The 475,717-nt window shown below is 43.6% G+C and overlaps 6 protein-coding genes, 1 long non-coding RNA gene and 1 pseudogene across 20 annotated transcripts; 4 read left to right on the top strand and 4 right to left on the bottom strand.

Moving 5' to 3' along the window:
* Window positions 1–8,739: 8,739 nt before the first annotated feature.
* LOC308248575 (gamma-crystallin F-like) lies at window positions 8,740–11,542 on the top strand (the record flags this gene model as incomplete). Its single annotated transcript, XM_080668696.1, has 2 exons — window positions 8,740–8,862; window positions 11,270–11,542. 2 exons carry the CDS (start codon window positions 8,740–8,742, stop codon window positions 11,540–11,542), a joined length of 396 nt encoding a protein of 131 aa, XP_080524822.1.
* A 46,634-nt stretch (window positions 11,543–58,176) lies between these two features.
* On the top strand, window positions 58,177–301,860 carry PLEKHM3 (pleckstrin homology domain containing M3). 5 transcript variants are annotated; one of them, XM_080667585.1, is made up of 8 exons: window positions 58,177–58,458; window positions 78,408–79,262; window positions 96,070–97,002; window positions 123,248–123,393; window positions 131,828–132,021; window positions 148,219–148,282; window positions 196,286–196,443; window positions 221,245–222,444. In XM_080667585.1, the coding sequence occupies exons 2-8, from the start codon at window positions 78,656–78,658 to the stop codon at window positions 221,420–221,422; spliced, it is 2,280 nt and encodes a 759-aa protein (XP_080523711.1). In that variant the 5' UTR covers window positions 58,177–58,458; window positions 78,408–78,655; the 3' UTR covers window positions 221,423–222,444. The 5 variants fall into 5 exon arrangements, with proteins under 5 accessions (XP_080523711.1, XP_080523709.1, XP_080523712.1 ...); XM_080667583.1 differs by lacking the exon at window positions 221,245–222,444 and adding an exon at window positions 213,782–214,415; XM_080667586.1 differs by lacking the exon at window positions 221,245–222,444 and adding an exon at window positions 301,769–301,860 and having other exon boundaries at window positions 58,285–58,458; window positions 78,355–79,262.
* Window positions 115,078–132,439, bottom strand: LOC308247861. Its single transcript, XR_013960574.1, has 4 exons — window positions 131,578–132,439; window positions 123,015–123,097; window positions 117,659–117,714; window positions 115,078–115,871 (listed from the first exon to the last, which is right to left on the bottom strand). It is a non-coding gene; the product is annotated as an uncharacterized lncRNA (long non-coding RNA).
* On the bottom strand, window positions 180,459–181,698 carry LOC308249511 (large ribosomal subunit protein uL4-like; annotated as a pseudogene). Its single transcript has one exon. The product of its transcript is annotated as a large ribosomal subunit protein uL4-like (transcript).
* FZD5 (frizzled class receptor 5) lies at window positions 282,549–285,918 on the top strand. Its single transcript, XM_080667587.1, has 2 exons — window positions 282,549–283,206; window positions 283,460–285,918. Exon 2 carries the CDS (start codon window positions 283,711–283,713, stop codon window positions 285,469–285,471), a length of 1,761 nt encoding a protein of 586 aa, XP_080523713.1. The 5' UTR covers window positions 282,549–283,206; window positions 283,460–283,710; the 3' UTR covers window positions 285,472–285,918.
* On the bottom strand, window positions 295,999–333,022 carry CCNYL1 (cyclin Y like 1). 2 transcript variants are annotated; one of them, XM_080667588.1, is made up of 10 exons: window positions 332,552–333,022; window positions 318,427–318,501; window positions 316,828–316,862; window positions 311,568–311,668; window positions 308,426–308,461; window positions 305,288–305,339; window positions 304,102–304,221; window positions 301,494–301,660; window positions 297,830–297,992; window positions 295,999–296,636 (listed from the first exon to the last, which is right to left on the bottom strand). In XM_080667588.1, exons 1-10 carry the CDS (start codon window positions 332,775–332,777, stop codon window positions 296,526–296,528), a joined length of 1,086 nt encoding a protein of 361 aa, XP_080523714.1. In that variant the 5' UTR covers window positions 332,778–333,022; the 3' UTR covers window positions 295,999–296,525. The 2 variants fall into 2 exon arrangements, with proteins under 2 accessions (XP_080523714.1, XP_080523715.1); XM_080667589.1 differs by lacking the exons at window positions 305,288–305,339; window positions 311,568–311,668 and having other exon boundaries at window positions 332,552–332,839.
* A 50,822-nt stretch (window positions 333,023–383,844) lies between these two features.
* On the top strand, window positions 383,845–431,462 carry METTL21A (methyltransferase 21A, HSPA lysine). Of its 6 annotated transcripts, none has more exons than XM_080667597.1 (4): window positions 383,845–383,928; window positions 384,838–385,016; window positions 392,264–392,375; window positions 431,372–431,462. In XM_080667597.1, the coding sequence occupies exons 2-4, from the start codon at window positions 384,870–384,872 to the stop codon at window positions 431,386–431,388; spliced, it is 276 nt and encodes a 91-aa protein (XP_080523723.1). In that variant the 5' UTR covers window positions 383,845–383,928; window positions 384,838–384,869; the 3' UTR covers window positions 431,389–431,462. The 6 variants fall into 6 exon arrangements, with proteins under 6 accessions (XP_080523723.1, XP_080523719.1, XP_080523720.1 ...); XM_080667593.1 differs by lacking the exon at window positions 431,372–431,462 and adding an exon at window positions 397,907–399,787; XM_080667594.1 differs by lacking the exon at window positions 431,372–431,462 and adding an exon at window positions 397,561–399,787.
* CREB1 (cAMP responsive element binding protein 1) lies at window positions 405,636–461,674 on the bottom strand. 3 transcript variants are annotated; one of them, XM_080667590.1, is made up of 9 exons: window positions 461,443–461,674; window positions 440,946–441,067; window positions 432,856–433,002; window positions 432,053–432,094; window positions 424,002–424,102; window positions 420,888–421,030; window positions 416,155–416,337; window positions 414,141–414,291; window positions 405,636–407,277 (listed from the first exon to the last, which is right to left on the bottom strand). In XM_080667590.1, the coding sequence occupies exons 2-9, from the start codon at window positions 441,057–441,059 to the stop codon at window positions 407,133–407,135; spliced, it is 1,026 nt and encodes a 341-aa protein (XP_080523716.1). In that variant the 5' UTR covers window positions 441,060–441,067; window positions 461,443–461,674; the 3' UTR covers window positions 405,636–407,132. The 3 variants fall into 3 exon arrangements, with proteins under 3 accessions (XP_080523716.1, XP_080523717.1, XP_080523718.1); XM_080667591.1 differs by lacking the exon at window positions 432,053–432,094 and having other exon boundaries at window positions 461,443–461,654; XM_080667592.1 differs by lacking the exon at window positions 440,946–441,067 and having other exon boundaries at window positions 461,443–461,529.
* Between the last annotated feature and the right edge of the window lie 14,043 nt (window positions 461,675–475,717).

The following is a 475,717-nucleotide window of genomic DNA, read 5'->3' as shown; positions in this document are numbered from 1 at the left end:
CCCAACCCGGCCAGTGTTGCTCAGTGATTGAGCGTGGACCCATGAACTAGGAGGTCATGGTTTGATTCCCAGTCAGGGCACATGACCAGATTGTGGGCTTGATCCCCAGTGTGGGGCATGCAGGAGGCAGCCAATCAGTGAGTCTCTCTCATCATTGATGTTTCTATTTCTCTCTCCCTCTCCCTTCCTCTCTGAAATCAATAAAACCAAACAAACTAACTAACTAACTAAATAAATAAATAAATAAATGACTCTGCCCAATTAATAGGCACCAGAAATCATAAATTCTTTGAGTTAGAGTCTTCACCATTTATTGAGCACCTGCCATAGGCCTGCCAGATGTGGCACTGGGGATGAAAAAACAACCAAAACAAAGAAATGAAAGGCATTTTCCCTACCACCACAGAGCTCTATAAAAAATACTGAATATGAACACTAAATAATCCTACATAATAAAAAAGTAATATGCAAATTGACCCTCACCCCCTCGTACAAAATGGCCACCCCCATGTGGTCACAAGATAGCCACCACAAGATGGCCTGCAGGGGATGGCAGTTGGGGGTGACCAGGCTGGCAGGGGGGGGGGTAGTTGTGGGCGATCAGGCTTGCAGGGGAGGGCAGTTAGGGGCAACCAGGCCTGCAGGGTAGGGCAGTTAGGGGTGACCGGGCTGGCAGGGGAGTGGTTAGGGGGCAAGCAGGCAGGCAGGCAGGCGAGCAGTTGGGTGCCAGCAGTCCTGGATTGTGAGAGGGATATCCGACCGCCGGTTTAGGCCCAATCCCACAGGCATCCCACAGGGATCGGGCCTAAACCAGTGGTCGGACATCCCCCGAGGGGTCCAAGATTAGAAAGGGTGCAGGCTGGGCTGAGGGACACCCCCCCCCACCCCAAGTGCATGAATTCCGTGCACTGGGCCTCTAGTAAGTATATAATCATGTGATAGAATCAAGTCCTGCCCAAGTCCTACTTAATACATAGGCAATCACTTTTGTTTATCAAGTACTTTTACTTAGTACTTTTAAGTCATCCTGTAATAACCTACTGGGGAAATGAATAGAGCAGTATTTATTTACATATTTCACATAATATATGTTTTTATTCCCTAACATTTTGGGGGAACAAGTGTTTTCTTGGTCGGACATACACATTTATCCATACACACCTAACTTTTGGGTGACACTTTTTTTCCTGCTTTGGAAAAACATCTCCAATGAAAATAGTTTCCTGTGAATAGAAATAAAAGCTGTCCTTGCCACAAGAGACAAAGGGTCACACAGGAGCAGCCACTCTGCCTTTGTCCTTTCGGCTGGGGAACTGGAGGCCAGAAAAAAGCTGGTCACCAATTCTCTACCACTTCCTCCTCTCACTGTCTTCCTTTCTTTTTGCCCTTCCTTCCACCACCACCCTCCATCTCCTGCCTTTCTGCCTCTTTATTTTTCTGTCTAGCCCACTGGTCTTAGGGTACTAGCAAAATGAATTCTATGTCCCTCCCATGCTTTGGGAGACATTTTAACAATGTCCCAGAACTACAAAAGCTTCTGTGCTAAAAGGGCTTGTGATTCACGTATAAATCTTCTAAGGAGGAGAAATTCTGTAACAATACAAACATTTTGTAAATGACTTATTTTCTCTCCTTCTCTCATGCAAAATTACAATGAGCTTGCAACCCAGCATGAAATGGCTGTTTTCTTCTTTAGAATTCCAAAAGAGGAATCTGAGAAACCAGCCTCCAACCACATTTTTTAAGGTCAGTTTGTGCCTTTACTTCAGTAAAGCATTCTGAGAATAATAACGATGGATGATAGTTAATGACAGCGGTGGCAGACAAGGATGAAGAAGCTTGAGTCATACTACTTCAGTTAAAATGGAAATGTCACGTGACAAAGAAGAGTACAACAGTTGTAAAACTATTTAATGAAGAACACTATAGATTTTCCAGTTTTGAGATACAACTGACATACAGCACTGTAAAAGTTTTAAATGTACAGCATAATGACTTGGCTTATGTATAAGAAATATTACCTTGAAAGTGAAAAAATTAGCTCGACCCAAGTAGCTTATACTCTAGACAAATTAAACCTATTATTTACAATACCTGTGAAAAAACTGAGATTAAGTTAAATTAAATAACATGGCCAGGGCCCCACAGTTAGAAGAGGCAAGGATGAGTCTGTAGCTCAGGTTTGTTTAAGGTTCTCAACTGCTATGTTGGCTCTAAGTGGGGAGTTCAATGGAGGAATAATTTCTGAAATAACCCTAGGATAGGATTTTGAAGCATTATAACAAACAGACCCCCCATAAAAATGTTTGCTATATTTTTCATATTCTTTATATCAAGTGGTTCTCAGTATTTTAGATTTCCCAGACCAATGGGGACCAACATAGGATCACCAATTTTAATGATCCAAGGTCATTTAAAATTAAAAACAAGAGAGAAACCAAGATGGCGGCATAGGTAAGCACCTAAACTGCTGCCTCGCACAACAATTTCAAAACTACAACTAAAAGACAGAACGGACACCATCCAGAACCACAGGAAAGCTGGCTGAGTGAAAATTCTACAACTAGAAGGAAAGAGAAAAGCTCACAGAGAATTGGAGGTACGGCAAAGGGTCTTGGTGCGCGCAGAGGGAACGGCGGCTGAGAGCCTGGCTGACTTTCTCTGGCGGAAGGGGGAAGGAAGCCCCCGACCGCACTGAACCCCAGTTCTGACTGCACTGAACCCCAGTCCCGGGAGAAACCCCGTGGACCCAGGCTCATACAGGGGAGTCTGGACTGTCAGGTAGAGAGAAAGACACCCGGAGACTCGGAGAGCCGGGGGAGACCCGGGGAAGCCCCGGCGGGCAGGAGTCTTGAAGCCGTGTGCCAGTGTGCACAAAGGCTGCGGAGGTTGCCACAAGCTTTCCCTAGCAAAAGGGAGTCGGAAGCACCTGACTGCACTGAACCCCAGTTCCAGGCGAGCCCCTGGGGACCCACGCTCTTACTGGGGGGAATCTGGACTCTCGGCTAGAGACTCGGGAGCCGGGGAAGGCAGAGGTCTGAAGTCGCGCACGTGCCAGTGCACACAAAGGCTGCGGAGGTTGCCACAGGCTTTCCCTAGTGGAAGGGAGTCAGAAGCTCCTGACTACACTGAGCCCCAGTTCTGAATGCACTGAACCCCAGTTCCAGGCGAGCCCCTGGGGACCCACGCACTTGTGGGGGGAATCTGGACTCTCGGCTGGAGACTCAGGAGCCGGGGAAGGCAGAGGTCTGAAGTCGCGCGCGTGCCAGTGCACACAAAGGCTGCGGAGGTTGCCACAGGCTTTCCCTAGTGGAAGGGAGTCAGAAGCTCCTGACTACACTGAGCCCCAGTTCTGAATGCACTGAACCCCAGTTCCAGGCGAGCCCCTGGGGATCCACGCACTTGTGGGGGGAATCTGGACTCTCGGCTGGAGACTCGGGAGCCGGGGAAGGCAGAGGTCTGCAGGCGCGCACGCGCACAAGGGCAAGGCTGACGGGAAGCCAAAACTGTGTGCTCCTCCCTGAGACTCCACCCCATCCAAACTGAGCACAGAGGCTATTGCAATTTGGCAAGTCTAATTCTATAAGGCTGTCTCCAACACCGAACTTCTCCCAGCATAGACACAGCTGATCCTTACAGCCAACTGGCCTGGAGGTCAATTCCTCCCAGTGATACCAACAAAAATCAAGACTTAACTACAACAAGGCTGTACACACAGTCCACAAAGGGGTGCACCAAGAGTGTCCACCTCAGGTTAACTGGGAAGGCCGACCCACTGGGCCATATAGGATACCTAGCACACAAAGCCACCTTACCAACTCAGGGAAGCAGTGAAAATGTGGCGTCAAAGAATCAGATCACAAACGAAAGAAATGGAGAAAAACAAACGACTGGATATAGAATTCAAAACCACGGTTATAAGGCTTTTCAAGAATATCCTAGAAAAGGCTGATAAATATAACGAGACCCTCGAAGATATGAAAAAGGACCAACTAGAAATTAAACATACACTGACTGAAATAAAAAATATTATACAGAGACCCAAAAACAGACTAGAAGAACACAAAAATCAAGTCAAAGAACTGAAATACAAAGAAGCAAAAAACACTCAACCGAAAAAGCAAAAAGCAAAAAAAAAAAAAATCCAAAAAGTTGAAGATAGTGTAAGAAGACTCTGGGACAACTTCAAGCGTACCAACATCAGAATTATGGGGGTGCCAGAAGAAGAGAGAGAGCAAGATACTGAAAACCTATTTGAAGAAATAATGACAGAAAACTTCCCCCACCTGGTGAAAGAAATAGACTTATAAGTCCAGGAAGCACACAGAACCCCAAACAAAAGGAATCCAAAGAGGACCACACCAAGACACATCATAATTAAAATGCCAAGAGCAAAAGACAAAGAGAGAATATTAAAAGCAGCAAGAGAAAAACAGTTAGTTACCCACAAGGGAGCACCCATACGACTGTCAGCTGATTTCTCAACAGAAACTATGCAGGCCAGACGGGAGTGGCAAGAAATATTCAGTGATGAATAGCAAGAACCTACAACCAAGATTACTCTACCCAGCAAAGCTATCATTCAGAATTGAAGGGCAGATAAAGAGCTTCACAGATAAGAAAAAGCTAAAGGAGTTCATCACCACCAAACCAGTATTATATGAAATGCTGAAAGGTATTCTTAAAGAAGAGGAAGAAGAAAAAAGTAAAGATAAAAATTATGAACAACAAATACATATTTGTCAACAAGTGAACCTAAAAATCAAGTGAATTAAAAACCTGAGGAACAGAATAATCTGGTGAATATAATAGAATCAGGGGCATAGAAAGGGAGTGGACTGATAATTCTCAGGGGGAAAGGGGTATGGGGAGTTCATGAAGAGACTGGACAAAAATCATACACCTATGGATGAGGACAGTGGCGGGGAGGTAAGGGCAGAAGGTGGGGTGGGAACTGGGTGGAGGGGAGCTATGGGGGAAAAAAGGAGAAACAATTGTAATGATCTGAATAAAGATTTATTAAAATAAAAAAATAAAATAAAATAAAATAACAAAATAAAATTAAATTAAATTAAATTAAAAACAAAACAACACAAATGTAAAACTAAACACCATCTATTATTTGTACATCCTTTTATAAAAAGAAAAAAAAACACATTTACAAAAGGAGATTTTTAACCCCCAAAACACACAAGTTGCTAATAAAGTATGGTTCAGACCAAGAAAGAATGCTTGAGAATTTTGATGAAGAGTTTTTTGTTTTTGTTTGGTAAAAACTAATAGAAACTGAGTAGCGTTTAAAAACTCTTGTTTGCGGTTGCCTCTCAATACCTTCAGGGCCAGGGAGATGCTGTAAATAAGTGAAACAGCCTCCTATAAGACAACAAGGAGTGATGGGGAGTGAAGGCCAAGTGTGGACTAACCTAAAACATTGCAAAAACAGCCTGGCTGGCATGGCTCCGCGGTTGAGCATCGACCTATGACCCAGGAGGTCACATGCCCGGGTTGTGGGCTGGATCCTCAGTGTGGGTCATGCAGGAGGCAACCGATCAGTGGTTCTCTCTCATCATTGATATTTCTATCTCTCCCTCCCTCTCCCTTCCTCTCTGAAATAAATAAAAATATGTTTAAAAAAACATTACCAAAACAAAACATCTAAACACTGTGCCAACCAAGTAAAACATATTTTCAGGTCCACAGCCCTGGGAGTTACCATGTCTCATTTCCACGCTGGTGTGAAAACTGGGAAGAGCCACAAACAATGAACATCGCAGTAATCTCCCACAAATCCTCTAAGTCTAACCCCATGAAATTCCCTGGTTTCATGTAAGTCCACAGAACCCAGCCATGAAGCCTGAAGCTTGGAAAGAAAGGAGAAGAAACCCAACAATGACTAATATTAAATTTTGTCTCCATCCCAGTGGAATAAATAAGACTTAGATTCTTAAACTGTTTTGAGTTATAGAAAATTAGAAAGTGCTATTTCTCAGATATGGCATTTTGTAGACTATTTACTTCAGCTACGTGAACCATTGCCCTGCATGCTGCAAACTCCTAACCTGAATTAGTTCCTTTTCCCTTCACTTTTGTATGAAACCACCTGAATGTTTAGGGAGTGACAAAGGGTTTACTTCCTGGACTGGAGCTCGGACAACAGGGATCCTGTTCCTTATCTCCTGTTCTCCCTCCAAAGACAGTCCCCATCAGTCATTCCCGGCAACTTGCACGGAGCACTGCTTCTGTGCTGCAGGTGTAAGGATGCTCAGGTCTTGACATATGTTCACTCAGCACACGAAGTACAACCTGGAGCTGAGGTCTAACTCACATTTGTCACTCACAGAATTTTCTGGAGAGTGTTGGAGAGTGGGAATTTTTGAGCACTACTGAGGCCATGGACTAGGCCCCAGATAGAGTTGTCAGTGCTGACACCAGGCCAGGCCTTGAGATACGGTCTCATGGCCCCTTCCCAGCATGTAGGCCTTCTTTCATAGAACACTGTCAGTTTTCTGAAGAACAGGATGACCCTGTGAATAACATGGTCGTCAATGGCATGATCCTGACGTTGCTTAGGAAAAACTGTTTTGTCTTGAGTTACTTGCTCTGCAAAAACAGGATGTGGTTAATGTGCTTAAAAGTGGTCCTGCACAAAGGGTCGGGGCTGCTCTCTGGATTCCCTGCGTGGAGAAAGGCAGAGCAGTCGCCGGCTAATAAAGGCTCCCTAAATTTTAATTTGGTCTGGATTCCAGTGGTCGTTCACTCGCGTTCGCTCCACAACAGAGAGCACTGAAATCAAGCCACATCTTGGCCCAAGCCATTCACTTTTCAGTTCTATGAGAAGGGTAGGGTTTTCCCCGTTTCTCCCCCGCAGGCTGAAATAAAACCTTCTCCCTTCCTAGTTTATGAAAAAACAAGCTCAAAGTCCCTTGTTTCGGTCCCCCAAATGTATCTTAAATTTCAGTTGTAACTGGTCAGTGGAGGTGGTGGTCCCCACAGACTCTCCCCCACACTCCTCTATAAGCTCTCTGGGACTCTTCGCATTTGGTTCTCTCTCATATTTTACTGTTTTCATCTGTCAACACTCTCCCCACAGAAACAGTTCTCAGCAAAATGAGGATTTAAAAAAATTTTTTTTAATTATTCTAGTTTTAAAATTTTTAATTAAAATGATGATTTTTATTCTTTAGATTCTGGCTGCTCATTTTTCAATATGGAAACATAAGTGACTTCAGAAACACATGCCTTTATGTAGGGAGTAACAAGTACGGAACTCATCATATTGTACACAGTTGGTGTTTAATGAATAAATCTCGACTTACCAAGATTGATGACCCAGGTCAGGACAAAGCATTTCCAAGAGACAACATAGGATTGTGGGTAGTTCTTTGAGCATGAAAGAGGCTAAAGGCATCAGGCATCTTCCACACTGGTGCTCTTTCCCGTCCATTGAACCATTCACTTCCTGGCGGAGAAATACGTCCTCAAGTCTTCCCGGGGGCCCAGCTCTAGGTCTTCATTCCACCACCCACCCATTCCAGCTGGGGCTCTGGGTGGTCATGTCACTCATTTCCTGTGAGTCCAAAGCCTCCTGCCCTCTTGTCCCCCAGAGAACAAAGGTGTTTCTAGATTCTTCCAGAAAGCGTTTCTCGGGAAATTGGTTTTATTTTAGAAGGCTCTAGTAGGCCATCTATTTTTTGTTTTGTTTTAAACATATTACCTTTTCTTTATTTCTTTAAACTTAGAAATGTCCCTTTTAGTTCGTCTTTCTGAGGTTAAGCATTTTAAAGCTTAATCCCTTTTGACGCACAATTAGTCCAGATAAAACATTTAATCCTCAGCTACTTCCCTGTGTGGCTGCAACAAAATTAAAACCAGACCAAACACTGAAGCTCTGGGCTTGCTGTGTTGGTGTGTTTCTGTTTGTTTGCTTACCAAACTGCAAGTGTGAAATCCTGTGGACTCTCCTGGTCAGCACCCCAATTTCCTACCCTCTTCAGAGAGGAAGTTGCTTAAAGGACTAATTTGAAATTCAACATTCAGTTAAAGTCATTTTCTTCCTGGCAACAATTGGTATTTGATGTTGCGCATAAGCAGTATGAGCATTCTTGCAGATTTCACATTTACCATAAGCAGGCCCTGTCTTTTTTTTTTTTTTTTTTGCTCTCCCACGTACAATTTTTTGTTTTTCCCCAACCTATACAAATAACAGTGTAGACTATATACGAAAAGGCTGAAGCTCTACTTCTATTATTAAATAGACAATGCCCCGAAGAGGTTTTTTTTTTTTCCAAATACGCTCCACAGCATCAACCAATAATAGCAACCCGAATACTCCAGAGAGAATGGGACCAACACCCACAATAAGGCCCTTGGACTAGGACAGCAAAGAGAAAAAAGGGAACACGAAATTCCCCTCCTCACCCGGGGCCCCTTTTGTGCTGTTCCTGCCAACGCAGCAGCCGGCTGCTATATAGACCCGCCGCTGCCCCTGCCGCCCAGCCACCGACCCGCCCGTCCATCAACCAGCCATGGGGAAGGTGAGGCGGGCGCGCAGGCCGGCAGGGGCCCCTGCAGAGCCCGGCGGGGCCCAGGCCACTGAGCCTCTCCTTCCCTTCCTTGCAGATCACCTTCTACGAGGACCGCGGCTTCCAGGGCCGCCGCTACGAGTGCAGCAGCGACCACCCCAACCTGCAGCCCTACCTCAGCCGCTGCAACTCCATCCGCGTGGACAGCGGCTGCTGGATGCTCTATGAGCGCCCCGACTACCAGGGCGCCCAGTACTTCCTGCGGCGCGGCGACTACCCCGACCCCCAGCAGTGGCTGGGCCTCAGCGACGCGGTCCGCTCCTGCCGCCTCATCCCCCAGGTGAGTCGGTCCCCCGGGTCCCTCTGCGCCCTCCAGTAACCGCGCCCCACTCACTCACCCTGCAGGGCCGTAGTCTGCTTTTTCTGGCTCTAATGTTCTCCTTCCCTTTATTAATATCTTTAAGGTTTCTTCCATTGAAAAGGTATGTGATGCAATGCTTTTTTTAAAAAAAATTTTTTATTATTGATTTCAGAGAAAGGAAGGGAGAGGGGGAGTGGGATAGGAACATCAATGATGAGAGAGAATCCTTGATGGGCTGCCTCCTGCACGCCCCCCACTGGGGATCGAGCCCCCAAGCCGGCATGTGCCTTGACCAGTAATCAAACGGAGACCTCCTGGTTCATAGGTCAGTGCTCAACCACTGAACCACGCTGGCTGGGCTGTGATGGATGGCTTTTAATTGAAAATTTTATTTTACTTTGTTAAAATTAAACTGACCTCCATTGGGCAAAAGTACTGCACCATATTGTTCAGAGTGTCAAGGCCACAGGTGGTGACCGAGCCACTCCTTACCATCAGGTGGCCTGAGGATAGTGACTGGCACTGTTTCTCTTTTTTCCTCATCTGTGAAATGGGGCCAATGGGAGTAACTAATTCCTACAGTTCTCATGAGGATGAAAGGAACTTATCTTACACATGCGAAGCCACTCCTCCCCCCAAATACAAACTATTGTTACCAATGTCAAGGGCCCCTCAAGTCCTGCCTTTTGAGTGGGGAAACAGGTAAAAATGGTACCAACAACGTGATTCCAACAGCTCCTGCAAAGCCCTCTCTGACCCAAACAATGCCCCAGCGGCCTGAACTCCACCCTTAGGGATCCTCTGATTTGACTATGACAGAGTCTGGGGGAAATGTACCACTTTTGTGAAGTTTGAAACCCCCTCCGAGGGTTTAATGCCTTGATAGGACCCAGGCTGCCATTAGGAGCCTGGAAATCGGGGCTTCCCCTTTGCAGCCCTGCCTCTTCTGATCCCAGGCTGCAAGCTCTGGCCTTAGTTTCTCGTAAAAAAGGAAAAGGCTGATAATGCTGCTCCACAGGTGCCGGGCTGGCCTGGAGATCAAATTAGGAAACGTACCTGTGAGTCCCTTACGGACCATGGAAGATGCATTATCGCAGTCTTTTATTCGGCAGAATGAATTGCTTATGAGAGCCTTCCATGGCAAAGAGGATTTCATGGTGGAAGAAGGAAGACACTGAATGGGTACCTGCTGGGTAGGAACAAGCCGATAAAAGAACAAGGGCTCAAGGAAAGACACAAGATAGGCTCAGCACTAACCGCTTACGTTTCCATTTCTCCAAAGGTTTTATAATCTCTTGATCTGTAAAGGCCTCTTTCATGATCTTGAGCTTCCATTTGTATTAATTACCTAAAACTGTTTTGCAGGAACATATATTAGAGCTGAGAATAGAAACCTAATCTTTATGATGGTGCCCACTTGTCAAAATTTGAGAGTAACAGGACTTAAAGTAGAAAGGAAGATATTAAGGAATTGCCTATGCATAATTGCCACCAGTCTGTGCCTGACTTTGGGGAAAGCAATTTGACTTTTTCTGTCCCTAGCCTCTTGTAATACTGTCAAGAGTCAAAATAATGCCTGGCTGGTGTGGCTCAATGGTTGAGCATAAACCTATGAACTCAGAAATCACGGTTTGATTCCCAGTCTGGACACATGCCCTGGTTGCGGGCTTGATCCCCAGCAGGGGGTGTGCAGGAGGCAGCCCATCAATGATTCTCTCTCATCATTGATGTGTCTAGTCCTCTCCCCCTCCCCCTTTCTCTCTCTGAAACCAATAAAAACATATTTAAAAAAATAAATATAATGAACTCTTTTTAAAAAGAGTCAAAACAATGCCATCTGGCAGTGATATATTTGTCTTTTCATTTTTATTATTTTATATCATCCAGTATGCAGAGCCCCAGAAGACCATACGTCTATGAAGGGGAGAGCAAACCAAATATATAAAATTGTTATTTAAAAATGGCACTAAAGCTCTGGCCAAATGATTTAGTTGGTTGGAGTGTCATTCCGTACATTGATGTTTTTCTCTCTCTCCCCACTTCCTCCCTCTAAATATATCCTGAGGTGAAATTTTAAAAAAGGATGATACTAAATAGAGCCAGCATGTATGGTCGATATAGGTTGTGACCCAAAAAACTCTAGGGAGCACCATTCATATCATGGTCTCCATGAATAACGACTTTTTGACTTTTAGAGGGTACAACTCTCCAGCTGTACACAGCAGCCCTGGTATTGGAAGTCTCTCTCTTTAGCATATTCATCTTTGACACAGAAAAGATAGAGAAATGTCCACCCCCCCCCCCCCCCCCCCAGAGCTGTGTGGGATTGGTTGCTACCAGCTGGGTTTTCTGACTTTTCCTCGTCGGCTGATTGCTGAATCCACAGAGCAGCTCCCACAGGATCAGACTGTACGAGAGGGAAGACTGCAGAGGCCAGATGGTGGAGACCACGGAGGACTGCTCCTCTCTCCAGGACCGCCTCCACTTCCAGGAGGTGCACTCCTTCAGCGTGCTGGAGGGCTGCTGGGTCCTCTACGAGATGCCCAGCTACCGGGGGCGGCAGTACCTGCTGCGGCCGGGGGACTACAGGCGCTCCCACGACTGGGGGGCCGCCAGCGCCCGAGTGGGCTCCCTGAGGAGGGCCACGGATTTCTATTGAAAGGTCTTTCCTCTACCCTTTCCTCCATCTGGAAGCTAATAAACTATTTCCTGTGTGTTTCATGCAGCCATGCAGTCCTGTTTTCCTTTCAGGCTCCTTGGAAGGGCTCCGCAAAAATCAAGCTGGAATAATGTGCACTTTCTTACATGTATTAGAGGAAAGGGTGGTGTGGGGAGCGGATAAAAGCACAGCCTTTGGGGCCAGAATGCCTGGGTCAAGTCCACTTCCCACCTATAGGTGACCCGGCAAGCTACTTAGCATTTCTGTGCCTCCACTTCCTGATTTGGAAAATTTGGGGTAACAGCCCTGTTCGGTGCAGTTCAGTTGGTTGGAGCATCATCCCTTACACCAAAAGGTGGCAGGTTCAATTCCCGGTCAGGGCACGTATGTAACTTGCAGGTTCAATTCCCGGTCACAGTGCATGCGGGAAGCAGCCGATCTATGTTTCTCACATGGATGCTTCTCTCTCTCTCTCTCTCTCTCTCTCTCTCTCTCTCTCTCTCTCTCTTCCCTCCTTTCTCTCTTAAAATCAGAGAAAATCAATGAAAGCATATTCCTTGGGTGAGGATTAAACATAAAATAAAAGATGAAGAAGGCTTTAGAACCCAGTTATGCTTAAATTCACTCTCAGCTGAATTTATTACTAACAAGACAGCTCTCCATTCACAAATGCTCACCTTTTCTCTTTGTACCCTGCTTCTCACATCTTTCTTTATTGCTGATTTATGGTTCCTGTAATTTTCTTCCTCTTTTTTTTTTTTTTTAGTGAAAAGTTGGAAGACTTTTGTGCCAGAGAGAGAATTCCACAAATGCACACTCTTTAAAGTAGCTCCCTTTTCTTCTTAGATAACACCTTGACTTAATCCAGATAATCGCCCCACCCAGAAGGAAGGCAAGGAGGGTTTAAAAGCCTTTTCCAAAGTCATGACTGGTAAGAGATTACTTTGCACCTTTAAATATAGTCGGCTATGCAGTGTACTCAGAGCAGACTCACGATGTAGCCAAAGCGCTCTTGAGCAAGTGTAAATATTATGTTGAGGGCTCTGTGACACGTCATAAGCATTTCATAAAAGAAGCTGAAGAGAGGCCTGACAGTTGGTGGGTGTTCACCGGCAGGGGTGGCCCTTTGGAGCGGCTGGGCCTTCAGCAGAGCCTCTTGCCTTCTTCCTCCATCTCAGCACCTGACACATCCACTTCTAATGTGGGAACCTCTGAGTTCATGAGTAAGATGGATCCCACTCTTGTTCAAATGTTTCCTCTAGTTCACCTTCTAGCTCAACTCCTGTTCACTTGTGATTCCAACTCTTCTTTATACACTTCACGTTTTTCTTATCGTTGTATGTACAGGATATGAATTGTTTTATAGACGTCTTCATTAATATCCTTTAGAAAACAAAAGGATACCTCTTCCAAATCTCATTGGCTAACTTCCTGTGTTCCTCTACCCCTCTCTCATCTCACTGGTCTTAAAATATCCCAAATCAGCCCTGACCGGTTTGGCTCAGTGGATAGAGCGTCGGCCTGCAGACTGAAGGGTCCCAGGTTTGATTCCAGTCAAAGGCATGTATCTTGGTTGCGGGCACATCCCCAGTAGGGGGTGTGCAAGAGGCAGCTGATCGATGTTTCTCTCTCATCGATGTTTCTAACTCTCTATCCTTCTCCCTTCCTCTCTGTAAAAAATCAATAAAATATATTAAAAAATAAAATAAACAGAAGATGGCAGCTAATCTACTAAACCTTGCCTGTTATTTAAAAAAAAAGAAAAATCCCAAATCAATCTAAGCGTATTCGGAGATGACAAGCAGTATGCAGGTAATAACAGTGCCTCCTCCACTGCCCATCCTTGCATTTAAAAGCCACAACCAATCGATGTGTCTCTTTCACATCGGTGTTTCTCTCTGTCTCTCCCTCTCCCTCCCACTCTCTCTAAAAATCAATGGAAAAAAATATCCTCCGATGAGGATAATAAAAAAATAAAAGCCACAACCTTGGTTCTTTAGAATAACACCCACGCGGTGTGTCTTGAGGATCCCTGGAACAGTATCCTCCAAGTGATGTTTGTCTCTGCCTGAACACTCCTGCTCCCAGCTTACTCTGGTCTGAAAGGTGAGAGCTGGGAGCTGTTGATGTAGCTCAGCAATATAGTTCATGTCCTTCTGTCCTCTGGGCTCTGCTAAGCATTCCAGAACACCTCGACCATGTGTCCCACCTGGGAGGGGAGCGCTGGAAGGCAGCCCAGGTCCCAGAGGCCCTCGACACTCCAGCTTTGAAATGCACCCTCTCCCTCTCCCTCTGCCTTTGTGGCCACCTGCCTCCCCCTCTCAGGGTCCTGGCTTAGAAAATAAGATAAATCCTGTCTTAATCTCAACATCTTTTCATTCCATGAAATCAAACTAAACTGTCTTACCATCAGAGTTTCCATGAACCAGCACAGAGTTGCTTGAGGTGTAGCCCTGGCTGCTGTGGCTCAGTTGGTTGTATGTCACCCATGCACCGAGAGGTCACCAGTTCGATTCCCAGTCAGAGCACATGCTCAGGGTGCAGGAGGCAGCTGATTTATGTTTCTCTCTCTCTCTCTCTCTCTCTCGCTCTCTCTCTCTCTCCTTCAAATCAATAAAAACATTTTTTTTAAAAGAATTGCTTGAGGTATAGAAAAACCTCCACACATCTGATGTCCAGAAAAATAGATGTGTTCAGAGGATTGTATGTAGTGACAAGGAAAACAGTCGTGTGCTTCTTCTTTAATCCAAGCATCATTCTCCAATAAAAGAAACCAGGGCTCCTAAGGAGAAGTGATTCATTCCAGGGCAGGAGCAGAGGAAAAGACAAGATGAGTCTGGAGCACCTCGTGGTACCAGAAAGTAAGAAAATGCTCAAAGGGAGGGGGTGAGGAGGGGAGAGACACAGGAAGCAAGCTGGTGCGCGCCTAATGACAAAAGCTGGGCCCGTTAAACTGCTGTCTCTCAGCTTGCCCCGGGCTAATGAGGGTTCAGTGTAACTGCCACCCTCCGGGGAGCTTTTTAAAACCGAGACACGGTGGGAAGAGACCGCTTTCCTACCCCCTCCTCATTGGAGCCATCAATTTTAACATCTCTATTGGCTCCGGGGCAAACAAAAAAATTCCCCATGTGGTATAACACACACTATTATAATTGCAGAGATAAAACCTAATTGGCACTGTTGAGTGCCAATCGCTGCTGAGGTGATTCTCCACTGAGGTTTATGGCACAGGAAAACACTGAGATTCTTTAAGCATCTGGAATCTATTTGCAGACACGGAGAGCCGCCTTGCTGGCACGTGGCCTGGACGGCGCAGCAGTGAGCAGGGGCTGAGCAGCTGCTGAAAGCACAGCAGCCCGGGAGGCTGGCCTGCTGTTTCCACAATGTTTCTTGCTGCCACGCAGCCAATAATAATAATCGTCCACAGTTACAGTGTTTCCAGCGCCTCGGGCACGGCGCCAATCATTCACATCCCTTTGCTTGTTCAATCCTTTCCCAACAACTACAGGAGGTAGGTCCTGGCGCGTCTGCATTCAACAAGGATGTGAGTTCAGAACAGGTATTGAGTGATCCAGGGCCATGGACGGGCAGGAGCTGAGCCCGGATTCGGAGCTAGGGTTCTCTGACTGCAGAATCCTCACATTTCACAGCCCCTCCGTGCGGGGTCAGGACACGCTTTAGCATAGGAAGATGGGGTGGGGGACAGGAACTGGTATATCCCCCGGATGGGGCATGTCTAGCGGTGATTTGCCAGAAGGAAAGGGGCAGAGCGAGAGGCAGAGAAAGTGCCCCACCTAGAGGACTGGAAACAGAAGGGAGGGATCTTTGAAACGAGAAACAGCTGCTTGGGAGGGTTCAGGCCTGTAACACTCAAGAAATCAGGCTGGATTTGTCATTTCTGTCGTTTTAGAGATCATCAGCAAGAGGATAAAAGGTGTGGCTAGCTGGGGTCCTGCGTCCAAAAAACATTCTTGTAGCACATTTGCAGGCCTGGAGGCAGCAGGGAGGCCCCTCCCCCCTCCCCCAGGCACATCGCTCATGTTCCAGGGCACGCCATGCCACCATCAGGGTCTTCTCCAAAGATCACCTGCACTGTTACACAGGGAAGAGCACGAAGAAGTGTCCCGGGAAGCTGCCCTCGGCCAGGAAGCGTTAAGGATGCTTTCCAAGGAACAGGAACCGGTCTCTGTGCTCCTGATGAGAGAGGACAGTGCAGCTGGACCACGACCAACTGTCTTGTTAATCAGGAGGGAGCTGGGCCACCCTGCCCCCTTCGGAGGAGGGGCTCACTCGAGTCTGTGAGAGCAGGCCAGGGACCCCTCCTCTGACATGGGGATTTAGACATGGGGGTGGGCTCCCTGTTGAAAATTTTAAAAAATTTTATATTTCAGTAACAGTTTACATTCAGTATTATTCTGTATTAATTTCAGGTATACAGCACAGTGGTTAGATAATCATATACTTTACAAAGTGTTTTCCCCGATATTTCCAGTACCCACCTGGGACATACATAGTTATGACAATATATATTTTTATTTAATTCTCACCTGAGAATATTTTTTCCATTGATTTTTAGAGAGAGTGGAAGAGAGAGGGACAGACAAAGAGAAATATTGATGTGAGAGAAACTCATCGATTGGTTGCCTCCTGCATGTGCCCTGACCAGGCCCCGGCCGGGGAGAAGCCTGCAACCGAGGTACGTGACCTTGACCGGACTCGAACCCGGGACCCTTCCATCTGCAGGCCGATGCTCTATCCACTGAGCCAAACTGGCTAGGGCTACAATATTATTGACTATATTCCCTATGTGTTACTGTACATTCTTGGGACTATTTTGTAACTCTCAATCCCTTCACCTTTTCACCCAGTTTCCCAACCTCCCTCCCCTCTGGCAACCATCAATCCAGTCTCTGTATCTCTGTTAAATTTTTTTAAAAAGAAAAAAATTGTGTCAGCCAAGAATGAGAAACCCCTGTGGGTATCATATGATTATTGTTAATTATCTTCCGTTGAAAATGTTATGGACTTTTTGGGGTTTTTTGTAAAAGGGCAAGTTTCGTTCCTTGCAGGCGTAGGAGGCCTGAGATCTTAGAAGACAAAGCAAAGAGAAAACGTCAGCTGGAAGCAGAAGCTGAGAAGAGCCAGGAAAACGTGAGCACACCGTGGGAGGCGCGGGGTTCTGGCGGGAAGGGGCGGCGTGGAGCTGGCCGTCGGTACCTGGGACCGGAGCAGAGAAGGGCTCCTCCTCCGACGAGCATGGACTGTGTGAACCGCCGAGGTCCAGGGAGAAGCACACAGGCTAGTGGGTCTGAGTCCTCACAGCGTTCAAGACCAGACAAGACATGGCAGCACAACTTCCCAGCAGCACCTAGTGATGTGTCAACCAAAGGGATAACAGGAGCTGGAGAACGAGGGACAAGGAGAACCTGGCCAGGTGCCAGGAACACACCTGCTGCACTGCTGCTCCAGTCTGGGCTGCTGGCCCAGCAGGGAACTCAGGCAAGAAGGGGACGCCAGTCAAATGTCACCCCTGCTAGAGGGAGAGGAGGCTTGTGGGCAGAGCTTGGTGTCCAGTGGAAATCTGGGATTTTGTTCACCTCCGTGGCTTTTTTTTATTGTTGTTAATCCTCACCGAGTATATTTTTCCATTGATTTTTAGAGGGAGTAGAAGGGAGAGAGACAGAGAGAAAAACATTGATGTAAACGAGACACATCAATGGGTTGCCTTCACATACGCCCTGATCAGTTTGCAACCGAGGTACATGCCCTTGACTGGAATTGAACCTGGGCCCCTTCAGTCCACAGGCCGATGCTCTTTTAACTGAGCCAACCTGGCTAGGGATCACTGATTTTTGGAGAGAGTGGGAGGGAGTGGGGAGAGAGAAACACCGATGCGAGAAAGAAACATTGATTGATTGCCTCCTGCACATGCCCCCGACTGGGGCTGGGGATCAAACCTTAACTGGGAATCAAACCCAAGACCCTTCAGTGTGCGGGCTAATACTCCAACCACTGAACCACAGTGGTCAGAGCTCACCTCCATTGCTTCTGGGATCACTGGCTGTAACCTATGTTGGTTCCTAAGTGACCAACCTTTTTAATATCTTGGTGAGCCCACTTTCTCCTTGACTTGATAATTAGAAGAGCAGAGCCTGCAGGCAATGGGTATTGCTGGCAGCTGGGACACTTGAGCAAGCAGGGATTGGGCCCAGACACAGGTGAAGACCTGCTATGCCAGCCACCCATTCACTCAAACAATAGTTCAACACGGGTTCATTGAGCACCTATGATATTCCAGGTCCCAGTGCTGCTGAGTTAAGCAGAGGAATTTCAGAGACGGTGAGATAGTACTGCCATTAAAGCGATGGGGAAGGAGCTGACGTTGATCGAGCCCTTACCTGCCAATCACCATAGCAGGTTCTGTGAATGCTCAGAGGAATAAGGGCCTTTCCCCTTTAGGAGCTCAGAGTCCAGCAGGAGAGCCAGACCCACAATTCCCTTGAGGTAAAATGCACTTAACTGGGAGGCGCTGGGGACATGAAGGACTTTGAGGCGCAGAAGAAACACGGGAACTCTTCCTGGGTAAGTAAGGAGAACCCCAGAGCGGGGTTTCTATTTCCCCCCGGGGCACTGACCTTGGAGAAGGATTTTAAATTATGAGTGAGAATTTAACAATTGAGGAAGAGCAGAAGGATGCTGATAACACCAGAACAGCCTGAGGCAGGGTGAACACAGAGGTATGGCTGGGCCTGGTGCCTTGGCAGGCAGAGAGGGAGCCAGCACGGCTGGAGAAGCCGGTATCAGCAGTGGGGGAGGTGCAGAGCCAGAGAAGACACCGGGAAGGTGGGTGGAGCAGGGCAGGGGTACTTGCAGATCACGGGGGACCAGGAAAGGCATTCAGCAGGCTGGTGCCATTGGACCTATTTCCTTAAAGACAAAGGACAGACAAGTGGGCGGAGGGACGCATGTAGGGAACCCAGGGAACCCCAAGAGCATCTGCAGGGAACTGGGCCAACTAACTACAGGTGGCCCTGCCCCATCAGGGGCAGCTGGCCGAACCCCCAGCATCCTGGGGAAAGGAGGGCCCAGGGTGTCAGGATCTTCCAACTTTTCATGAAAATCTAGAATTGTACCTTCTGACGTTAACTATCCTCCCACCACCCTAATCCTATCTAATAAAAGAGTAATATGCAAATTAACCATCACTCTGCTACACCCACAAGCCATACCCACAAGCCATGACCACCAGCCAATCAGGAGCGAATATGCAAATAAACCCAACCAAGATGGCTACAGCCACAGAGAGCAGGAGGGAGGCTTGGGTTTCCCTGGCAATGGAGGAAGCCAAGCTTTCCGCCTGCCCTTGCCGGCCTAGGCCTCCACTCAAGGCTACAAAGTTTCAATGATAGAAGATACATAAATCCAAACAGAAATGGCTGCCTCCAAGGAGCAAGCAGAAGGCTTGGCTCCGCTCCAGGCTACAAAGTTTCAATTGTAGAAGATAAATATACCCCAGATACCAGGGCCTCCGCTTGGGTCGCCAGGGGGCGTGGCCGGCCTGCAAACCACCACAGGCCCCTCGCCCAGGCCGCCCCACACCCCAAGGGAACCCCCACCCTGATCCGGGACACTCTTCAGGGCAAACCAGCTGGCCCCCACCTATGCACCAGGCTTCTATCCTATCTAATAAAAGAGTAATATGCAGATTGATCATCACTCCAACACACAAGATGGCTGCCCCATGTGGTCAAAGATCCTGCCCCCATATGGACACAGATGGCCACCACAAGATGGCCAGCAAGGGAGGGCAGTTGGGAGGGACCAGGCCTGCAAGGGAGGGCAGTTGCGGGCGATCAAGCCTGCAGGGGAGGGCAGTTAGGGGTGACCAAGCCAGCAGAGGAGGGAAGTTGGGGGCGACCAGGCATGCAGGGAAAGGCAGTTGGGAGAGACCCAGGCCTGCAGGGGAGAGCAGTTGGGGGGGACCAGGCCTGCAGGGGAGGGCAGTTAGGGGTGACCAGGCCTGCAGGGGAGGGCAGTTGGGAGGGACCAGGCCTGCAGGGGAGGGCAGTTAGGGGCAAACAGGCTGGCAGGGGAGCAGTTAAGCATCAATCAGGCTGGCAGGGGAGTGGTTAGGGGGTGATCAGGCTGGCAGGCAGAAGCGGTTAGGGGCAATCAGGAAGGCAGGCAGGCGAGCAGTTGGGAGCCAGCAGTCCTGGGTTGTGATGTCCACTGGGATTGGGCCTAAATGGGCAGTCGGACATCCCTTGAGGGGTCCCAGATTGGAGAGGGTGCAGGCTGGGCTGAGGGACACCTCCCCCCCCCCCCCCCCCCGTGCACAAATTTCGTGCACCGGGCCTCTAGTTTTTAATAATGGCTTAAAGTTTTAAAAATCAGCCCGGCCAGCGTGGTTCAATGGTTGAGCGTTGACCTATGAACCAGGAGGTCACGGTTTGATTCCCAGTCAAGGGCATGTGCCCAGGTTGTGGGCTCGATCCCCAGTAGGGGGCGTGTAGGAGGCAGCTGATCAATGATTCTCTTCTCATCATTGATGTTTCTCTCTCTCTCTCTCTCTCTCTCTCTCTCTCTCTCTCTCTTCTTTCCTCTCTGAAATCAATAAAAATCTATTTTAAAAAATATATATTTTTAAAAACTTAAAAAAAATCATCACATAGGGCAAACAAAACATCCTGAGTCAAATTTCTGTACAATTAGGAACAAAGGAAGGATCGAAACTCCAGAGAGTATCATTTGGCAATTAAGCCCTGAAATTAGACAGACCTGTGTTTGAATTCTGGCTTTTCCAGCTAAGCAATCAGGAGGCCCGGGGTAAGGTCTGTAGCCTCTCTGAGCCTCATTAAGCAAGGCGATTGGCAGGGTTGTTGTGAGGGCTAAATAGTGCATGTTAAGCATTTAGCACAGGACCTGGCATATAATCAGGTTTTAATCTGTGTAAGCTTCTGTTGTTGATATAGCCATTGCATTATTATTACTGCGCATTGTGTATTGTGTTACCGGGTAGTCAATGCATTATTCTCCTTTTAATAAGTTAAGAGTTGAGGTTGTTTTTTATAAGATTTAAAGCACCACAAATAACACTACAACCTTTAAAAAAAAAAACCACCTCATCTTTCCCTAGTTTTGGTACCCATAGTAGTAAAAAAAAAAAAAAAAGCAAGAAAGTAATGTAGCTGGCGTTATCTTCCAGAAAACATAAACCTGAAATCATCAAATCTTTCTCTCAAGAGTATGTGCCAATTACATTGTTTAATGTGCCTCATTCTTTTTCTCACTTCTTTCGAAGTCTTGCAAATAAGTTTTTAACTCAGAAGAAATTTTCCAGCTTACTTTCTCAACAATAATGGAGTTTGGTAGACATTTTATTTTTTTATTTATTTTTTTTTAATAAATCTTTATTCAGATTATTACAATTGTTTCTCCTTTCCCCCCCCATAGCTCCCCTCCACCCATTTCCCACCCCACCTTCTGCCCTTACCTCCCCCCCACTGTCCTCATCCATAGGTGTATGATTTTTGTCCAGTCTCTTCATGAACCCCCCATACCCCTTTCCCCCTGAGAATTATCAGTCTACTCCCTTTCTATGCCCCTGATTCTATTATATTCACCAGATTATTCTGTTCCTCAGGTTTTTAATTCACTTGATTTTTAGGTTCACTTGTTGATAGATATGTATTTGTTGTTCATAATTTTTATCTTTACTTTTTTCTTCTTCCTCTTCTTTAAGAATACCTTTCAGCATTTCATATAATACTGGTTTGGTGGTGATGAACTCCTTTAGCTTTTTCTTATCTGTGAAGCTCTTTATCTGCCCTTCAATTCTGAATGATAGCTTTGCTGGGTAGAGTAATCTTGGTTGTAGGTTCTTGCTATTCATCATTTGAATATTTCTTGCCACTCCCTTCTGGCCTGCACAGTTTCTGTTGAGAAATCAGCTGACAGTCGTATGGGTGCTCCCTTGTAGGTAACTAACTGTTTTTCTCTTGCTGCTTTTAATATTCTCTCTTTGTCTTTTGCTCTTGGCATTTTAATTATGATGTGTCTTGGTGTGGTCCTCTTTGGATTCCTTTTGTTTGGGGTTCTGTGTGCTTCCTGGACTTGTAAGTCTATTTCTTTCACCAGGTGGGGGAAGTTTTCTGTCATTATTTCTTCAAATAGGTTTTCAGTATCTTGCTCTCTCTCTTTTCTGGCACCCCCATAATTCTGATGTTGGTACACTTGAAGTTGTCCCAGAGTCTTCTTACACTATCTTCAACTTTTTAAATTTTTTTTTTTCTTTTTGCTTTTTTGGTTGAGTATTTTTTGCTTCTTTGTATTTCAATTCTTTGACTTGATTCTTGTGTTCCTCTAGTCTGTTTTGGGGTCTCTGTATAATATTTTTTATTTCAGTCAGTGTATGTTTAATTTCTAGTTGGTCCTTTTTCATATCTTCGAGGGTCTCATTATATTTATCGGCCTTTTCTAGGATATTCTTGAAAAGCCTTATAACCGTGGTTTTGAATTCTATATCCAGTTGTTTGTTTTCCTCCATTTCTTTCGTTTGTGATCTGTTTCTTTGACGCCGCATTTTCACTGCTTCCCTGAGTTGGTAGGGTGGATTTGTGTGCTAGGTTTCCTATATGGCCCAGTGGGTCGGCCTCCCCAGTTTACCTGAGGTGGATACTCTTGGTGCACCCCTTTGTGGACTGTGTGTACAGCCTTGTTGTAGTTAAGTCTTGATTGTTGTTGGTATCACTGGGAGGAATTGACCTCCAGTCCAGTTGGCTGTAAGGATCAGCTGTGTCTATGCTGGGAGAAGTTCGGTGCTGGAGACAGCCTTATAGGATTAGACTTGCCAAATTGCAATAGCCTCTGTGCTCAGCTTGGATGGGGTGGAGTCTCAGGGCAGAGCAGACAGTTTTGGCTTTCCGTCAGCCTTGCCCTTGCGTGCACATGCGTGCCTTCAGACCTCTGCCTTCCCCGGCTCCCGAGTCTCCGCCCGAGAGTCCAGACTCCCCCCACAAGAGCATGGGTCCCCAGGGGCTCGCCTGGAACTGGGGTTCAGTGCATTCAGAACTGGGGCTCAGTGCAGTCAGGAGCTTCTGACTACCTTCCACTAGGGAAAGCCTGTGGCAACCTCCGCAGCCTTTGTGCGCACTGGCATGTGCGCGCCCCCAGACCTCTGCCTTCCCGGCTTCTGAGTCTCCACCCGAGAGTCTAGATTCCCCCCCATAAGAGCGTGGGTCCCCAGGGGCTCGCCTGGAACTGGGGTCAGTGCAGTCAGAATTGGGGTTCAGTGCGGTCGGGGGCTTCCTTCCCCCTTCCGCCAGAGAAAGTCAGCCAGGCTCTCAGCCGCCCTTCCTCTCTGCGCGCACAGAGACCCTTTGCCGTACCTCCAATTCTCTGTGAGCTTTTCTCTTTTCTTCTAGTTGTAGAATTTTCACTCAGCCAGCTTTCCTGTGGTTCTGGATGGTGTCCGTTCTGTCTTTTAGTTGTAGTTTTGAAATTGTTGTGCGAGGCAGCAGTTTAGGTGCTTACCTATGCCGCCATCTTGGTTTCTCTGGTAGACATTTTAAATACCCTAACCTAAATTAAAATTAAAGGCAAAGTTGACAGCTTAAAGGACCCTGAGTGAACAACTGTCTCATGGGCAAGAGCTAGGTGTTCAATGCTTTACACCGGGGGTGGGGAACCTTTTTTCTGCGAAGGGCCATTTGGGTAGTTATAATATTCTCGGGCCATACAAAATTATCAACTTAAAAATCAGCCTGCTATATTTGGTCAAACATTTAATTAACTCACCCCTAATGCCGTGGCAGGGCCAGACCAAATGCTTTTGTGGGACTTATATGGCCCAAGGGCCAGACGTTCCCCACCCCTGCTTTACACTAATCCTGCAAATATTTTGGGTCCAACTTCGCTCAGAGGGCATTCGGTAGATTAGCAGTAGCTGTTAGGTTTGACCTATACTGGAGTTTCATTTCTGCCTTCTAGCACAATAGGAAAGGTAAGATCAACCCGCATGGAGTCAGAATGTACATAACCCTGAACTGAGACCACTGTCATATTGGGCATGACTCTTCCAATAGCAAGTGACTGAAAACTAACTCACACGAGGTTAAACAAAAAGAGAATTTATTGGCCCACATAATTGAAGGGCTTCAGGCATGCCTGGAGGCAGGGGTTCAAGCAGTCACTCTCTGGACCCTCCGTCCTCCTCAGCTCTGCTCGCCCCTGTGCTGGCTTTCCTCTCCACAGGCTCTTTCCACGTAGTGGACCTCAACAGCTCCAGGCTCTCAGCATTCTAGAATCCCAACGGAGAGCTCTAATAAAGTCTTGGCATTGAGTCTCATTGGCCTCGTTTGAGTGAATTTCCCTTTTCCGGAGCCAGTCACTGTGACCAGTAGAATCGAATCCTAACAAATGGCTGAGATGGAAGTTTGGCCTAAAAGCTGCAATTGGAGCACAGAGTCATGAGACCTAAGCCGCATGGAACGAGAATGAGGATGAGGTGTTTACTTGAGGGAAAAGGGGATTTAGGAAAACGGAATAGATTCCAAGCAGGAAAAAATTCCCAGCTGCCTGCCCCCAGGTGATGCCCCCATGTGCACTGCATGTAGCAAACACCACTGCCATTCAGCAGGCGCTACCAGTTCCATCACTACCAGGGACTCAGAAGCCAGGAGTGTGGCCTATTGGTAGCACCTTTGATTTCTCAGGAATCAAAGCAGAATGTGGTTTCTTCTCCCTTGGAGTTAGAATGCTTTTTAAAAAACCATGTTACTGGAAGGATTTAGGGTTTGGTCAGAACTTCAGTAACAGTGAGTAGACCCTGGGATGGAATTACCGCGCTAAGTTGTAGGATTGTTCTGCCATGAACTGTCTGCAACACGGGCCCAATGAACTTGCTGATCTCTTCAAGGCAAGTCTGGGGGTGACCTACAAAATGATCCCAGCTCTTTGTATGGCCAAGTCTCCCCACAACTATATAACTAGTGTGGTCCTTTAATCTATTATCTCATGTTGAAAACCAGACCTTGAACTTCTGACAATTTCTGAAACCAGGGCCCACTTATAAAGCCCCCCCTTATAACTTCTTACGGCAGGATTGTGCATCAAGAAGAGGTTTGATTTTGAGGTCACCGGCTTTGAATTTAAGTCTCCAATGTGCTTCTCTTTTATGTCTAATTTGTGCTTTTTATTTGACAGCGATAGAATTGACATATAACATGATGTTAGTTCCAGGTGTACAACACGATGATTCGATATTTGCATATATCGGAAAATGACCACACATCCATCCCCACACAGAGTTACAATTTTTTTTTTTTTTGTGATGAGAACTTTTAAGATCTACTCTCTTAGCACCTTTCAAATATACCCGCCAGTATTGTTAACTACAGGCACCAGGCTGTGCATGACATCCCCATAAAATGTGCTCCTTGTCGCAACTCTCTGAGCCTCGGGTTCCTTTTCTCTCAGACTCCAATAGGAATTCCTGCCCTGTCGACCTCACTGGCTTTTTATGAGAAGCAAATCTGATAATGTTCAGGAAGCCAGTATTTAAACTAGAACACGTTCTACGTAATTGTAGGGTGGACACGTGGGGTTATTCTATGGTAAAGCTGCTGTTAGAGAGCCTCTCAACTTCCAACACATTCCTCGACTCTCCCAAGTGGGCAGCTGTTCATATTCGAATATTTTAGTAAATGTGGCTAGACATCCATTTAAAGCTTAGCTTGCTTGCCTTCCTTTTAGGGAAACAAAACCATATTTTTTCCTTTAATAAGTTACACATGAATTAGTGTATTTTCATTTTTTTCTTTGTAATTAATCTATTTTTTTACCTTTAGAGTATGGAAGTGTTTCTGGAGACAATATATATATTTTTTCATCTGTATGTTATTTCTGGCTGACATTTTCCTATCTTGGATCCCTTTCCACTTCTTTCCCTCATACCCGACACGCTCAACTTCACAGTCCCCACCTCAATCCCCCACCCCCTTCAGGCAGGAAATGACACGTGGCACACACACACACACAAGAAACACACACACAAGAAACACACGGTCAAAAGACAGAAAGAAAATTAGGAAAAAGACAAGATTTAGGGGACCCAGAGAAGGCTGTGGACAATTGGGTAGAATTTCAAGCATTCGGACAAGGAGAGAAATTGCCAAACCGTGTGGAATAAAATGAATTGAGGGGAGGAGAGGGGTTGTGAGTCCTCGCCTAAGAAGCCTAGAACTCTTCTCCGACAGCTTGTTTCTTTAGCCGCCCACGGATATGAAAGATTGTGCTCAGTGTAGGAGACACTGCTGTGTTACTACTGGAGATAACTTAAGCAGCCTCTTATGGTTTTAAGTAAATGTCGATTTTGGCCTTTGCGTTCATTTTTCAAAAAGTAATGTATACAACAACATGAACGAAACTCATAAATGTACTATTTGCAGAAGAAGCCAGATGTAAAAGAGGACACGCTGGCCCTGGCCGAGGTACTCAGCTGGCTGAAGCATCGCCCATGCACCAAAAGAGTGCAGGGTCAATTCCCGGTCAGGGTGCCTACGGAAGGCAACTGGTTGATGTTTCTCTCTTACAGCGCTGTTTCTCTCTCTTCCTTCCTCTCTCTCTGAAATAAATCTTTAAAACTATCCTTGGGTAAGGGTAAAAGAAGAGTGCATGCTATATGATTCCACTTTTATGAAATATAAAAATGGGCCAAGTCCAGGGGTCCTCAAACTTTTTAAACAGGGGGCCAGTTCACTGTCCCTCAGACCGTTGGAGGGCCGGACTATAGTTTAAAAAAAAAAAACTATGAACAAATTCCTATGTGCACTGCGGGCCCAGGACGTGTCGGCTGCTAAGCAGGACAGGCAGCGGCACCCGGCGGGCCGGATAAATGTCCTCGGCGGGCCGCATGTGGCCTGTGGGCCGTAGTTTGAGGACGCCTGAATGCTGTTAAAACCTTGGGGTGGGGTAGGGAACAGGTGGGTTCTGGTAACGCACTATTTCTTGATCTTGGAACAGGTTATGTGGTATGATTGTTTGTGAAAAATCATGTAATTGTACCCTCACAATGTGTACGTTTTCCTGTAATGTTATACTTTAATTTAAAAAATGTAAGTAGCATCAGTTACTTTAAGAAAATGTTGAGTGCAGTTGCCTTGACCTTATATTTTCTCCTGCTTGCTGCGGTCAGCTAGAGTAAAGAGGTATGAACAGTTGACATCCAAGTCCTTCATTGCTCAGTTATTCATTTATTTAACACGTTTATTGAAAAATGATGTCAGAATACAATCAAGTTAGAGGAGTTGGAAATGGATGTCAATCAAACAATCACCCAAATCAATATATGAGCTGGTGAGGAGGCAGAGGAATTCCCCGGAAAGGCCTCTCTGAGACCTGAAGGGTGAGTACCTGTTGGCAGATGAGGGTATTAGAAAAGAACGGTTGTCTGGTGGCGTTTACATGTTATACTTAACTAGTCCACTAGAGGGCGACCACAGACAGGCGTTTGTGGCAAGTCCAAAACCGGTCAAGAAACTGAGGCTGCAAGTTCCCATAGCTTTTGCTTCGTTGAACTCTGGTTGACAGTGTTAGAGGAGCACAAAATACCCAGGAAAAACTGAAAGTCAAGTGTAAATTTACATGTAAATGTTGCTTCATAGTCTTTCCCAATAGCGTAATGCAGATTCCTACCAAAGGCCTAATGACCTTAAAAAGAGAAAAGATAAAAAGTTGAGAAGGAGCCCTGACTGGTTTGGCTCAGTGGATAGAGCGTCGGCCTACAGACTGAAGGGTCCCGGGTTCGATTCCGGTCAAGGGCATGTACCTTGGTTGCAGGCACATCCCCAGTGGGAGGTGTGCAGGAGGCAGCTGATCGATGTTTCTCTCTCATCGATGTTTCTATCTCTCTATCCCTCTCCCTTCCTCTCTGTAAAAAATCAATAAAATATATTTTAAAAATGAATCTTTAAAAAAAATAATAAAAAATAAAAAGTTGAGAAGGAATGGTTGAAACAATCTTTCTTGGCTTTTACACATCCTGAAAGGGCTGATCACAAGTTACAGATAAGCTATTCTATTTATGATTTTTAATGCCCCCCCCCATGCCCAAGTCCCTCATCCATGCTGCACCCATCACACTCTCCAGAAAGTATTCCACTGTGGATCTGCCACATAATAGTACCTGTTTCTCACTGAGCCAGCTAATGAGCAATTATAATTTTACATGTTGCTTGCAGCCAAAAGGCGGGAGAATCAATAATTTGTCACATCCTATTAAATGATCACGGTGGAAATCAGGATTAAAACCAAGACATTTCAGCCTGGTCAGCGTGGCTCCCATGGTTGAGTGTCAACCTATGAACCAGGAGGTCAGGATTCGATTACCAGTCAGGGCACATGCCCGGGTTGCAGGCTTGATCCCCGGTGGGGGAGTGTACAGGAGGCAGTGATTCTCTCTCATCACTGATGTTTCTCTCTCTTTCTCCCTCTCCCTTGGTCTCTGAAATCAATAAAAATATATTTTTTTGAAAAATTGGGGGCGGGGGGAGACCTCAGAGGTCACGTTGGACTGCAAAACACTCTGAAACACACCAGAAAAATGGTTGGAAGGTTCTTAAAGCTCCTAAGTCTGATAAAAATGATTTTGTGCCCACTGAAGCTAGCACACGATGGAAAGAGGAATATTATGAAATTGTGTGAGAGAAATCACATTGCCTAAAACTGGTGATAAGCATTAAACAACCATGATGCAGATCTTCTAAGTGAAATCAGAATTCTGCTTCAAGCAGGATGCTTTTAAAAGAATTAGAATCAAATGGCTTTTGCAGGAAAAAGATCTAATATCCTTCATTAAATATTTAAGCAACATTAGTAGTTTATATGAAGTGGACAGCTTTTTTGCTTTGGCAAACAAGAGCGAAATAGCTGAATTAGCAACATCATTAATGGAAAGACTTTTTTTATTATTATTATCTAAAGTTTTACGTATGTCTCCTTTTCCCCCCTGCAACACCCCACCCCACTTCGCTCCCCCGGCCTGGAAAGACTTTTGTAAAGAAAAACACGCTTTATCAGAAGAAACACCAGAGGGCTATTCTTTGTAAATCCCAAAACTTTTCTAAAGTCTGAATTAGCAAAAATAATGTGGACTTCAAGGGCAAAATCAAAATCAGAGAAAGACAGTATTTTAATCCTTAAAAAGAGGTAAGGAGTTTATAAGAAGCAACATGCACCTAATGACCAACCTGAAGATACTTCTGTCAAGGTAAGAAATGCCCAAACCTGTGGAGAACTTTTGAGTGTTTTGAACCAAACTGAAGTGGGGACTGGATTACAGGACAGAGAACAAGATAATGTGCTCTCTTGAGGATGCTTATTTCAAAGGTGTGTTAACCTAGATCAGGGGTAGGGAACCTCTTCTTGCCAAGGGCCATTTATTTGTAACATCACGCGCGGATCGTACAAAATCATCAACGTAAAAATTATGTTGCTATGAAAAACAGCTCCAAGATTTATTAAAGTTCAAGTCCTGCCTATGGTTGCCTTGGCGAGGGCCTGATCAAAAGATATGGCTCACAGTGGACGTTCCCCACCGCTGACCTAGATGCACGAAAAGTATAGGCAGGGCTTGCTTACAGTAAAGATAACCTTTTACTAAAGAAGTAATGTGCCTGGGGCTACCCACCGGACATGCCCAATAGGAATTTGGTCACTGGACTTCTCAGATTTATTACAGAGCCCCTTTTTCATCCATACTTCTAGACACACTCTCAACAATTCAACAGTTCAACCACTGTCAACACAAAATGAAAGAACACTCAGTATCTGGAATATTTATCATAAAACAGAGATCGTAACAATCAGATAAGTCAATCCATGTTGTGTTTTTAAATTTCGTTTTAAGAATTGTAACTTTCAAAATATAAATGTATTATTTTTTAATTTTTTAAATCACTTTATTTGATGTTTGTTTTGTTACTACTTCTTTTAATATTTTCTATTATCAAATGTCTATATCAGGTAGAGATCATTTTTTTTTTCAAAATATATTTTATTGATTTTTTACAGAGAGGAAGGGAGAGAGATAGATAGTTAGAAACATCGATGAGAGAGAAACATCTATCAGCTGCCTCCTGCACACCTCCTACTGGGGATGTGCCCGCAACCAAGGTGCATGCCCTTGACCGGAATCGAACCTGGGACCTTTCAGTCTGCAGGCTGACTCTCTATCCACTGAGCCAAAACGGTTTCGGCGATCATTTTTACATGTAATTGAAATGTAATATAATCCTATATCAATAGATATGTACATAATAATAATAATGAACCATGCATTTATTTTTTTCACAGTAAATTTCAGAAACTTTTATTATAAACCTATAACAGGAAGATGGTTCACCGTTTTATTATGCCAGTCACTGTTTAAAAACATGTGAAGAAGGTATTCTAGAACATCCAGAATAACTTATGATTTCGACAATTCCCAAGACTCCCTAGGAATCCCAATTCTTTGTTCCAGAATCCTGAAGATTAGTGTCCATCAGGAATTTGCAAACACTCGTCTAGTGCCTGGCACCAAGCAGACACTCAGCATGTATTGAGAATGAATGGACGCTGTTTTGTTTAGTTGCCTAAGTCCTGGAACATGGACGTGAATGTGCCCAATCTGTGCATTACAGACCCACGAGTCACAGGTTCTTGGAAGTCCTCGTGGGCCTTCCTGAAATTCCTCTGACAAAGCCTCTCACAGCCACATCCTGGATTTGATCTTAGCTCTGAAGCCAGTTCTCGTCTGGAAGTCTTTTAATGGGAGAGACTGGACAAGCAAGTTTTATTTTAGAACCCAGTAAATCCAATTCTGCTAAAACCTTGAACAATTTCTTTGTTAGATCACCTCTCCGGTTTCATATTTTATCCTTGGCAACTGGAACCAGCCCGTTGGCACCCCCTCTCCTATGCTTGGGCATCTCCCCAGACAACCCCAGAGTCATGAGTAGCCTTCCCATCTTCCACGTTATTTACAGGTGACAGCGTTGCCACACTTTCTGCCTCTGCATAAAAAGGGTCCTGTTTTTCAGACTCTGGTAACATTTCTCTCCATGTCCTTCATACCCCCACCAACAGTCTCCTCACAGCCTCTTCTGCTTCTCCCTGACACCCCATCCCAAAGCCATGGCCGATGTCACACGGTTTAGGTGTCTGTAGGACAGCACCCCACTTCCAAGTGCCAAATTCTGTTCAAGTTATCTGTTGTGCACAATAAACTTAGTGGCTTCAAACAACAACTTGTTATTACTATATCTGGACAGGGCACAGCAAGAGACAGCCCATTTCTGCTACAGAATGCCTGGGGCCCTGCCAGCAATGAGATGAAGGAGTGTCCTGGAGCTGAGAGCCATGGGGGCTGGCTGGGCATCCCTTTCTCTCTCTTGGTCCCTCTCTCTCCATGGGGTTTCCTCATGTGGCTGCTTAGGCGTCCTTATTTGATGACAGCCTCTGGGTAGTTTGCCTTCTTACATGGCAGCTCAGGGCTCCAGTCAATGTCCATATGCTTTTGGTTCTATTTCTGGGTTTTTAATTCTATTAGTCTGTTTGTTTAGCCATGGTTCCATACCACACTGTACAGTATGTTTTAATATCTGATAGGGCTAATGCCCTTCTCAATTTTAAAAATTGTTTTCCTGACTATTGTTACATGTCTTTCCCATATAAACTTTAGAATTAAGCTGTCTGGCTGTAGAGAAAAGCTTGTTGTTCTTTTTATTAGGATTGTGATAATTAATAAATTGACTTGAGGACAACTGGCATCTCTGTGATGTTTAGTCATTCTATCCAACAGCTTTATAGAATACTAGAGGCCTGGTGCACGAATTCGTGCACCGGTGGGGTCCAGCTGGCCTGCCCAAATCGGGGCTGATTGGGCTGGGCCGCAGGTGGTTGGCTGGCTGGATGCCCCACCCCTCATGGGGGGGGGCAGTGGGGGGAGGCAGCTGCGGGGAGGGGCCACGGGAGGTTGGCAGACTGCCCCCACCTCCTAGTTGAACTCTTGGTCAAACTCCCAGTTGAGGGGACAATTTGCACATTAGCCTCTTATTATATAGGATTATAATATCTGGCAAGGCTAGTTCCCACTCAAAGTTTTTAACTTTTTCCCCCTGACTGTCCTTGACTATTTTTTCGTATAAACTCAGTATCAACTTATTTGGCTGCATAAAAAACTTTATTGGTATTTTTATTGGGGTTGTGATAACTAATACGTTGAATTAGGGCAAACTTATAGGTCTCCCAAGTTTGATCACTTCAAATAGATAATTTTGGTTTGAATACACACACACACACACACACACACACACACACACACACACACACACCAGAATCTAAAAATTCATGCCAGATGTGAAAAGAACCAGTTTAATTCAATTCATAAAATATTTATATACTACATATTACTTATAAGTTGCTGTCATCATCCTATATAATAAAGAGGTAATATGCAAATTGACTATCACTGCAACACACAAGATGGCCACCCCATGTGGTCAAAGATGGTTGTCCCATGTGGACACAAGATGGTTGCCACAAGATGGCCAGCAGGGGAGGGCAGTTGGGAGCAACCAGGCCTGCAGGGGAGGACAGTTGGGGGGGGACCCAGGCCTGCAGGGGAGGGCAGTTAGGGGTGACCAGGCCTGCAGGGGAGGGCAGTTGGGAGCAACCAGGCCTGCAGGGGAGGACAGTTGTGGGGGGACCCAGGCCTGCAGGGGAGAGCAGTTAGAAGTGACCAGGCCTGCAGGGGAGGGCAGTTAGGGGTGACCAGACCTGCAGGGGAGAGCAGTTAGAAGTGACCAGGCCTGCAGGGGAGGGCAGTTAGGGGTGACCAGGCCTGTAGGGGAGGGCAGTTGGGAGCAATCAGGCCTGCAGGGGAGGACAGTTGGGAGGGACCCAGGCCTGCAGGGGAGAGCAGTTAGGAGGGACAAGGCCTGCAGGGGAGGGCAGTTGGGAGGGACCAGGCCTGCAGGGGAGGGCAGTTAGGAGGGACAAGGCCTGCAGGGGAGGGTAGTTGGGGGGGACCAGGCCTGCAGGGGAGGGCAGTTGGGGGAGACCAGGCTGGCAAGGGAGGGCAGTTAAGGGTGACTGGGCCACCAGGGGAGGGCAGTTGGGGGCAGCCAGGCCTGCGGAAGAGGACAGTTAGGGGCAACCAGGCTGGCAGGGGAGGGCAGTTAGAGGTGACCAGCCGGCAGGGGAGGGCAGTTGTGGGCAATCAGGCCAGCAGGGGAGGGAATATAGGGGTGACCAGGCCAGCAGGGAAGGGCAGTTGGGGGCGATCGGGTCGGCAGGGGAGGGCAGTTAGGGGTGACCAGGCTGGCAGGGGAGGGCAGTTAGGGGTGACTGGGCCAGCAGGGGAAGGCATTTGGGGACGACCAGGCCTGCAGAGGAGGGCAGTTGGGGGAGACCAGACCAGCAGGGGAGGGCAGTTAGGGGCAATCGGGCTGGCAGGGGAGCAGTTAAGTGTCGATCAGACTGGCAGGGGAGTGGTTAGGGGGTGATCAGGCTGGCAGGCAGAAGCAGTTAGGGGCAATCAGGCAGGCAGGCAGGCGAGTGGTTGGGAGCCAGCAGTCCTGGATTATGAGAGGGATCCTAGATTGGAGAGGGTGCAGGCTGGGCTGAGGGACACACACCCCCAATGCATGAATTTCGTGCACCAGGCTAATTATATTATATAATAAAAGGCTAATATGCAAATTGACTGAACGGCGGAATGACCGGTTGCTATGATGCACACTGACCACCAGGGGGCAGATGCTCAATGCAGAAGCTGCCCCCTGGTGGTCAGTGTGCTCCCACAGGGGGAGAACTGCTCAGCCAGAAGCCGGGCTCATGGCTGGTGAGTGCAGGGGCGATGGTGGGAGCCTCTCTCACTTCTACAGCAGCGCTAAGGATGTCTGACTGATGGCTTAGGCCCGCTCCCTGCCAGTCAGACATCCTCCGAGGGCTCCTGGGCTGTGAGAGGGCGCAGGCCAGGCTGAGGGGACCCCACCCCCCACCGAGTGCATGATTTTCATGCACCAGGCCTCTAGTAAAATATAGGAGATGAGCCCCGACTGGGTGGTTCAGTTGGTTGGATCGTTGTCCTGTGCATCAAAAAGGTTTGTTTCGATCCCTTGTTGGATACGGGGGAGGCAACCGATGGATGTTTCTCTCTCTCAATCCCTTCCTCTCTTAAACAATAAAATCAATGGGGGCATATCCTTGGGTAAGGATTAAAACAAAACAAAACAAAAACTATAGGAGATGAGCAAGCCATGGTCTCTACCCTCAGGAAGATAACAACCTGAAGAGGGCCATAGGCACTTACATAAATGACTGCAGTGTGCCTTGCCTAGCATATATCTAGCATCTCACTGAGCCACAAAAATCTGCAGCCCAAATATCCGCATGAAGTGCTTACATATATCTATGGTGATCCATGGTAGAAATGTAATTTGTTTACTATTGTATAGGTTGCATGCTGATTTATTATTCTCCAGGTATCCTGACTACCCCTTAAATGGTCTCTTTCAAAGGAGAAGAAAGGATTAAGATGAGGCCATGCATGCATTCTACAAATACTTATTGACTGCCTGCTGTATGTGAGGAACTGCTCTTGGAGCTGAGATCACAGTAGATACAAGGAAGACCACCTGTGTCCTTGTGATGATCGCATTCTAGGACAGAAAACAAGCATTTAAGATATTTAAGATATAACATCGCTCTGACCGGTTTGGCTCAGGGGACAGAGCGTCGGCCTACAGACGGAAAGGTCCCAGGTTCGATTCTGGTCAAGGGGTTGTACCTTGGTTGCGGGCACATCCCCAGTGGGAGGTGTGCAGGAGGCAGCTGATTGATGTTTCTCTCTCATCGATGTTTCTGACTCTCTATCCCTCTCCCTTCCTCTCTGTGAAAAATCAATAAAATATATTTTAAAAAAAAGATATAACATCATTTCAAGTAGTGATAAGAGCTAGGAGGAAGAGTAAGGAGAGGAGATACAGAGTGAGATAGCCTCTCTCCCCTGGGGAGAAAACCTTTGGGCAGAGATTTGAATGGTATGAAAGGGTAAACCAAGGAACTGGTCCTTGGAGAATAGCCTTCCAAGCACAAGGGGGCGTCTGCAGAGCTAGAGAGGAGGCCAAAGAGCTGGAGGAGAAAGCAAGGAAGAGAGTAGGAGGAAAGGCTGGAGGTAGACAAGATCAAGTGGAAACTCCAGGCAAAAGGAGTTTGGCTTTTGTTCTGTGAGAAGAGATGCTTTTGGCAGGGGCATGGTATGCATGATCTATTTATGTGTTAAATCTGGCTGCCAGGGGGAGAATGAATGGCAGTGAAGGTCAAAAGTGAGAGGTTGGGTGGGAGTCATTGTGTTGTTCGTGTGAGAGGTGAAGGGGGCTTGGATCCCTGGGGACTGCTGTGGAGAGGGAAAGAAGTGGAAAAGAGGAGGAATGTGGGGATTTTTTGGAAGTCGAGCTAACAGAACTTGCTGAGGGACTAAATTTGGGAGCGAAGGGAAGACAGGAGCCAAGGACAGCACTGTGGTTTTTGGCTTGAGCAACTGGGCGAATACCAGTACTGTATATTGAAGAGGGGTGACTGCTGGAGAGAGAACAGATTTGGGGCAAAAATCTAGAGATTTTTTTAAAAAAATATATTTTTATTGATTTGAGAGGAAGGAAGAGGGAGAGAGAGATAGAAATATCAATGATGAGAGAGAATAATTGATTGGCTGCCTCCTGCATGCCCCCCACTGGGGATCGAGCTCACAACCCAGGCATGTGCCCTTGACCGGAATTGAATCTGGGACCCTTCAGTCCGCAGGCTGATGCTCTATCCACCGAGCCAAACCAGCCAGGGCTAGAGATTTATTTTGGACACATTATTTTAAGGTACTTGGTTACTCCCCATTAATTTTTAATATCTGGGAATAAATTCTATGTTCCTTTTCTATTTTTCTCTAGTCTCCAATTAGACTTGTTTCAAAGGAATGTTGAAGCCATATGTAAGAGAAGATATGGTCAGTGGTCATCTGGTCACTTCTCGAGGTCACGTACATTATTCTTCTATAATATTGATTAAATCAATATTATGGTTGATAATAAAAGCTAGATAGGTCCAGTTTATTACAATTGTAATCGAACAGGACAGAATTAGTGGAGGTTAAACTCAGTTGCTTACAATGCTGTACCTGGTCAGAAGCAGTGATGAATTGATAGTTTTCAACTGGTTCAGGCCACTGGTGCATTGGTTACCTGGGGGCAGAAGGGGTAACCAAGTCCTGGTGTCATCTCTGAATTGGAGTCTCCTAGTCACAGAGCGTTTTCTCAGCCTCTGCCACACATAGGCCACATCACCGTGCGGGATTCTGGGCCACTGCGGCTGTTATTCTCGGACACCCTGTGATTCCCAGAGGGTTTCCCGTGATTTCCTAGATGCTACTGATCACGTGGGTTTTGTTTGTTGCACTCTAATGAATCGACAAGCCCAAGCACATCCTTTGATGAGAACATAAATGGGTTCGGGCATGTGAAGTACTTCAAGGTGTTCGGGTATGGAAAGGATGAGGAAGTACCAATTAGTATTTTTCCCGTAAAAGTAGCTCTTAAACAAAACAAGAAGCAAAATGTCGGTCAGAAATAGCTGCAAAGGTTTCTCCCAAAACCTTGGGTTCTGCAGTCAGTGCCCTCCTGCTGAGCACCGCTGGTTCCTATGAGTGATGGGGAAGCATGGTCATTTCAGGCCCAGCACGATTAATGAGCAGGGAGAGCAGAGCAGAATGCCTGCAGCCATTGTGGACCATATATCATTGTGCATTTGGTGGGAAAAGAAGAGTGGGATGGGTGACAGAAGGAGACTAGACTTTGGATGTTACAACATACAGATGAGGTATTAAGAACTGTACGCTTGAAACCTATACACTGTTGTTAACAAATGCAACCCCAGTAATTAAAAAACAACAACAATGGGTTTGGACCATGTATGAATGATTTACATCTTAAGCACCAAATGCGCACATTTTGCCCAGCTGGTGCGGCTCAGTGGTTGAGCATTGCTTCACGCACCAAGAGGTCACCAGTTCAATTCCTGGTCAGGGCACATGCCTGGTTTGCAGGCTTGATCCCCCATACCCCCTAGTGGGGGACATGCAGGAAGCAGCCAATCGAAGTTTCTTTATAATCGATGTTTCAATCTCTCTCCCTCTCCCTTCCTCTCTCTCTCTCTCAAATCAATAAAAACATATTGTAAAAATAAAAACAACAACAAAATAAATGTGCACATTTTTTCTAAAAATAGAAACCATTTTTTCCTATAAGAAAAATAACATAGATTTAATATAGAAAATTTAAAATACAGTAAATTATAAAAAAGAGAACTTATGTTAACTATAACCACTACTCAGAGATTACCATTGTTAATATTTTATTTACATACTACAAATATGTATATGTGTGTATATATATAAATCATTTTTAAGAATATTGATTTTGTGCATATACTCGTTAGGAGAACATGACTGAAAACTGAAATATCAATTTCTCAAAGACTTCAGGTTACAGTGAAAAGTTGCATAGCATAGATATAATAAGTTATTTGCATTTTATAGTAATCTGTGCATTAACTCTTTTACCACTAATAACAGCTATTATTAACATCCCTAATAACAATATTATTAACAATTCATAACAATTAGTATTGAAATAGTGGTAACAGAAGAAAGAATAGCTTGCTGGGAGATATACGTCCCAGCCCAAAGTTATGATCAGACAAAAGACAATGAACTGTGTTAAGCCTCAGTGTCTTCAAATGTACAATAAAAATCTTGGGGCTAGATGAAGTCTGAGGCCTTTTCAGTTATAAAATCCTGTCCAAGTCTTGCTTTGGAATATGGGCACTTACTGAGATGCATTTCCTCAGAGGCCAAATTTTACTTTCAAATATTTTATCTGAAATACACCTGTTTTCAAGCAAAGAAAAATGGATCGCATTTTTGAAGACTCTCCCCAGGCTTTGAAGATGGGGCCTATTTACAGAGACCAATTTGTAGCTCTGCATTATTTTAGCATGTAACTCTGTTCCATTCCTGAAGCTTCCTAGTGTCTGAGGCTTCAAAAAGGGGGGGTGGAGGAAGCTTATTACCATGGAGATAGATGGGAGCAAATGGTCACATCATCAAAAGCAAACTAGAAATGTACAAAGCTTTTGTGATGCTGATCCTTTTTTTTAAGTAAGAAGAAGAAGGGAAAAGGCACAAATAAAAGGACAGATCTCTCTCATTAAATCCAACACTAATTTAGTAATCAGTGAAATAAAGGTACCCTTGAGAGCCCGCTGCCAGGAGCAGTACAACAAAGACGCACAAAAGGTTGCCGGCTGCCAGGTGTAATTTCAGGTACTCCAAGTGCACTTGGACCCCCTGTGCTCCTGGCTTTTCTTTCCCGATTGCCATCTTCGCGGTCGAGTCCAACTACCCATTTAGTCGCCCTAGTGTGCTATCCAAATATTTAGGAGGAGAAAAATTGCAGGAAAATAACCTTTAATTTTATGATTCTCCAAAGGAAACTGTTGAAAATTAAGAGGTATGGGAAGCTAAGAATGAGCGTTAAGTTATTTTTCTGTTTGTTACCTATCACTCTGGATAATCTGGAAGTCATTCTGACAGTGGGATAAGAGTCAAAGTTGGGATAAGAGATAAATTTTACAGAAAGTAGCTTATATCAGAGTAAAACCACCATCAATTAGATTGCTCATATTTTGTCGCTTCTCGGCCTTTTGGCTAAGATTGCGTGTAGATTGTTCATATTTATATAGCTTTTCTATTAACTCCATTCGTTATTTCATTTTACTCTGGAAGAGGCTGCCAAAAGCCTAAAGAAAGAAAAGATTTACACTCAGTTCTTCATAAATACTCCAAAGTAACAAATCACTTAAGAACGAACATATAAAAGTTAAACTTGGCAAGGTTCTGCCTTGAGCTTTCAGTCTATAAATTAGAAATAGTAATTTCATGCTTTGGGGATGTGTTAGAGATTGAGGTGATGTTTTTAAAAGTCTTTTGTGCTATTCAGAGGAAAATGCATTTTACACTCTATTTTAAAATGTGAATTATGAGAAAATTTCTCTTCTTCCTCTTTTTCCCCCCACTTCAGACTTCTTCTCTTTGCTTACAGAAGAGAGAAGACTAATCACAATGATAAAGACATTAATTTCTTTTTTAAGATATTCATTTCTTTAATTGATCTATAGATTCACTATAGAACCAAACAAAAGCACCAAGGTGATTTTTTTTTACTTGAAAAAATAATACTAAAGTTCATCAGGAAATGATAATGAGGAATAAGAAAAATTCTGAAAAAAGAGTAATGGGGATGTACTTAATACAACCATATATTAAAATGTATTATAATAATTAAATTCTTTTATATTACAGAGGAAATAGTTGAACAGACTAGAATAGAATGATCAGAAATAAACCCAAATACATATGTAAATTTAATGTGTAAAAAAGGTAGATGAGTCAAATGCATGTGAGGTAAGAAGGAGGGAAGATATATTAATAAATAGCAATGGGTAAACTGGATAGGAGTAAAAAATAAAATGAATCCTTTACCATATTTTTTTAATCCAAAACTTTCCAGAATATTCAAAGGTTTTAAAGGTAAAAAAAAAATAATAAAATTATGCCTAGCTGGAGTGGCTCAGTGGTTGAGCATTGACCTATGAACCAGAAGGTCACGGTTTAATTCCCGGTTAGGGCACATGTCCAGATTAGGGCTCAATTTCCAGTGTGAGGCATGCAGAAGGCAGCCAATCAATGATTCTCATCATTAATGTTCTGTCTCTATTTCTCGCTCCCTCTCCCTTCCTCTCTGAAATTAATAAAAATACATTTTATTAAAAAGAAAAAAATTATAATATTAGTAGTTCAAACTTTGGTGAATTTTACTATTTGGTGAATAATCTTGTTATACAAAAACTGAGGTACACAGTCCTAAAGTCTTAAAGGAAGAAAAAATCTCTTCCCAGTGTTGTCTCCCACAATTTTACCTTCTGCACTAGCATTACAAGTTGATGTGCAAAGTGTTTGCCTTATCTGCCCATCTCTATCACAGTCAGACTGAAGACCAGACTTCAGTCACACGTTTTCCCTAGAGCAGGGTGGGGAATGTCCGGCCCGCAGGCCGTATAAGGCCTGAGAAATCATTTGGTCTGGCCCTGCCAAGGCATTAGGGTTGAGTTAATTAAATGTTTGACCAAATATAGCAGGCTAATTTTTAAGCTGATAATTTTGCATGGCCTGCAAATGATGTTATAAATAGCCAAATGGCCCTTGGCAGAATAAAGATTCCTCCACCCCACCCCACTGCAGTAATTATAATTACTTCCTCATAAGCTCACCCAACAATTCACTTCATTGGGTTCACTCTACAATAGAAGAGATGCCAACACCTCCACACAGAGGCTGGGTCTTTATAGAGTTCTCCCTCTTCCCCTCTCTCCCCATCCCCCCATTATTAATCTCACTCTGGACTGGCTGCTTCCCATCTCCATTTAAAACTTTTCAAGAGTGTCCACTTATAAATGGCCCAGAAAGTGTGGCACAGTCCAAGCCAGGTTGGCTCAGTGGATGGAGCATCAACCTGCAGACTGAAGGATCCTGGGTTTGATTCCAGTCAAGGGCATGTACCTCCATTGCAGGATTGATTCCATGCTCTGGTTTGGGTGGATTCAGGAGGCAACCTATCGATGTGTCTCTCTCACATCAATGTTTCTCTCTCTGTCTCTCCCCCTCCCTCCCACTCTCTCTAAAAATCAATGGGAAAAAATATCCTGTCCAGCTGGTATAGCTCAGTGTTTGAGCGTCAACTTATGAACCAGGAGGTCACGGTTTGATTCCTGGTCAGGGCACATGCCCGGGTTGTGGACTCGATCCCCAGTGGGAAATGTGTAGGAGGCGACCGATCAATGATTCTCTTTCATCATTGACTAGAGGCCCAGTGCACGGAATTAGTGCATGGGTAGGGTCCCTAGGCCTGGCCGGTGATCAGGGCCGATTGGGGCCTTCCGGCTGCCAGCCGGGGCCTTCCTTTGCTCTGTGCCACCCCCTGGTGATCAGTGCACATCATAACGAGTGATCAAACTCCTGGTCTCCTGGTTGAACTCCTGAGGGGACACTTTGTACATTAGCCTTTTATATATATAGACTAGAGGCCCAATGCATGAAATTCATGCAAGAGTAGGCCTTCCTTCCCCCGGCTGCCAGCATTGGCTTTTCTCTAGCCACCCACAGGCACCTAGGACTGGGGCTTCCCTCCAGCCCCCGCTTCATCCAGAAGGATGTCTGGTCTAATTAGCATATTACCCTTTTATTATTATAGATGTTTCTATCTCTCTCTCCTTCCCCCTTTCTCTCTCTGAAATCAATAAAAATATATTTAAAAAAAGAAAGAAATATTCTCAGGTGAGGATTAACAAAAAAACTTCTTTTGAAGTGTGGCACCATGAAAGTTCAGGTCCCCCTAAGTTAAGTGCTGAGCGGGAACAGAGAGGAAAACCACGTAGCAGTGACTTCTGGAGCTTGCCGTTTTCCATGCCCTGCACTAAGCTTATGGCATCAGAAAAATCAAGCAGCAGGCTGGTGGAGTGGGGTTGCCCCAAACTGCAAGCAAGTCAAATGTCCATCAACAGTAGAGTGAATAAATAAAATACAGTTGTACTGTAATGGACATATGTGTATTACAGTGAGCATGGAAGAGAACACCAGGAGTGGTGACAATGAATGAACTATGGCTGCATGGAGAGACATGGGTGAAGCATGTCAACAACCAAGAAAGAGAAAAGCAGCCCCTGCAGGCCAGAAGCAGCCACTCACAGGCTGGTTGGGGCTCGGTTGAGCATAAATGAGTTCACACAGTAGAACATCCAGACAAGGCCTGTCTGTGACCACCACAGATCAAGACAGAAACAAGATGACCTGACCACAGACAAAACATGAATGCTATTGCCAAACCACAAAAATGACCAAATATCCCCTTACATAACCAATGGATGACTGCTGCTTCCTTCCCGCTGTGGCCTTCGCCTGGGTCTCGTCCTCCTCCTTCCAGGTAAGACACAGTGTGATCCCAACCACAGAATTGCCTCCGCTTCCTGACCAGGGGTATCCAGCCAGAGCAAATCACCCAACACAAGCCCAAATCCTGTAATAAATGTGAACAACCTCTTGCCCAGCCGGCGTGGCTCGGTGGTTGAGTGTCGACCTATGAACTAGGAGGTCAGGGTTCGATTCCCAATCAGGGCACATGCCCTGGGGTTGCAGGCTCAATCCCCACTGGGGGGTGTGCAGGAGGCAGCCAATTAATGATTCTCTGTCATCATTGATGTTTCTATCTCTCTCTCCCTTTCCCTTCCTCTCTGAAATCAATAAAATATATTTTTTAAAAAAAGAAACCCCTCTTGCCGAAACCGGTTTGGCTCAGTGGATAGAGCATCGGCCTGCGGACTGAAGGGTCCCGGGTTCGATTCCGGTCAAGGGCATGTACCTTGGTTGCGGGCACATCCCCAGTGGGAGGTGTGCAGGAGGCAGCTGATCGATGTTTCTCTCTCATCGATGTTTCTAGCTCTCTATCCCTCTCCCTTCCTCTCTGTAAAATATCAATAAAATATATTTAAAAAAAAAGAAAAAGAAAAAGAAACCCCTCTTACAGAGATGCCCTGGTTCCCCAGGTGTGCGATCTCTCTCACCGTGAGGAGTAACAAGCCCAATGCAGAATGTGCCTGTTTGACTCAAGCTCCATGAAAACGGCAAGCTCCAGAAGTCACTGCTACGTGGTTTTCCTCTCTGTTCCCTCTCAGCACTTAACTTAGGGGGACCTGAACTTTCATGGTGCCACACTTTAAAACATTTTTTTTTTGTTCTTAATCCTCACCTGAGGATATTTTTTTCTTTCTTTTTTAAGTATATTTTTATTGATTTCAGAGAGAGAAAGGGGGAAGGAGTGAGAGACAGAAACATCTATAATAATAAAAGGGCAATATGCTAATTAGACCGGACATCCTTCCGGATGAAGCAGGGGCCAGAGGGAAGCCCTGGTCCCAGATGCATTGAATTGAGTGAAAGAAGCCATTCCCCCCAAAATATACATGAAGTTAACCAAAGTCAATACTAATTAAATAGTTTAGGGATGCATGCCAGATAGACAGTAAAAGTATAGAAAGAAGAGTAAGGAAATGATTATGACAGATGTTGGTGGAGTGTTAGTGCTCAGGGGAAGGCAGGAATGGGAGGGGTTGAGGCATGACCATGGAGTGGGCACCAGTGGCCCCAGTGAAAATAAGCAGAAGCCTGGAGACTGATCTGCCAGCTGTGGGGGTGACCTCTTGTCCAGATGTGCCTGAGAGAGAAGAGGACTCAAGCATTATTCCACCTGTCAGGGAATGGAATCAGGAGCATATCAACTGGTACAGCTTCAGCCCAGACATAGCTTACTTGATTCAAGGATGAGTAAGAAAACACAGCCGCCTAGGAAAGAACTTTTATGGAATAGGAGAAAAGAAACCATCTCCAGGAGTCTCCACTGAAGGGCTTGCCCCAGGAATTGGTTTACTGTAGGATACTGAAGAAAACGTCAGGAACTTTTATTTATTTATTGGTTTTTTGTTTTTTATTGCTTTAAAAGAGAAAAGGGGGAGAGAGAGCAAGAAAGAGAGTGGGGGAGGGGAGAGAGAGAGAGAGAGAGAGAGACAGAGAGACAGAGAGAGAGAGAGAGAGAGAGAATATGTTAGAAACACTGGCTGCCTCCTGCTCTTGCCCTGACCAGGGACCGAACCAGCCACCTTTTGGTGGACCAGATGATGCTCCAATCAATTGAGCCACCAGCCAGGGCCCAAGATGGGCTTTTTAAAATAGAAGGGTTATGAGTTAAAGGAATGAAATACACTGAGAAGACATTAGGATGAAATGAAAATGCAACCAGATTTTTCCTTTTTAAGGAAGAATGATGTGCTCAGGAAAGATGGAACTTTTTAAAAACTACATTGGAGGGCCCTAGTCTGTTTGGCTCAGTGGCTAGAGCATCGGCCCAAGGACTGAAGGGTCCAGGGTTCAATTCCAGTCAAGGGCACATACCTTGGTTGCAGGCTCAATCCCTGGCCCCAGTTGGGGTGCATGCAGGAGGCAACCAATCAATGTGTCTCTATCACATCGATGTTTCTCTCTGTGTGTGTCTCTCCATATCCCTTCTACTTCCTCTAAAAATCAGTGGGAAAATATTCTCCGGTGAGGATTAACAACAACAACTACATTGGAGGTACAGCAAAATTGATGCTGCAGTGATTCAGAGGACAAGTTAAATAACTCCCAGAATACAGAGAAAAGGACAGGAGGTGAAGAGGGAAGCTGAAGAAATGAAGGAGAGAGAGCAATGCTGAGCAAGTCAACTGCTACTTGAGAAGAACCCGGAACAAGGGGGAAGACAATCTCCAGCGATCTGAGGGAAGAGTGATTGAGGGTGAGGGTGAGGGTGAGGATGGCTGATGCAGTCCTGGTCGACTCGGGACCAGAACTGCCCAGAAAGGAGCCCTGTGCTTTAAGCTGCAGTGACGAGTGAGTGCTGGTCGGGCTGTGTGGGTCCTTCAGTTGTATCAGGAAAAGTAAACAACCAGAACCATGGGAGAATAGATCCCAGATAAGGTAATGTATGAATGAACATTAACAGCTACTTAACCAGATCAAAAATGCTAAATCCGCTAAACCATGTGCCATGTGAAATCAATTGAGAACAACCCACACTTAGACACATCCAGACAAAATTTTTGACCCACAGGATTAAAGGGAGAAAATGCTACCACAGCCATTTTCTCCCCTTAAAGAAACACACACACACACACCCCTAAAAACAGACAAATAAAAAAAAATAGGACTTGTTACAAATTTATCTTTCTCTGCCACACAAAATTCCTAATGACAATGAACCAACACGTACAGAATGCTAAGGAATGAAGTTCAAATCTAATAGTACTTAGCTATGTTTTCATTCACAGAATGGCGATATAAAGACATCTCCTAGTCACAAACACTCAGAAAGGATGCAACCCGTTGTACCTTCTTCAAAATTCCTTAAAGAAGGTGGACTCTAACAGACTTAGGATTGGGAAGTCCTTTCTAACAGTGCTCTGAAGTGAGGTTGATGCTGAGGGTTGTGGAGTTTTAGAGGCACTGGTCTGCAACTTAACAATTTAGGACTCAGCATATTACCTTATAAGCCACATAGCTCTTTCATTAGCTTGTCAGTTCCTCATGGCTAGGTACCTTGTTCTGTACTCTCTGTGTCCTCTGCAGTTGGAGAGCCGTGAGATGTTCACAGAACACATGCTGACGGAGGCTGGGAGATTTGCAGGTTTCCCAGTAATGCAGACAGGGGTAAAGATTAAGAGTTTGCAGCAGTCTCTTCCACTAGCACCAGCTCCAGAAAACTTTTTTCTAACCCTGGCTCGGAGCTTCAATGCATCTGGAATCCATGCGTGTGACCGTGTGACTTTGCATAGGTTAAGCGGGACCACGTACGGACCGGCCTCAGGAGGACGATTCCTTCTGTTCTCAGATTCTCTGAAAACACGACTTTATAATAAGACTTTCTTTAATTTCCAGACCGTTCCTCAAGTGGCGGACTCCCGAGGCTGGCTGTACAACTTGATTATAATAGAGCAGCCTGAATTTAGTGGCCATAACTAAGTCTGAAATGCAAGCGTGCGATTGACTTCCGGCTGTATTTTGTAAAAGGAGGCGTGGAGTATGTGGGCTTGGTCAGTCCACAGTACAAATGCCTGATCCCACTCAGTGCAAGTCGGGGTACACTCAGCTGGCCCCATGTAGGCCAGCCTGATGCTCGCCTCTCCAGAACAGCCTAAGCAATAGAACCCCTTTTCTCCAACCAGTAGAAAACATCCCGTTTTGGGGGGAAGCGCGGGGGGCACAGACAATTGAAACAATCCCACCATCCACCTCCATGCCTGTATGTCTGGAGTGCTGAGACTCTCAATCCTTGATTTTTCCTCTCTGGCTAAACACCCCGTTCCCTTTCCCGGGAGGCACCATTGGAGCTTGTGTGTGTTTATTTGTGCCTCGTGAATCTATGTTACTGCACAAAGGTCCGCTCAGGGGAATAAGAATGTGCTTTTAGTTCTACGCCAGTAACTAGAAAATTAGTCTTTAATCCCAGAGGGAAGGAGACCTGGCCCTCTACACTGATACGGGAAAATATGGGCTATAGGTAGTTCCCCAAATGTAGTAGTCATGGGAACCTCTCAGGACACAAACCTTGGTTGAAATATTGCAAACAGGCATGAAGAAGGGGGGTGCCGTCCTTTGAATTGCTGTCTAAAATGTGACAAATATTTACTAAGCACTCAGGTCATAGACATTGCCCTGGGATCTGAGGACATAAAGATACACAAACACAGTCGTAATTATTGCCTATGGAGCTTATGCTTATTCCCAGGATACTTACTCATGAGAAGGTAGTTCTGAATAGAAGACCATTCAAACAAATATAAAAGTTTAATTGCAGGAGAGCTGAGAAGGAGGAGTGTATGGAGCCGTAAATGCATGACATAGAAGTTGTTGACCTAGAAAGGCTGCAAGGGAAGGCTTTCCTGAACATCTGACTACGGAGTTGAGCACTGAAGGATGAGTGGAGGCTACCAGTGCCAAGAGTGTTCCAGGCAGAAAGCTATGCAATGCCTTGCCGCAGAAATCAGCATGATGTGGCCGGCATGGCTCAGTGGTTGAGTGTTGACCTATGAGCCAAGAGGTCATAGTTTGATTCCAGGTCAGGGCATATGCCAGGATTGTGGGCTCAATCCCCAGTGGGGGGTGTGCAGGAGGCAACCATTCAGTAATTTTCTCTCATTATTGATGTTTCTATCTCTCTCCCCCACCCCTTTCTCTCTGAAATCAATTCTATATAATAAAAGCCCAGCAACCAAATGGCAGAACTACCAGAATGACCTGTCGGCCAGTGGCTATGACACGCACTGACCACCAGGGGGCAGACGCTCAACCCAGGAGCTGCCCCCTCGTGGTCAGTGCACTCCCACAGTGGGAGTGCCGCTGGGCTGACTGGAATGAGCGGCACTCCCACAGCTGGCCAATCCCTGCAGGCCATGCCTCCCACCAGCGCATAAATCCTGTGCACCAGGCCTCTAGTAAAAATATATTTAAAAGAAAGAAAGAAAAAGGCCCCAGTGGCTGCAAGACAGTTGGGAGGAGGAGGATGCAAGATGTTGCTAGAGAGGAAGAAAGCCATACCATGTCAGGGTGGGGGTGGGAGGGTTGGGAGACCAGCCAGGGGCCCATTGCAGTCATCCAGAAGAGAGGAGAGGGAGGCTTGGTATGGGCTTGGAGCAGAGGAAATGAGAAGTGGACAGCTCGGGCCACTTCCCAGGTAAAACTAATAATGCAGGAGAGTCCCCCGGTGAGATGCAAGCCTCTCCGTTCTAGAGCTGGCTGATAATAACGCAGTAGGTTAAATTCAGGTGGCCATACCAAGTGCAACATGTAAAAGTGAGGTTGACTTCCAGCTTCAGATTTTAAAGGGAATAATGGGGCGGACGGTTTTTCTAGAGAAGCAGACCACTGGAAAAGGAGTAGAAGCAGCAAGCGTGAAGAGCCATTGCCCAGGCGTGTCTTTCTGCTTTATCGCCACTGAGTGATGCTGTTGCCAACCACAAGTTTCCCAAACACCAAGGGCCAAGGACCAGTCAGAGGAAGTGGGGGGCAATCACCTTGGAACAGAAGAGAGAAAAAGACAAAGATGTTTCCTAATTTTGAAAACCTGAATCCTAAGCAGCGGGGGTCCCCCACCCAGTTTTTGTGCAGGGCATTTTGCAGTGTGGTAACTTCTGGCTTTACCGTCAGCATCTCTAAAGACAGTCCCCAGAAATACAGGGGCCAAGAAGGGGCTTTTTTAGGACCATTAGCGCGCCCCTCCCCCACAGCCCCATTAGCGGACCTTATTAAACCAACTCAGACAAAGAGCAAAGATGCCCTAGTTAATGGAGAGTCTCCGATAATTACTCTGCTCAGCTGCTGCTTTTACGGCCTGAATGGCCTTTAAATAATGTTTCTCTTGCTTCGGTAGCAGACAATGACCTAGCAGTCTGCTTTAAGCAGTGCCAATCCCATTAGCTGAAGAATAGCAAACTCTGTGTGCGTCTGTGTGCCAGTGAGTGAGTGACTGAGTGTGTTAGTGAGTGTGTATCTGTGTGTTGAGAGGCTCAGCTTATGGGAGAGATCACATTTAAATGTTGCTTTCTTCCTCTTTTTTCTCCCTTGCTTTATGCACCTATCCCTCCCAGGAATCTGTTGGGGTTCAGATGTGCCCCAAGATGTGCCTCAGTTGTATGCAGATTACTTTGAGCTAAAGGCAATTTTAGCTCGACCAGTGTGGTTCACTGGTTGAGCGTCGACCCATGAACCAGGAGGTCATGCTTTGATTCCTGGTCAGGGCACATATCCAGGATGCAGGCTCGATCCCCAGTAGGGGGCGTGCAGGAGGCAGCTGATCAATGATTCTCTCTCATCTATGTTTTTCTCTCCCTCTCCCTTCCTCTCTAAAATCAATAAAAACATATTTAAAAAAAACAAAGGCAATTTTTGCTTCAGGCTCCAGAGAAACTTCTGCCCCTCCCTTTAACCACCAGATAGAAGAACTTGAATCAGGGACCTCGCTGGCCCATAGTGAGAGATTACCCGAGATAACTTCTTTTGACCTATCTAGGGCAGGACAAACTTGTACTTACTAAGCATCTGCTCATCTTACCATCCTTCAGTGAGCCTTTGAAGCCCCCATGGCACCTTACTAGTACCTCATCCCTAGCTCAGGAGGTCTCACTAGTATATACCTCAATCCCCCTTTCTGTCTCTGAACCTCCCCTGCATGTGGGGTCTCTGACTCGCCATGTATGCAGGGTTCCCACACATATGTAGGTATTAAATTTTGTTACTTTTCTCTTGTCTCATGTCGATGTGATTATTAGACCAGCCAGAAAAACCTTGAGGGTAAAGTTTGTTCGTCCCCCACAAATCAAAGGCATCACTGTGTCCACTGGGTGTTCTATTGGGTGAAAATCTCTTCCTGAAAATGACAGGGGCCCTCTCCAATGCTTGCAGAAGAAGCCTCACATTCTTGTTTACTAGTCATGTCACTGTAGGATGTGATCTTAAACTCATGCCTATCCTGTAAGAACTTTGAGTCCCAAGCCACAATAATGCAAAGAATATGACATCACCCAATATGTGGTAGGCAGTTAGACACAAGCAGAGCAGTGACAATAGGCCAGGTATGGAAGGTCACCAGGGTGGAAAGTCCTGACCGGGGCCTGGGCTGGGGAGGAGCCTGCAAACAAGGTATGTGCCCTTGACTAGAATCGAACCTGGGATTCTTTGGTCTGCAGGCTGACACTCTATCCACTGAGCCAAACCGGCTTGGGCTCAAATGCTTTTAATTTATCTAAGGGGACAAACAAATTATATTATACTAGAGGCCTGGTGCATGAAATTCAACCCAGCCTGCACCCTCTCCAATCTGGGACATCCCTCTCACAATCCAGGTCTGCTGGCTCCCAACTGCTTGCCTGCTTGCCTTCCTGATTGCCCCTAACCGCTTCTGCCTGCCAGCCTGATCACCCCCTAACCACTCCCCTGCCAGCCTGATTGATGCCTAACTGCTCCCCTGCCAGCCTGATTGCCCCTAACTGCCCTCCCCTGCTGGACTGGTCACCCCTAACTGCTCTCCCCTGCAGGCTTGATTGCACCCAACTGCCCTCCCTTGCAGGCCTGGTCCCTCCCAACTGCCCTCCCCTGCTGGCCATCTTGTGGTGGCCATCTTGTGTTCACATGGGGGCAGCCATTTTTGACCACATGTGGGCAGCCATCTTGTGTGTTGGAGTGACAGTCAACTTGCATATTACTCTTTTATTAGATAGGATGGAGGCCTGGTGCATGGGTGAGGGCCGGCTGGTTTGCCTTGAAGGGTGTCCTGGATCAGGGTGGGGGTTCCCTTGAGGCGTGGGGCAGCCTGGGCAAGGGGCCTGTGTTGATTTGCAGGCCAGCCACGCCCCCCAGTGACCCAAGCGGAGGCCCTGGTATCTGGGATTTATTTATCTTCTATAATTGAAACTTTGTAGCCTTGAGCGGAGGCCAGGGCTGGCCAGGAAGCTTGGCTTCCTCCATTGCCGGGGCAACCCAAGCCTCCTGCTTGCTCTGTGGCTGCAGCCATCTTGGTTGGGTTAATTTGCACACTCGCTCCTGATTGGCTGGTGGGCGTGGCTGGTGGGTGTAGTGGAGGTACGGTCAATTTGCATGTTTCTTTTTTATTAGTGTAGACTAGGAGCCCAGCACACAATTCGAAATCGCGTGGCGCCGCCCACCCTCGAGTCGCCGGTCCAGCCTTGCCTCTCTCTCCAGCCCTTGAAACAGCCATGGCTGCTGCTGATCAGGCCCTCCCCCAGCACAGGGCACGGAGGCCCCTGCCGCCCCGCCCCTGACGCTGCGCGTGCAACCTCCTCCTGTCCAGTCAACCCGTTACAGCGTCCTGGTTAATTAGCATACTTCTCTATTATATATAGATTGCTCTCAATGAATATCTGAATCACATTTTTTTAAGATATTTTTTATTGATTTCAGAGAGAAAGCGAGAGGGAGAGAAAGATGGAAACATCAATGATGAGAGAGAATCATTAGTCGGCTGCCTCCTACATGCCCTGTACCGGGAATGGAGCCCACAACCTGGGCATGTGCCCTTGACTGGAATCAAACCTAGGACCCTTCAGTCTGCAGGCTGATGCTCTATCCACTGAGCCAAACCAGCTAGGGCTGAATCATATTTACTTGAGCATATTTGGGGAGATGAAGTGAGGCATACTTGGCTTGCAAATGTTAAGTTATAAATAGCACCAAAATATTTCTGATTAAGTTTAAAACATTTTTTGATGAGACTTTTGTTTCTTGGAAGATAGCATTGCTTTATTGAATCCTGGCTTGACCATTACTTTAGAAGATGAAGGCTAAAAGAAAAAAAATTGATGAAGGGATATAATAAAATCTCCTTACAGGTCATTTGGTGTTTTATTTTGTTGTAATGCGTGTTTATTGAGATCATTTACTAGGAACCATGATAAGGATTGTGGGAAATGCAAAGGTGAATGAGACAAGGTCCCTGCCCTTCAGGGGATGCAGAAGGCAATGCAATGCGATAATGAGAAAGGAAGAGTATCCAGGAGTGGTGAAAATGTGAGTCTGGAGATTAGAGTGGGAGGAAAGGTGTATTCCGGAGATGTCTGGAAAGGTGGAATGTTAGTCAAGATGCTTTCAGTTGTAAGTGACAGAAAACACTCACACTACCTTGAGGAAACAGGGATTTAATCAGCTGAGAGGCCAACGAGGTCTAAAGAAACAGGTGGCTCTGTGGATTTGGGGTAATAATGATGTATCAGTGTAAAGTCATCAGCTGTAACTAACACACCGCCCTGGTGCAGGGTGTTGATAGTGGGGGAGGTTGTGCATGGATGGGAGCAGGGAGTAAGTGGGAGCTTTGGCTTTCTGGTCAATTTTGCTGTGAATCTAAAACTGCTCTACAAAACAAGCTCTATTTTTTTTAAGGTAGAGCTACTGTTAGTAGACAGCCTTTTGAATGGAGACATGAGCTGAAATACTTGGGATTTAGAGGAATAAAATGTCCCCTTCTGACTAAATGGAGGCCTATGAGCCCACAGCTGCCCCGCTGAAACTTCTCAGTCTTCGCTTTTTATCCCTTTTCTGGTATCACTCCCTTGGGTCTAGGCAGAGGGTCTGTATTAGTGATAGTACGTGAATTCAGTCATTCTGCAAATGTGGCTTAATGAATTTTACATACCAGACCCAGTGCTTCATGCACGGTGGGAAACAATGTCCAAGCATGAGCCCTGCCCTCAAACTTCATAAACTGGTATAGTTTTCCAAAAGAAAAAAATCCTGAGATGCCCCAGAAATTTGTATACTATCTAATAAAAGAGTAATATGCAAATTGACCGCACCTCCGCTACACCCACCAGCCACGCCCACCAGCCACGCCCACCAGCCAATCAGGAGGGAATATGCAAATAAACCCAACCAAGATGGCTGCAGCCACAGAGAGCAGGAGGGAGGCTTGGGTTTCCCTGGCAATGGAGGAAGCCAAGCTTTCCGCCTGCCCTTGCCGGCCCAGGCCTCCACTCAATGCTACAAAGTTTCAATTATAGAAGATAAATAAAGCCCAACAGAAATGGCGGCAGCCACAGAGCTGGAGAGAGCAGGAGGCTAGGGTTGCCTGCGGCAATGGAGGAAGCCAAGCTTCTGCAGCCCTGGGCTGCTTTGGCCTCCGCTTAAGGCTACAAAGTTTCAATTATAGAAGATACATAAATCCCAACAGAAATGGTTGGCACCACGGAGTGAGCACAAGGCTTGGCTCCACTCCAGGCTACAAAGTTTCAATTGTAGAAGATAAATAAATCCCAGATACCAGGGCCTCTGCTTGGGTCGCTGGGGGGCGTGGCCGGCCTGCAAACCACCACAGGCCCCTCGCCCAGGCTGCCTCACACCCCAAGGGAACCCCCACCCTGATCCGGGACACCCTTCAGGGCAAACCAGCTGGCCCCCACCCATGCAACAGGCCTCTATCCTATCTAATAAAAGAGTAATATGCAAATTGACTGTCACTCCAACACACAAGATGGCTGCCCCCATGTGGTCAAAGATCCTGCCCCCATGTGGACACAAGATGGCCACCACAAGATGGCCAGCAGGGGAGGGCAGTTGGGAGGAACCAGGTCTGCAAGGGAGGGCAGTTGTGGGCGATCAAGCCTGCTGGGGAGGGCAGTTAGGGGTGACCCGGCTGGCAGAGGAGGGCAGTTGGGGGGGACCCAGGCCTGCAGGGAAGGGCAGTTGGGGGGTAGCAGGCCTGCAGGGGAGGGCAGTTAGGGGTGACTAGGCCTGCAGGGGAGGGCAGTTAGGGGTGACCAGGCCTGCAGGAGAAGGCAGTTAGGGGCCAGCAGGCTGGCAGGGGAGCAGTTAGGCATCAATCAGGCTGGCAGGGGAGTGGTTAGGGGTAATCAGGCTGGCAGGCAGAAGTGGTTAGGGGCAATCAGGAAGGCAGGCAGGCAAGCAGGCAAGCTGTTGGGAGCCAGCAGTCCTGGATTGTGAGAGAGATGTCCGACTGCCCATTTAGGCCCGATCGCATTTGGACATTCCTCGTGGGGTCCCAAATTGGAGAGGGTGCAGGCTGGGCTGAGGGACAACCCCCCCCCCCCCCCGTGCACAAATTTTGTGCACTGGGCCTCTAGGTTTTTTTTTTTAAATAAATCTTTATTCAGATTATTACAATTGTTTCTCCTTTTTCCCCCCATAGCTCCCCTCCACCTGGTTCCCACCCCACCTTCTGCCCTTACCTTTCCCGCACTGTCCTCATCCATGGGTGTATGATTTTTGTCCAGTCTCTTCCTGAACCCCCCCATACCCCTTTCCCCCTGAGAATTATCAGTCCACTCCCTTTCTATGCCCCTGATTCTATTATATTCACCAGATTATTCTGTTCCTCAGATTTTTAATTCACTTGATTTTTAGGTTCACTTGTTGATAGCTATGTATTTGTTGTTCATAATTTTTATCTTTACTTTTTTCTTCTTCCTCTTTTTTAAGAATACCTTTCAGCATTTCATATAATACTGGTTTGGTGGTGATGAACTCCTTTAGCTTTTTCTTATCTGAGAAGCTCTTTATCTGCCCTTCAATTCTGAATGATAGCTTTGCTGGGTAGAGTAATCTTGGTTGTAGGTTCTTGCTATTCATCACTTTGAATATTTCTTGCCACACCTGTCTGGCCTGCATAGTTTCTGTTGAGAAATCAGCTGACAATCGTGTGGGTGCTCCCTTGTAGGTAATTAACTGTTTTTCTCTTGCTGCTTTTAAGATTCTCTCTTTGTCTTTTGCTCTTGGCATTTTAATTATGATGTGTCTTGGTGTGGTCCTCTTTGGATTCCTTTTGTTTGGGGTTCTGTGCGCTTCCTGGACTTGTAAGTCTATTTCTTTCACCAGGTGGGGGAAGTTTTCAGTCATTATTTCTTCAAATAGGTTTTCAGTATCTTGCTCTCTCTCTTCTTCTGGCACCCCCATAATTCTGATGTTGGTACGCTTGAAGTTGTCCCAGAGGCTTCTTACACTATCTTCAACTTTTTGGATTTTTTTCTCTTTTTGCTTTTTCAGTTGAGTGTTTTTTGCTTCTTTGTATTTCAATTCTTTGACTTGATTCTTGTGTTCCTCTAGTCTGTTGTTGGGTCTCTGTATAATATTTTTTATTTCAGTCAGTGTATGTTTAATTTCTAGTTGGTCCTTTTTCATATCTTCGAGGGTCTCGTTATATTTATCGGCCTTTTCTAGGATATTCTTGAAAAGCCTTATAACCATGGTTTTGAATTCTATATCCAGTCGTTTGTTTTTCTCCATTTCTTTCGTTTGTGATCTGTTTCTTTGACACCGCATTGTCACTGCTTCCCCGAGTTGGTAGGGTAGATTTGTGTGCTAGGTTTCCTATATGGCCCAGTGGGTCTGCCTCCCCAGTTAACCTGAGGTGGACACTCTTGGTGCACCCCTTTGTGGACTGTGTGTACAGCCTTGTTGTAGTTAAGTCTTGATTGTTGTTGGTATCACTGGGAGGAACTGACCTCCAGGCCAGTTGGCTGTGAGGATCAGCTGTGTCTATGCTGGGAGAAGTTCGGTGCTGGAGACAGCCTTATAGGATTAGACTTGCCAAATTGCAATAGCCTCTGTGCTCAGCTTGGATGGGGTGGAGTCTCAGGGCGGAGTAGACAGTCTTGGCTTCCAGTCAGCCTTGCCTTTGCGCGCGTGCGCGCCTGCAGACCTCTGCCTTCCCTGGCTCCCGAGTCTCTGCCTGAGAGTCCAGATTCCCCCCACAAGAGCGTGGGTTCCCAGGGGCTCGCCTGGAACTGGGGTTCAGTGCAGTCAGAAGCTTCTGACTCCCTTCCACTAGGGAAAGCCTTTGGCAACCTCCTCAGCCTTTGTGCGCACTGGCATGCACGTGCCTGCAGACCTCTGCCTTCCCCAGCTCCCGAGTCTCTGCCCGAGAGTTCAGATTCCCCCCTGTAAGAGTGCGGGACCCCAGGGGCTCGCCTGGAACTGAGGGTTCAGTGCAGTCAGAATTGGGGTTCAGTGCAGTCAGGAGCTTCGGACTCCCTTCTGCTAGGGAAAGCCTGTGCAACCTCCGCAGCCTTTGTGCACACTGGTGCGCGCGCCTCCAGAACCCTGCCTGCTGGAGCTCCCCCGGGTCTCCCCCGGGTCTCCGAGTCTCCGGGTGCCTTTCTCTCTACCTGACAGTCCAGACTCCCCTGTATGAGCCTGGGTCCATGGGGTTTCGCCCGGGACTGGGGTTCAGTGCAGTCAGAACTGGGGTTCAGTGCGGTCGGGGGCTTCCTTCCCCCTTCCGCCAGAGAAAGTCAGCCAGGCTCTCAGCCACCCTTCCTCTCTGCGCGCACAAAGACCCTTTGCCGTACCTCCAATTCTCTGTGAGCTTTTCTCTTTCCTTCTAGTTGTAGAATTTTCACTCAGCCAGCTTTCCTGTGGTTCTGGATGGTGTCCGTTCTGTCTTTTAGTTGTAGTTTTGAAATTGTTGTGCGAGGTAGCAGTTTAGGTGCTTACCTATGCCGCCATCTTGGTTTCTCCCCGGGCCTCTAGTTTTTAATAAGCATCCAAGAGCCTTGTTGCTCAAAGTGTGGTACCGCCTGTTAGTTCAATAGAGGTGCAGCCGCCCCACCACAGGCCTCCTGAATCATAATCTGCATTTTAACAGGATCCACACACATTAAAATGTGAGAAGCACTGTTCTAGTATTATAGAAGACCGGAGAAAAACCAAGCAACGCTTAGAGAAATGGAGTTACACTGCTTTATTATGCCGGTGGGCTCAGAGGAATATGTCTCTCAAATTCTGAGCAAAGCAACAAGGAAGGAGTTTTCTTTTTATAAAAGAGCCCTATGTATGCTTAGTAGGTATCTTGCAGGAAGCCTGTAGCCTTGAGTACAACACAGTTCTATTTAGATTAAAAAAAAAACAACCGAACACCTGGCATGAGAACTTGGGAGTATCAGTCCCTTACCTTAGATGACTATCCTGCAAGGTCAGACAGCTAAGCTTATCTTCCCTATTATTCAAGTAGAAGCTAAAAAGCAAAGTTAATTTACAGAACAAGGGACTGTCTAAAAATAGCAGAGTTGACTCACAGAACAAGGGACCATCTAAATAGCAGAGAATTTCAAACAGCAGTTTTACAAAATTGAGGTTATTATGCTTCAGGTTGACAACACAGTTTGTTTCTGCTTCTCGGGGAAGGCTCCAAATGTTGGGAAAGTTCAACTTAAAGTGTTATAGGAAGAATTAGCCTTTAGCCTTCTCACTAGAAGATGCTGTTATATACTGAAGTTTGAGAATCCCTGGTCTAGGAAGACTGATGAGCACATAGAGGAACTAGATACGATGTGATTAATGCATTTAAAGAGAGATCATTCACTAGGAACCATGGGCATGCATAGAAGGAACAGGTTCCTCTGCCTGAGGTTCCCAGGAGAGGTGTGACGTCACCTGCTCCTTAAAGAGCAAGGACAAGTTGGCCAGGCTAAAGAGATGAAGAGGGGATGAGAGGTCTCATCAGAGAAACCCACAGGTACCCAACTCCTGAGGCAAAAGAGAACACTGTATATTCAGGGAACAAGAAATGCATCTTGAATTGCAGTGTTATTTTTATTTTTATTTATTTACTAGAGGCCTGGTGCATGAAAATTCATGCATTGGGGGGGGGGGGGGCGTCCCTCAGCCCGGCCTGCCCCCTCTCACAGTCCTGGAGCCCTCAGGGGTGGGAGGCGACCCGACGATCAGGGGAAGGCAACGCCCCATCACATCTCTGCTGTTGCCACTGCTGTCAGTGCAAGCCTTGGCTGGCCCTGGTTACCTGGCCTCAGGCAGCCCTGGGTGGCTGGACAGCTGCCATCTGAGGCTTGCTTGTGCCTCGGGCCAGCCCTGGGCAGCTGGGGGGCTGAGGGGACTGGGGGACTTGGGAGGCAGGTGCACGGAGCGGCCGGGCCAGCCTGGGGGTGGGCCCGGCCTTACCACACGCCTGCCGACCCTGCAGGCCTGAGGGTACTGGGCACTGCCATCTTGTGGCTGTGGGCACTGCCATCTTTGAGGGCGGGGCAGTCAATTAGCATATTTCCTCTTTATTAGATAGGATTATTTTTTTCTTTTTTAAAAATATATTTTTTTATTGATTTCAGAGAAGAAGTGAGAAGGAGAGAGAGAAAGAAACATCAATGATGAGAGAGAATCATCGATTGGCTGCCTCCTGTGTGCCCCAAATCAGGGAATCGAGCCAGCAACCCGGGCATATGGCCCAACCAGGAATCAAATCCTGACCTCCTGGTTCATAGTTTGAAGCTCAACCACTGAGCCACACTGGCTGGGCCGGGGTTTTCTTTTAAAATGTATTTAAACTCTGAACATCAACCAAAGAAGATATTTTAAGAAAATTCAATGGTAAAAGATTTTCTTATTTTCTTTTAAGGGGGAGAGGTAATTACATTTTTCCATTCTTATCACACTGCTTTCTCTGGCCTCCTTTGTCTATTTTTTTTGCATCAATTTCTTCATTCATTCATTCAAATATATAGATTGGGCATTGTGCTTGAGCCTATTATGTGGTGGTGAGTGAAACCAAAATAGTTCCTGCCCTCAGAGAGTTTATAGGTGAGGCTGGAGAGATGGTGAATAAGCCAATAAAACAGGTAAATGAATAAATTGAGAAAACGACTAAGAAGTGTGTTATACTGTTGAAAAAGGTAGGAAACTTCAAGAAGGTCTTCCAGAAAGATCGACATATCCTCTTGCAAGGTGGCCCCACTCGCCATGGGTGGGGGGACGTGGGGCCTCTCACGAGGAAGCGCCTAGCTCACCTGCCAGTGTTTCTGTTTTGCTGCGAATGTGAATGGGGGTTGAAGACCTCCCCTCAAAACCACGCCCTTTCAACACCTGGCTGCAACATGGAAGGCCAGTGAAAACCGATTTTCATTTCAACTCCAACTTGAAATGAGAAGCAATCTCCAGGTCTGACAGTCCTAGTTTCAGAAAACTTTCCTGAGTCATTCTCTTCGACTAGGGAGCTGCTAAAAAGGGGTCCAATGCAAGCATGGAACAGAGTGTGGAACCCCGGAGGGAAGGCGGAGAGGGTGGCTGGGTGGGGAGAGACCAACCAAAGAACTTGTATGCATATATGCATAACCCATGGACACAGACAATAGGGTGGTGAAGGCCTGGGGCGGGGCCGGCTGGAGTAGGTCAATGGGGGAGAAGCGGGGACATCTGTAATACTGTTAACAATCAAAATAAAAATAAATAAACATGGCTCCAGGCCCTGGTATGTTCCAAGTGAAATTTTCCAATTGCAAAACTTCATTTGGGTGTGGGGAGGAGCAATGAGGAGACTCCGCGGCACACGACATTGCTTCCAAAATGTGTGTGATGAACACTGTGCAGGGAAACAAAGAGGTAGGAGGCTGGAGGGTGTGGTGCGAGGCGGCGGGGTCCTCTGCTTCACGGCCTGGAACCTTGTGCGTGCGGGTCGCGCCGCCCGGGCTGCTGGGGGGAAGCTTTTCCGAGTGGGACCGTGAGCAGCGCTTGTAAACAGAGAGCCGGGCGGTGATGGTTCGCGGCCAGACCGGCCGGCTGTCACCGCGAGTCGGGCGGGTCTGGAAGCCCAGCCCGAGCCTGGAGTAGACGGCAGGCCCGGCAGGTGAAGGGAAGGAAGCGGCGGGGCCAGGTGAGCATCTGCAGCTTCTGTGCTGCCTGGCTGGCCGCTGGGGCGGGGGTGGGGATGACAGGGTTGTAAATATCTGAGAAGCTCCCTGGGGTAGCGGCGGTCTCGCTGTTTCTTCCATGCGCTGTTTTTTTATTTCATTCTGGAGGCTGCACTAAAATGCAAGGGGTGATGGGTGAGGGGAGATTCCCAGATGCCTTGTCTGCTCATTTGTATGGATCAGGGGTAGAAGCAGAAGGCAGTGAAATTGCTGGTCCTGTTCTGTGCGTTGTCTTTGGCCCCCACCCCGCCTCCCCCGGGTCCAAGAAGCCAAACCTCAGCAGAGCTTTGAACTCACATCAAGCTGGGGCTCCCGAGACACAAGTATTGTTCCTTCTGTCGACTCCGCTCACTTTTAATGTAAAATAAGTGCAACTGTGTAACCGATGACAAGCATGGTTTGGTCTTCTGTCAGAGAATTACTAAGCGAAAAAAAGCAGGATAAGGGAATTTCAGACCCCTCCTCCAACGAGATAGGCTACTACCGAGACGCACACATGAATGACAAGCCAAGACTGATCTAGATTTGTAGCTTGCAAAGCAGGACATACTTGAATTTCCCAGGTGAAACTGAGATTGAGCTATGTGCTGCTGTAAACTTATTTGGAACTTTTTATCCTTTTCTCCTCCTTGCAAAAGAGAAACACCTGTTTTTTTCCCTGTAATATTTTCATTTCAGCAGTCACAGTGAATTGTGATTGGTATTCATTCATAAGTTATTTTATTATAAACTACCACATGTAAGTTATAATTGGAGTACCTAAAACAAGACCGTGTTTGTTTCGTTAACTTCACATGAAAATGCCTGAACCATCATTGGGCTAAAAGGTCAGGAGACATGTAGCTCTTTGGTCACATAATGTAACTTTTAGTTAGTGGAAGAATATTAGGTTACATTGCACATAGAGAAGTGTTTTAAATGTACACATCAAGGAAATACTGTTGAAGCCTGATGAGGTTGCCTTTCAATGAATATTTTCACAATGTAGTGGTTTATAGCGGGAATTATAAAGCCAGATTGGGTTTGAATTCCTTCTTGGTGACTTCCCATTTGTGATCTTGGACCATTTACTTACTACTTTACTTACTCTGTAGAATGGGGATAAGAACAGTACTGATCTCAGGATTGCTATGAGGAATAAATGCGTTAATATCTTTAAAGTACTTCGACAATGCATGCAGCAATTGTTATATGCGTGTTTGTTAATACATAAAATAAAAGTAAAGCCATGTTGAAGGTAAGATGGTGGTAGCCAGGAGCTGGGGAGGGGGGGGCGGGGAGCAAAACTCCTGGTATGGAGTTTCAGTTTTGTAAGATGAAGAGCTCTAGAGATTGGTTGCACAACAGTGTGAATGTACTTAACGGCACTGAACTGTACACTTAAAACGGATTTAGATGTCATATTTTATACAATGTGTATTGTAAACATTTCCCCACAATTACACATTCAAAAAAGCACCCGTGTTGGCAAAGTTATGTATTTGCACACAGCAGCCCCGTCCACAGTTGCCTTTGCCATCGTGAAAATGCAACTCTGGCAGTCATCCGTAAGATTCGTTTATTCGGCAAATGTATGGAGTTAAGACATCATTAAGAGCACAAACAATTTACAAAAAAATAATACCTAAGAGTCTATGGCAGGCACAGTTCTAAAAATGCCCCTATTCCAAGATTGCGTGCCCTAGTCCCTGGAGTCTAAATATGATGAAATATCCCTTGAATGTGTTTTATATGGCACAGTTAAATTTAGGAAAGGGAACTTATCTGGGTTGGCCTAATGTAATCACAGGAGCCCATAAAAGTAGAGTTTTCTCTGCCTGGGCAAATCAGAGATTTGTATCTGAGAAGGACTGACCCTGCTGTTTCTCTTTTGAGGATGGAAGGGACACTTGCGAAGGAACAGGGGCTACCTTGAGAAATGTGGGGGTCCTCGAGTTACTGAGGGTCGCCCAGCATGGAAACTGGAACCTTAGACCTAGGGCCCCAGGTAACTGGAGTCTGCCAACAAACTGGGCTCAGAACTGGATTCTGTGGCGAGCCTTTAGTTAAAGGCCCCTCCTGGCCAACACCTTGACTGCAGCCTTGTGATCGAGCCCCTGAGAAGAGAATGCGGCCCAGCCCACTAGACTCAGACCTCCAGAATTATGAGATACAAAATGGGTGTTGTGGGAAGCTACTGTGTTTGTGGAAATGAATTACGTAGCAATAGAAAACAAATACAGACTCCAGCAGAAACATGGGCAAAAGACAGGAACAGGCTATCCGTAGAAGAGAAGATGAAATGGCGCGTAGACATATGAACATGCATTCTCTTACCGTTAATCAAAGAAATGAAATTGAACCAATAGCAAGGTACATTTTTCCAGCTTTTGTGCTTACATAGGTTTTAAAAAATTATAGCTCTCCACTTTAGTAAGTGTGCAGTGGTGCAGACACTCTCAGAGCTGTGAGGGGTTTATCACCTTTCTGAAAAGGTCGTTGGTTCAATGTATGAAAAACTTCACCAATGTTCCTGCCCCTTGATCCAGTAATTCCACTTCTAGCAATCCATCCAAAGGAACTTATGATAAATATTTTAAAAATGAATTTTCACAAATGTTTTAAACGTTTTGGTTAGAAAAGTCAGTTATTGGCAAGTCTAAATGCCCAACAGCAGGGGAGGGAACAGTTGAAACAAATTATGGTGTCATCAAAAGATATGGTGTTATACAGACATTTAAAAGGATATTTATGCAGAATTTTAACTATGGAAAGGTGTTTACAAATTATTGTTAAATGGGGCACAGATAGGATAGAGTACTGTATTACAGGATGTCCTCAACTATGTTTAAGAAAAAACAACCAGAAAGATCTACCGGTGTCAGAAAGGGGCCACTGAAGGCCGAATAGGCATCGTTTGTTTCCTCTTTTATACTTTTCTGTATTTTCAAAATGTTGACCGATGAACATGTAGTAGTTTTTTATGATCACAATGGTCCGTAAACATTATTTTGAAAGCTGTTAAGTCTCTGTGCTGTGGGGAATACAATGCATCTAAAACATTGTCTAGTTCAAACAATGGAGAAAATAAAAATCCATTAAGTAACTTAAATACGTGGCAGAAAGTGATTCTTGTGAGATCAGACGAGATTGGGCACGTTCACAGTGGTATGGCCATATACAGAAAGTGATTCTTGTAAAAGAAAAACTGTGAAATAGGAAATAATAAATATTGTTAAAAGGTTGGAAATAAAGTTGGATAACTATTCTCAATAGAGTGATCAGTGAAAGCTTTGTGGTAGAAGGATCGCTGAATATCATACTGAAATAATAGGAAAGAAGGTACATGGTTGAATTTTTATTAAAAGTCTTTGTTTTTTCATAGATGGATGTTAGGCTTTGGGCTATGGACCTCGGTTACCTATACAAGTGGAAAATAAAGAACTATGACGGATATGTAACCTTCTGCAAAAAGAAAAAAATGAAAACTCTGCATGTTATGGCTAGGAAAACCAAGCTGGACCTAGGCTATCAACATTTGCATTAAAAAGTATCCAAAGCAGCCCAGCTGGTGTGGCTCAGTGGTTGAGCATTGACCTATGAACCAGGAGGTCACAGTTCGATTCCCGGAAGGTCAGGGCAGGTCAGGGCACGGGCTGGATCACCAGTGTGGGGTGTGCAGGAGGCAGCCAATCAAGGATTCTCTCTCATCGTTGATGTTTCTATCTCTCTCCCTTCCTCTCTGAAATCGATAAAAATACATTTAAAAAACCCAAAAACATCCAAAGCTAATATTTTATCAGATACTTGATATGCTCTATTCCAGTTTAATCATGTGTGTAGCCTAGTACTTGAAATCAATTACGAAGCAGGCAGGTAGATAGGTGCTACTCTAATTACTAGCTTCAAAACACCCGATTTTAATAGAAAGCATGGGCAGGTTTTTTAGAATACCCTTCTCTCTAGCAGGGGTGGGCAAACTTTTTGACTCAAGGGCCACAATGGGTTCTTAAACTGGACCGGAGGGCCGGAACAAAAGCATGGATGGAGTGTTTGTGTGAACTAATATAAATTCAAAGTAAAGGAGCGGAGGGGAGCGCAGGAGAACCGGATAGAACAGCCGGATCCGGCCCGTGGGCCGTAGTTTGCCCAAGGCTGCTCTAGAGTCTAGACCAGTGGTCGGCAAACTCATTAGTCAACAGAGCGGCAAACCGCGGCTGGTGAGCCGCATGTGGCTTGCGAGCCGCAGTTTGCCGAACACTGGTCTAGACAGTTTCCAGAAGCACCAGACCACAGCTACTCCTCCTTCATTTTTTCCCACTGACTGCTCCCTTTCCTATTTTCACTTTACCCTACCCTCCCACACCTATAGCTGCTAACCAAATGCTGGTTTTCTGCATGGGAAATGCTAACCCCTTAAACCATTTGGAGGGATATCTAGCAAGAATTGCTTTTTTCTTTTTCTATTAGGGTAGATTTTGTATTTGGTTTATAAGTAGCCAAATGATATGCTAGTTTGGAGCTTCTGGTGCAGGCTAAATAATTCAGAGGACTGAGGACTGAGTAAGAAGGTGATAAAAATGACCACCAGTAGTCAATTCCATGCATTATGTTTGCTCTGTTTCATTGGCCATTGTAGATATTACCAAACAGACAATAAAAAGCCCACATAATTTATTTTCATACTGACAATAAGGTAAGAACTTTATTTGGTCCATGAGTGTAATTAATCTTGATGGCAACATGAGTCATGAGCAGAAATCAAAGTCAAAATGTAGAGGCTATTGCATTGAGATATCAGGCTTGCTGTTTTCATTAACATTTTGTTTGTTTTCCAGATACTCATTAACTGTTAATTTGAGTTATGTGTTTCAAATTGGGTTCCCAGGTTATATGCCACCTGAGTGCGGTAGAGATTTATTTGTTCAGTTATCTTGATTAGCGTAACCAATTTATAATTCAATACAAACTAAAGCTGCCTGTTCTGCCTTATCTGGTTTGCGTTTGGACATTTATCTAACTGGGAATTTGCTTAATATCCACTTCACCTTGTGGTCTGTAGATGTGATTATAAATGTAGATTTTCAGTCACAGAACAGGAACATATAGGTTAGAAAAGATCAGAAATGTAACCAGCACTTTTTATGCTCCAGGAAATTAGCTAAATGATCTCCTCCCAGGTGCTCTAGGTCCATTTTTATCAGCACTTTAATTTTTCCAGAACAATTTCTCTTCTGCCTTTAGGGATTCATTGATTAAACACTTAAGAATTGAACACTTGTTTTGTGCCATGGCACAGAGCTCTTGTACTTGAAGCTAGAAATACAATATTGAACAAAATAGGCACATTCTTGCCTTCATGAAGCTTATCATCTAGTGGGGCAGACAGCCGAGTAATCAGGCCATTTTACACAGAGTGAGAAGTATGATAATTGAGACATCAGGGCGCTACAGGAGCACATAATAGGGACGACCAAAATGGACATCCAAGTTGTGTGCCTGTGTGTTGCAGGAAGGTGTGTGGAGAGGGAGATTAAAGAGATAAGCCCAGGAGAGTAAGTGGCCATGAGCTCCTACAGGCAATGTTAAGGAGTGTGATTTACCCAGAAGATAACAGGGTTTTAATTTTAGAAATGGCTGCAGTGTGTCGAATGGATTCGTGGAGGGCAAGATTGACTGGCAGAAGACGATGGTGATGTCTGAACTAAGACAGTAACGAAGGAGAGCAATGGGTAGATTCTGCAGATCTTGTAGAGGCAGAATCAGGATGACCAGCTGATCTGGAGTGGTTGTGGGTGAGGGAGCCAGAAGGGTCAAAGGTGACGTTCATTTTTCTGGAGTGGATGATGATGCCCTTCACTATACAGAGAATGCCAGGGGGAGGGGCAGGCTGAGGGTGAGATGAGGAGTTTGGTTTTGTGCCTGTTAGGAACTAGGAGACAACCAAATGCAGTTGCATATGTGAGTCTAGAGCTCAGAACAGTCCGTTCCTCATCTACCACGTGCATTGTAGCTGAAGCCACAGGAACAGAGAAGACCATTCAGGAAGAGGAACTTATTAGGAGGGTCATGGGGAATGGAGGAATGCCATCATCTATGATATGGGCAGAGGAAGGAGCTCCTAGAAGGGACTGGAAGGAGCACCCAGAGATAAAGGAGAAATACCAGACGGACTGTGTCAGTGACTTCACGAGAGCAATGCAGAGAGTGGGTGTTCAGTAGGCCAAATACTGCTGAGAGGTCAGTCAGGAGGGGAGTGGGAAGTCTCCTGGGATTAGCAACAAGGAAATTGTTAACCCCTGCCTGTGTGGTTTCAGCCGGGCAGAACCAGATTGCTTCTGGGGGAGAACGAATGGGTGGTGAGAGGTGGAGTCAGAAAATATAAAGGATAAATTTCAAGAAACTTGGAAGAAAAAGGGAGGAGGGAGGAGTGTCCTCGTTGTGGAGGAACTTGGGGGACAAGGGAGGGTATTATTTATTTTTTCTTCTTTAAGAAGAGACACTCCTTCTGAGTCATCCTGCTCCCTGGAATCCCTTCACTCCAGGACCACTAGAAAAGCCGATGCATAGCAACTCATGCTGCCTTGAACAGTGCAGGAGGGACCCTTGACTAAATTAAAACCTTTTCCCAGAGCTTCCTGAACTCATTGCTCTCACCATTCTCTTCACCAGTTAGTTGGTTTATAATGGAAGGAAATGAAAGAGAATATGGTGACCCTTTCCCTGGGACCATACAGACAACCCCAATTACCATCCTGTACCCTGCTTTGGCGTTCACAGAGTACTACATCCTATCATTTGATTCACACCTCAAAACAACCTGTGAAGAAGGTAGAACCTGAAATTCAGGTTCAAGTGACTTGCCCAGAATTCTGCATCTAGTACTAGTGCATGGAAGGTTCAAGCTCAGGTGTTCTAATTCCAGATCTTTTGATCCAAAAGTAATTGCCCTTCATTGAAAGGTTAGATATGATGCCTATATTTTCCCTGTAGTGGGGTCATATGAAACCCTGGGCTTATTGTCTTCTAGTACATTTAAGAAATAAGACTGAAAGTTGTGTGTCAACTTTGTTATTCTGTTTATACACTGGTATTTCACCCCCCATCAACCCCACCCCACCAAAAAAAAAGTTAAGTTGGTTTTAGAAGGAGGCAGTTTATTTGGACATGCCTTAATACTCAAAATGTGTTTGAATTATCTATAGTCACATCTGATTTGAAACTATTTCTTTTAATTCTTTTGACACAAACACTTATTTCCAGGTTTTTAAAAAGCAAACATTTTTACAAGTGTTGGTATTTATTGGCTAAATGAAAAATGATGTCTTCGGGAAACATTAGTAAAAGGTTTGTGCAATTAGGACTATGCAAACATTTGCAAAAGCACTTGTTTGGCCTAAATGAAGTCAGTTATTATACCCTTGCAGGCATTCCAGATATTGTGTTCAAGGTCACGAAGAGAATTGAGGTTAGCTATTTAGAGAACAGCCTTTTATTCTGTTTGTTCAGGGACCTCTCATCCACCATTCCAATGACACAGAAGTATTACAGAGGTGATTTTTTTTGGTAAATTAAGTATAAACTATTTCCCTGGGTATAAAGATGACATTTAGCAATTAACTTTCTGAGTTTGTGGGATTAACAAACAGTAATACTTAAAAATCAACATTAAAGTTGCTGGCGTTTGACACTAAAATCCAAAGCATCATGTGTGTAAAATTTTAGCTGTATTATCTCAAAGCAATTAATTTACTATGAATTGTGACATAGGACTGTATGTGCATTTTAAAGATTTTTAAAAATTGATTATTAGAGAGAGAGTAAGGGAGAGGGAGAGGAAGTGAGAGCGAGACACCCATCGATCAGCTGCTTCTTGCATGCCCCCCATTGGGGATGGAGCTCGCAACCTGGGGATGGAGCCTGCAACTTGGGCATGTGCCCTAACTGGGAAGTGAACCGGCAACCTTTTGGTGTACTGGATGACATCCAACCAACTGAGCCACAGCGGCCAGGGCTATGTGTGCATGTTAGAGTCTTGCTTCCCCTCACTTATTGGCCATATTACCTTGAACAATGTACTTTACTTCTTAAATCTCGATTTCCTTATCTGTAAAGTGGTGATGATAATAGCGGCTCTCTAGTAGGGTTGTTGTGAGGATTTACCAATATAATGCAGAGAAAGGGCTTACCATAATGACTGCCCTTTAGTAAGTACTCAGTAAGTATTAGCTGTGACTCTTCAATCTTGGTCTTGGCTTAGGAATTATAAGAGCTATCTTTATTGTTCAAAATATTTTATTAAGTACATCATCCCACATTTAACACGTGTCTGTCCACACTGAAGGAGTCCTCTGCAGGACACTTTTAGAGTCTAATTTAGTAGTAGTGTCTGATGCTGGGCAACTCTTAGAGTCCCAGCTATCATATGCCTATCATTCTAATGTCTGATCAAAACAGTCAAGGAATATGGGCCAATCAGAGTTCCAGAACGCAACTCCAGAATGCTTACACGCTGCAGGGTTGTTTTGTAAAAATTCATTCCATACTAATAGTAGTCCATAATAAAAGAAATTTAGACCCAGATTTGGAGACAAAAGTCTGGTTTCTACTGTTCTTCTCCTTCATACCTTGTAAACTTTCCCTTTATCCCGTATGATGGGCTGAGGGTTTTCTGGCCTTCGTGTTGTACATAGTAAAATAACAAGGATTCATCCTGCTATTTTGCCTTACCTTGTCCTTATCTTTGAGGGCCAAAGACAGTATTTTGTCTGCCTTTGCCAGCCTTGCTTTGCCTTTGTAGCCAACATTATTGTCACAGATTATTTCCAAAAGGGAGGGGTCATGGATGCAGCCCATCACCACGGAGTGTATCTGTCCTTTCAAATGAGAAGTGAGTCACCTTTTGATCTTGTTCCAGTGTAGCAGAGAAAGAAAAAAAAAAAATCAGTTAATTGCCTCTTGTGTACATTCACTATGAATACCCACAGGAAGCAGTTTTGTAAATATGTGCTAATTTATAAGCTGGTTGTTGTTTGAAGGGTAGAGTTGTAAGTAGTCTTCCTCCTGCTAACCAGCTGCAATGACCTAAGGAATTGAAGTCAACAGGAAGTGAGCTGATTATTCATTTCCCGTAACACCCAGCCAAGGACTTCTGTTGAGCAGGTGTGTTTGTGGGTCAGAAAGACTTGGACAGTTTGTGAAGAAGCCCTCTGCACTCTTGCCTCCCATCTGTGCAGCTGTTAGTTCACTTGGAGCTCACTCCTGGGTGGGACCTCTGGAGCTATTACTGTTGGGACACCTTCAGGACGGAAGCCCCATTCCTAGAGCAGGTACACTGGTTCTGTTTGTATGTTTGTTTCCTTTGTCTTTGGTTTCTTTCAACTGAAGTAATCTATATGAAGACATACTATTATGTCATTTAATTGTGTTCTGTTACTTAAGACCCTTTATTGTCCCTAGATTAGTAATGAGTCCTTATTTATGTTCCCGTAACACCTTTTGTTTACTTCTGTTGAAGCACATTTTTACACTTAGTTTTGTGTTGTTTCCCCATTAGCTAACTCGAGGGCAGGAGCTGTGTTTTGTGTTCCTAGCATCTAGCATAGTGTTTGGGTTCTTGGCCTGGCCCATCCTCTTGTAAATGCTTGTTGTGTATAAGTGGTTGTGTGGTTGGGATTCAGCTAGCTTCTAATAGGAATAGGAATTGTTTTTGATTTTACAAAGAACTTCACGTGCATTACCCACATTTGTGCTTCACAGCTCTCTAAGGTAGATGTGGGCAGGCCTTGGCAGGATTTTCATTTTGCAGATAATAGGGGCCCAGAAGCACTGAGTCAGCCTGACTTGCTGGAAGTCATTCAGCTTAGAAGGCAATGCTAGGACATGAACCCTTTTCTGGTGTCAGAAATTTGTGTTCTTGCCATTGCTACACCTCTGCCCACTGAATAAACTCAAAACTGAGAAGCTCACACATGCGTTGGATTCAGCCTTACTTCTTGTTTGTGGTCCTTCTAACAAAAGTGATTCAAAAGGTAATTGAACTTGGGTGGCTCACAGGACTTGGTAATTAGACAGGGGTTCCAGTAACTCTTTTTTTCTTCCCCTTAGGAACTTCACTTGACAATAGATGAGTCATCTTGATCTCTCTTTCATCATCTTTAAAACAGTCCTGCTACTTTATTCACCTCTCTCTGGTGAGGTGACTACATGTATTTATCAAGAAGCATATCAACGCCCAGCTGGCGTGGCTCAGTGGTTGAGCATCAACCTATGAACCAAGAGGTCATGGTTCGATTCCAGGTCAGGGCACTTGCTTGGGTTGCAGGCTCGTCCCCAGTAGGGTGCATGCAGGAGGCAGCCAATCAATGATTCTCTCTCATCATTGATGTTTCTATCTCTCCCTCTCCCTCTCTCTGAAATCAATAAAAATATTTTTAAAAAGAAGCATATCAAGCAATTATAAACTGTACTCTAAGCCATGAATGTGAAGGTGGTTATTCTCAGGAAAGCCAAGTGATATTTGCTCAGGTTACCTGAATTTGAGGAGTTTGTGAGAAAATTGGATTAAATTCAGTTCTGTATTGAGCTTGGAAATGTAGCCACCATTACTCGGGTTCAAGTAGAAGATTCTAAGTAGTTATATGAGCTGATGACATCTTTAAATCTAAAGCTACTTCCCTAGCTCTTTGTGGGCGTTTTGCATATCTGGGTCTCAGTGTACCTCCTTGGGGGTGTCATTACCTTTGTTGTCATCTATCACATGTTCAGCCAGGCCAGCTGGCTTTGCTCAGGGGCACCTACATGGACACTGGTCAGTTATTCCCTGTTGCAGTTGGAGGCTGATTCCAGCAACATGCGGTTGTTATGATGGAAATTTTCACCGTCTTCATCTCAGTCCTGGGAAGAAGATAATTTGAATGGCATTTCGGTTTGTTTTTGAATCACTATTCCCTGCCATGGAGGTAAAGGGAAATGGAAACATGGAGTCTGCATTTTTGGACACTTACATAACTGAAGTCTGTCTTGTTTCTAAAAGCAGGACATTGGAACTTGTTGGTTTTACAAAGTGGGTTTCCCAATCAAAAGCCTTGGCTCTTCAATCCGCGGTTGACCTAGGGGCATAATAACATTACTGCCTTCAATAACAAAGCAATCTGAGATTTGAAGTGCCAGGCTTATATTTAGTTTGGTTTCTGGGAAAACATCTTGGGGCATCAAATGCCTCAATGATTTTGCAAGTGGCAAACAATAAACAAGTGCAGAGATGTACTGAAAAGTGCTTTAAGTGGATTGTCTGGGGGTATTTCAAAGGAACATCTCCTTACTGGTATTAGAAAGAGCTAGAGTTCGAAGTCACTGGAAAAGGAGACCTGCTAAGCTACAGCCTAGGTGCTTTTGTTTCTGTAAAAGGTCTGAGTGAGGTTTTTTGCTACCTGACCTTTGCCATGTTATTTTTAAACCTGGTTTCAATAGCTTACAAGCTTTCTCTACCAAGAAAACATTTAAAAGCTCAAGCCAACATAATATTTTGGAAAGCATGTCAAATTTTACTTCAGTGAGCTTATAATGAATTCACATATGCTTTTATCAGAAAACCCAGAGTGGTCTTTATATTTACAGATGTCAGTGCTGTGCAAACATACTCCCTATGCAGTTGTTCATTCAACAAATACTTATCAAGCACCCATTGTGTCCTGGCCATACTTCTAGGCCCAATGGAGGATTATAAAAATGAAATAGGGTAGAACTGCTGTTCTCAAGTTGATGTAAGTACAGTAGGGTAGGTGTGTGACTTTAGACAGCTTATATATCTTTGGGCCTTAGTTTCTCGTCTGTAAAATGCAGATAATAGAACTCACATTGAACATTGTGTGAGTTAGAGATATAAAGTATCAAGCGATGTAACTGGCACAAAATAGACTTTTGATAAATTATATAGTAAATGTTATTATCATCATTTCAGAAAGAACAGGCAGCATGTGGTATATGTGTTGGGGGCAGTACCAAAGACATGTGGATGTTTAAAGAGAGAGCAGACTGTTTTAGGATCAGGGATCAACCAATGTTTGTGGAAGAGTGGATAGCATTGGAGCTTGAAGAGTGGATAGAGTGTCAGTAGGTAGAGGTGGATAGAGAGTACCTCCGAGATGACTGTAAGCAAAGTCTTGGAGTTGAGAAAGCATGACATTTGGGAAATAGCATTCTAGTTTGGAGGAAAAGAAGAGAAGTGGGAAGTTGTACAGGCAAGTGAGGCCAGGATTGTGAAAGGCCTAGAATGGCAGGTTAAAGAGTTGGACATTGTGGTCAATGGAAGCTTCATTAAAGGATTTTATTTGCTACCGTCTCCCAGTGTCCAGCCCTTTGAGAGCACTCAGCAAATATTAATTGAATGAATAACTGAGTATGATTTTAGACAAATTGAGCTTAATTTTGCCATGAGATATGCCAGGGTAGATCTGCCCACAAGTCGTTGGCATCGTGGGACCAGAGGTCAGGCCTGAGATTGAGACTGAAGGTGGACATTTGGGAGGCTTGAACATAGAAGTATTGTTGAAGTCACAGGTATGGATAAATTGACCCGAAAAACCACATGTAGCTGTAGTGGGAGAAGAGAGCTTAGGCAGTGTCTCCATTGGATGAGGTGATCCGTAAGGACAGGAGGAAGATGGAGACTGAGAATGAGAGGGAAACTGAGGGTGTGGTGTCTCTGAAACCCAGGGGGAAATGTTTGCAGAGTCAGGTTAATAGCATCAAGGAGGGTCAGGACTTTGAAGAACCGTGGATGTGTAAGGAGGAAGTCGGGGTAGCCGGAGAAGAGACGTTCAGTCAAGTGGCGTCAGGTTGTAAGGTGTAAGTGGCACAGCCCACTCTGGGACATTTATTTCTTTTGTCAAGGTTAGTATTTGCCAGTATTTGCTTTTTGAGCATACAGCGTGCCCAAACTGTGTATATAATCTGATTCCAATGAAATATTGGACAGAAACACACCTCTTGATTTTTTCTCTGAGTTATTGGCTCATGACTGATTTTTCTTTTCTTTCCCTTATTTGTCAGTATTTGCCAGAGTTTCTATGAGTATTTGTTACTTTTAGAACTGGAAAAAACACTATACAAATTCTTTTTAAATGTTAATACTCCTGATGCATTGTATGTCAATAAACATCTCATTTATTGAAACTTGTATACAATGTAGCCACATTTTAAAAACATATTTTTATTGATTTCAGAGAAGAAGGGAGAGGGAGAGAGAGATAGAAACATCAGTGATGAGAATCATTGATTGGCTGCCTCCTGCACACCCCACACTGGGGATCAAGCCCACAACCTGGGCATGTGCCCTGTCTGGTAATCGAACCGTAACCTCCTGGTTCATAGGTTGATGCTCAACCACTGAGCCACACCGGCTGGGCACAATGTAGGCATTTAATGTTCTCTCTAGGCCTATGAAAATGGCATCCCACCTGTGTTTCTAGCTGTCCTTCTCTGAAAGACTCCTGAATGCTTTTTGTGAGGTCTCCATTGGTACCATTTCCTTATCGGCTGCTTGTGGCTTATCCGTATTTTACCAACGTGCTAACTTTGTCGTTATGACAAAAACCACCATGAAAAATCATAACCTCCTGTAGCCTCATGGTCCAGAAGTGTCATCTTACTGGTGGTGGATCCTTCATATTATGTAATCTTAGGAAATTCTCAGTCAGCCACAGCCTTAACCAAAGTGAAGAGCATGTGAGAGCCACGTGTGCTGACCATCCTTGCAGTCACCCTTGATTTGAAAAGGACTGGCAGAAACAGTTTATCTTAGGTGCCCTTGGCATTGCGTTGTTCTCCATAGTCCAGCTGCTTCGAAATTACATGGCCCCAGACACCCTCTCAACACCCATTAAATTCTGGTCACAAGCCATTTAGTCATGGGGGCGGGGAAGCCGGGGGAGAGCCAGCACTTTACCAAACAACTTGGGAGAATAGGGCATCTCTGTGTGGGCGGGGCTGGTCTCACTGCTCATCTCTGCTTCTGCCTCTGTGTGGGCGGACTGCTGGATTCATCCTGTTGATTAGCCTTGACCAATGAGCATGTAGACAGCAGTTTTCCTGGTCAGAAAATAGCAATTCACTGATTCTCCATCCTGTTGCCTTCTGATGCATGCATGGGTTCTGGGGTTTGAGCTTTGATTACCACCCTAACCAATGGACCTCAGCTTCTCCATCTATTAAACAGAGGAAAGAACCCTTTTTGCAGAAAAAGTATTCTATACAAAAATAAGGTAAAATACCTATAGATCTTCGAGTTGGGCTGAAACCAGTGTATCATCAGTAGTTGGTTGCTGACTTTGCGTTAATTGGGCTGACGAACCTTTCCCGGGAGGGAGAGACCAGGAGCACCTGGTTGTTGAATGGGTGAGGTCCAGTGGTGGGTGTCATAATTATACATCAGTTTACAGTTTTTAAAGAGGCATGTTTGGACAGCTACCTCGTGAATGATCCACAGGTGAAGCAATTTGATATTAGCAACTGTATTGAATACAGGTAGCTGAGTGAGGCACCCAGGGGTTAATGGTTTGCCCGAGGCCACCCAGTGTGTGGTTGGTTGGGCCAGATTTGGAACACAGTCCTAATTAGTTCCTGATTTCCAGTTTTGTGCTGAGGCAAACCACACTGCACCCACACACTGGTTTTACCCAATTCACTTTGTCAGAGGGAGGTACTCTTCATATTTTGCCTTGTCCAAATATGTTGTTATTTTTTAATTAATTAATTTCAAAACTAAATGAGGCAAGCTAGTAGGAGGTGTTTACTCATAGATTTTAAATTTGGCATTAGACCCTTGTAGCAAATTTAAGGGCTGTTCATCCTAATACAACATAATACAATACTGACAAATATGGAAAAGATGAAATTCCAGAACAGGTAAGAATGGTAAATAGAGCCCAAAGGGATGAAGACGTAGCGATTCTATCGGAGGGTAAGGAAGGCATTGTGCCTGCTCTCAAGTAGCTCGGAGTGCAGGGTGGGGTTAAGAGAGACTGTCGATTGAGTACAATGTGGCAAACCCAGGGTGCTCTGAGCCCGAGCAATTCGGAAGGCTCCCAACTCGGACCAAAGCGTGGAGGAGTAAAACCACGAGGTGAGTGTTGGTCAGGAACTGCCAAGTGGAGAGGTGGAGGTGTCATGAAGGGCCATGAATGGCCATGAACTTCACTCAGAGGAATAACAATGCATTCATTCTGCCGTGTCAGCGTAGTGCCTTTCTGTGTGTCGGGGACTATTCTATGCACTTGGGATACTTTAGTGAACAAAATGAACATAAATGCCTGTCCTTGAGGAACTTACGTTTTACTTGGAAGAGAGAAACCCTGAACACTAAATAATAAACTAAGTGGTGTGTTAGGTCAGTAAATGAATAGGGGAAAAGGGCCCAGCCAGGTGATTAACATGAACAGTAGCAGTAAATCATGTTGACAGTGTCAACCTGGATATCATGAGAATGGTTTTACCTCTCAAAACATGGAGCCCTAGTCCAGTCAGGAGAAAATCATCAAACAAAACCCCTGACCAGTATTCATCAAAACTGTAAAGTCATCAAAAACAAGGAAGTCTCTTGTCATAGCCAAGAGGAGGCAAAAGGGACATGAGAACTGAAAGTCATGTGGTATCCTGGATGGGAACAGTAAAAAGCTGGTAGGGGAAAATGGAGGAAATCACAAGGAAGTAGGAACTTTAGCTAACAACAATGTATCAACATTGGTACATTAATTGTGATAAAATGTACCAGACTAATGTGTTACATGGAGGAAACTGGATGTGGGGTGTATGGGAATGCACTGTACTATGTTTGCAATAATTCCATAAATGTAAAACTGTTCTAAAAAGTTAATTACAAAAAAAAAAGCAGAATAAGGGGAATGAGAACTCCAGGGCAGAGGTATGTGTTATAATTTTAAATAGAGTGGTCAGGGTAGGCCTCATGGAAAAGGTGACATGAACAATTAAGGAAAGAGTTGGCCATGTTGACATCTGGGGAACAGCCAAGGCAAAGACCCTGAGGTAAGATGTGTCAGCAGGTTTGAACACCAGCAGGAGGCCAGTGAGTCCACATGGGAGGGAAGGTGGGGGGCAGAGGGAGTATGAGGTCATAGAGGACAGGTGATGGTGCTGATCGGGTCGGGAGAGGCTTTTTAGGCTTGTTATTGGTAACGTAGCCTGTGCCAAGAACCATGCCACGTATCGCCTTATTTAATTCTCTCAACTGTCCTAGGAGAAAGGTATTACTAATTTGTTGACTTTGCACATGAGAAAACTGAGAATAGAAAGGTTAGGTAACTTTGAAGTCCCCTTCCTCCTGAGCCCCAAAGGTTATCACTGCTGACCTCTGCCTCTTCTTGGGAGGCTGGACTACATCATCTAGGCCACAGGGGTAGGAATTTCATCTCTTGTTCCCTGCTGTATCGTCAATGCCTATAACACAGTCGCTGCTTCAGAAAACATTTATGGAATGAATGAATCACTGCTACTCTCAGTTATTCTTTTTATCTATTTAATTTGTACTGTGCAAATACAGGCAAAGACTTGGATTTGTCACACTGGTCTGTTAATTCATTTATTACACTAAGTACTGATTTGAGGGGGGGGAAGCTGTTGTTAAAGCAGTAGCTGTTTTTATTGTTTATTGCTAGAGATAATCGTGATGTGGTGAGAGGGCTGTAAATCAGAGGTGCTGACATCAAAGCAAAAAGGAGAAAAAGAAAACAATGTCAAATAAATGATTCTAAAAATAGCCACTCAAAAATTCATTCATTTGTTCAACAAATATTTATTGAGCTGCAATTGGGTTCTGGGGGTCCACGGGTGAACAAAATAGACAGTTGCTGCCCGAGGGGGTGTTGACATTGAAACTGTGATGTGTGTAACTTACGGAAGTACAGGTGCCATGGAAACCTAGTCTGGGACACCAGAGAATGCCTCCCTGCGCAAGTGGTGAGTCCTGAGTATTGGTTGCTGTGTGACATACTACTCCCAAACTTTGTGTCACAATTTATCATCCCTCCTGGTTCTGGGTTAACTGGGCTCTGCTGGAAAAACCTCACTTGGGATCTCTTACGCGTTACAGATTGATACTGACGGGCTGGGATCCTTGGAAAACCCACTGGGCTCTCATCCAAGATGGTTTCTTCACAGGCGTGTCTGGTGCCTCTGCTTCATTATGTGGCCTGTGTCTACTATCTATTTCTGTCCTCTATCAAGGCATTTAAAAAATATTTTTATTGATTTCAAAGAGGAAGGTAGAGGGAGAGAGAGATAGAAACATTAATGATGAGAAAGAATCATCAATCAGCTGCCTCCTGCACACCCTGCACTGGAGATTGAGCCCACAACCCGGGCATGTGCCCTTGACTGGAATCGAACCTGGGACACTTCAGTTTGCAGGCCGATGCTCTATTCACTGAGTCAAACGTACTAGAGCCTTTTTTTTCTTTTTACTTGTTTTCTTAGGTGCATCATGATAGACTGAGCCTCTTTAGGGCGAGAGCTGTGTCTTATTCATCTTTCCATCTTTAGTGTCTTGATTCTGGTGTGACCTTATTAAATGATGAAAGGAAGGAGAGATGAGTGATTTCTAGAATGCCTTGTTAAACAGCGCATTATTGAAATGGTTTAAAGTTGAATTGCTACTACCCTTTCATGAGGATTAAATGAGGCAATGCGTACACAAGTGTCCATGGGACCTCTCCCTCTCTCTGGACCGCAGTGTCTCCTGTGAAAGGTTGGGGTTGAAAGCATGATCGCAAAGGCCTATGGCTAATTTAGAACTTGGGGGATAGAAGTGTTCCACAACCCAGGAATGCTGGCTGTCAGTGGCTCTTTGCTCTCACCAGTCTATGAATGCTCTTCCCACAAGCAAAGAGCACAAAGAATATGCTCCTAGATATTTTGATTAAAACAAGGAAGGAAGGAAGGAAGGAAGGAAGGAAGGAAGGAAGGAAGGAAGGAAGGAAAGAATGAAGGGAGGGAGGGAGGGAAAGAGGGAGGGAAAGAGGGAGGAAGGAAGGAAAAGAACTACTTTGAAGTATTTACTCTCTAGTGTGATTAAAGAATTTGATACTGAATTGTAAGTACTGGGTAAGAAAAGGAGCATCCATAATATAATCTTAGATTGAATAACTTAGTGCTCTCTGCACCTTGGTGCCTATTGTATAAAATGGGAAACATACTTTGTTATTATATTCATTGAAATTATAGTAAAGAAAGAATTAAAAGTTTAAGATTTATTATGTATTTCTTTTTTTAGCCTCTCACATACAAGATATAACTGAAAACAAAACCCCAAGTTTCAAAATTACAGAAGTTAGTGAAACCCTGTTGCATAGTTCCAGGGCTCCAGTCCTCTTGGAGACATGGGAAGCAAAACTGTGTCTGCAGTTAGAAAAATATTATAACCGATTTCATCTCCAAACCTTCAATCTGTGCCTTGCTTCATGAGTGATGACAAATAAATATCAAAATATAAAAGCAGACAAATTCACTGTCATTATCGATTTATAAGGTTAACCACAGAGTTCGGTGAACTCCAAACCTCCTTGATACATTTAAAATAAAGCGCTGTAATACTAGTTTTATTTACATCCACTAAGCAATGTAGATTGGTGCTGTTGATTGAAATGTAATGGTTTAATGACCTAAGTGCTAAAAAGTGGTTTTAATTAACCATAAAAATGGTGCCATTTTTAAAAAGTAAACACATCTATGTATTTTTGAAGCAGCTTGCAAAGGAGTTGTAATTGCTTAATTTTACCTATTTGTAAGTAGGTGAGGGGGAAAAAAAGCTCTTGCCTTGTTGTTTTTTGGCAAAAATACAAAGGTATATGTGGCTATTGAGTACATGAAATGTGGCTAGTTTGATTGAGGCACTTTATTTGGTTTTAATAAATTTAAATAGCCATGTATGGCTAGTGTCTACTGTAGAAGACAGCCTCACTCTCAAGGTCTGCTCTAATTTGCCCTGGTCCTGGAGGGCTACGGTTTCCCAGAGAGAGTGGGTTAGTGCTCGGATTCATTCTGCTCAGCCCAGAGGCTGGCCCTGTCCTCCTAGGCCAGTGGTCGGCAAACTCATTAGTCAACAGAGCCAAATATCAACAGTACAACGATTGAAATTTCTTTTGAGAGCCAAATTTTTTAAACTTAAACTTCTTCTAACGCCACTTCTTCAAAATAGACTCGCCCAGGCCGTGGTATTTTGTGGAAGAGCCACACTCAAGGGGCCAAAGAGCCGCATGTGGCTCGCAAGCCGCAGTTTGCCGACCACGGTCCTAGGCCAATCCTCACAGCCTCTTTCCAGGAGGACTGGAGGAATTCTGAAGTCCAGAGTCATCATTAGGTATTACATAATCTGAACCTAGGAAGCACAGCGCAGGTACATTCAGGTTTAATGAAAGGACAGATTCTCCCTCTCTACTTCCCTCTTGTGCCTTTAAACCTAACAAATTATCAGTGCTTTCAAGGTTTGTGAAAGGACTCATGCATTTATGACTTGCAGACTGATTACCATAGAGGCCCAGTCAGAGAATTCCTAGTCTTTTTTGCTTACTATTTTAGGTCAACATATCACAGAGATTTGCCAGGGCAGTCTTTTCACAATTGCTCTCAAAGGCTTCTCTGTGTGAGTAAAAGCTATTGACCTTAATTCCCCTTATCAGGAGTTCCACTCTGCTCTGTGTAAGTTCTCATACAAAGCGGGGAGTGATGTGGAACTTGACAGTGGAACTTCTGTGTAGATGTTGTGCACCTTTGGGCGGGAAAGATGGCGAAATAATTGGGCAGATTTGTATACTACAGAACACAATGAACTATGTGTCAGCGTTGTCCTTTTTATTATTTTCTTCCAGGGTTGCCATGGCATTGCTTTGACTTCGACAAGCACTTCCTGTTGTCTTTACAGAGATCTCACTGAAGAATAACCCCAAAGGAACGTTTGTCTCCTGACACCTTTGTTAATGGCCATCCTCAGCTTTTAGTGGTTGGAAAGACACCAACCACCCTTACGCTTGGCCTGTTCCAGGCGGCGAATGAGGTTCCTTCCAGTTGTCCCAGAACTCTGCTGCCCAGAGCATCTCTCTGTGGGGTGAATGCTCATGAAGCCGTTTCCTGAGCCAGCTTGGGGGGCGGAGGCCTCCTAGAGACGGCAACATGGAAGCTTTGGAAGTGGATGATATCAGCCCCGCCCTGGAGGTTACTGAGGATTTCTTCGGTACTTTTGACAGCAAACTAGAAAAGGCTGTTCAGCAAGCAGAGGTTTATGGGATCCAGGAAGTCCCTGAACTGGTGGGGCACGAGGCACTCAGTAACATAACGGACAATGGTGCTATCAGAAATGTTGCCTCCCTAGGCGAGGGGGGCATGCTTTGGGACCACTGTCAGACCAGGTTCTTAGAAACCAAAGTTCAAAATGTCTTCCCTGCCAAAGAACAGTTTATGGTCCAGAAGGGGACGGCCCCGGATAATCTTTCCTGGATGGAACAAAAGGAAGCATCAACCTTTAATTTTTTCAACATCTGTCAGCGTCGCAGGGACAGACCTCGTTCTGTGAATGACTTGTTGGATGAGACCACGGCTTTTAAGCCAGGGCATGCTCGATCAAGGTCAGATGTTACCCAGGTGGACTGGAGGGTGATCCTCAAGACCACGCCTTTGCAGCAGCAGCCGCAACAACCATCTCTTCAGGGCCCTCACTTCACCAGGCCGTCGTTCCTGTTGCCCTCACCAAATAAGATAGAAGATGCTCAAGGAAATACTGGTATGTTTTTATATCTGACTGCTGTTGAACAACTGCTGGTTTTCCTTTGTGTCTTTTACATTTGCCTCAGGAGAATCTTATTCTCCAGTATCCATGTCTGGCTATGCTTACTTAAGCTTTCTCTTCCATTTACGTCCACACTTTATCCTACTTCAAGTCTACAGCCTTATCTTCATGAGAGGGACTGAGCGAAAGGACAACTCTGGTGAATTCTTCCTTTCTAGTCTTGCATGTGAGAATCAGAGCTCTCATAGTGAATGCAGCATTTTTCCTTTCAACATTGTATGAGATACTGTTTCTTCACATCAGGAGATGTTGATCAGATCACACATTGGGCGCAGCCTTGTGCTATGAAAGAGTTAAGGGTGTGTGAAGACACAATCCCTGCCATGAGCTTCTCCTTTAGCTGAGGGGATCACACACAAAGACTCAGGAAGGCACCCAGTAGTGAGAGAAAGTAGATGGTCCACTGGAATGTTGCCGAGGGAACTTCTGTTTTCCTCTCTGTTGTTGGGATTTTTTGGATGAGTGAGTGACAGCGACTGAAAGAGCATGGAGAAAGGAGAAAACTCCCTAGGCTGGGCTTGTCAGGAAGGGCTGGTGAGAGGCATGGAACTTGAGCTGGACCTTGAAGGACACGGAGATGCAGAAAGGGTCTCGGTAGAGGACACCTGGTCAGGATTATGGTATGAGAAAGGGGAAGAGATGGGAGGTGCAGAGACATCTAGTCAACCCTTGTGAGAGGAGCAAAGGGTCCCATGGCAGAGAGAGGGAGGAAAAGGTTGGAGAGGCTTATTAAGACCTTCTAGTGCAGTACCTTGAATTTATTTCCCCCCCCAGACTTTATACACATACATGCACTCATATACTGTATATAAATATAGTCATGTACTCACACATGAACTTCCTCTTCTGTGAGACATGACAAACCATTTCTCTGTTTCCCTCAGCATTTTCTCTCAAGAAAACCTCTTTTGTATAGGTCAGGATGTCCATTTTTTTTTTTTTTTTTTTTTTTTTTACTGATGATTCTTCAGTTAACCTGCTTAACTCTTAATTTAGATTGAGCTTCTGCTCAGTTAACTGGGGAGACTAATTTATCTACTTACTTGCTGTTTTAGTGTTACTTCAGTCCTCTACCATTGCTTGGTATTCCATTGGTACATTTAACATTACAATAATAAAACTTAGTTTATAAGTGCAACTTGAGGCAAGGATATAATTTAGTGTCTGTTAAGGAAAGGCAGCATTCCCGTCTGTGAGGTGCTGCCTTATTTTTATATCCAGTTCAAATTCATCCTTTTAAATACTTTTTTTCCACTCAAATTTATGACCTGTGATTTCTCCTACTTTCAACAGACCTCCATAACATCTAGCCAAGGGTGGTGACCATGGGCGTAAGAAGAAAGGGACATTGTAAAGCACAGCGTGTGGTAACTGATTAGACATTAGGGACAAACAAGTTTCTGGGACCCCAGTGCCTGGAGAAGGAGAGCTCTGCCTTGAGCCCAAGTACAAGCAGGTGTGCTCCCTGATTAGCAGTCAACCTCTGTTGTTTTTGGTTTCTTCGAGTTCACATAGATTTTTATGACTATGTCATCATAGCCATTCTAAATCCCTGGTACAACCAAAGTTAAAAGGTGTCGTATTTCCAGTTTTCCTATCTTGTTCGGATTGTAAATGCAAGAACCAGACCTTCTTTAGATTCTCTCTTTAGTATGTTATGATTATGATTATTTTTTTTAATTCTCAATTTTAAAAAGTTGAATATTAAATGATGTTGAAATATAAGTACTGAATGGTGTTCTGAAAAATTAACTGTAACAAATGGCCTTTGCAGATATTGATGTAACATAACCTGGCCACCTTTTGGTTATCCGTGAGATACACATCTTAGCAGACAGTTGCAAAGCTGGGCAAATTCTGATGCTTTTCCTTTCTGGCACCTGAAGGACAAGCAGGCTACGTCATGTTTTTATTACTGATCTGGTAAAGGGCAGGGGCGAGCAGTGAGTGCCCACGGCCACAGAGGAGTTCTGGGTAGGCTGCCAACTGCAATTCTCACCTTTGGGAGGGATATGCCAACATTCATGTGCATTCTAGTCAAATCAGCCAAGATCTTTGAGTTGTTTACTTTAAATAATATATTTTTTACTTATTTCAGAGAGGAAGAAGGTGGGAGAGAGAGAGAGAGAGACACACACACACACATCAATGATGAGAATCATTGATCGACTGCTGCCTGCATGCCCCACATTGGGGATCGAGCCTGCAACCCAGGCATGTACTCTGACTGTGAATCAAACCATAATTTCCTAGTTCCTAGGTCGACACTCAACCACTGAGCCACGCTGGCTGGGCTGAGTTTACTTTAAAACCTTTGAAATTAGTGATCCAAACTGAAGAAAGGCTTACTGTTTCTCCTGAAAGAATATGCCAAAAGCAGAGGGAGGGGTGTAGATCTTGGCTAGAGCTGGACATTTGGGGTCAGGCCAGACCTCTTCCGTGAGCTCCAGACGTGCACATCCGGCTGACTGGTGAGCACGTCTGCTGGAATGTCTCACGGGCACTTTAAATTCAGAGTGACCAAAAGTGACCCATCGTCCTCCCATCTCCTACTCCTGCTGGTCTAACAATTAACCAGGTTAATGAGAGGCTGGGGCTCTTCAGAAGAAATAAAATTTAGTCAAATTGGTTTTCTTTGATGAGGAGGTCAACTTGATTTTGTGTCTAGCTGTGTCACTCTCTTACCTAAGGGCTTTATTACTGCAAAATTGTATGTTTTCTCCAGTTAATTTTTTCTGGCTCCTATTCTGAGCTCACCTTGAGTAGCTTAAAGACTTACAAGGAATGGTTCTACTCGTCCTCCCCTTCCTTCTCTTTTGCCCCCGCCCCATTCCCTCTTTTTCCTTTCATAGCAACAACCCCAAGGATCTTCATTAGGTAGGACTGCTGCATCTTCTGCTTCATTTAGTGACGAATAACTGGGCTTTTGAGCCTTCCTGAGGATAACCGCTGCTTTGGGAATAAAGCAAATCGGGTTCTGGCATAATGAGGACAGTGGGTAGCTGGGGGTGTAACATCAGCTGTTTTGTTAATGGGCAAGCCTGTCTGAAGAGGCCTTCTAGTCAAACAAGATATTGGTTAAAAACACTGACTCTAAACCTACGCTATTAGAGTTTCACTCCTTGTTACAGTACTTATTAGCTTGTCACAGAGGTTTCTTAATCTCTCTGTCTTTATAATTATTATGATTATACTAGAGGCCCAGTACACAAAATTCGTGCACAGGCGGTGTGAACCTCAGCCCAACCTGCACCCTCTCCAGTCTGGGACCCCTCCTAAACGGGCAGTCAGACATCCCTCTCACAATCCAGGACTGCTGGCTCCCAACTGCTCACCTGCCTGCCTTCCTGATTGCCCCTAACGCTTCTGCCTGCCAGCCTGATTGATGCTTAACTGGTCCCCTGCCAGCCTGATCAATACCTAACTGCCCTCCCCTGCAGACCTGGTCACCCCTAACTGCCCTCCTCTGCAGGCCTGGTCACCCCTAACTGCCCTCCCCTGAAGGCCTGGTCACCCCTAACTGCCCTCCCCTGAAGGCCTGGTCACCCCTAACTGCCCTCCCCTGCAGGCCTGGTCCTCCCCAACTGCTTTCCCTGCAGGCCTAGGTCCCCCCCAACTGCCCTCCCCTGCGGGCTTGATTGCCCCCAACTGCCCTCCCTTGCAGGCCTGGTCCCTCCCAACTGCCCTCTCCTGCTGGCCATCTTTGACCACAAGGGGGCAGCCATCTTGTGTGTTGGAGTGATGGTCAATTTGCATATTACTCTTTTATTAGATAGGATAGAGGCCTGGTGCATGGTTGGGGGCTGGCTGGTTTGCCCTGAAGGGTGTCCCGGATCAGGGTGGGGGTTCCCTTGGGGCATGGGGCGGTCTGGGCGAGGGTCCTGTGGTGGTTTGCAGGCCAGCCACGCCCCCTGGCAACCCAAGTGGAGGCCCTGGTATCTGGGATTTATTTGTCTTCTATAATTGAAACTTTGTAGCCTTGAGCGGAGGCAAGGGCCAGCCAGGATGGGTGGGAAGCTTGGTTTCCTCCATCACCGGGGGCAACCCAAGCCTCCTGCTCTCTACAGCTCCATGGCTGCCACCATTTTTGTTGGGTTAATTTGCATACTCGCTCCTGATTGTTTGGTGGGCGTGGCTTGTGGGTGTAGCGGAGGTACAGTCAATTTGCATGTTTCTCTTTTATTAGATAGGATTTTGTCATAAATCATGGAAAAGTAGTAGTATTCACTACTTTTAAGCATAACATGGGTTAAGCCATCTAAAAGTACTTCTGCCCTAGCAGAAGCATTACATGGGTTAAGCCATCTAAAAGTACTTCTGCCCTAGCCGGTTTGCTCAGTGGATAGAGCATCAGCCTGCGGACTGAAGGGTCCCAGGTTTGATTCCTGTCAAAGGCGTGCAACTCAGTTGCAGGTTCCCTGGTCAAGGGTCAAGGGCATGTTCCTCGGTTGCAGGCTCCTCCCCAGCCCAGGCCCTGGGGGTTCATGCAGGAGGCAACTAATTGATGTGTTTCTCTCACATCACTATTTCTCTCTGTCTTTCCCTCTCTTTCCACTCTCTCTAAAAATCAATGGAGATATACCCTCAGGTGAGGATTAAAAAATAATAAATAAAAAAATTTAAAAAAGCACTTAGAACCATGTTTGGCACATAGTAAACACTTAATAAATGTTTACTAATAGTGATTTTGCTATTATCAATTGAATTTGAAACTCATCAGTAAGAATCAAGGTGACATTACCAATCACTCCTAGTTTTCCCTGGCACAGTCTATTTTTTTTAAAAATATATTTTATTGATATTTCACAGAGAGGAAGGGAGAGGGATAGAGAGCCAGAAACATCGATGAGAGAGAAACATCGATCAGCTGCCTCCTGCACACCTCCCACTGGGGATGTGCCCGCAACCAAGGCACATGCCCCCGACCGGAATTGAACCCGGGACCCTTCAGCCCACAGGCCGACGCTCTATCCACTGAGCCAAACCGGTCTCGGCTGGCACAGTCTATTTATAAAATGTCCCCACAATAAACATTTCTTGAATTGGCCTTCTTGAAGTGTACCTTCTCACAGCTATGAACTGTCCTATTTGTTAACGGGAAATAGACCATTCATTTTCGTTCTCATACTGACTTGTGATCAACTGCTATCTTCTACACCAGAGTTTATGATTGCTGAGGAAGGGATGGTCTCTTACTCATTGTTTTATCCTCAGTACCTAAAATAGTGCTCTCAAAATAGTCTCACAGCTAGTACACAGGGACCCCTCGGTCTGAACCCAGGTAGTCTTCCCCCAGAGCCTATGCTCTTGACCACTAAGCTAGGCTGTATCCTTACTTTGGAACCTTCACTTCGAAAGCCTTATTGGCAGTCAATCTCTGTGGGGGTAGAGGGCGGAAAGTAGTGTGGAAGAAACAGACCTGGATAATGTTCATCGAACTAAAATTAGACCATTGGTTAGGAAAAACTGAGACACACCAAAGCAGTCTCGCTGAAAGCAGGGATTGTTTTCAGCATTTAACATATTTGCTAAAATACATGGACAGTCAGAGCTGGTCACAGTTCCTTAGGAGACCAATGAATCTGCAGAAGGAAGACTGTAACTTTGTCTTTCACTTTCTTGAATGTTAACTATGCAGAGAGCTTAAGTGAACCGACTCCCGTGGGTTTGTAACCATGGAAAGATGGCTGTGGTTTTGCCCCATCTTTGACTGCTCTTTTTAGTCTTACTTAGAAGCATGCAAATACATTACAGAGATTGCATTGCCTCAGGCGGAGACAGACCTAGGACAGGATTCTTAAGATGGAACGTTGCCTGTGCTAAAGGATAAAGGATATTCCTAGTGGGTCCTACCAGGTTGATGGTGTGTGGCTTGACTCCAACCTGGTTAGCACTATCTGCACTACCTGGGGATTAAATAGTAGTGCCAAAACGATTAGCTTATAGATTCATAGGAAGGAATAGATCTAAGGTAAAATGGCAACAGAAGTAGTTATTTCTATAGAATCCAAGGTAGTGGTGGAGGCCAAAGCTTCCTTTCCTTGTTGCCATCCCAGTGTCTGCCATGGCCCGGGCAGCTAGAGTGAGATATGACTGGGAACTAGCCCTGAGGGGATGGCTCATTTCTAGTCTTAGCCCTAACCTTAGCTCTATACAAACATGCTCTTGACAAGTATACATCCTTGTCCTGTTAGTCCTTTGCATCACTGCCATCTTGTTTTTGTTCACTGACGAATGGTTCAGCTATATGCACCCGGGAATTTCCTGTAGGATGAAGAAGACGGGGTACTGGCATTATAGAATTACAGTCCCACTATAAACATATACTAAGTTAGGAACATAAAAGGTCCTATGAACATGTGGACATTAGCTATGTTACCACTATGAAAAATAGGTTATTTTATACCTCTAAGTGTGTACACTTAGTAGAGGAGGTGCGGCTTCATGGGAAGAACACTCAACTGGGACACAAATGTATAGTATCCTAACTCACCAGGTTTGGAAAAATCACTTGTCTGTTGCCTTTGATTTATAAACTTAGTGAAGCAGGTTAAATTATTTCTACAGTCCTTCCCAACTCTAAAATGACATCATTCTCGGATGTACTTGAACTGACCCTGACTCATGGTTGTGTGGGAGCTAATTACTGTACTCAGATCGGTGATGGAAATATAGGTATGCTTGAAATTATTCAACACGGAGTGATTTGTGTGTGCCTGGTAACTCTACTTCTGGATGAACTGCTGTTGTACTTTTTAAAATCAAAACATTTTTAAAGACATTCTTTGCATTAGCTATGAAGCTCTGAAACTCAGCAGACTCCTGGAATCTGACTTACTTTCTCTCCCTGACTGTGTTCACGTTTTCATCTGCTTGGCAAGGGCAGTGGTCAGCTGGGCTTTTGTTTCAGGCAGATTCACTCTCTGGTGACCTGGTATCATTCCTATGCCTGTATTTTCTTGTTCTCAGTGCTTTAGGAGAAGGTCTCAAGCAGAGATTTTCTTTAGGGCTAGAAAAACCATGCAGTCTGGTTTCTTTATCCTGAGTTTTATGTTACTCTGTTTCGATTCCCTTTTCCCCCATCTTTCACTTGGAAAAAAAAAAAAGCCAAATTTGGAACTTATACTAAAATGACTGCTTTTTCAATTATGATGTTTCTCAAAAGCCTTGGAGCCAGTAGAGGTGGGAATATTCCTGCAGGCTTAGAACAAGTGAGGTCACCAGGACATGGTCTCTTGCTGAATTTATGATTCACCCTTCAGCAAGATTAGTCAGTACAAAGAAGTTGCTAAAATAGGTCAAAGAAAGTTGATTTTTATATGGTTGTATAGTTTCCATTGGTTACATTATTGAATGTTGGCCGGTGGCAGCTATTCGGAAACCCACCGTGCCTCATCGACAGCCGCATTCTGATTCCTAACATTTCTATATGGAACTCTGAAAATGAAGTGTCTGACGTTTTTGTGGCTGTTCTGTTAATGTATTTTATCTCTCTTGGCTAAGAAGAACTATAGTTACTAATTTGACAAACTGCTAAAGTTACCTTCTTAAAACATAAATCTTTTCAGGCCACTCGGTTCTCAAAATTGAATCATGCTTTTCCATTTTTTAAATAAAATCAAGTATGAAATTTATAAAGCATCCAGATATATTTCTAACTTTATCGCCCACGTCACACCATTCTTCAGCCCATCTATGTGCCCTTTTTTGAATGTGCCATGTGCTTTCAAGCTCCCGGGCCTTTGCTCATGCTGTCTCTTCATCCCAGAATACTTTTCCTGCCTTTTTTAGTTTTCAAAATCCTCCATTATCTTTCAAGGGCCAATTCAAATGCCACATCCTCCCTGAGACCTTTCCATATTTTTTCTCAATTAAAATTCTCTTTTTTCTTTCACCTTATGTTTCTACAGCACATTTTATGCTGCTTTCATTATAAGTAATTGCTTGAACATCCATCTCCCACACTAGGTTGGAAGTTCTTTGATGCTATGAACCATATTATAGAAAATGTTGTATTGTGCCAATATGAGCATATGCAAGGTGTCTGGTTTAATTTTATGTATTGGTGCTTAGAAAATCAGGACAGTAGTTTTTTTCCCCCCAAATGGAAATTGCTTCTCTTTCTATTTTCCTTACCTATAGTTTGAGTCAAGTTGAATGAAGTTTGTTATTATTAATGTACTATAATTTAAGAGTGCTAAAACTTGTTCATAATTTATTTTATTTAATATATTTTTTAAAAATATATATTCATTGATTTCAGAAAGGAAGGGAGAGGGGGAGAGAGAGAGAGAGAGAGAAAAACATCAATGATGAGAGAGAATCATTGATTGGCTGCCTCCCGCATGTCCCCCTACTGGGGGTTGAGCCGGCAACCTGGGCATGTGCCCTTGACCAGAGTTAAACCCGGACCCTTCAGTCACAGGCCGAGACTTTATCCACTGAGCCAAACCAGCTAGGGTTATCTTATTTAATAGTCATAGTAGTTTAATATGATAGGTGATATAGTTCTGATTTTAAAAATGAGGAAGCGGAGCCTTAGAGAAGTTGACCTCACACCAGGCCATACAGCTAGGGGCTAGCATCCCAAGCCAGGCCAGACATTGGAGGTCACACATAACCATTCAATAATACTCTCTGTCAAGCCCAAGGAAGTTTAGGACTTATTTCATTCACCACAAATAAAACACAATTTGAGCCCTGGCTGGTTTGGCTCAGTGGATAGAGTGTCGGCCTGTGGACTGAAGGGTCCCAGTTTCGATTCCGGTCAGGGGCATGTACCTTGGTTGCGGGCACGTCCCCAGTGGGGGGTGTGCAGGGGGCAGCTGCTTGATGTTTCTCTCTCATTGATGTTTCTGACTCTCTATCCCTCTCCCTTCCTCTCTGTAAAAAATCAATAAAATATATTAAAAAAAAGACACACAACACAATTTGATCCAGATCGAAAGTCTGGATTGTGGAGTTCCGCTCTCAACTTGCACTCTTGATGGTATAACCTTGGCCAAGTAATTTTTCTTCCTGGAATCTCTTTCCAAATCTGTTAAATTGGTTAGAATGTTTTCAGAAGCAAGTAATATCATACTCAACAAAAGTGGTAGAAATAGTAAGGCCACTTACCATATTATATTTTCATCTATCTAACAGATGGCTATTAAAGCACTGTATGCACTAAACACTTAAGAAGTTCATCTGTAGGTAGTCCCACGGTCATCAAGGATCCAGGCACTTTTCATCTGTTTGCTGTGCTGCCCTCAGTGTATTGGTGATGTCTCTTCTCTCCCCTCACTTGTACAAGATGGCTCTAGCAGTCCAAAGGATCGTTGTCTTACATATCAACAGCCAAAGTCAGGAAGGGAAAGCAGGGCACCTCCTCTGGGTCTCTCCAATAACACCTTCTCAGTAGCCAGAACTGGGTCACATGTCCGCACCTAAAGCAATCTCTGGCAAAAGAAAATAGAATTACTGTGATTTGGATTAAACAAATCATGATTCTTTTCATGGGGCTGGGGAGAGGCCATTTCCTCTAAGCATATGCCACCATGCCTGAACAAAATAGGGTTCTGTTGGTAAAGAAGTTGGGGGAGAAACCTAGCCAATGGGGCAAGCAAATGACAGTTTCTGCCTCTGATGGGGATAGGCTAAAGACATTTCTAAGTTTCTGTGATTCTGTATGATACCCAAGGTATAGTAATGACATGCATTTATATTAAAATCTGTTGGCCTAAGTATAGGAGATTCTTTTACACTCAATTTCTATAGATTAGAGGAAAAGAGTAGAAAGCTTACTATGGCAATGACTGAGCATAGTTGAAAGTTGATGTTTGGAATTTTCTGGGTCAAAAGTTCTATTAAGATGAGAGATTACCCTTGTCACAGAAGGCAGAAAGCCTCTTTTAAGAAGTTGGTTGGGTGTGTAATCTCAAGGCTCACACTTGAGAAGTGAAATTGGCCAGGACTGTATTGACTTATGCTCTATCCCTGCTGCCCACAGCAAAGAACTTAGATGGAAAAGATCCCTATTGATGTCTCTCGCTAACATGTAGCAGGTATACTATGGGTCTATTTCTATGAGAGTCTGCACAGATAATATGTCTTTTCCCTAGGTTTATTATGAAGGGAGAAAATATGGGATATTATTTTTTATCAGTAAAGGAAGGTATCCAGAGTAGCTCACAGGATAGATAGTTCTTGAGCCTAGTTCATTTCTACCAGAATAAGTTTAACAAATATCTGTGAGCACCATGGCGACCAGCACTTTACGATGGCCTGTGGACCGTATTTACAAAGCCCCTCTCTGGGTCCTGCAGCATCACTCTCTTCATGTTCTTTGCTATGGTCACTTGTGGCAGTGTCATGATTAATATGGATCCTGTTCATTTCACGTCTCTCATGTGCTTCTAATGAGGAGAACAAAGACCTAAAATTAGTTAAAATTTTTTTTCTCTAGTTCCTGGCTTAAACACAGTTGACTACTATAACGTGATACAAATAGACTTGGAATGCTGTGTTTTGCTAACCAGGACTGTAAAGAAAAGAGAGTTGATTGTGATGGAGAATGTCAGAGAAGTCTTCATTGGGGAAAGGAAGTTGCAGCTGAGCTGGGAGGGTTGAGCACAAAGTCATGGTGGAGATGAACACAGCACATGTGGGGGGTGGCCGGGAGGCTAATCTGGAACAAGTCTGCATTTGGGAGAGTACAGTAGTAGGCTGAGATTGTGGAGTTCCTTGAAAGCCAGACAGACTTAATGTGATAGGTTTGGCAAGAAGCACTTGAAAATTACTTGAGAGTTAAGATTAAAAGGGTAATTACAAGAAGTCTGGAAGTCGCAGGGTTGAGGGGTAATGTGTGTGGGGGAGGGTAGCAGGGAACCTTCTTTCTTATAGATTTTGTGCCCGTGTAAAGGGACATCAATTAGACTAACACTCTTGCCTCTCTCCCTCCTTTGCACCCTTCACCCCTGGGAGGTGTGACTTAAGGGCAGACTTAGGAGGAACCAGGCATTTAGAACTTGGTCTCTCTCACAAGAGAACTAACTCTGGTTGCTCCTCCATAAGAGCTCCTCCATTCGTCAGCCTGTCATGGGCAGTCCCCCAGGAGGGGTAAGCCTAGGGCAGTAACTGCTGCTCCTGACTCAGAGGTAAGTTTGTATAATCCTGGGGTTCAGTTTGTTAGGAGGACCCCCAAGCCGCATCCTCCAACTGGCTGATGTTTTGGTTTCCACGAGCCTGTCTACCCTCTGTTAACCTCAGTTGGTTTGCAGTTTGGGTGAGGAACAGGGACGCTATTGATTGGCTCTCCTTAGTCCCCTACAGTACGTGGGACGGATAGGTAGGTGGAAAGAATGGAAGGGGGTGGAAGCCAGTGAGAAGGCTCTGCCATCATCATGATGTGAGGCGATCAGGACTCAAATTAGGGTGACTAGCAAAAGAGAAAGTGGGACTTGTGAAAAAAAAAAGAAGGGCTCTAATTGGGCTATAAACAGAGTAGTTCTTTGTACGTACATTTAACAAATATTTATGGAGCCAGCCACTGGGTACACAGGGCTGAGAGAGACATCCAGCTCCTTCTCACCTCCCCGCAAGGAGGAGGAGAGAGTTCTTTGGAAGAAATAAAGTTAGTAAGATAGAGAGGGACCAGGGTGGGGAGGGATGGCCGCACGGAGAATGGCACCTGAGGTGGAAAACTGAGGAGACAAATAAGGCAGAGGAGCTGGGGGGAGATGGCAGCTCCAGAGGCCTTGAGGCTAGAGTGTGTTTGGCTTGTTCAAAGAAGGTAAGAGGATTGTGGCTGGAGTGAGAGAAGGGATGTGGGCTGATGTGAAATGAAGTCAGAGCAACAATCAGAGGCCAATTGGAAGTGGAGGCATTATAACAAGTTGCAATCTGAAGGAAAGAGACAGATTGCGCCATAGAAGAGGTGGTAGGATCATGTGAATAATTTTTTTAATAGATACATCAAGCCTTAGGATTTTGGAAAACAGGAGGAAAAGAGATTAATCGAGGGATGATTTAAACTGTTATAGAAAAGGAGATTCTGAAGAAGTGGGAAGGAATTAGGTACAGAGTAGAGGTGGAAGGCATAAACAAAGAGGCAAGAAGTTTCTTCTTTTGAGACTAGAAGACTAAAATAGGAAACATCTATTGAATATTTAGGATGTAGCAGGCATTGTTCTAAGAACTAACTTCTTCCTCACAATGGAACAGTGAAGCAGGTTCTGTTACTATAGTTCCATTTTAAAGATGATAAAACTGAGACTCAGGTAAAGTAATTTGCCCATGGTCACACAGCCAGTAAGGCCAAAACTATGATTTAAGCCAGGGGTGGGCAAAATTTTTGACTCGAGGGCCACAATGGGTTCTTGAACTGGACCGGAGGGCCGGAACAAAAGCGTGGATGGAGTGTTTATGTGAACTAATATAAATTCAAAGTAAAGGAGCAGAGGGGAGAGCAAGAGAACCCTCCGCTCTTTCGGCTCCGCAGGCCGGGTAGAACAGCCGAACGGGCCGGATTCGGCCCGCGGGCCGTAGTTTGCCCACGACTGATTTAAGCTTAAGCCACTGGACTTCAGCACCTGTGGCTTTAACACTGTCCTCTAGAGACTTGTACAGGATGTTGGTTAGTGTAATGTTGCAGGGAAGACAAGTACAGTGTATGTAAAGGAGTTCCCTACAGTGCATGAAGAGAGAGACAGACTAGCTGTTTGGGAAGAGTAAAGGTGAGGAAAATCATTCCGGGGACTGTGTTTGGGATCCATTGAAATGAATAAAAGAATGAATTGTCAGGATTAAAAATATGATAGAAGTTGATGCTTTAGTGTGAATATTTGAGTACCCCCAAAATTCACATCTTAAACTCCTGGTACCTAAAGTGATGGTATAAGGAGCTGGGGCCTTATGTGTTAGAGATACACCCTGAAGTATTTAGAATAGATAAATGTCTGCAATTGGCTTTCAAATATTCCAGTAAAAAATAATAATAACAAAGAAGTGGGGTGGGAGAAATGAAACAAGAATAGCAGAATCTGGGTGATTTTTGAAGCTGAGGGATGATTCCACGGGGATGTTCATTTTATTCATCTACATGTTCATGAGTGTGTTTGAAAATTTCCATAATAAAATCCTATAAGGCCAAACTGGAGTTTGGAGTTTACTATGTGGCACCAGGACATTTGTGAACGGTTTTGATTTATCAAGTGACCCAAAAAGGTTAAACTCGTAACTGTGAAATGGCCAGGAAGGAGGCGGACTAGACGTGGGAGCCTATTTGAGAGTTTGATTAAGGTGGTGGCCATGAGAATGGAAACTTTTTTTGAGAACAGATAGAGGAAATAATAGCAAAAGGGGAACTCTTTGGTGACAGTCGTAAGCTAATTGAGTCATTCCCTAAAGAAGACAGATCTTTGGTGGGTGGGCAGTACAGAAATGACTCCGGTGCATAGGGGGGAAACGCCCCTCTTCCTCTTCAGTTGGTAGTAATTATTGTCCGTAAAGCACAGCACTGGCTACCGTCAGACGAGGAGGAGAGGAAAACGGGTCTTCACGCTTGAAAGCCATGTTGAAAGTGGAAAGCAATGGGTAAACACAGAGTTGTTTTTGTTTTTCTTTGTGTGTATGTGTATTTTTTAATGAGGAATTACTGTCTTGTGGTTGCAGGATGAAATTTATAGGCACAGCAATTCATTTTAATCATTGTTCTCTATTTTATTGAGGCAGTCACAATAATCTTTGTCAGTGGTCCCATCTGAAGTTGGGACATTAGTTAATTTGTGATATTAATAACTTGTGGTATTAGTTAAGACAGATATTATATTAATTTGTAAAATTGAACACTTTACAATCATGTGTGTGGGTTAATTAATGAGTTGAAATGATATGGTCTGGGGAAACAAAAGCTGAACTATAATAAATTAATGAAGCTTAGATTTAAATATATAACTTCTACTTTGTCAATAGAAAAAAATATTAAAAATTAAACTTCATCACATCTAGTAGAAAATAGCAGTTGTTAGAGAAATGGTAGTTCTCCAGTGCTCTACAATAAAAGATAATTAATACTTCACACCCCAAATATTAATGTCTGATATAAACAGGCACTCCAGAGAGGAATACACACCCCAGGGAATAGTTTTCTGATCACATTTGCTTTCTTGATTCTTCTTTTTCAAGAAATTACACTACAAACTCAGCCCTTAAGTATGGGCCATTTCCTATGCCCTCTCTTCTGTCTCCAGTTAGTATACCTATTTAGAAAGATCTGAGCCGAGGTCGGGAAAATTATTGAAACAATGCATTCCTTACCCCTTATTCTGCATCAGGAAGGTAAGGGAGCTTTTGAGACTCCCTCAGAAGACTTCTCATCTAGTTCACCCCAGGACTTCTCATCTACCACCCTCGCTGGTACAGTTAGAAAGAAGTGAGGATTTAGTCAGGTTTGCTACTGGTTTGGACCCAATTAGTGTAGAATTTCTAGTTCATGGTAGTTGTTGTAAAAAGCTCTCAAACAGGAAAGAAAAGGAGAGGAAAATTCCTAGCTAACGGCGACAGAGGTGATTTTTATTGTACTCAGGGCTGTGTAGCTGAGCCGCTGGGCAGGAGGGATGGGGATGGAGGGTCGCTTGGTTAGGAGTCTTATGGAAAAGGTGGAGCTCTCATCAGTGCTGGTGGAGATGAGAGGGGAGAGGCGGCAGCAGTGTCTAACAGCACTGCTGCCCTTATTGCAGTATCAGAGCAGAAAGGTAACCTGAGAATAGGCATCCATTATCACTTTCTACAAAGGGATTAGTGTGGGTTGCAATAAATCAGTGGCTTTTGCGTTACCACAGAAATACAAATGAATGTCAGGACCAGAGATATAAAGCAGGTGAAACAGGCTCTTCTCTGCCTCATTTCTTTCCTTTTCTCTCTGGTTTGCTATTTTAAGATCTAGATCTGTGTTACTCGGCTTTTGTTCAGCCAAGATCAGAAATCACGCCCTTTGGGAGTGTGATTTGTCTTCTCTTGGGAATGAGTCAGTTAGCTTATGGCTGTGTCCAATGTGTGTCAGCAAAGAGGTTGAGAAACATGTCAGGAATAAAAGTCTCTACCAGAGAGGACTGCTTCCTCTTGCAGGGTTATCATTTCCATGCCTGATAAAAGTATCAGGAAATCTCCCAAGTGATGTCCTCTTTTATTAAAGTATCAAACTTGTTTGTATTTAGTCATTGATTAGAGATGGCATGACCAGATAAACTTGTGAAACAGTGTGGAAGGGAATTAATTATACCTACTATATGCTGGGCATTGTGCTAGAAGCTTTATTTCTAATTCAACAAGTTCTTTTAAAGCATCTACTATGTACCAGGTATCCTATCTAATAAAGAGGGAATATGCTAATTGACCCTTGCACCATTGCAAAAAGCTGGCGGTGCCCACAGCTAATAAGGAGGGAATATGCTAATTGCCTGCCACGCCCTCAAAGATGGCAGCGCCCACAGCCAATAAGGAGGGAATATGCTAATTGACTGCCACGCCCTCAAAGATGGCGGCACCCAGTCCCCTCAGCCCCACTGGGGCAGCAGGCGCAGCAAGGCTGTCCTGAGGCGGGACCGGCCGCTCTGTGCACCTGCCTCTGGAGTCCCCCAGTCCCCTCAGCCCCCCAGCCACCCAGGGCTGGCCCGAGGTGCAGGTAAGCCTTGGATGGCGGCTGCCCAGCCGCCTAGGGCCACCTGAGGCTTAGGTAACCAGGGCCAGCCGAGGCTTGCGCTGCTGGCAGTGGCAGCAGCAGAGGTGTGATGGGGCGTTGCCTTCCCTTGATCGCCAGGTTTCCTCCCGCCCCTGAGGCTCCTGGACTGTGGAGAAGGGGCAGGCTGGGCTGAGGGACTCCCCCACCTCTAGTGCATGAATTTTCATGCACCGGGCCTCTAGTTGCATTATAAATGGTTATAATACAGCTTGATAAGAGCCCATGGAAGAGGATTTAAATATATAACTGATACTGATCCAGGGGTGTGCATGTGCAGGCAGGGGGTGGGGATTGTGAGGGGGTGGTGAGGACAAGTGTCTGGGAGCTGGTAGAAGTGGTGGGAAGGATCATTGTGAGTGGAGGGAATAGCATAAGCACAGTTGAGCTCAGAGGTGAGAACTGTTATCTAAGCAGAGACCTAATGAGAGAGCTTGTTGAGTCAAGTCTGGAGAACAGGCTATAAGATGGAGGCTCATGAACTGGCCTTGAAGACTAACAGGGCGTCTGAGAAGCAGAATCAGTGATCAGCACACTCCTGCTCTGTCCTTTCTGTCGGCCCTGCCTGGCTTCAGCACCTGAAGAAAGATGAGAATTAGCAGGGAGTCAGGCCAGGCGGCAGGAGGAACAGTCTGTCTTGTGTATTTGGGACTCTGTAGAATGTTACCTAGAAAACAAGAAATCCTGGCACAGTGTAATTGTTTCTCAGGTCTGCAGGGCACAGATAGTCACATGTTCCCAGTAGTATTTCTGTTTTCCACACAGACTTCTGCATGTCACATTTTCTCCCTGATTCTTTTGTACTTTTTATTCCACCCTAGTTAAGTTTTTTGGACCTGAGATTTCCCCAGTTACATCAAGACTATCTTGTAATTTTATTACCTCCACTGTGTTGAGTTTGAACTAGAAAGGTATCGACTCCTGATCCACTTGGTTTCTTGCACCTGCCTTTTCATCTCACTTAATTTATTCATATGAATGAATGAATACATTGCTCTTTTGGTCTTGTTTTTTTCTTTGTAGAACACAAGCAGGCATTCCCAAACATTCTGAAGAAAGGGTACCTGGAGATTAGGAAGGACCATGACAGCTACTGGCAAAGCTGCTACGCAGAACTCTCACCTTACAACTTGTGCTTCTACAGCCGCGACAGCAGCGGGAACCAGAGCCTCTCTGCCACGTACCCGCTCTCCCACTTCCAGAGCATATCTGTCCTGGGCAACCTCGAGGCCAGGCTGGTGGACACTGTTCTGTATGACAACACGCAGCTGCAGCTAAAGGCAGAGTCCCCGTGGGAGGCGTTGGACTGGGGGCAGAAGCTCTGGGAGGTTGTGCATGCCACCGTGCCTGGCGACGTGGGGCGGCAGGATGAGCTGGCAAACTCACCAGGGCCTGGTTATCATTTTGACTGTACACAGAGCCATTGTTTACAGAAGCCCAGCGAGCTGCTCGCGCGGTCCCCCGTCACGGACAGCCCCAGACAGTACCAGGACGTCCTCAAGTCCGGGACGCTCTACAGGCTCACCGTGCAGAACAACTGGAAGGCTTTCACGTTTGTGCTGAGCAGGGCCTACCTCATGGCTTTTCAGCCCGGCAAGCTGGACGAGGACCCCCTGCTAAGCTACAACGTGGACGTGTGTCTGGCTGTCCAGATGGACAACCTGGATGACTGTGACTCTTGCTTTCAAGTCATTTTCCCCCAAGATGTCCTCCGCCTCCGTGCAGAGACGCGGCAGAGGGCTCAGGAGTGGATGGAAGCTCTGAAAACTGCTGCCAATGTGGCGAGGAGTTCAGAGCAAAACCTGCAAGTCACCCTGAGGAACAAGCCCCAGGATCCGATGGGGGGGCACGAACTCAGGAAGAGCAAGCGGCAGTCCGTGACCACCAGCTTCCTCAGCATCCTGACGACTCTGTCTTTGGAACGAGGACTCACTGCTCAGAGCTTCAAATGTGCAGGTAGGAAGCAGCCTTTTAGCCTAAAATTAATCTCACAATTAGAATTCGGTTTAAAAATCCCCTCAGTAGGCCAGTCACAACTCCTTGCAGTTTAACAAGCTGTATTAGAACGTCTGTTTGTCTTCACGCCATGCTGGTGAAGTAAGTATAGAAGCAGAGATGATAGACCCCATAGACTCAAAATGGCTTGGCCACACCATTGCCTCACTAGACTAGGCCTCCTGCGTCTCTGCTTCCTTAAATCAAGGTCACTGAATGTGGAGGTCACGACTGTCTCCTAAGAGACCTTCAGGCCCAGAGCTGACGACTGACATTCTTAGGCAAGGAACATGTCCATGGTCAGGCATTGCCATGGCTCATGACCTTGTCAGATCCTGTTAAGGTGGAATCTACGGAGTCAGCCTCGACAGAAATGTGGAGGGTGGGTGGTGACTAAGCAGATGACCTCTGAGTCACGATGGGCCTGTGCCTCATCCTGGGGAAGTGGGGGCTTCTGGAACTGCCATGGAAGGCGAGAGACAGTGGAGTCATGGCTAATCATCTGTTACTTCTTAAAACCCTGTCCCTGCTTCTCTCCCCTACTCCCCAGGCCTCTCACCTTCCCCAAAGCAGTAAACCAAATCTGTATACCTAATCTGTATACCTTTTGCTAAACCCCACTATTTGTGACAAGAAATTGACCAGGCAGGCAGCTTTAATTGTCCCTGCTTTGCCTGGAGGGCCTCAGGGACTGGAAGCAGGAACTTGCCTGTGGGGTTGGAGAGGTTGGAAACACTCAGCCAGCGAGGAAGCCGAACTGGGTGATGAGCACATACACCCGCAGGCGCAGGTGGGGAAGGCCTGTCGTGAGCCAGCCATTGACTCTGGAAAATGGTTTTGAAATAAGGAGACACTGGTTTTAGTGCAGTTCCTTACGGATGATTGATACTTCGGTATTTGATTATACTAGTTGATGGAGTATATTTCAAAGTCCCGACATTCGACAGTAATTTACTGAGAGCTTGCTTTGTGCACATTCTGGAATTACAGTACACTTCTCTGGCTTTAGATCGCTGACAGGTTCAACAAATGTGCTTGTTATTGCAATCAGGGAGAACAGCTCAGGTTAGCTCTCAAGATGTGAGTAGATGAACTGGAAACTTTCTAGTAAAAGGGGAAGAAAAGCCTCAGGTGTAACATAAGGATCGTCACCTGGTTGTTGCCTAATTCACCTCCCTCTCGTGAGTTTGCTTCCCGGGACGTGAGCGCTGTTTTGTGCTGCATTAGCAGCGCCCTAGCACTCAGACCAAGGGAGGAGAAATGCCGGCGGAGGGTACCATCCCACAGGCAGTGCATAAATGAAACAGGAAAAGACAAAGGTGAGTGGAGAGGCCGGAGAAGGATGCTAAGTAGAAGAGAACAGGAAAAGGACTAGATAACGGGCAGGGGTGGAACTTTGGGGCGGCTGCTTTGGGTGCCATGTTTTTGGGTGCCTCCCTTGGCTGTGCTCACTACAGTTGGTTGGTTGGAGCATAGGTGGGATGGGTGGCAGTGAGGAATCCAGGAGACGGGTAAGGTGGTCTAAAACTCATTTGCTCTGCTCAGCTTTCACCTTAACGTTTTGGTTTGGAGTTTTAATACGGTGCAGGCGGGTTTTTAATTTGGGGTGGGGACACGTCAATCCTAATTTGTGTAGTGTGGCCAGTCCCCAAGTCCAACATTTTCGTTTCATTTCTTTGCTCTCTCCTCCATCAGAAACTGCTATGCTTAGTTGCTTTGTGACACGAGTGGTTTTACTGGGCTGCCTTCATTTTCCTTCTTTGCCTGTGCCTGGAACACTTGCTTCCTACCTCAGGTGGGAATACCGCATCTCCTGTAGGGGGCAGAGTCTCAAAAGAAAAAGGCAGAAACTTGTTAAGCAAAACTCGGAATGTTTTTTAAATTACTTGGGAGGCTGTTCATTATATCAGGGATTATTATAGCAGATGGAACTTTAAAAATTGATCTATGTTTCTTACAAACACAGTTAATGTAAACCAGCTGCTTCTCCGTGTAGTACTTGTGTTCCCCAGCTTTGCATTCTCATAAAAACACTCATTTGGTGAAGAAGCTGGTTCCATAGCATGTTTACCTTCCAGAAGGCCAACAAGTCCAGTAAGTTGTTTTTAGTTGAGTCTTGGCTTTGTCTGTTATTGTAAGGAGAAGCTAATTCACAATATTTCATGGTTTTAGTGAGCCTCTTTAGACTGTAAGTTTTTACGTCCACTTAGTCCCTCCCCCTGTGAATATTTTTGATGAATAAGCCTTAAAAGTGGAAGATTGCACTAGAGTAGCTCTTTATTAATGATGTCATTCAGTTGCTATTCAGGGGAGCCACAAACGTTGGCTTTTAAATCTACAAAATAGTGCCGTTGGCCTTATTGCACTAAATTCTTTCTGTAGGTGAAGAATTTTCTATATTCTTCAAAACTTAAAGTACCCCTGCAGAGAAAATGGATCACAACCATCCAAAAATGTCTGAGGTTATGGTTTTGAAAATACATGCTTATATATGACTGCGTATTTCTTAGCATGTGCTTGAACTTTTTATAGTTGTATTTGATTATGGGCGGTTTGGTCCACGACTTCCTCTCAGCTCGATGGCCGCCCTCTGCTTGGGAAGCCCCAGCCACGGTGGTCTTCTCGCCGTTCTGGAACTTACCTTGGTCAGTCCCGTCTCCACAGCCTTTATACATGCTCTCCCCTCTTTCTGAAAATATGGCTTTGAAAATTAACTTCTTCCATCCTATCATTTATTGTGTTACAAGTCTCTGACCAGGTGCCTTGAAATGGGTGCCCCTGGGCAAGTCAGTGCTGCAAGGACGTGGACGTGGTCCCTGCTCTCATGGAACTTGCATTCCACTAGGGAAGCCAGACATTATTTATATAATCACTCTGTGGATGCCAAATGGCAACTGAGACAAGAGCTCGAGAAGGCAGGCCCACCTGGGGTTAGAGAACTGTCAGAGGTATGCCAGGTGGACTGTAGGAAATTGCAGATATGGGTTATTGTCGACCTACAAAAACCGGGCAGTTTGGAAAGGCTGAACCTAATGTCCGACCCTGAAGCTGCAGGAGGTTCTGAGCAGAGGAGCAGGTGAGGACAGCGGTGTTTAGGGAAAATTTGGTGGCGCTTCAGTGCAGCTTTTCAGAAACACCTCTGCAGCAGAAGATGAGGTCCACATTGTTAGTGAAGTTGCCGGTTGGGATTCAAAATTGTGTTTGGCAATGGGGAATCTGTGCTATTAAAATATTAATGCTAAGGCAAATGATTATGCGGCTTATTAAAATATTTATAAACTAGGTACCTATAAGTGCTTCTAAGTTGGGCTGCTTACAGAGAGCTGTCACGTGAGGCGGCAGCAGCCCTGTTTTCCTCGGGAATTCAACGTGTGTACATACCGATTTCCCCTCAATAGATAAGGTTTTCTTGGCACTAGTACACACAGATATTTTTTTCCTGTAATTTCCCCACAATCAAGAAACCTAGCAATTGAGTCCAGAACCATAAATAAAAGGGCCCAGGGCCTCGTTTACGCTGCATCAGGGAGACGCAAAGCTCGCCTTTTAAAGCATGCCTTTCCTTACTGCTTTGTAATCTGGAAGTGAAATCAGACGGCCCACTGTGGGGCAATGTTCCTGATTCTGAAGTTGACAAGGAAGAGGCTGCAAGAAAGAGTGAGCCCTGGGGATCCCTCGCCATTGTCACACTGTCAGTTTTCATGGGTTTACTTCTTCGGCTGCTGTTTAACCTCTTGGGGCTGCTGTTGGTAATTACGTCTCTCTGGCTTTAAGAGCTTTTTGCTTTCCTCCTCCTGCTCCCCCCCCCCCCCCCCCCCGCCCAGCCTTTGGGAGGGGTAAACCCAAGGTGGGGAGGGTGGGGGGAAGTTTTGCTGTGAATTCTTCAGCCATTTAGTGCAAATTCCTGTAATTACCGGCATTGTGTCCTCTCTGAATGGCACATAATACAGCAGAAGCCATTCCTAATTGAGACCTTACAGGAGGTACAAATCCTCTCTTTGTTCAGCCTGACAAATTAGTGCCAGAAAGTGGCAGGGTCCGAGTGGGAATCAAAGGCAAGAAACACAAAGATGGAACTTAAGGCTACAGTAATAATCCTCTCTTGTCCTGAGGGGAAAAAAGGAATGACCAATGAAAAATGAAGTTTTTTTTGTTGTTATAAATTCCCTTGACATGACAGCACCTCGGGGCTGCTCTATTTATTTAGCAAAAGTGATTAAATAGTAATACAACAGGGCTGCCCATTGTTTCCCCGGGAGCCCCCACCTCACAGACCCCTGCTGCCTTGGCTAATTGATTGACAATGAACCTCTGATAAAGAAGTATGTTGTTAGGACCTGAGCTGGGGGAGCACTTTTTCCCTCTCTTTGTGTGTCTGAGTGTGTGTGTGTGTGTGTGTGTGTGTGTGTGTGTGTGTGTGTGTGTGAGAGAGAGAGAGAGAGAGAGAGAGAGAGAGAGAGAGATTTCATTTTTGTTTGAATTGCTAGCCTCTAGTTTTTCTTTGCCCCCTCCCTCCCCCCCTTGCTTTTTTCCCCCAAAGCTTTTCAGAGCTTGCTCCCAGCTGACATTCACAAACAGGTAGAGAGGCATTAGTATTGTAGTGCAGGCTTTTGACAAGTTTATCTTTGGAGCCAACTTCCTCCTCTCCCCCTGCTCCATGTAAGGCAAAACAGCAGTGTGAGAAGAGAGAAAGAGGAAGGGGGGCTGATTATTGGTGCTTTAAGGTCAAAAAAGTGTTTTTTTTAAAGTTTCTCATTTGTGGGAACGGATGTCTGAAAGTAGTCTTTGAACTAAGATTTTTCTCTTAAATTCATTACTCAACTTAAAAAAAAAAATCTGTGCACTAATAGCATTTATATGTTGGGGATGGGTGTTGTAAGAAATAGACATTTGAATTATTTAGTCTCCCCTTAGTTCCTGCGAAGTGGGGATTGATTATTTAAGGATAGAATCTGGCTGCTTGTGGTGTAACTCAGTACTCCAAGGATGCTGTAAATTGTGGGGAGATGACCAAAGCCCTCCAGGCAGCTATGTAATAGCTCCTGGTTGTTATTTGTTATATATGCTCAACTAGCTCAACCGGAGCTAAATCCCTAATTTAACTCTGTTACAGCTGCAAAAACAAATCATTTCAAGCCCCTATGAAAGCAAAATATATTAAACAAACAGTATCGACCTTGTTAATACCACATGGCATTTCGTGTGATAAATGAGGGTGTCTTTCTGGCAAAGGCCTGTTTTATGACATTGTTTAGACATAAAGGATAACTTTACCCTGGTAATACAAGCATCCCTGATAGAAAGTAAGGAGTGGTTAATTATTCATTAAATGGCTGCCAGTCTGGAAGTAGGCAATATTTCTGAGTTGGGCATAGTTACTTATTGGCCTTGGAGTAAATCATGCAGAATAGCAATTCTTAAGAAAATGGGAAATGAAATGTGGGAGCTGATTATACATGATGGTCTAGATAAAGAAAGATCTGTAGGTTTTTAAGTGTTAAGAAGGAAAGTTGTATATTATGCTCTTGAAAAAAAAATGTTCTAATGTAGCCAAAATCTGTTTTGACTTCCATGTGAAAAATCAGAAGATCCTCTAGCAGCAAAAGTGCCAGGTCTCTGAAGGAAATGAGAGAAAAAATAAAGAGAAATAGACTTTCCTTGGTATCTCCAATTCTGATCTTTACTGCTGTTTTCAGATTTGTCTCCCACTTGCTAGGAATGGTAGTGAGATGAAAATTTGAGTTAAGGAATAGACAGGTAGCCAATTAGAGGAGAAAAAAACAACGAAGGAAAACTTGGATATGCCCCCCTCCCCCAAACATATAAATAGCTTAGAACTGTTTAGTCCACTGTTGTCTTCTCATCTTGTAAGGTCTAAGTCATTTTGTTTTTCAATGTGTTGGATTGTTGTCTTCCAGAGGAGAAAGTTCTAGTTTGTGTGTGTTCATCCTGACTGGCTAAGTTTTATTTCCCCCAACTATATATATACACATATATATATATATACATACATACATACACACACACACACACACACACACATATATATTTAATATATTTTTATTGATTTCAGAGAGGAAGGGAGAGGGACAGATGGAAACATCAATGACGAGAGAGAATATTGATCAGCTGACTCTTTTACGCCCCCTGCTGGGGCTCGAGCCTGAAACCCGGGCATGTGCCCTTGACCGGAATCAAACCCAGGACCCTTTAGTCTGCAGGCCAATGCCTATCCACTGAGCCAAACTGGCCAGGGCTATTTCCCCCCAACCTTGAATATGACTGTGAAGGGGCTGCTGATAGTAAAATCTGTAAGTGGAGTTTGGTGGAGGGTTCATTTCAACAAGCATTTATTAAACTCCACACCCATGCTCTGCCAGGCACCTTGGCAAATGCAAGTGGGGTGAAGTACAGGCCATGCTTTTCAAAGATTTATAGAATCCCTTCCATGAGGGTAGGAGAGGCTTGAAAGGGGTGAGCAGGAGAATGGGACTGGGAGATAAGGGGTTAAGCTTGCATGGCCATTGGCTTGGAGATCAATACATCCTGTTCTGTTTATGTCAGAGAATCCCCGTGGTAGAGAATTTGAAACCTGAAGAGCTGAAGTGGTGTCTCTCCCCACTTCCCTATTTCAAACTTCGTCCTTATATTTCCTGCAGTATTAAACTCGGAAAAATCTGCTTGGCTTTTACTACCTGTCTATCCAGGATAAAACTTGAACTTCTGTTGTGTGCTCATGTAGGAGGTGCTACGGGAGACATAAGAGACATAGAGAGGGGCTGGATCCCAGGACTTCATAGTCTGGTTGAGGCTGCACAAAGGAAAACGAGGGAGTACTAGACAGGTCAGTTTATGGTATATAGCAGCAATTTTCAACCGGTATATCGCAAGAATTTTTAAAACATGCAATACCTGACCTCTTTTCCCTTAGATTGTGAAATAAAAAATGACAACAGCCAACACAACAATAGCCATCCAGTGTGAATGAAACAAAATTATACCTATTTTTTTTTTAGTTTAGATGTGCCACAGAATTTTAGTAATTAGTTTGTGTGCTATGAGATGAAAATGGTTGAAAATTGCTGCTATATAGCACTTCGTTTTCAAAAAAAGCATGTGGCAAAAACCTCAAGACAGAGAAACTTGGGTTATCAGAAATTACAGTTATATAATTTTGTGAATGATCGGCAGCTTTACCCAAGGATTGTTGACTAATGGATCCCTTTCAGCCTAAGAAGGCTGTCAGTAAAGGTGCATGATAATAGTGAGAAGCAGCATAACTTAGTAATTAAGATCAAGGACTTTGGAATCAGACTAGCTGGGTTTCCAGATCTGCTGCTCACTAACTGTGTGACCCTGGGTAAATTACTTAACCTCTCTGTATCGCCGTTTTTAAATCTCACATGTGAGAAAAGAATCACACCTACTTCATCAGTTTCTAGTGAGAATAAAATGAGTTAACAGGGCTTGGAACTGTGCCTGGCACATAGTAAGTGCTATATAAGGATTAGCTATTTTTATTATTTACCCAGATAGGACAATAATTACCTCGATAAAGGTATCAGTGGCATACTTATCAAATTTGTAGCATTACCAAAACTAGGTTGGACAAATAATATGCTGAATGACAGAATCCAGATTCTGAAACATAAGCAAGAGAAATGAACCAAACAAGATGTGATTTAGTAGGGATAAATAGACACTCCTATACTTATATTCAGAAAATTAACTGCAAAGATATAAGGTAGAGGACATTCCATCTAACAGCAGCTCGTGTGGGCATACAAACGAGGCAACAGGAAGCCAAAATCTGTGCTGCTGTGGTTACATCAAAAGCATGCACAGCAGGTCTATTGGGAGAGACCACATTCTCATTGTGTTCTGCCATGGGCAGACCTGGACATTTCAGTTATGGATGCTGCTCCTGTAGAGCAAACAGCCATATCTGTTGACATGTGATAGGATAGTGAAGGCATGAAATAACATGCCATTCAAATATGACCCAGAATAGGGAGAGAATAAGTGTTGTCTCCAGTTAGAAAATAGGCTTTCTCTGTGTCATTTCTTTGGACCAAGGTAATAGAAATGTCCAGAGTGGAATGGATTTTTCTTAAGATTTGATGGTCATGGGTGAAAATGAGTAGAGTGCAAGAGCTCTGGCCAATGAGACTGGAAGACCTCAAGTTTTGACGTCAAGGCAAGTCACTTGTCTGAGCTAGTTTTCTCATCTGCAAGATGACAGATTTATTAATTCAGCCCTTCTGAAAATGTTTATTGAAGCCCTACTATGTTCTAAGCCCTGTACTTGATGCACAGTGAACAAGATAATCCCATTATGTGTCCTCATGGAAATTGGAAGCCAGACAAATGAGTAATTACTATAGCACACAGTTGAACTGGAAGGTTTGTGAGTTTTCTTCCAATACTTCCATCTCTCTGGGATATTTTAGAGGGAATGGCCTTGTATTATATGATCCCTTTTATCTCTCATTCTATTAATCTGTGAATGTCTACAGAAGATTAGAGAGAATTAGATTAATGTGGTCCTCCATTTAAACCTCACTTAATAAGTAATACCTTTTTTCCTTGGCGAAGAGATTTTAAACCTGTAGAAGTATCACTTGAGTAAGAAGACTGGAGACACAAATCTTTTTCCTGGCTCTGATGTATATCACTGGATAAATTACTTTGCTTTTTATCCCCCTTCCCCTTTTTTTTCCAGTTTTGTTTCTAGGTCCAGAAAATCATTTAAAATAAAAATGTATATTAAGAATATACATATACACTGAAATAATGTGATTTAATGGGAGAAGAAGAATGTTATATAATTTGGGTTGAACTATTTCACATTCTAAAATTCAGAGAGATTTGATCACTTTATATAAGTAGGCCCTTTGATTTTATAGGACATAAATTTGCTTTTTTGATTTATTCCTGGTATTCTCATCATAGAAGTCACATGTTGGTCTTTGATATGTTTCAGAAGAATAAAATCATTTTGAATTTCAGAAGATATGGATCTTTTGATAGACCTTCCTGAACTTCATAGGCCATAACTGTGCTATCATTTTTTTTTTTAAGCTGTTCATTTCTCCCAGTCTTTGTTGCTATACTTTGGTCTGGAAAGTTCTTGTGCCTTTTTGTAGCTTCCTTTATGGTTAACATAGTTCTCATCATGTGTTCATTTCTGGCTAAACTTCTAAAGGAAGTGTTAATGTACTATTGGACTCTAAATTGAGTTAAAAGTTTCTATCTATTGACCTTTCATTAGGAGAGAAATTGATCTAGGTGTGGTTTTAGAATAGATCGGGGTATCTTATCTGGGGGTATGTCAATATTCCCCTTAATTTCCTTGAAAAACTGAGCTTTCACAGACTCCTCTAAGAGTAAGAGCTACTTGAGAGATTTTCTAAAATCCATTTCTGCCTAAAAGCAGAAACATACTTAAGTAAAAACTTGCAATTTTTAAATACAGCTCTAAATAAGGAAATCTAATAATATAGTGATGCCCATTTTACTTCTCGCATTACTATTTTCTTTTTTAAAATTTTATTATCAAATATCTTTATTAATTTTTTAATCTCTATTGTCGGAAGTATTATATGTGTCTCCCCTTTTCCCCCCATTGACCTCTTGTAGCCCGTCCCGCCTTCACCACTCTATTTATTGTCTGTGTCCATGGGTTATGCATATATGCATACAAGTTCTTTGGTTGATCTCTTTCCACCCACCCACCTTACGAGTTACTGTTTTCATCCAATCATTCCTTCATTCAACAAACATGGGTCACATGTAGTCCCAGAAATTTAGGTGTTGGGGTAAACTAAAAGTTAATTTTAGCAGCAGAAAATATGATTGTATACTGGTCTTTATGCTTTGAAATATGTTAACATAGAAAATGTTTTAATTAAATCACATTAATAAAAAACAGAGCATGAAACTTCTTTACATGTTTCAGATAAAAAATGGAGCAGGCCTGCAAAGCAATGAACTGAGCTGAGGGGAGACAAGCAATCTCCTGGGTACAGTTTTGTATTATGCTTTGTTGAAGACTTCTGGGTGTGGAAAATCCTTTACACCCTTAAAGACTTCCTTCCAAACCTCCCTTGACTACCCTGCCCCCAACTTACTCTAATCCCCTAGGTAGAATTGAGCATTCCTCTTGCATGACCCCACCCCCTCCACTCTCCTGGACTCCTGTTGTGGGCCTATAACTTCCGTCTGACTTTTGAGAGCAGGACCCAGCACTTTTCAAAGTGTGGTCAGAGCACCGTTTGTATCAGTTTCATGAGGGTGACGTGGGGAGCATTGGTTGGACTCTTCCCTGTTGAAGTCAGGATCTCTGGGATCCGGCCTAGAGATTTTAACAAACTTTCCAGTTGATTTGATTGCATACAAAGTTTGAGAAACCACCAGCTATCCCATAGAATGTTCTTAGTGAATGAACCAAGTCATACTTCAGTTTTCTCTGGGTTATTAAGCACACTTCCTTCAATTGTTTCTTCTACATATGTCCAACATTTGCTGATAATATCCAGGTTTCCACGTCTTCCTTATATTCTGGAAACTGTAATGATGTTCTCATAGGGTTCTACCCAGTGGTGAATACAAACGAAAGAAGAGATAAGTTCAAGATGTTACCCACATTCTAGCTTCCTTTTTAATACGTCCTGATATTCCACTTAGTTTTATTTTATGCTTGATAAGCATACTTAGCATATGAAAATTTTAAAAATATATTTTTATTGATTTCAGAGAGGAAGGGAGAGGGAGAGAGACAGAAACATCAGTGATGAGAGAGAATCATTGATCAGCTGCCTCCTGCACGCCCCCCTACTGGGGGTTGAGCCTGCAACCCCGGCTTATGCCCTTGATCTGAATCAAACCCATGACCCTTCAGTCCGTAGGCCGACGCTCTAACCATTGAGCCAAGCCGGCTAGGGCAGCATTTGGCTAGGGCAGCATTTGAATTTTGAGATAGCCTTGATCTCTCTCACTCTCTTTGCTACCAGTTGGATCGTCTTTCCCCAAGACAACTACAGTGGTCTTCTAACCAGTCTTCCTGCTGCCAGTCTAACCTTCCCAAGTCTTGTCTTAACCACAGAGCATGTGATCTTATTAAAATCCAGATGGACCCTGGTAGACCTCTCTTTACAGTCCTTCAGCAGCTCCCCACATCTTTTGGCAAGATGAGCATCCTTACAGTTACCCCGAATGATTTGACTCCTGTCCCCTACTCACGTTCAACTCTTGCCTTCTGGTTACTTTCTCCCTCACTCATCCGGTTCCCTCCTTTCCAGTCAGCCACTGGTGTGTGCCTCCAGCACTGACTGCACCCACAGGGGCGGGAAGATTTCCAGTGGTATCTTCTTAGGTCTTCCTGGGACCAAGCAGCTTCAGAAGCAACCGAGAAACTGGCTGGCTCTGGGCTGCCCGCCTTGGCTGCAGCCTCCCAGAGCCCCCTCACTGGCGGGGGGATGATGTGCACATCGGTGACTTTATGATCCCCACTCTCAAATCTTGGCTTAAAAATAGCGAGCATTTTCTTTTTTAAAGGATATTATAAAGGTGACCGACAAAATGAATTTTATGTATTAGCTTTCACTGAAAATGATTCGGTGTGTGCTATACACCACTTCTAGAAGGGAACTAGGATTCCAAAGCCAAAGACATGCAGGCTTGTATCAATTTTCAAAAGATTGAAAATCACATTCTTTCCTTTTCCCCCAGCCTTACTGAGTTATCACTGACGAATAACATTGTGTATCTCTAAGGTGTACAGTGTGGTGAGTTGATACACGTATCTATTGTGAGATGATTGCCATGTTAAAGTTGGCTAAGACATCACCTCACGCAGTGAACATTTTTTTTGTTTTTTGTGAGAATAAGACATTCTATTATCAACTGTCAAATATACACTACAGTATTATTAACTGTAGTCATCATGCTGTACATTAGATCCCCAGCCATACTGAGATATAACTGATGTAATATTGTGTATGTTTAAGGTGTGCAGTGTGATGCTTTGCTAAGCATAGATCCTGCAAAATGAATACCACCATAAGGTTAGTTAACACACCCATCACTTCACTTAGGGGTGTGTGTGTGTGTGTGTGTGTGTGTGTGTGTGTGTGTGGTGAGAATTTTTAAGATCTACCGTCTTAGAAACTTTCAAGTATATAATACAATATTGCTGACTGTCGTCACCATGCTCAAAATCACATTCTAGCCAGTTATGTACCAAGGTTGTGTCCTCATTTTTTTCAGTAAAGTAAATCATGCGGGGGCTGAGTCAAAGGCTTTGCTGAAAATCACTTCCCCTTCAAATCACCAGCCCTTACCTTTGACAGAGGATAGACTTAGTTGGAAGTCTTGGTCTCTTTCTCCATCTTTACCCATAAAGATGCTCTTTTCAGCCCCCAGACTTTAGACCAGACAGAATAGTAGTCACACATGACTTGGTGGCTGGGAAGCACCTACACTCAGTGGGATAAGTAGTACATTAGCCGTACAAGCTCGGTCTTCCGTTTATAGCCCTGCCTCTGGTTGATTATACAGCCTCGAGCCAGCCTTTTCACAGTCTTGCGGGTCAGCATCTTCGACACTATAACTTGAGGGAAGATTAAACTGCCTTAATACCATTCAAATGTTACAAAGTATCGGCCAAACCAAAAGTGCCCAATCTTAATTTAGTAATATTGTACATCACTGCATTCCCCCCAGATAATATGAGAGGTTCCCCAAGCGATTTCTTAGATGATGGAAGTCTAATTGTGGTCTAACAATGGACGGGAAACCTTGAGGAAAACCATGTGTCTCATCCATGGTAGGATGAGGAATTTTAACCGAGTGGAAGGTGCCCCATAATGCAGAGGGTTGCCCTGGCATCCTCCTGAGCCCAGTTTTCCGGTACGATCCTCACCTCGGGATCTTCACCCACTGACACCCATGTTCCGGTTGCCTGGTTGCCTTCCCCTACTTCCCCACGGGTTCCTGGGTGCTGTGTGAGCCATCATCCTTCCAGGGCTTTGCAGGGTTAAAAATCCGACCTCTTCATTCTGCTCCCAGGGGTCAGGAAGATGGAGACCACGATAGCCACGTGCATTGTTTATGGATCACACGCTAGACCCTTACATTTGATAGGCTTATTCACAGCTGGAGTCAGTCCTCAAGGCCCTACTTCCTGCAGGCTAGGCTGAGCAGGCCAGGTCCTTCGACTCTCACCAGTCAGATACCTTATTTTTCCATTTGTGAGGAAGGCTGGATAAGCAATGGGGGAGAAGCTGGGGATATATTACTCTAGGAAATTCCTTTTGAGTGGCAATACGAGGACCAGGAAATAAGGGTGTCCTATCTACCACTTCTTTTTTTTTTTTTTTAAATATATTTTATTGACTTTTTTACAGAGAGGAAGGGAGAGGGATAGAGAGTTAGAAACATTGATGAGAGAGAAACATCGATCAGCTGCCTCCTGCACACCTCCTACTGGGGATGTGTCTGCAACCAAGGTATATGCCCTTGACCGGAATCGAACCTGGGACCTTTCAGTCAGCAGGCCGATGCTCTATCCACTGAGCCAAACTAGTCAGGATCCTACCACTTCTAAGTATCCTGATATAAGCAGCCTCTCTTCAAATACTAAATCTATGGTTAAAAGATTACCTTTGGAAGTGATCACAAACCTGTATGGGGTTTTTTTTTGTGTGTGTGTGTGTTTTTAATCCTCACCCAAGGATATTTTTTTCCATTGATTTTCAGATAGAGTAGAAGGGAGGGAGGTAAGAAGGGGGGGAAGAGAGAGAGAGGGAGAAACATCGACATGAGAGAGGCACATCGGTTGGTTGCCTCTCGTACACTCCCTGAATGGGGTCAAACCCGAAACTGAGGTACATGCCCTTGACCAGGAATTGGACCCTGGACCCTTCAGTCCACAGGGTGGTGCTGTAACCACTGAACAACCCAGCCAGGGCCGAACCTGTGTTTTTAGAGAGACAGAAAAGTGTAGAAAGCAGGCCAAAGAAGGCATAAGGGAAAAGAAAAAGGAATACAGTGGACCAAGGCAGTCCTCAAGTCTTCTAGAACACGAAGAATTCGGTTTGGGTTGAAAATGAAGAAATTCAAGCGTGAATTTGAAGGAAGCTGATGAAAGTGGTCTTTTCACTTTGAGACTATTTCTAGCACTATTCACATCCACTCTCATGACTTTAATTTTATGAAATTGTTGTCATTACTAAAATAGCTCAGGGGGAAATTACTCTAAGAGATGCTGTCATGGAGGTTTTAGCAAAGAGGAAAGGTTGTGTTTTAAAGATACTGCCAAGTTCAAAGAGATGAGACTCTCACAGAATAGCTGGGGAGAGAAACCAGCATTAAGAACGGGGAGTGACGTGAGAGAGAAGTGGCGGGACAGTGTATGTGCAGAAACTGCAGCTGGAAGAGGCTGAGCTATGCAGGGACGTCTGTGGGCCACAGGCTGGAAGGGGACAGTAAGGAAAGACAGGTTGCTTTTCAGGTAAACCAGAAAGGTAATCTGAATTTCCCAGGCAATAAGCAGTCATTGACTTTTGAAGCAATCAGGGTAGAGCTGTAATGAGGGGATCACTAACGAGTTTGTGCAGGCAGAATATAATGTTAAATGCCAGGGAAACTCAGTGTAGCAAGAACGTAATTGGGGCAGACAATGGATTCTCTGTGAGAAAAAAGGGTGCAGAGCAGGGCTGGGGCCTGGGTGAGGGGAGTGAGGCACTCACTTTGGGCACAAAATTTAAGGGGATGCCAAAAACCCTCAGTCATCAAGATAAGTCATATTTTTAAAAAATATATGTTTTATTGATTTTTTTACAGAGAGGAAGGGAGAGAGATAGAGAGTTAGAAACATCGATGAGAGAGAAACATCGATCAGCTGCCTCCTGCACACCTCCTACTGGGGATGTGCCCGCAACCAAGGTACATGCCCTTGACTGGAATCGAACCTGGGACCTTTCAGTCAGCAGGCCGACGCTCTATCCACTAAGCCAAACCAGTTAGGGCAAGATAAGTCATATTTTAATGTAACATTATTTAACAATCAAAAATAAGTCCAAAAAAATCCACGAAGAACAAAATATAAAATTTTAAATAGAGACAGGACAGTGGGGCTGATTTTTCCTTTGGCCTCAGGCTCTGATACGCTTCAGAGGAACATCCAGTAAGGGTTTATTTAGTAAGACAACTTCCCCCCAAACTCTCAGTGTACGTTCCAAGTAGCCCGGCCCAGCATTTGCCTCGTGACAAGGATGGTGAGGCTGACCTTCCATTCCTGTCTGGGACTGCAGGGCTCCCACGTTTAAGGGAGAAGTGACAGAGCAGTGGGTAAATGGCGATAGAGGAGCGTTAGTCCCACTACTGGCTGCTTTCATGTCTAAAATAATGAGCTTAGTTTGGCCTCTTCTGATTCTGCAGTTGTTTTTTAAGTCAGAGTTATTCATGGGCAAGTGTTTCACCAGAAGTATCAGCTTGTGAAGGGCAGAGCCTCGAGCTGGGCGCTGTGTTACGGCAGGTAGCCTAGTGGGCGGTGCCTCCCTCTGATGGCACCTCTTTGCTCCAGCCTGGCAGCATGACTGGTCTTCTGTAGGGAAGGGGGTAGAGCTGGTGAAAGGGCTTTTTCCCTCCCCATAGTAGATGGTATATCCCTCGCTTGTGGAGAAAAGTGATTAAGTAATCACTTACTTTGCTCACTCGTCTTTGTACAGTCTGGGGGTTTTCCAACAGTGGCACTGTTGACACTTTGTACCAGATAATTCTTTGTCATGGGAGGCTGCCCTATGAACTGAGGATGTTTAGAAACATTTCTGGTCTCTCTCCATTAGGTGCCAGTAGCTACCCTGACTCGCCCCTTTGTGGAAACCAAAGATGTCTCTAGATGTTGCAGATGTCCTCTGTTGGGACAGAAGTCTCCCCTGGTGGTGACACTGAGCTGTCGAGAAACAAGACCGACTAACTCTATCTTCGCTTCCTCGTGCTGCTCTCCCTCACTTCTGTATGAATTAATAAGTGTCTTCTTTCTGAAACGCATGTTGGTTATTTCAGACCACCTAATGGCTCATAGTAAGACGTCAGCATCGTAACGGGTAGCTTTAAGTAAAAGCAGGTTATAGAAATGGAACCCTCACCCACCATCACTCAGTGTAAACCTTTGAGATGCTTTCAGTCACAAGTAACAGGAAATCGAATTCAAACTGATTTGTACAATAAAAGGGAATTGTTTTCCATCAGTGGAGCTTTAGGCATCAGTTGATCTGCTAGCTCAAATTTTTGAACTCTGTTTTTTTTTTTAAATGAATGTTTCAAACGAACGACAGTTTCTTCCCCAAAGCTCTCTTCTGACCGATAGGTTTCTCAGTAATAGTCACAAGCTCAGCACATCCAGGGCATCTTTGAGGAGCCCCTTGCCATGCTCTTCCCACTAGTCTGCTGCCAAATCCTTTGCATTTTATCTCCATAGTATTTCCTCCTTTTCCCCCTGGGGGCTCCCACGCTTACTCAAGCTCAGACTGGCGCACTAACTTACCAACTGTTCCTCCGCTTCCAGTGTCCTCTTGCCAGCTAATCTTTCCAAAGCTGAGGTCCTGTATCTTATTGATTAGTTCGGACTCCTTCCCGTGAGCATCCCGGATCCTTAGGCTCTTCTAGCCTCAGTTCATCCTTCAAAGCTCTCCCCACATCCCTCTGGCTAAAGTGAGCTTCAGACAGCTGGAAAAGGCAGTGTTTTCCAGGCGTGCTCCCATTTTTCTGACTTGACCTTTCATTTGTCAAAATCTTTTTTCCTTAAGGCCCAGGTGGAATGTCCCTGTGTCCACACAGCTGTCCTCATCCTCTCTCTCCACAGTTAGACAGACTGCTTTCTCCTTTGTGCCTTTCTTATCTTCTGCTTCCCACCTCATAGAGTTGTATTCTTGCCCCCTCCCCCCAACCTTCATATTCAGAGATGATGCTACTGCTTGTGAGGTCCAAGGCTGAATCACTAATGAACTAAATTATGTATAGTTGATTCATATTTTCTGTGCTTGTCATATTGTCATCCACAGCAGACAATTTTTATAATATCCCCCACAAGGAGATAGCCATGTGGAAATTCACCTATTAGTTCACTGTGTTGCTCACAAAGTGCCACACACCAGCCAGTTCAGTGAGGCCCTGCCTTTTTTGCCAGTTGTACACCCATGGACAGAATGAGTTTATCACCTTCTGCCTCAGTTTTTTCATTTGTAAAAAGGGGTAATACCTACCTCTTAGAATTGGTGAGAATTGTGTGTGTGTGTGTGTGTGTGTGTGTGTGTGTGTGTGTGTGTAAAGTGTGTATAACAGTGCCTGGCATATAGTATGCACTGTGTAGAAATATATTTGTCCCTTTGCCTATTTATAATTTCCATTTTAAATTGTGTACCATTTTCTTGAAAGTCTTTGGGGAAAGAGCATAATAGGGACAGAAATTAATGAGAAAGTCTGAGAGGAAAACAAGTATGAAAAAATACTAAATTTAGACTGGTGAATTTGTAGCATTTCATTATTAGGCTTTTCTTATCTTACCCTACTATAAATGCCAGTATTGAAGCATCTGATCGTAAGAAAAATTGAAAGTAACTAAACAACTCAAATTATTTCTTTGGAAGTGAAAATATGTGTCACAGATTGTTATATTTATAAATCAAGGAAGGTAGCTATTTAGTACGTAGAAAAGCAGTCAGAGTCTCTAGAGCAGTGAACATATTTACTTACTTCCCTTAGCAAAAATCAAGATTTATTGCCTTTCAAGATAAATTTTGACTAAATATTGACTTTAGGTTCTCAATCATTGTTTACCCGAAAGACTAATAAATCTTGACACTTCTCAACTTGAGTTGGAGTCTACTTGGTATTTATTAATTTATTTAATAAGATTTATAATCTTAACATTCCGTGAGCTTGAACAAACAAACATTATAGAGTTTAGCAAGAGTAGAAAGTCTTTAGTTTATATTTTCTTTCTTCCTTTTTATTTATTTATTTATTTATTTTGCTGCAAAAAAGCTTTATTGTTTTCAGTTGGTCCACGGCTTGGGAGAGGGCTCCAGGGTGGTAAACACTGCCTAGTGGCTGCAGGGGGCAGGAGCTCTGACACCAAGGGGGTGCAGAGGGGCCCCTCAAAGCCTATTAGAATCCGGATGCTCCTAGTCCTGCTTGAGGGTGAGCCTTCCCAAGATATATTCACCCAACCCAGCCTGCACAGGTTAGTCAGATGCTCACCCATCTTCCTGATGAGTTTCACCTCATTTAGGAAGTGACTCTCCAGGAAGTCACAGAGATGGAGGTCAGTATGGGCAGAACCCCGGTGCACACATCCCAAAACATTAGGCTCTGTTTTTCTCCAGGGCCATGGTGGCTTCATGGCGTTCATGGCTCTACCCCACTCATCTTGGGACGGCTTCTGCATGTCCTGGAAAAGGATGTGGCCGCATTTCGCATTTTTACAAGAGGCTGGGTGCTTTTGTGCTTCTCCTAGACCAGCCCACAGAAGTGGCCCATGCCCGCCAGAGCCACATGGTGGAAATACAGGCCCAGAGAGAGGTAGGCATAGGAGGCCCATAGATGCAGGTTGACCAGGTGGTTGGTGGTGGCCTCCACCTGGTGGCATAATTCCGCTAAATCTGGGAGCTCATGGTTGTTCGACAATAAGGAGCTAACCACAAAAGTCTGTGCCAGAAGGTCCTGGAGACAGAGGATGGCTGACAAGGTGGTTTTGGAGATGGGGACTGGAAAGGAGTTTGGAGGGTGGAAGAAGAGGGACTCCCCAGGTCTGTTCTTTCCAAACTCTGTTGAAGCAAGAGACAGGTTTAGGGGACCCCTGACATGCTGCCTTATAATTTCAATCAGCAGCAATTACATAGCATGTGATTTTCACTTCCCTTCTTACTTAAACATAGTACGTTTAAGTAGTCACTGCTAAAAAGCCACACACACCTTACTTGAGACTTGTAGAATGCTTCTAAATTTTAAACCAATTGTTATTCAGATTGGATTTTTAAAAGTATCTTTTTTTGGTTGCCTTAGTCCTGCAAGTATAATAAAAAAACACAGGATTATACTTGGTAGGTGGCCTCTGTCCTGGTCAGTTGATGTCTCTTGGTCTCAGCCGCAGTCTGTTTCTCTAGATATAATATGGATTGAACACTCCTTGTGTCCAGGGCAGCGCTAACAGGTTACAGGCATAACGTGCGCCATATTGCTGTGCGGAAATGAAAACCCTTTAGTCAGGTGCTCCTGGCAACCGCTGCAGCCCATTCTACAAGTGCCAACAAGTGATCCTACGTGTGTGTCAGCCACAGTGGGAAATGTCCTTCAAGTGCTTTATTTATGCTTCTTACATGTCAGCCCTTTGTCTGTGCAGCCCAACTTTTTGAGTCAAAGTTTTGGCCAAAATAAGGGACAATTTTTTTATACTCTCTCACTGTTATAAAGGCCATTTATAGACAAACATAAAATGAAGCCCATCAGAAAGAATTATTTTTCTGATTGACAGAAATGAACTTTAGTATAGCTTTGGGAAGAACCAGTCAGTGCATTTCAAGATTGTGCTTTGCTTTATTGTACTTCACAGATGTTGTGTTTTTTAATAATTGAAGGCAAGACCTTACACCAGTAAAGCTATTACTACTCTCTTCATTGCAATACTGTATTTATTGGGGTGGTCTGGAAGCAAACCCACAATATTTCTGAGGTATGCCTATATGTGTATTCCCTTCCAGCCATGAATTTTCATCCCCTGGGAAGAAAATTTACTATCAAAAGACTTAAGAAATAGTTTTGAGATACTGCAGTTTAAAGTGAGCCCATAAAGTAAAAAAAAGGGACTACCAGCAGTCTGCCATACTACAGAGTGGGCAAAAGTGGGTGTACAGTTGTGAGTATGTGAAATGTATTATTATTTATTAACTAGAGGCCCAGTGCACGAAATTCATGCACTGGGGGGCAGGTGTCCCTCAGCCTGGCCTGTCCCCTCTCACAGTCCGGGAGCCCTCGGGGGATGTCCGACTGCTGCGGAGGTGGGAGAGGCTCCCACCACCACCACTGCACTTGCCAGCTGTGAGCCTGGCTTCTGGCTGAGCGGCCCTCCCCCTGTGGGAGCGCACTGACCACCAGGGGCAGCTCCTGCGTTGAGCGTCTGCCCCCTGGTGGTCAGTGCGCGTCATAGTGACCGGTTGTCCCACTGTTCAGTCGATTTGCATATTAGCCTTTTATCATATAGGATTATTGTATTATTTATTTGTATTATTTCCATATGAACAACTGTAAACGTACTTTTGCCCATGCCTATATTCACATTAGCAATCTAAACATTACACATGGGTTTTTCTTGATTCCCCCTTTTATTCCTTTAGTTTTGCTTGAGATGCTTGTGGGTGCTATTTGCTTTGGAACAGACAAAATGCATACTCAGAGGCATTTGTTTTCATGTGTCTGATTCTCCATCCAAATAGTTCATGTTGTAATTGATTTAATGACTAAGTAGGCGCCTCCTACTTTGTGGGTCACTCACCACCTTGTCCCACAGACCGAGTAACTTAGCCATTTGATACGAGAAAAGTTTTAGATCACTTACGGTAGTCCCCCCATCCACAGTTCCGCTTTCTGGGGTTTCCGTTATTCATGGTCAACCTTGGAAAGAAATATTAAATGGAAAATTTCAGAAATAAACAATTCGTAAGTTTTAAATTGCATGCTGTTCTTAGTAGCATAATGAAATTTCACACCATCCTGCTCCGTCCCACCAGGGACATGAGTCATCCCTTTGTCCAGTGTATCCCTCCCCCCAGTAGTAACTTAAGTAGCCGCCTAGATCAACTGTCGCGGTATTTCAGTGCTTGTGTTCGAGTAACCCTTATCTTATTGTTGTAATTGTTCTATTTCCTTATTAGGTACTGTTGTTAATTTCTTACTGTGCCTAATTTATAAATTAACTTTATCATAGGTAAGTATGTCTAGGAACATAACATTATATATGGGGTCTGGTACTCTCCGCAGTCTTGGGCATCCCTGGGGTTCTTGGATCATATCCCTCACAGATGACGGGGGACTAAACAGGTGTTTCTCGATGTCCCTCCCCCGGCTCTTTTCATTACCATTATGTAGAATTCCGTAGCCTCCGTTCCATGGGCTACGGGTTACCTAACCTTGAGAACACATCCAGCCCCGCCCCCTCCTGCCGTGGAGGATGCAGGCCGGCCCCAGCTTTGCTTGGTCTCCACTTCCTTTAATGGACACCAGAACCACATGGCAAAGAAAGTGCCTCTGCTCTCTCTCCAACAGTCCAGCGCTGTGCCCAGCTTTGTGCTGATGCCAGGCTCACTAAACATAATTTTCAATTGTATACCTAATGTGACACCTTATTTTTAAAAGTACATGTTTAACTCTTAACTACTTAAAGAGCTTATGGTTACAGACCGTAAGCTAGGAAAGCTATGTTCTTTTTGCTTCTGCCCCACCCCGCCCCAGTGCTTGTAAAAATAGCAAGTCATTGAACCCCCATTTCTGTTTTTCTTCTTTTTGGCAATTCTTGTCTCTAAAGCATGATCAAGCCACATTTTGCACAATGCTTACCACAGCTCACTGTCCCATGCCGGGACACTGGACAGAACGGAGGAGGGAGGCACAGGGCAGTCCCCTTCCCTCTCCTGGGGCCACCTCCCTACCCTGTGTGCATACAGTGAAAGGGGGTAAGCAACTTGCCAGTTTGTTTTTTCTATTTTAACGGAGCAAATTTGTCCTCGCACTCTCTTTACCTTTTTCCTCCGTTTTATAGAGGTACCTTCTCCCATTTTTCATTCTTTGTCCCTGTTCTCTTCTTAAAGCTTTCTACCGTCCAAATACAAAATACTGGGTTTACCTTACCAAGTTGGGTAAAGGGGGTAGGTAGCATGGCAGTGTGTGTTCTTTCCTCAATGAGAGATTCACCTGGGTCCAGCCAGAGCCCTTGCTACTTTTCTCTTATGCCCATGAATTTCCATCTGCTGGGGAGGGGCTGCAGGACGGAGCTGGTAGCTGTGCAATAGAGAAAAGCTGGCTGGCTCCTCCTCAGAGCTCAGCTCAGTAACGCCACGTTGCAGCCAATTGAGCTAGCTGGGTACACTTGTGAGAAGAAAGATTGTGCCTTTGTGGAGCGTTAGGCCAAAATTTCTGCTCCAGCCCCCAGCAACAGATTCTTTGGGGGTGTCTTAAAAGGCCATTTGGGAAATGGACTTACATGCAGCAAATAGGATTTCGGTTAAATGGTTACATTTGTTTCCCGAAGTGTATCAGGGGGAAGCTAAACTCTTCAGAGCATGTGTTCATTAAAGATTTGAAGTGGGGTGGGAAGCAATAAAAAAAAAAAAAAAAAGGCCAGTGGGTTCTCTTGTGAGATAGTTTTTTGTTCCTATGAATTGAATACACTCTCTGAAAAGTTTCAAAAAGAGACTGGGAAGAATGTATTTGCTTTGATCCAACATGTGGAGTGTTCCCCACTATAAATGCTCTTTAATTTAGAAACATTGTTGAAAAGTCTATTTGAAAGTACATACAAATATAATATGTAAATAAGCTCTAATTAGTTATTTCAATTAATTACTTTTTGTTTCTGCTTCCCAGCTCTATTTTTCTCCCCATAATGTTGCTTGTCAGAGTCCAGCTTTGGCACCCTCCAAAAAATGTGTTTTCCTAACAGAAATTATTGAGAAAACACATTTTTCACTCTGTTGAAAACTTTATAATGATAGCAAAATCCCAGATCCTGTATCTTTATAAGGAATTGTTTCAGACATTTTTAGTCTATGATTTGCTAGTATATTGAAGGAGGAAATCTTGCAGTTAATTGAAAGAATGGGTGTTTCCTTCTTCAAATAAATGGTGCGTGTTGGTTTTAGAAAATGAATCTACATCAGGCTACCCACTAGCTTCTAATCTTTCCCGACCATCCTATGTTCTTTCATTGGACTTGAAGATGAAAAGTTTTAATTCTAAGTCAACTAAGATTCTTCTCAGTGGGAACAACGGAAGCTCAGGAAGAACATGAGTACAGTGAACTCAGGTTGTTCCTATGCAGCAAATTTTTGGAAATAGACTGAGAACCTGAAATGTTGATTTTGGAAGCCTGAAAAGTAAACTAACTGTGTGACAGATTACGAGCTTTTCACTGATAAAGTGCACTTTACTTGAATCAAATTAGAACTCTAGAGCTTGGAGGGCTTTGGCAGTCACCTAGGGACCAGGGAGCAACGCTCAGTTTTTACCACCTCAGCTCCTGGGTGTGGTTGGGTAGAAATGCAAGTTCCCGGGCCCTGCTCCAGTCTACAGAATCAACATCTCTGGGGCGGGGTCTACGCTTTTCACAAACATTTCTAGAAAATGCTGATGCTCAGCAAACTTGGCAAACTGCCAATTTAGGCTAACCATGGATTCTGCAGTGAGGAAAGCGGGCCCAGAGAGTTGATGGGTCAGACGCCCATTGTACCTGAGGCAAGAACAAGCTTCCCGACTCTAGACTTGTGCTGCCTCTGCACCATGTATCCAAAACAGTCCGAAGCAGGACTGTTAGGGTAGGTTGGAACCTACTTCTGTTATGAGGGGTGATTTCATCGCCGAGATTAGGAGAGAATGGTTCTAAATAGGATATAAAGGTAAAGACACCCAAGGACTGGAGGGTGGAGGTCTTGTGCTGGGGCCTCTGTCTAAACGAAAACCCGAAGGAACCTGAGCCATGTTGTCTGTTCTCTTTTCTATGAGCCTGGAGACCTATGCAAATAGGTAAGGATGTTTAGCTCATTTGTTAGCTCATATAGTTGAGCCCCAGCACATGGACACGTGTGCCTGGCTGAGATACACATCTTTAGGCTATACGCTTTCTTAAAGTGCACATTTGTTATTTTAATATTGCCTACATATGTTCCATCTAGAAAATTATAATAAAGTCATTAAAAAGTACAGACTGAAAAACCCAGTACTACCTACTGAAGCATATATGACTATCCAGCAAATGCTTACTGATGTTTATTATATTCAAATAATCAGAAAAGATAAAATAACCTAAATTTGTTTTTACAGTATTCTGTGGTGAGAGTTTCAACTATGATGATCATCCTGAATTTCTACAAGATCAGGATCACTTTCTAAGTCATCAGGGAAGGCTGAGTTCCATTCAGCCTCACTTCAGCGTTAAGTCAGTTGACTGCCTATTTTTGGAAACTGCAATATCCCAGTGTCTAGAATATGTCACAGTCCACTCAACTCTGTCCCATAGACCACATAGGAGCACATGCGTAATGTAGAATTCTTAGAATAGGCAACGTATTTTCATAGGGAAATGAACAAAAGTAGCCTGCTTCAAGAGGTAGATCCAGGATAGCAGGATCAATTCTAGAACAGCCATGGGAAATTAAAATCTCTATGTAAGCATGTGGCTGTACGTATGCTAAATAGTATTCCGTTTCTCATCCCTTCCACATAAACATGTATTGATGGTCTGCTTGTGCAAAGCCTTGTGTTAAGTGCTGAGGATAAAAAATAGATCGGAGAAGTTTGGCAGTGCGGTTCTGGCTGTCCCAGCACGTAAAGAGGCACCGAGTTGAAGGCAGTGTGGTCGGGGAGTGCAGCCGACAACATTCCAGTGTTCAGAGCTAGTGATTGTGACGGCACCTCCCGCGCGTCCGACAGAAGCACCCTGTGTGTTGGGTTCTTCCTTATCTTCACACATACCTCATTCCTCAGGAGCTCGGATTTCGTTGCTGTTCTAGGAAGGAAGAGTAGTGAGCTCTTGAAGCCTAATACCAACACATTTACTTCTGTCTTCCATACCTCTATTTAAAAACAGGATCTCTCTCTGTCTGGCCCACGCACTGTGGAACAGCTTAAATACTGATGCCATTTTATTTGTGATGACAGTGAAAAGTTCTGTGAGCTTTGTGGTCCTTTTATTCAGGCTATTCATGTGAATTAGTATCTTCTTTAGTTGGGGATTTGTTAAATGTGTTTTAGCTCCTTCTAATGGAAATGGGGTGCAACACTGATCATTAGTAGTAGTACTTTATTTTGTACCATATGAAATTGGATTAATGTGAGATTTCTTTGAAAAATACAGTTCTTAGCACCCAACCATGAAATGGGCCATATGGAAGGAGTTCTAAAATGAAAGCTGTAAATCAAAAAATGTCAGAAAACTGCTGCTGTTGATGTAATCATGACTACCTGTTCTGGATTTTGTCCATTGGATTGACTGTGACAGAGTCTCTACACTCACCAGCAGAAGGTAGTTCCATCTAAAAACCAGTGGCTCCTCTGTGGCAGAGCCATGGTTATTACCAGGCCCCTGACGGTACCAGGACAGTGCTCACAGAACCATGCACTTCCTTGGACACAAAAAGGGCCTTAGCCATCACTCACAGGCAACCAGTGGCCTTGAGTAATGGGCTGGATTTGGCAAAGTAGAGATCGGAGAAGAGGAGCTATGTAAGGAGAAATAACGCGCACCAAGATACGGAGGGTGGAGAGAGCACACTATTTATTTGGGAAACAGTGTGGAGAGTTCCCTGACTGGAATAAAGAGGTTATATTCCCACTGGAGAGTAAGCAATAGGAGCAGGTAGTTGGAAAGGCGAGTTGGAGGCCAATTAATGGACAAATTCCTTCCATTTATTTTGGAAGCAAAGGAAGGTTCTACCTATCAGTTTTTAGAATCATTTTAGAGTCAGACAAGCATAGAGCCAAATCCAGCTCCACCTCTTATTAGCTGGGTGACTTCAAGACAGAATACATAACCTGGCTAAAACCTTAGTTTATTCATCTGTGCAATAGAGCTGATATCTCTGTCTCATAGAAAGGTGTGGCTTGTATAAGATCCTGTATGAGAAGCCCCAGCAAAGTGCCTCATGACAACACGGACTCTGAGGGAAGCAAGGAGGGACAAATGGGGGTACAGGGAGGCTTACCTGCTGAAGAGCTGGACTCAGAACAGACCAGAAATGGACCAGTTTCAGTGGTCCTCCAGGAGCAGGGGGAGGGAGCTCCTGGGCTGGAAAGAAGGACACATGCATATACATGGATTCTCTGCAATTTCTGTCCTGTTGTGGAATTTTGTTTAACTCGAGGTGAGGGTTGTGTAGCCTTGTCCTGTGCTGTTAAAGGTACAATAATCATAGACTTTTGCTTTTGTTTTGAACAGGATGCCAGCGATCCATTGGCCTTTCCAATGGGAAAGCCAAAGTGTGCAATTACAGTGGGTGGTATTACTGCAGCAGCTGCCACGTGGACGACAGTTTCCTCATCCCCGCACGCATAGTCCATAACTGGGATACGTCAAAATACAAGGTAGGTGCAAAAACTCTGTACTTCATGACAGCAACTTGTTCATGTTGTCATGTGGATTATTAAGATAATGACATGAGAATTTTTTTTAAAAAATATATTTTATTGATATTTTACAGAGAGGAAGGGAGAGGGATAGAGAGCTAGAAACATCGATGAGAGAGAAACATCGATCAGCTGCCTCCTGCACACCTCCCACTGGGGATGTGCCTGCAACCAAGGTACATGCCCTTGACCGGAATCAAACCTGGGACCCTTCAGTCCGCAGGCCGACGCTCTATCCACTGAGCCAAACCGGTTTCGGCGTGACATGAGAATTTGAAGCGAACTTGATGAGGTAGTTTTATAAAAGCTACAAGATCCTCTCCCACTTTCTACTCTGCTGTGTCATCTCTCTTCCTTCTGTGGTCATAACTACCAGAACTCACATGCTGATTCCCACTTCTAGCTCCGGGTTTGCTACTGAAAGTGAGGTCTGTGGAATTAATTACCTAATGGACATCCCAGCTTTAGTTTTATTTTTTTTAAATATATTTTATTAATTTTTTACAGAGAGGAAAGGAGAGGGATAGAGAGTTAGAAACATTGATGAGAGAGAAACATCGATCAGCTGCCTCCTGCACACCCCCCAATGGGGATGTGCCTGTAACCAAGGTACATGCCCTTGACTGGAATCGAACCTGGGACCCTTCAGTCTGCAGGCCGACGTTCTATCCACTGAGCCAAACCGGTTAGGGCCCCAGCTTTAGTTTTAAACCTACTCGTCTTCAAGCCATCTGGTGGGTTAGCTACATTGTACAGCTTCTCAACCCTTCCATAGACCACCCTTCTAGCAGGTACTAGAAGTTGGCAAGGTGAGGAATCCAGCCCCACACTGGAGGATTCTTTTATGGTGCTGTGCCTGCCACATAACAGAGAAGTCTGTTACCTGGTCTGACTAGCCTGTCCTGTGTGCACTTCAGTCTCAGTATGCCCCAAGTGGGCTTTATCACCCTCCCAAATGTCCCCCCAAGTACACATGGCTCCACCAGTCACCACTGCCAGTGCTGGGAGACTACTGGACTCCCCTCTGCCCACCCCCCCACTGCCCTGCCTAATCAGTTAGCAGAAATCACGTGCAGAATTATAGCTCTTGAGATCATGCTCTCCACTGCACCCACCACTCGACCACACTAACTTGAACCCTCAGCGTCACTCATGTGATGGAATTCAGTAATTTCCCAGCTGTGCTTTCTGCTTTCAAGTCTTGCCCCAGCAATATTTCAAAAAAAGTCCTAATCTCACCTTGGATAAATTTTGTTACTTTCCTCAGCCTCAGTTTCTTTACATTCAGAGTGGAGATAATAATAATAGTACCTATTTCATAAGGTTGATCTTTGCTTAAATAAATGATTCACAGAAAGCACCTAGTGCAATGCCTGGTACACATAATAAGTGCCCAGTTAATGGCAGCTTTTACATGATTGTACGTAAGGTAAATACAAATCTCTTAACAGAGAGACCTTTGTGACCTCTAGTCCCTGCCTTTCTAGCCCCTTCGCCCACTACCTCCGTCTCCACAAATCTCTTCTGTGAGATCACACGCCTCCCTATCCCCAGTCCTGCCATTTCACACCTCTTGCCCTCACTCAGCACAGCAAATCCTAAACCCAGCTTAAACCTAATTTCCTCTCCCGATTCTTTCCTTCCCCTCTCCCAGACAGTTATCATTGTCTCCTCTGCATCTTGTACTTGACACTCTGCATATAGGCTATAAATATATTTGCCATGTGTGTATTAGATAAAAACCTACTTAGAAGGAAAGAACACTAAGTTGAATTTGGTTTAGACAGTTTAGATTAATCTGCTTGGAGCAGGGATTTGACAGCCAAGAGAGGTGTGTAGACAGCAAGTGAGTGAGGCAGTCCTAGCCCCGTGATCACTGAGGGCTTAGGCTGTGGCACATGCCAGCGGAATATATGCCAATCAGCTGAGCTAACGCCGAAAAGGTGCCACTGAATGAGGAAAACGAGCAATTCAGGCGTAGTTGATGAAGATGTGAAAGGAGGAGGAAATCCCGGTCTGTTTGCAGAGAGCTGTGAAGGCCACCCAAACCATCCATTTAGCCATCACTGACACTTGCAATCTCTCTACACAGCAGGCATTTGCCACAGTGGTCATTCAAATGACAGGGTTTAATTTTGAGAGGATAGGTAACTGATTGAGATGTCGGGCACCCTCCCTCCCTCCATGTTGCACATGAGGAGGATCTCCTGTGTCAGACCATTCCTTCTCCGTGTGTCAGTGAACAACAGGAGAGTTTAAAGCAAGAATAGAGCTGGTCGATTTTATCTGGATCATCTCTCACAGGCATTAAGTAACTATATTCCATTTAGTGCAGTGTCTGTCTATCTTTGCTCAGATGCAGATTTAACTTAATATTCCTAATTGGGAGGATCAATTCAGACCCTATCAGTTTCCAAAACCAGACATCTTTCTGTGAGATCTGCCTGCTCTAATAGCAAGTACGTGACTGGCTTGACTGGCCCGTTAAGCCAGTGAAAAAAGGGTTTTGCAGAGCAGGATGAAGTCTGTCATCTTAAGCGTTTCCTTGTTTGCCCTCTGGAGAAATAATAATCCTAATTATTTTTAAAGCAGGATTTCATGTTTTCTGGTGTACATCCTGCAAATTGAGTTGAGCTCCAGGATTACCCTGCAGCTAAGCCCTAACCTCAAATTTTCTAATGAAATTCTCTTTAACTTCCCTCCACCACCACACCCCCCCCCCATTCAAAAATACCAGTATGAGAAAGAAGCTGTAAGGAACTCAGATTTAGCCTCAACTCTTCCTAACAGTTCCCCTGTGTTGTACTTTTTAAAAATATTTTTGTATCCTAGCCAGAACAGTCACATTCCATTTCGCTAGGGGTTTTCCATGTTACGTAAACCATTTCCTATCTCTGTTACTTTGAGAGGCGTTCAGAGCAGGCTCTATTGCCCTTGCAGAGCTGGAGAGTAGTCGCTGATGGGGAAAACCACTTGTTAGGAGTCATTTGGAGATTTTGAGAACAAATTGTAATTAAACTTAAGATCTCCTGATTCCTCCTCCATTAGCCCACAGTGCCTGTTTTAACAGGACCAAGAAGTGTTATGATTGGGATTGATTTCAATAAGGAAGGCTTTCACTATGATGTTTCAGAGATGGGAAGAAAACCTTATACCAAAACAATGAGTGGTTATTTGTGGGAAAATTATAGGTGATAACTTTTTTTCCCTTTTTCAATCTTTATTCTCCTAATTTTCAGTAATGTGACTATATTATTTTATTATTTTGTAAATTGTGACTTAGTTCTATATACTTTAACAAAATATGAATTAAAACTTATTCTTTTTAATGCCTCAGAATTAAATTATTTCTGTCCTGCGATAGAAAACTTCCACGTGCTTTAATGTGGCGTGGGAGGCTGTTTTTCCATGAAGAAATTGCTGTGTGCTGCTATACCTTTATTCTTTTTTGAATATACTTTCACAAATTTCAAGATTCAGAAAGTACAGAGGGTGTGTGTGTGTGTGTGTGTGTGTGTATATATATATATATGTAATCTCCCTCCCTGTTCTTCCCTCAGGCAAGCAAATTACTCCTTTCTTATGTATCCTTCCAGAGGTCATTTCTCATACCTGTGTTTACACAGAAATGGCAGTAGGCAGTATAGTACACAAGCTGCTCTTGGAGAACTTTCCATTTAGATCATAAAACTCTTCATTGGGTTTTTAAAATAGCCATTCCATATTCCATCATGAATTTTACACACATCAATTTATCCAACCTGACCTTTTTTTTTATATATATATTTTATTGATTTTTTACAGAGAGGAAGGAAGAGGGATAGATAGTCAGAAACATCGATGAGAGAGAAACATCGATCAGCTGCCTCTTGCACACCTCCTACTGGGGATGTGGCCGCAACCAAGTTACATGCCCTTGACCGGAATCGAACCTGGGCCCTTTCAGTCCGCAGGCTGACGCTCTATCCACTGAGCCAAACCGGATTTGGCACCATTTTTTTTTTTTTATGGACATTAGGTTTTTCCAATCTTTTGCTGTTATAGACAGTGATTCAATGAATAGCTTTATGCATCCTTCTGAATATAAGTTCTCTCATTTATGAGTGAGACTCCCTGCAGATAATGTCCTAGGTGTAGGTATGTACATTTGTGAGTTTGGTGGATATTGCCCTCAGTCAGGGTTCTGTGCTATACTTTTACCTTCTATCTTCTCGCAGGTGTTTTTCTTCCCTTAGTACCAGATGTTGGCTGTCACATCTGTTGTCACTGTGCTGCCTCTAGCTGTCCTTTCCCACTTTATTACCTCGAAATAAGTTGAATCACGTAGATGCAGGGCTGTGGAAAAAGAACCCCCTCACAGATTGCAGCACAGTCTCAGATTTGAGTCCTTATAGCTTAAACCAGGGGTGGGGAACGTCTGGCCCGCGGGCTGAATAAAGCTTATGAAATCACTTGGTCTGGCTCTGCCAAGGCAACTGCTTATTGAATTTTTATTTAAAATCCAATAAATCTAGGAGCTTTTTTCATAGCAACATAAGTTTATATTAAGTGAATTATATTAAGCGAATGATGTTAGAAATATCCAAATGATCCTTGGCAGGAAAAGGTTTCCCACCCCTGGCTTAAACTATTTTGTTCTAAGGTAAGAGAGCTTTGAAAAAATTTCATTTATATTAGTAATAAACACTACGTATTATTTAGTAAAATACTAATAGGTCAGTGAACTGTTGACCCTGTAAAATTGTTTCTAATGTGAATGGAATGGGGTCATGGAAAGAATGCCAGGTAAAACCATTCATTCTTAATTTTTTTAAATTTTTTTAAAAAATATATTTTATTGATTTTTTACAGAGAAGAAGGGAGAGTGAGAAACATCAGTCAGCTGCCTCCTCCACACCCCCTACTGGGGATGTGCCCGCAACCAAGGTACATGCCCTTGACCGGAATCAAACCTGGGACCCTTGAGTTCACAGGCCGACGCTCTATCCACTGAGCCAAACCGGTTAGGTCAGTGGTCAGCAAACTCATTAGTCAACAGAGCCAAATATCAACAGTACAACGAGTGAAATTTCTTTTGAGAGCCAAATTTTTTAAACTTAAACTTCTTCTAATGCCACTTCTTCAAAATAGACTCACCCAGGCCGTGGTATTTTGTGGAAGAGCCACACTCAAGGGGCCAAAGAGCTGCATGTGGCTCGTGAGCCGCAGTTTGCTGACCACGGGGTTAGGGCAAACCATTTTTTTAAAAAGAAAGAGTATTGGATTCATCCATCTGCACTTATGAGCCGAGTTTTCACTCGGACTTTCCACAAATTTGGTTGGCAAGAAGTAGGACAGTAGCTTTTAGGTGAAATATATTCGGCATTCACATATAACTCATGCAATATTTATATTAACAAGAAAGAAGCTCTGTCACATAAACTTTATCACCTAAGAAAGAAAGAAGCTCTGTCACATAAACTTTATCACCTAAGAATGTCATTGGCTTCCTTCCCTAAGTAACTCTATATTTTTAAAGATTTTCTTTTTTAAAAAGCTTTTAAATTACAGTTGAGTTTGAAAGTGGAATCCTCATACCAGCATGCAGGCCCATTTAGAACTTAGGGGGGAAAGTGCTCTATTTTGCAAAAATGGCATTTCCTGCTGAATTTGGAGCCCTCTCAGAAATTTCCTCACCAGAGTAAATGATTGATTCTCAAAGGCAAGCATGTGCTCAGCCTGGCTGCCAAACACGGCTCAGCCTGTAGGGATCCGTTCACACACTCGGCAGCCGCGGTCACAACACGCTCTGTATTCCTAACACTCGTTAATAACCCGTGAAGCAGCGCCTCGGACGTGATTCAAACTAGCTCTGTTTTTGTTTTCAGTAATTTCAGTTTATGAATGCTGACGTCAGTAGCTGCTGTCCCATTTGTCTTACTGCTTTTACTGTCTCTGTAAAAGACTTTTTTTTTTTTTCCTTTTGGGCTTAAGTGCCACCTGAAGAGAGAAGCCTTTTAAGGCCTGGGAGACTGGCCAGTGCCCTTTGTCCTTCTGTTCACCTACTAAAAGGTAGCATTGTTAACCTAATTCAGCAGGGCCCTGACTCAGTATAAACACTGCTCAATAGGGCCAGAAAGACTAATTGAATTGTACAATACATCATTTTTCAGCAACAGTTTCAAGTGGGTTGTACTTCATTTTCCAGAACACCGTTCGTTTTTCCCTCTTTTAAGATATTTAAATATTGCAAATATTGAACTGTGATAAATAAAATCTATCTGAACCCAGTTCTGTCTCTCCCCACTGAGCTGTGAGCTACGGGAGGAAGGGCCCTACCTGGTTTATTCACCACGTGCCTCGTGCTTACCACAGTGTCTGGCATGTACCTGCGACTCTGCCTCAGAGCAAGGCATTGTTCAGTCCTGCCAACTGTTCTCTCCAGTCTGGTAAAACCGTCACAGGTTTTGGCAGATGCTAGGTGCATCTTTGGAGCTGGAGTTACAGAGACTGTAAACTTCATTAATTCTAACTCTGCAGGACCCCAGAGGATTACACAGCACAGCAGGTACCTCAAAAATAATTGCTTTTAAGGGAAAAAATTATACTTTTAATAGAAAAAAAATGATTTCATATTTTGCATCTCTGTAAGGAGCATAAACTTTTATGTGAGCTTTACAATAAAAGAAAATGATAATATTGAATTTCATAAACATCTGTTTTTAATCAACATGCAGTAGCCATACATTTAGTTGTCACATGTGCATATTGATGGGTTTTCATGGCTGTGTCTGCTGCTTGTACTCTCCTCTGCCCCATCCTTGCCCACCAAGTGAATTTCTGTTTGTTTCTAGACCTCGAGCCAATGTCACCTGTTTAACCCCCCTCCCCCCGCAGCACAGCTGATTTCTCCCTCCTTTCAGTTACCTGTGGATCTCACCCATAGTTCTTTTGTGGTAGATGACAGGCTATGTGCTACATGTATATTTTGTTTTAAATATTTGTCTATTATACTAAACAGTGAGTCCCTTGAAGGTAGAGACTGTATCCTATTTAACTTCATTAGTAAGCTTCTAACCTAGAGTGTGAAACCTAGTGGATTTCCATTTTTTTTTTTTTCATAAGCAAAGTTGTTTGTTTTGTTTCTATGGTGAATTCCTGCCTTACTCCCAGTACTAGAGAGGTTTTGGAGGAAACTTGGTGAAGTTTTACCTTTCATAAATAGAACTAAGCCAATTCTATGTATCAGTAGTGAGTCCATGTCTCAGTGAATTAAAATGTACAGGTCCCCCCAGATTACCCATGTGTCATGCATTATTTAAGCAACCCCCCCTCTCTCTTGGATGCATTATGTTTCTACTAATTATTTCTACTGATGACAGTGATATTTTATAGTCAACTTTCATTGTTTACTACCAGAGGTAGATACAGAATTGGATGAATATGCTAGAGGCAGCCCAAGTTCAAAGTTGTTCTAATAAGAAAAACTCCTTTCTGCTCACTAAAGTGTGTATTTGAGCCCTAACTGGTTTGGCTCAGTGGATAGAGCATTGGCCCATGGACTAAAGGGTCCCAGGTTTGATTCCTGTCAAGGGCATGTACCTTGGTTGCAGGCTCAATCCCCAGTAGGGGGCGTGCAGGAGGCAGCTGATCAATGTTTCTCTCTCATTGTTTTTCATTCTCTATCCTTCCTCTCTGTAAAAAAAATTAAAAAATATGTATATAGAGTTAAAAAAAGTGTATTTGAGTCTGTTTTCTATGCAATGAAATTATTCTGCACATATTTATTTTTCAAAACATTGTTATTACCTATTTTTTAAAAGTGGTATAGGGGCTTAATCACAAGGAACAACAACAACCTGTAATTATTGGAATCGAGAGTCTAGGTCAGTGGTCGGCAAACTCAGTCAACAGCAAGCTGCATGTGGCTCGTGAGCCACAGTTTGCCGACCACTGGTATAGGACATACATACATACGCATATACATATATGTATTTTTAAAATCAGGGAGTCTTAATCTCCCCTTTTTTTGGAAATAATTATAGAGTCACAGATAGTTGCATAGATAGTACACAGTGGCCTTGTATCCCTTTCACCTAGTTTCCCCATTGGTTACATCTTAAATAATTAAAGTATATTTAAAAAAAACAACAGAAAACTGACCTTGGTGTACTGGGTCTGTGTAGTTCTGTGTCATTGTATCGCGTGTGTAGATGCAGGTAATCAGGATATAGAATTAATGCATTCCTTTCATTAATGCCAGTTTAGTTTCTGGAAGAGAGGAGAAAGACCAACTTCATATTTAGTTTGGGCTTTTCACTTGGCTAGGATACTTAAGCTGTGGTTCGTAGTTTGAGGCGGCGTGGAAAGCCGGACGAGTCAGCAGAACTGATCGAGGACGTTGATTTTGTAGGTGTCTAAGCAGGCCAAAGAGTTTCTGGAGTACGTGTACGAAGAGCCCCTGATCGACATCCAGCAGGAGAACCCCATGCTGTACCTGCACGCCGAGCCGCTGGCCACCGTGGTGCGGCTGCGGCAGCGGCTCAAGTCACTGCGTGCGTATTTGTTCAGCTGCCGGGCAGCCGTGGCCGAGGATCTGCGCCGCAGGTAAGAGTCATAAATGTCAGATGGCTCCAGTTTGTTTTTCTTTCCTGCCCTGGGAGGGTGGTGACATGATCTCTAAGGGCCTTTCCAGCACAGACCGGCTGGAATTCTGTGGTTCTGCCTCTGGGCTCATCTTGGACATTTTCCTCTGAGGCCCTCTATCAGATTGAGCCAAGCAAAATGGAAATATCTCAGCATAACTGCAGGCGATTAACCCAAGGCCCGAGTTCCCAAGACGGTGAAGACTTCTCTTACCTGTAGGTTAACTTGAGGTAATGATGGTGGCAGTGTCTCTTCATGGATCACTTCTGTGGTGTTTTACACTTTTCTCACTTTCAGTTCCTATTTCTCATCAGTAAAAATAAGCATGTTTGAAATATTTCACAACTTAAAAACATTTTTCAGTGGGAAATAAGTAGGTAAGTGGTTATGCAAATCTTATTTTCCATAGGGAGAGAAACTTGCTCAGTGATGCAGGCCGTAGGGCTGGGACGGAAATGCCCAGGCCCAGATTCGGCCTTTTCATGCTCCCATGGTGCAGGCTTCCTACAGCTTGTTGTCTCCGAGTTCAGAGAACACACAAGTCCATACCGGGCTCAGATCTCAAATCAGAGTGAAAATGTGCCTGCGCTCATCAAATTCCTTCTTTTACAGTGAGATTTTATTGGCATTTAAATTTTCACTCTTGGCTTATACAGACTAGCTTATACTTGACATAATTGTTGATGGTGTTCATAAGTCCCTAAAAATACCTTTTAAATTTTTTTTGTTTTAATAGAAATGACCAAAGCATACATTAGTCATGGATTTTGGAGGTACACCTATGTGCTTAAGTACCTTTGGAAAGTATTAAAAGTGATACAGTTTGCTATTTGAGATCCAATTAGATCCAAAGACACTGACATAACCCCAGGCATCCGAAGAAGACATTTTTAAAAGAACTAAATGTAGATAGTGAAGAATACATAATATGTAGACAAGCTCTCATAAAATAATAATGAAAAGGCAGCTGCCATAAAGCAAAATACTTCTTAGTGGTAGTCATTCTACTACCTAGTTATTTTTTAGAAAGCACTAGAAAGTGGTCAGGATTTGTTCCTATAAAGTCTAGGCACATCTTAATTCTAAAATATCAGGGCTTTCCCTGAAAGGCAGTAGAATTACATGTCTCAAACCAATTTACCAACTAAACTATATACAAGAAGTTTAACATTCAAAGTATTTTCAGTACTTTTTGGCTTTCCTCAAAGCTAATTTTTCTTGAGCCTATATGTTTAGGTAATATTAAAATCTGCACATGGGAATTATGTTAGATACCTTTCTGATATAGTTTTACTTTGGTTAAATATGCCAAATCAGGGCACACATTTAGAAATTAAATAGGAGATCCTCCCTCCATATGGATGACTAAGAATACCTATGCTGTTCCCACAGTCCGGTGGTTTACCACCCTGTACTGCGCCCATGGCCAGGCCACCAGGAAAGGAATGGAGGTTCTAGAGAGAAGGCACTCCCAACCAAGCCTGTGAGAAGGAATACAGTAACTTTTTTCTTTCCCTTGATTTTTCTTATCTGGACTTGTTCATGACCATTCCGTAGTGCAGTGCCTGGCACAAGATGGGTGCTTACTAAATATCGGGTGGGTACGTGGAAGGAAGGAGGGAGGATGAATGGGTATTATGGTGCCACTTCAGACCACTGAATAGCGGCCAGTAGCCTAATTTTGAGGAAGGAGTCATCTTCAGATTCTTCTCTTCCTTACTTCCCTGTATGTTACTTAGCACAGCATCTGACCCATCCAGACCCCTTAAAAATAGTTGTTGAAGAACAAATCTAATCAGCCAAAAAAGATGTATTTAGTTGGTTCTGTTTCTGGGATAAGTCTCAAATCTGTCCTCTCCTCCTCTCTTCCAGTACAGCACCTGCTTTAGTCTCAGGATACTGCAGTACCCTTCTGTCTAATCTATCTGTTTCTTCCCAATCGAACCTTTGCACAAGACAAATTATTAAAGAACAAGTATGGAATTCAGGATCTGCCCAAATCTGGTTCATTATATTGCTCTACAAGATATTCTCAAATACCTTGCACTTTACACACAAGTAATTAATTTTGTTATTGTAGTTCCTCTGTACTTATAGGCTTACCATGTCTTTCCAACCTGGCACAGAGCAAAAATATACAAGTAACAAACATTCTTTCTACAGCCTTTGCGGGGTCGGGGGGGGGGGGGGGGTGTGGAAGTGGCGCGGCAGGATGGAAGTATGGGGATTTGTCTTCTTGAATGATTTCAAATCATGTTTATTAATTTTGAAATATGACTATTTAGTGAAAGATGTCTAAGATTTTCTGGGCTGGGCCATACTTAATATCAATTCTGCCTACTTCAGTGTCTACAAAAATAACCACAGATAAAGGAGAACCATTGCCCACCTAATATGCTAATATCCTGTTGCCAGAGGTCATCTCTTACCTATCGTTCACTTTTAGATGGATCTGACTTTTTAGAACAATTAGCTGGCAGTACCTTTAGAGATGAGAAGCTTCCCCAAAAGCAATATCCAAGGTTCCTTTTGTGTCACCTGAGGATACAACAAGAGTGGAAGAGTTTAAACCGTGAGAAGAACCTCTGGGCCCTACTGATCTTACATATCCTTGATAGAAATTAAAAGAGAGGGGAGTTGATAGGCAGGGCAACTGAAAAGAGCAAAGAAAAATCCAGCTCTTATCTGGTCGTAAAAGGCATTCTCTCCTTGCCTGGTTTTTACCTCGGTAGAGGAATAGCCATTAATCTCCAGCAAGTAGGCCCAACATGCTGAAGACTTGTCAGCACCATATAAACAGAATAAAGCAAACTGTTAATATTGCTGTCGTGAGAAAACTGAAAACAGACTGATTAATTGTATTGGTGTTCGACCGCCAGGGAGCCAACTTTGGTCGTAGCCTTATTAGGGAAGTCACGGTTTGCTTTCAGGCCTTTCATTATGAGGGCCGGCCAGTTTTCATCCTCACTGTTTTTGTTATTGTTGTTAAATGAACGCCTTGTTCTTGAACTCATACTGCAAATCTTGACTGGCAGATGTAATTAGTTAGAAAAAGTCAGTGTCTTCCATGAAGTCTAGAATGTTTACAGTGCTGACAGTTGAGTTTCTGAGGCCTCCCAGATGGCGACCCTGCTGGACTGGTTCAAGGCCTAGTTCACTTTTCATCAGAAGAGTTATTTACAGTGTCCACATGTGAAGGTGCATGAAGAACTGAGGAAAATGGAAGCACTGTCAGGGCACATTCAGAGCAGCAGCTATCAGGGGAGTCTTTGGGAAGGCCCAGCCCTGAGTGTCCCACTGAACACAGGAGCGGTGGATAAATGTGCACATCAAGTCACAAAGGGCACCTCAGAGCCAAGTTTGGCCCTCAGACACGTTTCGTTTGGCCTTTCAGGGATGCCCCCTATTGTTGAAATAGCTCAACCAGCGTGGCTCAGTGGTTGAGCATCGACCTATGAACCAGGAGGTCATGGTTTGATCCCTGGTCAGAGCACATGCCTGGGTTGCGGGCTCGATCCCAGTGTGGGGTGTGCAGGAGGCAGCTGATCAGTGATTCTCTCTCATCGTTGATGTTTCTATCTCTTCCTCTCCCTTCCTTTCTGAAATCAATAAAAATATATTTTGTAAAAAGTTGTTAAAACAGTTGCTAACATTTCAATAATCGGGAGTTTTCATGAACATACAAAGGGAAGCTGGCTGTCTGGTTTCTCTGAGGAAATCGGAAGCTCTGATTGCACAGCCTCCCTCGTGTCTGGTGAGCAGCCCTCAGCTTGAGGTCCTGGCCCCCTCCACTCTGCTGTGGTCTCTGTGCCCCCGCTGTCTCCCCAAACTCAGTGCCATGTGCTGTGAGATACATGGCTGCCCTGGCTTTCTTGTCCCAGCCCGCTTCAGTTATTTATGTTGGTACCTGTGCCTGTATGTAATCATGATTTCATCAGTTAAGAAGAGCTTCCCATAAGTATGTTATTTGTTCTTTACAATAGCCCCCTTGAATGGGTAGGACAGATGGTATTTAGTCAGAAGAGAAAGAACTGTGATTTGGAGATGCTACATGACTTGCCTGAGGTGATGGAGCTGGTGAGCAGGAGGGTCCACACTCGGAACCAGGTTTCCAGAGGTTCACATCGCTGCTGCTTTCTTTCCCTGGCGTGCTTGCCATTGTGAGGGTGATATCCAGAGGTCTCCAGACCCTGAAGAGGAACTGCTTTTAATTCTCCTGAAGCCTCGATTGAGGGAAGGCAGGGAGGGGCAGGGAGTGCTGTCCTGTGAGTGGGGAGGTGGGCTGGCTGATGGCACCCCTGTGCTCACTGCCGAACTCAGCTGGTCCTGCAAGGTAGGCACGGCCATGGCTCAGCATGGTCTCTCTAGTCAGTGTTGACCAGACCTTTGCATTTCACAGACCTGTACATTTAAAACAAAAATGTGGAGATATCTATAGGGTTGTCACATATAAATGTCTGTAGCCAAAACAAACTTAAACATTGTCACCTGTTTCTCACTATCTTAATATATAAAGAGGTAATATGCAAATTAGGCCAGGATGCCGTAATGGGACTACCGGACAGGAGGAGGGGCCGGGCGCAGCCCCGAGCCTGAGAGAACAACACACAGGGGTGCCTGCTCCTAGCCTCTGCAGCGAGGGCAGGCCCCCAGCGGACACACACACACACACATATACCTGGGGCGCCTGCTCTGAGCCTCCACAGTGTGGCTGGGGACAGACCCCCAGGGGACACACACACACACCTGGGGCGCCTGCTCTGAGCCTCCACAGTGTGGCTGGGGACAGACCCCCAGCGGACACACACACACACACATATACCTGGGGCGCCTGCTCTGAGCCTCCACAGTGTGGCTGGGGACAGACCCCCAGGGGATACACACACACACCTGGGGCGCCTGCTCTGAGCCTCCACAGTGTGGCTGGGGACAGACCCCCAGGGGATACACACACACACAACTTGTTAAGTTTAGTCCTTGGCTTAGACCAGTGGTCGGCAAACTGTGGCTCGCGAGCCACATGCAGCTCGCAAGCCGCGGTTTGCTGCTCTGTTGACTAATGGGTTTGCCGACCACTGGCCTAGACCATACCTGACATATAGTGGGGGCTAATCAATATTTGTTGAATAAATTAATTAAATGAATAAATCAGCAAGACCCACCCACTTAATTTGGCCAAACTTACTTTTCTTATTACAAAAGAAAAATACTGTTCATTATAAAAAACTAAAATAAGAAAGCCACGCATTATTCTACCACTTTGGTGCATATCCTTCTAGATGTTTTCTCTAAGCTTCATACTGTACTTGCTACTTTTAACCCAAACCCTTCACCTAGTATACTGTGTCTTTTTATGCCAGTTACTATTTGCCTAAAGCATCATGAATCACTGAGTGATAATGGTATTTTGATAGTTTTGAAAGCAGTCATTCTCACTCAAGAATTCCTTTTCCCTTGGATGACTCCAGAACTAAAGTTTTCAAGTCATCCAACCTCCTGATCTCCTCATAGCTCCTCTCCGTGTTCTCTAGAGATTGCGCTCAGCAAGTTATATACATACCAACATCAACACTCTAAAAGGGACCTACAGACTCTAAAAAAGACAGTGTCACTCAACTAAACAGATAAATAAACTTTGAAAAAGAACTGACAAATTATATATTAATTTTACTGTAATATACACATAGCTTTTTAGTTACTGAGAAATCCTTCAGAAAGTTAGAAAGTGCTTTTATCTTATTCTGAGATTAAATTAAATATACATAAGTTATCTAACATTGTTTTCTAAAAGACAACCAAAAAAACTTATTGCAGGAACTGTTAAAAAAATACTATAAGAATTTGAGCTAGGATCTATACTAACTGTCCTATAATCTGTCACCGTTATCACCAGACCCCACAATAATCACAACCAAAATGACTTCCCAAGTATCTCTACTCCAGGGAGATTGTTGCTAAGAAACTTAAGCACAATTTCTGAATGAGCGGGTAAAAGAGACCCTTATTTCCCATAATCATCTACCAAGATGTAATATCTGATGCGATCTTGCCACTCTTTCAGCCAATGAGATTAGCAAAATGAGTTATCTAGAAAAAAATGATGGAAGTTTGTTTCTTCCACATGGGTTGCTATCGAAATATCTGCCTTTGATTTCAAATTGTTTTTCCATTAGCTGGGAGCACGGCTGGGCATATGAGTCCTGTACACATCCAGCCTAATGTAACTATTTCAGGAAGACTTACAGCTCGTATCAAGAACACCAAATTGCATCTCGCTGGGGATGCTTCGCAGTGGTTTTTGTGCTTTCGGTGTGGTGCATGTGCCCTGCAAAGGAAAGACACCGAAGCTCTCAACTCGGCCCAAATTACCTACCCTGGAGCACATCTTCCTGGAAAATACAGTAATAATACATGAATAAACGATTTTCCTTTCTGTATTATTCCTTATGCACCTCTACCCGTAGTCTTCCTATAGATCCTTATGATTTAGAATCAAAATTGGATATTTTCCTTTGATGTGTTATATTTCCTCTGTGTATGTGTGTGAGAGAGAGAGAGAGAAAAAAAAGGCGGGGGGTTCTTTAAAGCCTATAGCCTATCACATGTGTCCTGATATTTCCATTATGAACTCTTTTTTTTTTTCATTTTAATCATTGGGTTTTTATTTATTTGGCATTGGTTAATAAAATTATATGTGCTTCAGGTGCACATTCTACAACACTTCATCTGTATATTGTACTGTGTGTTTACCAACCCAAGTCAAGTCCCTTCCATCACCATTGATCCCCCCTTCCCTCTGGCAGTCACCATATTGTTGTCTGTGTCCTTGAGTCTGTCTTTTTTTCTACCTTAATCCCTTCACCTTTCTCACCCAGCCTGCAGCCACCTCCCCTCTGACAGCTATCAGTCTGCTCTTTGTTAGTTGATTTTGTTCATTAGATCCCACATATACATGAAATCATATGGTACTTGTCTTTCTCTGACTGACTTATTTCACTCAGCATAATGCTCTCCAGGTAATCGGTGCGTTTTTACATGCCAGCTGTGCAACTCTTAAGAGCTGAGCTACAGGGAAATGGCGATGTCATTAAATCCATCAAAATCCTGCAAACCGTCTGCCTACTTCAGAGCCCACTTACTAGTAGTTCCTTTTCTCTTGCGAGCATCAGGCTTGTGGGAGCCGAGTTGAAGTCCTCAGAAATTAGTCAAGGTTAAATGAGTCTTGATGCGTTTGACTCAGTGTCCTGGTACAAAATGGAAGGAGGAACCCCCTACCTCTTTTGTAAAGACTCCTGCCTTTGATTTCATAGGCAGTTATCTCTGCATTTTTAACCTCAAGTGCCAACTGCATAATATAAGGGCTCTGAATCATATATGATCTTTTCCCTCAGTTTTTATGTTCTCTCACCTTTTTCATTAGAGCAATCTATAATGAAGCCTACGTTACTCTCTCGGTATGCCAGGCAATCCTAAAGATATTGAAATAGAAAATGTTGGCACTGGAAGTGATTATGCATTTCAGGGTCCTTTAGCAGCTTTCTTCCTGGTTCTTCGGTGTCAGAGGCCCTGACCGTGGCACCTGCCAGTGACGGGCGAGTGAAGTGCAGAGCTGACTCTCCTCAAGTTTGTCTGGTGTCAGGACCGAGCAGATGAACTGGCATTGGCAGGAGCAGCACTGTCCTCGGGGCTGGCCTGCTGGAGAGCCTGTCAGCCCTGATGACTAACAGGCCTGCAGTGCAGCGAGGTCGCTTCATGGACAGAACACCCGAAACACGGCAGTGTCATCAGAAAGCAAAGGCGGCACCCACTGCAGCAGACACCTGCTCACCAAGCGATGCCGAGTCGGGTAGCGTCAGTGCGTCTGTAGCTTTGGTTCCTAATACATTGACGTTTGGAGGGAACGTTGGATAAATTAGTAATTACCTTTTAACATATTAGCAAAAACTTGAAGCATTTCAATTAAGAAAACTCGGGAGGGGGGAGCGGTGTATTTGAAAGAGCTTCCAGCGGGGTCCACACCCCGTTTCCTCCAGGCCTTCCCAGGGCCAGGCTCCGTCAGTTACCCCAACTCTTGTATCTGTAGCTTCTGCTTCTGCACTAGCTTCTTCATTTTATCATATAAATATCGTATAAATACACCAAGTCTCTCCCATCTGTAGGAAAGATTCCTTTCTCAGTCCTACAGCCGTCTTCAGCTCCGGCCCAATTTCTCTTCTTTAAAGTCAGCTTCTTACAAGAGTAATTCAGCCCTTCACCCTCGCAGTCTGCTCTCCTCTCCTCCATCGGAACCATTCTGTCTGAGGTCACTCATGAGTCCCGTTTGCCAAATCCAGCACTTTCGGGCCTCGTGAGGGTCTTCCTCCTATTATTTGACCTCTCCGTGGCCTCTGCTGCCCTTGACCCTCTTCTTCCTTCCTGAAGTTCTCCCCCCCTTCCTTGGCTCTTCTGCTCTTTCTCCTCTTGTCAGGCCGCGACTTCCCGGGTTTCTTCCTGCGGCTGCTCCGTAGCTAGTACTGCTTTGCCAGGGTCCCGCCGTTTCTGTTTCCCTCATATGCGCTGTCCGGGGCTGTCATTCATTCTCATGGCTTCACCTAACGCCTGTGGGCGGGGGCACACAGAGCTCCCACCATTGCACAGCCAGGTCTTTCCCCTGCCCCGAAATGAGCTTCCCTTTCTCCCACTATTGCACAGCCAGGTCTTTCCCCTGCCCTGAAATGAGCTTCCCTTCCTCCCACCATTGCACAGCCAGGTCTTTCCCCTGCCCCGAAATGAGCTTCCCTTTCTCCCACTATTGCACAGCCAGGTCTTTCCCCTGCCCTGAAATGAGCTTCCCTTCCTCCCACCATTGCACAGCCAGGTCTTTCCCCTGCCCCGAAATGAGCTTCCCTTCCTCCCCAAACACAACTGCTCGTCTTTGTTCCCAGTAAATGGAGCTGCCGTTGACCTGCTGGACCTCCCTGGAAAACCGTGACTAACCCCACACTCCTTCCTGGCCTTCGCTTCCTGTCAATCATCATGACCTGTGGATGCTGCTACAGAAACCTATCTTTCTGGAGGTTTCTCTCAGACCCCAGGCAACCATTTAAATTCTTTGCAGGCCTTCATCATTTCTCACCTAGGTTACCAAAAAAATTATCCATCCCTTCACTCCTCCTGCATCCCGTTCTGCCATTGGTGATTTTTTTAATTCTCACCCGAGGATATTTTTTTCATTGATTTCTAGAGAGAGTGGGAGGGAGGAGTAGTGGGGGGAGAGAGGGAAATATCGACATGAGAGAGACACATCGATTGGTTGACTCCCACACTCGACCCCACTGGGGCTGTGGAACTTGCAGCCAAGGTATGACTGGGAATCGAACCCGGGATCCTTTGGTCCGCAGGCCGACGCTCTAACCACTGAGCTACCAGCCAGGGCCGTAGGTGATCTTTTAGAGGCACAAATCTAACCATGCCTTTCTCCTGCTTGAGGCACTTCGCTGCCACCCTATTTTAGGGCATTCAAGGTGTCTCGTGTCTGGCTACCTCCTGTCTGTCTAAGCTCATACCCTGGGCCTCCCCCCACCACCCACCCTGACATGTACCCAGGTATAGCTCCATCTCACAGGTGGCGGTTCCCTGAGAGCAGTGTGCTCCCGCGGCCTCTCTGCTCTTCCCGCCTCTACCTGGAATGCCCGTCCCTCCACTTGTTAGACGAACTGTCCTCTGAACAAGTGGAGACTGGTCAGTTGTCAGAGGCCTTTCCTGACCAGGTTTCTGCAGGCGTCCGCCCCCCACCCCTGCAGGGGCGACTCAGAGCGCAGCCCTCCCCGTTGTGGCCTGGAACTGTTGGCTTCCATCTGCTGGCCCCACTGGTCTGCATATTCCCTGGTAGTAGAAAAGCTCTACCTGGACTCCACATCTCCAGGGCCTAGCATGATGCTTGTCGCATGTCACATACCCAGCATCTACTTACTGCCATGAAACACGTATGTGCTGGTTTTAGGTCCCGGTTTTAGGTTTTCACTATAGTGGCGTCACAGAGGTCATAGGCTGGATTTGATTTGCAATAAATTCATGGGAGATCTGATCACACGTCGCGTTTTCTGACAAACAATGTAAATAATCATCCATTCTTCCTTGACTATATTAATAGTAAAAATCAATGCCCATCTGACTTAAGGGGACTGGAGCGTTGCCTCCCAGCATGAACGGCTCCCCAGGCAATCCCTGAAGTGGTTGCAAGTTTATCTCTGCACCTCCTGCGGAGCTACGTCCTCTCCTGGTCAGATCCGCCCAGGCAGCTTCAGGCTACCTGAGAGTGCCTTGGGCCTGCGGGATCTCCACAACCCCTGCCACCGCGCAGAGTTTAAGGGGGCTGGCCCTTGAGTCCCTGCTGTCTTGTCGCTTTCCTCAAGAGCTCCCGGGAGAAGGGCTGACTTGTACCTCTTAGCCACAGCAGGGAAATCTCTGGCGTCCCCCAGATGGTGAGGCTTCTCTGGGCTTGGCTCATGTCATTATCTACCCTGCGCATCCCTGTGGATGTCTGCCTGAGGGAGATATTCAGAGAATGTCGGGGGAAATAAGTCTGCCTTGAAGACGAGGCATGGGAAAGAGGAAGAAGCTGAGCAGGAGTGAGCCTTAAGTTACCTGACCCTGCCTTCGAACCCCTACCCTCCTCTAAGCAGAAGAGTGTGTACTTACCTCTAAATAGCTACAAAATCTTTTTCTAATTTTACTTACAGTAAAAGGCATCACTATGATATTTCTCCATCTTCCCTCAGGAAATTTATTCTCACATTTGACTTCAGTGCTTTCATGCTGCAATATCCGTCCTCCAGGGAGAAAAAAAGCTGATGGGCATTATCTGTACTAGAAGTCTCTATTTTTTATGGCCTCCACTAAATCTGGACACAACATCTTTTCCAGACACAATAAGCTCAGTTCCTTTATCTTGTCTGCATATGTTGCATTTTCCAGTTCTTTATGTCTGTTATGACCTCTCTAGTGTTAGACACCGCAGAGTGATAGAGGACGCAGTAGATAAGGTGTTGCCGGAGGGGCTCCGCGTGTCTCCTAAAGGGAGAGAGAAACTAAACACTTGTGAAACACATTTACATTCATAGAACCACCAAACAAATGCACAGCTCACCTGAGCTGTACAAAGGGAAGTATTAGGAGGAATACTAGGGATGACTGTGCCCAAAGTTGGTTAATTATTGTGAGAAGAAGCATGAACTGTTTGGAAGCAAGAAGGACCTAGGCTAGTCAGGAAAAGCTCAGAAACAAACCCATGCACATATGGTAAATTATGACCATAGGACCAAGAAAATACAATGGGGAAAGGACAGTCTCTGGAATAAATGGTGTTGGGAAAACTGGACAGTCACGTGCAAAAGACGAAACTGGACCAGTATCTTACACCATAACCAAAGTTAGCTCAAAAGGGATTAAACACTTGAACATAAGATGTGAAACCATAAAACTCCTAGAAGATAACCTAGGCGATAAGCTTCATTGACACAGGTCTTGCAATGGTTTTTTTAAAATCTGACAACAAAAGCCAGAATAAATAAGCAGCACTACATCAAACTAAAAAGCTTCTGCACAGCAAATCAACAAAATGAAAGGCAACCTACTGAATAGGAGAAAATGACTGCAGGTCATATAGTTGATAAGGGGTTAATATCCAAAGTATATAAAGAACTCATACAACCCAATAGCAAACAACAACAACAAACAATCTTATTTAAAAATGGGCAGAAGATCTAAATAGACATTTTTCAAAGAAGGCATACAAGTGGCCAACAGTTACATGAAAAGATGCTCAAGATCACTAATCACCAGGGAAATTCAGTCAAAACTACAATAAGATATTGCCTCACACCTGTCAGAATGGCCATTGTTAAAAATAAAAATGGCTGGGCAGAGGTGAGTAAGGGGGCTGGGGGGAGACATCTATAATACTGTCAATTTTAAAAAAAGAAAAGTAATTGACATATATCGCTGTAAGTTTAAGCTTGATTATTTGATTGACATGTATTGTGATTACCACAGTGGGTTCAGCTAACATACATCTTATCATATAAATACAATAAAAAGAAGAAAAAAGGAAAAAAAAAGTGTTGGTGAGGATGTGGAAAAAAGGGAACCCTTGTGTACTGTTGGTAGGAATGTAAATTGGTGCAGCCACTAGGGAAAACAGTTTGGAGGTTCCTTAAAAAACTAAAAATAAAACTACCATACAATCTAACAAGTTCACTTCTGGATATTTATCTGAAGAAAACAAAAAGATATATGCACCCCATGTTCATTGAAGCATTATTTACAACTAGAGGCCCGGTGCACGAAATTGCACAGGTGAGGGGGTGTGTGTCCCTCAGTCCAGCCTGCACCCTCTGCAATCTGGGACCCCTTGAGGGATGTCCAACTGCCCGTTTAGGCACGATCCTGATCGGGCCTAAATGGGCGGTTGGACATCCCTCTCACAATCCAGGACTGCTGGCTCCAAACCACTCACCTGCCCCTGCCGGATTCCCCCTAACCACTTCTGCCTGCCAGCCTGATCACCCCTTAACCACTCCCCTGCCAGCCTGATCGACGCCTAACTGCTCCCCGGCTGGCCCGATTGCCCCTAACTGCCCTCCCCTGCAGACCTGGTCTCCCCCAACTGCCCTCCTCTGCTGGCCTGGTCACCCCTAACTGCCGTCCCTGCTGACCTGATCGCCCACAACTGCCCTCCCCTGCAGGCCTGGTCCCCTGCAACTGCCCTCCCCTGCAGACCTGGGTCCCCCCCAACTGTCCTCCACTGCAGGCCTGTTTCCCCCCCCCCCCCAACTGCCCTCCCCTGTTGACCTGGTCTCCCCCAACTGCCCTCCTCTGCTGGCCCAGTCACCCCTAACTGCCCTCCCTGCTTGCCTGATCGCCCACAACTGCCCTCCCCTGCAGGCCTGGTCCCCCCCAACTTCCCTCCTCTGCCGGCCTGGGTCCCGCCCAACTGCCCTCCCTTGCTGGGCCTGGTCTCCCCCAACTGCCCTCCTCTGCCGGCCTGGTCACCCCCAACTGCCCTCCTCTGCTGGCCTGGTCACCCCTAACTGGCCACAGCTGCCCTCCCCTGCAGGCCATCTTGTGGTGGCCATCTTGAGTCCACATGGGGGCAGCCATCTTTGACCACATGGGGGCGGTCATCTTGTGTGTTGGAGTGATGGTCAATTTGCATATTACAATTTTATTAGATAGGAATAATTATTGTATTATTTTCCATGTGAACAACTATAAACCTACTTTTGCCGCCCCCCCCTCGTATAATGTAATGGTATGTGTCAATTATCTTCTATAATAATAAAAGCATAATATGCTAATTAGACCGACAGCCGAACGACCTTCTGGACGTCCTTCCGGATGACCTGGACGAAGCCAGGGCTAGCCCCTTGCATGAATTTCGTGCATCGGGCCTCTAGTACCTTAATAATTTTTTTTTAAAAAGCTGGATATTGTCTTTATTGCTCATCAACTGTAGTCACTGACATATCAGGAGTTAGCACGCACCTGGCTTATTTTCGGCCCTTGCTAAGTGTTTGTTGATGAGATAATTGACTGGCTATAGTACCTTAGTAAGGGAATAAGTATGATTTTGGTTTGTAAATGTATAAATCATTCTCATATCCTATGTGCTCTCAGTTATAAAATGTTTGGGTTTTGGAGCAGAAGAAACTTTAAGTAGCAAAACATTATAGATATGCTACCCTGCACTTGTGCCTGCTGCCGTTCATTTCAGTTGCCTACCTTCTACTGACTCTTCCTGTAGCCGACCCAGGTTTGTACAAACCAATGGGAGCAGCGGAAGCTAATTTTGAAACGATTTCCAGCCTACTCACTCGGCTCACTGTCTCCATTTGTCAGCCCTGCTGCCACAGTGTTTTCATTTCACCTTATTTAAGGGATTTTGTTAATAAGCAGTCGCCTTTGACAAAGATTATGCCTTCCATTCAGCTGTGCTCAAACACCCTCCATCCCTGTATTAGATTCTGGCACATTGCTGTCCTCGTAGTCCCACTGAAAGACTGTGTCCTGCGTTTCCTTTTTTGCACCTATGTTTGGGTCTCCAGTCTTCTTGAAAATACATAAATACACATACATACACACACACACACACACACACACGATGTTTTTCCTATACATACATACCTACGATCATCTAATTTACAAATTAGGCATAGTAAGAGATCAACAATAATAAAATTGAACAATTATAATAATAAAATAAGGTGACTTGAACACAAGCACTGCGACAACGCCACAGTCAATCTGACAACTGAGACAGCTACTAAATGACTAAAGAATGGTCAGCACATACAGCATGGACACACTGGACAGAGGGATGATTCACATCCCAGGTGGGACAGAGCAAGACAGCGTGAGATTTCACCACACTACTTAGAACAGCGCCCAATTTAAAACTTATGAATTATTTCTGGAATGTTCCATGTAATATTTTTGGACCTGGGGTAACTGAAACCATAGGAAGTGAAACCATGGATGGAGTTGGGGGAGACTACTGTGTGTGTGGTTTTTTTTTTTAATCTATAAGTACAATGCTATATTCTGGATTGTATCTTTGAACAGAAAAAGGACATTAGTGAAATCATTGGTGAAATCTGAATAAAGTATAATTTACATAATAGTTTATTTTTTAGTTTTGATCAATGTACTTGGTTGATTAACATGTTAATATTAGGGGAAGCCAGGTAAAGGGATAAATGATTTAATCTCTAGGATTTGTCAGGTAGTGCATACTTAATAGAAAGATTGAATAATGAATTTCCCAGTGAGCTGGATATTAGGGCAGTGGTTGTAAACTTTGGCTGCCCTAATTATCAGGAGATATTTTGTTTTGTTTAACACTGATTTCTGGCTTCTACCCAGGCTTATGCCCTATGATTTTCTAAAGGCTCCCCAAGTGATTCTAATAGATGGCCAGATTTGGGACCCACCATGTTAGACCATTCCAGAAATAAATACCCAACGCATAACTCTCTTTTCAAAACCACACATATTGTAATTACCAGTGTATGTACCTCTCCCTAACTTGACTTTATGCTTCTTGAACTCAAATACTATGATTGTCTTATTCATAATTATCTTCCTAGTGCCTGGCACAGTGCTTGGCACATAGTGGACAGTTATAAATGTTAAATAAATTGGTGGTTTCTTTCATTGAGGACACAAAAAAATTGCGTGGTACCATTAAAAGACAGAAAATGTGAGAACCATGAGTTTTGTTTTATTTGTGTGTGTGGTGGTGGTGGTGGGGAGGTAGTTTCTAACCACCTATACCTAGGTACCTATATCCTTATCCATACTCTACTGGATGTATTTGTATTTTTTTAAGTTCACTCACTGTCATTTATCCAGATGCTATGAACTGACAGCAGCCAAAGATATTGGACCTTGTCAGCGAGTCCCAGTTTGAACTGTTTTGTTCCATTGTTCCATTTGTGCCTAGGTTTTAACACTCACTACTACTATACCTGTAAGAGGATAGTTCATTGATGTGATATTGAGCACTACTGTCCCTGCTAATGAAACGCATAGGTGTCTGTAGACAAAAGACACACAAGTTGCCACTCCACTGATTTCCTCAACTCAAATCTATTCATTTAGACATAGAATAATGGAAAGACACTTAGAGGATGAAGTTCAGTCTACTTCATCCCACAGCGCAGAAGCTGAAGAGGTTCAAATCTATTCATTTAGACATAGAATAATGGAGCTGGAAAGACACTTAGAGGATGAAGTTCAGTCTACTTCATTCCACAGCGAAGAAGCTGAAGAAGGGTTTGCGACTTGCCTGAGATGACACAGCTTGTTAGGGACCTGGCTGGTAGAAGAACCCAGTGCTGCGGCCCTCAGGCCTGGACCACTACATGGTACTGCTAGCACCTCGGGTTACAGAAGAAATCCAAGATCAAACGGTTACCTCCATCTTGCTCTCCGTGTTAGGAAGAAAAAGATCTGAACAAAGGGATTATTACCGACTTCTCAGAGGGTGCGAGGAGGGGTACAGGTGGACAGGGGAGCAGGCAGATGAAAGGGATCTTGAACGAGACTTTGAAACTTATCAGAACAAGGGTGTTTTGTGACAGCACCACAGATCATGTGTGTTTCTGTCCTTGTTTTCAGAATTTTCCCCAGAGAATACCTCCTTCAACAGATCCACCTGTATTCCCTCGCCGATCTGCAGCAGGTAGGTACTCAGAGGGGCCATTTCATTTCTCTTTTCTCCCTGGGGGAGTGCCTTTGTTTATTGTGGTCTTGGCACTGAATTCTGCCATCTTTGGGGTAGTTCTCTTTGTAAGCCCTGATAATCGATTAATTTCTATTCATAATGGAAAAAATAAACTTAGTATAAAAAGATATTCCAGGACAGTAACAAATGTTGGCAAGGGCGTAGAGAAATTGGAGCTCTCATACACTGCTGGTGGGAATGCAAAGTGGTGCAGCCACTGTGGAAAACAGGCTGGCAGCCCCTCAAAGAATTAAACAGCTACCATATGACCCAGCAATTTCATTCCTAGATATGCACCAACAGAATTGAAAACATATGTTCACTTTAACACTTACTTGTACATGCATATTCATAATAACCAAAGAATGGAAACAACCCAAATATTCATCAACTGATGAATAAACACAATTTTTATATCCATACAATGGAATATTATTTGGCCATAAAAAGTACAGTACTAATACATGCTACAGTATGAATGCACCTAGAAAACATCATGCTGAAAGAAGCCAGACAGAAGAGAACACATATTTTATGATATATTTAAATGAAATGTCCAAAACAGGCAAATCCCTGGAATTGGAAAGTAGATGAGTGGTTGCCAGGGCCTGGGAGAATAGGGGACTGAGGAGGGACTGCTAATATCCGGGATTTCCTTTGGGAATGTTGAAAATATTCTGGAATTACATAGTGGTGGTGGTTGCACAACCTTGTGAATATGCTAGAGACCAGTGAATTGAATACTTTAGAAGAGTAAGTTTTATGGTATGTGAATTATATCTCAGTAAAAACCAAGGAGAAAAGATGTAAAAGCAGTGACTATTAAACTCTTTGTGCTCAAGCCACACAGTTGGGTGACTGTAAATTTTAATAAAACATAAAGTATATAAGAATCAAAATAATCTTTTTATACTTTCGTTAGTGTATGTTCTTTTGATTATTGACAAGTTAGCAGCCAGGAAGAAAACTGACATTTGTCTGTTCAACCCAAAGTTCTGAATATGTTAAGCTTTGTTTTAATCCTTTAAATCAGTAACTCCCTCCCTAAGAAGACACTAAATGAAGGCATATCTATTAATTCTCTCAAGAGTTAATTTTAAAAAGTAATTATGACAACTTCCAGAACATCTCCAACTGCTGTGATTTTGCTCTTTTGTTGGTTGTTTTCCTCTCTGGTTGTTAAAACTACAGATCCTCAAGTCATTTTTCAAGACAAAAAAAATCTTAATTGTAGTTTAAACTTAAGACTTTTGTGTTCTCTTTGCCCCTTAAAAGGTAGGAAATTTGTTTTAAATGAAAGAAATACTTTTAGAGCATTTAGTGGGAGAGGTCTGAGAGAACACTAGAGTTTTAATTTCACTTGGGTATTGGGTTTAAGCCTATTTGCACCTATCAGCTCCCTCCACTCCTCCAGGTCTGCCTGCCCATCACTGCATGATCAAGCTGCAGCGAGCAGTCTACTGGCTGGGGTGGAAAGGGATAGATTTTTATTTATTATTATCAATCCTCACCTGAGAATATGTTTCTATGGATTTTAGAGGGAGAAGATGGGAAAGAGAGGGAGAGAGACAAAGACTGATGTGAGAAACATCGATCTGTTGCCTCCTGAACACATCCCCACTGGGGATCCACCCTGTACGGGATGATGCTCCAGCCACCTGAGCCACCTGGCCAGGGCAGCAATATATTTTTAGTTGTGATTTCCTAGTGGTGTTCAAGGGGAATCATGATGAAAATACCCATTATGCACTTATCTATTTTCTAGGACTTTACCTGATCATAGTATCTGAGGACCAGACTATCACTTGAGAAGTATGTTTAAAGGCACCGAGGTATTCTTGTAGAGGTGGCTGAAAATAAAACAGGTGGGCTCCAAAGTGAGTCCTCTTTGAGGAAGCCTTTCCTAAGTGAGTTTTGATACCAGATGAAGAGAAAGAATCAGAGTAATTCCATATTCATTTTACAGCGCCAACATAGTACATCTATTTGACATAATAAAACTGCTTTTTAAAGCTTTCCTATACCCTGCTATCTTCCCCCATCTCCTTTTCTTTTCCTTGTAGTAATCAAACCATACATGCCAAGCCACTTACAGAAATCTTGGTGGGCCAGACCATTATTAGCCCCCGGAGCCCCATAAGCAGCTTAATCAGTTTTCAGCCTCAGTAGTAAAGTGATAGAGGCAAAGCAGCAGCTCATCAAACTCCCTGTGGGCGGGGTGGCTCGAGCTCCCTGCGTCCATTTACTCCAACCTGGCTCTTCGTGCCTGGCTTTAAAACCCCCAAACTTATCATATTTAGAGGAGGTTTAATTCAATTACTTTTCCTGCCTGGGGTGGGTTAAATTGGATTTAGCTTTTGATCTGTCTGCATCTAGGCTATCAATACTGAAGGGCACCTCCACCTCATCTAACCTTGGCTTCTGAGTAAATTTCATCCCCTTTTTCTGGATCTGAACTGCTCTTGCAAATAAACAGGGAAGGGAAGGGAACACACAGAGGAAAAAAAATACTGTTGCTTTGTGACAGAGCATATTACTGGTGGCAGGTGGCCCGCCTACCTGCCCCAGCTGGCCAGCCCCATTTGTCCTGTACCATTTGGCCTCTGTCTGGCTTATCGTCATCCTGTTTCATGTCAGCTGAGGAGTTTCAGTCAGTCATTTCTCCCACTTCATTTCTCCCCTCACCCCTGAAACAAAGTTCTTTCTAAACACAGATCTTTCTCTCATAGAAAACAGCTATAGAGAAATGCATTTCAGTTTATAAGGTTTTCAGGGGAGAGGAAGATAAACTAAAGCAAGTAGCTAAAGAGTTATAGATCTCAGTAATACCAATATCCTTCCTAAAGGCAGATTTCTTTCTCCAAATTACTCTTAAGAATTTGATTATTTTTTAGTAGTTTTTATTTTAAAAACACAAAATATAGACATCTTTCTCTCCAGAAAGAAAAAAAAGTAAGAATTTAATAAACATTGTAAAGGAGGATTTATAATTTAAGTATATACAATCTTAAAATAATACAGTACACAAAACACTAATAATATAAAAATTACGGCACTGAAAGAATTCTGGTACAAAAATATTTACTATCTTCTTATCTCTCTCTGTATGTCTTTTCATTTTCACAAGTAACAGCCCCTAAAGTTTTAGCCAATAGATGCAGTTCAATAATTTGGCTGAAGAATTCAAGGCCATTTCCCCCCTTCTCATTATTTGAATGTCCTGGCCTCTTTGCCTGCATTCTCCCCTCTGATCATACACTTGGATGCTGGAAAATACATGGCATAGACGGACCCTCCTGAACAAAGGGAACTCCCTCAAGTTGTTTTGGGAGCTGGTGTCACCTGCCCACTGGCCAGTGGGTGCCAGTTATTGGCCACATTCATAGCTTATGCTGCTACTGAGTCCCTAATTGTCTGTCTATTTCCTCAGTGATTAAGTTACTCACTGGATTTTACTAGCACATCGTGGAAGCAGCAGCTAAACAAGTCACTACCCGACTGTAATCGGCAGCAGCGCTGTAACATGCAACATGAAAGACAGGAGCCAAGGCCCCTCCTGGCCTAGTAGCAGGGCCAAGGGAGGGAGGAGATGGGGTAGAGGCTGGAGTTAGTCATTTCTTACGTTTGGAATTTCAGATGAGTTTCTGATCAGCAAAGGAAAAATTTCTAGAAAATCCTATTAAGTCTGTGCTCTTTGCCTGTAAATCTAACAGAAAATAAAATCTTATGAACAGAAGTGTCCTTTCAAGAGGTGAGAATGCACAGTGTGTTTTGGAACCGACAGGTGGTTCTTATAAGGATTTGGCAGGCAATGACTAAGCATATGTGAACCAATGGACAAGTATTAGTGCTTTAAAATCTATAAATCTCAAAATTTCTTTTTCTTAATTTGTCTGTTTCAATTACAGTTTACTTTCAATATTATTTTGTATTGGTTTCAGTGTACAGCATGGGGGTGACTTTACAGTGTGTTTCTCCTCCCCCCCCCCCCCACACACACACACACACTCCCGATATTTCCAGTACTGTTGGTGCATGTTCTGAAACGGAGGCACTCCTTTTTAAGGGCTTTCTCCTGGTTTGATACTTTGAGAATGGGAAGCAGAATAGAATTTATGTTTGGTTATTTTCAGTCTACCCATCACTATCCCAAAGGAAAAGCTTTAAGATGGGGATACAATAAAAAGAGACGCTCCTGTGAGAGACAGCAGGGAGACGCCCTAACTCTGCGTGCACAGTTCTCCCCTTTCCCTGGGAACCACGGGGCAAACCATCCCCTTACCCCGTCCCCTCAGCTATTTTAACACTGAGAAGGTTCCACATTTTACCAGTAGAATACATTAGTCTATGTAAGTTAATGTTCAAGAGGGTGTAGTTGCTCCTAAGGAGCAAATCAGACCCCGGGTTTAATGTGTCACTCCTCGGACTGAGTAAGTGATAGGAGAATTCTTCTCAGGTTCCCACTACCTGCTGAAAGGAAAGGTCAGGTTTAACTTCTAAATTTTGGCTACTCACGCTCTTGTGACAAAAACCCAAAATGTATATTAATGACTAACTCTTCTGGTGTTACTCACCTTTGGGGCATGTGTAAGCTAAGCACTAAATGATTCTGTTTGTCCATGATTCATGAGAAAGGATACTGGAGGGTCCCATGGGTGAGGTGGCCGGTTAGAGGGGGCCCCTCCCCACCCACTCCCTGCACCGCCCAACACACACACTCCTCTTGTGGGACTGTCTGAAGAACTGACCTCCCCATGGTTCACCTTCCCTAAATTTCCAAACCAGACTCTACCTGCAGGTTAAGGCAATTTAGATTGTAGTTAATACGAAATATATTACCTAAGAAGAATAAATTATTTTGGCACCAATTCATTTGTCTTATTAATCAGTTGAAAACATAGTATATTTGAGGGGAGAGAGATTTGAACAGAGAAGTTTTAATGATGAAAAAGATGGAGAAGTCTGGAGTTTGGAGTACACACTAGAGAGACATGAAATGGAAAGGATGCCAGAGAGGGGGGCCCATAGCCCTCAAGAGCCAGGCAGAGAGGAGTAAACCGAGTGCAGACTGCCTTTCTGCAGTGGCCTAAGGGTCTGCCCCGTTTGTTTTATGCTGACACAGTAACACTTATTCTAAGCAGCTGGGCATATACTTTCAATGAATGGATGGATGGATGAATACACACACATACATACACTAGCCTAAACTCGCTAGCTCTCTTCCCAACAGAAAACCAAACTAGTCATTTTCATGTTAGCCCTGAAACAAAACAATATTAGAAATGCTGATCTCTGAAACCAAATGACAATCTCTGCTTTTTATATGTCAGAATAATGGTGAGTTGTTTAATGTGACCAACTTTCTGAACATTAAACATTCCTGAACAGCTAGCTACCTTTTCAGTGAACTTTTCTGCTAGTCTTCCGTACCCATGGAGCTTAGGAATTGTCATCTGCGTGACCTAAACATATGTCAGAACTGGCCTCGGGAGAAATAATGCAGACGGTGGTCCCAGCTTGCAGATTTTTTCGTGTTGTCTAGCTAGTGAGCGTGATCACCAAAAGGCCATGTTTAAGGCATTTCAAGGCCACTTGTTAAAAACACACTTTACTGAATTCTTCTCCCAGGAAGTTATGCAAGTAATTTCACATGGCCCTACCCCGCCAAGCAAACACAGACTCAGAGAATGTTATTGTCTGTGGGCGCTATTCAGAGCCAGCAGACAAAGGCCGAGCCTAAGTGGGCACCCAGCGCAGCTGCCCTTTCACCGGAGAAGTAACAGGTGATGACCTTTATTCACATGGGGCTGCCGTCTTTCAATTCACAGCCGAGAGGAACACGGCGCCTCAGTACCACAGCCAAGTCAGCAGTCCCCCAGCCTCAGGAGCCGAGGAACTCGTATTCACAGCCTCTCAGCACCCCCGATCCCCACGCCATTGTCCGCCCAGGCGTTAGCGGGCAGGATAACTAATTAGGAGCATTCGGATTTAACAAGCAGAAAAACAAAGTGTGACAGCTCGCCTGTGTTGCTCTGTGGCCAGCGCCGGTGCCCGCCACTGCCCGCTGCCCTCAAACCCCCCTGAGCCTAACGTGGGGAAGGCAGGAATGAGGCCTCAGGAAAACATCACTAAACCTCTGTTCGCTCCTTTAGCCAGGGTTGCTCCAACCAATTAATGAGTTAGTTTTCCATATGTTATCTGTGGAAAAGTCACGCCTTTTAAATAAGTGGATCTCTAACAAGCGTGCCTGTGTGTTTCCCTTGACGATCTTTCAGGAGGGAGGGAAGGGATCGAATGCTATTCCGTGAGGATGGGCAGGTTGGCAGCAGAGCCAACAGTTTTTCGGTGGAGCGGTGGGTGCTGAGCAGTTCCTGCCTCGGGTTCAGTCTCCCCGGCGTTTCAGATCTTGGGTGGAGGGAGGAGTGACAATACTGCCACAAGCCAGGGCGGGCACTGGGTCTCTGCTCCCCCAAGGCCTCCGTCTTTGGAATCCCGCTGATCTTATTGCTGGGTTTTGGTGTTTGCGTGATGGGACCAGTTCTCTGAGCAAATGAAAGTAGTTGATCAAGGTGGTGATACAGATTGTACTTTACACCAGCTGACTAGTCTTTGCCTAGAGAAAACTTTGTCTGTCTGCAGACCCAGGCTCCACACCCAACTGTGTCCACACACCTGGTCCTCAGAGCAGTGAATGAGCGTGGGGCAGGCGGGCAGGCGCAGTGGCAGGCAGTGTGGCTGCGCTGGGAACCAGGTCGGAAAGATGACCGTGTTGTGAATGTTGGATAGAGAGCCTTGTCCTCCAGGTTGAGATGAGGATTCCAGAAGCCAGCCCTCAGCCCGTCAAGTATAAACAACATTGTAATAGATGATACATTACGGAATTGAGTACTGTTTAGTCATTGCTGAAATCGCTTTCCTGGGCATCCAGTTTCCTGGCATCCAACCATCTGGATCAGACCAGCGGTGGAATTGGACCCTCACACATGAATGTTATGAGTCACTATTAACATAGACAGGAAAGGATTTGGATCAAAACTCACCCATCACATGGTCAGAGAAACAAAAATGTCTGCCACACCACTGGTTGGTTAGTATTAGTTAGCAGCTGCTGTATAATAAATTACCCCAAAACGTAGTAACTTAAAAGTCGGCCTTCATTGTCTCCCCCCGTTTCTTTGGGGGAGGAATTTGGGTCAGTTCTGTTGGGCAGTTTGGGCGTGGAGTCTGTTAGGAGGTTGCAGTCCAGATGTTGGTCAGGATCGCAGTCACCGAAGACACCTTTGCCTCCCACGGTGTGCTAATCGCACAGCTGGTGAGCTGGTGCTGGCGGCTGGTGGGGGGCCCCCCACTCCTCCCCACGGGCCTCTCCATGGAGCTCATGTGTCCTCGGGATGTGACGGCTGGCCGGCCAGCGACCTGGGGCGTGGAAGCAGGGGAAGCTGTCCTTCAGGACCTTGCTCCGGAAGCCAGCTAGCATCACTTCTGCCACATTCTGTTCATTTGAAATAAGTCACTTTGTTGGGCCCACATTTATGGAAAAGAGAATTAGACTTCACCTTCCAAAAGCAGGCTTGTCAAAGAACATGCGAATGTGTCCTAAAACCACTGTATCCTGTAATGATCGCATTTGGTATTTGTATTTTGCTTTACTGTTTAAAAAGCGCTTTTCCAAATAACTTTGAGAGAGAGGCAGGTCTGCCTTTTTCACACACCCCTTTACAGGCAAGAAAACTGAGACGTGGAAAGTTAGCGGCTGGCCAGAGCTACCCAGCTCCTACCAAGTGACTGGACCAAGACGGAAGCCGGGGTTTTCTGGCTCCTTGTCCAGCGTCCGTCTGCTGTGCAACATGAGCGAGCGTCTGAGTATTAAAAACAGGCAGCCTCTTGGGTAATCTCATGCTTGCCATGCTTGAGACACAGAGATACAAAGGGAGAAATACTTTCAAAAAGCTCAAGAAAAGAGAAATATGAAATCAGCAATGACTCTTTACAGTTACTTTCTACAAACAGCCTAAGAGGCCAACGGAAGCAAGCGTTCCCTCTCACGTATGATACACTCACAGCGAGTAGCCTTGGCCCAAGCAAGGGGTCTGGGTCCTTCCCCCTCACGCTAATTCTACTTCCCTGGTCAGACTTCCCTTAGGCCACCAACAGCCAACAGGAAAGGGCCCCTCTGGTTCTTCCTTCCTGTTCGGTTCAGTTTAACAAATGCGTTGAATGCCTTCTGTGTGCCAGGCACTGTGCTGGGAACAGAGGGCACGAAGGTGAGTAGTCACGGTCCCTTTCCTCATCGAGTTCAGTCCAATGAAAGAGGCAGACGAGCACCTTTTAAGTCAGTGGGTTTGAACACAGGGCCCTTGGGAAACACATCTAAGTGTGGCAGATTCTATTTTGTGAAGGTGGACACAACAGTAGCTTTCATCCCACACGCCCTTCGTCCCCTGTGACTTTGACATTCCTCCCATCGAGAGGGGGATGGCGGGGTCTATGTTCCCTCTCCCTGAATTTGGATGGGCCTGTGGCTATGGAGGTGATGCTGTGTGACCTCCAAGGCTGGGTCACAGAACGATACAGCTTCAACCTGGTGCTCTGTGGGGACATTCGCTCTTGTTAACCAGCCATTATGTCAACCAGCCCATGAGGAGTCCTGGCTGACAGCCATTATCCACACCAAGCACGCGAGTGAAAATACCTCCAAATGACTCCCACCCCTAGCTTGCAAGGAGGCTACAGAGAAGGCTGCAGATGTCACGGAGCCCGGACAGGCCATCTCCACTGTGCCCTGCTTGAACCCGGGCCTGTAGAACCTAAGCATAATGAAACGATTGTCTTACACCGCTAGGTTTTGGGGTAATTTGTTTTCAGCCGTAGTAACCAGAACACACACCTAGGAACTCAGCTGTCAGGGAAGGCTTCCTAGAAGCTTGGTTCTAAAGGAGATGTGCGGCCCTGTGGATGTGGGCCAGGCAGAGGGGAGTGACAGAGGACTTTTGGGCCCTGGGAGCCCCGAACCCTTCGTGACCGATCAGTGTTTCTGTGATGGAAATGAGCAGGAGAACGTTTTCATTACGGACTTGGACGTTTCTGAAGAACGTTTTGTCTGCATGCTTCAGGATTATTTTGATAAATTGTCTCAACAAACATTCATGGAATCAGTATGATGGGGTCACTCTGCTTTCCTGAGAAATGAAAGTCTGTTCTAAAGAGTTTGTGAAAGTCTCCCCAGCCAAGAGCTGCAGAGGGCAGAGTTTATAACCGTTCCAGCCCACCTGTGCACCTGAAACATGATCGTTTGCTATCACCAAACCCCTGGCTGGGTGTTTTCTTCCTGTTCATTTTTTCATTTAGCAAACATTTACTAAGCACATACTATGTGCCCAGAGCCATGGTCACCTTGAAGTTGAGAGAGCTCGTTTTCTCAGAAAAGGACTAGTGATTCTTACCGATTGTGGTCAAACTCCTGTACTCTGCGAACTTCTGGTATGAGGCTGCCCAGGATTCTGCTCAACCTAGTGGTACCAGTGGGACTTTATCCCCTGGGGCCTCATGTCAACAGTCTACACTTGCTGCTGCTCTTCAGGGGGCCGGGGGACCGAGAGAAAGCTCTTTCTTGTTAGGTGTTGAGGGCTTAGGAGGTTCTAGCACTTCCACAAAGTCCATGCACTGGATGATGCTCCAGAACTGGAACCGGAAGTGTGGTCGCCTCAAAAGACAGATTAGCACAGATAAGTGTGCCTTAGCCAAAACCATTGGCTGTGACAGCAGCCTGCAGTTCCATCTACATTTGGAACTTGCTGCCTTTCAACAACATCACCCTCATTTTTCTGAGGAAAAAATAGAAGGTTGACTGGGACAGCGCTTTCTATTATGACTTGTTTGTGTTTTGTGTGTTTTTTTCATTTCTGGCTAAATCCTGTTAAACCATCAACACATTTGCTCCTGGAATGTTAAACAAGATTCAGAGTCATTGGTGACAGCAGGGAAGATCCTTACAGCCCAGCAAACAATGCAGAGGCCTGGGCAGCAGCCTCGATCATTCAGAAAGCTGCCAAAGCATTAACTAGCCCGGGCTTCATAGCTGTCCAACAGCTTTCTTGTCCCTCAAATTCACTTTCTTCCTGAGAACAGGTCCTTCATTTATTCATCCAGATAAGAAGAAAGCAAGAACTATCTAATGTGCCAGCTTCCGTGTCAAGTGCTGGGGGCAGGATAGAAAGGTGCGGCTGTAGGGGTGGGCCAAGCACACTGGGCAGCGCCGTCCACATTCTAAAGGAGGGAAGTAGGGTTTTAGAACAGGGCTCAGTAGACTTGGGATTACTGCAGAGGCCAGGCAAGTGGCATCTGTGCCCAAACAGGGCCAAGGTGAGGTGTGCGGTGGCCGTGATGACAAACCAGAGAGTGCCCCCATCTGCAGGGACAGCTGCTACTCAGTCGCCCCAGTTGTCATGCCTTCCCGTTTTCCAAGAAAAGCCGGAAATCCGTATTTTTATGTGAAATTTCTCAATATTTAAACACTCTGCAGGCCAAACAAAACACAGCCACTGGTTTTGACCTCTGCTTTATACTAGAGAATGCCTGCTTTTGTTCCGTCAAACTAATGAATGCTCAATTACGAGAAGGAATCTAGAGGTTAGGGTTAGATTGTGCTCCTCAAAAGCCTGCAGACCCCATCCCCAGCCCTCGAGGTCCTAATTGACAGACGTGCGCAGGCTGACAGCAGGGCTCTGAGAGTGGACACGCACAAGGAAACGGGCGAGCCATTCCAGGTCACTCTGCAAGGTCAGGGCAGCAATGCAAACATTCGGAGGTCAGGTGGCAGCAAGGAAGCCCTCCGCTTCCTGGAGCTGTCGGTTAATAAATCATATTCAAACGGTATCCCCAGATTCCCTCTGCCCGGCACTGCTTTGTCAAGTGGAAAATTAAATAGAAATCAAAATTAAGATGGCTGTCAGGAGACCAGCAGGCCAGCGTCAGGCCAACGTGGGATGGAGTTTCTGCCTGGAGCAAAGGTCTCCAAAGCAGTAATGATACCTGACCTTGGGCATCGCAGACGGGTGGATGGTGCAGTGGTTATGTGCTGGGGCCTTGGAGCCTGACTGCCCACACTCAAATGCCAGCTCATGCCAGACTCACTAGGTGACCTTGGGCAAGTCACTTCTCTTCCTCAAGAGGCACTTCATCTCTGAAGTGGGGAATATAGTACCTTCCCCCAAAGGTTTTTGTGAGGTTTAGAGGCGTTAATATCTATCAGGCACTTAGAACTGTGCTTGAGCGGCTTGAACCCGAGTCTCGGACTCTCACCTTCCTCCCCAAACAACGAACTTCAGCACCCACTCCAGCTTCTCCAGCCACCCTGGGCTCCGGGGGACTGGCCAGCAGCATGGCCTGTGTCTGTGTAGGCATCGGGCCCTCGGGCTCCCGGATCTCCGTGTCCCACTCTACCCGCGTGCAAGACAGCTGGGGCCCCTGGGGCCTGGCAGTAGGAATGGCGAGGGGGGAGGGTGCATAGGGGGCTCCAGAATGAGGAGAGTATGCAATGTCTGTATGACCTGGCCTCCTACCTGGAGAGGAGCCTGGAGGCTGATATCAGAGACTGAAGAGCAGAATCTGGGGACACCTGGAGAAGGGACCCCAGCTTAGAGACAGGACATTATTTCAAGACCACTGAGGACCTGAGGGCTCAGATCTTTCCAAGTTCTGTGGACAATACCCGCTTCATTCTGCATATGACAATGTCCTGAATTGCTGCTGACTTCAGAGTCAAGTATATGAGCCTTCTAGTGGTGTAAGTACCGGTCTTAGTGTTATTATGAGATGTGGGCCTTTCCACCAGTGGCTCCCTGTAGCTAGCTTTCTCCAGCGTCACCAAGACTCTGCATCTGTGGACACCAGACTCCAGCTGACAGCACAGAAACAATGTTTGCTACACCCAGTTTTACCCCTCGGGTTCTGCAGGTGTTTCTAGGCGTGGATTTTGCTGTAGCAGCAGCTGTCACCATATGGCCCAGCACCTGGGTAAGGAACGCTTTCCCTGCCTCCAGGGTGGTCCTAGACTAGCCTGCCCCTAGTGGCTGCACGGGGAATTGCACCTGGAGAACCCACCCCAGGCAACGAGCTCTCCCTGAGGTTATGCTGGAGCACTCAGGTGTGGCCCTCCAGCCTCACCACCTTTCTTTGGTCTTGCTGAGAGGCCTTCAGAGTTTGAACCAGAAGGTTGGTTTGGGCTTCCCCAAACGGGAGGCAAGTTCAGCACCTGTCTCTTTGAAGGATGCATGCCCTTTTGGTGGGCTGTGCACAGATACCTTTTCAATTTTACAGAATCATAGACTATTTTCTGTGCTTTAAAAAATATTGAGTCCACCCTATTTCTGCAGGTAGAGAAGGGAGGAGCTTACCAGACTGAAATGTTGGCAGAAACAAAGAGAATCCATGTTTCTTCCCACCTGCAATTATAGTTTCACTAGCTTGTAAAGCACACACAGAATTTGCAGTGCATTCCTCCCTTGCAGTAGGGGGGAGGCCCTGCTGTGAGTGTAATTGGCTTTCTAGCTTCCTTTAATGCTGAGGCAGAAGGCAGCTTGGACTGAAGGGCCTTTACTCTTAGAATTAACCGGTGTTGAATTGTGTTTAAATTCCACGCATCTCCCTGAATGCGTGTGTTCCATTAAGTCTCACTCAGGAGTGGAAACACGGCTTACCTCTGAGAATATCCCCATCCCTAGCACTTCTCGGGCTTTATAAAAGCTGGGTTTCTTTCCTTTTCTAATAGATTTTAACTTAACCCTTATAGGGATTATTCTTAGCCCTGTTAACCAGTGAGTTAAAGATATATGGCATCTTTAAATGACAATTTTATACAGTACATCCAAATTTAGACCACTTTTTTTTTTTCAGGCTTTGGTTTTGTCCTATATCTGTTCCCAAAAAGAGAGTCACGGTCATATTTGGATAGAAACCACCTTCATCCCTTTACCTCTTGAGTCTGAAGTGTCCTCACTTGTGAGGTAAAAGGTTGAATTAGCAATTTTTACAGCCCCTTCCAGCTTCAGGACCGGGGTTCCATGACTTTATGGTACTTGAGAAGCAATGAAGTCGTGGAAGCCATTCTACTTACATCTACTCTCTGGGGTCTCCCAGACAGTTTGCACAAAGCAGCCAGGCTGTGGGCACAGCCAGGGACCTGGAGCTGGAGCCAGATCTCAGCCCCTCCAGTCCCCAGGGACAAATGTCAAGATTTTCCTTTGCCAAAGGTCAACTGATGATTTGCTTTTTTGTCATGAAATAGCTATTTCAAGCATTTTCACAAATATGCTATGAAGGACAGCTTATATAAACAAGTTAAATATTCTGATTTCACATAGTCCTTAAAGACAAATTATCTCAGTACCTTATTATCCAGTGGCAGTTAGAATAACACCCAGCACACACAAGTTGGCCAATAAAAATATAAGAAGATGATATGCCATGTAGTGCGTTTGCTACATCAGTCAGGTTATCTAGGAGTTGGTGTTTGTGTTGGACTAACAGTGAGAGCCCACTGCAGCTCAGGTGTGCACAAGGGACAATAAACGGACGGGGCATTATAAGAGAAGGTTTAGAGCTGAAGGAAAAAGGGGGTCAGGGGAAGGGTATTGTGAGTGGATTCTTGGCTAGAGCAGGGTCAGGGGTGCAGAGAGAAAGTAGGCTAGGCAATCGCAGGTAATAAAACTACCGATTTGAGTTTCATCTTTTTCTCCTTTCTCTGCCTACTGCCTGCTGGGGGCAGGGACTGTTCATCTGACAGGCAGGAGGAGCTAAAAGGGCCTGGGTTTCCAGTCTGCTTTCTTCAATCCCTGAGCTAGGCACACTCACTGAAGGCAAGGGGCTTGCTCATTTCACGGTCATTTCATATCACTTAGTCAAGGAGAGAGAGCGGAGCATTTAGAAAATCCACAACACAGGGTGACAACAGCTTATCCTTTAACAAGTCACATAATCTCTCTGGTGCTTAAAATCTTTGTGAAGTGGAAAAGCTGTCCTAATGATTAGATTAATAATATCTGCTTTTTATTATATGCCTCCAAACGTTACTTTTATTATTGAGTGCTTATCTTTAGGCCAGACCCTGTTTGCAATGGACACAGATGACCTCATTTGATCCTCACAACAGCCCTCTGTGATAGATGCTATTATTACCCACCTTTTACAAATGAGATGGACTTGCCCAAAGCTGTCTATCTAGCCAACAGTGGAGGAGCTGGGGTTTAAACCCAGGCTGTCCTATTCTAGCCCACACCCTTTGTTTTGTTTCAATTTGGGATGCAATGTTTCCTACTTAAAACATAAAGAATAACGGATACAGTCAGCTGCAGTTGAGGGGGCCCCTTCTCCAGTGGCACACTCTGAACCGCCACCTTGTACCATTTCCTTCCAGCACCAGCACTCTCCATTTCTAGAGGCAAACTGGTACCAAGACTCAGGAGGCAGCAGGGCCAGGCCCCACTATTGCTGAAGCCCCACCAAATCGTTCCACTGGATGGAGGAGGGAATAAGAGGGGAAAGTGGGGAACAGAACCTGGTAAATGCACCCATCGCTAGCCCCAGAATGTCAGCATCCCCCGGGCCAAAGATCCTAATGCCCAAGAGGATCGGTGCCGATATGACCGGAGCCATCTGCCCCAAGTAGGCCACAGCTCCTGAAATTCGTACAGGTGAGTTTCACCACTGCCACGCGGTCAGAGCAGTTCCATTCAGTCCAACCCAGTGAGTGCCCTGCAGCCATCAACAGCAGCAAAATTCTAGAACAAAGAATTAGACACCCCATAGCATATACCCATTTGTAGTCCCAGAGGGAAAGCAGGCTACTTGCGTGGGATTTATGATACCATGGATTTGCTTTTCGTTTTGTTTCCAGGAGTTTAGAATGAGCGCATTCTATATTCACAGCTAGGCTGCCCTGGGTCAGTGCATGTTTATGTATGAGCTCGTCTGTCCCAAACAGACCTTTGCGGTAGAGCGTCTCTCTCGCCCTGCTCGTGTGTGTGAGCGTGCGCGTGTGTGTTCACAACTGCGACTATTTTTAATGCTCCTCCTTGCCCGTTGGCTCCAATCACTGGCACACACACGTATCAGAGATGAAGCCTTGCTGCCCAGGACCCTGCCTGCCTGGAGCCCTGCTAGCATCCCTCCCACATAATGTGGTCAGAAAACCCGACTCTCCTGGAACGGCCTTCAGCCTAAAGCTTCTCTCCAGCCCCTGGAAGCACAGAGCAAAAATCTCTGGAGCAGCTGACATTTTAGGTGTGTATATAATTTACCAAACTCTTGGCCGCTCAGCTCTTAGACAGTGGTCACAAAAGGAATTAGCAGTCCTCCCTGCTACCCCAAAACCCGAAGAAGGAAGGGTGTTACTCGGCTTTGGCACAGCGGCCTGCTGGCACACGGTGTCAAACAGCAGCACAGCGGTACATGTTGGCCACAGAAGGCTTTGGGGTGGTGGAAGGGGCCAAAATAGTTGTGGCATAAGTTGGCCAAGGTATTAAGCAGATCTGAGTTTAATTTAACATAGAGATAACAACTCTTTTTTTGTTTTCCAACTGGCTGCTGCTTTCTCTGTCTCCACGGGTCCAGAATTTTCAGCCAGGAGTCAGTTCATAAGGACATTCAAGTCCTTTCAGAGCGAGAGGTAATGGTCTTTCCGTGGGCTTTCACATTTGGCCGGGCAGGATGGGGGAAGGATGAAAAGCACGTGGGATCTGGGGAAAGCTGAAAATGGATCTTGAGGCTTGAATTCCTTCTATGAGTTTGCTTAAGCCACAGTGCCTGCGCTTAGAATAGAGAGGCAGGCAGTCTGTCTCCTCAGGATAAGGAAGGATTTGGAACTCAGCTACTGTGAGGTCTTGGCCCCTACTGTGTTTTCTGGTTTGTTTTGTTAGCAGGAGCAAGTTATTCTAGTTTCTTGCTGCTGGGGTTTTCTTCAGCACACTTACAAGCGATGCGTCTCCACCCCACTGATGGCAATGGGGTGGATGGAATGGGATAATGAAAGGGGTGGAGAGAGAAGTTGATTCAGCTGCTTCAGATGAGGGAGGCAAAGAAACCTTAGACCTCTGAGTAGCTTCTGAATTTATCGAGGGTGGGGAGGGAAGAGGACCACAAGGCCTGAAGTCATCCCAACCTGGGTGTCTCTGAGATACTAGCATGGCCAGTGGTGCCAGTGGGCAAACCAGCTTATTGCTTGAATTACAATTTTATTACCCATGGAGTGGCTAGAAGTAGAGAGGAAGCCATAGTACTTAGGGAAGTAATCAACGAAGTGTGACCAAAAGTGATTATGAGATATACCGAGAAATGGTGGAAATGTACGTTTTATGTCTATTTACCACAAGAAAGAAAGAATACTATCACCTTCAAGAATGGTTAGGAGCACCTCAGGGAGTTACTGGCACTCCTTGACTGACGGACTGTGTTTTACAGCCTCTCAAGTGTTTTAAGTGCTGGGCGTTACGCATGGTGGTGCATGAGTTCCACGTCCAGTGGGCAGTGCTGGAAAAGCCCCCTCGTGGCTGTCCTCCACTCCGTCCGGGCTGGGCGCAGAAGGGGAAGATTTTACGCTTCTTGCCAAGACTATGTTACTCATTCCCATAATACTATCCACCTGTGTTAGTCTCAGGTCTGCTCCCGAGAGCCTTTTAAAATAACCCACAAGTGAAAGATGCAACCTTGAATCAAGTCTTTATCTTATTCATCCCGGTCCCCACCGCTAAGAGCAGGGCCTGGGCAAGAAGAAGTGCCCGATGAGTCTGAGGTAAGTGGATGTGGCAGTTACAGGAAGAGGAAGGCAAGGATGAGAATGAACTCAAAAGACGCTGTTAACCCTGGCTCTGTTATTGCGTAAGGGAGCGTTTGTGAACTGAAGACCTCACTAACGTTTATCTCTTGTTTTCTCTGTAGGGCTGCCTTTCCAGTAAACCTTTAATTAACCGCAGTCTGTTGTTTAGCTCTGGCATGCCCTCTGAAAGGCAGGCTAGCAAAATGGTTGAGCCAGGCAGCCTGGGTTTGCATCTCGGCTGCATCTTAAACGTGTTGTGCCTCAGTTTCCTTATCTGTGAAGTGGGGTTAAAGTACATACCCCACAATGTTGTGAGGTTGTTACAAATGTGTAATGTGCATAGAAGAATGCCAGGCACACAGTGAACGCTCTGTGAACCTGTTCAAAGTCCCTCTCGGTCATATTAACAAGGTGCAGCTGATTTATGACACTGTAGTGTGGCTTTATCATATACTCTATGACCACAGGTGCTTCCTTTCTCTCTATATTTTTTTTTCTAACAGTGAAAGCTACCAATGAATAGCAAGGACACCTTAACTGACGCTAGAAACTCAGATATGTTACAAAGGGGATTCCCTGCCTGGACAATTGGACATTTATTTCAGCTTCTAATTCTACCACCACCACCAATCTTTTCTAGTTTAGATGACCTCAATTTCTCCATCTCTGACATGGATAATAATTTACTTTATATGACTAATAAGGAAATGAATAAACCATATATTGAAGTTTTATTGAAGTATGTTAGCAAGTTATTAAAATGGGTGGTAAAAATGCTTTGTCAAATGGCCCAGCAAGCACTGATTCTAGAAATTTAAAAAAATACTTTGAAAACAGTAGTTGACTTGTTAGTAATCAGACCCTTTAAAAGCCGTATTATAAAGCTAAGTGATGACAGCCCAATAGAAGTAGCAGAAGAGACAATATGTAGTCACCATGATATAGAGCTGACACTCAAAAATCAGAGTCTGGCCCTGGCTGATGTGGCTCAGGTGATTGGGCATCTTCCTGTGCACCAAAAAGTTGCTGGTTCGATTGCCGGTCAGGGCACATGCTAGGTTGTGGGCTTGATCCCCGGTAGCGGGTGTGCAGGAGGCAGCTGATGGATGTTGAGCACTCACATCAATGTTTCTTCTCCCTTCCTCTCTCTCTAAAAATCAATAAACTATTCTTTAAAAAAAAAATCAGAATCTGGTAGGGGTGATATTGCTTAGTAACATTGCATTTAAGAATGATGGCCCTTCTATCATCAAGTCTTATAGCACATTCCTAGTAGCAAATTACTTTATATGTCAGTGTGCACAAACAATGCAAATACATATTGTATACTGTCATTTATTTAAGGAAATGTCTCCTTCCTATAATTTGAAAATCCCCAGTAACTCCATTTTATCTTTTTAAAAAATATATATTTTTATTGATTTCAGAGAGGAAGGGAGAGATAGAAACATCAATGATGAGAGAGAATCATTGATCGGCTGCCTCCTGCACGCCCCCCATTGGGGATCGAGCCCACAACCCAGGCATATGCCCTTGACTGGAATCGAACCTGAGCCCCTTCTGTCTGCAGGCCGACGCTCTATCCACTGAGCCAAACCAGCCAGGGCCATTTTATTTTATTAAGCACACATTCTCACTTGATCCTAACTACCTGCTTCCGAGGATGCCCTGTAATTTATATTGTGGGACTACCTTGTGACAGGGAGTATGAGTACTACAGCCAGTTCGAGATTCTTAAGTAATGAATGAAAAACAAAGAGGAAAACGTTATAACCTGTGAGTGGGGGAGGGCCAGGGTGGCCGGAGGAAGGGAGGGAGGCCTTGGCCCAGGAATGGCATTGGAACTGGGGAGAAGGGAGGGAGCTGGCTGCCTCAAGATGTGTTATTTTTGCTGTGGCTTCTTGCTCCTCTCTACCCCCACCTCTTCCAGTCTGAGCTTGGAGTACAGTTGAGTTTTCACCACAAAACTTGGCTAGGCCTCCTCAGGGACTTTCTCTTTCCCATCTTCCCATAAATTATAGGTTTGCACATGAGAGCAGCACAGATGATTCCCATTATCTTTTGGGTTGGGTTAGGATTTTTTTTAACCTCCTGCCCACTTGTAAATGTGTATCCTAGTTCAGGGAGGTGGAGCATTGGCTAGCCTAGTGCCCCATCCGCCAACGAACTGATCCCCTTCTTCCTTAATGGGATGGCTTTAACCTGGTTTCCTTGACCATGTGACTGGGGTCATTTTCCTTGGCCTTCACATACTCTCAGAAGTCATTGCTCCAGGAGAGGGGGGCCTTGTCTGAGCTGTCCACCCATATCCCCAGTACCTGGAATAGTGCCACACCCACTGCAGACTCCCCCTGGCTATATAAGGTTTTCCTCCTTATTTTGATGGTAAAGTGACATTTCTGGGACACTATTAGACCTTCATCAGTGAACCATTCAGATCGTTGTAATCAGACAGCTCTAGAAGAGTTAATTTACCCTAGAACATAGAGGCTATTTATAGGTAGGGTGTAGAACTCACTAGAAGCTAGAGCCACCACTAGCAGTTAAGATTTATTGACCACCAATCTTGGGCACTTTTTTTGATGAGATACCCAGACCAGATGCAAATTCAGTAAAGGAAGGGGAAAGGAGTTTTCACTGCCTCACATCTGCTCTTATTCTCCTCTGTTTGGTCTCTGAAAGTACTCAAGATAAGCCTTCTAAAAGAAGTAGGTCCTGGGGAAAAGGCGCAAAGGAAAATTAAAAGATGTGACCCAATTCCACTTTCAGGGTCTGGAACATTCTATTGCTTATAGATATATATAATAAGAGTAGAGTGAAGGAATTTTTTTTAATGTTCTTGACAGTGTGGGAGGAAGAGGAGAAGTAGGAAAGGAAAGGTAACATTTTCAAGAAAAGAATAGTTAATCTTTGAAGCAGAATTCAATAGGAAAGTTGAGAGACCCGCCTGAAAGAGCAAAGCAAATGAGGACCATAACTTGGCCTGATCAGAAGAGAAGCAGCCTGGCAATGAAGAGGTCGGTAGAGAAAAGGGAGATAAGTTACAAACGGGGGATTCTTGACAACAGAAAGGAAAACCTGAAGTGCTCAACGGGACACGCTGGAGGAAGAAACAACCAAAGGGGAAAGGAAAGGAAAGCGATAAAGATGCTACCAAGAAGCATGTTGTAGAGACGGAAGACACTGTCCTACCGTAAGCGGACAGGGACTGAAGAAGACAGATATTCTTGAACTCCAGGTCCTTGGAAGTCAGGCCACCGTCAAGGTAGACTCAATGTAGGCTCTAGAGATTAAGTTTCCAATATGACCCTATCTTCTATTTTAATAAGCTAAATATGTACTTGTCCACTATCTCATGCCCTAACCTTGACCAAGACCCACTAAATTAATACCCTCTCTTTCTACTTGACTGCCCTGGCAGCACCCTTGTTCTCTCTGTACTAAATATAGTTCCAGGGACGAAAGGGATGAGACACATGAAAGGCAGCAGCTTAGGATATGTTAATATGTGTCTTTCTTGTTCAAGACCAACTAATCCATCTCAGGAGCCCCCTAGACCTACTGCTTTTTGATGTTAGCGTATTTATTTGATGATTTGGTGATAAGTCCTCGCTTACTGTATTTCATAATACAAATCGTAACATGTGTTGCCACTCGGAGGGTTAAATCTGACATTAATTCTGTTGTTTACTCTGAATAGAGGGAACATGGATTTCATAATTTAAAACCTAATGTATTTGGATGGCATTGTTTGCCCAAAGAGTGACTTTCAGTTAAGATTCTGAAAGCTGTTCTCTACGGTATGACCTTTTTATGTCAAAAGCATTGTTTACTGTGCCATAAAGGAACAAAAACATATCATTCAGACTTGCCCTTGCCCGAGAAAATGGGGCATGGAAGGAAACGTAAACCAAATGAACTATAAATTGTCTCCAATGCATGTGGACCAAGTTCTTTTAATTCAAGTTAGCAAAGAAATTGTCACTCTTCTCCCCGAGCTGTATGTTCTTCCCAGAAATGTGTTACTGTATTACTGTATGCCTGGCATAGTCTAACATAAGCCTAGCCCTTTTTATGCTCCTCAGAGTATGAGATAATAAGTATAACTCACATTTTTGAACTCTTAATGCATCACTTATGGTTTTAGGAGCTTAATGTGTATCTACTCATTGATCCTCACAGCCAACCTGTGAAGTGGGTATTACTGTTATGCCCATTTCATAGATGAAAACCTGAGGCAGAGACTGTAAATAATATGCTAGCTGGTACATGGAGAAGTCTCAGAGTGAACTCAGGAAGACTGATTTAGCCAGTGCTTTTAATTACTATTTGAGGACACCTCTGAGTTCATAAATGGTTACCAAAATGCTATGAGTTTGTACAGGAGATGCTTGGAGGCTGTACATGGTCATTGCATTAAATAACATTTAATCACATAATGAGAAAGTTATTCCCTTCAATCTTCTTTCTGTCCTTCAGGTGAAATCAAACAGGAAGTTTCATCCTGGGGCTGGTATGACTTGAACTCCTAGCACCTGCTAATCTTCCTTTCCAAAGAGAGTTGGCTGCCAGCTCGGGCCTTCCCACAGTTGTGTTATCTTGATACTAGAGGCCCGGTGCACGAAATTCATGCATGGGGGGGTGTCCCTCAGCCCAGCCTGCACCCTTTCCAATCTGGGACCCCTCGAGGGATGTCTGACTGCCTGTTTAGGCCTGATCCCGGTAAAATCGGGCCTAAACAGGCAGTCGGACATCCCTCTCACAATCCAGGACTGCTGGCTCCCAACTGCTCACCTGCCTGCCTTCCTGATTGCCCCTAACCGCTTCTGCCTGCCAGCCTGCTCACCACCTAACCACTCCCCTGCCAGCCTGATTGATGCCTAAGTGCTCCCCTGCCAGCCTGTTTGCCCCTAACTGCCCTCCCCTGTAGGCCTGGTCACCCCTAACTTCCCTCCCCTGCAGGCCTAGTCCCCCCCAACTGCTCTCCCCTGCAGGCCTGGGTCCCCCCAACTGCCCTTCCCTGCAGGCCCGGTCACCCCCAACTTCCCTTCTCTGCCAGCCTAGCCTGGTCACCCCTAACTGCCCTCCCCTGCAGGCTTGATCACCCCCAACTGCCCTCCCTTGCAGGCCTGGTCCCTCCCAACTGCCCTCCCCTGCTGGCCATCTTGTGGCAGCCATCTTGTGTCCACAAGGGGGCAGCCATCTTTGACCACATGGGGGCAGCCATCTTGTTTGTTGGAGTGACGGTCAATTTGCATATTATTCTTTTATTAGATAGGATATTAGAGGTCTGGTGCATGAATTTGTGCATGGGTGGGGTCCGGCCAGCCTGGCCATGGGGAGGGGACATGGGCGGTTGGCCAGCCTGCCTGCTGGTCAAACTCCTGGTCGAGGGGACAATTTGCATATTAGCCTTTTATTATATAGGATTATGGCAAGAGAGACTGGCTTTCCACTTACAGTATTCATAGAAGGCTTTCACTTTTAAATAAACTTAAGTAAACAAATGACGCTATTGCAATTAAGTAAATAATAACACAGGTGACATTTATGAAGGTGTTTTCACATGACTGAAGTTTGGGAAACACTGTCCTCATTCTTCTATTTTGAATTCACTTTAAAGCAGTGGTTTTAGCAAACAATAAGGTCCCTTGTTCTCTTATCACAGACCTTCCCAACTTCCCTTGTGGGTTAAGGGCTCATCTGGGATGGAGTTTTCACCAGGTCATACAAACAGAGGAAAATAATATAATGTGGTGAATTTTCAATAGCACCACATATATTCAGTTTAAAATATTTTTTTTCCTGAAAACATACTGTTTCTATTTTTTTTAGTGTTAAAATCTCCTTCCTTTCTTGTGAAATGACGGTGATAGATGATAGATTTTGTTCTTAGTGTCCTTATTTGGCAAAGTTAAAAATTGTTAGAAGTTATAGTGACCCAGAAAACACGAAATTTGGGTACCATTGGGTGCCATATTCATGGTATGGGGCCTCTCAGTTGCTTAGCAGTCTTGAGTACTTCAGGAAGGGTGATATGGAACCACACCAAGCTTCTGTTCTAATGTGCATTTAAGCATTTTCTTCAGGGAAATTATTAAAGAGGTCCTGCTTGTGAAATTCTCTTGTCTGTTCTCTTAAGTGTATAGTTTTCCTATCAGGACTGCAATACTAATTATTAATGAAATAATTTTTGAAAGATGAAGTATCTCTGAAATACCTAGTTATTGCAACCAATCCTTACTTACCTACTTACACTTGCTAGGTTATGTTTATTTCATTTTCACTTCCAGTAAGAAAAGCTCAGAGCACAATTTAGAAATACTTAAATAGTCACTTCCCCCCCCTCCCCTCTTTAATGTTGCTGCTGTTGATACTGGGACTCTGGAGAATAGAGAAATTAAAAATCTTGGACATATTTTAAAAGATTATAGAAGTTTACTTTTTCTGTTCATTGCTTTGACTAGCATTGTTTTACATAATATTTCAGAGCTGGTCTGGAAAGAGGCCATTTGGAGACGTAGGAAGATGTATAAAAGTGAGACCAGGAGGCCCAAGGTACCCAATATCAAGGAGGCTAGAGTCGGAAGGATTAACTGTAGGACCAAAGCACAGCCAAGAAGCAAAGTTCAAAGACTCTAGCAGGTTTTAAGGTGGTTTTTCAGGATGTGTCTGAGTTAGCTATGGAAGATCTAGCAGTTCAAGGCCAGCAAACCCAAAGCAACAAGATCATTACCGTATTCACTGCTCAATGCAAGAAAGTAAAAACCAGTTAGCTCTCAGACCCAGATATTCCCAAGCACCTGAGTCACTCCGTAGACTCAGTGGATATTACTGGCTTGCATGGAGCTTTATTTCACTAACTCTAAGACAGATGAGTAGCCTTGTCTCATTTTTGTTGTTGTTAATCCTCACCTGAGGATATTTTCCCATTGATTTTGAGAGAGAGTTAAAGGAATGAGGAGAGACAGAGAGAGAAACATCGATGTGAGAGAGACACATCGATTGGTTGCCTCCTGCATGGGCCCCAAGCAGGGCCAGGGATCAAGCCTGCAACTGAGGTACATGCCCTTGACCAGAATTGAACCTGGGACCCTTCAGTTTGTGGGCTGACACTCTATCCAAAGTGACTAAGTATTTCTAAATTGTGCTCTGAGCTTTCCATGGTGGAAGTGAAAATGAAATAAACATATCTTAGCAAGTGTAAGTAGGTGGCTAAGGCAAGTAGCCGTGTCTCTTACATGGCTTTCCTTTGTAAAAAGTTCTCATCTTCTTCTGCCCAATGACCTGATTCAATAGCAGATGCCAATGCCTTGTTTCTGATCTGACTCTAAGTCTGTCATGACTTAGTACAAGGGGACCTGGAGCATCTTTGTTTTCATGGGAGTAGCCATGACCTAGAGTACTTGCAAGAGGCAGGGCCAGATAAAGTATGTGGACACCAGGCAGGCTAAGTGATTGGCATCCTACTCACTGATACTCCTTAAACATATGTTCAAATATGTACTAAAATAGTTTGTAATATATTTAGTAGATAGGGGAAGGGAATCTATTTATCTATTAATAAAAATACATTTATACCTCTTCATTTTCTCTAGTTTTTTTGTTTGCAATTTTTACCAAATCAGACCACTTTAACCTTTACGTAATAAAATTACTCTCTTGCACCCATGTTAGTTGATTGCTTACTCAGATGACTGTCAGCTGCTTCATTTCAGGACTATTCCCATGGCCTACAGTTGTTCTATACACCTTACTCGTGCTTACCACCAAAATGCTAGTACCCAATATATAGCTAAGTTAGGGTTTTTGTGTGGTTTTTTTTTTTAATATGTTTTTATTGATTTCAGAAAGAGGAAAGGAGAGGGAGCGAGAGATAGAAACATCAATGGTGAGAGGGAATCATTGATCAGCTGCCTCTGCACACCCCACACTGGGGATTGAGCCCAGAACCCGGGCATGTGTCCTGACTGGGAATCGAACTGTGACCTCCTGATTCATGCGTTGATGCTCAACCACTGAACCACATCGGCCGGGCCAGTTGGATTTTTAAAATTTTCACTGCTATCTACTGATATTCAGGTGGGACTAGTTCATTTGCCGGTAATTTCAGGGGTGGCTGTGGGAACCTGAGCTCACCGGCAGCACCTTATTTGCAGTTTATTTGGTTGTGATGTAGTACAGTGTGTTAGTTCATGCCCTGGACTGCTTGGCCACGCCTTAATCTAGCTCTGATAGTGGGGGAGCTGAGAAGACTCTGGAGTCTGTTATTTGGGTTTCTAATCCCTGATAGAATAGATCTAAGGCTACAGAAAAGAGCTCTCTGGGATTCTTTCCATTTTCTATTGTGTAGGCCATGGTTTTGGAAAGCACAGTCACAAAACAGCACACACATCTTATCTTCCCCTTTCAGTCACTTTCTTTGCAAGCAAGGACCCAGAACACCCAGCTGAGCACATGCTACCAAAGGCTTGCCAATTGGTGGAGTCACCTGGGGAGCCTCCCAGGTGTAGTGCATGATTCAATACACCTGAGCTCGCTGAGCAGGTCTAACAGGTACCAAGACACAGACTTGGATCTGCCTTTTAGCCTGAACCAACCACATCATCGGTGGAAGATGATTTCTGTTACTTGATTAGCCAACTCTCATTGTGATCACTGAGACCGCTTATAACTGTTTTCAGAGAGAGAGAAAGAAAACAAGAGAGAACAACTCTGACCATGGTCTGAAGCCAGGCTTCTGTCACTGAGCAATAAAGAAAAAAGCTCAAGTCACCCTTGCATAAGTGGGAATTTGTGGTTTCTAAAGCTGCCCATTCCCCAAACGACTAAAATATGTTATTGGCATTTGGCACTGTTTCCTATGTTTTGCTCTCCTTAAATTTCTCTTTAAAAGGGTTTGAGTTTAAAAGCAGAACCACTGAAAAATGCTATTTAATCATAGAACTGTGAAAGGCCAGCCCAGAGTTAACCCCAGGATGCCCTGTTTTGTTTTGTTAAACCAGAACCTTGAACCAGGCTTATTCCCAGGGGTTCTAGAAAGCCCAAGGGTTGGCGGGAGGGAAGGAAAAGAGGGAGGCAGAGGAAAGAAAAGTCAGCAGACCAAACCGGCCCTTGGACATCGGAGGGCGCCGCCCTGCACGGAGGCCGCCCTGCCTCCCTCACCAGGCCAGGCCCAGTGACTCCATGGTTTACACTGGAGAGAGAAGAGAGAGGGAAAGAAGATGGAAGAGCCACCCACTGTCAAGCGGAAGAGTCACAGGCCCTCTTAGCCGCAAATCGATTTTTAGAAAGTTTTTCCAGATTATAAATGTATGCTCATTACAGAGAACTGGGGAAGTAGAGAAAATTGCTAAAGAGAAAATAGTCATCAGGCAGCATGGCAGAGAGGTTCAGATCCCAGCCCTTGGCAGAGCCGAGTCTGAGTTCCACTTCCCAGCGTCCTCATCTATAAGGCCTGGGTAGTGAGATCCTTGTAGATGATGAGAGGATTGAATCAGATGACATACCCAGCTAGTGCTGGCCGCTGCTGCTGCTGTCAGTATTATTATTAGCCCACCATCACAGTGAACATGTAGGTAGGGACCCATTGGCTAGTTCTTTTCTGTGCATGTCTGGATATAAAACGTGGCTCATTCTTCACAGCATGTAACTTTTTATCTTTTTTTAAACATACTAAATAATTTTCAGAAGCACTAGCTATTTTGAATTCCTGTATAAGATCTCATCGGCTATAGTTAAACACCTTCTCCTTTTGGTTGGACATTAGGCGTTTTCGATTTCGTATTATAAATAGCATGATGATATACATCCTGTACAAACTTTAGCTTCTGATTAAGATATATTCAGAAGAAGGACTACTATAGTTAGAGGATTTGAATTTTTTAAAAGTTCTGGATACAATTTACTATATATATACCCACCAACAGTATAAACACAATCTCCCTCATATCACTGAACGATTAGCCATCATCATTTAAGAAACACACACACACACACATAGTTTTGGTCATTTTAGAGACAAAAAAAAAAAAGAATTCTCATTGTTTAACTATTTTTTTATTACTTGTAGTCTAAATATTTTTTATGTTTTACTACTACTTTTTTTTAATCCTCACCCAAGGATATTTTTCCATTGATTTTTAAAGAGAGTGGAAGGGAGGGGGAGAGAGAGAAAAACATCCATGTGACAGAGACACATTGATTGGTTGCCTCCCACATGCACCCTGACAAGGGCTGAGGATCGAGCCTGCAACCAAGGCACTGACGGGAGTCCAACCGGCAACCCTTCAGTCCATGGGCTGATGCTCTATCCACTAAGCCAAACCAGCGAGGGCTATTTTTTAATGGTTTGATCATGTCTTTTGTCCATTTGAGGGCAAACTATCTTTTCAGTAAATTTATATAAGTTCCTCATATATTAGGCTATCAACACTTTATGTGTGATATTTTCACTAGTTTTATTGTTTGCCCTTAGATTTTATATGTGACTAGAGGCCCGGTGCACAAAATTCATGCATAGTGGGGAGGGGGAGTCCCCTCAGTCTAGCCTGCACCCTCTGAAATCCAGGACCCCTTGGGGGATGTCTGACTGCCGGTTTAGGCCCGATCCTGGGGATTGGGCCTAAACCGGCAGTCGGATATCCCTCTCACAATCTGGGATCATTGGCTTCTAACTGCTCACCTGCCTGCCTGCCTGATTGCCCCTAACTGCTCCCCTCTGCCAGCCTGGTCGCCCCACGCAGCTCTCTGTTCAGTCGTTTGGTTGTCCCTCACCAAACCCCCTGCCGGCCTGGTTGCCCCACGCAGCCTGGTGCTCAGTCATTTGGTCATCCCTCACTAACCCCCCTGCTGGCCTGGTCGCCCCACGCAGCCTGTTCTGTCGTCTGTTCGGTTGTTTTGGTTGCTTAGGCTATTATATATATAGATTTCTTTTTGATAAACAGAAGTTTACAACATGTATGTGTTCAGATCTGTTCACTTTTTCCTTGTGTGGTTTTTTGTGTTTTTTTTTTGTAGCTTTAAAACTTGCATAGCCTTCCCCATGTTCAGGTCAGATAAATGATATTGTGCATTTTCTTGTATTTTTAAAAACAGTTTACTTATACATTTAATAACAAATTTCTGGGATTTTACTTTGTGAAGCTATAGCTTGATTCCTGCACCAAACTGTTAAGCAGTCATTTCTGCTTCACTTTTTAACCATCCGTGCTTTCTGTATTGACTTTTGATTTCAAATTCATCGTAATCTAATTACATATGTGTCTTGGAGTCTGCTTCTGACCAATCACTTCTACTTCCTCAATCCCAATCCCAATGCCAGTTCCAATTACTTAAATATTATGATATATTTTAATGTCTGATAGATAGCCCAAATACAGCCACATACTGTTTTACACAGTTGTCTGACTTAGGCCTGCTCTTTTATTCCTCCAGATCGACTTTGGAATCACCCTGTCAGCCCAATTTACCTTTTAAATTATTTCAATAATTATGCTGTTCCAAATTGGATACTTGTACTTTTTTTCCTCAACAATGAGACTCTTTAGCTTGGTGCTTGAAGATATACATATGGAGTTTAAATATCTGCAAAAAGGCATTTAGCCATCTTAAATGCAAGTAAGATTGGGTAATCACAACCAAGTGCTGCCAGATCTTGTCGGGAGGCCATCGCAGAGCCAGCCACTTCCTGTCGCGTTGTGCGGCTTTACAGATTGCACGTTCACATTCACTCCTGAGATACAGAAGCTGAACATATACCAAATGTTCAGATGCTTTGGTGGTTTTTTTTTATCCTACATCATCAACAAGAATGTTAGCTATTCCAATAATAAAAAGCTTTTCAAGATCAGTTCAAAAATTGCCCGGCATGGCCTTTCTGGCTGCCCACAGAGTCTTCCTCCATTGTCCTCATGTTTGGAGAGCCGCTGGCTCATCCTTCAAGAATTACAATGTCCCAGGAGCTCGTGAATCCCACGTCCCCTAGAGGTTCTGCTAAAATGTATGTGGTGTTTAACTGGCAGCAACTTCTCCTTTTGCCCTCCGCCTTCATGCCATTAGACCATAACCCCATCTGGCCAAAGATTTGCCATTTTGCTTGGACAAAGTTCCAATTTAAATGTTTGCTTCTAGGGTCTACAGTGGGAATATTCCACAAATATTCTGTTTCAGTTTTTTTAATGCAAAAGTTGCATGCACTTGGAAAGGCCTAGGATGGAAATGAAGGAATAGCCATTCCTCCCTAATTGGTGACCTGTTTATACCTGTGGAAGGCACAGAGCAAGAGGAGCATAGCTGGTGGCTGGCAATATGCTAAGTGCAAAACTTGTCTTATCTTAAAGGAGATAAGGCATTAAAGAGCTCAGGGCAGCAACTGGCACATATTAAACAGTCAGTCACTGCTGTGGGGGAGGTGTAACAGCTGATGCTATTATTCTTACTGTTTGGTCAAATCTGTATTTTCTAAGATCCGCTGGTGGTAGCATAGAGCACGGGTTGGAGCGGTTGGAGCTGGAGGCCAAGAGCACAGATGGGGCAATAGTCGTTTCACATACATGTTTAAAATTCACTGAGTTGTGTACTTGAAATCTGTGCACTTCACCTATGTATCTTATACCTCAATTTAAGGAAATACAATAAAAAAGACCAGTGAAACCTCCCAGTTTAAGTAAGCTACTCTACAACTGCTTAGAGTTTCAGTTAGCCGAGCTCTCGCTCTCGCTCCCTCTCTCTACACACACACACACACACACACACACACACACACACACACACACGATTGTGAGGGACTAATTCTTTTCAGTTACCCATGCTCCTGACAGGGTGCCCAAAGACAACTGAAACCTCTACACTCATACAAAGTTCTGACCTGTTTGAAAGTTTTCCTTTTACTAGAGCTCCCAGCAGTAGCGAAGGAATGTTGATGAGCGTCTCTTCTGGCCTGGCATACACAGATGCCAGAGGGAGAAAGGCCGACTATCGGGGCGGCATAGAGAAGGACGTTAGATGCTGGGCCAGGTCACAGACCCTCTGTCCTTCGCCCCCTGGAAGCTGGCTGCTCACTGGGCTTCCTTTCTTAGGGCACGTTTCCATTTAGATTTCACCACGCCTCTGACATGTCACTCACAGGTGGACATACTATTCAAAACTCGTTTCTCTTTGATTATATTTGAACATCCTGTTGTAAAACCACAGTTTCCATTTCTTTCTTAAGGCCAAGTCTAAGGCAGGTCAGTCAGTTCATAGACTTTCCTTTGGAGTGACACCAAACTGAGCGGTTAAAAACATTCAGGTTGGGTAGCATCCTTCCTCTGCACAGTGCCTGGGGTGACGTGAAATGGTTGAGACCTTTGAACAGATGGGGAAGGGACTTTTTAAAATCTGTTACCAATACTGTTTCTCCTCCTGTTGACTACAAAACACAATCTAAAACTGTTGGAATTTCCAGACCAACCAGGTGATGGAGATCAAGTAATGTGCCTGCGGGGATGGAGCCAGGCGGGTAAGTCACTCCTTAGAGCAGTGGTTCTCAACCTTTCTAATGCCGTGACCCGTTAATACAGTTCCTCATGCTGTGGTGACCCCCAACCATAACATTATTTTCGTTGCTACTTCATAACTGTAATTTTGCTACTGTTAATGAATCGTAATGTAAATATCTGTGTTTTCCGATGGTCTTAGGCTCTACAGCAGCGGTTCTCAACCTGTGGGCCACGACCATCGGAAAACACAGATATTTACATTACGATTCATTAACAGAAGCAAAATTACAGTTATGAAGTAGCAACGAACATAATGTTATGGTTGGGGGTCACCACAGCATGAGGAACTGTATTAAAGGGTCGCGGCATTAGAAAGGCTGAGAATCACTGCCTTAGAGGCAGGAAGGAGAAAGGCCCGGCCCGGCAGAGCTGGGAAGAGGCATTGAAAACGTTTAGGTGAGATTCATAGAAAAATGAAACGTGCATTCTAGCTGATTGCTTACTTACTAACTCCCAGTTAGGTATTTAAAGAGATAAGATTAAATGTCTAGAATTCAGTGATAATTATGTAAACAAAAACCACCTTAAATTGCCTGGCATTAGATATGGCTGTTGACACTCTGCATATCTTATAAGTCATTCTAATTGGGGCAATGTTCCCTTCCAAAACCTAAAAAAAACGTAAGTCAGGAAACATTCGATTAGACACACAGGTCTCCTTGGATACAAGCATTGAGTCTGATGCAGGTGCGATATGTTCACTGATAGGCAACTTCCAAAGAACTTTTGTGCAAATAAACATGTTGTGGACGAGTGAAAGCACAAGTCATATAAAACCAAAAACATGAAGGCTTTTCTACATTTTTAGAATGCTTACACATGCATATGCAAATTACATGTACATAGTTCTAAAGCCATTCTTTATCGAGCCATCATTGTTTTAAAGAATTTAAACATTATAAAAGTGGCAATTTGTATTCCTTATTTAAATATCCAAAAGCACAGACCTTTTTGAAGCTACAAAAAGGTTTACGACTTACCTAATTGAGGTCCCTGGGGTGGAGCTGAGATCTTCGAGCTGATCCCCAATGCCCGGAGAGAGGAAAGCAGCCTCGAGTGAGCTTTTATGTGGTTGGGGTGGGGTTTCTGGGTAAGGATTCCCATAGGTAGACAGGAGATTGGTGGTTTGATCTCCTTGAGGTGCTGAAGGGGGACCACTTGGCTTCCTCGCAGCCTGCCCAGGTGTGGGGCGAGGAGAGGCAGGTGTGAGCCTTCACAGCTATTTGCAGTCAAACCACAAAATAGGGTTTAACTCTACCACAGACATTAGCCACACAATCACCATGTTCTCCCACTGTTACCACCCAGATGTTTCTTCCCTCTCCACTCTTACTGTCCTGTTTTCATTCTAAGACGTTGTCATCTTTGAATTCCTGTGAATGATATATTTAATTGAGGTATAATTGACATATAACATTGTATTAATTGCAGATGTACAACATAATGATTCAATATTTTTTTTCATGTTTCTCACTACCTTTGATCAGGTCTTTATTTAAAATTTGCTGTCCAGCCCTAGCTGGTTTGGCTCAGTGGATACAGCATCGGCCTGCAGACAGAAGGGTCCCGGGTTCGATTCCGGTCAAGGGCACATGCTTAGGTTGTGGGCTCGATCCTGAGTAGGGGGCATGCAAGAGTCAGCCAATCAGTGATTCTCTCTTCATTGGTGTTTCTAACTCTCTCTCCCTCTCCCTTCCTCTCTGAAATCAATAAAAATGTATTTTAAAAAATAAAATTGGCTATTCAAAGTGATTTGACCTTTAGGGAATAAACACATTTAAGTTTATGCTGCAGATACCTTTTCTTCCGTGGTGTGTTTTCCCCCACTGCAGGCTTCTCGGCTGCTGGGTTCTTGGTAGCTGCAGCCTTGTTTCCCACCAAGGCTTCTGTTCGTAGCGCCAACAACCCCCTTCCCTCCCTTCCCTACCACCGGCTTCTTGCCTGGAACCCCCTTCTCCTCTGATTTAGCTTCTAGCGCTGCTGCTGCCTTATCCACCTGGAGCTTGTGGTTCTTGGCCTGGAGAGAATGGTGATTCCGTGCGTGGTCTTTGCATAGGGGTTTGGCTTCAACATGATTTTCAGGTCTTTCAGGGGATTCTTCTTCAGGTCTCCGCCATGAATCTTCCTGCGTGGTGCTGGAGGGCTCTTTGGATCTCTGGGCTTTTCAAGATTCTGCTCAGGTCTGAACTGAGCATCGTGTGCATGGGAAGGTGTAGTTACCCTGCATGGCCACACAGATCATCTAACTTGCGGAAAGCACTTTTAGTCCAAATGCAGGCACGGCCCACCTGCCCACCAGGAGCAAGTTTCAAAATGTTCAGTTTGCTTCCATTAAGCAGAGTAATTCCAGGGATGTTTCTGAAGGCTTTGACGACATCGTTGTCCTCATTAGAGACGATGCAAGGTCCCTGTGCTGGATACGGCGACAGTTTCTCATTTTGCCCTTACCAGCTCTCATTCACTGAGAGGCATAGACCGTTTTGCTATCATTCCAGGCCTTCAACATTTCTTAAGAAGCAAAACAGCCTCCTTGGTCTTCTTGTGGCCTCCAGTGTTATCTTCCGCCACCCAAGGAAGCTCAGGAACTTCCTCAATGCGATGTCCTTTAGACATGACCAATGTTGAGAAGGCCAGGGCAGCCAGGGCAAAGCCGATGGCACATTGATGTTGTGTTGTGTTCACTCTACAGTGCCAATGGCGCCAGATGTTGGTTAGTGCAAACACGCCCCTCCCCCCTCAAGGCTCATATTTCCAAAAGCACGTGGCCACAACGGTGAGTCCCACCTCCTCAAACTCTGGGAATTCAAGGCACAGCTCTGCCGGCACCCCCAGACTCAGCACTGGTTTGATGACCTCCCAGTTCACTGACAGCATAGAGCTGCCTGGTGTTTGCACACAAGTTGTGTGAACAAACTTCCCAATACCTGGTTGAATGGGATCCTTGAACACAGCAGGCACAGTGACATTTTGCCAGATGCCTCCCCTTCACGGAGCACACTGGTGCCAGTGGATGAGCACGCCATGGTGCGGAGAGAAGGCCACACTCCGCTGAGGCCCGTGGCTCCCACAGGGAAAAGCTGATTCAATATTTTTACATGTTGCAGAATGATCACCACATGTCTACTGAACATCCATCACCACACAATAATTTTTTTCTTATGGTGAGAACTTGTAAGATCCCTTAGCAACATTTAAATATGCAATACAACATTAACCGTAGCCAGCATGCGGTATATTACATCCCTATGACTTATCTATTTTATAGCCAGAAGTTTATATCTTTTGACCAGCTTCACTCCTTTCAACCCCCCACTCCCACCCCCGGATGCCTCTGGCAACCACCAATCTGTTCTCTGTATCTGTGAGCTTGGTTGTGTGTGTGTGTGTGTGTGTGTGTGTGTGTGTGTTTAAATTCCACATATACCAGTAAGTGAGATCATACAGTATTTGTCTTCCTCAGTCTGATTTATTCCACTTAGCAGCATGCCCTTAAGATCTGCATATGTTGTAGCAAATGCAAGATTTTCTTCTTTTTATGGCTGAATAATATTCCACTGTATAATATACCATATTGTCTTCATCTATTATCCAGCATGGACATTAGGTTGTTTCCACATCTTGGCTATCTATAGCATAAAAGACCTGTGGTCATGACACTGTTATGGCATCACAACCAAAAGAGCAGCAGCCCTCATAGCTGGCGGGGTGCCGGCAGCATCCATGGAGAGTGCAAGGCGTCGCGGGGTGCCAGCAGCGTCCACGGGGAGTACGAGGCGTCATGGGGTGGGGCGCCAGCAGCGTCCGCGGAGCATGGGAGGCATCGCGGGGCGGCAGACATGGCCCGGATGGCAGGCTAGGCCTAGGGGACCCTACATGTGCATGATTTAATCGTGCGCTGGGCCTCTAGTTGTAAATAATGCTACAGTGAACATGAGGATGCATAAACCTTTTTTGAGTTAGTGTTTTCCTTTTCTTCAGATAAATACCCAGAAGAGGAATTGCTGGATCATATGGTAATTCTATTTGTGATTTTTTGAGGAAACTTCATACTGTCTTCAGAGTGGCTTCACCAATTTACATTCCTACCAACAATGCACAAGAGTTCCCTTTTCTCCACATCCTCACCTACACTTATCTTTTTTACAACAGCCATTGCAACAGGTGCAAGGTGATCTCTCATGGTAGTTTTGATTTGCATTTCCCTGGTGATTGGTGACATCGAGCACCTTTTTATGTACCTGTTGGCCATCTGTATGTCTTTTTGGGGAAAAAAAATGTCTATTTAGATCTGCTTCCCACTTTTTAATCAGATTGTTTTTTGTTGTTGTTGGTTTTAGTTTGTTTGTTTTGCTATTTTGATAGGGATTACATTAAGTATATAGATTGCTTTGCAGTAGTATGGACACTTAACAATATTAATTTTTCCAATCTATGATCATGGAGTATCTTTTCCATTTATTTGTGTAGTCTTCAATTTTTTTTTCATCAATGTCTTATAGTTTTCAGTGTACAGGTCTTTCACCTCCTTGGGTTAAATTTATTCCTAGGAATTTTTATTTTATTTTTTTATGCAATTGTAAATAAAATTGTTTGTCTTAATTTCTTATCCAGTTTATTACAGGAATCTATTTTTAAAGTCTTCCCTTCTCTCTCCCACGTTCCACTTTGCAGAGGTAGCTTCTGTTAACTCTAGCCAGCTTGCTGTCTTCTTCCATACATTTCTACACTTTTCTAAGTGTGGTTGTTTTTTGTGTTTTGTTTTGTTTTTTTACTTTCTTTCCCTTTGCATATAGGATCAAATTATACTATCTTTCTGCATCTTGCCTTTTCTGGTGGACAGTAAACAATGGACATGTGGGTTGATGAGCATGTTCAGTGCACATAAAAGCTTACCCCTTGCTTTTATCGGCTGCAGAGTTGAGAGTTCCCTTAATGTTTAACCTGTGCCGTTTTCTCTATTAGAACCAGTCTTGCAGTGAACACCCTCGGCCATTTCCTGTGCGCGTGTGTAAATGTATGTGTAGTGTAAGAGCATTAACATGAGAATGCCGGGTCAAAGGTTCTGCCTGCTCTGCGGTTTGATACTATTGCCACTTGCCTTCTGAAAAGGGAGGACCAATTTCTACTTTCATTGAGTGTCTTGGGAATGCCTGTTTCCCTGCACCCACATTAACTTTCCATACTGGCGATATTTTTAATCTTAGTCAATCTAAAATTAAAATATAACCTCATACGGTTACTCTGATTTGTATTTTTTCCCATTGTAAGTAAGGTTGAGCATCTTTTTTCTGTTATTGGCCATTTGTAGCTTTTGTGAATTGCCTGTTAATTTCACTAACCTGTCTTGAAATTATATTGTTGATCTTTTTCTTATTAATTTGAAAGAGCTCTTTCTATATTAAGGAAATTAGCACTTTTTCACATAAATAGGAAATATTTTCCCCAGTTTCCTGTCACATGACTTTACAAATGGTATTTTGTATTGTACTAAGTTTTAAATTTTATAGATTCAGATTCACCACTCTTTTATGATTTCTAGGATTATAAAATATTTACCCCATGTAAATATTTCTCTGACATTTTTCTCTAATACTTTTTTATCATTTTAAAAATACTTTGTAAATGATTTTCTTTTTATATTTAAATCTTTGATTTATCTGGAATTACATTTTTTATGGAATGAGTTGGAGATTCAGCTTTCTTTTCCCCCCGGATGGCGAACCAGCTGCCCCACCATCATTTATTAAATAGCTTATTTCCCCCACTTTTATTGTATACTAAATTCCCACGTGTATTTCAGTCCATATCCTGGACATACAGCTGCCCAGCATACAGACACCACAAACACAGCAGATGATATTCTTGAAAAACAGGATGTGTGAAATCATAATCAGTGCTGTGTGTAAGTGGTGGTTTACTGCTTGTTGATACCTGGAGGCAAAGAATACAAATTACCGACAACCTTAACACAATGGCATGCAAGCTAATAAAGAGCTCCTCTCTCACTTTATATGCAGGATTTGCTTTTTCTCACATCAGCGACCCAGCTATTTACATTCCTACCAACAGTGCACAAGAGATTACAGCATTCTAGCCAGGAACTTATTTTGTTTTCCCATTTAATCTTTGGCATTGCTAGTTTCATAAAAGTGATTAAGTAATAATAATGTTGAGCACTTACATTGTACTTTTCATTCCTAAGTGCTATCTAAATATGATAACTAATTAAATGCATTAATGAAAGGAAGGGATTTCCAGCTTCTTCAGGAAAACCGGTGTCTGGTTGCACACCTGTGAGGGGACAATTCCTAAAAAGCATTAAGTCCTCTTTGAATGGCACTCAGCAAGCAGAGGCATAGAAAGCTGGTGACATTATTTCAGTCCTTTTGAAAATGTCCTTGGGTATCTTCTAATTAGTCTGGCTAAACTCACCTTTTATCTGTCTCCCAGATATTCCCTTTCTTCATTCCTGGGGGTATTCAACGAGCTTCTTTTGATGTTTCCCCTGTTCATTAATCACAAAATCATCCAGTTTTCAAACAGAGAGGGATCCTTACTGGTCATCTAGTTTTGAATGACCTGGTGCAATCACTTGATTTCGCAGATGAGGAAACTGAGGCCTGAAGAAGTGAAGTGACTTACACAGCTTTCAGCGGACATACCTACAAATAGAAACGTAGGCTTCTAACGACCATTTCAGGTCTCAGTCAGCTGCATCCTGGTTTTTTCCTCTTTGTGAGCTTCTGACTTGCCTTCCCCTTCTTTTTCTTAACCTTTTTTTTTTTTTTTTTTGCTTCCATCTTTTTCCTCCTTCTCCTTCCCTTCTTTGCTTTCTGCCTCTCCTAACTCCTAATGGGTCATCTGACATGATCAGGGAATGTTGCTTTTATTTCTCCTCTATTTCTCTGTCCCTTTTAAACCTGGGGTCTTTGTTGTTTTTCGGTTAATGTGTCTTACATTGGCCTCTGCTCAGGTCTTCTCTGAAAAGCCATATTTCTTCCATTTCTCCCACATACATGCATACAGGCAGTTGTTTGTTTTGCCTTAATTTTTTTCAAGTTGTAGTTGCTTCTCCATTTAACAAAGTCATTTCTCTAGTTTTGGTAAATAGAATAGTGTTTATGTGGATATTAAGTCCATTTTTGTCACAGTTTTGTGTTACTTTATAAATTTCCCAGTCATTTGACCAATGCTCTTCAAAATCTTACTTCATATTTAGAAATTTACACAAGATATGACCGTTTAAGAGAATTTTCATACTAGAAGTAAATAGGTTGGACAATAAATCTTGCTATAAGCCAAAGGCAGATCCAGTTCAGATCAAAACTATGGGTGTAAACCTGGATCGATCTAGACTGCACATCTTGCTTCCATTTAGGGACTGAGTCCGTTTTAGAAATCTTCCATTTCTATACGGTGGGTCAGGATTCTCAGGCCAAAATCCTAGAGCTGCCTCTAAGCCCAGATGCCCTCAGAAAGTCCTTTCCCTGTAGCAGTGAAGGCTGTTTAAGCGGGGATCAGGGTCTGTCACTAATCCGCTGGGTGATCTTAGGCCGCTCACATGAGTGCTCTGGGCCTCACATTTCTCATACACCTATTAAGTAAGGAAGCTGAGTTTAAAAGACCACTCAGGGCCTTTCCTTGTTTACTGTTTGATGAGTCAATAATGTCATAACTAGGACCAAAATGAATAGAGACCTAAATCAGATTGACTTCAGGTATATAACCAATGAATTCAACAGAGAAGTAAAATCCTGTTGACCATACCATGAGGATTTTCTGGAACTGTCTCAATTTAAAATGATTTAATCATTTCCCTCACAGAGAATCCATATGTACTATGTCAGACTATGTGGTCTGTTTGGGAGCTCAGCACATTGGGGATCACGTAACTCTACTTGACTCTCTGCAAACGCTTCCACAGAAGTTCCATGAGGCTGTGTCTTGACAAGGCCACACCCCTTGAGGCACTTTCTGTGGTACAGAAAACTGTGTGAAGTGGCCCCCATCCCATATATTCTTATGAATACGAAATTTATGTTCACCCTGGCCAGGTGGCTCAGTTGGTTGGGGTGTCATTCCGTATACCAAAAGGTTGCGGATTTAATTCCTGGTTGGGGCACATACCTAGGCTACAGGTTTGATCCCAGTTCAGGGGGCATACAGGAGGCAATCAATCCATGTTCCTCTTACATCAATGTTTCTCTCTCTCTCTCTCCCTCCCTCCCTCCCTTTTTCCCTTCTTCCCTCTCTGAAATCAATAAACATATCCTTGGATGAGGATTTAAAAAATAAAGAAGAAATTTATGTTCTTGGATTCATCTTTGCCATTCAACAACTGAAGAAAATTGAAATTCTTTTATCTTGTATTCCCTAAGACTTAGTTTCCAGCAGGAGGCAAAATGTAATTTGATGACCACTCACAAATCTACCCAATTACATCAACTCAAAATTCAATTATCACATAGTTTCCTAAGTCTAAGTAGAAATTGTCACCTTCGGGAAAGGATCAGATAAGAGCTAATTGGTGACATCATAATCCACCCTCAGAGAAGTGCTTGCTTAGCCAGAAGCCCAGCAGTGTCAGAGCAGCTCCATGATGGGTAAAGAGGGGTGGGGAGCAGCTAATGAGAGAAGACAGTTTTCTGTTTATATACAAACAGCCCAGCACTGAGCCACGATAAGGAGCTCAAAGGTTAATTATGGGAAAATGAGGTTTTAGCAAAACTTTTTGAAATAGGAAAATCCCCTATGCTTTTTATTTTCCAATTTCAAGGACCTATGATTACGATGAGTACTATTTATAATTGAATGAGAACTCAGAATATCCTCACTGTGTGTTAGAGTTTTCAAACGAGCAGAATCCACAGGCTGTTTTTCCTTAACTCTCCATGAACTTGCATGGCCTAGATCCCTAGATTTCACTGTACCCACCTGTCGATGCGGAGACATGACAAGCAGAGAAAATAGTGAGGGCCAACTTCCACAGGCCTCTGGCCAAGCAAATGCAAACTAAATTATACTGGACATCATTTTACAATGTGTGACCATTTTGATTCTTCCATGTCATCAGCTAGCTTGTTACTAGTGAGTGGCAGGTGGCTTTGTGTTCTGTGAATGGGGTCTTTTGGTTGGACTTTTAGAGGAGGGGCCATTTGTCAAGTGCAGCAGCCTCTTCATCAAAGTCTTCCCAACAGTCGTCCAGATTCTAAATGCTGCACAATGGCCAAGGAATGCTCGCATTCGCATGGAAGGTAAATGACAAATCAGGGGGAAGGAATTAGCCAATGCATACAGGAATGCAATGAGAAAGAGCTTTTTTTTGTTTTTGTTTTTTCCTTGTCCAAGTTACTAGTGCTCTGTCCCTCTCCCCCTGTAGATTTTGAATTCTGTGGTGGTGCCAAGGGAGTGAAGGTAACAGACATAAAAGAATCATTTGTGCCCATTTCCCAATCCCACAGATCTCTATTGGCTGCAGACCTTGAACATGACACTGCAATTTCCTGGTGCCACACATGAGTAATAAGCAGCTGTTTCTGAAACTGTGGTTTGGAGAAGGCAGCACTAGGGTTATTTTTTAACTTAATTGTAATTTTTGATTGGTCTGCAAGAAAGTAAATCAAATAAAGTCTGTTGTCTTAGTCTGCAAGAAAGCCATAGGCCTCAAATTCCAATGCTGACCATCTTGACCAGAATAGGAGAGGGGGAGGGAGAGAATGAATGTGTGTATCCCTGAACTGGAAGTTCAACCAGGCAGCTTCCATGGGAAGCGTATTTGGCCTATCTGTCAGCTAGTGGAGCATGGAGAGTAATACTTGATGGTTCCTGGAGAAGTACCTGCAATGACAGAGTGAACAGAATTTGGAGAGAGACCACAAAAGTGAACAATAGCAAAATCAGGAAGAAGAAGGTATCAGTGTGAGCTGCAGTCTGTCCTTGTCCTACTTGCAATAAGAGGACACATCATTTTAAGTTACAAATGGAAGTGTGTGTTCTTTGAATACCCGGTCAGTAAAATACCTCTGACATACTCATTTATGCATGCTCTCCAAGTAAATAAAATCAGACCGGTACCTTCTTTAGGACAAGAAATTAAGCCGAATGGAAAACAGAAACAAACTCTTTTGCTCTGTTTCAGACATTTGCCTTTTCTCAAGAAGATAAGGCAATTTGGTGTATGGAAAAGGTGAAGGAGGTTGAGTGCAGGGGGTTGAGGAGATGGAGGAAGCTTTCTGCTAACTACTTTGTCATGATTTTGCTCATGTAGGCAGGCACTTTGGGGAAAAATAATAGAGGGATAACTAAACCTCATCCAGAGTTTGCAGTCACTTAAGACATATCCAAATGACCACCTGGTTAATGGTCTTATGACTTCTTTAAAAATCATTTTCATTATTTTTAAATTGCAATTGACATGCATTATTATATTAGTTTCAGGTGTACATCTCACGATTAGACATTACATAACTTATTAAGCAATCATACTGATAAATCTCATACCCAACTAACACCATGCATATTAGAATATTATTGACTACTAGAGGCCCGCTGCACAAAATTCCTGCAAGAGTAGGCCTTCATAGCCCTGGCTGCCTCGGCCCTTGTGGCCCCGGCTGCCTCATGGCCCCATGGCCCCACCCGCTGCCCACTGGTCGTTCCAGAAGGTCGTTCTGGAAGGTCGTTCTGCCATCCGGTCTAATTAGCATATTAGCTCTTTATTATATAGGATATTCCCTATGCTGTACAGTACATCCCATGACTATTCTGTAACAACTAATTTGTACTTCTTAATCCCTTCACCTTTTACACCCATCCCCCCAAAACCCCCTCCCATCTGGCAACTGTCAAAATGTTCTCTGTATCTGTGAGTCTGTTTCTGTTCTGCTTATTCATTTATTTTATTTTTATTTTATTACTAGAGGCCCGGTGCATGAAATTCATGCACAGGGTGGAGGGGGGTCCCTCAGTGGATGTCCAACTGGGGGTCCCTCAGTGTATGTCTCACAATCTGGGACCTCTGGCTCCTAACCGCTTGCCTGCCTGCCTGCCTGATCCCCCCTAACTGCTCACCTGCCTGCCTCATCACCCCTAACCACTCACCTGCCTGCCTGATCACCCCTAACCACTCTGCCTTGGCCCTGCCACTGCAGCTTTGTCTGGAATGATGTCCGGAAGGTCGTTCGGTTGTCTGGTCTAATTAGCATATTATGCTTTTATTATTATAGATTATTGTATTAGTCCTCACTGGGGAATATATATATTTTTATTGATTTGAGAGAGAGAAAGAGACAGAGAGAGAGGGGGAGAATGAAACATTGATGTAACATCAACTGCATGTGCCCTGACCAGGGATTGAACCCCCAACCTTTCAGTGTATGGGACAATGCTCCAACCAACTGAGCCACACCAGCCAGGGCTAGTTTGTTTTTTAGATTCAATTGTTGATAGATATATATCTATTGCCCTTTTATTGTTCATATTTTTTTTATCTTTTCCTTGTTCTACTTCTTAAAGAAGACCCTTTAACATTTCATGTAATACTGGTTTGGTGGTTATGAACTCCTTTAGCTTTTTCTTGTCTGGGAAGCTCTTTATCGGTCCTTCTATTCTAAATGATAGTTTTGCTGGGTAGAGTAATCTTAGTGTAGGTCCTTGCTTTTTATCACCTTAAATATTTCTTGCCAATCTCTTCTGGCCTGAAAAGTTTCTGTTCAGAAACCATCTGTCAATCTTATGGAGCTCCCTTATAGGTAACTAACTGCTTTTCTCTTGCTACTTTTAAGATTCTCTCTTTGTCTTTAACCTTTTGCATTTTAATTATGATGTGTCCTGTTGTGGGCCTCTTTGGGTTTATCTTGTTTGAGAATCTCTGTGCATCTTGAACTTGTATGTCTATTTCCTTCACCAAGTTAGGAAAATTTTCTGTCATTCGGTCTTCAATTTCTTGTGCTCTTTCTTCTCCTACTGGATCCACATGATGTGAATGTTGGTATGCTTGAAGTTGCCCCAGAGGCTCTTTACACTATTCTCATTTTTTTTGGAATCTGTTTTCTTTTTGCTGTAGGACTGTTCCCCATGCTCGGCCTCACTGAGGACTATTGTCACTCTAGGGATGCACTCCAGTTTAGGGATGACCTACAGAGTTCTCAAATCTGACTTCCCTTAGGCTGTGTACTTGTTCGCTTGTTGACCATTTGACCTTGCCCAACCCATAGTCATTTTCCAGGTCCATTGGCATTCTAATAGTTCTTTTGTACTTTTCATTCTCATTTAGAAACTAAGGCTAGGAGATCCTTGGGCTTTGGTCTTCTTTAAGGATGCCATCTTCCTGGTGTTTGTGGAATATGGCCTTAACCCTAAGCCCCCACCAAGATGGCTAGGAAATGGGATTCGAAGTTGTAAGACTCGGGGGCAGGAGCAGATGATGGGAGGCAGGTCACTTGATTTTGTTTTTAAACAATTATCCAAAATAAAGATATATCTGATTTTTCTTTTTTTAAATGTGTATTAATATATTTGATTTTTTAAAAGAACCCATGGAGATGTCACATTTGGAACCTACTACTTTGTTGTGATGAGACCTCTAGACAAGAAGCCAGAATAGTTGGATCCTGTTCCCAGTGCTGCTAGTAGTTGTAGTCAAAGATAAGATTTAAACCTTCTAAATATATCTTTATCCCTGGACAATTATAAGTATAAACTTTTCCTTTCTGAAATATTAAAGATATGTTTGTAAATTCTAAAACATAGACTATTACCTCACTTTCTGGAAGGAAATCTTTCAGCAGCTTTAGCCCTTTGGAACATGGCCATGAACTTAAGCTGACAAATAGGAAGAGCAATTAATCAAATGAAAAGAAGCCAAAGGAGTCCCTGAATAGCTGAGCTTCCACCAGGGCCATGCACTCTTTATGCTCCTCCCTAAATCACCCAGCAGAATGATTGAAAATATTTGTGACAGCCCTGAGATATAACCACTGCAGCCAAGGAAAAAGATGAGAAAGCATCCTTGGTCAATCAACAAGAACTTAGGTGCCTGGCAGAAATGGGATATTTAAGACAAGTATGAGACTCAGTCTTGCCTCCAAGCAATTTACATTCTCTTAGGTTACTCCATATAAAATTTACATTTTTTTAAGTAAAATCACCATTTTATAGTTAGGATCACCATTTCGAGATATTCAATCAACAGTTGGATAAGCAAAACAATCACATGTTAAGCATTAGTAAAGAGAACAAAACAGCATCAAGTTTTATATTAAATTACATGGTGTGCATGATGTAAAAGTAATTTATTGAAGCACAAGAGATCCAAACAGTGAAGTTGCCAAAGATGGCTTTCCAGATCAAGCCAGAACAGATCGGAGCCATGAAGCCTAGGTGAAGTCAAAGAAGAGTTTGAGAAGCAAAACTTCAGACAGAGGAAATGACATGGGTGAAGGCACAAGAACAAGAGTAAGCATATTCTACATGAGGAAACATTTGCTCACAACAGAAGTTACATCATAAGAAATGGAAAATGAATTTGGATAGGTAGTGTGGAATCAGCTTATGGACTACCTGCACACCAGGCAAAATGTAAGCTCCAGTTTGGCCCAGTTCACTCTTGTATGGAGAATATGGGACATAGTAATTCAATATAATTCTCTGAAATGAATGAGTGAAGAGTTTTTAATAATGATAAAATAATAATTCACCAAGGTTTGAGGGAAGAGATGATACATGATGAAAGTGGTATCTAAAACTGATTAGTATATATATTTGGTCAGATCAAAGGAAAAAGACAGGCATCTGGAAATAAAACTAGAAGATTGACAGGAGAGATAAGATTGTGGGGCAGGATGGAAAAAGGAGACTTACACTAGAGATATTTAGAAGAGAATCAACTTGAACCTTGAAAACGTTAAGCTAAGTGAAAGAAGCCACATATTGTATCATTCCATTTATATGAAATGCCCAAAATAGGTAAATCTATAGAGACAGAAACTAGACTGGTGCTTGGTTAGGGCCTGGGGAGCAGTTTAGGGGAAAGGGAGTAATTGCTAATGGGTACAAGGTTTTTTGGAAGAGTTGAAGAGATGCTCAAAAATTGATGGTGGTGATAGTATACAACTCTGTGAATAAACTAAATGCCATTTAATTGTAGACTTTAAATAGGTGAATTACATGGTATGTGAATTATATCTCACTAAAGCTGTAATTTGAAAAGAGAGGAAATCAATAAAATGTGGTGAATGACAATATATATGTTCCTCATGGAGAAAATGAGCCACTCACTACACTCCATAATTTCCAATTTGATTCTAACACTATTATTTCTTAATATTGTGTTAGGAGCACTGAGTGATGCAATAAGACATGAAACGTAAATAAGAGGTATAATATTAGAAAGGAAGGGACCAGTTTATTACTTTCAGAAAACCCAAAAGAATTCCCTAAAAATGCTTTGCATCCCTGAAAATACAGTAAAATTATAGTCATATATAAGGTATACACAAATGTCAATATATTCTAAAATATCAGTAATGGCTTATAAGAAAAAATATTACACAAAATTCAATTTTGAAATAACTTAAATATAATAAATGTGAGTGGCATATACAAGGGAAGAAAAAAAATTTTTATTAAAACTATAATAAATGAAAATGTAATAAAATGGAGATCTAGATCAGGTTCTTTGATAGAAAGACTAACTATTATACAGCTATCAGTCCCCAAATTAACTTTTTAAAGCTTATTAAATAAGTTTGGTGAGATATTTCAAAAGCCTGCAAAATTCTCATACCCTTTGCCTCAAGGAGATCATCTAAAATGGGGAAAGCTTGCCCTAACCAGTTTGGCTCAGAGGATAGAGCGTCGGCCTACGGACTGAAGGGTCCCAGGTTCGATTCTGGTCAAGGGCATGTACCTTAGTTGCAGGCACATCCCCAGTATGTTCAGGAGGCAGCTGATCGATGTTTCTCTCTCGCCGATGTTTCTAACTCTCTATCCCTCTCCCTTCCTCTCTGTAAAAAATCAATAAAAAATATTTTTTAAAAAACTGGGGATTTCACTTCAAATAAATAAATAAATAAATAAATAAATAAGTAAGTAAGTAAGTAAGTAAGTAAGTAAGTAAGTAAATAAATAAATAAATAAATAAATAAATAAATAAATAAAATGGGGAACGCTTTATGCACAAGATGCCCAGTCTGCTCCTCTAGATCCCAGGTGATAACTGTCAGGTCCTCCTCAAGGTCTTCTCTTCTCACCCTCGGTTCCTTCAAGCAGCCTTTACTCACCTGGTTTCTAGAACTGTTCTACATCCTGATGTTTTCCCCTGAGCGGACTATAGTTTGCGCCTCTCTTTAAATGTGTCATTAATCTTGGTTGTTTAGGAAAGAGTAATGTAAGCAAAGCCAAGTGGAACTGAAGTATTGTCACCACAATTTAGAAATAACCCTATGACACACTGGAAAGTGTTTACTGGTGGTTGGGTATATGATTTGGTAGTGGTTATTTCTTAGAAAGTGTGTCATGTGTTGGTATTAGGAGTACGCTTGACTGGGGTTTATCGAAGTTAATGGTCCTTGAGAAAATAAAAATAAAAAGAGCTCTATCTATGGCTTTCTAAAGGTAATAGAGAGGAAAATAAGTTAAAGAATGGTGGAAAACGGACTTGCTTGACAGAAAAACAGCCAGCATAATTTCTACCCTCTTGTATTAAGAAAAAAAATTCCACTTTTATAAAGCGGTAAACCTGATTTTTCTGTTCACTTTCTGTACCTTGATGCAAAATGATATACATTGTTGTTAAAAATGCAAAAAGACAACTGTATACAAAGTGAAAGACTTGCTTTTCCCACCTCTTCCCTTCCCTAAAGTTAACTACTGTTATTTTGAAAACAGCATGAGATTATATTGTGACCTTTAAAACCACTTCAGCCCTAGACGTTTTGGTTCAGTGGATAGAACATAGGCCTGCGGACTGAAGTGTCCCGGTTCGATTTCAGTCAAGGGCACATGCCCAGGTTGTGGGCTCAATCCCCAGTAGGGGGTGTGCAGGAGGCAGCAGATCAATGATTCTCTCTCATCATTGATGCTTCTATCTTTCCCTCTCCCTTCCTCTCTGAAATCAATAAAAAAATATATATTTTTTAAAACCACTTACGTTTTTATCTCCAGTATTATGCATAGCTTCATTTTTAGCAAAATGCATTGTTACATTCCTTACAGCCTTTTATTTCTGTAATGTTAGTTACTACTAATCTATTCACCTTGACATTGTAATTTCCTTTTAGGTATGATTTGCATGGCCCTTGGATGTTATTTTTATGTAAAATTGTCACTTAAACTATAAATTCATTTGAAAGCATACAGCTATTTCCAAATATTGTTAACTATTTTCAAATTAAATTTTATCTTTTCTTCTTATTAAAATCAGCATGTATATACATTTGCACTAATAGAGAGAAATAAAGGCAGGTTTTATCTTGTTGGTACAAAAACTGCTGGACACTTTGAAGCCCATCATTTTAGTGAAGTGAGGAGGGATCAGATTAACCATTGTTCCAAAAGCCAGATTGTTTGCAGGTGTGGTACCTGTGGGAGGCAGGCAGATGCAAGACACGAGGGCCTGGTGGGGACAGCTGTCGACAGGAGGCCCGTGCCCGGGGGAGCAAGCTGCCTGTCGCAGGCGGGATCGGCAGCATGCTAGAGTTCAGGCCTAGCTCTGCTAGATCTAATGATTTTTCAAAAGAAACCCCAATATTCATTTTTATGTGAAAGACCCCAATTATTTTTATTTATTTTTAAATAGATTTTTATTTATTTCAGAGAGAAAGGGAGAGGGAGAGAGAGATAGAAACATCAATGATGAAAGAGAATTATTGATCGGCTGCCTCCTGCACATCCCACGCTAGGGATCAAGCCCACAACCAGAGCATGTGCCCAGACCAGGAATCCAACCGTGACCTCCTAGTTCATAGGTCGACGCTCAACCACTGAGCCACGCCAGCCAGGCTCCCAATTATTAAAATGGCTCATTCTTTAAAACACTAAGAGATTTTTTTAAAAACTCTTCAGGCTGAATATGACCCTCTGCCTGCCAAATTTGCAACCTCTTTATGTTAATATACTTGTCAGCGAAAGAAACCATTTTTCCACATTTGTTCTGTGTTCTTTGGGGAAATAGTGAAAAAACTATCCTATTCATCAGAGAAAGGGGATTGTTGAATAGACAACATAAAGTATGAAGGTCTACATTCATACTTACCCTGGATGTTTTCAGTCTATTTCGGGAACCCCCCCGCATTCCTCTTACACCACACCATAACTGTGAGTGGGTCCATGCAAGTGGGGCTCCCCGTTTGTTGGTCTTCAATCCCCTACACCCCACTACAAAGAAAGAAGAATACAAAAGAAGTTTCAACATCTTCATTTTCCAACCTCCAGTGGTTTAAACCAAAGGGTTCTTTTGGAGCGAAAATACTATGTCTTTTCTTTCTCAGAGTTGCTGAGAAATTATAATTAGAGGTTTTCCTGTTGTGTAAAGGAAAGGAATTCCAGTTCTCCTCATCTGCAAGATTTCTGTGCTCAATGACTTTCCCTGTTCCATTTCTCTTTCTGCAGGTAATAGAGGGAAAGCTGGCTCCATTCCTGGGCAAGGTCATTAAATTTGCCAGCGCTCACGTGTACAGCTGCAGTCTTTGCAGCCAGAAGGGGTTCATCTGTGAAATCTGCAACAATGGAGAGATCCTCTACCCTTTTGAGGATATTTCAACAAGCAGGTACAGAATCTCGTCTTATAAACGTACACCTGAATGTGTCACATGCAGTCTTATTTGGCCAGATCAGACCAACTTTTAGGCAAGTACTGTATCTCTTGTCTTATCCTGGATCAGATTTCCCTTATTCTTAGAGAACATTTTTTACCCTTTGGTTTCCTATATTTATTTGTAAGTCACCTCACTACCTTTATCCAGAATGAGATAACAGAATTGCAAAGAAACGTTGCCTGGCTCTGCCTTATTAGGTAACAAAGTGTTCAGATTCAATTTTAGAACAAAGACTGCGGAGAAAGAATCCTCACAACCATTTCAGGGCCAAGTGATAGATGATGGGGAATAGTCTCGGAGGAAGGCCAAAACTGGATGGATTACTAGGAATAAAGCTAGAGGACACTGGTGAACAGCTGTCTGGCTCACCACATGCTTTTATTCACAGATGCACTGCAGTATAGTGATGAAAGTTTTAGGACCAAAAGAGAGAAAAGTGGGAGTTTATGTGGGATTATTTTTCTAACCAAAGTAATATTTAGGCATCATCACATCTATTGATTGACAGATGATTTTTCCCTCCCACTAACTTGAGAGCAGGGCTTTTACCATTGCTTTCCTTGAATAACAAAATGATACATATCACTTTTCCTTTCATCTGAGAAGTATGATAGAAATATACATTTTTGTGTGTGTACACTGGCTTTTTTGGGCATGAATGTCATGGTCCATTTCCCACCCTGCAGGCCTCACTTACACTGTGGTTCAGAACAGAAGGTGAGGATGGAGCCAGGGAGAGTTGAAGCATGTAGGGCAGAGTTAAGATATTACGAGTTGACTCAGCCCTTCTGGCTTCTTCTTAAACCCAATGACTCTTTGTAAACATCCAGGAACTTGGGTTGTTCCCACACATAGAAAGACAGACATATAAACACAGAGATGAAAAATACACTCTCCAGCCTCCAGTTTCCTGAGTGGCTAGGTACTTAGCTCATAACCTGGAGATTATATGCTAATTAAAAAGGTGCACCACACAAAAGCTTAAACAGAAATGTTCATAACAGCAGAATTCATAATAGCCAAAAAGTAGAAACAACATAAATGTCCATCAGCTGATGAGGGGATAAACAAAATGTGGTATGTCCATGTAATAAATATTATTCAGCCTAAAAAGGAATGAGGTACTAATACATGCTGCTATATGGATGAATCCTGAAAATATTATGCTAAGTGAAAGACCATATATTGTATGTTCTAATTATATGAAATGTCCCAAATAAGCAAATCCACAGAGACAAAATAGGTTAGTGGTTGCCTAGGGTTTGGGGGAAGGAGAATAGGGACTACTAATGGATTTGGATATTTTGGGGAGATGGTAAAAAATATTTTGCAATTAGATTATGGTTATAGTTACATGGTCTTGTAAATAAACTGATAATCAGTGAATTGTATACTTTTTTTTGGCCCAAATCAGGAATTAAAAAGGGTACAGCAATTAAAAAAAATTATAAGAAAGTACCATATCAACGCCTGCATATCAATAAGCTGTAGAACTTAGATGAAATGGATAAATTTCTAAAAAGACAAATTACCAAAAGTGACTCAAGAAGAAATAGAAATATGAATAGACATATAGCAAGTAAAGAAATTGAATTAGTAAATTTTAAATCTTCCCATAAAAAAGGCAAATGGTTTTACCAGTGAATTTTGTTGAATATTTAAAGAAAAAATACCAATCTTTCATAGAAGGATAAAGAGGAGCATTATGTAATGATAAAGGGGTCAGTTACCCAAAAAGACATAACACATGAAGCCAAAACTGAAAAAACTGCAAGGAGACACATATGAATCATATATATATATACATCCCCATTATTTTACATATCCCCATTATTTTATATATCCCCATTATTTTATATATCCCCATTATTTTTTCTTTTTTATTGATTTTATTGGGGTGACATTGGCTAATCTACAGTAATAAAAGCATAATATGCTAAACCGGACAGCCAAACAACCTTCCGGACATCCTTCCAGACGACCTTCCGGACGAAGCCAGGGATGCGAGGGCCGAGGCAAACTGCTGCAGCTGTGAGGGCCGAGCCCTTTGCACAAATTTTGTGCATTGGGCCTCTAGTAAAATTATATAGTTTTCAGGTGTACAATTCTACAATACATCTTTGTATATATTATGTTGTGTATTCACCACCCCAAGTCAAGTCTCCTTCCATCATCATTTATCTCCCCTACAAATAAGTGGAAGCATATACCGTGTTCCTGGACAAGAAGAATTAACATCATTAAAATGTCCATACTATCCAAAGCAATCTATAGATTCAATGCAATTATATCTTCACTATTATAGTTAGAGACTTCAATACCCCTCTATCAGTACTGGCAGAACCAGCAGACAGAAAATCAGTAAGCATATAGCTAAACTGCAAAGCATTATCAATTAACAGGATCCAATTGACATCTTTGTCAATTCATGTGGTTCATCAACAACAACAGAACGCACATTCTTCTCAAGCTCACATTTACCAAGAGAGATCACATTCTGGGCTTAAAACACATCTGAACAAGCTTAAAAGCATCATGCAAAGTATGCTCTCAGACCACAATGAAATTAAACTGGTAATCAATAATAAAAAGATGCCTGGAAAACCCCAAAATATTTGGGGAGTAAACAATGTACTTCTAAATAACACAAATTGATAACTTATATCCACAAAAAAACCTGCACATGGATGTTTATAGCAGCTTTAAATAATCATCCTGAACTGGAAACAAAATGTTCTTCAGTGGGTGGATGGGTAAATAAAATGTGGTACAGTTGGTCCTTAAACAGCACAGGGGTTAAGGGCTGCACATAAAAATCTCCCGGGAGACCTGTTGGTTGTTTTTAACCCTGAGAATCTCTACCTTCAAAGGCTCCCCAGGTGGTTCTGCATCACAGGCCGAAGGTAGACCTCCTCTAAAGTAGCTGTGGTCATAGTCAGGGTTGCTGGTTTCTCAAAACCAAAATGACATCAGTGCAAATGTCTGTGGGCGCCTGAGAGCCTTGACCCAGGAAAAAAGAATTCATGCTGTTGAGGACCCTCTATTTCTCCCTTGCTCGAATGCACCTCTCTAAGCTTGCACAACCATCTGATTCGCCTCCCTGGACTTCCAGGATAATGCTTTTCAGGAACCTGTTGAGCTATTTCTTGATGTTCAGTTTCCAGTTAAATACTGGGAGCTGTTTATACAAGTCTATAGGAAAGGATAGAAAGAAACACTAATAAAAGATTTGGTAAAAGAAACTTTAACCAGAAATAGAATTGCAGATGTAAAACATGTTCATAAAGATGTGCTAAGTTAATAAATGTGATAAATAAAAATAAATTTGAGTAAGGGGTAAATTTTTAAATCTATATGCAACTGAAATCTTTATGGATGAAGTTGGATGGTATCTGGGATATGCTTCATAATAGTCTGACAGTGGGAGAGAGGGAACAGATATGGATGAAAGATTGATCATTGTTGAAGCTAGGTGATAGGTATACAGAAAGTGTATTATGCTCTTCTCTCTACTTCTGAGGATGTCTGAAATTTTCCATAATAAAACATGTTTAAACAGCTATGTGTGGAAATCTCAGAAATGGCCCTAGCCAGTTTGGCTCAGTGATAGAGTGTTGGCCTGCAGACTAAAGGGTTCAGGTTCCATTTGGTCAAGGGCACATAACTCGGTTTCAGGCCCCCCACTCCGTCCCCTCGTACGGGCCCTGGTCGGGGCAAGTGCAGAAGGAAACCAATCGATGTGTTTTGCTCACATTGATATTTCTCTCTGTCTCTCCCTCTCTCTTCCCCTCTCTCTAAAAACCAATTGAAAAATATCCTCGGGTGAGGATTTAAAACAAAATCGCAGAAATGGAGTATGTAGTGAATTTCTTACCACACATATCCTTGCCCAGCTTGATCAATTCAGCCCCTTCGTGTCCTCAGAATTATACTCAACATCCTTTGAGATTCAGATATCATTGAATAGCATAATTCAGTTTTTAAAAATTCTACAAGCATTAGAACTATTAGATTCTTTCAGGACACGGTTTATTGAGTGGGCTGTGTTTGTGCTAGGCTCGTGAACATGGCGTGCTCCTTGCTCATGAATAGTTGGCAGTCTCCGGTCAGAGAGACGCTCGCCAAGCCATGAGGAGGTTGTATGGGAGTGTGGGAGAAGCCACAGCCAGGGTGTGAACCCGAAGCTCCCACAGGTGGTGTGTCATCAACAGGAATGATGTACACTGCAGATGAAAAAGAAGTTCCACAGTTTCTAAGAGCATTAGAGGGCTCTCTCTCTCTGACTCTCAAGCACTGATTTAGGTATTTAGAATTCCACTATTCTTGGTTTTAACATGCTTATTTAATTAAGACCATCTATCAAACATTGGTCAACTCTTCAGACTTTTTTCCTTGTTAAATTAATTGTTATACAGGAGGAAACGTCATAAATGTGTAATTTAAAATTAGAGCCTTAGTAATTTTCAGAACACCATCTCCAGCAAACGAAGAGACTGTTCTGGGATTGTAGGGGGCATGGCACCAGTACTTACTGATACTAATGCTAGCAATTTACATCTCTCACTTAATTTTATGCCAGCGGTCTGAGGGAAGTTTGACCTTCATTTTAATAACAAGGAAACGCAGGTTCAGAGAAGGCGATTGCCTTGGCCCAAGAGATAAGGCCAAAACTGGAACCCAAACATATAGAACTTTAAAACCCAGGCTTTTTTTTCATTATACATCACTGTTTCTTCTGGACCTGTAGTCTTCAAACCATTTGTGCAAGCATACCCCCTAAAGAAATTGGGGGATGGGGGTGGGAGTGGGGGGAATGGGACCGTGTGCCTCTCATCAAAGAAGCTTCCCCAAAACTGTTACTTTGAGTTTTCTTTTATTTGGCACCATGTAAGTTTTTACACTTCGAGCCCTGAGCCCGTCAGGTTGGGTGGGGAAGGAGATCCCAGCAAGCCTCCCTGGCGGCTGGCGAGGGTGGGCCTGGGAGCCGGGAGCTGCCTTAGTCGGGGCTACCACCTCCCCTCCGCTGAGAAGGTAACATTGACAGTTTCCCTGGGATGTTCGTTCTTCTCAAGTGTAAGTTAAATACATACCTCTCAAATTAAGTAGGAAAACTCTAAAAGCCAAATCTCAAGATTTTAAATGCAATAGGAAGATCCGGAGCGGCAGACTGAGTTAAGACTCATCCAGCATTTACCCTCCTAGAGGACGAAGGCCAAAGTCCAGCGTTAGGAGAGAGAAGCATTCTGCGAACACAGGGAGAAAGTTCCACGTCCTAACAAAACAGAAATGACAACATGGGCCCTCCCTGGTTGAGAATAAGAAACAGACCTCTCACTTTCCATAATTCTGAACCAGAAGGTTAGACTGATACTGCTCTAAGACGTAAGGGAGAACGATGAAAAGCAAGAAAGTCACATAAATCCACAAAATGACCCAGAACATAGACTTTTTTAAATCCTTAAATTGCCTCCCATCCAGCAGCTTCGTTTCTGACACCTCTACAGATCACCAGTCTTCTCTCATTATTGAGAACATAATGCTGCTTCACACGTCCCTGGGAAGATGCCATTCCTGAATCTTGAAACGTGTCCAGATCCCAAGTACATAAAGACTTCCTCTTAAAAACACCCAGAGCACATTTTAACATGGGACTAACAGAATGTGCCAGCTCCCGTGGATCGGTGCCACCCTTTCTGTCTGACGCATTCGCATTGTTGACTTTTTCATGTGACATACAAATCATCCCTCCAGGTTTCCCAATAGGGAAAACACCCAGGCTCTCTGAGCCCTGTGACGTTGTCGGCTGTATTTCAATGTGGTCGTACTTAACACGGAATTCGGTGTGTTACATATATGGTAGGCATCCTATTAAAATTCACTGTTTGGTTCAGCTCTCCCAAATACATTGTGAGCACTCATTAAGAACGTTGACAAAACTTTTTAAATAAACCGATTAGTTAGCATTTAAAATGCTTGCACTAAATGTAGTAAATCAGAGAAAGACAAATACTGTATGATCTCACTTATATGTGAAATCTAAAACAACAACACGCACACACAGCAAAGAAACAAAACCCCAGATAGAAAGAAAAGATTGGTGGTTGCCAGAGGCAGGGGGTGGGCGAAACAGGTGTAAATGGTCAAAAGGTACAAACTTCCAGCTGTAAGATAAGTTCTGGGATGTAATGTACAGCACAGAGACTAAAGATAACAATATTCTACCAGATCTGAAAGTTTCTAAGAGAGTAGATTTTGAAAGGACTCATCATAAGAAAAAGAAATATGTAACTATTGTGTGGTGATAGATGTAAACTAAACTTACTGTGGTGATCATTTCACAATATACACACATATCAAATCATTATGCTGTTTATCTGAAACTAGTACAATGTTATATGTCAATTTTATCTCAGTACAACTGGGCGGGGGGGGGGAAATACTTACAAAGATAGAGGAGCATAGTAAAAGTCCGAAGCAACACTACAGCTTTACCCAGAAGGCTGGAGCCACTAATCTACCGTTAAAGTATTTCTCGGGCACCAGCCTCAGCCGCCCAGGTCAGCAACACTCACTTGCCCGAGGGAAGGCATCCACGGAGGCTTCTCCCAGTGTTGGGGGCATCTGCAGCTCAGCGGCCACTCTTCTGAAAGGGTTATGTGGGTTTTAAAAATTTATCTCTATTGCTGAAAGTAATACAGATGTACCCTTTTCCCCCATTGACCCCTTCTAGCCCATTCCCTGCTCCCGTCCCAGGCCTTCACCACACCATTGTCTGTGCCCATGGGTTATGCATGTAAGTTCTTAAAGCACTGGGGTTTAGAGAAGCAGATTGAGCATCACCGGCCAGTTTTTCTTTGTGCACAGTAGTTGGCCACGCCCTCCCTGCCTCGGAGAAATAGCGATTGCTCACAGGACCTTGAACTTATCGGCACCAGACTCTTCCCAGTCAAGTTCACATACTCTGACACCACATCAAACCTGCACACATTTCAAGAACATTCCCTACACTGCTCTGGTGAGCAGGAACACTGGCCTCATGGAAAAGTCCATAGCAAGTGAGTTTCCAACAGGGCTTATCCTCTGTGTTATCTTTAAAAACCTACGTTGTCAAGTTAGCTGACAGAGAAAGAAGGCCTCCAAAGAACTGGCCAACTCCGGAAACGTCCACCTTGCACCGGAGAACGTGGGGATTCCTCCCAACACACCTGACCTTATGAATCGGTCTTTGTCGTTGAGCGTTTCACTGCAGCCCCTACCACCTGCCCCTGCGGACCTGGGCTTGTTGGGACACCGACTTTGTTCTCCGCCTTGGCACTCTCTGCCCTCCTCTAAGCTTCATGTACACACGAAGCTTCCGAGAGCTAATTGTAGTCAAACCTTGTAAAGGTTTGTTTCAAAAGAGGAAGAAACTGCTTTATTGTAAAGTATAGAATTACTTCTTCCCATAGCAGATGCTGAGACGCACAGTTTTCTCAGCTCAACCCGAACAGTCCGTTCAGAGCTGTGTTTTCTGTGGCCCTCATTCCCTTTAATTTTGTGGAGGTGGCTTTGCCTAAAGTTGTCGCTTATTTATGTGCCTAGAAAATCATCAAACCCCAGATTTGCCAGCAACCTTACAAAGGCTCTTCCATTTCTCTGGGGAGCCAGTTATAGTTTCTCATTTTTTGAACAAGAGCTTCATGTTTAGGCAGGAATTTTTTCGGTGGGGGCGGGGGCAGTAAAACAAAACTCCAGAGGAGGAGAGAGAGCATTGCCCAGAAGCCGGTCTGTCCTTGTGGCTTCCTATTTGCTCAGCCTCCGTTTCTGTGTGAGTCCTTGTGCAAACAGACTGAATACCTGGATTATGCCCTCATCTGGACTAGAGTACACATACATTACATACCCTTTTCTCACTAATCAGCCTGACACATTCCTTTGTTGGGAAAGGTTCCAAAACAAACACTGTCAGGGCATCTAATTAGCAGGTTTGTGGGCAGAGCTTGGCAGTCCTGTCACATCCTGTTCAACAATAGAGAACAACAGCCTTGGCTCGGCCGGGCTTCCCTTAAGCATATACACTTTTTTAATGATATTTCCTTTCTGTGGCTTTTCTTGGGAGGCAGCCACTCAGTGAGCGCTGTGATGAGGTGTGGGATCCGAGACGCAGCAGGAGGGAGTGGGGCCGTGGCGGAGGAAGCAGGAGTCCCCATCCCCTTGCTCTTTCCTCTCTGGTACTGAAGGGGAGCACAGTGAGGAGTTTCTCCAGGGCCCTCTCACACAAGCGGTGGAGACAGGACTCCTGCCTGCGTTCTAGAATCAGAAAGGCACAGAGACGGAGGGGAGTGTGGAGAGCAGCTAGGCATTGGGAGAGGAGAGAAACTGAGGCCGAGAGCTCCCAGAGGTTGTGAGTGGCAGAGCAGGCCGGTGACTGACCAGGATGGAATTCGACTGTGTATTCGTGTTGGTGAAGGTTTTCTTGGATAAAAACTCCAGCACAATGCTGGTTTTTTTGGCTTTTAAACTTTGGTCACAGAGTAACTTGGTAAATAACATTTCGCCTTGGCCTGGTGGCTCCTATATTCACGCGTCAAAATGTCTCGGAATGTCTCACACAGACAAGACTTTTGTGAAGCCCTCGGGACTGAGCTGACCTTTTATGCCATTAAGCCCCTTGATAAATACGGTGCGTTTATAAACACGGTCTTAGCTGGCGAGGCCACCATTGTTTTTTGAAACCATTTGGTCACTTGAATAGGTGGCTGTCATCTCCACCTAGACACATTTCTTACCAGGCATCTAATTACATGTCTGGTTAATATTGTGTTCATCATCTTACCTCTAAACATTTTAGACAACCTAATTTTTTGTTGGAGGGGGAAATGTTCACCATTGTTTAACTCATATTTCAGCTTTCTAACTATAAAATTAACTGATGTTCATTATAAAAATTTTGAAAAGTACACAAGAGTATAAAAGTTTCTCCAATATATGTATGCATATATATACATATATATGTGTATATATATATATATATATGTATGTATGTATTTTGTTTAGTGAACTTGAAATCATATTGAATACATAATTGTATATCCAGCTTTTTTGTCACATCACATCAGATCCAGGAGAATACTCACATTTCATTTATAAACTTTTATTTTACTGGGAAAAATACATTTAATTGGCTCTAAAATCATTAAGGTCCTTTTAATAAATAGAGGCAGGCTGGTCCACAGGAAGCTTGTTGGCCTAGGAATGAAGAAGTCTGCATGTCACTCCTGACGCTGCCACTAACTTGCTATGTGACCTCTGATGAGCCACCCCCACAGGGTCTATACCCCAGGATTATGGCACTGGTTTAAGCTCCAATTGACAAAAGGAGTAAGAGCTTTACTTCAGTTTTATTGCTTAGCATTTTGTATTAGTCTTTTTGATAGTTTATCATAGTGTTTTCAGTAAAGTTGACTGGTTTTGCCAGAATTCACCCAAGGGGAGTAAGATCGAAATTGAAATTGTGGTTCAGTCCATTTGGAAATAATATAAGCCTCCTGAGGAAACTGACTTTGTCTGTTTTGCTCACTGCCCCATCTCTTCATCTAGAATACCACATAGTAAATGCTCAATAAAGAGCCCATGAATAAATGAAGAATTTGCTTTGTTTTAGTTCTTCAAATCTGTACTTAACCTGTTTTCTTTTATTTTAAATAGCCTTTAAACTAACTCCAGGGAAACTGTCTACTTCAGTGTAGACATTACCAAGGTAATGTGACTTTATTGAATGAGTGATAATACAGCATGTTAGGGACAGATGTGTTTTACTGGCCCAGTGGAAACTTTAATGTAAAAAATATGAGCTTTGCTAAGCTACTCAGATAATTTCATTTTCAGAACATCTCTTAGGTCATTTTTTAGTGTGTGCTTTTTCCTGCCCTATGGGACTGTAAATAAGTAACCTGAAATACACAATAGGCAAGAGACGGAGTATTTACCTTTGCATACAAAAAATGTTGACTTTTCAGACTGAGCAGTATGTTCTGAAATGAACTGTTTTATGCTTTAGAACTACAAAAGGTACAATCGTATCTTGGTTTTGTCGGTATATGTTTATGATATTTTGAGACTTTTTTCATCCAACTAATTATGGGAGTATAGGTAGTAATATCTTCTTAAAGTTGTTTTTTAAAAATCCTTTTTGGTATTACTGCAATATCTAGTGTACGTTATCAGAATTCTATTAAACCCCTTTAGCATTCTGAATATTAAGACACTCAGTGTTGCACCAGGAAGCATCTGCATGTGCTGCCTGTAGCTACCATTAATAAACATCTGTTCAGTTCGGGATGCCTTCGAAACACTTAACATGGAGATAAAGGCCCAGCCCATAGATGTTCACACTCTGTACAAAAGTTGGCATTTGGACTGAATTTTTATCAGAGCACAGACCCTTTGTAGAGTCAGAGGGAACTTAGCAATCATTCTCTCATCCCCTGTAACACCCTCCCTTCCCCTAACCCCATTTCCAACCCTCAACCCCCATCAAGGTCAGCATCCCCACCCAAAACCATAGCCATCGCTAGAGGAAGATTCAGGCTGCTGAATCCAGTGTAATACTCTTTCTGTCTCACTCTTTTTGTCAGAACACTAGCCTGAAATTTGAGGGATCCCCAAACTATCTTAGGGCAAAAGACTTCACTGCCTACCCTTCACTAGTCTCGAGCGCTGCTGGTGATGGTTTCCAAAGACTGCAGTGGAAACACTGGGAACCACTAATTTGAACTGATTGAACTCTAACTGAAAGATCTGATTTGGCCTTGACGGTTAGGACTTTGAAGGATCTTATAGCCTTTCTCTAAGAGAGATGTTAATACTTTTTTGCTAGAAAGAGAATCCTTGGTGAAGGGAAAGAAAATTTAAATTAAAAGACATAGCTGGAAGCAGTGTGCATCAATGATTTGGAAGAAAAAATCCAGAATTGAGAATGAAAAGAGAAGCAAGAAATCCTTGGCGGTAGGGAAGACTGGGGCAGAGGAGAAGGACAAGGTGGAGTGATGGGGAGTGATGTGAATGTCAAAGCAGCAAGCAAGAGAGATGGCTTTTCCCTTCCTCTGACTGCCCTGAGAGCACACGTAAGGTCTACTGTTTAAAAGAGAGAGACCTTAATACTTAGAAAGTACCTACAGGTGGTACTTAACCCTCCTTCCCCACGCCTCGCTCCACCTGAAGGTTTCTTAACTCAGCCTTTCTCACTGAAAGATCTAGCAGGGGTCCTCAAACTTTTTAAACAGGGGGCCAGTTCACTGTCCCTCAGACCGTTGAGGGCCGGACTATAGTTTAAAAAAAACAAATTCCTATGCGCACTGCGGGCCCGGGACGAGTCGGCTGCTGAGCAGGACAGGCAGCGGCACCCGGCGGGCCGGATAAATGTCCTCGGCGGGCCGCAGTTTGAGGACCCCTGATAGAGTTTGCCCAGAGACAGTGAAAGAGAAAAGGCTTCGTTATTGGTCAGCACAGCACACGGCTCACCAGACCTAAGCCGCAGGCTCCCATTGGATTCCCTCCGTGAGCGACTGTGCCGTCGCCTCTGACTTTCCTTTGCTGAGATACCAGCATCCAGCCTTCCCCCTATTCCTGTCTTATGAATAAATATAGTGTTGAACGAAATAAAATGTTCAGTGACTTCGAGGTGTCCTACCTGTTTATTGCTTTAAATAGGATAACTATTTTTATTCCTGTGATTATCAGTTCCATCCAACTTTACTAACATGCAGAGTGGAAACCCAAGTTCCACTGAGTGTTCTCCCTCAGTGAAAGCGGCTGCTAAAGCAAGCACGGTTGCTCACGTCCCCCCCCCCCCCCCCCTCATTCTAATGTTAGCATAGATCTGCTTTTACGCGTTACTGCAGCATTTGTCCAAGATAATACATGCTTGGTTCATGCACAGCAGGATAATGTTAGTGAGTAAACATTTATACATCATTACACAATTGAACCATGTTTCTTAATTTATAAACATGTAAACAATCAGGCTATTAATTTAACTCACCAAATTTGCACAATACCTTTATCACTATATAAAGATGAAAAAAATCTGAGATGTTCAATACATTAAGTATCTAAGCAAGGATTAATCTTTGACCACCTGAGATGTTTATACCAGTGCATCTGCATCTCATTTTAAATAAACCTTATAATAAAACTATATAATATAAATTTTAAATAGTTGATTGATTATATACATTCCAAATTTTTTTCATTTAACATAAATATGGATACCAGTAAACTTTCCTGTTATATTCAATATAGAATTGATTTCTAAAGTTGTTTACATAAGAGGAGACTGTTTTTACCAGATTAAAAAACCTATAATAATAAAAGCATAATATGCTAATTAGACCAGACATCCTTGGACGAAGCCAGGGCTGCGAGGGAAGCCCGGGTCCCGGGTGCCTGCCGGGGGAAGGAAGGCCTACTCTTGCATGAATTTCGTGCATCGGGCCTCTAGTATATTATAAAATACACAGCATAATGTAGGCATTGGAACACACAGATCAATGGGACATGATTTCAGAAGTACAGAAATAGACCCAAGAAAAACGGAAATTCAGTATATGAGAAAGGTGTCACAACAAATTAGTGAAACAAAATATGCATCATTCCACAAAAGGAGCTGAGGGCTAAATAGGCTTTTGTAGGAAGAAAAGTGCTGGATTTTACCATTCTCCTTTCATCAAAATATATCTAGTTGATCAAATATTTTCATGAAAAACATTTAAACCCATAAAGTACTAAAATAAAAGATGAATGAATATTTATATGATCTTAAATGGGGAAGGTCTTTCTAAGCCTAACACAAACCCAGAAGCCATGAAAGTTAAATGCTTTTAAAAATATAAACAATATTAAACTTTAAAAGTTCTACAGATAAAGACAAAGCTAAACAGTAAACTTGGAGGAACATTTTCAACAGATGTGACAAAGTACTAATGTCCTGGATATAAAAAATCTTTAAAAGTCAGTAAGTAAAAGTCGATATAAAACAGGCAAGGGGCATTAACTAATTCTGGAAAAAATATGCAAGTGGCCATAAATACAGAAACTACTACATATTATTTGGAATTAAATAAAATGAGATTTGTCTATTAGCTTTGAGAAAATAATAGATACAAAATGTAAAGCCTTATATAAAAACATTAATAATTTTCTGATTTCATTTTGCAAAATCCATATTTTTGTTTTAAACATTTAGAACAGCTCTATTAGCCTGTGGTCTTTGGAAATGATTGGCCTAGAACAGTGGTTTTCAAACTTTCACGTTCATAAAATTCCCTGGAGGGCTTGTTAAAACACAGACTGCTGGGCCCCACCCTTGAGTTTATGATTCAGTAAGTCTGGATTGGGACCCGATATTTTGCATTTCTCACAAATTCCCTGGTGATGCTGGTTTGGCTGGTCCAGGGACCACACTTTGAGAGTCACTGGCTTAGTATTAGAAAATTATGTAAGGCCATCTCATTAAGGGAACTGTATTGGTGAGAAGACAAACAGGATTAGTCCGAAGTTATGACAGAACACTTCGAGTTGTTCCTTTGAAAGCATTTCTCCTTCTAAATTTACATCACTACCTCATTCCTAATCAACCAATCATGCTGCTCATAAAATTAGAGCTTTTTACATTTTTCTAATGTACTCATGCTTGAAAATGTTGGGGGTTTTTTGCTCCAGTAAGTGTCTTAGTACTTTGAGGAATTGAAATATAATATGTTAATAGAAGTAAATCCTATTCAGAGTCTTAGATACCTATCATCCCTACAAATTATTATTTCTTTTAAAGAGGCTTACTTCAAAACTTGACAGTTAAATTTTTCATTTTTACATACAAAAAGTAGACTGGTGGATCAATGGAATTCATATATAAGCCAAGATTATTCAAGATTATTGTTTTTTAATCTGCATTAGCCTGGTAATACTCTCACATTCACGCCCTTTGTCTTAGATGTAGCAGGGCATTTCTGAACATCTCTTGGGCCCTTAGGTGTTGAACTACCTTAGAAATCCCTGCAGAAAGCCATTGCTCTTAGTTATGGTTCTCTATGGCTACAATTATAGTTTATTCTAGTTTTTGACAGAAATTGTACAACATTTTAAAATCCTCCTGCAGTTCCTTTACTTTTCTTATATTAAATAAGATTTTCTTAAAGTAGTCCCCCCAAAAGATGGACTTTTAATTGTTGAGAATTATATTAACTGCCAGGTGAACCATAAAACAAAACAAGACTTAGAAGTGTCAGAAATAATAGTTTTTCCCTATCCCCCCAAAATTATTTCATTCAGGTCCAGGCTATTATGGTTTTGTACAGCCACACAGACTTGCTGAGTAGCTATAACCGTCTAAAAATCACCAAGAAGCATTTATTAAGCGTTTGCACTAAAGGTAACAGGGAGTTAGTGTCCCCAGTAGGGTAGCAAAATTAACAAATGAATTAATTAACCCTTGTTTACATTCTATTTCAAAGCCAAGATTTTAAGTAGAGCTTTTGTCAAAGGTATTAGCTGAGCTTAGTTTACAAACTAAAAGTGCAAGACCTGTGAAAGCCAAATGCTTTGTGGGTACAATCAGGGGGAAAGCCTTCCTTAATTAACTCTGGGGATTAGGAGGTAAATAAAAAGATCATTGCAGGACATCCCAATTGTTCTTCTCAGATTTGAGTCCTAGCAGGTCTTTAGGGATGTTTTGAATAACTTAAAGGAGCATGTGGCCAGTAACAGGGAAAAGGGCCAGGTTTCAAGTCAGAAGACTGGAATCTAGTCCACAGCTGATCACTTACTAGTTCTGGAGCCAGAGAAGCCACCAGTTGTTTTATACTTTCACTGCATTTTATCTGTTTTCTGACGGACTTATTAAAAATAGGAAAACAAATAGTACCTAGCTCAGAGAGCTAATGTAAGGATAATTTATGTAAAAACAGGGGCAGAGGGCCATACAGATGCTGCCTAATTTAGATGTCTAATCTTGATCATGCTGTATTTGAGTTTACCATACAGAACTATTGCAATCGCTTTATGAGCTAGCACAGAAACGCCTTAATCGGCCAGACATTTGGCCAAAGGAGCTGGATCTTTTCCAGTCTCTTATAATTCTAGTCAAACCAGATGGATACCTGCTTAGCCCCCATATCCCTGTCCTGAGCCAAAAAAAGAAAACAAATTATAAGAAACACTCCTAAATGTGACAGGCCCAAGTGTATCTATTTCCCACTCTACAAGGAGCCACGACAGTTCTGGAATCCAGCGTTTCCAGACAGCTCTCTTCCCCACCTCGCTGCTGCTGTGGCGGAGTGAGGGGCCTCTGGTCATCCTGGCGCAGGCTTGGCTGCAGGTGGTGCTCCAGGGGGAGGCGTGAAACCTGGGCCCTCCTCACCATCAGCACCAACCAAATCAGTTTCTTTTTAAAAAATATGTATATTTTTATTGATTTCAGAGAGGACGGGAGACAGACAGAAACACCAATGATGAGAGAGAATCATTGATTGGCTGCCTCCTGCACACCCCACACTGGGGATCGAGCCTGCAACCAAGCATGTGCCCTGACCAGGAATCAAACCATGACCTTCTGGTTCATAGGTCAACGTTCAACCACTGAGCCACGCCAACCGGGTCATAATCAGTTTCTTATTGAAATTGTGTGTTAATCTGTCTATCTTAACCCAGCTATTCCCTCCCCCTCCCCAATAAAGTGAATCTGTTACATTATATCATTTGTTTAATCATATCGAATTCATTTTATCTTAGGATATTTAGTAACATGTCTGTGTATTCTTCCAAACAGCAGACATGTATGTAAAGTACGTCCATATATACCACATACGCACCTACACAGGCACACAGCGTAGGTACTATTGGCTGATTTCCTATTCCAGCAAATTATAAGTTGTTTGCTGATGTCATTTACTTACCTAATAACAGAAGAAAACACCAACGCAAAACATTAAAATAACCAGGCCCCAATAACTACCTTCCTTAGCTAAGATATTGAAATCACCATCCTGGTTTCTTGGAAAAACCAATAATGGCTAGTGGTCCTCTGGGGCGCCTTCCATAGCGCTATCTACCAAACCACACTCGCATGCCTAATAACGTGGGCCTACTTCTGCGCCCGCCCTGCTCGCCGTGGGCTCTGCGGGGGAAGCAGCCACGGCGCTACCCCGCGCTGCAGGCCTGTCCTTTCGCTTGTCAGAGATCCAGCCAAACTCAAGCCTGAATCTGAATCCTAGCTTAATATCTGAGGTCACTGCCGGAGCCAAAAATAAAAATGCAGCAGGAGTAGGACCCAGCATCGACAGAGCAGAGCGGATGGTGACCTCAGCCTGGGGCAGGGGCCCGTAGCAGTTTCCTGTGACCCCTGAGCAGCTAGAATCTGGAAGGGCGCAGACAGCACCTCGTGCCTGGCTCTAATTGCTCTCACATCATCAGCATTCCAGAACAGGAAACTGTCTGCAGCCGGGAATTCTTGCTTCTGTGCCATAATATTTGAGAAGGGACCCTTTCCCCTGCACATATCTGCTTCTGCTAGTTTGCAGCAGGTTGGTCTCCTGGGTTTTGATGGCTGTGAGAAGAACATCGTGTCTGTCCCGTCTCTTGGCAATTCGCTTATTAGATTTCCGGGTTATGAACTTCTCTCTCACTGGCCGCCGGTCAGTCAGGAAGCTCATTTTTAGGTGAACGACTGTTCATAACATGTATAGTCTCGTGCCAAGGTGCCTTTACTAAGACACAGAGTGAGATTCGTGTTGCCCCGGGATTGTAGACATGTTCTCTTGACCCCGGTCCAAGAAAGGGGACCAGCTTGCCAGGAAGCCAGGGATAATGGATGTCATTGTCCCACAGAGCTTCCACCAAGGCCAAACTCAACTTGCTCCTTTCTTGTCCCACTTCCTATGGTGTATCCAGTGCTGACATGCACCTGGTTCATTCCAATGCGGCTGTCCTAACGTTTAAAACACAAAACTACTTCCACAGGCGGCGGTAAGTGATTGCTGCCTCCAGCCAGCTCCCCGCCTCACCATCAAATGAAAGCCCCACTTCTCCCCGCCCCCGCCCCCCTTGGAGAGAGCTGGTGTGATGAGGGTGGGAGAGGCTTAGGTTTCTCTCTAAGCTGATATTTCATTGTAATCTCATGGGATAGGGGCAGCATCAGCTCCTTTGGGCTAACTTCCTGATACAGCTGCATGTACTGATTAATTTAAACTATTTCATAGCTTTTGCTTAATCAGTGCAAATAAATGCAACTTAAAGTAGTGCTTTTCACATGCAGGCTCGTCGCCTCCAGCGGGGGCTCTCCCGGAGCGGCCAGCAGGACTACATGCCCTCTGTCACCCGCCAGCGGTGGGGCCAGGACATTTGGAAAGAGGAGAACAAAACCCAGAGTAGCCCTTTTCCCTCCTGCAAAAATCTACAAGTTGAAGGCAGCTTGGCTACTCTCTCATCCAACCTTCCCCTTTGTTTTTGTGGAGAGCAAGGTGCAGAGATAAAGGCAGTTACCCAAGACTGCAGTGATACTAGGCCAGTGGTCGGCAAACTGCGGCTTGCGAGCCTCATGCAGCTCGCGAGCCGCAGTTTGCCACTCTGTTGACTAATGAGTTTGCCGACCACTGGGATAGGGGCTTAATCACAAGGAACAACAACAGCCTGTAATTATTGGAATGGAGAGTCTAGGTCAGTGGTCGGCAAACCCATTAGTCAACAGAGCGGCAAACTGCAGCTCGCGAGCCGCAGTTTGCCGACCACTGCTGGGCCAACCTGGGCCAAGAACTCTGGGCCCCTCCGTGCAGCCGAGCTCTCCCGCTGCAGTAAATGGCCTTGCTGATAGTCACTGGCCTCCCCTTCTCTACAGTGGCTGCTGAAGCCTAGTTGCTTCGGGTGCATAAAAGCAATTTATTATATGAAGCAAATACAGAGCTTTTTGGTTTTGATTCACTAGGTGCCCAGACAAGCCTGAAGAAGCAAAGGGTGCCACAGAGAAACCGCCCAAGGATCTGGGCGACCCGGGGCCAGCCACCAGAGGGCTTTGGGGAGGACTAAAAATCAGAGTGAGCTGAGAGAAAGTGAGGTTCCTGAGCAACACAGAGAAAATGATTTTCAGCGACCACAGGGCGGTTACTGCTAGTGAGTTTCAGCTATTTTAATTAGTTAATGTAGTAAAAATATATACTGTGCCCAGCTAGTGTAGCTCAGTGCTTGGGCATTGACCCATGAACCAGGAGGTCATGATTTGATTCCCAGTCAGGGCACATCTCCAGGTTGCTGGCTCCATTCCCAGTAGGGGGCATGCAGGAGGCAGGGCAGCCCATCAACGAATCTCTCTCATCATTGATGTTTCTCTCTCTCTCTCCCTCTCCCTTTCTTTCTGAAATCAATAAACATATTTAAATACACACACACACACACACACACACACACACACACACACAAACACACACTAGAGGCCTGGTGCACGAAATTCGTGCATGGGGGTGGGGAGGGAGTGTCCCTCAGCCCAGCCTGCACCCTCTCCAATCTGGGACCCCTTGAGGGATGTCCGACTGCCCATTTAGGCCCGATCGCAGTGGGACAGTCGGACATCCCTCTCACAATCCAGGACTGCTGGCTCCCAACTGTTCGCCTGCTTGCCTTCCTGATTGCCCCTAACCACTTCTGCCTGCAAGCCTGATCACCCCCTAACCACTCCCCTGCCAGCCTGATTGATGCCTAACTGCTCCCCTGCCAGCCTGTTTGTCCCTAACTGCCTTCCCTGAAGGCCTGGTCACCCCTAACTGCCCTCCCCTGCAGGCCTGGTCCCCCCCAACTGCTCTCCCCTGCAGGCCTGGGGCCCCCAACTGCCCTTCCCTGTAGACCCAGTCACCCCCAACTTCCTTCCTCTGCCGGCAGGGTCACCCCTAACTGCCCTCCCCAGCAGGCTTGATCGCCCCCAACTGCCCTCTCTTGCAGGCCTGGTCCCTCCCAACTGCCCTCCCCTGCTGGCCATCTTGTGGTGGCCATCTTGTGTCCACATGGGGGCAGCCATCTTGTGTGTTGGAGTGATGGTCAATCTGCATATTACTCTTTTATTAGATAGGATAGAGGCCTGGTACATGGGTGGGGGCCAGTTGGTTTGCCCTGAAGGGTGTCCCGGATCAGGGTGGGGGTTCCCTTGGGGTGTGGGGTGGCCTGGGCAAGGGGTCTGTGGTGGTTTGCAGGCCAGCCACACCCCCCGGCGACCCAAGCAGAGGCCCTGGGATCTGGAATTTATTTATCTTCTACAATTGAAACTTTGTAGCCTGGAGCGGAGCCAGGCCTTCTGCTCGCTCTGTGGCGGCAGCCATTTCTGTTGGGATTTATGTATCTTCTATAATTGAAACTTTGTAGCCTTAAGCAGAGGCCAAAGCAGGCCAGGGCTGCAGAAGCTTGGCTTCCTCCATCACTGCGGGCAACCCTAGCCTCCTGCTCTCTCCAGCTCCGTGGCTGCCGCCATTTCTGTTGGGATTTATTTATCTTCTATAATTGAAACTTTGTAGCATTGAGTGGAGGCCTGGGCTGGCAAGGGCAGGCAGAAAGCTTGGCTTCCTCCATTGCCAGGGAAACCCAAGCCTCCCTCCTGCTCTCTGTGGCTGCAGCCATCTTGGTTGGGTTTATTTGCATATTCGCTCTGATTGGCTGGTGGGCGTGGCTGGTGGGTGTAGCAGAGGTGGCCAGCCTGCAAACCACCACAGGCCCCTCGCCCAGGCCGCCCCACGCCCCAAGGGAACCCCCACCCTGATCCAGGACACCCTTCAGGGCAAACCAGCTGGCACCCACCCATGCACCAGGCCTCTATCCTATCTAATAAAAGAGTAATATGCAAATTGACCATCACTCCAACACACAAGATGGCTGCCCCCATGTGGTCAAAGATGGCTGCCCCCATGTGGACACAAGATGGCCACCACAAGATGGCCAGCAGGGGAGGGCAGTTGGGAGGGATCAGGCCAGCAGGGGAGGGCAGTTGTGGGCAATCAGGCTGGCAGGGGAGGGCAGTTGGGAGGGACCAGGCCTGCAGGGAGGGCAGTTGGGGGCGATCAAACCTGCAGGGGAGGGCAGTTAGTGGTGACCAGGCCAGCAGAGGAGGGAATTTGGAGGCAACCAGGCCTGCAGGGAAGGGCAGTTCAGGGGGACCTAGGCCTGCAGGGGAGAGCAGTTGGGGGGGACCAGGCCTGCAGGGAAGGGCAGTTGGGGGGGACCCAGGCCTGCAGGGGAGAGCAGTTGGGGGGACCAGGCCTGTAGAGGAGGGCAGTTAGGGGTGACCAGGCCTGCAGGGGAGGGTAGTTAGGGGCAATCAGGCTGGCAGGGGAGTGGTTAGGGGGTGATCAGGCTGGCAGGCAGAAGCAGTTAGGGGCAATCAGGAAGGCAGGCAGGCAAGCAGTTGGGAGCCAGCAGTCCTGGATTGTGAGAGGGATGTCCTACTGGGATCGGGCCTAAACGGGCAGTTGGACATCCCTCGAGGGGTCCCAGATTGGAGAGGGTGCAGGCTGGGCTGAGGGACAGCCCCCCCACCCCCCCGCATGAATTTCCTTCACCAGGTCTCTAATATATATATTAGAGGCCTGGTGCATGAATTCATGCATGGGTGGGGTCTGGCCAGCCTGGCCAGGGGGAGGGGACATGGGTGGTTGGCTGGCCTGCCTGCTGGTCGAACTCCTGGTTGAGGGGACAATTTGCATATTAGCCTTTTATTATATAGGATTATTATATAGGATATACACTGAGTGGCCAGATTATTATGCATTCAGAGATCATAATAATCTGGCCACTCAGAGTGTGTGTGTGTGTGTGTGTGTGTGTGTGTGTGTGTGTGTGTGTATGGAAGTGATGTGGGCTTTATAGATTAGTGTGAGTATAGCGGGGGAGAAGGGGCTGTTTTAGCCCCTGGTACCTCCTCTGGGATGTCTTCTCCAGATAGATTAGATCAGTGGTTCTCAGCTGGGATGACCTCCACCCCGGGGACGTTTGGCAGCGTCTGGAGATGTTGTTGGTTGTCACAAATGGAGGGAATGGAGGAAGGGTGGTGCTAGCATCCGGTGGGTAGAAGCCGGCGATGCTGTTAAACATCCCACAATGCACAGGACAGCCTCCCCAAACAAAGAACTATCCGGCCCAAAATGTGAGACGTGCTGAGGTGGAGATGCCTGGATGAAGTGAAGCCATGGATGCTTTCAGGAAAAACCCGCTGGAGGGCTGTGCAGCCGGTGTGTCCCTGCAGTGGCATTCTCCGTGGCACCAGAGAGGGAGGCCACAGGTCTTTGTTCTCTGGGCTGTACAGCCATACGCGACAGCAAGGAAACCGCTGATGGCCGGACTGGATGGCTCCGACGCGAAGGGGCTGGCCTTCCTTTGATTTATCCCTCAGGACTCCAAAGGGACGTTTCTCTTTCATTATCTGTGGCAATTTTCTGCACAGATGATTACACTAGTGGATTTGCCTTATATAAAAGGCATGTTCCTGAAAAGTTGCGTTTGTTAAGTCATATTTTAAGTACAGTCAGGACATTCAGTAAATAGTGACTTTTTAAAGTGAAAGGTCCTTTTAAATAAAGTCCTATTCTCAAAGAGGAGCATCCCTATAGATTGCATTTTTAATGCAAATACTTTATTTTTCCTGTGCATTACATTTTTATCTCAGAGCTCCATAAAAATGATATAAGAGAACGATTCTCTTCCTCCTTCCTTTTCCTGCCCCTATTCTTTCCCTTTAAAAGAAAAATCAGGGGAAATTAACAATAGAGTCTCTGAATTTAGGAAGGTCATTGATCAGTCTAGCCATTATACAGTTCAAAAGACGCCTGCTGGGTTACAAATTGTTAGGAAATAGGACTTGGTTCCATTTTGAAATCATTAATTTTTTTATCTCACTTTTTTTTTTTCAGTTACTGACCTTTGGCTAGAAAGAGCAGGTGCACCCGTCCCTCCATCACCCGTGGGTGTTTGCTGCACCACAAACATTTGATAAGACTCAACCTCGACCACGGGGTGGGGTGGGGTGGGGTGGGGGGACTGGTGTCAGCAGAGATAAGGGGTGGCACTGAAGGAACCCAGTGGTTCCCTCCTTATCAATCACTGCCCTGGGGCAACATCCCTCTGTGTATCAATCGCTGACTGACCCGCAGGGCAAGGGGCAGGAAGGAGGAAATTTATTTGATAAAGCTACCATTAGTGTCACTTCACTGACAGGAGTCTGACCCAGTGGGGACAGAGCCACTGCCACTGGGAGGAGCCGGCCAAGACGAGAGAGGCTCCAGGCAGACCTGGGCCGACCTTCCCCCGACTGCAAGGAGGGAGGGGCTGGGGCAGAGATGCTAGCGATGACCCGGATGTCAGCTTCCCGGGTCAGGACAGCGCCCGTGTGGAGAAGACTGGAGTCCCCGTGAGAGCTGGTGTCACGCTCGCCTGCTCCTAGAGCCCTTGCCCTTCCAAGGTCCCTCCTCACATTCACTCATTTCGGTCTCGCAGACCCCGGTGGGGAGGAAGGAGGTCACGGGGAGCAGCCTTTTGCAAATGAGGAAGCCCAGCACCAAGGAAGTGAGTCCCTGGCTCAGGTCACTCACAGGAAGCACTTTCCACATGCCAGGGACTGTGCTAAGTGCTTTCTTCATGACTTCATCTGAGCCTCCCAACACCTGTGAGGTATATGGTCACGGGAACACTGCCTCGCAGATAAGGAAACGGATGAAGCTCAGAGATATAACTTGCTCAAGGCCATGTCTCTGGCTGCCCAGGCTGTCAGACGCAGCCCCACCGTGTTCCTTTCTCTCGGTTCTGGAGGCTGGGGCCCGGGCCTGGGTCCGGTAGAGCCCTCTTCCTGGCTTGTGGAGGCTGCTGGGTTGCAGGCCTTTCCTCCGAGTCCTGTGGTCCCTTCCCGTAGGGCACGAATCCTGTCAGTGCAGGGCCCACCCTTACAATGTGTTTAACCTTAATTACTTCCCAAAGGCCCTATCTCCTTGCAGTGACATCGAGGGTTAGGGCTTCAACGTGGGGACTGAGGGGCTGGGGCGGGGCACAGTTCAGTGCTTTCATGGTGGGATTGGGGTCAGCCATCTCACCCACCGCTTGCTCTCCTGGCCATAAGGCTTGCTGGGCCAGAGAGTGGGGCTGGGCAGAGACCGCGGGTCCCTGGAGCTTCTCTCCATCGTGGACGCTGACCCGCCCCAGTGTCTTTCCTTGCACCTTGCTGCCTTCCCTCCTGGGTACAGGCGTGGCTAGGAAGATCCTCCTTTGACAAAACGTTCTGACTCCTGATTGGGGCCGGGGTAAGTCGGTGCCGGCTAGGGAAGGCGCTTGAAAGCCCATCCTGGTCCTGGCCGTGTGTCCAGTTGGTTGGAGCGTCAACCCCAACCAAGGTCGCAGGTTCCATCACTGACATGTGTGGGAGGCGTCCAACTGATGATCTCTCTCTCTCCCTCTCGTCGGTAATTTTTTTTTTAAGACCATCCGGATCCCAGGAACAAAACTCAGGCTACTGTAGGAAAAGCAAAAGCAGCACAAGGCTGAGCCCTGAGGGCTGGTGCCCTCGTAGCCACAGCGGCTTTGTACCAGGCCCAGGGCTGGCCCCTCCCTGGTGTTACTGGTTGAACATAGTCACGTGGGCCCAATTCCTGGGCTCCAGGGGCAAGGTAATAGTCGCCTGTTGCGCGTGCGTGGACGGATGAGAAGTTAACGCACATGGGCAAGCTACCCACTGAGCCAGCCATCGCTGTGCCCGTCCGTTCCTCATTATTGAAGACTTTGCAGTAAGAACAGCCGCGTAGACACCTGCTCAGGCTTCCCGCGCCGAGCCGAGCCGCAGACAGACATCCACCCGGAATGTCTCCTCACAAATCAGAGGATCTGTGTGCTGCTTGAGACTATGTTCTCGTCCTTGTGCCCTCATGCCTTACTGTTCCCACTTGCTTTATAAAGGTAGACTTAAAGGGGGGAGGAGGGGGGGTTCCCAAATTAAAAAAAGAACAACAGACCACAGATAGCATTCCAAAATGAAAACGTGTCACTTTGAGTCAGGTGGTTTTCCCTGAGCAGGATGCAAGGGTGATTTCCTTCCCAGGTCCTTGTCCAGATGGATTCGAAGAATGAAGCCACGGATAAGAGGTGGTAGATGAAAAGGGTGGAAATTTATTGGAAGCAAATACAGACTCCCACGTAGGGAGGGGGTTCCCAGGGGGTAACCCACTAAACCTGCCTATTTTATCCCTAAAACTCCTTTCAGTTTTACCTCCCGATACCATCAAATAAAGGTGGGGTTCGTGGGGAGCTGCTCAGCTCACGGTGCCGGGAGGGGACTGCGCTTTCATAGCAGTACCTGGGGCTGTCACGGTGCTGGGAGTGTTTTCCCTCGCGGAGGCCCTCCCCTCTCGCTTTCTGTCACTTCGCCCCGAGATTTACTAACACCCTTCCCTCCGAGTGGAGGGGAAACTGACACGGAGCTTCCAGAGCTCTGTGCGTGGTCCCAGGGGCCACAGCGTCAGCTGCCTGCTGGCTCCCTTCCAGGGAAGCCCCAGGCGTCTTCCCAGCTAGTTCTAATCACACACCAACATGTTCAAGTGCAGTTCAATCTGGAACATTGGGGAAACGGAAGCGCTCGTTTCCATGAGTCATTCCTCCTCCCAGCGGCAGGGCTCTCTGGAATCGCATCTTGTGTCCCGAGCGGCACGCAGGCCCCGGGATCTCCGGCATGTGTGTCTCGCTCATCGTGTCCCTGGTTGGCTTTTGCAGGTGTGACAGTTGTGGCGCCGTGTTCCATTCCGAGTGCAAGGAGAAGTCTGTGCCCTGCCCGAGGTGTGTCCGCCGGGAGCTGCAGAAGAAGCAGAAGTCGTTCTGGCGGAGGCTGAACGTGGATGAGAGCCTGGAGGAGGCTTGTAGCATGTTCGAGTTGTCCTACCCGAACACCTGACCGGGCGGGGCCCAAGGTCAGGGTGACCTCTCCGTGACCCACTGGCCCAGAGGCTTCCTGGGAGCCAGTCAGGCCCCTTTCAAAGAAGAGTGCGTCTTGTCTCCAGCTGGACATAGATACATATTTACCCATCTATATGCACACACACACACCTGTATGGATGTTCTGTGAACGCCCATGTCTGAAAGGTCCATTGGAGCCTCTGTGGCTCAAAAAGCTACCAACAGCCACTTACACTCAGCCATGAACTTCAGCTGCTCGCTCCCAGGCAAAACGTGGTTTACACGCAATGCTTTACACTGGGGACTGTTTTCTTTTTTGTTTGTTTGTTTGTTTTGCTTGTTCTTTTGGCCGTCGGGCCACGTTATTACACAGGGCCCAGAAGGAAGTAGTATTACACAGAACAGCAGGATTGGGCTACTTTTGTGTTATTTTTAGCCTTCCTAGCCGACGAGGCAGGCACCCAGCACCCCCTATTTCCCAAGTTAGGCTTCTAAACCCAGGAGTGACTTTGGATCCTCCAGGACCCGGCATCCTAGCCTCGGCTCTTCCCCAGAGGTGGGGGTCCCCTATGCTGTGCCCAAAGGCTTGGAAATTAGGAGTGCAAGCTCCCCCCTGAGAGAAAATATGCAGCCCTAAGTGATTGGAGAGCTAATCCTGGTTTTGAAGTCCATGTCAGAAAAGCTTTTTCCTTGACAAAGAAGAGACCTCGACGGCCAATTACTGCCGTGGTTGCTCTGTTTGCTGGTACGAACCCGCCTCGCCTGGTGAGGCCGCAGCTGCCACAGTCCCAGGTTGTCCCCGCAGCTCTCCCGTGAGCAGCTCTCCGGGTGCAGGGGTGACGTGTATGACATGTTAACGGGGCTGGCTGGGGAAATTCCCGAGGGCTGTTGTTGGTACGTTGGTGTGTAGACTGGTAGATGTAGAGTGCATGCATTCCAGCAGACGGTCTGCAGTTTCTTTCCACAGAATCCTGTGTGGGCAACTCCTCCCTGTTCCCTGTAAATGCTTTGTTTCTCGTTCTTCATTGCACTTCATTTTGACCTTTGTCAAGTTAACCACTTCTACTTTCATCTTTTCTTAATCTTAAAAAAAATTCACAGGAACCTGGAACTTCAAAATACCAACCTTAGACTATTAAGAAAACACCAAACTTATAAATATAATGAACGAATTCAATCTAATGTCATTTAAATGCACACATATATACGTATATAATTGCCATCTTAAAGGAAAATGAAAAGTGCTGAAATGAAACGATAGGAAGAAGGACTATAACGTCGCTTGGCCGCCTGGCGGGGGAGAGTCCTCCCACTGCAGTGCCCACGTAGGGAGCCCGAAGCGGCGGGCACGAGGGCCCTGGACGCCATGGCTCCCTTCCTTCCTGCTCACCTCTTCCCAGGACAGAAAAACACGCTTATACCGAAACGATGGTACATTTAACCCCACCACCTTGCTCCCCCCAGGCCCCAGCTCAGGACCCCTCTGCCCATTTAAGGACGTGCTGTTTCCCACTGACTTTGGTGCAGAATGTTAGGTGTCAGCATTTCGCCTCCCAACCCGTGCCAGTCCCCTTGGCCCCGGACCACATTTCCCCTTAACAGCTCAGCGCTACGCACGCGTTTGCTCTCTGATCACACAGTAGCTGTATCCAAGGCATGAGACTTGTTAAGAGGCGGGGCCCCTTCACCAGACGCCTGGCGGTGCCTTTTACTCTTGAAGAGCAGGTTGGCTCCCCCACTGCAGTTACAGAGAAAGAAAACGGGTGGAAATCTCAGCAAGCGCTTGGCAAACAGGCAAACAAATCCGATCGTCTCCTCTTGCCTCCTCCCCTTCGTGAGACAGAGTTTATATTTTTCAGCTCAAAGAAGATAGCCGATCAGGATCTTTCACAGGAGAATTATGGACCTGCTTATTACAAAGCAGATGTGCTCCGTGGCAAAGTGCCTTTTCCCTCGCCCGTCCGTCCCCGTCCCCGCAGCTCCTCCTGCCTCAGCTATAATTAATGCATAATTAATGCATCTGCGACTCCAGCTGTCAGCGGGCGACCCGCACAGTGAGCTCGCAGACCTGAGTGAGGGCCTCTCCTCTCCCTCCTCGAGTGTTTGCCCCGTGCACAGCACTTCCTGTCCCACCTCCCGGCACCCAGGGTCAGCCCTGCCGCCAGGCGCCAGGCCAGGCGCGTGGGGGTAAAACCCTGGGCCCCTGTTCTAAAGGCCTTTGTTGCCGCAGGGCCAGCTCCGAGGGCCCTGCTCAACGTCCGCAGCCCCTGTGAACTGGGGAGCTTTCTGCTCACATCGTTTTCTGCTTATTTTCAAAAGGAAAAAAAATAGATGTGCTATCGCCACCCAGAACTGGCACCGCCTCGCAGGCGCTCTGTTTTCTCTCCGTTCTGTGCGTCTCTGACAGCCTGGCCGGTGCCCGCGCAGCCTGCACTATGCTCGCAGCCACCACCACCACGCCTGCCAGGCCAGCGCCGAGCCGGCTTGGGCGCTGGGTCTGCCCCGAGAATTCAAAATTGCTGTTTTCGGCCCAGAACGCCTTGGCGCACGTGAACGCCCCTGCTGTTTCCGGCTCTCACCAGCCGCGGGGTGGACGGCGCGGGCATTGTTCCACTGCTTAGAAACTGTGGACACAAAAGCAGACCTGTGACCACCACCGCGTCCCCCACGCCGACGCCCGCCTTTCCTTCCCAGCTGAGCCCACGAGAAGATGGCAATGCGTCTCCCAGAGCTGGCGGCCCCCTCGGGACCCTCTTGTCGCTGGAAAGGCCCATCCCGGCCGTAGGGCTCGGGGAGCTCCCTCCTCCCAGCGCCAGAAACCCAGTGTGAGGCCGTCCAACCCCGGGGAGCGCTGGCACCTACCCCCGCAGCACAGGAGCCAGCTCCTAAAATAGCCCTCACTGCGCGGCTGCACGAGGCCACGCGGTGCTTAAAACGCAGTCAACTGGAATGCGACGCGTGTTCTTTCCAGGCCTGCCTTTTCCCACACTTCAAAGCCTCTTTACATGAAAACCACGTAAACACGCGTGCCCCCGTGCTTCGCTGCCTTCCGGGGACCGTGTCACAGCCCTTTTCATGTCTGCGGCGCTGACGGCCGCTCTTTCCGGGAGCTGTACTATTTGATTAGCTGAGACGGGAACACCCTTTGATTGTTCAGGACCAGGCCTCCCCAGAAAGGCTAGCGCTGGCCCCTGGGACTTGGGGCTCCCAACCAGCTCAGCGGTGCCCGTCCGCCTCCGGCAAAGGGGCTGCGTGCGCCCGGGTTTCCCCCCCGCTGCGTGCGGACCGAGGCCCTGGCATCACTGGCTGTGGCAAGCAGCCTTTGCTGAGCTGGAGAGAGTCCCTGGGACCGGACCCGGACCGGCCTCTGTGCTTGTCCCTGTATGTGCGCACCGAACGTTCTCACCGGAGAGTTTCCTCCCGGGCCGCCTTGGAAAGGCTTGGCTTCCAAACCTCTGGGTTTGTTCTCTACCCCCTGGCCGGAAAGGCCGTGTGAACTACTGTCAGGGTGGGAACCGCGGGATGCCACGCGGACCGCTCTGCAAAGGGCGCCACCCTAGGAAGCCCAGGTACATTCTGCCCTGATTTAGCTAAAGCTGCTGCTGCTGCTGCTGCTGCTGTTCGTGTCGGGCCGAATGACTCATGGCCCCCGAGCTGCCCACTTCACGGGAGTAGCCGGATATGAAGTAACCCTTCCACTCCTGCTCTAATGCTGCCTGGAGTCCGCACAAAGGCTCCTTTATTTCATACTTTCCTTCTCCCAGGGAAGAGCCATGCATGCCGTTTCCCCCTTTCGTCCTGGAGTCCTCTGTCTCACTACTTTTCTTACTTGGAGATAATGTGAAAAAGTAGAGGTTTGGGGGCAAGGCTGGCAGGAGCGAACACCTCCCTCCGCAGCGTGGATGGCGCCGTTAGAAGCTCGTACTCTTCTCCTCTCCATGGTACTTGCTCAAGCCTGGCGTTAGGGGCCCCCGAGCGCTCCTCGGACCGAGCCCTTCACCCCAATCAAGCGGAACTAACTGCTTGGGGTTGAACCCAGTGGTGGGTGAACAAGCCCCATGCAGTTCATGGAAACAGACAGCTGTTGACTGCTCTGGTGTGGGACAGTATATGGACAGTTAGTCCAGCGCCCAGCAGCCTTCTTATTGGTAATTCTAATTTCACTGTATTCAACTATCTCTAACCTGAGGGGTTTCGTGTGTGTTAGTGAGATTTTACCTTAGCAGGTAAAATCCAAGTCACTGTTAAACTCTAGGTAAACGTCAAAAGGAATGTGTGAAATACCCCACCCCTCAGCACCCCTGTTCCAAGTTGTTGTCAGGGGTTTTATTTAAAATGGGTTCCAAGAGACCGTGATTGTGGCGCTTGCCTGATGAAGGGGCCTGGGTGTGGGAGGAGGCATGGCTAAACTCCTGCTAAGCTCAACCGAGTAGACAACTGCCATTTCGCTTTGGTTCGTCCCTTTGGAAAGAGAGCTGTCTCACCCTACCCTGGTGGTCGGCAAATTGCGGCTCGCGAGCCACATGTGGCTCTTTGGCCCCTTGAGTGTGGCTCTTCCACAAAATACCACAGCCTGGGCGAGTCTATTTAGAAGAAGTGGCATTCGAAGAAGTTTAAAAAATTTGGCTCTCAAAAGAAATTTCAACCGTTGTACTGTTGATATTTGGCTCTGTTGACTAATGAGTTTGCCGACCACTGTGCCTAGCCGGTTTGGCTCAGTGGATAGAGCGGTGGCCTGCAGACTGAAGGGTCCCGGGTTCAATTCCAGTCAAGGGCACATGCCAGGGTTGCAGGCTCAATCCCCGGTAGGGGGCGTGCAGGAGGCAGCTGATCAGTGATCCTCTCTCATCATTGATATTTCTATCTCTCCCACTTCCTTCCTCTCTGAAATCAATAAAAATATATTGGAGGGAAAGAAGGAGGGAAGGAAGGAAGGAAGGAAGGAAGGAAGGAAGGAAGGAAGGAAGGAGTCTTGTTAGCAAGACCAGGAGGGAAGCCAGTAGTTGCAGGTAGAAGGTCAGGTGCCCACAGCAGCTCAGCCCAGAGCAGCGTCCTTCCTGCTGGCTCTAGGGCTGCAGACCAGCCACCCTCCCTGCCCTGACCCTCCTGCCCCCCATCCTGAGCCCCAGCCTAGATTCGGCCTCATGGCTAGTACCCCAGCTAGTGCACAGCTGGGCCCGTGGCTCCTCCACACTGGCCACCCATTCCTTCCCCTGTAGGAGTGCCTTATAGAACCGCCCAGTGCTTCTAGCCCATCTGACCCCGTGAAGCCTGCAGGGCCCGCTGCCTGAACATGGATCCCATTGCTCCTGCCCTGCTGGCTGCTCTTCACACAGATCCCTCAGAGCCTGCACACACCATCGCACGTCTGACCTTTCACCTTCGTTAACCTGGTGCCTTATGCTCACGAGCGAAAAGGATTCATGTCAGAAACACACGGTTACAGCAGCATGGCAGAAACGTTGGCTTCTTAGCTCTACTCAACCAGGAAACCCAAGAGATACAAACCACATAATGTTTTAACGTTATCTGATGCTGCTTCTTAAATCACTCCGTTTGTTTGCTTGCTCTCATTAACCAAACTCAGGGGAATGTCACCATGTCACCAAGGCCAATGGGGAGAGAAATCAAACCAGCTATCCAGATTTGAATCTGGGAAGTCAGTGAACTTGGCCTTTTCCAGGTTAAGAAGTTACATAAACATGAGGATTTTTTTTCTTTATATAGAGGTTGGTTATTTTGCCACCCGTTTTCCAGTGAGAAGTGGGAAGCCTCTCGGGGAAATGGTGATAAAAATGTGTCTGTGTGGGTCAGGCAGGCCACTGAGCTATTGTTACATTGGGCTTTCACTGCTGGAGGCCTCGGTTCTGCTTTTGGTCAGCTATCAGCATCCTATTGGATAGCCAGTGGCCTGCTGCAGAAAATGTACGAGAAAAAACCTGTCTTGCAGGGAGGGTGAGAAGGGAAACGCAGGGCTGCAGAGGAAGAGTGCTGAGCAAGGCGCACGGAGGGCCTGCACGCTGGCTCTCTCGCTCCTGGGTCAGAACTGTCATTGCCCCTCAGTTCTGCTCGGGCACCACAGAACTGACTGCAATTTGGGGTTGGGCTATTGTATCACTCTGTGCTGAGCGATGTGTAATAGCTGATGTGCTAACTTACATAGGCGTTGTTTCTGTTTTCTGGATTTCACTGCCTTTTGTTTTGGTGTCTCTTATCCATATTTTTGTTTACATCAATTTTTTAAGTATCAGTAACTGTAATAATATGAAGTTGTATAATTGACAAAACCACTCGTTTTTATGGCTATCTGTTATATAATTTAAGTGCACCAGTTCCTAATGTATAAAGTTATTTCGCCCTCAATAAACAATGCAGAAAGGACTTCCTCTTCTCGTAACAACTTCATTAAATTAGTGTTTTAGGGGGAGCTGTACGGGGAGGGGGGGCGGGGGGTGGAAGCCCAGGATGAGCCCTGGGTGTTCATTCAAAGTCAAGATTTGAGCTTCATTGAACATGAGCTACTGGGACTTTAAAATATCTCTTACTATTGCTCTTACAGAGAGACTTGGGTTTTTTCTAAATTCGTCCATCTATAACATTCTCACCAGCCCTCCCCACGTCTATGGAAGCCATAGCATGACGTGTTTTAAATGCAGATATTGTGCTACGGGCCTTATTTTCCGATCAAATCCGCCAAAGCTCAGGCATGAAGTGTCCTGCTGCCAGAGCTCCCTGTCCCCAGACTCCCTTGCCCTGGTTTCCTCTCGCCTCTGCACTCCCCAAATCAGACGGACGAGTGCTGGGCAGGAGCACTCAGCGAGAGCCGTCCCGCAGACCCTATTGTGGGAGCCGAGAGTGAAAAGTAAAGAGGAGGTGTTTGTGTGCGAGAGCGGCCCTCTGGGAGGTGAGGCCCTCTGGGAGGTGAGGCCCTCTGGGAGGAGAGGCCCTCTGGGAGGTGAGGCCCTCTGGGAGGTGAGGCCCTCTGGGAGGTGAGGCCCTCTGGGAGGTGAGGCGTGATTAGAAAGGTCCGCCCTGCCTTGCCTGGACTGGCCCTCACCCTCCACCAGAAAGGCCATGGTTGCAACGGCTATCCACGAGGAACCTTCAAAAGCACCACTTAAACTCGCTTTCTCACAGAAAGACATTGGCGAGACCAGAAAAGGTGCTGCTGGTTAACCATTTACCAAAGGTGAGCCCTGAGCCTCACTCCCCAAGACACACCTAGACACATCCATGCCCGGCCGCCCCGCCTCCACCCGCCGGAAACCAACAGGGGCTCACACCCAGGCTGTCCAAGGAGCACCTGGACTTCATCCTCCCAGGAAACCTGACACAACCCACGATAAAGAGAAGCGAGTTAATGTTTCACTGAACTGAGCTAGACACTCGACGTAGTCAGAGCCCCAGTTCAGCTGGTTTGCAGGGCGAGTCTGCTTTGCCCCAGCTGTGGGAAGGAGTGGCTGGGTCACTCCGGCAAGTGTGGGCATTATCGCAGAGGAGACATGCAAAGGCGTTTCTGGGGGGTGGGGGAGGGGGGGAGAAACACTATGGTCTCCCCCACCCTCCGGAGATGGGATTTCAATCTCCCTTCATTGCCCCACCCCACCTGTCCTTTCCACAGTGGCTCGAGGTGGTGGACTGAATCAGTGGTTCCCATGTTAGAAACACAAGAAAAAAAAGCCAAACGTCAGGAACCCATCACAGACCACTGAATCCGACTCTCTCTGGAGGAGGCCCGAGTATCTGTACTTCTTAAGACTCCCTGAGCGATGCCCATGTGTTCCGAAAGTTAAGGACCACCGGGGCAAATGGAGCGAGGTGCCCTGAAATGGACTCTGGCCTGGCACCCTGGTGCCCACAGAGGGAAGGACGTCAAAGGGTGTGGAGGGAGGATGGTTGTCCCCTTCCCTTCCTCCTAGCAGAACAGTCCTTTGGAACTTGCTGCTCACGGACTGCAATCATTTCCATAAACCCTTACCTTTATATCCCTTTTATTTCCTTCCAGGGTGTGGTTAGTTTCCATTTAAGCAGCCTATACCTTCGCCAGACGGCCTGGTAAACAGACGTGGCCAGGTCACGGCCACAGGTGACTGAGCTGGCCTACGACGGGAGTCTGTGCCTCCCTTTCATTTTCCCGTGCTTCCTGGTTAGGCTGCAATTGTCCTCAACTGCATGCCTGGGAGCGTCCCAGCCAATGGACATGAACCTCATCCCCCTGGAGGAATGGAAAATCACTAGGTGCTTCTTGCCCAGAAAGGCCTGGAAACTTGAGGAAATCTTGAGCTGTGTCCAGATTTGCCTGGATTCAGTAGAAGAATGACTTTACAGTGAAGCAGAGTCATTCCAAACCCAGGCACCTACCGAACTGATGATTTTCAACCCCAACTGCCAGTTACAGGTGAATGGAAACGAAGACAGTTCTCACCCTCACGTCCCTTCATGACGTCAATACTGTAAGGATGACAATACTCACTGATGGGACACGTTTCCAAAGGGTTCAGGGTCTTAGAAATGATGTGATCTACATGCTCACAATGCCCACCACATGGGGAACGCCACAGCAGCAAAGCATGTATTTTGAATAAATAAACAAACAAACAAACAAACAAAATCATTCCAGGAAGTTGGCAGTGCCAAGAGGCAGGAAGGCACTAGACGTGACCTTGGGTCTACCAGGGTCTCACCTGAACTTGTTCTAAAGCATCATCATTAGAAACTACACTCCTGATTAGGAAAAAAAAAAGTTTTCCATATATTTTTATTATTACATTGAATTCTGATTGGGGACGACTCCTCCCCCAGGAGAACAAAGGCTGGGTGCGTCACACCCAGGAAGCCCCAGGCAAACACACCCAGCAGCAAGACCTCGTTCATTCTCCCGTTTGCACCCATTTCTTCACAGCCTGGGCAGGGAAGTCCAGCAGGAGAAATTCCGATTTGTGTGCACTGACTTCCAATTTACCTGGACAACAGGGAAACCCATGACTCCTCCACCTTTATTTCACACCCCTCCATTAAGGACTTTTGATTTTAAGCAAATCAGCTAGAGTTCACCAGTTCATACGCTGTTTCAGATGCTGCCATACACGCCCAGGCAGCTGTGGGCCAGGGAACATTCCTCCAGCTTTTGTCCCCACGCTCCCAGACAGACGGGTACAGAACCACTCTCAGGGACGCCCATGTTCTCCCAGTGCCGTCTGTTGTTCGGCAGCTGAAAAAGCTGCTATTAGCACCGTAATTTTTTCAAATGAACATTGAGCTAAATTATCTCAAACGTATAAAGGAACATCTCTCACTGTGTTATGGAAAATTGCCTTCCAAATTACAAGACTATACAAAGCACATATTAATTTGGGGCCCGAGGACATCCAAATTGCCTTCGCTCCCAGGCTGTATCGTGATGACACCCTCTTAATAATGTCAGGTTGCGAGGACGCAAGGTGTACGCCGTCAGGAAAATAGACCAGAAGCTTTCTCTGTGAGGATCGCCGCTCGCGCGCACAAGCCCAGCAGAGGTATTTTGCTCTGAGATTCAAGCCTTTTGCAGAGGAAATAAATTCCAATTGCACAGGCAGGGAAGTGAATTAGAATTCTAAACTGGGTCAACCTCCCCAAAGGGCTTTCTCGCTGCCACCCAGGAGGGAGGCACCCGAGGAAGCAGCCCCGCAGCCCCAGTGCCCAGCGGAGACGCCTGACAACTGTGTCTGGAAGGAGCACCCACTCCTGCATGTTCAAGGGGAAGGGGAGGGCAGGCACCAGCCGATAGAGCTTGCCAAGTGCCAGTACATGTAGTGAACACGTGTGGACATGCGGTCCGACATCAGCCCTGCCCAAATCGCCCCAGACCTGCCCCTCAGCACCCCGAGAGTCAGCTCATACAGCCCAGCCTGGGCGTTTGCAATGAGCATGACTAGATTTTGCCTGGTTTGTTCCACCTCCTCTTGTTTGTCAGTTTTCCACTTTGCAGAAATATCACAAAGCAAATCCCAGACATGACATTTATGCCCACGTGCTCCAGTATGCAGCTAAAGAAATGTTTATTTTTTGTTCATAGTCACAATGCCATCACACACCTAACAAAAGTAACAGCAATTCCTTGTTATCATCTGATGCTCAGTTCCAAACTAAAATGATCTCATTGTCTTAAAAAGGTCTTTTTTTGTATGTTTGTTATTGCAGTAGGACTTTCACAAAATAAATATAAGAATATGCGTGCCCCGCCTTGATAAATTGTAAATAAATTGGTGCCTCCCAGCTTCCCTCCCTCGTCATTACTATACAGGTGCCCACTTTTCCTTCAAAGGACAGTACCCCCCATTCCAGGGGGACCTGGTGGGCTGTCAATCAAAGTCCCCTTTCTTTTCGGACCCACAGCCGAAGCTGGGCCAGCAAGAATTTTAATCTAGAGGGAAGCACACACATTGATTGCAGCGTCTGAAGGGCTGTTAGTTCCTGCTCCCTGGAAACTCCCCTGAGCCCTGTTCTTTTATTGCTCAGATTCTATGAAGGAGGCAGCAAATGGCTCCTCTCAAGTTAAGAGCTGCTTTCTGACACAATGTCTTTCCCATGCAACGTCTTGCTGCAGTTTCTCCTGTCTCCCTGCATTTGCAACCTCATCCTGACCTAGGCACCCAGCAGACAGCCGCGTGAGCATGCCTGCCGGGCCGGGCCGTTCTGGCTGCGTATTCAGAAAGTAGTACCCCAGCTGGGAGAGGCACGGCAGGAGCTTGCCACATCCCCGCCGCCACGTAGCAAAGGGTGCGAATACCTGACTATTGAAAAGACTTGCTCCAGAAACAACTGGTTCCCGCAGATCTGAGTGGAGAGGACCATTTATTTGCAGACACGGCAGTTGCCCCCAGGGTCCCATCTGCTTCCTAGGGGTCCGTGTTCCTGAGCCAGCACCCTCATCCTTGTGGGCAGATCCCTCCATTCCTCACCCATCCCCCAAGAGGCCCTCACCAAAGACTTTAGAATTCTTTGTATATACACATAGATGATAGATAGATAGCTAGATAGATTATTGATTTCAGAGAGGAAGAGGGGGATAGAAACATCAATGATGAGAGAGAACCATTGACTGGCTGCCTCCTGCATGCCCCCACTGGGAATCGAGCCCGAAACCCGGGCACGTGCCCTCACGGGGAATCAAACTGTGACCTCCTGGTTCACAGGTCAATGCTAAACCACTGAGGCACACCAGGCAGGCAAGACTTTAGAATTATTGTTTCAGTTCTTTTGTGGGAGGACTATTTCACTTTAAAGTCTAAGATATTCTTTAACTAAAATTTAAAAGCCCAAGATTCTGTGAGATAGAAGGGCCCTCCCAAATAAAAGGCTGTCGAGATATTGTCTAGGAAATGCCGTTGAGTGCAGTGTTTGGCAGCTGGGCACATCACTGACCACCCTTTTTTAATCAGATATTAATGACTGTTTGATTAAGATTGTAATCTAATGAAGGCAGGAGCCTAAGATTATCTCTCACTATGGTCAAAACTTTCAACTTTAATTTCTCCTTAATAAAACTTCTGGTCTCTGGCCATGAAGAGACAGAGATCATGGAAGGAATGGAATTCCCTGCTGCACTGTGAACAGCGGTTCTCAAACTGTGGTCCCCGGAGCAGCGGCAGCAGCTGGGAAAGTGTTAAAAGGACACACTCTCGGGTCCCACCTAGACCCGGGGAGGGGCCCAGGGGTCTGTGTTCTAACACCTCCTCCCTCCCCACCCCGGGAATTCAGGGGTAGGCTGAAGTCGGGGGGGCCTACGGGTCACAGAAGAGGACTGCCTGTAGTTCAGCCCTCCCTGCCTCCCCCTTGAGTCAGCATTTTTGGGGAGGAGGCACTAAACACTCTGCTAGGTGCTGAGGTGCAGCGACAGCAAAGACGCAGCCCCTTCAGAAACACAGAAAGAGAACAGGGAGCTGCAGCCAGGGACAGCGCTGCTGCAGCCGCCAGGTCTGGCTCCCTTCCCTGACCCCCAGTCCCCCTTCCTGCTGGGTGCCCGCGGGCACGTTACTTAACCTCAGACATGAAGAGGCCTCAGCTCCCCCTTTCTGTCTCTGTGGGGATGGTGCTAGTTGTCCGGTCAGGGAGCTGCTGGGAGATTTCACTGGAGTAATGTGCACACGGCCCCGAGCACCAGGCCCGGCCCCCAGGGCGGAGATGTCAGGTCCTGCTGTTTTAGGGTGCAGAGGGAAGGACAAAAGAGGGTGTGCACTCTCACCTGACCAGGAAAGGCTTCTGGGAGAGGGCTCATTGGGGTTTTTTTTTGTTGTTTTTTAAAATATATATTTTTGTTGATTTCAAAGAAGAAGGGGGAGGGAGAGAGAGATAGAAACATCAATGATGAGAACTATTGATCAGCTGCCTCCTGCAAGCCGCAAATTGGGGGTCGAGCCCACAATTCAGGCATGTGCCCTTCACCAGGAATCAAACCGTGACCTCCTGGTTCATAGGTCAGCACTCAACCACTGAGCCACCCGGCCAGGCGAGAGGGCTCATTTGGGGTTGGTCTGGGCAGGTGGGTCATTCCATGTAAGGAGAGTCCAGGCTGGACCAGGTGGCTCTGAGCTCCCTGTAGGTCCCAGGTGACATTCTGGGGTTTCTCATGCATCCTCGTGGCCCCGAGAGCCCCCCAGCATTACTTGTCTGCCATGGTGTTCTGTCCCCCGTCCTGCCCACGTCCCCTGTAAGGCCACTGTAAAGGTCAGAAGCACTTTCTGCGGCTCCCAGATTCGGAAGGTGCGTCCCACACCACAAATGACGAGCCTTCTCCCTCTCGGGGTTCCTCCCCCCTCACTCAGCAATGTGGTTGAAATGGGGACTCACGAACCTCAGTGCCTGCCTTCAACCATCCTTTTTCTCAGAGCCTTTTCTCACCAGCCTCTCCCCGCCGTTTAGAGAATCACAGAATATCGGACGTTTCCCTGCCCTCACCCACCCATCCCACCCCCGGGACCCGGAGGCTGTCTGCAGCCAAGTCTCCATGCTTTTCCCCACAATAATAATTTTCTCCTTCACTTTTGTTATTTGTTTAGAAAGCCCAACGCAAACCCCAGCACTGCGCCCCGCTCTCCACCAGGAACCGGGCCTCCGGGCCACCTCCTCCTCCTCCTCCGCTTTTATTTCAGTGGCCCGCTGATTGGAAAAGAGCGGCCCCCTCCTCCCCCCAGCTCCACAATTGTCACCGCCAATTAGTGCATTGTCAGGCCGCACAATGGCGTTACTGTAGCCAGTGGAACCGGGCCTTTGTGCTTCTCCAGCCGGCCGTGGGGGCAGTCAAGTTTCATTTAGAGACCGAACACAGCGCCAGGAGGAAAACGCTGTCCGAATCGCAGAAAGAAAGAACAAGAAGAAAAGGGGAAGGTGAGGATGAAGATGAAGGAAAAGAAAGGCAGGCGGCAAATGTTGAAAAGAAGAGGAAAAAACCCTGCTATTCAGGAGTTAGCCCAGCTCCTGGAGGGGCCCAAGTGGCCGCTGCCCACTGCTGTCCCCTCCGAACACAAAAAAGGGCCCGGGCTTAACAGCAATTAGCGGCCTGATTGTGCTGGGACACTGTCTTCAGAGGGTTTTTCTAACTTTTCTATTTTTTCCCCGTCTTCACAAATGAAGGGGGTGGGAGGAGGAAGGTCGGGGCTGGGGAGGCAGGGGCCTGCCGGCCCTGACCCCCCCCCCCCCCAGCAGTCCGGGGTGGGGGGCATCCGCCTTCTCATGGACAGGTAGACTGCGTTTTATTCTCCAAAGCTCGTAACCAATTACAGAGCGTGGTTTTCCGTAGGAACGGGACCGAGGGTGCATTTTGGAGTCACTGTTGTATTCGCGTCAAGTACCTTTCGAGCAGCCTGGCCCTTTTTGCAGCCCGGACCATGCCCCTGGCGGCCAGGCCCTGCCACCGGCGCCCGCGGGCTGTGCGTCCAGGAGAATTTCTTCTCCGCGTAAACGGAACACTCCCGCGTAAGCACACGCAGACCCGAAAAGGCAGCCGTGGCTCCTGAGCTGGGGCTGGGTCCGCGCACCTGCCAGGGGGGAGCTCTTGGCGGCGTGTCCCTCCGCCTCCCTCCTCCCGGGCCCCTGAAATGATGGGCGGTGTTCCCTGCTTGTGGGCGCTCTGGGCTCAGGAAAGGACCCGGCACAGAAGCCATCCTGAACTTAGGCTGGTCTCCCACCTGGCTCCCACCTCACCCTCCATTTCCAGAAAGTGCAGGCTCACCACGTCAGACTGGCCACCGAGCAGAGGCCTGTGTTTGTTTAACAGGGTGGCCCCACGCGGCCAGTTCATCACCTGTAGCCACTTCACTGCATTCCTGGTATCTTTTATTTCCCTTCAAATGCGTTAAACATGCCCCCTCCCCCTCTCTCTGGGTCAGACCCGATACTAATTTTGTTTAAACAAATAAATGGAGGCATCAGTCCATGCACGGTTTAAATCAGCCTTGGGCAAACTACGGCCCGCGGGCCGGATCCAAATGTTCTATCCGGTTCTCTTGCTCTCCCCTCCTTTACTTTGAATTTATATTAGTTCACACAAACACTCCATCCATGCTTTTGTTCCGGCCCTCCGGTCCAGTTTAAGAACTCATTGTGGCCCTCGAGTCAAAAAGTTTGCCCACCCCTGGTTTAAATAGAATCGCCCTCGTTTTGGAAACTAGAGAGTCAGAATTTAGCCAGGACTGTCTCACAGTGAAGTGTAAGCAAAGGAAACTGGGGGCTGTTCCCAGGCCTTTGCTGGAGGGGATGGGGGTGGGCTAGGGCATCCAGGCATGTGAAGACCCGAGTTCTAATCTGCATCCCGCCAAAGGGGGAGGGGGGTCACTGTGCTGCCCTCAGGCATTGTCATGAGGGTCACAAGAGACGTCCTGTGAAAAGGGAGGGCCCCTGTCGCACCCCAGAGCTGGCACCCAACGCACACGGGCTTCTGTCCCTGCAGGAGGCTGTCACTTGGGCTCCTGGAGGCGCCCTACACGGTCGGTTTTCTTTCCCTGCTTGCTGTGCTGTGGGCTGTTCTGAGCTCTGGAGCCCTGGGTGGATGCCTTGTCACACGCTGGCTCCCTCCCCACAACACCACCCCCACAGAAGGGCAGTCTGGTTCAGTCAGGAAATGAAAAGTGAAACCCTAGGAAGGGCCCATGGAATGTCACCAATACCCAAGTCAGGAAATGCAATTCGAGGGATGCATCCACACAGTGAGACCGGCTTCCTCAGTGGTGTTCCTAGGACGAGGAGGGGGAGTGACTCTGATCCAGATCTAGGTTAGGGAAACATCTGCCGGGTGCAGGTGCAACGTCGGCACCTCCCATGTCCCCCCCCCCCCCCCCTCAGCTTGTGCTCGGGGCTGATGCAAAGGGGGAGGCACAGGAGACGGTCCCAGTGGGGCCGGCAAGTGAGACTTCAAGCCTGAAATAGTGAGTCCCGGAGTTCACCTCCACACGCCCCACCCCCGCCCGTTCGCTGTCCAATCAGTGTCCTGTCATCAAGTTCACCGCCTGCCTGTCGTTCGGAGTCCAATCCTCTCTGTCCACTGCCACTTCCCCTGCCCTTGTCCTCTCTCCAGGCCGTGCAATCGCTTCTTAACCAGCCTTCCTTCCAGGCCCTTCGGTGCTGCCCCCAACCTGGTCTTTGTCAAGTGCAAGCCTGCTCTTGCCTTAGCCTTCAAAACCTCGCCTACCTCTCTGTCACCTTCAGGACGCAGTCCACGCTCAAAGCATGGTTGGGAAGCCCTTGATGACACCACCCTACCTGGTCTTTAACTCCCTCTCCCGCCACCGGGTTGGTCCCGCGGGCATGCGACCCATGTGTTCACAATGACCTCCACACTTGAGGTAATGGGGCCCCCAAATGCGGTGGCTGGTCCTGCCTCTCTGCCTCCGGCCACTTCACATTCCTCTGACACCAAACCATCCAGAGTTTTCTGTGGTTCCTTTGCATCTGAGGCTCAGTTCCAAATTAAAATGATCGCATTGTCTTAAAAGGTCTCCCTGTCTATTTGCCAGGCTTCTCATCACCCATCAAAACTTGGCTTACATGTCCCCTTCCCTGAGAATCGTCCCCTCTTCCCCTGTCCAAACCATGGACCGCCTCTTTGCAGAGGGCCACTTCCAGCCTCAGCTCACTGTTACGTAACCCCTGCCTTACGTGTAGGTTGTGAACTCCAGCACAGCGGTATTGTCCTGCACAGTACCAGGGTTTCTTTTTTATATGCACATTAAATTAAAATTTTTTTCAATTACAGTCTACATTCAGTAGCATTTTGGATTAATTTCAGGTGTTCACCAAGGTAGTTACACAAGTACCAGGATTTCAAATGCTTGTCTGACACTGAATCAAGTGCTATATTTAAGAAATAAATGCTTATTGAAATTGTCGTTGAGTTTTCACTCCAACAACCACACCATGCTATGCGTGCGGATTTACTGCAACTCTATCATCTTCACGAGAGCCACACGGGGCCTCACGGGGCCTCACGGGGTCCCTCGGGGCCACGGTGCGGGTCACCGCTGTCGGGACCAGTAGAGTGGCCTCTGCTGAGTGGTGAGCCTTAAAGCAACCCTGCCGGTTGGGACGGTCCGCGATGGCAGAGGCGTCCGTGTGGCCACACCGTCCAGTACAGAAGCCACCAGCCATGTGCACTACCGAGCACGTGAAACGTAGCTCACGCAACCGAGGAACAGAACGTTTCACTGCATTTCATTCTCATTCATTTAAATTTACGTCGCCGCACGTGGCCAGCGGCGCCCGCAGGACAGCGAAGCCGCCCGTGACATCACCGGTCCTCACACGGGCCAGGGAGCCACTCTGCTCACAAACCTCCTGCTGCAGAAAGACTCCCGTGCAAGTCACACGCCTTCAAGCACCTCCCGAGGAGCAAGGTCCTTAACGAAAGAGAAAACGGTCTCTCTGTCTTCCTTACTGAAGCCAGCAGCCTCTCTCTGCACACACTCTGCTGACAACCACTGTTCGGGGCTCCCTGGTGTAGACACACTTGGTCTTATCTGCGAAACAAGAAAAAAAAAAAGCCTTCTACACCTGGGAGGGAAATACCTGTTGGAGTCAAGTGTTTCTACCGTGGTTACCAAGGGCAACAGACCAGCTTGCATTCCTTTCCTCCACGGTGGCCAACGGGTTCCTACCAGCTCACTTGGCTCTCCTGCCCCTTGGCCTGGGGCCCAGGTCCGTGGTTCTGGGCTGGACAGCAGTGGAGAGTCATCTGCCACTGGGCTGGTAAAGTCACTGAGAGAGGGAGAGGGAGAGGGAGAGGGAGAGGGAGAGGGAGAGGGAGAGGGAGAGGGAGAGGGAGAGGGAGAGGGAGAGGGAGAGGGAGAGGGAGAGGGAGAGGGAGAGGGAGAGGGAGAGGGAGAGGGAGAGGGAGAGGGAGAGGGAGAGGGAGAGGGAGAGGGGAGAGGGGAGAGGGGAGAGGGGAGAGGGGGGACGGGATTCCATTTTCAATGTGCACTTTCTTTCAGCGACTAATCCAGGTAACAGTAGATCACCTGGGGACAATTTCAAAGATGAGAGCAGCTGGGCAAGTAGAAATGACAACAGATCTAGATGCCCAGAACGGGACTAGAACGAGCCCCTTGGGCCCTTTGTATTTAAAATGATCCACAAACTTGCAGAAAAGAGAAAACCCCCCTAGGACTTGAATTATAATTTCAAATGCTATTTGCAATCATTATTATCAAAAGGATAGATTCATGTGTAGGTCCCCAAGTAAAATGGGGATCCTTCCTTCCCCTCACCTTGGCCTCCACCACTCACACCACCAGGGCCTCCATGTTCCCAGGGGCACCCCCTGTTTTCACAGGCCTTCCGAGCAGGAAATTAGCTCCAAGAACGGGAAAGTTAAGATGAGAACGAGGGAGAGGATCATGGAAACGGTGGGGGGTTTTCTCTTTAAGTTCTGAATGCATTTGGGACAGGTACGCGGTATTCCCTCCAGAATCGTAACATTCCATCTGAGGGGTCCTCTCTCCAAGCACAGCTGTTCACACTAATGACCCTCAGCTGGCTACGGGTATGGAGGCTCTGAAATGGTTGTCCACCAAACATACACTTTATCAGTCAGGACTTAAGTCCAGTGCTGTTTTTCAGAGGAATTGTGTACAAAAAAAAAAAAAAAAAAAAAAAAAAAAAAAAAAAAAATGTAACCCAGGCCTTTGGTCCCAGAGGCGTCGCTATTGGTCTGGTGTGACAAGGAACAAAGTTTAGAGAGCAGTACAAGAGCTAATCACTGCATACCCTTCGGGACGGCACGGACGAACCTAGAGACTATTATGCTCAGAGATATAAGCCAATCAGAGAAAGACAAATATCATGTGATCTCACTTATTTGGGAAATCGAATGAACAAAATGAACTGACCAACAAAATAAGACCTGAAGCATGGAGGCATGGAACAGACTGACATACCTCGATGTGGGGTGGGGGGATGAGGAGACATAAACCAAAGAACATATACTTATATGCATAGCCCATGGACATGGGCCAAGGGAGGTGAAGACCTGGGGGAGGGGAGGGGAGACATCTGTAAACAATAAAAAATAAAGAACTAATAGAAGTCTGTTCAGCTCTGAGTTGCCACTCCCTGCACAGGCAGCGTTGGGAAGGCACAGATCTCTGGGGACTACAGCAGGAGGTGGTGTCACTGAGGAGGTGACAGAGCCACTCCCAAAGAGGACAGATGGGAGCCATCGACTGGCCTGAGAGGCTCCCCTGTCCTGGAGGAGGAGAAGGGACTCGGCAGTGGAGCTGTGGACCTCGGAGGACACACAGTGAGTCCAGCCTGGTCCCCACGCCCAGACCAGGGGCACCACGCAGCACCAGTTTCCCTCCTGCTCCCCTCCCACCACATCCGCAGGCAAAGCCACCCGCTCCTGGCCTGGGTTCCTGTTGGTAACCCTGATCCATGGTTGGGGTTCCATGGACACAGCATAGGACGATTGTCAGGATTTCAGTGACTGCCACCAAGGGACAGGTTTAAACTCCCAGGTCTACGGCTCACCACGAGCTGCGTGGCTGTCAGCAAGTGCCCGAGCCTTTTTGGCCCCCCCCATCTGTCAAACGGGGGTAATGGTCCCCTTGCGGGATGACTATGAAAATTAAATAACAATGGTACAGCACTCAGCAAATGACCTGATACATACTAAGCGTATAATAAATGGTAGCTATTATAGGTTATCTTTCTATTGAGAAAGATTGACGTTATCTTTCCTGGAGAAAGGGGGGAAGACCAAGTTAAGAGTTGCTGTCCCTTTCCCACTCTTTTCTAATCTGTGAGCTATTTAACCACGAATGTTCTCACTTTGACAAAGCCCGTTGCAGTACCGGTTCACTACTGTGCTTTTCAAATTGCAGAACTTTGATTGTCTACTATTTTCATAGCCATTTGGCTTAATTTTCTTTTCCTTTACTAGGCTGCTAGAACAGGTTAAACTTATGGAAAATTTAATTAGTGTCTGGATGTGACCCATCCCAGTAATTCCTAAAAAGGAAAACTAATGAAACATGGGCTGCCCATAAGTAACTTCGTCACTCAGTAAACATTTATGAAGCACCTACTATGGGCAGGTCCTGAGCTACATGCAGATGACTGCCTGCCTGTGCGCTCTCTTTTCATAATAAAAATTCTCATCAAGAAACATTCCTTAAATAATCAAAGATATCATGATGAGCACTTGGGTCTGGAATGATGTAGAAACTTCCTCTTAAATGAGTATAATTTGTCATGCATATAAAAAATAAAAGAAAGAATATCCAGAGTATATAAAAATTATCTAAAATCCTATTAAAAATCCTATTAAAAATCATCCCCAACAATGGGCAATTCACAGAAAAGAGAAGTTAAATTAGCCAACAACACATGCAAGATATGGTGGAATATTATGCAGTGGTTAAAAAGAATGAGTTAACATAGAATTCCCATATGAGCCAGCAATTCCACTTCTGGGTATATACCCAAAAGAACTGAAAGCAGGACTTGATCACATTTGCACACCCATGTTCATCGCAGCATTAGTCCCACAATAGCCAGAAGATGGAAACAACCCCAGTACCCATCAACAGATGAATAAACAAAACATGATATATACACTGAGTGGCCAGATTATTATGATATCTGAACGCATAGTAATCTGGCCACTCAGTATATATATATATATCCTATCTAATAAAAGAGTGATATGCAAATTAACTATCACTCCGCTATACCAACAAGCCACGCCCACCAGCCAATCAGGAGTGAGTATGCAAATTAACCCAACCAAGATGGCTTCAGCCACCGAGTGAGCAGGAGGCTTGGATTTGCCCAGCAATGGAGGAAGCCAAGCTTTCCGCACACCCTGGCCAGCCCAGGCCTCCACTCAAGACTACAAAGTTTCAATTATAGGAGATAAATAAATCCCAACAAAAATGGCGGCAGCCACAGAGCTGGAGAGAGCAGGAGGCTTGAGTTACCCCCGGCGACAGAGGAAGCCAAGCTTCTGCAGCCCTGGCCTGCCTTGGCCTATGCTCAAGGCTACAAAGTTTCAATTACAGAAGCTAAATAAATCCCCAAAAAAATGGCTGTGGCCACGGAGCGAGCAGGAGGCTTGGCTCTGCTCAAGGCTGCAAAGTTTTAATTATAGAAGATAAATAAATCCCAGATACCAGGGCCTCCGCTTCGGTCACCGGGGGGCGTGGCCAGCCTGCAAACCACCACAGGCCCCTCGCCCAGGCTGCCCCATGCCCCAAGGGAACCCCACCCTGACCCGGGACACCCTTCAGGGCAAACCAGCTGACCCCCACCCGTGCACCAGGCCTCTATCCTATCTAATAAAAGAGTAATATGCAAATTGACTGTCACTCCAACACACAAGATGGCTGCCCCTATGTGGTCAAAGATGGCTGCCCCCATGTGGACACAAGATGGCCACCACAAGATGGCCAGCAGGGGAGGGCAGTTGGGAGGGACCAGGCCTACAAGGGAGGGCAGTTGGGGGCGATCAAGCCTGCAGGGGAGGGCAGTTATGGGTGACCAGGCCGGCAGAGGAGGGAATTTGGGGGCAACTGGGCCTGCAGGGAAGGGCAGTTGGGGGGGACCCAGGCCTGCAGGGAAGGGCAGTTAGGGGGGACCAGGCCTGCAGGAGAGGGTAGTTAGGGGTGACCAGGCCTGCAGGAGAGGGTAGTTAGGGGTGACCAGGCCTGCAGGGGAGGGTAGTTAGGGGTGACTAGGCCTGCAGGAGAGGGTAGTTAGGGGGGACCCAGGCCTGCAGGGGAGGACAGTTAGGGGTGACCAGGCCTTCAGGGGAGGGCAGTTAGGGGCAAACAGGCTGGCAGGGGAGCAGTTAGGCATCAATCAGGCTGGCAGGGGAGTGGTTAGGGGGTGATCAGGCTGGCAGGCAGAAGCAGTTAGGGGCAATCAGGAAGGCAGGCAGGCAAGCAGTTGGGAGCAAGCAGTCCTGGATTGTGAGAGGGATGTCCGACTGCCTGTTTAGGCTCGATCCTACCGGGATCGGGCCTAAAGGGGCAGTCAGACATCCCTCGAGGGGTCCAGATTGGAGAGGGTGCAGGCTGGGCTGAGGGACACACACACACCCCTGTGCACGAATTTTGTGTACTGGGCCTCTAGCGTATATATATATATATATATATATATATATATATATATATATATACACACACACACACACACACACACACACACACACACACACACACTAGAGGCCCAGCACATGAATTCGTGCATGGGTGGGGTCTGGCAAGCCTGGCCAGGGGGAGGGGCCATGGGCGGTTGGCCGGCCTGCCTGCTGGTCAAACTCCTGGTCGAGGAGACAATTTGCACATTAGCCTTTTATTATATAGGATATACACTGAGTAGCCAGATTATTATGTGTTCAGAGATCATAATAATCTGGCCACTCAGTGTATATATACCACAAACTATTATGCAACCTTAAAAAGGAAAGAAATTCTACCACAGGCTACAACATGGATGAACCCTGAAGACAATAAGCTAAGTGCAATAAGCCAGACAGAAGAGGACAAATACTGTGTCATTCTATGTATGTGAGGTAGCTAGAGTATTAAATTCACAGAGACAGAAAGTAGAACCGGGGTTGCCAGAGGCTGGGGGAGGGAGGAATAGGGAGTTGGTGTTTCAACAGTGCAGAGTTTAGTTGGGGAGAATGGTTTGTAACAATGTTAATGTAGCTAATGTCATAGAAATATACTTAAAAATGGTTTAAAACAGACTGTTTTATGGAATGCATATTTCACCACAATAAAATAATTTATTTCCAAACTTGGAATAACTATCAAACTATCATTCTTTTTTTACTTTTAATTATGCTTAGGGAACTTTCTTCTTTCCCCTCTTATCACTGAAGTTTTTCAGTGAGCCTTTATTGTTTAAAAAAAATGCAAGGGGGGGTGGAGAACAAGATAGACACAGAACGAGGTCTAAGATAAATCACTATGTGAAAAGGCTGACTCATACAGTATTTCCCATTTATGTTCAGAAAAAAACACACGTCGTATATGTAAAAGCATAGACTGGTCGACTGGTCAAAAAGTTGCCTCTGAGAATAAGAATGAGGGTGAATGGGAACTTCTGATTTATGTGAGGGGAGGCAGTTTCTTGTGTGCTTTTTTAGAACGAGAGGAAGGGAGAGAGGGAGGAGGGAGAGAGAAACATCGGTTGACTGCCTCTCTTACACGCTCCAACCGAGGACGGAACCCAAAACCTAGGTATGTGCCCTAAATGGGAATCGAACCCAAAACACTTTGGTTTATGAAACAATGCTCCAACCATCGGAGCCACACTGGCCAGGTCCTGATTTATCTTTATTGTTGAATAATTTAAAAATAGATCATAAATCCCCAAACCAGGGGAGGAAGCCTGGGGCCTCCAGCTCAGTGGGTTTGGCAAATGGGGCCTAAGACTGCCATATCTGAGTTTCAAAACATCCTAAAAGTGAAAAACGAGCTAATACAGGCCCGGGGTAGAAGGGGACCATTCAGAGTGCAAATATTATAAACCACTGTCTGTCAAAATAAAACCATATTGTGAGGTCACGAGTTTCAGTTTTTGGCATGGAAAATACGGCCAGTACCGTCCTCCTCTGAAAGACTTGAGCCAGAATATACAAGTATAAATACCATGACACCACATTTTATTGGTATGACGTAAGCAAACTGCCTAACCTCTCTGAGCCTCAGTTTCCTCATCTGTAAAATGGGTATAACAAGACTACAACTTTGGGTGGGTGTGGGGAGGTGTGAGGACGCTCAACCAATACCACTGATATAAAATAAAGTCTCATTTCCTTATAAGGGTACCTGGAGGTTAAACCAAAACCAAAGCTCTTCCCTCCCTTGCACAGTACCTGGCATGCAGGAGGCACATATTGATCCTGGGCCTCACCCACTGAATCCATGGGCATCCAAACGATCTGAGGAGCTTATTACAAACACAGATTCCCAGAGTCCGTCCCTGGAAACTGTGATTCAGTTGGGTTGGAATGTGGCCCCCAAATCTGCACGTTACCTCCCGCTCCATACAGAGTGCAGGTAAGAAACGCTGTTCTAGTAGTGGTTGGAAAAGATGAGGCCGAGTTCAAATGTCCTCCCTCCTCCAAAAAAAGTCCCCTCTCCTACTCTGCTTTCCCTTCCTTCTCTACAAGAAAATGGCCAACTGCTTCTTTTCTTCTCCTTCCTCCCGAGTCTTGGGAAGTAAGTTTCTAGAAAGGATGCCCTTGCTATTTCTGGACAAAGTCTCAATAGGACTGTCTTGAAGAGAGAAGGTGGGGAGGGGTGGAGAGAAGGAAAAAAGGAAAGACGGCTGCTTGGAGAGGGTGGAAGGGTACTAAGAAGGCAGAGGACTTCGACGCATTTGGCATTTACACTAAAACAACTGAAAACCCTTAAGAGTCCCACGTGATGGGCAGACAGACCTTTTCCATCCTCTAGGACAAAATCCAAAGAGTTTTCCAGTTGGGAGAAATAGCGGAAATGAGGGAGGGGGGGAAATGGGCTGGAGAAAAGGAGGGTGGGAATGGAGAGGGAGGCAAACGGACAACCGCGGCCCAAACGACTTAACTTGGATGTGAGTGCAGGCCAAGACAAAGGGTGCCTTTTTCAGTACCTCGTACACAAAATAAATAAATAAATAAAAATAAAAACTTACCTAATGCTTTCTTTGGATTCCTGCCTCTCTGCAAACACCAACTAATGAATCCATCTGCCCAGGACAGCCCCTCCTGCGGGAGGTAAACAGTTACAGGCTCTTGGGCCGTATCTGCTAAGTAAACCAGAACCACAATGGACTCTAAGCTAAGCAGCTTGTGTGGCGAGAGGCTGTGCACAGTTAATTAATTGCGTCACGTCTGTAGCTGATAAAGCAGGTCTCGTGGGTGGCTGTTTTCAAGTCTCACAGCTTTAGTTGGAAGTTGAAAATTAAAACAGTTGCTTCTCCAAGAGATCTGAGGTTCCAGGATTGAACTTTATTAAAACTAGGGCCTCAAAGGAAGCAGTGAAGTTGATCAGAGAAACTCGAGTTGGAGTTGGCCCGGAGGGGTTAGAGCTGCCTGTTGGAGTCTGTTGCTAATGCAACCATTAGCGTGGGCTTTTAACTCAAAAGACACGGGCGCCTAGAACTTATATGTATAGCCCATGGACATGGGCAATAGGGTAGTGAAGACCTGGGGGATGGGGGGTAGGGGTGGGAGAAGGGGGGGATAGGGGGGAAATGGGAGATATCTGTAATGCTATTGATAAAACATATATATATTTTAGCCCTAACTGGTTTGGCTCAGTGGATAGAGCGTCTGCCTGCGGACTGAAGGGTCCCAGGTTCGATTCCGGTCAAGGGCATGTACCTTGGTTGCGGGCACATCCCCAGTGGGGAGTGTGCAGGAGGCAGCTGAATCGATGTTTCTAACTCTCTATCCCTCTCCCTTCCTCTCTGTAAAAAATCAATAAAAAAATATATTTAAAAAAAAATAAAACATATATATTTTAAAAAGACACTGGCATCAATACAATGCTTGTGAAGGACATTCAAGAGAATCCATTTATCCACCCCTAGATCCAGGGGCCGTCCAGCTGTGACCCCTTCCCCACGCCCCCCTCCCAATGGGCTTAATTGTTCTTTTAACTGTTATTTCAAACATACTTATGAACCCCTTCACCCCAAGTACTTATTACTCAGCCTCAACAATCAACTCCTGGTGCATCTTGTTTCATCTAAGCCTCGTGGTTCTCAAACTGGAGCGTGCAGCCGAATCACCTGTGGGGGAGGGGGAGGGGGTCACACACAGATGAGCGGGCCTCTCCTCAGAGTTTCTGATCCAGCAGGTCTGAGGGGGACCTGAACTTTGCCCTTCCGAGTTCCCAGGGGCTGTGGACGCTGCTGGGCAGGCAACCCCACTCTGAGAACCAGTGATCTTCACACCTACTGTTGTTCCTTCGGGTAGTATCCTCAAATCTGATCTCAGCCATCATACCATCCGAAATAAAATACCATGATTACACATAAAAAAATAATTCAATAATATCATCAAATTACCTAGTAAGTCTCACATTTCCACGTGCTTCATAAAAGTCATTTTTTATTTACAGTTTATTTTCATCAGAATCCAAATAAGGTGTACGTAGTGTGATCACGTAATATCTTGGTCTCTTTTCATCTTTAACCTCCTCCATGAGGTTTCCTTGCCATGATCTGAAGAGCCTTGACTATTTTTCAGAGGCAGCCCAGCCTGTGGCAAGCTCTCGGAGTCCGGCTGCAGGCTCAGCTCCTCCACCCGCCCTGTGACCTTGTTAAGTGAGTTAACCTCTCTCAGCACAGGGGGACTGGTGAATGTTTAACAACCAGTTCTCTGGGGGGAAAAACAAGCCCTGGTTTGTCCATTTGTCAATTTCTGTGGCGCAAAAACTCCCACCATGGCGGATCGCAAACTGCCAGAGCGGAGCGGTGGCCACGAAGCCAAGCATGTAGCACAGGCTAGCACGTGTCCATCAGACAGACAACGGAAGCAGACACCAGGGACGTGCAGTTAAGTCGTTAGGAAGTGATGAATTTTGAGTATTTATTACCTTTGTTTTTAATATAATTTATTTAGTTATAAGTTTATGTCATTTAATTTCTAAGAATGGTCGTGTTTGACCCTAGGGTTGCCAAATTCCTAGAAGCTGAACAGTCCTGCACACCGCCGTGTTTACGTCTCGCCTTTCTCACCTGTGAAATGGGAGGTATAATAGCTGTAACTTCGTGGTGAGGATGAAAAAAGACGGTGTGTCAAGATTCCGTGGATGCACTTGGTCCAGTGGACAGCAAATGGAGAGTTACTCGCTCCCCCTAGCTGGGCAGGGAAAGCGATGAGGGAGTCTGTGTCAGATCCACATACAGAGGAAGCCGGTTTCAGAGTTCCAGGGGCAGAAACAGCCTGAAAGGTGTGGGCTCAGCACCCTCGGCCCAGGAGTTGGGCCTGGCTTGATTGCCACACAGACCCCAACTTCCCAGAAGAAAGGCCATTTCAGCGAGCTGACTCAGCCCTGCTCCGCCCCTCCACTTTACACAGAGGCCACTTCAACTGTTTGCTAAAATCAAGACCCTTCGTTTGAGGTAGATCAGGTTACTGGGCAAGGTGATTATTGTTTCTAATGGTCTGCAAACAGGTTCTCAACTGTTCATCCCTCCGGTCTCTGGGGACACGTGGACAAGCCCGACTAAACAGAGGCAAACACAAGCATTGGGAGCTCGGGGGTCTGAGATGCTACAAGCATGAGGTGGATTTAGGAGGGTCCTGTGCCAGTGAGCAAGCTGAAGCTCAACTCTAGGCTGGGTGCTGAGCACCTACATCAAACATGTCAAACTCGTGGCCCACGGGCCGCATGCCTCATCTATTTGGCCCGTGTTAGCCTTTGAGTTTGACATGCTTGACATCATTCCCCAAATAGCCAGTGACTTCTTACTGGTGGTCTCCAATTCCTAGGAGGCCCTGAGGTTCAGCCAGGGACTGGAGAATTCATAGGCCAAACATTGTCCACAAAATAAATAAAAGAGGTGGGATCAAGTGGCATTAAATCCTTCATGCCTGTCAGACTGAATTCTCAGGCCACCACTTCCCAGCTATGTGAGCTTGGGCAAGTTACTTAATCTCTCTGAGCCTCCGTTTCCTCATCTATACAATGGGGATAATAAAGGTCTCCATCCACCCTGTAGGGTGGTGGGTGAATTATGGACAATGCATGTACAGCACTTAGCAAAATAATAAGTACATGATAATAGTAGTTGCCATTAATAGTGTCATAATACTTTAAAGCTGTAGATACTATCATAGTTCATAGAATGCCGATCTAAAGAGATTACATTTCATTAATAGTAGCTTTTCCTTCCTATGTATTTTCTCACTCATAGATATTACAAGTGTCATAGGGAGCGTCTTTGGGGTGTTTAGACCTTAAGAAGCAGTCCTCACTCTTAGTCTTTGGGTAAATCAACCCCTCAAGACCCGGCTTCCTCATCCAGGAAAGAGGAGCCACACAGGCACACCTCGCTTTGTTGTATTTCACAGACACTGTGTTTTGTACAAGCTGAAGGTTTGTGGCTACCCTGCGTCAAGCAAGTCTATTGGTGCAATTCTCCCAACAGGCTTGGCTAATGGTTGGCATTTTTTAACTAGATCAAGTATCTTTCAATGAAGTATGTCCATTGTTGTTTAGACATGATGCTAATGTACACATAATAGACCAGTTTAGTATAAACATATTTTTTTATGCACTAGGAAACCAAAAAATTTGTGTGCTCACTCTGTTGTGGTCATTGACTTTCCTGTGGTGGTCCCACACGGAACCCGCATGACCTCCGAGGTATGCTGTGAGGACAGACAGGATGCAGGGGTGGATATTTCCAGGTAGACACACCAAGAACATGGATGGCTCACTGTCAGACCTCTTGCCCTGAAGTTGAGGTGGGAAAGCATGGCCAGCATCCCCATCCTGGAGCATAAGTGAGGAAAAGACAATGCTCACCGTGACTTTCTGGACGTGGCTAGGGAAGAATGAATAAGGGACTGATTGGTTTAGATCCAGAAAGTTCCCCCAGTGTCGTCTCCAGCTCACAGTTTACTGGGGCCAATTTCCCATCTTCTGCACCTCTTTATTCCTCAACAATCCGACAGGGCAGAGGATCCAGGCCCAGCTTTCACGTGATGACACTAAGTTCTCCAGGGGCCCCGGGATGGAAAGTACAGCACAGGGGTTACAGGCAGTAACACTGTATTAACTGTGCATGGGGTCAGGCGGGTACTTGAAACATCACTCTGTCAAGAACATGATTGTCTAACCCCTGTGCCGCGCACCGGGACTAATACAAAATAATACTAAATGGGAACTGTAATTGAAAAATGAAATTTAGCCCAGCTGGTGTGGCTCAGCGATTGAGCATCGACCTATGAACCAGGAGGTCATGGTTCAATTCCCAGTCAGGGCACATGCCTGGGTTGCGGGCTTGATCCCCAATGTGGGGCGTGCAGGAGGCAGCCAATTAATGATTCTCTCTCATCATTGATGTTTCTATCTCTCTCTCCTTCCCCCTTCCTCTCTGAAATCAATTTAAAAATATATATATATTATTTTTTTAAAAGAAAAATTAAACCAAAAAAAATTCTCTGTGGGGTGAGCTAGGGTGCTGGTGGGAATGGAACGAGCCCTGTGAGAGATCGTGGGAGGCACAGGAGGCCTTTTAGTGTTTGTAGAGGGGAGCTTGGCCGTGAGACTTCGGCCTGGACGCTGGGCAGAGAGCAGCCAGGCCGCGGCTACGGGAGGATCCCCGGGAGTCACCCATCACCACCCACGTGGCCCCAGAGCTCTCCTGCACGGGGTTCCTCCCGCCGCACTGTAATCTAGGAGAGGCTGTGTTTTCACTCCGTATCTCTTCAAATTCCCTGTAAATAGCAAGGATCATTGAATATTGAATAAATGCATCAACCATCCTTCTTGTGGCTTCAAGCTGGGGAGAAAAGAGGCTGAGGCAACCGTTTTCCGTCTGTGCAGGGTGGCTGCGTTGCCCAAGTGACCTAATGCTGGGTCATTATTTCCAGAGCGTTAGATTTTCCTGCTGCCAATCCCAATAGTAGTCTCCAAACGCCAAGTCCCTTCCATGAAGCTTTTCCTTGTTTATAGGCAGGAATATTTTCCCTGTGTGTTCCTGCCTCTGGCAAGATTTTAAACAGCGTCAGGGCAGAAAAGTCCACTGCTCAGAGCGGGAAGAAAAAAAAGAGGAGAATGTGAGCATTATTATTTCACAGAATTTTCCCCTCCTGGCCAGGAGAGTGTCTGTGGGTCTGATTACAATCATTTTGCCTGGATCCATTAGTTCTTATTTAATCAAAACGACTTACTCTTGTTTTTCTTTCCTTGCTCCCGAAAGCATGGCCTTGGGAGGGAGACGGTTTGGCAGCTGGGAGAAGCGTGGGAGCAGGAGGAAGTGGAGACTCTGGACCTGAATTTAAGGCAGAGGCCTGAATAGTGACGCCGTCGCCGCTGCTGCACAAGCCCCTCGGATCCTAGCACCCAAGGAGCAGTAACACCGCCCACTTTTATTTTATTTCAAAATATAAAGAGCAATGTAACCTGGCCAGTAAGCCTATGCTCTTTGGAGAGAGTCTAGTCCTGGCCGACCACGAGCCACAGTAACTTGGACAAACCACTCTGGGCACCGCAGGGAGGTCCCCCTCAGAAACACGTAAAGCAGCACGATATTTAGAAGTTACAGTGAGAGGTACTGAGGACTGAGGTGTAGGGATATACCAGAGAAAAGCAACTCAAGGAACCCTCAGCTGTCATCCCGGCCCCACACTCCTGGCAGCCCCATGTGTAAAGTGGGGCCAGTATTACCTGCGTTGGAGGACTCCTGTGCGGACTGAGAGAGTATGTGTCTAGCCCTGGTTGGTCTAGCTCAGTGGCTGGAGCATCGGCCCTCGTTCTGAAGGGTCCTGGGTTCGATTCCAGCCAAGGGCAGATGCCCAGGTTGCGGGCTCGATCCCCAGTAGGGGGTGTGCAGGAGGCAGCCAATCAATGATTCTCTCTCATCATTGATGTTTCTCTCTCTTCCCCCCTCTTCCTCTCTGAAATCAATAAAAATATATTGGGGGGGGGGGAAGAGTATGTGTCTAGCTAATGCTAGCAGATAATAGGTGCCCAAATAAACATTTGAGTGAATGAAAGTACAGAATGATCCATGGGTGTTTGGGGCGCTGTGAAGTGTTAGGTATTGTCAGAAAAGGACCTAAGATCATGAACTTAGGGACCCTGTCTGTCTCATTTGCCTGACCCGGTGCCTGGCATATAACTGGCTCTCGGTCAATGCTTGTCTGGTGCGTTATTTACATAGAAGTTACAGGGCAAACTGAAGTCTGGTGATTATTTTCTCCCATTACTCAGCTAACATCTGTTAAGTGCCAACTATGTGCCAACAATGGCAGCTTCTGGGGATGAAGAAGCCAGGCCTTGCCTTCCAGAGGCTACAGAACAGCCGGCTCTCAGGGTTGAGTTGGCAGGAGGTGGGATGCGCTGGAGAACAGTGAGGGAGGGAGGCTGGTGGGCAGGAGGGTCAGGCAGGGCTGTGAGTGTGGCCAGAGCTCCTGGTTCGAGAAACAGGCCAGGGGATAAGTCTCAGCAGGAAGGGGACAGGGAAGATCGCAAGATAAATTCAGGCTTTTGTAGTCAGATTTTCTATCTGTGTGCTTGGCCACCGGAGAATGGAAACTTCTTTGCCAATGTGGTGACAGGTCGCGGGGCCTGGGCAGACGTGTCCTCTCGTTCCAAGAGGGCGGCAGGTTTCACATCAGAGGCAGGTGGGACTCTAGAATCCCCGAGCCTGTCTGATCCCGGAGGAGCAGGGTTTTCCTCAGGCCCCTGGGGGAGGCAGCCCCCACCCTTAACTAGAAAACCTGTCCTGCACACCGCAGGGGAGTCTGGGCCTTCAGACACAGAGAACAATTTCCTTGTGCAACACAACAGGCCACAGCCCAAGACCCAAGGCCCGAGACCTCCTGAGAGGGATAGGACTTGGAATTGGGCTGAGCACACAGGAGTTTAACTGAATATTAAACAGCTGTCCCTCTACCAACCCAGGTGTGTTAGTTTGTCTCTCCTCAATATGCAGTTAACTGTCCCCACTTTATTCCGTATTAGTTCTCTCTCCCTCCCTCTCTCTCTCTCTCAATGGATAGATTTTTATCTATCCACTCATTTAACAATTAGCCACTGAGAGCAAACATGCTGGAGATACAGAGAAAAACAAGATAGAATTCCAGCTCCCCAGCTTGGCCATAGTCATTACAAAGTTCAATGTCATCGCAGCCTTTGACTCAGCAATTCAACTCCCAAGAATTTATTCTAAATATATACTCCCACAGGTGCCAGGACTTCTGTGTAGAAGGACAATCCCTAAACTATTTTAAATAACAATTCAAAATTAGAAACAATACAAATGCCCACCAATAGGAAAGTGATCAAATAGATTATGCTACATCTAAATAGTAGAATGCTATCACTGTACAGAACATGGTTGATCTTTATGGGGAGGTAGGGAAAGATCTCCAAGAAAGATTAGGCAGTGAAAAAAAGCATGCATATTATGTTACTTTTGTTTTAAAATGTGTGCAATTATATGCATACAAAGGCTGTCAGCTCCTACAGATAAGCTGTCCAGGATGGAAGCCACTAGCTCATGTGGCGACTGGACCCTTGAAATTGGGGCTAGTCTAACTTGAGATGTAACAGCAAATTTCAAACACTTAATACAAAAACAGGAATGTAAAATGTCTCAATAATTATTTCTTTTGATTACATGTTGAAGAAATACTTTAGATATATCGGATTAAATAAAACGTGTTATTGAAATTGATTCCACTTTTCAATTTTTATTATTATTTTTCTTTTTTTATTTTATTGACTGAGAGAGAGAGAGAGAGAGAAGAGAAAGGGGGGAGAGGGAGAGAGAGAGAGAGAGACCTAATTCCACTTTTTAAAAAAACTTTTTTTCAGTATGGCTACAAGAAAATATAAAGTTACATATGTGGTTCACATTATATTCCTATTAAACAGCAAGTACTATTCTGGAACAGGAATCAGCCAAAATGGGCTAAAGCCTGCTTTTGGAAATAAAGTGTTATTGGACCACAGCCATACCATTTGTTTAGGTATTGTGTACGGATATAAGGACAAAGTTCAGTAGCTACAGCAGATACCATGTGGCTGCTAAGCCAAAAATATTTACTACCTTGCCCTTTACCAACAAGGGGCCATGGTATAGCCCCAACTCCTACCCTGTAGAAACCATAACCTACAAAGATTATCTTTAGGGGTTGAGACGAAGGCAGATTTTTTTACTTTCCTTTTGCAGGGATAAGAATGTATTATTTTTGTCAGCAAAGAATAAAAACAATTAAAAGAACTTACAAACGTGCTTCTAAGGGTTGCACATTCTAGTAGGGGGTCATGCCAATTAATAACTAAGGGGTCAAGGAAAAGTACAAGGTCAATGCTAAGTGTTTGGAAATGTCAGTGGTAATAATGGCCAGTAATTACTGAAGGCCTCCAAGGTGTTGGCCACCATCTGCAAAGTGGAGCTTTCTATACCTTAGTTCAGGGGTCCTCAAACTTTTTAAACAGGGGGCCAGTTCACAGTCCCTCAGACCGTTGGAGGGCCGGACTATAGTTTTAAAAAAAAAACTATGAACAAGTTCCTATGCGCACTGCGGGCCCAGGACGAGTCAGCTGCTAAGCAGGACAGGCAGCGGCACCCGGCGGGCCAGATAAATGTCCTCGGCGGGCCGCCTGTGGCCCGCGGGCCGTAGTTTGAGGACGCCTGCCTTAGTTCATTTTACCACAGCTTCCTCATGTTACAGTTGAGGAAACTGAGGCCTGGAGATGTAAGTAACTTGCCCAATGAGACAAGCCCAAGCTCTTAACCACACTAGATTCTGCTGGGGAGTTAGCCTGGAGAAGCAGTTTGTGGAATCCAGGAAGACTTTTACTATCGCCTCCCTGCCTCTACTTCCCTAACTAGGATTTTCATCTTATTTTCTTACCATGGGCTGGAGCCGGAGGAAGTCATTGTGGAGCTGTTCTTTTCTGGAATACACTAAATGCCTTAAGAATTTCTTCTTTATACTGGTAAGCGTTAACCTGCTCATCAATTACCACAACAATTCAAAAGCCAACAGTGACATTCCCATTCGGCACCCTCCTTCCCACGTGCCCTGTACCCCAGCTGGAGGGTGGCCTCCCCGACTCCATAACTAACACATATGTTCCAGCAGAAGCGGTAATGCTACTGCCAGGAGACTTGCTCTTACCACTTAACAACAGAGCATAGATCTCTTCACAGGATAGCACCCACAATCTGTTTAATTTTTTTAAAGACTGAAAATAGCCACCCTGTTATTATTTTATTAACCCCCTTTTTAAAATGAAAACACCAACTGAAGTTCTGATCGATACTAGAAAAATTACTTTTCATTACTTTTACCCTTTAGCCTTTGCTTTCAGGAAGAGGACTTCCATTTGTGATTTTTCCGTGGGCACAGAAGCAGGCTGGTGCAGCTCTGAATGTGTGGGAAGCATATTTCACACCAGTTTTCAGTCTGGAACCATCTTCAGACAAACAACCAGAGACACAACTGGACGAGGTTCTTTGGCCCCCATGTACTTGCACAACAGCAGTGTCATACACCTGTAAAACCCAAGATAATAAAACCCAAGATAATTATGACTTGTCCGGAGAATGCACAGTCATGTCCAGGCAGGGTAGGCTGAGAAATAAAGCCTTAGTGTCTCTCTCTCTTTTTCCACTTTCCCAGCCACCAACCTAGCTTGGGCCTCTGCACCTCGTCCCGGGACTCCTGTTGAGGTGTTCAGGCGTCTCCTAACCTCAGACCTCCTCCACTGCTAACCACTTGGCACAGGGTGGCCAGATTACACTTCCAAATCATTGCTTTGTGCATGTTGCCCCTGGTTCAAATGCCTGAGCAAAATTCCAGATCTTAATCTTGGCGTCCCAGGTCCTCCTCAGTATTGCTCCAACCTACCCTTCTGCTCTTATCACTGAGTTGCTCTATAAACTCGTCTCCCCGTCTCCAGCCAAAGTGTTCCTATTTGCCCCCAACTTCACCTTGCTCATTCTAAATTCACTTTCTGCAAAGAGAGACCCTGACTGGCAGGCCCTGTCCGGCTCCCACAATCCTTTTGTTCTATCTAAACCAGGGGTGGGCAAACTTTTTGACTCAAGGGCCACAATGGGTTCTTAAACTGGACCGGAGGGCCAGAACAAAAGCATGGATGGAGTGTTTGTGTGAACTAATATAAATTCAAAGTAAAGGAGCGGAGGGGAGAGCAAGAGAACCCTCCACTCTTTCGGCTCCGCGGGCCGGATAGAACAGCCGAACGGGCCGGATCCAGCCCGCGGGCCATAGTTTGCCCATGGCTGATCTAAACCCTTCTCTAACTCAAGTGAAATTCTTCTGAAGGATCCCGATTCCCTGAAGCTCACACTTTGTCCTCATCCCAACCTCAAGCTGATTCCACATTCATTCACTGATCATGTGATGGTTTTAATCTTTATATATAAAGATTATGTACAACCCCAACTAGACTGTAGTAGGTAGAGGGGCTGCTCTCATATCGTTTTAGACATTCTATAAAACATACCTGAGCACCTTCCATACAATACATAGTCAATAAGTGTTGGCAGAGTAAGAGGAAACTTACTGCCTCTGATCCAGTAAGTCATGGTGATCTCCTTCTGGAATGCCGGAGCCTCCCCTTCTCCCCTGGGCATTATCATACCATCTTCATTTAACAGGACACGTTGGAAATGCTCCATGTGAATGCATAAGGAGCCTCTCCCTCCTCCTCTTCTTCTCTTCCTTCTTTCCTTTCTTCTTCATAGTTGCATGCTATTTCATCCTAAGGAGGCACCATAATTTATTTAACTGCTTCCTATTGATGGTCATTTAAGTTATTTCCAATATCCTGCCAGGAAAAAAAATGCTGCTCTGAATAATTTTGTACGTCTGTAAATATTTTTGTAGAATAAGTTCCTCAAGCTAAAATTGTTAGAACAAAAGACATGTTCATTTGTAGCTCTGAAATATACAGTGTCCCCCAAAACGTATACACACTTTGAATAATTATAAAGGCAGTGTTTATTAAAATACATTTCATTTTCAAAATGTAATAGAATCAGCTGTTAAAGTGTGTATACATTTTGGGGGACACCCTGGCAAGATATTGGGGGATCAAGAGCTCTAGACCAGGATAGCATTGGGTCCCCTATATCCCTTCCCATATATCCTTGAGGAGCTATAACAATCTACACTCTCACCTGTAAAGTTTGATAGTCATTATATTGAATGTTTTTAAAGTATCCCATTTAGCCTAGGAACCATACTTGATTAAAACATTCCCTTATTTCTGTACATTTAAGCTCAGTCCTTATTTAGTAGAGAAACCAGATTCCAACACCCTGGAAACTGAGAACTTGATCTTTGACTGTAAATCACACGGCTTCTCCAGGGAACAAAAGAAACTCAAGCACCTAACGCTACTACTTTATGTACAGGAATGTACACCCCAAAAAAGTGTAAAAGTAACATTCTTGTAAATAAAAACAAACAGCTAACAAGAAGACACAGCATAGTTCAGTAGAAACAAACAGATTTTAGGGCCAAAAGGTATAATTTTTCATCTTTCTCTTATAAGCTCTGTGACTTGGGACAAGCCACTTAACCTCCCTGAGCTATAATTGTCCCCTCAGAAAAAGAATCTAGTAGTATATGCTTTGACATGAATGACAATGTATGAAAAATCCATCTACCTGAGTTGGTAGCCAACTCAGGAACCAGGTCTGAAGACTGTTTCATCCCCAGCGTCCAGATAGTTCCTGGAATGTGGCATGTAACCGATACATAATGAATGGATGAACCATGTTTCATCCACTTGTCCACAGGATAGGTGACTTGTCCAAGGCCAGGCAATACACAACCAAGAAAAGTCAAAGGTAGCTAAGAAAAGAGCCAGACAAGTATCTTGAACTGCCAGTCTGGACCATTATCCCTCCACCTGACCAAAGACTTCATAATTGTCTCCAGCTTTGCTTTACTCCAAGTGAAGAGATGTCCGGAAGGTGTCTTCTGTAAGCCATTTTCAATGTTTTCTCCTTCCTACTAATTCATGAATCCCACACTTTCAGGTCTCTGAAGAAATGGGACTTTATATCTGGCCTCCAAGTCTACCTCTCAGCCTTTGATCAAACATATTCTTCAAAATCATCCAATTCCCCACTCCATGCATCTGTCCCTTTTTGGGGTATCACATTTCATTTATACCCAAATAAAGTATTCTCTGACCTCTCTCCCACCTTCCCCATCTTTTTCTTAACTCTCTACCAATGAAGTTCTAGGACCCATATTAATGTTCTGACATACTCTCGAAGCTCTCACGGTTTTGAGTTTGCAAGCCAGCTCTGTAAGTTTATGGTAAGACTCAGAAATTTTAAATTATCTGCCCAAGTTTGTAGAGTAATTGGGGGCATGAGTGGATTTGAACTCAGGTCTTCAGTTCCAGGTCCAGAATTTGTTCAACAGTCTATTCCCTATCCTCAAAATTTGACATTTGTAAAGTGCTTTGTTTTTTGTTGCTCATCTCATCATCATATTAGTCTCAGAGGGCATGACCTCAACGCAATTGCTGGGGAGCAAACCACCTCAAAATTCAGAGGCTTAACACAACAATCACTTCCTACTCCAGCTCCTGTACCTGCAGTTCAGGTGAAGGTTGGCTAGGCAAACCTGCTGATCAATCGTGGCTGGGTTTGTTCATGCATCTCTCAGTCAACTGGATGGTTCTGTTCTCAGCTGGGCTGGCCTGGGCTGGGCAGCTTCCTGGGGGCGGCTCTGCCTCACATATCTCTTATTCCCATCCTCGGGCCCTGGGCCAGCCCAGGCGTGCTCTTCTCATGGAAACAGTAGGTGTGAGAGAAGAAGTCCAGTGACGCAAGCACGCTTCCAAGCCTCTGCTGGTATCCCATCTACCAACATCCAGAGCAGATGCCCCAGTCGAATCAATGGATCATCTCTTGATAGAACTGTGAAGGCCCATGGCAGAGGGTAGTGACGCAGACAGGGATGCAGGCCTGGGGCACTTACGCAATCTGCCCCGTGTTCAAGTGTCAAGCCATCTTAGGTTAAGCTCATTTTTCTTCTTGCCTCCAAGCACAGGCCAGTGCTCTAAGCAGAGGTACCCCGAGCACATGGTGAAGTGAGACAGGGCACGAGAGGGCCTCCCTGGCTGGTGACTTCAGCACGAGGCCGCACTTCGGCTGCCGCCACAGCAAAGTAAACAGAGAATGAGGGTGACAAGCCGGCACTGGCTCAAACCTCCGGGCTCTGTATCCAGCTGCCCCCACCCTAATGGCTTCTTAGCATGTGATTCACTGCTCTAGGGAGAGAAAAGTAATGGAGGGTGTAATTTATATTGGGAAAATTGCTCCAAAAAAAAAAAAATTAGAGAGCAACAGACCCAACACTCTGGCTCAAAGGGAGTTTCATAGCAAAAGACCAGGGAAACTGAACAAAGTGAATAAAAGGATGTGGGGGCCTGGAAGAGGAGAGGCGGGGGAGAGACCTAAAAACAGGGGGGAACATGAACAACCCCCAAGAAACTCCATTTTCTTAGGGGAGGAAAATGGAAAAGCAATAAGCCTCACATTTTCTGAGTTGTGTTTTGCTCTCTGAACGTGCTCACGAAGTAAGACTTAAGAGTTTTCAATGAAAACTTCTCCAAGAGATTTCCTCACACCCTAGCCCTTCCGCTGCCAGAATAAATATGCGAGGAGGCTGATCACATATGACACGAAATCCAAACAACTGAGCAAACTCAGGAAACCAGAGAGGACCCCGTTTCCAACCCAGATAACTCCGTGACCATCGGCGCTCGATCTGGTTCAGATTAGAAGCTCGCTGCACTCGAAGAGACTTTTACAATTATACAAACGGCAATACTCACAAGTGAATACGCTATGAAGGTTAACTTAAATGATAACGGTAACATCACGGGCCACAGGTTGTATTAACAGAGGCCACAAACTTGTACATCTGAGGTCTGGAGGTCGTAGGTCAAGTGAAGACCTTCCCTAGCGTTTCCTCCCCTGGGGCTTGGACTTTCTCTAATTTTTCTCCTTCGTCTTGGTAAGGCATCCACAACTTCCTTTCTTGGCTCATTTCCTTAGCTATGAAAGAAAGAAGGAGGGAAAGCCACCTGGTCAGCAAGGCCCACTCGAGCGCACACAGGAAACTCTGTGATTCTCCTCTATACCTTCCCAGCTCCTCCCACTGAGGAGTGAAGGGAATCGGTGTGGCTCTCCCCTTTGTCCAGGGATTTACCAGCGGAGGTCGGCTGGCGTAGATTTTTGAAATACCAGGCACCATGAGGTACAGCAAGAAGGACCTCCATCTGCAAGTTAGGCTTTACCAGGTACAAACTGTGTGCTCTTGGGCAAGCTGCTTGTCTCTAAGACGAGTTTCCTCATCTGTAAAGCAGGGAAATGAGAGAGCCTATTACCATCGGGTGTTGTGAGGATTGAAGAAGACAACAAGGGAAGCATTTAGGAAGGGACTTGGTACTCAGAAAGCATTCCATACATGTATTTATTACTAGAGGCCCAGTGCATGAATTCGTGCATGGGGGGGGGGGGGCGTGGGTCCCTCAGCCTGGCCGGCAATCGGGACCGATCAGGGCTGTGGGAGGTTGGCTGACTGGGGTGAGGGACTGCAGGAGGTTGGCCGCCCTGATTGTGGCCAGCAGGAAGGCCGGCTGTGGGAGAGGGGCCACAGGAGGCTGGCTGTGGGAGCACACTGACCACCAGGGGGCAGCTCCTGCATTGAGCGTCTGCCCCCTGGTGGTCAGTGCACGTTGTAGCGACCAGTCGCTCGGTCGTTCAGTTGTTTGGTTGCTTAGGCTTTTATATACGTAGATTATCTGCAAATGTGGTTTTGGCAATTCTGAAGGTGGTGGGTTTTCTTTCCCTAAGAGGTGAGTGCTGAGAAAAGTTGTTTATAAATGAAAGATATTGTTTAAAAAAACACTTTTAAAAAAAACCCCTGTTGATTAGCTAATGTGAAAGTATAGCTTGGAGTTCTTATTTGCTTTCCTATTGGCTTATCTGTATCTATGCATTTGATTTAGTTCATCCTACCTTCAACCAGTAAGACAGCTGTCAGTGGTGGCTGCACATTAGAATCATTTGGGGAGCTTTAAAAATCTTAGGCCAGTCCGGCTGGTGTGGCTCAGTGGTTGAGTATCAACCTATGAACCAGGAGGTCACAGTTCGATTCCCGGTCAGGGCACATGCCTGGGTTGTGAGCTCAATCCCCAGTGGGGGGCATGTAGGAGGCAGCCGATCAATGATTCTCTCGCATCATTAATGTTTCTAACTCTCTCCCTCTCCCTTCATCTCTGAAATCAATATAAATATATTTTAGAAGATTCTTTTTAAAAAAAATCTCTAGGCCCAAACTATCTATGCTGTCAGAAGTCTGGATAGTGGCTGGACAGTGGGAGAGGCGGGGAGGAGGAGAGACTAAGACAGGAGCCTGATGCGTGCTTGTGACATTCTGATTCTTGAGCTGGGTGGTGGTTACACAGGTACCTTCAGTTTGTAAAAATTCATTGCAATGTATACCTACAGCCTGAGCATGTTTCTACATGCATAATATACTTCAATAACAAGTTAAGCACAAATGTCTATGCTGACATTGCACTGAAAATCAATTAAATCAAAATCTTTAGGGGTGGGACCCTGGCATCAACATTTTTGAAAAACTTCCCAGTAGTTTTAATGTGCAGCCAAGGTTGAGAGCAGCTGCAGAGGTTCTTCTGGCCACAGTGCGCCCAGACTTTGGAATTGGCATTCAAGCCAATCATAGAAAACCAGGAGCCAGTGGGGTTGACCAAGGACTTGTTTAGGCAGGTCCCATGTCCAAAGGGTCATTGGGCAAGATAGTGGGGGTCAAGAGCTCTGGACCGGGATAGAAATCTGGAATCAGTGCCTTGGTCTCTCACGCACTGGCTGAGAGACTTGGCTAGCCATGTAGGTGACCTCACAGAACTGCTACATCCTCAACGGCTAACTGGTACTCACACTAGCTCCTCCTTACCTCATTTGGCCCCTATATCCCTTCCCATATATCAAAGGTTCCATACATGAACTATTATTATAAGACTATGGGCCCAGTGCACAAATTCATGCACCTTGAAAGGAACTGTGGGCCGCGAGGCTGTGGTGGGCACAGGGGCGGGTCTCAGCCCATCCTCCATGCCCCTGCCTGGCCCCTCCCACCGCGGCCCCCAGCCCCCTGTCTGCCGGCAGCCCTGCTCCTGCCACCACCCCTCCCACGCACTGATGGCGCCAGCCCCGCTCACACCCACTGATGGCGCAGAGCAATTGGGGCCGGTGCCAGCAGCGGGTGTGAGCGGCGGCTGCTGTCCCGATTGCTTCTCAGGAGCAGGGGGAGGTGGAGAAGACCAGAGGGGCGATCGGGGCCAGCAGCCACCGCTCGCACCCACTGACAATGCCAAGTGATTGGAGTTGGCGCCGGGCACTGGCAGCAGGTGCAAGCAACGGCTCCGGTGTTGGCACCAGCAGTGGGTGTGAACAGGGCTGGCGCCAACAGCAGGTGCGAACACTGGGTGGGTGGACCACAGCGCATGTGAGCAAATTTTTAGTAATCCATCAGAGGCTCACCCCAATGACAGTGACCATGCCCTGTCTTGATCTGGCACCCCCGCTCACCTGCTCCACCATCCCACCATGGCCGACACCCGCCATGTTCCATGCATGCCCCCTGGTGGTCAGCGCACGTTATAGCAACCGGTTGTTTGGTTGTTCTGCAGTTCGATCTATTTGCATATTAGCCTTTTATTATATAGGATGTTGCAAATTTTCAAGAGACCCCTTCAAAAGAGTATTTTGTCCTTGCCTCTGATTTCCAGCAGAGAGGCTAGGCAGTATTTTGACATTTTCACGGCTATTGCTCCTACCACTCACTGTCTTACACAGAACCCATAAGGAAGGAAGAGGCACTGATTTGAGTTTCTCTTGCAATCAAAGACTTGCTCATTGCACATTAATTTCACCCAAGGGCACATGGATGGAAAACTGGCTACCTTGCGGCTGCCCAGTCTTTAGCATTTGGGTGTTCCCCTTGTTGGGACTTAAGTTAACATAGCTTTGTGTCCTTTAAGAGAAAACCAGTTTCTTTCTTCCCTGCTTACCTCCACCAAGATTCCTAAAGTCAAAAGATTCTTCCTTCCATGCCTCCTGAATCTTTATTTTATCTACATTTCCTTCTTCCGTTAATCTTTGGGGAAATAAAGAACAATCCTGCTCAACATAATTCCTACATACAGTTGAACATCACCAATATGCTCTTTCTTTTTCCCTCCTTTGTCTTATATTTCAGCATTTGGGGAATTTTGGATGGTTTCCCTGAACCTTCATTTCCCTATATTCTTTTCCTAAGTGTGGCTCCTCAAAAATGTAATTCTCTTGAGCACTCTGTAAGTATTATTGGATAAAGATTTAACAAATGAACTCAACAGCACTTATTGAGGCTTGCTACATGGAAAATTCTGGGCTGAGTAGTAAGAACCATTGATTCTTGCCTCAAAGGAGCCCACATTTGAGGTAGATTGAAAAATAACATTAGTACAAGATGGGCTGTCAGACGTTCTGTGATATAGTTACAAACAAGCCAGCCACGGCAGTGTGAGGTCAAGAAGGTAAATGCTGTAAGTGACAATCACCGAAGTTGCTTGATATAAAAGAACGGGGTCTATAGTTGAACAAGGGTACCTGGGAAATTGCGATCAATACACGTCCACATCAGTTGTAACTCGCTCTTTTTAAATTCTTCCTTACAAATGTCATTGCCAATTTGAAGTTTCTTATGTTAGAGTCGAAGAACTTTTCTTAACAATATAGAACTTACCATCTTTAAGAAATAAACCAGAGCCCGACCGGCGTGGCACAGTGGTTGAACATTGACCTATGAACCAGGAGGTCATAGTTTGATTCCTAGTCAGGGTAAATGCCTGGGTTGTGGGCTCTATCCCCAATGTGGGGTGTGCAGGAGGCCGCCAATCAATGATTCTCTCTTATCATTGATTTTTCTATCTCTCTCTCCCTCTCCCTTTCTCTCTGATATCAATTTAAAAATATTTTTTTAAAATAAGCCAGAATTGTTCATCTCTATTTCTGTGTTAGGAAGACTGGATTGGCTGATCAATTTTGTTGGAAAGACTTAAATACTTTATTAGCCTTAGAAAAGTCACTTATTTAATAAATCATCAAGAATTAAGAAGCAATGATATATCCAAAAATGAAGTCTAAATCTTTCCTTCTCACAAAGATCAAACTGGTGGAGTCCGCGCGAGAAGATGGAAGCGATGACATGGTCGGTCCAAGCGCACTGATGGAGAGGCAGGGAAGGTCTTCAGATATTTGGTGCTTATGGTTTGGGTTGATGCAGAGCCAGCAGCCACCTTCAGATGCTAAAAGTCCCACTCATGACATCTCCCTAGGATTTTCACGCTTCCTTCTGGAGTCCAATGATCTCTTAAAGTCTTGCTTCCCAGATATTTAAACACCCTTTTTGATACAACACCAAAAGCATGATGCATGGACGAAAAATTGGTAAGTTGGACTTCATGAAAATAAAAAAAAAATGTCTGCTCTGTGAAAGACAATGTTAGAGAATAAGACTTGGAGAAAACGTTTGTAACACACATATTTAATGAAAGACATATATCCAAACATACAAAGAACTCTTATAACTCAGCAATAAAAAAATCAAACCTCTCAATTAAAAAATGGTCAAAAGATCTGAACAGACTCCTCACCAATGAAGATAGTGTATGAAAAGATGCCGTACATCATATGCCATCAAGGATGTAACAAGTGCACCATTCTGGAGTGGGTGTTGATAATAGGGAAAGCTGTGCAAGTGGGGGGCATAGGGAACTCTGTACTTTCTACTCACTTTTGCTATAAACCTAAGATTGTACTAAAAAATTATATTAAAAAGAAAGAAAAAAAAATGTAGTACCAAGCCACAAAAAGACATGAAGGAACCTTAACTGCATATTGCTAAGTGAAAGAAGCCAATCTGAAAGGCCACATAGTTACATGATTCCAACTTTATAACATTCTGGAAAAGGCACAGTTTTGGAATAAAAAGATCAGTGATTGCAGGGGTTGGGGAGGAGGTTGGGGTAGGATGATTAAGTGAAGCACAGGAGATTTTTAGGGCAGCAAAGCTATTCTGTATGACATGGTAACAGCGGATACATGACACAACTTGTCAAACCTATAGAACTGTACAACACTAAGAGTGAATCCTGACGTAAACTATGGACTTTTGTTAATTATAACTTATTTATTTCAGTTCATCTATTTCAACAAATGTACCACACCAATGTGAAATGTTAATAACAGAAGAAACTATGAGTGGGAGAAAGAAGGGATATGTGGGAACTCTGTGCTATCTGCTCAATTTTCTGAAAACTTAAAACTGTTCTAAAAAACAAAGTCTACAAATAAAAAAAAAAAAAAGTGCAACCCATTGCTTGACCGGTTCATGATGCACTTAGTTAGACAGGAAACCATCTCTGCAGAGTGCCTCTGGGCAACAGCCAGTGATGCAGCATAGCCAACATGGGCAGAAGGGTTTGGAAGCCAACAAAGTCACCCCCAGCCAGAGTGTGAGTACAATGGCGGGAGGGGAGCAGCCGTGGTGGTTGGTTGCAATGGATTACCCTTCGTAGCAACTACCAGGGGGTCATTGAGTGCATGAAGTGAGGGCAGCAGCACAGCTCTGAGAAACAAATCGTCGTTGTGACTTGCTTTAACCAAACAGCCCAAATAAACAAGTAATAACCAAATAATTTCTCCCACATGAGCTTTGGTTTTCCCATTGGTACAACTGGGCGCATTATTATAAGTGTTGCTGTGATGTTTTCAATGCTTCCTTGAAAGCCTTAGCAAAGACATCAGAATGTTCTTTTATATTATGGCTAGCCTACTGCGGCTTTGTCCAGAAGGGAGGACGTCCGGAAGGATGTTCAGTCTAATTAGCATATTACGCTTTTATTATTATAGATGAGGAGGAAGTAGATGTGGGTGATCATATATGACATGAGATATGTTATTAAGGAAGGTGGGAGAGTTGTTTGCTTTAGAATACTTATTTTCAAAAGCTCTTCTGGGCAGTAGATATACTATTTTATTAATTTCACTGCTGTTATTCTACTTGTCTGAAATTTTGTCTAAGATTTTATTTTAATTTTTTAAAATATATTTTTATTGATTTCAGAGAGGAGGGGAGAGGGAAGGGGAGAGAGAGAGAGAGAGAGAGAGAGAGAGAGAGAGAGAGAGAGAGAGAGATCAATGATGAGAGAGAATCATTGATCAGCTGCCTCCTGCATGCCCCCAACTGGAGATCAAGCTGGCAACCTGGGCATGAGCCCTGACCAGAATCGAACTGTGACCTCCTTCCTGGTTCATAGGTCAATGCTCAACACTGAGCCACGCCAGCCAGGCTTGTCTAAGAGTTTACACCCTCCGTGAAGTATATGGACCTCAAGGGTTATTTGTATTTTGTTTTTTTAACTTTGCAACTAAGCTCTGTCGAACAGGGCCTTGTCATGCTACCTGTTGCTGTTGATAGAGTTTGTCAACCCACCAGTGAAAAGCAATCCATCCTCCCAATACATGGTGGCCTTTCAACAGTGGTGCTTCTACGATGAATTTTAAAATCAGACATGAGAGGCATTTCTCCCACTTGGGATTGGAAAATGAAAATTCAGCAAAACAGGATGCAGAGCTGAAGAAATTAGTTTGAGTCCACCAAGTTCTAAGACTGAAGAATCTCAGAGGGAAGGTGGGTGGGTGGGTGGGTGGGTGGGGAAGAGATTAACCGAAGAGCTTACATGCATATATGCATAGCCCATGGACACAGACAACAGTGTGGTGAAGGGGGGGGAGGGGGGGAAGGGGGAGGGCCGTAGAGGAGTGGTGGAGGATGGGGGTCAATGGGGAAAAAAGAGGGGGGACATCTTTCAACAATAAAGATAAATCTTAAAAAAAGAATCACAACTGCTGGAGAAACATTTAGCAGGCTAGAAAAGTGAAATGAGTCCAAGCTGAGTGAGGCCGAATACTTTCCCTTCGCCCCAAACAGTGGCTGCTTTTCCCTTCTGCAAGGAGCCGGAGCCACGGGTTGGGAAGGCATTTCAGACTGAGATCCACCTGAATGGTTCCTGCTGCATTCCTCACTGGGACGCTATTCTTTTCCTCCCCAAGGTGGCCTGCAGCAGAAGCTGTCACCCCACCCATTCATACCCTGTTGGCATGAAACTGTCCCAGCACCAGTGTTCAGCAACGCAGCTTTGAGAACTGATAAAAAGCAAGACGGAATGGGCCCTTAGGAATGCGCCCCCAAACCAAAAGGACTCAGGCTGCAAGAACTGGCACTTAACAGTTACAGCAGGAATGTATTTTTGGTGACTGAAGACTAATGTGGGTTCTGTTTTTGGAAAAAAAGGTATTTGTTTTCTAAAAACTAGAGGATATTTCTAAGGGGGAGGGTGTTTTCTCGAGGCCCCCTTTAGAGCTCTGGAAACTCTTTATAATACAAACTATTTCTTACCATTAGTTGAGGTAGTAGATGTTTCATATTAACTGGAAAATACACACAAGTCATAAAATGTTAAAGGCAAATGGGCACCACAGGGCCCTCTGATGAATCTCCTCATTCTGTAAATTGAGGAAAACGAAGTCCAGAGAGGGTAAGTATTGTGCCCAAGGGCACACAGCCGGCTCACAAGAGGAGACTTGAATCCAGATTGTCCTTGAACTTGCCAGTGTTCCTCCCACTATCTGCGCTCCATTTATCGGCACCACGAGAAGAAACTCATTGCCTCTTGTAGCATTTAGAAACGCTTTTTTACAAGCCTGGAACTAAACTTGTAACTAATTAGAATCGTGGGCTCCATCACCTGTAAGCCACCAGCTAAAACCCACTGCTCTGTGTCCCAGCACGCCCGAGGCCTTCTGGGCGACCAGCTCAAAGAAAGATTATTGCCTCAACTCAGTTCTCTGTGTCTAGGTCCCCACAAAATGGAAATCGTTTTACTTGGGGAAGAACAAGAGGACAAGATGAGATGAAAAGGAGCCATGTTTAAAATGGATAAAAGGAGGTACTTTTTTCCCCACTACACACAATTGACCTGGGAACTCACTGCAGCAGGATATTCAGATCAATGGTGAAGATTTGTGTTTTAAAAGATTAGACATTTCCCATGCATATCATCAACAGCGAGACTCAAGAGGATGAAAGTGGGATGGATGAAAGTTCTCAAGCTTCAGTGCATAAGTTGATCACCAACTGGGTCAGGTGAAAAGAAAAAAATGTTCTACTGGGTCGTCTAAGATTTCACAGGAAGGCAAATTGGGGGGTATTTCAGGCATCGCTACCGTGTAGCAAACCACTCCAAACTAGTGGCGTAAACCAGGCGTTGCACTGTGCTGGTGGGTGCTGTGGATTAGCAATTTGGAGGGGGCACAGCAGGGATGGCTTGTCTCTGCCTCCGATGTCTGGGGCCTCAGCTGGGAGGACTTGAGTATCTGGGGGTGACCGGAGGCCGGGGACTGGAATCATCCGGAAGCTGTTTTACTCATAAGTCAGACACCTGGCCTGGGGTGACTTGAAGGCTCGCTCAGCTGGGACTATCAACCGGAGTATCTGTATGTAGGTTCCAAGGAGTGTCACAAGGAGGAACAGTTCAAAAAAACACGTGTTGCAAGAGAACCAGATGCAAGCTGCATTGTCTTTTGTGACCTCTCCGTGGAAGTCCCATAGCATCACTTACAACATATTTTATCGGTCAAAACCATCAGAAGCTCACTGAGATTCAAGGGGAGGGGCCTTAGGACCTCCTACCTCCTCTCCCCTCTGGGGTATGGCAAGGGCACGGTGCAGAACGCGTGGTATGTGAGAAGCTTTTGCAACTGTCTTCGGAAAATACAATCTCCCAGGGGTGAGGTGGGGGGTGTGAGATTGCATGAACACACGGTATAGTGAGAAAAAATGATATATAAACAGAAAATCACATAACAATAAAATGAAATTTGAGGTAGTTATTTCCCCCCCTTTTCAATGCTTTCATAAGAATTTTTTCCCTTTAATAAGAGTCATCACATTTAAATATTAAAATTTATTTTCTGTCTTCCCACTAGATTGGAATCTCCATGTTAAAATTTTACCAAGCCCATAACAGGTACTCAGTAAATATTTGCTGAAAGAGCGGCTGAGTGAAATGCTGTGGTCGAGGAGCGGCAGAGAGGCTGTGGGACCACAGGCAGTAACAAATAGCTCAGCTTGCCTGGCCAGCGTGGCTCAGTGGTTGAATGTTGACCTATGAACCAGGAGGTCACAGTTCGATTCCCAGTCAGGGGACATGCCCGGTGGCAGGCTCAATCCCCAGTGCAGGAGGCAGCTGATCAATGATTCTCTCCCATCATTGATGTTTCTATCTCTCTCTCCCTCTCCCTTCCTCTCTGAAATCAATAAAAAATATTTAAAAGCACACAAAAAAAATAAATTGCTCAGCTTGATAGAAGTGCTATTTAACTGGGTCCTGAATGATTTTGAAGAATGAAAAACAATATTTTGGGTGAAAAGGGGGGAAAACATGTTTGTCCTTAAATCTCCTCCAGAGACTTCCATTAGCTAAGTTCAAACATCCTCATTCTAAATACATAGACTGCACGTAGTAGTTATGATGTTTTTGTGACAGAAAACACTGACTCCAATTGGCAGAAAACACTGACTCCAATTGGCTTAGAAATAAGCAGGATATTGTATCACGGAGCAAGAAGTCTGGAGGCAGCCTCAGTGCCATCCTTCCTCAGTGTCAGCTCCGGTCTTTTGTGGTTGCAAGATGTCACGTGGTAGGCACCATATGCAGACAAAACAACACCCAATAGGGAAGACCCCTGTTTTTCCTTTTGAGTAAAATCTTTCCCATAAGCCCCTGACACACTTACCTCATGGTGGCCCATTCCCTCATTGGCCAGAATTGTGTCCCATGCACACATAAAACCTAAATACTGTTAAGAAGAGCAACATGATCATGGGAAACAATCATGTGTTACTTCTTGGAACTTAGACTGGAGCTTCTGCCTCCTCCTGAAGCACATGGCTGTACAGAAAACAGGAGATTCCCCAACAAATCAAAACAGAACAAAGAACTGGTATTCTGACAGGAAGGAGAAAGGGGAGATGACTCTTGGGTGGGTAATCCACAGGATTCATAACATGAAGACTGGAGAAGGGTAAGGTTCTGTTTTCTTTGTGGATGAATGTCACCCAGCATTTTTGTCTGTTCTCTTTTGTGTGTTTTTTGCTCATTTCCTTTCTCCTTCTGCATTAGATTTACTAGTTGAATAAATCCAGTACTGTATCAATGAAAAAGTGTGATGTGCTGAGTGTGTTAGGTCTGCACCAACAGGAGGCAGGCCAAGAGACATTGTGAGAGTCTAAGAAATTGTATTACATTCTCTCACAGCGGCTGAGGCCAGTGTGTCGGTGTCAGCACTGAGGGGTGTTTATGTTCTCATATAGGGACTGGGTCAGGGCTGCACCAGCCAGCTGGGGGAGCTGCCTGAACCACAGGACATCCTTGGAAGATAGCAGGATGTCTGGTGGGCACACAACTCAGGCAGGCAGAGGGGAGCGCCCGAGTCGGCTGGGGAGTGTATCTTATCTTCTGCAGGTGCAGGCCATTTGCTTCAAGCTATGGGAAAAAAAAACTTATAGCAATATATCTCAGAAAACATGTCCAAACAGGAGAGGCCAAGGGTAGTGCATACTAACATTCCTCCCTCTTTTTTTTTTAATACATTTTTATTATTGATTTTAGAGAGGACAGGAGAGGGAGAGCGAGAGAGAGAAACATCAGTGATGAGAGAGTATCATTGATTGGCTGCCTCCTGCACGACCCCCACTGGGGATCAAGCCCACAACCCAGACATGTGCCTTTGACCAGAATCGAATCTGGGACCCTTCAGTCCACAGGCTAACGCTCTATCCACTGAGCCAAACCAGCTAGGGCAAGAGAATAGATTCTTATTGGATTTATGCAAACAAATACATTGACATGAGAATAATGATACTCATTCATTGAGAGTTGTTAAATTCTGGAGGGATTAGGTAGGAAGAAAAATACAAATGCTTCCATATTGCTTATGAAGGTATAATTTACCAAATCGTTCTAGGGAAATAGAAACAAGCTCTCTTTTATCTGAAGGAAATGAAAAGTTAAAATGACATGCTTATAGACTTGACCATAAAACAATTGACAAAGAACCTTGCTTTTCTGTAAGGTATAATAGTCCAAGATAACAACTCCTTGGGAAATAATAATTGTTATGAAATGACATGAAGTTTATTTTCTTAGGTTCAATGTAGAGTTTTACTATATAAAGAGCAAGCAATATGTAAGATTTTAAATGCTGCACATAGCTTATTGGAAGTGTGCATGGATTACTGGAAACAACTCATAATGCCCCCAATTCGTGGGCACAGACACCTGGAGCACTCCTGCCAAATGCCCTCCCTGGGGAACTATTACCCTAGGCTCCTCTGGTGTCCTGGGGAGGGCACCTGTTACTCCTGAGAATCTCCGTCTGAACTTGGCTCTGAATTTTCGCAAGTTCCTTCTGAGAGAGACTGAAATTTCCAGAACCTCTATTTTAATAAAAATATATGTATATAATTAAACATAGTTATTATTATTATTATTATTAATTTTTATTTGGCAAATCTTCCCATGTAATTTTTCAAGCACATGAAATAGGCCTAATTAGTTGGAAAACTTAAGAGAGAAAAGAAATCCTTGAGGTATTTCAGGGCCCACTGTAATAACTCAAAGTCATTTCTCTGTTAAAAAAAAGTCTTTTGAAATTTAAACTTTGGGAGGGTTGTCAAATATACTTAACCGAAAGGTTATATTATACATCTTTTGTAAATGTAGGTAAAACAAATGTACAGTTTTATGGTAATGACTTTAAAAGATATTAATTAAACTTAAACTGGCTTTAATATTAAATACATTGTCTAAACCCTAGAATCTTGTTTAATTCTCTGTAGGCCAACAAGCTATTATACCCTAGTAGTGCCATCCAGAGTAGAAAACACACCACATATACTATACAGATAAAAACATAAAGACTATACACATGATTCAAATTACTCATTTTGTAGAGGACGTCAGATTTTTCATTTGCTTTTGATGACTTTTAAGAAGGCTATAAAAGGGGAGAGAAGTCCCCAAATACCAAGCAGGAAGTCCTGTTGAGACATTCACTCAAAGTGTTACGGGCTGTGAACCAGTGTTGGAAGCAAAGCAAGTCTAGGCTCCAATCTAAGGACTTAAGCAAGGAGGGAGAGCCTGGGCGGGGCCGCTTTGGCTCACTGAAAGGTTAGAAACCCTGGTGACCTCAGATGTGACAGGACAAGAGTGGGGTTGCTAGAAATACTAGGAGAGGAGGGTCCCTTCGAAAGTCAGGGGTGATCAGGTCCTGGTTCACTGGACCCCATCGCCCGGGTGTTGCCTGGGGGCGGTGGCGCCAGCGGTGACTCGTATCCTCTCCTCTTAGTATTGCTGCATTTTGAGAAAGGACTTAACTCCGCGGCTGGACAGGTAGATGTCCCCCACACCCACAAAGAGCAAGAGAAAGTGTAATGAGAGCAACTCTGGGTCCACTAGGGAGAAATGAGGTGGAGGAAGGGGACTAGAACCTGACTGGTTTTTCTACAAACTTAAAACTTTTACAAACGTTTGTAACCTTCACAACCTTTTATACACCTTTTTACAATTTGTATAAATCTTTTTATCTGGTCAGAAATAACTATCATCAGAATGACTCAATTTCAATCCTCGTCCTGTAAAATGTGTCTTCATACTTTATGCCTTCTATCATTACAACTACACAATTTTTCCTTAATTTGAACTTTTAATTCTTAGAAACCTTAACTTCCAATGATAACCAAAAGTAAACAACCAGTATTCCTTAGGTTGATGTTTATGAACACACTTTAAACATACTCTTACTTTAAAGAAAACACACCTTCAACAAAGCACAAGACATTACATCAACAGTCCCAAACCCACTTACAGACCTGCAATAAAAAGCTAAGAGCAGGCAAACTTAAACTTGTCTAGCAATGGATGTTTTAGAATTTCATGTTATTCTAAAATATTTACATGCTCAATGACTTTTATCATTTAACCCAGCAATGCTTCAAAGTTTTTAGGTTACTAAAGACTTCAGAAAACTAGGTACAGGCAGATATAATTATTACTGAAAAGCTTTATCAAAACCCTTATTTCAATCACATTTATTGTCTTAATAGCTCTATGAGATTTATTTTATAAAAATATGTTTTTATTGGTTTCAGAGAGGAAGGGAAAGGGAGAGAGCGATAGAAACATCCATGATGAGAGAAAATCATTGATCGGCTGCCTCCTGCATGCCTGCTACTGGAGATGGAGCCCACAACCCGGGCATGTGCCCTGACTGGGAATTGAACCGTGACCTCCTGGTTCATAGGTCGACACTCAACCACTGAGCCATGCTAGCAGGCACAACTCTATGAGATTTTAAAGCCAATCATTATCCAAGCTATTTTCTTGATAAATTTTGTAACAGAGATAACACGCCCTTGACCGCTTTTTAGGAGGCTGGAGAGAAAGGTGGTGGGGAGGAGGGAGCAGGCCTCCAGGCTTGCCAGCCACTTGGATTTAAAAGCGCCACGTTCTTTCCTTACAAGGGGAAGGAAGGGCTGTGTTCCTCCTGGTAGCTTCTGAAGGCATGACTAAGAGTGAGGCTACAGTGGAAGGGGTAGAGTGAAAGGGTAGCATTGAGGGTGCCTACAAGAAAGAGGCCCTGCGGAGAGTAAGCAGCCCCTGTGTCTGAGAAGAATTTAACTGTCTTACCTGTCATGTCGAGGCTCCATCCTTGGGCTCCATCCCTTCCATAGTGATGCTCTCAGTGGGGGCCGACGGGCACGTTGGGCCCTGGCAGTTCAAAGACATTGTGTGGTTAGGTTCTGGTCCCGGGGACCCTCCAGCCCCCAGGACGGTCCCTCTTCCCGTGGCCGAACTTGTGGCAGAGGGGACACGGCCCCTGAGGTGACATATGGCTTAAAACTGGTTGGTTTGTTTCTATGGGAGGGCTTTCTCTGCCCTGTCTCCATTGTTAAAACACTGAAAATTATTTCTGCCAGTTGCTCCGTGCGGGGTCTGGGCTCCTAAGGCTAGTTTTTGGTAACTTTTTCCTAATGCCTAAGGCCGTCTGTTGGATGAAATGTATCCCCAAAAGTTCTCGGCCTTTAACAGACCTGAACAATTCCTTTAACAGGAGTTCAACTTACGACTTTTCTTAGAGATCACATGCTAAGGTTTGGGTGATGATGAGGTCTGCTCCTGGTAGTGGCAGGATTGGTGAGTTTGGCAAACAAGTGCCTGCAGTCTTGTCACAAAGAAACAGTTAAACAGGCAACTGCTCAGTGGGGGGGGGGGGGGGGGGTGGCTGCTGAGAACGCAGGCTGCTCTGCCTTTGTGAGAGGCAGGCAGTTTGCTGGGCCTGTGAGGCACGTTTCCATGAATTCATTTGTAACTGTGGCAATACGCACTGTATAGGTTTTCCTGAAATCCCTAGCTTGGTAAAGGCTATAAGCATTAGCAAAACAAGCTTCACAGGAGAACAGTGTTACAATTTAGAGATGTATCCACAGGCCAGAATTCCCTATCCCTGAGCTGGTACTGGGGCTGAACGAACAGTTGGGCCAAAGAGAAGTGAGGACGCGGAGGAAGGTTTAGAATGAAGAAGAGGAGTTTGGTAAGCAGTGCGGTGCTGACAGAGAGAAGGGCGACTACGGAGATGGAAGGAGGCCTGGATGTGGGGAATTTCCGGGGGGCTGGCGAGAGCTGTCCAAGTCAGTGAAGACACTGAAACTGAAAGTGCCGTTCCCAGGCCAGATGGACTCACGATCACTTTGGGGCCAGGCCCCGTTGCAGTAGAAAATGAGCCTGAAGGCTGTGAGGAGGCGGCACCCTGAATTCAGGGGCGGGCTCTTAGGAATAGGTTGCTGGTTCCCACAATGGGCTGGTGTGGTGGACAGGGGGAGAGGTGAGTAAGAAGTCTATCCTGTAGGTGAGAAGTCCGAAGGGAAGGCGTCCCAACCGTCCGAACTAAGCACTGAGAGAGGAAGGGAAAGGGAGAGAGAGATAGACTCACCACTCTGTTAGGGCGTCCCACTAACACAGGGTAGCCAGGGACCTGGCTCCAGCAGAGTGGGCCCTCTGGCCCCCGTGGGCGAGGACTTTGGTGAGGCAAAAGCCAGAAATCGGAGGGTCAAGGGAAGTAACGCTTAGTCACCAGAAATTCGAGTGGTCAGCGTGGTCTGGAGAAGCCTGCAGCCAGCAGTGGGGTGGGGGGGGGTCCCTTCAGGCCCCTCGGTGAATCCGGGTTTTGGCACCAAATTGTTAGGTCTGCACCAACAGAAGCCAGGCCAAGAGGCGCTGTGAGAGTCTAAGAAATTGTATTACATTCTCTCACAGCGGGCTGAGCCAGTGTGTCGGCGTCAGCACCGAGGGGTGTTTATGTTCTGATACAGGGACTGGGTCATAGGAAGTACAGATAATGGGGCACACGCCCAGGTTGTGGGCTCAATCCCCAGCAGGGGGCATGCAGGAGGCAGCCGATCAATGATTCTCTCTCATCACTGATGTTTTCTCTCTCTCTCTCTCCTCCTCTCTGAAATCAATATAAATAAATAAATAAAGTAAGCAAATAAATGAAATACATTGATTAGACAGAGTGTTCTTTCAGGTAAAACGCTGAGTCGATGCTTCTGCTACTCCCTGATAGCCTCGTCACGCCCAGCTGTCTGTCACGACTGCTGTGTTCTTTCCTGGCCTTTCCCTTGTGCTAAGTCCTCACTGTTGGTTCACACGTAGTGGATTCTGAGGATTGCCTCTCCAGGCCTCAATGCCCTCCTTCTAGAAGCCAGCTGGATGACTGGAAACCTTAATACTGCATGCCTCAGACTCCCGGGCACCGATGGTCCGCATAGGAAATACATTCAGCCAACCAGGTGCACTCTTGTAAGGTGTGCCAGGAGAAGGCATCATCCTATCGTTATTGCTGCTGGCAAGCCGGGTTTGAGAAATAACATTAATAGGCACTGAATGCTGTTGGAGCCAAGGTCCTGCCCCAGTGTCAGTCGCCAGTTGCATAGGTGTGAAGAGCAGCTGCAGCAGCAGCACCATCCTGGCTTCTGGAACACAGCCCTGCAGGGGGCCCCTGAACTCAAGAGCCCAGAGGTAGCTCCCGGACTTGTGCACCTCAGGCCGTTCCAACAATTTTGTAAGCACCTGCTTCAAATACCTAGAGTGGTTTCTGTTTCCTGCACGAAACCTTGACTGAGAGGTCACCTACTCAGACGCCACCTTCCAAGCACAGCCTGGGTCCCCCTGATCCAGCAGGCTGGGCTAGGTGCCTCCTCTGCTCTCCCACCATGCCCTGCTGGTACGCCCGAGCCTCCTCATGTTTCCGCCCCTGGCACCAGAGCTTGGCTCACAGCGTGTACCGCGTCTGTATTTACTGAACTGGACTTCCTCTGCCACGACGCCGGGTGGGTTCTGAAATCCGGTCTAAGGACCATCCTACTGCATGCCTGATCGGCGAAGCCCAAAGAACGAGCTGGCCTAGACTTATACTGGGTTCCAGGTGAATCCAGAGCCTGCAGCCTTTCCACACGTTAGCCCCCCTCAAACACTGGAACTGAAGACTCAGCCTGGCCCCCAGGGAAGGAATGCTAACGAATGAGGGCCGTTGTTTATCTCAATATTCACTCTCTGGTGGTTCTCAGGACCCTCCACTGCTGGGACTGCAATGAGGCCTGCAACCCGGGACCACACAGGTGTCGGAGTTAGGAAAACCCAAGTTGGAAGGTGTGTAACTGTGGGTAACACGTTATTTAACTTGTCTGAACCTGTTTCTTCATCTATAAAATGGCGGTAATGCCCTAGCTGGTTTGGCTCAGTGGATAGAGTGTCGGCCTGGGAACTGAAGGGCCCCGGGTTCGATTCTAGTCAAAGGCACGAACCTTGGTTGCAGACTCGATCCCTGGCCCTGGTCGGGGCTGGTGTGGGAGGCAACCAATGAACGGGTCTCTCACGCATCGATGTTTCTCTCTCTCTGTCTCTCCCCCTCCTTTCCACTCTCTCTAAAAATCAATGGAAAAATATACTCAGGTGAAGATTAACAAAAAAATAAAAACATAAAATAAAGTGGTGATAATAACATCAACCTTACAGAATTCTTGGAATTAAAAGGGATTATATGTCTAACATGCTTAGCACAGTATGTGCACATTGGAAATGCTCCACACCCATCAGTTGCTGTTATTATGGTCGTCATTGTTGTTAATGTTACCATCACTGGACCACAATTTCGTTGCTACGTGATTTTTTCTACATAAATTTCCAGCCCAGATTCCCATGCAATTAGATTAGAATGCACTTTTCTAATACCTGCTCCTGAGGATTCCCTATTACATGCTGAGGTGATTAACCCCTTTTGCAGAAGGCACAGCCAGGCCCAGGTGTGGGGCTGTACTGAGGAAATAACAAAACCGTCTCTGTCAGTGATTCTCTACACTAGCTGCTAGTCAGAATCACTTGGAGAGTTAAAACAAAACAAACAAACGAAACCAAAAAACAATGTCTAGGGCTCTAAACCACAGATTCTGATTTAATAGGTCCCAAGCACCAGGGTTTCTTAAAGTTCCCAGGGCGACTGTAATGTGAAGCTGAGAGCCACTGCCCAATATGGGAAAGATTAGTTAGTACTTCCATTACCCACCCTGGGGGCGGGGGCAAGAAAAAAGCATTGACTTTCTATAATCGCCACCACCGTGGGGGAGGGAAGAAGACTAAAGATTATAGTTGAATTATTTCACTTCTAATGTGAACTAGACATTCTCACTATGAACCTGGACAAATGAGTCATCATGTTAATCCTCTGGTTAGTGTCTTGTCTCTTGTCTAGAGGTGTGTGATTTGATGAGGACTCATCAGAAATGCTCCAGGACATGTATGGAGTGAGGCTGACAATACCTGTGAGGGACTGGTGTTGGCTCACAGGTGTCTGGCCTGTGCCAGCGCTGTGCACGCTCTAGGGCTGGCTGCTGATGTCAGGTGCATGCACTTTGATCCAGGGCAAGTGAAATGATCCCTGCTTTGGCATCAAACTTAGCTGGTATCTAAATGCTAGTGACAGCTGGGAGTGTGCTCAGACACAAAGTACATCTAAAAAATGTAACTATGTTTTCATTATTAAAGTAATATATAAAAGGAAATATACAAGATTGGGAAAACAGAAAAGTAGAATAAACCATAGTAGAAAACAACAGCAACAATCTATATGTATAAAAGGCTAATATGCTAAGTGTCCAACCATCCGATTGGTTGCTATGATGTGCACTGACCACCAGGGGGCAGACGCTCAATGCAGGAGCTGCCGTGAAGCGCACAGAGAAACGGCACCGTGGACCTGGTGCCCACAAAGCAACACTCGTCTTCCCCCAAATCACAGCCCACCAAATCACAGCCCACCAAATCACAGCTCACCAAATCACAGCCTATGCTGCCAAGACTCCATGGCGCAAAATGCGGCCTATAGCCCAGCCCAGAAACGGTCGCTGTGGCCGCCGGGTAATGATGTCATGTAGCAATGCCCCGTTTCCTCTCCCAACGACGACTAGCCTCCTTGGAGTTTCTTCAGCCCAGGAACATGACTTGCTTTATAGCCAGGTGGAAACATTTCACACTTTAACCAAATGTCTGTGAAGTGTTTTCCTGTGCCTCATCTCATTTGATCCTCGCAGAAGTCCTGGAGTAGGTAGATAGGAGACTCGGTGGAATCCTATTTTCTTTTCATCAGCCAGAAAATGGAGATTTAGAAAGCTTAGAAACTTGACCTGATTGAAAAGAAGTGAAAAACGGTGGACCTTGAAAATGACTTCAAATTTTCTCACTGTGCAGAATATAGTTAAACACTATAATAATAATCTACTTTGTGTTGATATTTACTGCTGTGTTGCTGACAATTACCTGAAAGAGACGTTGGGGTGCTTCACTGGGCTGGAAAAAGTTTAGCTAAATCAGAGAGCAGGTCTAATTAAGCAAGTTCATTCTATATCTATAAAAAGCTAAGTGGACTCGCGCATGCAGGATACATGTAAAGCTCTCACTGGTGCCCATTGCACATGTGTGTTTCCATCTATCATTGTCGATCCTGAATTTGGTTGGCACTTCTATTATAGAGAAAGGACTAAAAGCAATATTAAAATATTTCTTCTAATTAATTTCCCTTCAATGTGCACGAATTCGTGCACTGGGCCACTAGTAATTATAATAATAATAACTAAGACCTATATAGACTTACCAGGTGCTAGACAAGGCTCTAAGCCCTTTACCATATAAATTCATTTACCTCTCAATACAACACTATGAGATAGATAACTACGTGTATTTTCGTCTTACAGATGAGGAGAGAGGTCCTGGGGCTGTTAGGTGACTTGCCCAAGGTGGCACAGCTATGAAAGGCAGACCAAGGTGTGGACTCACGCTGCACTTAACAGGGTCTGGTCAACCTCAGCTACAGCTCTCCTAAGGTAAGCTGTGTTCAAGGAGTCAATGCCAGTTGCTAAAGTTACTCTCAGCCCGGCCCGAGTGTATCAGTGGTTGAGCATCGACCTATGAAGCAGGAGGTCATGGTTCAATTCCTGGTCAGGGCACATGACTGGGTTGTGGGCTGGATCTCCAGGAGGGGGTGTGCAGGAGGCAGCCTATCAATGATCCTCTCTCATCATTGATGTTTCTCTCTCTCTCTCCCTCTCCCTCTCCCTTCCTCTCTGAAATCAATTATATATAAAGTTAACCTCAGTTGTCATTCATTCATCCTTATTGAAGGCATCTCATCAAGACTGTTCCAGGCTTGATTATTGAGATATTGAAAGGTATACACAGACTACTGCTTATTCATTCCTATAGCATTGAACTCTCAACTGTCTCAACAGAATAACACATGTATAATCAATACAAATCTAGTAAGATTAAAAATGCTGTAACTATTCCCTGATGACAGAATCCAAAACCAACACTTCAAAACTTTTGGAATGTCACACACTTTCTAGATAGGATGGCTAGTTAGCATCATTATCTGTATTTTCATCAGTTATTAAACTCACTTTGGACAAGAATTTAAGTTGAATTTCATGAACTACGCTTTATAGAAACATGTTAATATAGCAGTAGTGTCTTCAACTCAGAAACTGGTGTTTTTTGGATGGATAGATGAATGGATGGATGGAAGGCTATAGGAATAAATTAATAGACTAGAATATTTGGCAGTGTTCTGGGTGCTTAAAAATGCATCTTAAAAATAATTTAGTGTTCCCCTGCTGGTGTGGCTCAGTGTTTGAGCGTTGACCTATGAACCAGGAGGTCAAGGTTCCATTCCTGGTCAGGGCATCCCCAGTGAGGGGCATGCAGGAGGCAGCCAATCAATGAATCTCTCTCACATTGCTGTTTCTCTCTCTCTCTCTCCTCAATAAAAATATAGTAAAAAATAATTTAGTGTCATCTAGCTTGTTGAATAATAAATTATGACTCAGGAGAAATTTTTTATTTTTATGCTTTCCAATGACTGAATAAGTAACTTCAGGCAAGTCATTATGGGGCCAGTTATATCTGATTGTTGTAAGGATTAAATTAGTTAACATAAACTAATTATTTAGCACCCTGCCTAATACATGTTAAATAGCATATTTTAAACTGCCTTTAAACTGAAGCAATATATATTTTTAAAAAGCAAAAATTCAAATGTACTAAAAGCTATGCAACGCAAAATAAGTCTCTTTGGCAAAGTTTTGTGCTGTTATGACTACTATAATTAGAGACCTCTAAGCAAAAATAACATTTCACTATTATTGATTAAGCAGAGATAGCTTTACAAACCAGTAGATAACATCATTTGAGTTGGAACTATGTGAAATAACACAAGTATTCTGGCTAAATTCCAGTGGGAGTGATTAACATTCTCCAACTTCAAATAATTTTTATTATTAGCCAACACTTGTCCATCCCCAATAATACACACGTTGCATGAAGGGCACAGAATGAGACAGCCCTCCCCTGGCATGTCCACCGTCTGCACATACTTTCCACTGAGGGTTTCCCTTTCTTTCTGACTGCTATTCCATGGCTTTCCAACGCCCACTACTTTCAACCCTGGCAAGTTTGTCCGCCCAGAGTGCCAAGTATTTCCAAAAAACAAAGGAGATAAAATATGAACACCTGTAGAAAGATGTAATGTCCATGTAAAACATATTTACTAATAGCTCTGATGTTTGTGAAGCTATTGGTATTTACTCCTTTTAACTCTAAGGCTGGGATTAATACACATATTCCTCATGGTTTCCCCCAAAGCCTTGTTGATAAGTGGGAGAGTTATTCTGCCATTTAATCTCTCAATCTGTACAAAATGGAATCCAGGACACAAGAACAATAACCGCGGCCTGTCTCACCCCTTTAGTCCAGTCCTGAGTCCTTCAAGTTCCCTGGCCCTCCAGCCTTTTTTCACCACCTTCCCAGAGGAAGAAGTGGGGGAGTGGGAAACAATTCAGGCCCTCTTTGTAAGCGTCTGAATGAATTTCAAGTATGCTAAACACCTCAGTCTTCCACCTAATTAGAACACGTAGAGAAAGAGGCATTTTTAGGACATTTAAAACTTGCAGCATAAAAACCCATCTGGAGAGCGCCGCTGTGTGTCTCCGCAGTTGGAGCGCCCAGCAGGTCTTCCCTCGGGCGGCGGCTGCCCCGTGCGCCCCCGGCCCTCGGCGGCTGCTGCGGGCAGCTAAGCAGCCTGCAGCCCCCAGGGGGCCCAGCGCCCTGCCCATTACAGAGCCCGGAGCCAGCGTTGCTTCTCTCTGCGGGGAACTGCCTGGGATTTTAAACCTCTAATAAAGGATTAACATCTCGCGTCTTGCAAAAACAGAAAAAAAAAAATCACTTTCTTGTCACAACCAAATGATTTTGTTACGAAATGCGAGAAAAGGTTGAAACGTTGGAGATACCCATTGTACATAGGGGGAGTGGTTAAAATTGTGGAGGCCGCAGCCCAATTACCTAGGTTCGAATACAGGTTTGCCATTTGAGCGCCTATCATGTGCCAGGCGCTCGGAATAGCTCTGGGAGCAAGATGGGGTTGAGGTTTTCTTGGGGAACAAGCATTAGCTGGGATACCTTGGTTAAGTTCCTTCACCTGTAAGGAGTACCTGCCTCAGAGGATTGTTTGCAAGGATCTGAGATCTTGTATTAAGATGTAAACGATCAAAGCGTGGTCTGGCACACAGTAGGGGCTCAGTAAGCATTTGCTCTTCTCTGGACGTGAGCTCACCTGGGATGAGGACAGCACGGAGGGGAGGCGGGCGCACGGTTAAGAGTGATTCTTGGAGCGGTTCTTTTACTGGTAAACAAGCGCTGGACTCGGTAAGAATGCTTAGCTGCCGAGAGGAGAACTGGCAGGGGCCCTGGGAGCAAAGGTTCTTAAGCTAGACCGTTACAGGAAAGGGAGCCCCGCACCCGTGGGAGGCTGCAGACAACACCCTGGAACTTGTAGCTTAGGGTTTCCCGCCCCGCGTCTCAAGAAGGCGTGATTAGCATTCGCTCCGCCCCTGTCGCTTCCCGCACGGCGATTGGCCCGCGTTGCTCGGCTGCCAGCTCAGGGCGGGGCCGCAGGGCGCCGGAGGAGAGGCCACGCTTGGGGAACAGTGGGCGGGGACGCGCGGAGAGCGTGGCGGGGCAGCCCACCAACCGAGCCCCAGCTCGAGGGGGCGGGGCCGGGGCGGGGCCTCCCGGCGGGCATTAGAAGCAGGTGACCGGGCGGAGTGGGAGAGGCTAGTCAGCCCGCGGCCGTGACTCCTCTGCCGCAGTCGCCGCCGCCGCCTCCGCCGCCGCCGCGTGCCGTTCCGTGCCGGCCGGAGGTGGGCGAAAGGGTGCGAGTGCGCGGGGGAGGAGCCGAGGCCGGCGCGTCCCAGGAGCGCCGCCGCCGCCCCCAGGAATCGGCTGGAGCAAGGAGCCCCCTGCAGGGGAGGAGGCGAGCGGCGGGCGGGACGCGGCGGCGGGTGCGCACCATGCAGTCCCGGCGGGGCCAGCGCCGACTGTTCGCGGTGCCGTGAGGCGGCGGGTCCTCCCGGCCGCCGCACCGCCTCTCTCTCGCCTAGGTGCTGCAGGCGCGTTCGCCCTTCGTGCGGCTCCGGGACCCCGGTGGAACGCACGGCCTGCCCCTGCCCTGCCCCGCCCGGATCATGCGGGGGGCCCCGGAGGAGGAGAGGGCGAGTGACGGGCCTGCGGCGATCGCGTTCCGGGGGCGACCCCCTCTTTGATACGCCCCCACCTGCTGCCATGTGCCGCCTCCTCGTATACCCAGCCTATCGCCAAACTTTCCAGGTGCCAGCTTGGCTCTGAATCGCGTTTCTGAGCCGAGTGTCCCAGGGACGGAGGACCCAGCCTGGCTGTGGAATATCTGCTTCTTTCCGGATCCGCGGAGGTGAGAGCCCGCGCCTTCCCCTTCTCCCCGTTCTCCCTGGCCCTCTGCCCTTTTCTGGAGGGGCTGATCGCTCTGACCCCGGGGTCCAGCCTGCAGGGCCCAGTGGAAAGGGAGGCGGGGTGGGGCGTCAGCAGTTTGGTTTCAGGAGGTGGAAGGGAGAGTTTAATCTAGAGATTTGGAGACCGCTTGCGGGGACTGAGCCGTTGACTCCCCTCTAACTGGGAGTGGTTGCAATTTTTCTTCTTTTTTAAAGAGTACTTTCCCTGGAATCGGAGCCCTAACTGCCCCTCCCAAACCCTATCCGGAGAAGAGCTTAGCACGGAGGGAGGCAGCGCCTTCCCGAAACAGTTTGTCTTGGGGCGCATTTCTTGAAGAGAAAAAGAACCAACAGGTTGCCAGCCCCGGCGCTACACACAAGTCGGCGGAGAGGGAAGCCCGGTCCCGGCTTCCCCGGCCTGCGTTGGCCCCGCGCGGGCTGTGCGAGGCGAGGGGAGGGAGGGGGCTATGGCTCGGCCTGACCCTTCTGCGCCGCCCTCGCTGCTGCTGCTGCTGCTGGCGCAGCTGGCAGGCCGAGCGGTGGCCGCCTCGAAGGCCCCGGTGTGCCAGAAAATCACGGTACCCATGTGCCGCGGCATAGGCTACAACCTGACGCACATGCCCAACCAGTTCAACCACGACACTCAGGAGGAGGCGGGCCTGGAGGTGCACCAATTCTGGCCGCTGGTGGAGATCCACTGCTCTCCGGACCTGCTCTTCTTCCTGTGCTCCATGTACACGCCCATCTGCCTGCCGGACTATCACAAGCCCCTGCCGCCCTGCCGCTCCGTGTGCGAGCGCGCCAAAGCCGGCTGCTCGCCGCTCATGCGCCAGTATGGCTTCGCGTGGCCGGAGCGCATGAGCTGTGACCGCCTCCCAGTGCTGGGGCGCGACGCCGAGGTCCTGTGCATGGATTACAATCGCAGTGAGGCCACCACGGTGCCTCCTAGGCTCTTCCCCGTCAAGCCCACCCTCCCAGGCCCACCGGGGGCACCATCCTCGGGAGGTGAGTGCGCCGCTGGGGGCCCGTCGGTGTGCAAGTGCCGGGAACCCTTCGTGCCCATTCTGAAGGAGTCGCACCCGCTCTACAACAAGGTGCGGACGGGCCAGGTACCCAACTGTGCGGTGCCCTGCTACCAGCCCTCCTTCAGCCCCGACGAGCGCACGTTCGCCACCTTCTGGATCGGCCTGTGGTCTGTGCTGTGCTTTATCTCCACCTCCACCACCGTGGCTACCTTCCTGATAGACATGGAACGCTTCCGCTACCCTGAGCGCCCCATCATCTTCCTGTCAGCTTGCTACTTGTGCGTGTCTTTGGGTTTCCTGGTGCGCCTGGTCGTGGGTCATGCCAGTGTCGCCTGCAGCCGTGAGCACAGCCACATTCACTACGAGACGACGGGCCCTGCGCTCTGCACTGTAGTCTTCCTGCTGGTCTACTTCTTCGGAATGGCCAGCTCCATCTGGTGGGTCATCCTGTCGCTCACCTGGTTCTTGGCAGCTGGCATGAAGTGGGGCAATGAGGCCATCGCAGGCTATGCGCAGTACTTCCACCTGGCCGCGTGGCTCATCCCCAGTGTCAAGTCCATCACCGCACTGGCACTGAGCTCCGTGGATGGGGATCCAGTGGCTGGCATCTGCTATGTGGGCAACCAGAACCTGAATTCGCTGCGCGGCTTCGTGCTGGGCCCTCTGGTGCTCTACCTGCTGGTGGGCACGCTCTTCCTCCTGGCAGGCTTCGTGTCACTCTTCCGCATCCGCAGCGTCATCAAGCAGGGGGGCACGAAGACAGATAAGCTGGAGAAGCTCATGATCCGAATTGGCATCTTCACGCTGCTCTACACCGTGCCCGCCAGCATTGTGGTGGCCTGTTACCTGTATGAGCAGCACTATCGCGAGAGCTGGGAAGCTGCGCTCACCTGCGCGTGCCCGGGCCCTGACACCGGCCAGCCGCGCGCCAAGCCGGAGTACTGGGTGCTCATGCTCAAGTACTTCATGTGCCTGGTGGTGGGCATCACCTCCGGCGTCTGGATTTGGTCCAGCAAGACTGTGGAGTCGTGGCGGCGATTCACCAGCCGCTGCTGCTGCCGCCGGCGACGGGGCCACAAGAGCGGTGGCGCCACAGCCGCCCGGGACTATGCCGAGGCAAGCGCAGCGCTCACTGGCAGGACCGGGCCACCGGGCCCCGTCGCAGCCACCTACCACAAGCAGGTGTCCCTGTCGCACGTGTAGGAGGCCGCGGCCTGGAGTGAGGGGGAGGGGTGTTTTGTTTGGAAGCTTTGCCAAGGTCACTTCCGTTTACCTTCCTGGTGCTGACGCCCCCTCCTGGGCCAAGTGGGAGAGAGGGGGAAAGGGCCCTTTCAAGGGAGTAGCTGTCCCAGGACTTCTCAGAGGGGCTCGGCTCACGTGTATTCTATTTTACGTTTCTTGCTGCCTTCTTTAAGAGAACTCTGTTTTTAATTTAATATGTATTTTTCTTAATTTTTAACTTTGTTGCATTTTGGCAACAAAATTTACCTTTGCTTTGGGGGCTTTACAATCCTAACATTGGCATTATCATGAAGTTCCACTTGATTGAGGTTTCTTTGAACTGTGTGGTCTGAATTGGAAAAATATATTTCCTTATATTTGTGTCTTTTTGAAAAATGTGAACAGTGAAAGTTTGGGTTACTATGACTGAGAAATGGATGGGTGTGCTTTTTCAGCTTGTTTCTCCTTCTACTGCTTGAAGTGTCCAAGGTGTTTTAAGGTGAGCTGCTTGTCCCTGTTTATGAAACTCCAGGTCATGCCAACGAGGGCATAATGTGGTTAGGGCCTCCCCAAAGTGGCAAGGTTAGGGAGTGTTTAGCGACTTTGTGTCCATTCTAGCTTTGTTTAGTGAGCTTCGGGGTTTTTTCCTGTAGTACTTGTAACCATTCTTATTCTTAGCAGCACCAGCTTTTTGAATAAGTTAGAGGTAGCCTCACAGTGCCCAGCATAAATATTTGGAGTAGTGAAGACCCACGGGATGGAAATTGGTTGAGCTTGAATTCTAGACTGAGAAGATGGCAGCTCTATGCCAGAGGAGTGGGTGGTTCTTAATAGGCTTCAGTGATCCCATCTTTTTTAACAAAACAACTTGTGCTATAATTTGGTAAAAGTAAACTCACTCCTTCTGGAACTGCTTAGTGATAGTTGCTAAAGGGGGCTGTTTGTAGGTTTAAGGACTAAAATGGATATACCTCCAGTAATTAAGTAAATTTCCAACATTTACTTGCTCTACCCCCACTCCACCTCCTTTATCATGTTAAACAGTCTTTTTGCTTTTCTTATGCCTCCTCCCGGAGAGCTGTGATTAGAAACCACACCAACAAGGTGCTTGAACTGGGGGAGGGAAGCTGGCTACCTGTGAACAAACATTGGCAGCAATGAGAGAAAATGAGTGTCCCTGGATTTTGGATTAGTGTATAGCCAGCTATTCCAAAAGCAGCAAGACATTGCTCTCTGCAGTCTCTGAAAACAATTGAGGCCCATAACACACTTGCATTAGTTTTTAAAAGACGAACCGGTGTACCGCTGTAGCAGGAGGAAAGCTGTTTCCCCTGCCCCCCGCTGCCCGCAAGTACCTTTTTCTTTCCCTCTTTTTCTGAGAAAGCCGATGAATTGATGAACACACACATACATACACTTTGCTGTAAGAGGATGCTGTTTGCTTTCCTAACTTAACCATTCGTATATGGAAGCCTATATGATGATATACACACACAGATATCTTTACTATTAGAAAATTCTGTTTACTTTCCTAATCTGCTGAACCATTCATTCATGAAGAGAGTGAGGTTGTGACTGGGGAAGAGGGTGATACATTGGCCAGCAAAATACCAATGACCAAGGCTGAGTGGGGACTAAATCTAGGAAGCTAAAATGGCAAAAGCAATTAAAATGTGAGAGCGTCTCCCTAGGCCAGGGGTCGGCAAACTCATTAGTCAACAGAGCCAAATACCAACAGTACAACGATTGAAATTTCTTTTGAGAGCCACATTTTTTAAACTTAAACTTCTTCTAACGCCACTTCTTCAAAATAGACTCGCCCAGGCCGTGGTAATTTGTGGAAGAGCCACACTCAAGGGGCCAAAGAGCCGCATGTGGCTCGCGAGCCGCAGTTTGCCGACCACGGCCCTAGGGAAACACATCTAGGGAATTTATGTTTCATTTATACCAAAGTTGGAAAAGTAAGATCGAAGCCCAGTTCAGTTTCTACTTCATGGATATTAAGTAAACAAATGAATAGTTCCCATAGTGAATTTAAACACTGTGCTGGGGGTGTGGGAAGCCTGGTATGATGGTTTTAAGGACTCTCAAAAGCTGTTCAGTTATAAAAATGCACTGCTCTTACATACTGAAAACTGAATCAGTTTTTTCTGAATCAGTTTTCAGTATGTAAGAGCAGTGCATTTTTATCAGTTTTCAGTGGCTTTGACAAAACCTAATACACACAGCTTAGGAAAACTTTTTGCACGTCTTGTTCCTCTACGTATTCAGATGTCTCAGAACCTTGAGATAATTCCCCTGAGAGCCCATTCTTCTCCTGTTTTTCAAACGAGGACCTTTTCTGAGCACCTTGACCTCTTCCCACACTTAGTATATCTTCCCAGAAAGTGCAGATGGTTCTGTTGTCTTCAGTCACTGTGCCTAATTTGGATTGTCCCCACTTACTTTTTCTTTGTGGAGGAATCTAGAAATGATGCACAGTATATCTAAAAGTTGTGGGATGAGTTGATGAAAGTAATTAAATTCTTCATTAAAAAAATTTTTTTTCATTTTGGCAACATGCCAAACTTAAAAAGAACCACCAATTTACTTTAAAAAATAAGACAGTTAACACAAAGCATAATAGGCCCAGGAAAGGCAATACAGGAAATGCTTTTTGGGGTCTACTTTCAGGGCTGCCTTTTGGTTCTGAGTCTGTTTTCTGCCTTGCTCTCCTCCTTTCCCTCCAGGATAAAGCCCACCTGCTTCCCTGAAATCTCACTAGTATCTACCACCCCAACCCCTCCCTACCCAGGGGAGAGCAGCTGAGCTACTTATGGTCATTCCCTATTTCCATCCGGCACATTATTCCCCCTCCATTTGCATTTTTATTATGCAAACAATTAATACTCATGAGAACAATGATAAAATGAAAGGTCGTGGGGTGGCTTAGCAATTTCTTCCCAGCCAGCTTTGTGAAATTGGAGAGGACTGGGGACTTCTTTTGGCCTCACGTGTGCAGCCTTGGGGCTGTTCCTTTAACAGTTCAATTTTAAGCAATGTCTTACTTCCAGGTTAGGAGGTGAAGATTTAGAAGGTTGTCTAAAGGAACTAATGTGACCTCTCAGTGAATCAGTTGTCATGACCTTAATTTATATTATTTCTCTCCTCACGTTTTGAAATTGTCTAAATTGGCTGAAATAATTTTTCTTGGTGCCTTATTGGTTTATCCTTGCAAACCTTTTGTCATATTTTCACCTGACCACTTCTAATGACGGGCCTGTGCAAGTGTGTTGTGTGTAATTGTGCGCATGTACAAGCTTAAATAATGTGCCGACAGCACTGTTTCCAAACTGGTATTCATTAGGCTGTTTCCTCCTGGGCCAGGGCTGCACTAATCCTGACACCGGCCGCCAGGAGCAAGCCTCATGGATCCCACACCGAACCTTAATAACAGCATCCGTGACCTGCACTGTCAAGTACAGAATGGGACCCCCAGAGCTAGGAAATGTAGTTGTATATTTTAATGAACTGCTACCCCTGCTAAAGAGGCTTCTTTCACTTTTGTGCTCTACAGAAAAACCAAGGGGGGTAGAAGGGACAAAGCTTTGAATAACTGCTTTCTAACACCGAATGTGGCAAGCAGGACAGAGCACATCACAAATCTAGGCAGGTGTGAGGTAGTGTAGCTGAGATTTGCCTGCTTCCTCTGCATGTCCTTTCTTGCCTCCAAAGTCTAATCAAGTGATCTTGGGAAAGAAATGCCTGAGTTGGGGAGGGTGGTTCTGAAAGAAAAAGCTACGAAGACATTAAAGCAGGGTGAGGGGTAGGCAAGTCGCTAAGTAACCTGACTCAGAACTCGAAAACCTTCTAGCAGCTTGATGACAATTACAGGATTGATTTCAGCCAGGGTAATGCCTGGGGTACATTTTATGACAATATTGTTCTTCATGTTGTTATAAACTGTATGTATAGTATGTATGTGATATGGGTGTGTATATACATAATATATATTACATATATATATATATATATATATATATATATATATGAGAGATTTAGTGACTTTTGATACGGGTTTGGTGCAGGTGAATTTATTACTGAGCCAAATGAGGCACATACCGAGTCAGTAGTTCGAGTCCAGGGCATTTAAGGGCATTTAATACTTTTTATGATTTCCATATATGTATAGTGCCTATCCCATGCAGTAGCTTCACAAAGACATCTCCAGAACTCATGAATCAGAGCCAGCGATATTTTATTTGTAGACAATCAACTTGAATCTCTAAGTTATTGGCAGATGATTATAATTCTGAGACCATAGCATTAACAAATGGAAACCCAGAGCATCTTGAGTTCTTTTTTTTGTTTTGTTTTGATCCTGGAAGTCAATAGAACAGCTGTATATGTGGTTATGTTAGTCTCATGATAATTTGCTGACCTTATTATTTCAGAAAAATTTTGTGTATATTATATTTGTGGGAAGGTAAAATAATGCTTTGAGATTTTTATCAAATATGGAGAGTAGTTATTTATGAAAAACAAAGAAATGTCTATTTTTGTTTCTTTGTTCCCAACTAATGTAGATAAATTTTAAAGTGCATTAAAGCAATGGTAAAGAAAATGAGATGCTGTACAAGTCTTTTTCTCCTCATGCTTCTATGGAGACACACTGCTTTCTAAGAATATCTGAGGAGATACATGGATTCTAACTTCATAATCAGATTTCTCAAATGTACTTAAAATATAAATGGTAATGTTTTTATTAATAAGAAAATCAAGCAAATTCCAATCACCAGAAACAGAACTAATGGAAACTTGATTTACTTGAATATATTTCATGGGTTTTTCCTGCTGATCCTGTTATTATTTCATGACTCACTTGAAGAAATGAAGGGAAATACACAGAAGAACAGACATTGCCAGAGACTGCGTTCTGTTTTATCAATCCTCCATCTATACTATAATACCAGCGATTTTTTATCTCATGGCACACATAAATTAAAATTTTTGGCACACCAAAAATATATATTTTGCCAATCTGACAAAAAATAGATATAACTTTGATTATCAAACATAATAATCTATCCTTTTTGCTCCAAAGTTGACTTTTTAAAAAATCATATGCCTATACTTGTATATTAGGATTTCTGGTACCAAGAATTAACAAATCAGATGCAACCTTATTCAATTTGACCAATAAGATGCAACTCTGTTATATGACCAACAAAATTTATGGTTCAAGAGAGGGTATTGACACCAGACAGCTATTGAGTTGGCTGTTGTCATTTTTTTATTTGACAGTCTAATAGAAAAGAGGTCAGTGCCCCTTACTAAATAGTCAGATATTAAATGGTTTAACAATTCTTATGGCTCACCAGTTGAAAATTGCTGCTCTATGCCAAACCTATCTGAGTAGATGTTTGTGCTGTTGTTCTATGGGTCTGGTTGGGGAGCACTAACTCCCCAAACTATTCCATCATTCACCAGTTAGAACCACAACTTGATATTAAGCCATAAATACAAGTCAGGAAACCCAGATAAGAGTTGAGTTAGAGTTGGCACCTTCCTGATAATCTGGGCAGATGCTTCGTAAACCTGAAATACTGTGGTCAGATTTTCTTACTTGCTATTTTTTTCAAGGTACAGATTAGCTACCAATCTACCTCATTCGAATGCCTGCTATGTCTGTTTCCCAGCACACTGAGGCATAAGTATGGGAGAAGATAGGTAATTAGGAGCTTATAATGTTTAGGGGAGATAAGTCCAATATAAGAGTATATATAATTCAATGTCAAAATGAGTGCTGGGAACATGATCAGATTGGTTCGTAAGTTAGGGCAACTGGGAAAAGAGAGGATATGGCAGTTGAGCAGGATTCTAACGGAAGAGTATCTGTACCTTGCTTGTATAGGACTCTCCAGTTGGCACCTCTTCCCAATGCTTTCTCATTGCTCATTCCCCTCCTCCTCCGATGGAAAGGAAAGGGCAAAGTCACAAGCTGGAGCAAAGGGACTGTTGGGACTTAGACGCTGGAGAAATGGATGGGCCCAGAGCATTACTGGTAATAATGCTTCCTTTAGTGATTTAATTACAGAGCTTTTCTGTGTGTCATGGGTGGAAACATGATTGAGGGGCAACAGCATGTTTATGTGCATAGACTTGGGAGCTAGACTGACTAGGGAATCTAATCCCAGTCCCACCATTTAAGGGCTGTGTGATCCTGGACATTTTAACCTGTTAGTACTTCAGTTTTCTCATCTGTGAAAGGAGGATTATAATAATACTCATATTTTAGGATTTAGAGGATCTAAAGGATTAAATCAGGTAAGGCAAGGTCAAGGTAAAGCAAGATAGAAGACACTGTTCAGGCAAGGAATGGAAGGGCAATTGAAACACTAGATTTCCAAATTTGAGTCCGTGTAAGAATCATTTGGGGCTATTGAAAATTTAGATTCCTAGGCTTCAGCTCTAGGAATTGAGATTTGGTGGGTCTGGGGCCCAAGAAACTGCTGCTTGTTTTTTGTTTTTTTTCTTTAGGTTTACAAAATAGTTGCAAAGATGATTCAGCGTTCCTATATACTCCTTCCTTACCCATTTCCCCCTAATGTTAACATAGGATAGTACATGTGTCAAAACTAACAAGTCAACATTGGTTCATTACTCTCCAGACTTCATTTGGATTTCACCAGCATTTCCATCAGATTCAGGATCCAATCCAGGATTCTACATTCCATTTAGAGAAACTTCCATAGGCACTTGCAGTTGATGAGAGGTGGTCTGGGGACTTCTTGAGAAATGCTAGATGTAAAGGACTAAGCAAAGTCAAATTGCACCAACCCAACATTGGGGAGATGAATGCAGTGTTTATTTCAGAGAGGGAGAGGGAGAGATAGAAACATCAATGAGAATCATTGAATTGATCGGCTGCCTCCTGCATGCCCCCTACTGGGGATCCAGCCCGAAACCCGGGCATGTGCCCTGACCAGGAACCGAACTGTGACTTCCTGGTTCATAGGTCAGTGCTCAACCACTGAACCAGGGCAGCCAGGCTGAATGCAGTTTTGAGGCAGAAGGGGATAAGTTGGTGCAGGGTGTGGATATGTGGTTGATTTTAGAATTGGGGTGGAATCCCCTCCGTTAGACGAGGGGGTCACTTTAAGAAGCAAGACTTCTATTCCTAATGCCACAGGAAATGCGTTTTGGAGTTTGGAATGTGGGGATGCTGCCTAGACCGAGGAGATACATCTAGGGTTGTGGGCAGCTCAGGGGAGTCAGCAAGTGCAGTAAATTGGGAACAGCTGCTTTGGGGGACACAGGAGGACCAGAATAGGGGATTAACAGGGATTATAAGGGGCGAGATAACCTGTGAGCCATGAGACTTGTCTTTGCTGGAACCTGGTGATAATGCTTTGGAAGTGGGTCACAGGAGTAACCAACATCAAGCGCTGCCCAGTGGACATTAGCAGGTCAGAGGGTAAAGGCTGAGATGATCTGGTTGAGGGTGAGCCCTAACCTGCAGTGGGAGGGGACAGAACATGGAAGCTCTGCCTTTGGGAGAGTCCATTCCAGTGAGGCGGTAAAGGGGCCACCGTTTGGGGCCTGTAAGTAAAGGTTAGAAGTGAGAAGATAATGTTTCAAGAAAATGCTAGCAGATCATTTGAGGTCTTTAAATACTATTGGTAACTTCTGATGCTATCACAGAATTTCTCTAACCATTCAAATTACTTAGCTCCCTTCACAAGTTACAATAATCACCAAACTTGTTCCTTTTAAAAGTATTAACCTTTTTTTATTTGACTCTGGATTCCTCTTAATTTCTAAACTATTTCACTTTCCTAGTTCTTTCTGCACCCTAGAGATCCTAAACCACAAACTGGTTTTCTTAGAATTTATTTCACATGACATGGTCTCTCATCTGACAACCCCACTGAAAATAGTTGAGTGGAATAGCCTCAGAAACCAAACCGACTTCGCCTCTGCTCTGGGGGAGCAGGCTTTGCTGAAGGGCTCCAAGATGCTTTGTGTTGCTTACTGGCACAGTGTCAGGCTGATCAGGTCGGTGAGTGGGCTAAGTGAAGTCTTTAGGTAATCTCATCCTTTGCTTGTTGATAGATGCTAGTATAATCTGCAGATTTTGCATTGAAACGAACACTTACCTGGAGATTTCTCTGCCCGCTGTCAAGTGCTTTTCCAAGTAGCTCTGTACTCGAGAATGCAGCTTCTGGGAGAGGGAACAGGCTAGTCATTTTAGATGTGGTCAGGGAAAAGGCTTGGGTGATGAAAGATTTTAGCTAACCTACATGTCATAGCTAAACTTTTCCAAAATCACCCGAATACAGAGTGATTTCTTTTCTGGTAAATACTGGCTTCAGCATTTTTTTTTTTAAATCAAGGAATAGTGTATTTATAGACATAGGAAAACTCAACCAAGAAATGAACCATGAGCCGTCATAAAACCAGGATTCAGTGCTGCTGGACTTCAGTAATGTCTGGGCATACGGGATATAATAAGAGTAAATAATCTGGAATCTGGTCCAGCATAGAAGAAATTTCTCTTTAAACAGAAACATTGGGCCTTAAGTTGTTTTAGGATGAACCATATGAAATTGCTGATAGGAAACCATCCTGTAATTCCTTTCTCTCTGGTATGTTTTACCTCATTTTACCTTCCAAGTATTGGCACAATAATGAATTATTCACAGATGCCATCTAATGCACCATGCCAGTGATTTTAAGTATAATAAATTATCTTTAGGTGAGAAGAGCAAAAGACAAATAAATGACTACATCTTAGAGGCAAGGGTCAAACCATCTATGGTCAGTTTAAAAATGCTTTAAGGCCTCACTATCAAAGCTGATGGGAAACATGTAAGTTAGACAGAGACATAATGCTATGTGAATAGGAGGAGTGTTACAAACATACTAGCCATGTTTTAATTAAAATAGGGTTTATTAGCTTTTCTTTTAATATAAACATGAGGAAAAACCACATAAGTTGTAGCATTCTTTTCAAAATAAAATTGCAGTCAATACTTGAATCTCCAAGCTCAGAACTCCATAAACAATGTTTTTTTGAGGTGGTAGATTGTAATATTTTATATACCATTATTTTTTGTTTCTATCCTTTTAAGTGATGGAACCTGCAGCCCTCAATATAATGTGAAGCCTTGCTATACTGAAAGTATTCCTTGGCCTAGAAATGCTTTGTTTATAGGCAAAATTTCTAGGAATACATTTGAGAAGGTAGGAGAAATATTTCAAATAGTTGAGAACATTAATCTTTAATTATTTCAAGTTTAGGCGACATTTTACCAATCTCCTAAAAGATTGATTATTTAACTCCCTGCCCTTTAAAGCCTGAGGTAAGAGTTACTAAGATGTGTATGCTTCCTCTTAAATAGCAAGACTTATATGGGACACCTACAACCAAGTCAACATGTAGGATAGAAATGCTGGTTCATTCACTTTTTTCATAACACTACTATTAGGGTCCAATTCCTTTCAAATTATTACATCTGAATAACACTGCTCCTCATAATCTTCCTTTACCAAAATTTAGGAAAACAAAACCATTTTGGTGATCAAAGCATGTATATACCACAGATCTGCAAAGAATTCTTTTTAAAGAGGAGGGCATTCCTATGAAGACACAAGGTCTCTCCCTACAGTGTTAGTGCAGTTTTAAGCAGTGGCACTTACAGTAGTATAAACGCTACAGCCTTACAACACATTTGAAAGTTTAAAGGTCTCTTAAACTTAGTTTTGTATATTTTAAATATTAAGCTTTTGTTTCAATTTTTTGTTTCACTCCCCTCTTAAAGATGACAAAGATAGGCTAAACCAAAAAATTAAAATTTTAAATAAACTTTTTGGTTTCAACCAATCTTTGTCATTTCACATTTAATCTGCAGCTCTGGTAGTTTTATGGGATTTTGAGAATGGTTATTAAGGAGGGGAGAGCAGAAATACAGAATAAATATACACCTCTGCTGATTTTATGGAATTGCCTTTACAACTCTTGTCTTCCTGCTTCCTATATTTTTTATATAAAAATGAAAATAAACTTATTGTTGAAAAAAAACGCAAAAAACTGAGAAATTTAAACTTTCAAATTAAAGTCTGTAGCATTTATACTTCTGTAGGAGTGCCCTGGAGGGCCCAAGCACACTATTATCCAAGCTTAGAATTGCACTTGGGGAACACCTATTTCATTATCTGCTTGTTATCACTGGACCACCATGTTGGTTGGAATTATGAAAATATCTTTTGATACATTTATTTAACAAAGAAAATCATCAGAAAATGAGAAGCATCATTATAGTGGTTGCTTTAAAATCCCATTATAGTTCTTAAGATATGCAGGGTGGACCCAGTCTAAGCAGATAATCAATACTGACACTTTCTCTTATCCCAAACATGCTACTGTGCTAATAAGTAGTACTTGCAAAGAATCTGAATGAGAAGTGTTATTCAGCAGTTTTTTTTATTTAAACTGTTTGCCAATAAAGACTAGCAACTTCCACCATGTAATATGAAGAATCCTTTAATACCTAACAATGCTACAGTCTGTTCCTAAGTGGCTTTGTGAGTTGTTAGGCGTCCCATGTTTTAATGGTAATACTGCATTGATGGTAAAGGAATATGTAGCAATATTGGGAAGGTTTATTCCTTTTTTTGGAGGGGCAATTCAGAAAAGTAGGAAAGACATAAGTTTTATAGTTAGTGCCTTTCAAGCCTCAAAATTTAAACATGAATTAAAAAAAAAACTTCACATAGTTCACAGCTATCAGCCTACATTGTAAGCAAATATCTGTGTGGGTTGGGAGCTTTAGCTTTTGAGTGATTTTTGTAACTAATGGACAGAGTGTGTCGCATTGACAAGGTCCCATTCTTTCTATGAACATAGTCCTTGCTGCCCACGAGTCTCTTCAACTTGAGGTCTGTCTTAGGTGAAAATACTAACTTTGCTGGTTTTTGAGCAGGAGAGGTGATTATTTCTCCAGTCCTTGTAGATAAGGGAGGGGCTCACGATATTACCACCCCTCACTTCTCCCTTAAGAGAGGATGGCTTTAGAACGCTGAACACCAATAAAATTATCAGCACTAAGAGACCTTCTCAGAGCAGCTCTACACAGGTCTTTGTCTTCACACAATCTGGAAATGGCCTAGGAAAGGCAATCAAATAGAACATAGGTACAGTTAAAAAACAAACAAACAAAAAACAAGAGTTCCAACCTTCATAAAAAGCATCACTGATAAGCCACACATTCACACTCCTTTCTATAGTTCATAGTTACTGCTGCTTTAGGCAGCTGAGATCTACACTGCCAGGTTATGGGGATGTACTTCCTGCTAATTCACGAAGGTGTTAAGTCTTTTAGGGGCTATGATTAGATTGCTAGAGCAAAGGGGAACTTAGAATCATTTAAAAATTGGGTTCTCAAAGAAGTCAAGAACGTTAATAGGCTCCTAACAGCAATATCATCTATTGCCTGTACACTTGTTCCTTAAACATAAAGAGCATACACTTGGGCAAATTGGTACTTACTCAGCTATTCAATTTCTATCCAATCTTCATTAGTTATAATATACTCTAAGCAAACTTTAATGAGGCAGGTGTGTGCTGTACTTTACGGCAAGGTAGGGAAGGTCTAATGACTGACGCACCATAAGGAACTATGTCACTTGCACATTAATTATGGTAGAAAAACATCTTTTTCTAAAGTACCTCCCAGGTACCACAGAAAGTATCCATTTTAAAAGAGTCCATTTCAGTTGTGAATAATTTTGTTGTATACTCACCAAAAGTCGTAAGCCATAAATATTACTTTGCAACCATGTACTTTACCATTTCCATTAAAAACCCATGTACTTTCTACACCCAATATTTGAAACACACATTATACATTGTAAGTATATGTCTCCCAGGTTAGCCACTAGTGCTAATAAACTCATGGGATTGAACCATGATATATATAGAAAAGACATGAATTTGCAAACTGAATTAAGAATGGTAAGTAGATTCTGTATGTAGATATGAATAGTGATACAGTTCTAAGAAATTATTCATGTACGGTTATAAGTAAGGGTAGAGATTCAAATGGAAAACCATTAACAGATTAAATTTGATTTAAAACATCCTGAATTATGGTCACAGAAGAGATCTATATATTTTTTTTAATGTGGGATCCTTATAGAAACCATAAGACATATGATGTGAAAGGGTTAATAAGCTCTTCTTCAATTTGTTAATTTAAAAAAGCTTTTCATTTTTCTAATCACTGCTTAATATGATTTATTGACAGATGATAGCTCTGGTGACTGACAGAAACCCCACTTAGTGATTCCACAGCCTTACCTCTAGGTTCTGGGCTCTTTCTCTGCTAAGAGGAGCAAATACAAAAGGCAGGTCGTTGTCATCAGCTAAGGAGCGAAGGTCAAAGTAGTATTTGGCATAAACACTGGCAGGAACATTAATATTAAACTGAAGTAGCTCTAAAAAATGCCTTTCCATCTCATTCCTGGGGAGGAGGAGGAGAAAAAACCAACACAGGACAATTTTAGTCAATTGGACTACTATCTTCAAAAATATCATTATGAACTACTAGGATGGCTCTAAATTTTGTTTTCAAACAAGTAAAGGCTACATGACTGTATTATTACACTAATGTTCAAACAAGGTACAGCTATTTGTGGTCCTTCCTGCATCCCAGCATTCTGGGTTCCGGACAAGGGGGAAGAGGTGATGGCCCTCTGTGCACTTGTGCTGCTGACTCGGGGCTCATTCTTCAGAGTTCCATTAGTGTAGCTGTACGCTTCCTGCTCCTCGCTCACTCACCAGGCCCCACTATAGTGCTCAGATGAAAGGAATGATGTATGCTGTTTATTAGCTCTGAAGAACTTGCAGACATTTTCACCAGGCCGATAACAGGAAGGGACTTATTGAAGTAGAGAGGCGCCAACAAAAGGAGTGGGCACATCACCACGGCAACAAATGGATGCATCGAGAGCCACCGCTATTATCCCTGAGGGGGAAAACTCTTGAAGCAGCAAGAATTCATCTCAAATAAATAAATAAGCCACATTCGATAGGAAAGCCTCCCCATACCCCAGTGTGTGGGGCTAATGTCAGAGGGCATAATGCAAGTTTTTGTTCACCTTCATCTTATGGGGTGAGCAACTGTCACTATGACAGGTCAGGATGCACTATTTAAACTGGATGACAGAAAGATTACAGACAGATGTCTTGACTGGACTAAACCCACTCTACGATATGACCCCTGATAGAGCACTGGACTCCAACTCCAACCTGTTTCTCCCATGTTGGGAATGCTCAGCATCCACCCCCCTCGCCAGACAGATGAGAACATAGCCACAAGGGGTGAGCTCAATCAAGTGTGGAAGGAAAGTTGGGAGCAGTCCTATACTATGTGACCATACTGCCATCACCTGCCAAGTGTTTAAATATAAAATTAGAGCAAATCATACTACTACTACAGAAATCCCTTGATAGAGTTAATTACATAAAAATAATACCTAAACAAACATGAGACTTATTTTTTAATATATTCTTTTTTTTAAAGCTTTAATAGTTTATCCATTGGACAGGTCAACAAAGGCTTGATGTTCTCCTGTGTGGAGAGCAGTCAGAATATGAGCAGAGATGAGGTTTTCTCATTTGGTGAACTTTCAACCTGACTGAACCTAATTCCAAAATTAATTTCTTATTCATAGATAGCCATAAGCCTATAGAAATGTAAATCAGATAATGTTTTGATAATCAGATAATCAGGACTTAATTTACTACAGGAATAAATGCACTTTAGAATCCCTTTTATATTTTCTCCACTAATACATTTTAATTGTGTAGAAATACAGTGCTTCATAGGATTAAAATGTCTATTAATAGAGGTTTAATGACGGAAGAAAAGCATTATGCCTACAGAATATGCAACTTCTGTTGTTTTTTTTTTGTTGTTTTTTTCAATGGCTAGATGGTTGAATAGCATACCATTTACAGGCACAGCAAATTTTCTGAATAGCAGCTGCTCAGTTTAACTTATTCTTTTGAAGGGAAATATATTCAAAAAAAGACACATAGATGTTGGAAAGTTTAAGAAAAAGCAGAGACACCAATTTTTCAATTTAGACTCAAAATGAGATCATTACAAATAGTAGTCAACAGCAGGGTGATGAAACCAGTGTATACTAAACACTTGTAATTAATGCCTTCCCTTTTCAAAGATCATAAACAAAAGCAGCCTATTATAAACATAGCTCCTGGTGTTTCTGTTCATATACAAAAAGCATTGTTTACTACTGTCATTGGGTAGCTAGACACTGCCACCATTGCCTCTGTGGTTCACGTCTATGAAAACCCACACATTTCCTTGTGTGTTCTGATGTTTTAACTAGAGCCAGAGCCCCAGCCAGTTGAGGTACAGATTTTGAGAATAGTTCAGCTGTCATCATGGCAGACCTAGTGTTCATGATCACAAATTCTCCATCCTTCAAGGGACCAGTTTGAAGACTCATGACAATTGTGATCAAAGTCACTTGAACTTCTATAACTTCTTAAAGTATTTCCATTTGTTTCAAATTCATTATTTGCTGTCACACTGTTTGCTAAGAAGGCTACCAGCAATATCACCAAAACTACTCAGTGTACACTATTATCAAAGTGGGCATTTGCCCCAAAAGCCACTTTGACAGATACTGACAATCACTGCAGTCCCTCCTCTTGGTCACAAGTATCCTCACTTCAGTTGAAAATATGAACTCTGGTGATTCTGAATGAGTCTTATATGGAGTAATGAGCAAAAGCAACAAAAACAAACTCTTGCCTCTGCCTGCTTACAATCTTGCTCTTCTTATGCTGTTCAATATTATCAAGAGGAGTTCTTCCACATTTTCCTAAATGCCACCCACAAAGAAAGGCATTTTCACTGTCAGGTGGGCAGTTGGAGAGTCTGCTGGAAATACCTCTTTGGCTCATCCTGCCTACCAACCTCAGGGCCCTTCAATGTGGCCAGATCAGATGCCCATGTTAAGTTTAGTGTTTCACTCTCATGCTAGCATGCCATCTCTGAGGAACACACCCTCATGGTTACCTACAGCCCCCGACAATGCACCGCTGTGGTTGCTGAGTGCCGCAGAAAACTTTCAAATGGCATGGGCACTAGGTGGTGCCCAGTGATGCTTTGCCAACTGACTGAGAGGTAGGAGTTTCCTAACTCATCAGACCTATTTTTAAACACTTGCAATCCTCTTAAAAGGGCAGGCAAGAGCACAGGGATGAAGCCTTTATATGCAGCTAATTTTCCATCATGGTTTAACAACTGAACTTCAGATAAAAGGAGGGAAAGACCAGTTAAAGCAAATATACAATGTGTGACTCGGGTTTAAGCCATAACCTCTCAATAGTCTAGTGGCCCTAAGACATTAACAGTGGCCAAGCATTTTTTTTCAAGGGTAAGATGTATGCCCCTTAAAAATGGACTGGATCTAATAGGTGGCTTTAAGAAAGTCACAGAGATATTTACTGTACTGTTGTTCTGGTAGTGAGCTTGTAAAATGTTTGTCAAAAACCACCAGAGACATAATTATCAAACAGACTAGAGGCCTGGTGCACAGAATTCATGCACGGGTAGGGTCTCTAGGCCTGGCTGGTGATCAGGGCCAGCCAGGGCCTTCCTTCATTCCACGCTGCCCCCTGTGGTCAGTACACATCATAGTGAGTGATCGAACTCCCGGTCTCCCAGTCGAACTCCTGAGGGGACACTTTGCATATTAGCCTTTTATATATATAGGTTATTACAATAACACATCAAGACCTAGTTAATAATGAGGAATATGAATTATTATACCAAAGGTATAAACAGAAAGAAGTATATAATTTTATGCCTCTTTCAGTTCTCTGCACAAAGTAACCTTTACAAATATTTCTTAACATATAAACTTTATGGGAGCAAATGAGGTACTGGAAACTGGTTAGAAAATTCACCAAAACCTTACAAACTCACATGTCCTCAACGGTAATGTCCTTGAGGATCTGGCAGTAATCCACATTCCATACAGCCTGGTCATCCCAAACCTTGGAGGCAAGAAGAACGGCTCCCAAAACAATTCTCTTCCAGTTCGTGGGACAAATGTCGATCTCAGCATAAGTTAAAAGTCTTTCTAAGTAAACCTGCAAAAGTAGAGCACTGTCTTTGATTTCAGATCAGTGTAAGTGGTGTGATAACAACTCTTAGAATGACAGATTTCATCTATTTTTTAACATGTCTTTTATTCTTAGGTTCTACAGAGACTGCTTGGCCAGCCAAAACTAGAAACCAAGTCACAGCTGCAAATCAGATACTTCTGTTGCTTACTTTGCCTATGTGAATTTCCAGTTCAATTTTTGGTCACAGGAATGAATGTACATCTTAGCAAAGGTCATCCTGAAGAAATGCATTGTGTATTACCTCTCCATTTATGAAGGATAGCATATATAGGCCCAGTGTAGATTCAAGTTGTCCAATAAATACTGGAGTGCCTACCACATACAATGTTTCATACCTGCTGGTAGTTATATGGTGATTTTCAAAATACTTGAACACGTAAATTCCTAATAATACTGAGCACATTTAGATCTTTTCACAGTAACTAGTCCTTTTGTGACACAGGCTGAAAATAAAAACTGGGTCAATGGAGCCTCCCAGTGGCTGCTGTGTGGTGCAGCAGGACAGGCGGTACAAGCAGGTGTGCTTAAGGCTGGACTGTACAACTGTCAGGTCTTCCCATTTTAGTGCCTTTTATAAGGTACTAAAAGGATAGTCCTTCTCATATCCTCCAGTGCTCACATCTCCATGATCATTTTGTGAAATTCATCTCTGTCTTACATAATCTGAAACTTAAGTGTCAATTCTGTTGGATTCTAGGTGGTAACAGAGCTGCCAGCCTCTGTATCCCTGGAACTCCTAAACCTGCCAGGTAGCTTATGAGATTTCTTTTACATGCATTAAATGTATGTTCTACAAAGAACTCAGAGAAGTTAACAGCTGAGTAAAGATTATAGAGGTAAGCTGTGATTTGTTGTTACCTCAAAGTTGCTCTGCAGAAGAGTATATATGCTATTTGACAAAAAGAAAAAAGTCCAATTTTAAAGAGTATGTTTACTGTCTGAAAGTTATCAGATTGAGAGCTCAGATTTGCCAATGTTCTCCAAACTCAACTGTGTTTTCAAAAACAAACGGTTACTGAACATATGTTCTTAGTGAAATTCTGCACTTATTCCCCAAAACTCAGCACTCTAAGAACGAATCTCCTTGCAAGGTTCAATGCTACTTTATGGAAAGTATCAGAGGCACTTACACAACACTGGCATTCTCTCAACTTCCTGTCATCTTTACTGGCAGACTTGGAAGTGCCATTATTCATTCATTCACACCACTCGCCCTCCTGTGTCAGTGGAAGTGACATTTCCCTTCTCACTTGAAGCTAACTCTTCTATCAGTGAAATCCATCCCATCCCACATCTGCAAAACACTGTTCCCACAATTACCTTTTTGAAGAATCCTCTGTCTGCTAATGCTTTCTCTGCATTTGGACAGCTACTCCCGATTCCCTACTTATAGCTCAGATTCATGCTCTAATTCCATATATTCAAATGATCATTAGACACTGCCACCCTGCTGTCTCACAGGTACATCTAGCTTAACGTGTCTAAAAAGAACTCCCCTCCTAGCCCAGATGCTCTCCTTCCTGTATTACCTAGCTCTCTATATGGAAGCACCGCTCCTGTCATTCTCCAGCATGTGCTATGCACTCCAAACAGTTGATAGCTCCATGAAGAGGCTTATGTCTGACCCAGTGCCTCACTAAAATTTTAACAGGGTACTAAAGGAAGAGGCCTTGACCTAAGTATTCTTTCCTTCCAGACCATGATGTTGACTTTTCCCTTTAGGTTTGCTGTAGGAAGGGGTAATATAATTCTAACCACTTCTCAATAGAATAGGACTTACTCCAAATGATAAAATCTTACCATAGGAATTCTGTATCGATGACACCCAGGTCCTCACACAGCTGTAGCTTAGCAGGCAACTAGCAAAGCCTTTTCAGGTATTACTGGCACTATAATCCTGGGTGACTTCAAAGGCAGGCACAAGAGGACAGCAGGGATAGATTAACACCCATCATCCAAGGAACAGAGAATTTAAAGCTATAGTTTTCAAGCAGGACACATTAGAACTGCCTGGGTAATACAACCTGGGACTCAGCTTAGACCTACACTGATTCAGTCTCTGCTTGGGGACCAGATGGTTTGTATTGCCCCATCCTACCCCACCAACACACCTTGTGTGTGTGCAAGTGTGTGCACTGCACGTGCGTGTGTCTCCTGAGGTGTGGAGGGGAAAAACAGAAATCTCTCCTGCTGCTTTTAATAGCAATTGTTTGTGATGAGAAAAGCAATGGCAACATTTTAAATCATGACTATTTAGCTTGAATTTGTGTATTTTACTTCCTTTGATAGGTTTCTCTTAATAAAGTCTTGATGATAATTTCAGGAACCTACTTTTATTTCAAAAACAGAACCATACCCTGTGTACAAGACAGAAAAGACGCTTTCTGAAAGAAAAACTATCTTACCAAAGTCACTATAGCACATTCAGCTGTTAGCTGTGCAGCACTGAAGAGAGTCCGAACAAATCTGTAAATAAATTTGTGTTCAGGATCATGCCTAAAATATTCCTCTGGAACTGTTTCTCGCTGAAAGGAGAAAAAAAATGCAATATAAGTATCCAGGGAAGAAAAATACCTAAATCCTCTTATGATAGAGTCTTCTACTTGTGCCCACATGTCCCTTAAAATAACATTTTTTGGGGGTGACATGTCTTTTTACTTTTTTTAAAATATATATGTTTTTATTTCTGAGAGGAAAGGAGAGGGATAGAGATAGAAACATCAATGATGAGAGAGAATCACTGATTGGCTGCCTACTGTATACCCCCACTGGGGATCGAGCCTACAACCCAGGCATGTGCCCTTGACCAGGACCCTTCAGTTCACAGGCCAACACTATTAAACTAAGCCAAAACAGCTAAGGCATGACATCTTTTAGTCATTTAAATATAAACAATGGGATCTTAAAAAATAATAGTAATTCAATACTCACTACCACCATTCATTAAAGAAAAATATAGTCACAACCTCAAATAATTTGTGTTCTTTCTACCTTCCTGCTACAGAATTTTATTTAAATGTAAGTTATTTTTAGGTTCAAAAGTCTTGATCACCATGTCATGCTTCTCTGCAATCAACTCTGAAAATAATTTTGTTTCCTGTAACCACCAGGTCTAAGGTTGTACTGCCTTATACAGTTGTCACCAGCCACATACTGCTACAGAGCATCTGAAGTAGTGAATTTGAAAGTATTTGTCTTTTTAATTAACTTAAGATTTAAATAGTTATTTAATTTTCTTCATAGAGATGTTAACATCTCTATTAAGTTTATTTACAAATATTTATATTGTTTGATGCTACTGAAAATTATCTTTTACAAAGATACACTTTGGGTTTTTTTGGATCCATTTACTTATCTTAGCTCACTAATTAAACAAAGCTGCAACTCAGTTCTTACTGACATATCCCTTATAAAACACTTCTTTTGTAAAATAATTAGATACAACATGGGGTGGGGAAAAGGATTTAAAAGATGACTTTGACTTCAACCTGGGAGTAATTTTCTTTTAGTAATTAATTTCAAAGCAAATCGGCATGAAATAGACACAACTGTACGAGAGAAAAATACAACTTCAATATAAAACTGACTTACTGTGAGTGGATGTGATCTCTCATCGAAAATATCCAAGGATCTATTTGCATCTCTAAAAAATAAGAATGTGTTTTTTTAAAACTAATTCAGAAATTGATAATATCTTAGCAACATAACTGCTAGGAGTAGAGATGGGTAGAGGGAGAAGCTTAACCTTCAATAAAGTAGTTTTACAAATTCTTCTCTTGGATTCGGTAAGAGGAGTTCCTGATCTCTTTACTCAGCATATCAAATTCTGTGAAATCATTTCTATGATGGCCAGCTAGAGTTGCCTTAATAAGCACTGATCCTCCCTAACGGCAATGCTAGTAAACCAAACACATTTGCACTCTTCTGACCTCACAATGGAATACACTCAAACGTTTTATAAAGCAGTAGTAGTAGACAATAATGTCCTTAGAATTTTAATTCATGTGAATATGAGATTCATGTTTTTCCATTTCTTTTCCTCTCATTAGTTTCTTATATTATATTAGAGGCCCGATGCATGGATTCATGCACCAGTGGGGTCCCTCTGTCTGGCCTGCAGGGATTGGGCGAAACCGGCTCTCTGACATCCCCCGAGGGGTCCCGGATTGAGAGAGGGTGCAGGCCAGGCCGAGGGACCCCACTGGTGCATGATGGGGGCCAGGGAGGGAGTGCGGGAGGGCTCCAGGGCATGTCCCTCCTGTCTCACCCAGACCAAATCAGCCAGACCCCAGCAGCAAGCTAACCTACCGGTAGGAGCGTCTGCCCCCTGGTGGTCAGTGCATGTCATGGCAACCAGTTGAATGAACAGTCGGACACTTAGCATATTAGGCTTTTATTATATAGGATTGTTATTATGTATTTTTTGTCTCTTTTAAATAGTTTAAGTTAAAAACTTGCCTTTTTATTTTAAAAGTGACCAGTCTTTTGATTTAAATGTTCACCACACCAACACTCTGCTCATTTAAAGAGTGGTGCTCCAAGTATATTCTGTAGGCCTCTGGGGTTCCCCTAGAACCCTTCCTCCTCAGGAAGCCCATGAGGTCAAAACCATTTTTATAGAAATATTAAGGCAGTGCAGGCCTTTTTCCTGACATTTGCAATCTTCTATCTATATACATAAAAAGCTAAGCGACCAGCCAGTAGCTATGACATGCACTGACCACCAGGGAGCAGACGCTCAATGCAGGAGCTGCCGAGTGACAGCAACTTTGCAGAGTGCCCTCTCACACTCCGGGACCCCTCGGAGGATGTCAGACTGCCGGTTTCGGCCCAATCCCTGCAGGCCAGGCCAAGGGACCCTGCTCATTCCGCAGACTCCCTTTGAGCCCCAGTGCCACCCCAGGTGTGGCCGGCCAGGGAGGGACCGTGGGAGGTTGGCTCCAGGGAGTAACCGGCTGTCTTGCCCAGTCCTGCCCCGCCAGCCACCTTTTGATTAATTTCCTTTCAATGTGCATGAATTCGTGCACCAGGCCTTTAGTGATTGTATAAAAGCAAAAGTGAGTAAAACTGATTTCTGAGCATGAATCAAGGAAGTAGAACCACACTATACTAGTAGTCATTCTATTCTTCACTGCCTCTTGCAGTTGAAAAAAAAAAATGCTTTGCTTTAAGAACATCCTTGATAAAGCAGTAAAAATTGAGTGTTATTAAACTTCGATCATTCTTCTTATATTTTGAATAAATGGAAAGTATGCATTAAGCACTTCTGCATTCTAAAATGTGGTTGTGTTGCCGAGACCAGTTTGGCTCAGTGGATAGAGCGTCGGCCTGTGGACCGAAGGGTCCCGGGTTTGATTCCAGTCCAGGGCATGTACCTTGGTTGCGGGCACATCCCCAGTGGGAGGTGTGCAGGAGGCAGCTGATCGATGTTTCTCTCTCATTGATGTTTCTAGCTCTCTATCCCTCTCTCTTCCTCTCTGTAAAATATCAATAAAATATATATATTTTTTAAAATGTGGTTGTGGTTAAGGAAAAGCACTTCTGACTCAGCTGTGAGCTAAAGAAGCCTTTTATTTTTATTTTTTCATAGAATAACATCTTTATTTGATAGTATAACTGTCATTCTCTCAAAAACAAAAAATGAGCCTAGCACTTCAAGGAAAATAATTTGTATGTTTGTTGCCAATGACACGATTCAAGCTCTCAAGCTAAAAGTCAGGATTTGGGAAAATACGTACCTTCTTTTGTAAGCTTGACAGCTTTTCAATACTTAAGATTGGTGGTGATACTAACAAAAGTGAGCTTTTGCCACTTTATAAAGAAATGTGAACCAATACTTTCCAAATGACCAATACATAATATTATAATAAAATCATGTGCAAATAAAACATTCATTAAACATACAAGATAGATCAATGGGTATTAATTTAACAAATTACTACTATAAGTTTTTGGATATGATTTTAAATTCCATTGTAACTAATGGAATTAGTCCAGCACTTGTGGACTTTTGGCATGGTATCAAAGAATATCCACAATTATTTGAAGGCTTTAAAAATACACAATTTTATAGCTATATAACTACATGAGACTGGGTCTTCTTCATGTTGGTTTTTTAAAACAAATGATTGAAGTTAATTGCAAATGATTGAAGACAGAGCATACATGAAAATCATCTGTCTTCTATTAAGCCAGACATTAAGAGATTTGCAAAAATATAAATAAATGACACCCTTTCCACTCAATTATTTTGTTGCGAAAAATAATTATGTTAATATGATGGTCCTCAATCAGGTGATTTTGTCCTCCAGGGGACATTTGGTCATGGTTGGAGAGATTTTTCTGGTGTCACAATGTGTACTGAGGAGAGGCTGTTATTGGCACTGTTGAGTAGAAGGCAGAGAGAGGCCAGGGATGCTGCTAAATATCCTCTAATGCACAAAAAGTATCTAGCTCAAAATTTCAAGAGTGCTAGAAAAATCCTGTTTTAACACACAATGGACTTGTTTTTAAATTCTCAATTTTAATTTCTAATACAAACAAATACTCTTTGGGATCCACAATAACTTAAGCGTTAAGAGTCCTAAGACAAAAACAAATGATTCACTCCAATAATATAATAAAGCACTCTACAGTTCACTCCAATAATGTCTATAGTTATTACCTAACACTAAACTTGATAGCTTGTAAATTTACTGCTAGAATAACAATACAGGTTTTTAAACTCACCTGTTCTTTATGTGGTAATATATTGCTAACGTCACACTGTGGAGGGAAAAAAAAAATGTAACAATTGATTTTAATATGTTAGGTATGAACACATTTTTAAAAAGGGGTTAGGGTGGGGGAAGACCTTCCCAACTGCCCAGTGGCCTTGAATCCTCATTCAGAACAGTATCATATGGGTACTTTTCCCTTTGTTTTAGTTCTTTGGCTTTTAGCAAAAATAGGAAAACCAAAATGCTAAGTAATATGCTGTTAGAAGACATGTTTGGGTTGATTCTTATAATATATAAGTTATTACATATTTCCCATCATTTGCCCTTTCACCCATAGAACCTTTAATTCTGTACAAGTTCTATTTGTGCACATGCTTCAATTTAAGCTATATAGTAGTTTTTTGTGCTTTTAAAAGAAGGTTGTTAGGCTCTGCATTTCAGTTAATTTAGCTCACTATCCCCCTACCCACCCATTTCCATAATTTCTGTAAAGGCAAATAACGTGCTCTATATCAAATGAAATCTTAAGAGCAAATATAAGAACCCACAAAGTAAACAGTCTATCCTGAAATAAGCAGTGCTAACAATGCAGCATAATACTATAGTGTAACATTTAATAAGTTACTTCCAAGTTAGCCTAAATGAAATATTAATGAGATGTAAATCCTCAGATGTAACATGTAAGTTGCTGTATTCCTAAATGAATAACTGTATGTTATTCAAAAATATTGTGTACCACACAACAAAGGGGTTTTCTTGGTTAAGTTATATGCTTCTCCTCTTTGTCCTTAAGTGTCTAAAATGAAGCTCAAAATAATTGAGGGAAGGCAAATCTGAATTTTATAACTAGGTCTATATAATATTAGCACTTGTAAAAAAAAGGCCCATACCATTGTTAGCATCAAAGATGGATACTTCTATAGTGCTTCAGTTTCATCTTCAAATTGATTTGAAAAATCACAGAATTCAAAGTATAAAATTTCAAAGCTGAAAATGACCACTGAACCTTAGATAACATTTAATTCAACAACCCATTTGACAGAAGGGAACCAAGGCTTACAACTGACTTGCTCAAGGTCCCACCAATAGCTAGAAGCAGTTCTTTCCCCTACAGGCTAACCAGGCAGAGGTTCCCAAGCTTAGCTGTACACCGGGATCATCTGAGGAGCCTTAAAAACTGCCTGTTTCCACTTCTAGATGTTCTGATTTAAATGGCTTGGGATTCTTTTTAAAGCTCCCCAGGTGATTGCTATCTGCATCAAAGTTTGGGAACATGTGAATCAGAGTTAAGATCAGAATTCCCTGGATACTTTTGTTCATATAATCATGCCAAATATCCTACTGGTTACAGGGTGAAGGGGGATGGGAGGAGAGGGAAGAGGGCCTAGGGGAGATAAATAGTGATGGAAAAAATAAAATAAAATAATCAGAATCACCCTGGATGCTTTTGTTCATATAATCATGCCTCACAGCCTTCTTCAGCTTATCAACAGGCTTGTAGAGAGTGAGAGTGTGTGTTGAGAGAGTGGGAGGGAGATGCATGCTTTAGAGACATATATTTTGGAAAAAGTTGCATAAGTGATTCTAATAAGGCTCACCCACCCCATTGAGAATAATGTACTACTATCCCATGATAAACATTTTTTAAAATCATCCCTAAAAGCCAAGTAGCTCTATTTATTTTCTCAGTCAACCTTTATTTCACCAATAGTGAATGTACTGAATGATCATTTTCAAAACTTAATGAGATCAAATTAAAACTTACTGTACTTTCAAAAATTAGACTAATTTGGAGAAATAAGCATGAAACCTACTTGTCTGAGCAAGGTTAATCTTTAAAACTACTCTTGAATTATATGCTGTAACATCAGAATCTTTTGAATTCAAAAGAATCTACAGAATGTAGCCAAAGCCCAGTGGTTTCTTACTCATGATTTAGTGTCTTGGCTGAATAAAAATATTCAGTGATTACTCAATAGGTGCCAAAGCTCAGGACTCTAGAGAGAGATGAGGCTGTTTTTGCCGAAATACAATTTGATCTCAACTACTGTTATAAGAGAAGAAAGTTATATTATTATGATTGTGAACTTGCTGTTTTTAATTAAAGTAAAAGTACTGATAACTTAATTAGCAAAGAAGCTGGTACATTAGAAGCAAAATTAAATTTATGAGCTAATTACGTTTTTAAGACTGAAAAATAAAATTAGGGATGAGGGTATCATTATTTTCAGATAGCATGTCCCAAACGTGTTCTGGAAAATAAACACTCATATTCCAAGGAGACATTGGTTATGTTCCTTGGACAGCTCCAGTGGGGAGTCAGGAAGCTCTACATCCTGTTTTGGTTTAGTTCTCTTTTAAATATGCTTGAAAGGTTCATATTAGGGTATTTTTAAAGTGCATCTCCACCACTTGTGGACTATGTGGTGCTCCCAGAAATTTATGAATAGTTTTCATCATCATGACACGCTGTTCATGTTTGCTTAAGTATAAACCTGACTATGGCTATGTTTCCAAAACTTCACCTTTCTCATTTTTTTCTGTTGTGATTTTCTTATACATGGATTGATTTAGGGTTTTGGAGATATATACTGATTTGATGCATTCCCCCCTCTTTGGGGGATAGGAAGGAGAAGTGAATTTTTATACAGAAATAGTGCGGGGCGGGAGGGGGGATGTATAATGGGGAAAATCTGACAAAATCCAACTAAATTTAAATGCACATACACTCTGGTGCCAGTAGGGGACAAGCTGTTCCTCCTTCCAAGAGTAGCTTCCAAAGTAGTACTCACTGTTTTAGGTCTGTCTCATAAAGAAATACTTTTTTTCCTAGAAACATATAATAAAAAGTACCTCTCCTATTTAATTATGTTCAACAATGTCTTAACAACAGAAATGTTATCAAGTAAAGATAAGTACTTTTTCTGAGATTTCTTATTTGCTAACTGACCTTCCTTTCTTCCATCCACTCTAAGGTTAAAATAAAAATTGAAAATTCATATTTAGGTCCTTGAAATCAATATATAGTTGGCATCAGCTGCTTAACCTGATCACTAAAAAGGACAATCAAATGACTGAAATTATGTGTGGCTAGGATGCTTTTAGCATAACGGAGTCTGTCACTCAGCCCTTGGCAACCTAGTTGTACTCACCATTGTACTGTGGTTCTAAGATTAGGCTGGCTGACTGTGCTGTCATCTAGAAATATAGTTGAGCATGAGCTATATTTTTTAGTAAGGTGCCCTGGAGATACCTGAAGGGGAAGGGAAATAGAAGAAAATGTCACAGTAAGTTAAACCTATAAAAGTGTGTTTTTTCCTTGGTTAAAATGTCAAACAATTAAGCATTAAGATTCTTCTTATACTCCATGAACTGCTTACAGGGAATCCCCCTCGTTAAAAAGTAAACTTCTCTAGGGAAGAGAGGACTCGTCTCTTCTCCTACCTCCAGGTGCTGAGCACAGAATCTGAGACAAATTAGAAAGAAGTTCAACTAGTGTTTGAAAAAATATTTAAAATTAATTACAACTGGAAGGTAAATCTTAACTACAGATACAAATTAGAATTTATCTGCAGTTGTATTGGAGAGGTGACAATGAACTTTTTGAGGCCCTCTAGAGAATAAACTATCTTCAAAACACTTTAGAAGTATCCATTTATTTTGGAATTATCCATTGATTTGTAAAAAGCCCAATAATACAGCAATAATCAAATACTGAAGTAGCCTATCCTATGTTAGGACAATTCTCTTCCTTAAAGGCCAGTAACTAATCCCAGTCACTGTAAGTCATTGAAAGTAAAAGTAGCATTCTTTACTATTACAGAATAGCAACAATTTTAATATACTTGATTTTACTGTATTTTAAAAAACTAATTCAGATGAGCCTTCCTTCCTTGTATCAATATAAAATAGTTTTTATCATGCTGCCCTACTTTCCCATCAGTATGCCCCACAAATACTCAAAATATGGGGTAGGGACAAAATCTAGTTGATGCCTTTTAAAATACAAAACATTTAAAAATTGCCAATAGCCAATAATCAGAAATATCTATATATTATATAAAACACCATTTCACTTGTTTCAGATGTTTCACTGCAAAGCCACTTATTCTTTATTAACCAAAAGTTCCAGACAGTGCATTTTTGAAAAGTACTATTTGGAGGGACAAATTCTCCTTGAAGCTAGAAATGCTTTAACTATAGCTAAAACTCTGTTACTTAAGCTATGCAGTTAACGTAATTTACTTTTGGGATCTCAAAGAAACAAATACAGCATGAAAATTCATTCAAATACTTTTATTCTAAATGGAAGGTTATCTTTTAAGGTCACTAATATTAAGGTGTAATGTGGCATATAATACACCATAACAAAGTCTAATTATGACTAAAACTTATACATTGGGGAAATATAAAGAACAGGGGAAAAAATGCACCAAAATACAGATGAGTTGGTAAAGCTTGGTGATATTTGCTCCACTTTTCTCTATTTAAATTTTTTTCTTTTATAAATGTATATTTGTTTCTCTTTGAAAATATTAGTGCTAAAACATTTAATATTCATAATTAGACATGGGCTTATAGCCTCATGGGGGTTCATTTAGTAAATTAGCAACTTACAGTATACTAGATAGATCCAGCCAAAGATACATTCAACACTTGCTCATCACTCCAGGCCTACTCCCAACTATTCAAACTTTCAGGATCAAGTATGTAGTATTCACTACAAGGTGGCAGAATTAAGCCTCTGAGCAAAGCCTGGATACATTGGTGCAAGCAGGTTCATTTCCCCTTATCTTGCTTGAAAACTTAAGACAAATGTCCTTTATGGTTAAAGCCTTACTGTTGCTGGCCTACAACCTCAAATACACTACACTGACAAACATTAAAAAAATGCAAATACAAAAAATATTAAACACTATTGACCATTTAGTGTTCATAGGTATTATTAAAGTTAGTCACTAGGATAGACAGGGACAAAGAGTCATACTTTATCTTCATTTAACACTAATGACAGAATAGATGGATTTTTACAATCTTTGCAAGAAAGTGAAGTGCTTAGAAGTAGACTTACGGTTCAATGGCAAAGACTAGAAAAATAATCATACCTAGAAGTCTAATAAGTCACAATCCAAACCCTACTATTAAAGGTCAAGTACCTGTTGAAATTCTGCTTCCACCCATTGTGCTCACTGCCTCATCTTAACCCATTAAAAAATAAAGCCATTTACTGTTTTCTACTTTTTCACAAGTTGTGAATATTAAGAATTAAGGACTTTTAATTAACTTAAAAATTTCTAACACTTTCTGCATTAATGAAAAGTGCTCCATCTATGTTGCATATTAATGGGACAATATGGCAGGGTACATGGTTTGAATGTAATTCTTAAGGCTTTAGTAGAAAAGTATAGTATGCTAATTATAGGTATAGCCAAAAGTATTCTCTGAATTAATATCATTATATTGAATTAAAACTTTAACTTTAAACCTAGAAACTATATTTTTTAAATGTTTTTAATAATTTTTTTTTTTTTTTTTTTTAGCAAGAAAGGGAGAGGGATAGAGGTAGAAACATTGATGAGGGATAAACATCAATTGGCTGTCTCCTGCACACTCCTTACTGGGATCAAACCCACAACCCAGGCATGTGCCCTGACAGGGAATTGAACTGGTAACCTTCTGGTTCATGGATCGACGCTCAACCACTGACTTACACCGGCCAGGCTAGAACTTACATTTAAAGTGTAAATCTAAGTTCAATATGATGGACTGACCACAAATCTATTTCCTCTCCCCTTTCCTTTCAGAGATTCTCATTAGAATTAAAGGCATAAAAAAAGGTTATAGACAATATAGGACAAAAAGCATGTAATTTTTAATGTTTGAAAGCTGAAGACTAGATAAAGGAGTGGTAACTGACATGGCAGAACAGAAGAAGCACAAACTTGGGTGCTTATAGAGAGTGACTGGGACAGGAATAAGAAAGCCAGTGTATCTAACAGAACCAAAGGCCGGTTCCAAATTCAGAGGCTTGATCCCAAAATCCTGCAATGAGGACTATCAGTTAACACAGTGGTCGGCAAACTGCAGCTCATGAGCCACATGCGGCTCTTTGGCCCCTTGAGTGTGGCTCTTCCACAAAATACCATGGCCTGGGCGAGTCTATTTTAAAGAAGTGGCGTTAGAAGAAGTTTAAATTTAAAAAATTTGGCTCTCAAAAGAAATTTCAATCGTTGTACTGTTGATATTTGGCTCTGTTGACTAATGAGTTTGCCAACCACTGAGTTAACAGAAGTCCTGCTCACTTCTGGTGCTTCCAATTACATCTTAAAATACAGCCAGGGACCACCACACATCTGAAGAAAGCCAACAAGCAAGAGAGATAAAACGGGAAGAAAGAAATTAATGGGAGTGACAAAATACAGGAGCAAATGAAAACTTAAAAAAAATAATTTAACTTCAGAAAGACAAAAAATTGCATTGGTGGAAAAACTGATGCTATAAAAAAAAATGACAGAATAGAAGAGAACTCAATAAATTAATAAGATAGACAAAACAAAGAATTCAATAGAAAGGTTGGAACATAAAGTCAAACAAATCTCTAGGAAGTAGAACAAGAAGAAATGGAAAATAGGAGGGGGAAAAAGTTTGAAATTCATGTAGGAATACTGGTCTAAGAGTTCCAACTTCTGAGTAATACAGATACTAGAAAAAATACAGAAAATATATTATTTTTTAAATTCACTGCCATAAGTGAAGATCTGCAGGCTTAGTGGCCATAAAAAAAAAAAATGAAAAGGTACATACCAAACCAACTATGAAATTTCAAAATTCCAGGAACAGAGAAGGTACTAAAAGCTTCCAAAAGCCCTGACCGGTTTGGCTCAGTGGATTGAGCGTCGGCCTGCGGACTGAAAGGTCCCAGGTTTGATTCCTGTCAAGGGTATGTACCTTGGTTGCAGACACATCCCCAGTAGGGGGTGTGCAGGAGGCAGCTGATTGATGATTCTCTCTCATCGGTGTTTCTAACTCTATCCCTCTCCCTTCCTCTGTAAAAAATCAATAAAATATATTTTTTAAAAAATAAAAGCTTCCAAAAGGATGGGGGGAAATGATTAAAATTGTAATATGCAATGTATCACATAATGTCAACAGATTAAAGAGCAACTCCGCAAATAACAGAAGAAATGGTTTGGCACTGCAAAAATTAGTTGCAACCTAGACTTCTATACTTCAAATAGGAGGCATTTCAGAAAGGCCAGATCTCTAAAAACTTCTGCCTCTGTACTCTTTCCATGGGAAATGTTCTCCAATAAAACAAGGGAGTATAATAAGACAGAGGGAAACACAGACTCTAGGACATAGGGGATCCAACACAAGAAAGCAGTTATGTGAGATCTCAGATGATTTCAAGGAGATAAGCCAGGAAAACAGGCACAGAGCAGGTCTAGGGAAAACCAGTTTATACCAGAGTGGGATGATAAAAGCTAAGGAAGGTTGTTTCCAAGAAAAAAATAAAACATATGGAAAATATTTTTCATAGGCAGGTGACAAATGTCACAACATTTGGAGGAAAAATCGTTGTTAGAAAACAGGCAAGGGAATATAGTCAGGAAACTAATTCCACACACACAGAAATGAATAAGTATTAAGTTAATGTAGCATAAATGTAGTATTTCTGTCTGATGGTCATCTTTGTCAAATTGCTACAAAAAATATGTGTGTGTGGGGGGTTGTGTTTTGTTTTTTTCTTTTTTTGCAGTAGGGAATCCAGCCTACTTACTGCATTTGGCTATGTAAAATCTTGGCTAGGAAGAGGAGGATTAGATTATCCTGGAAAAGTACAAAAGTGCCTAGATTTCAGTTATACTTGAGAAAAAGAATGAAGGGTCACCAAGGAAGTGGCACAGCCAGAGAACTATAAAGCTCAATAGTAAAAAAAATATTTGTATAGTCATAATAATGTAAACACTGATTCTTTGATTTGATAAAAACCGTGTAACATGCTGAGGGAACAGAGGGAGGGAAATAAGCTCATGGTGGAGAAAGCTAAGTTTCACCTGCTATGGCAGGAAGTCAATAAATAGTGCTAAAAATTAACTTAGCTATTACACTTCTGTTACTTTAAAAAAAAAAAGATTTAAAAATTAAGGCCAAAAAATTAAGGTAGATCTTTAAACCGCAATCATGTTACTGAAACTTAAGTTAAATGTCAGAACCCTTTAAAAATGAGCATTACTAAGCTAAAGACTTCCTGACTACATATTTGACAATTATGAAAACAAAAGAGATTTATAAAATCTACAAAGAGATGTCCATACTAACGGTACTGGGTCCATTATATTTTCCAGGAATCATCACAATTTTTATTTCAAACTGTTAGTTTCTTACTTAACTTTTCAACTGTTTACTTACATGGTTTACATAGTTGTTCTTCTTCTTTTCTCGCACTAAGAATAAAAAAAAAATTAACTGATCAATTCTGATACAAATGCCATAGAAAAATAAAAGTTGCTGATTATGTGACAGATTACCAATATACAAAATGAGACAAAATTCCATTCCATTTCAAAAATAATTTTTAACAAAAATTATAATTTAAATCACCTGGCAAGATGAGCTCCACAAAGTAAATCTAAAAACTTAGTTTTACTTTTTGACCTACCAGATATTCTGTATTAGGTACAAATGAAAGACTTTCCATGTACAGAAGAAAAGGCAAAGCAAATCAGGCCAGGTGAGAAACTTAGCTAATAAATATTACTTGTTACATGTCTGAGCAACTACCCAGTAGTAGTTCTAATTCTACACTTATTCCCACCTTACTTGAATCACCAGGATCTAACAGTGGCAGCTCTAAGAACCAGTTTCTGGCCAGGCACTAATCCCTATTTGCACCAGCACTCCCAGAAGCATCCTGGACCAGTTACTGGTAATCCACTAAAACACCTTACTAAAAAAATAAATGTCATGACTCAATTGGGAAGTAACCTATTTAAATTTAAATTTAAAAATGTGTACTAACCTAATTGAACATATCTACAACACCCAAAATCTATTTGCTCTAACAAAGGCCAGAAGAACAAGAGCTCCAAAGAGGGTGTTGTTTACCACACTCCTTCTTTACTGTAGAACGGGCATCAAAGACACACATTCCTTAGGGCTGAAGAGAGGGGCATGGGGTAGTTTTTTCTTTACTATTGCCACTTTCTCTCATGTGAGCAGCCCATGGCTCTGGAAGAAATTGAGAAATACAGCAATTCTAACCAAAAATCATTGGCTCAAGACAGGCAAAATACACATACACCATGAAAAGGCAGGTTAGAAACTCCCATTTTTTATTGTGCTGTATCACTTCAAACAAAATAGAAACCTCACTTATTGTACTTCTGCTGTGGTAGTCAACTAAAAAACTGGTCATGAGTGGCTTTTTAAGCAAGTAAACTAGATTTAACATAAAGGAGTATAATCAGGCAAGCAGGAGTGTTAAAATCCTACAGTTCTGATCATCCTAAAATAAGCAGGATACAGGAAATGTACCCTTGCTAATGAGGCTAACCTTCTGGGCAACCCTAGAGGGCTATGTTTGCTCTGCTGTACCTTGGCACAATATTACATTATGATGAGAAAATTTTGAATAGCTTAAAAGTTCTGAGTAGCATGAATCTGGATGTGAGATAGCATCATTTGGTTTAGCACTATATAAAGTGGGGCAAAAATCACAAATTCAATCTTCATATATAAACTGACTTATTTGTTCAAAATGAAAACCTAACTGGGACCTAAATCCTATCACTCATCTTTAAAATGTATGCTCTTTGGAGCAAGGGGAAAAGGACATAGCTGTTTGGAGAAACAGACCACATCTAAATCATGTGGCCAATTGACTGTGTTGATAAAGAGGTGGCAAAATGTGTAAACAGATAGCCTACCAGTTCTCCTCACTGAATACTTTCTCTAATATGCAAACAAAAACAGTTTCAAAGTTCTCAGAGGAAAAAAATATTGTCTTACCATCTGTTTGAGATTTATTCAAGAAAATTGTGCTTGCCCTTGGATGGTCAGAAGGGTTTGATTCCAAAGCTAACTCTGTATAAAAAGAAGAGAAAAAGACATGATAATTTAGTTGAGTAGAAAAACATGATTTTAAAAAGAGCTATACATCAATATTAATCACTTTTAACAGTGTTAGTAATGATAACAAGCCAATTTTAGTAAAGGCAACAATATGAAAATTCTACTGAAAAAAATGCAAAATTATAGAATCCCTTTATACATTGGAATAAAACCAGGCTATGTCTTAGACTTTTTTAAAAACTTGCACCTAAATAATTTATGCAACTTTTACATGAATCATATGTGCTTTCCTCCTACTTATCGATTAAAAATACATAGTCCCCTCATTTATGCTGATATTACTAGCACATTCCAGGAACAGTCAGTCTCAAGAAGCAAATCACGCTGTGGCCAGTTACTGTCAGATACCAACTAATATGTTAAATATGCCAAAACCAAGTGAGTTGTTTTTGGCAAATATTCGTTAGACATTTAAGCTAATTCTAACTCTAGTCAACAAATGAACTTATTTCGTTAGCTGTGGTTTATTTGGGGCTATTCATTATGGCAGATTTAAAAGGAAAGCATAAAAGTTCAATGTTCTAAATCAGGGGTCCTTAAACTGCGGCCCGCCGAGGACATTTATCCGGCCCACCGGGTGCCGCTGCCTGTCTTGCTTAGCAGCCGACTCGTCCCGGGCCCGCAGTGCGCATAGGAATTTGTTCATAGTTTTTTTTAAAACTACAGTCCGGCCCTCCAACGGTCTGAGGGACAGTGAACTGGCCCCCTGTTTAAAAAGTTTGAGGACCCCTGTAGGAACACTTTCATGATAGTGATTTTTAATACTTTTATAAAAGTGATTTTTAAACATTTTGCCCTCAATTTCCAAAGCTAAAAAGTTTTACTTCTTCCTTCTATGCCACATAATTACTTTGGGGCTTCAATAAGAATACTTTCTGGAGCTGGTCATAGGGCTGCTTGTAAAAACAATTGTGCTGTACCTATGTAAGTGTAGGTCTGCCTGCAGTCCACCTTGCACCAAGGTGGGATAATCTATTTCAGCAAGAATACAAAAAGGTACTTACATTTCCATTAAACAAAGTTTGCCACCATACAAAATAATAAAGTTATCATTAAAACAAACAAAAAATAAATCCCCTATGGTACTCAATAATGTCCAACTCACACCACTTAACCAATCTTATAAGAAAGTGGACCAACATCCTGGTAAGAGGAATGGCACTATTTCTCTAACCACATAATAACAGTTCTATTTTTTAAAAGGATGTTTGGTGGTCAAATCTAAATACTCTATAACCCTGTTACTTAGGGAATCAAAATGCACATTGCTATGTTAAAAACTAATCAGTCCAATAATGAATAATGTCTAACAGCATTTCACAAATTTACCTAACTAGAATCCCTTTATCCTCCAAGTAATACAGTTATAATCTTACACAAACATAATTTGGGACTTCCTGGTTTAACAGGAATCTGAACCATCCATTTTATTGGTACTGCCAAAACTGGAAATTTATAGAGCTAAACCAACTGCTTTGTTTTTTAAGGAAATTCCTCAAGTTTATTAAACTGATTCTGGAACTTCTATTCAACATTTTTATGTAAAAGGCCCATAAAGTTATTTTAAAGGCTTTTTTCCACATATTTAAAAAATGAGACAATGTTAACTACTTGGGAAATAAATTATTCAGTTGACAAAGTGACAGGCAGAGATTTCCACAGCTGCCTCTAACCTCAGGCTTCTGAAAGGATTCAAGACTATTTCCTACCAAAAATAAAGCAAATATATTGCATCTGAACCTAAAAAATAAGCAGAAATGTTTGTGGAAGTAGCCACATCATGTATCAGTGCCTATGGCATGATAAAGGTTTTTAATGACTGATTGCCCTAACCAGTGTGGCTAGGTGGATAGAGCGTCGGCCCTTGGACTAAAGGGTCCCAGGTTCAATTCCTGGTCAGGGCACATGCCCCAGTTGCAGGCTAGGTCCCTAATGTGGGATGTGCAGAAGGCAGGCAATCTATGATTCTCTCTCATCATGGATGTTTCTATCTCTCCCTCTCCCTTCCTCTCTGAAATCAATAAAAATATATTTTAAAAAATAATTTAGTGATTGATTGATTTTAGAGCAAGAGAAGGGGGAGAGGGACAGTAAAAGGGAGAGGGAGGGAGGAAGGGAGGGAGGGAGGGAGGGAGAGAGAGAGAGAGAGAGAGAGAGAGGGGGGGGGGGGAGAGAGAGAGAAATCAATGACCTCAATTTGTTGTTCCACTTATGCATTCTTTGTTTAATTTTTGTATGTGCCCTGACTGGGGATTGAATACTGGTAACCTTGGCATATTGGGATGACGCTCTAACCAACTGAGCTACCTGGCCAGGGCCTAAAATTTTTAATGGGAAGTCCAGGAAAAGTACCATAATCAAAGAAGAGGAGGCTTAAATACACACACACACACACACACACACACACACACGCGCGCGCGCGCAAAATCATGAAGGCTGCGATTTAAAAAAATGACAACATGTGGGGGAAAAAAGCAAAACTAGCCCACGTGACAAGAAAAAATATGGAAATCCCCCTACCCTACACAGAGAGTTCGAGAGTGGGCTCATGCCCCAAGGCTGGCCAACCAATTACAGCTGCCCTGGCACCTCCCAAGAACCAAAGGAAAAAGACAGAGCTGTACTCAGGATCCTTAGCTACACTGGAGTTGTGATGCTCCCTTTTCCATCATGAGGAAGAAGCCTTTTCAGGAGAGATCAACAGGAGAGCAGAACTGAGACAAGTTCTGAGAAGATATTTAATTCCTGGATCAAGATTTTTATTCTGTAAATTCTGGTTATACAAGCCAATACTTTTTTAAAAATTTAAGCTATTTTGAAATAGATTTCCTTTAACTTGCAACTAAAAGAGACCTGGTTAATCAGCAGCATGGATGATCACACTAAAGGAAGGAACAGGTAAAAGCCATTTGCTCATTCCTTTAACAAATATCATAAACCGAAATTTGTAAGAGCCAACATAATGCTATGTTTAAAAATTACCCAGTCAGAATGGCTGGCTATCATCAATAAATCAGCAAATATTGGCAAGGATGTGGAGAAAAGAGAAACCTCGTGCACTGTTGGTGGGAATGCAGACTGGTGCAACCACTATAGAAAACAGTGTGGAGGTTCCTCAAAAAATTAAAAATGGAACTGTTTATGAGCCAGTGATTCCACTTCTGGTAATATATCTGAAGAAACCCAAAACACTAATTCAAAAGAATATATGCACCCCTATGTTCACTGTACCATTACTTAAAACAGCCAAGATTTGGAAGCAACCCAAGTGCCCATCAGTGGATGAGTGAATAAAAAAAGCTGTGGTACATTTACACAATGGAATACTATTTAGCTGCAAAAAGGAAGGAAATATTACCTTTTGAGACCGTATGGATAGAAAGAGGGTATTATGCTAAGTGAAATAAGCCAATCAGAGAAAAACAAATACCATATGATTTCATCTATATGTAGAATCGAATGAACAAAATAAACAAACAAAAAGACTCACAGATACAGAGAACAGACTGATAGCAGTCAAAGGGAATTGGGGTTGGAGGGTTGGTTAAAAAAAGTGAAGGAATTAAGCAGTACAAATTGGTAGTTGCAAAATAGCCACAGAAATGTAGATTACAGTACTGGGAATATAGTCAATAGTATTGTGATTACTATGTATGGATGGGGCCAGCTGGGTACTTTTTGAAGCAGTGGTACTTTAAAAAGTACATGATTCTCTAATCACTTTGCTGTACACCTGAAACTAATACAGAATAATATATTTTAAAAAAGACTATATCCTTATCTTCTATAAAAATAACCAAATTGGAAAAAATCAATATATTAATATAAGCATATTGTTTAGGGGGAAATACTCCTAAATATTTTAAATAAATTTAAAAATCGAAACTTAAAAAATATAAAAATTACCCATATACTCACAACCATTACTATTAGTTGCTTTTCTTATATGTACTTTGTTTTTAAAGAAAGCTGTAATCGGTGTACAATTTATTTCCTATTGTGTTACAAGCGATCTCTACCTCATTGCAGCATATTTACTGTTTAATGACATAATAGCCTGTAAAGTGTTATTCCCAGGCTTTACTTAGCCAATCTCCTATTGGGGTTTAGGTACTTACAAAGTTCTATTCTTATAATACTGTAAGGAAAATCTTTACACATATGGTGTTTTTTAAAACAATTGTTTTTAATCTCCATAGGAAAGATCTTCAAAATAAGATGACTAGACCGAAAGATTAAATCAGTTTCATGGCTCAATATATAATACTAAGTTGCTTTCTAAAAAGGGTGGCGGCATATTAGAGTATAATGTCACCAATCATACCAGTTTTAGCTCCTACTCCAGCATTGAATACGTGAAAAAAAAATCCTAGTGGTGTGAATGAGGAACCTCAGGGTCTCTCTAATCTGCATTTCTTTGATTACAGTTTGGCCACAGTTAACAGTGCTATTTCCACTTTGGTGAGTTGCCTATCATTTATATGTACTGGTACTGTATGTATTGTACCCACTAGGGACCTAATGTTGTCAATTCGCATGAGACTTTTATAAAGTATTTTGTTTATAGCCTAAAACAGTGGTCGGCAAGCCGCGGCTCACGAGCCGCGGTTTGCCGCTCTGTTGACTGAGTTTGCCGACCACTGGCCTAAAACAATTTTTGTATATAACTTGTACTTTTTGCTAATGACAAATACTGCATCGCTATTTGACAGAATGGATATTTAAGCCATTAGACAGGAACTCATACACACACAGTATTCCTGTACTCTCCATTAACTGTTTTCCCTGGAGCCTAAGGAGACTGATAAACGAGACTACACTGTTTTCACTATCACAAAGGTAAGACTGAAAACTATTAAGCAAATCATGACTGCCCCCTCAACATGCACACACAAGAAATGACTGTGCATCTTACATGTGAATCCTTCCCAAAATTATTTCTTTAGAAACCTCTAAGAATGTTTTAGAAGAAATATTCTTGACTCATGATTAGGGGTTGTGATTAAAATTGCATTCTAAAGACCTATCACTTTTGTATTATCAATTTAAATCACAACTTAATTTGACAACATAATAGGTTGATGTAGGGAAAGTATGACTTTAAAACATTAAACTAAGGTCTCAATGTAAATATTCCCAAAAGGAAGAAACATGTAAAACCCCACTGACATCGAATACTGCTTTCCCCTTAACCTAAGATTCTATCAATTTTAAGATCCATTTCAGTTGCACAGATGTTAAAAATATGAAGATATAAGCAACCTTAAAATAAAATGCATTACTGAAGGCTAACAGTACTAAAGTTTTGCAATTGTTAACTGTCAATAAATTGTTTTTCCTTGTCAAAATATGAGGATGGTGACCAAGGAATTATTTGACAGAAGCAGCATATTTCAGAAAGACTGTGATGTCAATATATTCCAATTAAATAGAAATGTCAGCAATTTCTGGGCCCACAGCTGACACCTGTTTACTTAAGGCTTTCTGCATTTACTGAAGTGCTCTATCATCCCTATACTACACATTGCATTTACTATACATTATATTAGTTTCATGGCCCAAACACAAAATTTGGGGTCTAACAATGATCATAGACACTGGTGATTTTAACTGAGTCCACACTTTTCACCTCAGTCGGTTAATTCCTACCCACAAAAGGAATTAACCTTGAACTGGCCTGACTCACAAAAGGGCATATAGCACACTCCTGGGCCCCCCAGTCTACCACTCCTTGAGTCTTGCTTCTTATTTTCTAGCCTCTGACAACCCTAACTCTGGCTTCCAAACAACTTCTTTAGCTGCCTCTACCTTGGTTCTCAGTCTTGCTTTGTTATAAATGTCAATCCATGTTTTAGTGACTAAGATGTGACACTTCATATAGAGAAGTGCATCTTTTTTTTTTTTTGTATTTCTAAAAAGCACTTTTGCTTAATGTCTCAGACTTTATTTCTGAGTTGCAATTTACCTCAATTTCATTTCACATTATGCAATGTTACTATTTTAACCCTACAGTTTAATTACTTTAATAAAATTTAAAAAGGGGATGAGAAAAAAGGTAGTATCCCCAAAGCTGCTCACATGATGTGTCAATATATAAATTCTATTCCTACGTGCCATGAATCTGGAATTAACATTCCTGCTCTAGCCAGCAACATTTTTCAAAACTTGGACAACTCAAATTTATACAACTCAAAACCTTTCTTCTCAAATGAAAAACGGATATAATTCCTATACTAAAACCATTGTGAGAATCAAATGAAATGTAAGCATAATCTATATAATCTTATTATATATAACAAAAGGCTAATATGCAAATAGACCAAACGGCAGAACAACTGAACAACTGGTTGCTGTGATGTGCGCTGACCACCAGGGGGTGCGCATGGAACATGGCAGGTGTTGGCAGCAGGCAGCAGAGAGTGGAACATAGCAGGCGTTGGCCACCAGGATGGTGGAGCAGGTGAGCGGGGGCGCCAGACCAAGGCGAGGTGCCCATCACTGTCGTAAGGGTGAGCCTCTGGTGGTTACTGAAAATTCTTTGCTCCCATGCACCGCGGTCCTGCTACCAAAGTCACCGCTCGCACCTGCTGCCAGCACTCGGCACCATCAGCGGGTGTGAGCGGCAGCTGCTGACCCTGATCACCCCTCAGGGCTTCTCCACCTCCCCCTGCTCCTGAGGGGCGATTGGGGCTGACAGTCACCTCTCGCACCCTCTGCCGGCACCAGAGCCACTGCTCGTACCCGCAGCTGACGCCAAAGCTACTTCTTGTACCCACTGCTGGCGCCCAGCGCCAGTCCCAATCGCTCGGCGCCATCAGCAGGTACGAGCGGGGCCAGTGCCGTCAGCACATGGGAGCAGCGGCGGTGGAAGCGGGACTGCGGGCAGACAGGGGACCCAGAGCCGCAGCAGGAGTATGGGCTGAGACACGCCCCTGTGCCCACCGCAGCCTGGCGGCCCACAGTTCCTTTCAAGGTGCATGAATTTGTGCACTGGGCCCCTAGTATATATATAAAGCACAATAAATGACAAAGCTTTCACAAATTAACTCAAAAGCAAAATGAGAATGTTTGGCACTGCAATGGAAAATGTATGAAGTTTCCACTCTAACCATTCCTGAGCATCATCTTAAGTAAATATGTGCTTTGGCTGCCCACTAAAAGGAAAGGAATAACAGTCACACAATTAGCAAGAATTTCTCTCAGTGAGTTTTTTTAAATAGGCAAATAATATTTTCCCTGATTGTCATACAAATTACTTATATCCTCTCCTTCCTTTTTTCCATGTAATATATGCTAGAGATTACCACTTAGCAGTAAAGAGAAATCTTACTTTTTTTTTTATAGCTCTTTAGTTCTCTCCTGTGTGGATGTACTAGTTTATTTTACCAGACCCGTTTGGACATGAGTTATTTCTAATATTTTTCTTTTAAAAATAACGCACCAAAAACTTTGTGAAGCCCTAGGTGGTTTGGCTCAGTGGATAGAGTGTCAGCCTGTGGTCTAAAGGGTCCTGGGTTCGATTCCAGTCAAGGCACATGGCCCGGGTTGTGGCCTCGATTCCCAGTTGGGGGCATGCAGGAGGCAGCCGATCAATGATTCTCTCTCATCATTGATGTTTCTCTCTCTCTCTCTCCCCCTCTTCCTTCCTCTTTGAAATCAATAAAAATATATATTTTAAAAAAACTTTGTGAATATGTGGTTTCATATTTATGGGGTATGTCTTCAGGATAAATTCCTTGAAATAGAATTTCTTGATGAATCCATCTAGAAACTGTTTTGAGATTATGCCAATGTCGCCTTCATGGGACTATTTTGCATTTCCCTGCAATATACGAAGGCAACTGTTTCTTTACAGCCTTACCAAAGAATGCAGTGCCAAGTTTATGGGTTTTCTCCCAATAGGAGAGAAACTATAGTATCGTCTTATTTGCATTTCTTTTGTGTGAAGACATTTAAATGTAATCTGCATTTCTTTTTCTGTGACTTGTCCATTCAGACCTTTGTTACTTACTTTTAGATTCACTTAACTTCTTTAAATCAGCCTTGTTTTTTCATTCAAACCACTGTTGGCTCTTACCTAGGCTCCCTGCTTCCCCCCTGTTCTCACACAGTAGCTTTTCTCTCACTCTCCTTCTCTCTTTTTTTAGAACATCATTTCCCTGCATATAATCCTTCAATTGTTTCCCATTACAACTAAACTAAAATTCATATTTTTTTTAATGTATTTTATTGATATTTCACAGAGAGGAAGAGAGAGGGATAGAGAGCTAGAAACATCGATGACAGAGAAGCATCAATCAGCTGCCTCCTGCACACCTCCCACTGGGGATGTGCCCGCAACCAAGGTACATGCCCTTGACCGGAATCAAACCCGGGACCTTTCAGTCCGCAGGCCGACTCTCTATCCACTGAGCCAAACCAGTTTCGGCTAAAATTCATATTTTTTGTCAAGGTCCACTAGGCATACAAAGTCTTAATCCACTATATTCCTCCTGGCATCCCTTTCTCTCTGCTGCAGCCATCCCCATGTCCTTCTGTCCTTTTGCCTGCACTCGGGCGTATTGCCATCTGAGGAACTCAGCATGGAAGCCTCTCCTCCATCCTCACATGGCTCCCTCTCGATGTCACTTAAGGAGAGCAGCTGTCTTTAACCACCCTGACTTTCTTGCCTGTTCCTGTGTTGTCTGCCCTGAGGCTCCTCTGGAATGTAAGGACCTAAGTTACAGGTAGGGGCTTGTCTTGTATAACACTGTTTGTCCTATATCTGGAATGGTGCCCAATAGACATCTAACCACTTCAGTGCACCTAACACCAATAAAGTCTCTCCCAATTTTCCTGTATTTTCTATAGTTTCATCAAATGCTATCTTTTGGTTTATCATCTAAGATCAGCATTACTTCAGATCTTGATGTCCAGTAAAAAATCAATGGTTACTTTAATTTGGGATAAGAACATTTAATGTTAAAATGCCTTAACTACAAAATGACATCCTAATCCTATGTAATAAAAGGGTAATATGCAAATTGTCCCCTTGACTGGGAGTTCCACCAGAGTTCAACCAGGGGGCAGGGCCAGCCTGCCAACCGCCCACCTGCACTCCCCCCCCCCGCCCCGCAGGGTGGGCCAGCCTGACCCCACCCATGCACGAATTCATGCACCAGGCCTCTAGTTAAGTTATAAGAAAGAATACTAGCTGAATTCTATAGGGAGGTACAATGAATCCACTTTTATCTGTGCCCCCAGAATAAAGCATTATTATGGGATTGTGTATGGTTTCACTTTAAAAGATGGCCAACCATAAAGGATGGGTAAATGAATGATGGTCCAACCATTTGATGGTACACTGAATAGTTACGAAAGGGCATGCAGTTGGATGGAAATGCATCCTGAAGCACTCTCCAGGTGTCAAACACAATTCCCGGAGGTATAGGTCATTACTTCTCTTTATAACAAAATGTTACAAGCAGCATAGAGTGACCTCCTTTTCATAGAACAAACAAAATGTGTTTATGTGCATACATAAAGTTCAACTCCAAAATATTAATAAAAGTTCTTGATATTCTGAGTATAAGTGAGTGACTTTTCTGGATTTTCTAAATCTTTTACATCAAATGCTTATTAATATTGTCATAAAAAAAGCAAAAAAGAGGGTTTAAAATAGCTACTGGAAAGAGGAGAGATCTGTTGCTCAGAGGTTTGTCCACATAATATTGCCAATTCCTTCCCTACTCACTTCTTAGGGGTAGGGGGAGGAAGGGGTCATCTGAGAAAACACCTTTAGCCAGGAAATGAGCAAAGCTCAGAAGGTCAGAACATAAAAGGCTGTATAAAAAGGTGATGAGTAATAAATTGGATAACAGAATCTTAAGTGTTTTTGTGTGTGTGTGTTACTGATACTACCATCAGTTATATTATATATACTAATACTGTTAGATAAAGGCAAGGTAGTAGAAAATTATTGTTAGGTCTTGGTATATCTCTTTGAAATGGCTTGAAGAAATCATGTTCTTGTATTTCAGAGCATCATTCATGTATGATTTTGTGTAAGTAACCAAATAATTCAATTCTCCATTGTAGAAAAGCAGAAATAAGTAGGTATTTCTTGGTTTCCGGGGAAATTAATATAAAACTGTCTGAAATAAAGACATTAAAAGAAAACTTTCAGTGTACTTGTCTTTATATTTGGTGTTTTGACCTTGTTTCTATGGAAACCTAATAGCAAATGCTGAAATTTGAGATTTCTTGTATCATTTTATTGAATTTCCCAAAATTAAAAACAAATTGAAATGAAATTTTAACTATCATGTTAAACATAAAAAGGTAAATTCTATACTCATGAACTCTATTTTTTCAACTCTTCTGATTTAACACTCCTGATCATAGTCCTATGCTTAACTCTTGTTACCTTACCTGCTCTCTTACCAGTTTCTCTGAAAGTCCCTCTATACAAGGCATTCTTGGCTTCAATTTGAAGTCACCAGAACAAACTCTTTAAAATATATCAACTCATTTACCTGGTAAATTCATGCTATTTCATGACTTCTACTCTTATTCTTATTCATCATAAGAAATTTAGAAATATAGAATGGAGCCCTGGCCGGGTAGCTCAGTTCGTTAGAGCGTCATCCCAATATACCACGGTTTTGGATTCGATCTCCCTCAGGGCACATAGTAGAATCAACAAAAGAATGCATAAATAAGTGGAACAACAAATCAATATCTCTGTCTCTGTCTCTTTCTAACATCAACACATTTTTTAAAATATAGAATGGATAGGTAAATGTTGCTTCTGAGTTTGCACAATAATGTTGATGGAAGAGGGCATAAATGGTGATGGAAAAAATAATTTTGATGGAAAAATCAAGACTGGAGTAAGTTAAGATAGGCCCACTCTATGAAGAAATTATAAAATATTAGAGGCCTGGTGCACGAAAATTCATGCACTTTGGTGGGGGGGGTGTCCCTCAGCCCGGCCTGCACCCTCTCGCAATCCAGGAACCCTCGGGGGATGTCCACCTGCCAGCTTAGGCCCGATCCCCTGGCAGTCAGACATCCCTCTGGCAGCCCAGGAGCCCACGAGGGATGTCTGACTAACGGCTTAGGCCTGGCCCCCTGCGCTGGCCAGCCATGAGCCGGCTTCTGGCTGAGCAGAGCTTCCCCTGTGGAAGTGCACTGACCAACAGGTGTCAGCTCTTGCATTGAGCGTCTGCCCCCTGTTGGTCAGTGCATGTCATAGCAACCAGTCATTCCTGGTTGTTCCACCCTTAGGGTCAATTTGCATATTACACTTTCATTATTTATACTAGAGGCCCGGTGCACAAAATTCGTGCACGAGGGTGTGCGTCCCTCAGGCCAGCCTGCACCCTCTCCAATCTGGGACTCCTCAAGCAATGTCCGACTGCCCGTTTAGGCCCGATCCAGGTAGGATCGGGCCTAAACGGGCAGTCGGACATCCCTCTAACAATCCAGGACTGCTGGCTCCCAAGTGCTTGCCTGCTTGCCTTCCTGATTGCCCCTAACCACTTCTGCCTTCTAGCCTGATCACCCCCTAACCACTCTCCTGACAGCCTGATTGATGCCTAACTGCTCCCCTGCCAGCCTGATTGCCCCTAAATGCCCTCCCCTGCAGGCCTGGGTCTCCCCCAACTGCCCTTCCCTGCAGGCCTGGTCGCCCCCCACTTCCCTCCTCTGCCGGCCTGGTCACCCCTAACTGCCCTCCCCTGCAGGCTTGATCGCCCCCAACTGCCCTCCCTTGCAGGCCTGGTACCTCCCAACTGCCCTCCCCTGCAGGCCTGATCACCCGCAACTGCCCTCCCTTGCAGACCTGGTCCTTCCCAACTGCCCTCCCCTGCTGGCCTGATCACCCGCAACTGCCCTCCCTTGCAGACCTGGTCCTTCCCAAATGCCCTCCCCTGCTGGCCATCTTGTCACAGCCATCTTGTGTCCACATGGGGGCAGCCATCTTTGACCACATGGGGGCAGTCATCTTGTGTGTTGGAGTGATGGTCAATTTGCATATTACTCTTTTATTAGATAGGATTATTAGATAGGATGATGATGATAAGCTGAATTCTAAAGAGGTTTTTAAGCACCACAAGAACTGAACTTGGTGTATCTATCACCTCCATGTCAGCCTTTCTGTCGAGTAGTTGTGTCATTTCAGATCTCTTTTTTGAAATACATTTTTATTGATTTCAGAGAAGAAGGGAGAGGGACAGAGAGCCTCCTGCATCAAGCCCACAACCTGGGCTTGTGCCCTGACTGGGAATCGAACCGGGACCTCTTGGTTCATAGGTCAATGCTCAAACAAGGAGCCACCATGGCCAGGCTCATTTCAGATCTCTTAAGTCTTGCTTTCTTCACTGGTAATATAGGGAGAACATATGCATGGGTCTTATTTGCAGTTAGAAGTGGCAAATGAGATATACATGAAAATGTATTGTAAATCTTAAAAGAATATATAAAGGTCCTATTTTGGTCTCTCACCCAACACTACCCATCTACTAACTGGTTGGTAAAATCACTCAGAGGCTTACCTTACAGCACCTAAGAGCAGAAGTTTTCACAAGCACTTACTTGCTTTGTATTTAAAGGTACAATTAATTCACATAATTTTTTTTCACAATATTTGAATATTCTGAAAAGGAAGTACTTCCCAGTTACAAAGCCAAATCCACTATCTGGGTGAATCCACAGGCTTATCATTCTAACTTTTAAAGTTAAAAGCTCAACTAAAGTTTAAATAGAGTAAGAACTATAAAACGTTTTCTCTATAAAATAAAATAACCTCTGGCATTTAAATGAAACAAATAGGCCTTTAACATCTCATAACTCATTGTTTTCTACTTCAAAGAACAGTCTTTATGAGCCATGTTGCTACCCAGAATTATTTTAAAACAGACGTTTCCTCTCTTCGCCCTCCACCCTACCCGGCTGTTTGGTCTTTACAACTTTTACTCAACATTCTTAAAGGTGAACTGGATCCTATGGGCAGGAGGGCAGAGGAAGGAGAGAGGGCCATGGAGACAAACATTCCTGTGCAGGACCTGGCATCTTAACTCCCAAACCTTTATATTACAAATTAAAGTCTAAATTTATGTTTGCTTTTTCTCTTTTGAAACGTTGACCAACAGTCTCATGAACCACCCCATCTCTCCCTTTGAGCAGACAATGTGAAAGTGAAGTCTGTTAAGTCACTGGCGTAAGACAAGGCATATTTGTATCCAAGTGGGAATTTTAAAGTAATCAGACGCCGTGGGTTCTCCTTTTGGAGGCGGGGGGCGGGGAGGGGGGGGGACGTATTCTCTACAGCACTGGCAGTTAACATTTCACATCTTTCAGTTCTTTTTCCACATTTTCTTGCCTTCTGAATTCAAATTATAGTTGGAAGAAATAAAGCAGCTTCTATTAACTGAAAACTGCGTACTTAAAACATATAGACACTCCTATGCCAGTCTCTATTCTGAACTTAAATAACCAACCCTAAAATGTTTGCGTCTGAATTGTCCCGAGTATCAACTACCTCCGTGGGTGCGAGGCCAGGGTACCACCAGGCCCTTACCTGGTCCCTTCACTTGGGCACCATGGGGGTAGGTAAAGATAGGGGAGATCGGATGAATACTCCGAAGTTGCGGTATTAACGATTTCATTGAGCAAAGGGAGAAAATATACCCAAAAGTCCTTATAAAGTCCCACCAGACATTAAATAAAGCCATAACCAGGCAGGACGGAGGGCTGAAGGGTCTCAGGCTATGTGGGCTGAGAATGGGGACTGAGGAAAGAACTGAGTGTTGGTAGTTCAGAGGGAAATTGGCCCGGCAGGACGGGAAAAGAATGAGGGGTGGGGACGCCAGGCAGAGCCAGCCTTCCTCCCGATGCCAGCCCTGGGAAAGCCGGCTCCGGGCAGGAAGGAGCGCGAGGCGGTGGCTCCCTCCCGGGGGACCCTGGGCGCGACGGAGGCCAGAGGTACCCCGAGAGCCCCCGCCGCCAACCGCCTCCTTACCGTCCGGCATCTCCCGGTCGCTGATGTGCTGCAGATGGTGGCCCTCGCCGGTGCCGAAATCCAACTCTGCGGGCTCCAGGGCAGCCGGCGAAGGCGCTACCGCCACCGCGTCCCCAGCCGCCGCCTCATAGACCTCAGACTCGTAGTCCGGCTCGGCCGGCCCCGAGCGCCGGCCCATGTTGGGGCTGGCATCGGGCTTCACGCAACAGGTCAAAGTGTTCCCCATGGGGTGTCTACACTCCTCGCCGCCGCCGTCGCCGCCTCCGTTCGACCCCCGACTCCGCCGCGCTCCGCAGTCCCCCCTCCCCCAACAATGGCGCGGCCGGCACCGGCAGCCCCGGGCTGCGCCGCGCAGGCAGGCTCGGCCTCGCCCGCTGTCCGCCCGGCCGCAGGGCCGCCGGGCCCCGGGCAGGGCTCCGGGCCCGGCCGCACCCCCCGCCGCCGCGCTGCTACCGCCTCCCCCGAGTTGCCTAGTCTGGGAGGGCTGCACCCAGCCCGACTTATTTAAAAGGGGTGGGGACCAGACCGGCGTTGGAAACTACAACCACTGCGAGAAGAGAGCGCAGCCCAAGCTCCTCCTCCGCCCGCAACCGCCTCTCAACTGAAAGCCGTTGTCCAAGCTGAAACCAGCCAACCGGAACGCGTTATGCGATCACGTGGTTACGAAGGCCCAATCGCGCCTAGAGTTCTCTCCACGCGGCCCGCCTCTCAGAGAAGGTGTGACTCACAAGGCACGGCCCCGCCCCTTCCCCAGCGGATCCGCCCCCAGCCGGCGCGCTGCGGCCCCGGGTTTCCCTTCACCGCGCGCCGCCCGGAGCTCTTCGGTCCTGCGGGAAGCGAAGTGAAGCCCTCCGTCACTGGGCTCTACGAAGCCCCTGTTAAGTGAAAGGCCAGCCGGTTAGCAAGTCGGATTCACTGGGTCTGACAGGTGACTAAGGTGATGTATTGCTCAGGCGTGAACTTACCCTTATTTGTTGACCGTTTTTGAAACTAAATGCTCTTCCTCTCTGCCTTCCAAAAGTGTTAGTGTTCGCCGGCAACTTGCCATAGCAACACCCTGGGGCCATGGTCCAACTCTCAAAACAGCTCTGACTGTGTGTCTTGAATGAGACTCGAGGACACGTCACCCTGCCACTTCCTCATCAGTAAAATAGGGACCCAGCGAGCCCCTCCCAGGAATGCCGGGAGTCACCAATTCGCTTTTCCACGGCAGGAGTCCCCAGATTTTCTCTCGCTCTCTCTTTTTTTTGTAATATTTTCAATTTATCTTTTTTCTTTGACAAAATCTGCAAACTCAGAACACCAATCCATCAACCAACTTGTCATTCGGAAAATTCTGAAAAGAATCGTTTCCTTTCCTTTTTTTTTTTAACATCCATTCTTGCACAAAACAATTTTAAAACAGAAAGAAATGACTATTTTTGAACACATCCTCTGAAAGTGATTGTAAATGCATGAAGCTGATGTCAGGGAAGCCCAAATCAACCTTAGAATTAGTCGTTTCACAAGACTTGGGTTTCAGTTTCTGGAACACTCCCAGGCTCATCGAACTCACTTATTGGTATGAAGGCTGTATAATGATTGGCAGTGAGTGGCAACAAGGATAATTAGCCTTTCTCAGTTCTTATGTCACATTTGCTCCCAACCCTCACAATAATACCAAGTTCTGCTGCTGCTAGTTTTATTCTCAAATTAATCCAGAACTAAGCAGGGAAGCCCAGACTAGATGGTGTTACCCAGGCACAAGAAGCTTCCTCCAGGCACACACTGTCTGTAAGCTTCAGATTGCTTCTTCCATATTATTTACAAAGGACAAGATTTCCATACATTTTCTCCCTTGCTAGAAAACATTGCCTTCCATCTACTTTTAAAATATTTATTTTATATTGATTTTTATTGTTAACACTATTACAGGTGTCCCCATTCCCCTCCCCCGCTTTGCCTGCCTCCACTCAGTTCCTGCCCCCCCTTCCCTGCCTTACTGAAGTTAGGACCATTTTTCTTGCAATAATTTAACTTATTCTCCTCTGTTTCTTCTAGGAGCCTTTCTGACAGCAGCCTCCTCAGATCAAGCTGATGTTAGAAACGCTGTAGGGGTTTCATTAAACTTGACAGCAGGGGAAAAGTTTGAAGAAGTCTTTTTAACCAAGTTTGTCCCCTAGAAACAATGCTCATAGGCTTTAGGACAATCTTTTCCTCATGATGACCCTATTGCCCTACTGTGCAGATCCTCCACTGGGGATTGAGCTCACAGCCAGCAATCCCGACGTGTGCCCTTGACCAGAAATTCAACTGCGACCTCCTGGGTCATAGGTAGATGCTCAACCACTGAGTCATGCTGGCTGGGCGAGACAAATCTGTTTTTATCCTCACAGCATAGCATCCACCCTGAAGTACCTCTAGAATTTTTCTATCAGAAGGGATTAGGACAGCAAACTGCATGGATGTAGAAGCCAGGAAACCTACTTTAAGAGTCATATTACATTTGACACCTAAAACTAATACAGAATATTGCGTATAAACTGTAATTGAAATTTTTAAAAAGTCATATTTGACCAGGAAGCACGCTTTTACAAACAAACCAACAACTTTGTTTGCATTGCTGTGGGGGTAGGGGTGAGGAGAGGGGCGTGGATCTAAGGCCTTGGCTCCTCTGCTGAGCAGGCCAGGCTTCTGTAGGGTGCTCATTCATGAGCCTAGGTTGACTAATCCTCCACACCCCATGAGCTGTTCCTTCTCAGTCGTGCTTACCACACAGATAGAATGCTTCTCTAAAAAAATTGGTTATGCAAGCAGCACTCTGCCCAGGAAAAGCAAAGGAAAACTGAGACCACAGTGTCCAAATCCAAACTGCCCTGTTCTTTGCAGCCATAGCATTAGTGCCACCCCACCTTGGCCAACTAGTAAACCTCTACTTTTTCTTTTTCTAAAATTTATCTTTATTGTTGAAAATATTACAGATGTCCCCTTTGACCCCCTCTAACTTACACCCACCCCTCCCAGGCCTCCACCCCACTGTTGTCTGTGTCTGTGGCTTATTCTACTTGTTCTTTGAAGCTTATCTCAAGCAGAGCCTTCTCTGCAATGCTGCTCCGATTCCCTCAAGGCTAGAAGATTCTGCATCTTCAGTGCCATTAGTTCTCTGCAAACCCTTACTTACTGTAGAGCAGCCCTGAATCATATTGCATGGAAACTGTTTACTTGTTTGACACCCCCATAAACTAGACACTCCCCAAGAACAGACCTATTTTATTCTTCTTATTAATCCCCAGCACTAAGTATAATCTCTGCCTTGTAGCTGTCTCAATACACTTTTCTTGAATGAATGAATACATAAAAAGTGGAATTGAGAATACCAACTATTAGAATTGGAGAACTGTTAAAACTATTCCTTATTTTTTAGTGTTCTTTATTCTTGTTTGTGCCTCTGCTTTTGGTATCTGGGCCTCCATAGCGTTTTTCAAAACAACAGCCATTTTATAATGCTCACAATTTTGTGGATCAGGAAATCAGGCAGGGCACATTGGGGATCGTTTATCCCTGCTCCAGGATGCCGAGGGCCTCCGCTGGAGTGTATCTAGCAACTGGGCATGGCCCAGATGGCTCACCTGGAGCCATACCTCTGGAGTGTCAGTTCCGGGTGTCAGCTGGGTTCCTCAATTCTCCTCCATGTCATGTCTCCTGCGTCCATAACGGCTTCTTCCCTCACATGTCAGGTGCCTGGCCTGTGAAAGCTGGAACATGTGGGACTGGCTGGCCCTCCCTCATGGCCTGGTGGTCTCAGAGTAGTCAGATTGCTTACTGGACACAAATATACAGGGTGTCCCCCAAAAATGTATACCTAAGTTAACAGCTGATAGCTCATTTTGAAAATGAAATGTATTTTAGTAAACACTGCCTTTAAAATTATTCAAAGTGTGTGTGTACATTGGGGGGAGGACACCCAATATTATCCGAGTGTTTCATTTTTTTTTTTCATGTAAAACACATGAATCTAAAAAGGGAAAAGTGTGGTGGGCAACATTCCTTCAATTAAAGAAAAAAACTTTCAAAGCCAGTTTCTTCACTGTTGTGAAGCTCATCCAGAACATCACCTTACAATGGATGATGCTAAACTTACTGTAAGTCCTATACACCACCTGGCATCCGAGGGATTCCCCCTTTCCTTTTGGTCTCTGAGTTTTTTAGTAGCTAGAAACAGATTTCTGCAGGTGCTTTCAGAAACAAATTTTCCAAAGGTTAAATTTAATCCGTGATGCCTCGATTCATGTGTTTGAGAACAACATTTATGTTACATCAAACTGAGAAGAGAGCAGAAATTTTCTAAAACCTACATGCTAAGAACATTCTATTTTTCTCTAGTGATTACTTCAATAGAGCAACTTAGAATCTATGGTATCAGCAGATGAATTGTCCTCTGTCAAATAAAACCATTGCAAGAAACCACGCTTTAAATGTTATCTTTGCTCCTTTTAACTCGCAATTTCCATGTGAATGTGCACCGTGAAATGCTTTACATGCATAAACTAATACCCACAAAATCCCACGATATAGTAATGTGAAAGGCCCGCAGGGAAGCTCTCCACAGGGAACCCAGCTGACCTCATCACAGAAGGATTTTCCCTTCTCCTGGGAAAAAGATGGAATGAACACGCTGTTTGCTGTTGCCTATTTTTGAAGCAAGGTATGCCAAGGTCAGTGTGCCCTTCCCCAGAAGTGGAGGAGTCTGTAACATCTGCAAAGTCTGCTTAGTGCTCTTTCGGGTAAAAATCATGCTTTGCTGGCACTTTATGTTTCTATAAAAGAACAGGAAAAACTTTGCCCCTCGGAGTCCTCGATGAAGTAAGAAGGCTGTGATTAGGTAGCAACTGTGATTAGGTGTCTGTAGAGGAGAAAGAAATGAACAGGGTTAGAAAAATACACATTCCCTACTGGCACCCTTCCAGGGCCTTGACCGAAGGCCAGACAGACAGTGAGCCAAGCCAGTTCTGTGGCTCAGAATAATTGGATAATTGATTGTAATTAAGTAGTAATTAATAATGACTTGAATTATTGAAGGTTTCCTACCTTCAGGCTATGGCTGGATGGGGTGCTGTGCTGAGCTGTAATGGAACTTGAGGGATAGGAGAAAACAGTTAATACTTAGCCTGCCTTTATTAAGATTTTTGATATTTTGCTCATTGTAGATTTTAACATGATTTAAAAAAATAGTCCATTAAAATATTACTGGTCTTGATTACTAAGTTTTTTGATGTCTCCTTAAATTTGGCACCTTTCGCAAGTGCCTTACTCACCTCCCCCCAGTCCAGGTCTTGAGCCTAGAAGCAATGTGATGGGTATTTGGATATTGCTTGGCCTGCCCTTTAAAAGGAATAAAGGGAGAGCCAAATACTTGGGCTGCTCTCTCACTCTTCATGTCCTCAAATTTCCAAATCACTGATATCCAATCACAGTCTGCTCCAGAGTTGAGAGACAGCCCCAGTCTTGCGTGTACCATTATCACCCCAATCTATGGATGAGAGACTTAGTTTCAGAATGCATGACACATATGCCTGAGAAAGGGGCAAGTGAGACCTGAATGCCTCCTGGCTGGACTCCATAGGTTGTGATCTCAGCCATGGAGCTGTGAGAAATTGCCCACTTGCTGTGTATCCCACCGTTCCTCATTGAAAAAGATAAACCATCTATTTTTTTTCTCACTTATTAAAAGTTCTGACAAAGTATTTCCTAATAACTTAGTAAGTTGTATTGTCTTTTTCCTCATATGGAAGCAATATATAATCACTGATGAAATGAGAAAATACACATAAATGAGAGAAATCAAACTAAATCAAAATCCCACCCCAAGAGCCACCTACTGTTAGTATTTTGTTGCATATCTCCCCAAGCTTTATTTTAATAGAGATATATTATATGTATATGATTTCAAAATGAAACTATGCTACACATGCATTTTTTAAAACTGCTTTAAAAAGAAAAATAGTACACCTTTCGCATCTTTCTCTGTCATTGCTGTTTTGCAGAGTAATTTGTAATGGCTTCATAATATGTATTCATTTGTTCATGAATATTTATTGAGGGCCTGCTACTCTCCAGGCTTAATTAGGTAAGCTAAGCACTGGAGATATATCAATTAACAAAACAAAGAATTGGGATCTCTAGGGTTGACATTTAAGTAAAGGGAGGCCTTCAAAAAAAATGAATGAATAAAGGTGTGTCAGTCAATAGGAACACTGTTTTGAATGTATCAGCGAGTCTTCTCTGAGAAGAGGCTGTTACGGGCTGAACTGTGCCTCCTCCCCAACCTTCCAAATTCCTATGTTGAAGTCCAAACTTTCAGTACCTCAAAATATGGTAATAAGTTAGAATGTAACAAGTTAGAATAAGGTAATCCATTGTGACTGGTGAGCTTTTAAGAAGAGGAAGTGTAGACCCCGGCACACAGCGGGAACACGTAGGGCTATCTATAAGCCGAGGAGAAAGACCTGGAGCAGGTCCTTCCTCGTGGCCCTCAGGAGCAACCAATCCTGCTGGCACCTTGATCTTGGATCTCCAGCCCCAAGAACTGTAAGAAAATTAATGTCTGTTGTGTAAGCCACCCAGTCTGTGGTACTTTGTACGGCAGCCGTATCTAATTCAGGGGCAGAGAAAGAGGTCTGAATGACGTGAGAAGGTGCGCGCCCTGCAGTATCTGAAGAACAGTGAGTGCAAAGGCCAGAAAGTGGAGTTTGGTTCTTTGCAATAGAGGAAAGCAAAGAGCCAGATTTCTGGAGGAGTATCTCAGGGGAGAATGGAAGGCGATGAGGTTAGAAGAGGAAGCGGTACCACTGGGTCCAAAGCACCCTAAAGGCCTGAGAAAGGACTTCAGATTATATTCTGGGGAAATAGGAACCACGGGAGAACCATCAAACCTGACACTTTAACAGAGGTCCTTGGCTCCTGTGAAGCCCAGACTAGATGTACCAAAATATTTGTAACCCTCTTATTAACCAAGTAAATTATTTAGCAGTGCATCTGAAAAGTTTGCAGTGAGAAGCAGGGGGAGGGGCATCAGGGACACTGGCCCCAAGTCCTAAGCCCTCTTGGTACCCCTGGCATCCCACTTGGCCATCCTGCTGCCCAATCTGATAAACAGTAATCTAAAATAAGCCCAGACTTTTCAATGAGTCCTTCTCCACAGGATCACTCAATGCGACCTCTCCTCCCCCATTCTAAGGCCAGCTGGCTGCTGCCCCTCCCCTCCCTTATGTCTGTTTCCTCTCCCTGTGTTTTAGACCAAGTTCCAATCTTCACCTCAACTCAGGCCTTCCTAACTCAACCGTTCCAACTGCCAAGATTCCACCTTACTCCTCTTCCTCTCTCTCTCTCTCTCTCTCTCTCTCTCTCTCTCTCTCTCTCTCTCTCTCTCTCTCTCTCTTCCTCATTCCTGACTTCCCGGGAATGGAGAAATGAAAGCCTCATCTGATATCTGCAAATAAAAATTCAGGGAAGTGGACAATCTCCATTACTCAAGTATGGGAATAAAGTTAATGGCTACCCCGCCCAATTTGGACATCTCCTGATTTCCTATCAAGTCAGAGGTAATGCTGCATGAACAATAACATAGCCCAGTGTTGGACCGAACTTTGAACTGCATGCTCCTCTCAGGAGGCTTTTGTTAGTTTCTGACCCTCTCCTATGTTACTGAGGAGTCCTCTCTCATGGAAAGAGGCCCCATCAGTAACTTCCTTTAAGAATGTAAGTAACTGGGTGGGTGGGTGGGTGGGTGGGAAGAGATTAACCAAAGAACTTGTGTGCATATATGCATAACCCATGGACACAGATAATAGTGTGGTGAAGGCCTGGGTTGGGGGATGGGGAGCAGGCTAGAAGGGGTCAATAAAGAAAAAAGGGGACATCTGTAATACTTTCAACAATACACATATTTTAAGAAAGAATGTAAGTAACTTATTTTTGCCTCCTACTTAGTCTTTCCATGTTCTGCACAGCCCCCTACCCAAGGCCTACTGATTCTATTAACATTTACTTGTCATTCTTCCATAGGCTGCGTTTTGATTATTATTCATTGAAAACATGAGACCAAACTGATTATCTTTTTCAAAGAGCAGCAAACCCATAAAACTGATAACAACCAACAAAAAACAAGGCCCTGGCCAGGGAGCTCAGTTGGTTAGAGCATCCTCCCAATATGCCAAGGTTTCAGGTTCAATCCCCAGTCAGGGCACATAGAAGAATCAATCAATGAATTCATAAATAAGTGGAACAACAGACTGATGTCTCTCTCTCTCTCTCTCTAAAAAAAATCAATACATGAAAAATTTTCAGAAACATAAACAAAAATATGCCATAAGTAAGTGTGCCAGTTCAGCCTAGACTCTTGGACTGACTCACTCACTTGACCACAAGTGAGAGTGGACATTAAAAAGTCAGGCAGTGGTGCTGAAGCCGGTTTGGCTCAGTGGATAGAGCGTCGGCCTGCGGACTGAAGGGTCCCGGGTTCGATTCCGGTCAAGGGCACATACCTTGGTTGCGGGCATATCCCCAGTAGGGGGTGTGCAGGAGGCAGCTGGTCGATGTTTCTCTCTCATCGATGTTTCTAGCTCTCTATCCCTCTCCCTTCCTCTCTGTAAAATATCAATAAAAATATATTAAAAAAAAAAAAAAAAAAAAAGTCAGGCAGTGGTTCTTCTATGAGCTGGATACTAAGAAGGAGAACAAGGGGAGGGCCACTGGCCTTCGTCCTCATTGTCACAAAAAGCCTCAATGCACCAGACTGCACCTATAGCTACAGGGAAGGGTTGGTGGGTTGAAGAAAGACAGTGTCACTGTCCAACTTAATTCATGACTTACCATCTCATTACTGGGTCACATCTGTCATGAACTATGGACCGATATTTTTAATAAATCCCCTAATGCCCTGGCCAGTTGCTCAGTGGTTAGAGTGAGACCTTGAATTGAAGGGTCGAAGGTTAAATTCCAGTCAAGGACATGTACCTCAATTGCAGGCTCAATCCCTGTTCCGGGTCGGGGCGGGTGTGTAAGGCAACCAATTGATGTGTCTCTCTCACATTGATGTTTCCTTCTCTGTGTCTCTCCCCCTCCCTTCCACTCTCTCTAAAAATCAATGGAAAAACCATCTTCGGTGAAGACTAACAAATAATAATAATAGTAATAATTCCCCTAATCACCTTGGGAATAGTGTAATTATATTAAACTAAATGTGTTTGTGTGGGCATGTGTGGGTTGAATTGTTTACTTACTAGATATTGACATTTAAAATATACCACAGCCCTAACTGGTTTGGCTCAGTGGATAGTGTCAGCCTGCGGACTGAAGGGTCCCAGGTTCAATTACAGTCAAGGTCATGTACCTTGGTTGCGGGCACATCCCCAGTAGGGGGTATGCAGGAGGCAGCTGATCGATGTTTCTCTCTCGATGTTTCTAGTTCTCTATCCCTCTCCCTTCCTCTCTATAAAAAATCAATAAAATATATTATAAAATAAAATATACCACGGCCTAGCCAGTTTGGCACAATGGATAGAGCTTCGGCCTGTGGACCGAAGGATCCAGGAGTTCAATTCCGGTCAAGGGCATGTACCTCAGTTGCAGGCTCCTTCCCACCAGGGCCCTAGGCAACCAATCGATGTGTTTCTCTCTCATGGATATTTCTCTCTGTCTTTCCCTCTCTCTTCCAATCTCTTTAAAAAAAATCAATGGAAAAATATCCTCGGGTGAGGATTTAAAAAATAATAATAATAAAATAAAATATACCACAGAGGAGCATTTCATATCTTGCTCCTGGGCATATGTCATCAGTTTGGCCCAAACTCTTTTTTTTTTAATGTATTTTTATTGATTTCAGAGAGGAATGGAGAGGGAGAGAGAGAGAAACATCAATGATGAAAGAGAATCATTGATCGGCTGCCTCCTGCATGCCCCCCACTTGGGACCGAGCCTGCAACCCCGGCATGTGCCCTTGACCGAATCGAACCTGGGACCCTTCAGTCCACAGGCCGATGCTCTATCCACTGAGCCAAACCAGCTAGGGCCCAAACTCTTATTTTTAAAAAAAATAGCAAAAAAGCCCCCCAAATTTAGTAAGGCTCTTTTGGAATTTCTTTTTCTCTTCTTTTTGTTTCTGCTTTTGGATTGGTTTGGTTTATTATTTCCTCTTGACCTCGGAAAGGCCTTCGGAAAACCTGAAACCCAGGCAAGGTGACAAAGTCGGGCTATTCAGCACTAAGGCCTCCTCATGTTACTTCTTCACTTAGAAAAACACAGTTATTATAGAAGACCCAGAGCCACACGCGTTCTTCCCAGGCTAATCAGTTTCTGAATTCTTAGACTTGTAGTTTAATTTCACCATTAGGAGATTTTCTGCACCAGAAATACCGAGGCAAGACCAAAAGAAAACCTTGTGTGAACCCACATCTTCCAGGATGAGTGAGTCAGATATGCCTCCGGGATGAGGGAAGGGAGGGAACTGATTTTCACCAACTTGCAAAACTAGAGTTTAATCTTTGTAACTGCTAACAAGACACTAACATGACCCTGTGTTCAGTACAGAAATGATAGCATACAACTTTTTAGCCACATTTGTACTCCATAATAATACTGTCATCTTGGGCTTACGGGAGCATGACATTGTTTGTCCCTAGTTTGAAATTCCCCCGGTGATGCCAAATATATTTCTGTCAACAGACACTGTTTCAAAGTGCCAGAGCTCACTTTAGCTGATTACCAGGGCCTGACTCAAATCACTGAAGGAAACAAATATATCTTTCACTCACTCAAACGGTAAAACATTGAAAACTCAGAAAGTCTGTATTACAGAGTTGGGAAGCAGTAAAATAAGGCATTTCAAGAGAGGCTGATCAATGTTATGTTTTCTTTCATTATATTATTGTAACTCTTTTCAGTTCAGCTGTTTTCTCAGACATATATGAAAACACTGTTTATACCAGGGGTGGGGATAAGGCCATTTGGGTATATATAACACCATTCGCTTAATATAATTCACTTATTATAAATTCATGTTGCTATGAAGAATCTCCTAGATTTATTGAATTTTGAGTATGCCCTGCCGTTGCCTTGACAGGGTCAGACCAAATGATTTCTTGGGCCTTATACAGCCATGGACCAGATGTTGTCCACCCCTGGTTTATACCAACTCATGATAGCATCTAATTAATTACTAGTAACACATCATTGTTGGTAGAAATGTAAAAATCTGTCTTATACTACAGAACTATGCAATATAGTAAAATACCAATAATCATAGTCAGAATAACCACCAAAGTAATATCTAACTTTGAGTACTTAATATGAACTAGAAGCTTTCTTATGTACTTTTATGGGTTGTTTTATATAAATCTCCCAACAACCTCATGAATAGGAAAAATGATTTGCTAATTTTTATTCTAGGGAATGGCTAAGATTTTTATTGAGAACTTACCGTGTGCCAGGCGCCATTCTCAGTGCTGTCCACGTATTAACTCATTCTTTCTTCACATCTCCCACAAAGTAGGTGCTCTCTTTATCCCCATTTTAGGGATGAGGAAATTGAGGTACAGAGCTGAAGTGGCCTGCCCAAGGTCACACAGCTGTTAGTGACAGCCAGCACTCAAATCCTGGCAGTCTGGCTCCACGCTCGGTCTCTTCCTTACTAAGCAGCCGCTCAATTATTGTGTGCCAAGCACTGTGTCAAGTGACCTTCATGTGTAATTATCCCTCCTGAGGAGCTCACTGTTTTCCCATTTTTCAGATGAGGAAAGTGAGGCACAGGCCACTTGTTCAGGGCATAAAACTTGGTCTTGCCTGCCCCCAACTCCATATTCTCTCCATTTTAGTGCACAGGGAAGGTGGGTATGTGTTTGAAAGGTGCATACTGACTCCAAGGAAAAAGTGAACACATTGTGAGAGTCCAATGAATCGGGTTTTGAAACAGGAGAAATACCCCATAAACATACAAGACAGAGGAGGTAAGAAGGAGACAGCACACGCCCCATTTGTCTCTGCACCTTCCAGGGTTCTGGCCCCGAAACAGAGAGTGAAGCAGCTGCCATCTTCAGAAATCTGCCGAAAAGGCATCCATCGGTCTCCAGCAAGCCTCATTTTGTATGGACTTGCCCCGGGCTCGGAGACATGGGGTCAGCATCTACCCTCGTGGCTTCTGATTCCAGCCACTTCTTAGATGTTTGAGTCGTCACAGGCTAGTGGTGGAAACAGAAGAGAAACTGTTCCTGCAGCATGAAAAGCAGCTTGTCGTTTTCCTGTTACTCATTTTGAGTTTCCTCTTCCTCACCATTGAACATTGTTAAGGAACATTACAGCATTTAAGTCCTAAATTGCAGTAACTTCTATATCTTTTTCCCTTGTGGAGTATTCTTATTTATTTTTCAATTATAGTTGACCTACAATATTATATTAGCTTCAGGTGTACAACATAGTGGTTAGCTATTCCATATATTTCTATGGCTTTAAATTACCTTTTGAGCCCTAACTGGTTTGGCTCAGTGGATAGAGCGTCGGCCTGTGGACTGAAGGGTCCCAGGTTCGATTCCGGTCAAGGGCATGTACCTTGGTTGCGGGCACATCCCCAGTAGGGCGTGTGCAGGAGGCGGCTGATCGATGTTTCTCTCTCATCGATGTTTCTAACTTTCTATCCCTCTCCATTCCTCTCTGTAAAGAATCAGTAAAATACATATTAAAAAAATGTTAAAAATAAATAAATTACCTTTTGACATACATTCATTGCCTCATCTTTTGACAGAATTTGGCAATAGAGCCGGCCCCGCCTGGTGCAAAAGACATTCATTTTTTAATTTTTTAAAATGGCTGCTGTGGGGTAAATTTGGTTCATTTGATCACAGGGTCAGTGCTGCTTCTCTCAGTTGAAATATATGAGATGGAGTTTGTGGCTCTAATAGGTGGGTTTTGGTTAAGTAGACATTTTGGTAAGCTAACATAATTGTCAAAATGTAGCTACAAAAGTTGTAATCAAATCCTAGAATTATAGGAGAAGAAAGTCTGGGAAGGAGGTAGTCTGATTTGCCTTGCTGGGTCACTGCAAACATATTTTAAAGGTCAAATGAAATAAACCAACACTCGGTCACCTTTGCATCTAACCAGTAAACTTGTTTTGCAAATGTTGTAAGTGCCCAGCAAATGCTCTTCTAATTGTAGTTTTCTATTTGCTGGTTTAGATCCTATAAACTGAACAAGAAGACAGCTGAATTCCCTCTTTTACACACACACACACACATACACACACACCCCAAATGTTCTATAGTGCATGTAATGATTTTTTTTTTTGGTTAAATATATTTTACTAGAGGCCCAGTGCACGAAATTCATGCCCGGGGGAGAGGAGGGGGTGGTGTCCCTCAGCCGAGCCTGCACCCTCTCCAATCTGGGACCAGTTGAGGGATGTCTGACCGCACGTTTAGCTGGAAGTTGGACATCCCTCTCACAATCCAGGACTGCTGACTCCCAACCACTTGCCTGCCTCTGCCTGATTGCCCCTAACCACTTCTGCCTGCCAGCCTGATCACCCCCTAACCACTCCCCGGCCAGCCCGATTGCCCCTAACTGCCCTCCCTTGCCAGTCTGGTCACCCCTAACTGTCCTCCCCTGCAGGCTTGGTCGCCCCCAACTTCCCTCCCCTGCTGGCCCGGTCACCCCTAACTGCCTTCCCCTGCTGGCCTGGTCACCCCCCCACAACTGCCCTCCCCTGCTGACCTGGTCCCCCCACAACTGCCTTCCCCTGTAAGCCTGGGTCCCCCCCAACTACCCTCCCTTGCTGGCCTGGTCACCCCCAACTGCCCTCCTCTGCTGGCCTGGTCACCCCTAACTGCCCACAACTGCCCTCCCCTGAAGGCCATCTTGTGGTAGCCATCTTGTGTCCACATGGGGGAAGCCATCTTTGACTACATGGGGCGGCCATCTTGTGTGTTGGAGCGATGGTCAATTTGCATATTACTCTTTTATTAGATAGGCTTTTTTACAGAGAGGAAGGGAGAAGGATAGAGAGTTAGAAACTTCGATGAGAGAGAAACATCGATCAGCTGCCTCCTGCACACCTCCCACTGGGGATGTGCCTGCAACCAAGGTACATGCCCTTGACCGGAATCGAATCTGGGACCCTTCAGTCCGCAGGCTGATGCTCTATCCACTGAGCCAAACCAGTCAGGGCAACATGTAATGATTTTGACAATGAGAGGAAAAAACACCATCATAGGTTTATAGGAAAAAGCTGTCTGGCATGTAGTAGATACTCAACAAATTTTGTTGAATTAAAATAAAATACATGTAAAAACATAAATTGTAGAAGATAAAGGTTTGTTCCTTGATTTAAAAAAAATCCTAGATATAGTCCTTATATGCCTAAGGACATGTAAAAAGACATGTACAAATATTTCTCGCAGAGTTATAGCAATGAAAAATTGAAGCAATTGAAATATGCAATATGAAATACATGATATATCCATGAGAAAATATTATGTAACCACTTAAATTTTACTTCTAACAAGTTTTAAGGCTATGGTGAAATGATTATGACATGTTACATTTATAAAATAAAGAATATACTACCTGGTATTTCAGTATAAGTTCAACCCCATAAGGACACATTGCTCAGCAAGAACTGGAAAGGAATATACTAAACTGTTAATCGCCTTTCAGGATAGTGAGACAATTAATTTTTTCCATATTGCAGAATTTGCCTCAAATAATAAAGATTGTTTTTATAATTAGAAAAAAATTAAAAACTAGAAAAACATTTCTATGAAAGTAATTTATTCATACAGCAGCTGAAAAGTCAGTGAAATGTTTATGCATTTATGACCTAAACTAAACCCATCAGGTGCTTTTAAATATAATCTTATGAGAATCTCATAATTGAGTTTCCATAAGCCCTACAGATAATTTATTCTAAAGTATAACAATAAAAAATGTCAAGTTTACTTTCAATTCTTTGATTTCAATTTGAATCCATTATGAATTAGTGACTTTGGAGGAATATATGTCCATTTATGTCATATTCTAACATCTCTTTCTTTTACTAAGCAACCCATTCCTTTCATCTTTTCCTCCTTGTGTTTTCTTTATTGTCACTTGGTTATTTTATTTACTATTATCTCAACTTCTTAGGGTGCTAATTCTCCCATTTATACTGTCCTGACCCTAGCGGTTTTCTCATGAAGTCTATAATTTTTTTAAAAAAATATATTTTATTGATATTTTACAGAGAGGAAGGGAGAGGAATAAAGAGTCAGAAACATCGATGAGAGAGAAACATCGATCAGCTGCCTCCTGCACACCCCCCAATGGGGATGTGCCCGCAACCAAGGTACATGCCCTTGACCAGAATCGAACCTGGGACCCTTCAGTTCGCAGGCCAACGCTCTATCCACTGAGCCAAACCGGTTAGGGCGAAGTCTATAATTTTTAATTGTGAGCACATCTTTAGCAAGGGGCCTTGAGTCATTAAAGTGTTGCTGAGAGAGATTTTGCGTTTGCTTCTGTCACAGCTCTCAGGGGTTCCTTCTATTCAAAATCTATTTTATATTAATATCTGGGCTCGGTATTCTCATGCCATGTGTACAGGACAAATTTAGACCTTATACCTTTTTTTTTTTTTTTTACAACCTTTTTTATCCAATCAAAAATAACCATTATTGGAATTATTTAATTTCTTGTCCTGCCAAAATGTATCTCTATACCTTATGCCTTTTATTATTAAAGCCATATAATTTCTTTCCAACTTAATTTGAAAATTTTTACAGTTCTTTGTTTTTAATTTGTCTTTATTGTTGAAAGTATTACAGATGTCCCCCTCCCCCCACCATTGAACCTTCTCTTACGCCCCCCCCCCCACCCCCGCGCCCCGCACTTACCCCCAGACCGTCACCACATTATTGTCTGTGTCCATATATGCATATAAGTTCTTTGCAGGGCGGTTTCATTTCTCAAAGGAAATTACTTCTTATGCACCAAGTGTCCAAGGCACAAACTTCCTTTAGGCCAAGGATGTGGTCTATCTGACGCTCTGGTCACAGAGGTTCAGTATTTCCAGGATTCTGTTCTTAAGCAGAGGTCTTGGTTCCAGCTACTTACCTGGTGTGAGCCCTCTGTCATGGCCTTCATCCTTGTACCATACTAAAATGCCAGCCCATGGTCACTCTGACCTATGATTGGGTGCAGGGTCCCCAGCCCTTCTTTGACATCATCTCATACACATATTGCTCTCGTCTTGAGTTCCATCTTCTAGTTTGGCACCGAGGTAGTATTTCCTGTCGGGGGCTGGGGAAGTTATCCAGAAATCCTACTGTTTGGAGTGGGAACAGCTCTGCGGAACCCTTGGAACTCTGAAGTGGGAAGAGCGGCCTCAGCTTGATTTGGAGTCTTCAAACGTTTTCTAGACAAGAGTGTCTCCTGCTGTATTATTAGCTCACCTGGTGTGTTGCCATCTATGTTGAGGAGAGTCACAGAGATGAGTCATTAACAATAATTAGAGCATGAAAGGTTTTCACTTTTTCGCCTTTGAAAATAAACCCAAGGCTCTTCCTGTTTGATAACATGATCAAACTCCCTTAAACTATTTACTAGTAGAACTGCTCTAAGAACATCATCCTTCATGTGTGCTGAGGTGGGCAAAAGAGCTAGAAACTTATTCTGGACTGTACTCACCACCCTCCACACCAAACCATTATGTGATTCTTAAAAAGCAAGCACCATGCTTCATAACGGCAAACAGAAAACTAGATTTACTTTCTGTATCTTTTCCAAGATTTTTCTTATGATTAATTTTTAAGTGCAGCTTCAGCCCAATAAGACATACTTTGTAAAGTATGTGCTATGGTTGCCTAGTTACCATAAGAGGGAAATGAATTGAGCTTCTTCCCTCACAAAAAGTCCTGTCCTGAACCTATGCAAAGAGCACACGAAGGAAAAATGAAACCTACCTTAATGGGGCACCCTCACCTGTGCTTCTCCACGCTTGTGGCCACTCTTGTGCCTGAGATCTCTGGCATTTGCACCCACATTCTCCACATTGGTGATAGAAAATTGAAGGTAGAGAGGGGCTAAGTACAGATAAGCACAACCTACCGACGATTGTTAGGTTCTGATTTTTATCTTCATCCCTAAAAATGAGTTTTCCTCAATTATATGACACCTAAACAGGGAGCAATGATGGGAATTATCTTTTTAAACACACACACACACACACACACACACACACACACACACACACAATTTGTTTCTTGCTGTGTAGGACATCACTAAGATTTTTGTAAATTCTTTTTTTTAAATATATTTTTGTTGATTTTTAGAGAGAGAGGAAGGGAGAGGGATGCAGAGAGAGAAAAATCCATGAGAGAGGAACTAACTGATTGGCTGCCTCCTGCACGGCCCCGACCAGGGATCGAGCCTGCAACCCAGGCACATGCCCTGACTGGGAATCAAACTGACAACCTCTTGGTTCCTGGGTCAATGCTCAACCGCTGAGCCACACCAGCCGGAAAATAAGCTCTTTTTGTCACCTGTCACCTCAGTGCTTTCAGAGGGTCCCCTAAGGAAAGGAGAAGGAGTTAGTACTCATTTCACAGCAGAAGCTGCCCAGTGCCGAAGGCCCTCAGGTGTCTGTGGGGCAAACCTTGGCATCCAGGCTAGCACTGATCTGAAACCTTCAGTGATTCAAGTTCTCCCTTTTCAGCGAGAATCTTGATCCAGTGGTTCTCTTTAAAATCTCCTTCTCTTGCCAAAACCGGTTTGGCTCAGTGGATAGAGCGTTGGCCTGCGGACTGAAGGGTCCCGGGTTCGATTCCGGTCAAGGGCATGTACCTTGGTTGCAGGCACATCCCCAGTGGGGGGTGTGCAGGAGGCAGCTGATCCATGTTTCTCTCTCATCGATGTTTCTAGCTCTCTATCCCTCTCCCTTCCTCTCTGTAAAAAATCAATAAAATATATTTAAAAAATAAATAAATAAATAAATAAAATAAAATCTCCTTCTCTTAGCTCAATAGGTGGGTCTAACCCTCTCTTTCCAATTCCTCCGCGTCTCAACTCCACAGCTACTGAAATTCCCACACATATCACTGCCTTATGATCATAAATCTTCCCTGTTATTTCAGAAATGAGTCTACATGTGCTATCACTTACGTTTATGTTGACCATTGGCCAAAATCTTCTAAACTATAACAGACGAACCAGTGTGATTCATGCAGGGACGGTAGGAATGAAATGGGAAAATAGTCTAACATATAAAAGGCACCTGAATTTATTAGGTTGGTGTAGTTATAATGTAACTACTAATATAAGGGGCTTTTCTCACAGACTGATAACAGCTTTATTGCATGATAGCCCTTGTCATTTATTGCTTCCTATGACTATAAAAACGAAAAAGAGTGTGTTATGGCTTGACAGGATGACTTGAATTTGTGGCTTATTTGATCAGAAATATGTCCTCTAATGATGGCACTTCAATTTATGGTCATAGTTAGTTTAACAGTAAATTAAAAAACATAATTAGAGCTTGGCTGGTGTGACTCGGTTGGTTGAGTATTGTCCATGCACCAGGAAGTCTCCAGTTCAATTCCTGGTCAGGGTACATGCCCAGGTTGTGGGCTTGATCCCCAGAAGGGGGTATGCAGGAGGCAGCTGATAGATGTTTCTCTCTCTCCCTCTCCCTTCCTTTCTCTGAAATCAATAAAAAAATTTTTTTAAATATATAATTAGACACTGACACTCTCCCAGAACCAAACTGGAAATACAACTAAAATACAGAAAACCACTCTGAAAAATCAAATGAAGACTAGCTGGAGAGAACCCTGATAATCAAGGATGGAAAATGGAGACCGCATAGAGGCTGTACATTAAGTCCCCAGAACTTATTCACCTTATAACAGGAAGTTTATTCCCTTTGACCTATATCTCCCCATGTACTCCACCACTCAGACCCTGACCACCATCAATCTGTGTCTTTAAGAGCTGTGTTTTATGACACGTCTAATCCGGAGCTATGGAGTAGTTCAGAGGATATATAACAATGATGAAAAGATAAAGAATGTCCAGGAACCCCAGAGAGGAAGAATTCCAAGAATCCCTTCTGTTCCCTTAGTTTAGAACAACACCAACTTATATCCTGCAAAAACATACCTAGGACAAGGGCCTTCCTTCTCTTTGGGCTGGTGTCAATGACAACTTTTATGAAGGATACTTCCTGCCCAACTTGTCATGCTCTCTTCTTTAGATTCCCATATGTCTGGCCAACAGAAACACCTACAGAAACCCATATAGCACCTCTGAGGAGCACTCTGGTGGCCTGTGGAAGGTGGGGTAGAAATGAAAAGTGAGAAGACTCCTTAAACCAGGGGTCCTCAAACTTTTTAAACAGGGGGCCAGTTCACTGTCCCTCAGACCGTTGGAGGGCCGGACTATAGTTTAAAAAAAAAAACTATGAACAAATTCCTATGCGCACTGCTGGCCCGGGACGAGTCAGCTGCTAAGCAGGACAGGCAGCAGCACCCGGCGGGCCGGATAAATGTCCTCGGCGGGCCGCATGTGGCCCACGGGCCACAGTTTGAGGACCCCTGCACCTTCTCACTCAGGATGACATTTTTCAAAATGTATATGTAGCATTCCTTATTCCCACACTCCTGGTATGTTATTCACCGGCCAACTTCTTTTCTTTTCTTTTTAGGGTTTTGGGGTGTGGGCTCAGTGATACTGCTTCTGTTATCCAATCTTTTTAGTTAATGATAGCCACTTTCTGTCACTAAATGTGTTTGCTTTTCTACTACTATTTTGAAAAGATATCTTTATCAGAGCTTCTTTCCCCTTCAGCTAATAGCTTTCATTGAGCTCTTCCTCCCAGTCAAGGAAAAGGGTAAAGGAAACTTCTGGGTTACTTGTGGCCTTATGATTCTAACCACCAGCCTAAAGTTCACATCCATATCCACACCACAGAATGCTATTTGTTGACTTACATTTTTGACAGATAGTGGAAACCTTTTTCTATAACTCAGCAAACATTTTATAGAGGAACACTTTGCTAGGTTCTTGTGAAATAAGTAGGTGAATAAGAAACAGTCCTGGCCACCCAAGGAAGATAAGACATGACACAGATAACTACACATGGACTAGTTCAGACATCTCCTCTGACTCACCACTGGCAATGGATCAGGCCTTAGACAAAGAAAAACTAAACCCAAGGTTTAAAATTAAAAAGTTCTTTCACCTTACTGGACAAACAATCTAAACTATGAGCTTCTCAGATTTTAGATAACAATGCAAAGGATCTTTACTGATTGTAAATGCGCTCTTCTAGCAACATGATATTTTTTCTGTGTTTGTAATTACAGTGCTGTTTCTGTGACAGTGTTTTATACTTGGGCACAGATGTGGAATTCTGCTTGTGTCCAATTGTAGAAGATAAGTGTGTAACTTTCCCTCTTCCCATTGGGAAAACAAAAATCAGGAAGGAACTTAAATACAAGTCTTTCCTCCAATTTTATATTCAAAAATGTCTCACAGGAAATGAACAAATAGTGAGTCTCAAATATGACATTGTGCTTCTATGTGCTGTTCCGGAAGTTGAGATTTTAAGGACAAATGTGAAACTTGGATTTTCACTTCCTGCAGAATATAAATGCCCAATTCATTAGACTAACATTCATGATCTCCAAAATCTCATCCCAACTTACTGCTGGCCTTATCTGTGTCCATCTTTGTCCCATGTACCCAGGAAGTAACCTACTTATAAATAACTGGAAAGGACCAAAGGGAAGGCCAGATATTATAGTCATTTGTTCAGTTCTGCCTGGAGGATGCAGTGTAACACTCCCCAGGGGGCCACCGATCTATTCCTCCAGGACCTCTGGGGGAAGGGACTGGACGGGGGAAGAACAGAAACATGCCCAGTAAAGTCAAGGTGACATAGGGAAGGTGACTTGTCTGTCAGTCACACCTGGGAACAGTTTATTGGCCAGGGTAGGCATGGCTACTGCAAGCTCAGGAAGACGTGAGATATTTCATCTCCTAAAGAAAGAAGCCCGAACTCACGTTTTCAGGACTCTTGGGACTCTTGTTGCCGGGGCCTGCTCTCTTGCGCCTCTGCATTCGCCCACATAGCTCATGGCCACGTGGCCCCACACAATGGACTGATGGGCTGCAACTAGCCTGATGCTGTACCGATCCGTTTCCGGCATGGAAAGAAAACCTTGGACACTGGCTTTTCTTTTAGCTCTACTGAATCCCCAGCTGTACGTCTGTCAGGACTGGACTAAGGGAAATTTAGAGACACAGGGATATAATTCCACAAAAATAAAGCTTTCTCCTATATCTTACCCCCTGGTGGGGGCCTCCGGAAAAGCTTTTCCCAGCGGTACCCCAAGAACCCCACTCCCACCAGCAATGGAGAAAGACAAAGACCATCCATGCTTTTCTCTGATAACACTGTAAACCATGTTGAATATTTTTATTTCCTCACCACTGCTTCCACCTTTGGAATGCCCTGCTATCCTCCCTCTCCGCCACCCTCCCCCCCCCCCCCCCCGCCCCGCCCTCCCGCCCAGTTCCACTGTCAGAAGTTCTTCAAGGCACTTTTTTTTTTTAAAAGGCATCCATAAAGCAGCTGGCTCACCATTCTCCAAATTGGAATTTCCCCTTCTTTCTTGTTTTTTTATAATTTTATATGGCTAAGGGTTACTGCTTATATTTAGAACTAAAAACTAAATATTATTTAACACAATATCAAATAAAACTTGAACCTAGTTTTTTGAAAAAGGCAAGAAATTCCTCATAACCAAAGAATTACACTCCTACCTTTAAATGCTTTCACTAACAAGAAAAAAATAGATATAAATTCCCACCAACAAACAAAGTAGTAAGAAGGATTTTATTATGTATCTCTGCCTTGATCTCCTGCTTCTCATTATGCCTATTGTGCCAATTTGGAGGGGTGGGGGCGAGGACTAATCAAAGAGGTTTCTGTAGACAAATGATAAAAGATGTCTCTGGCTATAGATAACTAGATATAATACTATTTTGGATAACTCTAGGGTCTAGAATCTTAATCTCAAGAATAGAAAGTAAAAGAAAAATGTGTGAAGAAGGATTGATTATTCGTATTTTCTGGGTTTGGGAGGCTTGTTAGAAACCTCAGTTCAATTGTTAGTTATGAAACACTCATGGGGACATAAATTATAGCAGAGGGAATACAGTCAGCAATACTGTAATAACTCTGTATGGTGCCAGGTGGGTACTGACAATATTGTCAAATATATGATTGTCTAACCACTATGCTGGCGGTGTAGTCACATGGCTTCTGAGGCAGGGGTCACGTGATGACTTCCTCACTCACAGATTAGACACTTGGACCAGGGTGGCTAGAACAGCTGGGTGCTGGCTGTTTCTCCACAGGACCGCTCCATAGGGCTAGCTTGGTGGCCTCACAGCACGGTGGCTAAGGGCTTCAAAAGTGAACCTTCCAAGAGACAAAACGTGGAAGCGGCCAGCCTGTGAAGACCTAGGCACTGAAACTGCTCCTGCCATGTGTCTGTTGATCAGGGCAGTCACGGAACCTGCCCAGGCTGAAGGGAAGGGACACAGACTCCGCTTCTTGACTGATGTGATGAATGACAAAGAATGAGGAGCCATCTTACATCTGCCCAGCTCAGCAGCTCCTCTGAGGCAGGGCTGGAGACCTCCAATAGGCATAGTGCAGGGGCTGATATCTACAGACTTAAGAATAACCACCACTCTAGCAGAAGAGAACATCAATGAAATGTTAACTGAATAAAGCCTGTGTAGGCTCATAGATATAGACCTTTATTAGCTTACTAATATTTCTTCAGTGCATTAAACAAAATAAGAAATTCAAAAATAGCTTTTCTCCACTGCCACTCTGCCCACCCTCCAGCAGGAAATGTCTTTCTGTTGACATCTCCTGCTTCCAATTACTGACATCAGATTTGGGTGTGTCCTTCCACCTTGGCTATGTAGGAATGTCAACTAAAGGTGATTGACCGAAATAGTAAAACACATTTTGCTGATGGCTCTAGAAAGAACTTTAACATATCATAATCTCTGATTTCTTCTTGGAAAGTTCTTTTGTGTGTGTACTATCGTCTTGTGGTATTACTTCCAAGTCTTTCTGAAAAAAATACTAGTTTCCCTTTTTTGTTTAAGTGCCAGATGGTTAGGAAATATCTTCTTCATTCTTATAATTATTTCCCTAGTTTTTCTCCACTAAAGAACAATTACCCTCATGCATAATCTTTCTAAGTAGTTATTTTCTAGCTCCTGCAGAGAATAATCACAAGGAAGGCACTCATATACGTCATGGCTTTTCTTAGCATGAAACGTCTATTGAGTATAATTTGTGCCGCAGTAACTAACATAGACACTTAAATAAGTGCTTGGTAGTTAATTTGTTTCTTAAGTGGACCAAGTTTTCAGATAAAATATTCTTCTGTTTTACAACGGGTAGTTTTCCTGGATCCTATTCAAACATACCTCAAAAGGAAATTAGTTATGTGACTACTGTACTTGAAATATTTTCCAAGGCAAAACATTTTTTTCTCTGGCCTGGCTGGTATGGCTCAGTGGTTGAGTGTCAACCCATGAACTAGGTCACAGTTCAATTCCCAGTCAGGGTACATACCCACGGTGAGAGCTCAGTCCCTAGTAGAAGGCGTGCAGGAGGCAGTGCAGGAGGCAGCTGATCAATGATTCTCATCATTGATGTTTGTATCTCTCTCTCCCTCTCCCTTCCTCTCTCTGAAAGCAATAAAAATATATATATATATTAAAAAATTTTTCCTTTGGCTTAAATTCCCTCACATTTATACTGTGTTTAGTACTTTAAAAAATATGCAAATCATCTACTTTATGGAGAAGTAAAACCCCTTCTGGATTTATTTCTGGTTGCTAGCAATATTGAAAAACAATTTAATTTATATTATACACAAAAGCTTTAGATAGATTTAATAATTAAACATATAAATCAAGTCATAGCAAAGCAGCAGAAAACAGAAACAAGCAGTTATGACATCTTCAGAGGAATTATAATTTATCTAAACTTGGAAGCAGTGAATGAAATAACAAAGGACAAAAACAAGGGATTTGATGGTTTGTACATTATAATACGAAGGGTGATTTTAACAAGCAACATTATTTACTGAAGGCCATTCATGATTAATTTAGAAGAAATTCTTGGCCTTTGGCTTTCAATAATTTCCACATTTCACAAATAATCCCCAAAGCCAATGGCATAAAGAACTATGTTACTGTTGAGTCAAAATTTGAATTGTGCCAAGAGTGTGGTATGCCTCACAGTCCCTCACTGGAAAGTACCCTGTTTGACCCCAGCACCTGAATTTCAGGGTAGCCTTGTTTTTTTTCATCTCTTATGACGCATTCTCCAGAAGTCACGTGTCAATGGCATTTATACAAAGCAAGCATTCACTACAACTGTTTTTCTGAACTGTGGAGATGCAAAAAGGTTTCACCCAGGATGCATTTCTGGAGAATGATATCATTGCGGGGAAATTTCATGGAATGGAGATAAAAGAAAGATAAATAGAAAGTTACTGAATTTCTAGAGATATTCCCTGAATCGGTACTTTCTCTAATTGGCTTTAAGAGAATTGCAACTTTGAATATGAATGACAGTATTCAAGGGAATCAATGCTACTGTTCAAAAAGAAGAAGAAAAGAAAAAAATAAATAAAAGAGAGGGAGGGGAGGAGGAAGGGGCAGAGAACCCCGTCCCAGAGTTCTACAGGGTAACAATCACAAGCAGTCAATGTGATCCTGACTCTTGAATCAAATGATCTCTCTGGGCAATATTAACCACACGCCAAGCTGGAAAATGCCCAGGATTCCCAGTGGGACAGTGTCCACAGTTATATACTCCGGAACAAAGAACCATGCCTGAATTCCCAGGCGCCGTCACACCTCCTTCCTGTTTCTCTGAGCTCATCCCACCCTCATCTGCCCAGGTCTGGACCAGGAAAGGTCCTCCCGCTGCTCTCCCACGCTCCAGTCGTTCCACCACCAACCCTGGAAATCCTTTGCCCAGAGGCTGCTGTCTGAAGTGCAGGTGTGGCCATGTCCCTCCCAGCTTTAAAATGCCCACTGCTTTCAACTCTTTCTTTTTTAATTGTGGCCAAGTCGGGCCGGCGTTGGCTCAATGTTGAGCACTGACCTATGAACCAGGAGATCATGGTTCAATTCCTGATCAGGGCACATGCCCGGGTTGCGGGCTCGATCCCCACTGTGGGGCGTGCAGGAGGCAGCCGATCAATGATTCTCTCTCATCATTGATGTTTCTCTCTCTCCCTTCCTCTCTGAAATCAATTTTTAAAAAATGGTTTATTTAAAAAATAAAGATTAGACCCAATAGTTTATTTAATACTCAAACTCCGACGCCAAGCACGGAGACTGTCTTGCTAACTATTTTCTGAAGGGAGGGGAGGAGGAAGAAAGTCTGGTGGGCAGGTGAGCAAGCAGGCACAAAAGAAAAGCATCTGCTCAGGTTTCGCCTGTGCCCTGCTTGATTCCCTGTGCCGCCTGGTTCTCTCAGCATGGTCCAGAGAACCCCGAAGCCCTGGCCAGATGTGCTGCTGCACCAAGGCCCCACCTGAACCCATCTCAAGTCTCAAAGCTTAAGTGGCTCAGTCCTCACAAAAGTCCCCCTCTACTTCCAGCCGCAGGGTTCAGAATGGGGGTCTAGAATCAGCGCCTGCAAACCGGTGGTCCAGCGCAACCCAGCAACATGCTGAGCGAGTGCTGGATTACTGAGAAAACGATCATTTATGAAGCAGGTACTCCATGCCAGCCAACATGGGAAGTTGTTAGCACATTTCAAACCCTTTCAAATCTTTTGAGAGAAGGGTTATTATCCCCGCTTTTCAAATGAGGAAAATGAGACCCAGCCAGGATACTAACCACGTTTGTTTTTGTTTTTTGTTTTTTTTGTTCTCACCAAGGATATGTTTATTAATTTTAGAGAGAGAGAGGGAAGGGAGGTAGAGGGAGGGAGAGGGAGAGCGAGAGAAACATCAATGTGCAAAAGATCAATCGGTTGCCTCCCCTATGCACCCCAACTGGGGATTGAACCACAACCTAGGTCTGTGCTTTTCAGAAAGTTTGTTCTTATTTAAATTAATAGCATCAGTAAATGAGAATGTTCATCTCACAATATCCTCATCAACTTTAAATATTATCTTTTATAATTTTTGTTAATGTTACAGTGGAAAATTGTCTTGAATGTGAATTTATAAAAAATTGATTGTTGTGAAAATTATTGCTTATGATTTTTATTTTATGAAGCCAATAAGATTAAATATATAATATTAAAAGCTCTGTATAACTAAACTCTGCATCATGACTACATAGACTATTTTAAACCAAAGTAACAATGGCTTAAAAACAGTTTTGCAAAACTGCATTACGTTAAATGGAATGGAAAGAATAAGAAAGTACCAGGTAAGGTCAAAGCACCTCAAGTAAGACTTCTGTGGAAGAGACGAAGGCAGCATTTCTCTGAAATCTATTTGTTTCTTTCTTTCCTACCCTGTTCCAAAATGCGAAGACAACAGCGATATATCAGCAAAATGCAAATGGTCCGACCCCACTTACAATCAGAATTTCTTAAGTATTCTACCTGGGTATAATTTAAAGCCACCACTGACTTGGAGAAATAGACATCAAAGTCACAATTCACAGAACACTGGCGTTAGAAACCTACACACCTTCAGAAAATGTTCACTTTCTAGTCCAGTCCCCTTCCTAAGGCTCCCCATGCTGTTGTATATGCCCTTCCTGTCTCTTTGCGCCTGAATATTTCTAAACAGATATTCATGCCTGTTAAATTTCTGGTCTGAATCGCAGGCCATTGTTGATCCTAATATTGTGGCCACATGGTCTGCTGAAGGAGAAGGAGATCACATTTGTGGAATGTGCAGGGTTTGGTGTCGGCATTCAGAATTCACAGCCCTGGGAGGGTCCTTCGTCCCTTCCAAGAGGAGGCACCGCTGGCTGTGGAGTCAGTGCATAAGGCTTCCCCTGGCATCTCTAGATAACTATGTGAGATAAGCCCGGGAGAAGGAGAAAGACTGCAGTGGGAATGTGTAGATTGCATTTCCCAAATATCAAGACACAGGGGAACAAACGCAAAATTTTGTAATCTATCACGGCCTGTAAATGCAATATGATGCGGTCATTATTGTTGCTATTGGAAAATGAAACCCCTTCCTACTGAATGTCTTGTCTGTTACTTGTCAGGGATTAATGCTGTCATTGTTCGGGGCCCAGTGTTCAGAATGCATGACAATCGTGATAACGGAGGCATGGAATTCACATTCTCCTGACAATCAAGGCCTTACACAACAGTGACGTTTCAAGCTTGCTCTCTCCCCGATGCAAAGCTTCGTTCCAGGAAATCTAGGTACTCAACATTCCCTCCCCAGCTCCATGCCTTGTTAGTGCCCTCACGCCATCTGACAGCCCCTCTTACCAACCTGTCTGGCAGTTCTGTCTGTCATCTCAAACGCCACCTCTTCCATAATATTTCTCTCCTGTGAACTTTTTTTCTCTGCTCTGGTGAAGGTTCTTTGAAGGTAGAAGCTACACACCTTACACAATGTGGACAGAGACCTCAAGTGTGTTCCCTCCTTTCCCGAGTGTCAAGTTGTTGTAGGGAAGTGCGGCCCTGCCAGGGACTACATTGGCCGACATGTCATACATCCAAGTTACATGTGCCTAAGTGACTTGTTCTTAGCAGTTGAATGTAAGTGGAAGTGATGGGTGTCACCTCTGGTCTGGGTGTTTTAAGAAGCATACACTGCCTTCTTTACCCTTCCACTTCTTCAGCAGCTTGAGGAAGAAGAATCTGCCAAGCAAAGGAGCATGGCAGTAACTCAAGATGGAAGGAGCCCGCCCTGCCGGGTGGCTCAGAGGCTGAGCTTTGAACTATGAACCAGGAGGTCACGGTTTGATTTTCGGTCAGGGCACATGTCCGGGTTGCTGGCTCAATCCCCAGTGTGGGACATGCAGGAGGCAGCCGATCAATGATTCTCTCTCATCACTGATGTTTCTATCTCTATCTCCCTCTCCCTTTTTCTCTGAAATTAATAAAAATCTATTAAAAAAAAAAAAAAAAGATGGAAAGAGCCCTATCCCTGTATCTCCAGGTACAACAATGTGTCCGCTGACCTAGAACAGCATCATTGAGCTGGTAAGTAGGCGTGAACTTAACTTCCACCGGGTTAAGCCACCGAAATCTAACGCTTACAGAGTTAGAGCCATTTCCGCTTGGTATCCTTTTAGTGCTCGGCTCATTCCATTTCACGTAGCAGGAGTTCAAAAGGTATTTGTCAAATTACATTGAAAATTCAGGGACAAACACAAAGAAATATAAATTAGATTATTCTTGAGAACATGGTTTGAGATATCTGATGACACCAAAATGCTCTTCCAAACCTATTTTCTTAAAAAAAAAAAATGCCACCCTCAAGTCATTTGTTTTACTTAAGTACTTACACTTTGAAATCAGTTGTTGCTTTGTTTTTGGCAAAGAGAAAATAAGATGTTTTGAGAACTGCTGGCTATTCTGGTTGAATGTGCGTGCCAAGTTTTCTTCTGGTAAAATGAGCCAGATGGCATCACTGTGAAAAAAAAAAAAATGACAAGATGAAAGATATTTGTCTTTGATTGTCAGATATTTGGGTCAGATTTTCAAATAAGACATAAGCAGTGGATTCAGGCCCTCAGCCAATAGCACTTTTATTCACATTCCAGTTAGCCTTTCATTGTAAAATGCTGGTATTATTTCTTAGGGTGAGCTGAGAGATACTTAGCTCCTCCTAAAAGGTCATCAAGACAAAATAAGATTGGGCCATCATCCTCCAAATCAAACTTCCGTCTACTTCGGCGAGAGTGGATATTGCAACAGGACACCAGGGTGAAGCCCAAGTGTGAAAGGAAGGGGATAAGGTTACCAGAAAATTGGTCCACAGCTTTTCTTGAGATTACTGTCTCCTCTCCTCTCAGCGTGCTTCCTTTTCCTCCTCCTTCACCCATTTTATTTCTCCTGCATCTCAATAAGCAAGCATCCCCAGGGAGCCCCATTCCTGACTCTGTTCAGAGGTATTTTCTTATTTATTTATCTTTATGTCTACATTGTTTGACCTACTTGGTTGGCCTACACTGTACCATCCGATTGTTCCCCATAAAAATGCTAATGAACATGTATCCATTGTTTTTGATAAATTTTCCAAATACTTTTTCTTTTTTTTTAAAATATATTTTATTGATTTTTTACAGAGAGGAAGGGAGAGGGATAGAAAGTTAGAAACATCGATGAGAGAGAAACATTGATCAGCTGCCTCCTGCACACTCCCTACTGGGTATGTGCCCGCAACCAAGGTACATGCCCTTGACCGGAATCGAACCTGGGACCCTTGAGTCCGCAGGCCGATGCTCTATCAACTGAGCCAAACCGGTTAGGGCCAAATACTTTATTTTTCTAAAACAAAAAGTTGAACCCATACTTTCTCATAGCAAATGAACTATGATTTAGACCCACTTTTTAAAAAATATATATTTTATTTATATTTTTACAGAGAGGAAGGGAGAGGCATAAAGAGTTAGAAACATGGATGAGAGAGAAACATCAATCAGCTGCCTCCTGCACACCCCTTACTGGGGATGTGCCCGCAACCAAGGTACATGCCCTTGACCGGTATTGAACCTGGGACCCTTGAGTCCACAGGCTGATGCTCTATCCACTGAGACAAACTGGTTAGGGCTAGACCCACTTTTGGGGGCTGATTGGTGGCACATAAAAATAAATTTATTGAGTCACAACCAACATTTCCAAAAAGTAAATAGAATAAATAAAAGTGTATTAGAGGGCACTGCATTCTGTTTACGGAACAGCAGCTTAAAGTGCCCTCTATGACACCCCACAGAAAGTGCTGGTCTGTACACCAGCTGGTCAGTGGTGGAGGAAGTCTGCATCCCTAAAACTGTGGAAACAACCCACCTGCCAGGACAGGAGACAACCCACTTTCCTACAAATACCTGAGAGCAGTAAGCTCTAAAGTGGGGGAGCCTGGAGGAAAACTCACTGTGCAAGAAGGAACGTTAGAACTGCCGGCTGTGTATCTCTCTTTAAATCTTACTCTTTAAAATGTCTTAAATTTAAAACTTCTATTGCAAAAAGTCTGTGTTCTATTTGATCATTTCCAAGTCTATAAGGCAACCAAATGGGTTTACCTCTAATGAAAGTGGGTACAGCTTCAGGTTCTTCCATAATTCGACTGCATCAGAAGTACCTGTAGCATCATTTGTGCTGTGCCAGCACAGCCAAGGGTTCAGCGAGCCTGAGGGAGGGCTGGCGAAGGCTGAAGAAAAGACAGACAAAGAGAATAAGCTGGGTCAGGTGGATCTTCTGTGCCTGGCTGAGACCACAGAACAGATCCAGACGGCAAGCTGAGCCTTTATTTTATAGTCAGAGGTAAACGAGGTAGTGGTCACCATAGTTACAATGTTCTTGTGAGTTTCACTTGTTTTGGCAGCACTTGCTGCACCTCCCACAGCCCATTAGCTACCCAGGAAGGATCTAGGGAGCATCATAAGGTAAAGCTTAATTATGCTAAGAGGGCTGTGCCCTCTAAGCTGGGACTTGTTTTTGGCTTTGCAAGCAGGTCAGTCCGAGGCTTAACCCTATAACCGCTCCCTACAATCATTAGCAAATCTTTAAAAAATTACAGGTAACTCTAGTGTTCCAGAAATTCACACATACAGCAAAATGCACATTCACACCTGCTGAAAACAAACAAACCTGTTTTAGGAGAAAGTTTCTCCATTCAGCTCTTTCTGTTCAGGTTTTCTTTCTGCTTATTCAGTTCTGTAAATACAGGTCTATATTTAGCCCCTCTGATTCTCCATACACCCTTCTAAAAACATCTCCTATTAAGGAGCTTTCAATAGTTGATCTCTTGGAGCACTACGGAGTGATACAACCCTGTGCAGGTGTGGGTTAATTTGCCTGCCAGTGGTATCACGACTAAATCGGGAATCAAGAAGGCCCCTCGGAAAATGTGCAGGCGAACAATGTTTTGCTCTCATCGATTTGCTATCTCTCTTCCTCTCCCTTCCCGAGTCAATAAACACATATTAAGAAAATAAAAGAGCGGCCTTCTTGGCCACCTCACTGACCTCAGGCTGCTCCTGCTCTCAGGGAAGTCGGCACAAAAACTGGCCCGTGTGGCTCCGTTGGTTGGGTGTCATCCAGTGCACCGGGAGGTTGCTGATTTGATTCCTGGTCAAGGTCACATGCCCAGGTTGTTGGCTTGATCCCCGATGGGGGGTATGCAGGAGGCAGCCGATCAAAGTTGCGCTCTCACATTGATTCTCTCTCTCTAAAAGGCAGTAAACTAGTCTTTAAAAAAGGGGGAGAGGGCATATACTAAACCTGACAAGCTCAGGGGAGGGGGGAATGGTGGGCCTTACAAACTGAGAGACCGAAGGTAAACCATAAAGGATGGTCTGACCATAAAAATTCCTAACTAAAAGCAATTCACGGCAGGTGGTCACATCCGAGGCCTGTAGCTTCCTAGACAAAGGTCAAATATTTTTCCCCTACAAAGGTCAATCTTTACCATAAGGGAGCCTGTCTACTGTCTTTTTGCATCTAAGATATATACCTTTGCAATGTCAGTGTTTCTCCTTTCCCAGACCCCTCCAGGCAGGCTAGCTGCACCAGAGCCAAACACAGACCCCCTCATTGCTATCTTTCTTCCTCCACACCATCTCGCTGTGCTATAAATGTCCATTATTAACTAACCCATACCCACCAATGGAAAAGAAGTGTCTCTCCATTTTACTCTTTAAAAAATATGTGTATATATTTTTATTGATTTCAGAGAGGAAGGGATAGGGAGATAGAAATATCAATGATGAGAGAGAATCATCGATCGACTGCCTCCTGCACGCTCCTTCCTGGGGATCGAACCTGCAACCTGGCATGTGCCCTGACTGGGAATCGAATCGTGACCTCCTGGTCCATAGGTTGATGCTCAACCATTGAGCAACACTGGCCTGGCTTTCCATTTTGTTCTTGATCCAGTCCCAGAGATTCCCTGTTTTGCTTTCTTCTGCCTCCATTGTGGGCATTTAGACCCACTTTCCCCAGATATTTCAAAATTTCAAGGAAAGCCAGGTATCTTGATTTTTATCTGACATCTTTCTACTCTTTAAAAGTTGACAGTAAAACTAAACAAACAAAACACAATTAGGGCCAAGTTGGTGTGGAACAAACAAAATATATCGCCAGGCCAAAGCTGTCTGCCTGGCCCCTCAGTGCTGCATCCGCCCTTGTCTCACCGGCATAGGCATCCATTCCCATCATCTCATCGGAAAAGATGGACTCCAAATGCCCTGTGTCACCTGAGGAGGGGCCCTGCTGTACGTACATGAGTTGTTTTAGAACTAAAAGCTAGCATTTGTAATTGATAATTTACTGCTCTCTTTTTGATGATATCTTTTGGTCTGACTTACTTAACATGAAACACACTTTTCTAGTTACACACTAACATGCAGAGTACGAAAAGGCAAATGGCTCTGAGACAATGAAATGCTTGAACTCTGCCCCTTGTTGAAGCCCGTTTTGTTCCCATGGCCTTCAGGCTCACGGCTTCCGCTCAGTTTTGCATATAGACAGGCTAATCATTAGAGGAATGCTGATTGTAGCTCGAGGAGATGACGGAAGTATGAACTGGTCAGCAAAGATTTACAGGAACTTGTTCTGACTCACATCAATTAGGACAATCTTCCTCAGACCCCGGGGGCACCCAGATGTCTGCTATGGTCAATCACCTCTTATCACTCCCATTTCTCTTTCCCATGGCATAAAAGAAGCCTGAACTCTGTACTTTCTGAAGATGAATTCGAGGTACCACTAGGGCTCCCATCTTCTTGGTTGGCGCCTTGAGAATCAATGACCCTTTCCTTACTCCAAACCTTTGACATTTTGGGTTTTGGCCTTTTGAAGCATCAAATACATGACTTTGAACAGGTAACAACTCCATCCCTTTTCTTGGCAGCATCAAAAGATGAACAATCAATAGCTTCTTGCACAAATGGATAGCACACCTGTGGATTTTACTGATCCCCCAGCTTAATGAAACATGTACAAAAAAATGCAAGTGACCACTAATTCTTCAGCATCGTTGACTCAAAGGCATCTAATACATGGAATTTGAACTTAAAAATTCTCACAGTGAGCTGGGCAATAATTTGGTGTGATGGAACCGAATCTCAGCATTTGGGGAGGAGGAACAAACTTTCCTCTCCCTCAAGGCTCTTCTGGCTGGTCTGATAATTTATATGAGATGAGACAGATCAGCAAGAGAAAATAACCAAGTTTTAACACATACGTATGTATGGGAAACCCACATACGTGAGAGTCAGAGACCCCACATGCAGAGACAGAAAGGGAACATGGGCAAAGAAGACATCCTGAGCTAGGGATAAAGGAAGGTGCCTTGGGGGTTTCAAAGGGTCCTTGTAGGAAGAAGAGCAGAGGCTGAATAAACAGAACTTGGTCCTGCCCTACAGAGAGGTCAAAAGAAGTTATCTCTGCTCATCTCTTACTATGGGCAAAGCACCAAAGTTCTTCTAGGTGATTAAAGAAAGGGAGGGGCAGACGTTTATCTAACACTTGAAGCTAAAATTGCCCTTAGCTCAAAGTAATCTGTATACCACTGAGGCATATGTTGGGGTGACTGGTTCTGAACCCCCACACATTCATGGACAAATATTTATTCAGCACTTCTCTGAAGAGCACAGCTGTGATTGCAAACCCCACCAGAACCCACGCCTGGAAACTTCTGCCCAAGCTGCTGCTTCTGCTGTGCTGCTGAGCAGAGCCCGGGCAGCAGCTGCCACGCAGCTGCGAGAGGCGGATGGCGCTGGCCGAACGGTGAGTCCAAACGCTGCTGTTTAAGCCGCACGGTCCCTCAGTGCAGCCCTGGGCGGCTCTGTCCTGACCTCCCGGAAGGCAGGTCTATGAGAGCTCTGACATTGAGAAGCCAGAGGAGGACTTAGGAAAATGGTGGTGAATAGTTACTCCAGAATGCAATATATGGTTACCTTTCGGTGGCACCAACTGAGCTTTATTGCTTAAGCTTCTTCTTTAAAAAAAAAAAAAAAAAAAATTTTATTGATTTTTTACAGAGAGGAAGGGAGAGGGATAGAGAGTTAGAAACATCGATCAGCTGCCTCCTGCACACTCCCTACAGGGGATGTGCCCGCAACCAAGGTACATGCCCTTGACTGGAATTGAACCTGGGACCCTTGAGTCTGCAGGCCAAAGCTCTATCCACTGAGCCAAACAGGTCAGGGCAACCTTAAGCTTCTTGAATATCCTGAGGACAGTAACTCTTTGGCTGCACATTAGTGTCAGCAAGGGCAGTGGGCCTCACCCCTGGGGTTCCCTAGGTTTGGACTCACACAGAAGACGTGGTAGTGATAATGCAGAAATGGGTACTTTAAAAGTTCCAGTCCAGGGTTTCATTTCCCCTTGCTCATGGCTCCTCTCTGGATGGGTTCCCTCTTCGGCCTGCAGGTATTTGCATTCTCTATTCCCTTGTTTGGACTGCCTTCCCCTCTCCGCCCTACCCTAACTCTAATCTTTTAATCTTTTAAATTTCTCATCTTTCCAATGCCTCTCCCTTAGAGCCCTCTCCTTCCACTGCACTCGGAGGACCTGCCCTCGTGTGTTAGTGAAGATAGGCCAGGCTACACTGCGACAGTGAGCAAGCTCCAAATCTCCGTGGCTTACCCCAAAGAAGGGTGATTTCTTGCTCATGTCACAATCCAGTGACTCGGGGACCCGGCACCCCCAGCTCGTGCACCTCTCGGGGAGGAGGGCTTTCAGGCAGGGGCATCATGGCCTCCATCCTACTAGCCAGAACACAGGCATGCCCGCCCCCCACCCCAAATCTTCCTTTACAGAGATTGTTTCAATGACTGCTCACAGGAGGTAAATTCCAAGAGCCTGCGCTTCTTACAGATGGGACACTGTGGCTGAGTGAGGTTAAGTGACCCCCCACCCCCCGCCCCGCCCAGGGCACCAGCCTCCAAGAGCCCACTCAGAACACAGACTGTGTTGCCTGCTTGCTCATTTACCGCCACCACCTCCCAACTGTCCAATGACATGGGCATTACTCGTTTTTACAAAAGGCAAGAAAGTGATCTTTGCAGGATTTAAACTCATGTGCTATATGATTCAGTGGCCCATGCTCCCAACCACTATCCTACTCTGGTTTCCACTTTAAAATGGTTAATTTAAAGCCATAGTTCTTTTTTTTTTTTTTAAAGGTATTTTCATTAAAATGTTGCCCTTGTTTATTTTTTCCTTTCTGCTTTGGTTGCTAACTGCTGTGGGCTGAATTATGTCCCTTGACACGCTATGTTGAAGTCTTAACGCCCGGTACCTGTGAATGCGACCTCACTTGGAAATCGGGTCTTTGCGGATGTAATGAAGTAGGGAAGAGGTCCCTGGATTAGGAGGGACCCTGAATCCAATGACTAGCATCCTAATAAAGAACGGGAGGTTGGAGACGCAGACACGCAGGGAGAAGACTGCCATGTGAGGATGGAGGTCGAGCTTGGATTACGTTGCCACAAGCCAAGTGCCAAGGACAGCCAGAAGCTGGAAGAGGCAAGGGGGGGTTCTTCCCTCGAATCTTCGCAGACAGGATGGCCCTGCCTACGCCCTCGCTTCCACAGCTGTGAGCATGGGTTTGTATTTTATAGGCTACTTGGTTTGTGGTACTTTGCTATGGCAGCCCCAGGCCAGACATGCGCTGACTTCATGGGCTGAGCAGTGATGCAAGTCCTTCACAGCATCCTCTGGCCTGAGGCAGGCCCCAGAGCACGTGGCCTGGGCTGTGGAGGAGTCAAGGAGAAGGCTGAGCAGAAGGACAATCGGGACTCTTCCAGGGGGCGGGGGATGACTACCAAGGCCGGTCCCTTGAAGACACTTTGGTCACCACAGCCACCTGAGCAGTGAGTGAACAGATTGAAAAATATGGGTCCTGCTAAAGCCGGTTTGGCTCAGTGGATAGAGCGTAGGCCTGCGGACTGAAGGGTCCCGGGTTCAATTCCGGTCAAGGGCATGTACTTTGGTTGCGGGCACATCCCCAGTGGGAGGTGTGCAGGAGGCAGCTGATCGATGTTTCTCTCTCATCGATGTTTCTAGCTCTCTATCCTTCTCCCTTCCTCTCTGTAAAAATATCAATAAAATATATTAAAAAAGAAAAATATGGGTCCTGAGCCCTGGCCGGGTGGCTCCATTTGTGGAGCGGCGTCCTGTGCACAAAAAAAAAAAAAAAAAAAAAAAGGGTGGCAGAATCAGTTCCCAGTCAGGGCATATACTTAGGTGGAGAGTTTGATTCCCCGGCTGGGGTACACATGGAAAGCAACTGACTCATGTTTCTCTCTCCCCTCCCCCTCTCTCTTTCTCTCCCTCTCTCTCTCTCTCTCTCCCTTCCTCCCCACCTCTCTAAAAGTCAATAAAAACATAGCTTCGGGTGAGGATTAAAAGAAATAATTTTAAAAAAGAAAAATATGGGCACTGAAAGGCAGGGAGGTTACAAGTCTTGTTGACAAGGAAAAAGCTAGAGCAGCAGACAACAATGAGGAATTAAGCAACAGCAAGTGTTTAGTAAATGCTTCCTGTGCGCCCAGCACTGGCCTAAGCACTGAGCGTGTCACAACCTCCCTCCTCCTGACACTGAGCCGGGCAGGGTCATGTGTGGCTAAAGAAGGGGCCACGTACCAAACCTGACAAGCGCAGGGGAGGCCTGCATGGCAGCCTTACGAACGCAGAGACCGAAGGTAAGTAACCACAGGTGATGGTCTGAACATAGAAATTCCTAACTAAGCACGAGGCAGGGCAGGAAATCACGTCCTAGGCCCATCGCTTCCTTGACGAAGGTCAGTCTCTCCCTTCAGTGAGCCTGTCTGTTGCCTTTTTGCATCTCAGGTAACATCACCATTGAAATGTCAGAGGAATCTGCTTTTCCAGACCCCTCAGAGCACAAGTCACCGAGCCAGAGCACCAGAGCCTGAGGTCACACAGAATCAATCCCTCATTGTTGTCTGGTTCCCTGCATACCACCTGTCTGTGCCTTAAATGAGCTATCCTGTACCCACCATTTTACTCTTTACCCAGTCCCAGAGATTCCCTGCTCTCCTTCCTCTCTTAACCTACCACCAACAGATTTCATGTAACCCTTCTCCTTTTATTCTAATGTATAAAATAAACTGCCATTCTCGGGAGTGTTTTCTCAATCCATTGAGATTTTGCTTCCTGGCAATTGTCGTCAGTTTGGCTCAAATAAATTCATAAAAACCCTCTGCAGGTTTGAATGCTTCTTATGTTGACAGTGGTAAGATCCCTGTTTTGCAGATGACGACAGTGAGGCACAGAAATACAACACAGAATTCACTAGTCATGGTCATACAGGCAGGAAAGGATGTAGACAGGGGTGGGATCAGTCCTTTGACTCCCATTTACAGATAAGGAAACAGATACAGTGAAGGAGGTGCAGTGACTTGCCCAGGGTTTTGTGATTAGGGACTAGCAGAAGTGGGGCTGGGGGTCAAGTTGTGTAATCTCAAATTCCCCATTCTTTCCCTGCACCCCTGTGGCTGCTCAGCAGAGCCCTGGGCTTGTGTGGAAGTGATAGTTTTTTGTTTTTTTAATCCTCACCAGAGGACATATTTATTGCATTTAGAGGGGAAGAGAGAGAGAGAGAGAGAGAGAGAGAGAGAGAGAGAGAGAGAGAGAGAGAGACACATTGATGTGAGAGAAACATTGATCAATTGCCTTCCCATAGGTGCCCTGACGGGATTGAACCTACAACTTAGGTATGTTCCTGACTGGGAATCAACCTTTCAGTGTATGGGACGATGCTCCAACCAACTGAGCCACACCAGCCAGGGTGGAGATGGTACTTCTGAATATGCTGAAGCTGAAGGTGCAGGAAAGCTAGTAAGCAGGCGAGAGGGTAGGAAGAAAAGGCCAGCTTTCTGAGGAGCTGCAGTAACCAGGGGAGCCGAGAGGCAGAGTGGAGGCGATGGAGAGGGGCAAGTCCAGAGGCTGGTGCCCCAACACCCAGCACAAAAACCCCGACAAAAGGGCCTCTTTAAGTCCCATGCCGCAGAGAAGCCTGGTAGCTGGGACCAAGGCATTGGCCAGAAGTAGCTGTGAGATATTATCTCAGTAGGGCCAGAGAGCAGAAGGCAGACAGCAGTGAGAACCGGTGGGGGTTCCGGACGAGGTACCCCAAGATGTGCCCCCGTTGCATGAAGACTGTTTTGAGCTAAAGGCACATTAGCCCCAAGCTCAAGAAACTTCTCTCTTAAGTACTTAGAAGAACTTAAATTAGGAGCCGTGACTAATCTATACTGTACGAAAACGTCTGTTTACTAAGCATCTGTTCTTATCATCCTGCAATGATCCTTGAGGTCCCTAAAGCACCCAACTTCATCCCTAACTCGAGATGTCTTCTACACCTCAGTCCCCTTTGCTATCTCTGAACCTCTTGTGCTTGTGGGGTCTCTGACTCTCTCGTGTATGTAAGGTTCCCATACATATGCATGTATTAAACTTGGTTATTTTTCTCTTGCTGATCTGTCTCATGTCTAGGTGATTATTAGACCAGCCAGGAGAACCTTGAGGGTAGAAAGGTTGTTCCTCTCCCACATACCTGAAGTCAGTAAGCATGCACCACTCTTAGAACCCTGAATTTTGAGATAATAGGGGACTCTTGGAGTTGTTTGGCAAAAAGAAGTCGTTGAAGGAACAGATTGGGCACAAGCCTCTTCAGGCCTGGGGAGGGGACAGAACTCCCAGGCTGGGTGTGTGGAGGTGCTGGGGGGACGAGAAGGGGCTGCTTCCTCATTCTAGAACGGACAGGAAAGGTGTAGCCAGAGATCATGCTTCCATTTCACCAACTCAAGTCATCTGCTGAGTTAACTCAAGTTATCTGCTGACAGTGAGTATGGAGAGGAGACATTTGTCTTTCAAACACAGGCCCATCTCTTAGGATCAAAGTTGCTGTTTGGCAAATATGATAGAAAGTTTGCCATCACCAAATTATATACAAGGACCTTACAGAATATTTGTATTTGTCTACATTACTTCCTAAAGACAAACAACAGAAAACATACTGGCCGTTAGAATTCTGGTTGCCTAAATCAGGCATTCAAGCCAGCTTAAGCAAGAAAGGGAAATTTATGATCAGGTTACACTGGTGTGTCAGAGGTCCTGGGAGCCCAGGTGCAGCCACGAAAGGCTCGGGACAGGAGAGCCACCTGGAGCGCGGCCCCTCTGCCTCCGGCTGCTCGGTCCTATACTCAGCACTCGGAGGGACTCACATACAGCGACTTCCCGTCCTCTTTGTTCAGGGACCAGTCCAGACTGAAGGAATCAGAATTGTCGTTTTGCAGGGGACAATAAAAGCAGCTCAGGCCAGCTTAAGCTAATTAGGGAATTTAATGGTTCAAATAACTAAAAATTCCCAGCGAGCTGGGTCCAGGTGGTCACAGGGCACATAGGAGGCCGCTTCTCCCTCCACTAGCACCTGTGCCGGCTCCACTCTCTGCTGGTTCAGCCCTCTTGGGACAAGATGACCTACAGGAACGCTGGCTTCTATCCTTCCCGGAGAACACTCGGGTTCTCTGAGAGTCCCAGCAAGTCTCAGGATGGATGGCAGGTAAGTCCAGCTTTGGCACATTGCCCACTTCTGAACCACCCGGGGCCAGAGACAAGGACATGCTCATTGGCCAGGCCTGCGACATGTACCTGGTCCTGGAGCCAGGGCTGAGGGCAGCCCCACCTAAACACCTAACAGGAAGAGCTCATGCTACATGACGTTTACTGTTTGCTGGACAACGTCTTAGGCACGTTAGATAAATTAACTCATTTTAACCTCCGTTTACTATCTGTTTACTAATTTAGTCAGCACATTAACCCCTTCTTATTTATTTATTTAAATATATTTTTATTGGTTTCAGAGAGGAAGGGAGAGGGGGAGAGAGAGAGAAACATCAATGGTGAGAATCATTGATCGGCTGCTTCCTGCATGCCCCCTACTGGGGATTGAGCCTGCAACCCAAGCATGTGTCCTTGACAGGAATTGAACCTGGGACCCTTTAGTCTGCAAGCTGACACTACCTACTGAGCAAAACCAGCTAAGGCACATTATCCCCATCTTATAGATGGGGAAATGGAGGCACAGGTGAGCGTGTCTTACCCACAAGGCCTCACAGCTAGGGAGTTGCCGAGCTGGGATGTGACGTAGACCCTTGGGCCCCAGATACTGAGCTTTTGACCATTAGCCGAAGAGAACTGCTACCAACACAATGGAAATTGATGTTGGGTTAAAAAGGTCATAACAACAACAGATGTCCAACAGCCACTCTGAATTTTCACTCTGCGGAGAAATGGATTTACCCAGGCTGGGTTAGGAACCCACCCCTGGCCGAGGGTGGGGTCACCTTGTACCAAGGTGGCTGCTTCTACTGTGACCTCAGACATGGACTGGTTCCAGAAGGCAGGAGGGAGAGAATATGTGCCTTCTACCATTTTGCTCTGACGAGGTGTCATATGATTGGGAAAAGGCCAGTTTAGTCTGGGGGATAAAAATAGAAAGCTATCCACCAAAGGTTCTGGTGCACTTTTCATATTCTACCCCCACCCTAAAGCCTGCTCCCCCTTCCGGGCTGAGGAGGTAGGGGGAGTTCAATAGCCCGAGGGTGCCCAGGGAAAACACTAGGATGGAGATGCCCACCCTGCCCCCTTTTCAGTTGTCTGGGTCCAGGCGAGGAGCAGGGGAGAAGCCCCGTGCCCTTGCTGAAGGAAAAATCACATAATTTATAGACTGGTACGTTATGATTAAACTGGACTTGGGAATTACAGATAACACAAAGAGCGAGCCTACCTTTTTCCGCATCCCAGCAAAACTGTGAACTGTCTTCAGGCCTTAGAAGCACAGTTGGATAAAGGTGGTCAGTAGTCTCAGGCCGATGCTGGCACTGGGGGCCCAGGTGGAGGGCAATTAGGAGTCCTTATGAACCAGGCTGAGCTCCAAAAATGAGTCTCCTTCGCCGAGAAGCTACACAAAGCCACCCATCCTGAAAACTTCTACCTGGTTTCTGAAATTTCTTTCACATCTGTGTTCTGTCAGCTCCTGCTGAGTCATCCTGCAGTAGTGACTCCCAAACCTCAATGGTTACCTCCACAAAGGTTTACCTGTCTCTCACGGTTCACATATTTCACAGGTCAGCTGCAGCTCTGCAGCTGGGGGCCCAGGGTCAGGGAACACCCCAATCTGGGACATGTAGCTCTTGAGCCCAGGGAAACGGAGCAATGACTCAGCTTTTCTAGACACCTCATGTTCCTGCTCGGAGGAGACAGGTGTCATTTCCACCCACATGCCATTGGCCAAAGAAAGTCATATGGCCAAGCCTAACCTCAACAGGATAAGGAGATATCCCTTCCTCAGGAAGGGACACCAAGGCCCATGTAGAAGGTGGACTGGGTGATTCAATAATATAATCTATAATATACCCAACTTTCTTTGAGGATTAAAAATTTTATTTTCAAGTATTCACAGGGAACCACGGGCTATTCTTGGTTTATCTTGATAAAAACAGAGCTCCACTCAATGTCTGCACTGCTATACAAGCTGCGTATGTTTCTAAACATTCTTTTTGCTGCTTCTGGAGCCAATTGGAACAGGCAGTTAGAACGTTTGTAGGACTCAGGACATTCTTGCCTATTATGGTTGAGAAAAAGTAAATAACTTTCCAGATAAACTGCAAGTAAATATGAAGAGGCAAAGGTCCTATGTTTGTAGAATGCTGGAGAGGCTGGGAAGGTTTTGTCTTATAAAGTCCTATGGATGATTTCAGTAGAAGCAATGGAGACGGGGAGAAGGATGGAGAAGGGGGGGCCAGAATCCCTGAGCCAGGCTTGGTGGGTGAGGGACCTGGGATCTAGGAAGGTTTAGTAATTACCCAAAGTCATCCCAATTAAAGTGTCAGAGGCAATATTAAAATTTGCTGTTTCTCTGGCTCCAAAGCACATATTTTATTCTTGTGTCCCAGGATGGCTCCCCAAAGGAAAAGGACAAAATGAGGGAAAAATAAGAAAAAGAGAGGTAAAAAAAAAAAAAGAAAGTTGAGAGGGATAAGCAGCACAGAGAGGTAGAGGAGGTAAGAGAAAGACAATACTAGGAGAGAAAAAGGAAAGAGAAAGAAGATCAACAAAGAAAAAAATGGTAACATCAATGAGGGGAAAAAAAGGAGATATATGTACTACTATATGTAATACTTTAAAAAATAAAAAATAAAAGAAAAAAATGGTAACATCAAATGAGAAGAATCAAGTTGGAGGACTGATACTACCTGACCTCAGTCTCCCTATGAAGCTACAGTAATCAATGTGGTATTAGTGAAAGAACAGACAAAAGGCACACCACACTGGGAGGAACTATCTGCAAAATACACATCCGATGAAGGACTGTTATCCAATATGTACAAAGAACTCTTAAAATTCAGTCATTAGAAAACAATTAGATTTTAAAATGGTCCAGACCATCTGGTACGTGAAATGGTGCTTAACAGATACGTGAAAAAGGTACCTGAAAAGGTCATCAACATCACTAATCACCAGAGAAATGCAAACCAAAATCATAATGAGCTGTCACCTCATATGAGTTAGAGTGGTTATTATACAAAAGACAAGTGATAACAGTGTTGGTGAGGGTGTGGAGAAAAGGGAATCTTTGTGCACTATTGGTGGAAATGTAAATTGGTACAACTACTATGGAAACCCGTATGGAGATACCTCAAACAATTAAAAATAATTTATTTATTTATTTTAATTTTTTTAATTTAATAAGTTTTTATTGTTCAGATTATTAAAATTGTTCCTCTTTTTTCCCCCATAGCTCCCCTCCACCCGGTTCCCATCCCACCCTCTTCCCTTACCTCCCCCCACTGTCCTCTTTCATAGGTGTACAATTTGTCTCCAGTCTCTTCCTCCACCCCCCACACCCCTTTCCCCCCGAGAATTATCAGTCCACTCCCTTTTTATGCCCGATTCTATTATATTCACCAGTTTATTCTGTTCATCAGATTTTTTATTCACTTGATTTTCAGATTCACTTGTTGACAGATATGTATTTGTTGTTCATAATTTGTATCTTTACCTTTTTCTTCTCCTTCCTCTTCTTAAAGAATACCTTTCAGCATTTCATATAATACTGTTTTGGCACTGATGAACTCCTTTAGCTTTTTCTTATCTGTGAAGCTCTTTATCTGACCTTCAATTCTGAATGATAGCTTTGCTGGGTAGAGTAACCTTGGTTGTACGTTCTTGCATTCATCACTTTGAATATTTCTTGCCACTCCCATCTGGCCTGCATAGTTTCTGTTGAGAAATCAGCTGACAGTCATATGGGTGCTCCTTTGTAGGTAACTAACTGTTTTTGTCTTGCTGCTTTTAATATTCTTTGTCTTTTGCTCTTGGCATTTTAATTATGATGTGTCTTGGTGTGGTCCTCTTTGGATTCCTTTTGTTTGGGGTTCTGTGCACTTCCTGGACTTGTAAGTCTATTTCTTTCACCAAGTGGGGGAAGTTTTTGGTCATTATTTCTTCAAATAGGTTTTCAGTATCTTGCTCTCTCTCTTCTTCTGGCACCCCCATAATTCGGATGTTGGTACGCTTGAGGTTGTCCCAGAGGCTCCTTACACTATCTTCAAATTTTTGGATTCTTTTTTGTTTTTGCTTTTCCAGTTGAGTGTTTTTTGCTTCTTTGTATTTCAAATCTTTCACTTGATTCTTGTGTTCCTCTAGTCCAGGGGTCCTCAAACTACGGCCCGCGGGCCACATGCGGCCCGCCGAGGACATTTATCCGGCCCACCGGGTGCCGCTGCCTGTCCTGCTTAGCAGCCAACTTGTCCTGGGCCCGCAGTGCGCATAGGAATTTGTTCATAGTTTTTTTTTTTTTAAACTATAGTCCGGCCCTCAACGGTCTGAGGGACAGTGAACTGGCCCCCTGTTTAAAAAGTTTGAGGACCCCTGCTCTAGTCTGCTGTAAGGTCTCTGTATAATATTTTTTATTTCAGTCAGTGTATGTTTAATTTCTAGTTGGTCCTTTTTCATATACTCGAGGGTCTCGCTAAATTTATCGGCCTTTTCTAGGAAATTCTTGAAAAACCTTATTACCATGGTTTTGAACTCTATATTCAGTCATTTATTTTCCTCCATTTCTTTCATTTGTGATCTGTTTCTTTGTCTCCACATTTTCGCTGCTTCTCTGAGTTGGTAGAGTAGCTTTGTGTGCTAGGTGTCCTGTATGGCCCAGTGGCTCAGCCTCCCCAGTTACCTGAGGTGGACACTCTTGGTGCACCCCTTTGTGGACTGTGTGCACAGCCTTGTTGTAGTTAAGTCTTGATTGTTGTTGGTATCACTGGGAGGAATTGACCTCCAGGCCAATTGGCTGTGAGGATCAGCTGTGTCTACGCTGGGAGAACTTCAGTGCTGGAGACACCCTTATGAGACAAGACTTGCAAAATTACAAAAGCCTCTGTGCTCAGCTTGGATGGAGTTCAGCGCAGTCGGGAGTTTCCGTCTCCCTCCCGCTTGTGAAAGCCAGCCACGCACTCAGCTGCCAGTCCTCTCCACACGTGCGTCTCCGTACCTCAGCCTTTTGCAGCTCCTCTGAGTCTCCGTGTGCTTTTCTCTTTCCTTCTAGTTGTAGAATTTCCACTCAGACAGCTTTCCTGTGGTTCTGGATGATGTCCGTTTTGTCTTTTAGTTGTAGTTTTGAAATTGTTGTACAAGACAGCAGTTTAGGTGTTTACCTATGCCGCCATCTTGGTTTCTCCAGTATTTTTAATATTTTTTAATCCTCATCTGAGGATATGTTTTTATTGATTTTAGAGAGAGGGGAAGGGAGAGAGAGAAAAAGAAAGAGAGAAACATTGACCAGTTGCCTCCCTTACCTACCATGACTGGGGATCGAACCCACAATCTAGGTATGTGTTCTAACCAGAAATCAAACCTGCAGTCTTTTGGCGTACAAGATTATGCTCCAACCAACTGAGCCACCTGGGAGTCATGCTGTGGCACAATTTAAAAATAAATTATTTTTAGAGAGAAACCAAGATGACTGTCTGGCAGTGGGCAAAACTCGAGGGCGGCTTTCTCCCAGGGGTGCTTGCAGTGATTACCGAGGGACACTGAGACCCAGGGGCCTCATAGGGCAGGGCTGATGGGAAACCAAGGCTGTCTGCTCTGCCCTGAGACTCCGCCCCATTCAAGCTGAGCACAGAGGCTTTTGTAATTTTGCAAGTCTTGTCTCATAAGGGTGTATCCAGCACTGAAGTTCTCCCAGCGTAGACACAGCTGATCCTCACAGCCAATTGGCCTGGAGGTCAATTCCTCCCAGTGATACCAACAACAATCAAGACTTAACTACAACAAGGCTGTGCACACAGTCCACAAAGGGGTGCACCAAGAGTGTCCACCTCAGGTAACTGGGGAGGCTGAGCCACTGGGCCATACAGGACACCTAGCACACAAAGCTACTCTACCAACTCAGAGAAGCAGCGAAAATGTGGAGACAAAGAAACAGATCACAAATGAAAGAAATGGAGGAAAATAAATGACTGGATATAGAGTTCAAAACCATGGTAATAAGGTTTTTCAAGAATTTCCTAGAAAAGGCCGATAAATTTAGCGAGACCCTCGAGGATATGAAAAAAGACCAATACTCTGAACATTAATAATATGAAATTAAACATACACTGACTGAAATAAAAAATATTATACAGAGACCTAACAGCAGACTAGAGGAACGCAAGAATCAAGTCAAAGATTTAAAATACAAAGAAGCAAAAAACACTCAACTGGAAAAGCAAAAAGAAAAAAGAATCCAAAAATTTGAAGATAGTGTAAGGAGCCTCTGGGACAACCTCAAGCGTACAAACATCCAAATTATGGGGGTGCCAGAAGAAGAGAGAGAGCAAGATACTAAAAACCTATTTGAAGAAATAATGACCAAAAACTTCCCCCACTTGGTGAAAGAAATAGACTTACAAGTCCAGGAAGCGCACAGAACCCCAAACAAAAGGAATCCAAAGAGGACCACACCAAGACACATCATAATTAAAATGCCAAGAGCAGAGAAAACCAAGATGGCGGCATAGGTAAGCACCTAAACTGCTGCCTCGCACAACAATTTCAAAACTACAACTAAAAGACAGAACGGACACCATCCAGAACCACAGGAAAGCTGGCTGAGTGAAAATTCTACAACTAGAAGGAAACAGAAAAGCTCACAGAGAATTGGAGGTACGGCAAAGGGTCTTTGTGCGCACAGAGAGGAAGGGCGGCTGAGAGCCTGGCTGACTTTCTCTGGCGGAAGGGGGAAGGAAGCCCCTGACCGCACTGAACCCCAGTTCTGACTGCACTGAACCCCAGATCCGGGCGAGCCCCTGGGGACCCACGCTCTTGTGGGGGGAATCTGGACTCTCGGGCGGAGACTCGGGAGCCAGGGAAGGCAGAGGACTGAAAGCGCACGCGTGCCAGTGAGCACAAAGGCTGCGGAGGTTGCCACAGGCTTTTCCTAGTGGAAGGGAGTCGGAGGCTCCTGACTGCACTGGGCCCCAGTTCTGACTGCACTGAACCCTGGTTCCAGACGAGCCCCTGGGGACCCACGCTCTTGTGGGGGGAATCTGGACTCTCGGGTAGAGACTCGGGAGCCGGGAAGGCAGAGGTCTGAAGGCGCGCACGTGCGCGCAAGGGCAAGGCTGACAGGAAGCCAAGACTGAGACTCCACCCCATCCAAGCTGAGCACAGAGGCTATTGCAATTTGGCAAGTCTAATCCTATAAGGCTGTCTCCAGCACCGAACTTCTCCCAGCATAGACACAGCTGATCCTTACAGCCAACTGGCCTGGAGGTCAATTCTTCCCAGTGATACCAACAACAATCAAGACTTAATTACAACAAGGCTGTACACACAGTCCACAAAGGGGTGCACCAAGAGTGTCCACCTCAGGTTAACTGGGGAGGCAGACCCACTGGGCCATATTGGAAACCTAGCACACAAAATTACCCTACCAACTCAGGGAAGCAGTGAAAATGCAGCGTCAAAGAATCAGATCACAAACGAAAGAAATGGAGGAAAACAAACGACTGGATATAGAATTCAAAACCACGGTTATAAGGCTCTTCAAGAATATCCTAGAAAAGGCCGATAAATATAACGAGACCCTCGAAGATATGAAAAAGGACCAACTAGAAATTAAACATACACTGACTGAAATAAAAAATATTATACAGAGACCCAAAAACAGACAAGAGGAACACAAAAATCAAGTCAAAGAATTGAAATACAAAGAAGCAAAAAACACTCAACCGAAAAAGCAAAAAGCAAAAAAAAAAAATCCAAAAAGTTGAAGATAGTGTAAGAAGACTCTGGGACAACTTCAAGCGTACCAACATCAGAATTATGGGGGTGCCAGAAGAAGAGAGAGAGCAAGATACTGAAAACCTATTTGAAGAAATAATGACTGAAAACTTCCCCCACCTGGTGAAAGAAATAGACTTACAAGTCCAGGAAGCACACAGAACCCCAAACAAAAGGAATCCAAAGAGGACCACACCAAGACACATCATAATTAAAATGCCAAGAGCAAAAGTCAAAGAGAGAATATTAAAAGCAGCAAGAGAAAAACAGTTAGTTACCTACAAGGGAGCACCCATACGACTGTCAGCTGATTTCTCAACAGAAACTATGCAGGCCAGATGGGAGTGGCAAGAAATTTTCAATGTGATGAATAGCAAGAACCTACAACCAAGATTACTCTACCCAGCAAAGCTATCATTCAGAATTGAAGGGCAGATAAAGAGCTTCACAGATAAGAAAAAGCTAAAGGAGTTCATCACCACCAAACCAGTATTATATGAAATGCTGAAAGGTATTCTTAAAGAAGAGGAAGAAGAAAAAAGTAAAGAGAAAAATTATGAACAACAAATACATATCTCTCAACAAGTGAACCTAAAAATCAAGTGAATTAAAAACCTGAGGAACAGAATAATCTGGTGAATATAATAGAATCAGGGGCATAGAAAGGGAGTGGACTGATAATTCTCAGGGGGAAAGGGGTATGGGGAGGTTCAGGAAGAGACTGGACAAAAATCATACACCTATGGATGAGGACAGTGGGGGGGAGGTAAGGGCAGAAGGTGGGGTGGGAACTGGGTGGAGGGGAGCTATGGGGGGAAAAAGGAGAAACAATTGTAATAATCTGAATAAAGATTTATTAAAATTAAAAAAAATAAAATGCCAAGAGCAAAAGACAAAGAGAGAATATTAAAAGCAGCAAGAGAAAAACAGTTAATTACCTACAAGGGAGCACCCATACAACTGTTAGCTGATTTCTCAACAGAAACTATGCAGGCCAGACGGGAGTGGCAAGAAGTATTCAAAGTGATGAATAGCAAGAACCTACAACCAAGATTACTCTACCCAGCAAAGCTATCATTCAGAATTGAAGGTCAGATAAAGAGCTTCACAGATAAGAAAAAGCTAAAGGAATTCATCAGTGCCAAAACAGTATTATATGAAATGCTGAAAGGTATTCTTTAAGAAGAGGAAGGAGAAGAAAAAGGTAAAGATACAAATTATGAACAACAAATACATATCTGTCAACAAGTGAATCTAAAAATCAAATGAATAAAAAAATCTGATGAACAGAATAAACTGGTGAATATAATAGAATCAGGGGCATAGAAAGGGAGTGGACTGACAATTCTCAGGGGTAAAGGGGTGTGGGGGGTGGAGGAAGAGACTGGAGAAAAATTGTACACCTATGGATGAGGACAGTGGGGGCGAGGTAAGGGCAGAGGGTGGGGTGGAAACCGGGTGGAGGGGAGCTATGGGGGTTAAAAAGAGGAACAAGTGTAATAATCTGAACAATAAAAACTTATTAAATTTAAAAAAATAAAAAAAATATTAAAAATAGAATTATCATAAGACTAGCAATCTCACTTCTAAGTATATATCTGAAGGAAATAAAATTACTATCTTGAAGAGATATCTGCACCCCTATGTTCATTGAAGTATTATTTACAATAGCCAAGATACAGAAACAATCTAAGCTCCATCAACAGATGAATGGATGAAAATGTGCTGTGTGTGACACACACACACATACACACACACGCACACATGCACCACACAGACATCCAGCCATAAAAAAGGAGATCCTGCCATTTGTGACAACATGGATGATCTCGAAGGCATTACGTTAAATGAAGTAAGTTAGACAGAGAATGACAAATAGTGTATGATCTCACTAATATGTGGAATCTAAAAAACACACCCCAGCCCTAACCGGTTTGGCTCAGTGTATAGAGTGTCAGCCTGCAGACTCAAGGGTCCCAGGTTGGATTTTGGTGAAGGGCATGTACCTTGGTTGCAGGCACATCCCCAGTAGGGGGTGTGCAGGAGGCAGCTGATTGATGTTTCTCTGTCATCAATGTGTCTAACTCTCCCTCTCCCTTCCTCTCTGTAAAAAAATCAATAAAATATATTTTAAAAAATAAAAAAATAAAAAACACACCCCAAAAACAAAAAATAAAACAGAAATAGAGAACAGATTAGTGGTTGTCAGCGGTGGAGGTTGGCGGGTGGGGGAAATGAGTATAGGTACAAACTTCCAGGTATAAGTTCTGGGGTGTAATATATAGAATGGTGACTCAGTTATTTCCAGGAGTGATGGAGGAGGAAGAGCTGAATAGGCAGAGCACAGAGGATTTTTAGGGCTGTGAAACTACTGTGCATGGTAACATAATGGTGGGTATACATCATTATACAGTTGTCCAAGCTCGTAAAATGTACACCAAGCATGAGCCCTAATGCAAACTGGTCTTCGCGTGTTAATGTGTCTGTTAGGTCCATCAATTGTAACAAATGTACCTCTCTGGTGGGGATGTTGATAATGGGAGGCTATGCACGTGTGGGGGCAGGGAGTGTATGGGAAATCTCAGCATTGTCTCTCCAGTTTCGCTGTGAACTTAAAGCAGCTCTCTAAAAGATATCCCATAAAATATTAAAAATAAATAAAAATAAACTCAGCAAAGCAAATAAATAAATAAAATAAAATAAGGACCTTCACTAGAGACCTTCAAAGTTCACTTCAAGTCACCTTTGCGCCCCCAGGCCCAGCCTCCTGCTGCACCATTAAGGAAACTGGGAGAAGCCTGGCGCGCCCCCTGCGGGATGGGAGGGGTGCGTCAGGCCTCAGGGCGGCACTGGAGTCACCAGGAAAGCTCTCCAAAATACCCATGCTGGGTCCCAACACACACCGCACACCGCAGGAGACTTTCCCGGAGCTGAGTACCCGGGGTTGAAAAGCACTGGCTTTCATTCACTCTAACGTTCAGCCCGGGTGAGACTGCGTGAGAGCGGTGGCGGGTGGGGTGAAGGAACCGGGGGTCAGGGTCGAAACAGAAAAGGAAAGCTGGAATCTGCCCCCCCCCCTCCCCGTGCGGTCACACCCTTGGGTGCTCACATCCTGGGGTGCTCACTGCAGCCTCGGGTCTGCAGCCTCCGCCGGGACAAGGTCGGGGCCGGGTCCCTGTGGCACCCCCGTTCAACAGTCCAGGCCGCGCGCCGAGGGTCGGCTACGCGTCTGCGCTTTGACCTCACTTGGTGCCGCGTGCACGAGTGGGTGACCACGACACTTCGGAGCGAACCTTCTCCTATACCTGCCAACGGCCACCTATACAACTAAGGCATGCCAGCATCCAGATACACAAGAGAACGCGCGCACAGAAGCGTGGAAGCTGCAGGCGAGCGCAGCCAGGGCCACGCTGGTGGCTTCCCTCTCACCGGCCGCCAGAGCGTCCCCAGCCCCAGGGCACCTCGCTCTCCGCCAGTGCTGCCCTCGGCGGCGGAGACTGACTTGGTAGCCGAATACCCTGGCCCCTGGGGTGCGGGCCGACCACCCCGCAGGCAGCGTCCCACGTTCCCTCCAACCCCCTTTCCGGCCCGCGCAGCGAGCGCGCCGTCCTCGCGCCCCCCAGCGACCGCGGGGCACCTGTCCTAGCGGCTGGGAATCCGGAAACGCGTGTCGGGCCGGGCCGCCCTCCTACGCCGCCGCCTGCACCGCCCCCGCCCGGCGTCTCCGCCCTCCGGCCCGCCTGCCCGGGCGTCTCCGCAGCCGCTGGGGGCGGGGAGCGCAGCGCGCACCACGCAGGCCGCTCCGGAGGTAAGTAGCGGCCAGGCCGCGCCTGGGGACCCGGTGTGTCCGGGCCCCGCTCCGGGGCGGCCTGGCGCACCTTTGGCCCTTCTCCAGACAGCTCCCGGCACCCCGAGGTGGGGGGGCGTCCCGCTTGGCCTGGGGTCCCCAAGGGCCCTGTGGACCCCTTCGCCGCCTCCCATCTCCACCCCGATTCGGGGAGCCCTGGGGCCCGCGGGAAGGAAGTGCGCGCCTGTGGGCGTTGTAGAGGGGCGGGGGCAGGTTTGGGGGACCCCGGGGAGGCCTCCTAGCCTCGGACAGCCTCGGACGACCGAGTCTGTTCAGGACCTAGGGCCGCGCTCTCCCCGCGAGCGACTCGGAAGCCGCCCGTGAGTCTCTGCCAGTCTCTGGGAGGTGGGAGTGCCTGCACCATCCTCCAAAAAGTAGGACCGTGGAGCCGTTCTCAGTCTCAGTGCAGGCGCGGGTCGGTGGCTGTCACCAGTGAGCGCACCACGTGGAGGGGGTGGAGGCAAGACCAAAACAAAACGGAAACACCCTGCCCACCTCGGCGGGTGCAGCTGCAGTCCACGCGGGCCTGGGCCGTGTAGAAAGCGCTACCTTCTCCCGGCGCCTGTGCCGGCACCACCGCCTCGCTCACCCTCAAGCCCCCCGAGTCCTGATAGCGAAGTGTGGAGGGCATTCTGCAGGAGTTGTGGCATTCTGGGTGCTTTTGCCCAAAGACACCCTTTGGGATGAATTCAGAGCCACATCTCACTGCCCATGAGACTGGAAGAACCATGTAAAAGGAATTGGACAAAAGCTTTCCACATCTCTGTTTATCCCTTTGAATCCATGAAACGACCTTAAAGAAAGCATTCAGGCCTCCTAAGAGAGAATGCACTTTCTGGCCAGAGCGTGCAGGATTCTTTTGCCCAACAGGTTAAAGGAATCAGAGAGCTGGCACAGTGGAAATGGCCCTGGTGCCCTATGAGGAGACGGCGGGAATGGGGTTGCAGAAATTCCACAAGCCTCTTGCCACCTTCTCCTTCGCAAACCACACCATCCAGATCCGCCAGGACTGGAGGCAACTGGGAGTCGCAGCCGTGGTTTGGGACGCAGTAAGCAAATCCTGGGGTGGGGGGGTGGGTGGGGGGGCTCTGAAAACATCTGCAATTGATTATAAGACTGTGGTGCGGTGTTTCTTCCTTTTCCGCGTCCCGCACGGAAAGGGAGAAAGACAGGTTCCTGAGTGGAGGAGCTGGGGGTTAAGAAATTAGAAAAAGAAAGAGGCAAGAGACAGAAATAGATTCAAGCTGGGTGCCGGGTGGCTTCCTGTCCTCTGATAGAGAAACAGTCACACCTCACCTCAAACAACACAGCATATTTATTGGTTTCCAAAAGGGAAAAAGGGAGTTTCAGGTGTGCCCAAATCCTATTCATCAGGATCTGAGTAAGCTCCTTATTTTGGGTGGGTCAAGGTCCTTTTTGTTCCTCATTCCAAGTACATGGAATCAGTACTGATAACAGGATTCTGCCAGTGCCCTTGGGCTCAGCTGAATAAGAATTAAAAAAGTATCCATGTGCCTTCCCAGACGGCCCTCTACATCTCCCCCATTTTAATTTTTAAAAAGAAATCTTGCATTTATAAACATATAAGAACAAAAAATGTTTAGGTCCCAATTTCAATGTTCAAAAGTTCCGAGTCCAAATTTTAATGTCCAACAGTTCTGAGTCCAAGTATCAATGTCCAAAAGTTCCAAGTGTACACGTCAGCAATGACATCTGGATGGTGGTCAAATGGTGGCAATGCAGGTTTGACCTCTGGTTTGGTCCTGGGCAACCTGCAGCGACAGCTGCTGACTGCTAGCATGGAAAGGCGTTGTCAGCGTCCTCCATATCTGGACCGCCTCTCCTCTTGTCTTCATGGTTGAATTATTTCCTGCTAATTCCTCTCTGTTGCAGGAATCCACATGGTCCTGGAGTTTTTTTTTCTGAAAATATACAAACATATTCTCGACCAAAAGTTAATAAAGGTGTCTTTTCTATAAATTTGACTTGGGATCCTTTTTATTTTTGCCCAAATAATTTTCCTTTGGCTTATTTTGACACCATGTGTGTTTTTCATGGGTGTCTTGCTGTTAGCGTAACAAATGAAAATTAATTTTCAAAGTAAAAATTTTTCTAGATGTAATTTACTTGCAAAGTATTTTTCCTTACATAATATTACTCCACTATCCCCCCTTTTTTTGATTTAATTATTAGGAGGCTTTTGGAAAATATAATGCAGCCTTGATAACTTTAAATTTTAATTTTTTGCACAAAAATATGACTGCTTTAGGTTCATTGTATGTTAAGCAATTTTACCATGAAATGAACTACAAACAGAAATTTTGGTTAATACTTTAGGAACAGCCTTTTGTACAATTAGATTTTCTTGAATATTCCCTTATTTCATTTAGCCAAATTAATCTGAAAACTTGACTATTTTACTGTCAAATTTAATACTTTAACAACAATTTTAGTTAATGGAAAGGATTATATGCATCCTTGAGAAAGCCCTGAGCACTCCTGGATTTAGGCTAGATTTAGGTATAGGGCAGCTGCCATCAACCACTTCTCTGTTGCCTGGGTCTCAGTCTTAGCTGGGCCAAATCTGTTTGTTGCCTGGGTCCCAATCTGAGCTGGGCATGGGAAGCACGAAGCAGCCATGGGGCAGGAGACCTCCCTCAGAAGGGGCGAGTGTTCAAACCCCTGTAATGTTGTGGGGGTGAGGATCTGTGCCACACCTCTGTTGACCCCCAAGTTCTCTCCTGATGGCCCCCTGCGACTGTGCCTGTCTTAGGTTGCCCCTCCCTTGAGGAGTCTTACCCGTCATTGACTAACCAGCCATCCTCCGGGGCCAAGCAGGGTGATGTAAGGTTCAGTTCTGTCTCCTTGGTAGCCTATGCCCCTATGGCCTCCATGCCCAGCACCTGCCTTGGGATCCCCCCACTGGTGGGGGGCCCCGGCATTGATCATATATCTTGGGGAACCCAGGTTTCTTCTCCAGGGAGGGCCCAGCTCACACCATTGTTCGAGAGACAGATCTATGGTACCATCCAACATGAGGTTTCAACCTCAGAATGAACTGAAAACTCAAGCAACAGCTGTGGGCAATTGAATTGTGAGAAGAGGGTTCCTTTTGACAAAAAGGGCCAATATAGAATGCTCAAGTACCTTCCCAAGGGGCCTTTCACCCAGTGGAAGGAATTGAATCCTTTCATGTCCCTTTTAAATTGCTGCCAAACATTAAAAAAATTTTAGATTTTTAAGTTTGTTTGGATTAATTGTACAATATGCTGTTTGTAAAATATGAAAAATTATAATGACATTGTAGAATAATACCATGCAATTTCAAGTATATTAGATGTTTTAAAAAGATTTCTTTTAAGAAGAGAGAATAATTTTCTTGTATTACTCTGGGCCCTTGGAGCTTTACAAGAATCATCTCTGTTAAGGCCTTGAAATTTTAACATGGAAAAAAAACCATCAAACAAATATTTATATTCATATATGATTTACTAGTTCTTGCATCCGCCATTCATATGCAAACTTGTTATCTACTTCCTGCTGGTTACTTGCCTCAGGGCGGGAGTTTCAAAAGGGGCTGCTTAAAATGCCTTGGGAAACTAGCTTTAATTTGTCTCCCAGTTCATCTTCACCATCTTTAAAGCTAAAATCTCTAGGGTTTTTATTCTGTACAAAGAAAAGTGTCAAGCCCAGCTCAAAAACTATGCGCACTCGTTTGTAAACTGGCCTTTTCACTTTACATGAGCACAGAAATCCCCGATGCATTTATGAATTTGTAAAAACTTTAATTCATTAGCTGGAAAAAGGAAAGATGGCGAATATGAGGCCTCTTATGGTGGCTTTCTTGGGGAGTGGTGCCTATATTGGATTGCCATGTGTCTCTCCCTTCCCCTACATCCTGCTTACTTTAGGGGAAGTTTTTGCAACAGATCTGGCCACATTTTTTCATGCTTAAAAGACAGATCTCAAATTTTTTCTTTATAACTAACACCCAATTTGGCCAAGATCAGAATCTTCCTGTGGATTATTTTATGAATTTTAAAGAAAACTTTTAAGTAATCTCATTGCAGGAGAGCAGATAGCTTTGCCCTCTCCTGTCACCATTGAATTTCTCCACACCAGAGGCTGTTTCAGGAGTGGAGTTTCATTTCTTATTATAGATTTTAAATTCCAAATACAAACTAAGATTTTAATTTGAACAAGAAACCACATTCTTTAAGCATACAAACCAGGAAAAATACCATGTAAGGATATTCTTTGCTCTAAGCCAATGGCAATTCAAATTCAAACTGTACATTCTCTGCACCTCTCCCAGGAGCAAGTAGTGATATATTCTTCTAATCCTTTCACAGATAAACTACTTCTTTCTAAAATAAGTCCCATGGTGCCCTTAGGTAATGGTCCATAAATCCCTGTAGAGATTGCTTGTGGACCCATATCGGGAGTTAGTACATATTTGGCGGTGGGACAGAGGTCCAATCCTGCACTTCCTGGGGTGGCTCGGTAGAGTTCCCTGATAGTGGACCGGTTGTAGGCAGGCCGGTATGGTACGACAGTGTCCCTACTGTTTGGCGGGGCCGGGGCCGGCCCCATTTGCCGTTTCCCTGATGTGGGTCAAGAGGCTGGCCATCAATGCCTCTCTGGGAGCGGCAGTTATTGGCCCAGTGTCTTCCCCTGCCGCAGCGAGGACAAAACCCCAACTGCGGAGCAGGGAGACTAGGAGCTGAACTTCCTTGTCCCCTTGAGGCAACCTGTTGCCAGCAATTCTTTGCAATATGGCCTGGCCTTCTGCAAGTGAAACAAGTCCATTTTTCTTTGCTCCCTGAATGGTCCCTTTGCAGAGACTCCTTCAATGCAGCAGCCAAAGTCACTCCCTGAACATAGGATGGCCCAATATCAGCACAAATACGGATGAACTCAGAAATTGACCCCCTTTTTCTGTAGGGGCGTAGAGCCTCCTGACATGTTCTATTGGCATTCTCAAAAGCCAGTTGCTTCACTAACAGGGATCCCGTATTGGAATCTCCAACCACTCTGTCTACTGCCTGAAGCAACCGTGCCACAAAGTCCTGATAGGGCTCCTCTGGCCCCTGTATAATTTTTGTAACATCCATGCTTTTTTCTCCCTTAGTGGGCAACTCCCTCCAAGCCTTAGTACCACAAATATTTATCTGCTGATAAGCTTGCAAAGGGAACATCATCTGAGCCTGTAAGCTGCTACATGTTCCAGTTCCTATTAACATTTCAAGAGTGATAGGCACACCTTGTTGATGATTTTTAGCTGCCTGTTTTTCACTAATTTCAGTCCAATTGGATTTCCACAGTAAATAATCTCCAGGGGAAAGACATGCCTTAGCCAATGTTTGCCAGTCTTGAGGAGGCAGAGCTTCACTAATTACAGTGTCAATCAAGCTCAAGACAAATGGAGAAGTGGGGCCATACGTGGAGACAGAGGTTTTAAACTCCTTGAGGGTTTTAAAAGGAATGGCCTCGTGCACTCTCAGTATCTGCTCTGGGTTGGTAGGGTCTGGCCTTTCTAGGATCGGATACATTGAAAATCCTGTAATATCCTCTCCAGCTCGTCTTGCCTCCTGTAAGGTCAGCTGTAAAGGGGATAGTACCGGCGGCACAGCAGTTGTAGTTACTTTCATATTTGGCTGCGTGCCAGTTTCTGGCCGTAAAGGCCGGGGGGCTAGGGTCGTTTTTTCAAAACTGTGAGCAAGATCTTCCTCATCATCTAAATCATCTCGCTCATGGTAATGTTTGTATCTCCTTTTCTCAATCTCTGGCTCCCGCTCATATTTAGGAGGTAAATACTTGTTAGGCCGACTCTTAAGAGCAGCGGCAGGAGCGGCAGCGGGTGAAGGGGGAGAAGGTGGGGGTAAGGAGGAAGAGGAGGAGGAGGAGGAAGAATCTCCTTTCCGAGACTCTGAATTACCCATGTTTATACCCGGTTATTCAAGTGAATTCACAATTCACAACACACAATACACTTCCCAAAAACTTACCTTATTCTGCGCGCACGTCGTGGAAGTGACCCCCTCGCCTATTTTCCCTCCGTACTCAGGTCCCTGTTTCAGGCGCCAAATGTGGTGCGGTGTTTCTTCCTTTTCCGCGTCCCGCACGGAAAGGGAGAAAGACAGGTTCCTGAGTGGAGGAGCTGGGGGTTAAGAAATTAGAAAAAGAAAGAGGCAAGAGACAGAAATAGATTCAAGCTGGGTGCCGGGTGGCTTCCTGTCCTCTGATAGAGAAACAGTCACACCTCACCTCAAACAACACAGCATATTTATTGGTTTCCAAAAGGGAAAAAGGGAGTTTCAGGTGTGCCCAAATCCTATTCATCAGGATCTGAGTAAGCTCCTTATTTTGGGTGGGTCAAGGTCCTTTTTGTTCCTCATTCCAAGTACATGGAATCAGTACTGATAACAGGATTCTGCCAGTGCCCTTGGGCTCAGCTGAATAAGAATTAAAAAAGTATCCATGTGCCTTCCCAGACGGCCCTCTACATAAGACTGGTCTTTATTTAAAAAGAAATAAAAGAACAGCTTTATTGAGATGTAATTCATATACTGTACATGTCACCTAAAGTGTACAATGAACTGATTTTTTAAAGTAAATTCAGAGTGGTGCAACTATCAGCATGCTCAGTTTTTAAATATTTTCACGACCCCATCCCCTCCAAAAATACTCTACCCACTAGAATCACTTTCCTGATCGTCTTCCCCAAAAGAGATTGCATTTTAAGGGTGGGTAAAGGAAAGTGGAGGGAAGTTAAAATACTGCACACAGGATATTGTAAAATGACAAAGCCCAAAGTGAAGATGATGTGTTTTATTTTTTTTTAATATATTTTTTTTTTTATTGATTTCAGAGTGGAAGGGAGAGGGAGAGAGAGAGAGAAACATCAGTGATGAGAATCACTGATCAGCTGCCTCCCGCACATCCCCTACTGGGGATCGAGCCGGCAACCCAGGCATGTGCCCCTGACTAGAATCGAACCCGGGACCCTTCAGTCCACAGGCCGATGCTCTCTCCATTAAGCCAAACCGACCAGGGCCCTGTGTTTTCTTTAAGTTCTGCGTGGTTGTAATGGTCCCCAATTATGCTACAATTGCCTTTTTACTTCTTCCCCTCCGAGCACTGTTTGTGACAGCGACTTGCCCCCAGCATGTAGCACCACACCTAGGACTCGGTGGCACCGCTTGGTGTAGATACAATTTCACAGATTTTGCATTGTATTAAGGAAGTTAGAGGCACAGTTAGGAATAAAAATCAGTATGTCCTAACCAAATAATACTTCCAGGAACCTAGTCTAAGGTAACTACATGAGAAGTATTCCTACACCAAGTAGTAAAGGTAGACAGTAGCGAGGAATGGGTGAGCCTCCTAAATGCTCACGGAGAAGAGCAAGTGCTAACTAGACCAATAGTAAGTGGCCATGAAAACGAACGATTTTAAAACCAGTGCTGCTGTAGAATTGTATGCAATTGCTAACTCACACGCCAAGTATCCAAAATGTGGCTTGCCGAAACCGGTTTGGCTCAGTGGATAGAGCGTCGGCCTGCGGACTGAAAGGTCCCGGGTTCGATTCCGGTCAAGGGCATGTACCTTGGTTGCGGGCACATTCTCAGTGGGAGGTGTGCAGGAGGCAGCTGATCGATGTTTCTCTCTCATCGATGTTTCTAGCTCTCTATCCCTCTCCCTTCCTCTCTGTGAAATATCAATAAAATATATAAAAAAAAAAAAAAAATGTGGCTAATGCTCACCCTTCGATGCCCCATAATGCATGGCGAGGGCTCCTGCCGGGTGAAGACCAGAGGGAGGCACGCAGCTCCGGGAGCCTTGGGTGCTGCTCCGCTTTGCCTTCTGGGCGGCATTGTGGCCTTGCTGACTTGAGCTTGGCTTAGAAACTGGACATCCCCTTCAGCAGAATCACAGAGACTGTTCATGCCAGAGAGTCTCGGAAGCCTCGAGCGTAAGCAGTGACACATAAGAAACGAATCTTCCCAGATTCAGCAGGACCCTGTGTCGTGTGGGCGGTGTCGTGTGGGCGGTGTCGTGGACCACGGCCGTCCCCATCAGGGCCTGGGGCAGCCGCTCTGTGGGACGCTGTGCCATGCTTGCTCTAGTCTAGGCGGCCACCTCTCGCAGCACCTGCGTTCCGTGTGTGCTGTTCGCCTGGGAGTTGACCCTGGCAGTGGGAGAGGGGTGCGAGGATGTCTCCTGCCCGCGCAGAGCCTACCTGAAACTCCAGCACTTGTTGGCTTCATCATAACCCCCCTGTGTTTTGACGCAGGCTGTCGTCCTCTCCACGTACCTGGAGATGGGAGCCGTGGAGCTCAGGGGCCGCTCTGCTGTGGAGCTGGGTGCTGGAACGGGGCTGGTGGGCATCGTGGCTGCCCTGCTGGGTGAGTGTGACGCGTGAGCTCGAGCCCTTGTGAGTGGAGCTCATCGAGAGGTGCGTCTGCTGTTTTCTTGATGTAAAACCCACTGTGTGTTTCCCCAGACTGGATCCTTTTTCTGCCCCCTGTATTTCTTTATTAGGAGTTATGGGCTACCCGCTGGTGCTCTGAACTCCAATCCAACAAGGCTAAATTCTTCTCTCTCCCTCTCTCTCTTTCTTAAAATATATTTTTATTGATCAGAGAGGAAGGGAGAGAGAGATAGAAATACCAGTGATGAGAGAGAATCATTGATCGGCCACCTCCTGCACTCTTCACACTGGGGATCGAGCCCACAACTGAGGCATGTGCTCTGACCGGAAATTGAACAGTGACCTCTTGATTCATAGGTCGACACTGAGCCATGCAAGCTGCCCCTCCCCGTCTCTTATCTTGTTATTTACACTTCTCATGAAGATTGCTGTGCCCCCTTAATTGCATGATGCTGATAGTATGATCTGAAGGTGACTTGATTTCAAAGAGAACTGTCTTATTCATGTACATAGTTTTTTTTTACAGTTTAGGTGCTTTCCCATACACTGTTGGATTTTAACCCTGGAGGTGGGTAGAACAGAGAGTCTTTTTCCCCCATTGCAAAGTTGGCCCTGCTACTAAAAAAATGTTTTAACGGTATACTGTTTTGAATTGATTAATATCACGGTTTGTCATTATTTTGTCTGCTTGTTTGGTATACAGACGTTAATTTAGGCCTGGAGTATTTTTAAGCCTCGTTAGTATTTGATTTTTCTTTATTCATTATTCATCATCATTCATTATGTCTATAATATCTGGCTCATATAGTTTGCGTTAGGCAATGATGGGATAGCCCAGCTTCTGAGATTCCGTGTGTAATACTCACACTTCAATATTGTCACTTGGGGCTCCTGTTAGAATGCAGTTCTAACAGGAAGGTCTGGCCCGGAGCCTGCAGGTGAGGATGATGCCGACGCCTCCCTGATTTCTGCCCTTCTCCTATCTTCTTTTTCTGTATTCCTTTCTCTGTTTAAATCTTCCTTCCAAAATGTAATGGGGAGCATGGGCAGGTGGTGGTTAAAGTACATGGACACTGATGTAGGCTTCTGTCTGTAGACACAGCACCTGGCCACTGGCAGCCCTTGCTGCTACCCTGCCTTTTGTTCTTCTGGGGTTAGCCCTGTAACAGTCCCGTGTGTGTTAGGTATTATTCTTCAGTTTCATCTTTCAAATGAAACAGGTTCCAGGAGATTAAGCCACTCTCTGAAGTCGTCCTGATCCTTGGGCCCCTGAGACTCAAATGAGGCTCGTCAGACACAGCAACCCAAGTTTTCTTCTTTCCACGACACGGACGTCCCTCTGCTACTAGTAACAGAGGAGTTGACCGGGAGGCAAGCTGAGGCTGCTTCTGTTTCCTCCGGGGAACAAGGGCTTCATGCAAAACTTCACTGGCTGGCCGCCCTTGCTAGTGTGGGTCAGTGGATAGAGCGTCAGCCTGTGGACTGAAGCGTCCCAGGTTCAATTCCTGTCAAGGGCACATGCCCAGGTTTCGGGCTCGATCCCCAGTAGGGGGCGTGCAGGAGGCAGCCAGTCAGTGATTCATCATTGATGTTTCTATCTCTCTCCCTCTCCCTTCCTCTCTGAAATCAATAAAAAAAGAATATTAAAACAAACAAACACAAACTTCACTGGCTGGTATAGTGACACAGTGTGGTGAAGCGCATAGGTTTAGAAGGATACTTGGTTTTGACACGTCTTTTAACTTCCACTAGCTGAGTGACCTTGGGCAAGTTGCTTAACTTCTAAACTGCAATTTCCCTATAACACAAGGAAACAGTCGCACTCTTTGCACACTTATGATCAAATGAGATGTGTGTGGAAATCTGTTAGCTCACTGATTGGCACAAAGTAAATGCTTCACAAGTGTGATTGGCTCTGAGTATTTTTGTTTCTGGTCTAGAAACCTGCACCTGTGGGGCGGGAACGCCAGGATAAGGCTCTTCAAAGACTATCACAGAGCGAGTCGGGGAGTGCCCACTGGTGGAGGGCCGTGTCTGCAGGTGGCTTGAGGGTGTCTGGGGTGGTTTCAGCCAGATGCCAGCCACCAACCTCCACCTGGATATTGTGTTGGCCTCCTCACTGTATTGTAGTCAATAATATACTCAGGTATTATTGACTATATTTCCTAGGCCGTTCTTACATCCCTGTGACTATTTTGTAACTACCAATTTGTGCTTAATTCCTTCACCTCTTTCGCCCAAAGCCTTTTCAAAACAGGACCCATGAGGCCCTGCGTCATCTGCCTCCCTTCCTGTTACTTTTCGTGACCTCATCTCCTCCTGCTTTGTTCCTCATTCACTCATTCCATCCGCTCTCGCCTCCTCCTTCCCTTCCCCTCCGGGCCTTTGCCCTTGCTCTGTTTCCTGCCAGGAACATCCTTCCCCCACGTGCCTGTGCCCGTGCCTTCGGCGACGCCTTCCTTCAGGCCTTGCCTCAGTCTTCTCAAGGCCTTCCCCTTCCACCCCGCCTCGAATTTCACACCCGCCTTCCTTACTGCCGGACATTTCATGTCTCTTTCCTGATTTATTTTTTTCCTTGGTGCATATCTCTCACTAACATACTGGATGGATATTCTTTTTTTTAAAGCCTCTTATTGTCTATTTCCTCACTTGAATGCAGGCTCTGGGAGGGTGGGGGTTTTTGGCCGGTGGCCACTCGAATGTTTGTGGAATTGACAGATGTTCCAGGGGAATGGTCAGCTGTTGTCAGGATCTTATTAAGACTCCTGGAATGCCGAGCAGGTCAGAAGCAGCCTCAGAAATCCCCGAGACAGGCATTAGAGGAGGCCTACATCAAAGAACTATTGAAATGAACACCGAGATGATATACAAATGACTAGATTGCCCCATATTGCGAGCACAGTGCTCTGTGACTGTTAAGAAATCCAGAGCCCTAACTGGTTTAGCTCAGTGGATAGAGCATCGGCCTGCAGACTGAAAGGTCCCAGGTTCGATTCCAGTCAGGGGCATGTACCTTGGTTGCGGGCACATCCCCAGTAGGAGGTGTGGTGTGCAGGAGGCAGCTGATTGATGTTTCTCTCTCATCGATGTTTCTAACTCTCTATCCCTCTTCCTTCCTATCTGTAAAAAAATCAATTAAAAAATATATTTAAAAAAATGAAATCCAGAGATAGCCCTAGCCAGCTTGGCTCAGGGGATAGAGCATCACCCTGTGGACTGAAGGGTTATGGGTTCGATTCTGGTTAAGGGCATATGCCTGGGTTGCGGGCTCGATCCCCAGTAGGGGGCGTGCAGGAGGTAGCCGATCAGTGATTCTCTCTCATCATTGATGTTTCTATCTCTCCCTCTATCTTCCTCTTTGAAATCAATCAACATCTACACTAATAAAAGAGAAACATGCAAATTGACCATCACTCCACTACGCCCAGCAGCCAATCAGGAGTGAATATGCAAATTAACCCAACAAAGATGGTGGTAGCCATGGAGCTGGAGCAAGCAGGAGGCTTGGGTTGTCCCCAGTGATGGAGGAAGCCAAGCTTCCTGCCCACCCTGGCCTCTGCTTAAAGCTACAAAGTTTCAATTATAGAAGATAAATAAATCCCAGATACCTGCTTCCAGCTGGCCCCGGCCTCCACTCAAGGAGGTGCTGAAAAAAAAAAGAAAAAAAGGAAGGGCTAGGAGCTTGGGTTGCCGGGGGTGTGTGGCCAGCCTGCAAACAGCCATTAGCCCCTCACCCAGGCTGGCCAGGCACCCCAGTGGGACCCCCCCCACCCTGAAGGGGCTGTGGCCAGCCTGAAAACAGCCATCAGCCCCTCACCCAGGCTGGCCACACCCCCATGGCCCGATCCCTCTAAACAGGTAGTCGAACATCCCTTGAGGGGCCCCAGATTGGAGCGGGTGCAGGCTGGGCTGAGGGACAACCCCCCCCCCCCCCCGACCCGTGCATGAATTTTGTGCACCGGGCGTCCTCTAGGGTGTGTGTGTGTGTGTGTGTGTGTGTGTGTGTGTGTGTGTATGAAATCCAGAGATAAAGTTCTGAGTCGAACTGGGAAAGGCTGTCTGTGATTTCAGGAGAGATGAAGGATCACTGACTCCCGCTCTCAGGCAGCATGCTGCCTAGCAATGGACAGACAAAGCGGTAGGTCCGTGCTTGTAACATCTGACAACTGGAACATTCTCAGTCTCACACTCAGGACTGTAAATGTCAGAGTGAATTACATACCGTCCTAGCCTAGTGTTGCAGCTCAAGATAAGAAACCTTAAGTATAGCTGCCTCTGAAATGGTGCTGACCACAGCAGCTCCGGAATCTGGGGGGATTACCCGTGAAGATAACAAACTGAAGAAGGGGGCAAATGGGAACTTTAGGAAAGAATGAAACAGAATTTCAAATTCCAGAATTGATAGGGCTAAAATTAAACAGGATTGTACATGCTATGTTGTTATTCTAATGTAGATGAACAGGGTCGTTTCAGGGCTGAATTTTTGTGGTGCTTCATTTTAAGGGTTCAGCCTCTCACATATATTGGTTGAAAAAATTGGTAGATCTTTTGTTCACAGTAAAAACCCACAAGAAAGAGATTAGTAAAATATTGCCTCACTAATTTTATACACTGCATGTGGAAACCTAGCACTTAGAGGACATGCTCCCACATTTTAACCTACAGCACTTTAATACAACCTAGTAATTTCTTTTCAAATTGCAAGAGAATGATTATTTAGAAAGTTACAGAGGTAGTAGAAGTGAGCCAGCTGGGCTGCGTGGGCTCAGGAAACAAGTTACAGAGGCAGGAGAAGGGCCCTTGGATCTTAGGAGAGAGAAAGGCGAAAGTAAAAGGCCTGAGGGCGGGGGGGGGGGGCAGGGAGAGGAGGAAGGGGAAGGCAGGGGTATGCTTCTGAGAGCCAGAGAGTACACCACAATCTGGTAACTTCTAAGTTGACCATTTTCCAATAATCACGTGTGCACGTGCACACGCGCATACACACACACTCGTAACATGAATACATATAGATTGGCTGCTTTATAACAACATAAGAAGTAGACTAGGATTTCTTAGTAGCCAGTTAATCTCCTCCTTGATTCTTTTTAAAGCTTTAATCCCAGAAAGTAGCCCTTCCCTGTTTCTGCTATCTTGTCATCTTCATAATCATTTGCTCCCAGATTTTTTCATTGTTGGATTCCGTTTCACCCAGAAGCCTACTGACTCCAAGATTGCGACCTAATTAATGAAACGTAGAGGTAGACGCCTCTGGAGGGAGGGCCAGGTCTGCCTGCAGCATTGAGAAGCCCCCGCTTGCTGTCACTTGGGACCCTGCATTTTATAAGGTTCACTTTTACAGTAGGCTGTGCAGAAGGAGCCACTGATCATTGTTCTAATCTGCAACCACCCTGAAGGGCGTGATCTGCACATCAGGTGGAATATCTACAGACACCCACCCTGCCGTTGAACTTGACCGAGACCTATTAGTTGTACTGATGTGAAATTACTTTCTGTCCCACGTTCTAGGTGCTCAGGTGACTATCACGGATCGAAAAGTAGCATTAGAATTTCTTAAATCAAATGTTGAAGCCAACTTACCTCTGCATATCCAACCCAAAGCCGTGGTTAAGGAGCTGACTTGGGGACAGAATTTGGGGAGCTTTTCACCTGGAGAGTTTGACTTGATACTTGGAGCTGATATCATATATTTAGAAGAAACATTCACAGACCTTCTTCAAACTTTGGCGCATCTCTGTGGCAACCACTCCGTGATTCTTTTAGCTTGCCGAATCCGCTATGAACGGGATAACAACTTCCTAGCGATGCTTGAGAGGCAATTTACTGTGAGTAAGGTTCACTATGATCCTGAAAAAGATGTACATGTTTACAAAGCCCAGAAGAGAAACCAGAGGGAGGGCTTGTAGTTGGCTGTAATTTATAGGAATGTTGTCATTAAATGTGTCAATTAAGGTCTTAGCCGGGGAATCTAACCGTGTTTAATGAAATGGCTTACTGTACAAAAAGTCTAACCAAAGGTTCTGGAGGAACAAACTGCTGTGAGTTTATAGTCATTATTTCACTCACTGTGAAACTCCGTTAACGTTAAGAGGAAGTGTTAGCTTTGGTTCATGTTTCTGTATCCCGTATGCTCCCTCCTGATAAGAGGTTTTCACCGATACCATGAAGGGCTGGCGTAATGGCATCTTCAAAGCAGTGAGCGTGCTTTGCTTTAGTGAGAGCCTAAATCATGCAAATCACCTTAAACACATTCTGAGATATATGTTTAGCTCATTTTTCTAATTTTCTGAATATAAGACAAGGTTTAACATACATTCCCTGAGCTGTTAATGCTGTTGAAACCTTTTGTCTGCCCGTCTCGGTCTTAAATACTTTTGAGATTGGGATGCAAGTTTTCTGCAGTCTCAAGCATGCTTTTTGGATTAATCTCAGATGTAGGTATATGAACAAAGGAATCAGTAAAAATAACGTTTTACTTTTGAAAGCATGTAAAATCTTGGACCTCCACGTGCTGTGACTAGGTTATCGTCTTCAATCTAAGCCGTAGCTTTTCCCTTCACCTTTCCCCTTTCTCAGATGTTTTCGTAGTTCTTTCTTAGGCTTTCCCTGCCTCCTCAGAGTGCATAGGATGACAATGAAAGTTTTAAATCTCACCCCTCCATGAGAGGTCAGTCTCCAAGGATAAGTTCCTTCCATAATGTACTTGTCATTGCTTGTTTAGATTCCTCAGAACACTGTAAGCTTCCTGAGGACCACGAATGCTCTGCCTTTCATTTTGCCTCCCCAATGTCTAGTAGTAAATTTGTTGAGTGAAAAAGACATTCCATTTAGACGATATTGATCTTTGGGTTAAATGATTGCTACATTGTTTCATGATTATCTTTGACAGGCTTGATGAAGTTGTGATAGACTTGATGAAGTCGCACACACCACATCCCCGTCCTTTTTTTATTATGTAAAAGCTTAACAAATGCAGACCACAAAAACAATCTCAGTATGGTGTTTGATATTAGAGGTAGATTTCCTTTGTAAAACATCAGAAACAAGACCTCCTCCTTCCTTTTAACCTTTGACAAGAGTATCTTGGATATGAAAATACCTGCCACATTATTTTCTGCATATTGTAAATAGAGGATTTACTTTAATAAAGGTGAATTAAAGCCCTAGCCGGTTTGGCTTAGTGGATAGAGTGTTGGCCTGTGGGACTGAAGGGGCCCAGGTTCGATTCCTGGTCAGGGCAAATGCCCAGATTATGGGCTTGATACCCAAGTGGGGGGCATGCAGGAGGCAGCCGATCAATGATTCTTATATTTGATGTTTCTATCTCTCCCTCCCTTACTCTCTAAAATCAATAAAAATATATTTAAAAATAAAGGTGAATTAAAAGTTCTGAGTGTTCTGTGATGTATCAGTTCAACACAATTCTGATAGATGCCCAAGAAATAAATACCCACTGTTTACCAAATCCATAAAATGCCAGTATTGTACATGAATGTGGTCTTTTAAAACAAGTAAAATAAGAGCCCTGCAATATCAGCACTAACGAAGGGCCAATCACATTCAGGCATGCTATTAGAAATCATTATATTAATTGGAATTCACCTCCTTTGCTTTAAAATCCCTAAACTTTGGCCTGGCCAGCATGGCTCAGGTTGAGCATCGACCTATGAACCAGAAGGTGATGGTTCAATTCCTAGTCAGGGTATATGCCCAGGTTGTGGGCTTGATCCCCAATGTGGGCATGTAGGAGGCAGCTGATCAATGATTAATGATTCTTATCACTGATGTTTCTTTCTCTCCCTTTCTGAAATCAATAAAATAATATATACATATCTATATACACACACACACACACTTTGAATGATATAAGTAAAATGATTTGGGGTGGAGAGCTTCAAGATGCGTAGATGCTCTAGAAAGAAAGCACTGATAAGGTTGTTTTACATTTTCATAAAGCATTATAAGCCCTGGCCAGGTAGCTCAGTTCATTCATGTCCGTTGTCCCTATTAACATCACCCTTTCACTCTCAAAAATGTCTGTCTGTGTAATAAATTATGTGGTGGCCCCTCTTTGTAGAAGAAAAATTAAGTCAGATAATTCCTTTAATACAATGGCAGGTGTAACAGGCTTCATAAACACATTGTGACAATTTAGAAGTACTTAGAATAAATGCAACTTATGTTTTCAGAAACTGAGTCAATAGTATGAGTCTTTTATTCATATGCTTTAAGCAAGGAGCAGATTAAACACATTCCCTCCTTTTATATGATCACAGAACTTCAGAATTATAAGGGGACCTGAGAAGTTAGCAATTATTGTTCTTCCAATGCAAACATGCGTTTTATGACATCAGAGATAGTTGGTCACGTCTCCCATTGGTTGTCTCAATATAGCAGTAACATCTCCGAATCTTCAAATAGGCACTGTTCAATCTTACTGAACAAAGAAATCTGGTGCTAAAAATTAGGAAGACAGTAAAATTAACTGAAGATATGTTCTTGTTGCTTGAATTAGTTTCCTGTTGCTCTGCAACACAAGCTTGTGATAGATTCTAACATAACTTGCTCATTTAACAAAATAATAAACGTTAAGTCCAAGAAAATATAGCTTAACACTACTAGCAAAAAACAAGAGACCCCATCCCCAAAAAAGAGACTTTTGAGTTTTTAAAAGCATGTTTTATGTGACTGCACATAAATGTGTGTAAAAGGGCAATGACAGTTTTTACCACAAAGATTACAGTAAGAAAAAGCACTTTATGACAATATTTCACAAATTCACAAGGATCACTTTAATATACAAAGCAATGCTACCATTCTGAACACAAAGCAGCTATGTACATAGTGTTAATAAAATGCTTTATAATTCAGTACATTTCTTTACACAGATAAAGCACAAAAAGATTTAAGTAAAAAAATTAAAACAGGGATGTTTCTAGAATGTAGGAAATTGTATTAGAAATGTATTTTCCTCATTATAGTTCTTTATTTAGTATTCAACTCCAATAGCAACATCAGAGTTGAAATCAATACCCTGTTTTGTGCTGATAATTTTTGGGGGAGGTATTTGTTAACCCCAGTCCTCAAAGGAAAACCAAAAAAAGCAAACACCTTTCTCTCTAGAAACTTCCCTGATTATTGTTTCTAAAAATTTTCAAGTGATACATCCAGGTTAGGATAATTCCTTTTTGGGGTGGGGATGATAACCAACATGTGGACAAATCAGTTAGGGACAACTTTACATTGGAAAACTGCTAACTAGCACTCTTCTTTGCCACCCCTAATAAATCTATACTCACAGAAAATGCTGACAAATTATTTCCCACTTTTAATATAAATAATTTTATTACACACACAAATTGGAGTGGCACCTGGATAAAAATACGTCTATAAAGCATTTACCGATTCAATTTTAAAAACATAAGAAAATAAAACCTCCCAAACACAATGCTAGATCATTTCACTTGGCCAACTAACGTAAGATCGTTATCTGCAGGGATTTTCTCCCGTCCTTACCAATTTTTCAACTAGCTCAGGTTTACTTTCACATCTCTGAAATGCTTCTCAGACAGAAGCTTGGAAATGCTAACTTCTGTAGGCAAGTATTAAATAATGCCTGTATAAAGTAGCTAACGTTTGAATTTCCTACTGCTTGACGCTTTTCAAAGACATTTTCTGAAGACTGTTCCTTTTCCTTTTTCTTGCTGGTGAGAATTAAAAATGTATCGTTATACCAAGCTAGGACCTGCACCCACAGTACCAGAATGCAGACAGGTCAATATTTTCTCTGTGCTAAACAACTCTGCCTGTTTTATAATATCAATTTTGTTTCACAGGCTTTGTTCTATCCCCCCCCCACCCTATTTTTATTTTTTTAAAAAATAAATTTCAAGCTAAAACACCTGAAATATAATCCCTCCATTCAAACGTTATCTGGTCCCTCTTGAAGTCTGCCCCTGAGGACACATACAAAGGCTTAAGCTACATTCACTAATCAGTAAGAACTTACCATGAGCATGAGACAGATGGAACTGCAGCACCCTGTTTGATTTATTTGAAATTCTTCCATACTGACTCAGCTTCAGGATATGTTCAACCCCGCAGGGATTAGTGCCTCTCTTAGCCAATGATTCTAGAAAGTCAAGGAAACCAGTTCCTAGTACATACAGTGACTGTGCAGTCAACTTAAAAAAGTCAACACATCAACATTAAAAGTATTCAAGATGTATGAAGTCACTTCAAGTAAGCCACTCACAAGTTCTGGTTGTGCTTTGTACAACGGAGTGAGCAAATGCTATCCCACCACTCTTCATCTAAAGGCTTACTAAGCACACTTCTTTCTCCCTCCTCATCTGAAATCAGTCAAATTTAGGCAGCATCTCTTTGATGTTAACCAGGCCAATTTTAAGTGAAATAAATTTAGTCAAATGATTACATGTGGCCTCCACTATGACAATAATTGCCTTGAAAATTCTTTTACCATTCTGGACAAATCCATGGATATCTTGGCATCCTATAGACAGTATTAATGTTGGGGTGAGGATGAGACACTCATTTAAAATTGGAAATATTTATTCACTTGAGTTGCTTTTCTTTCTATCTTTATCCAAGATGAAAAAGAATAAGGACCTCATATTCTAATTAATGGGGCTAGACAAATCTAATTTACTGGTATTTTTCTTTTACAACTATAATGCTAGACTGCAGGTGCTAAAATATTTTAATCAATGAAAAGTTTTCATTTTGAAATCCCATTATTTGAAGAAAGGAGAAAGACATAAAAAGTCAGTTGACAATTAATTGATGAGGGAATTTCTCAAGTTGATAATACCCAAACCGGGTAATTTTTAAAAGTGCAAGTTACACCAAACATTTACAAAGAATATAATGTCAATATAATCCAAACAAATATACAACTTTTGTATTAAGTCAATGGGAAACAATATACCAACAGTCTTCAGGGCTACAAAGGCAATAAAATAAAGCCTCTTGAAAATAACTAAAAATGTATATAGTTACTGTTTCTAAAACACACTTTAATGAAAAAAAATCTTAACTTTAAGATATAAGCTTTATTTAATCCTGCAAAACGAAGCAGCTTTTTTTATCTTCAAAATAAAGAGACAAATTTATGCTGACTGTATCTGATCACAGAGTTTAAAACATATTAAAAATGAAAAGAAGAAATCTAGATTGAAGTCACTTCAAGTAAGTAAAAGCATCCTGGTTTAAACTTATTTCTTCCTAAGCCTTTGTATGATTCCACATGTCACCTGAATGGTCAGAATGATACTAGGGATTTAGGCCTGAGAGACAGAGAGAAACTTCAGCCAGATGACTTCCGATTGGACAGCCTGCCTGGCTGGCATTGTGCTTTCAGATACTAGCACTGCTGCTGACCTTCCATCAAAACACATTTTCTGACAAAATCCCTGCTCAAATGAAAAGACCAAAATTCCTCCCCCAGGATGATTTCTTAAGTATGAGTGGTACCTTCTAGAAGCTATCTTTAAATGTTCTTACCACTATTATAGCTGCCAGAGACAAAGCATAAAAACCAAATACTCTGGGGTGGAGGGAGTTTTCAAGTGACTAGTAACATGTTTAAAAGTATCAAGCCAAAGAAAACGAATAATAATAATTAAAAAAAACACTTGGAAGAAAATTAGAAGACAAAAATCAATCATGAGTGCTGGAGTAATGCAGTCCAAGAAACTACCAAAAGGTATGCAATAGAACACGCAAAAATGTAAAATTTCATCTAACCTCAATATACTATAATACTCGGCATTCCTGACTTAAGAGCTCTCAGAGCTTCAGATTATATACTGTATGTATATATATATGTACACATATATCATACAAATGCCATTCCCCCCCCCAAGAATATCTAAAGAACAGAGCACCTATGACAGTATTATGGTTGCCAATATGGTACTTGAGTTTGAAAAAGAATGAACTTAAAATTACATCTGATATCAATTTTTTAATGTGAACACATTGGATCTAGCCCTTTCTAAACCACTTTTCAGTTAAACACTATCAAAGCTTGAAAACTAATAAGAGTAATATCAAAAATAAACCCCTCCCACTTCATTTTTATTAGTTAATCTGTCCTATAGATAAAAGTGCCACATGGCCCTATGTTTGCAAAGTGATACCAAACTATTTTCTAGGCAAATCAGTAGCATATGTACAAATTCCTATGATAACATTTCCATTCCCTTTTGGCCAATATGAAGAGAAAAAAACAATTATTACTGGTAACATGGCCATTTATGTCCTTGGCTACAATATTTTTTTCATTATGTCATTTTCTTAATAAAAATTCTCAAAGTTGCATGCATAAAAACTAACCTTTCCTCCAATTCTTGTTTAAAAAAAAAAAAAAAGGTCTGCACAAAAGATGCTTAATTTCTATAAACTGAAATCTTCAAGTCTCTCCAAGGGTCTAAAACAGATTTAGCAACAGAATACATTTGTTATCTCACCATTTAAGTAATTGACTTCAAACCAGTGCAATCATCCTCAAGGTATAAAGGACCCGGTCTTTATAACTTACAAATCCAACCAGCTAATATGGAAGTGATTGCCTTGATTCATCAGGGACTAAGAGGACCATCAAATTTCTAATGAAATAGAAAGCCTAGCTTTTGAAAAACATATAAATTTCATTTACAACTTGCTAAATAATAGGCAATTTTCATTTATAAAGCTTATGACATTCAAAATGTTCACTTTGACTAATTACAAAAGAATTCTAGTTGGTGAACAAATTTGTGATTTTGCTTGGTTTCTGTTAAACCAGTTTTGGAAAATGACATCTCTAATACTGGTATAGAAGTAATTTTTATACTATATTATTCCCCATTAGCTCAGCAGGATAAACATCAATCTTTACAGTTGTTTGAAAGCCTTCTTGAAAATCTGGTATATTGTCCAAATACACTATATCACTCAATTCTTAGAATGATGCTCCTTCATAAACTCTGTTCATCCTTGAAAAAAGACAGTGGTTTGTTACAAACAAAAATATACCTTTTACAAATATTAATTAAAAATTTTACTTTTAAAAATGGACCCAATAATTAACACCCATCTGCATATTTTAACACATTAACAAAGTAAACTTTAAAAAATAACCCATAACTAAACATAAAATATTAATTTTCTTGACTCTCTTCTAAAAGAAATAACCTCAAATGAGAAATGATATCTAACATGTCAGTCTCCAATTTTTAAAATCCACCTTAGTTTTATTTTTCTTTTATTAGTCTTATTTTTCTATTAAAGAATAATTTTTAGATTTATCAGGCTTAGAGATAAAATGAATAATTAACAAAAAGTAGTATTGGAAACAATGTATGATACATACAAGCACAGACTGTTCTAGTCAGGAGTTAAAAAAGGTATCTCCTTTATAGAATGACAAAGACTATACTAGCATAGCATACTGGAAACTGAAAGCATAATTATCCTTTTTAGAAGAAAACGAATACTTTGCAAGAATGATAATCTAAATGTTGTAGAGTACAGCAGTCATTCAAACATGTCTGAAGAAAATTACTTCCCTTGTCACATCTAATAGTGTACTTTTCTGTCACATCTAATAGTGTACTTTTCAGAGCTATATTTTTACAACTTCATTAAAAAAATTCAGTAGAGATATTCTGTTAAAGTATGTTAATATGGAAAAGATTTAAAATAAGTATTTTCCTACACATTTTATAAACCAACACATCACTTTGCTTTACTTAACATTTTGAAGGCTTTCCTATTGGTGGTATAATGTAAGTGCAAATGGGAACAGTTTAATTAGAAATGGTTTTTAAGTAAATGAGTGACAATATAAATATTTTTGAAGGCGATGACAAAAGCATTTATTTAAAAACCTTGCTATATAACTCAGAGGGCTGGTTTGAGTAAAGCATCTTTTTACTAAGAATTTTGAACTAACTAAAACAAAATTTGTACTAACATTTATTTCAATTTAATTTAAAATTAAAATACCATGCCTTTTCATTCAGTTGGTTACTTCTTTTAATGTGTTCAAAAATGTTGGACACATACAGAACTAAATTAAGAAGCAACAACTGCCCTATAGAAGAGCTGTAGTTAATACAGAATGTTTTTAAGAATCAAGGATGTTTTCAGTATTGAAGAGATTGTACATGAAAAGCACTCCAAATTCATTCTTACTTTCTTCAACACCATTCTTCAGAGGGTATTTCTTTTAATGATTTTACATAATTCACAATGAAAATGTAGAAACATCAATTTGGCAATCACTTCTTCATTGCACCTTACTTACTTTATGCATGTGGCCCACACACATTACTTCAGCTCAAGAGGCTGGGGTAATTCTGTCCCTAAGGCAATCAAGGCGCTCAGCACAAACCTTGAAATCATTAAAAAAAATTTTCTTTTCCTCATTTCCCCCATCAATTTACAAAGACAATCAATTATTACTTCTTGAGGAGGATGGGGGATGAACTGCAGAAGTTTCTTCATGATTCCTGGTGCTGAAAACTTCTTGAAGGGAGAAGTGGAGGAGGTGTAGGAACATTCACAGTTTAATGCAAAAGCACAAACGAATGAAATTCTGTAGTTGCTTTCAGGCAGTTTTGCGCATAGAAAAAAAGAAATGTTTAGAAAATAAAATGTTTATTTTGTCTTTCTGGTTGTGGCCAAGCCAGTTCTTTGTCCAATGTAACAGTGAGATTTAAATCCCAAATTAATCTGATTTGTGGCAGTAAAGGTCCTTAAGTGCTTTTAGCTCCTCAATCAGTGTCTTGTTTTGGTTTTCAAGCACTGCCACTCTGTTTTCTAAACACTTCACATATTCTTTCTTCTTTCTACGACACTCTCGTGCTGCTTCCCTATAAGCAACAAAAAGGAAATATTATGTAACATTTCTGTATCACTTATTTTGGGTTGGAATACATTTCATTTTTAAAGAGTTAGCTCATGTCATTTTAATATATTATAAATTTAGCATTTGAAAGAAATACAGAATGAATTGGAAATTGCCTTATATAAAACATTTAATTTTAATATACCACAGAAGTTTGATTCAAAACACCCCAAATGTGAAAACTCCACAACCAAAAGGGCTGAACAATCACTTAAAAATTGTATTTTTAAATGTTTATTAAAATGTTCTGCATCATACGTATAAAACTTGAAATTCTATGAATATCAGTAACTACCAAGTGATTAAAGCAAATTTTAAGTGTGAAAAATCATCCTTTAAATCAGGGGTGGGGAACCTTTTTTTTGCCACGGGCCATTTAGATATTTGTAACATCATTTGCAGGCCACACAAAATTATCAACTTAAAAATTAGCCTGCTATATTTGGTCAAATAATTAATTAACTCACCCTTAATGCCTTGGCAGGGCCAGACCAAATGATTTCATGGGCCTTATATGGCCCGCAGGCTGGACATTCCCCATCCCTGCTTTGAATAGAAAGATCTCACAAACTCATTATTTCAAGGCATTTAAAAAAATCTAACACAGATCTCTTCAACAAATGATATTGAGAAAACACACAAAAGAAGACAGTTGGACCCTTATCTTATACCATATACTAAATTTAAATAAAAATGGATTAAAGACCTAAACACCAAGACCTAAAACTATAACACCTCTAGAAGAAAACAGTGAAAAGCTTTAAGACAACTGGGTTAGGCAGTGATTTCTTGGCTATGTCACCAAAAGCACAGGAAACAAAATAAAAGTAAATATGAAAGCAAATATGAAAATGTGACTACATCAAACTTAAAAACTTCTGCACATCAAAGAACACAATGAACAGAGTAAAAGAGCTACCTATAGAATAGGGGAACATTTGCAAATTATATGGAGTTAATATTCAGAATATACAAAGGACACCTACAACTCAACAACAAAGTAACTGGATTAAAAAATGGGCAAAGGATTTGAATAAACATTTATCCAAAGATATACAAATGGCCAACAAGCATATAAAAAAAAAAAATGCTCAATATCAATCTAATCGGAGAGGAGAAACCAAGATGGCGGCATAGGTAAACACCTAAACTGCTGCCTCGCACAACAATTTCAAAACTACAACTAAAAGACAGAACGGACACCATCCAGAACCACAGGAAAGCAGGCTGAGTGAAAATTCTACAACTAGAAGGAAGGAGAAAAGCTCACAGAGAATTGGAGGTACGGCAAAGGGGCTTTGTGCGCGCAGAGAGGAAGGGCGGCTGAGAGCTTGGCTGACTTCCTCTGGCGGAAGGGGGAAGGAAGCCTCGGACCGCGAGCTGGGAAAGGCAGAAGTCTGAAGGCGCACACGGGCCAGTGCGCACAAAGGCTGCGGAGGTAGCCATAGGCTTTCCCTAGTGAAAGGGAGTCAGAGGATCCTGACTGAGCCCCAGTTCTGACTGCAGTTAACCCCGGTTCCAGGCGAGCCCCTGGGGACCCACGCTTTTGTAGGGGGAGTCTGGACTCTCGGGCGGAGACTCAGGAGCCGGGGAAGGCGGAGGACTGAAAGTGCGCACACGCGCCGCGCCGGTGCGCACAAAGGCTGCGGGGGTTGCCACAGGCTTTCCCTAGTGGAGGGGAGTCAGAGGATTCTGACTGCACCGAGCCCCAGTTCTGACTGCAGTGAACCCCAGTTCCAGGCGAGCCCCTGGGGACCCACGCTCTTGTGGGGGGAGTCTGGACTCTCAGGCGGAGACTCGAGCTGGGGAAGGCGGAGGACTGAAAGCGCACATGCGCGCAGGGGCGGGGCTGACAGGAAGCCAAGACTGAGACTCCACCCCATCCAAGCTGAGCACAGAGGCTATTGCAATTTGGCAAGTCTAATCCTATAAGGCTGTCTCCAGCACCGGGCTTCTCCCAGCATAGACATAGCTGATCCTTACAGCCAACTGGCCCGGAGGTCAATTCTTCCCAGTGATACCAACAACAATAAAGACTTAATTACAACAAGGCTGTACACACAGTCCACAAAGGGGTGCACCAAGAGTGTCCACCTCAGGTTAACTGGGGAAGCAGACCCACTGGGCCATATTGGAAACCTAGCACAAATATCTACCTTACCAACTCAGGGATTCAGTGAAAATGCGGGGTCAAAGAATCAGATCACAAACGAAAGAAATGGAGGAAAACAAACGACTGGATATAGAATTCAAAACCACCGTTATAAGACTTTTTAAGAATATCCTAGAAAAGGCCGATAAATATAACGAGACCCTCGAAGATATGAAAAAGGACCAACTAGAAATTAAACATACACTGACTGAAATAAAAAATATTATACAGAGACCCAGAAACAGAATAGAGGAACACAAGAATCAAGTCAAAGAATTGAAATACAAAGAAGCAAAAAACACTCAACCGAAAAAGCAAAAAGCAAAAAAAAAAATCCAAAAAGTTGAAGATAATGTAAGAAGACTCTGGGACAACTTCAAGCGTACCAACATCAGAATTATGGGGGTGCCAGAAGAAGAGAGAGAGCAAGATACTGAAAACCTATTTGAAGAAATAATGACCGAAAACTTCCCCCACCTGGTGAAAGAAATAGACTTACAAGTCCAGGAAGCCCACAGAACCCCAAACAAAAGGAATCCAAAGAGGACCACACCAAGACACATCATAATTAAAATGCCAAGAGCAAAAGACAAAGAGAGAATATTAAAAGCAGCAAGAGAAAAACAGTTAATTACCTACAAGGGAGCACCCATACGACTGTCAGCTGACTTCTCAACAGAAACTATGCAGGCCAGACGGGAGTGGCAAGAAATTTTCAATGTGATGAATAGCAAGAACCTACAACCAAGATTACTCTACCCAGCAAAGCTATCATTCAGAATTGAAGGGCAGATAAAGAGCTTCACAGATAAGAAAAAGCTGAAGGAGTTCATCACCACCAAACCAGTACTATATGAAATGCTGAAAGGTATTCTTAAAGAAGAGGAAGAAGAAAAAAGTAAAGAGAAAAAATTATGAACAACAAATACATATCTATCAACAAGCCAACCTAAAAATCAAGTGAATTAAAAACCTGAGGAGCAGAATAATCTGGTGAATATAATAGAATCAGGGGCATAGAAAGGGAGTGGGCTGATAATTCTCAGGGGGAAAGGGGTATGGGGGGGTTCATGAAGAGAATGGACAAAAATCATACACCTATGGATGAGGACAGTGGGGGGGAGGTAAGGGCAGAAGGTGGGGTGGGAAAGGGGTGGAGGGGAGCTATGGGGGGAAAAAGGAGAAATAATTGTAATAATCTGAATAAAGATTTATTTAAAAAAAATATCAATCTAATCGTTAGAGAAATGCAAATCAAAACTATAATGAGGAATACCCTCACAGCCATTAGGACTACTATAAAACAACAACAAAAAACAAAAGCAAATAACAAGTGTTGATGGGGATGTGAAGAAAGTTGAAAACTTGTGCACTGTGGTAAGAAGGTAAGACAGTGCAGCCAGTATAGAAAACACTATGGCAAATCCTCAAAAAATTAAAAAGAGATTGTCACATGGCTCAGCAATCCCACTTTGGGGAATACACCCAAAAGAATTTAGAGAAGGATGCTGAAGAGACATTTGCACACCCATGTTCCTAACAGCACTGTTCACTATAGCCAAGAGATAGAAGGAAAGCAACCCAAATATTGATTCACAGATGAACACGTTTTTAAAATGTGGTGTATATATAAACAATGGGATATTATTCAGCCTTAAAAATGAAGGAAATCCTGTCACACGCTACAACACGGATGAATCCTGAGGACATGATGCTAAGTAAAATAAGCAGTCACAGACAAATACTTTATGACTGCACTTCTATGAAGTATCTAAAGTAGTCAAACTCATTAAAACAGAAAGGAGAATGGTGACTGCCAAGGACTAGAGAAGGAGGGGGAAATAAGGGAAGCTGTTTATTATGAAGTATAAGATTTGCAAGATGAAACAGTTCTGGAAGTCTGTTGCACAATAATGTGAATATACTTAACACTATTGAGCCTGTATACTTAAAAAATGGCTAAGATGGCAAACTTCATGTTTTCTTACCAAGATTAAAAATAAATTTTTTTAAAATCTAAGAGATTAAAAGTAATAAATATTTTTAGCAAGCTATTAAGTCACTAGCCTGTGAATATGTTATCTGACAAGGTAAAGGAGAAGTATGGTTGCAGACAGAATTAAGGTTCTTAATCAGCTGATCTTAAAATAGGAAAATTATCCTGGATTATTATCTGAGTGGGGCCAATGTAATCAGAAGGGTCTCTAAAAGTGGCAGAGAGGCAGAAGATATGACTATAAAAGGAAGACACAGCAAGATGCTACACTGATGACTTTGAAGACGGAGAAGGAGCCATGAGCCAAGGAATGTTAGGTAGCCACTAGAAGCTGGAAAGGCAAGGAGACAGGAGACACTCTCTCCTGGACTCTCCAGAAAGGAACCAAGTCCTGTATGCTGGAAAATGAGTATATATTGTGTTCATAGAATGAAAGCATCAGTATTTTTAAGATGCTCCTCAATTTGACCTATAAACTCAACACAATCTTAATAAAAATCTCAGCAAACTTTCTCATAGACATCAACAAACTGATTCTAAAATTTATATGAAAATGCAAAGAAACCAGAATGGCTAAAACAATTCTATGAAAGAACAAAGTTGGAGGACTCACATTATCCAATTCAAAACTTACTAATAGTAATCCAGACAGCATGATATTGATGAAAGGGGAGACACAGACCAATGAAAAAAAGCTAGATAGTCCAGAAACAGACATACACAAATACAGTCAGTTAATTTTTGGCAAAAGTGCAATGGCAATAGAGAAAGGAGAGTCTTTGTAACAAATGGTGCTGGATGAATGAGTGTCCATATACAGAAAATGAAACCTGACACACCTCACACCTTATACAAAAGTTAACTCAAAAGGGATCATAGGCCTAAATGTAAAACAATCTCACATTTGATATAGAGCAATTGGATCTCATACATTGTTGGTGGGAATGCAAAATGGTACAGCCATTCTGGAAAACAGTTTGGCTGTTTTCTTATAAAGTTAAATATATACTTACTATTCCACTCAGCCAGACCACTCCTAGATATGTACTCAAGTGAACTGAAAGTTCATATAAAACCTGTATGTAAGTATTTATAGTATCTTTATTCATAATCCTCCAAAGCTGGAAACAACTAATATGAACTTCAGGGTAAACCAGAGTACATATATACAATGAAATATCAGAGATAAAACCAATTATTGATTCATGCAACACTAGTTAATGAATCTTAAATGCATTTTGCTAAGTGAAAAAGCCAGATCCAAAAGACTACATACTGTATGATTCCATTTATGTTAGATTCTGAAATATGCAACCCTGGGTGGGCTGTGGGTTCCTGTTTTATAAGAGAAAACTGAGGTTTAAAAGGTTAATATGTTCTTCCAAAATCACAGTAAAAGGGGTAGATACAGGATTTGAATCCAGATCTTTGATGTCCAATCTCTATGTTTCTTTCGATTTATTCATAGTGTTTGAAGATTCTTGGGGTGAACAGCAAAGGCATATTTTCACCAATTTATAACTTCTTATATCTTTATATACCTCATTTTCATTTTATTAATATTAAAATCCTAAGGTAAATATAAGCAAATAAAAATATTTTGTTTTTTAATGGCAAAATCATTTACAGCTATGAATTTATGATATGGAGCATTTTTATTGTTGATGACTAATTCTATTTTGAGATTTTGTCAATTACAAGGTATTCTTAGACAATCTATTTTCAAAGAATATTTAAGTATTAAACTATTACTATTTTGAGTAAAGGTAATAGTCATTAAGCCATGGATTAGCCATCATACATTTACTATATTACAAAAGAACTTAACATTTAATTTTAATAACATACATGAAACTATTCATCTTGAAACATACTGCTCATGAAAAGAAACAAATTTAAAAAAATATGTATTTCTAGCCCTAGCTGGTTTGGCTCAGCGAATAGAGCGTCGGCCTGCAAACTGAAAGGTCCCAGGTTCGATTCCGGTCAAGGGCACATGCCCAGGTTGTGGGCTCGATCCCCAGTGGGGGACTTGCAGGGGCAGCCGATCCATGATTCTCTCTCATCATGGATGTTTCTATCTCTATAGGAATATATGTGTGTGTGTGTGTGTGTGTGTGTGTGTATATATGTTTCTATCTCTATAGGAATATGTATATATATGTTTCTATTGATTTCAGAGAGGAAGGAAAAGGGAGAGACAGAAACATCCATGATGAGAGAGAATCATTGATCGGTTGCCTTCTGCACACCCCCTGTTGGGGGTTGAGCCATAACCCAAGCATGTGCCCTTGACTGGAATTGAACCTGGGACCCTTCAGTCCCCAGGCTGGTGCTCTATCCACTGAGCCAAACCATCTAGGGCAAAAACAAACAATTTTTAAATAAACTAGCTAGTTGGTTAAAGCATAATGAATATATAGCAAATTGTGCACTAAGCCTGTCATGGGGAAATTGCAGGAAAGAAAACTACTTTATGATCAAAGATTAATCCATAATACTGCTAGCCATTTCATAAGTGCAGTTTATTAAATAAAGAAGTTTTAGCAAGATCCATCAATTCTACCAGAAAAAAATTCAGCACAAATATCCCATTGTCAGCAGATGTAAAGACACACATCTGGAAGAATGTGAAGACATAGCAGACTTACACCAATCTCAGTAAATACAACATATGTACCTGTTCTTCATTAGACGAACCTCTCTCTTTCGTGCGGCTTCTTCAGCAGGCTGTGTAGGAAGCGCTGGAGAGGATGCCATAACAACTCCAGGGGCGATGGTGCTGGTGGGTGCTGTGCGAATCTGGTATGTTTGTACATCTCCAGAGGCCGCTGGAAAGAAAACCGGTGAATGTGGTGTAAGACACGGAAGCACTGTGCCCTGGTAAAACTAGGTATGCAATCATCATCTAAACATACATTTTGGATTAAAGGGGAGAGGGAAGGAACAGATGATTCTGACTAAAATGGTGAAAGAATCAGCATTACTGAGAAATAATTACTGAGAAATAATTCCCAACTTAATGTATTTATTAGTATAGACCGTGGGGGGAAAGAAGTCTTAACCTACATCTGCTGGGTTTTTAATTTATATTTCATTGGAATGCAGTTCTATTCTGTTGTTAACATGCTTACCAACCTTAAGTCTAAAAGGTAAGCAGGGCACAGCTTGGTTCATCTTCCTAGATATAGTCCTCAATGTCTTCCTTTGATATTGGTAAATTCATATTAAAAAATTTCAAGTAGACTCTTGCCACGACATAAAAACGACCATGATTTTTCATCAAATAGCAAAATAGAAGAAAAAATAAAGCATTATGGTCAACTATTATAAATTTCTAATTGACACAAAACTAAATATGAAAAAGTATACCAAGTGATGACAACTATATCATCTGTAAACATTGTTTAATGTATTAGTCTTCTAACTAAATGATCTATTACTTGTGAAAAGAAATACAATCACTACTGGTCAAACTGCTTCTAAAAACAGCTTAGTAATATGCCCTCCTAAGAATAAGGAACCTAACATTATCTGAGAGAATTTGAAGGTCTTTATAAAATTATCCGTATTTGTTAATATCAATTAAAATGTGTAGTTTGAGTGGAAAAGATTTATATACTAAACATGTTACCATCTTCAAACTGACGTTCAGAATTCAAATTCACTGACATCCTGCTTTACAATTTTTGAGTACCTGCATGTAAAGTGAAAAGGTGTTTTACTCCCATTAACAAGCAAAGTATTATCTTCTTCAAATATTATTTTTTAGTAACAGAATATATTCTGTAAATACATTAGGGCCCTTTAAGTAAATTATGACTCTCTCTAGTTGATGTTTTAGAATTATTCAAAAATTATCTTCTCTGATGAGGGGATGGGGCACAACTGTCATTACCTAACAGAGGCAAAACATATTATTAATAAAAACATTTTTAGAAACATTTTTTATTTCCTCAATATGCAAATTTCCAATCTGGTATAAACCATATATTAAAATAGTTTAAAAGAAAAATGATCAACTCTTATCCATAAAGATTCCTGAAACAAATTGGAAGAAAACAAAAAATTAAGTTAAATTAAATTAAACAGAAAAAAGCTATTTCTATAATTCATCAAGGATTTAACTACTACTTTTCTACATAGACCAGCAGAGTTACATACCGGATAAGCTTTTTCAGAAAAAATGCTTTCATTAGAAACAAAAAATGATAATCTTAGAAAATGAGGATGTAAATTTCTTTTGAATAAAACAGCAGAGAAACAGAAATTTGAATCTCCAGTTTCTTATCGGTACAACTCCCTCATTTGATACATGAAAAAAAATGAGCCCAGAGAAGCTGAGTCTTATTCAAGGTCACATAGCAAATCTATGCAGAATCTAAGCTAGAATCTAGCTTTCCTAACTCCTGATTTCATTGTTTTTCCATTTAACCTACCCTGTTTCTCCTATCCCCAAATTCTAGAGGTGTTAAAAATAGAAGTTATATTTTTAAAACTGAAAATAGTTGTTTTTATGCCATGACATTTTGGTCTAATTAGAATAATGGAAGAGTTAGTGGAAAATTTATTTATAATGAAGAAAAATTTACATTTCAACAGTGTTTTACAGTATTATACTTACTTTTTCTGAGCTTATAAAATTTCAACCTTTCAAAGAATGTACCATACCTGTGAAACCTGAATTCACTTACCTTGAACAACAACTTGGTTGCTGGGCACTAAGATCTGCTGTCCATCAGTGGTCTGTGCATACTGTAGAATGGTAGTACCCGGCTGAGTGGCGGCTGCGTTGGTCATGGTTAATGTTTGCAGACCCTGTACCCCATCGGTACCATTGTTAGCCAGTTGTATTGCTCCTCCCTGGGTAATGGCAACTAAAACCCAATGAATTTTATTGTTACAATTTTAATTAATACCATATAGGACTTTTACAACACACTAAATTCAAAGTAGAGTAATTTGTGAGACATAAACTTGGAGAAACTATAACAGCAAATAACACTGGCAAGAAGGATTTGGTACTCTGAAGTACCTTTCTGCTCAGGAAACCCACAATCAACTTCTATAATATAAATGGGCTCTATGTACCACATTATAATCTACACTAATAAAAGAGAAATATGCAAATTGACTGTACCTCAGTGATGCCCATAAGCCAATCAGGAGTGGGTATGCAAATTAAACCAGCAAAGATAGCAGGTTAATTTGCATATGCAGGCACGGAGTGGCCGGGCAGGGCAGGATGCCTGCTATGAAGGGGAGGGCAGGGGGCAGAGGGAGCTGCAGGAGTGGTGCTCCGGCCGGGAGCGAGGACTTGCAGGCTCCCAGCGGCCGGGAGCGAAGCCAAGGGAAGGAAGGCCTATTCTTGCACGAATCTTCATGCAACGGGCCTCTAGTTTATAATAATGTCTGTTAATTTTTTAAAAAGTAGTTAAATGAGAAAATATTAGAATTCCTTTTGAAGTTTTTTGGTTTAGAGGAGGTACCATTTTGTGATCCATACTTCCTTTATTCTAGCACTAACTACCTAATATTCTGTTTAGTATTTGCTATCTCACTAAATTTCTTGAGGATAGGAAATGTGGTTTTTCTTCTCTACTTTCATATTCTTAGTGCAATAACGGGCATGTAATAGGCACCCAGTAAATGGTTGTCTTAATGCATAATTAATAAAGTAGCTCAGTAGTACATTCTTTTCTCTAACCTGCTAGCAATGCACAACCATAACAAAAGTCCACTCAATGAAACAACTGAAATGTCCCATGGAACTTAATTATCAGAGTCTCTCATGGACTTCAAAATTAGAGCTTAAGATCATCATCTAGAGAAAAAATAACTTGACTGCTATTTTTTTTATTATTATTTACTAACTAACCACACATCATTCATCTGTTACGAAGTAATCAACTTTGGCTCATGCTATTAGATATTTCACTTTATAAAAACAACTAGAGGCCCGATGCACAAAATCTGTGCAAGGGGAAAGGCCCCCCTCCCCCACCCCGCCTCAGCGGTGGCCGCCAGCCTCTGTCTCGGCGGCTTCGTCGGTCTAATTAGCATATTATGCTTTTATTATTATAGATGAATTCACCTTTATGGTAGAGTGCATAGATAAAGTCAATGAAAAGAAATAGATCATTCATTATTTTATTTGGAAGAAACAATCCTTTGGATACCAGCATTGAGATAACTGGATCCTTTTCCAGACTCCCTGTTTGAGTTCAAGTTTTCCAAAGAGACTAAAAATTACAATATTACATATAAAATTGCATAGATTTTTAACTAAATTAGTCAACATGTCTGACTTAAGCATGTTACTTTTTGTGTGTTAGAAAGGAATTAACTTGGGACTAACTGTCAGCTAGCTCTAGTAACTAATATCCCGAGTCATCTGAATATGGAAAATTGATTACCTATTGTTCAATCAAGAAATAATAACAGTTAATGGCTTTCATCTGGTTTACAAATGATACCTGTGGAAATTAAGATACTGGCAAATACAGCCCATTCACTTTAGCTAATCCTATAAGTTTTACTTATTTCTGACAATGATAAAAAAAGGGATATATAAGAACTATTCTGAGATTAATATTGCAAGATAACTTGAAAGAATCAGGTTAAGAGAACCAAACCACAATTTTTCATATAGAGTTTATTAATAATAAGCAAATTCTATTGTATTTAACACATACAGCTTTCTTGGCTACCTACCAATGAACTCAAGGTGGGAGAAAACTAGATATCAGGAGATCTGGGGTCTAGTCCAACTTCCATCACTAAACTGTTATTTGAATCTGTTATCTCTTCTGTAAAAATAAAAATATCTGGTTCTAGCCACTAAAGTAAAATTGTTGTAAAAATCAAATGAGATAATGTATATGAAAGTACTCTGAAAACTGAAGTCTGATTCTACCAAACATGGTTTTTCTCAATATTTATTATACAATAATTATTTCTTAATTATTCCAAAAGGATTTCAGATAGCTTTCAATAAAACTAAATTCATTAAAACAAGAAGAAAAAGATAGAAGTCAAGTAACTGATGTGTCTCTAGGTGTATATAATACTAACCCTACCAGAAAATCTAGATGGAAAGAATGTAATTAAACATAAACTTAGCTGAGATTCTCAGCAGCCAAAATAAAGAGGAAAACAATATGGGTTACAGTTTTCTTCAGTGAAACAAAAAATTCAAGTTCAAAATGATAGACACATGTTTTCTAACTAAAAATAGAATCTTTCAAGACTTTATTACCAGAGACAGTGAACCAAGTATGAATTAAATTAGTAACAGTATTAATAAAAACCATAACCAATTTATGGAAGGAACAAAAACTGGTGCAGCCACTGGGAAGGGCAACTGGGAAGGATTCAACAATTCTACTCTTTGGATGCTACTTCACCGAGACATTACAACATATATAAGAATGTTCATGGAGCATTATTTGAAACACTAGAGATGTTCTGTATGTTCATCAGTATGTGTGTGTGTGTGTGAGACTGTTTAAATAAATATTCTATTTATACAATAAAACACAATATAGCTGTTAAAGACACAATACATATAACTATTTGTATATAATTGTCTATATAAATAATGTAGTTCTCACTTGTATAAAAATACATGATAACATGTGTTTATATAAATAGAAGGAAAAAGAATGAAAGATCATATACCAAATACTTACTACTGGGAAGAAATGAAAAAGAATTTTACTTCTTATTAATACTATGAACCTATACCACTTGAATTTTCACAACCATGTGTTTGTTTTATAAGTTAAGAAATACAAATAAATGTTGTTGTGTATGTAAGTAGGCATTATATTGGTTCTTAATGACAATCAAGAACATAATGTTAAATCAGTTCCATCAAGGCCATGTGTATACATACACTCAGAATAAGAAAGATAATGATTAAGATTTAAAAACCTCAAAGCATTAACCTTTAAAAACTAGTAATCTCCTCAGTTGCTGGAGGAGAGCAGTTTGCCCAAGTAAACATGGACTTTTCTGAACTTCGCTTTCCTATTTGGATTCTGATATGCCTCTTTCCTAAAGAGCATGCTTCCCAGTTCAAGTCAGACTCGCTTCACTAAGCTAATCACTGTCACTAAGGGGAGCAGGCTATCTCCCCCATGCGTGCTCAAGCAGGAGAAAAATAAAGGTCATGTATCTATGTCTTAGAATACACATCTTGAGTAACACAAATTATCTGGTTATAAGGTTAAAAAATACACACGTACACGTACATAGATAGTACCTGTTTATCTCTGCCAACAAAGAACTTAAGGAGGAAAAAGGTAACTGAACTCTTATTAAATTTACAGAGTGGACAAGAAACTTAGTAAAAAATGCCTTCCTTCTACTTACTATGAAAAGTTTCAGCTTTGAGAGAGCTAAAAAGTCTGCTACTTGCAAATTTGTTGTTAATCCAGCTGAAATGCAAACCAAGTTTGAGTTATAACTGGAAAACTATTAACTTGGGAGTCAAACTTTTATACATATTCCTGACAAAGGCTTCCCCAGGGCATTAGAAAACTAATGCAGGAAAGGCGTTTCAAGGTGTACATTTAACTTATAATTAAGGAAGGGATGGGAGAAAACATAATGGGCAGTACTGAAGTTAATGAACAAATCAAAAGGAAGATATCATCAATATGAGGCACATTGGGAGACAAAAGATACGAGGAAAAAAGAACAGAAAGTACCACTCACACAAATGCCTTTGATCAAATAAAAGCAGAACTCAAAAGTACTTTATAACAGACTTAGGTGAAAGGTAAGTATTATAACAGAAATGGAAACTTTGAATTTTGCAAAAGAAACCTTTGCTTTTTATAAGCCAAAAAGGATGTAATTCAGCAACCCTTATGCTTTCACTATCATAATTCACTACACTATCTTTCATATTAAAAGGAATAATAGCCCCACCGCAGTCGCTCAGTGGTCAAGCGCCAACCTATGAACCAGGAGGTCACAGTTTGGTTCGATTCCATTCAGGGCACAAGCCTGGGTTGTGGGCTCGATCCCCTGTAGGGGACATGCAGGAGGCAGTTGATCAGTGATTCTCTCTCATCATTGATGTTTCTATCCCTCTTCCTTCCTCTCTGAAATCAATAAAAATATATTAAAAAAATTTTTTAAAACCTGAAGTAGTGGTTCAAAAAACTTCTAAGACTCTCCATGCATCGGCATAAAACGTAGGGCCATCTAAAGGGCTTACATACTTGAGCAATCCAAATTAAAACCCTGAAGAAAAAAAAATACTGCCGTTACAGAACTTAGCATATTGAACAGTAAAGGAAATATAATAATGACAGCAAGACTGAGAAAAGGGTTGGCATTTTTATAATTCCTTAAAGGAGAATGCAGACATTAGTTTTTCATCTCACTTTCCAAAACAGAAATATCTATTACTCACTATACTGTCCACTGCTAGTTTGGTAAATCGGCGTTGGCACCGTTACAGTGGTGATGGCGGGGGCTGAAGTCTCCTCTTCAGACTTCTCTTCTTCAATTCTTGGCACTCCTGGTGCATCAGAAGATAAGTCATTCAAAATTTTCCTAGAAAAATAGAGAATTATATTAATTAAAATAAAAGTGACATTTACTAGTATTAGCTAAATACAATAATAGGAAAAGATCAGAAAACTGGGAAGAAGCTGCTAGTGCATTGGACAAAGTTTAAAATATAAAAATTTATAAGAATAAACTAAAAGCTCTAGCCAGTTTGTCTCAGTGGATAGAGTGTCGGCCTGTGGACTGAAGGGTCCCGGGTTCGATTCCGGTCGGGGGCACATGCCTGGATTGCGGGCTTGATCCCCAATGGGGGGCGTGCAGGAGGCAGCTGATCGATGATTCTCTCTCATCATTGATGTTTCTGTCCCTCTCTCTCTTTCCCTTCCTCTGTGAAATCAATAAAAATATATTAAAAAAAAAGAATAAACTAAAAAAGGATCAGGGATCTATATGTCAAAATGAAACCTTACAAGGAACAGATAAACACAGATGGATTTTTCTTTTTTTTCCCCAATATATTTTTATTTATTTCAGAGAGGAAGGGAGAGAGAGATAGAAACATCAACGAAGAGAGAATCACGATGAGCAAGAATCATGGATTGGCTGCCTCCTGCATGCCCCCCACTGGGGGTGGAGCCCGCAACCTGGGCATGTGCCCTTAACTGGAATCGAACCCAGGATCCTTCAGTCCGCAGGTGGACGCTCTATCCACTGAGCCAAACCAGCTAGGGCCAGATGAATTTTTCTTAAACCTGAATGTAAACACTGTGATTCAAAAATCCAGGTGTAAGTAAAGAAGAGATTAATAAAAATAATTAATGAAATTAATTAAAAAATCATTTTGCATGGCAAAGGATATAAAAAATTAAATCAAGAGATATCATCAATACTAGGAGAAAATGTTTACATATATTACATACAAAAGGGCCAATATTCCTGATATATAAAGAACTCTTAAACATTGATGGGGGGGAAAAAAGATCAAAGCCGTGAGAAAACAGAAACTCATACACTAATGTTGGGAGTATAAAATCAGAATAACCGTTATGGAAGGAATTTGGTAACATCTAACAAAACTATATGTTTACATAGCAGTCTCCTAGGAATTTACCCTTAAGATATACTTCCAACAGCATGAAAATATGTATGCGTAAGGGTATTCATGGTAGTATTGTTTGTAACAGCATATAATGGAAACAATCTATATGTCCACACATAGGAGAATGGTTGAATAAATTATGGTTCATCCCAATAATGGATACACATGGTACCTTTAGTATATGAAAGTGAAGTAAGAAAATATACATGTATCTCCTTGTCTGTTCAAGAAAAAGAGAGGGGGTGGGAGAGGGAGAGGGGGAGAGAGAGAGGAAACAGAGTTTGATGAAATTAGTATCTACTGGAAATGGTTGGGAAAGAAGTGTAGAAGAAATGAGTGAGCAGGGACATTCTGAGTATATGTATATATTTTTTGGTACAATTCTAACTTTCAGAATCATGCTAATGTTTCACATATTCAAAACAAAAGAAAATAATATCAACAAGGATGGGGGAAATTCTAAAAATGGAATATAAACAAAAACAAATGAATTTTACCATATTTCAAATTAATAACATAATGACAGAAGAGAGGAAAAAACCCTAACCCAAGTAATTTTTGACATCTTAAATTTCCAGCAAATCAGTCTGCATTAGTCACTTAGCTTTAACAGTCTACCCAAACTCTGCCCCTTTATGTTTTTTCTGTCACATCTTCATAGTATGCTCATTAACAGATTTATAATTATAAGAGTAACCAACGGATGCAAAACATTGGGGGGTGAGGGCATGTATGGGAGTGGGGTGGGGGGGCAATGGTAAGATATGTACACATATAATACCTTAATAAAAAAAAATAAAATAAAACCAAATTTCTATGGGTAACCTTTCTAGCTATATGCTAAAAAAAAAACACACACACAGATTTATAATTACTGTTTTCTGTATTTGTCTTTCAAATCATATAGGAAAAAAAGAGAAATTACAAAGCAAAACTATAATAATCCTGGCTTTTATATATTTTTTTAAAATATATTTTATTGATTTTAGAGAAGAAGGAAGAAGGAGAGATAGTAACATCAATGATGAGAGAGAATCATTGATTGGCTGCCTCCTGCACGCTCCCTATTGGGGACCAAGCCTGCAACCCAGGCATGTGCCCTTGGCCAGAATCAAACCTGGGACCCTTCAGTCTGCAGGCCGACACTCTATCCATTGAGCCAAACCAGCTAGGGCCTGGCTTTTATATTTATCTATGTAATTACTTTTACTAGTATTGTATAAAATATTCTATTACTGTCTCTTTAAATAATTTCCTTTCTCCAAATTTCCCCTCAGGAAATTATATAAATGCTGATGCTCTAGCCACTGAAGAGTCAAACCAGCTAGGGTTGAACGTTATTAAACTCTAAAGTAAGCTTATGAAGATTTGCAGAATTAATCTTCCTGGAGATATTGAATATGAAGCCAATATCTAAATATAAAAAAAATGGTTTGGTCCATCTTGGAGGCAAGGCATGGACCAGGCAACTTCTCTAACTGAATATTAAAACTACAGTAAGGTGCCCCTAAAATTAGGGGCTATCAGCAAAGCAACACCCTGAAACAACTATTAACAGTTATCTGCCAAGTACCATCGCACAAGAAAATGGTTGGCAAATGTATTGCTAAGTAGATGAATAGTACAGTGTCAGAAGTGATATGTAACTAGAAAATACTATAACCTTATTAAGTGTATTTCCAACTTTTAAACTGAAAAGCAGTAGCCAGCATAATCTACAAAAACAGAAGCAGAAAAAAAAATATCAGTGTTTATCCAGGACTGTTCAGAGTAAGAAGTGCTCTTATTCTGTACGATAAGCTTCCGACTTATTTTACTCAAGATGAAGAAAAGTAAGCTACTGGGTCCTGAGCTGAGCAGCTAATTGTTTTCCCGACATCTCTGATTTTAAGTTCTTTTGACTATTAAATTCCATACCTGTAGGAAGGCCTCCTTGAAAGAATCTCTCTTCGTTTCTGGGAATCAGTTACACTATCCACTGACTCCTGTGAATCTTCACTTTCTGCAATAGTTGAAATCTGAAAATAAAGAACTTTATCTTGATAATCAAATTTCATTCCCATAAAATATTTATGAATTTCAAGAAAAGGTCAAATACAAAAGGACATACATAAGCCTTATACATGCTTCAGTAGATTAACAAAATCCCTTTTTATGAGAGACCTACACCGATCACTTTCCCCTCCCATTCACTTATTCTATAGAAGTCGGAGGACCTAAAAAAAATTGTCGAAATCACACTTCTGTGATATCCAAATTCAGCTTAATCTCTTCCAGGACTTCATGTAATCAATCCTGAATGCATCAATAGTACCTGTCAGTTTTCTTACAGTTGTTAGAAAAAGTTTATCAAGTAAAATAAAGTGTCTGACATGAAGGTAAGAAAAAATGACTGAATATTTGGTCATATAAGTCTATACAGTGACTATACAAATACTTTCCTTTAACTACTGTGTAAACACTTATAAATATATTTACAAGTGTACAAATAAGATTAGCGATACCCCAACGCATTCCAGATGGCTAGCTAGTAAATTAGGAAGAAGCTCTGTTACATATAGTTGTGGCTCAAAATTGGTAATCTACAATTTTTATTAAGCAAACTCAAAATTAAAGAACTGTGCATTTCTGGAAAGTATCCCTGAACTGTAAAGTAATGAAGTTGAATAAAGATTTTACATGGGATTTAAAGTAGCAACTAGGATTTCTTACTATGTGCTAAGTACTCTGCTAAATACATATATTATTTAATACTCACTAAAACAGTAACATTGGGTGCTGGATAAGTATAATTATTATATGTATTTTATAGACAGAAAAGCTAAGGCACAAAGAAGTTAAGTAACTCACCCGAGCCACAAAGCTAGGAAGTAGTGGAGTCACTGTCAGTACTTGTCATCTCAGTTTTAAACACCTTACGGGCACCCAAATCCTATTGGTTCCAATCTCAAACCAGTTTTTTCAGAAGTGTTTTCAGACCATTTTCAGACTAGGAGTTCACTCACCTAGGCAAGCTTTCTGTCAGACTTTTACTGCCAAGTTTCCCTCACCTGCTCCAGCAGGAGCCTCCTTCTCCATCCTGAACTAGGTGTGCACGATGCTGTCAGAGTGAGGTTTAGATTCAAACAGGGCAAAAGGGCCTATGTGGGTTAGCTCCCTGTCAAAATTTATGGCAATAACAATAAGAAAAAACATATTCAGAGGAACCAGAGACATCCCAAAGGTACTATGTACATCAAGCATGTCAAACTCAAAGGCTAACACGGACCAAATAAACAAGGTTTAAGTTTTTATGGGTTGCAAAAAAACAAAAGCTTCAATTTTCATAAAAATGAAGGTTTATTTTGATAGAGACATGCTGAATACAAAGGGCTGAAATAAATGAGTTATCGTTAACATAAAATAATAGAACATTTTAATAAAAGTTAATATTTTTTCTTAAACATTAATTTACCAGACACTGAATAACAGCACAAATTAATAAGTGTAACGCAAATAAACCTATTTTTCTTGTTCTCCAAAAGCAAAATATTTCCTGTTGCGCACTCCAAACAAGTCAGTCCAAGACTAATGACGTGGCAATCGGCTAAAATATTCACTGCTAGCAGGGGTGGGCAAACTTTTTGACTCGAAGGCCACAATGGGTTCTTAAACTGGACCGGAGGGCCGGAACAAAAGCATGGATGGAGTGTTTGTGTGAACTAATATAAATTCAAAGTAAAGGAGCGGAGGGGAGAGCAAGAGAACCCTCCGCTCTTTCAGCTCCGCCGGCCGAATAGAACAGCCGAACGGGCCAGATCCGGCCCGCGGGCTGTAGTTTGCCCACGGCTGACTGCTAGTATTAGTGGAGAGAAATGGTGCGCCTATGTGTAAAGCGTGTAAGGGAAATGAATGCAACACGATTATAGTAATCAGTCATTAGCGAACGTTGTAGTTCATTACTAATAATTATGTATAACAGGATATTGTGAAAATTAAGTTATGAAATTTTTATTAAAATGTTTTTTACATACCATTATATTGGCTAGGCTGCAAAAATACTCATTGTGGGCTGCGAGTCTGACATGCTTGATGTACATGGTCTGAGCCTAAGAGTTAGAGTGCAGGCACTCGTTTTGACAGGGCTTTGTGATATGCACTCACTTTAAAATATAAGTATAGTCCTTAAGACCTAAAATATAACAGGAACATTTAAGGAATCCAGAAATGACAGATAAAAAGATGGGCAAGGCTGAATTTACTCTGTAATTCTCTGCAGAGTAATAACACTACAGTTACTGCGAAAGGAGCACACAGAACCACTTCTCACTAATCTGGAGCTGCTGTAACTAGCCCACTCAGTGTGTCTGCACAGACTTTCTCACTGAGGTAGAGCAGATGAGCAGCTGTGAAAAGGCCTTAACAGAAGGTCAGAATTTCAAGGAATAACAAGACAGAATTCATAGTGGGCAGTATTTTATATCAAAAGTGTTTACCTTCATTAATATTTCTCAGAATCTTAGGTCCTCTATTATTCTTTTTGCCTTGTTTGACTCTCATCCTTACAACCTTTTTTAAGGATATACAGTGACTTAGGCACACTCTCCCAGGTTGAACGTCATCAAAACAACTTCAAAACATGTTACATAAACCACCCACGTGACAGTTTCAAAATCAAATAAATTAATGTTACTTTTTGTATGTAGCCTTTAATTTTTTCAAACTCAGTGGATCTATTGCTCTTAGTAGGAGGAAAAAAAAATCAACTCTTCCTCTGATCTAAAAGATTTTGTCAATTCAGACAAAAGGAATTAACTTACCATATTGTAATTACTTAGAACTATGAGGCCAATTCCTATGGATTGTCTACCCAAAATAAAAAACCAAACAAACAAAACCAAAAACACCCAGTGGACCCACATTTCTGAGACTAATAAAAATCATGTAAAAAAGTCCTTTTTATGTGCCCTGGCTGGTGTAGCTCAGTTGTTTGGGCATTGTTCCATGAACCTCAAGGTTATTTCCCAGTCAGAACACATGCCCAGGTTGTGGGCTCGATCCCTGGTGGGGGGACATGCAGGAGGGAGCCGATTGATGTTCTGCACTCACATCGATGTTTCTTTCTCTCTCTCCCTCTCCCTTACTCTCTCTCTAAAAATCAATAAAAATACTTTAAAAAGTCCTTTTTATAAATAAAAACTAGAGGCCCGGTGCACAAAATTCGTGTGGGGGTGGGGGGGAGGGAGGTGTATGTGTTCCTCAGCCCAGACTGCACCCTCTCCAATCTGGGACATCCCTCTCACAATCCAGGACTGCTGGCTCCCAACTGCTCGCCTGCCTACCTTCTGATTGCCCCTAAGTGTCCTCCCCTGCAGGCCTGGTCCCTCCCAACTGCCCACCCCTGCTGGCCTGGTTGTCCCTAACTGCTCTCCCCTGTAGACCTGGTCCCTCCCAACTGCCCTCCCCTGCTGGCCATCTTGTGGTGGCCATCTTGTGTCCACATGGGGGCAGCCATTTATTACCACATGGGGGCAGCCATCTTGTGTGTTGGAGTGATGGTCAATTTGCATATTACCCTTTTATTAGATAGGATTAGTAATTATAGTTTAATATATTTAATAGGCTATTAAAAATAACCACATGAAAAATTACATCCCAATTTTAAATATCATAGACTACTTCATTCCAATGATAGACCACTTCCTTTGAGCCTCACCCTCTGTCACCCCACTTATAACCCCCTTCTGGAGCTCCTTAAATAAGTCTTTAACCTTTGCCACTTATAAGTCAACTAGAGGCCCAGTGCATGAAATTCATGCACGGGGGGTGGGGGTGTCCCTCAGCTCAGCCTGCACCCTCTCCAATTTGGGACATCCCTCTCACAATCCGGGCCTGCTGGCTCTTAAACACTCTGCCTGCCAGCCTGCCAGCCTGCCAGCCTGCCAACCGCTCCCCTGCCGGCCTGATTGACGCCTAACTGCTCCCCTGCCAGCATGATCATCCCCAACTGCCCTCCCCTGCCAGCCTGATCGTCCTCAACTGCCTTCCCCTGCGGGGTTGAGGGGACTGGGGGACTCTGGCTGGATGAGACGGGGCTGAGGGGACTGGGTGCCGTCATCTTGTGAGGGTGTGACGGTCAATTAGCATATTCCCTCTTTGTTAGATAGGATACATTTTCAGAAGCCAAACTATCGCTTGTAGATGTAAAGTTTTAGATCTGTATTTCTCAATTCTCTTTTACTTTGTTAAAAACTTTTACCTATTTATATGGAGGGGAAAACTTCCTATTTTGATGTTTTTTTTTAATTTCAAAATAAAATATCAGTGAAAATCAAAGCACTGATAATATTAGATGCTTTCTCAAACTATACATAGTCCCCTGGAAACTTAAATACTTTTCCTGGGGAGAGTTCACACTCATGGCTCAGGTAGTTTTTTATTCAGTGGATCAAGATGTTCAATAAAAATCTAGAACAATAACTTCCAAGCACTTTTGATCTGCAGATCTCCCTTATAAATAAGAAAAATTTACATAAGCATGTATTTATTTGTAAATTTTAAGTGTTATTTTACATATGAAACAATATTTTAAAGAGATAGAGCAAGTATAAATATTAAAATGTATCTGTAAATTTCTTAAATCATTTCATTTTTTAAGAGTGAATGATTTGATTACTGTGCTTTGTCAAAAATCATTTAATAGTTTGTAACAGTGACTCAAAAATATGATTCTAAGCTTGGGCTTTTGAAATATGATTTAAAATTTGCTACTGTTGAAAAAAGAAACCTCTTGAGATGTAGATATAAAATAAGTGAATTTTTGGCTGCACTTACTTAATAAAACAATCATTTTTCTTTTTATCTATCAGTAATACAAACTTTTGATGAGATTTATCTAGCATATTTTCATTTCGCTGGTTCTCAGTTACTATATGCTAATAAAAAGTATTATGGTTTCATATTTTAACCAGTAAGTTCAACACCTACTGAAACTCTAGAGGACTTCTAAATAGTTTGAAAAATTCTATTTCCAGGTTTTAAAAGTATATAGATTTGACTTTTTAGTGGCCAAATTTACAGTTTTTACAGTAAATTTTTATTGTTTGCAGTTTTTAAAAAAAGGTATGAAAATATTTCCAAACTTTTATTTTCAAAATGCTCCTGCCACAGCACAAGTTTCTTTCAAAAACTAGTTACTCTCTCATGCATTAATATGTCACTTTCTCCCAGAAAGGATAGTTAAAAGATATTTTCTTTCCAAAAATATATTAGGTAATATGTCCCTTGCATATCCTTGCTTGCAATCATTAAAAATACCAGAAACTTTAGAACATGTGTCTTATGTAAAAAAACTAGTAATTCATCCTTTCATTAGATAACTCCAACACACTTTGCTATATGATAACCACAAAACCTCTATGTTGACAAGAGATTTTTATCATTGCTCCCATCACATTACACAGTATTGTAAAGATTCTATCAAAAATTCCATCTCCAACTACGCTCCTCCTTGCTCACTCTGTTTGAGTTACATCTTCTCACTATTCCTCGCTATTCCATACTCTTTCACTTCTGAGCCTCTGGACTTCCTTTTATTATTGTACTAGAGGCCTGGTGCGTGAAATTTATGCACAAGTAGGGTCCCTAGGTCTGGCCAGTGATCAGGGCCAATCAGGGCCTTCCTTCATTCCATGCCGTCCCCTGGTGGTCAGTGCATGTCATAGCGAGCAATCGAACTCCTGATCTCCCGGTCGAATTCCGGAGGGGACACTGCATATTAGCCTTTTACATACAGTATATAGATGGGCTAGCCTCCTTCACTGCCTTCTGCTTACCATGTTCCCTGACCACCCGACATAAAACAGAACACCCTTCTCTCCAAATCATTCTCCGCCACTTTCACTTGCTTTAATCATCTTCCCAGTACTTATCCTCACCTGACATATTTTATTTTTTCATTGTTTCTCTTCGCTCAAATGTGATCTTCATAAGAATAGGGAAGTATTATTTGTTCACTGCTGTCTTTCAAAGCACCTAGAATAGTGACTGGCACATAAAAACTGATCAATAAAAATTTGTTGAAGAAATGAATGTAATAATTTAAGGTAATCCATAAATCCTCTGACATGTTTAAATTATACTGTATTAAAAATGCATCCAAAACCAACAAATAAAAAGTGAGGACGCCACTGTTAACTTCTATACATTTATGTCACTCCCATAATATGTGAGATTTGACTCTCACATATACATAAGATAAAGTTAGGGTACCAATGTCAAGTAATAAATGGAATATTACTACAGCTTAGTTTCTGATATTCTTAGATTAAAAACTATAAACAGAAGTCCTAATATGTTATTCTCACACCTGAGAAATGTTCCTTGTATATTTTGGAAATGCTGTTCTAGAATAATACTATTCTCCCATCTAGAAGTTTGAGAAACCATTTCTCTCCTGTTGGATCACCTTTTTTGATGTAAACTACTTCCTAGTTATTAATACTAGTTACTGTTAACCAGCTGAAGTGACCATTTAAATGTAACAGATTCTCCATGGTTTAGGCCCTTTTTGAAAAATACTATATTTATGTCTCTGTTCCTAGAATTCAGGCTTTCAATTATAGGCATAACTCACGTTAATGGAAAAAATGTGTTCTTGAAAAGATGAACCCATTTCTACAGTTAATGGCCTATGACCCCCAAGTCTAAACTATTATTATTACTGTTGTCACAAAGTAAAGATTGAAAACAAGAATAAGCAAATATTGCATATTACCAAAAACTGTAATCTTAACAATTTTGTGGGTATAATTTTGGTAATTTTTTGGTGTTCTTTATAGAAAGATCTCCTACTATGAAGTGAAAAAGAAAAGTAAAGATTAATGTGAGCTTTGGAATCTTTCTACTATTATCAAGAAGAAGATATGAGTAATGGAATTAGTAATGGCATAGGATGGAGAATGTAAGGTAACATTAATGAAATAAAAACGGAGGCAAAGTATAAGAGACTATAACTCATCCACTATGATTCCACAGAAATATCAAATTCTTCCATTTTTAACTGGACAATACTGACTCCTACTTGGTAAAAAATTCCCTTCCAGGTATCTTTCAGTATGGAAATTCCCACAATTTAATGATTTCACACGAAAACACCCTTTCCCCCCCCCCACTAAGTGCTCAAGCAAGCCAAAAGCACAAGGACATAATGAAGCGGGGGTGGGGGGTTGGGGGGGGGTTAATAGCAGCTCAATACACAAAGTATAATATGGCAGACAAGATCTAACAAGTCCTTTCAACGTTAACAGAATGCTCCCAGGACTAAGGAGGCACTTTTCCCCTCTACAAATACCCATCAGTCTGGCTACCATGCCCAAGGAAAACCCAAAGCTCACCCACAAGAAGACAACAAGGATGGTGATGAGGAATCAAAGCTACACCATATAATAAATGACTGAAGAAAAATAGGCAATTGTTTGGTCTGATCTTTTTTTTTTTTTTTAATGGGAAGGGGGTGGGTGATGGGGAATAGGAAGCAGTCTAACAGAAAGGAGTTAAAACTTGCTTAACTGGGATCACCTGGTAAAAGGCATACCTGGTCTCTGTCTGAAAATCAATGGAAAAAATATCCTCGGTGAGGATTAAAAAAAAAAAAAAAAAAAAAAGAAAGGCATACCTAGTTCATCACATGGAACAATATTTTAGCAATTATCCCTAATTATAAATCGGTTACCTCGGGAAATAATATGACATTCCTTCCTTTGAAAGCAATGCTGGGCTACAATTTAGAGGAAGGAAGACATATAGGGAAATTAAGCCACAAACTAAGAGCTGGATAAGTAACAAGTTTGGCCTAGACTTAGAAGATCTCTAAGATTTTTATTCAAACCTGAATCCCATGTTTACAGAGAAGGACAAAGACATAAAGAAAAATTTCTCACCTTCCTTTCTAAAAATAGTTCTGTCCAAATCTAGGACCTAGGACTCACCTGAGTTCCGGAGAAAAGTCTTTTTAAGTCCTTACAGGAAGACTGTGAAGCAAAAAATATGAAATGGGAGGCTGGGGTTATGGCCTACTTGAATGAATGTTCAAGTTTTTTTTTCTCTTTTCTTCAATAAGCTCACCGCAAAGATGTATACTGCTCTAAGTTTCCCCTACAATTGAGTAGTCACCTTCAGAGGTCTACGTGCCTCTATTTCCTTTGGATCCAACTCAAAGGAACAATCTCTCTAAAGAATGAGATAATGTGTAGTATAACCCCTGACTCTTAAGGTGCACTTTCTGAAATATCATTATTTCAAAGTTATATTCTGTAACTTAGAACCCTAAACATAGCTGTTATTACAAATGCTTTATGTAATCTCTAAATTAAAATAATATCTTAGGTAAGGTTATTAAGTTAATTTTTAGCAAGGGTTTATTTTTTTTAGTTGCATGTTTAGAAAATAGTTACAAAGATATTAATTTTATTTCTCAATTTTCCTTAATTGAGGTACATGAGCCTTACAGTCTCTCCCAAACATTTTCATTTTATCCCATGTACTTATTAAAGATTTCCCCCAATCAATTCTCTTTCTTCTATAGCTTAAGAAAGTCTTTTGCTTCTATGTCTATTCTTGGGTATATGCATTCCTATAAAGGTGACTATACAGATGCAGCATATTCCTTTATTGTAAAGTAAAATAAAATCTGAACTACATAATGCCCCTATTTTCATAACTAATGAAAGAAGAGAGATATGACTATAAACCACAGTTATAAAAATAGATGCAGAACTTTTTATATACATACCTGAACTGTCTGGACTTGTGGAGACTGAATAACTGATGGCTGGGCCGCCTGAATAACTCCATGGACTTGAACTGTCTGCCCATTGGGCAGCTGTACTAATGTTACAGTGGGAGCAGATGATGTTGCATGAGCTGCTGGCATAGATACCTATTGTGTTGAACATGGAAAAAAATTACCATCACAGATACCTTCTTGCGAGTACTCATGTTCAATATAAAGCAAAATTTAGCAGCAAAATGATGACCTTTTTACTAGGTAAGTATTTCACTGGTGTGAAAGAAACTAATGATTAAATTTAATATTCTTAAAAAATAAAAAGACTTCAAATACCTTCCCCATCCCCACTTTTCAACTCCTCCCAAATGACAAAAACCAAAATACTATTTTAATGTAATATCAAAATATATAATAGACTTCCTTTGAAAACTAAATACTACTTTATTTGTATTTAAAATGCTTTACATTTTCCCACCTGCTTTCATACCCAATTTCTCTTTTTTTTTTCCCGCTCTTCAAAAATATCAAGCCTGGGTAATCAGGATTATATCTATTTTAGAAAGAGATCAAGTGCTCAAAGAGATTAAGTAATTTACCAAAAGTCAAGCAATATGCTAGACTTAAACATAAAAGTCTTCTTAATATCATGTATTAAATAAATCACGTTCTCAAGTATAATTGCTTTCAAGCTTGCGTAAAACTTAGCTACTAGTCTATTAACAAATACACATTTTATAATACACAGCATTGTTTTACCTTAAACTAATTACAAGTATGCCTTTCATTAATGAGAAAGTATTAATAGGTATAATAATCTAAAAATTTCTACCTCCCCCCCAATATATCACTAATCTGGTAATAGTTGATATTTTAAGGATTTATTTTCCTCTTGTAGGAATAAAGGAGCAGAGTTTAGAAAATATAAGAGAAACCATTTTTTCCCTTGAGGCACATAAGAAGGCACTATTAATCAGTCAATATGTAGGTACAAAGGGCTCTTACGCCATGTCTATCAGATGGTACTTAACTATTCCTATGCTAGCACAAATTTGGGGGTAGGAATTTTATTTGCTCATTTGGTAAACAGTTACTGGGGACCTATATGCCAAGAACAATGTTAGAACTGAAACTACAAAAATGAGAAAGATATAGATTGGGGTATGTGTGTGAAGAAATGGGGAAAAGGACACAAATAAATGTAATTCAGTGAAATACTGAGGTTTGCAAAGACAAAAAAATCAACACATTGAGAGCTATCCCATCCACCTAACAGAGGAGGCTACCAGGGAAGAATATAAATTTGAAACAAAGAAAACAAGGTAGGCATGTTGCTATAAGCATAGAATTCCAGGCAGAGAGGCTAGCCCTGGCAAAAGCAGAGAAACAGCACGATCTGTACATGGCAGAGAGGGATGACAAGCAGTCAGGGTACTGGAGACGTGTTTCACTCTAAAATGTAGGAAGTGAGGAAATGAAATAACAGAGGCAGGCAGGAGCTGAATATGCTAGTCATGAAAACTTTTATATATGTCATATTAAAGAACTTGCACTTTATCCTGAGGAGATTGGGAAAGGCAATTGAAGGGTTTTGAACTCCTGAACATTATGGTGAGGTTTGCTAAATTTTAGATAGATCTCTTTTGTGTAGTGTGAAAAATATTTATGTCACAGGAAGAAAAAAGTGGAGGCTAGGACACCAATTGAGAAAGCCTAAATAGTAGTTAAAGTGAGATGATGAAGGCAGAAAGAAGGTACTAGATGTGGTAGGAAAGGGAATGAGAGAAGCAATTTAATAAAAATTCAGGAGGCAGACCAGTAAGGGCTTTATGAATGATTGGTTGAAGGAGATGAGAGAAATCAAAGAGATCCATATATTTCATGTTTGGGTAAGAAATCGTAGACTCTGCTATCAACTGAACCAGAGAACACAAGAAGGAGAAACTTTTGGGTGGTTGGGGTGGTGGTGGAAGATGGAAGAACTGATCTGATATTTGACTGTGAAGCCTGTGGAGATCTCTATTGAAGAGGTTAAAACCATAAACCTTCCATCTTTGGACAGTTAGAAGTCCTTGCTAATTAGTCATTTTCCTCTCTTGTTCAGTTTTACCTAGTTCTCAAAATGTGGCCCACGGACTACCCCTCCACTAGTTACATAGGGACGTGTTTATAAATACTCATGGACCCAAAGACACCTTTCCCTACACTGAACCACTATATTAAGTTATTCAGAATAATTCAATTCCATATAAAAGCTCTTATAATATTTGAATTCTGTCCTCTTCTGACTATCCTCTAGGGCGAATATAATATGCTAAGTAACTCAGTGAATAATTCCTTTTCTACATTGACCATTCTACATAATAGCTCATCTCATTATAAGTTTATAAAATACAGATACAGAAAAATAAAATATAAGACACTTATATTCCTACCACTCAGAGCTAATCACTTTTTATAATTTTGCTATAGATCTAGGTGATTTTAAAGGTACATATACACTCAATTTTTATAATACACTAGAGGGCCGGTGCACGAAATTCGTGCACAGGGGTGGGGGTGGGGGGGAGGTTTGTCCCTCAGCCCAGCCTGCACCCTCTCCAATCTGGGACCCCTCGAGGGATGTCCGACTACCCGTTTAGGCCCAATCGGGCCTAAACGGGCAGTCGGACATCCCTCTCACAATCTAGGACTGCTGGCTTCCAACTGCTTGCCTGTTTGCATTCCTGATTGCCCCTAACCGCTTCTGCCTGCCAGCCTGATCACCCCCTAACCACTCCCCTGACAGCCTGATTGATGCCTAACTGCTCCCCTGCCAGCCTGTTTGCCCTTAACTGCCTTCCCCTGCAGGCCTGATCACCCCTAACTGCCCTCCCCTGCAGGCCTGGTACCCCCCAACTGCTCTCCCCTGCAGGCCTGGGTCCCCCCAACTGCTCTCCCCTGCAGGCCTGGGTCCCCCCAACTGCCCTTCCCTGCAGGCCCGGTCGCCCCCAACTTCCCTCCTCTGCCGGCCTGGTCACCCCTAACTGCCCTCCCCAGCAGGCTTGATTGCCCCTAACTGCCCTCCCTTGCAGGCCTGGTTCCTCCTAACTGCCCTCCCCTGCTGGCCCGATCGCCCACAACTGCCCTCTCTCACAGGCCTGGTTCCTCCCAACTGCCCTCCCCTGCTGGCCATCTTGTGGTGGCCATCTTGTGTCCACATGGGGGCAGAATCTTTGACCACATGAGGGCAGCCATCTTGTGTGTTGGAGTGATGGTCATTTTGCATATTACCCTTTTATTAGATAGGATAGAGGCCTGGTGCATGGGTGGGGGCCAGCTGGTTTGCCCTGAAGGGTGTCCTGAATCAGGATGGGGGTTCCCTTGGGGTGTTTTCAGGCCGGCCATGCCCCCCAGCGACCCAAGCAGAGGCCCTGGGATCTGGGATTTATTTATCTTCTACAATTGAAACTTTGTAGCCTGGAGTGGAGCCAAGCCTTCTGCTCGCTCCTTGGCAGCAGCCATTTCTGTTGGAATTTATGTATCTTCTATAATTGAAACTTTGTAGCCTTAAGCAGAGGCCAGGGCTGCAGAAGCTTGGCTTCCTCCATCGCCGTGGGCAACCCTAGCCTCCTGCTCTCTCCAGCTCAGTGGCTGCCGCCATTTCTATTGGGCTTTATTTATCTTCTATAATTGAAACTTTATAGCATTGAGTGGAGGCCTAGGCCCACAAGGGCAGGCGGAAAGCTTGGCTTCCTCTATTGCCAGAAAAACCCAAGCCTCCCTCCTGCTCTCTGTGGCTGCAGCCATCTTGGTTGGGTTTATTTGCATATTCCCTCCTGATTGGCTGGTGGGCGTGGCTTGTGGGTGTAGCGGAGGTACAGTCAATTTGCATATTACTCTTTTATTAGATAGGATTATCATGGAATCTATTTTATCATATGAATCCACTATAAATATTTTTCCATTCCATTAACAGTCTCCTTTGTTTTAATGGCTGCATAATAGTTAAAGTATATAATTTATTCAATAAATTCCTTACTATTACATATTTAGGTTTTATATGTAATTGATTTCAGAGAGGAAGGGAGAGGGAAAGAAAGAAACATCAATTCTGAGAGAAAATCACTGATTGGTTGCCTCCTGCATGCCCTCACTGGGGATCAAGCCCACAACCCCAGGCATGTGCCCTTGACTGGAATCAAAACCAGGACCCTTCAGTCCGCAGGCTGATGCTCTATCCACTGAGCCAAACCAGCTAGGGCCATATTTAGGTTTTCAAATTTGCCTATTTCAAGAAGCTACAACAATTACCCTTTTATCCAACTCTTTAGTTAAGTTCATAAAAATTTACGTTCTCATAGTCAAAACCAACAATATATTCTTTTTCACTTAAAAAAAATTCTGCAAATTCCAAAATAAAATAAGACATCTCATTATCGTTTTAGATTTTCTTCCTTCATTAGTTAGAATGGAATCTTTTTTCCTGTTCATTGATCTTGGATTTGACTATTTTATTATATTTTTCTAGAATTAAAGACTGACAATAAATACTGGCCAGAGTGGCTCAGTTGGTTTGGAGTCGACCCGTGCACAGAAAGGTTGCTGGTTCGATTCCTGGTCAGGGCACACACCTAGGTTGTGGCTCAATCCTTGGTAGGGGGTGTACTGGAGGCAGCTGATCAATGTTTTGTTCTCACATCAATGTTTCTCTCTCTCCCTCTCCCTTCCACTCTCTCTCAAAATCAATTAAAAAATCTTAAAAAAAAAACAAAAACTAACAATGGAAACAAAAGCAGATATCGGAATGACGAGAGGAAATTATGTTGACAATGTATGATGTACGTGTTACAGACTTGGATGAACAACTGTAATTAGGGATAAAAAGAACAAAAATAATATACAAATGGGAATTAGCTTTCCTAAAACTCAAATATCATGCCACTCTTGTTTTCAAAAGTCTTAAGTGCTAGAGGACTGCTTGGTAAGAATGACATATTGAACACGTATGTAATAATTTTGCTCCTTCCTGAAATCTCCAATTAAATTTCATGAAACTGATTTTGTTTTTACAGGCATAATCATGCAAGCATGATAATGGAAAAGAGTAAGAAATTTGGAGGCTGGCCCTAGCTGGTTTGGCTCAGGGGTTGGAGCATCGGCCTGTGGATTGAAGGGTTGCAGGTACATACCTCGTTTGCAGGCTGGATCCCCAGCCCAGTCAGGCAGTGCGGGGTTGGGCAACCAATCGATGTGTCTCTTTCACATCAACGTTTCTCTCTCTCTGTCTCTCCCCTCCCTTCCACTCTCTCTGAAAATCAATGGAAAAAAATATCCTCAGGTGAGGACTAAAAAAAAAAGAAGTAATTTAGAGGCTGGAAAGCAGATGGATGAATGGTATTACACTTAGAAGCCCTCAGAAAGCCAACTCATAAGGTGGAGGCAGGGAAAGCATGATTTGCACCATAAAATCCTTAAGGGCTCGGGATCTAAGACACCCTGGAAGATGGAGTGAAAGGAGAGGCTGAAGATAAGGAAGGCTGTTTCAGAAGCAATTGAACCCCCTCCTCACCCCCTGAGGAGAGAACAAGGAAGGTATCCCATGCTGCCAGAGAAGTGGAGATGTCCTGGATAGAGAGTGCCTCTGGACTTGACTGCCTAACACCAGGCATTGCTGAAGGTGGAGTACTAAACCTCAGTCTTCTCTCACTTGGCTCCTAGGCCTGCAGCATACAAGCTGAGTATTAGCAAAGCTTTCTCTGGGGAACCTGACCAATGCCAAGGGGCAGAAAAAAGACCTAAAATATACTGCCAGTCACCCTAAGTGAAGCTCACAACTCATTATGATAAGCCCCAAACATATCCACAGAGCTTCCAATACAGCTATTTGGTTTCCTACTTTTAAATCTGAACAGATGACCACAAATCACATTCTAATATGAAAGATGAAGAGCAGAACAAGTGGAAGGGGAAAAAAGCTATAAAGGAAAATCTGTGTGCAGAGATGAAAACTTAAAATAAAACCTAATATTCTGATGTAAGAAAAAATATTGCCTTTGTGAAACATAAACAGGATGCTATTAAAACACAAAAGGACTATACAGAGAACAAAAGGAACTCTTAGAAACATGACAGAAGAAATAAAAAAATTCAACAGATGGGTTAGAATGTGAGTTTGAGGAAATCTCTCAGAAAACAGAACAAAAAGACAGAGATATAAAACAGGAAAGAAGAGATGAGAAAATTAGAGAAACAGTTCTATAGGTATAACATCTGTATCACAAGGATCCTAGAGAGAAAAGAGAGAAAAAGCCATCAACCAAATAATTTAAAAAATTGTGCAGAATTGAAAGCATGAGTTCCCACTACAAAAGGGCCCACTGAATACATAAGACAATGGATGAAAAATTGTCCAAATCAAGGTCCTAATAACCCAATAATGAAATAATGAAGCACTAGCAACAGAGACGAGATTTTTTTAAGATACCCGAGTTACAAAATAAGAAATGCATTTAGTCTTTCAAACAGCAACACTAGAAGTTGACTTGTTTTCAAAATTTGAAAGAAAAATGATTTCTTTACCAAGAATTCTTTACCCAAACTTGATCAAGAAACTACTGAAATCATGCTTTACTATCTTACTGGTAAGAACACGAACTTCTCAAGAAAGTCAGTAGGGGGAAGGAATTTCCAGAATGATATACTATAGCAGACTTAGAGGACATCAGGCTACAAAGAATAGTGTGATGTGAGAGAGACATGTTGAGCGCTGTTACCACCAAGATCCCCGGTGGCATTGTATCTTACTAGAGGGCCAAATGCTTGGATGAGCCCAGATTCTTATCTGTGTATGTTTTTCAACCATGTACTGATAAAGCCCTGGTTCTCCTGGTTTGTTCCTGCACCTGCCTCATCTGAGTACATTTACTTCATCCTCAAGTGTCTTCTATTCCTAAAGGCCGGAAGTGGGCCTGGGTGCTCTCAGAAGAAAACAGATAAACCCAATTATTTCCTGCTGGAGGTCCAGTTTTTGGCCCATACTTTAACTCAGTGTGGTGACCATCTATGGTTAGCCCTCTATTTCCCCAAGACACTATTCTTGCTCAGTGACTCCTCTGGGAAAGCTTTAAAATTCTTTGGGAAGCTGAGGTATGATATCCCAGAGCCTCTGCCAGGATTATTTTCTCCTGGGAGACTTCACATGAAACAGGCAATATCATACTCTTACCTAGCATATTTATTTTTGCTATTTGGTGTTTATATTAGCAATCTTTCTCATATATGTTCAAACAGTTGTTAATAAAATAAACTAAAGAAAAATATCTAAGAACGAAAAATAAGGATGAGAGAATACAACCTTAGAGACAGACTTTCAGACAAAGACAAAATGAAAGAATCATGGCCCTGACTGGTTTGGCTCAGTGGATAGAGCGTCGGCCTGCGGACTGAAGGGTCCCAGGTTCGATTCCGGTCAAGGGCATGTACCTTGGTTGCGGGCACATCCCCAGTGTGTGTGGGGGGTGGTGGTGCAGGAGGCAGCTGATCGATGTTTCTCTCTCATCGATGTTTCTAACTCTCTATCCCTCTCCCTTCCTCTCTGTAAAAAACCAATAAAATATATTAAAAAAAAAAAGAATCATGAATTATATTTAAAATATACAGGAAACAAAAACTATCTTCCTTGAAATTTACTTGTGTGCTAATTTATTTACTTATCCTATATTTTTAGTTTAAGCACATATAAACTTAGCCTTTCAGATTATCTGCGTTCCTATGTCCCAAAATAAATTTGCGTGGTATGAAAAAAAGCAGTTATAAGGTTTTCTTCCCTTGTTTAAGACAGACAATTAATCTGCCCACTAGTTAAAATGTAATTTTCTGAATCATGTTGTTACAAATAGGGTATTAGTATTTAACAAATCACTTTTTTCTGATATGCAACTGAATTAATACTATCATTTCTAAAATTAGTATAATAGTAAAATAGGAATTGTGATATTCTAAGAATGTCTGTGCTCATTTTATGCATATCTCTGTAATAAAAACGAAATTCTCTTGTCTGAAACATATTCCTCTCAGACGAGAAGCAACTTGGAATCTCTCCATGTATTTAATACCTGGGCTAATGTGGCAATCTGTGGCTGGGCTTGAACGGTCATTTGCTGGTTTTCAGCTTCTGTTACAGCTGCATCTCCACTCTGCTGGTTCTCTGCTCCAGATTCCATGGTCATTTAGCCACCTACAATAATATGGAAGAGTGTTACAAGCACTACAGTGCTTTGTGCTTTTGTGACTTTAAAGGCAAATTTCAAGTTAATAGGTATTATGTGGTGGTTAGGTTAGCAAATACACTAAAAAATCTAGTTAAAATATAATGTAGCTTAATTATTATAAAACTTGTCCAAATTTGCTGAGCTGTAAATGTTTCAGTCCCTTCAAAAAAGAAAAACACTTTTTTCCTTGCCATTTCTTCCCAATGAGAGATTACTCTAACTAGACTATTCCTCTCTTCCATGAATTTCCCCTACTGACAAGGGGAGGGAGAGAGCAACGTTGTAATTTTTTAAACTGTACCAATCAGGTATGAAGAGAGTAGAGAGAAGTGAGCTGATGATAGGGTCTATGAGATACTGGCTTCATGGTACCTCCTGTAAGAGTATTCCCTCATATTATAAGGGGGGAAAAACACAGAAAAATTATAAGCTACTTCCATGTGAAATTACTGGATGTAGGGCAAAATCAGCCCAAGTTTCAAGAGCCCAAGTTGAGGGGTATCAAGATAGAAAGGTGGAATAATTAGCCACGCAGCCAAATTGGAGGTTCCAAACACGTGAAAATGTTAAGTGTTCTGATTCCTCTCATTATGTATAGCATGAAACACCATGCACACACACACTCACACACACAAAATAAAAAACTTTTGAAATTTTAAATTGTGGATAACTTAATTAGGCTAATGTTTTTGTGGGTTTTTTTTTTTTACTTTTGAGCCCTGCTTTGCTAAGGGCTTAGTATATTTGTTGGGTTATCAGAACTGGATGGCAGCAGCAGCTACCTAGAGATGAGAGAAATTTCTGATAATTGGGGAAGCCATCATGTGTAAAGGATTCACAATGAAAGGGATTACTTCTTACCTCTGGACTACTGTTATCATTCAGTGCCTAGCATGTTACTTGTCAAAATGAATTTATTAATAGTAAAAAATACCTACAATGATTGTATAAATAACATAAAACCCAAAATGCTTTTCCAGACTTCATTACATTTATTTTGTAACTCTGAAATTGATAAATCAAAATTGTCACTGTTCCTTATGTGGTTTACTACATGCCATCAGAATGTATCACATACTAATACATTTTGCCATCATTTACAGGGTTCTATAAAAAAATGTTTTACAAGTGACAGTTAAAAATTAAAAGTGAAAATATCTCTGGAAAGAAATAAAAGTAATTTAGAAATTCAGAATCCATAATACAGATAAAAAAATGTCAACTGACTTAACTACATAATTATTTAAAACATTTATATGGCAAAAGCCATCAAGACAAGTGCACAGGGAGAAAATATCTGCCACATATAATTAACACAGTAACATCTAGCATACAGAGAAAGTACTAATCAATAAAAAAATCTTACTGTATTGACTAGTTCACAAAAATGTATGTTCAAGGATATTCACTGTAGACATTTTTTATAACAGCAAAGAACTGGAAACAAGTATTATCATTAGGAGGACCTTTAAAAAAATTATAGCAGTAAAGACAAATAAAATCTATAATGTATTGACATAAAACTTTCCAAAACAGAGTGAAACAGTGAGCCATGGAACATACTATAAAACAGACCCCTGATTTATGTTTAAAACAAGGAAAAATATTGTTGTAAAGGTATATGCACAGAAAAAGATATGGGAAGTTATCCTATATAATAAAGAGTTAATATGCTAAGTAGTCCGAACAGCAGAACAACCGTCAGGAAGACGAAGCCGGGGCTGCGAAGGCTGGCCGAGGCAGGTGGGGCTTCGAATTTTGTGCATCGGGCCTCTAGTATACTATAAGTGGTAGCTCTAAACAGAGGAAGATTTGGTACACATGTATAGGATGCTGACTTTTATCTCTTTTTATATTATTTTTCTCTTCCCAATATCAAAGATTCAGGAATACTTGTACAATGTAAAAAAAAAAAAAGTAATAGCAGAAATCATGGATAACATTTTGAAACTATGAACCAAAAACTGTATTTCAATAATTTTGAGATACCTGTTGACAAATTTTTTAAAAATCCCAGATACTTTTTACATGAAATTACTATTTTTGTTTAAATTTTGCCTGTTTACCCTATATCTCCAAAGAGTAAAAATAATTCTTTTTTAAAGTTATCAAATAATTTTATCATTTGTGATAGTTATTGAGTTGTATACTTAATGATCTGTGCTCTTTTAAACTAAAGAATTTAAAGAAAGACATCAAAAGTAATCGAAAGCAACAGTAACAACAATTTACGTGCTTTAAATGTTGTACATAATTTTGGTCTGGGAGAAAATGGAAGTGAAAGTAATAACAATATTACAACAATTTAATAAAAAATAGGTAAATGAGTTTATTTGAAATTAATACTAAGTCAAGCCAAATAAAAGCAGAAATCCCCAAACTTTTCTCCATCTTCTCCTGTCATTTTAATGAAAATGAAGATAAATAAAATTTATCATCACAATTCTTCCTTTGTAGACAGAGTGTAAGTAACCATTTTTACTTATTTTAATACATTTTTATTCATTTCAGAGAGAGGAAGGGAGAGGGAGAGATAGAAACATCAATGATGACAGAGAATTATTGATCAACTGCCTCCTGTATGCCCCACACTGGGGATAGAGCCCACAACCTAAGCATGTGCCCTGACTGGGAATCAAACCATGACCTCCTGGCTCATAGGTCCATGCTCAAGCACTGAGCAACGCCAGCCTGGCAGCAACCATTTTTAAAAGACTTTATTTCAAGCCCCTCCTCCTTTTTTTGTTGCCTATGCTATCATTCATTATACTTTCACTCAACCATTTGATTAAAAGCAATCCTATATAATAAAAGGCTAATATGCAAATTGTCCCCTTGAGAACTTGACTGACCAGAAGTTCGACCGCTTGTTATGACATGCGCTTACCACAAGGGGTAGTGCAGGAGTGAAGGAAGGCCCTGGCCGGCAGCCGGGTTTGACCCCCCAGTAGGGGCGTGCAGGAGGCAGCAGATCAATGATTCTCACCATTGATGTTTCTATCCCTCTCTCTGCTCTCCCTTTCTTTTTCAGAAATCAATAAAAAAATGATACAAGATCAGAATACCTGGAGAGTGTCTTTTACTCATTACATAGCTCTAGTCTTAACTGCTGTTACAGTTATTAAATAGTTTAATAGTCCCTTCTGTTAATTTTCAGAGAAGATAAAGCAGTTTTTCCTTTCCATCTTAGAAGCCTTCAAGAAATTTATGAATAGGGCTGTATCACTTTACACAGTAAAGATAGCAGATATTTAAAAGTTTAAAATGTAGTTTAGTTAAACATCCCAATAAATGTCAAACGAGCACTTCCATGACATTTAAAATAAGAGAATGTGCTCTGCAATATAGTACTGCTAACTGTGGGGGGAAAGGATAACGTTTCTGGTAAGAAAAATGGTAGGAGCAAAGTTTTATTTTTAAAATACTTTTTATTGTTGGTAGTATTACAGGTATCTCCCATTTCCCCCGCTTTTACCCTCCTCCTCCCAGCTCCTCACCACTCCTCCCCCAGGTCTTCACTTCCCTATTGCCCGTGTCCATGGGCTATGCATATAAGTATATGTTCTTTGGTTATCTCTTCGCGTCCCCCCAACACCACATCAAGGTATGTCAGTCTGTTCCACGCCTCCATGCTTTGGGTCTTATTTTGTTGGTCAGTTCATTTGTTCATTAGATTCTACAAATAAGTGAGATCATGTGGTATTTGTCTTTCTCCGATTAGCTTATTTCACTTAGCATAATACTTTCCAGTCCATTCGTGCTGTCCCAAAGTGTGGGTGAGATCCCTCTTTTTTACAGCTGCATAATATTCCATAGTGTACTAGTACATTCCTCCTGAACTCTTACCAATCCAAAAGTCCAAGGATTTAAGGAAATCATATAAGCATTAGTTCAGAATCTCCAGGGTAACCATAGCAAAAGGCACATTTGGGCACATGACTTTAAAACTTAAACAACTATTTTGTCATACTCAAATGTAGTACCAAAAATATTTTGCAGAAGTATACCTAGGAACATCTATGAGCAACACATAATACTCTCTACAGTTATTTGGTACTTATTATTTAGTTTTCAGGATATCATAACTGTTGGAAAGCCTTGCTAACACATTCTTAACACCTTCAACATGTCTTTATTAATTTTCTAAAGTGTTAAGATTAATTTAGTAAAGAAAGTGGTAAAACTTGAGGTGCTAAACAACAGACTTCAGCTTTCCACTAATCAATAACTATGTTGCACTGCCTTTGCCTTTACTTTTTTCCTTGTACAATTTTTCTTTTGGTTGCTAACCTTAAATACTTGTCATTTACCTTTATCACTAGAGGCCCGGTGCTTGGATTCATGCACTGGGGGGAGGGGGTCCCCTCAGCCTAGCCTGCACCTTCTCACAGTCCAGGATCCCTCAGGGGATGTCCACCTGCCTGCAGCGGAGGCAGGAGAGGCTCCCGCCACCGCCGCTGCGCTCGCCAGCCGTGAGCCCGGTTTCTGGCTGAATGGCGCTCCCCCTGTGGGAGTGCACTGACCACCAGGGGGCAGCTCCTGCATTGAGCGTCTGCCCCTGGTGGTCAGTGCGCGTCATAGTGACCAGTCATCCCTCCGCTCTGGTGATTTGCATATTAGGATTTTATTATATAGGATACTAGAGGCCCGGTGCACGAAATTCGTGCAGGGGGGACGGGGCAGGAGTCCCTCAGCCCAGCCTGCACCCTCTCTAATCTGGAACCCCTCGGGGGATGTCCAACTGCCTCTCGCAATCCAGGACTGCTGGCTCCTAACCACTCGCCTGTTCTGCCTGATCGCCCCAACCCCTCTGCCTGCCTGATCACCCCTAACCACCTCTGCCTGCCTGCCTGATGGCCCCTAACTGCTCCCCTACTGGCCTGATCGCCCCTAACTGCTCCCCTTCTGGCTGATCATCCCTAACCGCCTCTGCCTCGCATCCAGGACCCAGGATTCCCTCCTCCGGCCAGTCACAGGCACCTGGGACCCAGGCTGGCTTAGCCCGGGCGGGCCGCAGCTGCAGGGGACTGTGGGCAGGCAGCTTCACCCAGGCCACAGGCGCTGGTGCCCTGGACCATGGGTCAGGCAGCTTGTCCCTCTCCTGGGCCTAAGGTGCAGTTGCTGGCGCCTGGGACTGTGGGGTGGGTGGCTTGTCCCTCTCCTGGGCTGCAGCCTGGCTGGTCCCCATTCCTCTCTCCCCAGTGTTGAGTGTCTGAGCCATTATGGTGCGACAACCATTTGCATATTAGCTCATTATTATATAGGATGTCCAATCTAGCACAATGAGATTTATAAAATCAATACTGGAAATTTAATAATGCTCCAGGTTTCTGATGCTAATAATAGTCTTCTGGTATTAAATACAACGTATCTTCACTGAAATCAGGTAGTTATACCACATATTCAAATGTATGTGTACACATACATATCAGTATGTATATAATGTACACACACACCTCAATACACATATCAACTTCAACTATAAAAACTTTATTAGATTATACTGATCACACCTTAACAAAATGAGGTTATATACATTTTTAGGAAAACAGAACAAACCCATACCTCAGTCTCTAGATATTAGAGCAAGCATGTCAAACTCAAAGGCTAACACGGGCCAAATAAACAAGGTTTAAGTTTATATGGGCCACAAAAAAACAAAAGCTTTAATGTTTATAGAAATGTATGTTTATTTTGATAGAGACATGCTGAATACAAAGGGCTGAATGAGTCATCGTTAACATAAAATAATAGAACATTTTAACAAAAATATTTTTTCTTGAACATTAACTTACCAGATACTGAATAACTGCACAAATTAATAAGCGTAACGCAAATAAACCTATTTTTCTTGATCTCCGGAAGCGAAATATTTCCTGTGGCACACACCAAACAAGTCAGTACAAGACTAACGACGTGGCAACTGGCTGTTAAAATATTCACTGCTAGTATTGGTGGAGAGAAATGGCGCGCCTGCACTTAAGGCGAGTAAGGGAAATGAATTGCAACACGATTATAGTAATCAGTCATTAGTAAACATTGTAGTTTGTTTGTTATTAATAATTATGTGTAACAGGATATTGTAAAAATTAAGTTACGAAATTTTTATTAAAACATTTCTTACATACCGTTATATTGGCTGGGCAGCAAAAACATTCGTTGTGGGCTGCGAGTTTGACATGCTTGTATTAAAGGAAGGCAAGAAAAGTTACATAAGAAGTTAATTCTCTATTACTTGAATTGGTAAGATTTAATCATTTATAAGACAAATAAAATTTGAAAATGTGTTTATGTATTTTTATAAATTCTTTGTTTTAATAGAAAATGCTGCCCTGACCAGTTTGGCTCAGTGGATAGAGCTTTGGCCTGTGGACTCAAGGGTCCCAGGTTCAATTCCAGTCAAGGGCATGTACCTTGGTTTCGGGCACATCCCCAGTAGGGGGTGTGCGGGAGGCAGCTGATTAATGTTTCTCTCTCATCGATGTTTCTGGCTCTCTCCCTCTCCTTTCCTCTCTGTAAAAAAATCAATAAAATATATTTTTTTAAAAAATGCCTGTACCAATGCTACCAAAAAAGAAGGCAGCATACAGCAAAGGGGAATCTTTTCAGTGTTATTTAATAATATTAATTACCTATGTACATTTACTGAATTGAACTCAGAGAAACTGCTTTAAGTTCAATGTTTATATTTTCTAATTTATTGCAATTTATGAATACCAAATTATTTGAACGCTATTTTTAATAAACCAAGTTATTTTTAAATATATAGCATGCACTATAGGGAAGATACTGTCCCCTCAAAGAAAGTATTTAATATAAGTGAATTAGAAAATTGTTATTTGATTTATAGAAATGTACTGCATGATTTATGACAGCTATCCTAGAATATGTGGCTAATTAATTCATCTATAGTACCTTTCAATAAAAAAACTTTAGTACTTTCTTAAAACAAAGTTGTTATTTTTTAAGTATTGGCAAAATGTATATGCTTTGTTTTACTGCAGGTAATACTACTGCAACCATGACTATGCATTATTTCAGATAACCTCCTATCCCAATTATTTTAGATAACCTTTTATCCCATTTCTTCCATTCTCCTTTCTTTCCAAACACCCACCTGAAACTATGTTTCCTGATTTTTACACCATAAACCTTTCAAAGAAGTGATCCTATATAAACTTCTACATATGAAATTCTACTAAATGGATTTTTGGAGCTGAACTGTTTTCCAAGGAAAGATACACCTCCTACATACAGTTACTTTTAGAAAAGCAATTTTTGTGTTGACTAACGAGTGAAACTGTCTTCAAATTTTAAATTCTGCTTCATAAACTACCTCAATGCTGAAACTGAAAAGACACACAGAAGTTGTGACCTATTCCACTTATTCAACAAAACCAGAGGGACTTTGTGAAAATCATGATTCAAATGGGAATCAATGTCCAAGTGCTTTTGAAAAATAAGTTTATAAAATCAACAATTTATTATTTTAATAGTTCTGTTTTAAAGTAATTGAAAATGCTCTTCTTGGCTAATTATTTACAAATTAGACATGGAAGACTGAAAATTCAGTTCATTATATGTGCTATAATGAGTCAGCACATTATAGTAGGAGTCGTAAGACAGGAATTTTGGTTTCAGCTCTGACTTTAGATAAAGAACTAGAGATGTTAAGAGATTTGTAAGGAATTTACAATACTGTTCAGGGCTATACCACATAGCCTCCAATATTATAAAAAGTTGAGAGTTCTTTGCATTTAGCAATGGAACTGCATGGACCATTAAGCAACATGCTAATCATTTTAACAATGTCTTTCTTACTAGAAAAAGCCCAAGCATTCATGGAACCAAGGATATATTGGGACTATATTTAAAAATTAGCCATGGTTAACATATAAAGATGATAGATGGCATGCAGACAATAGCAAAGAGTTTATGTACAGTTTTGATAAAAGGCTCACTTCAAATTTAGGTACTTTGTTTTTAATGCTAAAAGAACATCAAGTCTACACTTTCAGGTAGGTGTACCATTTTTTACCAGCCTGGTAGTGATTTGTGGTAACGTCAATTTGATTAATACAATCTCATGTTATTTCTCATGTCTCAGAGATGGGACAGGATGAGTTAATAAAGCATCAGAGTTAATAAAAATTCGAAGTATGAAAACTTTTTAAGCAATGGAAAGTGAATCTAACTCTAACTTCCTTGGCTTAAAAAAATAAATCTGTAATTTCCGTACATTTTAATTATATGAAATTTATATTTCTACTTCCTTTAATCTGTGCAACTCTAAAGGGGCACTGTTTTTAATCCTTTTAAATTTGTGACCCTGCAAGAGGGAATCATTCATTAAACAAATACATGTTCTGTGCCTATTACCTATGTCAGTGTTCTGCTAAAAACCATGGGAACTAAAAAGAAGCTGACAAGAACCTTTCTCTCATTGAGCTTACAAGCTAACAATGGATAAAATATAGGGTGGAACAAAAGTAGGTTTCAGTTTTGAGCATGGAAAAACAGTTTATTCTGGTATTATTTTATTTTTATTTTTTTGTTAACCCTCACCCAAAGATATTTTTCTATCAAGCCTGCAACCGAGGTATGTGCCCTTGACCAGAATCGAACCCACAACCCCTCAGTCTGGGGACCGATGCTCTAACCACTGCGCCAAACAAGCTAGGGCAGCAATAAATTATTAAAATTCTCCAGGGCTCAATTTAGCTATTGTAAAAACAAAGGAGTTACTACCCTCTTCATGGTAAAAGTTTGTAAAGAATGAATTCCCCAAATGCAGTAGAATTTATGAGTCATACACTACACCCACACAAGTGTCATAATAAATTCTCTCATAACAAATAATTCTCAAATATAGTACTTAAAATGTTTCACTTAAAGTTGTCATTTCTTGATTTTTGTTTCTGATGAAAAGAAACATCATCAGTTATTACAACTAAGGGATCTGGACACAGAATAAATGGAAGTCCAGAGGAGACATGGTATAAGTCCAACTATGCATTAGTGGCGGAGTTGAAGATGGCTGCCGACGGGAAGGCAGACTACAAGACATTGTGTGAGTGAGAGAATGAAAGGAGAGTGTGTGGCCCTAACCAGTTTGGCTCAGTGGATAGAGCATCGGCCTGCGGACTGAAAGGTCCCAGGTTCGATTCCGGTCAAGGGCATGTACCTTGGTTGCGGGCACATCCCCAGTAGGAGGTGTGCAGGAGGCAGCTGATTGATGTTTCTAACTCTCTATCCCTCTCCCTTCCTCTCTGTAAAAAATATATATATATATTAAAAAAAAAAAAAAAAAAGGAAGGCGAGTGTGTGGTCGCACGGAGAGTGTTTATTTGTGAGTTGAGGGACAGCTATACTCCAAGGGACTGTTGGGGCAAATATGCATTAGTGGCTTTAGTTATTTTTCATCAAATAATGGTGTACTGTTTGTCTGGGCTTTCAGGGATATTTAGAAAATGTTGTAATAATTAAATAAGAATTTATGATGTCCAAGATAGGGACACCATAAGCACAAGCAACACAAGGAAAAATATATGAACTGGAAATCATCAACATTACAAACTTTTGTGCCTCAAAGGGCATCATCAAGAAAGTGAAGACCTGGTCAGTGTGGCTCACTGGTCAGAGCCTTGGCCTGTGCACTGAAGGGTCCTGGTTTCAATTCCTGGTCAAGGGCATGTACCTGGGTTGCAGGTTTGATGCCTGGCCAGGTTGGGGCATGTGCGGGAAGCAACCAATAGATCTCTCTCTCTCACATCGATGTTTCATTCTCCCCCTCCCTCCTTCACTCTCTAAAAATCAACATATCCATTGAGGATTAACAAACAAAAAAAGAAAGTGAAAAGACTGACCAATCAATAGTGTGTGACCCCAATCAGGACCCTAACTCCTTTAGTCCTCTATATCACCCATCACATGGAAGCCACTAGGAAGCCAGGTGTTTGAGCATGAGCTCACCTGTGACTCTGGGTGTGGCACCATTTCCTTAATTGATAAACCTTCACGTCCTCGGCTGGGGAAAAAAAGAAGACAATCCAAGAATGAAAGAATATTTTGTAAATCATATATCTTGTTTCTAGAATAGTAAGAACTACAACTCAATAAAAAAACAACTAACCCAATTTAAAAATGGGCAAGGGATCTGAATAGACATTTCTTCAAAGATATACAAATGGCCAATAAGTACATGAAAAGATTCTAGGCATCATTAGTCATGAGAGAAATCCAAACTACAGAGATACCACTTCTCACCTACCAAGATGGCTATAATGAAAAAGAATAACAAGTGTTGGTGTGGATGTGAAGAACTTAGACCCTCATAGCCAATAGGAATGTAAAAAGGTACAGTAGCTTTGGCAAAGTGTGGCAGTTCCTCAAATGGTTAAACAGTCACCATATAATTCAACAACAACTCCTAAGTATATACTAGTATCCAGGAGAAATGAAAACATCCTAATAGAGGGAATATGCAAATTGACTGTTACAAAGATGGCGGCGCCCAATCCCCTCAGCCCCGCCGGAGTCTGGGGGGTGGGGGGTTGGTGGCAGGTGCCCTTAGCCCCCCAGCCGCCCACAGTCGGCCCGAGGTGGAGGCAAGCCGCAGATGGCGGCTGCCTGGCTGACGCCTGAGGCGCAGGTAACCAGGGCCAGCCGAGGCTTGTGCTGCCGGCAGTGGCAGCAGCAGAGGTGTGATGGGGGTGTCGCCTTCCCCTGATCGCCGGGTCGCCTCCCGCTCCTGAGGGCTCTTGGACTGAGAGGGGGCATGCCGGGCTGAGGGAACCCCCCTCCAGTGCATGAATTTTCATGCACCAGGCCTCTAATATGCAATAAATGAATATTCATGGCAGTTTTATTCATAAATAGCCCCAAAGTCCAAATGTCATGAATTTATTGATAAAATGTGTATCCATAAAATGGAATCTTTAGCAATATAAAGAAATGAAGTAATAAAACATACTACAACTTGGATGAACTTTGAAAGCATTATACTAAGTGAAAACGATTATCACAATGAAAAACTTACTGTATAAGTCCATTTATATGCAATGTCCACAATAAGTAAATCTATAGACAGAAAATAGATTTAGTGGTTGCCTGGTGCTGGTGGTACGAAGAGATTGAGGGGTGATGGCTATGAGATGCTAGGTTTCTTTTGGGTATAATGAAAATAACCTAAAACTGACTGTGGTGGTAGATGCACAACTTTTTGAACATGCTAAAAACCAATACATTGTTCATTTGAAATTGGTAGATTTTATGGTATGTGAATATTTAAATAAAACTACTAAAAACTATGATGTGCAATGTTTACACTGCAATAGAATCTACCATGAAGGAGAGTGAATTATGAGTCAGGAAATCTATGTTGTAGCCCTACTTATCATGTCATTCCTGTTTATATTGCTCTTCCTCTTAAATGAAATTTAAAGTTTCCTGCCTTACACTCAGGGTTCCTCATAATGAGAGATTTATAGTTAATGTAAATTCTTCATTCACTTGTGAGCAGATTAGGTTTATCATGTCTTCATTTTTGTTGTCCATGCCACAGCCTAGAATACACACCCTTTTATCTCTATTTATCTAAGTTTTTCAGTATTGTTTAAATTCTTTCTCACAATACTTTCCCTCACTAAACTGTTTCTCTTTTAAGCTCCTATAGCCCTTCAATACAATATTGAAAACTGATATTCTGCCCTGTATAAATCATTCCCTCTTACACTATTTTCATCATTTCCACTACACCATAAGTTCCTTGAGGGTGGGAGCCACATAATCAGGCTTTAGTATTTAATAGTAACTAGAGCAATCCTTCATTTAATATCTATAAAAATACTTAACTGAGTAAATTTTCTTGTGATTATTTCACCAACTACAAGAAGTTTTTTAATAAATGTTCATTGAGCCCTAACCAGTTTGGCTCAGTGCATAGAGCGTCGGCCTGCGGACTGAAGGGTCCCAGGTTCGATTCCAGTCAAGGGCATGTACCTTGGTTGCGGGCACATACCCAGTAGGCAGTGTGCAGCAGGCAGCTGATCGATGTTTCTCTCTCACTGATGTTTCTAACTCTCTATCCCTTTCCCTTCCTCTCTGTAAAAAAAAAATCAATAAAACAAAAAAATGTTCATTAAATAAAGGACTAGATTGATAAACGGCAGTTAAGTAAAACCAAAGTATTACTATTACTGGTCAGAGCAAACAATAAAGCTGCTGATATTATATTTTAAAAAAACAACCGTTTAAGAATGCAAAGTGAGAACAAGCAATAATTTTTGCTTCACTGATTAAAAAAACAAAACAAAAAACCCACAAGAGCCCTGACCGGTTTGGCTCAGTGGATAGTGTGTTGGCCTGCGAACTGAAAGGTCCCAGGTTCGATTCCGGTCAAGGGCATGTACCTTGGTTGCGGACACATCCCCAATAGGAGGTGTGCAGGAGGCAGCTGATGGATATTTCTCTCTCATCAATGTTTCTAACTCTCTATTCCTCTCTCTTCCTCTCTGTAAAAAATCAATAAAATATATTAAAAACAAAACAAAACAAAAAAATAAAAACACAAGATACTTCTCAGTCTCCTATTGCCAATCACTTATACAAACAGAGATAATGACCCTAAAAATAATGTTTATTCAGCTCTGGCTAAACTACAAACATTTTAAACTATATCTAATATTGTCATACAGTTATAACTAGAAACTCACATGCAGATAACTAGTTCATTAGGAATACACTTAAAATTAAAGAACTAAATCTTAGTTTTAGAGAAGATTCATTAATATTTGCGAAAAACATTTTCTATTACTACTGGTAGAAGTCAACTTTCAGGATCACCCCCACTCCTATCCAGGTCACTACTTAGCTATTTTAACTTCTGCTAAATTCTCTCTTCTCCAACCAAATGTCAGTCTTTACTTCTTTCCTTTTGGGAAACACACACACACACACACACACACACACACACACACACCCTCAACATCAATCTCTTACACTCTAAATCTTTGCCCCTTGTTAGATTCTTCAGAGATCCTAGATAAATTCAGCAGCAGGAAGAAAACTCTTAATGTGCTTTTCATCTTGGCTCAGGCAGCTCATCTCATTTGTGGTAAATTCCTTTATTACCTTACCTCAACCCTGAGAAAAAGCAACTCAGGCATTTAAAAGTTTTTCAAGGAGTACTACTGTGGTGTTTTTTGTTTTTTCTTTTAAAGTTGAGACTCATGTAACTAGCCTCAAGAATAGATTAAATATATAAAGGTAATTTTTCATCACTGGACAACTGTCTTCTCCTTCTCTGTTAGGATAAACACCAGAATATGAATGATTAATCTTGTCCCCTCTTCCTGTTGGTAACCTAGTAGACAAAACTCTGGGTAAATTATAACAACACATCTTTACAGGGCCATGTCTGGCAAATCTCAAAGAATGCAAAACAAAGCAAACAGGACACAAGACATGAGTTATTTCTCCCATGCATATATACACTGAGTGGCCAGATTATTATGATCTCCGAACGCATAATAATCTGGCCACTCAGTGTATATCCTATATAATAAAAGGCTAATATGCAAATTGTCCCCTCGACCAGGAGTTTGACCAGCAGGCAGGCCGGCCAACCGCCCATGTCCCCTCCACCTGGCCAGGCTGGCCGGACCCCACCCATGCACAAATTCATGCACCGGGCCTCTAATACACACACACACACACACACACACACACACACACACACACACACACAGAGATCATAATAATCTGGCCACTCAGTGTATATTAAGAGGAGAAAAGCATTCTGAATAAGAAAAATAAATGGCTCTTCTTATCTAAGTTTCAAATGTCTCAGAAACCTACATTTACAGATATGGTCGTGTAGAATAAGTTTAAAACCATACTTTCTTCTTAAGACTTCAGAAAGTTGACCAGGGCAACCTCTATACAATGACTAATTTAGCATATACATTAAATGGCAGAGGAAAACAGCCATTTTCTCCTTATCAGTTTGTTACTTTAATTCTTTATCTTTACCTCCTCCCCAAAAGGCAATTCAACAATTCCATATTCTGAGAAATTATTTAATTCCCTGGTATTATGTTCCAGAAGAAAAATGTTTTGCCTTTACAAACTTTAATTAGCTCCCAAATCTTTAAAAGTGCTTTGTAAATGTTTCAGATAAAAACAGCACAGCCGAAACCGGTTTGGCTCAGTGGATAGAGTGTCGGCCTGCGGACTGAAAGGACCCGGGTTCGATTCCGGTCAAGGGCATGTACCTTGGTTGTGGGCACATCCTCAGTGGGAGGTGTGCAGGAGGCAGCTGATCGATGTTTCTCTCTCATCGATGTTTCTATCTCTCTATCCCTCTCCCTTCCTCTCTGTGAAATATCAATAAAATATATTAAAAAAAAAACAGCACATATTAGCCCTAGGCAGCTTGGCTCAGTGGATAGAGCATCGGCCTGCACACTGAAGGTTCCCAGGTTCAATTCCAGCTAAGGACACATGCCTGGGTTGCAGGCTCAATCCCCAGAAGGGGGCATGCAGGATGCAGCTAATCAATGATTCTCACTCATCATTGATGTTTCTCTCTCTCTCCCCCTTCCTCTCTGAAATCAATAAAAAAATAAACTTTAAAAAAAGCACATATTAGTATTTTACATAAAACACCAATAAATCCTCAAAATAATAGTAAGGCAATATTTTTACATTAAAAACTTCAGCATGTGTAACTGTCAACTTGAGTACACAAAGAATGAGATGCACCAAGGCAGCATCAATTAATGATTTGTTTTTTGGAAGACAGGGAGCTTATCTATGTCCCTTCTGCTAGATTATTAGTTATCATTTTCTTTCTAACTGTAATCAACTAAAAAAATGTATAGCATATGTATTTTAAAGATAAATAAACAGCATGTTTATTTAAAATGTACTATGGCTAAATGCTATTTAGAAGAGCCAAAAAAAGGATAAAGAGAGATGCTGAAACTTAATTTTATGCTCTACTTGAAGTATTACTTGGTCTAATTGGTTGACCAAAGGCTTCTGGGGGTGAGGTGGGATCATCTAAGCAGCAAAATCTCAGTACAGAGTCATATAGGTGAAACTATTTATTTAGGCATCTATATTCTATATAATAAAAGTGTAATATGCTAATTAGACCGGACGTCCTTCCAGGCAACCTTCTGGACAAAGCCGGGGCTGTGAGGGAAGCCCAGGTACTGGGCGCCAGAGGGAAGCGGGTGCTGGCAGCTGGGGGAAAGAAGACCTACTCTTGCACAAATTTCGTGCATCGGGCCTCTAGTCAAATATAAAACTGACAATTACACTAAAAAATTTAGAAAATCATCAAAGAGTAAGTTAATGACTATGTAAAAAATAAATACAGGAAGAAAGCTAGTATCTTAATCAGCATTACTGGGTCATAATTTCCCATGAAAACAGTCTGCTTAAAAAAAAAAAGAATGGCCCTAACCAGTTTGGCTCAGTGGATAGAGCGTTGGACTGCGGACTGAAGGGTCTCAGGTTTGATTCCGGTCAAGGGCATGTACCTTGGTTGCAGGCACATCCCCAGTAGGAGGTGTGCAAGAGGCAGCTGATCGATGTTTCTCTCTCATTGATGTTTCTAACTCTCTATCCCTCTTTCTTCCTCTCTGTAAAAAATCAATAAAATATAAAAAAAAAAAGAATGCCCAGCTGAGCCGGCTGGTGTGGCTCAGCAATTGAGCACCAACCCAGGAACCAAGAGGTCACAGGTTCCATTCCCCGTCAGAGCACATGCCTGGATTGAGGCTCGATTCCCAGTAGGGTGTGTGCAAGAGGCAGCCAATCAATGTTTCTTTCTCATTGATGTTTCTTTCTATCCATCTCTCTTTTAAAAAAATCACTAAAAACATTTTTTTTAAAGGACTGAACTACATGAGATGTTCTTTCTCATTTAGAGAGAAAGCTATTGAGAATATTTTGGCTGAAATAGCAATAGGAGGTAGTATAAAGAGCCTCAACAAGAGTTAAATTCAGACTAAATTCACTTTCATAGTTAACTCTTACACAGCTTACTTGCCTTTTCATGCACTAATAGCTAACAAGGTAATGAGGAAGTTCAAATGACAATTTTCTGTCAGAAACTGTTATTTATCAGTCAAATGAATTCTCTTTCATTTAAAGAAATAAACGCATAATGATAGATTCCTTTAGTCAGGTAAGACCTAAAAATAAAATCAGCTCACTAACTGGTTAATAAATACAGGTACATTCATATGATGAAATGCCTCATTGTTAAAAAACAAAAATGAAGCTCTTTTTGCTAAGCAGTATTAAGTGGAAAAAAGCAAGATATATGATAGTGTATATAATAGACTATCGTTTGTATAAAAGGAGGGGAGAGTCTGTATTTATTTGTTTGTGTATGAATATATACCTCTGAGAGAATAATTAGCAATACTCGGACGACATGGTTGGGGGTGACAGACACAGACACACACACACACACACACACACACACACAGACTTTTTCTATAAATTTTGTTTTGAATTACGAATTATCTGAATGACATTTAAAAATAAAACTGAGCCAAAACCGGTTTAGCTCAGTGGATAGAGCGTCAGCCTGCGGACTGAAGGGTCCCAGGTTCGATTCCGGTCAAGGGCACGTAACTTGGTTGCGGGCACATCCCCAGTGGGAGGTGTGCAAGAGGCAGCTGATCGATGTTTCTAACTCTCTATCCCTCTTCCTTCCTCTCTGTAAAAAGTCAATAAAACATATTTAAAAAAATAAAAATAAAACTGAAAATATGAAACTGTAATATTCCTCTTTTCCATTATTTCACCAAGTATGATCCCTCCTTCTTTTGATATTCTGCCTTATTAGTCATCGCGTCCTCAAAGTTCCTTTAGGGTAGCGACACGACAGTGTAATTCATCTTTGGATCGGCTGCAGCTTCTACTCCAGTGTATTAAACATAGTAATATTAATAATGAATAATTTAAAAACAGAAAACATTTGTTGGGCACTTGTGAAATGCCTGGCATTTAATATGTATTAACTTATTTTAACAGTTTACATGTATGAATTTATTTAATTCCCACATTTCTATGAGGTGGATATTGTACCTTTACGACCAAGCAAACTGAGGTATGGAGAAGAAACTTGCTCAATGTCCCACAGCCAGGAAGTTAAAATAAAGCTTAAAAATGAGTATCTGTCATTGAGTCCCTAAGGAGGTACTTTATCTCATGACCCTATTAAAAAGGTGGTATTATTCTAATTTAACAAATAAGAAAACTGAGGCTGAGGAAGATCAAGAAATTTCTGGGTAAGTCACCAATTTCCTTGCGAGTAGGCACATGACAACTGTGTCAGCAGGGATTCCAACACCTAGTGCTCTTCCCACTAACTACGTTCTGTCACAGTGAATGCTGACTAAATACTTGAATCACCACAAACTGTTCTCAAGTGATACGGCAGTAGAAATGAGTTCACACGTAAGAAAATGAAAATCCTCGCCTTTTTTCTATTCCCTATCTACTATATCCTTATTCAGATTTGAGCTCTTAACTATTCAATTAAAAAGCCATCACTGTAAGTGACACTGTACATCAAGAAAGATATGCTTATAAGACTGTGGTACAGGCTGATATAAACAAGTGCATATAAATGAATCTAGTAAGGTATTTATAGAATAAATGAAATTATAAATTTCAGTGATACATTGTAAGCATTAAGTTACAATAACATTTTTTCTTCTGTAGAAGAGGAAAAATATTTTTAAATTGACATGAAGTGGGGAATACATACATGTGGGACAAAAGTAGGTTGTTATTCTAATGGAAAATGATATAACAATACAATAGTTAATAAATTATAATACAAGAATAAACTCTTTCTTGTACTCAGAACTGTAAACCTGTTTTTGCCCCACCCTGTACTTGGTTTTAATATAACCATATTATATTCCAAAACAACAAAACACAATGTCTTAGAATGTGATAAAATAAAGCTACCTCTCTTTGAAGAAAATTTTCTATTTATCAGATCTAATCAATAATATAAATTTTAGAAAGCAGAAAAAGGAAGTTGCCATTTTATAGATAAGGTTTCTAAGTTTCCTTAGGCTCTTACATGAAAAAAAAAAAAAATCAAAAGGGGTACTAGCTTTAAATCCCATAAGTGCCTTTTAACGTTTTTCAGTCAATTTGTGTCAAAGATTCATTCCTTTTCTGAATACATATGTCCATTAATAAATTAATCAAATTTAACTGAGATTTTTTTTACTGGTCCGTGAGAGGGGGTAGAAGTATAATTTTTAGTACCATGCTTCATGTGAATGTTCACATATTTAATTAATATAAAAGTTTGAAAAGTTTCACCTGGAATTGCTAAGAATTAAGATTATGAATTTATAAATAAAGTTTAAATTTTCACAGAGGAAGAGTTGTTATCCTATATTCTCTGTAGGAGAAAAACATTACTCAACTGATGCTGGGTTTCAGAAGATCTTTCTTAAGGAAAAACAGTAATCTATAACATCATCAATACTATATTTTCCTCAGTGTTTGTCAATAAAATCATCTTCTCAGTCCTTATGGAAAAAAATCTTTATTGCATTTTCTTAATTTTTTCAACAATAACAAATAGCTAATGTGTTGTTTTTTTTTAAAGACTTGCAAAGTAGGTTTTGAAAAAGTGACTTGGCAACAGAAAAATAAGAAGGCTTCTATTACCAATCAGTATTTATTCCTAACAAGAAACCTTGTATATCAACTACAGTTCTAGTGAAATGTGGCAGACCAAGTGTTTTTAAAACAAATAATTCGTTCATCTTTTGCAACACGTAAAAATAACCGTTTTTTTAACTTGTAAATCAGGAAAAAAGCAGTGAGTGTAAAAGATTTCAATAGCTGGCAACCAAAAGTATCTTTTATACTAAACCTTTAGGAGGTAGAACTGATGTAAGCTAAAGCCAGAATGAAATTCTAACTTCTAAAAGAGGGTATGACAAACTTAAATAGGTCCTCTAAAAATTATCTTTTAATCTTTAATGTGTCAATGACTTTTCTGCCATGCCTTTTCCTAACGAAGAAAAAATAAGCCTTGTGGCTTGAATTGTCAGTCTCCGGTTGGGGTTACCCACCGCGTGGGAGACAAATAATGGATATTTTAAAATGCCTATTTTTAGAATTAGTATTAATCAATATGTTTAAGTTTAGACAGAAATATGTGGGAAACATGGTAGCAGGAGGCGGAGTGGAGTGATCCAGAGAACCCAAACGCGTTGGCATGGTTGGCAAAAAACATAAAAAGTGATGTAAAGCAAAAGTACACCGACTAAAAACGAAGTGTTTCACAATGATAGATCTCAAGTGATTACCTTATTGAAAAGGGTTAAAATCGAAACTGGTTTCAAACACCAGCTTCCCTTTTACAAGATCCCAACTGTTTCAAACTTATTAGAAATGTTTTTCTTAGCAACCCCTTCCTCCCCAAAAGAATGCATTTCCATGACTACTGCCTTAAAAAAAAAAAGAGAGGTGAGGGAAAAATAGTCAAAACTATCTAAAAATGCACAAGCCCTCGTCGTTTCACAGGAAAGAGCAGAAAAGAACAGTGTTCCCCCAATGGTGTGGAGCAGGGGGAAAGGGCACGAATAAAATACAGAACGAGGAGAAACCTTGGGTTTCGAACTTTATTGCACAAAGAGAGCGGGGAAGAGCGGGTCAGACCTTGCCGCGCTTCTCCGCGCGCAGCGGGCATGGCAGGCACGGAGGCTACCGGGAAGGCAGACACCTTCACCTCCTCTGCCCTCCACGGCCGCCTTCCTCCTCCGCCACCCCCCGCGGGCACCCGGCGGCGCAGCCGGGAGGACGGCCGGGCCGGGGGCGAGGCGAGGCGGGCGGTGCGGGGGGCAGCAGCGCCAGCCCAGATCGGGCCGGGCGGGCGGCCTCCCCCGGGGCGGCTCCCGGTTCCCGGCTCCGCGCCCGGCCCGGCCCGGCCCGGTGGCGGCGGCGGGAACGCGGGCGCCAGCTCGCTGCGGCCGGCCGCCCGCACGCAGCCCGGTCCCCGGCTGCCACCCCGCCCGCAGCCCGCCGCCCCCTGCCATGAGCGCCGCCGCTGGCTGCAGGCAGAGTCGCTGCCGCCCGGCCGCCGCTGGCTCCAGTCCGCCGCCATTATTCTTTGTTCGCTGCGAGCGGCGGCGAGGTTGTGGGGCTCGGGCGGAGGCTCCATCTTTACCGCGGCCCCTCCTGCGAGGGGAAGGCCCGGAGCGCGGGTGTCCGGCGCCTCCCCGTCCCCCCTCGGTCCCCCCGGCTCTCTCGGGCTCCTGCCTCCTCCTCCTGCTCCTCTTACCGGTGGTACAAGCTCCTCCGTCACTGCTTTCGTTCGCGGCCCGGATCTCGCTGGAGTTTTATTCTCTCCCCCACGTAACACACCGCGTCAAACTACACCTCCGCCGCGTCACTCACCAACACTCCGCTTCTCCCAGCCGCCCGGGCCACAGGCAGCAGCAGCCGCCGCGGACTGAGGAGCCGCAGCCAGGGAGCCAGCCAGCGCCGCCCAGTGCCGAGTGCGCAGCGGCCGCGCACGGAAACAGCCGAATCAGCCCGGAGGAGTTCGAGCGGCCCCGCCCCCCCGCGCTGGAGGCGGAACTTGCCGAAGTTCTTCGGTTTCCTTCGGGCGAGGCGCAGGGGTTCTCCCGGGAGTGGGAAGGCGAAGGTGGGCTGGGACCCGCGTGGGGAGGAGTGATCTAAGCCCCATCGCTGCGTTTCGGTGGCTCAAACCCGTCGGCGGAAACGTGAAGGAGGAAGTGGGGCTTGTGTGTGGCCGGCTGGGGAAATCCAGGGGGGTGTGGACGACTGGATGGAAACTCCCGCGCGGGTCTGGCCCTGCGGCGGTAAGCGGCGGGCTCGGCCCGGGAACTTTCAAACGCTGTGGGGACGCGGGAGACGCACGGCTGAGTCTGGACCGCATCCGAGTGCGGGAGTCAGGCGAGCTGGGGAGGAAGGCAGCTGCCAACGCCCCCAAGGCCCGGGGCAGGGCCTGGCTGGGACGCGGTGCCGCTGTGCTGCCCCGGCGCGGCTCGCGAGCCCCCGCGGGGAGGGTTTTCCGTCTCCCCGGGCAGGCCGGGCAGCCGGGCTCCGAGAATCAGTTGAGAAAGCTGGCGGCCGCCTGCCGCACTGTTCTATTTCGGGGGTGGGCTGGGCCTGGGGAGGCTCTGGGACCTGTGGCACCTCGCGGGGTTCACCCCGGCTGCGTGGGCAGCCAGGGTCATCCAGGGCCTCTGAGCAAGGACCTGCCCTGACCCAAAATTGCTCTTCCACAATTTTTCGAAACGTCTTCTCCCCTCTGCCTCCCCCCACCTGCCCGCCTTTTTTTTTTCTGGCACCTTCCTGTGTCGCTTTCTTTTCGCTGCCGGTTTTCTACAGCATGGTTTGCACCCGCTGCACCCTTTCCTTCACCACCCACTCCCACTTTAAATCCGCCAGTGTGACTTCCGTTGCTCAGAGCTACTGAAATTGCGCTTTCAGAGGTCACCCAAGGCCACGATACTGATTTCTCATTCTCCTTTGTATTGAACTCTGCAGTCCTCCTTCATAATTGTCTTTCTGCCCTTTAAAAAGCAAACCTGTCTTTAGGAAGCAGACCCAGATGGTACAAGTCTGAGCTCCGCCCCTTATTGGCTTCCTGTTAGAAACAGTTGCCCTTCTTGGTTCTCTTGATCGATCACCTGCTGCTTTCTCAGGGACTTTGGGCCAAAGAATAGCCACCTTTCCTTCTGTTATTCAACCTTTTTTAGTCTACCGGCTTCCCCGCCTAGTATATAAACGTGCTTGCCTGGCCGGCCTGGCTGAGTGGTTGAGCATCGACCTATGAACCAGAAAGTCATGGGTTCGATTCCTGGTTAAGGCACATGCCCTGGTTGTAGGCTCCATCCCCAGTGTGGGACATGTAGGAGGCAGCCAATGGATGATTCTCTCTCATTATTGGTGTTTCTGTGTGTATGTCTCTCTCTCCCTTTCTAAAATCAGTAAAAATATATTTTAAAAATAAATCAATAAACATGCTTAAGTCTCTCATTTCTTTAAAAAGGTATATGCATAACCATGTACACAGACAGTGGGGTGGTGAGGGCCTTGAGGGGCAGGGGCAGGAGGGGGCTGAAAGAGATTAATGGGGGGGGGGGAGAGGACCTATGTAATAGTTTAAACAATAAAGATTTCTAAAAATAAATCAGGTTTATCTCCTTAAATCCCTCTCCAATCCCTCTCCAATGGGTAATTCCAATGGTCTCTTACCCTGTGGACATTGTCTCATGTCCCACTACTTAATCCTTTCCTGTCTAGCTTCTATTGCAGAGGTGGGCAAACTTTTTGACTCGAGGGCCACAATGGGTTCTTAAACTGGACCGGAGGGCCGGAACAAAAGCATGGATGGAGTGTTTGTGTGAACTAATATAAATTCAAAGTAAAGGAGCGGAGGGGAGAGCAAGAGAACCCTCCGCTCTTTCGGCTCCGCAGGCCGGATAGAACAGCCGAACGGCCGCATCCGGCCCGCGGGCCGTAGTTTGCCCACGGCTGTTCTATTACAATCATTCAGCAGAAGCAGCTCTAATTTGTCACAGACAGGCTTCAGTCATCATATTACAAGACTTGATTCTAGCATTTGGCACTACTGACCACACCTTCAACCAAATATGCTCTTCCCCCTGCTTCTCCTTCATCCAACTCTTAAATATCAGCATTCTGCTGAGCTGAGTCCTCTTCCTGAGTCCCACCCTGTACACTCTCTTAGGTGATCTCATCCTCTTCCAGTAGTTTCACATACCCTCTGCCAAAGACTGTCCATCCCGTAACTCAAATCTAGATCTTGCTCTTGAACTCTAGGTTCATATTTCTAACTGCCATCGCTACAGTTTCATTTGGATGACTGGGGCATGTCAAACTCAACCCGTATATTACAGTCCCTCCAAAACCTTCGTCCCTTAGCCCTGGGATCAGTAAGGGGCATCCTGTTCATCTACTGAGTTCAAGCCAGAAACCTAGCATGCCTCTGACACACATCAGAATCACCTAGACCCCTGTGCCTTAAAAAATGGGATTGTGGCCACTCTCCATTCCTATGGCCACTTTTCCACACCCCGCTCCAGTCTAGCCACCTACATCTCTTGCTTGAAGTGCTGCACATAACTACCATCCAGGTCCTACAAAACTTCTTGCACTCCAATTCAGTTGCCATCCTGCAGCCACAGTAATTTTAAACATACAAATCTGACCAAGTCACTACCCTGCTTGAATTCCTTCAGTGGCTTCCCTTTGCTTACTGAACACAGTCTAAGCTCCTTATCATGGAGACCAGGCCCTCCACCATCTGGGCTTGTCATTCTCTCCAGCCTCCCTATCTGCACTCCAGCCATATTAATCTTCTTTATATTAGCCTTTTTTCTTTCTTTTTCTCTGGGCTCTTTTCTCTCTCTCTCTCTCTCTCTCTCTCTCTCTCTCTCTCTCTCTCTCTCATTCTTCTTTTCTTTTTCTTTTTCCTACTCTAGGCTCTCACCTCAAGTCATTGACACACACCATTCCCTTCCCCTGGAATTCAGTCACCTACTCCTACCTAATTGCAACACCATTTTCTTTTCTGATATATCGTATGGTAATCACTTGTTTAATGCCCATGTAAGGTCTGTGCAGGTGGGGACCATGTCTGTCATATTTACCTCCAGCTTTTCTTTTCCCTTCCTTCCCTAGCACCAGCACAATGTCTAGAATGCAGTGGTACTCCTTCAATATTTAATGAATAAGTAATGAATATGTATGTGGTCCCAGGATAAGTTCCTTAATATTTTTGGAATCAAATCCTGGCTCATCCACTTACTAGCTATGTGAGTTTGAGCAAATTGTTCATACTTGTGCCTCGATTTTCCCATCTGTAATATAAAGATGATAATAGCACCTACATCATAGGTGATAATTAATGTGATAATTAAATTCATTCATGGAAAGCATACTCGACACAATGGCACATACTAAGTGTTAATTGAAATGTTGCCTATTACTAGCTTTTACATGCATATCTCATCCTTGTGTCAAATACATTTCAAAATTGAGTTTATCATTTCCCTGTTCTTATGCTGGCCCTATACATGATACCAAAACCTTGGAATTATTTACTCATGCCTGTATTTATCACCCACCAAATATGGTAATTTTTCAGTTTAAAATTTCCTCATATCCTTCCTTTCTACTTATACTGACCTTTCTTTAGGCCCCATCTCTTCATGTCTTAGTGACTTTGCTAACTTCCTAGGAGCTTTCTGACTGCAGACCCACTTCCCGCATTCACCTGTGCCCCACCTGTCAGACCAGCGGGCCTCAGTTATTAAATCACGTATTCTCCTAGACTTCTCTCCTGGCCTCAGTTTTCACTTCACTTTGTTCATTCACTCATTCATTTAATCATCCAGGCACTCAAGTGCAATGGATCTTATTAAACATTTTGGATATACTTCAGATTTGAAACCTAGTCTCCCAATTTCATATATTCTACTCTAGCATCTCCATAAACCATAGAAATGAACTAGAAATGTCAAACTTTTAGCATCTGTTTTTTGTCTCTGGGACTTAGAAATTACCTTAGTTTTTTACTCCATTTTTCAATCGAAAAATATGGTCAATATTGGGGAGATGAAAGCAGAGGACACCACGTGGATATAACTTGACATAGTATAAGGTAAGTGCTTGAGAGAGGTCCAGAGAAGGTGGAGGTCTCATGAGATGATTATAAAAGGCTTCAAGGAGAAAGTGACATTTGAGAACTTTCCTCTAACCATGGCTTCCTTTTCCTGTTATTTTTCTCTCTTGCTTCCACTGTTGAACCTAATTTTCACTCTCACTACAGTCTCAAGTTCCACAAACCCTGCCTACTCTGGTGCATCACCTCTCATGACTCAGTTTGCTTTCCTGTCTAACCCCAAGGCCATGGTGACCTTTCTCTTTAATTCTAAAAATATCTGTTGAGCATCTGCTTTGTGCCATGTACTCTCAGAAACTGGGCATCAGTGCTATCAGTGTTATCAATGCTCATGAAATAATCTTGTGATTTGAATTGTACTTTCCGAATAGTTTTCCAAAGGAGAAGAGGGGAGCACCGATCGGTTACAACTATTCCTGATCTGTTTACCAGTTATAGTTCCCACGTAGGTTAATATACACTGAGTGGCCAGATTATTATGATCTCCGAACGCATAATAATCTGGCCACTCAGTGTATATCCTATATAATAAAAGACTAATATGCAAATTGTCCCCTTGACCAGGAGTTCGACCAGCAGGCAGGCCGGCCAACTGCCCATGTCCCCTCCCCCTGGCCAGGCTGGCCGGACCCCACCCATGCACGAATTCATGCACCGGGCCTCTAATATATACACACACACTGAGTGGCCAGATTATTATGTGTTTAGAGATCATAATAATCTGGCCACTCAGTGTATTTGCTTCTTAAAGTTAATCTTACACAATAAGAACCACAACAAAACCCATCTTTACTTCCACTTCCTCTTCTAGCTACTGTCCCATTAATTTTTGCTCTGCTTACAATAAATATCTTTGAAAGAGTACTCTATTTACTTCCCCAATTCCTTTTCTTTCAGGTTCTACCTAGCTCTTGCCCCCAGCATTCCACCAGAACTCTCCATGTTACTTAATCCAATGGCCTGATCTCAGTCTTCATCTCACTTGACCTGTGAGCAGCATTTGACACAGTTGATCACTCCCTCCTCCCTGGAAGGCTTCCTTCACTTGTTACATTTGTTTCTTCTGTGTTACAGGACACTTCACTCTCTGGTCTTTGTCCTACACTCCTGTCACTGTTCTCAATCTCCTTTGCCCACTGACCTCTTAATATTGCGTGTCCCCAGGTTCCTGGACCTGTTCTGTACTCTCCCTTAGTGATCTCATTCAGTCAATGGCGTTCAGTCCAGGGCAATAGATATGATAAATATGCTCACAAGTCCCTAGTCTCAGATCCACACTTGTATATCCAAGTACCTCAGCATCTCTACTTGGATGTTGAATAGACCTCTCATTTTACTATGTCCAAAACTAAACTCCTAATTTCCCTCCCCTCAAAAACCTTCCCTACCTACGACCTTGTCTATCTCAGTGTATGGCAACTTCATCATTCCCACTGCAGAGGCCAACTCAGCAACGCTTTTACTCCCCACATCCAATCTGTCGTCAAATCCTGTTCTTCCCTTCTCCACTGACACCACCTTGGTTCCAGCCACTGTCACCTTTGACTAGGATTTTATATCAGCCACTCTTAACCTTCTTTCTGTTCTCAGTACAGCAGTTAGCGTGATCCTCTCAACACATAAAGCCAACCACCCCATGATTCTGTTCAAAACCTCTAGAAACTCCCTATCTCATTTAGAAAAAGCCACAATTCTTACGTTAGGCCTACGAGACCCCATCTCCTCTCTGATCTCCTGGCATTTGGTTAGCTTAAACAAACAAGTCTTGCAAGTGTTCAAGGAACCTTTATTTTACTTACTGCCACATTCTCATAACTTACATTACAGTGTATTGTTATAATTGTTTCATTTTATTATTATTTGTTGTTGTTAATCTCTTTTTCTGCCTATTTTATAAACTAAACTTTACCATAGGTACTTATATATAGGGAAAAAAAACCAGTACACTGGGGTTTGGTGCTCTCTGCGGTTTGAGGCCTCCACTGGGGGTCTTGGCATACATCTCCTGTGGAAACGGGGGGGGGGGGGGGGGGCTACCGTAACCTGAAAGAGATGGGGACTTCTTTGAAGCTTTCACGTCTCAGAGTGAGAATTGAAGAACTGATCAGCAAGATTCTGGTTGCTTTTAATTTCTATTTTGATGATGACCAAATGGCAAGCTGCAGTCTCATCTTCCTTGTGACTGAAAGCAATGCCATGTAAACAAAGCCGGCCTCTTCTCCGTCTAGAAATTTCAAAAAGGCCAGCAGTTGGCAGTAAATGCAGTAGCAGGAACCAGTGAAGATTTACTGAGTGCTTGCTTTGTGCCAGGTACTGTTCTAAACATTTCTGATGTGTTAACTAATTTAATCCTCATAATACCTCATTGAGGAAAATAGTACTTTTAGAAGCATTTTATAGGTGAGTAGGCTGAAGCACAGCGGGTGAAGAAATGTGGCAGGCAGTCTGGCCCCAGAGTCTACATTCTTAGCCATGGTGCTCCACTGCCTGGTTGTGGAATATAAAGGGGGGAGGGGAGAGGGCTTTGCATTGAAAAGAAAGCAAAATAATTATAATTCCATCCATGTAACTCTGTCATGCTGAAAGCACCATAGTAACCCAAGTACTGTTTTCTGCATCAGCCTTACTACCATTGTCATGCATGACACAGGAATCAGGCTAAGTCGCTTCCAGGATGCCTTTTCACTCTCCCCAGGCAAAGGAGTAGGCTCCTTGAAACACTGCCAAACCGCTCCCCTTCATCTTTGCTTCCCTGGCTCCTACTCTTTAGCTGAGCTCTGAATGGTATGGCATTGCTTCTGAGCGCCTTGCCTAAGTCCCTTTCCCCCATTTCCCCTCCCCAGGTCCCTAGCAACACCCTAGTCTGGTTTAGGTGCTTGAACTCATGTTTTTGTTCCATCAAAGTGCCTATCACAACTCACTGCTATTTGTTTAATGTCTAGTTCTCCACTAGATTGTAATCTTTGTGAGGGCACAGTTCAGTACAGTTGTTTCGAATGAATAAAAGTTGTATTTCTATAGACCATCTTCAATTATAACCATGCATTAAGGTGATTTTTCTTGTGTCCGGCTAGTCCATCTTTTCAGAAATGGAAAAGGTAACTTGCCTTTAATCTGCCTTCCAGTTGTTGGGTTTTCATGTTATCACTGCCTACGCCCTAATGCTGGTTTTCAATTAGTGCTTCCCTTGGCTTCAGATTCAGCTAACGCTCAGTTGCTATGTGATATGTTTCCCTGGGGTCTTTTATCTATATCTGCTCCTTTAAAGTCAGATAACTTCTTGGGTTTCAGTTTCCTCAGCCACACAACCAAGATACCGGATTGACTTGTGGGAGATCAAGCTGTAAGTCTGAGAACTGGGGTTTGAATCTAGAACTTCCGAGTCTAAATTTAGCTTAAATTTAGCTTAAATATATACATATATATATATATATATATATATATATATATATATATATATATATAATCTTTCTGTTCCCATCTCTGATCTTGGCTACTAGTTCATGGCTATCACACATATTACTGAGTAATAACCATATTTCATAGGTGCATTATATGTACCTCCTTCAAAAACTTTTTCTCTTGTTCTTTTGTTCTGTTTTTCACTTTTTTTCATTTTCTTTCCATTTCCACTCTGCCATTTTTTATCCCAAACAGTGGCACTCAGGGCTTTTGAAAACATTTTTGAGGCCTATCCTAATTCTGGGTATGGATTGAAGGCTTTTGTAATATTTGTTTATTTCTATCATTCCTACACTATCATTATATTTATTTCAGAAATAGATATACAAGTCCCAGGGAGCCCTAGCTGATTTTGCTCAGTGCTTAGAGTGTTGGCCTGCAGACTGAAGGGTCTCAGGTTCAGTTCTGGTCAAGGGCACATACCTGGGTTGCAGGCTCATCCCTGGCCCCCAGTCCCTGGTCGTAGCGTGTGCAGGAGGCAACCAATCGATGTATCCCGCGCCCCCCCCCCCCCCCCCCCCCCCCCCGTCTCTCTTCGTCCCTTCTACTCTCTAAAAATCAATGGGAAAAAATATCCCTGGGTGAGGATTAACAACAACAACAACAACAAAAAAGTCCCAGGTATTGGAACCAGGACACATACTATTGGGGCTTCGGTTAAGCAAGGTGATTGAACACATGCTTTTGCTTTGCTCATTCCTGACACCTCACAGTAAAGGAATAAGACAAATATAAACCCTTTTGGTAGATAGAGTATGGTTCCCCCATAGATACTCCTGTCCTAATTCCTGCAAATATGTTATTTTACTTGGTAAAAGGGACTTTCAGATATAATTAAGATAAAGATTTTGAGATAGTAGATTATCCTGGATTATTTCAGTGGGTTCAATGTCATCACAAAGATTCTTATAAGGGAAGAGGGAGGCAGGGAAGAGGGAAATTGGAAGATGCTTCAGTGTTGGCTTTGAAGACAGAACATGAGGTCATGAGCCAAGGGCTGCAGACAGCCTCTAGGAGCTCAAAAAGGCAAAGAAACATTTTCTTCCCTGGGATGACCTCAAGTGTTGCATTCCTGCCAACAACTTGATTTTAGCCCCCTGGATTGATTTTGAACTTCAGGCCTCCAGAACTATAAGGCAATATAAATTGGTGTTGTCTTAAGCCACGAAGTCTGTGGTAATTTGTTACAGGGACAATAAGATTCCAGTACAGCCCCTCATGGACCAAAATAGGAAAGGAGATAAAATAGTTGAGAGAATTCAATGCATGTTTAGAAGATAGGGCGGATGGAGGAAAGGCAACTGACTTGGCAGGAGGAGGAAGTTGATACCTCAGTGCCTGCAGGAGGGATATCACTAAGAAGTCAATTTGCCCTTTAGAACCCCAGAGCAGTTCGGGAATTAGAGGCCATGCCTCTCCCTCTCTCTAAAAATCAATGAATATCCTGTTGAGGATTTTAAAAATGGTCCTTTGCCACAGATAATTTTAGAAGCACTGGTTTGGGATATAAAGGTAAGGCTTTGGGCTGAATATATTTGGGGAATTATTGTGCTAGAACCATCAGCAAATGACCAACGCTACATTTTCCTCCAGTTATATTTTGAGAATTTTATATAGAATGAACAGAAGCATATTGAGGCCAGCATTCCCCATGTTCATAACATTCTCCTCATCCTCCATTTTGCTTGCCCTCTCAATAAAATATCTGGAAAGAACCCAAAGGAAATATTGGCATTTTCCAAGAAGCCATGGGAAAACAGCATTACTAACCCTGGGAAGGTGGAGACATTTGACTTTGAAGGCTAACAAGCTTTCATTCTTGCAGTCCTGTCCAAATTCTTATTTTTTTGACTGCATTACTCTTAGGTGAGTGTTGCTAGTCAAATAGTAACAATAATATAAACAGATAGGAATTCTCTCGCCTTTTAAACTGTCTTATTAGTTTCTTACTCGTTTTCCTTCAGGCTTTACGCCCATGCTACCCTGTACTTATTCAAAGGAAACAAAACATTTATACTGAATGTCTTTTTTTTAAAAAAATATTTTATTGATTTTTTACAGAGAGGAAGGGAGAGGGATAGAGAGTTAGAAACATCGATGAGAGAGAAACATCAATCAGCTGCCTCCTGCACACCCCCTACTGGGGATGTGCCTGCAACCAAAGTACATGCCCTTGACCAGAATCGAACCTGGGACCCTTGAGTCCGCAGGGCGACGCTCTATCCACTGAGCCAAACCGGGTAGGGCCTGAATGTCTTTGGGGCTTAAAAACTGATGCTTTACCGTGATAAAGTATAATACAGTTTGTCAGGGGAGGTATTTCAGAAGTACCTGAGCACAGTTCTTTTCCAGAAGAGTGACATTTCTTTCAGTGTATGAGTAAAAAGGAGGAAGTCGTCATTAACTGTCAATCCTAAGGCTGAGGATAACGTGCATCTTTTTTTTTTTTTAATGTTTTTATTCATCTTTTAGAAAGAGAGCACGGGGGTCGGGAGAGGGGGGGAGAGAGAGAGAGAGAGAGAGAGAGAGAGAGAGAGAGAGAGAGACATCGGATTGGCTGCCTTCTGTACAACCCCTATTGGGGATTGAACCTGCAACCGGGCATGTGCCCTGACTGGGAACCGAACCAGTGACTTTTTGGTGCATGGACGAAGCTCAACCAATTTAGCCACACCGGCCAGGACTCACATGCATCTTGATTAAACTTTTCTGGTCTCTGTTTAGTTGTTCAGTCATGTGTGTTGTCTTGGTGATACTGGAAACAACACAGCTGACTCATGCCCTTCTTGTTACCGCAGGATACAGCGGTTCCAACCACGTCCCAGGAAGCATTCCCCGTTCCTGCATCATGAAAGGCTCTCCACACATGGGTGGCGTCTGAGGTAGGAGTCACTGCGGCTCCTACAACTAACACACTTACATTACTAACATCCAAAGATGGCATGGGGGTAAGGACCCTGTCTGTTTTCAAAAGCTCCTTCCACCCAGACTTTTATCCCCTCCTCGTCCTCCTTCTACAAGGAATTTAGAAAGAGGTGACTTGTTTGGGTGATGGGGAAGGAGAGAAGAAATCTTTTCATCTGTACCCATCCCTAGTCAGCACATGAGGAGAACCCAATGTCATGATTGCCAGTGGCCCTTTTCTGTTTAGACTTTTCTAGCAAGAGATTAGTCCTGTCAGCTAAATTCTTGCAGCCTAGTATTGGACATGCTTTTTAAAAAGGGACCTGTCAAAAATGACAGTGATTTGGTATAAGTTTCTGTGTGCTGCATTAGCTCCAGTGTTGCTTCTTCCAGGAAATGTTTCCTTGTCAACAGAACTCAGAGGGCACACACATGCCCACGCCACCCCTGCCCCAGCAAATTTTATATCATTAGGGTCTTGCGTCTGTAGATCAGGAATAAAACTGCTTCTGAGATCCTTATAGGATAAGAGGTCCCTTCGCACACATATTCTCAAACTGTGAGTGAGGGTTATAGACAGCAGTGAAATGGCATCGAATTTGCTGGGATTTGGTTTGCTCACAGCCCTCGCTCTGAGCAGGGTGGCTTTTTACTCCAGGTTTACACAGTCTCTCTAGACTTGTCTTTTTCCAGGACTGAGTACACCCTTTTCTCCCTCCTATCTCCTACTCCCCAGTACAATTACCCTGTATAGATTCCTGCAATGAATCTGTTAATGTTATTGTCCAATACGTCCCCGTAGTGTCCAATACTCTGTAAATGTCACCGTCTACTATCTAGTCTATGGCACAGTGCTAAATAGTTTTTGTAATTGTGGGTCTGAGTGGAACCGGAGAATGCTTTTGTAATTGTGTGTCAGAGTTTCTTGCACTTTTTCCGGGTGGCCAGAATGGAATCATTTTTAGGGCTTATAAGTCTATCGTCTTCAGTCCAGGAGCATATGCCCTTGTGGCCTGTGTGCTGCAAGGTATGGAAAGGCTGTAATCAAAACACTGCCTAAGTGGCTTGCTGCAGCTCAGGAATGTTTACGAGAGCTGCCCCGAAGCCAGAGGGGTTTAAAAAAACATCCTCTCTTTCTTTCCATTGGGGCTCGCCCTACACTGTTGGCTCCCTGTCGGCGCTTGCTGCACCCACAGGCAGAGCACCCGTCGCCTGTTATGAAATATATCGCCCATTCATGTATTTGTCCAGCCCATTAGATTTCAAGTGCCTCAAGGCCAGGGATAAAGTTTTACTCATCCCTTTAGCTCAGCACCTCCTTCTGTGCCTGTTTATTGACCTGAACAGAGGGAACCAAACAAAATCGAAAACAGGGGACAGAAAAGACTGGAATGAGAGAGAGCAGCCTGGCTTGCAGCAGGCATGGAAGACCATGCTAAGGATTTCAAATTCTTGCAGGCGAGGAATTACTCAATAAGAGGCTGATCATTTTTTTTTTTTTTGGACATTATTGCCTGTATTTGTTTTTTTGTTTTTTTTTAAAAATATATTTTATTGATATTTTACAGAGAGGAAGGGAGAGGGATAGAGAGCTAGAAACATCGATGAGAGAGAAACATCCATCAGCTGCCTCCTGCACACCTCTCACTGGGGATGTGCCCGCAACCAAGGTACATGCCCTTGACCGGAATCGAACCCTGGACCCTTCAGTCCGCAGGCCGACGCTCTACCCACTGAGCCAAACCGGTTTCGGCGAGGCTGATCATTTTTTGTTCTGGGGGGAAAAATAGCCAAGTGCAAAAAGTTTTGGGGACATGCAGAAGACACATGAGTTTTCTTTGCTGTTTTGAGCTTTCTCTAGAAAAGGGATGGTGGGGGGGGGGGGTGGCGTGGAAACTATGTCATAGGATTGCTACCGGGATGAAATGGGAAGTTTCATATATGTGACTTAGCACTGTCCTTGGCTGATGGTAAGTGATTAGTAAGTATTTGATATTTTTATTGTATTTCATTACATCCAATTAGTGACAATTTTGTGTCACTAAGAAAAAACGGTCTAGTATACTATTGCACAATGATTCTTATCATCAAAATTATTTTTTTAAATTTTATTTTTAATCCTCACCCAAGGATATTTTTCCTTTTTTTCTTTAGAGCGGAAGGGAGAGGGGAATATTCATGTGAGAGAAACACATTGATTGGTTGCCTCCTGCATGAGCCCCAGCCAGGGCCTGGGCCGGGGAGGAGCCTGCAACTGAGGTACGTGCGTGCCCTTGACTGGAATCGAACCCAAACCCGGGACCGTTTGGTCCTCGGGCCCACACTCTATCCACTGAGCCAAACTGGCTAGGGCCAACATTATTTTTATTTATTGAAAAACGTTTAGACTTATTTAGATGGCTTTTTAAAATCACTGAGTCTAGTTCTTCAGAATCATTTTTTGATTTCTGTGTGTGTTTTTTTCTCATAATGTTGCCTGTGATATCAATTGCGAGAAATGAGAAACGCAGCACTTTTAAAATGTCTTCTGCTAAATCCCAGATTTTCTTTCAAACCGCCGACACCCACTCTCCTCATGCTTGTTCCTTCTCCCCCAGGAGGTGCCAGCAGAATATTTTCGGACAACAGCCACATCCATATTCTGTTCTGAATTCCTGCTCCTCACACCTAACCTGCTCCTTCCAGGGCCATCCCCACGTTAGGCCATGACACGGCCATTGCCGCCATTTCTCAGGGCAGCATCCCTGGAGTCCTCGGCTCCCCTCCGTCTGTTCCTCCCACAAGCCGTCCATAAGACTGCGACTCTGGAATCTGGCTCCATCTGCCCTCCTCTCCTGCTACTTCTCTAGCCTGAGGCCTCCTCAAACCTCACCTATAATTACCTCCTGACAGGTTTTTCTGCTTCTGTCTTGGCCCCCCTACAATCCTATTCTCAACACAGTGGCCCCAGTGAATCTTGCAAAAGTAAGTCTCCTCTTTTCAAAACCCAGCATGGCTCCCCAGGAGTAAAAGGCAGAGTCTTTGTACCAGCCCCTCCTCCGCCCTCTGGAGCATTCTGCTCCCCACTCACTGGCTTCCAGGCTGTTTCTCGTCTCACCAGGCCCTCCTGCCTGAGAGTCTTTGGTCTTCCCTCTGCCTGAAAGCCTCCTTCTTCGGGATTTATAGAGTTAACTCTCTCGCCTCTTTCAAGTCTTTGCTCAAATCTCTGTGTACTCACTGAAACCTACCTTGGCCATCCTAATTAATACGGCCACCTGAACCTCCTTCTGTACCCCAGTCCATTCAATCCTTCTGAATCCACTCCACGTTCTCTTTTTCCATAGCACTTATCAGTATACCTACTAAAAAATGTACTTATTTATTATAGTTTATTATCTGTTTTTCCTCACAAGGGTAGGCATTTTTTTTTAAATCCTCACCCGAGGATATATTTATATTGAATTTTCAGAGAGAGAGGAAGGGAGGAGAGAGAGAGAGAGGGAAACATCAATCAGATGCCTCCCGTACCTGC

The sequence above is a fragment of the Plecotus auritus genome, assembly GCF_963455305.1.
Source record: "Plecotus auritus genome assembly, chromosome: 5".
NCBI classification, from domain to species: Eukaryota; Metazoa; Chordata; class Mammalia; order Chiroptera; family Vespertilionidae; genus Plecotus; species Plecotus auritus.
This window is presented reverse-complemented; position numbering and strand designations above follow the sequence as displayed.

Excerpts from the sequence above, each read along its gene's own strand:
- PLEKHM3 (XM_080667583.1), top strand. The coding sequence starts at position 78,656 with ATGGAAGCTTTGGAAGTGGATGATATCAGCCCCGCCCTGGAGGTTACT. Across the intron at positions 123,394-131,827 it reads GGGATACGTCAAAATACAAG|GTGTCTAAGCAGGCCAAAGA; the intron begins GTAGGTGCAAAA and ends TTGATTTTGTAG. Across the intron at positions 196,444-213,781 it reads GAGGATATTTCAACAAGCAG|GCTCGTCGCCTCCAGCGGGG; the intron begins GTACAGAATCTC and ends TTTCACATGCAG.
- CCNYL1 (XM_080667588.1), bottom strand. The coding sequence starts at position 332,777 with ATGGGGAACACTTTGACCTGTTGCGTGAAGCCCGATGCCAGCCCCAAC. Across the intron at positions 305,340-308,425 it reads TATTACCACATAAAGAACAG|AGATGCAAATAGATCCTTGG; the intron begins GTGAGTTTAAAA and ends CTTATTTTTTAG. Across the intron at positions 296,637-297,829 it reads AAAGAGCCCAGAACCTAGAG|GCCATTTCCAGATTGTGTGA; the intron begins GTAAGGCTGTGG and ends TGCCTTTCCTAG.
- CREB1 (XM_080667590.1), bottom strand. The coding sequence starts at position 441,059 with ATGACCATGGAATCTGGAGCAGAGAACCAGCAGAGTGGAGATGCAGCT. Across the intron at positions 424,103-432,052 it reads GACTTTTCTCCGGAACTCAG|ATTTCAACTATTGCAGAAAG; the intron begins GTGAGTCCTAGG and ends CTTTATTTTCAG. Across the intron at positions 407,278-414,140 it reads GTTCGTCTAATGAAGAACAG|GGAAGCAGCACGAGAGTGTC; the intron begins GTACATATGTTG and ends TGTTGCTTATAG.
- FZD5 (XM_080667587.1), top strand. The coding sequence starts at position 283,711 with ATGGCTCGGCCTGACCCTTCTGCGCCGCCCTCGCTGCTGCTGCTGCTG.
- METTL21A (XM_080667593.1), top strand. The coding sequence starts at position 384,870 with ATGGCCCTGGTGCCCTATGAGGAGACGGCGGGAATGGGGTTGCAGAAA. Across the intron at positions 385,017-392,263 it reads CAGCCGTGGTTTGGGACGCA|GCTGTCGTCCTCTCCACGTA; the intron begins GTAAGCAAATCC and ends GTTTTGACGCAG. Across the intron at positions 392,376-397,906 it reads CATCGTGGCTGCCCTGCTGG|GTGCTCAGGTGACTATCACG; the intron begins GTGAGTGTGACG and ends CCCACGTTCTAG.